The 522,094-nt window shown below is 32.2% G+C and overlaps 18 protein-coding genes across 34 annotated transcripts; 8 read left to right on the plus strand and 10 right to left on the minus strand.

Moving 5' to 3' along the window:
- Nucleotides 1-59,933: 59,933 nt before the first annotated feature.
- Amnionless (amnion associated transmembrane protein) lies at nucleotides 59,934-61,798 on the minus strand. The gene has a single exon (XM_085196717.1). It carries the CDS (start codon nucleotides 61,715-61,717, stop codon nucleotides 60,443-60,445), a length of 1,275 nt encoding a protein of 424 aa, XP_085052843.1. The 5' UTR covers nucleotides 61,718-61,798; the 3' UTR covers nucleotides 59,934-60,442.
- Nucleotides 61,799-119,954: 58,156 nt separating this feature from the next.
- Nucleotides 119,955-120,871, plus strand: LOC146532396 (uncharacterized). The gene has a single exon (XM_085196756.1). It carries the CDS (start codon nucleotides 119,996-119,998, stop codon nucleotides 120,773-120,775), a length of 780 nt encoding a protein of 259 aa, XP_085052882.1. The 5' UTR covers nucleotides 119,955-119,995; the 3' UTR covers nucleotides 120,776-120,871.
- Nucleotides 120,872-125,251: 4,380 nt separating this feature from the next.
- Nucleotides 125,252-132,022, plus strand: Ifrd1 (Interferon-related developmental regulator 1). The gene is made up of 7 exons (XM_085195755.1): nucleotides 125,252-125,559; nucleotides 126,211-126,330; nucleotides 127,307-127,554; nucleotides 127,750-127,848; nucleotides 128,508-128,615; nucleotides 129,561-129,919; nucleotides 130,168-132,022. The coding sequence occupies exons 1-7, from the start codon at nucleotides 125,529-125,531 to the stop codon at nucleotides 130,481-130,483; spliced, it is 1,281 nt and encodes a 426-aa protein (XP_085051881.1). The 5' UTR covers nucleotides 125,252-125,528; the 3' UTR covers nucleotides 130,484-132,022.
- A 2,104-nt stretch (nucleotides 132,023-134,126) lies between these two features.
- Rfx (regulatory transcription factor Rfx) lies at nucleotides 134,127-153,534 on the minus strand. 3 transcript variants are annotated; one of them, XM_085195757.1, is made up of 14 exons: nucleotides 153,311-153,534; nucleotides 151,516-151,601; nucleotides 150,869-150,967; nucleotides 149,998-150,085; nucleotides 149,395-149,454; nucleotides 145,167-145,251; nucleotides 144,040-144,278; nucleotides 143,356-143,654; nucleotides 142,138-142,301; nucleotides 141,074-141,491; nucleotides 140,640-140,750; nucleotides 139,945-140,117; nucleotides 138,881-139,214; nucleotides 134,127-134,479 (listed from the first exon to the last, which is right to left on the minus strand). In XM_085195757.1, exons 2-14 carry the CDS (start codon nucleotides 151,540-151,542, stop codon nucleotides 134,462-134,464), a joined length of 2,115 nt encoding a protein of 704 aa, XP_085051883.1. In that variant the 5' UTR covers nucleotides 151,543-151,601; nucleotides 153,311-153,534; the 3' UTR covers nucleotides 134,127-134,461. The 3 variants fall into 3 exon arrangements, with proteins under 3 accessions (XP_085051883.1, XP_085051882.1, XP_085051885.1); XM_085195756.1 differs by having other exon boundaries at nucleotides 134,127-139,214; XM_085195759.1 differs by lacking the exon at nucleotides 149,395-149,454 and having other exon boundaries at nucleotides 134,127-139,214.
- A 970-nt stretch (nucleotides 153,535-154,504) lies between these two features.
- LOC146532399 (ubiquitin-like protein 4A) lies at nucleotides 154,505-156,784 on the plus strand. The gene is made up of 2 exons (XM_085195765.1): nucleotides 154,505-154,709; nucleotides 154,782-156,784. The coding sequence occupies exons 1-2, from the start codon at nucleotides 154,662-154,664 to the stop codon at nucleotides 155,187-155,189; spliced, it is 456 nt and encodes a 151-aa protein (XP_085051891.1). The 5' UTR covers nucleotides 154,505-154,661; the 3' UTR covers nucleotides 155,190-156,784.
- On the minus strand, nucleotides 156,781-167,325 carry LOC146532400 (uncharacterized). The gene is made up of 11 exons (XM_085195760.1): nucleotides 167,139-167,325; nucleotides 166,705-166,919; nucleotides 164,615-164,764; nucleotides 164,046-164,134; nucleotides 162,493-163,584; nucleotides 161,964-162,067; nucleotides 161,555-161,734; nucleotides 161,217-161,327; nucleotides 160,236-160,323; nucleotides 159,700-159,795; nucleotides 156,781-159,078 (listed from the first exon to the last, which is right to left on the minus strand). Exons 1-11 carry the CDS (start codon nucleotides 167,274-167,276, stop codon nucleotides 158,966-158,968), a joined length of 2,376 nt encoding a protein of 791 aa, XP_085051886.1. The 5' UTR covers nucleotides 167,277-167,325; the 3' UTR covers nucleotides 156,781-158,965.
- Nucleotides 167,326-167,459: 134 nt separating this feature from the next.
- On the plus strand, nucleotides 167,460-170,095 carry Nup35 (nucleoporin 35). Its single transcript, XM_085195761.1, has 4 exons — nucleotides 167,460-167,775; nucleotides 167,855-168,286; nucleotides 168,563-168,743; nucleotides 169,390-170,095. Exons 1-4 carry the CDS (start codon nucleotides 167,610-167,612, stop codon nucleotides 169,496-169,498), a joined length of 888 nt encoding a protein of 295 aa, XP_085051887.1. The 5' UTR covers nucleotides 167,460-167,609; the 3' UTR covers nucleotides 169,499-170,095.
- Hou (GID complex subunit 8 homolog protein Houki) lies at nucleotides 170,086-175,554 on the minus strand. Of its 2 annotated transcripts, none has more exons than XM_085195764.1 (4): nucleotides 175,288-175,554; nucleotides 174,795-174,949; nucleotides 173,595-173,792; nucleotides 170,086-173,138 (listed from the first exon to the last, which is right to left on the minus strand). In XM_085195764.1, the coding sequence occupies exons 1-4, from the start codon at nucleotides 175,418-175,420 to the stop codon at nucleotides 172,962-172,964; spliced, it is 663 nt and encodes a 220-aa protein (XP_085051890.1). In that variant the 5' UTR covers nucleotides 175,421-175,554; the 3' UTR covers nucleotides 170,086-172,961. The 2 variants fall into 2 exon arrangements, with proteins under 2 accessions (XP_085051890.1, XP_085051889.1); XM_085195763.1 differs by having other exon boundaries at nucleotides 174,795-174,991; nucleotides 175,288-175,548.
- Nucleotides 175,555-176,303: 749 nt separating this feature from the next.
- LOC146532403 (akirin-like) lies at nucleotides 176,304-184,853 on the minus strand. The gene is made up of 5 exons (XM_085195771.1): nucleotides 184,411-184,853; nucleotides 181,732-181,919; nucleotides 179,835-179,960; nucleotides 179,278-179,362; nucleotides 176,304-178,716 (listed from the first exon to the last, which is right to left on the minus strand). Exons 1-5 carry the CDS (start codon nucleotides 184,589-184,591, stop codon nucleotides 178,706-178,708), a joined length of 591 nt encoding a protein of 196 aa, XP_085051897.1. The 5' UTR covers nucleotides 184,592-184,853; the 3' UTR covers nucleotides 176,304-178,705.
- Nucleotides 184,854-185,118: 265 nt separating this feature from the next.
- Nucleotides 185,119-188,356, plus strand: Chmp1 (charged multivesicular body protein 1). The gene is made up of 4 exons (XM_085195769.1): nucleotides 185,119-185,315; nucleotides 185,653-185,897; nucleotides 186,361-186,581; nucleotides 187,104-188,356. The coding sequence occupies exons 1-4, from the start codon at nucleotides 185,294-185,296 to the stop codon at nucleotides 187,225-187,227; spliced, it is 612 nt and encodes a 203-aa protein (XP_085051895.1). The 5' UTR covers nucleotides 185,119-185,293; the 3' UTR covers nucleotides 187,228-188,356.
- Nucleotides 188,357-188,832: 476 nt separating this feature from the next.
- Sms (spermine synthase) lies at nucleotides 188,833-198,076 on the minus strand. Its single transcript, XM_085195767.1, has 7 exons — nucleotides 197,616-198,076; nucleotides 196,567-196,675; nucleotides 195,410-195,532; nucleotides 192,846-192,932; nucleotides 192,449-192,606; nucleotides 191,768-191,959; nucleotides 188,833-191,034 (listed from the first exon to the last, which is right to left on the minus strand). Exons 1-7 carry the CDS (start codon nucleotides 197,895-197,897, stop codon nucleotides 190,864-190,866), a joined length of 1,122 nt encoding a protein of 373 aa, XP_085051893.1. The 5' UTR covers nucleotides 197,898-198,076; the 3' UTR covers nucleotides 188,833-190,863.
- A 193-nt stretch (nucleotides 198,077-198,269) lies between these two features.
- LOC146532406 (eukaryotic translation initiation factor 4E1-like) lies at nucleotides 198,270-202,563 on the plus strand. The gene is made up of 5 exons (XM_085195768.1): nucleotides 198,270-198,419; nucleotides 198,706-198,884; nucleotides 200,462-200,639; nucleotides 201,291-201,378; nucleotides 201,764-202,563. The coding sequence occupies exons 1-5, from the start codon at nucleotides 198,390-198,392 to the stop codon at nucleotides 201,919-201,921; spliced, it is 633 nt and encodes a 210-aa protein (XP_085051894.1). The 5' UTR covers nucleotides 198,270-198,389; the 3' UTR covers nucleotides 201,922-202,563.
- A 720-nt stretch (nucleotides 202,564-203,283) lies between these two features.
- Nucleotides 203,284-209,665, plus strand: LOC146532407 (eukaryotic translation initiation factor 4E1-like). Of its 4 annotated transcripts, none has more exons than XM_085195774.1 (5): nucleotides 203,284-203,437; nucleotides 204,252-204,409; nucleotides 207,617-207,791; nucleotides 208,403-208,487; nucleotides 209,088-209,665. In XM_085195774.1, the coding sequence occupies exons 1-5, from the start codon at nucleotides 203,411-203,413 to the stop codon at nucleotides 209,150-209,152; spliced, it is 510 nt and encodes a 169-aa protein (XP_085051900.1). In that variant the 5' UTR covers nucleotides 203,284-203,410; the 3' UTR covers nucleotides 209,153-209,665. The 4 variants fall into 4 exon arrangements, with proteins under 4 accessions (XP_085051900.1, XP_085051901.1, XP_085051898.1 ...); XM_085195775.1 differs by having other exon boundaries at nucleotides 209,459-209,665; XM_085195772.1 differs by having other exon boundaries at nucleotides 203,285-203,437; nucleotides 208,772-209,665.
- LOC146532408 (X-linked retinitis pigmentosa GTPase regulator-like) lies at nucleotides 209,160-220,502 on the minus strand. The gene is made up of 8 exons (XM_085195766.1): nucleotides 220,378-220,502; nucleotides 215,667-215,792; nucleotides 214,225-214,380; nucleotides 213,446-213,601; nucleotides 212,927-213,079; nucleotides 212,411-212,734; nucleotides 210,559-211,677; nucleotides 209,160-209,885 (listed from the first exon to the last, which is right to left on the minus strand). The coding sequence occupies exons 1-8, from the start codon at nucleotides 220,394-220,396 to the stop codon at nucleotides 209,773-209,775; spliced, it is 2,166 nt and encodes a 721-aa protein (XP_085051892.1). The 5' UTR covers nucleotides 220,397-220,502; the 3' UTR covers nucleotides 209,160-209,772.
- A 4,873-nt stretch (nucleotides 220,503-225,375) lies between these two features.
- LOC146532409 (uncharacterized) lies at nucleotides 225,376-408,010 on the minus strand. 2 transcript variants are annotated; one of them, XM_085195788.1, is made up of 10 exons: nucleotides 407,826-408,010; nucleotides 392,425-392,508; nucleotides 390,490-390,514; nucleotides 277,370-277,634; nucleotides 275,355-275,488; nucleotides 237,054-237,132; nucleotides 236,400-236,568; nucleotides 228,494-228,658; nucleotides 227,693-227,872; nucleotides 225,376-227,166 (listed from the first exon to the last, which is right to left on the minus strand). In XM_085195788.1, exons 4-10 carry the CDS (start codon nucleotides 277,440-277,442, stop codon nucleotides 226,836-226,838), a joined length of 1,131 nt encoding a protein of 376 aa, XP_085051914.1. In that variant the 5' UTR covers nucleotides 277,443-277,634; nucleotides 390,490-390,514; nucleotides 392,425-392,508; nucleotides 407,826-408,010; the 3' UTR covers nucleotides 225,376-226,835. The 2 variants fall into 2 exon arrangements, with proteins under 2 accessions (XP_085051914.1, XP_085051913.1); XM_085195787.1 differs by lacking the exons at nucleotides 390,490-390,514; nucleotides 392,425-392,508; nucleotides 407,826-408,010 and adding an exon at nucleotides 337,560-337,756.
- Lmpt (four and a half LIM domains protein limpet) lies at nucleotides 360,240-483,361 on the plus strand. Of its 10 annotated transcripts, none has more exons than XM_085195780.1 (11): nucleotides 360,240-360,559; nucleotides 398,975-399,060; nucleotides 437,986-438,133; nucleotides 439,256-439,472; nucleotides 439,861-439,964; nucleotides 440,195-440,338; nucleotides 458,284-458,484; nucleotides 460,385-460,559; nucleotides 479,882-480,051; nucleotides 480,380-480,566; nucleotides 481,386-483,361. In XM_085195780.1, the coding sequence occupies exons 1-11, from the start codon at nucleotides 360,512-360,514 to the stop codon at nucleotides 481,541-481,543; spliced, it is 1,638 nt and encodes a 545-aa protein (XP_085051906.1). In that variant the 5' UTR covers nucleotides 360,240-360,511; the 3' UTR covers nucleotides 481,544-483,361. The 10 variants fall into 10 exon arrangements, with proteins under 10 accessions (XP_085051906.1, XP_085051904.1, XP_085051905.1 ...); XM_085195778.1 differs by lacking the exons at nucleotides 360,240-360,559; nucleotides 398,975-399,060 and adding exons at nucleotides 408,124-408,386; nucleotides 418,101-418,418; XM_085195779.1 differs by lacking the exons at nucleotides 360,240-360,559; nucleotides 398,975-399,060 and adding exons at nucleotides 408,124-408,386; nucleotides 418,186-418,418.
- Nucleotides 483,362-483,897: 536 nt separating this feature from the next.
- kri (uracil phosphoribosyltransferase krishah) lies at nucleotides 483,898-486,788 on the minus strand. Its single transcript, XM_085195789.1, has 4 exons — nucleotides 486,578-486,788; nucleotides 485,983-486,175; nucleotides 485,570-485,737; nucleotides 483,898-485,204 (listed from the first exon to the last, which is right to left on the minus strand). The coding sequence occupies exons 1-4, from the start codon at nucleotides 486,703-486,705 to the stop codon at nucleotides 485,022-485,024; spliced, it is 672 nt and encodes a 223-aa protein (XP_085051915.1). The 5' UTR covers nucleotides 486,706-486,788; the 3' UTR covers nucleotides 483,898-485,021.
- A 5,678-nt stretch (nucleotides 486,789-492,466) lies between these two features.
- Baldspot (elongation of very long chain fatty acids protein baldspot) lies at nucleotides 492,467-521,566 on the minus strand. The gene is made up of 4 exons (XM_085195790.1): nucleotides 520,974-521,566; nucleotides 507,593-507,730; nucleotides 495,546-495,767; nucleotides 492,467-492,914 (listed from the first exon to the last, which is right to left on the minus strand). The coding sequence occupies exons 1-4, from the start codon at nucleotides 521,165-521,167 to the stop codon at nucleotides 492,554-492,556; spliced, it is 915 nt and encodes a 304-aa protein (XP_085051916.1). The 5' UTR covers nucleotides 521,168-521,566; the 3' UTR covers nucleotides 492,467-492,553.
- Nucleotides 521,567-522,094: the final 528 nt, after the last annotated feature.

Consider the following 522,094-nt stretch of genomic DNA (forward strand, 5'->3'; position numbering starts at 1 on the left):
GCTGTTTGACTAACAATAAAATGTTTAAAATCTCTTGTGGGAATCGAACTTGTTACTTTTTGTACGAAAAGTTATTACGGAGACAATATTTTTTAATAAAAATACATGTTTCTTCATACATTTATGTAAAGTATCTAGAATAAATAAGTAAATAAATAAATTGCAATCTTCATGCTGTCCCCGTCTCCCGTATAACAAAGCCGTGGGTAGGCAAAAGGGTCCTAGTATTACAATTCTTTTCCGCCCAAGTTTTGAGACATTGTGTGTTATGTAACTTAACTTCGCGCTTTATCTTTGTTATCAGAGCGAGGAAATAAAAATAATTCATTCCCTCGAATAGGAATCGAACTCAGAACCGCCACACTTATAGTATCACGCTGTGCAGCTAACACCACGACGATCTATAGAATCTTAAATATCAAGTACTACATAAAATTATACATGAAGTTGTTCTATTATTGCATTTCAGTGTAATTTTTACGAATTATATACATCTGTTTGATCTGTTTGAGTCGAACCTAATCAACAACAAAAACCAACTAACCACTGTGCCATTGCATATTACAATAATGAACGACAAAATATTTCAGTCGCCATTACGGAACTAAAGACCGTTCGTTCGAAATGGAATGTTACTGATATTAGACGTTTAATTTAAGCGGTATTTTGGTTTTATTCCCGCCGAATTGTCTCTCGGTGACATCAAAAAACACCTTCTTTGCATCCGAATGACGAAATTAAATTCCAAATTTAACGCTTTATAACGTTCTCATTGAGCAGTAAACGCATCGCTGGTGCGTTTTAACGTCTTGATAGAATATATATATTTAACACAGATAATTATTACCTATGATATGACTCAATATACTTTGTTAAATGAGATATGTGTTTTTTTGCTAACCTAAGAGGTTCGTGATAAGCTAGTGCTAGTGTAGGCCGCCTTTGTGCATTTTGTTTTAAGAATTCATTGTATTGTATCTTTTTAAGTGTGCAATAAAGATTTTTATCTATCTATTAATTTTAATATCCTTTGGCTTGATTTTTTGTTCGATATTCTATTATGTGTACCTGGAGTATAAATATGCATTACAAACTTTTCTAGATATTATTTCATGAATTAGATTCTAGACATAAAAAAAAATTATCAAGCCACTCGCTCGAGTTACTAGTCAAATACAAACGCACTAAGCACATACCAAGGGATCGCTCAGAATCGTACAGCACAAAGTTATAAGAAATTCACGCGGCAATAGACGGTTAATGGTAAAGTATATCTTTGCCATTAACTGCATTGTTGTAAAAAATTTAATTATTATTTTCTTTTTTTTTCTTTTATTACTCAGGTTTACTGTAAGCCTTAAAAGTATTTGAATATATTTCAGTCTGGTAACATAGTAGGTACCTAGTATGTGTTATTTTTTTAACTTCAAGCTGTACTCGTATTCCTGATAAAGCAGGAAAAATAGAGAGAACTTGATATTATTGCATTTCTCTTCCCACTCTGTCTAATTTTTGAGATATTGCGTGTCGAGTAGCAGAAGTCAACGCCGGGCTTTGTCTTGTTACTAGAGCAATAAAATTAAAATAATTCATTACCTCACGTGGGAATCGACCCCACAACTGTCTTGATTAGAGTCAGATATGTCAGATAGAGGCAGATATTTTTTATTAACCAGAAAAAAAATCAACGACTGTGTCTCAAATAGACTATTGGTTCAAATTAAATAAACAGTTTTTTCAATATAAGCCACTAACACATGCACTATTTCACGCTATAACATTAGTGTACAAATACAATACAAAGTATACCAAGTATGGTAGTAACCATATAACACTAATTTATCATCCGTATAAAATCAGAATAGGTATTTAACAGTAATATATGAAGAGTTTCTCACAAAATCCATAAATCCATTGAAATCCGTCCTCCATTGTAACTTTAACGGCTTCTAACTAATTAAGATATTAATTCCGGCATCTCACGTCACCGTCTCGTGAAATTATTACCTCGAAAGCTCGTTTTATTTAAATTAAATGTAGGCCCACATAGAGGATTTCCAAAGCTTATAATTAATAAAATGGTTTCTATTTCTATATATTACGTACTTTTACCTTGTGACGTAGCGCCAGGCTGTCCGCGTTTGACTGTAAATTGTCTTTGATGCTCATGCGCTCTATCCTGTACATAGTAGAGTAGGCAGAGAGAAACTAGGAACCTAGTGTTAGGATACTCCGTTCCCATTAAGACACTTCCGGTCCTCACTTTTCATTGATTTTTGGAGGCTCTGCATGTTGAGTGGCAAAATTAAACGCCACGATTTGCCTCGTTAAATTAATAAATAAAGTAAACGTTTTTACAAAATCCATAACAATTCGCCAACTCTTGTTAGTTTTATCACAATGTTATTGTTAGTATAAACTAACATTTACTGAGCTCATTCTTATATATCTGCAGAAAATATTTTCCTTTCAGAAGCTTCATATGTAGTTGGTAGAAGAAGAAAAATATTAGAAAAGTCTCGAAATCAGAGCGAAGTTTGTATAAAGTTTGATAATAAAAATTGCATCCGAACACATAAAAAATCACTCCACAGTATAAATAATGGACGCATTTTATGAACTCGAATGATGTTTAACTGTTCTTCTTTGTTACCAAAAAGTTGCAAATGCAAAAGTTCTCGATAATAATTTTGGTTAACTTTTTATTTTAGCATTATTGGGAATGCCGTGGTGCTGCCGCCCAACCATTGACAGTAAACGCGATGATAATAAATTCGAATCCCACTTGAGTGGGGAATTCCGCCACTCAACAAGAATGAACGGCGGAAGAATGGGAACGGCGTATCTTAACACTAGGTTTCCTCTGCCTACCTTGCTATGTGCAGGATACACATAAAGAAGCGTGAAGATAATTTTGACTTAATTTAATATTATAACGTTTCATAAATCCATGCAGATGTACGTGAGCATATAGTTTTTTATATTATGTTAAATTAAAATGTCCTATTGCAGAGAAAAAACACGCTCTGAAATACCTAGAGGCTAGATAGAGCCCCATCTATAAAGGTGTTTAAAGCTAAAATAGACATCTTTATTCCATAATAAATACGGTCGAACTCAGCCTTTTAGTTCACTTCGTATAAGCCTAGTGGAGTGGAAGAATCAGGCGGTCAAAGTTCACAAAAAATAGACCAGCTTGCCATTCTGAAATGCGGCGTACAAAATAGCTGGTGTATTTTCATTTATTTTAAATTTAGGTCAGCGAGATTAATACAAAACTCGTTTTATTGTTCAACTTGAAGCAGTTTCTTTGGCCCAATAGTTTAAGCATTTCGTTTTAGCAATTGTAAGAGCACTTATTTTCAACAAAGTACGTTTTTTGGTGTTTTTCTGATTGGATTCTTTTCACGTTTTTTAATTATGGTTTAATAATAAGGCCAGTGGTGACGTAGTGGTATAGCAGTGGGACTGTAAACGCGACAGGTTGAGAGTTCGTAACATCGTTCGTTCGGAATAGAAATTGGAAGTGTTTTAATGGGAGTAGAATGTCTTATCAGTAGGTTACTAGGTTCCCGCTGCACCCTGCTGCTGTGCGGGATACAGGGTGAAACTGCAAAAAAAAACAAAAATTTAATTTGCAGCGGTTGTGGTGTTGTGGATTTGATTCACACTCAGGGAAATGAATTCTTTTCATTTCCTCATTCTTATAACAAAGCAAAAGGTTCCACTCAACACGGAATGTGTCGATAATTGGGCAGTTCATGGGGAACGAAATGTCTTAAAGCTTAGGTTCCCTCTGCCTACTCCCCAATATGTGGGAAACAGTAAGATATTATAGAATATTTAGTAAAAATTACCATATCTTAACCCTTGACTAGATCCACGTAAGCTATTCTACATATCTCAAATGATCCTTTAATCCTATCGTCACCCACAAGTTTATTACGAAGCACAAGCAATTTGTCACATGAGTGGGCACGGTGACTCCAGCGTCACCCAACTGGGATATTAGATGATAACCTGACGACTTGAATAGCAATATACCGAATAACCTCTTAATATTGTTAATAGGTAATATTTGTTTGTTTTTTTTATTTTACTTTGTATTTTATATGCATTGAAATTTTACTTTCAACAGAACAATTAATTAATTTAAAAATCAAACCACATAGATAAATTGTCCTAATTTGTTTGAACTTAGGTGCTTTATCTTTCTCAGAGTGATCCTGAGAAAAAAACCGCTTATTTTGCGAACAATAACCTCCGTGAGAGGGAAGTTTGGTAACTTTCCGCAAGTTTGAGCAAATCCGATGATTTGAAAACGTTTCAGCGACTCTAAGTGTTCTTAAGTACTGTTTGTAAACCGATTAGCATATTATTAGGGGAACTTTACATTTAAAATTTACATACATTTTTGCTTTTGCTTTTGAAGCATTTCATATTATTCTACAGTTTAAGTTGTTGCAGACAAAAGTTTTAATAATATTACTACTGAGAATGTCTTTTGTTTTACGCTTTGTACGGGATCAGTGTAAATATTTTGCACGTTTCTGCCCTGAAAAGATTTCTTTTAGAAACGTCTATAAATTTATTTAAATATGTTACATTTGTTGGTGTCTCTACTCTCTACCAATAATAGTTATTAGTTGGATTTGAAATGTCCCTTTTTAGTAGGTATAACATCCTATCGAATTACATATAATTCCTCTCTGGATATTTTTTAGAGTTTTAGAGTAGTAGTACAGATTTAGAGTTTCAAAGTAGCCACAAGAAAAATCTATCAGTGCATATCAATTTTACAGTCACATACTTATGGGTCCGTCGTACGTCCTTTTTTATTTATTTTTTTTAAATATTAAATATAGAAAATCTCAAAAACCACTTTCTTTTTCAAAACAATGCCCATGAAAAAAAGCTTCACTCATCGTCTTAATTATACCGTCTTAATCGTGATTTCACATTTTTATTCCCTTCAAACCCCTTACCCTTTGAGACCTTCTGTTCTAATTGCTTCGCCTAAAAATAAAAGAAATACCGACCATCTTTGCCATTGGGGTTGTGGTGCTAGCGTTTATTTAGTACGGAAATAATATCTAATATTATTAATGTTTTGTTATCATTATATTTTGATATGATACTAACTTATTATACTTATAGTATATGAGATAGTTATTTTATATCTGTGAAAAAAATCTTGATAACTAAAAAACCAGAAGAATCAATAATGAAATGTGGAAATATCGAAAGTTATAAATTAACTTTTTAATATGTCTGCTGAAACATAACTAAGATTCACTTATTCCACTATATTTTAAAAGTTCTGTGTAAAGTAGTTTTATGGTTTTTCAGGTGGTCATAAGGCGGGTTCAAAATATGCCAAAATAATTCCCCAAATGGGGATCGAACCCACAACCAACGCATTTACAGTATTCCGCTGCGCCACACTTAAAAAATATTTTTATTAAAAATATATAGTCTATAGTCATATCAGTCTCAATTTGATAAATAAATATTTCCGCCAAAAGAAGAAACCCACCCAAGGGTCTGAAGATAATGACGCTTCGTGGGCACTCGTACCTAACGACCTTTATATTATTTAGGACAAGCCCTTCCCTTGTTTAATTAATTGACGAAGACGCCTTAACATTTTTCAATTTATATACCGCATGTAAGATTACCTATAATACTTTTGATTGTATTTGTTTACTTTCACTTAATATATAAAAGTAATACCTTTTTATATAAAAATATAACTTCAAATCTTATAAAGAATTTATATAATAACCTTTAGTAGTCTGTATTAATTAATTTAGAAATTGCTTATTCTTTTCTTATATTTATTGCTGAAAACCTTTTTCACCTTCAACGATATCAAAGTCGAGTTTGCTATAATTAATAAATCCACATACTGTGTCTATTTACGTTACGTACATATTAGACGCAGAGATTGCCGAAGTTGCATTGGACAGCGCCTACTCAGGAACGCGATAGATGTGTTATGTAGTGTGATACTATTCCCACTCGGCACATATCTAAATATATATCAAAATTATTTTCGTTAACACACTCAGACAGAGCACTGCGTTGAGTTCCGTCACTGAACACGCAATATCTTATAAAAGGGTCAGATTTATTGATTAATTGACTGATAAGATAAAAAAACCAACAAAATAAAATATCTGCTGTTTTGTGTGTTACTGCTCAGAAGTACCTATCTAAAAGTATTTATACACTTGAGGTAAGGTATTAGAAAGTTTATAAGACACAAGGTCGCCAAAAGCGTTGAATACCTGGGCTTACACTTAAGGGTTTGGGAGAAGGCGCGCGCGGCATCCATCCCGGGAACTCCATTTATTTCACTAACGCGGACATACTTACCGGACCGCGAGTTATAATGGGATAGAGGTTCATATTAGTTTTGTTGCAGACAATGTTGAAATATATACTTAAAAGTATACTGCAAAATAGTTTCTTTATTAGTTTTACTTCGTTAATTTGGCAAGTCAAAAATCTATATAATATAATAACTAGTATAAGTTACGTAAAGGGCTTCATTGGCTCTACTGGTTGCTAATATTAACAAAATAAGTTAAATTTTTATGAATAGTAGCTATTAGGTATGTCGATGTTCAAAAAAATAGCCTATGCATCGCTAAATGTAGACATAAAGCTATCAAAAATCTTAATTAGTGAATTGGATATAAAATAATATTAGCACCACCAACATACTATTAATATTAAATATAGAAAACCATATATTTAATAAAAAAAAACTAAAAAATGTACGTAACATCTGATATTCATAAATAAAAATATCAACAAAAAACATAAAATTTTAAGACGACAAATATAAAGCCCCACATCTTCTGTTTGTAATGGACGGTCGCGGATTTGACACCCACTCGAGGAAATGAAACATTTTAATTTCCTCGCTCTATTAACAAGACGCAGCACGGCGTTTAGTTCAACACCTATCTGAAAAACACCGGTCTGAACAAAATTGGCGGAATGTCTATGACGAAAAATCGTAGTATCTACTATCTATACGTTCCTTTTGCCTACCCTACCCTACCCTACCATACGCAGGATACAGCGTAAAGTTATAAAAACGAAAAATAAAAATCAAAATCTTAAATACATTGCCAACTCTAAAATTTCGTAGCTCATCTCTCCCAGATACGGACGGTATAAAAAAGGTAGAGATGCCCAAGTAAGTGGTCGGAAAATCTTGCGGATAAAAGCCGAGCTGGACGATTGATTTATTACTGCAGCATTAGAAAAAGCAGTCTCCATAATTAAATACAAGAGGACGTACAAATTATACGATAAGAGTCGTAAAATTGAATCTATGTAAGAAACGGTTTTTTTTACTCATGTAGAGATTTTTTTTGTTTACGCTGTATCACGCACAAAGCAGGGTAGGCAGAGGATACCTGGGAACCTAATATTAATATTCAAACTTGCAAAGAAATTAAAATATTATGAAATATTTCATTTCCTCGAGAAGCTTGGGCTTGAGCCTCAACCTGCGCGTTCAACTAAATTGCTTTTAAAGAAAAAAAAACCTGATACTTGTTGAATTATCAATCACTCACTATAAGACATATTATACAAACCTGTCATCTTTTAAATTTATTGCGAATCTATTGTAGATTTATAATTCTACTATATTTTTTATAGTTTCGTTCCTTTAAAAAAATCAGAACCCTTACAGGATCACTTTATTGTCCACACAGTCGACTAAAGGACAAATAAGCGTGAACTTACATTTTAAATATACTAAAACTTGCTTGATCTCGTTCAATACCATTGAAAATGCCAGCAAAACTAAGTTTGGCTACTTTTATACGTCATGTTCCTGTTGACCTACAATCATGAAATTAGTATGGAACACTCGACGAGCGAATCCGACTCGTAGTTGACTGTTTTTCAATTTTATGAGTCACGATCCAGCCAACCAGTTTATTTGAAGACCAAGCTCTCGTTAGCTTTATAATAATAGTAGGTAATAATAAAATGTTTGGGCCTATAAACGCTACAGATTGTGGGTTCAATTCCAATTCGAGGAAAGTAAATATAAGATTTTTTGATTTCTCCGTTCTGGTTCTTATTGACTTTATGGAATGGAAAGGTCTTAATGGAAATACATCGTGAACCTAAAAAAATTAAAAGGTTCGACATTAAATTTCTTTGTCACCCTAAACGTCGTCACCATTACTAAGTTACTGCAAAGTTTCTCAAGAGACACAATATTCGCCTCGAACAGGACTGACTTTGTTAGTTGGAGCGTTCAGCCAGTCAGTTCAGTCAGTTCAGTTCGGCGCGGGCGAAGCGTAACGTTTCACAGCAAATCACACTCGTGTAACTGCTGCTGCTTAATATATATACATAAATTTGTTATGGATATTACACTCAGTTTTAGATGTAAATGCCACTTGGGTTTATTTGGACAATGCGTAACTTTAAACAAAGCAAAACTGCTGAATGGATTTAGATTTAGAAAACTTTTCAAAATACGCTGCCTAATTTTAATCTTAATTATTTATTATCTTCTCGTGCCTACTACAGGAAAACCTTCTATCTGCCCTATTTAATCTATATACTTGTATAAAATCGTAAGAGGTCAGTATCTGTACTTGGAAGATTTTTAAAAAATATATTATTGGGAACCTTTATTAACGTAATAGAACTTAAAACATTTTTAAAATGTTTGTCTGTTTGTCTATTTGTCTGTGCGTTTGTTATCGCTAATTTCAAAAAATCAAATCGGCTTAATCGATTTAGAGGCGGTTTTCACCATTGGATTCTGGGAAGCTTCCGAAAATATAGGGTTCATTTTAATACAATCGGTTCATAAATAAAAAAGTTATATAAATTTAAAGTACTTAGTTAGTAAAGACAAATTTGCTAATTGCCGTAACAGTTATTTTATAGAACTGTTTTACTGAAGTGACCGAATCTTTAGTTTTCAATTTCTTTATTAATATTTCTGTTTCAAGCGGGCGTAGCCCCGCACGGGCCCACTAGTCAACAATATGTACAAATATAGCAACGATCAATATACAATACGTATTGTATTGTAGGTACAGAGACAATACAGTAACAGAGCGGATGTCGTCGCCGGATGTCCGCAGGGGGTGCGATGCATCAAATTGCCATGCGAGACGGCCTGACGCCGGCCGTCCACTCCACTAATATAGAATCTTACTAATAATTTTTCATGGCACCGTGCTACTGTTAGCGTGATGGTTCTAAGTTTATACTCGGAGAAGGATAATATTTAAATCATTTGCATATAGCATAAAGAGCTACTAGTATGTTTCTTAGCTTTTACTGTATCCCACATATAGCAGGGGAGGCAGAGGAAACCTAGTGTTGAGACACTCTATTCCCCTCTTTCCGCAATATTCTTGAGACTTTACGTTTTTAGTGGTGGGACTCAACGCCGGCCTTTGCCTGTTTATCAGAGCGAAGAAATAAAAATATAAAATATTTAATTCTTTCGAGTGGGAATCAAATGATGTCCCAATCTTCTAAGACAAAGTGCGGCGTTGAGTTACGTTAATCACACAATGTCTCAAATTTCAAAGGAAAGTGGTGACCTTATCAAAACAATTCCAGAAAAATAATGTACTGTGTAACATTTATGTAAGAAAAACTTATTTTAAAATAAATGTTCTAATTTTATTTAAACGATCTTAAAATAAAAGCCAAAAACTTAATAAAGATTCTGTTGTGTTTATATAACAATTTCTATAATTACAATAACATACTATAAGACATCACAATAATAAACGAACCGTATATTAAAACAAAAACTCAACTATAGTTTGTGTAATAAAAAGAACTCGAGAGCGAGTGAAAAAAATTAAAAAAACCCAGCAGAATATCAGTAAAAATGCCATTCCATCAGCATAAAATAATAATAGCAGTCAGCATATCATTCTATCCAGTCCTCATACAGTAATATGAAAATAAAAAGTGTTTTCGTGTAAAAATAAAATACACTGAGAGCCCACTACGAGCAATTTCATTCTCTCTACTGAAATAAAAAATCTGGGTCAGCCAGGTTGTGCCTTGTAGCTTGTATGTACATTGCACAAGCATTTGAATAGATTAAGGATAGATTGAGGCCAGTGGTAGTATGGGGGCACAAGCGTGCGAGTGTAAACGTGTAGTTCAATTCCCACTGTAGAAAATGAAATATTTCATATTTTAATTTTTTTCGCTCTGGTAATGTGGCATACTCGGCGTTGAGTTCCGCCACTTAAGACACTATAAATTTCGAAGGAAAGTAATAATGGGAAGTGTTTGTTGTGAGAAAGCAGTGTCTTAACACTGGGTTCCCATGTTCTGTCGGCCTATTCAATACCGCTCGCTATATTAAGAAAATATCTGTAAAAAAATCAATGATGTATTTCTATTACCACAATAATAATAAATACTATAAAACATAATAAAGTAAATATTAAACGCTTTCCAGATAACAGATGTTCTTTTCGATCTTTTTTATACATAATGGACGAAACTCTTCATACGCGATTCGCGACTCTTACTTAGTTTTTTCATAAATTATATTATGTATTTTAATATATAATTATAATTCATATGACCTTAACCTCTACCCCTTAATTCTTACTACATCTGCCGCATCTCTCTGCAGCAACACGACTGCGCTCAAGTTACGCGGTTTATTATATGAATTATATAATTTAAAATTAACTGGTAAAATGTTCTCAAAGTCGATTTCAACAAGATAGTTACAGTTTCTTTAAGAATCCGTGTTAAAATTTTTAAAGATTATTTTAATATGTAAAAAGAAAAAATATAGTTAGATAAAAACAGAAGCAGTTTCAAGCAACTTTCGTCCCGGACTGCATGTTGAGTGTTGGAACTCAACGCCTCATTTTGTTAACCAGACCGAGGAAATGGAAATAATTATTTACTCCATAAGGAGATGGAATCCACAATAATCGCATTTGCACTGTACGCTCTCCTTACTCTGCCACGACAACATATTTTAACATACGAAAAGAGAGAAAGAATAATAAGAATAGATATCGAAAGCTATCCTTAGCTACGGGGTAACAGGTGAACATAACAAACAGATATACATACCGGTCAAAATTATAACCTCCGATTTTACTTCGACGTAGTAAAACAAAATTCAAATATAGAAATAGAAAAGAAAATCAACCACAAAATAGTAAAAAAAGTCTCAAAATATAACAACGACAAGAATACAAAAATATATCTTATTTTATAGTATGTACGTATACATTTCTTACCCATTATATTACTTTTCAGTTTTCCTTGAAAAGAAAATATAAGCGTACTACTAACAAGTTCTAAAGGATTCCAAGATGATATACGGCTTTCACGGAAGCGACTGGCGGCGTTGAGTTATAAATAAGTTATAGCCGAGATTTACAGGATTTTCTGACCTTTATATTACATTCCGATGAGATTTATGAGTTTTTCAACAATGGAGAATATTGTTTAAAATTTTAAATTTGCTACTATTGTTGTTCTAATGACGTGTTATTTTTATAATGATATTCTGAATATCCTAAAAGGTATTTTTATATACTTTTTTCTACTTTCACGCTATATCCCGCACCTAACGGTGTAGGCTGAGGGAACATAGTGTTCTGTTCTGTTCTTTTTATAATGGCGCTCAAAGCGTGCCAGTTGATGACATAGTGTTAAGACACTCCGTTCCCTATGCACCGCGTCGACACGCGCTTTGTCTTCTTATGAGAACGTCCCACAGTTGTTGTATTTACAGCATTGATTCAATGGTCGCAACCCACTGTGTCCCCAAACTTGGGACTTAGAAAAAGTAGTCTCAATATTTTTTAATCATCACAAATGATATCATGACAGTTCTTCAAGAGAAACAAATATGTCACAATTCAAGTGTATGATGTTCCGGGATCGAATTTATCATACAGGTAGCTACTCCACTAACGGTTGCTCGAATTGTTTGTTTTTTTTTAAGATCAAACGAAAATTCATTAAAACTAACTGTACATTAAAAAAATACAATGACCATTTTTATTGACATAAAAGGGACGGTGACGGTAAAAAATTGTGCCGGATTATCTACATACATATTTTTTCATCAACTGCAAATAACAACTCTGCTCTCACATTTGATATATGTATATTTAAATGTCAATTGAAAATGATAAATTTTATTGTCAATTATACTGTTGTTATTTATATTTTCACTACAATGACTGGAAAGTTCAAAACATTATATTTAAACACCAGGGTCTCTTAGTTTGTTCTATGCTTATATATGACCCTTTATATGTGAGATGAAAGCTATAAAACGGATAAGTATATAGTATGTGGCAACTGAAGGGTTCTCTTTTACATTATCTCTAACCAAAAAATAAAAAGGTTTTAAACCGAAACAATTTGGAAACTCATTGTCATTATCCCCACTTTAAGGGCATAGTACCACAAATAGTAAAAGATATATATAACTTTTGTTAAAGTTTTTTTTTATATATTAAGATAGACAGAAAAGTCTAGTGTTCAGATATTCCATTCTCGACATCAGCCATTATTGAAGATACTGCGAGTGTAGTGGCGCCGAAATTGAACTCAACGCCACCAATATCTTTGTCTACTATAGTGAAGAATTCAAAATTTCTTAGAGATAAAATTGAAATACACAACTATCTTTGCACTCAAACACTGCCCTACTGCGTCACGGTAGAGTAATTAAGCTAAATTTAAATTTTAAAACATAACTATGAAAATTATGATCATGGACAAATAAACATAAGTTATGAAAATCTATTTAAGAAAAAAGTACGTGTCAATTGCCTTAGACTTTCTTTGTGAAATTGCTACATATATTTTTATACACATATATTGTTGACATAAACAATAAAAAAAACATAGTACCAGTATAGTAATAGCTTAGAAATTCCAGTGGAACTAAAAAGTTACCCTCAAATATTAAGTAACATTTCAATCGTCCCTCGAAGCAGCGGCCCACACCCTCGCTCATTAGATGCACTCAGCGACCGCTGGACGGGAAGTTTGGTGCATTTGATATATTGCCTCCGAGTGAGAATACAATGATAGCTAACTGTGTTTATCTATGTTTATGTGGAATTATATGTAAGTTTGTATGTTTTTTTTTTCTTTAAAAAAAATATCTCTCACTCAACAAACTGTGCCTCCAGAATTAAACGGAAAGTGGAAAACGAGCTATCTTACTTTCTGCTTGAAGCTGGTTGATTTATTTAAAAATATAAAAACACTGTAAGCCGTCCAGCTTAAGGCCATAGTGCTGCATTAGCACAGCTACTATAAACAAGATAATTGTGGGTTCAATGGACACTCGGAGGAATAAGTTATTTTAAACCTAACTTAGCTTCACGCTTTATTCCGAGGGGTAGTCAGAGAGAACGGAGCGCCAAACGCTACGGTCTCTATATACCTCTTTCGCCTCATTGTCGTCCACTGTCATCAACCTCTTCGTACATGCCTAGAGGGTCCTCATGCTATTTACGTGACCTTCCTCCGGTATCTTTGATACCCCTACCCCCCCCCCCCCCCCCCCTAGAGGTCTACCCCTACCTCTCTTACCACTCACTTCATCAAATTCAATATTGTTTTTTGTCCATAAAAATAGACTTATTAGAAAAAAGTAAATTGCCTTCATAAAAACTGAGAAAAAAGCCTAAATAACCTTACTTAGAATTTTAACACTTTCTTCGAAACGAATTTCTCATTAATATTCTAAAAAAAAAGGAAAATATCAGTTTCATCCCTTTGAAGTTCAGGTAATAAAAACATTTTACGTAATAAAAACTAAATTAGGTTACATTTCAATCTCCCCTCGCGATGACAGGAGCCCTTAGCGGACACCCTCGTTCATTAGACACAGTGCCGGCCTGCAACCAGCGTAGGTACTTGTGTTTAAGATATATTGAACGAAATAGGGTACTAATGTATTTTGTTTTATATTTATAGGATAGGCAAAAAGAACTTACAGTTAAGATGCTCCGTTCTCCACTTTCTACCTGAAATCAAGATATCGAGTGATGAGTAACGTTTTACAATTTTTCTCTATACCTACTTGAAACTTACCTATACAATTATGATATTAAAATATTTCCGTTTTAAAACTTCTAAAATAGGTTTTCATATAAATCATTACGGCTCTTTACGTCGTTTACTTTCAACACAAACATACTCAAGAAAAGTAATAACCCAATATCATCAGCAGTTAAAACATTCATCCCTTCAATATCCGCCCTTTTATTCGTAATACTTAAATTTCTCATCGAAATCCATTTCCTTGTTGGATTCGAATACGGCATTTTTGCAAACAATAGCTATTGGAAAAAGGTTAATTCACCCAGTTCATAAGTAACCGGCATTGTGAGAAGAAATCTCTTCAGGTTCCCATTGAGAGTTTTCTATAAGACCCCTATCTCAATATAGAGCTCAGTGAGCATACGAGTATGTTATATAGGAATAAAATGCAGGAGTTGCATTTACATTAATGTAAATTGTATGTTTTTGTAAAAATAACTTGTAAGTACTGTAGGTTTTTGTTGAAATTATAACAAACGCCACGTGCGTGCCAATGTAAGCCCGACGGTTGTGGGTTCGATACCTAATTGTCCTAAATTTTCATTTGATCGCTTTAGTAACGAGGTGGACCAGGGCGTTGAGTTCCGCCACTCAGCACGAAATACGTCCAGAGTTCGACGGAAAGTGGGATAGGGAAGTGTCTTATAGAAAAATAGTGCCTTAACACTAAGTGTCCTCTGCCCACATATTGCTATGTAAGTGTTTCAATCAGATTAGGAATACGGAGAAAATCTATATACGTACTTCTTAGCCATATTATAATCTCCACTCAAATATTGACATGACAGTGCATCTAACAACGTTGCATTTGTTGGATTTTCCGTTATTGCAAATCTGAAGCCCAAATTTGGGGGAAATTGCCGTAGTATTGATTTATCACTTGTTGTGTAACAATCATAGATAGAATTCATAATCTGTATAGATGTAGCTGTAAATTATTATTTTTTACATAATGCATAGTTCAACTGTACCTTTCTTCAAAGCTACATCTTTCAGTTCAAAGCTGAGATTGGCAGCTGGTGTTTAAATATATATTATATTTAAAATCCTTGAAAAATCGTGCGTTTAAAGTAAAAGGCTGAGTGGAACCCTCCCTACATGATTTGAGTTTAATATCCCTACAGAGTGCATTCTTACGGAGAAATGGCTAAGGGTCTTTGGCATGTCAGGGAAAGTTAAAGTGACTGATGCCGGCAATGACGGGGTGGAAATCTTTGCTTTTGTTAATATGCGGGGGACTGTCGTGGATGAGTAAACAGATGACGATGATTTTTGATGGTTTTCTAACTTTAGTGGGAAGTTCGGTTCGGTACCTATAGTATAAGTATGTATGCATTTAGGATGCTTAATTATTGTATTTTGTAAGTTAAACCTTCTAATTCTGTCTGGAATTAATTGTTTTTCTTTTAATTTTATTTCTTTTTATTCATTTTGGTGCATGGGCACAAGTGGGTGACAGTAAATGCGACTGGATGTGGGTTTGATCCCCACTCCAGGTAATGAATTTTCATTTCTTCCAAGCCGTCCAGTTCCGCCACTCCACACGCAATGCCTCCAGAATTCGGCGGAAAATGGGGAAGGGAGTGTCCCTCTGCCTACTCTGCTGTGTGCAGGATATAGCGTGCTAATTTTATTTTTATCTTTTTTTTATTTTATCATTATTTATACTAGAAAAATATAATATACTAGAAAAATATAATATATTTAAATATATTGGCTTTCCAAATAATTTATAACAAATTGACAATAAATTCCATAAATTTTCAACTTTATCCTTATACCTTTATGATATACCTTATAATATACCTTTATGCCTACATTCTTAGTCAAAACTACGTATAAAATATGTTCACTTAAAATATATATTAAACATGCATTTAGATAATTCAAATGTACATTTTGTTTAAAAAAAATTAATACAGTATGCCATAATTTGTGACCCGGGCAGACACGTTAATATTAATTAGGGGTGCTACCTCTATAAATCCTTTTAACCTATTATTAAATAGAAATAACGGAAATGTGAGACCATTTTCTGAATTCTTTATTGTATTTAACAAAAATTTGAGCCCCTAACAATCGTAAACATATTAGCGTGTTGGCCATTCGTTTAATAGGCCGTGACGTCATAAATTACGTAGAACAAGTATCATAGGAGAAAGATTTAAAAACAAGGGTGACTGTATATAGCGATTTGTATTTTGTATTGAACTCTACTGTAATATGAGTAAGAGAGAAAGAGAGAGAGAGATAATGTCGTATAGGATACCCTTTGTAACTGATTCAAGTATTGGAATGGGTAATGATGCATTATAGAAAAGATTTATTCTGAATGAAGGAGGCATAAAAGTGTGTTGTGTGCAATTTGTTATTTTTCTTTTGAGTATTTCAGTCCAGGGGACGCAGAATACTTAAATGTCTACTTCCATTTCTCTATATTCTAATATTAATCACAATATTATTTTGATTATATTTATGACAAAACATACCAACTTCATAATATAACACGAATTATAATAATCAACTAAAACGATATTCTAGCACGAAAACCTAATTAACAGGTACTCGTAGGTTACACAATTCAACCGGTAGTAGCCGGTGAGATATCAAGTTCACTTCACCAATAGCCTCAAGCTACGACGAGGCGCACTAAGCCACTCATCGGTTAGATTCAAATGAAGATGAAATATCCTCATAAACGTTTAGACACAGGTTCCTTGGTTTCGCTTCGCTCGTTTTCATCGTTAGGTTTCTATATCTATTCTGCTGTGTGAGATAGAGCTTAAATCCATTTTAAATGAGATCATACGATTGATATCGTATAGATATTAACAACAGACAAACTTATGAATTTTATATACGCTTTTTACTTTGATTTACAATGATAAAAATAAGAGATATCGATTACCTGGGATCAAGATTGCCTACAAAAGAATTATAAATTATAATTATATTTTTTTTAAAAATCTATATTATTCTGTACAACAATCACAAAATCATTTGCCACCCCACTCATTTCATAGCAACCCCTCAGATTCACAGAAATGTAATGATTTTATATAAATAGTTTTTATATTTACGATAATTTGTTATAGAAAAATGTAAATCAACCTCTTTGTTTAATAAAAAGATATATTTGAAAATTTATACATAGAACTAGCGCGACGCTTGATGTGTTGAAAATTCTGATGCGCATTATTAGATTTGGAGCTGAAGAGGAAAGTGGTCCTCTAGAATAAAATATTGTATTATAATTTAATATATACATTGTACAAGCCTAATGGTATCTAGCCCTGGAAGAAGTATAAGTTCTGTAAAAGTCCTGAGATATAAATTGTAGAAGCCTAATGTTATTTAGCCCTGGAAGAAATATAAGTTCTGTAAAAGCCTCGAGGTGTTTGATTTCTTTACAGTCAGAAGCGGGATCAGATTCAGCCCCAAAGTGAGGTACGTACAACAAAAACATGGAAATCAAGTTTTCCACTGCTAGCTTTTGTAGATATTATTGATCGGAGAGCTTTTGATTGAAAATTTAGTCACTTTAAGAGTTATTATGCATTTTATTAGAATAGTATGAAGATAAAGTATATTTTATAGAATAGTGTGATGATGAAGTATATTTTGTAGAATAGTGTGATGATGAAGTATATTTTATTAGAATAGTATGAAGATTAAGTATATTTTATAGAATAGTATAAAGATTGATACACGGCTAAGGATGCCGTAGATGAATTAGTGGTCAGCGTGCCACAGAAGAATGGTTAGAATACCATAGATGAATTAGTGGTCAGCGTGCCACAGAAGAATGGTTAGAATACCATAGATGAATTAACGGTCAGCGTACCGTAGATGAATTATCGGTCAGCGTGCCGAAGATTGATGATTGATATTATGTATTTAGAGTAAGAGCCCGCTTGCTCGAGGCTGGTGGTGGTCTCGGTATGTCGGGCGTAGTAGTAAAGTAAAACATTAAGTAAGCGCCTGCTCGTGACTGATGATTGCGGCAGTCAGGCATAGTGTGTAGTAGTCTTTGTAAGTAATGTATGCTTAAATTATTATGTTTGTTTATTAATATTGATTATTTTAGTTTTTTTTTTTTCTTTTGATTGATTCTGATTTATTTATTGACATTTTGACGATCCATTTTAAATATTTTTTGAATGACATTTAAAAGAGAATGCTTTTGAATTGATAATTTATAAATACACCAATTAATTTATTAAGATTATTAGTTTTTAATGACATTTGTTGCATTAATTTGAGGGAAATGGAGTCGGATGCTGAGACGCACCCTAGAGGAACCACCCAGTGGAATGATGGCAATGACAAACAAAAAAAAAAGGAATTTATCGAAAATGCAAAACTTCGAGATCTTCGCAGCCGTAGGAGTGATTTACATCTTCTGATGAGCGGTTCATCTGATGTGATAAAGCGCTTCGGTGACATAAAGACAAGCAAAGGAACTTTTTACTGGTATACAAAAGCAATGTTTAGATTTATAAATTTCTGTATAATAGATAAGAATTAAAGTTAAACTTTAGTTACTGGTATTATAAAAGTTAATAGATCACATTTAAGGGTCATAATCAGAAAAGTGGACATTTTCGAATTCGTAACGTAACTGATAAGTAACAACACTGATAATGTTTGTTACGAAACTGATGACATAAGGCATTATACACAACAAAATAAGAATATTATATCAATAAAACCATTGTTGTTTTTATTTAATGAGAAACAAATTAAAATTTTAAAGATTCAATCGTTGATTTAACAGATTATAAATGTAAGAAAACAACAAAGTGACAATATTAACAATATAATAATGCTAGTTCGTAACGTAATAAACTTATATTTCTAAAGATCACAAAGTTAATGATAAAATTAAATCCACTTTAAAATATATCAAAATTTGAGTTGTTATCACTGGAATTAAGTTTAATTCTTTGTAAGTGTTTATTCCGCATATCTTTATATTTAATAGGATTGGTCTGTTTAAGACGTTCTCTATATATTTTATGTGTTTCAGCATTTGACATAGGAGCCATAACGCTTACTGAAAATAAAAAAATATTTATCAATAGGTATTTAATAATATTTTATGTTTATTGTTTAGATCTTTAACAACGCTAGTACAGAACGTTTTTGTTTTTAAATAAAAGCCTCACCCGCTTGACCTACATATTTATTAATTCACTATCTCCAGAGAAAAAAATAGTAATTACAAAATCACAATTAATTTAAGGAAGAATAAAAAAATGTTTTTAAGTAAATCGGTTAAGCCGTTTCTGAGATAAGCGTGCACAAACACATTAGACCAACAAGCAAACAGGCAAAAAACTTAAAAATCATTATTTTTAGTTACTTTACGTCATCAAAAGTCACCAATTATTTTTTTCATATGCCAGCAATTTTTTTTTATATACGTATCTTCCGATGGTAACGTAATTGTGAACTAGGCTTCATATTTTCTCAGTTTCGTTACGTAACGAAATGTAACAAAATTGAGAATGAAGTCTGAGAAATTCTAACCTTTTTAAATATTTGCTCATAAACCACGTGTTGCATGTGCAAGCACTGAAGTTCTTTTTTGAGATTTTGTAAAAAGAAGCAAATAACATAAACAAGAAAACGAAATTATAGAATACTTACCAAAATAAAAGCCGTTTATAACCCTGAGATATAATTTCACGCATTCCCTCTAAAACATTTGAACCCCTCAACTGCTGCGAGAACATTACTGGTTGTAGCTACGACAGCATTGACTTTTAGAAGTATGGTGCCACAATAAAGAATAATATTAAACACCATTCAAAATAATTGCGTTCATATTTTAATTGTACGTTACTAGCCCTGAGTAACAAAAAAACAATATTTTGGGACAAATTTACTTAATTCATATATATTATTTATTAAATAATGTATCAATAAAAGTAATTCTACTTAATATTATGCATAAAGTAAAGTAATATAAACATACCTGAAATCAAATAAAACCATAAATATTCGTAACAAATCAATTTTTTAAAAAGTAAAGTGGTGAATGGGACACGAAAAATTGTATGGAAGCATTTTGAAAAGTTTTTTGCAACTAACAAAAAATACTATTATTAGCCATAATACATTTAAAATATTACAAAAATCCTTAAGTTAATAAGTAAATTTATCTTAAATGGCAAAATATTTAAATTATCTTTAAAATTGTATTTTTAAAACGCATTCAAAGTAGCGGGACAAGAAAAGACACAAAATGTACACTTTTTCTGATTATGACCCTTAAATGTAATTCCGCAGTTTGTGTGACATATAGAAAATTGGCTTACATAAGTAAATGAGTGTATAAATTTTGCTCGTTTGTTTATAATGGGTCTTGTGAGGAAATAATTCGTATCTACAAAAAGTTTAATAAAGTGCTTTGAGCGAAATTATGATCAGTTTCTCAAAGAAATGAAAGCTAATACTAGACAATAAAAAAATATACATCAATATTTCTGTAATAAATTACCCTTAGCTTTACTTTTAGATCTGGTTAAAACGAAAGAAAAAAGCTATTTTCTGTATTAGGATACTCGATAAACCTATTAGAAATGTAAAAAAACCAGAAGATTTATTGATTTATCTCAGATATCATGCATTAAAAGTAGAAAATTAGTCTCACTCGGGTATCGGGTCAGGATTAGGATCAGGATTAGGATCAGGATCAGGATCAGGTACCGTCAGAGTCATAAATATCATAGGTCATAACAGTGTTAGTTTGGTCTGCTAGTTCAAAATTTTATATATTGAAAGATATATATTTTTTATGTATCAATTATTGTGGCAACAAATATATTAAATAAGATAAATAGAAACACGATAACAAAGTCACAGCATTAGGTTCTGCCACCAGTGTAGTACCACCTACAAGTTTCGACATTTTTTATTTCCAGTATATAGTTATATATCGGGTTGGGGTGATTGGAATAAATTAATTAAATTTGTTTCTATGTACATAAGAGTTTATTAGCATACACACGTTACAATTTTATTATTAGCATAATTACAATATGTACAGACGTTGCAAATTATGTGTAAATTAGAGAAACGACAGTCACAATTAATGAATCATCTCACTTTGTTGTCTTTTAGCGTTATCCAGTCTGCTTTGATTTATAGCAATTATTATTTTCTTACGTTGGTTTTGTATTCACACGTATTCACTATTTTATTCTTTGTACGAGGCTGTCAATTAATTATAGACATCTGTCGGGGGTCATAAAAATGAAACGCTATGTTTAAAAAGGTAGTATATTGTCTTTACATATATTTTTCTCCAGTTGCAAAATATATTATTTAGTACAAAATGTATATTTATGTATTCTGCCATTTTCTTTATGGTAGCGAATTGAAACGCACATAGAGCGAGTGTCAATATCTGCATTTCTTAAGCTCATAAATTTAATAAACATGTAAACTAAGACTAGTAAACTTGTTAGTTTCTCTTCACCTCTCTTGGACCTCTGTCCAGGGGTTTACTTACCTTTTGAAAATTCATCTGATGACTAGGCAGGCGTTAGTGCTCTAGTTGTAGATGAGATTTTACTGCATTAAAATATGGCGTTCCGCGTTTGTTGCTTACCTTGTCTTAGTCAAATTTGTCACGAAGATAGATGTTTACTCTCTTACGAACTCGAAACTTTAACAATTGGTAGCTCGTAAAAGATCGCAATTTGTTTGCTGGTAACTGTAAATAATAATAACTGCTACGTACGTAGTTATTTAAACGCGATTCTGCTCCCCTTATGACAACATGGTGGTCACAATTTAGTGTATTTTCGTTCTGGGACCGCATCGTCAACGTAGACTTAGAAACAATGTTTATACGTTGAAAATTACATTTTTAGCCGATTCAATAAGTTATTTTGCAGCAATTTTGTCTTACAAACGTGCTTCATATTAACATAACGTTTTTATTCATAAACCAATTCTAGTCATTAAGCGTAAATGGGCAATAAAGATTTCTAAATTTATTTATAAAAATTAAAGTATCTCAAAAGAAATATTTTTTAGGAAATTACTAGGGAAGTTACATAGGACTAAAAAAATAGTTTTTGTAGCATTGTGTATACGTTAAGAAATAATACGGAAAATTATTTTTTTATCTATATAAATCATAGTTTTTAAAATTTGATTTAGCCGTCGAAATTACTCGTCCTTGATATATATATGTATTTTTTTAACTAAATTCAGTAAATTTCAATTGCAAAAATTTGAGGAATTTTCGGAATCGGTTCTTTAACGAGTAAATTTTACAACGCAAAGAATATTTGATGGTTTAAATGACTTTTATGTAAATATAGTTCAACAGATGATCGTTTCGAATATTTCAGCCACAGCCAACTCTCCTTGCATGTCGTTCCGTGGTGGTTAGGGATTGCTGTGTTTAGGTCGGTCTTGAATAGTTCAGGGAACATGTTGTTCTACTTAATTAAAATTGGAATTCTCATATTGGATGATTTTAAAATAAAAAAATACCTTTGTAAAATCGTTATAGTGTTTCTCATGAGGTTATTCTTTACATTACATAAGAATTTATTTACTACTAGTGGGCCCGTCCGGGGCTACGCCCGCCTGAAATAAAAATATTAATAAAGGAATTGAAAACTAAAGATTCAGTCAGTTCAGTAAAACACTTGTATAAAATAACTGTTACGGCAATTAGCAAATTTGTCGAACTAAATACTTTAAATTGGCATAACTTTTATTTTTTTTGTTTATGAACCGATTGTAATAAAATAAACCCTATATGTTTTCGGAAGCTTGCCAGAACCCAATAGTGAAAACCGCATTTAAATCGGTTAAGTCGATTCTGAGATAACAAACGCGCAGACAAACGGACAAATAAACAAAAATTTAAAAATAATTGTTTTGGGTTCTATTAGGTTAATAACATTTTTTTAAAAAAAATATTTTTCAAGTAAAGACCGAACCATTTATGATTTTATTATGAGTATGTATGTGAAGTAATTGTTATAACTCAACTGCAAAATTGTTATTATATATATTTATTTTTGATGATGCCAATAGCTCGACGCTGTATTCCTATCGAATGTAACGTTCTCAATCCAAACATTATATTAGCCAGCTAGATGCACACTACTTGGCTCTGTAATATCGTTGATCCTTACTTTCTGAACGTACTGTTATGGATTTTTTTTACATACTTATCAACATACATCTATTGTGTTAATTAAAATTGCTTAATAATATTTCCTAGGTATCCTTATACCTAGACCTAGACCTAGACATATTTAAGTTTTTGTATCCTTTTCTTTACAAATTAACGTGACCGTATTTATATATATTTGTTGACATTATAAATTATATTTTATTATAATTAATAATTCTATACAATATAATAGGATATATTACGTATGTGTATAAGGATATAAAGCAGCGGTAGGCTACCGATTGACATACACTTCCGAGTGCACCTTAAGGTAGCCTGGCAGAGATCGCTTACAGCGATAAGGCCGCCTGCTGTGCATTTTCTTATGTTAAGCATTTTCTTTTACTTCTCTTTATTTGATGATGGACAAAGTATTTCGTAGGATATTTGTAATTATAGCGGGTATCATTACAGGAGTTTCAAATATAAATACGCTATGCTTATTATTTTATATATTTAGAAGTGAAATTAAAGTTCAATAACGAAACTGACAGATAATAATAGGTAACAGCAAGAAAATAAACTTAATAATGTAGGTAAAGAGTGCAATATACGCAGAGATAAACAAGCATGTAGCCAGTGGACATAATATTTATATTTGTGTGTATGATTATTGATATTACTTTGAGTTGAAACTAAACTTTATATTACATATTCCTTTACTTGCTCAACTTTTATTACTAAAATGTTTTATTACTAAAGTGTTCATAATCTCAGGATATGCCTACAGACAAACGCAAGGAGACATAAACCGACAAAACCGACAGACATTTTAACAAAACATCTTTTATTTATTGATAGATTTTCTCGTATTTTTTCCACGCAGCGATAAGTTACAATTTCGTTATATGTACATATGGTTAAATTTCTGAGAGAACTCCAAAAGTCTTCTGGTCTCAAAAGTAATTATTTTTTGTAAATTATATGTTAAGTCTAGTATCTATTGCGCATTTTGTTATAATATGATTGTACTAGCTCAAGACGCAATGATTTAATTAGTTGTATATTTGTTGAAACTAGTGATGTCAAGTAGGCTGCGGCAATATCAATATATATATTATTTGTAATCGACCGAATGTAATGAGTGAGTTTGTGAGTAGTCGTGCATCGGGAGATTGCACGAAGTCGGATGGCCGAATGTAATGATTTTATATAAATAGTTTTTATATTTACGATAATTTGTTATAGAAAAATGTAAATCAACCTCTTTGTTTAATAAAAAGATATATTTGAAAATTTATACATAGAACTAGCGCGACGCTTGATGTGTTGAAAATTCTGATGCGCATTATTAGATTTGGAGCTGAAGAGGAAAGTGGTCCTCTAGAATAAAATATTGTATTATAATTTAATATATACATTGTACAAGCCTAATGGTATCTAGCCCTGGAAGAAGTATAAGTTCTGTAAAAGTTCTGAGATATAAATTGTAGAAGCCTAATGTTATTTAGCCCTGGAAGAAATATAAGTTCTGTAAAAGCCTCGAGGTGTTTGATTTCTTTACAGAAATAAGAAATAATTCTTAATCGGCGAACATTTCAATACAACTTACGTACTGGTAGACAGTGGCTGTTGTCACCCCCCATGACGTCACCACCCCCTTTTACGACACGGGCTATTAGAGCAGCCGAGCGAAAGCTGAAAACATTATTATTTATGCTTAGATGCGTTGCAAGTTATTGTTATATGCGAAGTTGTTCTCCAGATTTAGGTGACAGGTGAAGCCATTACATGTTTGGGAAGAAATGGCAGGAGTTACAGTTAAGTAATGTGTAATTATTCTTTTGAAATAATGCCTAAATTTAAGTTTGATTTTTGTTTTGCGTATAATTTAGAGATGCATTGTTTTTGGTTTAATGGGCAGCGAGGGAATTAAATATTTAATTTCCTCACTCCGACAAGATAAACCGCGACGTTAAATTCTGCCACTTAACACGGAATGCCTTGAAATTTCAGCGGAAAATGAAAGAGAGAATATTTGGCACTACGTTCCTTCTGCCTACCTTGCAATGTGCGAGATACAGCGTAAAGATAAAAAAGATTTCGATATGATCAATCAAAATATGATATTAAGATCGGCCACTTAACATCAAAATTCTCTGAAAATACGGAAAATGGAGAACATAAAGATTTACACTAGAACCTCTTCTCTACCGACACTTTTTAAAACTTGTTGCATTTTTGCTTGAACGTGGTATAAGTTAACCGAGCCGTAATAGATGTAAATCAATAAAAAAAACGTTTATATCACAAATAAGCAATTAAACATGAAGATTATATAACTTCCTATTAATATTTCAGATAGTAAACTAATATTCCGCAAAATAGTTTCATAACAACAATATGTATGCTTCCAAAATAGATCCTTATAGTTACTGTTAATAGCGTCTATATTCGTTTGAACGTAATATTATATTAATGGTAAATACTTCATAATAATAAACGTATAAATTTGAAACTTCGCTTTCCCCACATTTAATGAGTTTGTTAGCATTAATTAAGACGTTCCTTTGATGCTCATTACTCATATATACATATTAGTTCCAAATAAGCAATTAAGGGCTTATGTGTTCTAAATTTAAAGTGTAGGGACACGATATTATTCTTGTTTTATTGTTAAGTTATTGACGAGGAAAGACTAAAAAAAAATTATGTAGAGCCACCATGTTTTACCAGCGTTGAATTCCGCCACTCATCACGCAATATCTTGGAAATCGGGAGAATTATGGTTATCGGAGTATCTTAACACTAAGTCCCCTCTACCTAACCATTGTAAAACAGATTAACCTTTACACTTTCATTCAGAGTATAGCAGGGTAGGAAGAAAACTCAGTGTTAAGACACTACGTTTTCCGCTTTCCGCACCAATTCGAAACTTTGCGTATTGAGTAGCGGGGCTCAAATTAGAATTTTATAGTCCATGCAAAAAAATACGGGCTACGATTTGTTTATCATACTATAATTAAACAAAAATAACTAATATTTATAGTATGAGTGTAAAAATTAGAAATGCAGAAAGACCACGTTTTAAACTGGGCTGCGTGTCAATACAATACATAAACTTCACCACTACACCCCAGTTCGATAAACCTTAAATAAAGCTTTGCTAAATAAAATCTATATGTAACAGGGATATTAATCAATTTAATAATATTTAAATTTAAATGAAGTAAATGGTTTCAAAACTTTAATAGAAACTGAACTTAAACAAAACATCAAAAAATAATGTAATCACAATAATAGCTTTACGCTGTATTAGAAGCAGCAGCACACATAGCAGCGTAGACAGAGACAACCTAGTGTTTAAACATTCCGTTTTCCACTTCTCGCTACATTTTCGAGACATTGCGTGTTGTGTGGCGTAACTCACCAGTCAGAAGAAATAAATTGAAATAAATATTTAATTTTATAGACTGGGAATCCAACCCACGACCGGTCGCGTTTAGTCACACTTTGTGCCACTGCGCCTCCAATTTTTATTTTTTTATATACGATCATAATACTAAAACAAAAAAGGGCTAAAACGTAAAAAGACATAGATTCCACAAAAGTTCTCAGCAAATATTGTAACATGCATTACGTAGCAGACCAATACGAACGCAGGATGACTTTTAAAGTCCGTTTTCTTGAAAGTCCGAGCCGCGGAACAAGTTCGGACAGACGTTCACTTCGATTCCCACTTTTAAATTGTTTAAAACTTGACGCTCTTGAGGAAAACTCGCCTTGGAACGGTCTAAATTTTCATTTTCCGTTATTAACTTTGCTGGTTGGTAGTTTAGTGTTGTTCTGATATACGTTTGGAAAGCTTGTGTACTTATTTTTTTAGATATACTTAATCGATAGTAGAAAATTATAAAAAGATATCTACTACATATTATTCATTTGCTTAAATAGATGGTAATATATTTAAGTATACATTTTTCAAATTAATTTTTCAAGACGTTGCTTGCTTAGGTTCTGAGTGGGAATCGAACCTGTCGCCGTCTACTGCTGCGCCTCGACAGATTTATTAAAAAATATATTTTTTTATGTATTTACATACAAAATTGAGTCCAGAACAAGAAAAGACTAAGTCAAATCTACAACTGAAAATTTTGAACATGCCGTTGAAACACACCAAAAACTATATCTAATTAAAAATGAACCTGCTCTAGTAAAATTTCGTATTCCTGCATGAGAAAACATCACAAGGCCAAAGTAAAACTTAATAATTTTGTTTCGTCAGAACAAAGAGTCCACGTAACCAAAGATAATTGTGTTTACAAGTGCGGAGACCGCGCAAACTCTTAAGTGTGTACGTAGTGGCTACAGCCCGCACGGTATCCTACTTCTGAACTGTCTGCTACAAGAAGTGTCCAAGTAAAATAAACAGCGACTAACTCGTGGGGACATTAGAATAGGGGGGAATTAGGCTAAATGCTGAGTAGTGAAGGTACGGAAGTACGTCGTAGCTCACAAATGTGTCCCACTCGGGAAAATTTAAATTTTTAAAAGCTTTTATTAGTTCCTATTATAGGGTGGTGGTTAAAAATATAACAAAAATGTATCAATAAATCATAGTATTACTATTTAAAAGTTATTTCAAAACTTGTCAGTCTTAATAAATCTATTCACTTAAAGGTGGTGATGCTGCAAAAATATCAGCTACGTCATTTTCGACTGACTACGAAAGTGCTACGAAAAAATATCGAATTATTCTAATATAGTCGGTTAAGCTTATTTTTGCCATTTATTTATTTCCTATCAGTTCATCTTATTCTGTATGATGTATATAAAGACTATCATAGCATACCGGCAGCGACGGTTCTGGGTTCAATCCCGCTCAGGGAATGGTAACAACACTCTGGTAACTTGTGCACAAACCGCAGCGTTGACATCAATCACTCAAAATACATTGTCTTGAATAACTTCTAAAAGAAAATAATAAATTAAAAAAATATAAAATAATTTCAGTGACAAGTTAGTCTTTGAGGCAAACTAAGGTACTTCTTAGTCAACTTTTCACTTTTCGAAATATTCCAGATCAAAATTCCCTTATTTTCAATTTTTTAAACAGAAACGGAAGTAAAATATTTTAGGACTTAACTAAATAAGCCACTAGTCTTCGCACATACTCGCTGCTCAGCTTACACGGTCAGCGTCTTAGCTGGCTTACTCGAGTTCTCTGAGGATTACTCGGCTAGAGTGAATAAATTTAGCTCCACTGCATTGTTCTGTGAATTTAAATTTACAGCGAACGCCAACGAATGTGGTGGCATACGTTAGAAACGGTACAGCTATCTATGTAGGTGAGGATTGTGGGTAAAATTTTATTATTAACTATCTATTACATGGAAAACTTATTTATTAAAGCAGCAGTAGATACAGTGTAAAACAAAGAAATATTATAAAATACACGAAAAAAAATTACAAACGAAGTCAGCGATGAGCAGTTTGCCCAACACTGCACAAACATCTAAACGATATTATAAACTAATGCGGTCAGCGTCTTAGCACTCGCCAAACTGCTCCAAGGATTACTTCGTGAGATTGGATTAATTTAGCTTTAGTTGATTATATTCTAAGGGAATTAAAATTTACAAATAAAATTAAACCATTATAGCGCGGTGGAGATTTGTATGATTGTAGCTTCGATTTCCGTTCGGGGAATGATTTCAAAGAATTTTCGTTTCCATATTTGGTATTAGTATAACAAGATAAAATGATAAAGAAAAAAAATAAACCTAACAAATGAAGTAAACTAGAAGTAAAATGTGTTAAATTCATTTACCAGGCACTTTAGCAGGGTAGGTAAGGGGAACCGTAGAGGAAATCTAAAAACCTAGTGTTAAAACATTCCTTACCAATTAAGGCACTTCGTTCCGCACTCTCCGCAGAATTCTGGAGGTGTTGCATTTTTAGTAGTGGAACTTAAAGCCGCGTTTTGTCTCTTTAATAGAGAGAGAAAATGAAAATATAAAATATTTCATTTCATCGAGTAGGAATCGAACTCACAACCTGTCGCGTTTACAGTCGCACACTTGTGCTCCTGCACCAAGATGGCTTGCTGGTTTCTATTCATTTGCATGATTTCGCTTCTATTCAATTACATGATTAAAATAATTTCAAGTTCTTAAGGAAAGAAACTTTCGGACGAGAAGTAGGACAAGCATCACGTTTAAATTTAAATGCCTTGCTATTTAAACGACTTCCTGCCAAGTACCTTCTTACTTAAGTGTATACAGTACCTACTTAACTTGCTAGGTACTAAGAAGTTAGGTACATAGGAATTATAGAACTCTAATTTCAGTTTTTTTTTTATATAACGAATAGTGATTTAGACATAACTAGGCATGGCCCTAATGATGAAGGCAGTTTACAATTTTAAAGGGAAGAAAGAAGTTAGTGTTAAAACACGCACCATCCAATTTTGCAGTCATTATTTGTTTAGACAGAACTCAACCCTGTGCTTTGTCTACCACAGCGGAAAAATTATAATTTTAAGGAATTTTCAGAATTTCTGCAATCTTTTAGCATTTTAATTTATTTTCTAGTAAAAACCGAACCGTCTGTCTTTCACAGTACGTACAGCCACTAGTTTTGACGTCACGTACGTTTTTTACACGAGCGGAGCATCGCGCCGGCAACATCTGTTTAAATATGGACTCGCTGAATACAAAATGTGGAGTGTTTTAATAAAGTCTGCTCTCTGCCTCCGACCCCCGTGAATTGAGTCAGCAAATAAAATTTAAGTGGCAGTTAAATTGTTTATATGTTATAAAGCATGCCGCTTAATAATTGAAATTGAAGACAATAAGGTTCACGCTAATTCAATAAATTAGCTTCACGCCGTATCTCGCATATAGCAGGATAGGCAGAGATAAATTAGTGTTAAGGCACTCCATTCCCCACTTTCCGCCGAATTTTTCAAAGTATTGCGTGTTGAGTGGCGGAACTCAACGCGGAGCTTTTGCCTTGGTGCCAAAGCCAAGAAATGAAAATATTAAAAAAATAATAATTCGTTCCCCGAGTGAAGATTAAACCCACAACCGTCACGTTACAGTCACGTTATAATAAATGCGACAGTGTGATTGTAAGTGCGACAGATTGTGTCGACAGTGAGGACAACGGAGTGTCTTAACACTAGGTTCTCTCCGTCTACGTAAAGCTGTAAATATTTTACAAACAATCTGTAACCAATATGACAGACAGTAAATAAAAGTCTGTCCATTCACATTTATATCAAATACCTCAAGATCAAACGAAAAATATACATACCAGTGTATAGGTACATATACATACTTCCTTTTGATACAACTGGCAGCGTAAGTTTTGAGTTACCACGAATGAAATTATTATAGGAAATTAAAAAAGATAGCTTCACGCTTTTTACCGCCTAGCAAGATAGGTAAAATTTAGTGTCAAGGTACTCTGTCTTTCGCTTCTCGCTCTAATTCGGGCACTGAGTGCAGAATTGCGGAACATAGCGCCGCGCCTTTACACAGATATAACATGAAAACAATCAACATTTATTTTTGAATGCTTAAGAATATTTACGTGTTGTCCACTGTACAGGCCCAGATCGGAAACGAGACTTCTTTTGTGGTATGCAGCCCCCTCTATTGTAGAGCGACAAGTGCTTTTACCTTTGAAGGAAGACCTCGTACATATTTGTTGTACTTTGATTGTTACTTTTTAATTTTTTTTAGCTTCACACTATATCGTGCTTATTTCATAGTAGGCAGAGAGAACCTGGGATCCTAGTGTTAAGAGACACTTGGTTCCCACTATGACATTCCCGTTTGAGTGGCGGAACTTAACACGACGCTTTGCGTCGTTACAACGTCGTCGAATAAAAAAATATAAAAAAAAAGCTACCACCGGTTAAGAAGGCAGTTCTGCTGAGAAGAATCGGCAAGAAACTCAACAGTTGCTCTTTTCAAAGTCAATGGTATAATTTATTACATTAGCTGGCAGCTATCCTGCATGTCATTCAATTAATTCCATGAAAAGGACAACTATTCCTATACTAGTCCTAACCATACAATCCATAATCAGATTAGCCTGATAACACCATATTATTGTCTTATGGCAAAGAGCCTAAGACAATGTTACAAGTTGTTTAAATTCAGTTTCTTAAAACTTACAAGATAAAAGTGATAAAATAACTCTAATTTAAAATATAATGTATAAATGAAACGCTAAACAATTTCAAGAATCTACCATCTAAAGGAAGCATGTAGGACAGATCAGGAAGCAAACTGTCAAGCGCTATTATACCGCCATGTCGTGCTGTACCTCTTTCCTTTTGACTACAATATCTATAGTGATACTATTCTATTATAATGTTTAAATGTAATTCAAAGTATTCATAAATTATTATAGTATTTTCTAAAGAAATAATCTTTGCATTTTCTTTATTTCGCTTAAAATTTTTATAAGGGATATTGGTCAACCAACACTGACAATTCTATTATGTAAAAAATATACATATCTACTTAATGTTATGTATTCGTAAATTTTAGTAAGTTTTTCGGTCAAAATTCGAACCCGTTTTAAAAATCGTGCGCGGAATGGTCCCTTATGATTAGTTCATTAATGCAGGAAAGCATAGAAAATGTTTCATCGACATCACATTACAAACCCTTAATATTCTCTTCTTTAATCTAATTTTGAAGATTGAAAGATCTTATGACTATACTATATTATAAAAGAGAAGTATGAACATATTACTAAACAATACAAAAAAATACTATAACCTAAACTAAAATTAAACCCGAAACAACAGTTAAATAATACAAGTAAGATAAAAAGGTATCCAAAAGTGAACACACACGCAAAGGAAACGTCTAGGACATGTCGCGGAACAAAATGGCCTGTCATTTCAAGCGGGCCATTGTACTGCCTCATGTCACTCTGGCTGCTTCCGTAATTCCTAAATAATGTATACTGTGTACTGTTATATGGTTTATATAATCTATATTATTACTAATAATACATCAAAATAATAAATGGGCTACAATTTATATAAAGATTTTGTATAATATGGCTACAATATACTAAGGATTTAAGCGGGTGAAGCCGCCTTTTAGTCGCTAGTAAATAATATTTTTGTGTTGAAGTATTCCGAGGCTATTGTCGCATCGCAACGTCTGAGGCAATGGCTGTGAGCTTGTTCGAAGCACGTCATTGGGTTCCGCCACCCAACACGAAATATCTCTAAACAAGGGATGCATGCGAAAACTCTGCCAGTATCCACAAAAAGCAGAAGATGGGAAAACCTAGGAGAGTTATATTTTATTTTATTATCTTTCCCTTTACTACCAATAACAGCTAATAAACACAAAACAATGCCCTTTTGTTGCTCAAAAGTCGTGTTATATATTTCAGTCAGCGTACAAATAAATGCGAAAGAAACTCTTGCTTCAAAATTTTGATTGAATTTATACATTCATTTACACTAACCGCCACGCACGTTTAGTGGCGGAACTTAACGTCGCGCTTTGTCTTCTTATCACAGCAAGGAAATGAAAATAAAAATTCATGCCAAGTGGAAATTGAACCCAAAACCGCACCATAACGCTATCTCTTGTAGTAAAAGGTAGGTTAATGCATATACGAGTATCTCAGTAATTAAAATCCCTCCAGCTTTGTACTGCTGTGCTTCACCAATTTTAACAATATGTTACTTATTTGACTTGCTTTGTCTCTTTGTGTTGAAAGAAGCTCCAAAGATAGTTATGGAACTTTCAGTAAAATTTTAACTAGAAAAGTTAGTTTTATTTCGTTTTACACACGCTTGTATCATAGACACGTATATTCGACATCGACACATTTTATATAGCAGATGGGACCAGGGAACCTAGTGTTAAGACACTCCCCACTTTCCGGTGAATTCTTGAGACATTGCGTGTTCAGTAATGGCACTCTACACCTCGCTTTGCCCCGTTACCAGAGCGAGGAAAAAATATATATTTCTTCTTCATATTAGTTGCACTATTTTTGTTCTTTACCTTTTTTGTCAACTTTACCTTTATCCCCATAATATACCAAAGTAGACAGACAAAATCTGGTGTTAAGTAAATCCAGTTTCTCCGCATTGTGTTCGAGTTTAAGACAATGGATATTGAAAAGTGGAAATCAACGACGCGCTTTATTTTCAAAGAGCAATTAAAATATAAATCACCCAATCCAAATTAGGTAGGTACGTGTCAAATATCGAAATTCGACCTTGGTTTTTTGCCAGGGAGGCTAACCTAACCTAACTGCACCGCTCGCTGGGGAGAAGATGGAAAAAAGAGAAAAAAATCACTTAACCACCGCGTACCTACACTTAAAAAGCTCCTAACATTTAAATAAGTATAAAGCTTATAATATCATCACCATATTCACAATATATAGTTTTTAACTACAGTATTTAATTTCAAGTATGATTTATTAACTTCCAATAAAGATTTTTATTTTAAACATTTTAATATTTTTTAAGTATATGTAGATACATATAATTGTTATTATATCGTCTTTTTTTGATTGAGGTGTATGGTACTAAAAATACTTCATTATAAAAAATAATATAAGTATGAAAAATACAAAAAATATACGGGTGTACCTATAGTCTCACATGCCACGTTAACCCACTTCTATTATATAGTAAATCTTATTAAATTTTGGAACCACATGTAGGTCATGTTTCGTTAAGTTGAACGCTTGAATTTAATCCCTCATATATTTTGACTCAAATTTTATACCTTTTATACGAAATCTGTACATAACTTTAATTCATTTAAAACGCGCGGAGCGCGTGCCAAGTTTCTGGGTTTCAGAACTGGCGAGCAGCACCGTGTGTTATTTTACACGAACCATTTGAAGCCACTTTTTACCTATTCGTAACTCAAAAACTATTCCACCTAAAGCTGTCATATTTGGCTCAAATATTAAGACCCCCTACCTGAATACGTGCATAAAATTTCATAAACACAGCTCAAATAGTTATTTAGATAATGACGTCCAAAAATCGTAATTTTTTAGTGGGGTGACTGACCTATAGACCTTAATGTTAACCAAGTTCCAGATGATCTAGAATGGTGAAATTTAGCATCCGGTTAAGTAATTGGGTGTATGTCAAGGGAAAAATCCGAAACTAGTATTTTTTTTAATATTTTCTTATAATTTTTCAATAAATAAATTCAATTAGGAACATTTACTTATAGCACCTGTAATGAAAGCATAGCAATCAAAGTTAATGATAACTGATTTTTAGGCATAGCGCCTGCCAACAAAATAAGAGCAATGCATTATTTATATATATTTGCTTTTATTTATGTCACACGTTAGTAAATATTTTATTTGTTTTGTAGACTAACTTCACTATTACTTACGTAAGCCATCTCAAACAACACGATGCTTTCAAGTATATTTTAAGATAAGATATGTCTCCATTTGTAGCTGAAAATGACTCTAATTTATGTCCTGAGAAAGCCTGTCATCATGTGGACTTCAAGGGCTTCACGTAAAAATATAAAAATATAATAAATGGATTAACATCCTTCATTATTATTTATTACTAGCGGACGCGCGCAGCTTCGCTTGCCTATTTAAGGGTGAATTCTAATAACCCATAAAACATGTGTTCAATGAAATATTTTTAAGTCTAAATTTCAAATTTTATAATAATCGGTGGCGTTTTAAAAATTTTTCTATATAAACTTTCAACCCCTTATTTGCACCCTTAGGGGGTGAATTCTAGAAAACCATACCACATATGTTTAATTATATACCTTTAAGAGTCTGAATTTCAAATTTTATGAATATTTATGAATATTTGCACCCCTGAAGGTTCTCTCTAGGGGGGGAATAATAAGAGGGGAGAATTCTAGAAAACGATGAAACACGTGTTCAATTAAATACCTTTAAAAATCTAAATTTCAAATTTTATAAAAATCGGTGCCGATTTAAATTTTTTTCCATAAAAACTTTGAACCACTATTTCATCTCTTTAAGGTTAAAATTTTTCGAAATCCCTTCTTAGTGGATGTCCAGATTACGAAAGTAAACTTTTGTCCAAATTTAACGTTTCTACCATCAGCGGTTACGGCTGTGCGTGCGTCTTATCTCAGTCAGTGAGGACAAGTCCTTTTATATATATAGATAATTTAAACATTTTAGTACTTATTATACTAAGAGCATTTGCATAGTCGATTAACGTATTTGATATTAAATACCTGAAGAACTTTTATTAAATTAGTGAATCACTTTTACATTTTTAAATATAAATTATTATAAAAAAGATACATTTAAAAATATAAAAAAACCACTCTTCCGAGGGTGGGACAAGGGTCCAAGCCATCGGTGGATAGGGCTCCAGAGAGAGGAACCTCCGCACAATACGTGCCGTCTCAAGTAATACTGCCTTCTGTATCCGGTTCTTGATCCAACAGCTAAGCGATAGCCTCTTAAGGTGTTGGTCGAGGCTTTTCGCTATTAAACCGTTAACCGAAACCACTATCGGCACAATGATAACAAATAACAAATTATTATAACAAATTATTATTACAATATTTAAGTACTAAGTCCTATAAGGGTTCTGTTTTATTGCTTTCGAGGTACAGAATCCTAAAACAGAAAAAAAATACACTAAAAAATAAATATAAATAAAAGCATTTAAAAAGTAATTATATTGATAGAAATATATATAAAATTTAATAATAATATACTATCTGTAAGGTCAGTCGTGGCACAGGGGCATAAAGGGTGACTGTAAAACCTGACTGGTTACTGGTTACTAGTTACTGAGTGTTTTAACACTAGGTTCTCTCTGTCTACTCTTCTGTGTGCGGGATACAGAGTGAAGCTGATTTGATTTTTATTTTGAAACATTGTCAGCCTACCAGCTATCTTAACAGAAGTAATTATAAAGTAATTATTAACAGTAAAAATTTAAGTAATTGTGAATAAAAAAATAAGAAAAAAAAAGAGAAAATTAAAAATAACTTAAACAAAATAATAAAAAAAAACAAAATGTGGTGTCGTGGGACACCAGGTAGGAACGAAGTTTGACGAACGACGAGTCCTTCGGCTAATGTAGAATCGACACAAATTGCAAAAAAAAACGTGCTCAATTTTATGTAGGTTTTCTTGATTTTTTCTCTTAAATTTTGCTGATTTGTTTTTATTTAAGTACAAGAAAGTATTTAGAAAATTCAGTATTTTAGGAAATAATAAATTACTTAAAATAAAAAAACATCGTAATTCAAATTATCAACTAAAAAAAGAAAGAGGGAGAAAGACAAAGGTATTATACATTACTCGTCTGTGTATGCGACTGTCGCGCCTGCGCACGTCTCATTTAACGGTTTTATTCCACGCATTTTTCTTACGGTTTTACTATCACATTTTTTTCAGTTCGTTCACGCAGCGAAATCCCTATCCCTTCCAAGCCTGCCGTAAGGAACTTCGTTCCAATAAATAAATCCGCTTTACGGTGTATCCCATACATAGCGGGGTAGACAGAGGGAACCTAGTGTTAAGACACTCAGTTCCCCTCTTTCCATCGAACTCTGGAGGCATTGCGTGTTGAGTTATTCCAACAAAATAATAAAATTAGAAAAAAATAATAATAAATTTATCAGATTTCTAAACGCAGCATACATTAATTACTTTATAATCTGACAACTGTCATTTAATCAACAAAATAAAAACTAAAGTCGAGATTCATAGATAAATATAATCTAAATTCATATATAATTAAATATCATCTTAAGAGTAATAAAACATAATATTATTGACTATAATAAAAAAAGTAAATACCTAATTATATTAGATACATTTTATTGTACGAAGGCGCTCATATTTTAATGGTTTTTTTGGCCTGGGTTTCATGATTTTACTGGTTTTAGGAACACTTGTGAAAACGGCAGAGAACGAAGTTAACCTTGGGATCATATCAATTCAGATTGGTACCGTCAGCACTTAATAAACTTATTGTTTATATTTTTTCCAAGACATGTTGAACAATGAGTCGTTCAATAGAATTGCTTGTGGGTGAAACAAGAACCTTACACCGAATTGTTCCAATGCCTCCCGATGGGAGCTGTCTCTTCCATGCTTTTGCATATTCTTTGTTTGAGCGTATTGATATACAACAAACTAATAAATTGCGCGAGACTATAGTAGAGTACGTATGTCGTAACTGGAATGATTTAAGTATCTACACTAGCGCTCGAAACGGGAATCCTTACTCTTCTAAAGAAGACATGCTTTGCTTAACTACGTACGGAGCTACTTCCGAAATAAAGGCTGCAGTAGATTTGTACAATATTAAGATAGAAGTGTATTATCACAATGGTGTCCTACTTGGTTTATTCGGCGAAGAGAAATGTCCTATGAAGCGCTTACTCTAAACTATGTTTTAAAAAGAGCAACTCTTGAGTTTCTTGCTATAGTAGCTTCCTATAGGAAAAGTACTTGTAATGGCCAAATTGAATAAAGAATATTTTGATTTTGATAACATTATGAACCTTCCTACTTATAATTTCTGTACAAAAAGTAATGATATCCCATCAAAAACATAAATGTAAAAAGAAAGCCAAGTTCTGTAATAAAACGTATGCTTTCAGCGATAAAAGAAGTGAGATGTAAATGTATGCCAAGTTCAATGGTCAGTCCTGAACTTTATTTTTAACAATATAAAATATTTTATAACAACTGAAAATGCCCATTCTTCTTACAACTTGGAGACTTCATTTATGTGTAATATCTGACTTGGCTAGTTTTCAAATTAATTTACATCGATATTAATGAATGTATTCAAATTCTATTCTATTCTATTAAGATTCTATTGTAAATTCATATGAAAACTAGCCAAGTCAGATATTACACATAAATGAAGTCTCCAAGTTGTAAGAAGAATGGGCATTTTCAGTTGTTATAAAATATTTTATATTGTTAAAAATAAATTTCAGGACTGACCATTGAACTTGGCATACATTTACATCTCACTTCTTTTATCGCTGAAAGCATACGTTTTATTACAGAACTTGGCTTTCTTTTTACATTTATGTTTTTGATGGGATTATTTTTTTACAGTTTCACGCTTTATCCCGCATATAGCAGTGTAGGTTAGGGGGAAAATAATGTTAACATTTCATTTTTAACGCATTTTACAATATACATATAAAAAATGTTATTCCATTCCACGAGTCGGTCACCTTGACTCTATAACAAAAGGGGCAATATTATGTGGCGCTTCCTGACTGAGGACTAAAAGTTATCGTTCGTTAGATTCCCAGATTTTTCGAGGCCGTCGTAGTATGACAGGCACAGCATCTCACTGTGATGGTTGTGGATTCAATTCCTATTCGGGTAATTTAATTATTTTCATTTCCCCGTTCTGGTAACATGACAAAACGAGTTCGGCCAATCACGCAATATTTTGGAAATTTTGCCCTGTACTATCTTAAAACTAAGTTCTCTCTACCTAGCCGGCTACTTGTGAAACAACGTAAAGTAAAAAATATACAGGTACACTATGACAAAGGAATGTCAGTCAACTTGACCCCTAAAAGAGCGTTCTCTGAAGCCTATTCCAACTATGTTACAATCACCAAAAAATGTTCCCTTAATTTTTTCTTAAACATTGTATAAAGTACTTAATACTTTACTAAGAAAATTATGTATATTTCCAAAATTACCAAATTTGTAACTTGTGTGCCTTGCAATAAAAATCACGTTCCTACAGCAATACAAGGGGAACGATTAGTAAGTACCTATACGTATCTATATTTACGGCGTACAGGATGAGCAGATACGAGGGACGAGGGATGCTGCACACCCCCTTATGTTTCATTAACGACGGTGAACCACAGATTGTTGAAAGTTTAGATATTACTTTTTTGTACAAAAAAAAAATATTCAATTTAGCTTTTATGATTAGTGAAATATCTATCCGTTTCTGAGATATTATGACTTTTTAACAACATAACATCTACATTACTTATTGAAGAGTCCAAATGAAATTCCCAAAACTTGTGTTAAGTTTAGAAATGCAACGAAAAAATACTCTGCAAATATTTATCAGAAATAATACAATTGAAAATATATTACTGTAACTATGACTAATTAAGTTAGACAGTAATTCCTTAGATTAGCGCGGTCAACCAAACAAACTGTACATAATATTAGTAAGTATACATGTTTATAACATCGGATTCTTTATTTTACACATACATTTTTTGATTGTTTTCCTTTCCACGTAGATCTGTGGCAGTGCTAGCCCGGGAACCGACACAATGACCCCGCGTAAATCTCCCGAATCCCTACAACTCCGGTCGGACACCGGAATTCATAAATTATGATTCACTTGCTCACTGAAAACCTTTTTTATGGTAACGCTTATATGTTGAAAGCAACCATTTTTATTTTTACTCGTTTGTCGCGCTCGTTGTTTATCGGAGGGGACGAGATCTTGGCTTTGGATGGTATTTTGTTACATTATCCTTGTTTTTCCTATTTTTTCATTGTATTAGTGTTACATTGATTTAGTTTAAGTGAAGTTGATGGTGGTTATCGAGTTTTTTTTTGGTAGTATGTTATGATAGAGGTCGTTGTGACGCTACGACGCAGCTTCTGACAGTAAATGCGACGACTGTGGATTCGATTTCCACGCTAGGCAGAAAATCATTTTAATTTGCCCCGTTATGATTATGTTATTATGTATATAACATTGATCATTGAACTTCGATTTTCAACATGCAATGCTATAAAAGTAGATAAAAATCGGAGAACAGAGATCTCTTATCACTTTACTTGCCTTCACATTTCGATCAAATTGAGAGAAATCCATTAATTTACTAACTCTTGTTTAAAAACTCAAAGTTCAAAAACATACTGCTCTTAGTAAAATGGAGATGTAATTACTAAAATACATGGACATATAAAATTTAACATGTTACACGTCTACAATGTGTAGCGCAAGGCAGCGTAATATGCGTCATACATTTTATATGTTGCTCTACAAATTTTAGTACATAAGTAGGTAGGCGCATGGTGGAAGTTATCTGATTATGTATTTAGGTGGAAGTGGAAATAGTACTCGTTTTCTACTTCACGCTTCACACTGTATCCCGTATACGTGAGGGTAAAAAAAAGAAACACTTCATTCCCATTAATATGTTTCCACTCTTCGCTGAATTCTTTACCCCGAATCTTTCTTCAACCGAATGAGAATCGTACTTAAAACCGTCGCGCTTAAATTCCGACACTATCTAAATGCGCCATGATGAACTCAATAAAAATATAAAAATGCCTAAATATGAGTAAATTTTGATATAAAAGCTATAAACTATAAATATGTAAAATACTTTGTTGTACGTGTATAACAGTTGTTTCTTTTGAAATAACATGTTTCGTATTTAGAGACACGAGACTGAGCAGCGTGATCATATCATCAGCACCTATCGTAAAATCTGTCATATGCCGGCATAAACTTTATAGGTACCTTGTATAAGAATACTTACTTATGTGTGTTTGTATGTAAAAACGTAAAACACAAAATTTACGAACTGTAAGAATATTCACAGTGACTTTTTACGAGAGAATTTACGATATTTTGTCCTTGTATTATCTGTACAAGTTAAAAGCTTTGTTTGTGTTGCAATTTTTTTTAAGTTCAGCAAGCAGAAGGAACCTAGTGTTAAAACACTCCGTTTCCAATTTTCCGCTGAATTCTCGAGGCATTGCGTGACAAGAGCGAGGAAATGAAAATATTACAATTAATTTTCTTGAATAGGGATCGAACCAACAAACGACGCATACAATCAGATACTCTGCTACTGCACCATGTTTGCCTAATTTTTCCAAACTTACCATTTCACTAAAAATAAATATAAAAAAAACCCTCTATAAGTTTATAACTTAAAACCAAATCATTTTGGTTGAAGGAGCCGGCGATGACGAATGGAGTTCATGTAAATCGCTATCTGCAACTGTATAGGCACGCGTCGCTCATAAAACTATTGTGTAGCGGTCATAAACGGTGGCATTTCTTGTCATTATATAGAATACTAACTTTTACTTGCGGCTTCACCCGCGTGGCCAAATGGAATCGCGGATTTTAGCTTTGCCACTAAGTAGTAAAAATACAAAAATGAAAATCAAATTGAAACATTAAACAATAATAAATACAAATATATTTTTTGTACTCCTAAATCCAGATCCAGAACAAATAAATAAAAAGAATTGAACCTACAATCCTTTACAATCGCATCCAGCCGTCTCTTCGTCACGACGGCTGATTCCCCAAATTCGCAATATTTTTTTTTATATCTAGAAATGTTACAATTATTAACTTATTATCTTCTACTTAGAAACTCGTACAATGAGAGTAATTAGCGTTAAGAATGAAAAAAGTACTAATGAAAAAAATTATTTCTTTATACTTAAGCCTTTTTATTATTGGTACTTACGACAAAATAATAAGATAGTGATCGTTACATTTACTATTAGTTTCTTTATAATATTTACAAAATTTATTCATATATCAAGAGCCACAGTACTAGTTAGAAATTTTAAAGTAGCGAGTTCGATTTCTGCTTAGTGTGAGATTAACGAACCCTCAAACGCTGTTCCCCGACAGAATCAAAAAATATTAAACTTCTAGTTATATTATAATTTTAATAAGCTACGCTTTATTATATCAGTGTTATTAATCCTGCTTATTCAATATTAAATATTGTGTTATTTACTTTGTATGCACATTCAAACATATTTGTTTACTAGCTCGTATTTACTCGAATCGTCCTTATGTCGCATTACATTTAATAATGTACTAATAAGCGAAAATATTTCATTTGAACTAATTTTAGTCTATTTTGTATTTAATATAGTATGTATGATTCATACAAAATAAAACGATGCATAAATGCTGGTATCTTTTGAGTGTGTTGTCTTAATGGCTTGATTTTTTCTGTGTTCAAAGGGATCGTAGACCTAAGTAAATTAAATTAAGTCAGCTTCACGCTGTATCCCGCCCAGAACAGGGTAGGCAGAGGGAGCCTAGTGTTAAGACACTCCGTTCCCCTTTTCCCGCCGAATTCTGGCTGGATGGATTGCGTGTTGAGTGGCGGAACTCAACGCCGCGCTTTGCCTCGACACCAGAGCGAAGAAATGAAAATATAAATTTAAATAAATATTTAATTTCTCCGAGTGGGGATCGAAACCTCAACAAGTCGCGATTAGAGTCACACTTTGTGCCCCTGCGCCACGACTGGTCTCGTAGACCTAAGTATTCGAAATTAATTTCAAAGTTACCCTATAAGGGTTCCGTTCTTTAGTCCTCCGGTCCATTTGACGCACGTAATCCTAACCAGCAAGTATAACAATACATACTATTAAACAATAATATAAAATTCGTACTACGTTAAAAACAAAAAGCTTTCAAAAACAAAAGAAACAATACAATTCGGTGGTTTTCTTCACAAAAAATCATTTAAAAAACATTTTAGCATCTCTTTGTATTTTTAAATAAAAGACATTACGCACAGCTGTAATCACTAATGAGTGTTTAGTCAGCCACCAACCCCTTTGTTAGATATGCGAGTAGGTATCTCGCGTTTTTATCGCGAAGGGAAAAAGCACTTCATTTAATTTAATTATTAAGGGCTTCCAAAAATCGTGAATCATATTCAATTTGCAATTAAATGTTTGTGTTCCGTGACTGAGGGGCCATATAGTATTATTCATACATACGTATATAAGAAATACATCGTGATTAAGGCGCAGGGACAAAGGCGTATCACTTTAAACGCAACGGATTGTGGGTTCATTTCCTGAATCTTCTGATATAGCGCGGCATTCAATTTAGCACTCAACACGAACTGGTTCAAAAATCGGGCGGTGTATGGTACCGTAACACTGGGTTCCATCGGCCTATACTTAAAATATGAACGAAACTGCCTATAAGTTATGAATAAGAATTAATTCAAAATAAATTAAAAAAACACACTGTATAGAACATTAACAATTTCCTCTTAACGATGAATTGTGTAGCGTTGAAAGATACATAATTAACATCTGACCGTCGGCCGTGAGCCGTGAGCCGCTCGATCCTGAATAACGAACAAAGTATGAACTACGAGTGCGCTTCATATTTTCACTCCAATAAATGTTATTGAAATTATTTTTGCATTTCAATGAAATGTAAAAAGAAATCTAGGAACATTGAGTATTTTTCTAAGAATATTTAATAATACAGTTGATACATTTTTTTCATTTCATGCTTCATTCCGTATATAGCACGGTAGGTAGAAGGAAGTGCTGATACACTCCGTTCCTCACTCACCGCCCAATTTTCGAGACAATGCTTCTTGATGAGCGAAATTCGACGCCGCGCTTTGCCTTCTAACTATAATAAGAAACAGGAAAACTATTCATTCCCTCGAGTGGGAATCGAACCGAAACGAAATATGTTTATATTTCCATTTTTAAAAAGTTTAAAATTACAAAAGCGTTAAATCTTTAAATTCAATTTATATTGTCAACTATATTTATATTGTCATATATAAATAAATATACTACACCCGTCACAAACAGAAATGACCCCCAAAACAAATTAAAACATACAACCCTCAATCTGACAGACATCCTAACTACGCTGCGACGACGGTGTCAATCGAACTCAAAAAGAAATATGCTAACAACGCATCAAGCACCTGCTAACATCTGCTTTCAATTTTCCAGCGATCAATCATTACATCTAGAAAAGAGAGACAGAATTTTGAATAAAAAAAACCTCAGTTGACCGTCACGTGGTTACACATTTCACGCTGTATGTTCAGCGTTTTTCAACGATTGACAAACCACCTAAAGTCACGTCACGTCAAAACACTAGATAGACTTTGACACTAAAACACTTCAATATTTCATTCAAACGTGAAATCAATCTATCAATGGTTTGTGTCGGGTGTCATGGAGCAGCGTTACAGCATTGGACTGTTGATGCTTTCAGCACGCGCCTGACGCCATAATCAAAGAGCAGACTGTTGATGCGAAGGTTGGATTCGATCCCCACTCGGGGTATTGAATTATTTTTGTCTCCCCCCTCTGGTAGCAAAACAAAACACGTGTTGAGGCCCTTTCCTAATCGCAATGTCTTGAATGTCTTGATTGCAATGTCTTGAATATCGAATATAAAGTTTGGAATAATGTAGATAGATATGAAAAACTAAAAAAATCTTCAGCCACTTGAAATGATAAGTTTCCATATAATCAAAAATCCCCGTTACAATAGAGTTTATAACAGAAAATGCCATAAAATGAGTATCCAAAGTGACTTTCTATTAAAACGTAGATAATGAAGTGCAGCATTGACGTTTTCATTACGTTGCGTCTTTATCAGAACACGCCATTACCCGCGCATAATTTATCAACCTATCATTAATCTTAGGGGAAAAGATTGAGATATTTGCCATCTCTGTATTATATATATGTGTATTTTTATTCTATTTGAAATAATAAATAAAAGCCGAATTATTGCTACAGCACAGCATCTGACGGTAAACCCGTCGGTTGTGGGTTCGATTCCCATTCTGAGGAAAGTATATTTTTTTTCGTGCGTCTTGTTATCCTTGCGAGGAGATGCACGGATAAAAAGAGAAAGTTCGCGCTGAGTACCGGCAACAGGCAATGTCTCAGAAAAAGAGCAAAAAATGAAGAACAGAATGCTTTAACACCAGTTTAGCTGTACTTTTCTCGCTATATGCGGGATACAGCGTAAAGCTAAAAATTCTTGTAAATAATTTTACAGGTTTCTGGGGTGGGGTTGGGAAATGTAAGGGAGAAAAGGAGGGAGAAAAATCCTCAGAAAGAATTTTCCGTAATTTCTACAGAAACGAATAACACAGGATTTTGGGTTTTATAGTCCAAGTAAACAAAGTCGTGGGCTTAAATTCGTTAAGTTTACTCTTTATCTACATGGCATTCCCAAATTTTACGGTATATTAATAAGCAACACCACCATACTAGGTACCACATAGATAGCCGTCAAAGTGACACACAAAATCAGGATATATGTCCGACACCGAATCTTCTCATTTAAAATATATTTTCCGCTTCTCAGAGGAACTTTTAAAACGTAATACGATCCATCAAGTTAAATTCTTCGCTTTTGCTAAGCGTACTTGAGAAGACGATATATCAATCACTTCACGCTGCTAGAGTGAATAGCGTGTTTTAGTAAATTTTATGAAAAAGTTTAACTTCAATTTTATATATTTTAAAAATTATGTTGAATAAATACGAGTATATTTTGAGGGCAGATTTGGCGAGAGAGGATGCGAGGTTGTGGGTTCGATTACCATTCGAGGAAACAAAACAACAAAAACGAAAATTTTGTACGAAAATGAAGAGGTGATTTTACTAAATATTTTTCGAAATATCCACCTATATCGTAGTAGGTACCTTCGTAGCAATCATATATGCAAATAGCCACGTCTACCAATTATCATACCTAGTGTGTATCTAATTAGCAGTTGATCCGATAGACGTTGAACTTGATTGGGACACCATTTCATTTTACACTATAAGGTTCACGCAACCAAAGCTGAGAAAACTGGCTAGCTTAATTTTCTTTCTAAAAAAATAATTTATAGTAGTATGAAGTATTAAATATTTATATATCTTCTATATATATAAAATCGAAAAGTCACTCACTCATCACGAAATCTCAGAAACTACATGTGCTAGGAATCTCAAATTTTGCATAGGAGTTACTTATAGGACGTAGGTGCTCGCTAAGACGGGAATTTGCAATATTCGATTTCTAAGGGGTTGTTTTTGGGGTCGAAAATTTGTATGAAACTTCGTTACTACAAATACTAGGAGTCTCAAATTTTGCATGGACGTCACTAAGACGTAGTCATGGAGACAGAAATTAATAATAACATAGTTCACGCGGGTGAAACCGCGAACGGGCCGCTAGTTATATTATATACTAACATTCCGCTCGTGGATTTCGTCATATATATTGTATATATAATTTGTATATTGATATTCTCGTGTTATATATTGTACATTGAGGCCTTGGCCTGTTATCTGCGGGATATAGCGAGAAATTATAAAAAAATAAAGCCGTCGTAGCGTAGTTTTACAGTATCTGGCTGAAAATGCGGCGGTTCTGGTTACGATTCGAGGAATGACAAGACGAAGCGCGGCGCGGCGGAGTAGCTCAGCACTAGGTTCCTTCGGACTACCCTGCTATGCGGAAACAACGTAAAGCTATTTCTTATGTTAATTAAAATCAAATCTTGGCTAATTCAAACAAAGCCACGAATTTGAACTAGTACAGAATACACCAGTAAGTTACAGTAATCATGACTATGCAAATACGGGCCGAGAGCCAATTATCATAACTTATGTGTATCTATCGCGAGAATTAATGGGGGACTTGGCTTTGATATATGAAAACTTGGATCTACATATCCTTCGTTTAGTACTATATGAAATGAGATAATGGGATACAAGGATAGTAGATAGTCATAGTGTCGAAACACTCCATTCACCACTCTCCGCATGAACTCGAGCCATTTCGTGTTGAGTGGCAAAACAAAATGCCGCGTTTTGCCTCGCCGGAATGGACAATTTTTTTTTCTCTGAATGAAGATCAAAACAATAACTCCGTTGTTTATAATCAGACTGCGCTAGGGTTATGGATGCTAGTACATTGAAGAGGCATAGGATATCTCTTGCACGCCCTCTCAACTGTCCTCCTACTAACTAAGCTAAATATCCACAAAAAATAATCCACAACACAATTGACGCAAAATACTCTTTAGACTGTAACTTTTTTTACTTGACTGTAACGTTCTTTTAGAAAGAAAAGTTCAAATCTTATTACTTACAAATGTAAATAGTATTTTCGATTCAGCGAAAGATACTTGAATAAATGTCATAATAAAATAAATGTCATGTTATTCTTATTGACAAACAGCATTACGGAAATAAATAAAATCTATGATAGGAGAATAATAAAATAACATATCAATGGCGAAAGAGAATTGCTTCTTAGAATAAAATGGCTATAAAAAAATCATACAGTAGTCATCGTCATAGTGTTATTACCTAGCGATATTAAAACGGACGCTATGATTCAATTTATGCACTATCAATGAGGGTGGCCATTTTGGAAAAAAGACTAAAATATTAGAGATTTTTTTTAATACATTTTGATGAAGAAAGCAGAAATTCTAATGACAAATCAGTTTAATTCAGCATTATTTACTTTTATAGGGATACAGTCTTAGGTTCAACGTAAATGTATTGGGTCTACAACAAAATACACCCATCTATAGTAAATACATAAAAAATCTGCATCAAGCTACATCCCCCATATAGCAGGGACAAGAAGTGAAAGAAAAGAAGAGACCTAGTGTTAAAACACTCCATTCTCCACTTTCCGCCTAATTTTGCGTATTGAGTAGCGGAACTCAACTCGAGTGGGCATCGAATCTTTACAGTGACATCCTTGTGCCCCAGCGCCGCCAAGGCCTCAATATTCAATGTACAATATGGTATTCCTATTCCGTAGTACAATCAGATTTATAGCATAAAATTTTCCTTTAGTGTTTATGCGTAATAAAATATTAGTTTACGGCCCGCTGGCGTCTTCGCAGTGTTAAGTTGATCTCATTTGCTTCGGATTTATTCGCTACATTAACTGTTTATAGTGAGTTCTACATTAAACTGTGGAAACTACTAGAACTGTACGTAATATATTTTTTATTTATTCACTATAGTATGGCTATTACGTTATAAGAATAATTAATATTATACGAAAACTGCTATCATGCCACTACAGTAAGATAGAATTATGCTACTTAACACTACATTGCTATCTAGAATTCACGCAAAAAGAACGAGAAGAACGGAGAAGAATGGAGTGTTTTGATACTATCTTCTCTCTGCGTACCCTTGGATATAGCGTGAACGAAATAATAATATTAATCATCCAACAAAAATATTTTTAAAATTATACACAATTCTAATTCTACAATGCTCACACATTTTAAATTCGATTTGATAAAGTTTGAATAGAAAATATAATTTCCCATTGATATTATTACGAAAGTTAGTACAATTTGTCACTTCTTCATCACGCAATTCCGCCGTTAGACAAATATAAAAAAAATACAATTACAAAACAACGAAATTAAAAGTAATTTACAACTTACGATTCCACCTGTCCTTTTGTATTATCTGTTAAAGTTTAAAATCATAAATTACCCTCAAATTTTTCATCACCCGCAGTCACAACACAAATTGGCAATATAATACAAGCCAATTATGGTACCCTAAAACATCAATTTCCTAAGGAAATGATCGAACTTTTAAAGTTAATCTATGCCGGCACCCGGCTGTTGCCGTTCAGAAATTCAATTTATAAACAAGTTAGCGTCTCGTTAAAATTCTTCCGATGTAATAAGCCAAGTTGACTCAGGGTTAGCGATTTTGTGATGCATCTCGAGAGTGGTTAAGCGACTGTAATGAGAAAATATCTATGTAATTTAATATCCCAATTTAGTTTACAATATATAACCTACTATTCATAGTACGTGGCTTTGCCCGCGTGGCCGTACATAAAAACCTAACCTCTAAATTGTGCGTCTTGTCTATTAGTGAAAACAGTACAGATAGCATATGTAAAGAATAAACAACACCAAATTAATTTAAAAAAAAAAATACTCATTATAATTTGTTTAGCTGTAGGCGGATATAGCAGGGTAGTCAGAGGGAACCTAGAGATTGTTGTGCCACATCGTCGGCCTCATTTTCAACATTTTTAGATTTGAATCTGTAACTGTCGCGTACTGATATGCCCTAACGATGACACGTTAACCTCGAATATTAATAAATCAATAGTAATTAATTTAATCAAATATCATCAAATCATTTATACAAATATTATAAGGCTGAAGAGTTTTAGTTGAATGGTTAATCTCAGGCTCACTACTGATGTGAATTGAAACTTTTTTTTCTATATAGTGCTGTATTGTTTTGTGCTTATATTAAATCCTATTAATCGTTTTACTTAGACTAGGTATGTCATGTCTTATTTATTTCTATTTCACTGCAGGTAGAAGCAACTTTTCTATAAAGGAACGAATATTTTGGTGCCTACTTTAGTACCATTAATTATTTGTACAGATAGTATAAAATTGAATTAGTTATTAAAAACGAAAGGAGAGAGCAGCTTAAGATTTTAGAAAAACCTTTTAGATTAAAAATTAATTATTAACAATATTGAAAGCCCTGGCTGCAGGCATTTGTTAAATTTTGGATTCCTTCCCAGCGAGCGATCGCGGGGCTCGCTATTAAAGTTTGACGTAATCACTGTATCAGTCGCTGTTCGATCCTTTCGGTTAACTTAAACTGCTCTGGCTTTATATTTAAATTATTCTTCGAAGCAATATTGTGAATGAAAATGTAAGTAAGTTGGTAGAAAAAGTTGTACGAGTTAATTTTTACTGGGAATTTTGGGCGCAGTTTACAAAGAATTCATTGCCAATAGTTTGTAATAAGGACTTATTATTACAGGCAAATCTACAAAAAGGATATTTATATTTATTTTTTAACTTTACACTGTATCCTGCAGGATAGGAAAAGAGAGCCTAGTGGTAAGTCACACAACTCAAAGGCACGTTTTTTCTGTGTACCGTAGCAAGAAGTGAAAATAAATCATTCTCCTAAGTGGTCGGTAACCCACAATGGTCGTGTAAACTTAAAGCGCTGTCACTGCACCACCACGACTTCCAATAATAAATACAGAGATTTTTCTTCCCTCGTTTACGCACTAATATCACTATTTAAGATATAATAACAAGAAATATGATTGTTATAAGGTAATAAAAATTAATACAATTTAAACGTAACGAATTTCCAAACTAACTTATTTCGAAAATTTTCGCTTTAATTTCAACTCCCTCCAACATTCCGATCCCCTCGGGGTCTAAGGAAGGAGACGGAAGTAAAGCAAACAAATTATGCATATGACATAAAAATAAATAATTTAAAAACGAATATCAAATTAACATCTTCAAAAATATCCTACGACCTCAACACATTAAATAACTACACAACCACTGTACCAAATGGTAGTAATTATAAAACATAAAGTTATAATCTTCGGCTTAATATAGAAGGCATTGAAAATTTCATCGTCTAATTTAGAAATGAATTGTTAAAGCCATGCCCAAAAGAAATCTTTATCTGGCTATAATTTTATTTTATGCTACTGCTACGTGCGAATGGAAAATAATACTTTTGAAAGCTACCTTTGTATTTTTATATTTCAATTTTGGTATTAAACTTTTTATATTTCAAATGGATTAATCGTAATTGGCCCCTTGATAATAAGAGGATGATCAGGCCGTCGTGAATTCTGAATTCGATTCTCATTCGGGCAAATTAATTAGTTTCATTTCCTCGCTCCGGTAAAAAAACAAAACGTGACGTTAAATTCCACCACTTAAATGGAAATTGGGCGGAAACAGAAGAATGGGGGAAGAAAGGAATGTAAGGAGGAGAAAGGAGAAAGAAAAAACAACTTAATTTTATTTTTAAATCCTACAAAATAATAAATAAAAAGACATTAAAACATATGAAATTTAAGTTGAACTACAGCACTATCAATAGTTTACACCGTATATGGAGTGAAACTTATTGATTGAAATTGATTTTTATTACGACACGGTGCAGTGATTATAGCTATAGAACTTGTTACCAGATTTAGACACTATCATATCATCACACATCACAAGCGGTAAAAGGAGAAGAAAGCTGACGTTGATAATAATATGAAATTATAATATTGTTGTGCATATAAGGAAACATCGTTAGGTTCAGTTCCGGTGATGAAATGCTTTAGACTTAGATAATTATTTTTAATCTTAATGTAATGATTTTAATGCGAGACTATCGTGGCGCAGTGGTGAAGTTTCATGTCACTATATGTAGTTTATCAAGAATATATACGCATATAACTAAAAATATTAAAACAGTTTAAAGTACGGGAGGTGTACATAAAGTTAATTGATTTTTGTTCCAACTCTCCAACGCCATACATTTCGACTTATTAATGTCGTATAAAAAAATATCATTCTTTACTAAATTTACTCAAAAATATAAAACCTTAACAGTTTCATAGAAAAATGAAAATAAACACAAACTGGTGACATTTTAGACACATAAACACGAGCTGTGTTTATTCATTATCTAAACCGCATACGTTTGTTATAATGGCACCTAATTTATCTAATGACGTATCCCTCGGTTGCGACGTAACAACCCTATTAGGTCAGGTTACATTACACCCTTATTATCACTAAATGTAATGTTTATTAGAAATGGCTTACACTTTAGTTACTTTATTTTTAAAATGACACTGTATCCTACATATAACAGTGTAGGGAGAAGAAATTTGGGAACCTAGAGTTAAGACACTCCTTTCCCATCAAGACCCTTCTGTTTTAATAATTATATTAGTTACTAACAAATAGATTATTATAATTCTGTATTTCGAAATGTTATTTAAAGTTAATATTTTTATTTAAATAAAAATGTTACTTATTTTTATAGTAATATTGCAAAGCTGAAGAGTTTGTGTGTCCGACCTCATTACTCTAATCTTACAAACTACTGATTTAAATTTAAACACCGAGTTAATCGTTTTAGTGTAGCCAACTGTGCCTTCGTCATATACAACTTAATTATTTTCATTAGACTACAGGGGCCAAGCCGCAAGTAAAGGCAAGTAAAGTGCAACAAACTTATTTAAAGCTGGGACACAAAAAACTACCAATTATCAATCCGATATTGAGAGACAATTGTAATTGATTTTTGAAAAAGAACTCGGTATGTTAATTAAACTTAAAATTTTATTAAAAAGATATTTAAAAATTATATATGATATTTTTTATTCCGCTTGTAGAGAGTGCCTCTTAAATAACGTTATACAAAACATAAAAAAAACCGGTAGTAGCGCGGGGAAACAACCTGCAAGCGTGACAGGTTGTAAGTTCGATTCCCACTCCAGGTAATGAAATATTTAATAGTTTCATTTTCTTGCTCTAGTAACGAGGCAAAACGCGGCGTTGAGTTCCGCTCGCAATGTTGAATGTTTGTCGTTTATGTCGAAAAAGTTTCTAATCAGACTACCCATAGTTGTGGATTCAAAGATCACTAATACATAAAAAAATAGCCTTTCTCAGTGACTCACGACACAAAATGCGTATATATGACAAAGTACTTATAACACTTCTACTACAGTCCAAATTCTAAGCAAAGATAGCGCTTACTCAAACAGTTAATGCTCAGCTCCCGCATTAATTTTAATTGAGTGTTCTAATGAAGATTTAATTACTCCGAACGTCATTTTATATAATAAAGCCTCGGTTACCACTTTGTGTAAAATTGTAATAATATTAGCAATTTCCTATTTAAATATGAAACTTTTGAATTTTTGGATCGATCTTGACAATTTAGAGCGAATTTTTACTTTTGTAACTGGTGTTGATGTTAATTTTCACATGAGAATGTAATTAATGTAACTAAAATATTACTATGAGGTTTTCTTGCATAGTTGTGGGTTTGACTTCACTCGAAGAAATGATTATGTTTAAATTATTTTCTTTTCTCCGCTCTGGCAAAGGATGACATTCATTTTTTACGAAAAGTTCCACCACTCAACATGCGTTGTTATTGAGTTGAGTGTTTTGAGTGGCGGGGCTCAACGCCACACTTTGCGTAGTTTCCAAAAAGAAAATATGAAAATATTAAATATTATATTACAGCCGTTGACCTTTGACCGTGCGCCATGACGGTCGCAAAGCTGGTAGAGTCTTAACACTTGATTTTATCTCTTCATACTCCGAAATATCAAAAGTGGGTCAAAATAAAAACAACCCCTTTATTTCAAATAATAGTAAAAGTACAATGAGTAGGTACAACAAACAAAAGGAAAATGCGAACACTCTCCTTCCATCCATTACAGGTGTAACGTATTCCCTATTTACGCGGTCTTAGAGGCCCTGCTAATTTATTTTTATTGCTTACCAAAGACCGTTTATTACCGCTATGACTGTGTGGGCTTCTCCTGCCCGGATTTATTTGGGCAGCAACAACCTTTAGTATTGGAGCTATAAATAACGCTTTTAGTGTTAACAATCTTTATTAATGCAATTGTTGTATGTACGTCTGTGTGGTTGGATGCTTGTAATAATGGAGTACTTGGATATAAGTTTGCACTTGTAGAGTGGGAATCGAACTCGCTATCGTCTCGTTTACAGTGAGATGCTGTACCGCTTCTAGAATAATATTTTTTTTATTTCCACTGATTGGCTCGTGGTGTGTAACTCTGTTTTTGTCTATGAAATTGTCTTAAGCTTTCGTTATCATAAAAATTAAATACATAACCGTATTATCATTTAGAATACAATATTTTCAGCTGAGTCATGATGGCGTTAATATTTATTTTCAATTTAATACCGAAGTGTCCCATTAATATTAAAACATTCACTATTTCAACTACCCCTAGTTTTACTTTCACTCTAATTCTTGAACATATGCCTAGGAAATATGAAGAAATATAACAACTATTCAGTATTATGTCCTTAAGGATTCTGCCCTAAGCGATACAATATGGCACAGTTACGTGACAGTGCCGTAATATAAATATTTACATCTATCGCCACGTTTTATAGCTATAATTACTAAATCATCATAGAGAAATAAGACCTGACATTTTATATTTTTAACATAGTATTTTTTTGTTTGTGGCTGTCGTGTGACTGTAAACGTCACGGTTGTGGGTTTAATTCCCTTTCGGGGAATCGTAATATTCAACATTTTAATTTTCTCGCGCTCATAACGAGAATCGCGTGTTCCGCCACTCAATCCACAATGCCTTTAAGTAGGGATAGGAAGTGTCTTAATGCGAACAGAGTGCCTAAGCACTAGGTCCCCAGGTTCCTGCTCAGAGTGGGGATCGATCCCACTACGCTACGATAGCCTCTCAAAAAAAACTAATAAAAATAAAATAACGACCAAAGGAACTGCCTTGAGCTGTACATTGTGAAAAAGTTACATAAATACATAATATTGCCCACATATGTTCACATGTCTTCACGCTGTCTCCCTCACGGGTAAGTAGAGCAACTCATAGTAGTACCTATTCGTTTCACAAAGGCTTTTCCTCATTCTTTGAATTTTTTATGTTTGAAATACTTTTTCTAGTTAAGCGTTTTAATTTTGAAGCGTATTCTTTTATTTAGGTATAGTGTAAGTTTTATAAGTTACTTTTACAGAAAAGTTGAACAAATTTTCAATCATATGAAAGAATTTTAAGTTTTGAATATAGCTTAGCTTAACTAAATGCATTGAATAAATTAAAAAAATATATTTGAAAAGATATTTTTGTTAGACATAATTTATTTTTCTGTCCTAATTGTAGAATAACACTTAGCAATATTAGGATACACTTGAATTTAATATAAATTAGACATAGCTATATATCCCTACACAGACATATTAGTGCTAAGCTTTGGTATTTCGAAATCGCACAACACGTAATCACTAGTGTCGAACGCGTCGAGACCGCAAAGGGTCCTTCAGGAGAGCACACTCGAACATCTGTCGAGGCTTAAGTTTAAGCGAAAGCGAAAAACGAGGGTCCCATTGTAAAGTATCAAGCGTTTTAACGCTCTGATGGCTGAGTGACACTTAAATCTAAATATGATACTTTTATGTTCAAAATATGTAGTTGGAAGTCAATTTAAGAAGTATTTCAAAAATATATATAGTCGGTGAAAGTTATAAATATGAAAAACTAAATGCTTTCTTCTATTTACGTTCTTTTCGAGAAAAATACTGAAGCTTAGTGATGAACGGGTTAATACATCAGTAAGTCTTTTACGAATAAAACTGTATAAAATAAAAATTTATGTAAATTAACAGGGCATATTAAATCTAACTCACAGACAACGCACAACCGTAATTACGGAGCGTAGAACCCTGTAATTTGTAATGCTGAGTCCTTGAGGAGTATAAGGAAGCACTAAGTATCGAATCTATGAAATTCTTGCAGGGACGAGAAAAAACAAGATTTTCGTCTAAAGTCTACGAAAACCAAAATTATCAATATAAACGCTATAATTTATTTTCATTTCAAAGTCATGATGTTGAAGAATTAATATGAATATACATATATAAGATCTTAAACTGCAATAATACTTAAAATACAAAAAGCTATACAATAAAATCTAGCTTTTACTATGTGGGAGTAGCACAAATCGATCAATGTTATACGAAATGGTACATGTCTGGACATCAGTTCAGTTCACGCACGGTTGCACGTTCAATTCTCGAGTCTATCAGATGCTTGTGCTAGAATATGTATGCACTAAGGCCCGATGCGATCGAAGCTAAGCTGTTAACCTACTTGGTAAGCTATTTGACATTAAAGTGATTTGTCACTAAATTTGTCAGAATTGGTCCTTAAAATTAAATTTTAAATTATAAAGTGTCACATAACACTTTAAAAATATGAAAAATATTTTGTTTCTTTTCTTTTTTTCCTCACTCCACTCTCTGCATTCACAATCATCATCTTACATTACTTTAAATTACTATCTGATAAATAACGCAAGTTATAACGTAAACAGTAGTTTCTGTAAGTAGAGCATAAAATACACATTGTAAGACCTGACGACATTATACCTAAAAAGCATTAGCTAATCACTACAACAAACTATTTACGTAGAAAGTCCTTATATTCTCAATAATGTTACAGTTTCAATGCTATGTTTGCATCTCATCTATTATCTTGCGCGAGTACTAAATAAGAAGCAAAGCTTTTAAACACTTAACGGTACTCTTTGGCTAAGATATTAAGGAAGTACGAAAAAGCCTTTGTATGGATATGCATTTGAAAATATTGGGGGTTTTTATAAATACTGTTTTCTTTTCGCTTGTAATAGACACTTGTTGTTTAATTTTTACATTACAAACGTGTACAATTAATAAATACATAAATAGAACCAACTTTTTATTATAATTATATGAACCTGCATCACCTTTACTTATCCACACTATTTAACCACCACCAGACATTATTAGACGTGTAATACAGAACAATTGTACTGTTAAAAGCAAGTATAATTTAACAAACAACTTAAAGTCCATTCCAAATGACAACATAACGCTTTCGAAACAAAAGATCGTCTATGCAATAGATCGTGTGAATTAACCTTGTTTGTGCGACGGTGCCATATAAGGCGAGTGGAAAGTAGAATAGCCTTATTAAACGGGGCACAATAGACTCCTAATATACGTTGGAGACTCCAAAAAGGAATGCTTAGCGCTAGCACGTTGATTAGTTCTGGGGATTGTTCTGTAATGTTGTTTTAAAGAAAATGCTTTACTTAAATACCTAAAGTGCCTCCAGATTTCGGTGGAAAGTGGGGAACGGAATGAAACTAGGTTCCCTCTGCCTCTGTGTAATGACATTTCGTTTGGTGATTTCACAAATTTTCCGCTTTAAGCTTTAAAGTTTGTTATGCTAAAAAAATATTAGCACACCCCTGTTAATATTCTTATTTTAGGTTCAAGCTGTATCACACGCATAGCAAGGTAGACAGAAGGAACCTGGAATTTTATTGTTAAGGCATCCCGTTCTCATTAAGACACTTCGGTTTTCAACATTCCACCGGATTCTTGAGGTATTGCGTGTTGAGGGGGAACTCAACCCCGCACTTCGCCTGGTTACAGAGCGAAGAAATGAAAATATTTAAATATGGTAATCGAACCCATAACATTACATGAAATTTAAATAGGTATATAGACATTCATTTTAATAAACTATTCCAATGTAGGTTTAGTATATTAAAGTAGTACCTACTTCTAAGTATTTTGTTTTATTTTACTTTTTGTCACATAAATTGACCGCCTTTTTTATTTAAACTTCTCCGTCAGCCATTTTAAAACGATAAAAACTCTATATATTATTAAAATTTTTATCCACTGTTAAATCCTAAACGAAAGAGCTTTCTCTGCTCTCTTCCTAGAATAAAACTTAAAGACCCATTAATGTCAACGTAAGAAACTACAAAAGTTCATTGCTAATGGCTTTAACAAAGTAATTTATCTCCCACAAAGCTCAGCCAAGCCAGCAAGTTTTCTATTTAAGAAAAATCACCCCACTATATTGTAGGTATTGTGGAACCCGAATGCGTTTTACGAATTATTCTCGAATCGCGAAATAAGATCTTCCTAATCGAATTACGACCCTCGGGTAAATAGTTTTGAAATGTGACTGACTGGGTCTATACGTAGAGGTCAGTAGAAGTAGTACGGGGCTTTTGTTAGCTAAGTACTTTAACTTTTTATACTTTACGATTGACTTTAGAGGAACCATAACAAGTTATAGCACATTAAACCTATTTTGTTACAACGTAACTAAGCTAAGTTTATTTTTGTATTTTGATATGCTTTAAAGTATTATACTTAACTGGGAATACATTGTTTTAGAAGACAAGAAATAAATAGAAACATAATACTTGAGCTTCAATTTTCGATTTGTACCCATTTTCATATTTTGTATTAACAAATCAGCCTCTCACTTTGTTTCGACAACATATATATATTACACAACTTTTTTTTTATTTAAGCTCTAGTAGTGAAGTGTAACTCATAATTATCAATGAAACTACACAAATATCTTATTGATATTGATTATATTTAAAATATTGCCTTACGTAGGTATTGCATGTTAACTGCTGGAAAATGGAAGCCAAAGGATTCTGTCATTAAGTCCTCTTTGTTTATAGTACTATGCGAAATATCGAATAACGAAAAAAGCGTTAAGCTTATTTGTAAATATTATACCTAAGCGTAATTTAAACTTATTATCATTTAACATTACTAGCTCATAAACAAATAACAAAATGTCACTTCTATACAACTTCCACATTTGTGTTTCAAATCGTAGGAGACGCTAAATAGATTGATGTCGGAGCACTGATTCGATTTGGTTCGCCGGACTTTTGTTAGAATTCAGATTTGACGTAGTAAAGGAGTTCGCTGGCAACTGGGGACTGGTGCTGTGAAACTTTGCCAACAATGTTCACATACGTAGTTTGAAACTAGCATTTTGTAGTTCCGCTTCGTTTTATACTTGGAAAATAATAATTTTCTTGTGTGTATTGAATTGTTTTTGTTAAAGTTAACTTAAGCGTTATTTGAATTTCTAGGTAAGCGAAAGCCTCATCTTTTTTTAATTTCTATTAATAACTAGTAGTAGTAGTAAAGCCATGTAACCATCTACACACCAAAAATTGTTTGGTACACCCGAAAATTGTTGACACTCACGCTAGGGCTATTTTCACTACCAGAGCAGATTAAATGCGTGTAATTTAAACTTGGGAATATTAGATAAGAATCTACAGGAAACAAAAACATATTAAACTAAATATTTGAAAACTGTGACTTTTAAAAATCCCACGTGAAATTGACATACGAGTAGATTGAGCTGTTATGCATCAGTGTAGAGGGAACCGTCATTATTTTCACCCATTATACCAAGTGTTTCTTGCTGCAACCATTGTACACAGACGTTTACTCATTCTTAAATGAAATTAACAATGTTTTGAATCGTCAAATGTCGTTGACAGAATTAATTTTGTTTATTTCAAATGTCTAGACAACACAATTACCGACTCGAATTAAACGAGAGCTTCTACAAAGTAAAACACATAGGTAACATTAAGTGTTACCATACAAAATAATTAACACTATCCTACAGGGAAGGTAGAGGGAATCCAATATTAAGGCACTCCCGTCTCCAACTTTCCATTCCATTTCGAGACATCGATATTAGTATTACCCACCCTATTTTTAAATTTAAATCGAACCCCTACTTCCGAAGGGTGTCTAACTGCTGAGCTACACCTACCAATAACAGATACGTATCTTCATCATTAAGACATGTCACAGTGGAGTCGTTGACGCGTAACGCGGCGCGACATAAATCAGGCTTCACAAAAACAATGGGCAGGCGACAATGCCCGATCGTGAGCACGCGCTTTGTTCACGTTGAAATGGGAAAAGCGTTCGTATGGTTAGAGAGCGATACTATTTTTGGGAAGGTATTATGTTTATTGGAAATATGTAAGTTGTTGATAATATTTATCTATATATATAAAATCGAAAGGTCACTCACTCATCACGAAATCTCAGAAACTACACGTGCTAGGAATCTCAAATTTTGCATAAGAGTTACTTATAGGACGTAGGTGCTCGCTAAGACGGGAATTTGCAATATTCGACTTCTAAGGGGTTGTTTTTGGGGTCGAAAGTTTGGATGAAACTTTGTTACTACAAATGCTAGGAGTCTCAAATTTTGCATAGACGTCACTAGGACGTAGTCATGGAGACAGAAATTAATAATAACATAGTTCACGCGGGTGAAACCGCGAGCGGGCCGCTAGTTTTTTATAAATGTATTTTATTAATTTACATTAAACATTATTGATTATAATTTATTTAATAATAGCATTGTATTTATACAAAATTGGCGCATATATAAACTCAATTAATATTATTACAATAATTTAAATACAATTATGTTAGCAATATATCTCTAGATGTATAAAATATAATTCTCGGATCTATTTCACATCTAGCGCTCTCTCTTTCGTAGAATAAGTATCAAAGAGAAATGATTAACGACTCTCATGACAGTCGTGTCTTTTGAGCTGTTTTAAGAAACTCAATACTATTGATTGAGTTCACATTTAGAGCGGAAGGGCAAAAGCACAAAGGGCTATATTCAATATTGGTCTTAGTAGAGACGAATTTGTTTTGTTTTATTTATGTTTCGTAGATAATATAGAATTTCCAAGTTTTATACCATTTGCCGAAACTTTGCTGTCGATTTGTCTTGAAATGTTGACTTAAAAACTTTTATAAGATCGATCATTTTTTTCTTAATGGATTCAAATTAAGTTATATAAACTAAGCAAAAAAAACATTAACTTCTTTTTTAAGAACGTAATATTTTAAGAAAAATATGTTTTTTTATATGTTAGCTAATTACTGATCACCAGTCGATTCCACTGAAGATTTGCTTCTCTTAGAGTCATATAAAGGATTTCGAAAAGCTGTAGGTACGCCACTTCCTACTGGAGCTACAGAACTTCTTCTCGTCAATGACACCACACTCTCGCTTCTGCGATCATATCTTGAAAACATTGTAAAGTTGCCCCTGCCAATAACCGGGAACCTCACATCTGGTAGTTTGTAATAATAAAGGTATACGGCGCCCATCACTGTAATTACAATAAAGAATATACAAATAAATATTTTACCGCCCATCCCTGATTTATAAAAGGGAATACCACTTATTTGCATTTGCGATCCCAAGTGCCACTTCATGCTATTAGCGATATTATTTACGATTTCTGCACTTAGACCAGTATATTCACCGTTCTCTACGATGATTAACTGAATTTGATCATCTGGAATTCTTCCAATATGATAGACTAACTCATTTTCTCCATAACTAGACAATGTTTCTTCAACATGTTCTTTAAAAGGAAAAAGACGAAAACTTTGATCAATTTTATAAACAAGGACGCCACCACAAATTTTGCAACAGTGACCAATTGGTTGTATTGGTTCTACACAAGATGGAATAGGACAAAATTTAGCTTCACAATCAATATCGAGAACCTCTTTCTGGCAGGGACAACCAGCAGGCGACTTACAAAAATTAAATTCTATCACGATTCCAGTATCATCGTATTTATTAAGATAAAACTGTTGAAGCTGATTTATATTCCTTAAAACATAGTCTTTAAGTTCCATTGTATCATATCTCTCATCGGATATTGTAATACCGCGTAGTTTTTGTATTTTATCTGGTAACACGACAGAAAATCCTTTGTCTGTTGGAAATTCAACAATATCGTCGTAACATGGTACTCTCTCGGCGTCTGGTGTAGCTTTATTGAACTTTGGTGAATCCCAAACGTCAGGACGATTCCAAGAAGAGTAGGATTTGTCCACAAAATGTTCGTAGCCTTCAGTACAATTATCTTCATTAAACGAACCAAAGTCTATTATACCATTTTCAAGAAAGAACTCACCGTCTATTGGTAATATAAAAGAGTTTACTGAAGTTTCAGATTCAATAATAATAGAACTATTCACTGTTTCAGGAAATATGACAGTTTGTTTGGAACAAGGTAGCTTTCCACTATCAAAATTTATAGGTAAATTAAAACTGGTAGACGGCAGCCACTGAACAATAGCCGAAAAACTGTGAGATATAACACTCAAAAATATAATAATACACACCGAATCCATTTCAATACAGTCGATCGAATGCCTGGTGTTAAATGAATAGTTAATTCGAGACCGTATTGTAATTGGATATGAAATGATGTCTGTCGTATGTTATCTGCGTTCCATTTCACATTGACACGGACTATCAATTTTAAACGCGCGGTGGGTGGAACCTTAATTACATGCATACATCTAAACGCGTGTTCCTATTACTCTATATTGAGATTTTCGTATTTCCTGACAATATAAATCATTCCTTTCATTTTCGAGATAATATTATTTGTGAACGATATTTAATTATAGTTATCTGAATTTAGAAAGGTCGTGGGTTTAAATACCCTATTACAGTGGGAAAATATATATTTTTATTTAAAAAAATCGTCGCTTCTTTACTCACATAAACAGTCCTGTTAATTCCTTACGAAGTTAATTAGTTATTAATTTATTGTCACTAATAAAAAATAATATATTCCCGCTTAGTCCAATTACTACTACTTAATGTAGCATCATATTTATAATACGATAATCGTTGCGTAAAAAATAAAAATAAACAAAGGATTACAGTAATCTCCCTAGATCCCGGGCTCACATCTCAAGACGCTATAAAAGTCAGCGGGACTAGTAAACGCCACCACTTGATACCTTATGATTTATCACAGTACGCCGCTAGGTGGTTAAGTACAAACCATTAATGACTCTCTGAGGGGCGGAAATTTAATAAGAGACTGCAGCCGTGCCAAAGAGCGTAGTTATGCAAATTTTATTGCTGGAAAAGCCTCAAAATACACTCACGGACGTGTTTTTCTCAAGAAACTGCCTGTCCTATTAGTAAATTTACTCGCATTGTTAAAATTAATGATATTTTTGTAAACGTGGCGGTCTCGGTTCTATTCCATTTGGGGGAATGATATTTATTTAATTTAAATGAAATGAATGTCTTAAAACTAGATTCCCTTAATCTAACCTGCTAAATAAGCGGAATTGTATGTATATCATTTAGATAAATGCTAAGGAATTTGTGTAAACACAATTTCTTAGACATAATTTAATTCTTACATCATAGTTTAATTACATTATTTAATACGCACAGACATATATTTATTTACTTTTACGACAGCTTGACAATATACATCACAAAATCAATAGTTACAAAACCGCAACCCGTTGTAACCCAATAGAGTCCCGTATGTACACAACTCACTGTGCTCTTAGTAATCGCAACAAGCACGTTGAAACGTACAATATGGTAGATGGGTAGATAACGTAAGCGTAGCTTTTACGGTGGCATAAAATTGCTAGGGATATTTTGGGGGACGTTTGGGGTAAAGCCTTATTGGAATTGTTTGGCCACATGCGGTTAAATGCACGTTGAATTACGTCGGAACTGAACTTTAATGTCTTAAAGTTGTTGTCGATGGTCGTGGTGATAGTCAAAATTGAGATGTAATGGGACAGTGGTTAGTTGGTGTATTTGAATAGTTTTAGTATAAAACTGATATCAGCTACGTCTTATCTGTCGTGAAACTTTCTTAAAAAAAGAATACTTTAGTACCTACATATTACTGTTTCATTTTATTTCATTTATTATGTTTTGTTTCAATCTCAAAATTCAAAATCTGATGAATGTGAAATTAGTTTAGGCCATTATGACGTAGTAGGACAATGTGTTACCGTAAACTCTGTGGTTGTGGATTTAATCGCCACTCAGGGGAGCGATATCTCGAAAACTGAACAAAAAGTGAGAGCGGAGTGTATTAGTAGTATTAGGTTCTCTCTGTTCTTTTCCCAGGATATGTGGGGAAAAAAACGTGAAGCTGCTTGATATAAAATATGAAAATTGTTTATTTTTAACCCAATACATATCTTGTACCTAGATAACATAATTGTTACACCTTTCAAAAGTAGCAGAATATAAGTTAAGTTTCTCAAAACTCAGGTACCTACACTTTTTTAACTTGCACATAGCCTTTAATTATATTTAAAACCCTTTTAAAGGTTATAATAAAATATCTATAGAAAAATTATATTCAAATTCCAACAATTCCAGTCGGAGCATTTAAATTTTACGATCGTTTTAACAATAAGGTTTTATCTGAAGAGGCTTAATGAAAATGTACGTTATATATTTTATACTCACGCTAAAAGCCGGTATTAGTACAGCCTACGTGTTCTTCCAGCTTTGTCATTTTATATCATTGTATATCATTTTTATTTATTTTTTTATACAAAAAGTCGTATAGAATAAGTAAAGTATTTACAAAACTTTATTTCGATCGAAAATCGTTTATAATAAACCTAATGTCTCATTTTGTGCAACTAAACCGAAGATGCTTGTGGTAAACGTAAATAAAAAATTACACGGGTAAGACTATCACGCAGTCGCGACGCAGGAGCACAAGCATGCGACTGTAAACGTAACAAGTTGTGAGTTTGATTCCAATTCGAGGTAATGAAATATTTAATTCTTTCATTTCCTCACTTTGGTAACAAGATAAATTCGCGGCATTGAGTTCCTCCATTCAACACGCAATGCCTCCAGACTTTAGGCTATTGGAAACAGAATGTCTTAACACTAGCTGAAGCTACAAAAAACTCTATGTTAGAGCTTGAACATTCAGACGTAAAATGAAAAATCCGGTATTTCTAATAGACAATCCTCTCCTTCTAATATATAAGTAGGTACACTAAATTCTATAATTTCGTCTTCCAGTTGCTCAGTATTAATAAAAAATACATGTAAATATATATAGCTATTGTTATTCAAAGACAACGACGAAGCTGCCAACAGATTGTCCACTTAGTACAAAGTGCGAAATATTTGTGGTCCAATAAAACCTCTAATCGGAATCTTTAACACCCTAATTGGCTGTTACATGGGAATTAATTTATAGTAGTCCCTTTCATACCGTTCTATTCACTCATATTTTTATTGAACCAGAAATAAATCATTATATGTGAAAAGCTTTTTGATCATAAGTCTTTTTAGATAATAGATTTTTTTTATTCCATTTATAAGGTTTATTTTTAATGCTTCCATTTATATTTTCTTTTAATATTGAAAGAAAGATTACTTGTTTTACAAAAAATACGTTCATTTTTTTCACGATATAAACGAGAAATAAAACTCTATAAGAAAAATCAAATCGTTTACATGAATATAATACATAATAATGTAAGTACTTTAGAAAAAAAAACAATTTATGGAGAGATGGGCCATCGTGGGGGAACTGCACAGCGTCTGACTGTAAGCGCGATGGTTATGGGTTCGATTTCCATTTGGGGAAAAAATATTTTTTCATTTTCTCGTTCTGGCAAAAGGTAAAAGTAACTCACGATAAGTTAAAAGTAAGTTAAAAGTAAGGCTCTTCCCGCTGACCCTGGTATCTGCGGGATACAGCGTGAAGAAAAAAATATCATGTTACAACCATCACGCTAAATGTAGAATATAAATTCTACATTATATACTAAAGTCTAAGAACCAATTCACAATTCGCCAGCAGAACACATCGACATTGTAACAATGAAAGGAGTCGAACGGCAAAGGAATCAATTTATCAAGAGGCGCTGAGAGGTCGCGAGCCACGCTTATTGATCTGAGCGCTTTATCCAACTTATTATCCTTTATTAAGGGATTGGTAGCCATTATTTGTCAGATATTTACTTTATACTGTGACTTTGCTTTGTGTTTGTTTAAAAATAAGTAAGAAAAGGATATCGCCATTACCTACTATGTATGCATTTACAAATTCATCCTTTATGTTATGTTCACTCATTCGATACTGGTTAACTCATTCATACATTGGCAAGTATAACAATATGAAAACAATTTCATAATATGGGAGCCACCAGGGAGAGTAGACGTTTTAGTAGTCTTTCCACTAAGCTCAGATATTAGTCCATTATATACATGCTTACAGGCTTAAGCCCACCTGTCGTTTTTTTATTATATTGGAACCTGTCGTTTACAGTCGCACGCTCGTGCCCTCAGAGCCCTCGTGTCAGGCTTGGCCTTCTACGTTAGGCCTTAACTTTTAGAAGTTACAGTTGATAGACCGACTAAAATATGAAATACCTACTAGTATAATTTTATAAAACAGAATATATAAACTTATGAAAAAAAGATACAACGAACTTAGCCACAAAACATAAATTTATTAGTCAAACTCAATTAACTAAAAGAGGATTATCACAGAAATACCATCTACGGTTATTCCCCTGTAAAAATTGTCTGCGGCTGCATTTAACGGCGTAAAGTTTAAAAAGTTTCAGTTTAAATGGTTGAAAATGGCAATTGCAGCTAAATAAAAAAACCTTCACGGATTCTATTAAAAAAGCCACACAGAGCGCTACAATGGAAACATGGAAAAAAAAGAGCCAAGTTACAAGCAAAATAAATTATTATCACTTGTCGTAACATGAAAAATATTACGGAGATGTTACTCGCTAGCATTTAATTTTGCATTTCACCGTCAAAACGTAAAGAAACCCTACAAAATGGAATTACGACTCAAACTACCTCGCCCTTGTCTCGTTCGTTATATCTTCCTTAATTGTTACAATAATAACGTTTAAGTTTCGTTTGTTTTGCGATTTTGGTGTTAAAGTAAGTAATTAAATATAGACTCTATTTTGAATATATCAAAGTTCAATTTAAATTATACCAATGTTAATGCATTTTCTACCTCCTGCTGGGCGCATTCGGAACGATCACAATATATCATCGAGTTACTTATACTGAGTACACATGTTTAATAATTCATTTAAATCCTTGAATTGATTAAATTTTTGCAATCATCGTAAATTACCTTAATATATTTTAATTAAAACTACATTATTTTTATATACCTACTGCGTGTTTGATAATAAGTCAAGAATTCAGAAAACTTTATCTACCAGGTCTATTAATCATGTAATTGTCTTTTCTGAATTTTTTGATATTTTTCTGAATCAGTTTTGTTTCCCTAAAAAATGTTATGTGACAAAAATCTACGTATTTCCAAAGTAATTGGAAAACTGCGTTACCATTATTATTTTTTTCATAAAGGCATATAGGAAAACGTAAAAGTGAATGAAAATTTTTCCAAAGAAAGCTCAACGTAACTTCAAAGAAAATCCAATACGAATTGGATGGCAAATGTATTTACACAAAAATATTTTTAACCTCAGTAAAGCCTTTCGTACTTAGGTTACATTGCGATGTAAGCAGAGACAAACTAGTGCCAAAACACACCTTTACCAGGTGCCGCCAAAATTTGAGACATTTCGCGTTTAGTGACGTAACTCAACGCTGCGCTTTGTGTTACCGGAGCATGTAAGTGAATGAATTACCCCGGGTGTACATATTCACAATCATTGAGTGTTTATACTCAATGCCGTGGGCTATTTATTATTAAAATCAGGAAAATGTTAATAATAATACTCCCTTAAGTAGATCTGTATGTTTATCTCTGCATATCACTGCACTCACTTTTGCTTCATAAATCTATCTCTATCTTTATTGAACACTATAATAAAAAAAATGTTATATTATATTAATACATATGAATACAAAGCCTTATACAAATACGTCGGTAATAGTTTACAACTACAAGACTGGTGACGTATCTGCTCGATTTACATGGTGTACCACATGGTGATAGTGTTTTAATGGCTCTCTTTGTATTATGCACCCGAATAGTGACGAGACCTACATTTTCTTATGGAAGTCCCATGCTCTAATAGTTGCAGTGTAAATAATATTTATTTCTTGTTAAATAAAGGTCTTTGAAAGTACTGAACTTAAAAAAATGAAGTTGTTTTGTTTTGTTGTAAAGTTGAGCGGTAAAAACCTCGATTTTCTATTTTACGTCTTAAAGTCCACGCATACTAAATCTAAAATTGAAAACATATGTTGCTTTTAAATCTTTAAATAAAAAAATATGAAGGTGTTTTCTTTAAAGAAATTACTTATTAAGCTCCACCTGATATATTTCTTTAATTGCCAATAAATCGACAACAAAAGTTTAATTGCACAATTGTACGGCCATCACTAGGCTTGCATTATAAAATCGCGACATGGGGCAGTGCCAGTATAATTCACTCGCTGCGCTATTAGCGGTCGCGGTCGCGGTCGCGCTTACATCTTATATCATTCTCGCAATGTAAATTTATGGTTCACTTGTCACTCGTTACTTGTTAGTGTGTAGCGATATATTTGTATAGGATATTTATTACAACTTTTGAAAGACTTTGTAATATTCATTAATCCTTTACGAACCTTTTACGCAGGATTTCTTTCTCTTAAAGATTCTTCGATTTTTTACATAGTTACTTAGTTACAGCTCAACCTAATATAAGTATGTTAAAAAGAAACAGGGAATAAATAAACAGACAGGTAATAGATAAATATCTGATTACGATTTTCTATAAAAAAGACCCATTATCAATTTAATCTCGAAAAAATCATCCACTATTTAATTTAATTTCCACCACTTCACTCGAAAAACACGATGGCCCTCGAAAGAGTAAACCTACAGTAGACGTTCGACTCCTGTACGAAAAAGCAATTAGAATAATGATTTTGAAGAGTCTTTTAAACGGGAGAGGGACCGGCTTAAGTTGATATTAAAGAAGAACAAAATATTATAGCTAACTAGTTCAATTTGTACTGGTTATTATGAAGAATGGCCTACGCATTATATTGTTCGCTCACACTCGAGGCGTCAAGGTTTGGTCCACAATCTTCTTAATACCCTGAAGTGCCCGGTACGGGGAAGCTTCTGAGGATTTCCTGATTCATTTTTTCGACAGGTGCTGCTATCGAGTCAAGTACACCTTTTAAGCAGATTGGAAAACATCTTGTTTTTATATTAAATTCTTTTTTTCTGTTGGGAAAAAATCAAACGAAAATAAAAATTAGAGTACGAGAGGTACTTTCATAATTTACTTCATATTTAAATAATATATTTTCGTATTAAAATTACAATCAAGGCATGAAAATCTTATTTTAAATTAATATTAAGAAGTTATTACCATAAACGAATGTGGTATTTTAATTATAGATCTTTTGTAAATTGAATAATATACACGAGTATGTGCATGGTACTTATCTTAGGTCAAGCAAGTCAAGAAATTACTGAAAAGACGTGAGAGCTCAATTTATACCTCTTGCACCTACTTTTATCGTCTTTAAATTAACTCTGAACATATTCATGGCCAGTTCATTTATAAGTTCAAAGTGTTTAAAATTACGTTTTAGTTCAAAATTTAGATTTTTCGGGATATATACACTCCAATTTAATAATCGTAAGCCATAGAAATATATCACTATGTTTTTTATACTTGTATACTTAAATCATATAGTGGAAAGAGAAAGAAATAAAAATATAAATTTATATACATACGTATGTATGTGTACAAAATATACAAAAAGTTAAAACAAATAGTATAAGGGAGCAGCAGGAAGTCTTTACTTTACTTATCTGGCATTAGACGGCGTGTCACGTCCAATTTCCAATTAATCCGTAGCCAATAAATTATACTTGCAAAACGAATGGATTTCTAATTTGAGTGGAGCAAGTGTCACTTTCGTAGCTAGCATTTTTCTTTTCGTTCAGGTACATAGTTTCTAGATCAAGCATATATATTTTATTTTAATTTCATTTCTTTACTTACGTTGAACGTTAATATAAAACTGTAATATGTTGTTAATAAACTTTTTACATCAGCTGAAGAGTCAGCGCAAGAAACTCAATAATCACGAAACCGATTTTATTTATTATATCTTGTTTTTAGTGGGTACTAGGTAAATAAACGCTATCGATCTACATTGCCACTCTTATCTTTAGGTACATACGATAAAAATGAGACTTAAATGTGTCATTTCTTCAAAAAGAACACATTGATATTTTTAAACTTCATGCTGTATCGCGCACACACCGGGGTGGGTAAAGAATACTTGGTAACCTAGTTTACAGTCACAAGCAAAGATAATTCATATAATAAATTTCACATACGAAAATTTTATGTAAACTTCTTTATAAACTTTGTTTGAGTCTACACCAATGCGTTTAAATATATGCGCAATGGTTCTTTGCTCTGGTACACAAAGTGTAGCGTAGTGAGTTTTATCACCCAAAATATGCAATTTCTAGAAAAAATGGGCGGCAACAGGTGAGCAAAGTGTCCTGAGCACACCACCTAACCACAAACTATAATGATTTCTATAAAATAGTTATCGTTAAAAACCAAAAAATAAATAAAATATAAATTAGCAGCTCTTCCAGGCAATATAAATATATAACTTTAAACTTTTCACACGAACCAATTAGCAAAAGAATCGACGACGAATTAGAACGAGTGGAACACTAAAACTGCGAGCCAATTTCCTCCGCCAACGTTTTAAATCACAATAGCGGGATATCAAAACAACGTTATTTGCATACTTTTCTTGGGATGAGGATCATCTTTCGTCTTTGTTACTTTTATACTAATAGATAAATAAGCTGTTTTTATTTTTATGAAGAGCAAGAGAAGAGTTAATGTTTTCCATTTTATATTACGCAAATATCGTAATTGAAACGTCAAAATTTTGATTACGTTGTAGAAATTACTGACGTGATAATGCAGCGTGCGAACATCAATTGTACAGGATGTGGGTTTGATTCCGACACGAATCAAACATTTTCTTTTCCACACTCTGATGAGATAAAATGTGATGATGTGCTCACTCACCATCTCAATATTGCAAATTTAACGTTTCTTGACAATAACACCTTTATTTAATTTTAAGTATTTTAATTAGGTACTTTTGTAGAAGTGCTTGAATTTCCATACACATTTCAGCAATCAACTTGCAACTAGGTATACTATTGTTATCTCGGTAATATACCGTCATATACCAAGAATATTTACGTTATGTATGGGTTTAATTTTGTTTTTTGGTAAAAGTGTAGTGTTATGTTCCGCTAACAAACATTGTAAATGCTAAATAAATAGAGAGGAAGTGCGTCTTAGCAACAGATCTTTGATCTTTGCCAAACTCATAAGAATACAAATTTTGTTTGAATAAATATCGTATTTTGAAATTTAAATTGTTACTGAACAGGAAACGTGTTGTCACGTTGCAAATAGAGAAAATACCACCGCCTCTCAGTTATAACGACGACACTGCTACCATTTAGTGTGGAAAAGAAATATCTGAGACATTTTATTTATATAAAACAGACCAATTGGCCTCTTCACGTTATTTAATTATATTATGGATTAGATTATTATTTAACTAATTATATTATTATTATTACTAACATTGGGTTCGCATTGTCGACCCTTCTTTACAGGGAATGAAAAAACTGTACTGTAAAATTGGAATGAATTATTAGAATTATATTCACAAAGATACTTAGTTTGATGCTGAGTTATCTTCGGCTCACATATCCCACAAGATCTAAGTATTAATCTTAAATCTATCTTTCATTTAATATCATTTCACGTTTTATAAATATTACAAAACATTAAGTAAAACTCTGTAATACGTCACATATGAAACATTTCTCTATATGTATAACGCGTGAACATAAAGGAGTTGCGTAGAAGACGCGTGCTACATCACGCCTCATTTCTGCGGCTATCACCTTTTCACACGCGAAACTTAAATATTCTCATTTCCTCTAAACACCCACAAGCAAACCATTTTAAACTTTATCTTTTCAAGTAAAAGTAGAAAATCGAGTGGCGTGGAACATTGAGCGCGTAAGTTACAAAAAGGCACTGAGTATCACTTGGAAAAATAACCCTTTCAATGCGATATGTAGTTTTTCACGAGTATGCAGCACTCGTAAACAATATAAGCCTGAACAATTTGTGAAAATACACCTGCTTTTTTCTTTTTCCTTTCTTGTAAAACGAGCGATATTAAGCTGGCTGGTACAAATTCAGAGCAAATGTTACAATTGTACCGGAGTGGAATACTTAATAAAATGAAAAAAAAGCCCAATTGGGACAAAGGTTCGCTGATTTTGGATAATGGAATAATAAATACCTACTGAATATATTACTTATATAATAAAATATAACATTTCGATTATATAAGCAAGCTGTTGAAATATAATTATATAATAATTAATATTACTAGTACTACTACTTCATTTATTTACTTAGTTAATACTTAAATAATTTATTATGATCTACATATTTTCCTTTCATAATTGTATCTTGCTCGCTATATTTTTAAAATGTTGCTACCTCAAATCATTGTACATTGTTTTTAGATTCACGCTGTATGCCCCACGTAGGTGTTTGGAACCTGGGAACCTATGATAGTCACTGCCCCACCGCCGAATTCTCGAGGCATTGTGTGTTGAATGGCGGAACTCAAAGGCGCAACATTCATATATTCATTCATGGTACGTTTAGGATATTACATTGTATAGTGAACTAGAGGGAAAAAAATCGTGTAGTTATAGCAAAACTCTCTGTAAATTAAAATGCCAAAATAAGCTAATATTTTTGCTTAGTGTCAATACCTATATGAGTTATAAAATTATTATTTATTTTTGTTTGTTTATTAATTGTATATTATATAACTCAATTAAACTCCCAACCAACTTGTCTATGCTTTATAACCACAATCCATCTTACAGAAAACTCGATATAGTAGATTGGATATCGTGAACGATTGTTTACCAAAGTAGGAAACAAAATTATGAGCAATAACAATTTATTATTCTGCGAGGAAAGAGAAAAGTAGGCCAAATAATATTATGGCGATAATTAATTAGACCCCACGGGTCATTACTTGCCCATGAATGCAGTAGATCCATTATTTTTAGAAAAAATCGTTGCTATTCATCAAAAAGTTCTAAATATTATTATTTTTCACGCTATATCTCGCATATAGCAGAGTTGGCAAAGGGAACGTTATGTTCAGACACTCTGTTCTCTACTTTCTGCCTTATATTTGGCCATTGCGTATTGAGTGTTGGAACTCAATGCCAGTCGTTACCAGTGTTCCTTGCTCTGGTAACAACGCCAAGCTCCGCGAATAAACCTCTAAAAATGATATATATCATTTTTGGAAGGGATTGTAACATTTAAATTTAATTTGATGAAAAACTAATGGCATGCCCTCCATTATTTCAAACTCTTAATATGCAACAGTGTCCTCATATTATTATGAAATATGTAAATTGCTATTGTATTTGATTAGACCTTATCTTATTTAAATACAAAATACAAATATGGATCGATATTAAATGTCAACGTTCCGCAGTTCACGTTATAACAAGTGTATAACGGTTATAATCGCCTGTCAATGATACGACAATATACAATGATCGAGTAAACCACCGTCATGCCATTTTCACCCTAAAGCGCTGAACATTAGACTAATGCTTGCGCTCCATCCACGTCCACAGCGAATTCTCTAGCTAGATGCTAGCTAACTAAGACAGGGGTAACCAAACTTTGGACAAATATAATTTTAATAGTTATTTCGCTATTAAACAACAAAATTATTAAAATGAAAATCATTTTATATTCTCTAAGGATACCTATTCTCTAAGGATAAGGTCTAACTGAAATTAATATCAATTATTAAGCTCCCTTTCCTTGATATCCCTTGAAGCACAGAAACAATCAATCTTTTAAGTCAATGCAGTCAAAAGACACAGGTAATTGTAATACATCGAAAAATTAAAACCTAATTTTAGTGCACTAAAACCATTTTAACATATTATTTTTATATCGTAGGTAGGCATGAATTACTAATACTGTATTTTAAGTCAAAGTAAAACAAAACTTATGCGTTCAGTTTTCAAGCAAAAAACGAAGTTATATTACATTACCTACATTGTATTAAGTTATATTACATTGGAATATTTAATTAATAACCTTTATACATTATGTTAAGCATGAGTATTGCATAGACATTACCCATGTCTGTTAAAATTACGCTAAGATCATTAACAGCCTCCGTTAAGTACATCTAAGTACTTTAGTTGTGTACCCCTGGAATGGCTAGTTACGTATGCAGAACTGTAATTCCCGCCATCTAGGAAGGACAGAGTACGCGGCAAACTAAATTACTTAATAATGCTGCAATTTCTTAAATTTATTAAAATTCTCATTTTTATTTTGGAATTAAACTGAAAAATATGTAGTGCAGAACTAAGGTTCTGACATCTTATATAAGTATAAGATATGGTAAATAATGAGCCAACTTAAAAACAAAAATTTATACTTTTTTTGGATTTTAATTCATGTCACTCAAAATCTCAAAGTTATTTAAAAATAGAAAATGTAGTATTAAACAAACTTCATAAACTTACAAGACAAAGTGGGCCGATGATCTCCACGACTCTGTGGAGTGAAGCTGAAGAAAAGAAGAAAGAAAGAAAATTCTTCGAATTTATGTTGCATCTAATATACCTTTTTTAGTTAAAAGGTGATAAATATCTTCAAAATAATTATTATAATAGACGCCTTACTAAAGAAATACCATAATAGCCAAGTCACAGCATTAAGTCGGATAGTAAAAAACACAATCCAAATACATTATTATTTAAAACACCCAGCGACATGACACGTCAACTAATAGAGGAAATACATGGTAATCCAGAAACAATAGCTTTTAATATTAAATGTCATTCTTTGTTTGGAATATTAACCAAACAATAATATATCGTGCACTTTGAAAATAGGAGTGATATTTAAGTATCGTACAATATAATGTTTCCTTGATCGGAATGTCCAATTAAGAGTAAAGATGCTGGGGCCCTTATCCTCGCATCATGCTTAAACAACGGGTGGTCTTAGGTATCTGAAGCTAAAGTTATAAAGACAAGTTCATTATCTCTTGAGACGCTTAAAAAGATAACTTTAAATTTGTGTTACAATTTCCTTAGTAATTTACCTTGTTTTTTTAAAACTTTACGTGATAGCACTACTTTACGTACAAAATGAATAGCGGAACTTAACACTGCACTTTCTCTTATTACCAAAGCGAGAAAATTTAAATAACTGAGAGTCGATCCCTCACATGGATTCGAATCGATATCAAATAAACAACAGTCGCATTACAGTCAGACGCTGTGCCACAAAGGACTCTTAATATTTTACCTATATCTGCATACAAATGTACGTCAACCTGTCTGAATTTTTAATCACTTATTACTAACAGATTGAGCTGGTCATCGCTAACCGATTGATATCTTGCATACAAATTGGTTCGGATAACATTGCAAACTGAATGTTATAGATGTACTGCAACAATAATATAGATATGTATTTGTATAAAATTGATTAAAAAAAATAGAAACTGATAAATAAAAGTCCATTAACATTTAACTCAAAAAATTGAAAGATATAACTCTCTGGAGTAAAGGAGCGGGGCGGTATAAAACTGCGTGCTATAAAATATTGCGTGCTAGTGATGGGGCGGGGTGAGTAATGACGTCACGCTGTGACGTAATGCGGGCTGACGTGACATGTCGCTCAGTGGACAGCGACATATTCGTATTGTATGAAGTTAGTCGTTATTTTGTGAATAATGTTATGTGGATGTTTATTTCGCATATAGCAGAATACGAGAGGTAGCCTAGTTTTGAACATTCTCTACTTTTAAACGTATTTCGCGACACTGCGTTTTGGGAGGCGAAGCTCAATACTTGCCATTGTCTACCGCAGTAGCGAAATTAATGTAATTCTTTCTATACCAGATCTGTGTAGACCTTGTTAGGATTAATCGACACGCAACGAGAGAAAATGCAATCACTATATTTTTACAGAATAAGACAAATCTTCTAAGAATTGTATAAAATTTGTCAATTACTTTAAAATAATATATTCAAATATTGTATTCATTTGTTTATTTCTTGAATTTTTAAAACGGATGCACGGATAATATATGGACTCCATAACTTATTTATAATCAAAATTCAAACTTTCTAAATTCAATACTTCGAAGTCTGTCAGTCACCTTTATAAAACCTAAACCTAATACAAAATCTTCGAATCCGAATACAAATTAAGTGCTATTTATATCTTAACATAAACAATTTGAAACTCTCGTAATTTTCCAAGTTGTAATTTAATTAACAATTTGGTATTCCGGTTACGTAATAGCCCGCGGCCGTGGGACTAGACATCGAATAATTAATTTATTCGCTTGCATAATTCGGTATATAAAAATAATATTTAGAAAATATATTTTTTCGTTATAAAAGGCTTTCTACATAACTTTTCAGTTTATGATATGGATTCCAGTATGATGGAATGGAGTTCAGGTTCCGTTGTGTATTTTACAAATATTTACTTTTGAATGGTTGTTATTATTATCAAATATTTATTAATTTTTTTTCAGCTTCATGCTGTATTCCGCACAAGTGTTATTCACTCCCTTACCTAGTATTCGCTGTATCGTCCGAGACATTACATGTTGAGTGGCAGAACTTAACGCCACGCTTGTTATCAGCGCGAAGACATTAAAAATCTTAAACCTTGTGGGTTCGATTATAATGTTTACGGTCAGACACTGCGCCATAACGGCCTCTGTACAATATGTCTATTGTATAATTATATTTAAACTGAAAATAACTGTACATTGGAACAGTTGTACAATAACTGTGTATCTCTATACCTACTATTCTTTTTTTTCAGCGATTGTCAGTTTTCTCTTTAAATTGTTACATACAAAATACTATTCTTACTTAATTTAAAAATTACAATAAATAATAATTAAATAAAACAACCTTAATTTTGAATATTCAAAATTTTATTAAAAAGTTACTTGTTCAAGGGGTACCAACAAACGTTGTCGCGTAGCCCGCGGGTGTGGAATGAGTAACGCGATTTCACGAATAAATTGGTTTTACTTGAGTTATATTTTAAGGCGTTCGAAGACGAATGTAATTGTAATCGTGGTGTTAGATAACACGCGTGTTTTATTACAGATTGAACGAAGTAAGGAGATATATCAATTTGTTACACAAGGGAGACATTTGAGGAATCAACCAATATTATGGTAGTTCGAAATTTATAACGTTAGTGTAATAAGTATTGTATTAACGCTCCTGGTGAAGTGAGGTGAAGCACCACCAGGATTGGTCAACCAACAATTACTTAATTTTACGACAGTTTTTTTTATTTTTAAGACATTTACTTCTCCGCACTCCACCCGAATTTCATACGTTGCGTGTTGAGCTTCCAAACTCAACGCAGCGCTTTGTCATAATAGTGAATATATTTATATCTTAAATATGGCCTATATAACAAGTGGCAATCGAATCCACGACCATCGCGCAGGCATCATAATTTATCTAATTCATTCTTGACTTCATCATACCTTATAATAATTATTAAGGCCAAATTTCATTTAACAAACAACATTAACCTATATTTTCCTTTATATTTATGCTGTTTACCCCCATTTATTACGATGCAGCAATCTAATCAAAACTTCTACCCTAATGAAGCAAGCTATAGTGATTCTGAAGTAACGTTGCGGGTGATGTGATATCCAAAGTTTTACTGATACTCTCTATAGTGTAGTGTAATAAAACAGAAACGGGTGTTCGGAATTAACACTATGCTATTGTATCTTGAGGCTATTGTAACGCAGGTGGCACATGTCTTTCTAATCGCGAGAGTTATCGGTACATGCAGTTCGAAAGAAAGTCTATTACAGATGAAAGATTTTTACTTTTCCATATTTTTATTTAGTAAAACAGAAAAACATATATATTTAAAACTCGTGGGCCCGCGCGGGGCTACGCCTGCTTGAAATAGAAATATTAATAAAGAAATTAAAAATTAAAGATTCAGTCAATAAAGTAAAACAGTTGTATAAAATAACTGTTACGGCAATTAGCAAATTTGTCGAACTAAATACTTTAAATTGATATAACTTTTTTATTTATGAACCGACTGTAATAAAATAAACCCTATATGTTTTTGGAAGATTGCCAGAATCTAATAGTGAAAACCGCGTTTAAATCGATTAAGTCGATTCTGAAATTAGCGATAACAAACGCACAGACCAACGAACAAACAGACAAAACATTGCAAACAAACATTGTTTTGGGTTCTAATAGATTAATAAAGGTTCCCAATAACTTTTTTTTTAAATATCTCCCAAGTACAGACACCGATCATGTTACGATTTTATTATAAGTATATAGATATAGATAGTAAGTAAAAAAAAATTATTTTTGTTACTTAAGCACTTGATTGGTGGACCTCAACGTTCCGCATTGCCCCCGCTCCTTAACAGCGAGGGAACAAAAATAATTCGTTCCTCCGAGTAGGAAACGAGCCCACAATCGTCACGTTTACAATTATGCAGCTCTGCCACAGCGATCTCAACTATGCAACGCTACCGCTTATAATCTCATTAACCTTATAAAATTAATATAGGACGAACAAAAACAAGTCGAAATCATTTGGAACATTTGTAAAAGGGTATTAATATTTTAATTACACGGTGGCTATTATGTTGTATCTGTGTCCGAACAGGATCGCAGTGGGATTTGTATATTTGGTCGAAGCACTAGAGAAACATTTTGTATATAAATAATAATTAATTAATTATTTTACAATCCGAGGTGAAACAAAGTCGAAATTATTATGCATTTATGATATGCGTGATTATTTCATTTTAGAGTTCGCTACCAAAATGGGTTTGCTAATTTAATGCTAGTTTTTGAACAACGTTGATAAGAAAGACAGGTAGATGATGGCTATATAGAAATCTTCTAATGGTATGGAACTCGTCGAACTTGTACTTAGCCGGATTTCATTATGGATCATATTATGAGCTCCACAAGAATTAATGAATTCATAGATTTAATGTTATCCACAGAGACACTCCGTTCTCCGCGTGTAATTTTTAGTTCTGGTGTTCATGTGGAAAAAAATTAATATACCATATTGCATATAAAGCACTTCTTTATTGGTTTCTACCTACGTCCGTAGTAAACAACAACAGCAGCTCAATAATACAAATTATCACAATGATCTGATACAATAATGATTGATGATAATTAAATAATAATTATCAATGTTATTATGTATTCTTATGTCGTAACTAACCACTCATATTTTAAATATTTACGTGTAATTTTTTATGTTTACGTTGCATCTCGCGGGATAGTCAAAAGGCACCTGGGTTTCCTAGTGTCCGTTCGACACATTACGCCGAATTCTAAAGGCATTGCGTGTTGAATTAATGACATATCAGTAATGCAATTAATCTAACAAATACTAATTATTGTTCACCGCTGTAATAAATTTTCATATACCTACATAGGTAATTATTAAGGATTTTTTGATTGCTTATAAAAAATGATAACTATTAAAACATAAATAATTTAAGATCAAGCTATATACCTAATTAAAAATTAAATATTTGAAATAACATTTGAAATCAGTAAAATATTAAGTAAAATAAATTGAAATACGAATAAATTTAAGAAGATAATACAGCAACTGTCAAAACAGTTTTCTTTCAAGCGTCACGCCGCGCGCCGCGCCGTCAAGACAATACAATCAGAATTTTGCGTTGTAAAAACGAATTTTTATATCTTTATTTCCCTGTTTCAAATTTAAAAAGAATAATTAGGTCGGTTAATTTCATTAATGAGTCCATTGTGACGCTTTATTTGATTTGCAATGAATCTAATTCGTTTAGAACTGAGCGTGGCGGAAAAATGTACATTTTAACAGATTTATTTTTCTTTATGTTATTAAACAGGGCTCGGGGTTGCTCGGCTTTGCTTTCTTTTTTGCATCTAATTTTTTAACTTAATTTATATGGTAGAGACATTTAATTTCTTTAACATAAGCGGTTTAGCTTGTTTCAATACATTATTATATTTAAGGTTTAACGTCTTATAAAACATTTTGTTTGTCTGATTAACGGTATAAAGAAAGATACATCAGAAAAACTATAATTACTTAAAATTAATGGTTGGATTGAATTTAAAAAATGTCAATCACACTTACTTTTTATAGTTTTGTTAGTTTTTAACTGTATTCTTTCATAAGAAAAACATTCGTTTTAATTATTTTTAGTGTAATGAAAAAAAATGATAAGACAGTTCTATATCTTTTTAGCTTCAAACGTGCATAGCAGGCTTTACGCTTTATCCTGCGAGTAGTAGAAGCAGAGTATGCAGAAGTAACCATAAACAAAAACAGAACCAAAAGCAAAAGCTTAAAAACGAATGTGTCATGTATCACGTAAAAGAAATGGTGTTTTTTTTTTGGAATATTACTCATTATACAACTATTCTCCTTGTATTTCATTAAAATTCAAATCTACAAAAACTTATACAAAATTATTCTGAAAACGGATTAATAATTTTTGAGATCAATATAAAATTTATTACTAACACGTGTACTCACATTGCAAATTTACAGTATATGGAAGAATCATTTTACAAGTATGGGTAGTTTCAAAAACCAGTATTTTTTGACAAATTCTATGAAATTCGACTGTAGGTATAATTTACTTATCTAAAGGAAGCAAATCTATTAATAAAAAATCTCATTTTCACCTCTTCAATTCTATATTTAAAGAACACGGTATATTATTATTGTATTCCATGATATCGTAGGATATTTACAGTGACAGAGAAAAATGAAAGACAAAAGTGGGCCGCGAGAAATATTACGGTACAGTACAAAGGGATGAATGCCCGTCTGTTGCTTCACCCTTTCGCTTCAGTATATAATTTTACAAGTACGTCGTATATTTTCTTATAATAATGACAATAAAAGAAATGGAAAAAAGTATTATTTTTATTATACTTATAAGGCATATTTCTCATCCATTTTTCTTTCGAAAAATAAGAGTCAACCAAGTCCGTTTAACAATTTTTGCTAACGGATACCGTTTACTCAGTACGTAACTATAATAATTTTACTTATGCTCTTTCATCGAAGATGTTTTTAAAGGATTTGTTACGTACATAGGAGTAGGTTGTAGTTTAAGTGCATTGAGACATAACATCATTAAGTTCTTTCACAAAATGTATAAGATGCTGAAAGAAAAAAATTAAAAAGGATTTAACTTTTTTTTAATGTTTAAGTAGCACTTTTAGTATTCATTCCAGCAAATTTGAAAGATTACTATGTAATGTTACGTCAAGAATTTATTAAAAGACTAGTGGCCCCCCGCGGCTTCGCCCGCTTGAACTATACGAATGATACGAATGTTTATTTCATATTATTAAATTTTATTTAGAGAAAATTGGTTTATTATTTTAGTATGGTAATCTATACTGTTATACACTTAATAAAACGTTATTGAAATGTTTTGGGACTTAATTACATTTTGTCCGCAAAAATTGTCATCTATACCTTTGAATACAATTTACGTGTTTGTCTGTGATCTCAAAATAACTATGTCTTTCAAATGCATATTGTTTTAGATGATATTGAAACACAGACAATTTTGAATCTTTTGTCTGTCCAGTGGCGGACTAACCCCGTCGGAGGCCCGGGGCGGTGTCGTTGAATGAGGCCCCCCAAACAAATCCCCCCCCCCCTACATTTAATATTGGGACAAATATGTATACTTCTTCTTGGCATTAATCCCGGCTATTTCCAGGGTCTGCCTTCCTACTCAACCTACTCCATTTTGAACGGTCTTAAGTGCTTCGGTGGTGAGTCCATTGGCTCTCATGTCCTGCATCATAACTTCCAACCAGCGCTTCCTTCGGCGTTCGATAGGTCTCACTCCAGGGGCTGAGATAGCATGGCACTTGCATCAGTGGCCAATGGTGGCCATAACGTGGCCAAACCGTCTCAGGCGATGCTCTTGGAGTTTATCCGCTACGTCACGGACTCCAAGACTACCTCGAATGAATGTGTTACGATTGCGGTCTTACCGTGTTACGCCGTACATCCACCATCTATAGCATCTTCATTTCCGTGACGTGAAGCTCCTGAACTGAATGTGCCGAGATAGTGCTGGCCAGCATTCTCTACCGTATAAAATAACAGGTATGCTCTTGTATATCAGCCGTCACCTCTGCTATGAGGTCAGTCTGCATCACTCCATTCGGCTACCACCACTTGATCCGAGGCTTACTTGTGTTAAAGTCCAGAAGAAGAGATGTTGGGCCGTCGGGCTTTCGCCTGGTATTACTTTACAGTTAGTTACTCTGCCCATATGACACCGTCTGGTCAATAAGTAGTCAATTTGAGCTGAGTGCGACCCAATTTATACTTAATAAGGTGCTAAGGGTTCTTTTGGAAGAACGTATTCGCGACGGCCAGATCAGACGCAATATAGGTTCTCAGAATATTTTCTCCCTCTTTATTACGAAGTCCGTATCTAAAACCCCCGTAAACACGTTCATACGGCTCAGCAGCCTTACTGACGTGACCGTTCAAGACTTCCCCAACAACAAACCACCATTTCGGTAGACTGTATAGCAAGTAGAACCTCTACATTCTGCTTTCAGAATAACTCTTTTCTGGACACGCTACAGCCGGCCTGCGGTGCAAAGGCACTATTTTAGTTTGTAGTTACGCCTTCAATCAGCACCCTTATACGCATCAAGCTATTGCAGCTTGATCAGCTTCAAGAAGCCAGTTCTGAAGCTCTTCAGAAAGAACTACAGCCACATAATTTTTACCTGAGGGTGACCCGGTGTATATAAGCCGGTAAACCTGTCCGTTATTGCGCGACTTATTGCCCTTCCAGCAAGCTTCCTGAAGGAAAGCACAGTGGACCCGAAGTTTTATAACTACATCTGCGAGTTCTGTACATCGTCCGGTTAGAGAGCCAATATTCCACATTGCAAAGCGGAGTTTCTGTCTGGGTACTAGCGTTTTAATCAGTGTTCGTACTTGACACGTTGTTGCGTTCCATATTAGCGGCGGATGGCGGTTTTTAAATGGAGCAACTGCCATTTGACTTCCAAAACCATTTTGAAAAAGTACGCTATAATTTTACATATATTGTTTATGGACTATTTTAAGACCCCTTATAAGCACCCATACCGATCTGATGGCTCAATCATCCTCCCAGACAGAGATGTATCTTTATTTTGCGCTACTTCTGGAAGGGCCCCACTTTCAGGCTAGTGAGTACGCAAACTTTTATAAAATGACGTCGGTCTGGAGGCCCTAGGAACTTGAAGTAAAAAACTACAAAACTGGAACCACATGCAAACTAAATGATTTACATTAGAAAGATAAAAGTAATTTTAATTAATATAATGTAAACTACCGGAACAGGCTGCACTAATCCTTGTACTTATTTGTTTATTTGAGGCCCCCTCCAACCTCACACTTCCTCTTAAGTAGATACTATGCGTCTTTTCAAAGGCTTATTTAAGATTTGATCAAGGAAATTTGCACCGTTTGGAGGCCCCCCAGGACCCGAGGCCCGGGGCGGGCCGCCCCCGCCGCCCCCCCCTTAGTCCGCCACTGTGTCTGTCTGTCTGTCCGAACTAATCTCCGACAACAGCCAAACTCATGTTTATAGGACTTTCACTGAAAGATAAAGAAGGTAGGTAGGTAGGATAAAAATTAGCCTTAATCTCCACTTCCCCACTTTTGAGTGAAAAACCCAAAAAAACTGATTCTGCTGTTCAATAGGTAAGTGCGGACAAACACAAAGACATACAAACAGACAAAAATATGAAAATTGTTTGTTTTTGTTTTAGTATCGTGTACTACATTTAGATACATACTTTAAAAAAACACGATTATTTTGAAATCACAGACAAACGCTTCAATTTTATTTATACGTATATGGATTATTAATCCGAGGTAATGATCATTTTATAGGTCGGAATTACTGGAGTCCTGGGCAAAGGCGGTAATCGCAAAAGTTCTCTAATCGTATCGATATCTCTAGGGAACTAAATTGATCGAATTTCGCCGCCTTCCCCATTGCCGTAACTCGAGTCGGAAAAGTTTTTAATTAAATATTTTAAATGGATCATTTCGCTTTACCTCAACGTTTTAAATGTGTCATTCGGATAGACTTCTTGAATTTTTTAGAGTTGAAAATTTATTATGAAAGCTGCTTTAATTGTCAAAAATGTCGCTAACAAAAATAAATTTATTGACAATTCCGTGCTCTAATAATTGTCCAATAGATTGCTGAAGTCAAAGTCAAGGCTCCAAGTATACGCTAAAGATAATAACCGCGTTGTTGGTTTAACCCTCACTCTGGATTATATTTAATTTATTTCCTTACACTAATACAAGACCGGCGTTGAGTTCCGCTACTCAGCAAGTAATATCTAGAAAATTAGACCGAAAGTGGGAAGCGGAATTTCTTATTTTAACTTCATTTTTTGCTGAAGAACTAAATTATTGTGACAACACTCACAATTAGTTTGCCCCGGACGTGAAACTGTTGTTGGCTTCATTATTTTAGTTATAATAAGTTTGCAAAAAGTATAATATGGCCTAAAGTACGACTTCTAATAAGCATACAAAATACATTACCAAACTAAGACAGTAAACGCGATGGTTTCGGGTTTGATTCGTACTCGGAGAATTAATTATATTAATTTTCATTTCCACAGAACTCGAGAAAATAATTTAATTTATATTTAATTTCCTCGAATGGGCATCGAACTACAAAACTTATCACGCTGTGAACGTGAATTTTAACTAGCTGAGTCACATAATGAGCGAAGCGAGCATAAATTGTGATTGTTAAGTTTTTCATTTTTCGCCCGAAAATCGCAGATCCGATTCGGCCTTGCTTCGGTGAGGTCGCACAATTGGGCTATTATATTTATTTCGATCCCTTGTCGAAGTGATACTGTATTTATATTAGTGTTGTGCTGCGGATTCCTGCGACTGCTGAGCTGCGTGGCGTCCTGCTGCGCTGCGTTGCCCTGTGGTTGCCGAGTCCCGCATCGCTCGTTTCCAGCGTCCGGATTGTTTGTTCAGTAAGTGGATACACAGTTGTTTTTAGTTAGGTACTCACCTACCGTTCACCGACGGTAGATTTTGCTTGCCAAATATAGTGTAGTTTTAAAATACACACCCCGTCCCTCGCCGCAAGGTGAGGGGAGAGACAAAGTATGGCCGGCCTCAGTCGCTCCGAGCTGCTGAGGTACTTAGAGACCTTCCACGGCGACACGTATAACGCCGTGGTCAAGTTCGCGCAAACGCGCCATGACGCACCTAGCTCGCCTAGCGCGCCCGATTTCGGCCCAGATGCCGATATGCAGCCTTCAGCTGCCGGCCCGAGCGCCGTTGATGAGCAGATGCTCTCCGGTGGGCTTTGCGACCTCGGAGTCGCCCCGCCGAGGGAGCACTCCCGCGACCCCTCACCGATCCAGTCTGGTGAAGAGATGGAGGTGGGCAATTGCCCTTCCTCTGATACGGAAAATGATGACGGTTTCGAGACCGTCGGATCCCGCTCGGCCAAGCGTAAGGCCAGGGCCCCTAAAGCCCCCCCCCGCCCAAAAAGGCGAACAAGCCCGACGGCCGCCGTTCCCGCGCGAACGACTTAACGGTTTCCCCCTCCCCTGCCCCCGCCTCCGCGGTTGAGCGGGAAGAGGACAACTCCCCCCGCGCGCCCCGAGCCCCCCGTATTAAACCGCCGCCACCCATTTATGTGCAAGAGAAGCACAAATGGGGAAAAGTATCCCAGTGGCTTAATAGCCACAATATTCAATACACTACCGCGCGTTTAACGCAGGTAGGTATTAAAATCCAAGTCAGGTCTTCGTCGGAACACCGACAACTCACCTCTTTCCTTCGTGAGTACCAGATAGGGTACCACTCTTACGCCCTGGAGGACGAGCGCCAACTGCGCGTCGTCCTTAAGGGCATTCCAAAAGAGATCGAAGTCGATCTCGTCCTTGACGATCTCAAAAGCAAGGGCTTCCCCGTGCGCCAGGCGCACCGTCTATACAATTCTCGCACTAAAGCGAAATTCGACATTGTTCTTGTTATCCTGGACCTCACTAAGGAGGGAAAGGAAATTTTCAACCTGAGGTCGGTGTGTTCTCTCACCGGCATCAGAGTCGAACCCCCACATACGAGGGGTCTCATAGGGCAGTGTCATCGCTGCCAATTATACGGGCACTCTGCCCGCAATTGTTTCGCGCGGCCTAGGTGCGTTAAGTGCCTAGACGATCACGCGACTGCGGATTGTCCCCGCAAAGTCCCCGATCCCGCTGTACCCCCAAGCTGCGTGCTATGCGAGACGCAGGGCCATCCCGCGAACTATCGCGGATGTTCCCGCGCGCCGCGCAGACGCACTAGGCGCGGAGGCAAAAAGCGCACCTCCAATAAAAAGGAGCCGGCTCCTACTCAATACGAGCCCGCCCCTCTCCCTAAAGAGAATGCGTGGTTTAAACCCGCACCTACACCGGTCGTCGCCCTCGCCGCGGCACCGGTACAGCCGCCTACCCCTCAGGTAGCGGCTCCCCGCCCCGCGCTCGCGCCTTCCGGCGCGACCGCGACCGCGCCCTTGCGCCCGGCGCCTTCCCGCGCCGCGCCCGCGCCCGCACCCGCGCATTCCCGCGCCGCGCCCGCCCCCTCTTCTAACGCTAGCGACTTAGCACTTGTGCTAAGATTCGCTAGATGTTTTGATTTCAAAGAAATCAAAGTCCTCGCGGCGAAACTTAGGAACACGAACGGTTCCGACGATCGCGCTCAAGTTATTATAGATCATATAGATCTCATCGAAGCCATTCAAGGCTTCGTCGCGGTTTAAATTTTTCCAATGGCGGTCATAAATAGATTTACCCCACGGCCCGCTGACTCGCAACTCGCGCGTATTAAACCTAGAGCCCTGTCAATAGCGACCTTTAACGCAAACGGTGTCAAACGCCAAAAAGAGGCTGTGAGCGCCTTCGCGCACGCCCATCAATTAGATATCTTATGTATACAGGAGACTTTTCTTAAACCTGCTGTTCGTAGTCCTGGCATTGCGAACTACAGGATTGTAAGAAATGATAGAGCCACCCACGGTGGAGGCACTATGATTTATTACAAGAAGAATTTACACTGTATACCACTCGACCCTCCGTCTCTCGAAGCAGCCGAGGCGTCGGTGTGTCAGGTATTCCTCACAGGCCATCAGCCTTTAATTATAGCTTCAGTTTATCGTTCGCCGTCTAGGCAATTATTAGAAAGCGACATTTTGGCGCTACTTAGTATGGGAGACTCGGTCCTTCTGATCGGGGATTTCAATTGCAAACATAGACTTTGGAATTCGTCGGTGACTAATGTCAGCGGCAAGAGGCTTCTAGCCTTCACAGAGAAATATAACGCTTGTGTTATAGGCCCGCCTTCTCCCACTCGCTTTAGTGTCCTCGGCACAGGCGATGTACTCGATATTGCCATACTTTCGAACGTTGCACTGTCGCAACGTTCAATAGATACCATTCTCGACCTAGATTCGGACCATCGTCCTGTCATTCTCAAGTTAGGTGACGAGCGCCCCTCTGGCCCTCCCACCAAAACTGTGGTCGACTGGAGGAGATTCGCAAAGCTCCTCCGCTCGAATGAATCCCCTCTTAAGGAATTAATACCTGGCATCGCCGACTCCGCGGCGCTAGCGATAGACGCGGCGAATAAATTTACCGATTACATTTTAAATACAATCCAGAGTTGTTCGAAAGAGGTAACAAACTTGCCCGACGGTAGGTTTGATATCTCAGAAAAGCTCAGGCGATTGATTAGACGCAGGAACGTAGCTATGCGACGACACGATACCTACCCGACTGACAAAAATCGTAGGGAATTTTACAGATTAAAGAGGAGAGTTCGATTCGAATTAGAACTTCTGCGCGGTGAGTCGTGGGATAAGAAGCTCGAGGGGCTCGCTCCATCGCACCAGGCATTCTGGGCGCTGTCGCGAGCTTTTAGAGTCGATTGTCTCTCGACTATGCCTCCTCTAGTTAGGTCAGATTGTTCAATTGCCGCCGATGACACCGAAAAAGCGGAATGTCTCGCTGACAGTTTAGAGGCTCAATGTACCCCGAGTAGTCAGCCCTGCGATCCGAGCCACATTGCGCGTGTGGATTCCGCGGTCGCAGCATGGGCGCTGACGCCCCCGCAAGGGGAACCGCTCCGCCCGACCTCTGAAGACGAGGTCAAAGTCATCATCAAAAACCTCAAAGATAGGAAGGCCCCGGGGCCCGATAAATTGTCTAATAGAATGTTCAAGTCCCTACCGGCTCAGTTCATATCTCTATTGGTCATCATTTTCAATTCCCTTCTTAAGTCGTGCTCATTCCCCGACGAATGGAAGGAGGCCATAGTCATAGGCATTCCCAAGCCTAATAAGCCGCGGAATATCCCGTCCAGTTATCGACCTATCAGCCTTCTCAGCTGTTTAGGTAAAATTTACGAGAGAATCATTCTCGTTAGACTCTCAGAGGTGGTAGAGGCCGACTCTCTGCTCTGCAATGAGCAATTCGGTTTCAGAAAGAAACATTCCGCCATACATCAAGTCCACCGTGTTGTAGAGCATATAGCTCGATACAACCTTAGGGATCCTTCTCACAGCAATACAGCTGCTATATTTCTCGATATAGCGAAAGCTTTCGATAAAGTCTGGCATAACGGCTTGATTTACAAGCTGCGCGCCGTTTACGGCTTGCCAGACTGTCTCGTACACATCCTGCGGGACTTTCTCTCGAATAGATACTTTCGCTATAAAGTCGAAGGCACTCTCTCTTCCCCCCGCCTCCTCCGCGCAGGCGTGCCACAAGGCTCCACGCTAAGTCCTATCCTGTACTCGTTGTACTCCAGTGATATCCCGCTCACTCCGGGTGTTCACCTGGCTATGTACGCCGACGATACAGCCCTCTTCACAACCTCGCGTTGTACTATCCTATTAAAAGATCGACTCCAGAAAGCGGCCCGCGCACTCGGTGAGTGGTTCCGCCAATGGAGAATCGAAGTCAATCCCGAGAAGAGTAAAGCAATACTCTTCCCTCTCAATAAAAATATAAGAGTCTCTACCATCCATCTCTTAGACAAACCCATTCCCTGGGAAAAACAGGTCAAATATCTAGGTGTCACTCTAGACTCTAGATTAACTTTCAAACCCCACATTACAAAAGTCTGCAATAAAGCAAAGTACATTCTCAATAGATTATATTATCTCATAAACAAGAATAGTAAAATGTCACTTAGAAATAAGCTGACACTATACAAAGCTTGTATTAGACCTGTCCTTACTTACGCTTGCGTTGCGTTCGCGCACACCAAGCTTGCTCCCTTGCAAAAAGTGCAAAATAAATTCCTGCGCATCGCATCAGGTTCCCCCTGGTACGTGCGTAATGTCGACCTACATAGAGATTTTGAACTGGAATCGATTCACGAGCACTGCAAACGCTTAGCGAAGCGCTACTTTGAGCGCGCAGGCTCGCACGCGAACCCCCTCGTCGCTGAGGCGTGTAATTACACGCCTCACGCGATTCGTAGACGCCCGCGTAGCGTCCTCTTAGACCCCGATGACGCCATTACCGTAGCAAACGGCCCGTACGTAGGTAGGAAACACACTACACACGCACGACACACACACCGTCGTCGCCGGAATCGACGACGTAGTCTAGCTTATCTCACGGCCCGGCGGCGCCTCGGCGCCGTCGGGTCCAGCGGTTAGGGACCGTTAGCTCCCTTAGATTAGTCTAATTTTATCCCCCGGTCGCGGCTTCTGTGTCGCGGCCGGCTTTGCTTAGAATAGGGAAACTCCCAGCCCGCTCGACGACCGCAAGCCGAGGTTCGAGCCCCGCAGGGGGCGCCCTTGCGTCGTCGGCACTCCCCACAGGCAGCCACTCAGTGCCTGCATATTTTCAGGGACAGAGTACCCTCTTCCCTACCCACCCGGTGTCGCTGTAAAGGCCAGTAAGGCTAACAGCATTAAAGTCAAGTCCGGAAAAAAAAAAAAAAAAAAAAAAAAACGCCCGAAAATTTTTTACTTGTAACCCTATGGGGAAATTTGTCACTTGATTATTGTATAACTAAGTCCATTGAATTTTTAGAAAAATTTTTCGCCTAAAATCATCTACGTAGTCATCTATATGTTTGCAAATCATCTTAATCGGTCAAACCGTTTGGGAGCCTACTGGTGATAAAGAGTATAAAAAGTCTCCAGTAGAGCGCTCCGCTCAATAAATTTACACTTGCATGTTTACTTTCTGAATACAGTTTTGTCTTTGCCACCGATACCAGGACCCCTTTTGATATTTCACTCATCTTCCCCAATAAACTATTTACATACATACACAATAATGAAAGACATGACCTTTTAATAAACACAAAGAAAGACAAAGAGACCCTGCGAATTACTCCGTCCACCGTATCCGACCGAGCGCATATAAACTGCCTTAAACAGCTCCTTAGAAACCTTTTACACTACCTACAGTCTACAACTGGTGAAGCACCAAAGATATTCAAAACCACCATTATAGGCTTTATGTCATAAAGAATAAAGCCTGTGGTGATATTTTTGAGTGTTTAAATCGCCCATTGTATACCCTACATCATCAAATATACATTTCAAGTAAGTCTGAGGGGACGGCATGAAAATAGGTCCTTTGAATATGTATGGAAAGGCCGTGGAACAAGACATCTTTGGTGGCTTCCATAAATGTAGTACGACTAGACCAAAATAGACTTGACAGTATATTGCTTTCCGGATTATTGTTTTCGTGGGAATGTTTAAATGTGAATATAGCAGTCTGCTCGTCGCGAATTTTTGTAAAAGATAAATAATAAAAACTTGCTAAAGTTGCTTAACTTTATTGAAGACAGAAAATTATACTTATAAATATTAATATATGTATTTGTAACTACTACCCACCGCAGTATGTTGGAATAATACTAACTAAACATTTAATATCCTATATATACAGGGTGTCCCAGGAGTCAGCGATAAAACGAAACCAGGTGATAGACCAAGTCATGACAGTTATGAGAAAAATATAAAAAAAAATCTTTGTCATGTATTTTTCATATTATATTGATTTTAAAAAATATCGGAAAAACCGACACCCTGTGATGGTTTTTCAAGTCCCAGGACTACAAATATTACACTTTCTTCATTTTTTTTTCTGTAATGTAATCATTAGTAACCCTTCTATGAATTACAGTTTAAGATTGAAACATACCTGCATCAGTTTTCAATAAAATATCGTGTTTTTGCCAAACATTGAATTCAAAATATTTAGTACACACAACTTTAACCGACTGTACTATAAAAAAAATGTAGTACACTGTTTTTGCAAGTAACTTTAAAAGTTGGCGCATTTAATCTGGATTCCGAAATGGTACGACACTTGCTGGATTACTTCTTTGTTGAAGAGAGAAAAATCGAAATACACGATAATCGGGATGACGTTCAGCGTTTTGGTATCTTTTCCGATACATTCTAGCTGCAGCATTTGCGTTACATTCATGGAGAATGGTTATTCTCCATGAATGAAATGCATATTGTCAATGTGTCAAAGACTGAATATATGGCCTGCGAGAGCCCGGACTCGAGCACTATCCTTATAAGTCCTGGGCCAGCCCCTAAGTCGGATAAGCGTGGCCTGGGCTAAGTGGCAGGAGGTTACTGGTGTAGTCTGTGATCACAGGATACCGTCCAAACTCTTATTCGGCCAAGGAGATCGTGATCGATGCCTCCAGACTCGTGCATGACGGATCCAAGGTACCTAAACTTTTCCAACTTAGGGGCTGGTCCAGGACCTATAAGGATAGTGCTCGAGTCCGGGCTCTCGCAGGCCATATACTCGGTCTTTGACACATTGCCAGTATGCATTTCATTCATGGAGAGTGGTTATGTAACGCAAATGTTGAATGTGAAGTAATCCAGCAAGTGTCGTACTATTTCGGAATCCAGATTAAATGCGCCAACTTTTAAAGTTACTTGCAAAAACAGTGTACTACATTTTTTTTATAGTACAGTCGGTTAAAGTTGTGTGTACTAAATATTTTGAATTCAATGTTTGGCAAAAACACGATATTTTATTGAAAACTGATGCAGGTATGTTTCAATCTTAAACTGTAATTCACAGAAGAGTTACTCATGATTACATTACAGAAAAAAAAATGAAGAAAGTGTAATATTTGTAGTCCTGGGACTTGAAAAACCATCACAGGGTGTCGGTTTTTCCGATATTTTTTAAAATCAATATAATATGAAAAATACATGACAAAGATTTTTTTTTTATATTTTTCTCATAACTATCACGACTTGGTCTATCACCTGGTTTCGTTTTATCGTTGACTCCTGGGACACCCTGTATATTTTATTTTAAATGATGTTAAAATTTCTAAATCGCTTGGACAGTATACAAAAAGTGATTTCTTTATAATATTAGTGGAACGAATTACAAATCGTTCCTAATGTGTTCATTTTAAAAATATAACTAGTTATTGCACCAAACATAGCATTTCATATTGCGTCACTATAACTTTTCTGTTTATAAATTCTTTAAAACGTTTTATAAAAAACTTTTTAACTTATTCTCTTCAACGTTTGCACGAAGTGTTAAATAAATCTGGGAGTATACTCTTAAAAACAAATACCTACTTTAGCGGTGTTTAAAGAAAGAAATATATGCAACAGCAACAGAATACTGGAAATTAATATTATATAGCAGAGTAGACAGAGGGAACTTAATGGTTAGGTGTGCAAAATGCTCCCGATTTTACGTTCTAAAGTTAAAGTTGCAAAGTTGAAAAATATACATATATCCAATTATAATACACACAGATGTTTAAACATAGATATACGTATAGGTATATTTAAAGAAATACAGGTACCTACATAATCGATATTATCCTCCCCTCTGATAAACGCGAGTTCATCCTAATAATGCGGGACGCATTAATGATGTAAACGAGCGGAAAGTCTTCACAACCGGTAATCGAATCTGCCTCCATTTGGCGCTATCACGGAAATGCTAAATACTTTTAAATAATATTTCAAAAATATAAATACTTAAAGGCAGCTTTTAATTGTAATATAATTTTAAATAATAAATGTTATATTATTTCGACTTATAAAATCGGAGTATGAACATTTTGGTTAAATTTTACAATTCCATAGATTGGTGTATGTATCAAAATAAGACTATTATTAGTTGTTATTAGTAAGCAGAATGTATACTAATTGAGGAGGAGCTACGCGTACCACGTACAATATAGCCAATACGCTGATTTAATTAGTTTTTTTACAGTCTTTTAAATTTAATCCCTATAAATTTGACAAAAAATTAACTAAAACTTGAGCTGTTCTCGTTTAATGTTAGTCCAGGGCAAAAAAAAATAAAATTGGATAAGCGTTCCGTTATACCGCCACGTCCTCAGGAAGATGAAAAGATTTGTAAGGCGTTTTATAAAAGATGCGAACGAAATAAGATCGCACAATTCTTGGAAAATAATTTTAATGATGTATCATTTATTGGTAAATATGGAAAAAACGATAGAAAGGAAGGAACGAAATCGTCATACCTGCCTGATAACGTTCAAAATTTAATTGATAGGCAGCGATTTTATTTTAGAATATTATTGATTGTTGAGGCCATCGTGACAGTGGATAACGTCAGAGAATTTGGTTGCAGGTTAGGTTTCCAATATTAGAAATGAACTATTTTCATTTTCTCATTTCCATAAGACAATACGCGCCGTTATCTGTCACCATTATCACAATACTAGCGGACGCGTGCAGCTTCGCTTGCGTATTTAGGGGTAATAAACGAAGAAACATGTGTTTAATGAAATATTTTTAAGAGTCTAAAAGAGTCGGTGGCGATTTAAAGATTTTTCCATACAAGCTTTCAACCCCTTATTTGCACCCTTAGGGGGAGAATTCTAGAAAACCATGAAACATGTGTTCAATTAAATACTTTTAAGAGTCTGAATTTCGAATTAAAAAAAAATCGGTGGCGATTTAATGATTTTTCCATACTAACTTTCAACCCCTTATTTGCACCCATAGGGGGTAAATTCTAAAAAACCGTGAAACACGTGTTCAATTAAATATTTTCAAGAGTCTGAATATACAATTTTATAAAAGTCGGTGCCGATTTAATTTTTTTCCTTACAAACTTTTAACCCCGATTTCACCCCTTTAGGGTTAAATTTTTCAAAATCCCTTCTTAGTGGATGTCCAGATAACGAAAGTAAACATCTGTCCAAATTTCACGTTTCTACTATTAGCGGTTACGGCTGTGCGTGCGTCTTACCTCAGTCAGTGAGGACAAGTCCTTTTATATATATAGATTAGCACGACTTTGGACGGAGACGGACAAATCAACAGCCAAGAAAGGCGGTAAAGGCTGTAGTGTGCAATGTGTTTGAGTAGCGGTACTCAATTCCGCGGTTTGCCTCGAAACCAGAGCGAAATATAAATTTAAATAAATATTTCTTTTCCTCCAGTGGGGATCGAACCCACAACCTGTGTGCCCCTACGCCAGGACTGGCCTCTTTACTTATTAGATTTGTATACATGGAAAATATAGAACGAGGCTTAGAGTATTTTGAATAAAGTGAGACCGAATAATTTCAAAAATAAGAAAGAATAAACAATTACAGGCGAATAGAAGGAGCGTTGCAAATCAAAAAGTCGTCCGACCAAAAATGATTTTCTAAGATACAAAACTTTTACAACGTCCTAATTCGAAATGTCCATACCAGGAAACTCCGAGACAAACAAAAGTTTATAAGAAATAGAAACTCAAATATAACTAGGTCAATATGCGGGCGGTTTTCATTTAAACTTTGAAAAAGATACATAAAAATATAAGATGTTTTCAAGCCACATTTAAGATTTCTGTTTAGAATTTTTCTTATAGCCAAATGAGGATAAAGCTTTTAATCTTCAAAGTTATACCATAACTATATTAATATAAATCTTGAAAGGATTGATTCAAGAATAACAATAGTAAGTTCTTTTCTGGTCAAATACAGCTTCAGCTTTCGCTTTCTGCCGGTTAGCAGCCTAGACAGAGAAAAACTAGGTAATAGTATTTTGTAACCTGTTCTTCTTTAACTTATGTACATATAATTATGTACATATTTGCATATTTATATGTTTTATAAAAATATTACGTAATTTGCCACTGCATTTACCTTAAAAGGTACGTTTAGTTATATGGTATAAGAAATCCACCAGATTGTAGAGTTTGGAGAAATTTAGGTTGGAAACCTAGTCTCTGACCTAACAGTCACTGTTTACTGTTTTACTGTTTCTTTTGTATTTTTTATATGAAGTAAATGTGTAAATATGATAAACTCTAAACAGCATCTAGGATTTATTTCAATTATAAAACCTTTTGTTATTTTGATATGTAGCAGTCTGCAGTCAGCAATTTAATGATTATAACTACACACGCTAATCGATATACAAGCGGAATTATAAATATAGTTAACCACGCAAACAACAGATGCTACCGGCTCATTAAGATTTAAATATACAAACAAGACAAATTGAACATTTTAATTGGCACGCCAACACTACTTTACAGAGATTTATTATGTTAATAAAGCCTGCAATTGTAACGCGTCCCCGACCATACATTATCCATCCGAGATTTGTCCAAAAACGATTAAAATCCTCCGTAATGAATGCACGCGTGCGGACCACTTCGAATGGTGGCTGAGTGGTCGTCCACTGAGCTTAAAGATATATTACAACACGAATATTTTACTATAGAACATATTTATACTAATAAATCTATTATTACTTATACTTATATGAATTTGTTTCTAAAAATGGTTTTATATACGTTTTGTTTTGTTCATTGCTTACTCTGCTTAACAAATGTATGTAACAGAGATATCAAAATCATAAAACTATGTGAGAACAAGCTTACCTTCATATTTCTCTTCATTACGTACGACGTAATACAATCTTATTAGATTGGCGCCATCACAATAATTTTCTAAATGATTAATACTTTCACTACAAAACCAACTTTAAAATCGTTTAAGCAGCTACAATGAATTCAATTAGCAAAGCAAACAGAGTCTTTTGTGTCCCATTGTTCCCCTAAAATATATTTACACAGTCACAATTGACCCGCCCGCTGCATACACAATATTTAAATAGATTAAAAATTCCCGCGCTGACATTGCACAGATAATAAAATAATCCAGTGTAATGAGAGGATTTTAGTATGTATGTAGGTATACTGCCAAAATTAGTACTAACGAAATGAAATTTAAATAAAATTTTTAAAAATCTAAATTTTCAATTTCATCTTTAATTAATAAAACATATTCAATTAGACCATTTACAAACAGTTTTTAATCGTCGAGCCCAACCTATAAATTGTAAAACATTAATATATCAATATTTAATAGATATATTATTAAATTCAATTTTATTTATATTTAGAAAGTAAATCGAATAAAATTTAAATAAATCAAAATTAAAGTATACTATGATACAAAATTTCTCATAAATTACGCTACGAATTGAGGCGGTAATAAATCTGAGAGTTGGGAATTTCAGAAGTATACCCGTGTTTGTTCCAAACTTTCCTGCACGAAAGTTTTGGTTGCGTATATTAAGAAATATTACAATATTACGGATTATAAATGATTGAAATTCTTACGACTTAATATATACATTATATATACCTATTATATTATCAATTTATGTATTATATAATATTAAATTATTACAAATATCGATAATACAAGATATCAGTAAATGGGAATCAGTTTTCAAGTTTACGTAAACAATTTTTTTTAGGAAATGGAACAACATTATCTTATACTAAAACAAGTAAATGACAGATCAACAGGTAAAAAGGTAATGAATATTAATAGTGTAAATTTTATTGTATGCATTAACGTGTGACATTACGATTGAGTGGCGGTGACGCTTAATGCAGCGTTTTGTCTTGTAACCAAAGAGAAATAAAAAAATCATTCCAAGAGTGGGAATTGAATCCATAACCGTTACACTTATAGCCAGATGCCCTTGTGCTACGACGACCTATACATTTCAATCTATTCAGCATTTCTTATATACAACTATCTATGTATTACCAACATAAAATAATTTAATTTAAAAACATATTACAAAGTTCAAATGATACACCAACAAAATTCAACATACTCACTTCGATCTTAACTTTGTCGTGTCAAAGAATAAACAAGCTCACATGTTCCTTTAGAACATGACACGAATAAATTAAAACATCCGCAAATATTTGCGAAGTACTTCTTAATTGCTTCAGGAGTATCTATGTAAGTACGTAGAGTATGTGTAAAAGTTGACAAGATTCGCGTCTAAGGGAAAGTTGGGGATGAGATTATCCAAATGAAATGTTTGTGTGTTTATATACTAAAATGTTATGTGATCTTCATACAAAATAAATATTAATAATTTGCGACGTATTAAATAAACATGAGGCCAGGATCGCGGCTCAACGTGTGACTGTAAACGGAACTGGTTGTGGGTTCAACCCCCATTTGAGGATATGAAATATTTATTGAAATCAACACGTTAATGAGTAATAACATATATAACATATAATACGTAATCCATATGTATAGTGTAATCCATATAGCCATTGCGCATTTATGTTTATAATATGTTATTTAATTTTCATTGTAAGCACTCCCTTATGACGACAAATGAATAAACATATTATAAAAACAAAAATAATTCTAGTGAATTTTAACTTGTAAGAAATCTATAAAAACAGTCCACCTAAGAAAGCAATTTGGCCACGATTTGCACCATTCCCGTTCCATGACTTCGAAACAATAACCATCGTTATTTCATATCCTTATCTGAGGCATTCACTGTGTTTTTTGGTAGGAATGGAGCGTATCTTCATATTTCATAGCGCACGCGATGTTCCGCCTCCATTATGTATTGTGAGGTGCAGCTATAAATATACGTGCGAGTGCTCACTTGGTGTACCTCTAGAGCGATGCTCCTCAATCATTGCTGCTATGAAAGGCTTAGAACACATTTAGGCCCTAAAGTGACAATGTGACAGAAAATATTAAATACATACATTTCTGTGTTTATTTGCATATTAAAATAAGAAAATTTGATTTGGTACAAAAATTGTTGATTTTAACTTATCTTTTGTTTAAAAGTTTATTTTATTTTATTCTTTTTAGCTTCACCGTGCACATCGTATATACCAATGTAGTCAGAGAGTAACACCTCGTGTTAAGACGTCCGTCGCCCACTTTCCGCCGAATTTTTGAGACATTGCAAGGTGAATGGTGCAAATTAACGCCCTTTGCAGATCGACAGACGAGAGAAAATGACTTTCCCAGGTGGTGACGGAATCTTCAATTCGCCCTTCGTCTTTAATTTCCAATCGCGTCACGATGACAGCCTCTAACTTCATACTTAGAAAGCAGTGACAAAACGATGTAACAACATAGTGTCGGTTTTTTTTAGCTTCACGCACGTCGCAGGGTAGGCAGCGGGAACCTTTCAACCTAATGCCACTTTCCGCCAAATTCTGGAGGTTTTGCGTGTTAATTGACGGAACTTAACGTCGCGCTCTGCCGTTACCAGAGCGAGAAAGTTAATTTATTAAATATTTAATTTCCTTCAATTAGAATCGAGCGCCACGACTGGTCTCAAACAAACATAAAACCTATATAAAAACAATAAATATTATAAATTTGCATAAAAATGTGGCATAATATTTCTACAACAATTATAAAAGTTATTAAACAAGCAAACAAACTTTATGACAACAGCGTCATATGCGAGAATATGCCGGGAGTCATACGTAACCAACCTACGTACTCGCAATGCAAGTTACACTGCATAATTGCATGTCGCGGTTATAACACTAAGCTAACTAATCACTTCGTCTCTTCATTATCCTACTCGTATTCCTAGTGCTCAAACGTGGTGACATAGAATATATTATTATCATTTTTTCATGGTTGTACAAGTCAGACTTTTTTAAATTAATAAAACAAATTGAGTTCTCAAGAAAGATAACGCCCAGGCGAAAGTTGACTTAAAAAGTTGAAATCTAATATATAGGTAGGTTAAGGAGTTTAGTGTAGTAGAGAGTGATAAGAGAAGATTTCTCAAAATTCCTACGGAAAGGATAAAAATCGGATTTTTTATTTTACGTCGTAAAATCCACACAAGTGTCTGAATAATTATATAATATTTTACGTGAAGATAAAGGCTATAAGATTTATAGATATACTAGCGGACGCGCGCAGCTTCGCTTGCGTATTTAAGGGTGAATTTTAACAACCCATGAAACATGTCTGCAATGAAATATTTTTAAGAGTCTAAATTTCAAATTTTATAAAAATCGGTGGCGATTTAAAGAACTTTCCATACAAACTTTCATCCCCTTATTTACACCCTTAGGGGGTGAATTCTAGAAAACCATGAAACACATGTGCAATTAAATATTTTTAAGAATCTAAATTTAAAATTTTATAATAATCGGTGGCGTTTTAAAGATTTTTCCATACAAACTTTCAACCCCTTATTTGCACCCTTAGAGGGAGAATTCTAGAAAACGATGAAACACGTGTTCAATTAAATACTTTTAAAAATCTAAATTTCAAATTTTATAAAAATCGGTGCCGATTTAAATTTTTTTCCATACAAACTTTCAACCCCTGTCTCACCCCTTTAGGGTTTAAATTTTTCAAAATCCCTTCTTAGTGGATGTCCAGATTACGAAAGTAAACATCTGTCCAAATTTCACGTTTCTACGCACAGCGGTTACGGCTGTGCGTGCGTCTTACCTCAGTCAGTGAGGACAAGTCCTTTTATATATATAGATTATAATACGCAATTAAGCAACTCTTACTAGCAATCAAGGCAGTATAAATCAGTAGTAGTTAGTCCTAGCTCGTAGCACGTAATATTGCGCCGCAAGCCACTGTGCCAGTGTCCTGACTGCGTACAGAAGCACATGCGAGCCGCCGGCGCTACATAAGTCACGCCTACAAAATGATATCTATATATATAAAAGGACTTGTCCTCACTGACTGAGGTAAGATGCGCGCACAGCCGTAACCGCTGTGCGTGTGAGAAACGTGAAAATTGGACAGATGTTTACTTTCGTAATCTGGACATCCACTAAGAAGGGATTTTGAAAAATTTTAACTCTAACGGGGTAAAATAGGGGTTCAAAGTTTGTATGGAAAAAAATTTAAATCGGCACCGATTTTTATAAAATTTGAAATTTAGATTTTTAAAAGTATTTAATTGAACACGTGTTTCATCGTTTTCTAGAATTCTCCGCCTAAGGGTGCAAATAAGGGGTTGAAAGTTTGTATGGAAAACTTCTTAAATCGCCACCGATTTTTATAAAATTTGATATTTAGACTCTTAAAAATATTTAATTGAACATGTGTTTCATGGTCTTCTAGAATTCACCCCCTAAGGGTACAAATAAGGGGTTGAAAGTTTGTATGGAAAAATCTTTAAATCGCCACCGATTTTTATAAAATTTGAAATTTAGACTCTTAAAAATATTTAATTGAACACATGTTTCGTGGTTTATTAGAATTCACCCCTAATTACGCAAGCGAAGCTGCGCGCGTCCGCTAGTATTTAACAAGGTCTTTTATTATTACTTTATAGTATATAATATATTGGTTGTACACTTAAGTTCTTAATTAATTTCATATATATATATATATATATATATATATATATATATATATATATATATTTAATGGCAAAAAAACGTATTTTCAGTAAACAGACCACAGAGACGAATAATTTTTATGTTAACCGTTTCTCCTGCGTTGCAATCAAGCCCTTAAATACAACGCAATCGCTTTTACAGTCAAACAGGACATTTTTTCTTTCCCTTTTCTCAAAATATAACTGTAACAAAGCGTACTAAAACACAATTCTTTATTGTTTCTATTGTATAAAATGATAAGACCTAACCAGCAAGTTCTCAGCAGCAAGACGGCGAGTGCCAAACACGTACAGGAGTTGCAGCCATGCGGTCACGTTTCTGCGGAAGAAATTTATTTCTACGATCGCTACAATGGATAATACAGTCTATAACTTATGTCTATTCTATAGTAAATTGTTAGGTTTATTCTATACTATTCAACTTTCTTTGAAGATCACAAATAAATTGACTAGCTTTTATGTTTGAAACGTATTTTTTGATTGCTGTTATTATGAATGTTGATCTAATTTTATCTATCTACATGTAATGTTAGTATTAAACTAAAAAAAAACATTTATTATAAAAAAATATTTAAGTTACACCTACAAGTTTATATGTTCTCGCTAACATCTCCTATAATTCAACTTTCTATAAACAAACTAAGGTAACACCCCAGTTAATAGTATATGTATAATGAAAATTATAATTTAAACCGACTCCCGAGTCTCTGCATTCTCCAATCTCAACATACATTTTTCGCCTCGTCCACTGTCACCAACCAACAACTTCACACACGCCCTCCCCCTGCCATGCCTCATAAATTTAATACATATATTTTGTATTTTATAAGACACAAAGGAAGACATCGTCCCAAGAATCAATATTTTCCTTCCACCATCTTGAAATGGGGTGGCATTTCAATTATGCAAGCAAACACATCATATACCGAACAATAAAATCCTTTAATTTCAATGAAGCTTACAAAAGCTCTGCTCTACAATAAACTCGCAGACGGTAAGAAGTCTCGCCGCCGTCCCCTGGGACTGACTGATGAAGAGTGAACTAAAGTGTATGTGATTCCTCCAAGATTTCTATTTGTATACTTCCGGAAGTTCCTTTTTAAATATTTTAAATTGTCAGTGCTGCTTTGTGTTTTACAATACAACTGTAGTTACCATTAAAGTATAAATAATTCTTATATCTTGAAAAGACTTATATTTTATTATATTTTAGTAATACTTATGTATACATAACATAATAAAAGGTTCTTTTGATATTTATAGATACTAATTTATTTTTTTGTCTATATAGCTATAACTTATACCGATACGTATACCGATCTGTCAGGAAAGTTATAATTGTAATTTAAATACCGTTGAGATTCACGTATATGTGCTTAATGATGAAGAAAAATCGTATATACACAAGCGTATATAATGCTAATTCTAAAATAAAATTTATTTCAAGTTATTTTCTACTATTATTTAAGGAAAAAACAAACTATTTAACATTTTAACATGTTTTATTAACACTATAATTTCCAGAACAGCTTTATATACCACGGATAAGTAAATAGGCTGTGGTAGCGAGTAAATTTCACTAAATAAGAATTTATGTTCTTAAATACACGTCAAAATGTAGGTTGGCGACTTAAATGCCTAATTTACGCGGTATAAAATCCGATTACACTCTATTCACAAAGTATACCTTATCATGGTTTGACAGCCAGAATATTACCGATTCCTAGAAAATCCTATAAATGCATAGGGCTGTACCATAATTCATAAAGTTTCCATAAATGTTAATACCAATATTTGTTAGTGATGTATGAGCTCTGCTATGGCGGTAATGCTTACCTTAAATTACTTAAAGAAAATAAAAATATCTAATGTTTTTATAATTTATTAATAATAATAAAGTTTATAAAATTTTACAATATTTTTAGATACAGTTTTTAAGCAATAGTGAATAGACTAAAATATATATCCGGACTAGATAGCGGTATTCTAATATACAGTCCCATTTCCCTCAATAAAATTTAAGAAATTGCCTTTTGTCTTTTAATTTAGTACTAGAGACTCTGGGCGGTGCCACGTGGGCAGCCGTTACAATAAGCCAGTAGTTCCCCATGCACCGACTAATTTTATAGACATTGCGTTGTTCCGTTGCGAAACTTAACGCCACATTTTAATACAAGGAAAAACAAAGACATCAACCCAAAATACCATCACCATATAACAAGCAACATTTAAATCAATCACTCCAACCCTACCATCAAACAAAGTCACAAACGAGAACGAACGAATAAGAATAGTTTCTCACATCAATACTACTTAGTACATTTAACATAAAAGCTGACGTTCGCAGCTCGTTAAGAGACTCAATAACAACTTAACATTGGATAAATGCAAGTTGCAAACTCCTTGAATGCATTTCAACCGTTGGATAAGACGCGTTGAGACACTTTAGTCGTTATTAAGTGTAAATAGTGGGCTAGGACTGGCTCCGCGGGTCTCCGTAATGAGGGCCAATGGCGAATACTTGGATATTCAGCTGTCTGTAGAATGCTATATTAATATTGTTAACTCACCTTTATATTTAAATTTTGTTTGAAGTGTTGGATGTGTGTTTGTCTGGCTAATAGGGATGTAGGTTGTGTTTGTATACAGCTGGTGTCCTTTATGTGAGGAAAAAAATACTATTATACATATATATTGTAAGAGGGGAGAAAGTTTGGACGTAGCTTGTTGACGAGGTTAATATACAAACAAACGAATATATACAAGTTTTAGTGGGAATCGAACCGTCAACCATCGCGCTACAGTCACATCCTTGTGCCCCTGCGCCAAGACGGCTTAAGTATTTATCATTCTCATACTATTTGTATGATTATATGTATACTTATTCTAGATGTCCATCAAAATTAGCAAAAAACATTATCAGAATTGTAGTGAAGCTTTCTTTATTTACATTTTATATAAAAAAAATAGTACACAAAGTTAAATACCAACGTTGCCGTAAAACAATAAGCGCATTGCACTAAGCGTACATTGTATCCTAGTTTTGATACGGAGCAATGTATCCCAACAATTGTAAAACCTCCGCAATCCATACAAAACTGTTAAAAGGCATGCACTATCGTAAATTCAAGCGCGTTAAGCTGAGCGCAGACGACTCGACACGCCGATAGGTGTTCTATCTCGCAAACTACTCGTATTAGGGGTTTATGGGATTTTAAGCCGATTTTCTATACATATATCTCACATATAAAGTTATATGTTTAAAACTAGAATCATAAAATATTTATGAAGCTTCTGAACTTAATGATATCAAAATCCATTCTTCTTTTTTATTTTATTGTATTACGATTTTGAGTGGGTAATAAATATAATACGAGTAGTGTAATCATTTAAATTGCCAACTTCAAATATTTGTTCAATATATAAATACGCAGGCAGCAGTGTCGGCGGAGGGAACCTAGTGTTGACACTTCATGCCTCATGTTCTGCGTAATTTTCGAATATAATTCATCCCTCCAAGTGGGAATGGAACCCACATTCATCACGTTTACAGACAGATTTTGTGCCGCTGCCACGATGACCTCTAAATTATATAATTACTAACCACACTACTTCTCTCTTCTCTTATTTCTGCCATATTATAAAAAGAGCAACAGTACAAACAGAACAATAGAAGGTATATCCTGTAACGAGCGCCGATGTGCCAATAAATACTGTATCCGCCGTACTATAGCAAGCTACCAACACTGTTCTGTTCTGTTCTTTCTAATATGGCGTTCCGAGCGTGCCAGTTGAGCACAAAATCACTTCGCCAGTGTCACGTTGAATGGAGAACTCACGAAAGAGGTTGTACGGTAAAAAAAGAGAAATAATATTACACAACAGAAAAATGCATGTTTTTAAGAGTGGTCCAGTTAAAATACTGCCTTCACCTATAACAATACAAAAAAAAAAAATTATATACAATATATAAACAAGAGGGTTAGTAATCTAAATCTAAACTAAAATCTATACTATTATTTTACAAAAATGTTAGTTTACAGTTTAATTTTGTTATTCTTAATATATTTACATAAAAATTTACATAACGGACTAAACACAAACATTAACAAACACTGAACATTAAGGGGGCGGGGAACTTTATAAGGAAGGATAGCTACCAACACGCTCGGACCGACGACGAATGACGCAGACATTATTCATGTCGGCTCGTCTGCTGCTCTCCTTTTGTATTTTAATCCGTTAATTGAAAAGTGTAAACTCTTTCTGTTTAAATACCGTTTTGTGAACAATTTGCAATAGCGCTTAAATACCTATGCTGAAGGATTAAAGTACTAAGTGCAGTTTTGTTCGACTATTGCTAGTTTTCTTTTTTTTTAATGTCTTTTGTGGAAAAACAGTAACAATATTCAGCCAAAAGAGTGCAGTGGTTGGTGAACTGTAGGCTGTATACCTACTTTAGGATCTTTGCTATATTTTATTATTATTAGCGTACGTTATTGAAACTAGACGTGTAGATATTGATAACTTTGATATTCTAAAACATGTTTATGTTACAACTTTTAGCACAATAAAATATATATGCTGCCTTACATTATTAGCAACATTTACTTAGAATAAGCTATAATCATTAAAAATATAAATTAAACAGATATAAAATAAAAAGAAATATTTTAAATGAAAAAATCCAACATATTTTCTAAAACAAGACATATAAAACCAGTTTAACAAACACAAATACATGAATGCATCATCAATACATCTCCACCCGCTGTCATAATATGAGGCATAATATTCGCATCGACAATCAACTACTTGTTGCTAACTATTAATAACGCGAGAGCTAAGCTTAGTTTTCGTCAGTGTCAGACGGAGCCCATAATAGTAAGCAGCAGGTGGTCTAAATATGTATTTATGAAAGTTCACCTACGGAGCTTTGGTGAAAAACTCGCTTGTCAAAATGTCCGCCGGACCGATGCCTGCTACGCGCTGTTGGAAGCTTTCTACACACGGGTTCAACTATTATTCTTAGTATATAATAAGTATAATATTTGACTTGACGCCATTCGTGGCACACGAGCACAAGCGTGCGATAAATGGTGCGCTGGTAAATGGGTGGAGTATCTTAACTTTAGATTCCCAGGTTCCGTCTGCCTAATCTACTATGTGCGAGATATAGCGTGAAGCTATAAAAGTCTATATTCATTATTTGTAAGGTTTAAAATAATTTAAGAAGGAATTAATGAATGGGCTTAAATGCAAAAACCAAATAATGAACACTTGCCAACTCACAGCACAGTGAGTCCCGCGCGTCTGAAGCACGTAGTTTGCGCGAGGCAGCCTGACGTTACAGGCTACAGCCGATATTTTTCCGCCGCGCCGCCGGCGCTGCCAAAGTGACGCGACATAGCTCAGCTATACTACTCCTATACTATACTTATATAGTATATGCAGGTATAGATGCTACGTTCGCAAAATAAGGTATGCTCGTTTCAAGTAGCAGCAATATCAATACTATCCTTTGTTTGATTCTTTATAAAGACTGCTAAAGACGTTTTGTTAATATACTAATTCTGCAACGTTTTATTTTTATCTGAACTTAGTTTTTTTCTATCTTCACGCTGTATGCTGCTCATAGTAGGGTAGGCAGAGAGGGAACCTGGGAACCTGATAAGAGACTCCGTTTCCATTAAGACAACACCGTTCTCCACTTTTGCGCTGAATTCTGGAGGCATATTGCCTATGAGCCTACATTTTGTTTTATCACTATAATCGAAATATTATAATTATCTACATATAAAATTGAGGACATCGGGACGTAGTGACACATCGTCTGACTGTAACGCGACGGACACTAATAAACGGTTGTGGGTTCGATTGTTTTTCAGGAGATTGAGTTAATTTAATTTAACCGCTTTTATAGCAAGGAAAAGCGGAACATCGAGGTTCACCATTCAACATTGACACGCAATGACTAGAAAATTTGGCAAAAAGTGGGGATTGATATTAACAGAAGATTATCTCTGACTAACTTACTATATGCGAGACACAGTGTGAAGAAAAAAATCACATTTAATTTACTAAAATAATTATCATAATTAACGAAGAAAACACGTGTCACACTTCCTACTATAATCTGAGGCGAACAAATAACTGTCATCCACCAAAATTGGACAATCAATTCTTGTACGGAAATGTTCGCAAAAAATTAATGATCGGTACGGAACGAAGGGAAAGTGATCAGTCTCCAGCCTTGGGGGAGTAATATTGATAAAGGAAGATTACGAAACCTCAATAAGATTTTGTATAATAATCGGTAGGTCTGTTTTATTTATGTATCTTATTAAACGAGTTTTTACTAAACTAGGACCATTGTAACGCAGCGGTATGTTCAAATGTCGAAATGTAAAAAAAAATGGTTTGGTAGGTATGTAAAAATGAGAATCAAAAGAAATTTTGATAAATATAATAAATAGAGTGAAACAAAGCAAAATAGCAATAAACATACGTAAATTATATATATAAAACAGGGTAATTTAATATAAATAGACAGACTTCCGCGGATTTCACCCATTTCATCTCATCTACAAGACCGAATCCAACATTTAGGTGTAACCGCAACTAGACTCGTAAAACAATTTCGTAGCGGAAGATAGCTGAAAGATTAATTGTAAAGGGGAGACGGACCGGATATCCGTTTCACGGGATGTTTGCGATCTTCAACTTGTATTTATGTTGTGAATTTTATAGAGCGCGTATATTTCAGACTTTATAGATGGATGTTATTTGCGCTGTTCTGCTTCAGTTTTCTGAGAAATCGTAATTGTTAGTTCGAAGAAAAATAGATATTTTTGAGTTTGCAGTATTCTTTTCGTTTCGTTTTGTTTTGTTTTAAAATATATTTTATATTTAGCTTTATTTCATATTTGTGTATTTATTGTCTATTGGTAAATTTTATAGAAAATGTATTTAAGGGTGTTATAATTCTGGTTAAAAGCCCCATGCAAACGAAGTTGCAAGGTATATTTTATTTTTAGCTTCACGCTGTACCTATCACATAGCAAGGTATGATGGATTCTGGGTACCTAGTATTAAAACACTCCATTCCCATTAAGACACATCCGTTCCCAACTTTCCGCCAAATTCTAGAGGCATGGCGTGTTGAGAGGCGAAACTCAACGCTGCGCTTTGACAGAGGTGGGAACGAAGAAATGAAAATATGATATAGTATTTAATTTCCCCGATCGGGAATCGAACCCACAACCTGTCGCGTTAACAATCACACGCTCGTGCCCCTGCGTCACGACTCATCTCATACATAATGTTAGATTTTCATTACTCTCTCCCAACTCATTCGCAGCACTGAATGCACTTGTACCTGACTACCTGACAGCTTCAACTGCGAGGGTCCGTCAAACAAAGTTGATATGGATATCTAACACATAATCACTATTCAGGCTTGTTCTGCAACAAAACTCATAAAAGCTGTGTGTAACTCTCCACTTTAAAATTACAAACAGTCGGCCAAGTTTCACTGAACTCATCCCGCGTGGGTCGTGAGGAATTAGATTTTGCGCTAGATGAAACGGTTGTTATTCAATTTGTTTAATGTAATTTTTTTCATCGTCACGCCATATCCAACATAACTATGGCATTGAAGAAACACTCTCCGTTCTCCATTTTCTGCCCAAATTCCGGAACATTGCTTCTTGAGTGGCGGAACTATACGCCGCGTTTTGTCTTGTTACTACAGCGAAAAAAATAAAATAATTAATTTCCTCGAATGAAACGTAAGATATTCCACTTCCCGAATGCAGTGACTTAACACATCCCCTCTGCCTACCAACTACATATAACAGGAATACAACATGAAGCTAAAAAAATAACAACCTAACTAGGATTTGAACCCAAAAAAATCCTTTCTAATAATAAAATAACATCATCAAAAATTGAACGAACAAACGCACTACACATTTCTAGTCACTTTACATCCTTACTTTATTTTGTAGTACTTCACACATGTTACGAAGTTCAACAAGCTCATCGCGGATGGCATGTAGGAACACGAGCTCGTCATACTTACCATAAAAATCTTTACATCTATGCTGTGGTACAAGAATTTTAATTACATTACTGAGTGTGCATGTTTAAAAACTCTCGTGGAACACGTAACACGGTTACCTCGAGAGTACCTTATTTATTAACATTTTAAACTCATTTTGTTTTATGTTACGTTGAAGCTTGTAGTAAGCTTTGAGTAAGGTCCTTTTATATGTCTAGATTTATATAATTATGATAAAATCATTTTAGATAAGTGTAAGAACTAAAAAAAACTAAGTTTCGCGTTTTAGGATTCCGTATCTCAAAAGGTAAAATGGGCACCCTTGAAGGATCACCTTTTTGTCCGTCTGTCAAGACCATTTATCTCAAGATCGCGTGGAGATGTCAAGCTGGAATAATATCAGATATTGAATATATATATCTTCCCTAAAAGCATAGAAAAAGTGAGGCTTACAAATCAACGCAATCAAAAGATACGAGCATTTCATGCATCGTCGTTATAAATATCTTTTTTAGGAAATTGTGCTACAAATAAATAAAGGAAATATCATACTAGTTTCCCGTTGACATTTTTGCTATTTGGTGGAACGAGTTCAAAAATATATATTATACTAACATAGTAAAAACATTTCTATAAAACGGATACCTAAGAGGCGCGGGCTTGACGTCCGCCTTTTCATTTTTTTTTCTTTTTTTGAAATATGTTTATTTCCTTAATTTTGAACACTATAAAAAAATTAACATATAGCTCTAATAAATCTCTTTCCAAATTAAATATCGACGTAGCTAAGTTTAAGAGGGTACAAACTTCAAATCCCGCTACGTAAAAGTTTTTATACGTTTTCTAAAAAAGCATTTCAACACTTTGAAACATCAAAGAACGATATGTACACATGCAGTTTAACGCTAATATTCTTAAACACGACTGGAGTTTGCCAACAACACCCGAGTTGACGTCAAGGGTGGGTAGATTGAAAAATATTATAAAACGAGATTCCTCCGTCATTTACATTTATATGGGCCAACTTGGCAGCCACTGAAGCAAGAGCGAGCGTAACTAACATGCCAAATTGTGCTGCAAATACCTACGTAAAAAAGCAGAGACTTTCACAGTTTTTATATTTTTGAATAACAATAAAACCCAAGTAAAACAAAAAAATTGTTCTCTTGTAATAATTTTTAATCTTAAATCTAAAATTAAACTATAATTTCACTATGTAGGTATCCATGATGTATGGTATTATTGATTAGTTGAGACGTGTTACAGAAGACCAAGTGCGTGTTTAAATTAATCTTAATAGAATTTAATTTTTATTACCCAGTTTGCGCTAAGTTCCCAATATATTGTTTGTTAATTAATGGAACTGAACACCGCGGTTGTCGGCGGTTGTTAATCAACATGGGAAGTAAAAATGGGAATCAGAGTGTCTTGTTAGGGTATCTATCCTATCTTGCTATATTTTTGCATAAAAAAGTGTGCATTTGTTTTTTTTTTAAATATAGCTAGCTGATTCAAACTTACTAAAAATACTTTACCTATTGGCTTATGTTCTAAACTTTTGATTCGTCTACTTAAAATAGCGAATCGATATCAAAAACTGCTCCATTCTCCCTCGACTTCAATGTCTAACTGACGTTATTAATACGTTCTAGTTGGACATAGAAAGTTATTACTTTAAAAATTGTTTTCGAACGGCCGTTTTTTTGTTAACTTTCGCTATAAAGGAAAAATTATATTTTCCTCTGTCAAATTTCTAAAAACGATAAGGATGTAAAGAAATCCTTTATAGTATTTACCTACCTATACATAGGATCGACGGGATTAACACGCGGGAAACAACGTGAAACTAAAAAAAAACAACCATACATTATAAAGGTAGGGGTCCCGCAGCGGGATTGCGTCTCACTGTAATCACGATGGTTGTGGGTTCAATCACAAAGAGAATGATTATAATAAAGTATTTACATTACCATACTGGTAGACGCCATGCGTCGTTTTGTGCCACCACTCAACACACAATGTCTCGAATCACTTTATTTCGGTGCACCTATGTAAGACTCTAGTATTGTTTTAAACGTGATGCGTCTCATAAAAAATATAGAACAACTACACAATACCACCATACTTAAGCATAACAAAAATAATTACACAAAGCAATTATATATTCGCTACGAAAAAAAACTATTATTCAATTGACAATTCCATCAATATCGAAATACATTTTTGATTTAGTGTGTGCCGCACGCCACCTCGCGTGACTCCAGCGCCAGGACGCCAGCGAGCAGCGAGCAGCGACACGGGTGAGTCTCATCTGATACGGATATGTATATGTTACACATAAATTGAACACGAAACATCGTGTCACTGATCGTTTGAACTTCAAATAGAAATGTATTGTAGTAGAATAACTAATAAGATCGATCACACTGGTAAGTACTACTAAAAAGACATTCCGATTGATTGATGGACGGATGGACGGATGGATGCATGATTCTGACAATCATCCTGTTCACGGTAACATGCTGCTCCACTGCGCCATCAGCTCTAGCACGATGTCTATAATAATAATCAATTTACTTCAAAGCGAGTATTAAATTACAATGTGATTGCAGCAATTGTTTAAGTCCAATAGCAGGCGGGTTCAGGTCAAAGTAATGTAGTCGTGGAGTACCTGCGAGTAGAGAACGCTCGCTGTATCGATTTATGAATGTTCTTAGCGGCAGGTGAGATCTACTGTACTTACATCTTATATCTTACATCTTTTTTTTGTTTCCTTTTTTTATATTTACAGTAATTATTTTGGTTTCAATAATTAGTTTTGGTAATTGTAACTAGCCATTTATAAAAATTGAAAAAAGGTAGGTACAGAAACGTGGTCTGGTTTACGCGCTTTTATTAGCTCGTTTAAATTATTATATATTTAAGAGGCCAACGGCCAGCGTGTGACTGTAAACAGGACAGGTAAGGGGTTCGATTCCCACACGAGAAAAATAAATATTTAATATTTGGGTAACCAGGCCAAGCCAACACAATGCCTCCAGCCTTGCTCATTTAAATACAAAATAGGACATCTCTAAATAGAAATTCAATTCAGAATTTAATATATCTGTGGCAAACTCGCTCGGGAGCTCCGCAATTCGAACTCCACAACTATTTAGCACTAGTTACGGTTTGGCAACGACTAAACTTAGTGGTAAATATCTACAATCAGTGACATATCTGTCAAATTACAAGCGAATAGTTTGTGCCGAATACAAATTGCGTTTGCATATTCAGATGGCTGTTACGTCTCGTTATTGTGAATTTGGTTTGGCATAAATAATACTTAATGGAAAATTAATAGGTATATAAAAAATATTTTATGATCGAATTTCTTATAACAGATTTTATTATCTGAATCCGTGACTGTGCTGTATTATAATCTGCGTTTTACGAATATCTCTATAAAGTTCAAAATATAATCCATTCGTTTGAGGCGAAGTCGTTTGTGTCGCTGGGCCACAACTAGCCTCAAAAGTACTTATACTATTATGCTTATATTATATACTATATACTTATAATATTTATAATTAATATATTATACTATAGAATATATAGTTTATTCAAAGCATACCAGCATAAGCATAGCAAGAGCAAAGTACTGTATGCATGTGTTCTCTACATTCGCAACCTGTATAAAGTGCTCAACTGCACCTCGTAGCTTCGTAGTAAGAGAAGTTTGCACCAAGCATTTGCAATCAATCGACTATCTGCTGGGAATATTCCCGAAATGTACAACTTCAATCATTATAGCACTATTTCGAATAATACGGAAACTAGGTACTGTTGGCTTACGTTCTACTGTAGGATACGGATACTTCAATTTAATTGTTCTTTTGTAATATCTTAATATTTATAAATTGTTAAAGAAAAATTGTTTTATATAGATAGATATATATTTGTAGGCACATACTACTACATTGATTTCATATCCAGAGAAAAGTGTTCTAAATCTAAATCTTTTACTTATTTCTCGGATGAGAATTTTATTCTACGTTCTTCTTATCTTTCTTGGCTTAACGCTTTGTCCCTCCAGGTTAGCCAGGGAGAACGAAGTGCCAAACCCTACGGTCCCTGCATAACTCTTTCCCCATCCACTGTCATCAACCTCCTCATGCCTTTTACGTGAATATCCTCCAGTATCATCGATAACGTGTTCTCGAAGAGCAACCGAGGCCTTCTCCTGCCACTTCTTACCTATCAATCATGCTTCACAAATGTTACTTTTCAATCGTTCTCAGTATCTTAAAGAAAGTCGTGGCTAAGGAACATCAAGGAATGGACTGGAATTAAAAACGCCGTAGATTTGATTCATTTGGCTAAGACAGGCAGGCAGGACAGGACTAAGTATGCGAAGTTGACTGCCAACCTTCACTTGTTGGAAAGGAAGAAGAAGAAGAAGTATCTTAAAAAGTACACTGCTGCATAGCACATCAACTGCACAAAATACCTGTAAAAGCAAAGTTAAGGACAAGAAACCGCATTAACCATTTAAATAGTTAACCTACCTGTATTTGCCAGGAACGTTGCTAATATATTAGTATAGAGCCGATACAAATTCTACATTTAAGTGCATGCTATGGAAACGTCTCTTAATGGGTTCCTATTGACTAAAATGTATTCGGAATATGTGTTACTCTCGTATAAATATCTACTATACTTTATGGATTCTATTCATATAGTTAAATGATAATTTATATCAGTGTTATTGAAGTGTTATCTTAGTAAATTCGTTTTATTATTAACTAGCGGACGCGCGCAGCTTCGCTTGCTTATTTAGGGGTGCATTCTAATAAGCCATGAAACATATGTTCAATGAAATATTTTTAAGAGTCTAAATTTCAAATTTTATAAAAATCTAAGAAAGAAAAAAAAAGATTAATCCAAAATTACGATGATAACATCAACCTACGCACCCAGCTGGGCAGACCGCTCGAGGACATGAAATATTTATAATTTCCTCGCTCTGGTAACAAAGTAAAGCGCGGCGTTGAGTTCTGCCACACGTGTCAATGTGGAAGTGTCTTAATGGGAACGGAATTAATCTTAATATTAGGTTCCGTTTGCCGTCTCTACTATGTGGGGATAAAGCATAAAGCTAAATAATAATAAATACTTCAAAGTTTAAACACTATAATATACCATCTATATAATATATACCATAATATTTCTATAACACAAACAGGGCGGGGCCGCCATCTATAGTATAACATGTTTACGAGATAACCGTAACAAATAAACAATATCGTCCCCCACTAGCAAACATTACGGTAAGTACGTAACGCGTGTGTGGGCGTCGTTGAAGGCATAAATCTAGAAAATTGAGAACAGAGCTGACTAACTGACGTCTAATAGGACACACCTACGTCAAAGTTGAGATTATCTACACTAAATAAGTAAATATGTGTAAATTATTACTTTGGAAGTTTTAAAATGATTGACGAAATATATTTACCTATAAAATTTACAATTAACTTTTTTTATATATAATTTAACTTTCAAATATCTTTCATTCATTTTATTTTCCATACAATCCTACTAATATACAATCCTACTAAATGTGAAAGTTTGTGAGGATGGATACTTCTTGCATTTTTACGCTATATGCATACTATATATGCTATATTGAAGTAAACAAATTCAATATTGTTTTCATATTTATATTTAGTCCATAAGTAGGTATTTCATTATTCATATAAAAACATATAAATAATTTGTTATAATACTGAAAAACAACTTTATTTCCTACATTCCATTTACCAACTAAACATAAGAGATTGAAAAGAGAAAAAGAACCGAATTTTTGTCTTGGCTAATGCCCCTTCATATTTATTCATTGCCATATATTACCAACAGCCGTAAAGTGTTTCTTATGGGGTGAAGTATGAAAAACTACCCTTGCATGGAGATCCGCACAAACATTTGAGAAAATTTGGCAGTACATGTGACGCAGAAATCAAATTACTGCGACTACGACACGCTGAGCACAGGATATTATGTTTCGTTATCCAAAACTGTAATATTATAACTTGTTATTTATGTGCTTATTCTGAGAGAACAGTGCTAGCAACTTCAACTTTTGTGAAGAATCTTTTAAAAATAATATACGTATTTTACGATTTACTAAAACAATCTATACGAGACTTACTTATGCTTAGGTAATAACTGTTTGTTTTAATATAGATAGGTTTATTATGTACTAGCGGACGCCCGCAGGTTCGCTTGCGTAATTAGGGGTGAATTCTAATAAACCACGAAACATGTGTTCAATGAAATATTTTTAAGAGTCTAAATTTCAAATTTTATAAAAATCGGTGGCGATTTAAAGATTTTTCCATACAAACTTTCAACCCCAATTTCACCCCTTTAAGGTTAAAATTTTTCAAAATCCCTTCTTAGTGGATGTCCAGATTACGAAAGTAAACATCTGTCCAAATTTCACGTTTCTACCATCAGCGGTTACGGCTGTACGTGCGTCTTACCTCAGTCAGTGAGGACAAGTCCTTTTATATATATAGATTACTCTAATTATAAAATTTTGAGAATTAATAAAATAATTAGAAAGCTAAAACCTTATTATATTAACACATCCGTTCCAATTAAAGCACTTCCATTTCCCATTTCCGTCGAATTCATCAGGCATTGCGAGTTGGATGGCGGAACTCTACTCCGTGCATTGCCTCGTTACTAAAGTGAGGAAATTAAAATATGAAATAATAAAATTTCTCGAGTGGGAATCGGAACGCATAAATAAAAAAAGAAAATTTATTAAAAACTAAATTAATAATTTAATTACAAGAGATTACTTTTAGCGAAAAACGAGCGTGATCTTAATTTCTTGCTTTATATTTATGTTAGTAAATGCATTAAAGTGTTGGTATAAGTCTAAATTTATTCCGCAAAGTTAGTAGTAGGTACCACCCTTAACTCATGAGAGTTTCGTCGGGCCGCGTGCGTGGGCGTTCATCAAAGCATAAATCGCAATAATTGACACTGCAACAGACCAACCAGCAAAGTATAACATAGGGGACCTCCTACTGCTGGAATTCATTTTACAAGAGGTCGCTTGCCAAAATGCTTAATTAAAACACAGGAAATACTTCTCTTAATATAATTATGTATGGATTATATAAAAATATGGTTGAGAAGTATTTTGTGTGTTTTTTATATATAAATATGATAATAAGTTTAAGCGAACGAAAATGCGTTTGGGTCCACCGCAGTTAGAAATATTTTTGGTTTAAAGCGCCATCTTTCTCTGAATAACAGAACTATTTCACGTTGCGATGCTGCTTCAAATAGAGATAAGTATCAAGTACCAGGAGGACAGATAGATGGCAATGGTTAATTTATAAATCAATTATAACTTGTAGTAGATAGGAGTTGAAAATAATATAATAATAAATTAAAAGCTAAAAATCATTTTTTGAAAAAGCTTTTATTTAAACGCTCTAAAAAGGCGAAAATAAAATTTGTCTTTTAAATTTTAACTATCAACTCTTAACCTCATTGTACACAATTTATATGATCATAAAAGCTTGTCGCGCGATTTACTTGTATAACTAAGCTAGTACTAACTTAATTATGTAAAATCTGCTAAGTTTCAATTTTTAAAGTTTCAATTTAATTAAATATTTATTAACGCGACCAAAACTATTATAAAAAATTGAGCTTGATACCTCAACGCGATCTCGAGATAAAAGGTGATCACATAAGTGATCCTATAAAGAAATCTTAAAAATATGGACCAAACGAACAAGGGAAAGAATATTCTCCAAATGTAAAAGATTCTAATTCTTTTACAATTAACATCTGTAATCTTTTCTGTTACTTCAAATTTTAACTAAAACAGTCCTTATTAAAGTGCTAGCAGCCTGCCAGCGGCTTCGCCCGCTTGAACTACATGATTATTCATTTAATAGACAGAATTGACTGACAGTCATATGTGTTGATGTCAATGATTAATTTAATTCACTCGTTCAGAAACAGCATTAAATGTAATGTTTGATTTGGATAAGGATTTATAATATTCTTTGTAAAATAATTGTAGTGATTGCATATTACAAAAAAATACCCAAATCGAATCGAATAATCCAATATCGATATCGAATTCAAAATAAATAAATGAATCGAATATCGAATCGAAAATATTTAATTGAGAACCTCCTCCGTGTTTTAAAAGTCGGTTAAAAATACAGATTTATCACAAATAAATACAAATTTATTATGAGTATAGATATGGATAGCTTTATATTTGCAGGCAAACTCATGCCTTGAGTTCATTCAAATGCCCATAACATTTTTTTAATGAACCGTTTGTGATGAAACAAACTTTAGATGTTAAGTTGAGTTAAAACAAAGCAATTGGTGAAAGTTTGAAGTAAATCGTTTCAGTACTTTCGAAGATTATTGTGATTATACATACTACTTCAAAAGTCGTCTATGTATTTTCTTTTCTTACAATAATTATGTATTTATTTATTTGAAATATAGTATGTATAAATGTGTTTATGTATGTATATATTTTTATATATAATATTTGTATGTGTACGTATATACTCGTGTATGTCACATTATTTGTATTTATGTATATTTAACTGCATATACTTTTATTAAATTTGTGAATCAATTATATTTATATTATTAGTATGTATATTTTGTTCTTATTATTTTATTTAATTGGTTTAGTAGAATTATATATATATTAAAACATTTTAAATTTGCACTAGCCCGTATCTCTTAAGATTAATTTCTTTCTTTAAAGGTTGTCTGTTAGATATTGCTATCAGCAATACGACCGCCTTTGCATGCTCTGGATTTATCTTAAGATTCACCTTTATTGTCCTCTGTAGCTTTGTGTGCAATAAAGTTTTTTCCATTCTATTCTATTCTATTCTATTCTATTCTATTCTAGTTATTAATATAAATACTTAATAATAAACCAAAAGTAATTTCTTCAGGGGCGAACTAACGAATGATTGACTGACTCACGATGTTATTTTTCACATTGAATTTTACAAAGAAGTCGTTCCTATTAGTCATTGTAGGCGTTTTAGTAGTCATCTTAAGTATGAGTTATTACATAAGGAACTGGGGGTAAATCTGTACAAGACTATCAATTTAAAGATTTACATTGAGAATCAAAAATTATATTATTAATTATTTTATTGTTTTAACATGTGCTATTAGCACATTAATCGAATCTATACTAGTCTGTACTAATAAGTATATAGGCAAAAAGTTTGTCTTATTGTACGGGCTAATCTCAAAAATGCAAGTAAAAGCTAGTCGTTAATAAAAATAAAATTCATACATATATTTGGAGGACTTATTTCATATTTTTGATTAGAATTCTCATTGTGCTACAAGTATGAATATTTTATTGTTAAAATTTATCAAATAATATTACATTTTAAAGTAGTTATATTGTTAATTATATGAACAAAACTAATTAATAAATGAGAATTACTAGCAATTCTACGTTTAGAAAACATTTTTGCTCATATACGTATAATATTTCATCAAAAAGTATCATTAAAACAATTTAAGAGACACTCGACACATGTACTCGAGTGTATCCGGTAATATAGCGATTCTACCGAGTCTTAAGATGACATGACTCAACATCTAGATGTATGTTAGTGTGTATGTATGGAATTATAATTATATTGGCTTATACTTGCAGCTTTGCCTCGGTGGTCAAGTAAAAATAAGAAACACATTCTAAGTGAGGTAACTCTGACAGCAGGTACAGAGGGGTCGATACCTTGAACGTGTTGTATTATAGCTATATAAAAACAAGATGTTTATCTTTTATAGACCTTTTTCAGAAAATAAACTATACAAATCAAATTTTTTTCAATTTCAACCAGTAGGTACTTTCTGAAATTAGAGCATTTATACAGACGAACTCTCCAGTCTTAGTCAAATAAGCTTGTAAAAAAAACCAATTGTTAACAGTACAAACAGAAGGTACTACCTTACCCAGGTACCTAGTCTTATTTTTGTTCTCTTGCGATTAAAAAATAAAAGCAAGCACACCTGGGCGTTGAAGTTTGTTATATTATAATATAGCAAGAGTTACTATGACGATGCATTATTCAATTAAGCTGATAACACTTAAGGAGATTACTGCTAATAAAATTGTAATGTCTTGTTTCCGAGACGCGTGGGCCACTCGAGATGTGCCAGTGTGACCCAAACTTAACCGCGGCTTATTATTTACATTAGAAATATAATTCAAATTATTTATTTCTCAAAATGAAAGTGGAAATAAGTTGTTGTAAGCTCCCTCTTTTACTTTCCACATACGTTCATTTTCGCGTAGCGAAAAGTAACAACACGCTTTGTTTAACTAGACCGAAGAACAAATATTAATTGATGATTGAACGCAACACCAATTACCCATCACATAGTCAGACCTTATATTTACAGCTAAAACTTTTCATTTAAGCCGCCTTTTTAATCAATACCCATTGCCTCCAGAATTCGGTGGTAAGTAGGGAAGGAGGGAAAAGCGGAATATCTTAACACTTGGTTTCCTTTGCCTACCTTGCTATGTGCTGGATATAGCGTGAAGCTTAATTGCCATAAAATTTATTATTAGTAATCATTTATAAGTATTTCATAATTTTATTTTTTGTTAAGTTGTTTGTCAAAATCAGTGAGAGCATATTTATATCGTCAGCAGGCTCGCGGCGGATTAGATCAATCTAGCAGCGAAATTGATGACACATTACGCGCGTAATTTTTACAAGGAGCCGGCACCTTCAACCCGCGACCACTGCACTGGCTAGTTATAAACAATAGGTTAATTTAATATTTTATGTCACTTTAAAACATTTTTTGTTCTCTATACTTATAATAAAATCGTAAGAGGTTCGGTGTCTGTACTTGGAAGATATTTTTAAAAAAATGTCATTGGGAACCTTTATTAACCTAATAGAACCCAAAACAATGATTTTTAAAAATTTTGTCTGTTTGTCCGTTTGTCTGTGCGTGTTATCGCTAATCTCAGTATCGACTTAACCGATTTAGACGCGGTTTTCACTATTGGATTCTGGCAAGTTCCGAAAACATTTAGGGTTTATTTTATTACAATCAGTTCATAAATAAAAAAGTTATGTGAATTTAAATTATTTAGTTCGACAAATTTGCTAATTGCCGTAACAGTTATTTTATATAACTGTTTTATTGAAATGACTGAATCATTCTTGAGGGTGCAGCCCCGCACGGGCACACTAAAGACATAAAATTGGCGTCGTAAGCAGAAACAAAATATGACATAACCATAGTGTCCACTCAATAAAACAAGTCATAAAATTAATTTAAAATTTTATCTTAACATGATTTATAACACGTACAACTTCCGTGACTAATTGTCAAATGCGTCCCGCCCAAATTAAGTGGCACCCCTAGCGAAAATTTAATTCTACGTTTGTCTATCAATTACAAAATGCCGAAAATGCCCCTCAATCCTGAGGGAACCATTGGACGGTTAAGTGTTGGAGTTTAATAAACTGTTTAATTAAGGACGCGTCAGATCGGGAGGGTACGGTCAGCCCAGTACGGTGCGCGCGCGCGTCCCGAAACCATGCTGGTGCTCATACTCGTGCTGATTGTGACAGTCACAGTCCACGCACGACCTTTTAACATAACCCACCTAATAGTGCCTGAAGTTGTACCTCCCGGCCAGGAAACTGTAGAAATAGAGTGTAGATACGACGCAAATTTCACTTTACTCAATTGGTTTAAAGGTCCCAATGAATTCTTTCGATACAAGCCTGGACCTGCGCCTAGCACGCGATCCTTTCCTATTCTAGGCGTGGGAAGAGTCGAGCTCGTCGCCTGTGGACCCACAGCTTGCCGTTTAAAGCTTGGATCTCTCACAGAAGAAGCTACTGGACTATACAGGTGTGATATAGAACGAGATGTAGCGCCTTACAGATTTGCTACGCGTACAGCATATATGGAAGTTCACGGTCATGAGCACAGGAAACCGTTGCTTGAAGGACTTGGCGAAGAATATGGTGAAGATGAAGAGATGCAAGCGTACTGTAGAGCGGAACCTGATACGGAAATCCGTTGGTATCTAAACGGAAGGGAGATAGAAGAAATGAGGGGATCAACAAAATTAAAACGGAAAAGTTCCCGCCTAATCTTCTCTGGAATGCCACCGGTAGTAACAGTGCAGTGTGCGGAATTTAAATTCGGTAAATTGTACGGCTCTAATGAAGAAAAAGCTAAGTGGAAAGATCACGGCAATAAGGACGAAAGGCCGCAAGAACAGAGAAATGAGTCAATGAGTTTTAAAACTGGCACAACAGATTTAATTTTAAATTTTGCTCTTGTTTACTGTTTGTTGAAGTTGTGAAATAGATTGTAAGATACCAAGTGTTCCTCAATGTTAATTAATTATTATGAAATGATTGATTATATATATTTTCCAAATAAAAATATTTATTTATTAGGCAATCATATTATTTCCCATATATTTTAAATTTGAGAATACATATGTAAAAATTTAATAATATTAAAAAAAACTTTAAACATAGAAATTGTTAATTTTGTAATATGTATTATTTTTTAAACTTATCTGGCACAAACCAGAGAAGACCGAGAAAAACTAATGTTTTGAACTATGCACCTGGTAGTGAACCCATCGCAAGAGCTTTTGGGAGCATTCTCCGAAGTGGAATTTGAACACCCAACCATTAATATACAGTATACAGGTAGTACTGCGCCAAAGTGCTATCGTGGCCGAAACCGGTTAAGTGTGAGTCGGACTCATCCATCAAGGCTTCCGTACCAATTTGATGATGCTATGCGATGCAGATGCTAAGTCTACGGGAAGTATACTGTAAACCTTATAAAAGCTGACAAACCTAAATTTGCGGCCACATGCAATCATTTTATATAAAATGAACTACAAAAAAAGATTTGTATTGTTTTTTTTTCTATGAAACACTATAAATGTACACTTTTAGCATTTTTTTTATTTATCTGTGCTATATAATTATACATAATTTTAATATTTTAAGTTCACGAGAAGCACCCAGTAGGTTCTGAGTTCTTTGTGAGTTTCGAAAATTTGCGGCATAAACGGCTGTATCTTTTGATTGCGTTGGCTTAAAAGTTTGATTTTTTCACATTTTTAAGGGACAGTAGACTTAATTATTTGATGTAAATTTCAGTTCGATATCTCTACGTGTTCCTGAATGAAAGGACGGACGGACGGACTGACAACAAAGTGAGTGGGTTCCGTTTTTCCTTTCAAGATACAAGTATAGAAACCTAAAAACGAACTAACATTATGATTTTAAAGACAATATCCATACATTGATACAGAAAATTTCAGCCAATTCAATAAAACACTTATTTTGTAGCAATATTATGCAATTGTTTATATTGACATAGCGTTTTTATTTATGAGCCGATAGAAATGAAACAAACACTACATGTAAAAAGAAGTTTAAATCCTAAATCGATAAAATTGCCTGCACAATATGTGTATAAACCATAATTCTAGTAAAATGTACTAAAGTAATATACTCTAAGTCTAATGATTTATTACCGCCATTAATAAATATTTATCTATTAAAACAATAAAAAATAACAATTCCACAGGCTTTAAAAACTAAATTGCACCACACGGTAAAAAAGTTAATTTCTATAGCAATTTTTTTAGCTTCATCTTGTAATCTACACATATCAAGGTAAGCAGAGGGAACCAGGAATCTAATGTTTAGACACTCCGTTCCCATTAAGTTCCCCAATTCCCGCAGAAAATTTTAAATATTTGAAATTTATTTATCTTAATAGAAATTAGAAATTATAAAATTGGCATTACTATTTCCGCTAAGGGTAAAACAGGTAAATACTTAGTACCTATATCAGTTATTATTTGATTAAATCCAAAACAAAAAATTAATCACAAAAATCTATATCTAATTTTGTGATAAAAAAAATTTATCACAAAATCCGAATACTAGTTTTCATTTAAGATTTAAATTTTAATAATTACGTTTATAGTAATTATTAATAAAAGAAAAAACTAAATAATATTTATTTGGACGCTAATCATTCATTACTTAAAAAGTTACGATTACGAGTCAAGTCAATATTTTTTTTTATATTGACGAAGATATAATTATTACAAACAATAATTTATCCTTCAATATTAACAACTTGAATTATTTAACTGAGATATTAAATAATTCAAATTGTCAATAGTCTCCAAACGTTTAAAATTTTAAAATACAACACGGCGGAAGATTAATTATTGTATTACACCTACATATAATTCCAATTCTCCCTGATAAGGCTCAACAAAAATAATATTATTTTCAATTAAAATTTAAAAAATATATTAATAATTATGGACAGATGTGGATTTGATTCCTACTCGGGAAAATGAATCACTTTATTTCTTCGCTTGGGTAAGAAAACAGCGTGACGCAGGGTTCCTCCACTTAGTACGCAAGCCGCAAGGTCGTGAAAACTGGATGATGTCTTAACACTATGTTCCATCTATATTACAGGACTCTAAGTGAGATTTAAAGTCATGGTAAATTATTTAATTATTAGGAATTAATGTGCTGTATAGTTACACGGTTAACCTTGATTTATTTTTGAATCCACAATAAGCGACAATATAAAATTGATACGATAAATTAAAGAAATAATAGACACTTGACTTTAATTGCAAAAATATTGTTTTATGTAATGTTTTAATTTTATCTCTATTTTGGCTCTATTGATCATCGAATTTATTACTAAAAAGTCATCATCACTAATAATCAATTCGATCATCAATCATCTAATATTTTAAATAAAAACAACATAATAATATAACAAACGTGAAAATTCTATAGTAAGTATACAATAATAATATAAATTTTACTAAGGTACTTTACGTTTCGAACGTTCAACAATCTAAAATATCTTCGTTGTTTCGTCAATTTTTCTAATGTTTCAACGTCTTTAAAATTTAAATCCTATATCTTATAAAACAAAGTCGCTTTTTGTGTCTGTCTGAACTTTCTAACTCTTCTTCTTCTAAACCACCCAACGGATTTGGATGCGGTTTTCACCATTAGGTCGAGTATTTCTCAGGGAAGGTTTATATATAGTTTATTATTTGTAAATTCTTATGTAAATTAACATAAATACGATAAATGTGTATAAGGTCCTACCCGCTGAGACACTTTCGCGCATGCGCTGCTTTAATGGTAAGTACTATATGAAAAAAATGTACTGGAGTATTGTTCCTCTTAATAAGATCTACAAAAAAGTCTGCGATGGCATATTCGTATCTTTTAAGAATAACGTGTAGTGATCATATTTCTGTCTAAAAATAGTAATTTCAATATATTTTTTATCGTGAGGGATATTTCTCCATAATGGTATTAATCCTTATCCTTTAAAATACTTTATTAAATTTCTACGTTAAACGAAGATAAAATTTGCTTTTTAAACTATTTCGAAATTGCGAATAGTTTTAGAGAAAAACGCATTTAATTATTGACACATCCCACCGTTCACACATCAACTGTATCGAGTCAAGTTTCACTTATCCCTTACTCTCAGCATATAAATAAGTATATTAGTTACGTTGGCCATTTAATGTAGACCAAAGCTGTCTTTTACTGTTTTTCATTTTAATAATTACTTTAGAAGTTGTTACAATATCAAAAAATCCTTGCTGCGAAACGGCTCGCCACTCGCCATGCGTCCGCCGCGCCCGCCTGCCTTACACGCATCGGTGGTTCAGTGGTAGAATGCTCGCCTGCCACGCGGGCGGCCCGGGTTCGATTCCGGGCCGATGCATTCTATTTAATTTTCCTTACAGGCAGCCACGTAGTGCTTGCTTTTTATCAGGGACAGAATACAATTTTCAGCATTAACCACAAGCTCGAAAAAAAAAAACCCGCCTGCCTCTATAACAACGAAGATTTAGATGCGTTTGCACGTATTGGATAATTGGAGTTGAATGTATTATTTCAGCGCGATATATTTGGTATCATATTTTTTGTAGTAGTTATTAGTGGGTAGGTTTTTGTTTATAATTTCTTCCGTTTAAAAATAGTCATTTAACTATCTAAAAATAGTCATCTAAATATATTTTAATAGGTACTTGAAAAGATTAGTAGCACAGATTTAAAATTACGGTACCTACAAAAAAATCCTTGCTGTGTAAAACAATTGGAAAATCCTTATTGAAACTACGAAAATGCGGGTTGCATTAGGGTTTAATTAATTTTCACATTATCTTAAGTGCTTTGCAAACATACATTATATGAATAATCCAGTAGTAAAAGCGGGCGAAGCCGCAAGAGGGTCGCTAGTTACAATATAAAGAACTATATAATTTATTTTTTTAAATAAATATAATAGAAATATTGTTTTCCACAATAACTATTTTATAATATCAGTACGTATTATGAAATAAAGAAGGTCATTTTTGTTGTTAAACATTATGAAACTAAGGTTCTTTTGCATACTGATTCACACATATCTATACAAAGTATAATATTTATAGAGTATAGACTACAGCCGTATATACCACTTGGTTTTTTGGCATTTTAATTTCATACTATTGCACCATGATTAAGAAAATAAAATGCTGCCAGATAGAAAATATAAGGGAAAACGTTATTACTGTTACATAAAAATATATTTTTTTACACTAATATTTTTCTAATAAACTTATAATAAGGGAGCCAAATTTTTTTATGAAGAAATCTTAACATTTTTTTAAAAAAAAACCTTATATTTTAGCAATATTTGGAAATTGGTATTGATATTCTGAGTAAATTAGAAAAAGTCGCAAGTAAACACTGATCAACATGGCGCGCAAAATGGCGGAAAAACCCCGCCGCAGCCTACCCCTTATATGACAAGTTGTCAGATAGCATTGCTCATATAAGCGGTGCATGTTACACGGTTAAACATGTTAAGAAGTTTTTCTGAAATTTTAGTTTTATGTTGTATTTGGTGCCCAAATCATTCTATAAGAACTGATATATTGAACTTTTCTCCGTCTTGATTAAGTGAGAAACGTAGTTAATTTAATAGTGAATATTTTTAATTTTAATATAAGTAGCTTTCCAGAAACCACTATCACCATGCCTAAAGGAAAGAAAAAGGGAAAATACGGTGAGCATACAGTGGATTAATTTATTATTACGATCAGTATTTAATTACAATAAAGTGTCGTTGCTAAAATTTGCCAAGATGATATCACGCGGCGACCTTGTGGTCGCCGTCTCCGCTCGCATTTATGACAGGTCCACGTACATTTGTTCGTTTAAACTTCAAATAGCTTCGCAATTCCATATGTTTGGACGTATGTCCTATCAGGCTTTAAGACCACTTCCTCTTCACGATGTAACACTTTCATACAATCACTAATTGAAACCCACATGCGAACAACCTGTCTTAGTTTTAAGAATGCTTATAACATTCTAATAAATAATTGGCCTTGGAAATACCAGAGCTACTAATCAGCTCAAAATTACATAATATTGTATTGTTTACCATATGTTTGTGTTAGGTAATAAAATGGTGTTGCAAAGAACCTTTAAAAGTAATATGTTGTCTAAGAAATATGACATAATATTATAATATAACGATATTTTGGTTTATCTTAGACACAATATTCTAGAAATAATCATTATACTTCAATGTTATACTACATATATAATATAATATAAACAACAAATAATTAATAATGTACATAGGAGAATGTATTAGATATTTAAAAATCAGTTTACCATATCAATGCTTAAATTAAAAATAAAATTGCAGAGCACAGAAGAACTGAAGTTCCTTACTCATCTGATGAAGATGCTGGCATAGATATGACTAATGACAACTATTCAGAAACTTCTGGACAGTCAGATCTTAGAAGTAACCATGATGATGCAGGTAGGTCATATATTAATAACTCATTAATTGGAGGCTATTATTTAACATTGATAATCAAATGAGGGTCATTGCAGTGCAGTGGCATAGTATCTGACTATAAACACTACAGCTAAAGGTCCAATTCTCACTTGGGAGGAATGCATTATATTCTTTTTCTCTTACTGAAAACAAGACGAAATGTTTTAAAAAGTGGGCTGAAAGTGAAAATATCAGGATGCTGTAGCATGAAGCTATAAAAAATACAATTGATATCTTACTTTGTTGTGCTTGTGTTTGTCAATTACCTATCGATAACTGAAACAAAAAAAAAAACAAAATAAATATAATATATAGAAAGATAAAAATATACAATGTCAAAGTCAAATAAAAAGATATGCTTATTTTAATCAAAATAAACCTATCTATCAAAACATTAATTTTTATTACAAAATTGTTTAAAAAAGTGAAATTGTAGTCAGTAATCTCAATATATTGTAGTCTTAGTGGGGGTACAAGTCTCTTATCTACATGATTGTTTTTAAATGAACATCCCAATATATATAACCCAAATACTTTATAATTATGTTGATTAACTATTGCATTTATCCTTATTATTAGGCACATGGGCCTGACAATAACTTTGATGTTTGTGGACTCGGTCCGCACTCTGGAAAATGATTACATTTAAGGAGATGCAATATTAAGTACTATTACTCATGTTTAATGATACATTTATGAAAAAAAATATACATATATAAAAATAATCTGCATGTACTTTAAAAATTTGTTTTTCTTATGGTTCATTTGGATAATTAAAAAAATTGGCACTTCTAATAATAACCAAATAGAAACCTAAGTTACATAATATTAATTATTAAATACTTGCTGAAGCTTGCTTCAGAATTACCCTAATAAAATTTATATCATTAATATTTTTGTCAAAATTTACCATTTGCAAATGTAAGCTTAATCAATTAACAATGGCAACTAATTACAGAAAATGAAATCCAAGAAAAAATTGAAGAGAAAGTTCTAGAAACTATTGATGCTTTAAGTGCAAGAGCTAATGCAGCTAGAGCAGCGGCTTTAGTGTCTCTCAGGAATTTATTACAAAGACGCTATTTAGCACATCTATTGAGCAGCCAACGGGTGACTCTCGCTGATCATGTTACTAGGGCTTTGAGACGAGGCAAAGATGGAGAGAGAAAAGCAGCAGCTGCTGTTGCACCTATTTTAGCTTTACAGGTAAATACTAATGTCATTATTTTTCATTTTAATTTAATATAAAAAGTTTTAATGTTTTTTTTATCACGGCAATAGTGTTTGATATAAATAAATCTTTATTATTTTAAAGAAAACTTGTGAAACAAGTAAATTTATAAACTATATCTTAATAAACTAATACTTAATGAAATAATTTTAAAATAATAAATATTTTAGATTGGTGAAGAAGGCACAGAGGAGTTTATGGCTGAAGTCCGGCCGGCACTTGCCGCAGCCGCCGTAGACAAAACTGCTTCACTTGAAACACGCACTGAGGTAATTATATTGTATTGTAGAAAAACATCATGTATCTATTCAAGAGAATAATTTTTTTTGCTACAATATACAAATCACAGTGTGAATATTTTAAATTAAATAAATTAATAAAAATCTTTATTAGAGACTAAAATAACAACAAAAATGTACAACAATTAGATATGTTTGATAATGACCGCATTAGTGGGAATTGTGTTGCAGCCATTGAATGTAACGTTAATTACCACTTAAATGTCTTGAATTTAAGCTGAAAGCAGTCTCCTGACATTATATTTACGAAGAAAGTAAAGAAAATTATGTAATATTAGCAGGTTTGAATTCTTGTCACAACAATTGTGCTATATAAACATACCATCGAAACATGATGTATTTAAAAATATCTCTAAAGCCTAGGTTGTCGTGACAAATGAAAGAAATATATAATATTGAATTCTAAGTAGAACTATAGGATTTTTTTTATTTAATGTATATCTCTCTGTTTTGACAATCATTTTTTATATTTTTTGTACAATAAACTAAATATTTTTTTATATTTGTATAAGATATAACAGCCCAAATATTTAGCCATGAAAGGCTGTACAAATTGAAAATTATATAAAAATGTTAACTATCAGTGAATATAAAAAATAATATGTAGTATAATTGTTTGCTCTTTCCAGTGTTGTTCATCTCTAGCAGTACTTTGCTATCTTCTAGAGGAAGACCTCACAGAAATACTGGAGATCATGAAGATGTATGAAACAATATTCAGCGGCAGTTATCTTAAGGTTAATTTTTTTAGCTTTGTTACATTCCCACTTAGAGACACTGTTCCTAATATTGCTTTGTAATGCTTACTTTGTAATAATTGCTTGTTGAGTGGCGGATCTTTAGGACACGCTTTGGCTTGACACTAATACTTTAATTTCCTCACTCTAGTGATGAAATTAAATTATTCTTTATTAAGTTTAAATTTGCATGCTTGTGCTCCTATGTCACGACTGGCCTCATAAATATAATAAATCATAGCCAAAAGACATAAAATCCCAATTACCTACTCAAACAAGAACACGATATTATTGTGACATTATGTCTATCTAAGATTTAGTGCAAATATTTGCCATTTAGCAGCTATTGTGTAATGAAATGGATCAATATACATACATTATATAAGGATATATATATACACGCTATAACTTTTAGAACAAAATTTCCACGCGTAAAATATTATGTCTAAACAAAGCGCCGTGACGCGGAAGGAAAATATCAAGCTTTTCAAGGTCATACTGTAGAGCAATGACCAACTGACTAAATGTGACATTATTTATCTATTTTTATGAAACATGCTTGACAAAGTTGAAGAGAGATTCTATTTAATGGGTGTAGATTTGATTCTTAGGGGAATGTTTGATGTTGATTTTGTAACTTTACATGTTATTTATGGTAGGATAGGCAGAGTTGCCTAGTGTTCAGTGTTCATACTAAGTGATTTAGTATTGTTTTGTTTGTGAAATAAAAAGACTAAAATTTAAGATTTTATTGAGTTGTGTGAATTGTGTGGTGGTAGTTTTGGCTTATATTGCATATATAAATACAGGCACTGTTTTAAATTTTTTAATAAAGAAGACAATAACATAATTTAATATAATTAAACGTTTAATTAAGTAATAATACTTATTTATATATAAAATAGTTATTATTAATAATTTAACATAAACTGTTACATATTCCAGGGTGACGGGACAGTCAAAGTGTCCGGTTCAGCAGTAGAAGAAGGCACATGGCACGCAGCTGCCTTAGACGCTTGGGCACTACTATTGTTGCTACTCGAACCTCACCACGCGAAAGCCTTACTGACGGAAAAACAACCATCAATATCACGTTTAGCTGATCTCCTGAATGCATGCAGTCTAGAAGTGCGTCTGTCAGCCGGTGGTGCCCTGGTATCAGCTCATGAAAGGACTGATGATGATCATTGGCCAGAATATGATGATTTGTTGGTCCGTTTGCAACAGTTGACGCGTGACTCTCATAAGTACAGGGCTAAAAGGGATAGAAAATTGCAGAGAGCTACGTTTAGGGATATACTGAGGTATGTATTTATATAAGTGGAAAAATATTTAAAATTTTATTTATGGAAGAAATTTTATGAATATTTTGCAAAAAAATTATGGCCTAATCTTTATAAATTTAAAGGCTGCTATTCCTATTGTACTTTGTTAAACTTTCCATAACATGTAATGTTTGTTTTATTTGATTGACTCATAAATTAAACAAATATATGTTATAGACATAAATAGTTTAATTATATATCTACATAAATTGTTTCTTAATATGCAGATATTTCGAAGAAGGCACAGTAGAAGAATTGAAAGTACGTATAGGCGTGGAATCAATAGTGCTAGACGGATGGGGGTCTCGTGCTGTATATGGAGCTATGGCCGCGGCGTTGAGCGCCGGACTCGTAGCCCTAGCACCGCACAGCCCACCACTAAGAGCTGCACTGGGCCTGAACGAACCCCCACCAACCCCTGGACACGCTCAAGCCAAGCTGAATAAGCTGCAGAGGAACTTGCAGAATGCTGCTGCGTGTAAAGCTAGGACGGTAGCAAGGAATAAGAGTAGAGATAAGCGGTCTGCTGCACTTGCACTATAGAGAAACTACCACTAATATGCGGATACCATGTTATATTATATTCTTTATTGCACTAAATGCATATATGAAATGGAAGGAAAACCAAAAATTAGTTTTCAACACTTTTTCAGGTGCAGTGAATATAAAATAATAATATTATATAACTATATATAGTAAATTGGCCCATGGTTTATTGTTACAATAAATAGTATACAATGTCACACACGGTATTTGTTTTTAGTTTTGAAATTGAGTGAACATTTTTGTCAGGATGTTGATAGTTGTTTGAATATTTAGATTTTGTTTGTATATTGGTTTTAAAAAAAAAAATTGAAATTGTATCATGTATGTTAGTTGTACTAACATTTTCTGTATAACTTCTTTATATTTATATATAAATTTTAACAATATTTTTAATTATTTTTTGTTATATATTTCTAAATTAAAATATTTAAACAAATGTCGACATCTATATTATTTATTTTTTTATCTTGTTAGAATCCGTCCAATCTCTTATTTATCGACTTGTTGAATCAGATTTTCATGAACTCTTAAGAATTACTACAAACCAAAAATCTTTCACTACATACAGTGTTGTGACAAATAATAAAAAAAAAATGAGCTTAGTTTAATGCTAGCATTGTAACAAATGTTGGCTTAAAATAAGTACCAAAGAAAATTGTCAATCAAAATATTTTGTTAATTGGAACCTGCAATCACCTCATTGGTTTGGACATATCGCTTACTAGGTTTACATTACGAATATTATATATTTTATTCTATATATATATATTAAAACAGAAAGTTATTTTTTCTATAAATAACATAGTAATTACTATAAATGCTATGGTTACAAATTAAAAAAATGCTATCTCTTACATTCTGTAAGGGTAAAGAATAAAGAAAGGAATAACTTGACACTAGTTTCACCAGTTTATGTATATAATAGAAAAAAATCAACGTAATGTAATTTTAGTAACACTCACCTCTATAATGTTATATGTTAAGATAGTATAAATTCGATTGTAACTAAATGAAATATACACTGACACTGATTTGTTTTTATTTTAATTTAATTTTTGTTAAGGTCATTTTATATTTTCGCCATTAAACCTTACACTTGGATTTGGTTGTAGTATTCATAGTAACCGCGAATTTTTTGTTGTTTTTTTGTTTATATTTTTTGTATGTTAATTATTATTTTTACTAGTGACTTAATGCAAAATGTCTTGTACGAAATTAATTATCATTACATCTATTATGTTGACTTGTTTTACCATGACTTTAATACATTATATATAATTTTTTATGCAGAATTATCATCACTTTCACATAATGTATTATAACTTGTTGATAATCAAGTTTGGGTAATGGTGATTTAGATCCAATTAATGTTACTATTCTTTGTACTGCTAGAAAGTTAGCGGTACTTTATATTATATTGTATTTTTAGTAAAGTTCTCTGTAAATATTATTTTATTCGTTTTCAGCGGCCGCATACTTGTTGTAAATTACTAGGCTAGAGCACAGAATGTTGAAATAATATTTATTATGAGAAAATATTTAGTTTTATTACAAATCCTTAAATTTAAAAAGATAATTTTAGTGGGCAAAGAACAAAGCTGTTAATTATGGACCGCCTCTAGGCCGTCTCAAATTCAAATTCAAATATTTTTATTCAAAATAAAAAGTTTCTTTATTTTTTGAACGTCAAATAATTTACCACCAGTTCACAAAAGTTAGTGCCTCAGACCTGAGAAGAACCGGCGCAAAAAACTCAGCGGGACTTATTTTTTAAAAATTTTGAACAAATACATATTTAATTATTTGTGACAACGATCTTTTGAAACAGACTGGAGCGAGCATTTCATTCCCAAGGCATGTTATCATTAATTTAATAATAACAGTAATAACCTTTAACACACAAACCTCTTTTCACAGTTTTTTTAAATCGTGATATAGAAAATTCTCTGACGGTTTCTGGCATCCTGTTGTAAAAGCGTACACATTGTCCTATAAATGAATTACGGATTCGATGCAATCAAGTCACAGGTGCACTAAGTTTAAGTCTATTTCTAGTATTAATATTATGTACATTCCCAATTTTGCTAAAATCATTAATGTTTTTCTTAACATTTTCAAAAATATATTGAGTTGCAACTGTCAATATATTGATTTCTTTAAACTTTTGCCTTAAGGAGTCTTTAGTTATAGATTGCACGAACAGCTCGCTTCTGCAGGACAAATATTGGTTGAATACCGGCTGCATTACCCCAAAGTAAAATCCCATAGGACATAATATCGCGGAGGTCGAGCCGTTTCCACGTCAGTTAATGGTCTAATTTTATTAACCGCGAAAGCTGCTGAGGGTCATCAACATGGGGTCCCAACTGTAATTTGAAGTCTATGGTGATACCGAAAAATACCGTAGAGTCGACAGGATCTAGGGGTTCACCATTCAAGCCGGTAACCCTGTCCGATGTTACGGGACTTATTGCCCTTCCAGTGAGTTTCATGGACGAAAGCACACTGGACTAACATACTAATATATTATTTAAATTAAATCTTATATCATTTTCTTGTAGCAACTTTCTCATATAAATGTGAACATATTATTTTTTTACATTTAAATTCATCAGTTATAGATGATAGTCTTGTACTTCTTTTTTATTTACATTTCCCCTTCCCCCGATCAAAATAATTAAAATTGTATTAGGACAGAGAGCATTAGATGATGATGAATGAATGATTCTTAGTGAGTGGCTCAAAGCGCCCTGAATTATAACTACACATCTTAAGGAGCTCGTCCATAGAAGACGAGGGCTCTGCAATTTGTTTCTGAGCACATTCAAATTTATCAGAAATGGTTTTTAATTTATTATGCAATGTTTCAATCTCCAACTGTAATGAACTCACCACAACTTCGCGTAATAACTTTTTATTTAACATACTTATTTTCAGAAAATTTATTAAAGTTATTTTTTAAGTTCTTTCTTTCAGCGGCTAATTTGGTGTAATTGTTACAAATATCTTTTGTTTTTAATAGTTGCTGTTTTTTTAATATATTTATTTATTTTAATGTATTTTTTAAATTTATTTTTACTATTAAGAACTGGCTTGGAAAACACCGAATCATCACCAGTCAAATCTATTGTTGAAATGTCATCTTTATAGGATGAATGGAGAAACCAGGGAAGGTTTATTCCCAACCAGCTCTTCAAATAGGCAATTACAGAAATCAATTACAGAAATAACATAAACTTTATAATTTTGATTATGGCCTATATGAAAACAAATAAAGATGCAAATATCAATAAAATTACTTAAATTATGAACATGACTTCATACACTTATTTATTTTCACCACATTCTTAGAAGGGTAGAGGCAGATAGGTTCTCTACCTACTATCACACAGTTCTCCATATTTAGTCCGGAGGCGAGACATTGCGTGATTAGTGAACGAATCGCAATGCCGATTTTTGCCTTATCAAAACCAAAAATATCGATTTTCATAAAAGATTTTTTCGAGTGGGAATCGAACTAAAAATCAGTCAGACACTTTCCTACTGCACCACAATAGCCTCGTATCAAAATAATCTCGAAGCTTAAATTAAAGTATTACCTACATCAGGTCACCAAATTCAGAAGACAAATAAAAAACCATTATAAACACATGACTAGCTTTATTTCCAGACATTACACGAGCGTCCTCTCTCGTAGACAACAACAATACAAAGATGCTTACGCCGCACACTTACACTAACATTAGTTGCACCGCGCTCTTGCAAATACTGAGGTAAAATTAAATTTTTGATAATACAATTATTAGAACCCTATTTCGTATGGCGTTTTACTTTAAGATAAATATGAACTATTGTATTTTTAAATAAACATTCCGTGTACCGGACCTTGTCTTTAGTAGACAATTAGTATTGAGTTATAACATATATTAACTAAGAGACGAGCTAAGAGAGCGCGGTCCGTCCGCCATTCGTTGTTCAATTTAAACATCTGACCTGAAACAAATCAATAGACCTTACCTAGCTTTGTAAAAAAGTTAAGCTCATTTATCAGACCGGCTGTAGCTAGCAATAGGTGTTTCGGTCACAACCTAGTTTTATACAATCAATATGAAATTTCAAATACAAAAAGAAAGTAAAAACCAGGTTTCAATAATAAAACATAAAAAAAGGTTTTTATGTCTAATCAACATTTTTGTACTATACATTTCCTCGCTATAGACTTTAGAGTAATAGTTATCTCACAAAATATGACAAAAGTAATAATAATAACTTACTTACTACATACTTTTTGAAACATGAAATCGTTTGACAAAAAAACCAAGGGAAATAGATATAAAACTAAACTAAACTAAGCTTCCTAAGAAGTCTCTTATAGACACAGGACAATAATTTAATAACGCTAGAAAGCAAACATGGTTCAGATGGACAGATTATTACAGATACACTATCATTTGAAGAGACCCCCGTAGATTGACTTAGGAACGAGGCCAGGGAAGTCCAGGCCCAAAATTACATTTACATGAACATAAGTATCTGTTCAATGCCCTCCCAGAAAATCTCTCTCTAGATACGCCCATGCACTGTTTCTACTAAAATTTTTAGAAATTTTCTTAAATCAATGAAATTTTTACATTATCTTCTTTCTGAACGGCAACCTCTAACTGGCGCACATCAAAACAAAATGTTATTAACTTTTTACTTATACTTCTTTTATGGCAACATTTTATAATCAAATTAGACGATTGCTATCTACAGCTGGTCTGCGAATATCAAGACACTCATTACATATACATATCTTAGAATACGATTACATACTAAAAATTTAAGTGATAACATTTAGTTTGCGAACTTCACGGCAGCTATACTGTGAAGTCCAGTACAACATCGACCTAATCTAGTGAAATATATTAAATAAATGTTATAAAATCTTTAATTTTCGCGATTTTTACATATTCTAAATGGGACTCTTAGACCGGATTACACGTCTACTCGTGACCACGGACTACAGTGTTCAGATTTCATAACGTCGATTTTTAACTTGGAAGTTAATGCTGTTAGCCTTATTAACCTTTACACCGGTTGTGTAAGAAAGAGGATACTCTGTCCCTGAGAAAGTACTACGTGGCTGCTTGAGAGGATGTCCCCTTGCAAGACTCGACCCTGTGATTGCGGCCGTCGATCAAGCTGGGAAAGCTGAATCTCGTGAGCTGGTTTAAAACTCCGATCACTTCGTTGTTTTCCACTTTAATTGTATAGCTCAATACGCCTAAAAACGTGGAGTTTCGAAGAAATATATGAAACTATATACGTGATTAATCCGGTTTAAGTGTTACATTTCAAATAGCAAATAAATACTTCTTTGAATCGACAAAAATAATTTTGAATGCATTTTTTAAGGCATATTTGTATACTATTTCGTTTCACTATTAAGTATCTGTAGGCACGGCTGACCTCCGGGCGTGTCTATACGCGGTAAGTATTGTCATCGTAGTACAGACGTATAGTAATAATAAGGCAATATTTCAATAAACAGTCGTTTAGACTTGGCCGAATCTATTATAATATTACTCTCACGACTCATTACTAGAATAATAAACAATACTCTGGCAATAATAAATAATTATACCATTTTTTTTAATATTTGTAGCAAAACTAACCCGATTACAAAACGCAAAAAAGGGTAATTTAATTATATGATGTCTTATTAAGCTATCTTTTGATTATATCTTTCTTTAACATTTCAAACATCAAACTGCCAAGAATCATTTTGAATAAAATCATCAATTTTTCGCATAATAGCCTGACAGTTTGAACTAAAAAAAATTAAACAAATAGATAGCAATAACGTAGAAGCACAGTTTCAAAAACAATATGTTTAAATAATATAAAAAATAACAAAATTAATTTCCGCATTTTCTTAAGCAAGGGTAAGTCGAACATAAGTAATAGTAAAAAATTCGAAACTCATCAAACAATTATTTACTTTAAATAGTTATTTGACAATAAGAGAATTAAGTATATGATAAGCATATAAAGCCTATAAAATTTTAAGGTTTTCATCGATTTACGATCCTTCAAATACAAAAAAAATTGAAATCAATGAAATAACGGATAACACAAATAATAAACATAATATGCATCGAACATACAACCTCTACCTTTTTTAAATCAGTTAAAATATTTTTTAATAATATTAATAAAAACCAGAGTGTACTAGAAGCGTTATTATAAGACACATGTATAGAATGGACAGATCGTCACGTCATTTATTTGCTCTGAAACACAACCGCGGCGGCGAACGGAGTAAGGCAACGAAGGCGGTTCATACAAAAATATACAATTACACGGTTATATCCAGACACCAATAAAATATACGCTTATTATTTATTACATATAAGGAATGTGTATGAGGAGGATGTTGCGACATATGACCATACAATCCAGTAAATTCTAAATATATAAAATTATTTAATATAAAAATAGTTTTAATTTAATCGTCGAGGACAGGTTTTGATTTCCACTTGAAATAATTATTGTTTAGAACAAATTTCAATTTTCATTCTTAGGACGTGACTTTATCGTATAAACGTAAGAAATAAAGAAAGGTAAATTGCTTTACAAACCCAATTAATTTAAAAATATATTTTAAATATTAATATCTATACGGGCATTTGCACACCATAAAAAACAAAAAAAATAAAAAAGCTAGAAAGCAGCCTCTTCCACCATGAATATACATTATACATACATTTAACATACATATTAATTTACGTATATTATAAAAATTTGTTCATATATTGATAGAAGTTTGGTTTTCATAGTAAAGTCCACATCCCCCATTGATATGTTAGGATCGCTTTGAATTGTACATAAATATATACAAACACACTTAATGACATCAATTAGAATTTAACTGACAAAAAAATTTCACGATAGTCCTTCATTTATAATTATTATTGCAGTTTAAAGTCAGCTAAATAGAAAATGACTTTTAAGTGCAGCTTATAGATTAATTTCCGCGATCTTTTAGGGCACTAACTGTTAAGACTAGTGTTGCCATTCAAAATGTAATACATCTATATCTTTGCTCCTTTTCTTACTTGTTCTAGAAGGAAAACAATATTTTTATGCATTATATATAAATGGAAAATAAAATAATGTCATATATTCTTAAGTTTATAATAATATTAATGATATTTTATTTAAAAATAAAAAAACACTTAAATAGAATAAAATTGTTTACCATCAGACAAGTTATAAAAAATACATTAAAAAAATCTTGACAGATCCCGCAGTGAAATTAAAAAATAAATAAGTATTTTTAGGACTATCATTATAAGCCATTATATATCTTCTTAATGTAGAAACATATATCAGTAAGGATTGTTGCCGATAACCCTTAAAATAAAGAGTAAATACAATTAAAATAAATACTTATAGATAGATTATAAGAAAAAAATAAGTCATTAATTATTTACACCTATCAATGTCTACTCAAACTAAATGACTTTGATTTGAGGGTAAACACTTGTGTATTACAATATAAAAATATTTCTTAACTAAAATAAAAACTTTTTATGTAATACTAAAAATATTGTGTGCAACTTTTAAAAAAATATAATATGTGTGTACTAGGCTTAATTACGTATATCAATATATTACGTCTATGCTTAATTAAGTACTCACTCACTCAAACAGGTGATATTTAATAAAACAATTTGTTTTATTAAAAAAAGCGTGTCCTAAACTTCTACACTATAGTGTAGTTGAATAAAGGCAAACAGACAAACAAACTAACACTAACTTTGGTGCTCAAAATTTTTAAATTTATATTTCCATTAAAATTTAAGAAAACAAATATAAATAAGCATATTAACAAAGACAGCTTCTATCTAGATACTAATTTTTATAGAAAGTAGAATGGTTTTGTCCAAAATCTATTTTAAACAGAACATCGATTATTCGTAATTCTTATTTCAAACGACAATACTACTAATATATTAATTACAATATTTGTTATATTGAAGACAATATTTAATGAACCTTGAAACTCCTATTATAATAATTAAATAATGTATTACGGACAATATCATCATAGCAATTACAAGGAAACCAAAACGAACGGAACATATTAATGTTATTTTGAAAACACAATTGGGAGTCTCAAAATTTATTATACTCATATAGTTAAGAGTCCTATATATAACGATTATATATGAATACAGCTCTGACAAACAATAATATGACGAGCGTGACTAGATTATAGGGTATTCTTTGTTATTTTAAATGCGAATGTTACACTCAGTATATTTTATAAACTAACTAAAAAACTATGTTTTGTAACAAGTTAGCAGAATTATAATAAATAAATATTAGTTATTCATCAAGTCTTACTCGCTTAACATCTGGTTCTTCGTCATCTTCCCAATCCCAATCGTGATCAGCATCTTCCTCTTCTGAGCGCGTTGGCTCGAGTGTCTCGAGTTGGTCACGTGGGTCGAGCGGGTCGTGTTGCTCATGTGGGTCGAGAGGGTCGAGAGGGTCGTGCAGGTCATTCTGCTCGTGTGGGTCGTGTTCAGGTAGTTCGTCGTCGTCATCCATCGCTCTCTGCATAACCGCTATGGGCGGTTCTCGACGGTGTTCTGCTACGCGACGCTCGATTAGGAAACTCACGTACTCGTCATAGAGGAGCCGGATTAGATGGAACGAGCCAAACGATGCGGCAGATCTGTAATAATTATTATTAAAAAGTCAAGATCTGTAATAATTATTATTAAGTAGTAAGTACTTAATAATATATGTATGGTTCAATTCAACTTTTTAATCATATACCTATATTGATGTTTTATAAATTTATGTTTTTAGCCGTGGGGATATCCCTATTCAATGACAGTTCCTTTTTGACAATGGGGCTAAGCAAAAATGGACCTGCTTGAGTGCTTCTATCAATTATACCCTAGATGAAGGATTACAGTTTAAAAAACGGCAAGAGAAATACAAGCACAAAACATTTTGTGTTCTTATTCGATTTTAGTATGGTCCAACCTCAGCCAACGTGCGGACGTGCCAAAATGCGTCAGTGTGCCTTATAAAATCAGTATTAAACAATTAAATACAAGCATTTCATAATTTGGCCAATATTTGCGATTACCAATCTGCGATCTGAAAAATTTGCGATTACCAGTCTGGACTAAATCACACATGGAGTGGATGTATTAATTTTGATAATTGTTTTAATCTTTTTTTTTCTTATAGGTTTTCTACTGATCTATTTTTTTATACATATTGGGACAAAACAGTCAGGACACTACAATAAGTCAAACATATAGAGTACCTTGCTAGCGTGTTTGCTGGTGTCTATGGAAGAATCTGTAGTTTCTGTAGTTCCGTATGAGGTTGAAGTTCCGCGAGTCATAATAATATAACTTTTTGGTGTTTACTTGTGCAGGCACTCTTACCTCAGGGTGAGCTCGCGGATGACCAGCGACGAGTAGAAGGACCAGTCGAGCAGCAGGCGGCGCGCGCGCGGCGTGTAGTCGGCGCGGCGCTCGTGAGGGGCCAGCGCGCCGCGCACGCTCGCCTCTAGCCACGCCGCCCACGCCTCCAGCGGCGCGCCGCGCCCCAGACGCGCCTGTATGCCACAAAAAATATGTGCTACAACCGAAGAGACCTCAAGCCCTAGTTCCAATTGAAATAATATTTTTGTATTGGATACTCTCTTTATTATGTGAAGCTATATTATATATAAAATCAGCTTCAAGCTGTATCTCGCACCGCAGGGTAGGCAGAGGGAACCTAGTGTTAAGACACTCTGTTCCCCACTTCCCACCGAATTCTGGAGATATTGCGTGTTGAGGCGAAGAAATAAAAATAGAAATTTAAATAAATATTTTATTTCTTCGAATGGGGAATACACCCACAACCAGACGCGTTTTCAGTCACACTTTGTGCCACAACGCATTTTCTTCCATAGTTTACATCCGTATATGAGGGTGTTTTAAAAATCAGCATGCCCCGCACTGTGCCACAGATAATTGTTATTTATTTCCATTCCACCACGCTGCAAGAAAAGTCTAGTGTAAACATGTATTAACACTGCTTTATGCGAGATACAGTGTCAAGCTAAAAAGAATAATAATTATTTATATTTTACCTTAAAATCAGCTTCTAATTTGTGCGCGGTGTTAGCACTGCCGCACGCGCAGGCCCAGGCCGCTTGCTCGCGCACCACTCGGAAGTCCACGCGGTTGAGATCCGATAGCATCTGTTAAAAAATAATTTTACATAACTGGCTGTATTGGCTGTAATAATGACTATTTATTCATCATTAGATATAATACAATATATTGATAAAATCGATAAACTAAGTTAAACTATTACGAAAATTATTTATTAAAGTATGAAATAACGAACAGTTTAGTAACTACTGAGTGTATAATTGTGGAATACACCATTATGCCACACACTTGCAAATAAGCCAAGTATAAAATAAAAATATTAAAAATACATTATGTATTAATTTAGTTCACTAAGTTAAACCTAAAAAACAAAGATACATTATAAATGAAAAGTATAATATTTAACAACCTGCTGTATCTGGTGCTGGTTATTGAGAACGGCGCGCGCCGCCTGCGCCAGGTGGTTGAGAGAGGTGTAGCGGCGCAGCGCGGCGGCGAGCGCGGCGGCGGCGCCTGCCTGCGCGCGCGCCGCCAGCGGGGGCGCCGCGCCCGCGCCGGCCCGAAGCGCACCTTCCAGGCTCTTAGCGAAGTTGCGGATGGCCTGCGTGAGCGCGGACGGGATGGGGCGCAGCACGTCGGGCAGCAGCAGCTCCACGGCGCGCTGGTGCAGGCGCAGCTCGGCGCGCCGCAGCCACGCGCAAACGTCGCGACGCGCGGTCAGGCGCAGGCCCGCGCGCCCCACGCGCCGCCAGAAGGCGCGCCGGCAGCGCTCTACGCCGCCCGTGTCCAGCGCCGCCACGGCCTCCAGGAACTCTGCACCGTGTTGTCTGCTCCAAAATTGGGTGGAAAATTAGTAACAAATAGAGTTAATAGTATAATAATTTAAAATATTCTATTATCTACCGTATCAGGGTGAAACAAAGACAGATCCCTCACTACGCGATGAAAATAAAGTTATTATTGTTCTTATTAAGTAAATCATTATGTTTTCTAAATTTTATAATTAATAATTTCATAAAGTTTTGTTTTTAATTAAATTGGCAAATCGCAAGTTTCATAACATAAAGTTACATGAGAACAAAATAATAAATACTTTTCACACAACAGCATATATATATATATATAACTTAATTGTTATAAGCCCGCTGAGTTTCTTTTCAGGTCTGAGGCACTAACTTTTGTGAACTGGTAGTAAATTACTTGACATTAAAAAAATAAGCCTGTAACTTTTTATTTTGAATAAAAATATTTGAACTTTGAATTTTTTTAATTTTGCTAGGAGACAACGCTAACATTATTTTATATCACGCGCGTAATAATCTACTTATACAAAATTGTAATTACTTAGTAAGTTCGTAATTAGGGGATCATAAAGTAAGAGATTTGACGTAACCTAGCGATATAAATATAATGGAGCGAAATACTACCAGGAAATCATAAATAGGTAAGAAATGATAGAGAAAGATGCCAAACCTATGATGTTCACTTAGCTGTCGCAGCGCGTCGTGCGGTATGTCCTCGGGCAGGCCGTCCACGTGTAAGTCGGGCGGGTCGGGCGCACTCACGGCGCCCAGGTACTGACGGTGCGCGCCCGCCGCCCCCCCTGCGCCCACGCCAGGGCTCTGTTCTACATGATCCTATTACAGTTATAAGAGAAACTTCTTTGAATACATGAGGACATGTTTAAAACTCATAAACAAATTTGATAAGATATCATCGTTAAAATAAAAGTCTGGTTTTGTTGTTACAATAGTTAGCATCACAGTAAAAATATATTATTAATATAATAAAAATATAATATAATAATTACTATAATGTTTACATAAAATTTGGCTTTGATTATTCGACAATGATGTATCGTATGATCATGGTGATTCACTGATATCATATATAACCAGCGTGAGCTTTGAATTTGGTGGGAATACCGTAGTAGTCGGGGAGACTGTGGCTTTCTGTATCATTTTTTATGAATATTCCTGTATTTTCAAAACTCTACATTTTCGTGGTCTTTTTTGTGTACTCGTATATGTTTATAGTGTTTATATTTAAGTATTAAATCCAAGTAACTATTTAATAAAATTACTATCGATTTCACATAAAATTGACTTTGGTAAAAAATAAAACTAGTTACAACTTGCCCCTTGTTAGATGCTAGGCTAGATGTAACAGGCTCGGGGTAGAACTAGAAACAATTCAAAATGTAGAAAAAAAAGTTAAAATTTTAAAATACATCCACTCTATGCTTGTTTTAGTCCAGACCAACCAATATGCGTAGTCGCAAATATGAGGAAATATTTGTATTTAATTGTTTAATACTGATTTTATAAGGCACACTGACGCATTTTGGCACGTCCGCACGTTGGCTTAGGTTCGACCATACTAAAATCGAATAAGAACACATAGTTCTCCGTGCTCGTATTTTTTGCCGTTTTTTAGACTGTAATCCTTCATCTAAGGTATAATAGATCGAAGTTATGTAGCCAAATAAATACTTAATGTAACATAATTAACAATATATAACATTAGTTCAATTAAGTATCCAAAATATTGTCAAGTGCTATTCACTACGCCATCACGGATAAAAACGGCTGTTACTATTTATTTCGTTCAACAAGCTCTAGTCTCCCCTACTATTCGGAGTTGGTATGAGACAGGAACCACTAAAAATACATAGTAAACAATATAAGTGACCTGATCATCATCATCTTCCTTCAATCCGGTGGCGATACCATGTCTCACGTGATCGCTGTGGTCACTGTGGTCGCGCTCGTGGTCGTCCGCGTCGTGGTCGGCGCACACGCTAGGCTTGGCGCGTATGCCGTAGTAGTGGTACTTGGAGTTGCCGCGCGTGCCGAGGCGGCGCGTGCGCAGGCCCACGAACACGGAACGGATGAGCTTGCCGAAGGAGGCCGCGTTGACGGGCTCGAGGCGGTGCACGCTACAGTGGCGCAGGTAGTGCGCGTACAGCGTCGAGCGGGGGAGGGATACACCTATGAAAACAATTTTACTGTATATATATAAAAAAACATATCATTGTTTACTTAAATAATATCTATAAGCGGTAAAATATATCTTTAAGTTTAAACAATTTATTATATAAGGAGAATAGGCAAACGAAAATATTAAAGAAATATTTAATATTCCCACTCGGAGAATTGAAATCACAACCGTCGTGTTTGCACGCTTGTGCCCCAGCACCAAGGCGGCCTCTCAATACAAAATAAACAGGAATATTTCTCTATAGATAACTCTAAGATTAACCACCAAGTAACTGTAAATAATAAAATCAACAACCAAACTTCACCTGTCTCACAATGGTCCAGAACGGTGGTTTAAGCTAATTTTATACCCGAGCAGTAAGTTACGGCTACCCACCTTCGGCCGTCTCGTAGTGGTCCAGCAGCCACTGCACGGTGGCAGGCGGCATGCGTGGCGCGGGCGCGGGTGACGCGGGCGGCTCGGCACCGAACGCGAACTCCCCCCACTCCTCGGTGACGGCCGTGACCGCCGTCACAGCCGCGCCCGCCCCCGCGCCCCCACCCCCGCCCGCGCCGCCTTCCGCCACCGCGCCCACACTCGTCACGTTGTACACCGGGTACGTGCGGAGTGTCTCCCTGTTGGGGATAACTTGACTAATTATATCAAGTACTAGCAACCTAAACGCTTAAACTTATCGGTATATTATAGCCAAAATCAAAATCTTTATTTAAATTGTAACCTATATTGTATAAGTAGGTTGACTCCGCATATCTTATATATACGAAGAGATCACATCTCCATAGCATTCATCTATCTTTCACATTTCTTCTTTAATAAACAAGTTTCGCTGTTACATACAGCGTTATTTATTTTTTTGGTTTTTTCACGCATTTATTAGGATAACTTAATGCCGCGGTTTATTTATATATCTTCATACCAAATGTGATGAAACTCAAAAATAGACAATTCTGTGGAAACCTTTTTGTTATATAAACATAAATCTTAAAACAGGCTTACAACTGTTTATTGATCATCTTTAGAGAAATCATTTGTATAGAATCATGGAATAAGTCTGTGAGTGATAGATGTATTGATGTATCAAGTACTTTGATATTTTTAAGAAAAACTAAGATAATATGAGGATAAAAAAGGGCAGAGGCGTGCGACACTAACCGCGACAGGTTGTAGGTTCGTTTCCCACTCGAGGAAATTAAATATTTAATATTTTCATCTGGTAACAAGACAATTCGCTTCGTTGTTTAGCCACTTAACACGCAATGGCTCTAGGACCCGACGGACTTTTGGACTTTTTTTATAAAAGTTCGTAATATTATATGACAATAATTACTTTTTAGAGCTTATAATAGACTGCACGTCTGCTCCGCATTCTGCTATATGCTATGGGCAGAAGGAACCTATTGTTAAAACACTCTATTCCCTACGAACGGTCTAACTTTCGAGGCGCGTTACTTGTTGAATGACGGAACTCAACGATGCAAAAAAAAGCAAGCATTCATACTTACATATGAGTTTGATGTCCAGTCTGTGTATATATCTCCTGGGGCTCCACATACTGGACGTGGTAGTTGACGCCATTGCCGCCCTCACCTGAAAATTTAATTATTTTAATATAAATCTTATATAAATGTCTTAATTTGTATTTGTAATATATGATACCACCGAAGCAATATCCCATGGTTTATCTGTTAGTCGTTTTAGTATGTTTCTTTGTTAATATGGTAGTTATTGATGAAAAGCATTTGATAATTACAATTTTTAAGTATAATGTTAAAAATAAATATACACTAAATATTTTATAATGTATATGTCGTGTAAATTATGAAGACTCATAATAATAACTTTCAATTCATTGAAGACGATTGATTTTCCTAAAATAACAACAACTTATAAGCTTAACATCAAACGGCCATCAATTATAACAAAGACAACGCGCCACGTATCATTATAGATAACACATATACATAGGTATGTTGTTATTCCATATATTCGAACAATATATAATTAAATAATAAAACTAAACATAATACGAATAAATAACACAAAACACGTTAAAAACTGAACAGCTGTATACAAACAATGAGGTCAATACATAATACAGTACAAGCAAGTAGTTATCTCACGTTCGACGCTGAACTGAAGCGGTTGCAGCATAGCTTGCAAGTCGCACGGGTAGTACGCGCGGTACCGCGGCACCTCCATGCCGCTGGAGGTCTCCCGGGCAACTCAACGCCGGGACCGCGGGCAGAGCGAGAAAAACGCCTCGCTTACGTTTTCGGTTTATTGTCTATTGGATTTTTGAAGCTATAGCTTTTCTTGGTAGCTTATAGCTTCACCTTTTTTCCTCTTTGCGTCAAATTTTCGAGGAATTGCGTGTTGAGTGACGTAGCTCAACGTCAGGCTTTGTCTTCTTACCATAGCTAACTATATTGTGTCTATTTGTGTTTAATCCATTGTAATATACGAGTACCATAACCACTATATTTAAATAGGTTGTGATTCTGATCATAACATAAAAATATCAGTTTTGTAATTTTTATAGGAAGCAATCATGTTTATATGGATTTTGGATAATACGGCTTTATAGAATAGTAATTTTAGAATAATTTAGTAAAATAATTTTGATTTATTCCATTGTTGTGTATTCTGGACAAATTTAAAATATTTATTCTGGTACTTTTGGGCCTATTAAAATGTCAATAAAGGAAGCTATCGTCAGTTCCAAAGGCAGTTTTGATTCTCTCAATTTTGTCCCTTCATTTCAGCTTTAACATTATCAATTAAAATAAATCTTTTGTATATTTTATACACACAAAATTACTAATACAAAACATATTTTAAACGCACACAAAATTGAAACAGCTCCACAATTTCAGTGGAACACAGTCCTAACCGTCTGCCATCTCGCTTTTCATCTCATCAAATCAAAGAGCACCCCACCTGTACACGCCCATTGTAAAAGCGATATAATTGCGAATCCCCCCTGGTACATGCTCATTGGCCATATAGTATGCCATGTTTACTAATTGATTTGTTAAACCGACATTGATACCTTGATAACGAGGCAAAAAAATGTTAATTAAATTTTTTAGAAGATTATTCTGTACTACCATAATAAAAGAAATAACCTGTGCATGAAGCCTATGAAAAATAAACTTTATATGATGAATGAGAATTGAGGAATATAATTGAATTATTTTTAAAAATCAAACGAATATCGAAAACCTATTTACATATTTAGAACAAAAAAAAAAGTACTTAGAATATCAAAACAAATATAACAAATTAACATGTAATATCTTATGAAATTCTTATAAAACAAATCATATCTAAATAAAATATTTGTAAATTAAATTCGGATATCAATATATGATAGAAATTAAATAAAAACACGAGTATATAAGCCCCTTGTGCTCTGTACATAAAATAAGTAAACACAAAAAGAAGCGTCGCAATAGACGCAGACATAACGGCGGACGTCATATAAGAGGTAGCCAAGCGACTTTATCATATATATTATTACTATTTATTAAAACATTGGATTTTATTTATATAATATATATATATATTGTAAAGTACGTACAAACAATACAAAACGTATATCTATGTATAAACCAAAAATAATAAAAACTGTCTTATGATGGACATAAACATAACCGAAAATTCATTGCATTCTTCTTCTTCCTCCTGGCATTAATCCCGACTATTGCCAGGGCCTGCCTTCCTACTCAACCTACTCCACTTCGCACGGTCTTTTGCGAAAAGACCTGCGAATGTATTGTTAAAGCAATATTATTTCATATTACTTTACATTAGATAACTTACAACTTACTAAATATTTCTTACAGTTTTATTGTAAAAAAAAAACTTTCAAAAAGAGCATTTGACATTTTAGTGGTAATAGTATTATAATATCATATCTTGTTAGACATAATATTATAAGACTATTTCATTTCATTGGTGTTATTAATATCAACTGTTATTAATATCAAATCAATCGTGGGACACAAGCGTTCGACTGTCAAGACGCGACAAGTTGTGGGTTCGATTCCCACTCGAGGAAATGATATATTTAATATTTACACCTCCTCGCTCTAGTAATGAGGCAAATTGCGAGTTGTGCCTCCACAATTCGGTGGAAAATGGGGAACGGAAGTGTCTTAAGATGAACGGGGTGTCTTAACACTAGGTTCCCAGGGTACCTGTGCCTACTATTTGTAAATAGAGAGTTGCCATTAAAAGATGACACCGCGCAAAGCAAACAATAAGATACAAATAAATGTTATATTCTTACAAAAAGTCATATGTACCGTTCTGTGTCTATAGTACAAACCTATTTTGAGTAATTATGTCATTTTTGTAATAACTATGACTCTTTAATTTTAATATGATATTATAATGCTGAAATATAAAACAAGAAAATATTGCAGTGTAAAGTTGAAATTAAGAAACAGATGCAAATAATTGCATGTGTACCAACTTAAATTCAAAGATTCATCAACTTTTGTTATATCGCTTTATTTTTGCTTATATCGACATAATAATATGTACCTAATTGATGAGTATTCTCACTTTTGTCATCGAAATAGTGTCTTAGGGGCAAAGACGCTGGCAGCTGTGACACAGTTTACACTAGTACGGCTGCCATCGCTCACCTCTACTAAATTGTTGTCTTGTTTTTTCCATATTCTAACGAAATCAAAGTGTATATGTAACATTTAATTACTGAATAAAGCATTTATTATTATTATTAAAAAAACTTGCGATGAGGCGGATAATTAAATTCAAAAAAAAAAAAATTCAAAAATCTAAACTTGTTTATAAAAACAAGTTGTAATTTTTATTAAATTCAAACATTAGGTAATCTATAATGATTATATTTTAGATACAAATAAAAAGGATTGGAAATAGATAGGATTTTTTTGTATATATATATTTTAAATAAATCGTTTGTATTTAATTAGGACCTGTCAAATATTAAATAAGTAACAAAAAATGTAATAAATTTAGTATTACAGCCACATTGCTGACTGCTGATCAACTGAACATAAGATACAAACACGCACGCGTCACATCAAAGGTAACCAAGCAAGTGTATTACAATATAACAATGAAAGGAACACCCCTATGATAGTGCATTGATAATGACCGCTCAGGTAGATAATCCAAAGGGGAACACAATTATCCGTTATTAGGATTTTTTATTGAAATCAGCCCCTTAATAATATTCGATTTAGCATTTATTTGCAAAAAATTAAGACTTATTTTCGTTTGATAGTAAAATGTCTATAATAAAGGGTGTACTAAATACGGTATCAGTTATACAGGTGGGAGATAATCAGATTGAGATATAGAATGTCAGAGGGTAGTTTGTTTGGACAGTACGTCAAAGGTTTCCTTAGATGTGACCGTGTTTATATCAAAAATATTATTAATACAAGAAAGAATAGTCAACTGGCACGTTTGGAACGCTATAATCTAAAAACAGAACAGGAGAAATAAAAGCGTCCATATGATAATTTATGGTAAGTTTTTTAAATATTGTTTAAAAGCTTAATCCATGACAAATTAATCACGGAGCTAAACATCCCATTAGTATTGTTATAATAATGTGTTATACTTTTAAGCAAAAATGCTAATTAAAATAAAGCAAAAAAAATATGATTGAATGTTGTATGATAAAAAGTAGGCAATAATACAGAAGTACATAACAAGGAAAACATAAACACTTGCTTTCGTGATCACTCTGCACCTCAGACTTCACGTGCGGATCTCGCTCCCAAGCGTCGTCAACTGCGCGTTCGTATCAATAATTAAATAAAGTGCAAAAAAAAACACAAAACTATGCTACGAAATACATGCTGTATAATATACTTAAAATTTATAAAGCTGTACTATTTTATATTATATAGAAAAATAAAAATTCTCATTACCATGTAGTTAATATTATATAAACAGTTTGTAAAAAAATTTTTTTTAATGTAACTCTTAAAGTTCTTAAAATAACAACTAATAATAATAAAAATAGCGCTAATAAGAAACACTAATACAAAATATTGATTTTTATTAGCCTAATTGTAGGATTGTATTTTTTAGTGAATCTTTATATCATTCAGACGCCATTCAAGATTTAACTAAAAATATAATTATAGAAATTATTGCTATAATTCCTGCTATAAAGCAGAAGACAAAGATTGTTCAAAACATTATAAATATCTAAGATCTCTAGACTATGACTAAAATAAAGAAATATATAAACATAAAGACTACTACTACACATGAATTATATAGCAAATTATACAAAATGAAGCATAATATATGTAACATAATACATACTGGTAACAATGTAGGTGTGTTGAGGCTCTGTCGTAGGACTAGAATGCCCCGAACTATCACCATTCACTTTAATCACCGTACTCGACACCTGGAAAAAAACGTTTACATAACGTCAATGAACATTATATAATAAAGTAAGCCAATATCTATTCAAAATAAAACCATTTAAAAGCCCCCAGTAATCTATGTACATACGCTGCATTCAAGTAAATTTGTTTGGTGACGTCCAACAGGATAAACCTATCAAAGAAACTAACCTTAATTCCATGAAAAAATTGTTGCGAACTTCGTATTCTTGAGAAATATAAAACAAAATATTGCCTAATACATCATCAAACAAGATATATAGATCTATCGAATAGTAAACTAAAGGTACCTTATAGAAATGAAGGCACTTTGTAATCTTATATATATGAAAATTGTTTATATTTACTAATTATAGGCAATAATTTATCAGTGACGTCAATGTAATAGATATAAATTTCAATTTAATATACAAAACCAAAGAAAGTAAACAAAGGACAAATACTTAGAACGCAGTAGAAGTAGGAGCGTTTGCTAGAAGATCTCTACGTAGGAGGCGTCAGAATCATTTCGAATTTGCAGTTCGTAGATAGAGGGGCTCGGACAATGAAGGTGAGCCTTAATACGCATTTAAAGAGATCCCTAAAGCTACATCTTTGTCGCAACTCTCAGGTTTACGGTTGTGAGTTCGATTCTCAAAAGGTGGAATTAATTATATATATAAAATTTCTCGCTCTAGTAAGATGAAGAGCATCGTTGAGTTCGGCGACTCAACACTTTAAAATTGGTTGGTGCGTGGGAAACGGAGTGTGTCTACCCTTTTATATGCGGGAAACTAAAAAAATACCTGTTGTATGGCGTGCTGCAAGTGGATAGCGTTAGGCAGTTCTGGTATAACGATGAGCTCCTGCACTTCAGCAGGTGACGTGCCACCTGTTCCCGCGCCCTGTTCACAGTTTATTAATTCATAAATAATTATTTTATTTAGACATTAGATTTTCTCGGAAACAATGTTTTATGAAATGAACTATGTGAGATAAAATCTTTGGAAAACTGAAAATAAATGTATTTTTTGACTTCATTTCTTGAGATTTATGACCATCTCTTAGATTTGCTGTTATAAATTTTCAAAGGTTCTTCTTTAAATGACTTTAAATTTCTTTAAATTACTTCTCAATTCTCATCTTTTAATCCAAAAAGAGATGTCGTATAATGAGCATCATTACTCAAACGACATAAAAGGGTCACTTTCTATTAAATGAAAACGACATAAAAGGGTCACTTTCTATTACTATGTTAGTGTAGAATAAATAATCTATTAATAATGACTCCCTTAAAAGAGATTTAAGACGTACAAACCAAGGTATAAGGCAAGTCGTCAGCTTGAAAATTAAACAAATTTTATTTCTATACATACTTTGTAGAACATCATATTGCACAATATTGACAAAAAAAATCAAAATAAAAATATATTAATTAAATTTTCGCAAAAACCTGCGAGGGCGCCAACCGCGCCGCCATGACGGGCGAGGCAGGCGGTGACGACTCAACCAGCACCTCGTCGCCCGCGCACTCAAAATCTGGAATATTAGTAATTAATATATAATATTAATATTATTATTTGTAATTGTGGTAATTTTATACATATAACTATATTATCAACAGACTTAAAAATACATATTGAATAGGCGGAACTTAACGCCACGCTTTGTCTTGTTACCAGCGAGGAGAAATGTAAATACATCCTCTTAGTGGGAATCAAATCCACAACCATATGTGCATTAATGCATTTACAATAATATGTGCGCCATAGCAACCACAACACAAGACTATATTGAAAAAAAAAATGTTCATATACCAAATAAATAAAAATCAAATATATAAATATTAAAATATGTATTAAGTTTGATTTTAAAAATATATATAAATATTCATTTATCATGTTAAGTATGATTGATTTGACTGCATTTTTTAAGATATCAAACTAAACTTAATTTATCTCTAATAGAGCCATTGATCAATTACCAAACAAATTAATTAAAGTATAAAATTAAGTGCTATGTTGCAATCTAATTTTATAATTGTTACATAAAGAAAAATATTTTTTATTTTCCTATATATAAAAAATATAAAAATACATATAATTATTGCATACAACTTTAACATGAAGCTATAATAGTCAATATATAAAAAGTATAAATATAAATTAAGGATTTTAAGAAAGAATACAGAATACATAAATATGCATCAAATTAATATTTAATTATTTAGGAAACAATATAAAACTTATTTATGAAGTAGTAAATAACAAATTTAGCTAAAATGATACATAAAAGCTAATAAATGGAAACATAAACATAATAAAGAGTTGCAAAATCTTGCATAACACTCTCCAAGGTGATAGAGATGTTATTGATCTGTTTCAAGCCGAGCTCGGAGCCGGGTATCTGGGGTGTAACCTGGCAACACATCCCTCCTCTCTTCCCACAATACTTACTCTCCAGGTAAAACACATTCTCAAAGCCCATCTCAGACATTTTACACAAGACCTTAGTTTTAAATTGAACAGGAGACAACTAACACATTATTATAACTTTCCACTGTCATTCGGTATTGATTAAACAACTGTATCTAGGGAGTGCTTTTCGGCTAGTTGTTGGCTTTGTGATAGTGGGGGTCTGCAGGTGTGTTATGCATGGTTGACACCACCTGTCTGATATGCATGGCTGCCCATATTCCCCTATTTGATAAATTGCATGTGTTGTGCTTAAATTATTGAAATTATAGGTAGCGGTCATCTATCTATATACATGTGTTCTGAACATGTTTGCAATATACATTTTGTATTTATTTTTTTGAGTGTGGTACTGCGTTTGCCCTTTTTTTATAATATTTTGTACATTCTTTTAAATATTGCTAAGCTTGTGTTTAAAATACATGTGTTGGATATGTGTAATAAGATTATTGTTTTAGATTAGCTGATTCAACAAATTCATGTTTTGTGAAAATTTTTAACTATAATCGTTGACGAGGCGAAAGTGTGGGTGGTCGGCGCTATCCGTACCAGGCGCCAGTAGCCCTCCTATCCTGAATATCTACAAAAACGATAAAATTAATGGGCGATAGGCTTTCCATTTGATAAGTAACGGGAAGTAGGGGAACGATTTAGAAGAGAACTGAAGATAAAAGATACAGGACGACTTACAACAATCGAAAAACAAATTTTACTTTTCAGTAGTTTGTTTAATTTTGTAAATTATTACAATATGAAGAAAAATTGGAAACCCACCTGCCAGCCATTCTAATCTGTCAAATAATTCATCACCAGAATATTATGCGATAACGAGTTTAAATAGATATTTTTATAAAACTTTATTAATATTTAATAATAATTAACGCAGTTTACTAAGATTCAACAAAATTTTATGTAACCCATACAGTGTTGTTGTAGCTACACCCGTTTCCTAGGCTACGGATCCGTCCGGGCAAAACCAATATAAAAGTCAATGACTGACAATGTATCAAAAAATATGTTTGGTATACATTTGTGATTTATATTTTTTAATTATATAAATATAATATTTATTTGTTATTTTAATATTTAATTTTTTATACATTTTTTTTCAATTATTACTTATTAATCTTTTCATAAGAATATTTTTTTTATAAGAACAACGTAATTTAAAAAGACAATTCGAAAAAAAGTTAGCTACTGAGACATTTTACCTTCAACATCATAAACGTATACCGATAACTTTATTCCATCATAAGCTTCAAATTCCTCATCTAATTTATTCATCTCCATAATATGCTTTTAAATTGTTATGGTATCTTGTAATTTAAGAAACAGCAAGTGTTTCGGCGATCACCTTGGTAATTAATTTTATTTATTTGATAAGAATATAATAAACTGACATGAATATATACCTTTGACTTTCTATATTTGAAATTAAATATTTTTTAAATTCACACTACCAAAAAGTTTTAAATATTTTTTAAATCCAGTCTCTTAATATAATTATTTATCACTTACTGTACTGGTGGTATTATTAGGTATTAGGTGATTGACATAAGATATGTTAAAGTTAAAGTTTAATAAAGTTTGTAATTATAGTAAGGGAAGATAATAAGTAGTATATAATTATATGTACGATGCATATTATTTTTGTAATTAGTGGTTTTCTTATGAAAATTTCAAACCGTATGATATTTTTATGTTTTATGTTAGAAAAATTCCACATAAAAAATATTCTATCTCTCTAAAACTTTATTTCTACAAAAGAATATATTTAATAATATTTCTTAATATTATTCGTTAAAAAATATATCTTTACGTAAATTTTTAACGAAATTAGTTGAATTTGACATTATATACTATTCTGAATTTCAATACCTCACTACTTTCATTTATAATTCAATTGAATTATTCTATTAATAGTTTTCATATAGCAACATTTATTATATTGTCATCTGTCATTTATTAATCAATAATAAGTTGATAATAAGCTTCAATGTCAATATCACCTCAAAGCTATGCTGCTATGTTCTAAAAACCTTGTTACAAATGTTTTATTTATTTTAACAAAATAAACGATAATAAAAAATATATATTGTTAATAGAATTTCGTCTTTCTCATATCATGAATATTACAGTGAAACAATTACAAGGTGGTGAATGCCATTTAGAGGTGCATATAACTACTGCTTAGTGTCACAGTCACGTTTCTATTATATTTTTATAATTCTTATTAACTTTGTAGGTGTTTCCAACAACAAAGATATTCGAAATCAAACAACACATAGCTGCGAAACTCAGGATACCTATTGAGGAACAGACATTATTACTCTTAGGACGGGCACTATTAGATGGCCATACTGTCGATTCGTACCCAAATATTAAAGAAGGTTCAAAATTAAATTTGGTGGTTAAGAAGCCAGAAGGTCTATTCGAGGCTTCAATTAAATATTTTAAGAAAAACGGTATGTCAGAATTAGATGCTAGAAATTCAGCAAACCAGCTATTAAGAATAGTTGAAGAAAAGATAAATAAATTATCATGGGATGATATTGAAACATTATGCTTGGATTGTATGTTCGATGAATGTGGAGCACCAGTGTCTGGATCAGATCAATCAGAAAATGAAAATGATGATACTTTTGGATTGTGACCTACTTTTGTACACATATTTTTTTCTTATCAAATAATTAACGTCTACATATTCAAAATATTATTTTTTCTTAACTTATTTGTTTGGATGCTTGAATCATATGTTTTCTGTAACTTCCAGATATAGAGAAATAGTTCATTAATACCATGTTAATATTATCTTTAATGTTGACATTTACTCTAAAACCATATGAAGCCAGGTACTTACTGCCATGGTAGTGTGTAAAGTACCATTTGTAGAGAGCATGCAAACATGTGCATATGATATATTATACTGTCTGTTGAAATTTATGTAAAATCTCAGTACTGACTGCACAAACACTTAACATAACCATACTACTATACTATGTACTATATACTATGCCATATAACATACTAGCTTATTTGCACCCTTAGGGGTGTTTTCTAATAAACAATGAAACATGTTCGATGAAATATTTTTAAGAGTGAATTTCAATTTTTCTAAAAATCGGTGGTAATTTAAAGATTTTTCAAAACAAACTTTCTACCCCTTGTTTGCACCCTTAGGAGATGAATTTTGAGGCCGTCGTGGCCCAGCGACACAAGGGTGTGACTAACGCGACGGTTTTGGGTTCGATCCCCACTCGAGGAAGTGAAATATTTTTTTACGTTTATATTTGCATTTTCTTCACTCTGGTGTCGAGGCAAAGCGCGGTTTTGAGTTCTGCCACTCAACACACAATGCCTCCGGAATTCGGCAGAAAGTGAGGAACGGAGTTTCTTAACACTAGGTACCCTCTACCTCTTACTCTTTATTTTTTGATTTCATTTCATTTTTAGGGTTAAAATTTTTCAAAATCCCTTAGTGGATGTCCAGATTACGAAAATAAACATTTGTCCAAATTTCACGTTTCTATGCACAGTGGTTACAGCTGTGAGTGCATCTTTCCTCAGTCAGTAACAACACATCCTTTTATATATATAGATTACATAAATCACCCGTAATTCTGGTCAGTACTTACTCTGATCATTATGAGATATAACCACACCACACTCAACAATTAGCAGTGTAAAACTGCTATATTGTTTAGCATATAAAATTATAGTTTGTTTGTTATATATGTAAATATGAGCTTCAGTAATCAGTCAGTATAATTACATTGTTTAATAAATTAAAATATTGCTCTTAATGTTAAACTATATCAAACTAGTTATTTTAAATTTAAAAGCTATATTAAACTAGAAAATCAAAACAACGCGACTTAATACTTTTTCCTGCAGAGCAAGCAGTGGGAAACTAGTGTGAAAGCAGTGTGTTCCCATTGTAGCTCAGTGCAACGGAATTTAAACAGGATGATTATGGGTGTAGCCCCAACTAATGGTATCTAGTCCCACCTCTCAACACACAATGTCTCAAAAAGTGTGGACATAATAAAAACTATTATTGGTATCTTACCATTACTTATATGTACTTGTCTGTTTTAAAAATTAACAATATGGAAACCATTTGAAACCACTAAATTAATATTGTGTTAAGTATTTTATTTAATTGAATAGGTTGTGGATATTTTTTTGTATAATATCAAAATATGTTTTTTTTAATAGGAATTTTAAATAAAAGTCAATACAAATAGAGTTATTTGTTTTATTACATCCTTCATACTTACCTATGAAGTACAGATTGATGGCAAGTTCAGATAACCTCCTGTTACAGAGAACTAAATATATTAAATGCAATATTTTTGTGACATATTTTAGTTGAAACTTTTTAATTTACATTGGAAATATTTAATTTTGATAATATTTTAGTCAATGTTGCTAATAATTTGTTGACAAAACACAATAAAGGCATTTAAATCTTAAATATTATAAACATTTGAATAAATCTGAAACCAATCATGTCCTTATTGGTTTCAGGTTTATAACCATTAAATTACAATAGCTATAAACTAAAATGATGTAATGTATTTTTTCCTAAATAAAAAACGAATCTGAAACATATGTATGTACATTTTTTTATTTCTAACTAAATTACGTATATTGTGGAAGAGTTAAAGAAATTAAGAAAGATATTTGCTAAAATAAGAATTATATAAACTAAAATGCTATGGTCAATTTTGTGTATTAAATAAAGTATTAACAGGCACTTTTCTTAAATCAAATCTTATTCTCGTTCTATCACAACCTTAACAATGAGCTCGAACTAGTCTGCAAAACAAGTCACAAATTCAAAAACTTTTATATGTGTATTTATTTTACTGTAAATTGAAATTTATAAACAAGTTTTTTTATAACAATGGAAAAATCTATATTTTAAAAAGAGAATGTATTTCCGAAAAATAAATAAAATATTTGAAATATCATTACTATTCATAGCGAAAATATAATTAAACATATAATATAGTACTAGTAACTACTGCTGTAATAACTCACTAGCAACATTATTTTCAAATTATTTATTACTGTTTAAGAGAGGAACATCAGTCATTCCATTCTATATATTCTAAATGCTGTCAACTTTTATTAATATTAAAACTATTTTCTTCAATTTCAATATTTTATATTTAAATTTTTCTTTGTCATTTATAATGTTATTAATTTTAAATTGAAGCTTCCATTGCTTGACGGACTGTTTTACGAGATAAATTTTTAATTTCTATAAATAACTCAGTATCTATTTTACTTAAAAATTATTAAACTTATTAATAATATCACTGGAGACATATTTTTTTATTTCAATAGGATAAGACTAGAAGACCACCCAGCCATATCTCACAGTATTTTATCAATAAAAAGTTTATTTTTAATTTTCAGACTCCAGCTTATTTTATATTTTATGTAAAGCACCAAAAATATGTGTGTTCATATTATTGGTTAATTTTAACCACAGACAAAAAAGATTTATCACGTGTATAATATCAGTAACAGTTTAGATAAAAAAGTATAGAATCCATACAATGTCCATTTAAGATTAAAATATCATAAAAAAATAGAGGCGGAAACTGTTTTTTTTTTAATTAAATGCATTATTCAGCCCATAGACATTGTTTTCATAATATTAAAGTTTGCCTCTACTTTTTATAATACAATCAAGTTGTACGAGTAATTAGTAAGTTAGTTATTTTGTGAGGAGAAATGGGATAAAGATAACTGTATCCATTATAAATTTATAATTTAAAAACATCAATAAATCGTGAATAGCATAATCATTAAAGTTCAGTTCTTTAATTGTTAAATAAATATTGGTAAAAACAAACTTTTCATTCCACTTAATAGTACATTTGTATAGTGTTTTGCATTATTCATAATTAAAACACACATAAAAAGTTTTATGCTGTATGAAGAGTGGTATGTGAAATGTCGGTAAAAGTATCTTTATCCCCTTTCCACCATGTAACAAAATAAAGACGTCACAGACAAAAAATGGTATTTTAAAATGATATTTACATTTAAATATCGTATCATCGATATATATACATAGACGATACGTAGACCAGGACATATTGTTTTCAAAATAACAATAAAAATGAATCAAATCTAAGGTAATATCCACAACCTTTATTTTCTTTCACAATATGTCATATCCATCCAAATATATAGAAATAGTTACAAAATAAGATTCAAAATGGCAGATGACAATATGGCTAGGGGTAACAAATTTAATAATGTTACTATTTTTTTAATACTTTTTGGGATTTTATATATATATAAAAATTTTATATATAAAAAAAAACAATTTGAGCTGCCATTTTGAAATTGTATTTTATAATATATAATGAGTCGGTGGTATAAATAATAACGTTAGTAAGACAAAAGTCAGTCGTAATCGCTGTCCTCCTCTGGGTCTGACTCAGACTCGGAGCTGTCGGAATGGTTTTTTGTAATTTCGACACAATTATCCATATCCGTCAGTCTTTTTAGTGACTTGCCTGAAATATATATATTTTAAATATTATTTGAGATTAGGAAAAGAAAAATAATTAGAAAACGTTATCATCATAGCTTTTAAGACACATCTATACTAATATAATAAAGCGGAAGAGTTTGTTTGTTTGTTTGTTTGAACGCTAAGATCTCTGGATCTACTGGTCCGATTTACTTTGTTTTTGTTTTGTATGAATTGTTTTGCTGTTTTTGTTTTGCATTATTCAGAAGTGCTATAGGTTATATAACATTACATTACACATATATACTAATATATTTTAAAACACTTTCTAATTTGACATGCAATTTATTCTGCCATGTTAATAACAACCGTCGCGTCGCTACGCAACCGTTACCGCGACATTTTGATATTCATCATTATGAAAATAAATATAATAGTCACTTTTAACATTTTATCTAGATTGAAATTATAGTTTAGTGTATAACATTCTAATAAATAATTAAGGAGGGAAATGTCACTGATTCGAAATGACCCAGCCTTCGGGCGGCATAGTATGAGTATGGCCGAACGAAAATATTACAGTTCAAGCAGGCGTAGCCGCGTCCGGGTCCACTAGTCATATATAATTCCTGGACAACCTATACGTATATGTATAAAGACAAACCTGTGAGTGTTGTAAGCAGGCGGTTGTCGTTAGCGGGAGGCGCGCTCACTGCGCCCAAACGCTTGGCCAACTCGCGAGCTCGCTCCGCACCTGACACTGTCACATATGTGTTAATGTTATACAAATTGGAAGTGTCAGCGTACATACACACATATTCATACATAAACTAAGTGTAATAAAATATATCTTAATATATCTTTTTCTAAAAAAAAAACTTATCAAAACAAATTTCGTTACGATGAAGGCGCTAAACTTAAAAACTATTGCCTTTAATTAAAATAATATATTTTTGTGTTGTATAGCCCATTATGAAGGATGACCAGGCTTTGTTACATGACATTATATCACATCTTTTCGATGTAACCCCTGCGGTTCGAAATCTCGGGCACGTAATATGTCACGCATCACACAACCCTTAGTTGTTTCCTTTTAACGAGCGTAAAGATGCAGCATAACTGCAGTATAAGCTAGTATAAGATAAAACCGATAGCGTAAGATTTAGAGTAGTATACGGAAAATAATAATAAATATCTCACTCCTAGTCCCCTCTTGACTGGAATCCTCCGTCATGGACACTCGCTCAGTCCTGTACACTCCCGTCACAAGGTCCCATACGAAGAGACACTAGAAAAACAACGTTTAAATATAGCATTCATCAACCTGTATGCAGAGTTGACTTGTTTGTCGATTGTCAATTAATTATTAAAAATTGATCATTTGATTGTACAGAAATCACAATTTCGGAAGATTCGATTTAGCTTCACACTGTATCCCACACACAGCAGGGTAGGCATAATAGCGTTAAAACTTCTGGAGGCATTGCGAGCGACAAAATGGAAATATATATTTAAATAAATATTTCAGTTCTGAGTGCGGATCGAACCCACAACCATTCGCGTTTACAGTCTCACTGTGTGCTTCTGCGCCACGACTGACTTTCTGGAATCAAAAGTTATAAGTTGTAATTTATGCACAAACATCAATTGTTAGTTGAAATTAAAATTTACTCAACTCTGCCTGTTATTTCTTTAGGGATGTTATAAAGATCCGTAAATGAAATAATCGGATATCCGGAATAAAAGCTATCTGTAACCGTAACGGACGATTCGGATAATTTCGAAGAGAAGAGATTGTTTTAAACAACCCGTAAATATAATATACTTAACCGAAATAATGCGTAACTAATGTATAATAATTTTATATCCGTAACCGAAATCGGTGTAGTTATTGAAGATTTAAAGACATTATTTGTTTTGTAGTATTTGGTAGTTATTGTGAAACGGTGTTTTTATAGCTATACACTGTATCTGGGATAAAGCTAGGTAGGTAGGTAGAGGGAACCTCGGAATCTAGTGTCAAGAAACTTCGTTCCCATTAAGACACTTCTGATCCCCACTTTCCCCCAAATTCTTGTGTACTGAGTGGCGGAACTCAACGCCGTGCTTTGCCTTCGCACCAGAGCGAGGAAATAAAAGTATAAAATATAGAATTTCGTCGAGTGGTAATGGAGCCCACACCTGCGCGGCGTACTGGCGGCGGTGCTGTAGGCAGGCGGCGGACACGTCGTCACAGGCTCCACACGCGCCGCGCGCGCCCGCCTCGCTCGCCCACAGCCACATGGCGCACAGCTACGGACAAATTACACATGTTTTTAACACTGTTCTGAAATGAAATTGAAAAACGCACAAACAAACCGACTAATGATAAAGACATTAAAAAATCAATGGTGGACCTCCAGAATAACAAACCTCTAAAACATTTCAGGTCCAATTGACGCAATAATAATATAATAATAATATGAAGTCTTCTCCCTTGGTCCTTTCCTACAATATATTGTATAAAAATAATTACTCACCCCAGACAAACACCCGCTGGAATGGCAAACGTCTATAACATGACAACCCCAGTCGAAGCAGTATATGAAGTCCTTCCCCCCGAGGTGGCACAGTCGACCACAAACTTCATTGCAAAGTAACTCGGTGTCCAAGGAACGTTGCCGCGCGCGTAGTGTCACTCCGGGGGGACGAGTTAGAGCCTGTAATGTATTGAAAGTATATATCGATTAATTTAATTGATTAATCAATTGATGTTTAAAATATATATAGCCCAAATATCAATAATTCTCAATATATTGGTACCAGTATATCGATTATTTCCGATAGGGTATGAAGTGTGTTAACACTAGGTGCCCTCTGCTTATTAAAGCTAAAACAATTCAATAAATTTAACACGAGATTCGTAAAGATTAAATAACATTTGTTTACCTGTAGCGCTTGTTCCCATGCACCGGCGCCGACGCCCTGTAGGGACTGCCCGACGCCCTCCCCGCACAGTGGCAGCGCCACGTGGTATCCCGATATACAATCATCTGTCATAAAAGAGGCTGCATTTTTAACACCTTCTACATATAATAGGTTATTAATAGATTTTTTTTAAAGAGATTGTTTCCTAATTTAAGTTTGCATTACAACACATATTACAAATAAGTTATGTCTAAGTGGTTCTAAAGTTAAAAATAAAAAATAAAAAATCAGTTTCACGCTGTATACCGCACAGCAGGGTAGACAGGGAGAACCCTCCCAACTCCGTTCCCCGACTTTCCCGTTCAATTTCCCGACCAATTCTGGAGGGATTGCACCAGTCGTGTTTACAATCACACAATTGTGCCTGAGTGGCCACAATCTAAAGTTAACTTTCACATTTATAAAAATATTAATAGTTTGTGGAAATACAATTCTGTCAACAGTTGAAAAGAAATTACAAAGAAACACTATTAAAATATGAATCACTCACCTTCAGAATCTGTAATAATAGATGTTATTTCATCATCACTTTCCAAAAAATATCTTGTAAAGAATTTACTGCATTTGGAATTGCCAGAATGCACCAAATAAGGGTCTTGAGGGCTGACGGGGCAATCGGACAGCGTTTTAGACGTATTATCGTGTACCGAGACTGTTTTTAGAGAGCCATCGTCTAACATCTCCATTACTCTATACTCAGATTCACTGTTCCTATCCGATTCTAAAGACGAAAGCCCTTGATCCTTCATATCTAGGCTAGAAGTCGGCGATTGAGCCCTACTAATTTGATTATGAGCCCTAAGAACCACACTTTCAACTGGCGGAGACTTGGCCCGTTTAGTTTGTTTACTAGTGGACCCTGTGAAATATTTCCTATTACTCCTTAAAACTCTAAATGGAACGATATTTTCGTTATTATCCTCGGAGAACTCATATTTCTTGTCGGCAAGGCGTCGTTTTCTGAACATACTTAGCTTCTCGCATTTAGTTTCGGCCTCCTCGACGAATTCGTATGCTTTTTCCGCTATAGTTCTGTGCGTTTCGTTAAATCTCGACATACTTTCTGCCGGCCTTCGTCTCGGGGATCTTAATGGTGGACTAATTAACGTTCTGATAGACGGCGATGGTCCTTCCCACTCTTCCATCAAATTATGAGATATCGACGACGCTTGAATGCATAATTCCTGCCCCATAACATCTGGCAAGTGGACCGGTTTAGACATTTGATAAGGATCGAATTCTAAATCAGAAAAATCCGCTAAAATATTTTGTACCACGTTATTTTGATATTTAGGTGACTGAAACGCCGCTGACACGTCCGAAGCCGGAGTACTGGGATTGGTGTATACTGAACTAACATCTTCTCTTTCTAACGTTATTTTCTCTTCCACTATTTCACTTTTCTCGTCGGGTTTAACGAAGTCTATTTCTAATATATGGATAAAGTCTGTATAAATGATGATTTGATTGGAGTACGCGAGCTGTACGACCGGCTCGTACATGCTGGAGTCGGATGTGCAGAAAAACTTCGTGTGTATCGCGAAACTGTGCTCGAGACAACGTTTACTCCAATTTAAATCATCTGAAAGTAATATTACTTATTAAATAATCAAATATCTGTGAAAAAAATTCCATGCGATCTTCCTTAAAGTTAAATATACCTTTTAGACATGAATAACCACGATTATCAAGTTAAAGATGTTATATGTATGGCAAAATACGTAATAAGACGATTTTAAAATCGAAAAAAACACATGTGACCGTCATATAAATATCTATAATGAAAGTGACATCAGGTCTACATCCTTTCTCTACTATTCATTATTAACTAATAATAAATAAATTGTCCAATGAAATGTCGAAATCATTTTCTTTTTTAATATTAAAGAAACCTGCATACGCCTCATCTGGGCATTAAGTTGGTGGTCAAGAGCTTAAAGCCAATGATGGTATAAGGTAATTGACATAAGCACATATTGTATTTTAAAGGAAAGGATTTTTAATACCTCCTACTTACATAATAATAGTTTATGTGCTACTAACCTTCTTCTCTAGAAATAGCTGAACATTTTCTACATCCTAAACGAGGTACACCAATTACACTGAGGTAGGATCTTTCTGAGCATGAATCCCTAAAAATTTTAAATCACAAATAGAGAAATATACATACATTAATAGTTTTTATTCAAGAGTCTCTCGCATTTAAATTAACGATCAGATAAAAAATATGTTAAGATACTCCATTGTCCTCTTTTCGGTGGTAAATACAGAAAGTGGAACCCATTGCCGCGCTTTGTAGGAAACTAACCAACGACTCCACGGTAGTAGCAATTGAACACACAAAGACATTTAAATCAACGAAGATTAACTATTCCGCAGATGACAGGGTAGGCAGAGGGAACCTAGGGTTCAGACACGCAGTTCCCTATTTTTCGCCAAAATCTGGAGGCATTGCGTGCTGAGTGACGCCGCGATTTGACTCGTTACCAGAGGCAGAAAAGGAAATTCATTCCCCAGAGTGGGGATCCAATCCACAACCGTCGTGTTTATAGTCACAACGCTTGTGACACTGCGCCTCGACTGGTCTCAAATCTAAATCTTCAAATACTTACGCAATGCCATAAACAACTAGTACACCAGGATTGTGCTTCCACTGCGCCATTGATATGGTCACCTTAGTGTCTACACGATCGTCTCCGAAGAGAGGCACGCTGTGTACCGGCCGCACTACACGGCCCGGCACCCATGACAGGAAATGTAACCTGAAATTTTTATTACTTTGTAGGATATCTACTATTTTTCGTTCTGCACTGCAGGGAAAACTTAATAACATTTTTTTTCACCTATGAGGTGTCGCCCATAACTGCGTTTGCATGTATTAAAAAAGCCGGTTAAGTGCGAGTTGGACTTTCCCACCGAGGCTTCCTTTTCAATTTTAGAATGGTGGGTCAATGGGAAGTTCAACTTATAAAAGTTAACAAACTTGAGTTTTATAATATAACAAAATTATCGCACATGTGATCAATTTTCAATTTTCGGCCTTTTTACTTAATTTTATTGCAAGTTTCCACTTCGTGCCAAATTTTATAAAGATATATCTACGGGAAGTACCCTATAGGTTTTGATTACGCGGCGAATTTCATACAAAGTATAACAAAATTGATGCATAAACACTTGTATCTTTTGATTACGTTGACTTAGAAACATGAATTTTTTGTGCTTCAACAGTCCATATACCTAAATATTTGATATTCAACTTCAACTTGACACCTCCTCGCGATCTCAAGGTAAATGGTGTTTACAGACGAACAACAAAATGATCCTATAATGGATCCGTTTTGACCTTTTGAAGTATGGAAACCTAAAAGGGTAAAACATTATTGTTTCCTATTCTTGCTTTGCTTTACTAGTTTAATTCACAGTGATCAGCAAGAGTGGCTCTTTTGTTGAGTCGTGAGGGCTAACTACTGGCTCTTACAGTGATATATGGAAGGAGAGCAATACAAAATGTTAGTTTATCAGTAAATCTCTTTTGCATAGTTATCAGTAAATCTATTTAATTAAGTAAAATTTTGTTAGTTTATGGTTTATGTCTACATTCCTGCTACAAATTTAATTTAAAAAAAACTTGACAACCCAAATCTAAAAACTCCTTATCATTATTATGTAAACTATACATACATTCTAAAAATTCAACAAATGTTTATTGTATGCATAGATAATGTTTGTATACTTATTAACTGATTATTAAATACAAATATTCACACAATTTCTCCTATATCATTTTTCTTTTTGTTATAAAAAGAGGTAATAATATAATTATTTAATATTTATAGTTTAGACTTTATCCCACATATAGAAGGGTAGTTTGAGAAAACCTATTATCAAGCTCTGTTCAGTCCCAATTCAAAATATTTTGTGTGGAGCACTGGAACTTAATGCCCCACTTTATTGCTTATTTACTAATTTATTTATCACTTATTTTAGTCTATGCTCTATTTTACCACAACATGTTAATTCTTAAATGTTTTTTTTTAAGATCTTCACATAATTCACATTATGTGAAGTTATAAATATAATATATTTAATAAAGCTTTAACCATTTTTTATCACAATCTGTTTTGTGTGTTAAGTGACAGAACTATATAACTATAACTATAAATAACTATAAATAACAACATAACACTTTGTCCAACTGTGATTGACTATATATCAAAACTGAGTCATGAGGGTAGATTGAATAATTGATATCTAGTATACAGTTTAGAGTCATAACTAAGAAGTTGGTTGATGAATACCACTATTTGATTTTTTAATTTAATTTATAAATACTTAGTTGTAAAAAAAGGTTTAGAAACAATATGATATATGATGTAATTCAGCAGCTGTTTGCATTTTTAAATTTTATTTAAAATATGTTTTAATTAGTTACTTAAATAATTTGTCATTTATGTATATTGAAAATATAAATTTAAAAACTTATGTTAAATATATAAAAAACAAAAAGTAGTAGCTTCATGCTATATCCAGCTTAGTGTCTCGACACTAGGCTCGCTGACTACTCTAGACAGAGAGCCAAGTGACAGAACTAAATGTTTCTTTCTGTTTGGTTTAATTACAAATAAAAGATTCAAAACAGGTAAATTTCAATAATTCTACAAATGTTAAGCTTATTAAGTTGTAAATTTCAGACATTACTTACGTAAATTTCGAGCTCTCCCTGAAGTAAACTTGAGTGTTACAGCTGTAAGTAAAACTGAGAAGAAACTGGCCACATTGTGAAAAACCCATAAAAACATGTTTTCTTAAGTACTGAATAGGTACTATGTCCATTAGACAGAAGCGTAGCCTGGGTGGAATTTTATCGAAGACTTTACGAGACTTCTCATTTGGTTTTTTAGACGTACTGCCGAATATCTGAAAAGAAAATATTCACTCACATAAAATTTTGAGCAAAGTCGCTATGATATAATTTGAGTCTCTAAATTTAACAAAGTGAACAATAAATATATCAACGAAAGCTTCACACTTCTACTTATTATTTTAACAGTCAGTAACGGGAAATAAACGAAATAACTGAATAAACAAAAATACTACGAGAGCCAAATTAAACTTGAAACATGAAGTTAAACTTACCTCCCTATTAAATAATTTATGCACAATATTACTACTACTACTTGAAATATTCGTTGGAGTATTATATTTTCTCTTAGTATATTCATTTTCACTAAAAGAATTAAAATTATCAGATTCTTCAGACACAGAAGAATCCATATTCGTTTGTTTGACTGCTGTTTTGACAATTCAATCAATGTTACCAATATTTACAATACCATGATGCCAAAATATTATACAGCCAAACAGTCAATCAAACGTATCGTAAGTTTAACGTTTTTATCTCCTTTATTAGAAATATTTCGAGTATCCGATTTTTAAATTTCGTGTTTGACATCACGCTACGTAACGAACAGTCAACACTGTCAATTCAATTTGTCAATTTTTGTCTGTCGAAGTCCGGTAAACGAGTTAAAAGTTTGAGCGTTAATTTTATTAGGGAATAAATCAGTTATTGTTACCCCTGCCAGTGAAATCGTGTAATTTTTTATAATGGAACCCATGACTTTAGGCAGTCCAACTCACTCTCCTTCAGGAAGTCCAAACGTGGGATATTTACCACCTTTTTTATTAGGAGAAATAAATCCACCGACTCTGTCTACTTTATCCCCTCGTCCCAATAGTTTATCGCCTACAAAGGGTCGCAGTCTTGCTTTTGGTGAGTATTTTACTTTTCTTGAAGAAAATGCCAAAACATATCTTATTCTTATTATTATAACCATTTTTTCCGTTAATAGGTTCACCCACGAGTCCTCAAACATCAACACCAGATCAGAAATTATATCGACAAAATGTACCAATGCATCAACAAGTGCTTTATAATCAGCAACAACAAAATCTATTTAGTAATATACCATCATCTCCCAACATATCATATTCTAGTAAAACAAATGGCCCTCCTATAGAAGATCTATTTGATACTATTAAAAGCAATGAACCTTCTGTGGACAAGTCTCTTTTTCAAGAAAATAGTTTCTTAGCATATGCAAATAACTCAATGATGCATAATTCATATGTTAATAATGTATCAGTGAATAATCAGTCTTTAGCAAATCAATGGCAAGATGGGTGTCAGGACCAGGACCAATATTGGGTCACGATATTTGGCTTCCCCCCTAATGCTGCGAATACTGTTCTGGCCAGATTTAGCAGTTGTGGTGCTATACTTGGTAAGCAGCTTAAATAAGTGTTTTAGAAAATGAAGCCTATTCCAACTACATGACATACATATGAGCATGTCCCACTGATACTCTTTTTTTAAGTTGGTTAAAAAGTCCATATCAAATAAACAACAAAATGATATATCACATATATTTATATATTTATATGTGATATATCATCATATTAAAAAACAAACTACCATAACTGAACAATTTTAAGTAACTTAAACAAAACTACTCACACAAACTAAAATTTACTTTTCCATACAATTATTTCAATTGCAGACAAACAATATCCCACACAAGGCAACTGGGCGCATATAAGGTATGCAACAAGAGGTGAGAAAGAAAGGGCAGTAGCTCTCAATGGAAGACTCATTCTTCCGGGAGTGATGGTTGGTGTAGTTGAATGTAGAGAACCACCTCGCATGACTCTTTCAAGCCCTGGAGGTACTTTAGAGAAAAGGTAGTTATTATATATTATTGAACTTATATTGATTTCATTGATTGATGTGAGTTCAAACAACACTTAGGGGAATTAATAATTTTAATTATTTCCCTTAGGTTTTCCCTGATATTTTGAAAAAAAAAACCTAAAATTTTTTTTTTGCAAAAATTACGAAATATCACAAGGAAGGATGTATGGTGTAATAAGAAATCATGTGTATTTATTTTGCGAGGTGCTTGCTTATCCCTGATCCAAGGACAATGTCCATATCCATTAAATAATATTCATGTACTAGTACAAATGTTTTTCACATGATTAAACTATTTCTTTTATTATTTTAGAGGTAATATTCTAAAAATTTCAATTAAATTCAAATTCAAATAAATTCTAAAAACTTTTAAATTGAAATACAATTGATTTTGAGTGAAGGGGGTGGAGGGGTTTAATCTTAAACCTCACCAAACACCTCCCCCTTGGTGATATTTAGGGGGTAAAAAAGATCACATGATTAATGGACTACCTACTGCTAGGCTATGTTTTAATAATAAGGTCTTTTTACCTGTACTATATTTGGAAAAATGTAGTGTTAGATAATCAATTTTATATAACATGACTTTTTCCTAAAGAACTATAAAGATGTTCTCATTGCAATTTTTCTTTACAGACCATCAACAGCCAGATCATTATGTCCAACACCCATCCCATCAGCTCCGGTACCGCAAAGATCAAGTGGTCTTATATCTAAAGCACTAGACTATGTACTCGGTTGGTGATAAACAATCAATATTAGTCAAATTTGTACACTCCCAAGAAAATAAAGCATTGATTTTATTTTACATTTTTAAGTATTATTCCACACTAAGGGCAAAGTCAAAAAATAATATTTTCAAAAAAATATAAAAAATTGAATGGAGGAGGATTACTGCAAGCAAGCCCTCCTGACCAATAAGTCTCTTTTGTATATTCTCATCAAGCTATGTCGAAATTCTTATACACAAGAATGTTATAACTTATTTATGTTGTTAGCATAATGATTGTAGGGTTTAAAGGCACCACTGGGTTCTATATTTTCTAAAAGTAAATCATTGAAACTTTGAAAATGATAATAATGTCCATTTAGTTGTATACAAGCATATGAGCATACGAACACTCAGAGATTAGCATAAACAGAATAAGCGTTTAAAATATCTATTTGTTACAGTTTAATGACAATATTTAATGAATGAATTTTTGTAATTTTTAATCAAATATTTTTGCTATTTTTTTATTTTACTTAAGAGATTCTGGAAACGGAAATTATTAAATATGTGCATGAATATTATAAAACAATATAAAGTGTTAAAGCAATAAAAAAGTTGTATTTCCTTAAATATGTTACATTTATTTCTAAACATTACATAAAAAATCCTTATAAATACTTTTTAGAGGTTTAAAAAATTTAAATCTTTTGGTAATATGAAGTTTACAACTGATCTTTAGTATTATTGTACCTTCACATTATATCCCGCATACCGCCCAATTTTCAGAGCATTTAGTGCCGATACTTAACACCGCGCTTTGTCTTGTTACCAGAGCAAGGAAGTGAAATCATTAACCCTGGGTGGGACATGAACCCACAACCGTGATGTTTACAGTCAGACGTTAATTCACTGCGCTAGGACTGCCCCATGATCTTTAGTTATGCCATATATAAATGAATTGAATAAACGAAATTGATTTTTTCTGTGATCTATTCAGTTTTTGAGGTAATTTTGTATAATTTTCATGTACTATATAAGTCCATTTCACAAAATATATTGACACAAAACTTAAAAATTATTATTTAAAAGAAATTACCAAACTATTGTTTATTAATAAAATCTACTGAATTGTACTAAAAAAATCACCTGTTCAAGAATTGCGGTGTTAACTAACAACTGCAAACCTATTTTATTTATGAAATATTTTGTGTCCAGTTCAATAGTTCTACATGCTAGCAAATTATTTTTAAATTCACACATTATGAAAGTAAAAATATTTATAAACGTAAAGATTTCAACATAGCTGGATTTGAACCTGTGCCTTTAGGGAACTATTTAAGCCGATTCTTATTGAACTATTCCGAAATTTTTATACACTTAAAAACGCAGGTTCGAATCCGCCGCTACGTAAAATTGTTGTTTCTAAATATTTTTATACTATCAAACTACTATTCTATTGTATTTAATCTTGTATGGTCATCTTTATTTCTATTGTCTCTTGCATATAATTAAAAGCCAAATTATATATAAGGCGACAAATAATCTTCGTTTTTATTAATACAGTGTAAATTCTATATAACTAACATACTGTGTAAAGTATACAAATGTATGTACAATACAGCGTTGCCAGATATTTTCTCGGTGGAAAGCGGGATTTTTGAATATTTTACGTAAAAAAGCGGGATTCTTTCACCAAAAGCGGGACATCAAAATAAAATAATCGGGATTTAATGTAAATTTATGATTAATCCAATTTTAGGGCCGTATCCTTTAAGAAAAAAGGAACCCATTTAAAATCACTTTGTTGTCCGTCTGTTTGTCTGTCAAGACCCTTTATCTCAGGAACGCTTGGAGATATCAAAGTAAAATTTAAACCATATACTCAGATCTTCGGATTCCCCATGATTACCTAAAAAAAATTCCTATATTTACTTAGAAAAAAATATATGGAATAAAAAGTATATTTATATAGCAAAAAAAAAGCGTATTTCGACAGGTAGTACTTGTTCAGGAGAAAATGTCAAAACTATTACATTGTGGTACAAGCATTACAACTATTAACATTTGTGGTTAATATTTGAAAACAATAGCCATAAAAGGGTGGTAAAATTTGGTGTTAAAGCTTGAAGTAGCTTCAAGTGAGGTATCAGATGAAAGGGCTCTACGCTAAGCTAAGCCTGAATTTCAAAAAAAGTTCGAGACCTGCAAGTTTTGTACGGAATACTCGCGTGTACTACTGTGGGCGAGCCCGACAAAGGTGATAGACATCAGCATATTTTATTTTTTTTTTATAGAAAAACGTCTCTAAATTATATTGTTTTGATTAACGATATGTAACTTACACAATGTAAGGCAGTTAAGGATTCAGAATAATTACTTATACGTAATTGTATTTCTATTTCTATGCATTTCATAGATAAGTTTATATAGATAAGATTAGTTAGTAATTAAAATCTTAAAGTAATAAAAAAATAACTGTCTGTCTGTCCCGATCGGGACATTCAATTTTTGGGCTAAAAATGGGGACGTCCCGCCAAAATCGGGACATCTGGCAACGCTGGTACAATATATGATTTTACGTAATAAAATTTTACATAAATAAAATAATGCGTAGATATATATTCTTTATACATACAGTATGTTTGTATTATTTATATACTTTTTTGAAGTGTAAAATAACCAAAATATGTAAACTGAAATACCACTTTTTGTAACAATAATTGATGGGCGTAAAGTAGTATCGAAAACAATTGAAACTACTTAAAGCAGTAGGAGCTCGGCACTTTAACAATTTAATCCTTAAATGGTTTTATTTTCAGCTTCAACTGTATCCCGCATGTAGTAGGATAGGCAGAGAGAGAATGAAAATCGAACCCACAACCTGTCTCCTCCTCCTCCTCATTAAATCAAATGACATTATAAAGAGCTTGCACTGTATTATTAAAATCATTTATGATGACATATTATATTTCTTATATATTTTTGCACCTATACATATTTTGACTATTGATACAGAGTTACTTTAATATATGATGTTTAAATATTTCCGTTTAGAAGTTCATTCCAGCATATAACCTAAACAATTATCTTTGGTATTTCTACCAGGGATGTTACAGATATAAGTAACCTAGTAACATAAATGTAATCTGCTAGTTTCAGATAATTTTGATAAGGTATAACATTTATGGGAAAATTATTTTTTATCTATTATTGACATTTTTTAACAGTAATTAAACTTCTATACTTAGTGCTAGTATAGACAAAATAAAAAATCTGTCATAACAAATCTCATTTACACTCTGTCTATATCCCAAATTATCTAAAACTAAAAGTTTGCTTAAGGAGTCTGATATTGATTTTGGATATCCAATAGTTCAGTTTGCTTCACTCCATAACTTTAATTATTTTACGGAGATTTACCAAAATCCACAAAGAAAATATTTGTAATGTCAGATCAGTCATGTCTATGCATATTGTTTCTTTTCCAATATTTATTTCATTTAGGTTGTTCTATAGTGGCATTGGCCAAGTCAGTCATTTTTGGATATTTAACATTGTGTTTGTCAAGTTCGTTTTGTGACCAGAGGATCATTCGTAATAAGCTACATAGTTTGGGATTGGTATACTCTTGATTCTCCATTTTCAGTATCGCCGCGTTCAGTTCACTTGCAATCTGTAAATAATATTTTTGGCTATATAAGAAGGAATGGAAATAATTTCAATATTATCAACAAGGATGCAGGAATGCATGCTGCCATAATTATTTTTAGTTGTTTTTAGCTTCACAATGTATTTATTACATATGTATTTTATACACAGCAGGGCAAGCCGAGAGAACATGGGAACTTAGTGTTAAATTACTCAGTTTCTATTAAGACAATTCTGTTCCCCATTATCCACTGGATTCTCGACATACATTCTTGATATACATTTATATATCAATGTTTGAGTGACTGCAATGCAATAATAGTCATCATAAACTAAATTCCACTACTCATGTCTCGAATTGGGTCATAAAGTGAAGAACAAAGTATCTGGTCACTAGGTTCCAATAATGAGGGGAGCTGGTTTTTTTTGCTGTAATTTTGACTAAAGAGTATCTACTATTTTATGATGCTATAATATTTACCTTCTGACTGTGTGAAGGCAATAATAAGTCCGCAAAAGGTGAGGAGTGTGGATCAGGGAAGGCCAGCAGAGCAAGTGACCTTTCCAGCTCTGTGAGAGCATTGCGGTCATTAGCTCCAGCCTCGGCAAGTGTTGCACTGGCAAAGGCTAGCGCCTCTTCGGCTCTGCCTGCGCGGATTAGTTCTAGTAATTGTAGTTGCTAAATAATAAAGATGAAATAAATATTCAATTGTTCATTTAAAGTGTTATACACACCAAGGAAAGAAATCTTTTAATTTTATCGGGACTTGAACCTGTCCGTTGTAAACAACTTAAGAGCTAAGCCCCAATTAAAAATTTGTTACAATTTACTTTTGTTGTTAGCAATGTTCAAATGTTCAATAAAAAAATAATAATAAAAAATAAAAATCAGCTTCACGCTGTATTCTGCACACACCAGAGTAGACAGGGGGAACATAGTGTTAAGACACTCTATTCCCCACTTTCTGCCGAATTTTGGAGGCATTGCGTGTTCAGTGGCAGAACTCTACGCCGCGCTTTACCTCGACACCAGAGCGAAGAAATAGAAATGTAAACTTAAATAAAATACTCAGTATTATAGTTATATTAAATTTAATGTTAAAATATCATTCTGTCATGCCAAATGTTCATTTTTTAGGTAGAGGAAATTTATCTGCCCACACACATCAAGACACTTCAAAATTTTTAAATACTTTAAACTTTCCACAAAGTTTCAAATTTCCACTAACCAAAGGTATTACTTAAAATGATCATTTGGCAAGAAAGGATGCCTTTACTTAAATTAATACTAATGAAATAGAATAAGAATTTCAAAATAGCTTGTTAAGAAGATATGACTTAGTGGTCAGAGCACTTTCACATTTGTCAATAGGTGCGGGTTCAAGTCCCGCTATGAATATTAAAGAAAATTATTAAATTAAAGAAATTTTTATACATTTTTTAAAAAGTATTTTTTTAAATTCGAAGTTACACTTTATGTTTGTTAAAATATAAAAATCTGTTGTAACAAGTGTATAAGAAATTAAAGATAGCTGTGGGCAGGATATACATATAATGGGTTATTTATTTCCTTGATGTGGACTGCTTGGACGCTAAAAAAGAACTGAAGGTTCTAGTCAAACTAAATTAAATATTTAATATTTTACGTATACAAATAAATTATGGTAGAATATCAACTCACTTGTAAATGGAAATACAGATATCTATCATTATCCAACAGTTCTGGATGTAATGCATTAACCATTGATATGGCCTCAGGTATTCGTCCTCCTTGAACAGCCTCTCTTATCATGATACGCTCATCCAATGAACTGCACAGTGCTGGTTCCTGTAAGCCTGCTTCTTGTTGAAATTTGAGAGCTGCTTCTTTGAAACCCTCTAAAATTATTACAATACTAACAATAACACAAAAGAAAGGTTAGGTAAAAATGATGACCTATTTCTACATAATAATTTTTAATATATTTTTTAATTAGTTTATTATTTCCTGGATACACAAATAACGTATTGTAAACTATAATAGTTCAAGAAATAACGTCTTTAGTTAGATTTTGATTTGGTGCCTTTGTTCCCAAATTTTTATGAGAGTAACAAATGTCTATAATAGTCTACTTTTTTAATATTTTTTTTAATTAGGCATATGTTAAGGAACAAGACTATGAATAAGAACTTACCTGTAACTAAATAATTCATTATCAACATATTCATGTCAGTGCGAGAAATGTTAAGGTCGTCTGTTTTCGAGCGATCATAATATCGTCGTTCTGGTTTGCTATTTACATTATTTGCTGGCGTATCAAAGCTCATGCTGAAATTATTATTCACCTTTTTACAATTAAATATTATAAAGTTCAGAAAATACACGAAATATTTTGATGACAGTGTATTTGTCAAATGAAGATGATGAAGATACTCAAAGAATCAAAGATAGTGATAGGGATGTGTCAGACGTGTTTTGTGAAATGTGATCAATAATTAGGGATGTTCTTGGAATCTGAACTATTTGTCTATGGTTTAAAATGAAATGCTTAAAGGTATTGTTGGGACTTTTTTATTATCTAGTCTTCATATAATACCGCACTTTTAAATAATTGTGGTAACAATGAAAATAAGTTTCATATAGCAAGAAGAAAAAACTTATATGAGACGCAGGGTGCCATTGTAGTCGATATCAATATCATATCATAATCAATAGAAGAAAATAATAATGATAATATTTAAAATTATTTCTTGTTTCATAGAAGACGGAATATTACTAAAACTATTCATTATACGAGGTCAGTCATGGCGCAGGGGCACAAAGTGCGACTGTAGAACCGACTGGTTCAACTCCCCAGTCGATATGAAATATATATTTAAATTTATATTTCCATTTCTTCGCTCTAGTGTTGAGGCAAAGCGCGGCCTTGAGTTCTGACACTCAACATGCAATACCTTCAGAATTCAGCAGAAACTGGGGAACGGAGTGTCTTAACACTAGGTTCCCTCTGCCTCTCACACTCAGTTTCTCATTTTCTGTAGAGTGGCGGAACTCAACGCCGCTCTTTGCCTCGATACCAGAAATGAAAATATTATATATTTTATGTCCTCGAGTCGGAATCGAACTTACTTTCACGTTTAGTCATACTTTGTGCCCCTGCGCCATGACTGGCTTCTATAATGTAAAGGTAATTTAAATGAAAAACATTCATAATTATAATATCTTTATTTTAGATCTTAGAAATAAGTATCATACCAGATTTTTCATGCATAGAAAAATCAAAGGCGTCTTCCAATAAATATAAGGGTCCAACCAAAGCTAATATTGTAATCCTATAATCTGATACATTTGACTTATACATTTATTTATTTTCCCAAAAATTTTCCAGACACAAACAACAATGAACTTAAAAAAAATTGTGCGCGTCCAACAAATACAACTGCACTATTTTAATACCAAGATTCTGAAGGATATTATATAAATGCAGGGTTATAATTAAAAATCATTTATAGTGGTGTTTAGCTAATTTATTTTCAGTTCTTAAACGCCAATAACCTACTAATAATGAGCTGATAATACAATTTAAAAAAGACCTATCCTAATTTTTTATTGAATAATGCTTGGTAACAAATTATATCCTGTTTTGTATTCAATAAAAAAAAAACTAAATATCAATGTATACAAAACGTAAGCCCAATGATGCTTAAAACTTCAACTCAATTGTCAATCCTAAAAAAATATTTGAGTGATAAAATAAAATAACTTAAAAAGACTAAATGTAATTATCTAAATAAGCCATATGTATCAGAGAGTAATTTTAGTTACACAAGACTATAGTAGTTCATTTTTATTTATTTTTGATTTTGGAATAAATATCAAATAATCTGATACTAACAGCCATTTTGTTTAACGTCTTACTAAAGAAACTAGACAATAATAAAAATAATAAAAAAAAAAGAAAATTTTTATACTACAACTATAATATTTCGACAACACTAAATAGTAAATTAAAAAATAATTAAACAAAATCAAAATTATGGCTAACTAATTCGCAATCAACACATGAGAATGATTCTTAACAGGCACTCTGTGTGAATTTGTGTTATTAGATATACTAAGTCTATCTATGTCCATCGTTTCAGAAAAAAAAAATATCATTCTCAACTGCGTAAGACCAGCATCCTTGTATCCAGTTGGTACATGACCAACTAGAGATATTAGGTATAGATATTATAGAGTACAATACAGCCAATGAGTAATGGCCAACCTGAAGATAGCTAGCTGGTTAGATGGCTGCGCAGATTTGACTTTAGGATTTTTTCTTACTTTTATTTTTTTCCAGAGTATACAATGCACAAAAATCTAAGAGCTTAACTTCAATGCAGCCATAACACATCGACCATATGGTATTGAAATTCAATAGTTTCCCATGCCATCAGTCTATGAACACAATTATGCAGCAAATCTTAACTAAGCATTATAAGCTAATGTTTATGTGGCATGACGGTCCTGTGGAACTTTTGTGTGTGGTGTTACGGAAAAAAATGATTATAAATCACTATCTTCAAGTATTTCATATCTTTATAAAAACTGCCTTATAATAATATTATAAGACTTGTTTTGTTGAATATGCTTATTTCAGAAAGTACTAGTTTCAATAAAAAAATATTTTGTGTCAGATACAGTCCATTTATCGAAATCTTTATACCGGCATTAATATATCACGTTAATAATTTTAATGTAGCCTACTGCACCTGTGGTTAGTTTTCTCGGGCACTTGTATATATCATGCCCAAGTCAGTTATTTCTATATAATGATGCAGACAAGGCCACAGATGAAAAAAAGCTAGCAATAAATATGTATCTTCATGAGAGATAAGGACTAATCTCTTTATCATATTGTTTTGACAGAAAGGAGATTGGTAAAAAAGAGATAATGTTACACAATAAAAGATTGCATGTTAATATTCAATTTAATTATAATTTCTAGTCCAGTTCTTTGATTATGACTTTCATGTGTGCCAGTTGAAAACAGATTACATTACCAATGTGTCGAGTTATTTCGAGAACAAACAAATATATTTCAGTGTCGTTTTACTTTAAAAAATGTTATGTAAAAAAAAACAGCATATTTGCAAGATGACATATTATAAAGAGATCTAGTCAAAACTCAACCACTAACAAAACACTGCATACTCGTGAAAAAGAGTAAGAAACATGTAGAAAGTAGTACAATTAGTTGAAATTTAGTTTAGTTTAAATCAAAGAGTTAATTTATTTATATCTGTACATAAGACAGACATACAGCTGTCTGCATTGATTGTTTTAACACATAAAACATGTAATTCAATGCACATGTACACAATAACGTAAATCAATCAAGTCAAAGACAAATTTCGTAATATGTATTTTCAAAAGAAAAAGATTAAGATGTAATTACTACAACAGGAATGTCTAGTACTGTTGCACATTTACTAAATAACACAAAAAAGTTCCACAAAATCTTAATGTTATAAGATCATAAGGATACTCTATATTTCCCGCATATAATCACATATACCAAAATATGTTTGTCTTGAAATTGTTGCCTGATGCAAACCAAACTGTTGTTATTAGGACAGATCTGAAATATAAAAAAAATATATTATAACATTACAAAAAGCACATAATTTTCTTAAAGCCGGAATGCACCCCCACATACATCAGGGTAGGCAGAGTTAATCAAGGGTTAAGGCGTTGCTCACTTTCGGCCCAATTTTCGAGACATTACGTGTTAAGTAGCGAAAACCAACGCCACACTTTTCTCATTATAGTAATAAGGAACTTTAGTATAATTTTCCAAAGTATTAAATTTTTAAAATCTAGTAGGCTAAGGTTGTTGTAAAAAAAACTTTGTTGCTGTATTAGTGTAAACTGTTGTTGTACTAGACTAAAATACTAATAAAATGAATCTAGCAATGTTTGAGAGGCACAGTGTAAAACTGGAAACTGTAAATATTTCATTTCTCTGCACTCGTAACAAGACTAAGGGCGGAATTGAGATCTGCCATTGTTGCGATGCGAAACACGCAATATCTCGAGTATGGACAAAAATGAATGGAGTTTAAAACACTAGGTTCCTTCTGTCCACATGCCATATGTGGGATATAAGATAAAGCAAATATACGGTGACATTTATACTGACAGCTCGGCATAAGATCCTGATGCATGTGGTGCTCGGCCTCCATGCCCAACGGCATGCACGTGCTGGGCGGCGGCCGGCGCTGCACCTGAAATAAATAATTACATTTGTACTTAGTAAACTTAACTAATATATGTAGATTTTTGATACAATTTATTAAAATATACAAAAAAGTTTATGATTAATTTTAATTTTTAATAAGTAAACCTTAAAAAAAATCAAGGCCGGCCGCCGTCGGGGCACAGGGGCACAGAGTGTGACTGTAAACACAACTGATTGGGGGATCAATCCCCACCCAAACAAATGATATATTTATTTAAAATTTATATTTCTATTTCTTCACTCTGGTGTCGAGACAGAGCGCGGTGTTGAGTTCCGCCACTCAGCACGCAATGCCTCCAGAATTCGGCGGAAAGTGGGGAACGTAATGTGTTAATACTAGGTTTCCCCCTCTGCCTACCCTGCTGTGTGCGGGATACAATGTGAAACAAGTCAAGTCAACTAAACATAGTATTTAACTCTACTACTACTGGGTGAGTGGTGCAGTAATAACATAATACCTGATCAATGTTGAAGCGCACAAAAGCCTCGTACTGCTCGGCCAGCTTGTTGTTGAGCGCCACCTCGTACTCGGAGCGCAACGCCGCCTCCTGGTCGCGAAGCAGACGCTCACAAATCATACGCATCTAAGGGATAAAACAAAAATGGGTTATTGTAAAATTTTTAAATTAAGATACTTATAAATATTTGAGAGGCCAGACATGGTACAGGGGCAGCGTAAGCGTGCCACTGTAAAAGAGAAAAGTGTTAAACAGAAATTGATTCCTCACTTTCTATAAAAGCTAAAAAACTTAAACAACTTTTAGGACGTCTGGCAGGAGTAATTAAGTTCTAAATTCAAACTAAAATAAATAAAAAAACAAAATGCAACTTCAGTATGAATTGTTCTCAGTTAATCAATTTGCGAAAGCTCGACTTGAATAATTGAAATACTGTGGTATTATTAAGCGAAAATTAAAACATATTCATTTTGTTTATTAATCAAATTAAGAACAATTTCCGAATATATTGAAATAAACATTTATTATTTAATAGTACAATAACCTTGTGTTTATTATTCAAAATCACTTTATTTCAACCTTGATTTATAACAAAGCAATTATAGAACTGATTGTAGGAAAATACTTAAATATGTAAACTATGATTTAAATCAAACAATTTTAATCAGACGAAAACAATAGAGTTATTAAAGAGAAATGTGAATTTATTAATAATATAAATTAATTGAGCTGTTGCTCACAAGATCTTCAGAAAAGAAGTTATCCACAGCTTTACTCTAGTTAAGATCCTCACATTTCCTACTTTCCGTTCAATTTTCGAAACATTGCGGTACTCAAAGCAAAGCTTTTTCTTGTTTCTTTTGACAGAGCCAGGAAATAAAGTTAAGTCATTTCCCCTTAATTGGAATCAAACCCAAAACATCTTTACAGTCAGATTCTCTGTTCCACTGTGCCCTCATTTTATTTTTCATAGTTGAAGGAGAAAAATTAAATTTGTTGACTGCAGTAGTGTACTAAGCATTTGGCAATATATCAATTGCAGCAAGATGAGGTAATATCTGCACTATGCTGTTTTAAGATGAATCAGCCAGCTCATACAGAGTCAGTTTGTTATCACCACTTTAATAGAAACCACAATTTTAACTACTTTATAAAAGCCTAATACAATTAAAACAAAAGAGATTTTGCCAAAAATGAAAAGGTGATTTTTTCAAACAAAATAATTCATAAAAAATATCGCACGCAGAGACATAAACCTATCAAAGGTGCACTGCCGCACACGCCTCAGTCACGAAATCGAGTTGTAGGTATTGGCGGTAGGTAAAGATTTTGAGTATTCATGATATTGGCATTGAATTTATTTGTGAAGAAAAGGAATTCGGATGGATTTAACACTCTTGGTACTAAGCTAATTATTTTAAAAAATTAAACATGAGCAAATATACAAAAGACCTTTGTCACACTATGTGACTTAATGTACTCTGATAAAATTATTTTCATTACCGGCTCAACAAAGCGCGGCATAGTTTCGACACTAAACGTCTTTTGAGACGTTATGACAGATATAAATAACAGAGAACATAAAATTCTGTAACTATTCACATTTTCATTCACAATACAATTTTTTCTGTGGTGGATGATAATTAATAGGGCTTCCACCTTCCATCTTCCCTGTAGAAATTATTCCATTTATATTGGCTTAGAAATTATTTACACATATTTCACCATCTTGTATCCAGCCCCTGAATACCATGACATATCCTAGAATAACATTTTCTGTTTTTTACTAGTATAGTTACATCACTTTAGTGTCATAACAGAGTCAATTGCTATAGTTTACAGAGGCTGTATAATTAACAAACAACATATAAAACAATGTTATAAAAAAATAAATAACCTGTTTAAAAGTAAACAAGGCCCTGTGCTGCACTTTCTTCCTTGAATGCGTGGAGCGCTGTGACGGTGAGGAGTCGCCCTCGCTGCCGCTGGACGACGAGCACGACGCTGTCACGCCCGACGCCATCCGCAGCTGACGACGACGCTGAAGCCGCTTTATCTGATCGTATATTTCTTGTATCATACGCTCTGTAAATAAAATCATAAGAAAATAGCTTATAAAATTAGCTTTGCGGTAATAACGTAAAAAAAGTTATTTTGTTTACAGCATTATGGAACAAAATTTCCACATAACCATCCTAGTCAAGAAAACTATGTTATGAAATTTCATTCTGAACTTGTTGTGAATGATGGAACTCAAGTCTGCATAATTATTAATTTATTTTTTAATAATTTCATACATTACAGAGAATGACCACTATGGAGTTTTAATTTAATTGTTAAAATTGATTAGTTAAAAGGTTAAGGTCAAAACAGCTTAGATAAAGGCTGCAAATTATATGTATCATGATCTCTGAAATAGATTTGTAATATCCAACTATCTAACTATCCAAATAATCCAAACATTTGGTTTCAACTTTGATCAGTTCCAGCCAAACTTTTACCATGTCCAAACTTAGTACTTGTGAGGCTTCACTCTGTTAACATTTGTGGTCCCCAAGTAACAAAATCATTATTTCTAGTATACTGTAAATGTTAATAAATAATTGATATTATAATAACAATCATTAAAATACTTTAAAAGATTAGTAGTTTAAAAAAAAATCAATTAGAAGTGACATTTCCAATATTTTCAATAATTTATTAATCTTAAATTATAAATATAGGGGAGAGTAAAACTTGCATAGAGTTACATTGCTTTTATACCTGATTATCTATATGTCAACAACTGTAAGTTTGTTTTTGTGGTAGCATAAATTGATTTTTTGGAATTAAATTGATCTTTTTATAATCCAGTAACAGATTACATTAGGAACTGTAATAGATTACATTAGGATAAAAGAGGAGTAGGAATGTGGTTAGTTTATGTGCCTGTAGTCAGTTAAAGTTGGGTGTAGTAAATATTTTGAATTTAATGTTTGGCAAAAACACCACATTTTATTGAAAACTGATGCAGGTATGTTTCAATCTTAAACTGTAATTCACAGAAGGGTTACTCATCATTACATTACAGAAAAAAAATGAAGAAAGAGTAATATTTGTAGTCCTGGGACTTGAAAAACCATCACAGGATGTCGATTTTTCCGATATTTTTTAAAATCAATATAATATGAAAAATACATGACAAAGATTTTTTTTTATATTTTTCTCATAACTGTCACGACTTGGTCTATCACCTGGTTTCGTTTTATCGTTGACTCCTGGGACGTCCTGTATATGGCAACTACTTTATATTTACTCTAGTTAGAGATACTTATGTTTTTGTCTATTTATAAAGTATGGTTTTAAATTTTGTTAATTTTGAGATTATTATTAGAAACACTCTAATACATTATTATTTTTGTAATATTTATTGTTTTCTTATTTTAAATTTGTACTTTATTTAAAAACATAATATTACTAAAAATAACTAACCAAGTGTAGACTATACCACACCATATGTTGTTAAATTACATTTTAAATAAGTTTAAATAAAATTAACATAATTTGAATGAAAGTTTCATCCTCAAATAAAGTACTTTTTCTTTTGTAATTCACAGATATAGGTGAAGTTTAGTATTAATATGATAATTAATTAAATAACTTATTGTATTTAATTTTCTTATATTTAACCACAAAGTTTCATCATAGGCGAGGAGCTAACTCACATCATACTACAAGATCATTATGTAAAATATTTTTTTTATATGAGGAATATTAAATGTCACTATAACAAACTTATTGTTTTTCAATACTTTTTATTTTTTTATATTCATTACATTTATGGTTAGTAATATAAGCTGAGGTATAATTTTATATTTTTACACTATTACAATAACTGATATATTATACAAAAACTGAAAGTTATATAGCTATATATATGATATAGATATAAAGCTATATCATAATATTCAGAATTAACATAAAAGTATATTTTTTTATTGAAACTTGATAACTAATATTTATAGATAGTCTCAAGTTATTGCTTTTTTAAATGAACAAGTCATAATTTCAAGCTGTTTTGCTAAATTGTGTATCACAGTAATGTGTGAATCATTTCAAACGAAAAATGTATCGAGTAGCAAAAACATTTATGAAGAAAAAGTTGAAAACTGCTGCAAAAACAATTTTATTATTTCTCATGGCAGGCATTCCAATGCATTATTGTAACAGCGTTCGGGGCACAACGAAAGCAGGTAGAAGTTTATTGCACTACAAAAAGTACCCCATCTTGTACACGATTGCTTAAACACACAATGAACAGCTCAATATGCACTTTATTCTGTCTTTGTCATTTAAAGTTTTTGTTGAAAATAGAAAAAAAAAACAAAGCAAAACGCCCAACGGTCATCACGCACCACCTGTCTCTCTCTTTCACGATAAAAATAATACTCACGATATCAAAAAACAATGGCGATAACTATTACAGCTGGCTAATTATTACATATACAATTAAATTTTAATAATTCAAATTCTGTAATTCAAGCACATAATATTGATTTTTATGTTAGCGACTTGAGGTATACAAAAATAAACAAACCTGGGGTCATTTTTGCAGGCGCAGTAACGGTCTCTCCAAATACACAACTTTTGGCTTCAGCCATTTTCAAGCCAGGACTTGTGCTTGTGCTTGGAGTAAGTGGAGCACATCTTCGTCTTTTAGAAGGCATTTGTGCCATGCCATCCCAATCTAAATTTCTTTTAAGTGTAGCACACGCCATTTTCTTTTTACGCCCAACGAACGACCTTTACTGAATTTATACAACTAATTTTAAGTTACTCATAAATAGGATAAAACTCGAAAAATATTAGTATATCTTATCGAAAAATAACACTAAAAATTTAAAATAACTCTTAATAAATTATTAACTATAAAGATTTCTGAAATTATTTCAGATTATTCGACACAACTCCGATCTCTCCCTTCCAAATCCAAATTCGGACTTCAATTCAATGACTGACTTTTCTTGTATATTTTTTAATTTTGACAGCATCATTGTTCTAGCGGTGTACCAACATGAAGCACAAAAACCATAGACCAATTATGATCGGATACTTATATTAAATAAAAATACTAAATATAAGCATATTATTTCTTAATCACATATTTCTCTTTTTATATTAAATAAATATTTGATTCTACCACGAATACATGTTATCATATAAAATATAAGGAGTAATAATAATAGTTCAATAATTTTCTTAATATCTTATCGCTTGACATACAATTGCCTAAATTAAGTGAAAAACTCGAAAGTGACATAAATCATTTGTTGTTGGGGATCTTGCATCAAGAGTTGTGACTCATCTGGGTGAATATTTGTTTCGAGTTTTCAAACTCACAAGAATTTTTAATTAAATTAAGGCTTAAGCCTGTCTTTCTTTGAAAATATTTTTATAAAGCCGTCAAACTGGGGAACGAAATGTCGTCATCCGCTATGGAAAGTATCCTTTACAATAAAAAAGTGTAAAAAATTGTAAGTAATGTTTGAAGTTGATATACTATTTGATACTTTCTTTACATTCTCGCAATTTGTTCATTAAGTATGTTTTAGTTTTGATTGTACAGTAATCTAATTAATGTTCAATAGTGAAACAATAATTGTAATCATAAGAAGATTAAGAAGTTTTGGGTTTGTTAAATATAATACCTATATTTACATTGTGCAATATACTTTTAATATTTCATGAAATCTGCATCTGCATGAAAAGTTTCTTATAGTTTTGTTTTTTTCTTATCATTTGTACCAAAGTACTTTAATTTCTTAATTCATATAAACAGAACATCTATTTAATTTAAAATTTGCTGTAAAAGAGTTAGAGCGGAATTCAAAAAAATGTGAAAAAGAAGAAAAATTAGAAAAAGAAAAGGCTAAGAAAGCCATACAGAAAGGTAACATGGAAGTTGCTAGAATTCATGCTGAAAATGCTATTAGACAAAAGAATCAAGCTATAAATTATTTACGAATGTCCGCAAGAGTTGACGCAGTCTCAAGCAGAGTACAGACAGCATTAACAACTAGAAAGGTAAACAGTATTTTTGTAAAAAGACATTAAATATCTAATAATATAAATCGAGGATTTTGTGGCACATTTTACAGCATCTAAATCTAAATGCTATGATTGTGAGTTCAATCAAAAACAAACCAAAAACCAAGGGAATGGTGACATCATGGCCATATTTTTAGACAAATTTGTTGTTCATAACATGTCTGTTGTAGGCACAAAACTATTCTGGAGTGGACATAGATCACCAATCGGTTAAATTTAAATTATATTAATTTTCATGTTCTAGTAGACAAAATATAGTGTTGAGTTTTACCACTTAACATACAATATGATAAAAAAAATAATTGGGAAGTGGGAAATTGAAATAAATTAATATAAATAAACTATGATCTTGCTGCCTACCCTGCCATGCAAGAAAAAGCAAAGTAGTCTGCTTTTATTTCATTAAAATATTGTAGTATAATGAGAAAATTTTATTCAGGTCACTAATTCAATGGCGGGTGTTGTAAAAGCAATGGATGCCGCAATGAAATCAATGAATCTCGAGAAGATATCTAATTTGATGGACAAATTTGAAAGTCAATTTGAAGACTTAGATGTACAATCATCATACATGGAGAACACTATGTCACAAACAACTACTACTGCGGTGCCACAGGGAGATGTGGATAATCTGTTACAACAAGTTGCTGATGAAGCTGGGTATGTCATAATTTTTATAAATAGGTTTATCATTTTGGGTCTTGAGTAAATTTTTATGTTTTTGTTTTCATGAGGCCCCATTGAAAGTGGGCTAGTGTGTGACTGATTATATTTTTTGCAAAACAGTACAGTATAATCCATAAATATATTCTTTATTGCAAGTAATAACATACACAAAGACATAATAAAAATTGTAAAGATAGTTTACAATGGTGGGCTTATCACTATAAGAGATCTCTTCCAGCCAACCCATGGAAGTGAATGAAAATCAAGTTGCGGTGTAGAGACAATGCAATTAAAAATAAAGAAACAAAACAATAATATTAAAAAAATATATATAAACATAAAACATAGTATCTATAGAAAATAAACTATATATACAAACAATCCTTCCATTACTTAACCATGACTGAACTATCTGTTGAGCTGATTAAAACTGGTTATCTTGTCTAATGTGTATGTACGTATAAGAAAAATTCTAAACAGATTTCAAATATATAATTATATTATAATAAATTTCAGTTTGGAATTAAACATGGAGCTGCCATCCGGAGTACCAAGTACATCAGTTGGCACAGCAACAGTTGTTTCTCAAGAACAAGATGAGCTCACACAAAGACTTGCAAGGTTGAGGCAGGCTGAATAAATGTGTATATATGTATAGATTAAGCTTATACAAAAATAAACTGTTGATAATATTATACATAATATTATGTAAAATTAGAGGCTGTATACATAGAAATAATTCAAAGATTGTTTAAATACATACTATAAAAAATAAATTTGATGATATAACTTAATAATACTGGAAAGAACATATTTAGAAACAAAAATGTTAATAGATCCTTAATATTCAATAGTTCTTATCTAAGAGCAGCAATGGTAAAAAGACTTCTTTACATGTACATATATTGTTTATCTTTTGTTGCACTTTGCCTCCTAAATAGCAAGATTGATCTTTTTCATATTATATTATTTGCAATGCAATTGTCAGCTTTCTTAATCTATGTATTTAATATTGGTGTGTGCTAACTTGAATGCTTATTCCGATAAATTCTTGTTATTGCACTTATTAATTGTTGTTAAATGATATATTATCTTATGTTATTTATAATTATAAAATATCAGCTTCTGAGGCCAGTCATGGTGCAGGGACACAAAGTGTGACTGTAAAACCGACTGGTTGTGGGTTGGATCCGCACTCAAGGAGATAAAATATTTAAATTTAAATTTCCATCTCTTCACCCTGGTGTCGAGACAAAGCGCGGCGTCAAGTTCCACCACTCAACACGCAATGCCTCCAAAATTCGGCAGAAAGTGGGGAACAGAGTATCGTAACACTACGTTCCCTCTGCCTACCCTGCTTTGCCAAATACAGCAATATTTTTTCCAGCTTCTACATGGGGTTTTACGCGCACGGTCAAACGAAAAATAACTTCTCATTGGCTCCATGTACAGTGAATAACTTTGAACCTTTTAACATTATATAACTTTTCACAATAAACGGGCTATCGGACTTAATAATATCAACCACTCTTTTTTAGCTTTATAATATTAACATATGTAGATATAAAAGTATAGTCTTTAAAAGTCCTCTATGTACGCCACCAGCCTCTAATTTTAAATGTTAAGAAATAAATTTTGTCCGTGGAGACTGTTTTCAATGGTATTAAGCTGCCTTGAACAGCGATATGTTAATTTTGTTACATGAAATTTCATATTTTTCATTATTTTTTATTATATATACTTAAGATAATAAAATGTATATAAAAATATTTTGCGTTTTTTATTCAGCTACACTGAAACCGACATACACTCCCCCCGGATTTTAGACATTGCATTTTAAGTTGCAGAACTTAAGTTCTAAAATCTATCTATCTAAATCTAAAATTTAGTTTTAAAACTACATTATTAACTAATCCTATAATCCTTGCTATGGTATATGATAGCCTTAAAATATAATTATCAACATGTTTTCTTTAGCTTCATGTTGTATTTCGCATATAGTAGGAAAGGCAGAAGGAACCCGGTGTTACCACGCTTCATTTCCTGACTGTCGAATGTTTGATATATTGCGTGTTAAGGTATGGAACTCAACGCCGTGCTTTCTTTTGTTACAAGAGCGAGAAAATGAAAATAATTAAACCCGGCCTCTCAGTTGGGGTCGAACCCGCAATCTTCGACATCCACACGACCTTTCATGTGATAGCCTTGCGAATGTATTATAAATCTAAGAAAGTAAAACTATAGATATATTGGAATATTTTTATTTATTAAACAAAAAAAAACAAGCACAAATTGTAGTCCAAACAGTTAACTGCACTAAATACTTCTAAGGCTCCTTAGAATCTATAATACTTTTTAGTTGTGTTAGGAAAAAAATGCAATACTAAAAAATAGCAGTAATAATTAATTTAAGTTTACAATCACAAAATATATCATAGAATTTACACATTTAATTTATAATTATATACATATTTGTGTCATATTTTAAGTGAATTGGTGCAAAAGTGGCCTGACATTAAAACAAATTATACTGCTGCAATAAAATTGAATTATTACAACTACATGGCTATATATATATATATATATATATATATATATATATATATATATGTATATATATATACTACTACTTGATTATATATATAGCCAGGTTATTGTAATAATTCATAATTATGTTAAGCCACTTTAGTCCAATTATAATTCAATTATCTATCAACTAAATGGCAGCTCAAATATCATATAAAATAATTAATACCCGTCTAATAAAAATACATATTTTTATTGTGTCTCGTTTAGTTAAGTCTATTAATATAATAACACTAGGTGCTTTGATAAAAGATGAAATGGATAGACTTTGCAATTGTAATATTAAATAAGGTCTCGTATTCATATTTTTAATAAAAATAGCTTCACGCTCTATCCCGCTTATAGCTGTGAAGTTAGAGGGAACCTAAAAAATATTATAGTGTTAAAACACTCTGTTCCCCAGGCACTGCTTAATTTTCGACACATCGTGCGTTGAGTGGCAGAACTCAATCCCGCGATTTGTTTTCCAGGACGGGAAATATAAATAATTCAAATATAACCATTTCCCGAGGGGGAAACGAAACCACAACCATCACTTACAGCTTACGCTGTCTCGCTACCTTGACAGATTCATGAATTTAAATTTAATTATTTTGTGCAATTTTTGCTTAATATTAAAGATTAGTTAAATTTTTAATAGTTGAGATAATTACCTACTGTTTGAATCAAAAATTGACATTGCAATTTTTTTCAAGTCACAGCCATTTTAGCTAAAAATTATAGTTAATACAAAATTTGTACCAGTTTGTGTAACAGTCAGTGCCTTTATTAAAATAGTATTAATAATAAGTTAATTCTAATTAACTAATTTAACTGGAAAAAGGTCTCAATTGAACTGTGTATTTGTTACAGGAATACTTTGCAAATTATTAATGTATTTAGATAATATTTTTGCACAAATAGATAGCTTTTCTGAGACGTTATTTAAAATCGGATATTAGACAGTACATGAATATAAAAGTATGAATACTTTCGTTTATTCTTTTTTATTATATATTCTTCGAAATAACTAAACTTATTTGCTACTTTAGCTTTTAAGAATTTTAAATCGCCTTCAAAAAGGGCGCGAGTTTGTCTATTCTTAGAAGAACTGTTATGTCTTTTCGTCCGAAAAAAAATGTTGTGACGTCTGTATATAGACTACCCAATAAACTTAATAAACATTTTTAAATGGATGGTCTCTAATGAAGAATGTTTTCAGTTACATATCGTATTTTTGCTCCTATGAACTTAAAAAAGTTGTATTAATATATATTTATTTATTATATATTTTTTTCCTGATACTATTTATATGCCATTGTGTGAAGTATTTTTTTAAATATAACACTAGTATGTATTACTTGTATTTGTATAGTACACTGAAGAAATAAATTTAAAATGGTTAAGTTAAAAATGTTTTGGTCATAGCATATTTAAAAATATTATAAGCACTAAGTTAACTCATAGGCTATATGACTAGTTTAAAACAGGTGCTTCTTATCAACAATTACTTTAAAGTATTTTCTTGAATATATTTCTGAAAAATGTATTTAGATTTGTATAACCATGTTAAATATAAGGCCACTTTCACACTAACTGATATAAATATCAATTTGAATACGAGACCTACATTTAATCAGCATATAGTGAATAAAGGACTTTTCATATATAATATTAATACTAGTAAAGGAACATTAGGATTCTTTGGTGGTTATTCATTTTGGTCTTGTTCTTGGTTTTTGAAGGCAATTTGGTAAAATATCCAGTCTTCGAGGAAGGATGGGACGAATGCCTTACACTTGTCGAATGTCACTGCGGGTTTCATTTTCTGTAGTACTTGTTCGTATAGCTCGAGCGACTCGGGTGATGTTGCACCGTTTCCCTTTATTTTAATTTTTATTAGTATTTTTTATTCTAAATTCATATTTTATATGTAAATCATTAATAGATTACTAAATTTTTGCTTTTTAACTTCTCGCCGCCTAATTTTTGAGGCATTACATGCTAAGTGGCCGCACTAAACGTTGCGTTGTCTTGGTATCAAGAGTGTCGCTGTGCCGCTGTGTAGCCTCTTAAATTTTGTATACGACAATTATATATTTTTCACATTACCCTTACAATGTTATTATGTAATATTTGAGTAACATAAAATCAATAAAAATCTTATGTTGAGATATTTAAAAATCAAAACAAGATATGTTATATAGATATTGTGTGAATTGGGGGAAAACTTAACACCACATTTTGGTTTCACCTGAACACGAAAAAAGCTGAGGCCAGTCATGGTGCAGGGGCACAGAGTATGACTGTAAAACTATCTGGTTGTGGGTCTGGTCCCCATTCGAGGAGATGAAATATTTATTTAAATTTATATTTCCATTTTTTCGCTCTGGTGTCGAGGCAAGAGCGCGGCGTTGAGATCCGCCACTCAATACGCAATACCTCCAGAATTCGGCAGAAAGTGGTGAACGGAATGTTTTAACACTAGGTTCCCCTTGCCTACCCTGCTGTGTGCGAGATACAGCGTGAACTGGTTTAATTTAAAAAGCTGATAACCCCTTAAAGCAACTTAAATCCACCACCTCTACCCCATAATAAAAAAAATACTCTCTTACATGCGTCATAAACTTCCCACTTGGCTTCAATATATTAAAAGCGGCTTTTAATATATTAATCATGAATTCCCATAGTTCACCACAGGCCGCCTCAGATATTGGTATATCTGTGAGGTCACCAAACACGTAATCCACTTTCTTGTTCTCTTCTGTGAACTTCTTTATTGTCAACATGCAGTCTTCTACTATTATCTGGAAAGAATTTTTTTTTACATTTTTATACTGTCCACGACGATTTCTAAGAGGGACAATTTCGCGGGTTCAAATTTTTAAACGTTTTCTAAAAACGTAAAACAAAACATACAAAGTAGCTTTTTAGTCAGGACATAGCGTGTAGCTATTATTCCCTCGAATGTAAATCGAATTCACTACCCCACGGTGCCTTTACTTTTAATTCTCGTTAGCAAATATAAGTAATGATTACTTAGATGAAACGTGATGCATACTGAGCATACAGCTAATAAGAAAGTTCATATTATATAATGTATATCTAATAACGCATTAAGCAAGTTGTACACAGACATAAAAGCTGTGAAAACAACGTCCAATAATGAGTGTTCTTACTAATACCGTCCATTCTCAATTTTTTACAATTTTTGAGACGTAGCGGCCACATTTAATACTTTAACATATAATTTTATGTTTATTTAGCTTAGAAACGCCTATTATTTCAATATGAACCTCAAAGTTAGGCCCCTTTCTCCTCTCAAGTACATCCCCACATATAGACTTGAGGTGTTTGTTGCAAGCTTTCATCACAAGCTCGTCTATTTCTAACATCCATACATATTTGGGATTTTCTTTTAATAATTCGTATAGTAAAGCGCCGTCGCCGCCACCTGTGAATAATAATAATAATAAAATCACTTTAAAAATAAAAAAAATATTTGCTTGTTATTCGACTCATATAAATCATGTAGTAATATTTTTTTTATTATATGATCTTAAATTTTTTATTCACTACAAGCATCACTACCATATGGATAATAAAATTATTATTAATATTAATACCATTTATACAAAACTCTCAAATAAATTCACGTTTATACGTATTCAATATTATGATTATATTTTTTACCTAAAATGACAATTTCCTTTCCTTCATAGCTTTCTTTGCCTCTTTGCATCAAAGTTTCAGTATAAATTAGATCAGCCTCTGAAATATCTGTAACAAAATCATTCAATATTCATTAATCATGAAATATTTTTATTTTTTTAAGTACATTTTTAAAATTTGCATGCAATAGAATGTTGTGATTATTATACAATTTTTGAGGCCGTCGTCGTTATCAGTTTAGTTTAGTTTAGTCCGCAGTGTAAAGTATCATTTACGTAACTAAAGTCACATTATGTGAAATAGGGAAATATAATTTAATTCTTTTCAAAAATCTTCAATTAATTAGGCCTTTATTAGTATTCAGGCTACTCGTGGCGCACAAGTGTAAGACTGTTGTGGACGCGACTAAATGTGAGTTCGATCCCCACTGAAGATAATTAAATATTGAATATTTTCATTACTTTCGCTGTCAAGACTAAGCGCGGCGTTGAGTTCTGCTACTCAACACGTAATGGCTCCAAAATTTGGAGGAAAATGGGGACGGAGTATCCTCATACTATGTTCACTCTGACTACCGTGCTATTTGAGGGATACCGCGTTAAGCTAAAAAACTAAAAAACGTTAAAGAACTTTTATATAAAAATATGTATGCTACATAAAATATGCGTAAAATAACTATTACAATATAAATTTAATGTAATGAACGTAATATGCCATTGTAAAACAATGTAAAACATAGAAAATTAACGATTTCTAAATTAAATGTTACAAATTACAATTACTTTAATTGTAATTTGCATATAATAGACCAAGTTACAGAGTTCATTTTGATATTTTAACGAACATACGCTTTTTGTTATCTTATCAGCTATAAGAATATAAGTCACAATGATTCATTGGCGTTGTAATGTGTTTAGGTGAAGTCATCTTAGAAATAAAATGATAGACGTTTCTTATTTCAAAGCTGTGTTAATTTATCTAAATACTAGAGACTGAAACGCGGCTTCACTCCCATAAACTTATTTTTATATTATAGCCAAAAGATAATATTTATTTTCAAATATGTATATTTTTTATTAAAATTAAAAAAATGATCAAAGATATGTGTACAAAGTTTCATGATAACTGTATCAGTAGTTTTAGCGTGGAAGCGTAACAAATATAAACATATAAAAATTTCGACGTAGCTTAATGAAATCTTACGGTCAGATCGGACGGTTTCCAAGAGGTGTGGGTAGAAATCCTGCTATGTTTAATTATATGTATGTGTTTTCTAAAATGATATATTAGTTGTAATATACAGTAGAAACTCGGTTACCCGGCCCTCAGTTATATGGATTCGTGATTATCCGGACTATCAACCGCGATTATTATTTTGTACAACCTACTACAATGATACCTAAGAAAATGTATATGTACGTAAATGCGTACGTAATTTATATGTGTATAAATTGTATGTTGGAAAATGTTAATAATTTCTTAATAAACATTGATTTTCGTTGATATGTACTTATTGCTTTTAATATAACCATTTGGCGCTACATATGCACCAGCTAATTAACTAACTAAGTTAACCAGCTTTTCCTTATAGATTCGATTATCCGAGTTCGACTGTTTAACTGTTCATGTAAAAAAATCGACAGTTACAGCGAAGACCAAAGTTGGATTTCGCCAACCAACAAGCAAGTCTCAAAATGTGAACAATTTCCATTAAATATCAGAAAACAAACGAACTATAAACACTTTTTTGAAATTTAATTTTGATGTTTGAATATAATGTTATAATTTTTAAATACATGACATCGTGTGTAAATGTGCATAAATATTGTAGATAAAATTCCATTTGACATAAAAGCCAGACTTTAATTATAAAGTATAATTGCTATTAGAATAAGATAAAGTATAATTACTATAAGAATAAGAAATTCTACGCGGCATGATTAAGACGTACACGTTAATTGGCTAGAGCGCTTGGAAGATATCCAAAAGGCGTGGTTTTAAATGACGCTATGTTGAAAATTTGCATGTGAAATATATATATTTTTTTAATCTCGAGTTGGTTAATTTAAAATTACTTATTTGTCTCGCTTAATGATCTTTATTCATGATAATGTTAGTTAGAGAATTAAGACTTTTTAAAAATGGATATAAATATTTATATATATTTTTTAAAATATTAAACATAATCATGATTTCGGAGTATTGTGATGACAATGTATAGTTTAATTAATCAAACCACAGATTAACAGGGTTTAAATTTTGGTATATTAAAATTTTGATATGACTATTTTTCGTAGTACACAACTAATATACTATAAAAATGTTTTCATGTCATTGACACTATAGTAAACTAAACATTATCTAATAGAAAGAACAGAACAGAACAGAACATTATCTATCTATACTTATAATAAAATCAGTATCAGTATCAGTGTCTGTACATGGAAGATATATAAGAAAAAATATGATATAATGATATTAGAACAAAAGTAATACATATTAATAGATTAATAATTATAGTTCAAATAGGCAAAGCCACAAGCAGGTTACTAATTTTACAATATAATAATTCAATATTAACTTACTTTGTAAATCATCTAGCACCAGCATATTACCAAATGACTTAGAGTGTACAATTTGAACTTTCTGGAAGGATGACTGTTCATCAAACACTACTCCGTCTATATCATATTCTAGTAGCCTTTCATCTGAAAATATTACCAATGCAAATATAATGTATAGAAAACAAAACTGATGTTTTATTACAAAAATTTTGGGAGATCAAATGAAATCCAAATAAAATGTCCCCACATCCATCTTTTATGTGACTAGAAAAAGTATTAGTTAAATTAACCAATGTATTTATAAATAATAAATAAATAAAACAAAAAACCTTTTATTTCTTGCATTTTTAGTTAGTAGTACATTTCATAAAATAAAAATAAAGTGTAAATTGAACTATTACTTTATTTTTTCAACTTCATATTTGTCATTTTAGCACTCAACATGATGTATTGCATTAGCAGAATGAAAAAAAAAATACCCCCACCCTGTCATTTAATTTTATCTTATTATTATAATGTATCAAATTAAATTGATGCTTATTTAAAAACTAACAAGATTTAATATTTTATTCTCGGCATGTAATACCACTGAAGACTTATAAAAACTAGGACATTGCTATTTATAATATAAAATTTTAATACACAGTAGAATACCCCTTATTCAAATTAAGGGATCTGGGTGTTTTGAAAACCAATATTTTCAGACAACCAAACTGTATTTATTCACCATATACATTTGTCTATAGGAATACAAAGAAAACTATATTTACATACATAATATCTGTAATAAAAATTGAGAATAATTCATAAAAAAAGTAATAGGTCCTTTATTATCTGATGTATTTAATAAAGTAAATGATAAGTCAATAAGTTAAGTGCAAATTTCACAGCAAGCATTAGGCATTTTGGGAAAGATGTTGAGACATATTAAGTCAAAATTTTACATTTACATAGTAAAGTTTTCTAATGTATAGTGTTTTCTATGAAATATAATTGAGTGTAACCAAATGTCAGTAAATGTGCACTAATGCCAAGAAAAGTCATCGGAATGAGCAAAGCTGGAGATAAGTTGTATTTTGTTTGATCAACATTCAGTTTGGATAATCACTCTTCTACTGCATTTCTAAGTAAACATTTTCAATGATTATGAAAAGAGTACTTGTAAAAAAATTACTTACCCGATGTAGGATAATACCTGCCAAATAGGCAACGTTTTATAGTTGGAAATGCTTGAGATTTTACAGCTGATATGTACTTTCTCAGCTGACTTTCCAATACTTTAGCTGTCTATTAAAAAAAAAGGATAAAAAAAATTATGATAACATAAAACATGCAAAGGCAAATTATCTAATAGAATGTAAGGTTGAGCATCTTCGCTGATTACTGGAAGATTCATTGCATGTTGTCACTATATAAAAGTCTAAGAAGAACCATGCAAACCAATAAAGTGGGAATGAGTGTGTTTAATGCTTATAACTGTAAAAGTAATATTATCTTATGAAATTAAATAAAATAATAACAAAAAAAATTTATAGACATTGAATAAATTACTAAAAGAATTGATATTAAAACAAGTTACACCTAGTTATTATTATTACTAGTATGTATGTATAATACATGTAACTTGGGTGCCTTTTTAATTTTTCTACATGTATATAGTGCACATAAAAACCAGCTTGCATTGATGAAGTGATTCATTTCAGCTCAATATAATATTGGTATGTAAAAATACTAATATCTAACTTTAACTATACAAATGCAGAGAACACCACTTGTTGTAATTGAATTGATTTGAGATCATTTAAATCTTTTAGATTAATAAAACCAAATAGTTTACTGTGCAAATAGTATCAATGTGATATTAGTAAAGCTTAGGGCCAACCTGAACTGGTCAAGTAAACATCATATTTATAACCCCTTTTGATAGTTGGTAAAAGCTTAAGTCTGTCACACTCCAAGGACATTCTCACTGAATTTTCCAGTAGCTTCGAACACTAAAACAATAGGCTTTGCTCAACCTTAATTCTTTTCTCAATACAATTGCACATATCAACAATTTGAACTAAATAAATTATAACTTTATTACATAATACAATGAAATAAAAAGGTTTATTTTAACTCGACTAATTAAAAGATTAATTTAATTTGAAGCTACAAATGTCACTTAAAATTAATAAAGTGTGATCGCGCAACTGTAGCGTTGCTATTTTAGTCAAATTGAGCTAACCTTGAAATTGATTAGTGGTTCCTCGTTGTCTTCTTTGTAATATTCAATGTTCACAGTTACAAGGCCGCGGTCAAATAACCTGACGGAGACTGTAGTTCCTTTCTTTCCAGTCAGCAGTTTCAGTGATCCACCATCAAGTTTAATATCAGCGGCTAATAGGAGATTTGGTACATAATCTTTAAGTACTGTTTCTAATTGACTAAATACAGCTTTCTGTCCGCTCTCGTCTCCTAAACGGGCGGCATCCATGGAGAAATCCAAGAGAATAGTTTGAACTGACATTTTTGTATCTTTTTAGCGTAATACTTTCACTATTAAATAGTAACTGGACGGAGACCGGCAAACTCAGTTATAAGGAAACTGTAGAAAGAAGAAGGCGACGCTTTCAGGTGATTTAAATTGATTTGCAATTTCGCATAACTTTGTTAGCTATTATATAGTGACAAATTGACAATAGTAAACAGTGTTGCTTACAGCAATAATAGTAATAAAGTAACTATAATCTACGGGAAATATTATTTCTGAAATACTTAATTTTATCTAACAAATAGTTAGCTTAAATTACATCGGAAAGTTAGTATTTTATATTAAATTATTAACTAGCAAAAAATATTTTCACGTATCATACTCATTCATACTCTGCAGATATACTTTTTTTTATTTCACTAGTAGTTAATGTTTAATCTGTTTGTATCATGTTATAAATTATAATAGAATAGCAACACTTTATCTGTCTTTTGTAAAAAGAATCGAGGATAGGGAAGATTTTGTGACATGGCTGGAAATAATGCTGAAGAAGTTGAGGTAGGTAGAAGATTATTTTAAGATTCATATTTTCGATATACCTTCATATTAACTTAAACTTTAACGTGTATACGCTAAAAAGCTACAGTTTGCTGATGTGGCTGCGGTAACTTTCACTACAACACTGGTTTCTGTTTATAAAACCCTTAATAAATTATCGGTTTTCGGATTTTAAGCTGCGTATCTAGCGCTATAGACATTTAAACTAAATTATAAACACGAATAGTTTATATTTTGAGAGGGAGTATAGGTTAGAATTTCATTAAATATGACTTGTGTATTCAAGGGTTCAGCAGGCGTTGAGAGCAAAGCCAACACTAACACAGAAATTCCCCCAGAATTCTTGATAAAACATCCACTTCAGAACAATTGGAGTCTCTGGTTCTATGATAATGATAGAACAAAATCATGGGAGGAGAATCAAATTGAACTAACATCGTTTGACACAGTTGAAGATTTCTGGAGGTATGTGTATCATATTAAATAATCATAAATAAGTCAAATTGATAAAAAAGTTATATTCTTGGGTATTGAAATATAAATAAAAACGTCAAAATAAAAATAAATAAATGGAAAAAGAGCAGAATACACTACCAATGTCCATGGTGTGTTTGATTTAATAATAATAAAAAAGAACATTGTGAGTATTAATCTTCTTTTACCATATAATTATTATTTCCATATGTATACACTGATTTTCTTTTTAAGAAATGTAATAAAGTAAAATATATAAACATATTTTATAAATTATATATGTGCATGAAACAGTTCTATTTTTACTGTCTGCCATATTTTTTTGTTTAAAACTTAAAGAAAAATACATTTTTATTTTACACCAACTACTTCATTTCAATTTTTTTTCATAAATTTCATAAATTATAATTATATACAAAATAGCACAGCAGCATTAGTTGAGCAATATCTCCTAGGCAATCTTGGGGTAGAAGAAAGAATGCATTAAATGTAGTGTACTGAGTATAACAATAAGTAAATATAAACATATAGGCAAATATATACATGTATATAAACATAACCATAATACATATGTAATAACATTTTATAGGAATAAATATATTGTTTTGGATAACTTTGTTAAGCATATTCTGTGAACTTTTCTACTATCCTATTTACAAGTCATGAACTTAATACTTAATTTAATATGTTAAAGCAGTAGCTTGGCTTCTCATTTTATTATGTAATTTTACTTGGCAAATTTTACAAACAAAGCTTTTTACTTGACATAATTTAAATTAAAATTATAGACAATTTAAAATTTATTATAAATATATAGGTTTATTGGTAATTCAACCAAATCACATCTAGTTAAACTTGATCTTATAATGTTCTAGGCAATTATTCAAATATCGTAAGATTTTTTAATTACTTTTTTTAGGCCAGTTTTCAGGTTAAACATTTAATTAAAAATAAATTCATGGACAAACTTGTCCAATACTGAATTTATTTTTAACTATTCTAAATAGTTATTTATAATTATTTTGGCTTCATACTGTATTGTGCATATAGCAGGGCAGGCAAAGGGAACCTGGGAACCTGGTGTTAAGACTCCAATCGGTTTATGACACTTCTATTTCCTAATTTCCACTAATATCTGGCAGAACTAATGCCTCACTTTGCCTCATTACCAGAGCAAAGAAGTGAAAATATAAAACTTCATTTCCTTGAGTACGACACAAGCATGTACCTGTAAAAGTGACGGTTCAATGGATTTGCATTCTCACTTGGGGAAATGATTTATTTAATATGTCCATTTCCTTGCTCTGTTACCGAGGCACAGCAAGGTGTTGAGTATCGCTACTCAATATGTAATGTCTCTAAAATTCGGTGGTGGAAAATGGGGCATGGAAGTGTCAATGGAGAATGGAGTGTCTTAACTCTAGCTTCCCTAGTTCCTTTTCCTTACTCTTGCTTGTTGTGTGATACAGTGTGAAGCTAAAAAAACATTTAATATTGCTTTCTATCATACAATTAAATTTAAAACTTGCACCATATACACACCATACCTTTATGATTATCATTTTCAGACTCTACCATCATATTAAACTACCCTCTGAGCTTCGTCAAGGCCATGACTATGCAGTATTTAAACAAGGCATACGCCCCATGTGGGAGGACGACGCCAACAAAATGGGGGGGCGCTGGTTAATAAGTCTCGAGAAGAAACAAAGAAATTCGGACTTGGATCGCTTCTGGCTTGATGTTGTAAGCTTAAGTTGAATATTTAGTATTTTTGAAGCTTTAGGTTTTATTCCTGCATAGCAAAGTAGACAGAAGAAATCTAGTGTAGATGTTTATATTTAATTATTAATGTATTTCATTATATTATAAGCTGATTGATAATTTCTTATCAAGGTTTTGTTAATGAAAGTAAAACCTTTGTTTTCAGATTATACTGATTTGCCTTTGCTGCATTTTTTGGATTTTGCATTTTTTTTAGCATAACAGCTTTATCTTACACATAGCAGGATAGATAGAAAGTACATAGTAAACACAAATTCTTTAAAGACAGTCCAGTTTTGGCGACATGGTGAGTTGAGGAATGGAACTCAACGCCGTGCTTTGTCTACCAGAACAGGGAAATGAACAAAATGAAATCAAATATGGTAGATACGTGAGGACACTCACAATTTATTCATCAGATTCACACATAGGCTACATGTAACATAAACATTTTATATAATTTGACCACTTTAGAACCTGGGGTAAAGACACTCAGTTTCATAATTTGTTAAATTTTTAGGCAGCATAAAAAGGTGATGCCGATTAGTTTCGGAAGCCATCGCCACGTGTTTCTTACCTTAAACATAATATTATTTGTATTAATTTAATATAATATATATTATATTCAAACAGGTGCTTCTTCTGATTGGTGAAAACTTCGAGCACTCTGAGGAAATATGCGGCGCAGTCGTAAATATTAGAGCAAAAATTGATAAAATCGGTAAGCAATGATCAATTTTAAATTTATTATAATTGGTATGTAATGTTTCGTTTTTAATCAAGTATTGATAGGTTGAAAATAAAAAATATACGTATTTTTTAACCAGCAAAATAGCTACAACATGGTCTTTAAATATTTGTAGTTTCATAACTAAGAGGCCATTTTAGTGCAGTGGGGCAGCATCTTACTGTCCATGAGTAGTAGTGCCTGGATACTAGAGCGAAGAAATGGGAAAATATAAATAAAAATTTCATTTCCTTGAGTGGGGATCAAACCCAGAACAAGTTGCTTCCACAGTGACACTTTGTGCCCCTGTGCCACAACTGGACTTATATTATTTTGTAAATGTTGTTTCATATAACTAATGTTTTAAATTATGTTTCAGCTATATGGACAGCTGATACATCGAAGCAACAAGCTAATTTGGAAATAGGCAGAAAATTAAAAGAGCAACTCGGCATCCATGGGAAAATTGGTTTCCAACTCCATAGAGACACTATGGTCAAGCACAGTTCTGCCACTAAGAATCTGTACACCGTCTAGATCATACTTATTAATTATTTGTAAACTAAACACATAATAATATGACATTATATTAAACTATTACATTATAAAATTACATTTCTATATGGTCCAAAATAAATAAAAAATATTAAATCTTTTTAAAATATATTAATTTCATTAAATATAATTTCTGAAGTTAATTTTTTTATTAGTGCTAAGAAAGGCGAACATTTCTTTAATTTTATTGCCCGCGGACTATAATGATGCTAAGATTATAATATAAAAACTGACGGTCATATTTATTATAGTGTTATAGAATATAAAAGTTTTATTTAACAGAAGTGGTATTTACGTTGATGTTTCATTATTATAATAATGAGTTATGTTACTCATTAAAATAATTCAATGTAAATTGATAATGGAAGTCTGATGTTGGTACTAAAGCTGTGCTTTGTATGTTTGAGGTCACATAGAATTAGGATTTTTATAAATAATCTACATATATTTGTTCCTGGCAACTTTGTTCTTTAATTTTTATCTATATGTTACCGGAGCACTCCATAGAAACAACAACTTGCACCATCTGATTATTTAACTTTGCAACATTTTCTTTTAAATTGATGTTTGTGTCTATTGATTAAAAAATATTTTGGTATTTCGTATAAAATGTACTAAAATAAATCGTTGTTTTAGTTTACCCCCATTATAAATAAACCTTCAGTTGAATAATATTTATTGACAAAGTTCTATTCGATATTTTGCAACGAATAATATAATAAAAAATTAAAATACAGTACAGTTAGTTTTAATAAAATTAAAAAAAAAAGAATAAAATTAGATTACAAATACGAAGAAGTTTAATTTGTCACTACAAAAATTTTGCATCTAGATTCATACATCTTTGCTTCACATTTTGTTTTGTATAGAATTATAGTCTTTAAATACAAAAAGAAAACATTCGCCCTGTGTTCTCGATAAGTGATCAGTAATCTATAGATTACGGCACAACATCCCAAAAGTGTGACTAACGCGACAGTTGTGGGTTCGATCCCCACTCAAGGAAATGAAATATTTATGTACGTTTATATTTCCATTTCATCGCCCTGGTGTCGAGGCAAAGCGCGGCGTTGAATTCTACCACTCAACACGTAATGTCTCTATCACGAATTCGGCAGAAAGTGTGGAACGAAGTGTCTTAACACTAGGTTCCCTTTGTCTACCCTGCTGTGTGTGGGGTACAGCGTGAAGCTGATTTAATCTATAGATAATGAGTTCAGAAAAAGTAAAGAAAAGTGAAGTGATTTAAATTTTTATTTGCAAAAAATAAATTATATTTTAATATTAAAACAAATAAATCTATTTATATTACATTATAATTACTGCAATAAAAATAAATTTTAAACTTGACATATAGCAACATTGGCAATGTAAACGGGGCTTTGCTTATTTGCCACCGTTGAAGATAACAATTCATACATATACAGTTGTTGACGGTGATTACAACAATAGACTGCTTAGTGCCTACAATATGTCTGCTGGAGAGCAGGATAACCAAGTAAGAAAATATTTAATTATTAATAAAGCAAAAATATAATTTAAAAATATTGAGTTATTTTGAACGTAATTAATTTTAGTTTGTTTTATTATATTCTTTGTATATTTTTTAAAATAAGTTTCAGAAATATCTTAAAAAAAATTATGAATTTCTTTGCTTGGACATTTAAAAAAATTGAGATATTTAAATCTCATTTTTTTAATTTAAAAATGATATTTCGCCCCGATTGCATCACAGTGTTAAAATATATAGGAACCATAATTTGAAATAGCACACTATCATATGTAATTATTGAAAAAAAAAATGGTTTAAAATATTTATATTTGATATAAAATAGCACAATTATTCAATAAGTACCCCAACAATAGAAAATCGTGGCACAATGTGTTATCTTCGCATCGTTACGGCGAACAATATCGTTCCTTTATCACGTACCTACTCCACATTAGGTACGTACTTTGTGGTCAGTGCATCGACGTTAATGGCTATGATTCACCGAATGCCATTTTGTTTGAATGATCTCAATTGAGTTGGTAATAATTTGCTTGCTTGTTGTTTATTTACCTAAATCTAATATAAGTTGAGCCCAGCCAGTCGTAAACAAGAAAGGTTGTGGGTTCGATTCCCAATCGAGAAAAGTTCCCGTTCCTGTTCTCTATCTAATTACTCGGTAGATAGTTTGACTAATGCATCAGTACTGCTTTTGCAAAATTGTATTTTTAAATGTTTTCTGAAATAACAGATAAAATATGGACAGAAGTACATGTTTTGGATGTAATAGTAATAAATAATGGTATAATTTTCTTCTTAACAGGTAGAGATGAACGACAAAGACGATTCTAAAGTAATAGAAGAAATCAAACATCCTCTAGAACATACCTGGAATTTCTGGATGTTTACGAACAAGGAGCGCACGTGGGAAGATAATCTTGTGGAGTTGACGACATTTTGCACTGTTGAAGATTACTGGTGGTAAGCGGTATTTATTGTGATATGTCTAGGTAAACTTACAATGGATGTTATTTATACCTATATTATATAACTAGCGGACCCGGACGCGGCTACGCCTGCTTGAAATATAAGAATACTAGTGATTATTCATATAATGTATGTTTGCAAATCACTTAAGATAATGTGAAAATTAATTAAACCCCTTATGCAACCCGCATTTTCGTAGTTTCAATAAGGATTTTCCAATTGTTTTACACAGCAAGGATTTTTTAGTAGGTACCGTAATTTTATATCTGTGATACTAATCTTTTCAAGTACTTATTAAAATATATTTAAATGACTATTTTTAGATAGTTAAATGACATTAAATAATACATTCAACTCGAATTATCCAATACGTGCAAACGCATCTAAATCTTCGTTGCTATAAAGGCAGGCGGGTTTTTTTTTTCGAGCTTGTGGTTAATGCTGAAGAGGGTATTCTGTCCCTGATGAAAAGCAAGCACTACGTGGCTGTCTGTGACGAAAATTAAATAGAATGCATCGGCCGGGAATTGAACCCGGGCTGCCCGCGTGGCAGGCGAGCATTCTACCACTGAACCACCGATGCGTGTAAGGCAGGCGGGCGCGGCGGACTCGCTTGTATAAGCATAACGTCGCGAGGCGCGTTTCGCAGCAAGGATTTTTTGATATTGTAACAACTTCTAAAGTACTTATTAAAATGAAAAACAGAAAAGACAGTTTTGATCTACATTAAATGGCCAACTAATATACTTATTTATATGCTGAGAGTAAGGGATAAGTGAAACTTGACTCGATACAGTTGATGTGTGAACGGCGTGATGTGCAATAATTAAATGCGTTTTTCTCTAAAACTATTCGCAATTTCGAAATATTTTAAAAAGCAAATTTTATCTTCGTTTAACGTAGAAATTTAATAAAGTATTTTAAAGGATAAGGATTAATACCATTATGGAGAAATATCCCTCACAATAAAAATATATTGAAATTACTATTTTTAGACAGAAATATGATCACTACACGTTATTCTTAAAAGATACGAATATGCCATCGCGGACTTTTTTGTAGAACTTATTAAGAGGAACAATACTCCAGTACATTTTTTTCATGTAGTATTTACCATTAAAGCAGCGCATGCGCCAAAGTGTCTCAGCGGGTAGGACTTTATACACATTTATCGTATTTATGTTAATTTACATAAGAATGTACAAATAATAAACTATATATAAACCTTCCCTGAGAAATACTCGACCTAATGGTGAAAACCGCATAAAAATCCGTTGGGTGGTTTAGAAGAAGAAGAGTTAGAAAGTTCAGACAGACACAAAAAGCGACTTTGTTTTATAAGATATATATAGGATAATTTCTATAGAAATATAATTTCAATCTAGGTGAAATGCTAAAAGTGACTATTATATTTATTTTCATAAGGATGAATATCAAAATGACGTGGTAACGAACGCGGTCGCGTAGCGACGACGGTTGTTATTAACATGGCAGAATAAATTGCATGTCAAATTAGAAAGTATTTTAATTTATTAGTATATATGTGTAATATTATATTGTATAGCCTATAGCACTTCTGAAGAATGCAGCTTTCATACAAAACAAAAACAAAGTAAATCGATCCAGTAGATCCAGAGATCTTAGCGTTCAAACAAACCAACAAACAAACAAACAAACAAAAAAACTCTTCCGCTTTATTATATTATAGTATAGATATCTTACTTCTACTAAGTGTTTTCTGAATTCTAAATAAGACAATAATATAAAACCTACATGAATATTCTGTATCAATATAAAATTAAATTGTAAACACTTTTTACGGGCCCACACACACACTTTTCGGATTTTTGCCAAGACTTATTAACTGCACTGTAAGTTTTTACCTTTTGCGAAAATTCCTTACTGTAGGTCCAAGAGAAGTCCCAATACAGTGGCGTAGCTAGGGGGGTTCGAGGGGCATCAAAAGGAAAGGGGCATCAAAGTCGACGATAATTTTTTTTAAAGGTAGCCAATGTCACATTTTAGTGTCTGACGCTTGATCTACGTGAGAGTAGAAGACACTTTGAATCTGGTATTTTTAGACCATTTTAAAGGGCATCAAGTCCTAAGCCGCACCAGGCAGCAAATACCCTAGCTACGCCACTGTCCCAATAGGTTTTGATTACCCAGGGAATTTCATGTTCGTACCTTTTGATTGCGTTGACTTAAAAGCTTGATTTTTTCAAAACGACCATAGATCTGCTACCTCCACGCGACCTCGAGATAAATGGTCTTGACAGACTTTCAAACGGACATCAAAGTGATCCTATAATTGTTCCGTTTTTTCCTGTTGAGTTACGGGACCCTAAAATACAAAATTATATCTGTAGCTCATTTTATACAAAATTAATGCATAAATAATAAATTTAAATTTAAGGCTTTTAGGAATTAACAATAGTTTTAAAATCTTTCCCCAAAAAAGCAGTATCTCACCGTGACCCGCACCGCAAGGTGGACAGAGGGTACTACGTCATAAAAGTTTAGACACTCCTACTCCATACCTTACTTTTCGTATTATGTGACGGAAATCGCAAGAACAACGCTGTGCTTTGGGCAAATATTTATTTGCGTAAAAAAAAATCTGCTTCACGCTGTATCCCGCACACAGCAGGATAGGCAGAGGGAACCTAGTGTTAAGACACTCCATTCCCCACTTTCTGCCGAATTCTGGAGGCATTGCGTGTTGAGTGGCAACACTCAACACCGCTCTTTGCTTCGACACCAGCGAAGAAATGGAAATATAAACGTAAATAAATATTTCGCTTCCTCGAGTGGGGATCGAACCCACAAGCGTCGCGTTACCCACCCTTTTGCCGCTGCGCCACGTCGGCCTCAAGTTAAGTAAGTTAGTTTATTAATAAGTTAGGCTTATTATTAAAGCAAAGGGTCTCGGGCGTCCGAGAAAATATTAATATAATTTAAACGTTTTTCAACTTTACGCTATATCCTCCACACAAATGCGTATGCAAAGGGAACCTAGTTCTAAGACACTCCGTTCCCCACTTTCCGTCGTATTCTGGAGGCATTGCGTGTTGCGAAGCGGAAATCAACGCCGCGCTTTCCTTTTTTATAATTCTGTATAAATATTTGATTTCCTCAAGTAGGGATCGAACCCACAATCAATCGCGTTAACAGTCACACTTTGTTTTACATTTCTTTCAGCTTATACCACCACATGAAAGTACCATCAGAGCTTAGTATAGGACAGGACTACGCGATATTTAAAAATAATATACGCCCAATGTGGGAAGACGCAGCGAATATAAATGGTGGAAGATGGCTGATCAGTATTGATAAGAAGCGAAACGTTAACATTGACAGCATTTGGTTATTTGTAGTAAGTTAATGTTAAGCTTATTTAGCAGGAAAGGCAAGGAGTATTCAAAGTCTGTTCCTGTGTTCCGCTTATTTTCAAAGACAATGGCGCGTGCCTCTTCTCTTCAGCATGGGCGTAGGAATAGAGGAGAGCAGACACAAGGTGGACCTGGTGGCAGGACCCCATCTTCCCCTGGAAAATATCTCTAGAGACGCCCATGCTCATCAGACTGGGGAAATGAAAATAATGTTTAATATTAGCAAGTATAAGTGGGGACCGGTCTTAAAACCATCGCATGGGCAAAGACCCTGCCCCAATGAACCACGATGGTGTTATAGTTACAACAAATAAAAAGTCTATTGACGTAAATCTATTACTTACTTTAATTCCACATAAAACTGAACGACTATGGTAGTCCAATCTTATTAATATAATATAATAATATAATAATTATTAACTTATAGATACATATTCCTAAATATATGCTTAAATGTATGATCACCAATGATGTAAAACCAATTGAAATATGTGTAATTATGGACATGTTTGATTAAATTTCTTTGGTAGGTAATTATATAAAGTGCTATAAGTATGTAAATTCTAATTGAAGCATTTATTCGCTATGTTCTCAGATTCTTCTTTTAATCGGTGAAAATTTTCAACATTCAGACATTATTAGCGGAGCAGTTGTAAACGTTCGAGTGAAAAGTAAAATAGGTATGTAACATATTGAGTTAAATAACTTTTGATAAATTTCAAACAAAAATTCTTGGAGTATCCGCTTACCTTGCTTGACAAAGATACTTAAATCGTTTGAAACAGAAAATCATTCAGAGACTGTGAGAATGACTATTACATAATCGCCCATCAACCGTCATCTATCGACAAATCATCAAACAAAGATTTAAAAGAAAAATTGTATGATGATGATTTCAAGAGTATCAAGCACCCTGCTTGTTCACCCACTACGCCACTACAGAAGCTGCGTTGCTTTCTTTCAGGTGTGTGGGTATCTGACTTACGCAATAGGGCAGCCATTATGCAAATTGGACAGACATTGAAGGATCAACTTGGTATTCAGGGTAGAATAAACTTTCATAAGCACAACAGCACAGATAATTTATATACTATATAAGTATTAAGTAGTTCCTACAGTTTTGCTTATACTATATTATTATTGAATATTTTTGGTGTTTACAAAGTCAAAAGATCAATGTTGCGTAGTCCATTGTCATAATTGTCATTGTATCTATATTTTTGTAAAACTACTATAGAATTGACATAAGCAGTAATTACTGTCTCTCTTTGTTTTTCCAGGTATATTTTTATTGATTGAAATGCACAAATTAATATTTGCTATTAAAGTTTTGTATTTGCTTTAGTAATAAGGTACATGGATACTAAATAGTATATAATGTATGCTAGAAATATATGTCTATAACAACACTATAATGTGATATTTTTGATATAAAATATTTAATCAATAAGATTTTACAATAAAATAATATAATATTTAATTCATTATTTAAGTTTAATTTAACTGTTAATCAATGACCTTATGTTTTTATATTATTATGTACTTATTATTTAATATAGTAACATTGCTCAAAATTTGAATTATGATACAAATAGAATATTTCCAAAGTGTCTTTATTTTTTAACTTCACGTTGTATTCCGTCCATTGCAGGGTACCTGAGAACCTAGTGTTAAGATGCAATGTCTCTTATATTAAGAGTATTTAGCAATGAGTTCTCTCTTCCTACCCTGCTATATACGGGATACAGTGTAAAATGAAGGGAATGCGGCAGCTATTGGGTAACACGGTGTCAAAATTAATATAGAATTGTATACATACTTGTTTTTTTTTAAATAATAAATTTATATACTAATAAAATATTTTTATTTCATGAGTCTATAAAAAAAAAAATCAACATGGTATTAAGAATAAAAATTTTATTTAAACATTTTTAATTTGATAAGACGAGAACTACTGTAACGAGTCTATAAAATTGTGCAAGTTCGTGAGTTTGTTTGGTTTCGTATTTCCGTTTCCACTCTTTCCTCTATCTTGTGCACAGTTTCTTCTGCGTTATCAATGCCTTTGTGTACGTTTTCTGTAAACAATTTTTACAAGTATTTATATTATATTTTTTATCAATTTTATTTATATATATGCTTAAAAGAATACGAACTGCTATATTCTTTTAAGTTTAAATATTTATAGTCACGTTATTTATAATGAAGCTTTAATGATACCTATGTATACTATACAAACACGAATATATTTATCTTAGTTAATATGTGGATTACTTATATCTCGAGTATGAACTCTTAAGTTTCAAGGTTCATTTAAGTTTAAAAGATTAATAGTACAGATACAGACTAAATTAAAAATTAAATCAGCTTCACGCTGTATCCCGCACACAGCAGGGCAGGCAGAGGGAACCTAGTGTTAAGACAATCCGTTCCCCACTTTCTGCCGAATTCTGGAGGCATTGCTTGTTAAGTGGCAGAACTCACATCCGCGCTTGGCCTCGACACCAGAGCGAAGAAATGGAAATATAAACGTGAATAAATATTTCACTTCCTCGAGTTGGGGTCGGACCCACACCCGTCGCGTTACAGTCACACTCTTGTGCCGTCGCGTTACAGTAACAAACAAGTATAGACTAATAAACAATTTAGATTCATAGTTTTTTTATTTAGTACGTAAAGAACGTAATGAATTATTATAGGCGTGTTGTATATTATATATCCTTATTGTAATACGACATTTTAAATATTTACCTACAACTTTTTCCTCAATGACTTTTCCTTTACCCATACAAGAGTTTTCTTTGTCTTTAATTGATTGGAATATACGCGCAAAGCGACCTTTTTCCTCTATTTTATTCACAACAACTTCATGATCTTCACAATTAACAGGTTCATCGTGTGAATCGATGTTATCTTCACTTCTAACAATAGGCATAACTGCTTGAGTTTTAGTTTTGCCCATTAATGGGCTGGATTTATCAGAACCACAAGGTATCGTTTCGTTTTCAGATTGCCCAGTTTCACTTTTTTGGCCGTCGTCACTATGCTTACTCAAATTTGGACTCATTTGTGATATATCTGGTATATTTAACAAGTCTTGTACGATCGGTGATTTAGGTGGCGGAGAGTTTGCAATCTCTAATGCTTTGTCCGGTACGTCTAAGATCTTAGTATCGCCAATGTGAAAGCTGGGTGATTTCCCATCGGCTGATTTCTTAAATACTTCTTCCACGACCTCCACCTGTGTGTGAACTGTTTTTTCCGCGCTTGCTGATATGTCTTCCATTTTATTTTCCCCTTTTTCGAGTACAGAGTCTACTTTTTTCATAGTATTATCGATGGCCTTATCAATATTAAGTTTTATTCCTTCTTCGTCGTCAATGTTTGGTATACCATGTGTACTTATGTTATCAGGTTCCAAGTCATTTATTTGTATTATATGAGATCCGCTGACATTTGCTTCCAGTGAGTCGATTGATGCTGTTTCCCCATTAACATTTGCAACTATATTATCAGTATCACTTTTTATATTGGAATTAGCAACATCTTCGAGATTAATTTCGTCTGGTTTAGTCATAGTTGGGATTTTTTGTAAGGGAGGTAGTTCCGTTAGACTTATAGGTCTATTTTCTTCGCTTATAACGCTAAAATCGTTATTTGTGAAATCGGAATTAGAGCCTTTAACGGCGGTGAGTAAAGTATGGCAGCCGCCGCATGCTACATTGTCTACAATGAATCCATTCATGGCGGTGACCCTCTTTGGCGAGTATTGATCGTGGACAGCCTCGTTTGAATTATTGGCGTCATCGGCCTCCTCCAAACAGAGCTTGTTGTGACGCGCTTCGCCACATGTGTACAGTAAGCCGTTATCTGTAATATTTGCAATGTGATTTGCACAATTTAACTATAATTAATTATGCTTTTATATATTAGAAATTATATATTTTGTAAAATATTTCTAATTTTTTTTTAGAATAAATAATAAATATAAATAAATTTAATCTAAATCATTGACTTTTTAAAATCATTATATATAGTCATTCGAGTTTTGTTTCGCTGAAGAAATGAATATATAAAGAAATTAGTCCTAGTTTCCTAGTGTTCATGAATGGAATAGTGTTTACCGTAATGTTATACTATAAAATGCAGCAAAAACGTAAACATGTATAACAAATATACCAATATAGATTTTTTTATTTTAAAATTAATAAACAAAACAGTTTCATGCTGTATGCATCTCACAGCAGGGTAGGCAGAGGGAACTTAGTGTTAAGACACTCCCCATTTCCGGCGACTTCTGTAGGCACTACGTGTGGCGGAACTCAACGCCACGTTTTACCCCAACACCAGAGCAGAGAAATGGAAATATAAATTTAAATAAATATATCGTTTCCTCGAGTGGGCACAAAATAAATATCTTTGTCTAAATAAAAAAATATTTACATTTTGTACAGTTAAGAGAATAACTATATAAATAACTCCTAACCTGATTGTTTGAGACAGTGACTTCCCTGTTTTATATATACATAAAGTCATATGATATTGTAAATATTATTCTAGTACACCAAAAAAAAAACGTCAACATATATTTTGCAATACGGACCTGTTACAAACGCAGTATGCATCGCACCACATGCAACTAGTTTCAGCTGGTATCCATCAAATAGCTTCTCCATATCAATTTCTGAAGGTTCCGTAACGGTTTCCATTTCCTTCGACATACCCAACTGTCCTTTTTCATTCGATCCAAAAGCTAAGATCTTCGATTCGTCCATAGATAAGAGGAAAGTGTGATTAGCGCCACAACACGCGCTTTTTATTTGTGTGTCCAGAGGTATCACTACAGGTACGTATACCGTGGTAGGGCTCTCTGGTATTCCGAGTTTTCCATTTTCGTTGTCGCCGGTTACAAAAACTGCACCTTTGTCTAAATTTAAAAAAAAATGTCGAAGTGGTCGTTATAAATGTGCATAAGATATTACAATATACAAAAATAGACCGCAATAAGATGAGTTTGCTGGAAGAAACTCAATATGCAAATATTTTTAAAAATTTAGTTTTTTATTAGGTATGACTTAGTAATAATAGTGTTTTTATATAAGATGTTATTTCGTAATACCTGTAATAAAAACAGTATGATAATATCCACATTCCACAAAAGCGATTTTTTCCATAAAAGACAATTCTGTAAATTTGACGCAAGACCGTGTATCTTCGCCAAGGCCCAGCTGACCTTCAGAGTTGGACCCGCAAACGAATACGCGTCCATCATCTGTGGATTAAGAAGTATTTTTTCTTTTATTTCTATTCACGCTGAATCCCGCATATAACAGGGTAGGCAGATGAAGCTTAGTGTTAAGACATTCTTCGCACCACCCAATATTCAAGAAGTATGTTGAGTGGTATGCCTGATGCAATGCATCAGCGCCACACTTTGTCTTGTCAACAGAGCGAGAAAAAATAAAAATATGAAATAATTAATTTCCCCGAATATGAATCGAACTCACAACCGTATCCTATCCACACCCCGTGTTATTGAGTCACGACGGCCTGGATTTTTTTTATAGCTATGTAGTGTTGTCATTGCCAGATACAATACTAATTTGTAGTGGATTCGTATACTTTTAAAATAAATCACCAGTAAGTAAAGCGGTGTGATTGCTGCCGGCAGACACTTGCTTAATCGGCTGATCGATTTCTAGATCAACGGTTTGAGGTACACTGAGGTGCTCCATATCCCCAGTACCCAATTGTCCTTCATCATTACATCCCACCGAGTAAATTGTATTACTGTCTGGAAATATAAAAATATTTTAATATAAAAGTACCTAATCATAATAATTTTCATATAGTAATTAGTTTATGAAGAAAACAATTCGACTATTATTGATTCATTCATTGATTCATTGATTCCTTAATTTTCTGGGCTAAACTGAAAGTGGCTTACTTAAGAGATATTAAAGATATAAAAGAAAATGAAATCCTAATTCCTGTTTAATATTAGCTTTTGAATTGTATTAAATTTTTCACATAATAACTAATATTCTTTATAGTTATAGTAGAAAAAGCTTTTATAAAAAGGCTTATGCGATTTCTAAAAAAAAGTCTGTACATTTAATATTTCAATTAAATATTTTCGATTCGTTATTCGATTCATTTAATTATTTGGAATTCGATTTCGATATTGGATTAGTAATATGCAATCATTACAGTTATTTTACAAAGAATGTTATAAATCCTTATCCAAATCAATAGCATTACATTTAAGGCTGTTTCTGAACGAGTAAATTAAATTATTCATTGATATCAACACATATGACTGTCAGTCAATTCTGTTTATTAAATGAATAATCATGTAGTTCAAGCGGGCGAAGCCGCTGGCAGGCCGCTAGTAGAAAATAAGATGTGTATACAAACCGGTAACAAAAATGGTATGCGCTCGTCCACAAGCAACAAACATAGCTCGATGGGGTTTCAGCCATTTCACGCAGCTGGGGCGGGTCATCTCATCTTTATGACCGAGCCCCAGCTGTCCCCAAGCGTTAGCGCCGAATACGAATACGCGCCCATTTTCTGTAGAATGAATATATTTATGTGTATAGGCGCTGTATTAATATTAAGTATTATGAAAAATGCAGGCTGAAATAGATAGATTTTTTTATTAAATAATATTATGTAAGTCAGACACGAGGCCGTCGTGGCAATGTGCAAATGTAAATGCGACGGTTGTGGGTTTGATTATCACTCAGGGGAATAAATTATTTAATGTTTTCATTTCCTTGGTCTGGTAACAGGGCAAAGACGGGCATTGAGTTTCCTCACTCAAATGGAAATTTTGACGGAATATAGGGAGCGGAATGTCTTAACACAAGGCTCCCTCTGCCTATCTTGCTACATGCGGGATACAGCGTGAAGCTGAAAAATTCACTATTTTCTATTCTTCAGCTAAAAAACGTTTCGCTTCCCATGAAGTACTTGTAAGTGAATAAATTATAGAAATGAACATTTTATCACTCGAGCACACAATATTTATGAGGCCGTCATAATTTACGATGACAAGGGCAGTAGCTATTCCGACTAAGCTCGAGGGTCTATTTCAAGTACATAATTATATGTAAAAAATATTTTTATTTTTGTATAGCGCATAGTTTTCAATGTTTATTTTATGAAATATAGTAAAACATATAGGTATATTTATCAGTAATATCTCACTTTTGCATATACATAAATCACATTTTAATGATCTCGACTCTATGGCCCTATTTATACATAAATGGCTCTCAAGTCTGATATCGACTTTGAGATGCTGTTTTCATTCATAGATATGAATGATGATTTATTTATTTTATTTATTTATTATACAGAAAACAACAGCATATTATTAACTACTAATTATAAAAAAAAACTTGTACAAAAAAATAAAGCCAATTACAGTTTTCTACTTATAAGAAATTATCTAAGTACAGAGCTACACATCATTTAAATATTATGTTATTAGAAAAAAAAGATACATATATAATAAAAAGATACATAATCTTTAAAAAAAATATAAAAATAAAAATAAGATAAAATGCCCCATGGGTGTCTGTGTATTAGTGTGCGTGTGATGATGAAGATAAATTATTCGAGCTTATCATATATAGTGACAATATTCTATTATTTAATTGATTATTTATTCATCTAGTACACCGTGGTGCAGTGGGACGGCGTCTGACTGTAAGGGCGGCGGTTGTGGATTCGATTCTTAAACGGAGAACATATTTCACTAGGTTCTCTCTGCCTAACATGCTGTTTGCTGACTAAAGCCAAAAGCGTAAAACAAGACTATAAGTTTTTTATTAAAAAAAAATGTTACTTACGGCAAATGACAGCACTGTGTTCGTCCCCACACGATATCGCGACTATGGGGTCATTTTTGATAAAGAAGTGGCTCGGCTCGTTGTCGGCGAAGTGGGACTTGCCGAAGGTGAACACCGCACCCGTATCTGAAATATAAAATGAGTCTTCTCCATATGTTCCAAAATTATATTTTATTCATTTAATTATAAATGTATAATACATTAATGAACGCCGTAATTGGCTTTTAATTCATATTAATACATGGAATTTATAAATAATTTATTAAGTAACAGTTATAGTTTATGATTTATCCGTAGGCATAAACACAAGACCTAAGATGTAAGCAAAATAAGTTAAAATAGATATTGAAAGGAATAGAGGCCAGTAGTGGCGCAGAGGCACAAAGTGTGACAATAAACGCGACTGGTTGTGGGTCCGATCCCCACTTGAAGAAATGAAATATTCATTTAAACTTATATTTCCATTTCTTCGCTCTGGTGTCGAGGTGGAGGAGCGCGGCGTTGAGTTCCGCCACTCGACACACAATATCACCAGAATTCGGTGGGAAGTGGGCAGCGGAGTGTCTTAATATTAGGTTCCCTCTGCCTACCCTGATGTGTGCGGGGTACAGCGTGAAGCTGGTTTGAGTTTTGTTTGGTTCTACTTATTGTTCAAGAATGATGAAATTGGCGCAATGATCCTTCTCATTTCAGGATCAATAACCGTAATAGAGCATTCAATACAGGGAGTAGGTATCGACTAGGTCGCCTTGAACCTAGCGCTCACATTTGTGTATTTGTCTACCGTAGCGTATACTTACATATATTAGATTTGTATATATTGACCCATTCATTCATTCGTAGAATTCGAAATTATTAGATTTGTATACATATATAAAGTCTGGTTTGATTTTGTCAAACATTTTTTTTAAAATAACAAGTTAGATAAAAAGGAAGGTCACATAAAAAGCAAGAGGACCCTCCGGAAGGGCAGGTATGCAGAGGTCGATGACAGTGGAAGCGGAAGAGGTATGCAGAGACCGTAGCGTTTGGCGCTCCGTTCTCTCCGACTACCACACTACAGGTACATCGTGAAGCTAGAAGAGGTAATAATAAGTTACATGCTCCTTTTCGAACGTCAAATAATGTACCACCACTAACGTCATTGCCTAAGACCTGAGAAGAACCGGCACAAGAAATTTAGTTGGACTATCTTTTTTAATATTACATTTACTCATTTGCAAAATTCGATATTATGAAGTGCCACGAAGTTGAATATTAACTGAAATCTGAAATAGGAATCCATTACCTAAAGCTTTACGAAGCATCGTCTATAAATATATTTTTTTGCTTACTTCTTATTTTTGACATTATAATTGTAATGTAAATGTTGATATCCATTATGATTAGAGCACGCCATACATCAACGCCCTCTGAAAGTGCGTTTTATTTCAGCGCTGACTTTTTAACCTTTTCATATGACGTCAAACACTATTATTTGTAATAAAATTAACATAAATAAACCCTATGGAAATGGTTTCTACGAAGGAAATAAATTACGGTTACGTGATTTTTTATGGAAAAAAATGGTAGTAATTTATTTCTTAAATATTTTATTGTTCTGTCCGCAGTCAGCTTCTGCCACGCAAAGGTTTCCTGTCTACTCCGTCAAGTGTGAGAGATTCAAGGAAATGTGAATGGATAACATTCTACGATTACGTTCAGCTTATAAGTTAGTGAGTTGTTGTTTTTATAAAGGTGTTTCAAAAATAAAATATACGCAATACTTGTCTATAAAATATTAAATATGTTTTTAGCTTCACGCTGTAACCCGTACGTAGAATAAGTAGAACCTGGGAATCTAGTGTTAAGACACTCCTTTTCCATTAACACACTTCCGTTTCCCACTTTTTGCCAAATTCTAGGGGCATTGCGTGTTGACTGGCATATACAGAAGGCTAAGACTATAATCTAGAATTAAACCTATCAGGCTAGCCATTCTCTATCCTTGACCTTGCCTGACTGAAGCCCGAGATTGTATCGTAGTCGAAATTTAGCTTTCTTTTGTTCAGCTGAATTAACGCTCGTGAAGGCGATTAGTTATGAGTTATGACGTACCGACGACTTTCCAGTGCCTACATTAAATGTCGTAAGTAGCTAGTTTATATGAAACTAGCCATATAAATAAGATCCTCAGAAAAACATAATTCAAATCATCAATCATCAATTGAGGCTAGTCGTGGCGCAGGGGCACAAAGTGTGACTGTAAACGCGAGGTACTCGTAAGTTCGATTTCTACTCGAGGAAATGAAACATTTATTATTTTAATTTTTTCGTTTTGGTGTCGATACAAAGCTCGGCGTAGAGTTCCGCCATTTAACACGCAGTATCTCCAAAATTCGACGGAAAATGGGGAACGGAGTATTAGGTTCCCTCTGCCTACCTTGCTGGTTGTGGGATACAGCGTGAAGTTGATTTGATCTGAATTAATTTGGCTTACTAAAGCAAAATAATTCATGTCGTAATTCTAGTTTGTTGATTTACTGGAGTCTCGAGAGTTAGCTACAATTACAAAGTGTAAATTTAATATTAACAACACTATCCATTATGGGTCTGGACGTATCAAATTTTTGGTATGCGACTTTGTTAGCTGTTCCATGTAAAAGAACCTATATTTTATTCGTATTTATGAAACAAATGCTTAAATTTTTAATTTCTCAAAAAATATGTCTATGATTTAATTACTGTTGAAAAAATCAAAACTCCACCGTCAAGAGAAAGCTTTAGTGCACGACATAAGTAGGTCACAGGTACTTCGCCGACTGATAGAACGACATTGTGGTGGTTTCAAAAGTAGCGGATAATTAATATATAAATTAGATGCAAAACGCGGCGTACATACGCGAATATCACCACGCAAAAAAGATTCCTTCAGAATTCGGCGGGAAGTGGAGAACGGAAGTGTCTTAATGGAAACGAAGTATCTTAATACTAGGCTGCCTCTGCTTAGCCTGCTAGGTGCGGGATACAGCGGGAAACTATAAAAAAATCGTTAAAGCGTTGGGCACCGCCACTCGAGTACGTCTTTGCTTGCATATAAAATAAAGTTCTGAGTGATCGTTCACTAAGTTTATGCGGCTTGCATGCTAATTCTTATACGGCAAATATAAATAATACTATTATATTAAGTACAAGTATATAGTGGGCGTTTAGAGCAAAATAATAGAATTCCGAAACGCTTATAATATTACCGTTGCATGTTTCACGCTTATTGCCATATAACAACTATAGCTTAAAATGAATAGAGCATGAAACCATTGTTTCGCAGTGGAATAACATCTCATTTTAAACATTGTAAGTTCGAGACAATTCAAAACTACGAGAACGTAGTGTATTAACGTTCCCTCTGCCTACCCTACTATATGCGGAAGTATATAAAATTGTTTTTGAGATTTTTCTATTCGTTATGTTTAGACAATGTGTAGCTATTAATGAGTGAATGAATAAAATGAAGTTTATGAAATTGTTTTATTTTATGCTCGCTATAAATTTAACCGATCGACAGTAAAAATGTTATGATAAACATAGAGATGTGAGTAACGTTGCAAGCCTTCGAAGAACAAAAAAGGTCCAAGTTTCGAAGACAAAAATATTGTGGGGTTATAATAAAAATTTACGTACCAGAAGCAATAACGACATCGATGATGGCCGATGGAGGTCATAAGTGTTATATCTCTAGTGCCTTTTAACTAAAGTAAATTATATGAAAATGGCTTAGAGATGTTAAAGATTTATAAAAATAATATTAGGGCTAATATGAGGTACCTACAGTAGCAGAATATCTGAGATAGTTGATTGAAGGCGTTTATATTCAATGTCGATATAATCAATACATACTTATATGACAGCTGTTAAATTTAATGGTTGCATAATTAAATGGGAAGTTCATATAAGATAAAAGATTAGCCTATGACGGACATTGTAAGTGATACTTATTTCAATAAAGGCAATAGAGTGGTATGGAACAATAAGGTTCTCCTTATTGTCTAATCTAAAGGTTCTTCTTTTAGAACACTTAGTAAAACTTAAATATAACTGCTGTTAAAAAATACCACTACCCTGTTATGTGCACTTTATGTGTGATCTCGATTTTATGGCTAATTGTGTAAATGTAAGAAAAAAACGCGAAAGCGAAAGAAACGCCATCTTTAATTAAATCATTTAAAACGAGCATAAAAAGTACGTATTATTTACTTAACACACAAATAAGTATTATCAAAATGTATATATATATACGTGTTACGTTTGTAAAATTATCCAATATAAACCATTTTTGATACAATATATGTTGTTAGAAGAAACTAAATCATTTTGTTTACAAAACATGACCCATTTTCACTGTGCAAGTAAAATCGATAGTAATTAGGTATACTATACACTACACGTCGGAGAACAAAAATAACGTTCGAAATAGTTTTGATTAGCTTTTAAGTTATATAAAATATATCGCCACCTAAATGTAAACCACAATAGAAACTTTAAATTAGATAATTAGATTCATAATTAACTTTATTGATGTTTTACATACAAATTAACTTTTATGCTTGGCTTGGTTAAATACAGATTGTAAAAAAATATTTAAACTTTCTAGTACCAATCTTGTACCTATTTATTATAAAGAAGAAAAATTAAAACTGTAATAAAAGTTTTAAATTTTGAAAATGGAACGTACCTGGTATATCGTCAGTCATGGCGGCTGCTTTAGCCCATGTCAACAGATCGACCGGCGGCCGCGGCGCGACTGACCACTGGCCACGTGCCGCCCACCACCATTAAGGATATAAGGGCTACTAGAAAAGGCTACCCTGAAACAGAAAATCTAAACAAATATATTTTATTAGTATTTGAAATATATAAGCACCAAAACGTGGGGAGCAGAGTGTATTTAAAGTTTAAACTAAATTTACTTAACTAATTTACTTTACTTCCGCTTATAAATAAATTACGATAAAAACAATATAACTGAGCTTAATATCCTGGCAACCGTTTCTTTAAAAATCAAAATAGTCTATTAATTTAATGTATCAAAAAAGTTTAGTTTTTCCGGTAATACAGAAGGAGATTTGTAGATACTATTCACTTTACTTTTATTGATTATGATTAAAACATAGGTATATAGGTATGTAAGCACAGTACTTACTGTTTTATTGAAGCTCTTATATTTCTTTCAATAAAACAATTTAAGTGGTGATAAAATTTTTAGTGGTGATGTTAATACCATTGGACTATTGCTTTTATTGTATTTTGTTTTAAGAAGCCTAGTATTAAGGCACTCCCTTCCCTATTTTAAATATTAAATTTATATTTCCCCCGAGTGGGAATCGAACCCACTACAGACGTATTTAGAGTCGCACGCTTATGCCTTTGCGCCATAGCGATGTCTAGATAAAATATTGAATGAAATTGACCTAACATGATTTTGCTAATGTAAGAAGAAGAAGAATGGTAAGAAGTTAAAGCATTTTTCCGTCTTACGCCAAACTAATGCAGCTTGTACTTGTATACGACGTAGCGTGCTCATAGAAATTGTATGTAAACTAGTCGTGAGCACCCTCCGCCCGCGCCGGCAGCAAATAACTGGAATTACCAGAAGCTACATTGTCTATATTTTTGATGACACATTTTTAACTACGAAAGCTTTCGACTAACTACGGGTTTGTAATCTAGTAACATTGTAGTATGCATACATATATAAATATGTTTTTTTTTAGTTTCAAGGTGTATCACGCACATAACAGAAAAGAAAGAACCTGGGAACCTAGTATTAAGATGGCACTAGTCTACTGTGTTCACTATGTGAACACTATGTTCTCTATATATAATTATGATGATCTTTTTTTCCTAAATATCTAGATTTTAGTAATAATGATTAATATAAATAAGATTATTTGTTTTCTAAAAATGTTTGAATATAAAAACCTGTCTAGTTACAGTAAACTGTAAACCTTTCAGTATCGAAAGAAATAGTAAACGTTAAAAAATACAAAAAAAACTTTTGAGGCCAGCTTGAGAGTTCGATTTCCACTTGAGAGAAATTAAATATTTAATAATTTCAATTGTTCGCTCTGGTGTTCAGACAAAGCCCTTCGATGGGTGCTGCCATTCAACAGACTATGCCTTCAGAATTCGGCAGAAAATGGGGAGCCGCGGTCTCTTACCAGGCCGCCCACCCTGCTGCAAGCGGAATACAGCTTAAAGCTGAAATGAAAACTTTTATTGACCACTGAATTTATATTTATTTCTTAAAGTACTTTCCCTACTATAAGATAGTGAAAACGAAAGCTATAATCAAGTTCATTGCCGTCATAAGTTCTATAACAAGAATTATAATATACGTAAATTGGAGTCAATGTCTTAGCGATTGTAAAAGAAACCCCATAAATATTGAAGCGGGGTTGCGTGTAACGTGTAAAGTGTCAGTGAACTAGAACTTCTATTAGCGAAATATATTTGTATTATAGGCGATAGGTAAATAATATATTTTTCGCTCTTTTCAATTTCATGGTAATATAACAAGATGCTCCTAGTTCAGGCGTAGCGTAGTGTAGAAATGATATGATATTATGATTTTTATAGATTGAAATTAGAATTAGAATTAGATTTATTAAAGTTAAGATTTTTTAATTAACAAAAAATAAATTGAATATATTTATAGTTAATTAGAAGTGTTTAACTCTGTGGTAGCCCATAAAGTCAAACGACGAAGAACGCAGTGACGTAATTTCTTCGTATGAAGTAAATACACGTAATAGATCTGAAATATTTAGATACAATCTTCCTACAATCAGAGTTTAGCCTGTGCCATGTACATGACACAGACTACATCTGTACCGAACGGGCGAAGCAGGAGTCATCAATAGTATGTGTCACTATTTTATGTTTATAATAAAATTTTATTGCATTTTTGATACAAATCTCGCGTGTCAATGGTTGCTCACGATACTGTAGGTACCTATTCGCTTAAATTGCTCACTTTTTAACTGGCATCCATGTTTACATTTATCATCATCATAGTTAACTTATAGTAGAAACTTAGATACTTGCAGTAACTTTTCACTGCCAATTATTCATTTATTATTCATTGTCAGATGTGACTCTAAACAGTGACAGTGTAGTAGAACGATTGACATGAATGTTATAAAAATTGTACATAATTTTTTTTTAAAATTATAGTTATTGTTTATACGCATGCAGCAGGGTAGGCAGAGGGAACCTGGAAACCTAGTGTTAAGATACATCATTCCCATTTGCCGCCGAATTCTGGAGGCATTGCGTGTTGAAACGCGGGACTCAACGCCGCGATGTGCGTCGACACCAGAGCGAAGGAATGAAAATATAAATGTCAATAAATATTTCCTTTCCTCGAGTGTGGATCAAACCTACAACAAGTCGATTTTGCAACACACTTTCTGCCGCTGCGCCACGACTGGCCTAAAAATGTTGTCCGTCGACTTCAATAGGATATATTTCAATAAATAAAAAAATAAACAGTATATAGACAATGCCTATAGAAATAGCGACCACACATTATTATAATACCTAAGGTTAATTTGTTAGAAGGAAAGTAAACATCCCAGCTATGGCCGTCCCGCGCCCGCTAAGAAAACATTAAGCAATGTAAGGTTACGCATATACCTAAGACCTTCGTGAAAGTTTACAGGCTGTAATATACCATTAAGCGAAGGTAATCACTGCATGTCAGCTAAATTGCTCGTTCAATGTCATAGAGTAATTGTGGGGACTATTTTATTTGGCATTAATGACGAAGAATGGATAAGAAGAGAAAATTCTTATTGAAAAGCTGTAAACAGAGAGGGATAATTAATGTATGACAAACTATTAAAAAACTTACGGGTTCTAAGTAGAATATTATTTCTAGATAGAATGAATTTGATGATTTAATTAAGTTTTAAATTTGAAACTTAAAAAGATTAGTGAGTGAAAGGATGAAACTGATGTTAAAATAAACTGAAAAAGAGTGAAAGTAGAGTTCAACACCTTTGCGTTGAATTTTATATTAAAGGTTATCAGGCAGGTTAAATCACATTTAGCCAAAAAGAACTTCTTTATATTAACAAAAAATTAAAAGTCTTACATTATATAACGAAGGTTAGATTTAATCTTTCATCGCCTAATAAGTCTAGATTACCCGAGTCATAACTTTTACATTTATAAAACATAGGTATTACGAAAAGAAAGCCAGTATTAAAAACCACGCTGAAAAATACAAATAAAATAAGATTATCAGTACATAATGTATTTTGTATTTAATAAATTTAACTTAGACTCAACTCTGAGTCAAATCTTAAGGTTAAAATATTACATAAAAAAAATTATGATTTTTCTTTTTTATCGTTTATCGTTTACCGTATCGTATAATAAAACATTGTATGTACGAATTATAGTAGTAAAGAAAGTTATATTTTGTGTTGTAAAACGTGTTTAGAATAAGCCTTTCAATATACATATGTTGATTGTCAAGAACCACACACCTTGGACTCTAAGCACGATAATTTTATTAGATTTTATGTGTCAACTTATTTTGGTCATTCGTACGTATATTGTTTGTTTGTACGCGGTCGTCATGGCAACAGTATCGAGGCATCTGGAACTGCGGTCAAATGATTTGACCAGTTCAGTGAACTTGTTTGAAATGAATATCTAAAGTTTTACTTAAAGCTATAATAAGTTAATTATTATAATAACAGCATATTATTAGTTTTACTACTTATATATTATCAGTGGCGGATTTATCCTTTTTTAGGTTGTTGGTAGTTGAATCTTTGCAGCTCTTATCTCTACAATTATAATTCGTTGATTATAGCTACAATCTGACAATTTCGTTGTAAGTTGCAGGAAAAATTTCTATTTGACATTATACTAAACTAATTAATACAAATAAATAAATAATTAAATTAATACTTACAAAGACTTAAAAATAATGAACTCAATAAATTTGGATGGATATGTAATCACATGTATGCATGTATAATAATTGGATTTGTGTGCAAGTGTGTGGATGTATAATGAATGACGTGTGCGGATGTGTGGATTTGGGTTTAAGTGTGTGCGCTGTATCCCGCGTATAGCAGGGTAGGCAGAGGGATCATAATGTTAGAACACGTTTATTCCCCAGTTTCCGCCGAATTTTCGAGGGAAAAGAAGAAATTAAAATATTAATAAATAATAACACATTCTTAATAGTAGAATGCCATATGAAGTCACAACAGTCACAACACAAGCACACAACAGTCGTGTTTACAGTCACGCGCTTGTACCACTGCGCTACGACGATATGATATTTACTTTTAGATATTTTTCTTTCTAAAGTGTTTTCGAGGCGGGCATTGGCACAAACGTGGGTTCATATCCAATTCGAGGAAATGAAATATTTAATATTTTCATTTCTTCGCTCTGGTGACGAGGCAAAGCAGGCGTTGAGTTCCGCCACTCAACACGTAATGCCTCCAGAATTTGGTGGAAAGTGGGGGGGATCGGAAGTATTTTAATTGAAACGGAGTGTCTTAACATTAGCTTCCTAGGCACCCTCTGTCTACCTTGATATGTACGGTAAAAAGTGTTTTATTAATATTAACATATCGATATTGTTTCGTTAGTACAACTATTGGACGCTAGATGGCGTTTTTGAAGGTTTATAAATTAAACATCGTTTTGTTTTTATTTATGCATTTATTTCTTAGAAACTACATTGAAAATGTTTAAAAATTTGGGTGAAACAAATCACATTTATTTCTATGAATACGAATTTATCACTCCCTACAAAGGATTTAATTAAGATAAAGAAGTAAAGAAAACAGGCGTGGTATCACTGAAATAATTTAACTTACACAAGACTTGCGAGACAATAGCATAACTATTTTAAATTACTTTTTTAATTATTTCACTATTCAATACAACATGGACTAGTTTTAGAATTTATTTTATCTTACAAATAAAACGACAAGTGTCACTGTTACAATTTAACAAAGGAGACATTAAGCAAATAATTATTTCACATTATATTTTTTCATAAATATGGATGTGATATTGAAATTATTTAACTGGCTTCTTCTCCTATTCTTCAGTGGTAAAAAAATCAATAAAACTAAATGAAATTCATTCGTAAAGCCGACGATTATTTTCCACTTGTCAATATTTTAAATGCGAGGACTAATATTGGCACTAGAATGATACCTAAGTAACGGTGCGATACATTACAACTTACAATATACGTGGAACGTATCATTATATTAATACTTATTTTTATATAATTCACAAAAAATGCCAATATGAAGTACGACACATTCGTTATCTGAACAAAATTAAGTATAGGTACACTTAAAGCGATGAGAATGTTAGCGTTTATTTAACATATTATTTTTTTACGTATAATTCATAAAATTTTCGATACAATATTTTTGTGAGAAACTACTGAAATGTGCGTTAATAGGCTGTTATTTATTAAATGCTTACATTATTTTGATTTATCTTACTGACTAGGTTGTTATAATAAGAAATTTCGATTATGAATTTGAAATACTACGTTAGGTGCGTGTTAATTTATATTTTAATATAATATTAAGTTTGTATTATTGTTTTAAGGATAAATATACTAATAATAACAATAATCAAGGCATACGACATACATGCATCCTTAAGTCGATGTTACTCGAAAGATATTCTTAACTAAGGTTTTGACAGCCTAAGACTTAGTACACACAATTTATAAAGTGTTCACTCGATACTTCGTAAAGAAGCTTGTCTTAAAATTAAAAATACAAAAAAACAAGTGTTAAAAAAATAAATACTTCTGTAAACATAAGTAGTACAGTAATGTAATATTATAAAAGATTCTTTGCGCTTTGGGTGGGTAAACTGGAAGTGATATGTCATTGCTTGAACAAAATAAAAAAATATATATGTAATGTGCGACTTAAGCGGTGTGCAAAGAGAAAAAGAACGTGCTGCACATTGTTTAAAACGAAAAAAATGGCAGCGAAAATAAAAAAAAGCGGAAGGGTCGCTTGCGGATTGCTAAAAAGAATTTAGGGTTTCCAAGCGCGAAGATTCGTCAGAGGAACTCCGGAATACTTAAACAATCTCAATCGGGAATTATAACCATACATAAACCTACCAAATGCCGCGCGTAGGTCTCGGAACGACCATGGGCGCTGGCGGCATCATGTCAAACTCTTCGACAATGGTTTTAGGGTGTAAAGCACTTATATTATTATCGACAGTGTAGGTCCTCGCATGGGTGTGGACTATGGCTGGTTCGTTGACGAGCCAGTCGCCGTGGTCACGGAGGCGCTTACGCCTTGCGAGCTGGCGGTCCCGCATGTGCTGGAGACGGGAGAGATGCCCCTTTATTTGCTGAGGACTGAGCCCGGTGTTACCAGAGCGAAGGATTTCAGCATTATACTTGTATGAGCCCTCGGGATCGCGACGGTTCCATTGGTAACTGAAATATTAAATAAAAAATATATAAAATTATAGTACTAGTTGTTGAAACAATATTGATAATTTAATAAGTACTCGACACAATTTGAAATGTTTGTAAAGTGCTAAATATCAGCTGTATTGTGATATAAATATTAATTTCTGTCCACTTGTGATAAGAAGAATAGCACTAAAACTTAAGCCACGGTCAAATTATTTAATTTTAGCAGTTCTGTAATCGTTTATCTACTAATCGTTTGTTACCAATTGTTTAAAGATATCTAAACTTTATATAAAATAAAATATAAGATTTAGTATAAGGTTCAAGTATTAAGTTTTGTTTTTATTACGGAAGCCGAAGAATTATAATATTACAATTGTAGGAATTGTGTCCGCACAAATGTAATATTGTCCATAAAGATTTGGGAAGCTTTGTTTTGTTTGTTTATATTTTGTTTAGTCCAAATGAATATACTATAATAAATATCACTTGATTAACGGGCGAAGCCTTAGGTGAGACCTAGCGTTAAATAAAATATATGTTTTACCCTGGGAATGGCTTAGTAAGCCGCCGCTGTGCGTTGGGCCTCGATCGTTTTCTCAGTTCATTCGGTCGTAAATTGTATGCCTTCGGATTAAAGCGCATCGGGTTCTTCCTGCGCAGCGGACTCGGGTGCAGGTCGTACGACTTGGGGTTCAACACCGGGTTGCTGGTGACGTCGTTACTCCTTAAATTTAAAATTATATTTATTTGAATACTAAGTATTGATATTTACTTGACATTTAAATGTCATGTTATCGATACATTTTTTAAATTAACATTTAATCAATGATTTCTAAAAGGCTACTTGTATGCCGGGGGGAAGCGCCAGCGCTCCTTTTACGGGTACAGCATGTAGGGTAAAATATTTCAAGCCTGTAGTTAAAAAAAAATGAGAAAAAAGATACTAATAACGTAAACAACTACTTCTACAAAAATAGTAGTAAACGTTGCAGATACTGCGATCTGCCATTTCTCATTCTTATAAACATATCAGAACGAGAAAGAGATTTTGATTTTTTTTATAATAAACCGCCACTTTGACAGGTTATTGACAGTCTACGTCATCCTTAGCAAATGGCGTTTAACTTTACAATGATAATTTTTATTATTTAAGTATTTTGTTTTATTTCAACTTTTAACTTTTTTATTTTTGGCAAAATATCTTTCCTTTGTAGAGTAGTTAAAACTGTGCTTTCATTTAAAGTGGTCAACATAAAAACACTTTTTTATTTGATTAAAAAATCAATTCTCCGAAAACTAAGATTGTTTAAATATTTTTCTATAAACAGTCAATAATAACATGTACCTTGGATCCTCCACTTCCCTACTGACGCTTGGGGCTGTAATTTCATTGATCTTGCCCATCCTTTCATATCGTCTTCGGAGCTCCTTTAGTTTCGATTTGGGAACTTTCTTCAGTTTCGTCTGGCAGATGAACAGTCGGGGTTCAAAACAGTTTCGGGGGGCCCATCTAAAAATGAAAAATATATACGTTCAAGTATTTGATATAAAACTATAAATATGTAATTCAAACAAATCATCCAAAATAAAAAATAACATAGGTTGAACTATTATTAAATAGTAATAAATTACTAAATTGTTTTTGTTATTTCACAACTTAAAATATTTTCAAATCAAGGCGGTTTTATAATAAAATTTTATTTATAACGCAATCTAGTTCTACTTTGAGCTAGCTAAAAATATACAAGAATCCTTAACTAATGATTTAGCATGTAGACATCATACGAACTTAATACATGTTTTAAGAACAAATCGATTGCATTGAGTATTTCCCTCACGTTACGTTTAGCGTTCATTAGGAGGAGATACGAGGCGCCGTCTGCATGTCATACAGACCGACCACAGTGGATGTATTTGATGCATTATAATGTAAATATTTTGCATATCTAAAACTATTTTAACATCATACGATTGATGTAAATATAAGGTGTAATAATATGATTCACTAACTGAGGCCAGTCAAGAGTGAATTTAACTAACTGATGGAACAGAACAAACAGTAACTGACTGGAGCCACATGTGTAGTTTTCTTTTTTTTATTATCCACACAAACTTTGCCTATTATTTCAAATCGAAATTTATATTGTTTTAATTTTGAGGAATTTGAGATGTAAAAATGAGAATTGGAAGTTCCAAAGCACGAATATAAGGTGTATGGTTCAAAAAATTGTTAGTTTTATGTGTAAAATTTATTATTTATTCGGCTTACGCGAAAATTTATGTGCTATACATTATATTAAGATAGAATATTTAATATCTACTCATTGCTGTGAGATCAAGTTGTAAGATTTATTACATTTAACTTCATAGCTTTAGTAAGTGGCTTTCTGTAGAGAAAATATAACCTCTGATATTAAATCGATTTATCTTAGTAACGGCACATAGAAGAAACTAAATAGATTGAATTTATAAATTGACTAGTGGACCCGGACGCGGCTACGCCTGCTTGAACTATAAGAATATTTATTAAATATATTTATGAAATTATTTTCAATTTTCAATAGAATTAGTAAGAAAATATAAGCCTAAATAATCAAAAAGAATAATAAGTAGAGACATATTATTAGAAAAAATATCTGAGTTATTGAAATGAATCAACAAAAGTAGTAAAAGTAACTAAAGGATATTCTTAATATTAGAAAAAGTACCTAAAGTTTTCCGTGCGTGCGTACATACTCGTAGATATTCGACTCTATGAAATAGCTAAACATTTTTCTATATTAAACAGTTTAATTTTAGCAAGCAATATCAAATAAAATAAGAAGAGAACCAAAGTGTAGTTTAAATAAATTATAAACAGCAAATAATTACATAAAAATTAACAATAGTTCGAAAATGTATGAAAATTTATAAAACCCTCAACGTTATCTGTTCGCGTCGGTCATACTATGCCGTCCGAAGGCTAGCTCATTTCGAATCAGTGACATCTTAATTATTATTTATTAGAATGTTATAAGTACAGTAAACTATAATTTTAATCTAGATAAAATGCTAAAAATTACTTTTATATTTATTTTTATAAGGATGAATATCAAAATATAAGTTCATTTTGGGTGACGTTTTCTTAAAACAACAATCAAACTTTGCAAACCGTTCTTTAGCAACGACGGTTGTTATTAACATGGCAGAATAAATTGCATGTCAAATAAGAAAGTATTTTAATATATTAGTACATATGTGTAATGTAATGTTATATAATCTATAGCATTTCTGAAAAGTGCAGCTTTAATACAAAACAAAAACAAAGTAAATCGGACCAGTAGATCCAGAGATCTTAGCGTTCAAACAAACAAACAAACAAACTCTTCCGCTTTATTATATTAGTATAGATATAAATTACTTAGTTAGTGATTACAATCTTTTTGTCGCTGAGAAAACAAAAATAAGTAGAAATATGTGAATAATAATTTTATTACATAAGCATACATAAAAAAAAATCTGCTTCACGATGTACCTCACGCACAGCAGGGTAAGCAGAGGAAACCTAACCTTAAGACACTTCGTTCCCCACTTTCCGCCGTATTCTGGAGAGTGGCGAAAATTAAATATAAATTTAAATAAAACCTCGAGTGGGGATCGAACCCACAACTCCTTACAGTCACACTGTGTGCTCCTGGTTCTTGCGCCACGACTGACCTCAAATAAAATTAAAATAAACTATTTAAAAAAAACCTTTATGTATAAACTTAAGCACAGCTATTGGTGCGCTCTTAAAGTTAAACGAAATTTCGTCGTAAAACGTTGACGTTGTCGAGTTTTAATTCTCAACAAGCTTTCGATGTATAATTAGTTTTTGTGCTTTTCTGCGTACTCGAATAAGCAATTTAAGCTAGTGGAATTTGACATGACGGATTTATAATTAAATTTATGCCGGGGCAGAGTCGTAATTTTATTGGTTATATGTTTAATTTTGTTTGTATTATATGCCGAATTTACATTGTTGATTGTTAAAGAGAAATAAGTTTATTGTTCAAGCGAGTTAAGTTAAGGTTTTGTTTTTATTAGTGTTTCATTAACGGCTTCGCCCGTGTGGATTATAAGATAATTTTATAGTTAGCGAATTGCTAATCTGCGGGAAAATCAACAAAATCATCAAGAAAGCACAAAGTATTTTTCAAAGTGACATCACATTTGAGACTTTTATTATTTTCATAATAAACATGATTTTTTTGTATATAATATATTTTTTCCTCTTTAACCATCATCATCCGTTGTGCAATAAAAAAATGTAATATACGGTGAAAATTTAATTAAATCAACAGCACCCCCACACAACAGGATAGGTAGAGTGAACCTAGTATTAAGACACTCCGTTCTCCACTTTCCAAAAATTCAGGAGGCATTGCGTGTTGAGTGGCAGAAATCAACGATTTGCCTCGATGCCAGAGCTAAAAAAATAAATTTAAAAATTTAAATAAATATAAATAATATACGGTTAAAGATACAATATAATATACGAGTACGCATATATAGCTTCGAACTGACTTTGTATTATAGTATGTAAAGAAATATGTTTCGTAATGACACAAAGCGAATTCCGAACGAAAATTTTCAATCATCTACAAAAACATAACTGCGTGAGGTCTAAGCACAAACAGAGCTCATAAAGAAAATCAATTTTCCTACGACCGGAGAACATATTTAATAGGATCAATTGTGGTAGGTGATGTAAAGACCCATCTGTCGCTGATGTGGATTGAAGTGCAGGTCAAATGGTTTGACATTTAATTTACACTCCATTGCGCTTCCACGTAGTCGCCATCTTGAATGTTTGTCGTGCGATTGTTCATTGTTTGACTATAAACACTTTCCACTTAATTATAGCTTTGAATAGCGACGTATCGCAATAAACTGAAATGAGATTGAGACATTTTAAAATACAAATAACCTTTCCTTTGATGACATTGCGGGTTCGGTTCCCCGTGGGGAATCAATTTAAAATAATAGTAATAATTATTATTATTACAGCTTCAAGCTATATCTCGTATATCATGTAACAATGTAGGCAGAGGGAGCCTAGGGTTAAAAATCACTAGGTTTACAAGAGGGAGGCAGAGAAATTCTCTATATAAATTCGTTTCATTTTATTTATTATACAGTGCACTTTTGTGTAATTTAAAGTAATATATATTTGTATATCATTTATTATATAAATTATACAAAATAAAATAAAAAATGACATAACTCAATAATTATAAAATGTCTACTATTTTAATATATAGACGTTTATTATTTGACTAAACTATTTAGTGAAGCAGAAAGCTGCAAAAAAAAAGAACAAACTATAATTAAATTCAAATGTTTATTAAATCTTGCGTAAAATTTCCACACCGCTTCCAAGTAGTCTTTCATCTCGCGTGTTTGTCGTGTGATTGTTATTTGTTCATTGTTTGAGTGAAGAAGGAAGCTTTCCACTTAATTATAGCTTTAACACAAATATATAAGGTTTTATTATTAATTATGGTATTACCGTAAATATTGGTTAGATAATAATATTATTTTCTCTTTGATATTTTGGCGTTATTTATTTTGTTTCAAATAAAATTATTCTATAAATTTAAATTATGGAACATATATAATTAAATACATTTTAAAAATAAAAAAATATTAAATTTATGTAAAAAATTGATTGAACGAAAATAATTTTAATAAGCGATAACTATCGCTAGAGATAACGTTCTTTTTATGAAATGGACGACTGTCCTCACTAGTTTTGAATCTATATTAGAAATCTGAGTATTTGCGGAACAATAATAATACGTATAATTTATAACACTTTCGAGTTACCGAGAAATGTGAATCATGTATTTTCTGAAGAAATAGCTCTCTCATAACATTAAATTGATTTCTTTTGTTGTTATTATGAGATTCATTATTAAATTAGAAGACCTTCAAGATAAAATTTCAATCCCTGAGACCCTGAGTACTACTGGTAGCATTACTTATCATTAAATTTAGATACAAGAATTCCGATTTTCAATTCTGAAAAATATAGCAAGGTAGAGATTTTCTATAGGTACATTATTTTGGAGTATTTTATAAAATGTATTTTAGAACTTCATTTTAAGATTGTACGTATATCGTTGGCTTGTGCTTTGCCAGACTCGTGCCAAGCAAATAATGGTCGATGTCATTGTTACACATAAATCACTCGAATAAAATCTACTAAACACCCTTAAAATCGATTCGGATTAACGCAATCTCCTTATATCCGTTCCCCAGTCACACGCCATCTGTTGACGCCATCATATTAAGGGATCACAGCCCTACGCTAGTTTCGACACGAATCGAATCATATCGAATCGTTAAATTTTATTTTTATTTCGCTATTAACTATTTGTTTGGCTTTGGCGCTTGTTAAACGATCATTTTATTTTTGATATTATAATGGTGTAATATGTAGGCGTTGTTCGATACTTGGCCTATATATTATTTCTAAAATATAGTCATTTAAGTTTCGTCTTTTGTTACTTAAATGTGTTCAGACGATTGTAGATTTTTTAATAATTTAATATTCAGAACATGTCAGATTATACATTTTTCTTTGTGTACCTGTGTAGTCATCAACTGTTTTGAATGTAAAAAAATCGAATAGTTGAAAAATATATTTTCAAATTTGTCTTCTAATAAGTAAAAATTAAAAAGTATTATCCTCTTCATATAATATTTATAAATATATACATCTGTATATTATTCTATATTTAATCCTCTACTCGTCACAAAGGCAGAACGTAAGGCGAAAAGAGAACCTAATAAAATAATTATTATTTCGGTTTCTTCTAAAGAAAGAGACTGAATTGTGCCTCAACTACTCTAACGACACTTTATTTATATGAGGCTTGTAAAAGCAAGTATATGTCAATGTATGCGAAAAGACTAACAAGCTCTGATTGCGTCTCCTACAATACTGCGTTTCAAGCAGAGCAAATATGCCATTCTTGCACCAAATTCAAGTTATCTCTTTTTAATTTTTTTTTTCAACGTGCCAAGGCAAAGGCAACCACATTTCGTATTTGGTTTTATTGAAATATCTCCCTGAGTTAGAGTACAAATCGGGTGTGTCATGTGTGACACGCTCAGCTCCCCTCGACCTTGATTCCCCCACGCTTATATTTGTCACGATGTGGACATTTACGTGCAAATGTTCAATCCATTTTCATTCGATGTATTTTCGATAAATTCCTAATATTACATAATGACTCATATTTCATACTTAAAAGTAATAACTATGGCTAAGAAGAAAATGTTTTTTTTTATTAAACATTAAATAATAACATTTGTGGAATATTTTAATAGCTTTGATATAACGCGTAAGATTTGGTTTATATAAGGTTATTATATTTTACTTATTTTTTGGACCTAACGTGTTTATTCAACATTTAAAAGTCGTCGTTGCGCAGCGGCACAGCAATGGACTGAAAATACCACGGTTGTGGATTCGTTTCCCACTCGGAGGAATTAATTATTTTCGTTTCTTCGCTCTAGTACAAGAAATAATAGCGCAGAAATGTCTCGAAAAATGAGCGGGAAGTGGAGAACATAACTATTTTCCCTGCTATATGTGATTTTTTTTGAGCTTAAAAAAATGCGTTTATATGTTTTAATAAAATATTCAAAATACAAATGCAAATTTCCTGTATTGAAAACTAAAGTGATATACCGTAGGATGTTAATCTTACGATTTAAAGAGTAGGCGGACGTCCTGACAAGCGGCAGAGCAGGAAAGTTCATTTATCAATGTCTGTCTTCCTTAACAATAGAAATCCTAAGCACATTGCAAAAGTAATAAATAAGCTAGTGATATAAATACAAGATTGTGGCTGGTATATTGCCTTCTTTGAGTTAAGATAGTATTGAAGTTATATTTAATGTGTTAAGCTGGCACATGAAAACCTATTATAATATTTTGATCATGGCTTAGAAAATACTTTTTAGTTTATTTTTATCCTATTCCGTCACTGGAATTAAATAAGAAAATGTTGTATATATATGATTATGTCATTATATACATTATACAGTTCTTTTAGTAATGTTGCAACGTAATATTGTATATAATTCTGTTAAAAAATATTTTGGATTTAAGATCAAATATTTCATTCCCGCGAATGGGAACGAAACTCTCAACTGTCTCGTTAACAGTCGCACGCTTGTGCCCCTGAGCCACGAAGGCCTTGATTATACTCGTATGTAGCATAATAATATGAAAATATTAATTGTATAGCTATAGCTTCTTAAATCTAAAAAAAATATATAAATTGTATGTTGTAAAAAAAACATAGGAATTATTTAAGAAAAATATACTAGAATATATCATCCAAGAATCTGCCGAATCTCATTCTAATGTTAAATGGTTTTAACTTTTAAAAGCGTTTTTAAATTGGGGTACAAAAATGAAACATGGCCGAGATGTCTAGACAGGATTAAGTGCTACTTGTTAACCTTACAGATTGTCGTGTTTTGCATTAACATATCTTTGATAATAGAAGTGTAGATATACCTACTGATACTAAACACTTTTTGTACGACTTTTTTAATATTTCCACTTTAAGAGAGATCTACTCTATATATTATTTGTTAGCGGTAGTATGTGGCAGTAGGATAACGTCTGACCGTAAAAGCCACGGTTGTAGGTTCGATTTTCTACTCGGGGAATGATTGTATTAAATATGCGAAGCTCGGCGTTGAGTTTCGTCACTTTGTTTTTTTTCGTTTTCGTCAATTATTATAATATTAGTATAGAATTAAAATTAAGAAAAAATGTGAAAATCACTAAATCAAATATTCTAAAGCAAAAACAACATAGTCAAGAATTTTTGCATAGATTATTCATTTATTCTAAAACCTAAAGTATTATTTAAGTGACAACAATCAACCGTCGTGACAATAATATTCATTTTATAATTTGTTTAGCGTTAGGAATGAAGTGTTAAAAAATTCCGCTACTCACTGCCGTTCCGAATTTTCATGATATCGTGTATTGAGTGGTAAAACTCAAAGTGGCGCTTTGTCTAGTTACTACAGCGATAAAATTAAAATAATTTATTCTCCCCAGTTAAAATTGAACCCATAATCGTCTTGTTTACAGCCAAGCACTACCCGCTACGCTATGACGGTTCCGAATCATGTTCTGTCATTAAAAACTTTTTTCTCTTGTTGAATTAAAAATATTATACTAAATTATGTATACTAACTTATATTGCAATTCTGGTGTCATAGCTATGCAGTGCCACTTCAATTCCTCTGGTGACAGCTTCTTCATCTTGGAGAAGGACTGATAGTGCATTTGTCGCAGTTCACCGCCCCACTTCCATGCTTTCGAAGTGTAGTCGTATATACCACCGATCCATCGACTGGCTTTTTCTGTAAACACATTTTAGTGATATTATCATTTTTTTATAATATAATACTAGCGGCCCCCGCGCGGCTTCACACGCTTCGAACTATACGAATATTTCATTATGAAAATTGAAAAAAAGACTTGATATTGTTATCTCTTTGTACTATTATACAGTAAATAAATCGTAATTGAAATCTTTCGGAATTGCTCCACATGTCCACAATTTACATCTTTCAGTGTTAGTCCCATAAAATCACCTGTTCTGGATATTAGCCCGCCCAAAAAAAAAGACGAACAAATATATATAAAAAAATATTTCTTTATGTTTTAAGAAGAATTTGCTACTACATTACCTTCTCAAAAATAATTTAGTTAAATATCCGGCAAAAAAAAATTGCGTAGACTGGAGAACCAAGTGTTCTGCCACTAGATGGTTACTACCTGCGCACCGCAGTTGCATGAAGACCAAAATGTTTAATGTTAGTTTACATTTCAAAGGCGAACTTACCGACATCTTGCTTGGTGAGGTAGTTCCTTAAATTCCTGTCTTCCCATCGAGCTGGAATTGACAGGCTACTGTCGCGATCCTGAAACAAGGAGACATTCATAATTAAATATAGTATTTAGATATGTCTTTGTTAGTGAAGTAAGTTTCTTGATATTGATGTAAACATAAGTGACATTGAGATAAAAAAATATATAATTAAATATGCAATATCTTTGTTAAGACAAAAAGTAAAGATATTCAGTTACTATATTATACAATTATGAATAATGGTTTGGTAACAAAAATATAACAACAAATAAATTGCTTGAAAAAACTAACAGTAATCTTTCATAAATGCCTATTTTAATAAAAGTAAACAATGTTATAATAATTCCGTTCGTACGTAATATGCTATTTTTAAATATTTTTTATTCATAAATAAACCTAGATTAGTTTATTTTGGATTTGAGACGTGTTCAACGTTAGCGCCTTGAGACGTCAAAATGTTTGATCAAAGTGAGTGATGATTCAGCTAACCCACATTTGCTTCGATTTGTTACACTTTTCTTATAAAATGTGATATATGCATATATTTTTAGAATGTGAGGTACTTCCGTTCTCCAGTTTCCGCTGAATTCTGAAGGTGTAACGTGTTAATTGGCGAATTTCAACGCTGCTCTTTTGTCTCGATACCAGAGCAACGTCATGAAAACATTAAATAATTCATTTCCTCGAGTTGTAGTGTAGTAGCACTTTCAAATTTTACTTAAAGAGTGTTTAGGATTTATACTCAAATTATGAAAGAATTTCATTAATATTTTTATGGAATAATACTTAAAAATGCTAAAAATAATTCATTCATTATTTATGTCACTTTATAGAAAGAATATGATATAAATTTTAATTAAACCAAAATATTACTCGAGCATATTTCACATTACAATATATTGAAACTTAAACAACACATCATTGTTAAAATTCTAAGAGAAACTAAAATGAACGTAAAACTATTTAGCTGTAAGTGAATAACAATATTGCTCGAACAGTGAAGACATAACCCAGCAGTTTTGAGAATCAAGTAAAGTTATTTAGGCGCTTCCCGCCGCACTCGTGCTTTCACCTGCAACCTGCGGTTTCGTGTTTTATGATAATTCTAAATGTAAATGCAACTTTTTATGTTAATTGTATTTAAATATTCAACACTTACTCATTTAGGGCTCTATAATTATAGAAATATTATTAATAGTTTCATGAAAAGAATTTGTGTCTTCTGTATCTTTTAGATTATTGATAAAGAATTTGATGAAAAAATAGTTATGGTATAAGTTCATTATATGTAGAAATGTTCATATATTTACATATGTAATGTATGTTTTAAGAACATGTCTAAAATTGACGCTAGTAAGTATACATTTTTTATGAAGTCGACTCTAAAGTAATATATATGTGTGTATGTCTAATCATTGTTCTATTAGTATAGATTTATAAGTTCTAATAGCTTTGGGGATAAATTTATATAGAGAGATTTATAATAATTTATCTTCACCGAGGTTGGCAGCTGGCACTGTGTTTGGCTTCAAATGGTATATTTAATGACTTATTTGGTTTCGGAACATTAATTGTATATAATTAACCGATACGACCGACGTACACAAACGTCTGTTGTCGTGACTGACTCATTGACGGTATTGCTGAAATGTATGCGCTTGTGTATAGCATCCAAATATGTTTGGATTTATTTACCTGCACATGTATGTATACATACTTATATATATTCTTTATATATATTCTTTATTGCACATGTAAGAAAAAAATTAAAAAAACAGTTAAAAAGATATGTTTACAATGGCGGGCTTATTTCTGAAAGAAATCTCTTCCAGCCAACCTATGGAAGTGGATGAGTGCCAAACAGCGGAATAACAACACAGTGCAATCAAAAAAAAATATTAAAATATCAGAAAAATATATATATTAACTAACACATTATATACATAATACATACTACAATATATATACATACACACATATATATATACAAGTTATAAATATATGATTATATATACTATTAAATCGACTATATATACATATACATACATATATAATATATACATAATATATACCCATACATACATACATATATACATATATATAATATATACTAGAAACACTGATTAAAGCTATGTCTAATTACGTTCACTTTTAAGCAAATGTACTTGCAAATGTACTTTTAAGTAAATGTACTTGTTGTAAATGTGTGTTATGTATGTATAATTATAGTTATGAAAGAAAATATTTATATGCAAATAGTTTAAAGTTTGCCAAAAGATTATATTTCTTAAATTTTAGTATGAAATTATTTTATTAGTATAAAATACTTTTAGATTTTTGTTAGCATTTTCCGATAAAGACAGAGAATTAGTTATCCCTGTTTACCCTCTATAAAACTGTGTTATTAGTGATATGGTACTCCGTTGTTTTATTTTCGTTCAAGAGAATCATTGAGGCGACATCTTTTGCCTGTAAACTGTTTGACTGTTGTGGGTTCGATTCCCACTCGGACGAATGAAAAAACAAGATACATTACAGGTACCTAAGTGACTTAGTTAATCTAAAACTGATGACTCTCAGTGACAAACATTTAAATGTTTAATTATCGTATTTAGTCAGACATATTTTCATATTTCCTATTAAGGTGTATTCAATGGCGTCTGTGAAGATACCATATCTTGATATTTAAATGACTCGAGACTGCCGCGTATGTGCTTTACATTATTTACTTTATTCTTAGTTTCCTTGTCAACAACAATGAAATATATTAAAAATATAAAAGCTTAAATTTTTAAGTTAAACAACTTACAAGTTATATTTTTCTGTTTTAATGATAAAAATTAAGGAATTTCTATGCTTAAGACCAATAAATAAAATAGGAGCCACAATTAATGAAAGTAAAGATCATTAGTATTCGTTTGATACATCGATGATGTCACCAGATTCCGTCATTGTCAATTGCCCCAGTTATCGTTGGAGCTAATATTGACCATTTCTAAGGCACTTCTTTGTTTGAGCGCCGTTGACAACTCAATTACGACTAATAATTGGTGTTCTTAGAACAATAAACTCTGTTTTCATAAGCTTAGAAACTTTATTCTAAGCTTTGGCTTTTTCTAATAAGATTCATTTTAAATTGGAACATTTTGACATGTCTGCGAGGCTTCACTTCACAATCGGATGTGCTTACAAGGTAATGAGCTTTCTTTTAAATTGCCGGAACATGTTCGTTTCATTGTTTTCCAGTGGTATTAGAGTTTTCTATGTCGTGTATGTTTCGTATCGTTTTATGTTGCTAATAAAAAGAGCAAGTGCTTAAGTTTAAAAATATTTTTTGTATAAATACCTATTTTTTTAGAAAAAATATATTAGGTGCTCAGAAATTGGTAAATATTTTTCGTACTTATTTAAGTTATTTAAGTTTACTTTAATATTTTTAATTCTTATCGAAACGTGTAGAAACAGTATATAAACTCTCTGTCTATGAGAGTAACACAAAAATATCATCAAAAGTCCCGATAACTATTTACATGACCTTATAATAGAAATGTGTTAATGTCATAAAGGTTTTATGCTAAGAATCCATACTTTTACGCACCAAACTTCCTGCTGAACCTGCTATCACCGATTAACTACAAATGATACCTTAACGAATCTAAAATTTATAGCGTTACACGAGATAAATACTTCGCTCACTCAGTGCTGATATGATTAGCTTTTACAGGCGTCGATAAGAATTCTAAGAAAGACATCAGTTACAAGGCCGCCATCAACTAGCTACGTAGATAAGAACGTAAATAACTTTCCTTATTAGATAGACTTAGACAAGAGCGATTTGTATGACAAATATATTTGATTATAATACCTTATTTTTCCCATTTTATTTCCCTATGATATATTTTATGAATATTTAAGATGTACATAAAATAATATACTCTATACTTTTAAGAAAATACGTACTATTTAAAAAAAATTCAAAATTAGGATAGTAATTCATTAAACAGTAATTCTATATTTTTTTCATAAATAGTAATTCTATATTTTTTTCCTCTATCTTTTTATTGCATTAAGATTAAGAGTGACCAAATTAAAACGAGACTCTCGTGGTACAGGAGTGGTTAACGCAGCGTTGAGTTCCACGCTATCAGTATATAAAAACAGAAAGACAAGCATTGCGAAATATATAAGTACATCGCAAAGAAGGTCAAAAACAAAAATAAAATATTAAAACATAACTTATTGCCGACTTCTACAGCTCACATCAAACTAAGTTTGTTCGTTCTAAGATGATGATTCGCCCCACCTGTTGCGGTCACGTTTATTTAAATCCACACAGAACTTGGCCACCGCTGAGAGCAATTGTAAACAATCCACCAAGTAACAGCTGCTGCATAGTTATGATTGTTAAAGGTTATACTTCAACTGAAATCGTATTGAAGGTCGCGTGTTCGCGTGGCAACGGTGTGATGACGGGGGTTTTCGTTGTAGATTCTAATATTTATTTTTTATTTTATTTAGCTTCACGGTGTATCCCGCATGTAGCAGGCAGGGTAGGCAGCACACACCGCTCCCCACTTTTTGCCGAATTCTGGAGGTATTGTAAAGGAAGTAAAGTAGGTATTATCCATATTCCTCCAAGTCAAATTAAAAAAGATAACCGTTGCGTTTAATGAGATTCCCTCCAACTGTGCCACGCAAAAGTAATATCAAAAATTGTAGCGTACATATAAGAAATTTTCTAAATAATATTTCTTTATTCTGAATTTAAATTATTTGAAATCGATGATAAAAATCCTGTATCGAATTAAAATCTAAGTGTAAAGCTTTCGATTACGAATGCATGCATTACAGTGCCAAGTGCAAAAAGTGAACAGGTATGCAGGCGAGCATCGACGCGAGGCTTTAATATCTGTTATTTATGATTATTTTGTCTGCGGTCTGGAGTCGGTTTTCACTTTTCGGTATGTAGTGACTCACTGCCGTTTTCTAAATCGATTTAGGCATGCCGTAAATAGAAGTGAAGTCATTATTGGTTAGAAATTAGAATGGGATGTTATATTTGAATAATACGACGAACAATAAAGTGTATGATTCATATATAAATAAATTATATAATATATTATAGTAAAAGATTTGGCAGACGTTGCCTATCTGGAAATTAAGGTTCGTAATAAATATTTTAAATTTCATATTAATAATAATATGAAGCACAGCGTGCATAGGGTGTGACCGCCAACGCGATGGTTGTAGATTCGATTTCTAAAATTAAATATTTAATAAATTATTTCATTTTCTAACTTTGGTAACTAATAAAAAAATTGTATAATCAATTAATACATACGTATTTTTTCTTTTCTCGTTGTATCTCGTATATAGAAGGATAGACAGTGGTATTCAGTGTTAAAAAACTCTCTTCCTATATCTTATAAAACAAAGTCGCTTTTCGTGTCTGTCTGTTGTTTCTAACTCTTCTTCTTCTAAACCACCCCACGGATTTTTATGCGGTTTTCACCATTAGGTCGAGTATTTTTCGTAGAAGGTTTATATATAGTTTATTATTTGTACATTCTTATGTAAATTAACATAAATACGATAAATATGTATAAAGTCCTACCCGTTGAGACACTTTCGCGCATGCGCTGCTTTGATGGTAAGTACTACATGAAAAAAATGTATTGGAGTATTGTTCCTCTTAATAAGATCTACAAAAAAGTCCGCGACGGCATATTCGTATCTTTTAAGAATAACGTGTAGTGATCATTTTTCTGTGTAAAAATAATAATTTCAATATATTTTTTATTGTGAGGGATATTTTTCTATAATGGTATTAATCCTTATCCTTTAAAATAGTTTATTAAATTTCTACGTTAAAAGAAGGTAAAATTTGCTTTTCACACAATTTCGAAATTGCGAATAGTTTTGGAGAAAAACGCATTTAATTGTTGACACATCACGCCGTTGACACTTCAGCTGTATCGACTCAAGTTTTACTTATCCCTTACTCTCAGCATATAAATAAGTACATTAGTTACGTTGGCCATTTAATGTAGATCAAAACTGTCTTTTACTGTTTTTCATTTTAATAAGTACTTTAGAAGTAGTTACAATATCAAAAAATCCTTGCTGCGAAACGGCTCGCCACTCGCCATGCGTCCGCCGCGCCCGCCTGCCCTACACGCATCGGTGGTTCAGTGGTAGAATGCTCGCCTGCCATGCGGGCGGCCCGGGTTCGATTCCCGGCCGATGCATTCTATTTAATTTTCCTCACAGGCAGCCACGTCGTGCTTGCTTTTCATCAGGGACAGAACACCCTCTTCAGCATTAATCACAAGCTCGAAAAAAAAAACCCGCCTGCCTCTATAGCAACGAAGATTTAGATGCGTTTGCACGTATTGGATAATTGGAGTTGAATGTATTATTTCAGCGCGATATACATATTTGGTTTCATATTTTTTGTAGTAGTCATTAGTAGGCAGGTTTTTGTTTATAATTTCTTCCGTTTAAAAATAGTAATTTAACTATCTAAAATTAGTCATTTAAATATATTTTAATAAGTACTTGAAAAGATTAGTAGCACAGATTTAAAATTACGGTACCTACTAAAAAATTCTTGCTGTGTAAAACAATTGGAAAATCCTTATTGAAACTACGAAAATGCGGGTTGCATTAGGGTTTAATTAATTTTCACATTATTTTAAGTGCAAACATACATTATATGAATAATCCAGTAGTAAAAGCGGGCGAAGCCGCAAGGGGGTCGCTAGTTTCTTATAAAAATAGTATTAAGGACATCGAAATTAGAAACTAGCTTTATTAGGTTGCCCTAGTCACACACCTACGCAGTTAAGCATTAAGAAAATCTGTTTTTTCTACGTAAAATTTATTTATCTAGACTAAATCTAGAATCTAAACATTTTGTATTGCCAACGTATCGTAATTTATATACGTAATCGACTATTATAGTACGTTCGTACATATGTTTCTAAGAATGATAATAAATACGAAGGGACCTTGGCCTAGAACAAAAAACAGTTGAAAGAAAAAAATTCAGCCACATTTCAAGTTTATTGTGTAGTATATTATTGTTAGCTTTTTTTATTCTATCGTTATAAGTGTCTAATAAATTTATTCTCCCTTAAGTTTTATCGTTTTATACATTAAATAAGAAATAAATCGTTAGGCGGAAACTGTGGGCGGCTATTAGAGGTTTTGCTTCAACGATTCACTCGTCTCGTTGGTATATGTGTTTTAATTTTTGAATAATGCAGTATAGGAAGAATTAATTACTTTCATTTTCTCGCTCTAGTAATGTCAAAAACTAGAAGAGAAGTTAAGAAGATCTTCATATAAAAGCCCTTAAATCTGTTATGTAAGCTAAGTATAAAACTTACAGCCATAACGTGGCTTACAAAAATAAAATCGAAAGTTAGCCACACTCTACACGGGAACAGTTTAACTGCAGTTTTAATTGCTTTATATCTATAAATCAGCTTTTACCGCAACAACCTCTGTAGAAAGCGCCATAATGCTTAATTTAATTTTCTCGCTGTAATTTACTTTGAAATTGAAAAACTTTTATGATTATTGTTTGATAGTTGAAAAGTAATGAAGAATTATAAGTTTCATTCAGTATCGTAGTCAAGTTCTATGGTTACCTTTCATGGTTTACAACTTTACTGGCTGGAAAGGAGCAGACAGGAAGAACTTAGTGCTAAGTCTTTTCATTCTCGATTTTCCACTAAGGGATCTTGCGTGTAATTATGTAACTAATATCTTATTTTATAAATATTCTCCAGATTTACTTTGGACAAGGTACTATAAAACTAAATAAAGTGCTTCTCATCTGAATCAATTTATTATGTTTAAACAGAAAAACTAATAGGTTTAGTATTCCAGTATTTTTATCGTCATGGCTACATTATTCTACATACAATCGTATTCAGAACGAATGTGCTGAATGGAAAAGAGTTACGGCTCTATATTTCTTCTTCTATAACAAACGCGCCAACTGCGTTCTAGCATTTTTTCACAGCTACGAGCATTAATAAATCGAAATATATCGAAAGCTGTTGAAGTGCTGCTGAAACAAAATGTTGGTAGCGAACCAGTTATATTTATAGAATAGTTTTTTTAGCATCACGCTGTATACCGCATTTAGGTGAAGTGAGTAGCTATAGGGAACCTAGTGTTAAGACACTTGGTCCCCTCCTGCTTATACATAGTACTTCCTGACGATTTTTTGAGATATTGTCTATTAAGGGGCGGAACTTAACATCACGCTTTGTCTTATTACCAGAGTTAGCGAGAAAATCAAAATAATTCAATCCCCGAGTGTGTTCGAATCCACAACCATCGCTTTTACAGTAAATCGCGACGGCCTTAATTAGTTTTTTTTCATAGGTATTGTACTTATGTATAAATTGTGAATTGAAATTTGCAACCACAATTATTTTACATATTATGCTTTAAACACATGGACACCTGGTGGTGGTTCTATACACAATTATTTCATGACATGATATCTTATTAAGATTATCTTTTTGCAATACAAATTTTAAATTGAAATCAAAAATAGTAGGCCAAGAGTAGCTTTCAAAGATAAATATCACATTGTTAACATTTAGTACGTGTAGTGTAGATTATAATCGTTACTATCGATAGTGGAAGTTGCTTCTTGTAATAAGATTTTGCTTCGCTGATAGGAAATCTCGAGGCCAAGTTCAAGCTCGTAAATGAACTTATCTAATAGCTTCCTATATATTGCTTTATAATATTTCGCATTAAATTATTTTATAAGTAAGTATTAATAGAATAAATATTTTTATATTGTGCAATTCAAATTACGTATTGGGTAAGTTATGATTTTAGTGGGTATTTCTTTTGTGTTTTTTTTTATTATTCATATTGATATGTTATTTTTATTGCTTCACACTACGGAATATAGTAGCACATACCAGAAAAGATCGAGGGAACCCAGTGTTAAATTAAGACAACTGCGTTCCCACTTTCCGAATAATTTTCCGCACAAGCGTGTCTGTAAAAGCGACAGGTTGTGGCTTTCATTCCCACACGAGGAAATGACATATTTAATATTTTGCTATTTAAAATATTAGGTATATTCCATTATTCAGATATTTTTTCGTAACTCGTGGCATTTATTACAAAAGATGAAAGATTTGTCAAAATATTTATTTTAACATTAATCATCGTAAGATCGAAAGAACGAAATCTAAAACGGTTTAACGACCTCAAAAGTAAATAATTGGTTAATATAGAACCGGTTGTTTTGCATATCAACTAATGTCTACTTTTGGACTATCTTGATATCAATGACTAGTTTTTACATGCGGTTTCGCGCATGAGAACATTTAAAAATAGTGTATGACACATTGCAAGTGTCCCAAGTAACTCGGACATGAATATAGATCTCGATCATTGTATAATCTAATATTAAAGTTTTTCAATCCGGACCAGAAGTTCCTGAGATAGGGCGTTCAATCAAACAAACTGTTTAGCTTTATTATCTATATATATAAAAGGACTTGTCCTCACTGACTGAGGTAAGACGCACGCCCAGTCGTAACCGCTGAGGGTAGAAACGTGAAATTTGGTCAGATGTTTACTTTCGTAATCTGGACATCCACTAAGTAGGGATTTTGAAAAATTTTAACTCTAAAGGGGTGAAATAGGGGTTGAAAGTTCGTATGCAAAAATCTTTAAATCGCCACCGATTTTTATAAAATTTGATATTTAGACTCTTAAAAATATTTAATCGAACATCTGTTTCATGGTTTTCTAGAATTCAGCCCCTAAGGGTGTATATAAGGGGTTGAAAGTTTGTATGGAAAAATCTTTAAATCGCCACTGATTTTTATAAAATTTGAAATTTAGACTTAACAATATTTAATTGAACACATGTTTCATGGGTTATTAGAATTCACCCCTAAATACGCAAGCGAAGCTGTGCGCGTCCGCTAGTATTAAATATATATAAGACATAACTATTAATCATAATTATGTTACAGCAGTCGTTAATAGATCGTATCCTATAAGTATTTAGTATGACTCTAAAGTCTTGTAAAATTAATAAAAGTATTAATGTTTTAATTAAGCATGAGATAAAATAAGTAAATGAGTTTTAATTGCCAAACAGAATAATTTAAGTGATAAATCGATTTTATTACAAGAATATATGAAATACTTATAATTTAATTATTCACATAATTATACAGAAATAAAATAAGTTAGCTAAAAAAATTAAGTTTGTAAGCTTTAAGTATAAGTATTTAGCTATAAATAAAAAGTAACGTATTTAACTAAGACTCTCTGCTCTGCAATGAGCAATTCGGTTTCAGAAAGAAACATTCCGCCATACATCAAGTCCACCGTGTTGTAGAGCATATAGCTCGATACAACCTTAGGGATCCTTCTCACAGCAATACAGCTGCTATTTTTCTCGATATAGCGAAAGCTTTCGATAAAGTCTGGCATAACGGCTTGATTTACAAGCTGCGCGCCGTTTACGGCTTGCCAGACTGTCTCGTACACATCCTGCGGGACTTTCTCTCGAATAGATACTTTCGCTATAAAGTCGAAGGCACTCTCTCTTCCCCCCGCCTCCTCCGCGCAGGCGTGCCACAAGGCTCTACGCTAAGTCCTATCCTGTACTCGTTGTACTCCAGTGATATCCCGCTCACTCCGGGTGTTCACCTGGCTATGTACGCCGACGATACAGCCCTCTTCACAACCTCGCGTTGTACTATCCTATTAAAAGATCGACTCCAGAAAGCGGCCCGCGCACTCGGTGAGTGGTTCCGCCAATGGAGAATCGAAGTCAATCCCGAGAAGAGTAAAGCAATACTCTTCCCTCTCAATAAAAATATAAGAGTCTCTACCATCCATCTCTTAGACAAACCCATTCCCTGGGAAAAACAGGTCAAATATCTAGGTGTCACTCTAGACTCTAGATTAACTTTCAAACCCCACATTACAAAAGTCTGCAATAAAGCAAAGTACATTCTCAATAGATTATATTATCTCATAAACAAGAATAGTAAAATGTCACTTAGAAATAAGCTGACACTATACAAAGCTTGTATTAGACCTGTCCTTACTTACGCTTGCGTTGCGTTCGCGCACACCAAGCTTGCTCCCTTGCAAAAAGTGCAAAATAAATTCCTGCGCATCGCATCAGGTTCCCCCTGGTACGTGCGTAATGTCGACCTACATAGAGATTTTGAACTGGAATCGATTCACGAGCACTGCAAACGCTTAGCGAAGCGCTACTTTGAGCGCGCAGGCTCGCACGCGAACCCCCTCGTTGCTGAGGCGTGTAATTACACGCCTCACGCGATTCGTAGACGCCCGCGTAGCGTCCTCTTAGACCCCGATGACGCCATTACCGTAGCAAACGGCCCGTACGTAGGTAGGAAACACACTACACACGCACGACACACACACCGTCGTCGCCGGAATCGACGACGTAGTCTAGCTTATCTCACGGCCCGGCGTCGCCTCGGCGCCGTCGGGTCCAGCGGTTAGGGACCGTTAGCTCCCTTAGATTAGTCTAATTTTATCCCCCGGTCGCGGCTTCTGTGTCGCGGCCGGCTTTGCTTAGAATAGGGAAATTCCCAGCCCGCTCGACGACCGCAAGCCGAGGTTCGAGCCCCGCAGGGGGCGCCCTTGCGTCGTCGGCACTCCCCACAGGCAGCCACACAGTGCCTGCACATTTTCAGGGACAGAGTACCCTCTTCCCTACCCACCCGGTGTCGCTGTAAAGGCCAGTAAGGCTAACAGCATTAATGTCATGTCCGAAAAAAAAAAAAAAAAAAAAAAAAAAAAAAAAAAATTTAACTAAGATAGTTAAATATGTCTATTTTCTAAATTTAGAGATTCTTTATAATGATTATATACTCGTATACAACGAAGCAATTGTTAAGTTTAATAAATATTTAAAAAATAATAAAGGTCTTTACGCTATTTCCTGTTAAGAAGTTTTTCTTTATTTTATTTTAAGTAGTGTCAAGAAACCAATCGGCACTTTCTGAATTCGGGACTTTTTTTGTACCTGAAGTAACGTACCCGAAGGCTGCGCCTTGTCTTGCTAGAGCGGGGAAATAAAAAAGTATATTTTATATAATTTAGCTTAACGTTATATCCCGAAAATATGAAATATCTCATTCCCCAGCACACGCTTGTACCGCTGCAACACGACGGTCTATTAAAGTTATTTTAATGATTGAATTATATTCATTTTCTCAAGTGCATTGATATTAATCATCACCTCATTATCTTTATCTTAAGTATAATTTTAAATTTAATTGTTAAATCGTGTCACTCTTTGATTTACGTACGTTCCATAGTTATCTCAATTAAATTTAATTATAACCGTTCAGTGTCGATCTATTTTGTATGTGAACTAGTATCGTGTTTCCCTAACAACGGTGGCGTTAGACTTGGCGCCTTTTCGTCGCGTGAAAATATACGTTGTTATATAGTACAAGTTAATAGTTAATGGCGTTTGTAGTAATTACTGCAATTTTATTTATATTTAATTCATGTATTTATATTTAATATTCCAATTCTAGGTTGTCATGGCACAGCGGCATGGGGTCTGACTGTAAATGCGACCATTGTTGGTTCGACTCGAGAGAATGAATTAATTTAATTTCCTCGCTCAGGTAACAAGACATGGCTTGGCGTTTAGTTCCGCATTCTCACATGGACCGTCGCTAAAATTTTAGCGGAAAGTGAGGGACGGAGTGTACACTAGGTTCCCTCTATTTATAGAAGGTTCCGTCTGTCTATCCTGCTATATGTAGGATATATTATAACATGGACCTATTTTTTTACATATTATTTATTATTTCAATTAAACTTAGACTATGCGTCATTGACATTGTATTCCTTGAGAATTTACTCGGCGATTCTTACACAATTATAAAGTTGGCGTGATGTCAGCGGTGACGTCACCGGATAAGCTGTCGGTATCAGTCGGTATTATAATTTAATGAACATGTACTATTAAGAAAGAGGTGAGGCATATTGAGAGCCTTGAATTAAAGGTCTTTCGAAATGAAGAGTAAGCTTTAAATTTGTTATTTGCATTATTGATTTAATTTAATGAAGTTCTGTAAGAAATATGTATATTTATAACCATATCTGTCCAATTAGTATTATTAAAATGTTAATTTCTAAGCTTTTGAACTTCATTTTGTTATTTGAATGTACATATATTGCAGGGAGAGACTGGAACCTATGTAGTATTAAGATATTCCGTTTCTCCGTCACTTGAGAGTCTGCGTATTAAATGGCTGAATTCTACCACGCTTGGAAATCGAACTTACAACGGTCGCGTTTACGATTTCTACTAAACCATTGCGCAACGACGGTCTAGCACATTATTGTAATATTTTTTTGATTTTTATATATATCTAAATATTCGTATAACTTTCTCTTGAGTATAATCTTTTCTAGGTAATAACTAATAACTATCAATTTTCGTTCTAGGTTTCTAGGTTCAGACTTTCTAGATTGCAAGTGCATTTCTATGTTTTGTTGCATTTTCAACGTTGTAATCTTAAATTTTTTTTAATTTTTAATTATGAATTACACTTTGTGATGGCGTTGTGGTGTTAAGAGTTCAAAATAATAATATATTTATATTTCTGATTTTCCGGGTCCCCACACTATTAAAGAGTTGCTACAAAGAACGCAATTGCTAGTGAGTGAAGTTTCTTCTTTCCTAAGCGTTTTTGAACATATTGAGTATTAGATGGAGGGTTTAGTTCCACGGTTTATGTAATTACGTTAATGAAACTAATTCAATTCAAATACAGGTCATAGTGGCGCAGTGGGACAGCAATGACCTGATGATGCCCGTCAATGGAGATAAAATAGTTTTCATTTCATCATAAAAATCTTATGTATTGACTCTAGAATTTCATTCCGTATTCTGACATTCTAAGATCAAATTTTCAAGTGAAATTTGAATCCAAAACCATTGCGTTCAATTCGACATACAGTTAATGCGTCACAACGGCGTCATTATATAAACAAGGCATACAAAAAGTAAACAATTATGAAACCTCTACAAAAAATCACAATAACCAACCGGTTGATATCCATAAAGCTCACTTGTCAATCAATTAGCAAGTTTCAAGCACCGCGATCGCAATTGATGCAACGTGGAGTGATGGCGGCTTAATCAGAATGTATGGGATTGAGGTACTCTTTGTTCGAAATTATGAACTTCATACATTTCATCTCATTGAAATATGAGAGGTAAGTCCTTGTGGTGTGACCTAAATTAAATATAATTAATAATTAGGTTACCAGTATAATTTATAATTTGCTTGTAGAATAATTAAGCTTGGTAAATTATTGGTTTTCAGTTATAACAGAAAGACAGAGACAGAGTTTAATATTTACTGTTATTTTTTTAAGCTTCACGCTGCACTCCGCATTTAGTAAAGTAAGCAAAAGGAACCTTGTGTTGAGACCCACCGTTTCCCGCTTTTCCCCTAATTGTCCAGAGCGTGTTAATTTTAATATGTATATTGAGTGGCAGAACTTAACACCGCCAAGTTTTATATTGTAACAACCATATTAAGTGATACATTTTACAATAAGGACACGATTGTGAAAAAAATAATTATGAATAAATTAAATAATAATTTTGTTGCGTTAATATTGATTAAATATAAGTTAGTTATAATATATAGGATGTAAACAAAGTCAATGACCAGCTGTATAAAAACACTACATCTTGAGATTGCTTAGAGGAAGTATGATAAGTGGTTGATTGATGATTCTGCGGGTGTTGCACATCGATATAGACTCTTGGAATAAGTACCTACGCCTGAATAGGTGTTTATTTATATAATGTATCAGCTTCTCCTTTTATCTTGCATTTAGCAGGGTAGGCTGGGAAAACTTAATGTCACTCTGAATGATGACTTCTTCAAATGTGGGTAAACCTAACTTCATTGTAAACGGTCATGGTCAATATGTTTAAATTATCTCAATGTACCCCCTTTCACTTACATTTGTTAATTGAGTATTTGATATTGTTTTCTTTTTGTTATTTACCATGTTTTGCTGATTCCAACGCTCACATTGATTAATATGTATTTATTTAAGATAACTCTGTATTTCTCTTTAAGTGAAATGTAATTTCTTTTGAGAAATAAATAAACTCTTTAACCACACTCCGTTCTCCATTTTTTCTCCAAATTTGAGATTTTGCGTTTAAAGTGGCCAACGTATTCAACGTCACTTTTTGTCTTAGAGAGCGGAACAAAAATATTTATCGTATCATCTTGACTTAGTGATAAGTCACTCAGATTTCCACCGTTCAGTTTAAAGTTAGATTTGACACGAGCACTTTGACTAATTGCCCGAAAAAAATCGAACAATATTTTTTTCCATAAATTAGAAAAGAATAATAAATCCTCTATATACATATTCAAATAATATATAATAATAATAATAATACTTTATGGATCCTGTAATCAGTATGCCATTAGGAAATGAATGCGGTTCTCATAACGTGCTAAGTAAGTAGGTCAGACATATTGAAATAAGATAGAAGTGTAATCTTTGAAAAGACTAGCCTATTGTAGGGTGCCACACACCTGCCATAACAGTTTAATATTTGTAGTTTTAGTTCCATTTAAGTGAACGTTTCGTGTGATGGAAAATTTGCAAATGTATTGACGTCGTTCTCAAACATTTTTATAGATTTTTATTTTTTATTGTGCACATAGGATGGTAGACAGAGAGAACTTTTTTATCAAAGACAATCTGATCTTCCATCGGTATATGTAATTATACCAAGTCCTATCGACGGCCGCAAGCCTAGGTACGAGTCTCGCAGAGGAAGCGCCTGCCGACATCGTCTCAAGCAGCCACGTAGTGCTGTTTACGCAACCGACGTAGCTCTAAAGACCAGGGCTAACAGCATTAACCTCAAATTCGTAAAAAAAATCTTTACTATTAGTAAAGAGTTGTTTAGGGGCAAAAATTGTCTAATCAGATATATAGAATATTTATTTTTAAAATACGTGTACTTTTTTTATTTCGAGCACCTTTTAACTGACATACGTGCAGACAGAGCGTGGAATTAAGAAAATTAATTCTTGACTTTTTAAAAATTACACTTACCATTATCGCGTGCAGCTGTTCATTAATGTAAACATACATATTTGACCTGACACAGAATCGAACCAGTTACTGTAAACATTAGTAAATATACAATAACGTATAGTATTATTTTCTAAAGCCATTTCAATTGTGTTTTAAACGTTGGAAGTGACACGTGTCTGTCATGTTACTATTGATGTGTCGGGCCATTGTGGTAATTGTATACTCTACTGGCTTAGGAATTAAATTGACTTAGTTTTAAAGAGCTTGGTCTATTAATACTTATACTTTATATTTTCTATACGAAACAAATCTCAAAGACTCGATAATATTCTCTTCTTAAATTCTCATTTGAAGAATAAATAATATTTATAATTTTTTAAATATAACAATATTAAAAATGTATTTTTATATTTTCATCTATCTCTTCCCGTAGCATATATTGTTATCGTAAAAAACACATACATATAATATACTTCATAGTATATTTTTTCGTAACAACTTTGAATGCCTCGTGCTCAACAAATGCTAACAATTGTTAGAATGTGCTCCATGTACTAATTAATCCAATTATTGTCAGATTCCACTCAACATTTTATTCATATTGCAAATGTATCGCTATTCTTTAGGCTCGATAGAATTCTTGTGAAACAACAATACTATTATGCTATTTATTCCATTGTGAAAACCTCGAATTCTGATATAAAAAGTCTTCTATAAAACAAATTCGTTATTTTCTAAGAATAATAAAAAAAAGACGTAATTTTTCTCTTCGTCATGGTTCTCTGATTTGGAAATATGGCTGGAGGGATTGATGCTAAATCTCAATAATATATAATATAGTAATATTTGTCCCTCTTCTGAATTGAACCCTTTTTGGAATAGTATACTCATTAACCACTAAACTAGAGGGAGTTTATATTTGTACAACAATAATTGATCGCATTTGTGATGCAAAAGTCGATTTGTCGGCACACGCGGCTGCCATTGACAATGTAATCAGCTATCGAGATCAAGATCACGGACAAATAGAACGGAGTAGCGCCGGCCGGTGGGTGGCTCAAGTTACGACCAATTAGCGAAGAGGTCACGTGCTGTACACTCGTAAAGAAGCTAATAGACTAGGTTCACGCTGTTTCCCGCATTAAGTAGGATAGACAGAGGGAACCTAGTGAGACATTCCCCTTCCTAAGTGTAAATTCCCTCAGAATTGAACCCACAACTGTTGCGATTATACTTAAATACTGTGTTCTGCGGGACGACGTCCTCGATAAATTGTTATATTGTTCCTTTTTTCTTGTGATTGTTTTATATTTTGTTTGATGATGTGAAGCCTGGTCATACTTTTTGACAAGATTTGGGGCAACTTTATTTTGATGATAGTGACATTTTACATGAAATTATTGTATTTATGCGCTATTTCTAAAGTAACAAAAGTCAAATGCATTGCGACCGCGTTAATAATAAATTATATTTCAAGGCAAAACGAGCATATTTATAACTCAGCTACTACATACTCGTATTATGTTTCCTTATATAAGTATGTTTTGTTCTAAATATTATATCATGGTTTAAGTCTAAGCTTTACATATGTTTTATATTTTTGTAAAGAAATTGAAAAGGTCGGCGTTAAGAAATTGAGGAGGACGCCAGTGCACAAGCGTGTGAAAATAAATGCGTCAGGTCGTGGGTTTGATTCCCACTCGAAGAATTAAATATTTAGCTCCTACCTAGCTCTGGTATTAAGTTACTCAACACGCAATGCCTCCAAAATTCGGCGGAAAGTAGGAAACGGAGTGTCTTAAATCTAGGTTCCCTGTATTTGTTGCGTGGAGCTATAACAAAAATATCGCATATTACGAACCTATTGTTGTTTTGTATATGCATATTGTAAATATTGTTTTTTATTATAAACTAGTGGACCCGTACGCGGCTACGCCCGCTTGAACTATACGAATATTTGTTAAATATATTTATGAAATTATTTTCAGTTTTCAATAGAGAGATGCGTTAAGCAAGCTCATTTTGGATGACGTTTTCTAACAAGAAACTTTGCAAATCGTTGCTTAGCAACGACAGTTTTTATTAACATGGCAGATTAAATTGCATGTCAAATTAATAAGTTAATTTTTGTAACTGTTTTAATATATTGGTATATATCGAAAATATTACAAATATGAGAAAAAAAAGTATCCTATGTTCATCCCGAGACCCTCAAGTATCTCTATATGTGTATTTTATCACAATTAAATTAGCGGTTTGGGCCTGATTGCGTAAAAGACAGACAGACAGACAGAGTTACTTTCGAATTTATAATATAGGTATGGCTATTAATATTCTCCGAATATCGCGTTTAGCCATGTCATATGTCATCACACTTTTAAACCTGTGAATGAATGAATGAACGGTATACGCTGTTATATATTTATTAATTAAATGGTAAGGTCAAAACTCTCGTAGCGTGGACTGCACTCTACATTAGCCGAATAGCTGAATGATATGTCAATTCAATTGACTAGGTTATTGAGCGGCCGGATGCTGCAATACATAAACATAATATTACGACTATATTAGTAATTTAAAATTGTATATATATGTACAAATCCAATGCAATATTTAAAATTTGTATTTGAAGAAGAAAAAATTTAAAGAAGTTATTAAAGACATCGTATAATACAAAAAAAATTGATTGATAGAAGTTGATTCATCCGAAGAATATTTTTTGCTAAAAGGACATTATTCTTTGGATGAGTCGAAGTCCACATAAACTCATCTACAAAGCTTTATATTGATGAACAAACTTCCCATCTTTCAGTTAGTTAACTTGAGGCAAAGAATTTTTCGAGGAAGAACTAAGAATATTGGCGACAATGTCATCGCGAAGACGCACTCCTTTCTCTGTTTTATAAGTGCAAATTTTCCTGTCTTCTATTTTATTTAAAAAACAAAAACAAAATCTGTATAACAAAATACATATAACATTGTATAATAATGAAAATTGTTAAGCTAGAAAATGTTTTCGCCCGCAAACTATTCCCCTCAGAGCTGAATTAAATTACAAAGTTACATCACAAACTCATCCCATCCTTTCAAGTGCGAAAACTCACTGGTCTTTATTACGGACGAAAGATAGTGAACTCATTTTAGTGTATAAAATGAATATACGTATTAAAATATTTAAAATATAACTTGTATAAGACGACACGAACTTATAAAAATATAAACTTTTCGGTAAAATCCACTTACCGAGATAAAGTTTGCGTTAAACTTAGCATAAAAATTTGAATATGGCTTAATTGGCTAGAACGGTTGGCTGGCATCCAAGAATCGTGGTTACAAAATTTTATACTTTGTTTAATTGGACCCTTTATCTCACATATGGCATAAGTAGGCAAAGAAATCCTAGTGTCAAGATTCACCATTTTCTTTGCGGATCGGGGACATTAAGAGTTGAATGAAGGAAATCAACGTCGCGAAGATAAAAATCTTTCCATAGTAGGCAAAAAAAATAAGCCAATGCCATAAATAAGAAATATTTAAACTTCATGTGTGAATTATACTTAACGGCAATCTTATAACCGATGTATTAATTATATTTAACTGCTATCTTAATAATTAAGTCATTTCAAAAGCTTTTAAACGTCTCCGTTATATTTATAATGACAACATAAAAAATAGGCGTAAAAATAAATAATAGAAGATACTGTTTGACATGTTCTATCCAAGCCTCACAATACATTAGCAAAAACAAAGATTTACGACTTCGTTAAGTACGAGTAGGTATAAAATAAATGGGTGGCTTATTAAAATGCTTTTACGTAACGTTGTTAATCGACTTGGTGGACTTACGACTTGGGTTTTTTATTTTTACTCGTATGAATTTATATATAGAGAAAGACCAGTCGTAGCGCACAAAGTGTGACTGTAAAATCGCTTGGGTGTCGGTTCGATCCCTATTAAATTCAAATTCAAATTCGACGTTGAATTCCGTCATAAAATGGCGGATTACAAGTTTTTGCACAACCCATCTAGTATGGTCTCAAATGAAAGAGCGTGAATTGCAAAATACAATAGGAACTTAAAAAAGCTTAAAGCTCATAGAATACAATAAATAGAATTAAAAGTTAAAAAAAAATCAGAAATTACAATTTCTAAATATAATTTATAAGTGATCCAACATCTGTGTAGACTGTCTCTACACAGATGTTCGGTCTAATATATCTGTATCTACTAATATATGTAAATGGGACAAAACAAATATAATCACATCGAACGTGAAACATCACAATTAGGCTAGTATTAATTAAAAATAATTTGTTAACACTTTCCAGCGCGATAACTTAATGAGGCGGTCGAGATGACAGATTACGATCATATGTCAATTATGGATCGTCACTACGGCACCCGATGTACTGATAAATTAATTTATCACTCCCCTGTCAACTCTTCATCACTTCATATTTCTTTAATTAAAATGTACTTCAGCCCTTATTGTAGGGCGTCTTTAATTGGAGCATTGCGAACATTCTTCGTGTTGCACAATTGAGTTTTATTTTATGAGTAATGAATAAATTGATAGGCATTTCATACTACTTTTCTTTGACATCAAGTTTTGTCTTTGTTTTGTCTATTTACTTGGATAGGTAGAGAAAACCTGGTGTTAAGACACTCCGTTCTGCTCTTTCCGCTTCAATTCGAGATATTGTGCGTAAATTAGTGGAATTCTAAGGAATGTTTTGTTTATCAGAGCGGGGACATGAAAGTAATTAATTCCCCCGAGTGGGAACTGAACTCACCACCATAGTTTGCAATAAGACGCTGTGGCACTGTACCATAACGACATTTCATAACCAACTCACCTTATGAAGATATAGTTTGGTGAAGCTTTTAACAATATGAAAATTTATTACGGTCAAGCTTTTAGTGGTAGCGTTCTAAGAATATTTTTACGCAGACTTATAAATATTTAGAATTTATTTAACTATCCTTTGATTAATAGCGGATTTTTACGTGTGAATATAATTGACGTTGTTGTTTGTTTGTCTAAATTATTCTTAAAATAGTTTAAATCTGGCTGATTTAAAAAAAAAGAAAATTCAAGATTTTTTATAGACAATTAGTCTATAAATTATCTATATATATAAAAGGACTTGTCCTCACTAACTGAGGTAAGACGCACGCACAGCCGTAACCGCTCATGGTAGAAACGTGAAATTTGGACAGATGTTTACTTTCGTAATCTGGACATCCACTAAGAAGGGATTTTGGAAAATTTTAACCCTAAAGGGGCGAAATAGGGGTTGAAAGTTAGTATGGAAAAAAAAAAATCGGCACCGATTCTTATAAAATTTGAAATTCAGACTCTTAAAAGTATTTAATTGAACACGTGTTTCATGGTTTTCTAGAATTCTTTCCATAAGGGTGCAAATAAGGGGTTGAAAGTTTGTATGGAAAAATTCTTAAATCGCCACCGATTTTTATAAAATTTGAAATTTAGACTCTTAAAAATATTTCATTGAACACATGTTTCATGGTTTATTAGAATCCACCCCTAAATACGTAAGCGAAGCTGCGCGCGTCCGCTAGTGTTATTATAAAGAACGAAATAATATACATCTCTATATTATAACATAACTAAAAATTAATGAATGAGGCTAGTTTTACATATAATATAACATGACGTGAATATATTTATATAAACTGAACGAAGTCAGGGGCAACCAGAACATAAATTATAATAAGCTTTCAATTTAACACGCGTACACCGAGTAAAACGTTTCCAGAAATTAATTTGTTTAGTATTTCACTAATGGGTCTTCGTATTTGGAATTACTACAATGATTTATGACCTAATATATCATTTGGCCAAATAATAGCGTTTATATAGAGCAAGGCTTGTTTTATGTATTTAAATTTATATGTGTAATAAATTTCTCATCACTATGTCAGCCTGAGTTTGTGTTTATAGCTTTCGTGTGTGCCAATAATTGAGCTAACTAGTACCTATATATGCCTATAATCGTTTTCCATAGGTATTTCGAGAAATTCTCTCGCACTAAGAAGTGCTCCCCAATACTCCCCAAGAAATATGCATGCCAAATTTCATTTCCTTACGCTGCGTAGTCATGGTTATACATTGTCAGTTAGTCACTTAGTAACGAAAGAGATTTATTTTAAATACACTATTTTTTAATAAAAAACAATTGTCAAACATAACCTATAAAATATTTTATGGTACATTTATAAAATACAATATATTTATGGATACTTTGAGTATTTTTATATTTGACCTTTCAAGCACTACAATTACAGTAGTTAGCTGGTGGTATTTTACTTGTCAAATTATCGTTAAAAGCTACTGGCGCGTTCCGAATACAATAAACTAAGAACTAATCTAAACTGTTAAAAGTCAAACTTTTTTATGCCTTTAGGTACTTTCATCGTAGGAGGCATGACAAGTAGATAGCAATTTTGATGATTTAAATAATACCTGCCGTATTAATGCAATGTATTGATATATTACGAAATGAGTCCTCATAAATAAACTTGACCCCACAATCTGATCTATCCGCGTCACTTTCTACGGTGCCAAATGGGTCGGTCACCGCTCAACTATTTCGTACTACGGCTACAGAAATAAAGCTTATACTCTACTATGAGTCTGCGCAGTCCTTCCCCACTTTCCACTTTTATTTGAGAAACTTGCGTGTTAAGGTGGAATTTAACGCCGCAAATTGTCTCACAAAGCGAGGAAAAAAATATATTTAAAGATAATCAGTCCCCCGACTGGGGTTTTAATCCTTAATAATCGTGTTCTTAGTGAATAAGTAGTTAATGAATAATTGGTGATGAACTTTAACATACAATGACACTTAAATGATGAATTTGGCAGAATGTGGAGAACGGAATGTTTGAATTATGTTTCCAGGCTCCCTATGCCTTACTTGCTAGGTGCGGGATACATCTGTTACTTTTTCATTTATAAAGAACTGTGTTTATAGATTTTGAGTTTCTTAATAGAGCTTGAAAATGAAAATAATTTTAAAAATATTTTTTCAACAAAGAGAAGAATATACAAACAAATATTAGGGCTACAGTAGAAAATGTTTATACACGCATAACATATATAAAGATAATTGTTAATATTGTTCGCATGATGTGGATGTCATTCTTAATTTTAAATACTGGCGTGCCAATATAATCTCGCTGTATCTTTACTGTCGTTCTAAGAACTATGCCGATTTAAATTGCATGTAAACAACTGATATGTCTAATAATACTAAGATGATACTTTCTGTATTATATAAAAATGATATTTGCTCTAAAAATTTAGTGTTATATGAGAAATATCTCAGTAACTTAAAATTTTCAATTAATATAATATTATACATATATTAAGTATATTTTTAACATTTTGTTTTATATATATATTATTATCTTTTCGACGACGTTCTAACAAAGTAAATTACCGTTGGGATCTCGTTAATTTTAGCTTTAACTTAGCCTTGATCGTCAAAAAACGAAAAAAGAAACAGACAGTGAATAAAATACGACTTAACTGAACTTTAACAAAAAGCTCTGTGATTCAGCTTCGTGCTATACATACGTGAGTAAACTAAGCACTTCGCAATGAACCATTTGGTGGTAACAAAGAAGTCAAGGTTTTGCTTTCCACGAATAGAAGGAGTCTTTTGTTTATCTTTTCTAATACAATTATGCATAGTAGGTAAGTATAGTATAGTATTTCAGTTTAAACTAAATATTGTGTTAATTGAAATTATAATTTAAAGATATTTCTGGTCTTATTTATCTGTCTAATAATAGAGAGATATTACTCTCTGTTTTATGTCCGTCGCGGTGTAGTGGATGGGTAAGTAATTACATGAACTGTTAATATTCCATACTTTACTTAGGAAATGTAATAATAAAAATAGAAATGAAAACATATTTAACCCCCTCTCGGCTCGAGTGGCAATCGAACCCAAGCAACCCAATCGTTACAGCCAAATGCTCTTCCACTGCGCAACGACGTTTTTTAGTATGCCAATTCTTAGAAAGCTGCAAACCGAAATTTAGTGTTTTGAATACAAGACAAGACCATGAACATGAACTAATCCTGCCTCAGCTATATCCGTTACTAGCCTAGCGGTTGAATCTATTAATAATGAAACAGAGCGCTCATAATGCCGATGATGCTTGTAACTGTTTATAATTAGACCGACTTTATGATATAATATGGGCAGGTTGAAATATTTAAGATAACATTTGCTTTAAGTATCTAAATATTTATATGATTTAAGTCTTGTTTGATAAATGTTAAGAATTTTGTTGACATTTTGGTTAAATATGAATATAATGTCACGGCCGAGTTGGATTTTATTACCTTGACTGACCCATTGCTAGTTGGTGACTCGGTTTGAGATTACTGACAGACGTTGTGGGTTGGGAATTCATCCTAAATAAATATTTGTGTGATAGGTTTAAAAAGTAGTTTGTATTTTAGTTTCACGCCGTATCCTGCACATAGCGAGGAACCCGGGAACCTAGTGTGAGATACTCCGTTCCCATTAGGACACTTCCGTTTCCCATTTTTCGCCGAATACTTGATATATTGCGTGTGTTGGAGTGGTGGAACGCAACGCAGTGCTTTGCCTCGTTATCAGAGCAAGTAATTGAAAATATTGAATATTTCATTCCCCCGAGTCGAAATCGGAAACACGACTGTTAGAAGTGTGGTAGATTGATCGGTACAATTACCTAACTAATTTAAGATAAGTTAAGATCGAGATAAAGCTAATATTTTTTTTTGTAGGTACTTACTTTAAAAATTGTGGTGATTTTATATTATGATTACGAATGTTTTACATTCGTAATTGTTATAAAATGACTTAGTGTAATAATGCGACGGCCCTAAAGAAAATGTACTAACGAAAAGGATTTTTTACAATCTGTAGGTATACTTGCTTATACTTTCACTATTTAAAGGACCATGACGTCTCAAATCCGATTTTAGATTTGGATTTTGCAAATATCTTAGTATAAACGTGACCGTGTACTGCGTGGAATGGGCATTAACATTAAGCAGTCGATGGGCACCTATTTCGGTAGGGCAAAGCCGAGATGCGTCAGCTATTGGGTTCATTGTTGCACCGCTTTAAAATTAGACCTGATGTCGACTCGCTACGAATGTTAGTAACGCACTTTGGTATTTACACGAGTAAATAACGATTGAAATATTGCGTGGTGATGTATGTATGAAATATATCACTGAAGTGTGGCCGTAGTGGTGCAGTGGTACAGCGTCAGACTGTAAACTGTTCGCTCTGGCAACAAGACGAGGCGCTGTGTTGAGTTTCGCCACCCAATGTCTCCAAATTAAGTGCGTGGGCAACGAAGTGTTTTAATACTGGGCTCTGTCTCAGGGTAGGCAGAAGGAACCTAGTGTTAAGACATTCCGTACCTCACATTCCGCCGAGTTCTGCAGTTTTGTAATCAATGTTTGTAGATTTAATGGTTGAATTAGACGATACGTAATAAATAATTCAGAAAATGCTTTTAGGAACGAAATATGTGTTAATAGTAGTAAAAAGCCTTAATGCTAAGCCTTAAGCCTAAATCTTATTAGCAAAAAAAACACTAGAGAAAGTTACACGTAACTAAATTCTTATTTCCACAGAACAATATATTCTTTTATTAAAAAAGGATAAAAAGTTTATGAAAGCTTATTGAAAGTTTAATCTCATAAAATTTTCATATTTGTGTAAAGTATATGTAAGTAAAAATATTTTGACCATTGCAGAGAATGACCAAATTAATAGATCACACGTTTTTTGTGTGGGAAGTAACCAATAGGTTACGCAAGTTGGAGGACGATCCAATAAGAGTTAATCATCTTAAAAGACAGTAGAGTTATTGGAGGCACTTGACCTAATATACGAAAATAATCACCAATTAAATTTACTGCCGAGCCAACGGGTTGGCAACACGGTCAGCATTCAACACTGATATTGAACATAACGCAATGGTTATTCATTATTACTATTATTTATTTTCGTTTGAACATTTTTTTTTTACTTTTTTTTTCATTTAAAAATATTTTGAATGAAAAGAGAATTCTTTTTCTTTTTACTTTTTAAAAATCTCTAAAAGAAATTGCGGTTACTCGTTGTTTTAAACTACAAATGTATACGGTTAATTTAAATAATGTTTGCTTGTATTATTAACTACTACATCTAATTAATTTAATCTCAATCTCTTTTGATATATTAAAAAATTTAACATCGTACCGTAATTGTTACGTTCACGGCGATAGTTAGACAATAATTTATATTTTATACAAAATCTCATTTCAACCGCCCCCATCAAGCCCGCCCGCCCGTCTTGTTGATGCGTTGACAGCTCTTGATCACTGACAGAATCACTCAACTTTTCCATTTATACTACAAAATAATTTTAATAATCAATTTTTGTATAAGATTATATTATATGTATTCGAAAACACTATTTACAATGTTTGATTGTATGTCCTGTCAAAAAAGTGCAAATACATCATTGTAGCACCTAAAAAAACAATAGTTCACCTATTTAAAATACTTAACGTGCAGAACTTAACGTTTCACTTTTCTAGAGGCTGCTATATTATGAAAATAAAGATTAATTAGATAGGGATTTACAATTACAATTTCTAATACAGCTTATCTTAACTTATTATGGCGTTTATTTGTATCTTAATTATATTTTTATATTTAGTTGTAAAATAGTCTTTATTCTTCATATATTCAACATTGAAAAAGACTCGGAAACCTCACTAACACTTTGCATTGCAGATGCGTCTACATCGGTTCAGAATAAAAACCTGTTGTCTTGAGAATTCTCACGTCGTACGAGTTCGTCTCATCAGATTATGGTGCAGAATGGTAATTGAGCTATTTCTATAATAAATGTGTTCTTTACGTTGCAGTGGATTTCGTGATTAATAGTATAGTTTGGAAAATGCTTCCCGTAGGGCTGACACTACTACAAATAAAAATTGCTACTTAGCAAACACTTTTGAATTGTCTTGTCCAGTCATAAAAAAGCTCTAAATATTTTTTACTCATGTAGCATAGTAGTGCTTAAATGAATAAAGAATATTTTGAACGAAAATCCCTGAAAAACTCTGAAGTTATTATAATAAATAGCGCATTCCAATTAATTTTCGATAAATTCATTACATTCAACGTTTTTGTGATTTTAGAATCAATTAATGATACAATTAAAAAATAAAATAATTAATGGAATATCAAAGACAATATAACAAAGCATGAATGTGCAACTAATAAATTTATTCGAAAACATATTAAACATAACAAATATGGAAATATTAAAACGTATTATTATGTTAATTTAAAATAACCGTTCAAGAGTATTCGGCGTAGCTTGGTTTGTAGGTAAATAGTTCAAAGTCATGTTAGTTCATGCGAGTGGATCCCATCAGTCATGTGACGTCACAGCGTCAACTTGATTACCTTAAACTATTGCCACTTGAACTTGGAATAAACAACTGACTGGATGAATCTTATATGAGAGACATGTAACTGCAATATATGAATAAGCTTGCATAGCATTTTTTATTAATATTATTATAGAAGTTATCGAGGCAAAGCTCTGAACTGTATGTTTTAAGACTGTAAGAGTGGGTCGGTAAGTGTGATTTTTTCATTGGTTCGCTTTGGTAACCAGACAAAGCTAGGTCTTCCACCATCCACCACCCAATGTCCTGGAAATTGGGCGGTGCCTGAGGAACGGAGTGCTTTAACACCAGGTTAAACTCTGCCTACCATGCTTATTCGGGATTCGGCGTAAGGATTGTATAGTTTTACAATATTTTTTTCTTTCAGTGATCATAAAATTTACACGTAATATATCGAATTACATTTGTATAAAGCATATTACTGTACAAATTTTGTAATTTTATACTCATTGTCGATACAAGTGTATTTATTATGTTTGAGCATCTGTTCAAGCAATAGCGTCCTTAACGTCTATATGTCGATGACGAGATTGTTACAATATCTGTTTAATTAATAGAGTTTAAATCATTATGTTAGGGTTATTAAGTATATAAGATCATTTAAAATATCATTTCGGTAACACTTCTGAAATTATTGATTATTGTTGTTGCTCTTTATTTATGGCGTTCCGAGCGTGCCAATTCAGCACAAATCACTTCGCCAGTGTCACGTTGAATGGAAAACACACAAAGGAGAATGTACGGTAAAAAAGACAATATAACGCAATAGGAGAATGCACGTTAAAAAGAGATCCAGCTAAAATACTGCCTTCACCTATAAGAAAAAACTTAAATTATTGATTATATCGCTCATTACGTTTTCATGTCCTCTTTAAGTATAAGTATCTTATCTAGCATAATATATATGACATTAAAAATTTAAGGCCTTTGATTTTTTTTAAATATGTAAAAAATATTTAATCATATATTTAAATGTTACCTATTTAAATTTAAAAATAACGCTTCACAAACTTCTGTACTAAATATTTCAAGTTCTCTACTATGTTCAACTTTTTTAGTTTGACGCGTACTTTAAATATGCATGGTCTTTACTTTACTTATCTCCGTTAAGACCAGTTCTTTTTTCACTTTCCGTACACTTTTGAGTATGACAGTATTATGTTAGTTATTAGTTCACTTGTAAGTAAACATATTTCTTAGAAAGAGACAGTCACAGTGTAGGTACTGTATCACTTGTATTTATAGGTTCGGTAACAGCTTCTTACATTTACAAAACAAATAGACATTGTGGATTTGCATTTGTGTCACTCGACAGGTGTGACTCATTGCACGTACAAATTGTAGCGATCTGCTGCAACTGTGCTCTACCGCTGGTATGACATCATTTAAAGAAATATTGAAAAAAATATGTATATCAGGTAGGTAGGTAGTACTATGTATTACAAGTTATGTAACAGGTTAGGCAGAGAGAACTTTCTGTTCGTATTTTTATATTATTTTATTTTAAGTTAGAACATCTGTTAGATCTTAGTCAACGGATTTGTATTACTAAGCCCTTCTTAATTTATGTCTTCTGTATCCTTTTATCTAATTATAAAAAAGAACATAAATATACTTATCTATAATATACATATATAAAATTTCCGTTACTAAGTGACTGACTGACAGACAGTGCAAGTTGCAATTTAGTTTGTAGGTAGGTTAGGGAGTGTAGAGAAGCACTAATAAAAGGATTCCTGTAGGATAAAAGGATGCCTACAGGAACGGAAAAAAAGTAGGATTTTCTTTTTACATTTTAATTGTTATTGAAGTCCACGTAAACGTAGATGCAGGTGATGACTAGTATAATATAATAAAATAATATATAAAATGGAATTTTCACACTATTGTAACAGTCATGGTTAATATTAAATTGCCATCGCTTTAATATGACTTGACATCCTCTTAATGGGTTTTTCTTTAGACCTTGGACTATTTTTATGTTTAATCTGCAAATTTAGGTCATATATATTTGTGCCATTTTATTTTAGCACCATAATGACTCACATTAAAGTAAACGTTCAATTGTTTTGTGTCAGCGTTGATGACACATAATAATTAAATGTTTTAACTTTATTATATGAAATTATTCGCTCTATTATTTTACGTTTTTTTTTTAATTTAAACAAGGTAAACAGAATAAAATAAATTAGTGGTTAATTTAATAGATAAGGATTTGACAAAGCGCGGCGTTGACTTCCACCACTCGGCATGCAATACATCACACTAGGTCCTTTCCGTCTACCCTTCTATGTGGAGAAAAGCATAAGACTGTTTTAAAAATTAAGTAACAATCAATAGTAAGTCAGAACTTCGCTAGTAGGCTGTTATATTAAAAATTGTATATTGATGAGCGCCTCCTATATCCTTTTAACCGACTTCTGTAAGAAAAGGAGGTTATCAATTCGACTGTATTGTTATTGGCGGTGTGAAGCTAATGCTTCAACAACCTTACTACAATATCTAATTACTAAGCCTGTTTGTTTTACTTGACACCGACTTCAAAATTATAAAATCTTTGTAAAATTATTTTTCACTTTTTAGTTCGTTGTTAGAAGTCGGTTTTTCTTTTTGTTAAAAATTAATTTATTAAAGAATGAAGCCATGACATAACGATTTTTTTTATATGTAACAATATATATAAAATGTACACCGTGATTAATTTATTCTATAATTCACTCTCACTGACCTACACACTATAATAAATGGTTAACGTGCAAAAAATAAATAAAAACTTTTTATATACATACATATGAATGTAGGCTAAATGTTGTTTTTTCCTGTTAAGTGGCTGTTTAATCCGATGCGTGACAAAGTGTCAATAAGTGACAGGTCTCATCTGTCAATTGACACTCGATTTACTTTCGATTTAATTCTCAGTACTGTTAAAGTTCGAATGTATTAATACTAGTTTATTCTTAGTACCTACTATTAAAGTTCCAATTTTTATTAACCTGGTTTTAAGAAGCACCGTTCTCCACTTACCGCCCACTGTTTGAAACATTACGTGTGGAGTAGCGGAACTCAACACCGCGCTTTGTCTTTTTACTATATTCTATATTTCAAGTAAAACATTTAGCCGCTACAGTAGCATGAAAATAGAAATATCCATTAACATAAAGTTGCAAAAATTACTATTAATATTTAAATATTTATATCTTTAAATATGTATAGCAATAGAGTAAGGTAACATTTATTAGCTATTTCTGACAACAGTCTCTGGAATGGAATTTTATATGAATTAAGGCAAAACGTTTTAGAAATTTTATATTATGATAATAAACAATTATTGCTATTGTAACTTTCGTCGTTAATGGATAAACCAACGCAACTCTGTAAATGTATGAGAATTTCATTTTAGGCAATCCATATGAGTCAGCCGCGTTATTAAATTAATATAATTGCAATGTTTCATTAAAAGTCACCAGACCGCGAAATTGTATTTTGCGTAATGCACAAATACACTATTATTGAGGTATTTATTAGTATTTTAATGTATGGTTCTGAGGTATTATACTGTAATTACAAAAAAATACTATCTTAGAGACATCTAACGTAATTTTAAAAGTTTACAGTGTTATTCCATACTAAGAATAGAAAAATATATCTACAGAAATATGAACAACACAAATAACTTATGACAAGCGTATAAAGTTTCGACGTTGCTTGATTTGCGACGGTTTGCACGAGGTGCGGGCTTGAATTACTATTAAAATACATAATACTCTATAGAGTACCTACCTATATATTTAATGAATCGTAAACATGAGATGAAAAAAATTATAATAATTAAAAAAAATTAGGTCTACTAACCATAAAACACTAACGAGTCTAAGCCCTACGATTTTATTACTCGACAACCCATGACTTATTCCTCCACCAGTAATATATGTAATACAATATTTCATTCGATCTTCTTATAATTGAATTAATAAAAGAATTAGACAAGAATGTAATAAAAAAATTTAACGTTTTATTATATAGTTAGTTAATAATTATAACTCAACCCAATAAAACAATGTTAAAACAAATTTTGAATGGGTTTTAAACCCACAATCATCACGTAAATTCCATCTTTTTCAAAAACGTATTTTTATAAGTTTTCTTAAAAAGTAGGAAAGGAAAACCCTTTCCTAAGTTTGGCATAACACAAAAAATGTGAAATAATATATTTCCGTTAGACGTAAACAGTCGCAATCAGTGATCACGACATGACACCCGAATAGCCGTGACGAACTGGTGACGGCGGTTTTCGTAACCACCACCGGCGGTGTGACGCAAATTAACTGTAGGGTCATCAGAAAGTTTGAATTTTTATAATTAAATAAGTTAAAAATGCTATAAAAGTTATTATTGTGTATATGCGAGTAAGTATTTGCTTCACTCTATGTTAATCTAAAATATCACAGCTATATTTTAAAACTATTCTAATAGAAATTCATTTACCTATATTGAAATCTTTTATAGTAATTGAAAATAAAAATACAGTATAAAAATAACCGGTGGAACGTAGGATAACTGAGTGTCTCAATACTCAATCCCTCTGCCTACCCTGCTATATCTACCCTGCGTGGTCAAGCGTGAAGATAAAAAAAAAATCAAGGCATAAGATAACCCTATGATCGCCATAGCGTCATTACCTGGAATCGCCAAGGCATTTGGCATCAATTTCGGGATATCAATAAAAATTTATGACTCTTCCTACAGTTTGTGGGTCGTGCGGGATAAACTAGTTCGTAATCGTAACACAACTTTAATTAGAACATGGTTTTGTGGATAATTAGGGTTTGGGTAAAAGTAGCTTTCAGCCACTAAATGTGTACCTCAAATGAAAAGCTATTTAATTAATTTAACATTACAAAAACAACATTACAAAAGTAATTTAACGAGATTTAAGTACTTTTAAAGTTGTAATTTCTTTATATTTGTTAAATAAGCATTCGTTTTTGTTGCATAGGTATAATTTGTCTCACAGACTTACAGCGGTTTCGTATTTTGAGGGCCGGATTGTGCACTTTGGCTAGCTGATAAAATATTTTAGTGTTCTTAAATTAACACATAAAAAAAGCAAAGCCCATTGTTAATAATATTTCAGATTCACGCTTCACCCTTTTTTCAGCTTAGAAGGGTGAGCAGTTTCCACTTTTCTTCCAAATTCGATCAATTGGTGATTTGTCTGCTGGAACGAGCAAATAAATGATACCCACGAGTACAGCTTTTACACTCAGACTCATATTTGACATTTGAAGCATTCTTTCATTAAATTTTTATATAAGGTATATATTTTGCTATAATGAAATATTATAATAACTGATATATTACAGAAGAAAGAATTAATATGAAAATATTCATGTAATAAATGTTTCGCTCGCTTTGAAGGCCCGCAGCCAACATTACAATACAATAAGGCCCATCGAAATATAAAAAGAAGAGATCACAGGCATCATCGCGATGGATATTGTTCCGCGAAATATTGGGCCTAAGGATGTGTACATACTGTTTCTTTATGAAAAAGAAAGAATTTGCATATATATCATATAATATGTATATAAGTTATTTATCATTCACAAGATTATGATAATGGATAACCCTTACCATGCATTTCGATCAAAGATCTTTATTTTCATTTTGACAATGTCATTTACATAAGAAATTATATAATATTGACAGGCATTAGTGAACAAAAAGTTAATATAAAGAAGTTTTAACATAATTGGCAGGAAGCGACTTGGTGGAAGTGGAAGAAGAGCTGAAAATCGAGTGTGGTGGCGAGAATTGGGAAATTCCTGTCTCTGTATTTCTATGAGGACGATCGATGGCTGTCGATGATGATGATGAAACATAAAATGTAAACATGAAGTAAAATTTGATTCATATTACAAAAGTTTAATAATTTAAATAATTTAATATGATCTTAGGTCTAATTGCATTCCTAAATATTCGCCCTTTGTCTGGTCGACAAGGTCAAGTGCCTTGTTATGTATGTTCGTCTGATCGTTTTGCATGCAGAAAGCCAATATCATTAGAATGCGTCGGTTTATTAATTCGGTATTATTTGTCATGTCACCCACGTAGGTACTGATTTATAATACGTAAGTATTTGTTAGAATAATATTAAACAATATTTAATATTAGAATAATATTGAGGCCATCGTAGCGTAGCGGCACAAGGGTGTGACTGTAACGCGACGGTCGTGAGTTCGATTCCCACTCGAGGAAGTGAAATATTTATTTACGTTTATATTTCCATTTCTTCGCACTGGTGTCGAGGCAAAAGCGCGGCGTTGAGTTCTGCTACTCAACACGCAATGCCTCCAGAATTCGGCAGAAAGTTGTGAACGGAGTGTCTTAACACTAGGTTCCCTCTACCTACCCTGCTGTGTGCGAGATACAGCGTGAAGCTGATTTAAAGAATAATATTATTCCGTATATAGCAGGGTAGACAGAGAAAAGTTATTGTTGCCATATTCAATTCTCCACTTTTCTCTATTACTGTAGAAAGAGGTGTGTGTGGGTTGGGCGCCAAAGACCGCCTGCTCCCCACACTAAAAGTTAAATAATTATTTATAACCTATCATTTTTATCATATATTTAATTTATATATAAAGGAGGGAATAATTTAGTATGCAGTGGTCCTAACTTTACTATATTTATAGGTCAGTATTGATTTACGATATTATAACAAAACGTAGCATATGGCTGGAAACATATTATTTAATCTATGCCACTGGATGAATTCTTTTGACCACGTGTAAAACTTCTTTTGTGATATTACTTATATCATTTTTAAAGATTTAATGTTGTTTTGTATTTATTTTATTATTTACTAGGCGTAGCTCTCCACATTGTGAAGATTTTAAGACATGAGATGAAAAATTCCCATTTATCTAATCTTAGTGCTTCCCTACACTCCCTAATAAGAAAGTCATTGTTTCTTTTCTCTCTCTCTCTGATCTGACAGAAAAAATTTATAGCACACAGGTATTCAATTAACAACAATATTGTTAAAATATTTAAATCTGTATATTTGCCGAATACATAAAATATATAAAAAAATAAAAAACAATGCACATATTCTCCCACATGACTTCGGTTGACTGGTAGAGATTTTTTTTAGCGTTAAGCCCTCCTATTGTATCTACATTTTTTATGTATGAAATAAAAAAAAATACAGATAATAATAGAAATAACGAATACAGATAACATAAATCAGATATCAAAATATAAATTCGTTAGACATTAAACAAACACGCTAGCAACGCAGATCGCACGCATTCGTAGACACGTAGTAAGCCCACGCGCGACTGCGGTGGTCTATTTATTTTAACCTATTTTAAAAAAATGCTGACTTATCTCGTATTGTATGTCTTCGTCTATGTAGAATTGATGAAAAGGATATAAATAAAACTGGAGAAGTTAAAAGAAAAACGGTTACAAATTCTCGGCGTATTTAAATTGGTAGCTTGGTATTTTAAGTTTGGGTCAATCAACATTCCAGCCATATAAAAATATTTATATATAAGTATGTATAAATATTTTTATTTGGAATTCTGAACTATCGTTGCACGGCGCAGTGGCACAAGCGTGTAACTGTTAACGCAGCGGTTGCGTTTCGATTCCCATCAGGGAAATTAATAATGGCATATTATTTCCTCGCTCTGGTAACAAGGCAAAACGTGGTGTTGTAATATCTCGAAAATTTCCTTTATCTATCCCGCTATAACTAAAAAAACATATTTTTCCAGTAAATCAGTAAGTCAAGTTTAATACTTACTATAGCGTGAATCTGTAATCCGACACAATCTATATTCATAGCGGCAGCTACACTGATATTATTCACATATTTGCATCGACCGGGCAACTCACCAGAAAATTACGTTTAACGCATTACCATATATATATGAAAACCGTCAAAGGATTAATTATTATTTTCAACAACATAGTAATACATAATTAGATATACATATATGAGATAACTGCATTCTTGGTGACATTTATTAATAGTATAATTTACATACGACGATAATAAAACACTTATCTACTGGAGTAGATCCTCCTATCGTTGGAATTGTGTATATTTTAATTATGTTACCTGTTTTCTGTTCTAAAAAGGCAACATTTGACTAGTTTTTTAAATAGAATATGAACATATATTAAAATTAGTTTTTTGGCTTTCGACCAATAAAAACATCCTATTGATTTCCCAAATAATTTTAGTAACTAGCGTAGGCAAGGAAAGTTAAGAAAAACTTCTAAGTAAATATAATTATATCAGCATATAAAAAATAATATACTTGATCTTTTTTTTACTTATTAGTAATAAAAGGTAGTGTTTAATTGATTTTCTAAACTTTTATATATTACTAGCGGACCCGGACGCGGCTACGCCTGCTTGAAATATAAGAATATAATTTCTATAGAAATATAATTTCAATCTAGATGAAATGCTAAAAGTGACTATTATATTTATTTTCATAAGGATGAATATCAAAATGACGCGGTAACGAACGCGGTCGCGTAGCGACGACGGTTGTTATTAACATTGCAGAATAAATTGCATGTCAAATTAGAAAGTATTTTAATTTATTAGTATATATGTGTAATGTAATATTATATAGCCTATAGCACTTCTGAAGAATGCAGCTTTCATACAAAACAAAAACAAAGTAAATCGATCTAGTAGATCCAGAGATCTTAGCGTTCAAAGAAACAAACAAAAACTCTTCCGCTTTATTATATTAGTATACTAGTGGACCCGGACGCGGCTACGCCTGCTTAAACTATAAGAGTATTTTCGCGTCGGTCATACTCATACTATGCCGCCCGAAGGCTAGGTCATTTCGAATCGGTGACATCTTAATTATTTATTAGAATGTTATACAGTTAACTATAATTTCAATCTAATAATCATAAGGATGGATATCAAAATGTCGCGGTCGGTCGCGTAGCGACGCAACGGTTGTTATTAACATGGCAGAATAAATTGCATATCAAATTAGAAAATACTTTAAAATATATTGGTTTATATGTGTAATGTAATGTTATATAGCCTATAGCACTTCTGAAGAATGCAGCTTTCATACAAAACAAAAACAAAGTAAATCGGACCAGTAGATCCAGAGATTTTAGCGTTCAAACAAACAAACAAACAAACTCTTCCGCTTTATTATATTAGTATAGATTATATATTATTTGTAATAGATTTTTGCAGCGACCTATAAACCATGTAAGGGGCTTCCCTATTTTTCTTATTTTGTTTATCTTTTATCTTTACATATTTGTATACATATTTAAATGGAAAACGAGGAAGTAAGTATTTGATCTCTCAGTAAATACACATATGTGAGTAATTTCGCAATCGAATTTTAAAAACAATTTAAATCATCAACAGCTGGCGTAATAGGCAAGTGTCAAACAAGCGCACCAGTAATGTTAAGGACGTAGCACTTACTGGCCAGCAGCAATAAATCCCAATCACATTGATAGCTACACTAAACGAATTAATAGATCCGACTGTACATCGTAACGCAACACGCGAAATATTTATAGCGCTTACTGTATTAGGGTCAAATATGTAAATTTTGGTTCAAGTGTACTACAAACTCGGTTGTGTAGTAGTGACAAGTTCAAGATTTAATAGTTCCGGGTTCATTTCCACTTCGTATAATGTTGACATACGAGATGTATATGCTTTCCCGTCAAAAAAGCGAATTGATATCACTTTTTATTGATAAAAAACGTGAGTAAACATGAAATAGATTATTATAGCAGAACTGCTATCTCTTTTCAAAATACGGAAAAAATCCTTTAATTTACTTTAGTGTTGAGTTTACCATTACATTAATGCGTAGAAAGAATTCCCATGAACTTGCTCAGTTCCAGAGGACGAAGAGAAATAATTACAAAATACAAAATTCTTTGTTGGTCGAAATGTTAATGTTTATTAATACAAACTACCAATTTTTTTGCTATAAAATATGGTTATTATTATTAAGTAAACATGAATATCGTTTTAAATATTATACATTTAATATTTTAATTAATACTTACAAGATTTTTTGGAATGTTTTATATGAAAAAAAATGTTCTTTTTTGCAAAGAATAATTTTAGTGAATAATTTTTTAATTAAATTTGCACACAATTTCAAGAAATATGTAATGTAATAAATAAATCAAGAAGCATAAAGTTTTATATTCGACAAGTATTTAATAATTTATTTATATAATTTTAAAATTAAATAGTTAAATATTTAAATTTATTTTAACATAACAATTTGTAAACTCGTTTTAATATATCTTACATGTAAATACTTTTTACTTAATCTATATAATGGCCAGTAACTCATTCAAATAATATAATCCTAATTTATATATTTTTTGTAAGTATTTTTTTATTTATCATTTAACATATTATTCAAATTGAATTGAGTTATTTTTATTACCGATTAATATATAAAATCAATTTTGACAGCCTAATACTAATTAACCATTAATTAAGTTATTATAAGTCCTTCTATATTTTTAGTTACATCCAATTGTCAGTACTATGAGTCGACGAGAAAAATGTTTTTTTTACCTACCTTACAAGAGAACAGTGCAGTTTGCCACGTTGCTTTGTTTTCACTGAAGAAATAACAGCTGTGCCCCAGCCTTAGGAATTGTGGTGGACACACGTATGACATCTTTGTGTGATTCTTGCCTTCTACACCTTTACCTACAAAATATATGACATTATTACACGTACAAATAATGTTAAGTTATTACGAAAATATATTTTTTAAAATATGTAATTATAATATAGCAGCTTCACTTCATGGAGGGTAGGCAGAGGGAACTGCGGAACATAGTATTAAGATATTCTATTAACAGGACTTAAGATAATGAATTTTGGAGGCAATGCAAATTGAGTGGCGGAACTCAACGCTGCGCTTTGCCTCGTTGCCAGAGCAAAAAAAATGAATAATTAAATATTTCAGCTCCTCGAGTTGGAATCGACCCCACAACGTGTCTCGTTTACATTTACACGTTTGTGCCCCTGCGCGATGAGTGGCTCGTATAAGGTAAATTATAATAGTAAATTATAGTACCTAAATTAGTTTTTCTTATCAATATAAGGTTCTGGATTAAATTCTTGTAGAAAGTAGCCATTTGTGTATAACAAAAAGGTTGATAATTATTAATAAAAAAAATAACATAATCGACTGTAAAAATATAAATTAGCCTAACTGTAAAAAAAAGTTTTTTTTGTCATTTGGCCTTTTCCTAGTAAACCGTTAGTGTTCTTGAAACTAAAAGCGACAGTATTACAAATGAAGAATAGCTTTATCTTGAAAATAGTAGGTTTTAAAAACAAGGCTATACTAAAAACGTAGTTGACATTCAATGTTATTTAAGATTTTTTTTATTTTTTGAAAAAGAGAGAAAGATGTAAAATAAATCTTGAGAAAAAATATAAAAAATATATATTGATTTATAAAATAAATATTAAGTTAAATAAATAATCGCACAGCTGAACGCTACGAGTATGTAATAAGCAATTTATATGATCACAGGGTAATCTAATAAAGCTGTTTACATTGCAGTTCGTGACAAACAATAACCATACACCGATACACTTCATCGTTTGTTTATATTTTGTTATCGATGAATAAAGCGAAGTAAAAAAACACTCTTTTCTCTACATTGATTACATTTTTTTCCGGGTGATTATAAAATAAGTCTTATAGGGTATCATATTTAAAAACAAAAACAGTCTTCCGCTTAAATAATTTTATAATTTTCATTGGAATTCGGAATTAATTTATTATAAAAATTGAAATAAAATTAGGTGAAAAGGTGAATTTATATTTCACCTTTGAAGTACTTTTTCACAAAAATTAAAATATTATAGAAATGATGAGTCGCCAAAATTGTTTAAAATAATTTATTTAAATTTTAGCTCTTGTATATTAAGGCTTATAATATAACACTTTACATTCTTTAATATAAAAATAAGTAATTTCAAATAGATATTTCATTATAAAACTCTACCGCTGCTAAGTGACGTCTTAGTATTAAGACGTAAACGAACGTACTGGAGTTACTCGAAGAAAACATTATTCTGTATGTAGGGTAGGTTAAGGAGAGTAAAGGGAGGAGGGAACTTACCTACAGGAAAAATCGAGATTTTCCATAATACGCTAAGCAATCCAAGCAAATTCGCGGGCGACAACTAGTATTTATTAAAAGCAGATTATTATAACAATAACCAGTGGGCGAACATCACAGACAGTCAAGGTCATGTATTCAGTTGACATTTACCACGTCTTTGGGATTAGCGATAAGTTAGTTCAAGGTTTGAACTATAAACTTCTATTATGAAGGCTTGCGTATCATTTAAAATGATGTATTATAAGCTTTGATTTACAAGAGCTTAGATTTAAATAAATTATTTTAAAAATATGACGGTCGTCGTGGTACTGGTACAATAATAATATTATGAATAATAGCATTTGACTGCAAACGTGATGGATTTGGAAATACTTTGCAGCTCAATAAAAACTTCAATATCTCTTAAAATAATGTTAATAATTAAAAATGTAATTTGAATACGTACATTGAGACCAAAAGACGATGAAAAGTATAGCGCCGATGGCGACCAGCTTCCCCCTCCTCTCTAAAGCTTCCATTTTGAACACTGACACTTTTGACACAATTATCACGAAAAAATGTATATTGAGTTATAAATTATGTAAATTACACTTTTTACTTAAACCACTGGATGATAGAAAATTTATCAAGTCATATTGATATTACGTAAGATAAAGAAATTGAAGATAAGTATAGACTGAAAAACTATTTTTGAATCGGTGGAGGGTAACCTGAAACAAATAATAAAAACATGTAAATAAGATCTCTATATCTAACAAGCTCAGAAATCGTCGTGGTGCAGTATTAAATCGTCTGACCATAAACACGATGGCTGTGGGTTTGATTCCCTTTCGGAAGAATTATTTATATATATATTATTTTCATTTTCCTACCCTGTCAAGACAAAGCGCGTTGTTAAAATCTGCGAAAATTTTATGTAAAGTAGGAGTGTCTAAACACGAAAGGGAAATCTAAAGCTAAAAAAAAACTTTTTTAATGATATATACAATAATAGTCGTGCCTCGCATTATCTGCCCTTTCTTTAGGAATTATCTTCTCTAAAATTCACTTCACATGTGACTCTATCACATTCGTTTGCTTTGTCTTATTTATTAATAGGAAATGCTTACATTTGAAATGACATAGGTAAAACTGCCAAGCCCAACCCTAATAGCCCTAGGGATGAGCCCAGTGACCTACTGTAACTTATATAAGCTCAAAAATTATGTATTCTGACCTAGATTGATAACCTTGAATATGTACATTATAGTTTTAATTGTATATTGTATCGTCATACTCAATATTCTTGAACTCGGGCGGATTGACACTAAGTTTAATCTATTAAGTGATAAGACACTGCGTTCTCCATCTTTTGCCAAACTTTAAATAGCAACGAGTACAAGACTTGTTGATACCTACTGCAATGGTGACATGAATAATGGTTACCAAGAATATTTAATTTGAAAGCAGTTAAACAATAATTTCCGCGCGTATTCAGGTTGGCTTAGAAAGTCCAGTCGGAGAGAAATCTAGATTTAGCCTGTAAAAGTGTCTTAATGTCGATCATAAACACGATTATACTCGTACCGGCGCTTTGCTATGTTTATTGTTAGTCGAAATAGAGTTATGTATTCTGTTCCAATTTTAATGCTATTTCTTGCATGTCGCTTTAAAATTATGCGATTTGTGGATAAATTACAGTTCAATTGTATTTTGTTGACAGTGAGTGATTTACGCTATATTAGTAGGGCAGGTAGAGGGAACCTAGCACTAAGATACTTCGTTCCACACAAGCAAAGCCCAATTTTTAAGATATTGCGTGTGGAGTATCCGAATTCAAAGGTTGGCCTTGTTACCAATATACAAATAATTAACTTCTTAGTCTTTAAAACCTATACACAATATAAGAAGCTCACTATGAATAACTTTTCATAAAGTATATTTGTTTCCTTTGAGTACACTTTCATTTTAATAGAGTTTCAAGTTAAAAGGTTATTCAAAAAATTCTTGATCATTTTGTAACGTGTGCCTTATGTTTAAATTGCATATTCATATATCAATGTTATTAGATTGCTCGACTTGACGGCAGCCGTGCTTGAAATTTCAATTTCCTCCAGCCTTTGAACTCACCGGTCCCCATTCCAAGATATTCGATAACCTACTTTAAATTTTATTACTCTTGGAACTTCGTATTCAAATATCTTAGTTTTATTATAGTTTATTTTTCAAACAATAGCGAAGGCGGATGTTATATTATATTTGTATTCGGCGTTTTCTAACAAACACGCCTTCAGAGGTTATATGTTCAACCCATCATATTTTTACTAGAAAAGAATTCTACAAAAATACTTTTAAATTAACTACGAGTAAACAGAGAAATACAAAAAGAGACTACAAAAAGAGAAATAAAAATTGACTATAAAATATAACCTTCTTCTGCCTGTATATTGATTCTGCATATTAACATATTTGACTGTAGCTGAATTCAGTAACTTTAAAACATTCATTCAAGTCATATTGCATACATATTTTAAATCGTAGTACATCAAAAGTAAATCTCCCACAATCATTAATTATCTAAAATCTATTTTAAATTTTCAAATATCAAGTTCGGTCATGGTTTAGCGCCGCATTAATGATGTAGATGCGCCGCAATACGACACTTCAACCGCAGCCAGTCACGCGGACACGTTGCACGCCGTTGACGGGTGGTCGGATGACTTTTTTCTTTTCTATGATATCTTAGAACTCTAATCTTTTACATGTATTATTTTCTATTATAATTATAAATGGAATGAAAATAAACTTGATTGTATAGAACAACAAAAAATATTTGTAAGCTCATGTATCATATTTTATTTAAAGCTTACGCTTTTTTTTGTACTGTCGGTCTATTTTATTTAATTAGTGGTTATATGAAGGATTATAAGTAACTCACATTTAGCAATATATATTCCATGTGCAGAAAAGTGCAGCTTTAGCTTTAGTTTCACATTTTTTCAGATAAGTAAAATTTTGTGTCAAGACACTCCGTTCTTCGCTAGAAACATTCCGTGCTGAATAGCAGAACTAAATATAAATTAAATAAAACTTATTATCAATCTCAGCTTTTAGCATATGATTGTACCACGTACAACTTAAGGATTATGTATATAATTTTATAGGCAAGGCTAGGGAGTGAAGATGCACTTCAAACGAAATGGACGAGAGTGCTCGAACTTATAGATCAAACACTTGAGTGGTTACGGAGAGGGGCTCGTTGTCTTGCCGCGTGCAACGCTCGTCCGCAACAAGTAACGTGTGTTAAGCTGGAGTTACTGGGGGATTATGCGAAAAGAAGTTTATTATCTCATTTTAATTATAAATATAATTTTAATGAGCCACGCACTTGTTGTCCTCTTACTAATTACTTTGACCCATGTGTACTGTTTATTAAGTAGGGTACCATTGCCAAATTATGGAAATAAAAAAAACTATTCTTCGAGAGGAATTTGATTTTACAATCAATACAAAATGACGTATTGATATTTTGAATACTTTAGATGTAATCTAAGTTGTCCATGTGCATGTCTACCTAATTCATCAACTCGTTAATAAATATATGAACATACGCTTTTACAAGGCAATCAATCCTTAAAAATCCTCTAACAAAATAATCAACACTATCATAAAATATCTAAAGGATAATATACATTGTTATTATAGAGGTACAAAGATAAGCTTTTAAAACACATCTGCTCATTTCGTTTAGTGTTCCTGATACTAGTTTAGGGTTTTATAATGTTTATACGTTTGTTCTAAGGTCGTGAGGTATTAATCGCAGTTACATCGGTATTTTTGTTTCGTCGTAAAGCGTGACGCCCGGATATAACGGCCTTCCAGGGCTACTATAGGATTATCGGTATTTAAGTTGATGTCATAAACTCATATACCACGTAGGATTTAACGGCTTATCTGTTGAATATGAATAAAGTAATCTGAGAAACATCAATTGTATTCAGTTAATTTTCTAGGAATAAATGTACGAATTTCATTGTTATGCATGAGGTGTTAGTACAATCACAAGGTAAAACCCCGCTAAAGTGTTGGTAAATTGTCATTTCTTGTTTGCCTTTTAATAGAAATTCATTAAAAAAAGTTTCAAAAGTGTTAATGTTAACGAAATCAAATAGGAAGGGAAATGAAAATAATTCACTCCTCGGAGCGGGAATCGAACAGGCAACCTTCTCGTTTAGAATCTGTCGCTGCGCTACAAGGGCCTCAAATGTAGTACCTACATATCTAATATGAGTTTATTTATAATATAGGCATCGTACGTCACTGCCCAGCGCGGATAGTGATACACTGACGTTAAAAGTACAGTATATTTTTGTAACTCATTATTAGATCATATCTCAAATACATTTATTATAATCTGCTGGGTAATAGAAGGTTGATGGAGATGACGTCTGAATTCCTTTACATTAAAAAGTTATATTTATAGGTGTTTTTTTATATTTGTATATATACGTATGTTTAGTTAGTTATCCCTTGATCAATTTTTCTTAGATTGTAAAAGAGTTAAAAAAAATGTAATTGTTTTATAAAATTGGTCCAATAATATTAGTTATTTCTGTAAATATCTTGTAAAATAATTTTAAAATTATTTTATTAGTTTCATGTAAAGAATAAACGCCTTTCATGCATTCACCATGCCGTAACCCTAGCGTTGCTGTAAGAGAGGCTCGGAGCAGTGTCTGTGATTTGTGGCCCTAATGTAGGTTTTAATTGCACATATTAATACCCGCCTCCACTTCCGAGTCCCTTTCTCTACAATACAATACATTAATATAAAATTAGGGAAATATATAACTAAAAAGCCATAACAATAAATCAAAATTAAGACATTACTTACACAATAGACTAAAACAGACATAATGTCCACAAAACACAGCATCAATATGGAATTAACAATAAATCAAGTTGACACAAGATGACAAATCGCCAAAAACATCCCACTCACGTTGGTATCGCTTTCACCTCGGGCGGTCGTTAAAAAACAACGGATGCGCCGTTCGCCGTTTACTTTGGGAAATGCAAGGCTCGGAACGTGAGATAAATTGGACTGTTAAGATCTTACTGAGAATGTAATGTATGTAGGTTTTTGTACTTAAAATTGAAACAAATAAATGCAAAATTCAAGTTGAAGCAAGCTAGAAATTAGACTGATGTATTAGCGCCCAAATTCTAATTGCATTGTGTTGAGTGGCGGCACTCAACGTCGCAATTTGTGTTGGCAGAACCGGGAAATGAAAATACTCTTCCGAGAACATAGTGTTAAGATACTCTGTTTCCCGTTAAGACACTTTCGTTCCCCACTTTCCGGCGAATTCTTGGGCATGGCGTATTAAGAGGTGGAATTCAACGCGGAACGCCGCGCTTTGTCTCGTTACCAGAGCGAAGAAATGAAAATATGAAATATGTCACTCCCTAAGTGGCAATCACACCGCGCTCATGTTTGTGCCCACTGCGAATTTATTTTTGAAAACGGTTATTGGATCCCTAGTTTTCTCGTTTAGTTTTGTAGTTTATTCAAAACTATATAGTAGATGTGTGAAAAATAATAATTAGCACGACTAGCATAATACTAAAGTTCTAATGATTCAAATCTTTTAGAGTAATTCTCGTTCTATGAAAATGAGTACTTTTTGGAAACTTACCAACAATTTGAATATATTTTTTTATCAAAATTATGACAAATGTACTGGTGATTCATTTTCATAACATAAATGTTTTAATAGGTTGAATAATTGAGAATAATATTTTTTACGGAATACTTCGATTTTGATAATTTAAGTAAACTGAAAATACCGTATTAACTTTCTTTTGTATGGTATTAATTAAACTGAATACGGTGTTTAATTCAGAAGGAAGAACACAATCAGAAGGGATAACGGGTTACATTGTGAGCAAAATAGTCTTCTCGATACATAAAGAAAGATCATTCTAACCGATAGTTCTTGAGATTAACGCGTTGAACCAATCACACTCTAAAGCTTTATAATATTATTACAAAGCATAGATAGACTTTAAAATAATTTTATTTATTATTACACATCAACCAATAATTGGATAATAAAGTATCAAATGAACCTAAACAATGAGTGACTATAAAACGAATATCGATTCCATGAAGAAAAGCAACAGACCGTTTCTTTTAAGACTCAATCAAGTTCAGTCTCTTTTAGTATCGATTTTACGTTTAGACGATAAGTACCCAAGTATCTAAATTTATAGTGCTATTTTATTTGTCAAAAATATAATACATATTTTATGTTTCGAGGCAAAGACGAAAACGGTGGGTTTTAACACAAAAGCCAAGTCTTAACACTGATATATAAAAAAGAAAACGTGAAGCTAAAAAAATATTACTAATTATCGATAATGCAGAAATAATTTTAAATATTAGAACAGAGTAATCTTACCAAACTTTATATTAAATACTTTGTTTACACGCCAACTTAAACATTTAGTGTGTCACAAGCTTTAACCGCAAACAAAAAGGCTAAACGAGCGACCGGACGCCACAGAAAGAAATTTTTCGCTCCGTGACCACCAAACGTGAGGTATTTGCATGGTAAATTTATTTGCCTTTTGTTTGCGATTCGAATTCCACTTTGACTTCGTGTAAAATTTGCAAGATTTCTGGATTTTTGAGTAAAATGTGAAGTATTTACTTAAAATAAAGGTTTTTTTTGGTTTGAGCTCAATAATAGATTTTTTCATATACACACAGCCAGACAGCGACGAGTTACAGTACCATATATAAAAATACTCTTTTTATTTATATTAAACATGATATTTCCCTCCCAATAAAAATAGATCATCTCTACTTAAAGCTATTGGCTTGGAAGGCACTTCTGACAAAGAAACTTCAATAAACTGCTGTACTTTTTTAAAATACAATATTTAAAATATGTTTATAAGTAATTTTGCGTGAGTATCAACAGTATTTAATTTCACATATTAACACCGTTGAAGCTTTTTATTTATTTTTTTAGTACTGCGCATCTCGTGTCGCACGTAATATAAGAATATCCTTTGAAAAAACACATTGAATTTCTCTTACATTATTGTAACCTCATTTATTCAAGTAAAAAAGTAATACTTTCTACGTATAAAATTTCATTTTAAAATATAATTGCTTCTTTGTAAAGATTGTAGCTTTATATTTTAGTCAACATTAAAAGAAGACGTAATCTTCTTTTGGATTGTAGGATACATATTATGTAGGATAGGATAGTTGACTATGATGATTATTTAGAGATTGATGTCATTTTTTCAAATAAAATAAATTTTCTTTTCTGTTATTGCCAAGAATTAGTCCAATTACTAGATAATGTCTACTTAAATATCTTCTTGATTCAGAATAAGTTCAATTATGTTATATTAATAGGTAGAAGAAATCTTATGTTGAAATATTTTGTTCCTCATTTTTTTATATGCTTATTATATGGCGAAACCCAACGCCGTAGTTTATAATATGATTAGTAAAGCGGACTGTCTATTAAGCAATACTTAAAACAGGAAAAAAGCAAAAATTCAAGTGAATTCACGTAGGAGTTGCTTTTGTCGTGTAGTCAGTCGTATACTATGTAGTATTTATACAGCAATACCTAACCGAACCTCGCATTAAGGTCAATGGCACAAGATAAGACGTTTTTGCTGCGAGATTTCGTACGGTCGATAAACCTAAGATATTGCCGTAACATATCATTTATTATGTAAGTATTTTGCAGATAGAGAGAATATTCAGATTCAAGGCCAAGGCTAAGGTGTTTAAATAATGTTGTAAAATGTCGACTTTCTTGTTTTTAATCGGACATTTCTAATCGTAGGGCATTAAAAAGTTAATTTGGAATTTATTTAGGTTGTAGAGCACTAAAAAAGGATTTATTGAAGTTTTTCCTTTCAGACCACGCAAGCAAAGTTGCGGAACAAGACTAATAGTATCATATAAAAGGAGTTAAAATGTTGTTATATTAGATGTGCATCACTTTAAAGACCAACTTATTTATCTATAAATCTTAACATATCATTCATAATTAACCCACAGACCCACAGAGCCGGAAACTATAAAAGTTTATTAATATGTCATACGCTATATTAAACAATGGCGCATAACGAAAGAATCTGCTAATTGTAGTCATAATGTTTGGAATATTTTAATTGTCTTGACTGTTTGTTTATTGTGACGATAAATTCCACATCAATCTTTTAGTTCATTTAAAATGATCAAGAGTTTATGAAAGACATGTCCGTTTTCTAATTTACATTTATATTAAAACGAAGTCGGAGAGCCCATATCTATGTTGTATATTTATATAAAAAATATATATATTATGCACTGTATATATTATACGAGTAAAATTGATTGCCAAATCTCTAATCCTTTTCTGTAAAAAAATATTTATCATTATAATGTTTTTTATACAATACTTTTGATGTTATTAAAATATAAATAGTGAATATTACATGTTTTTGTTAGTTCCCCAGAGAAATCAAGTAATAGGTTGCAAGCAAATTGTATAGGGCTTCCATTTTGCATTTAGTTAATGTATTACACAGTGTATTCAGCTATCTTGTGGAACAGTAAGTTTTCTATCTATACATGTAAATAAATTTACAACTTCTATTTGTAATTTTATAAGATTGATTTCTCTTAAAGCTTATAAAAAATATTATTAGTTATTCAGATAAAACTATGTTGCAAAATTTAAAATATGCATGCATTTCTCAATTGATTGGCTATTTTTGGAAATTATTAAATCAAAACCGACGAGACTTTCAAGGTTTTTGTGAGAATATTTTAGATTTTTTTATTTAGTATATTTAGTGTTTTAGTGTTTGAGTCTGAAACTATCAAGATTTTAATTTAGAGAATGTCGCATATATTATACTAGCGGACGCACGCAGCTTCGCTTACTTATTTTGGGGGCGAATTCTAATAAACCATAAAACATGTGTTCAATGAAATATTTTTAAGAGTCTAAATTTCAAATTTTATAATAATCGGTGGCGTTTTAAAGATTTTTCCATACAAACTTTCAGCCCCTTATTTGCACCCTTAGGGGAAGAATTCTAGAAAACCATGAAACATGTGTTCAATTAAATACTTTTAAGAGTCTGAATTTCAAATTTTATAAATATCGGTGCCGATTTATTTTTTTCCCATACAAACTTTCAACCCCTATTTCGCCCCTTTAGGGTTAAAATTTTTCAAAATCCCTTCTTAGTGGATGTCCAGATTACGAAAGTAAACATCTGTCCAAATTTCACGTTTCTACGCACAGCGGTTACGGCTGTGCGTGCGTCTTACCTCAGTCAGTGAGGACAAGTTCTTTTATATATATAGATAAGTATAACATAGTTTTTAATCATAGGAAAGAAACTATTGTCAAGACACTCCGTTGTCCGCTTTCCGCCTAAATCGTGAAAGCGTTTCGAGTGACGTTTACAGAGTAGCCTTAAATAGGAGCGCAAAAATAGATAGATAAATGCCTCCTAATCTAAAATGCGAATGATAGATATATGACTATAAAAAAAACTAAAATATTTTTTGCATAGTTTATGAGTTTACCAAAAATTATAAATAGTAAAATATTTCTAAATCCTTCAGTTCAAGGCTAATACACATTTAATCCGAGTCTATTGTGTAATACAAAAATTTGCAAATAATTGTAGAGGGTAAGGGAAATGCAGCTTTAATTCTGCGGCTTAAGAAGAAATTTAAATATAAACTTCTCATATTGTATGGTGTGGGAGTGTGCACATAAACCCAGTGGATGTAACACTGATTTATATGTGGGGCAGGTCTCGAAATAGAGACTAGTTGTGTTTTAAAATTGTCTATGAAAGTTATTAATTGGAAATATTTAATATATATTCTATAAAATAAAAAGATTTGAACAACAGTTATATAAAATATTTTACATTTTTTTATACAGTATTGCTTAGTATTCTCCATAAGTAGGCTAGACAGTGGCAACTTTCAACCTAGTTTTTTTTATTAATACTATACTAGCTTATACACCTAGATTACAGTATGACTTTCATCTTATTATTATCTATATCAAATTTTCTTATCATATATATTAATTACATTATTATTTAAATACACAATTAATACCCCTGATAACGGGAACGGAAATGTTTAAATGAGAAAAAATGTTTTAAGACTAGGTTCCCATTATTCCGCACAGCAAAAGTATAAAAATAAATATAGGAATAAAATGTTTATATTTTTTAAGAATGTACTATTAATTTATCAAAAAAATCATCAATAAATCTTCGTGTAAGTTCCTTAGCTTCGCATAATATACGAGTATACACACATATAACAGCAATGAGCGTTGACACAAATCGACAGGTGATTGAATAAATAAAAGACCACCCGCAACGAGTCGATATGTATTTTCCAATAATGTTCAATGAGACATTTAACAAATGGGTCGCGTTACAATAAAAACAAATTAACTTATAGCGAACTGGCGCCGCTGCTCGCCTAGCTATTACTGTGAGTCGAGTAGTATGGTGTGACTATTAATATTGGTAGGATTTTCCTAATTTAATTATACTAAAATTAATATTGAACATCGACTAAATGTTATTACAATGTTTCTTATTTCCGGAAAGTGTAAAGGGGAATTTTCTACTGGACTTTCAATATCAAGATAGCAGGGAACTTTCTGTCCGCCCACTCTTCGTAATACGAAATTTATGATTCATAAAAAAAATGGGTGGCTATCTAGTTCATTTTCAATATTTTTTTGTTACTAGCAATGCTGGCGCTTTACTATTTATTATATTTATTTACCATTATTATATATCTTAATATAAGATTTTGATAAAAAGCAAATAGAATTGCACAACTAATATTATTAAAATTGTTATAAAAATTTACCATTAGAAATTGTTTATTATATATTTGTAAAATTAGTTGCAAATCATGAATAATTACAAACTCTATGCAAGCGTATATTAACACGTTTTTATTAGGTCGAGCCGTAACTATGCAATAAAACCTAAGAATCTGAATTTCAACCACTTGTAATAATTGTATCCTCATAAAACTTGGCAGTTATACTTAGCTTAGGCGACAATACAATATTATGCTATAAATTAGCTGGTGTGATGATGGAGCCAAGATCTGAATATTGGAATTCTTCAGTAAACCAATCAAATCCTCTCAGCTCAAATTCATAGAGAGAAAGAGCACATTCTATAGCTTTGGTGTAGAAAAGCGTATTTTTTAACTTTTTCTAAAACTATATGTCATTTATGTTTTATTGGTATTACAATATTTGTTATGGCAATACAAATAACTTAAATATAGTTCGCTTACAATTTATAAAATAGTTACTGTATATAAAAAATCTCTCAATATCATAAAGTATAGAGTTGCTACACTATCGGCACATATCCACTCGTACATTTCTTTCAATTAGGTGCATGCGACCTTGGACCGCTTCCCACATTTGCGTACGATAAACATCTTACGAAAACCCGCAGATAAGAGATATTAGATATAAAGCAGGTCGAAATACCGACACGTTTGATAGTGTGCAGTGCATACAAATTGTAAACTTTGGCTAAGGTCATTCAATTTAATTAAGGATAAATTATCTAAGCTAGATCGAAAATGTTTAAAATAAAAAACGAAAATCGTTTTAAAGAACATCAAAAAAAAAACCAACAAGCAATTGATCAATCAAAATATTAATTTTGAACAATTTTTAAAGTGTTAAGACACTCCGTTCTCCACTTTCCTTCCGTCCGAATTCGATATTGGTGAATTCGATATTTGGAATATTGGCGGAACCGGTTAATGTTGCCAGGAGAGGCGAAATAAAATTAATTCATTTTCCCGAGTGGGGATTGAACCCACAACCATCGTGTTTATAGTCAGACCCTATTCTACTGTGTCACGATGTTCTCTTTTACCTGAAATATCTAATATTTTAAAACGAAATACATTATTTCGTTTTCCCACATTTCGATTGAGGATAACTTTCTACAACAAAGTCTAAGCTTTATCACAATTCTAGGAAACTAAAATATAGTCATATTATACATATATTTATCTAACGTATAGTAGTATCTCTAGTTAATAGTTCTAGTTTATGGGTGCATATATTATAAGCAACGTTAACGTTTCTGGGACAGATGAGGTAACGTACAAAAATGTTTTATGAAATCTACCGTACTACAAGTAACAAATGTAAGGCATGAGTAACGTCAAAGCGGTGGAAATTCATCATTCATCAAACTTTATAATGGCCGTCTGGTTGTATTATTATTACTATTGTTAGTCTGGTTTTAAAAGCTGCGTTTTGTGGCTATTTATTAATTACAAATTTATGAGACATTATTAAAATGGTACGGAACCCTCGGTATGCGAATCCAACTCCTTTTGACCAATTTTTCATAGAGTGTATCGCTTTAAAGAAAATGAAAACTAGAAGATCAAAGTGTTTCAAACGTAGTTTTTATAAACAGTATATTTTTCCACTACAACTTTTCTCATTACCTTGAGAATAAATAGCAACAATGATTCTAAAAAGTGTAACCTCGTTTCCTTGATACCACTTGGTCGTAAATAATGAAACAAAGACGCCGGTCTCACTGCGTTTTACGATATGCGAATAAACACCAATGAAATTAATTAGCGCGCCTAAAAGCCTCTGAAGTAACATGGAATAATAAATTGGCTGAACGTTATACTAAAATTTAGCACGAAATTCGGATTAGGTTAATGTAGAAAGTCAAAAGTCGTAACTTTTCAGTGTCTAAGCCGATGTGTTATATTTTTGTTAGCTTCACGCGTCATGTATTGGAACCGGTAGGGAAAACTCATCAGTGTTACGACACTCGTTTCTGAGCATTCCTCCCGAATAGGAGATACTGTCTGTTTAGCGGCGGAACTCACCACTTCGTCTTAAATCCATTTCCCAAATTATTCGGAGATGGAAATAATCTAAAGGTATCTGGAAGAGTGCTCTTCAATATTAACATATTCTAGTAATGGATATTTAATTTTATTTATATGTAATATTGTAAGTTATTTTATGTCTCCAGACACTAGTATAAAGTAGGGAAGAAAAATCCTAAAGTTAGTCTGTGTTTGCAAGTTTAGTAAATAGGATTCATGCTTGGATCGTTGCCATTGAGTAAATAAGTAAAGTTGCTGACTGCTGTCGGCCTCATGTTGGAGAAGTTACACCGCATTGCGGTACGCTCGTCTCAGTGCCCGCTTGTTTGACTTGTTGCATTAGACACTTACTAATTGGTAATTTAATGATTGAAATTAGGTATTGTAATAATAATATGTAAAGAGAAGCTAGAAATAGTGATAAATCACTATGGTATTATCAATCAATCACTATGGTAGTATCAATCATTATGGTATTACTAGGTGAAATGTGGTAGGTCAGAAAAAGGTTTTATAAAAAAGTAAATATTTAAAATTAGTAGCTTCCTTGTGAATAGTAGGCGTTAAAAGCGAGTGAATATCTTGATAAGCCATTCATACTCGTATTCAAAGTTTATTAAAGTATGATTCAGAGAAGATGAGAGGCTCAATTTCAAAATTACGATCACCGAATTACTCGTTTGGTTCATTACCAGCTATGTCATGAAATATATTTACATCTATTTTTACACACAAAAAGAGCAAGAGCCGATAATAATAAATTAGACTTTTTCCACGCTGAATCTCACATGTAGCAGGCAGCAGGGTAGGCAGAGGGAGCCTAATGCTAAGACACTCCGCTCTCCATTTTCCGCCGAGTTCTGGAGGCATAGCGTGTGGAGTATAATATTTAATATTTCATTCCACGACTGACCTCTTAGATATTTCTAAGAACATAATATTGTGTGATATAGTTATTTTATTAGTATGAGAATTCTTCATTGATATGCTAACATGATAATAATCTGTTATATATTTTCAAAGATATCTTTATTAGCATACCTTAAAAGGAATAAAATGGAACTTCTTCTATATACGTACGAGTATGTAAATGTGACATTTTATTGGTCATTAGTAAATAATAAACGTTTTGTTCTTCTTGGAATCATTGTTTTTTTTTTTCGTTTTCTTTCAATGTTGTTAAATTCAAATTCTGTTTAGGTTTTTTGCTTCAAGACTTATCCTGCATGACAGAGTGGGCAAAGAGAAATTAATTCCGCCCTCCATTTTGCACTTTCAGTCTAAATTCTAGAAATTTCTCAAAATGTAACGCAATGGCGTGTTGAGAGTTGAAACACAACGCCGCGGCATATCCTTAAGAAATTTATATACAACTAAGAAATTTAGTTTTAAATCGGACAATAGATCTTCTATTTAAATAAAGTTTAAAATATGCAACATTTTTTTCGCCCACGTACTCGTACGCAGCACCTGAGTACGTGCAGCATAAATTTTGCAACTGAATACACTATTTTCTATTCTCGATTGTAAATAATCTTGAAACAAAAATATTTCGTAACCTCAAGGTTCTCCTCACGTGCTGTATCTTTTTTGCGTGAAGATATTAATATGTTATTTAGTAATGTTTATATCGTAAATGTTAGACTGAGTTTTAAATAGCATCAATAAATGTGAAAAATATATGTGGAGGCCATTGTGGCGCAGTAGGATCGCGGACATTTATATATACAATGGACATTTATATATACTTTTTTTTAAAAGCACGGCGTTGAGTTTCGCCATTTAATACGCGATGCCTCGAGAATTTGGCAGAAAGCGGGTAGCGGAGTGTCTTAACAGGGAAAGACACTAGCTTTCCCTCTGTCTACCCGGCTATATGAGGGAAGCAGCGTGAAGGTGAAAAAATTTTTTAATATTTTTCAACATTTCCAACTTCACAGGAACAAAACAATGCATAATAATGCTCTCTCAGATATAACTTGCATTATTATCGAAATTCTGGTGAATGATTCTTATTTATCTGTTGGCCGACATAAATTGGTCGCGGCCTTATTTCTGAGAAAGCCGGTGTCACCTTCAATACAAATCTCACATGAACGGCGTTGAAAAAATATTTTAATTTCTGCCTACGTTTATATGTAGTGATTAAGAAATCCAGGAACACAGTTAAATATTTTTCAATATTTTTATTTTTTTATAAAATTTATTGTATTAAAAATTTTAAAATAAAAATTATATATTCCAAAATTTAACGGTCTTTCTGTATTATTTTTTTTCCAAGTGGCATGTACATAATATATACCTTCTACCGGGAATTAGTACAGAAAAGGCACAGTCGAAAGTACGCGACGTAGCACGCTAAAATTTACTACGCAATATCTTTAAAATTCGGTAGAACATGGAGAAGGGAGCATCTTAACACTAATATATGCGGGATACAGCGTGAAGCTGACATTCGCAACTCCTATTTGACATAAACGACATCGTTTAAAGAGACCGCAAAAAACTTATAATTAATTGATGACAGGTGGTAGCACAAAAAGCTGCTGTAATTCATTGACTATGGAACACTTTCAGCTTGTTTTGAAAGGGTAATAAATTTCTTATCATTGCAACCTTGAATCTTCATCTTAAAATAAATATTTGATTTTTTTATCATTTCAAATCAGACAAGAGATATGTTTCAGCCTTATATAATTATAAATTAAAATGGTGCGAATTGATGCTTTTTATAAAATAATATAAATATTAATAATAAATTTGCATCAAAATTTAGACTTCGAAGGATTTGAACCCGTGCGTCTTGCATTCCTTCCAAGCGATCTGATTTAAGCAAAACTTTCTATTTAACGCTCGAGCTATGTAGAATTTCTTATACGCTTGTTACTACTGGTATTTATATTGGTAGCTAGTAATTTCATGTAAATTAATTTAATTTTTCGGTTTATTTTTGTAGGGCGTGATTACATAATTAGGATGATTGTAGGTTCGAAGCTCACACGGGATCTGCCCCTATTATTTAATTGTATTTGTTCATGAACCCTTATAAAATTTTACATTTGGCGTTATCTCTTTACATATTATCTGGAATTTAAAAATAATACTGTAAATAATATTGTTTTTTTCTGCTTTACGCTGTATTCCGTTTATAGTAGGTAGGCCGAGGGAATGAAAATATTAAAAAATAATAATTAATTTCCCTGAGTGGGAATCGAACTCAAAACACGTCAAACGCTTGTTCTACAGCGCTGCGACAGCCTCATAAACCTATTAATAACATTTGTCTATTATAAACAAAGAGCTTTTTAAATTGTTGTTCAGCTATTACAATATTTGAATCTTTCAAGTCGATATAAGGGTCATAATCAGAAAAGTGGACATTTTCGAATTCGTAACGTAACTGATAAGTAACAACACTGATAATCTTTGTTACGAAACTGATGTCATAAGGCATTATACACAACGAAATAAGGATATTATATCAATAAAACTATTGTTTTTTTTTATTTAATGAGACACAAATTAAAATTTTAAAGATTCTATCGTAGAATATTAACAGATTATAAATGTAACAAGAAAACATAACAAAGTGACAATATTAACAATATAATAATGCTAGTCCGTAACGTAATAAACTTATATTTCTAGTTAGAGATCACAAAGTTAATGATAAAATTAAATCCACTTTAAAATATATCAAAATTTGAGTCGTTATCACTGGAATTAAGTTTAATTCTTTGTAAGTGTTTATTCCGCATATCTTCATATTTAATAGGATTGGTCTTTTTAAGACGTTCTCTATATCTTTTATGTTTTAGCATTTGACAAAGGAGCCATGACGCTTACTGAAAATACAAAAATATTTATCAAAAAAATAATAATCACAAAATCACAACTAATTTCAGGAAGAATAAAAAAATATTTTTAACTAAATTGGTTGAGCTGTTTCTGAGATTAGCGTGCACAAACACAGACAAACAAGCAAACAAGCAAAAAACTTAAAAATCATTATTTTTGGTTACTTTACTTTATGAAAAGTCACTAATAGTTTTTTTCATATGCCAGCAATTTTTTTTTCTTATATACATATCTTCCATATACAAGCACCGGTTCGATACAATTTTATTATAAACATATATAAGAAAACATTGGTACCGTAATTATGAACTAGGCTTCATATTTTCTCAGTTTCGTTACGTAACGAAATATAACAAAATTGAGAATGAAGTCTGAGAAATTCTAACCTTTTTAAATATTTGTTCATAAGCCACGTGTTGCATGTGCAAGCACTGAAGTTCTTTTTTGAGATTTTGTAAAAAGAAGCAAATAACATAAACAAGAAAACGAAATTATAGAATACTTACCAAAATAAAAGCCGTTTGTAACCCTGAGATGTAATTTCACGCATTCCCTCTAAAACATTTGAACCCCTCAACTGCTGCGAGAACACTACTGGTTGTAGCTACGATAGCATTGACTTTTACAATAATGGTGCCACAATAAAAACTAATATAAAACACCATCCAAAATAATTGCGTTCATATTTTAATTGTACGTTACTAGCCCTGAGTAACAAAAAGACAATATTTTGGGACAAATTTACTTAATTCATATATATTATTTATTAAATAATGTATCAATAAAAGTAGTTCTATTTAATATTATGCATAAAGTAAAGTAATATAACCATATCTGAAATCAAATAAAACCATAAATATTCGTAACAAATCAATTTTTAAAAAGTAAAGTGGTGAATGGGACACGAAAAATTGTATGGAAGCATTTTGAAATGTTTTTTGCAACTAACAAAAAATACTATTATTAGCCATAATACATTTAAAATATTACAAAAATCTTTAAGTTAATAAGTAAATTTATCGTAAATGGCAAAATATTTAAATTATCTTTAAAATTGTATTTTTAAAACGCATTCAAAGTAGCGGGACAAGAAAAGACACAAAAAGGACACTTTTTCTGATTATGACCCATAAGTGTACACTAATATTTATATAACTCTACAAACATTTGCACTAAAAAGTTCGTCGATTTGTGCAATATTGACGTAGAAATCGCCAACAAAAGTAAGTTTTCGTAACGATAATCTATCTAGACATCTTGTTTCTAGCAAGAATAAATAGTTTGAAAATAATCCAATATAGGATTATTTTTTTACATTTTTTAAGTTTTATTCCACACTTAGGAAAGATTCCAAAGAGGCGCGAGTTCAAATCCCGCTACGTTAAGCTTAGGCGGCAATTGATTATATCTTATAATTTTGCTGAATTAAAACTTACATTAAGTGTTTCACAGTTTAATTTTAATATGTCATTGGACATATATGACTGTGTCCATTTTATTTTAAGAATTTAAAAAATACCTATTTTTTATGAGATGTAAGCCATTATTCTGATAAATAAAAATCCAGTAAATATGACACATTGATAATTTTAATTAACAACCCGGCAAATTATATGGTACATGTCAACAGTTATACCTTCAGCCGATTGAAATGGCTGACAATTATAATTTACTAAAAGTAAATTCAATAATAAATTCAATTGTATATTTTGAAAGTAACCTTAAAAAGAGACATTTACCGCTATTCAGTGTAAATTGAGTGTATATGAAAGATTAATTACCGATTTATTTTGTGCATAAGATATGTCTCAAGATCGCTACATGTTCCATGACCCACATTGTCAAAATTCCATCAGATATTAAGGTGACAGGCGGTGAGTAACAGGAGCGAGGCAGTTTAAAAAAATATATAAAAGTTGTTTAAATGATTCATTCTGTTTTGAATATAATTACCTATATATATTTTTAAAATATTTAATAATAATTTAAATTATCCTTCTAGTCTTAATGAGAACAGAGTGATTTATCACTAGGTGCCCTCTGCCTATCGTGCTGTGTGTGACAGCGTGAAGCTAAAAAAAGTATTGTATACCGCAAAACGTAGGGAAAATTGTAAATTGAAAGGCTTTAATTTAAACTTACGTAAACAACTTTATTATATAACCGGTTGTCATTTTAAAACATCACTTTCAAAATTAATTAAAGGTTTAGTTAAGGCACGACTATGTTAATCTCCATTGCGTATGCAATCCGTTGCAGGGAAAGTCTTGTTTTCCGAAAAAATCTTATCTACAAGTAAGATCAAGAGTAAAAGCTATTTTATTATTAACATTTCCTTATATATATACGGTATAATTTAAAATGCGATGGTTGTCATATAAATAAAATATAAGCTTTGCTTTATACGAAGTTACGAACTATGCGTAGCGTAACACTGTGACAGGGGCCAAGCTATCATTATGATTTTGATTGAAATATCAGCTTGATATCTTAAGGGTACAGGCTAAGAGCATATGTATGGGAGAATTTGACGTGATTTATTTAATGTCGTATTTGTCGGTAGCTTTCAATAAGGAACTTTCAATTGAAACTTTCTTTACATATGTTAGTTAATTTATCTAGCAGAGATTATCTTGTGATTTATGAACATATATAAATCTTTTAAATTTTCTCCCTTTCATTTTTTCCACAATTTATGGGTTCCTACTCGGTACGAATGGACTATTTTCCTCGCCCCAGTAACAAGACAAAGTTAAGAAAGAAAAAGAAAAAGTTTAAAAACATTGGTGTAAAGTAGAAATAAGCTATAACTAAGCTGAAAATATTATACTTCAATATATTATAAGTATCTACTAATTAACCGTAGGAAGGAAGACGGAATAAGCGTAGGTTTGTTTGGTTAGATATATCAATGACGAGGCTTACACTATTTGCGTTACTAATTGGGATGAGCCGCTGAGCCATCACTTTAGTAACATATGTATCTATGTACCTAATACGTATGTATTTTCAGCAGTTACCAAAATATTACTGTAAAATTACTTCTCAGCGACTTGTGGAACTTCCCATTCGGAGCAATGGATTATTTCCATTTTCACGTTCTAGTAAAAAGATAGAGCTCAGCGTTGAGTTCCGCATTTTACTTGTTAGTACAAGCAGCGTCTGATTGTTAAAGAGAAGGTTGTGAATTCGATTTCCATTGCAAGAGATTAAGCTTCGATAACGAAAATGTGTTTTTTTTCTCTACATATTTTCCAGTGGAGAACAGAGTGTCTTATCACTAGGTTTTTCTGCTTATCGTGCTATATACGTTATATAGCGTGAAGCTGTAATATAAGATAATATTACAAGTACAAATCTAATCAATATATTTAAAAGAAACAGTAACTAAGCCTAAGTACATATACATATTCGATTACCTATAAGATAATTTACATCTAGACAGACCAGGTGCAAGAATTTCCGTTACTTCTTAGCGGTTTGGTATAATGATTTTCTTACTAAGCACCACCGGCATCGTTTAATAGCTTATTAAATGTTTTAGAAATACGTAATGTTGTGTATATTACGGTAGGATATAGCAATTTTAAATTTGCATTTAATAACTTATCACTTAAAACAATTTATTTGATTTCTTTTTTTAAGCTTCACGCTATAACCCGTATAATGCAGAGTCGGCAAGTTGGGAATCTTGTGCTAATATACTCCGTTCTCCTGTAAGATTATTCCGTTTCGCACTTTCCGCTGCATTATGGAAGCATTGAATGGCGGAACTCAACGTCCTAGAGCCAAAAAATAATTAAAAAAATCATATATCATTTCCTCAAGTAGGAATCGAACCCACACTGTCGCGAATACAGTTGTGGACTTGTGCCCCTATGCTACGACGGCATCAAAATTAATACCAATGATTTTAATGTAATCGGTGTTTGTAAATTTAAATCAAAATAAGGATAATTTTAGGCACGATAAAATGCAGGACTTAGTTCCGCCAGTCAACATATCAAGTCTCGATTTCAGGTAGAAAGCGGAGAAAGCGGAGAAAGCGCTTAACACTAGGTATACATTGCTTACTTTGCGGAGGATGAAACTAAAAAAAAGAACCTACAACCTCCGATTAAGCAGCCAGTTTTATTAACTACAATCTTCAGATGATTCAAAAAATTAATCAAATTATTCCGCAGTAACTACTCCATTTATCTTATCACAAGGCTGCAATTAAAGTGATTGTATTTTTATGTTATGTCAAATTGAATTTGTTTAAAGTATTATGTGTAATCTGAAAGTTCATATGAACAACTTTTTCGTAATACGTAGTTGATATGTAAATTGTATTTATTAGGTTTTTTTTATTTTATAATTTTTTTATATACTGACGAAAAAAGATAATGTATAGAATTTTAAATAATAGCGACCATAAAAATAAATGACCACAATAAACCTTCACAACAGCTTCATTTCGAATCACTTTATATTAAATTTCTTCCTACCTTACCTTACCTTACAACTTAAGATGTATTCCACATAAAACAGGGCAGGCAGAGGAAGCCCCGAATTCTTAAGGAAATTCGTAATGAGTGGCGGCACTCAATCGTTCATTTCTTTCAAATATTAAATACTTCATCTCCTTGAGCGGGAATCAAACCCACAAACTGTGCGTTTACAGTTCACGCTTGTGTTAATTGAATACATAAATATGCATTTAAAACGATTGACCTGATTCATTTGCAAAGAGGCGTTCATAGGGAAAGTTTATCTACACGGAGATAGCACGAGTCAATAGCAATTATAATTAAGCGCGATAACATGCTTAAATCCATTAAGATTACATTGATTTTTTATACAGTATCGTTTCACTTATCGTTTTATTTATATACTAGTAGTCGCTCGTAACTTTGTTTGTATGAATTTTACGGTGTAAAATTGAAAGTTAAGTTTTTAGGGTTCAGTACCTTTTAAGCAAAAAAGAAACCGTTATACGATCAGTTCGTTGGCTGTCTGTCAAGTCTTTATCTTAGGAATACTCAGAGATATTAAGTTGAAATTCAAACCATATACTAAGATCTACGATCCTTTGATTTCCTGAAAAAACGTATTTCTTCGTTTTCTTAAAAAAAGATATGTCCATTTATATCGCAAAAAAACACTGTACAAAATAATAGACTTAAAAGGGAGGCAAAATTTGGTATTAAAGTTCAGCTCAGAAAAAGCTCGAGACCTCCAATCTTTGTATCGCCGACTTGTGCCCTTGTCAGGCTTGTTCTTGTTTTAGTAGGAATATTCAGAAATCCTCTCTTAGTGTTCCCATTCACGCCTAACCTTAACCACATATCAAATTTTATCTTTACAGCGGGCTGTATCCCTTAAGCGAACTAAACCTAGAGGGACTCGCTTCTCACTTTTCACCGAATTTGGGAGGCACCAGAGCTAAGAAATGAACATAATAAATATTCATTTCCCTGGACCAGAAATTGAACCCACAATCTGTCGAGTTTATAGTCACACGCTTTTGCCCCTGTCGTAGCGACGACTGGCCCTATCACATATACCTACAGAATAGTATATTGGTAAAAGCAGTGTAAAGTTATGTTTCCTAACAATGTCAATATGTTCAATAAAAAGAGGTCATTTATTATTTCCAATGCGAATGAGTCATCGATGCCATAATATAATGAATGAGTGAGTAATAAAAGTCGATATTGAAATTAACGTTGGTTCGTTTAAACGTAACTTATAAATATGTAATAAGATATAAATACGATACGAGTTAAATAATATAATTGAAATTAAGTTAGCGCGATAATTGTAGAATAATAACATTATCTACTATAACTCTTTTGTCTATTCTACTACGCGGGAAAAAGCGTGAAAATAATAAAAATTAACCCGTGTCTATATAATGTTTCTTAATTAGTAAAACAAATTCTTTTATTCATATTTGAATAATATCATTTCCAATATTAAATTACACGAATGAACACAATCTCTGAATCTATATCTCATTGGTAGGTAATATAGAAACAAATTTAAAGAATATATTTATTAAATTATAATTTTCTAAAGCTTATATGTTATTATGTTGATATATTGTATTAATTTCTCATAAATCTATTTTATTGTACCGGCGCCATATCCTCACCCACCCACGAATTGCATAAACGATTCAAATTTTCAAGGCAATAAAAATGATAAAATTATTATAATATCTTTTATATTCCTTTTTGGGAACATTATTTGTTACTTAAAAAAAATAACATTTGTTTAACATTTAGATTTCATTTTCACCTTTTTGTTATTATTCCATTAATTTTATTAATCATTGTATTTTTTAGCTAAATACTATGTTTAAATTGTAATTGTTGTTTGCTCTAAGACGTTAATACATAAATGAAAACTTTTGTGAAATATTAAAAATTCATCATCGTGAAATATTAATAAATGTAGTATGTAGTATGAAGCTACTAGCATACCTAAATAAATAATTATATCAGTAGTAATATTCCTTGCGAGGATTATAGACTTTTATTTATGCATATTTTTGATTTTTAACTTTAGACCGCTTGATAGTGACACCGTAGACAATAAATTTATTATTTGGGATGTGACGATGCACAGCATCTGTGAGAGGGCGCTGTATACTTCCCTTTGATTATCCAATGATGTTCACTTCCGGTTGCTGTTTTGGACCAATCAGCGATTCGCCGGAAGTCACGTGGTCTCAGGTGGTAGGGCGCCGGAACGTATAAAAGGCGACACTACGCTTCTTACCTCATAGCGTCGTTATTTCCCATCAGAGTAACATTGTTTAAAAGTGAAAGTGCCGTGGTAAGTGTTGGAGGTGGAATTTCTTCACATCGTGAACCGGATTTCTACATCGGGCCTACTCCTGGGAAGGCCTCCAGCAAAGATGTTCATCCTCATCAGAGAATTTGTTTTTGTGAAAATCAAAGGTAAAAAATGGACAACGGGTGAGTCATTTGAACCTCTTGTTTAACAAGTATCTACATGCATGTAATTCTGTTCTATTGCTTGGTATCACATATACCAATACAGTAGTGGATTCTGAGCTTCTCCGAACACGGCTGTGTTATAACCTACAATAAGGTTAGGTTAGGTTATCTCAGATTTTCAGCAGTTATGGGCCAATTTTATTCAGTTAACGGGCATTGCAAAAAGCAAGAGGACTCATCGCTTGTTTCACGCTCTTGGGAACGTTCTCAGCATAATATCATGCGATGTAAACAGAGTATTACTAAATAAATCGGTTTTCACCGAGTTTACTTAGTTGTATATTATCTATTAATATACTACCTTCGTTTCAATGCGATAAATTCGTTAGGAGCGTATCCTGAGCGAGTTCTGAGAAAACTGTTCTCATCATATATATCAGGGAAGCAGATTATTTAATAGTTGCTAGTTGTCAAAACTAGATGGCGTTGCCCGTCACTCTGACGTGACACCGATCGGAAGTGGGATTGGAACAAGCTCCGGTCCCAACCACCTTATTCTCCGACATATATAAAAAGTCTGTCTATTTTTAGATAATCTTTTTTATTTTTTTGTAATAGGATAATTACTAACGTTGTTGAAATGTTCGGGAGCGTATCCTAAGCGAGTTAACGAATAACAATGGATATATCTGTGTGAGTTTCTTTTAGCTTCTTTTGACAATTGCAAGCGAATACTCGGAAGAATTAGACACAAGGATTCGAAGACAATTTCAAAGCCTCCTGGCAGGAAAAGTGTTTAAAAAATGTGTCTCAATCCTGGAGGAGAGAGGATAAAGGAATTGTGGATTTCCTGCTTATTCGTGGTTACTGCCATCGCTATGAACGTCATAACATTTAGCAGTGGGCGTCATAGTATTTGGCAATCAAGGGATCTTCTGTATGGCCTCTTCGGCAAAGATTCTAGCCAGTCACCTTATCTTAGTTGTCTTAAGGGGGACTCGGACTATTACTTGACATAAGGTATGTCCAATTATTTAAAGTGCATTTATCCGTACATTAGAATTTAAAAAATCTCGGTACTATTTTAATTAGGAATGCTCTCAATTGTACGGGAGGGGGGCAGTTATAAGGAGGCTGCCTCTGAGCGTATCGGAGGCAGTGGCTGATGGTTTGGGCTCCGTAGGCCCTTCCCGGTTTAATCGTGGGAATGCATCTAGCCATCTACCTCCATGCCACCAATAATCCTTTTCCAAGATTATTTGAAGCAGTTAGACCTTCGTCAACCCTACATGCATCAAAATTGAGAAGCATGCGTTGAGTATAAAACTCTAGCACATTTAATTATACATTAGCAATTCTCAGGTATCGGTGCATACCGGATATCGGTAGTTTGGAGTGAGAACCCGCCGACTGGTAACACAAGCCCAGAACTTAGTACAAGGGTATTGCATGATTGTTAATAACTTTATTTAAACAGATACAGATACACTGTATCTTTCTGTATACATTGTGTTGAGAAATACGGAGGCTGCCTCTGGATATATCGGAGACGGGTGTAGATGGTTTCGGGCTCTGAAAACTCTTTTCGACTTAATAAAGAGCATTCTCCATATTATCTCTGGCTTTATCCAATAAGAATTTTCAAGCGGTTCGAGAAAGCAAGAATAGAAAATAGTTCGACTCACGTTCGGCAACTGATAAAGCAAACCAATAGGAAATTTTGTAATAGATAACGAAAGGTTTATCAAAAAAGAATAAAAAGTTCGATATATGGATTGTTAAGTAATGGATAAAAAGAAACAATGTGTCTAAAACTAAATTAAAGTCCACATAAGTATTATAAAAAGTCACCGAAGGTTTCTTCGGCTAATTTGGCATTATCCTCGTGCCAGTGAGTGCACATCCCCATGAGTACCTCGGCAAAAGTATTTAATACCTGACGTACTATATATTAGAAACTGTCTATACCTGTTGTGTATCGCAGTAACCATCAGAATTGAAGCTGATGTAGTATAAGAAATCTGTAATCCAGCAGAAAATATTTGGAAGAAGTAAAAATTTGCATCTAAATAGAAGGAAATGTTGGTAAGAAGCAGGAGAAAGTGGAAAAGAAAAGCCATTAAATAATTCAGAAGGCAAATCAAGACGAAATTAGTCTCCAAGAATTACAGACGACAACCTTTTATTACTAAGTTGTTGAATACCATAAAGTATGATACACAATAATAATGCAAAAAGACTATCAAAAAGTTTCATTCATTTTTTGTAACTTTGGTTCCAGAGCTGGGAAAAGTTAATGAAAATAATATCTTCATGGAACATGAGGGCTGTGTAAAGGTAGTTGTGCTAATTATTACTGTCAACAGTCTTGTTATATGATGTCTGCATATAGACCTTGGGCGATATCCGCGTGCGTAACGTAGGTATTCCGCTGCTTATTGCCTTGAGTTTTGCATAATCTGAACCTGGCTAGCGAGGTGTACACGTAGTCGCAACTCCAATATGGCGGAGAGCATGTTGGATGTCTACGACATCAAGTCCGGGGAAATCGGACGTTTGAATTGAGTACATCTGTATTTAAATCGTATAAATTTTGACACTGTAAAGTAACTTCTAAAGGCGAATTTCAGAGGGTGAACTATTGTAGTTCTAAAATACAGCTAAGAAGCGATAATTGAAATATTATAAAATTGATAACTTTATATGTCAATGTATAGTAGTATCAATTACTTATAACTTTATTACACTTCGAAGAATGATATAAGCATTAGTCGGCCTAAATTTTGGTTGAAAAACTAATGAGCTTATAAACTCGCATTTTCTAACGCGTCGTATGTCAAATCCAGTTTTCTTCAAAACTGTACCTAAGTAGCAGATAGGACATTCACATCATGAATTGTCGGTCGGGTCGCGGTTCTGGTGAGTATTCATTGATGCTTTTATGAAGTTATAATACTCAAAGTGTGTGATGATGGACTTAAATTTTACAAAGGTGTTCAAAGGTTTGACCAGTTTAACTCTAAATTGGAAAAATTGGAACATATTATTGGGCTGAGTACATAGTATTTTGTAAAGCATTCTATTAAATGCTCTAGTGTTACTAATATGTTGTACTAATGGCATCAATTACAAGGTAAAAATTAACTCGGGTAACTACTTCATCATCATCATCATCATCATCATCAGTCTGTCCTCGTCCACTGCTGGACGTGGGCCTCTTCAATGGCGCTCCGCTGGGCTCAATCTTCGGCTCTCTGCATCCGGACGTTGCCGCCACTTTGCGGACATCGTCACCCCATCTAGCGGGAAGACGTCCTACATTACGCTTGGTATCAGGCGTGGTATCCACTCTAGAACGCGTCTCTACTTACTATAAATTTATTATAGTTGTAGTAAGAAAGTATGGAGTTGGCCGGTTCTATCTAGGACCTGCTGTCTGAGCCGGATTTAATTTTCAATAGACCGGACGACATTTTCATGGGCATTTCGATCCTGCTCGTACTTCTAATATCATATTTCGTTTAGAAATATTTCGGTGAAACAGGTGAGACCTGTTGAAAATTACGCTCTAGAGACGGTGGTGTCATCCTAAGAAAAATGTTTTTCTAGCTTCTACATTAAGAATCTAGCTAGACCACCGGAAACAGGCTACAAAAGGTAACAATTTTGTGTAATTTAGAGGGGAGGCTACGCAAGGGCTTCAGGAATAATAATCGATACTTATATAAACAGGTTAGTAAATTATTATCAAAAGAAGTGAGCACGTCTAGCCTTATTATTTAGACGGTTATGAGAGCTTCCTTTCCTACTCATGCTTATCAGCGAGTTGCGAAACATCTTCTAAAATTTGCTTGTAAGCAGATTATAAGTAAATCTAATAATTGAAGTTAGATTGTTTTGGCTCAGCTTCCGACAGAGCGATTATTAATTGAATTAAAAAATTAAGCAATTTACAATTCTTTGTTTGCTTATAAATAAAACAATGTTACTCATGTTTTTTGTGGTTTTACAGATCAATTTATCTGAATGTATCAGAATCAATTTATACAATCATTCTGATTTAGATCACATAGCGTCGTACGTGGTCACCAGGAGTTATAAACACGTCTCTCACAGATGCTGTGCATCGTCACATCCCAAATAATAGTACAAGTTTTACATAACAATAAAACTTTTATTGTGGAGAGACGATGCACAGCATCATTTTAAGGCTCCTGGTGAGAATCTGCTATGAGGTAAGAAGCGTAGTGTCGCCTTTTATACGTTCCGGCGCCCTACCACCTGAGACCACGTGACTTCCGGCGAATCGCTGATTGGTCCAAAACAGCAACCGGAAGTGAACATCATTGGATAATCAAAGGGAAGTATACAGCGCCCTCTCACAGATGCTGTGCATCGTCTCTCCACAATAATACAAGTTTTATTGTTATGTAAAACTTGTACTATTTTTAACAAAAAGAAAAACCGACTTCTAACAACGAACTAAATAGTGAAAAATAATTTTGCAAAGATTTTATAATTTTGAAGTCGGTGCCAAGTAAAACAAACAGGCTTAGTAATTAGATATTGTAGTAAGGTTGTTGTAGCAGTAGTTTGACACCGACTTCAAAATTATAAAATCTTTGCAAAATTATTTTTCACTTTTTAGTTCGTTCGTTACATTTTGGTATATTAACAAGAACACACATAAAAAGTATTCGGGCGAATTGGGAATCTCCCTTCTTTGAAGTTGGTTGAAAATGAGAACATCCTCTTTTTTGAGGTTGGTTGAAAAGAAATGTAACGATCAGGAATTTCACTTCTGAAATCAATTTAAAAAGTTTTTGCTTGTAACTATTACAGTATAATCAATTTTTTACCAAAAAAAAACAAACTATCTCAATTTTTTCAGGATTCCATAATCGAAACCTAACCAAACTTTCACCAAATTATCCTTAAAGTGTATCCTTTCAAATAAAAAAAGAACCATCAAAATGGTTGGCGCGACATTCAGTTATTCGGCTATTAGTCGCGCACATGCCTAATGCAAATTTAAGACTTATGTGATTTTCTCATGGATACCATTGTCAGACATGGACCAAAAAAAAATGGGACCAATCGGGAAGCTATACCTTTCAAATAAAAAAAAAATATCAAAATCGGTTCACCCAGTTAAAAGTTATGAGGTAACAAACATTAAAAAAAAAATACAGCCGAATTGATAACCTCCTTTTCTTACAGAAGTCGGTTAAAAATGAGAAATCCAAAATTTTTTAAGTTTAATTTAAATAATTCGGGAAATACATTATAAATTTGATTTCTTATATCAGACCTAGCAATGTGAACGTACCCTTTAACTGCACGTGTCCGTTTCTAAGAATAGCTTTTTAGCAATCAATATAATTAAAGGAGCGTAAAGTATACATTAATATAAAATTGATTAAATTGACAGAATACTTGAATAAACATTATTTAAGCGAAAACAAACTTTCAAAAATTGTAATTGCTACACGGTGTTTAGTGGTGCTGTTGGAATGTCGCGTTATTGTTTCCACCATTAGTCAGAACTTGGACGTCATCAGTTGAAATAAAAAAAAATGATTTTAAAAGAAGATTATTTTTTTAGTTTCAACCTATATCCCGAACATCTCGCAAAGTAGCCAGAGTGGACCTGAGAACCCAATTGTGAGACATTTCGTTCCCATTAAAATACTCCCGTTCCTCGCTTCCCGTTTTCTGGAGGCATTGAGTAGTGAAACTCAACGCCATGCTTTGCTTCGTTACCAGAGCGAGAAAAATAAAAATATTAAATATTAAATTTCGTCGAGTACATGAAATATTTTTTATATGACAAAAACACATGTATGACAAATATATTATGTAAATTTAGTCTTTCATATTGGAATAAACAAAACGTTGTTGCTAAATAAGGAAATTTAAGCATCACGATAAGCACAATGCCCCTTTTGTGCAATAGGACAGTCAAGCGAATGTTATCTTATCATAGGTACTGATAAGATATCAAACATCTGAGGCCTAGTTACCCATCGTGGAAAATAGACATATGCTATCTTCTTATTTAAAGGTACTCGTTACTTCCGATTTTTTTACAAATGTTATCTGAATAATTTTTGTTATACATTTTTTCTATAACTGTCATCTATCTGCTTATTTTAATGTTTCTTATTTTTTTCTTTATCTTTTAATATTATTTATTAATTACTGAGTGTATGACAGCTACAGCAACGCCGAATTTAACATATTAATAAGTATATTTTTTTAAAATTTTACGTAAGAACAAGAGCAATCAGGAGTACGACACATGTATTGTATCTAAATGGCTGCCTACTCTACCTATATATTTGCGAGAAATGTGTGATACCTAATTAAAGAGAACACTTTTCCGTCCATATATTCTAAAATATATGAGATATACATAAGTCAGGAAAAAACATCAAAATAATAATTTCTGTAGCAACAGTACTATAATATAATGTTGCTTCGAATTCGTTACGGTCACGCTTGACGCCCAACAACTGGTCTCGTCACCTAGTTCACACAGAACCGTAATAGCGAAGTAAGAAAATACGTAAATGTATTTACATAAATATATGTATGACACAGATGAAACAGATTATATGAGCGAAATGTGGGGAATGGAATATCTTTACACTACTTCCCTTCTACTAATGGCCGTATCAAGAGATCTTTTTGAGGGGAAGCCTTGACTATTAAAAGTATTTTTTTGTGAAAAAGATTTTCTTTTTAAAATTTCAAGCTTAATTTTTCGTAGTAAAATTTTTGGCCTCACAACAAAGCTACAATACTAGCCGCTCCCTCCCCTATTTCTATACCCCCTTTTCCCATGCCTCTATATCTTATACGGGAAAGAGATAAAAGATTATTTTTGTCACAAACTAAAAAAAATACAATGTAAATTCGTATAGGTATACGAAAATTATAATGATGATGAGACATATAACTACCTTCGAAATTATTAGAAACATGTACCCGGATTCACTGAGGAATTACGAGATTGACGTAAAAGTACGCGCAAAGAATTTAGATGTCAGGTGCGTCACTAGGAGCTGTCTGGTTGTTTAAATTATATATAGTAGACCGTTAGATTTGTAGGCGCGTGCTTTGAATGTAAGGGGGCTTGTAATTAGATAATTGTTTAATTAATTTGTACACAAAGTGAGTGTACAAATTAATTAAACAATCATCACAAGCATTCCTTTAATATAATTTACAATTCTAATTATTAATATCACGCTTTTTCCGGCATAGCAATGAAAAATAATGATATACAGGCAGAGGAAACATAGTTGTAAAATACTCCGTTCTCCTCGTTTAAGCCAAATTTTTGAAAATTTAGGGTTGAGCGGCGGAACTCGGGGCCGCGCTTTACTTCGTTACCAGAACAAGAAAAATACGAAATATTCCATTTCCTCGAGTGGCAAGCGAACCTGCAATCTATCATGTTTATTCGCACGCTTGTACTCCTGCGCCACGAGTGGCCTCACCTACATATTTCAAAATATTACGTAATAATATCCTTTGACAACATATCCAGTATTTATATACTGCAACTACATCAATTATCTCTAGATTAGTTGTTTGTGGTCCACAAATAAGGCTCTCTACAAGTCACGTACACTCGTGTTTCGTGACAAACCCGACACAATGACACACTTACTAGAGATAAAACTGCATGTAATTCCCAAAGATTTTGGTGGTTAAAAAAATATAATTAAATCAGCTTCACGCTGTATCCCCATAAATACAGCAGCGATACTCATTTCCACCGAATTTTTCGAGGCATTGCGTGTTGAGTGGTGGAATTCAACGCCGGACTTTTGCCTCCCTGCCAGAGCGAAAAAATGAAAATAGTAAGAATTAATAATTCATTCTCTCGAATGGGATCGAATCTACATTCGTCGCGTTACAGTCACACTCTTGTGACTGCTTCAATTTTGATCATTACAGAAACTGAGCTCTGATTAAATTCACTAAAATGATTACGGTACCTCGAAGGTTGGATATTGGTTAGGTATCGCATATGACAGTTGCATGCTGTGGTATTACCTGTAAAGAAAAATTTAAACGATTGAAATTTTACATATAGAAAAAGTCATGGAATTCACAAGTTTACTGTCATGCTCTTTATTATTAATGTAAAAAACAATAAAGGAAGTGCCAAGAAAAAGATAAAATATGTGATTTTTATACAAAAATTTAACATAAAACATAATTCACACGTACAAGTGTAAATAAACGTATTATACTAATATTTAATTAGATTTATTAATTCTTCAAGTGTATAATTATAGTTAATGAGGATTTTAATTCACACAAACAGATAGTGATCGGCGCCATACAACAAAACGTGGCGCCTGTAACGATACCCACATGTCCGTAATTAGAGTTGTCACGTGAACCTTTATTATTAGACAAACATGGCTATATATTTTATTTTATCTATATGTTATTATATTATATTATATATATTATCGACTATTTATATTTATCTTAAGATAAAAAAGTCTTAAGATTTGCGTATTTTAATATAGTAATTATTTTACACTTACATGCAAAAAGCTTGCTTTTTTCTCATATCTTTTTGCATACGTTTTTATGTAAGTATATTTATTTTATAAAAAAATGTATTTATACGTTCAGATGAAAAGTGTAATGTTAAGATATGGAAATATTATTGAAACAATTTAGAAGTAGAAAAAAACTATATTTTAATTTAATATGTTTTTATAAAACGAACTAACTTCACCATTCATTCGATAAATTGCAAATTTATTATTATTATCTTATAGAAAATGTACGCAAAGCATAAAACATATTATATTTCACACTTGACCTAAACATTACAGCCGTTATATAGGTATCATCGGTAGATATTCTATAAAATAGCAAATCAGATTGCTGCAAAATAAATTGGTTATATAAGTTTATTTTTCTTGTCATACGTCTTATTAGATACATACACACATTTAACATTATAACCAAAGAACAAAACATTCATACCAATAAATATAGATTTTATTTATATTTTAAAATAAACCATTTTTTACTTTACATATATGAAAATCGCAAAAAATCTTGAATATATATTATTTTTGATTTAGTTTCACGTTTTATCCCGCATATAGTAGGGTAGTCACAGCGAAATTCACGAGCGCATCTAGAAATATTTTCCAGGACTTGAACTTTGAGCAAATTGTAGTGGATTTTTTTATTAATTTGTAATTTAGTGAATTAGTCATTAGTTAAATTTTTGAGTGGGCCCGGCTCACCCGACCTCCCCTATTCCTACGGTATTGGGAAATTGAAACAATTCATTCCCCGTGAGGTGATCGAACTAACAACCACCACGCTTACAGTCATACGCAGTACTACTGTGCCATGATATCCTAAAGAATATGTTTTGCGGCTTCAATTTACATATTATCACAATATAAAATCGTATAGCGTTACACGGGACAGTAACTCGACGCCTACGTAAACAGCCGTAGGCCAACTTTAGTTCAATGGCCATATCCTAAGAATTGAACGTAACACTTAGTTTACTATATCTGGAGGCGGAATCAAATTATATTTAGGTATAAACGTAGTATTGAACTTTGATCCTTAGTGGAATTAATTTAAAGTAATATATGGAATGATTGGTTTTGTTACAACGGTACCAGAAAATGGTTAATGGTTTTAAAATATTGCCTAGACAATATGCAGACATCGACAGGATCGCAACGGTATTTTTATTGCTTAAAGAGGTCTTTGATCTGATTTTAATTGTTATTTTAAGTGAAGTAATTAAGTTCAATTAACTATAAAATCTATAGTAATAATATAAGGTTGAAAAGTTTGTTTAATTTCTGTCAGCCCAAATTCGGGGTATTGCGTGATAAGTGGTAGAGCTCAACGCTTTATGACCAGAGCAGTAAAATTTAATCATCCCCTCGAGTGGGAGTCGAATCTAGGACAATCACGCTCTCAGTAAGGTGCTATCCCACTGCGCCATAAAGGCCTCTAATAATAGTTAGTCTAGTTTACATTTGAAATATAGGTCTCTCTACAGTTAAAACTGATTAAACTAAGTGCAGCGCTGGATTCTGTTTCCGAACGTGTCTATGAATAGAATGAAAGTGGAGAATACAATTGACATATAATTTCTGCACACTTAACAAATGCGAGTAATATGTTTTACTTTATTATTTCCATAGTATCCGCTGGGAAGGCAGAGGGAACCTAGTGTTACCCTTATAAAGTTTCGTTCCTTATTTACCGCCTTATTTTCAGGACATTGGGTGTTCAATATCCGTTCGCCACGCTTTATTTTGTTGCCAAAACAAGGAAAATGATCAATTCCCTCGAGAGGAAATCGTACTCACAACCGTCACGTTTTCAGTCAGCCACAGTGCCTATGGGTCCCGACGACTTTAAATAATAATAAAAAATATATTATAAAACAAATAAGTTTAGCATGGAAATGAAAATATTAAATATTTGTATGTATTTATAAATATTTCATATTTCTGGAATCAAACCCTACACCATCACTTTTACAGTCGCCCTTTGTGCCCATGCGTTACAACGGCGTCGGTGGCTTTTATAATATTTATAAACCCAAATAGCAAAACCAATAATATTTACTTAGAATATTACAGAATTAGTAAATAAATCAAAAACAAATGTAGTTACGCACAGTTAATATATAATACTGCATAATTATAAATACACTAGTGCCATAGCAACTAAAATAATAATATAACATCCTGTCCGTGGCCTTACAGCACGGTAACTGCACATTTCATTATCAGATCGCTCGTGTTCCGTAAAACTATCCTTATGTAGTGTTATAGTGACCGTAGTGGTAAAGACCTGCCTTTATATTCTTATAGCTATAAATGGGAAAATACTTTTAAGAAAACGTGTAAAAATTTTAACGTAGTGAGATTTCAAACGTGATTTATTCCGCATATAGCCAGGAAGGCAAGGAAAACCTTGTGCTAGACACTCCGCTCTCTGTTTTTAATTAAATCTCATTTAATATAACACCCCTCAAGAGGTATATGAAAATAGTTAAATAAAATTATTCCTCCATATGAGGATAAGACCCAAAGAAAAACAGCTTTTCACTTTCTCCCGAAGGGTAGGCAGAAGGAATCTGGTGAAAAGGCACAAGGCATTCCAGAGGAAATTAAAATAAGACAATACCTCGAATGGAAATCGAACCAACAATTGACGCGCGTATAAAAATATATTCGTGTATATAAATATATTCTTATTTAGAATAGTAGGAATATATTTATATAGTATCGTAATTTCAACCGTTTACACAAAAAAAATGTAAATATTGCAATCACGTTTCGCCCTGCCCGTCAAAAATAACAGAAGTACTGCACGATACATACTTCATGTACAATGGACGGGCGACGAATATCTAATATGTCATAAGCGGAGACGTTCGCACATTGCGGAATTTTTATTATAATCATTATTGTGTGAGAGGTTTTCTTAATGCTGAAGTATATTTGCAAGGTTTGTTTATGTTCTCATAGATATAGATATATTCTATAACTAGGGATCTAACCGTTTAATTAAAGAGATGAAAGCAGCTCTACGTTTTTTCTCACAAAGCAGGGTAGGCAAACCTACTGTTAATATATAGCGCTCGCGATTTTTCACTTATTTTCCGAGATATTGCGTGTGGCGGAATTCTACGCCGCATTATGTCTACCAGAGCGAGGAAATTTACTAATTATTTTGAATAGGAATCGAATCCACAACCATAGCGTATATAGTCAAACGCTGTCCCATTATACTACGTGGGCTTTTATTTGTGTAGGTAGGTTTATTAAGGCTTTTGTGTGTTTACGGTGAAATCCATATAAATACATATAAAATAAACAGTAAATACTAAATATTAATACTACTTAGAATACATAGAGCAAAATATATTAATTTGTGTTTTCTGTAGAAGCAGATATATCCAATAATTAGTGGTCAGCGCTCGAGCGGAGTGTTTGTTAAATATATACCGATATGTTATAGTACTAAATCCAGTTATGTTCATGCATTTTATCTTGTGATAAGTTCTCATATTTAGAGAGCCAATTTTGAATGATCAATACGTCAAAATAAATCATAAAAGCAATTTCACACTTTATAGGGGGACCTAATATCAAGGTAGGTAATCTATTGAACTTACAATTATGTCTCGATTTTGCATTCACGTTTAGTGGCGGAAGTCAACGGCGGGATTTGAAGCTAGAATCACATATAAAATTGTTTTTGCAAGTGGGATTTAAACAAAAACCCATCAAGCCATCGATTATTCAAACACATTCAAATTATTTCCAAAAATTTCATATTCAATCAAGTTTTCAGGAAGCTAACAATTTAGAATTTAAAAATATAATTCTTTAATGAAAACAATACAAGAATTTAAATCATAAGCGAAGTGGGACCTCCACCGGTTGTCCATTCCAGCCGCGGCGTTTAAACGACATCGAGATGACGAGATAAGAATGATTGATCGTCGCATTGTTTACTCTGTAATTTACTCTGTAAACGGTTATTTTACTGAACCTGACGTGGTGGTGGTTACTTTTATGGTCATCGTTACGGTTACCCGTAGAATGTGGAATATTTTGGTTTTTGGTGACTAAACAGTTGTTTAAATTTTTGTTGTAATAGTTCAGGATTTTTTTATTATTATTATGTAACTTGATTTTACATATGCTCCCAAAGGTTTGGATATATATTAAATTGGGTGGACGGAGTAGAAAAGATTGAGAGTGGAGTGAGTGGGTTGGAGTAGAATGACAATTAGCTCAAAATAAACGTTCAAATCTAAATTTTTCTAATTTTTGAAAATTATGTAAATTATAAGATTTATAAAAAAAATAAATAATAATAGTCATCATTTTAAACACATAATTGAACATTTAAGAAACACTGTAATCATCTACGGCATGAAGTACCCTTCGTTACACTCCATTGGGCTAAATTACTTTAATACCTACCCATTGAACTGGAAAAATTGAATCAAGTGTCATAAGCATAATGCATAGAAGCGAGAGTAAATAGTGAACACGAATCATAATTGTAATCATATTACATTAATTGTATAAAAGTGTATAACGGTAGGTTTGTTATAATAGTGTGAGTGACTTAAATCTCTATTATTAAACTCTTCCTTTACTGAGCAAATGACAAACGATGCTCAACGGGAACCACGAGGCGTAGAATTATCAAAAAATCTTTGCATTTAATTTAAATGAACATATTAGCACAAAAATATCTAAGCATTTTTAGTAAAAATAATGAAGGCTATAAACAAAATAGCAATAGAATGCAACCATTGCAGCAGGAAGTGTTCTTGGTTGCATCATGTAATAATGGGCCATTCTAAATGTGGGTCGTTTATTTACAAAACGTTTCAAGTGCAGTTACTCGTATAGTACTCTCGTATAATTCTTGCGATTGCCGTAATGTGCTAGGTGCTTGGGGATTTTAGCCGCATTGTTATGGTTTATTTCAATTGGCAGTTTGTAAGTATTTTTTTTAACTTCACGCATATAGCAGGGTAGGGACAGGCTGAGCCTTATATTGGTATCAGAGCCAGGAAATGAAGTTCTGTGGTGAAGGAATGAGTTCTCCCATTAGGGAATCAAACCCACAAACATCACAATTACAGTCAGACGATTGCCACTGTTTTTCATAGAGTTTTTTTTTCAGTTTTACGCTTTCGTTTGTAAATAGCAGTCAAGGCAAGAAACTAACTTAGCTCATTGATGAACCTTTCTTGAAAATTTACTAAGTATATTTCTGTTATCTATACATTTAAAAGAAAAAATAATGAGATATTAGAGTAAACTACATTTTTTTATAATTTTTAAATAAGGTTACCTCAACACAGTTTTGTGAGTTTCACCGTAAAACATATGGCATGATTAACAGATACCGTTGTATATAAATTTGGGAAACATCATTACATGCCTCATTAGTGACTTAAAAATATCTTAAATCAAGTAACCTTGCGCAAACAAGACAATGAAAGGGAATCAATATATTGAAATTAATGATGTAAATGTGTGTAAATGATAATTTCCATTTCTCGAAATCGTGTAAATATTTGTTGTTGATTTTTTTGTTTTATATTGGGGTTTTTTATTATTATAATAATATTAATTATTCTACTCTTTGAAATAAAAACTCAAGTTGAGCTTCTGCAATAAAAACAGTTTATTTAAAATTTTATTCCTATTTTAAAGGTACATAAGTAAAAAAAAATAGCCTCACCTGCAATAACAACGGAAAACAACATTAAAAGCTTTTACTCCAAGTGTTTTGTTAGTTTAATTATTATTTTTATAACAATTTAATATTTTACATTACAACTGACATTGAAAACACGACATATTCAAATTTAAGAAAAATTACGCTTCGAGTAAATGAGGATCGTTATTTTCTTGTAGCATGTTAAAAAAGGTGCCGTCGTGGGGCAGTTGCGTAAGGGTGTCCTTGTAACACGACGATTGTGGGCTCGATTCCCACTCGGGGAAATGTATTATTATTTATTAATATCTTTGTCAACCATTTATTAACCACAAGCATTTCTATGTACCTACGAGGGGCATTCAAAAAGTAAGTTTCGCTGGTCTGGCATTTTTAATGAGCACCATGTAACGGGCTCACACTGAACATAGTTTCAGTTCTGGGTCTGCTGGTAAGATCGGCACCGATATTGATGACCAAAAATAATTTTTTTAGCAGTCTAACCTTGACAACAATGGAGGTATCATTGGAAAACGTGTCCAATATTGAATTGCGTGCAGTTATTAGATTTTTTACTGCTAAAGGACTGAATGGAAACGATATTCACAGTAAATTAGTGCAAGTTTACGGTGACACTGTATGAGTGTGCAAATGTGCGACGATGGCGTACGATGAACAGCGTGCAGGACGGCCAAAAACAGCCACTACAGACGAAGCTATCGATGCTGTTGAAAAAATCATTCAAGATGACAGACGACTAACTATTGATGATATTCTTGAATTGATTCCTTCTGATATTGAGATTTGCCGAACTTCAATCTTTACAATCTTGAAAGACAAACTGGGTTACCGCAAAGTGTGTGCAAAACAGGACACGTCGTTTTTAAGGAAGGTTTGCTTAAACTTCAACACAGACATAAAAAATGTATCCAAGTCGAAGGCGATTATGTAGAAAAATAGTTTATGTTTCAAATAATAAATAAATATGCGTTTTTTAACCTAAAAATTGTTTTTAACATCATTTAAAAAATAGGGAAACTTACTTTTTGAATGCCCCTCATATATACAAATATTAAATTTAAAAAATCAGCTTCACGCTGTATGCCGCAGTGTTAAGACACTCCGTTTACCATTGCGTGTTGAGTGGCGGAATTCAACACGGCGCTTTCCTGTGACACCAGAGCGAAGAAATGGAAATATAAATACAAAATATTTCATTTCCTCGAGTGGAAATCGAACCCACAACCTGTGGCATTTAGCGTTACACGCGTGTGCTCTGTACACGCACATCAATGTACGTAGATAGTTAAGATATTGTATCTTATAATATAACCTATATGAGCTATTTACTAAGCAAATTTACATAATAACGTCATTTCGAGCTGCAGCACTGAGCTAACCACAGCCAGGATAATTTACAGCGCACCGAGATCGAGTGTCTATTAAGATAGTACCTACGAAAAGACGCGAACGTGACATGAATGTTCCATTTGAAAAACGTTACGTCATCATCTATTTTGTTTAACAGGAAAAAATATTTGAAAATATATCAAATTTGCAATATAGAAGAGTGTAAAATATTATTAAATGGTGTTTTAAAATAATATAAATACCTACTACTTTTTTATTTTCATTTTCCTGCACTGGTAAGACACAAATCATCTTGACAGCTAACTCTTGACTCTCTGCTCATCCTACTAAATATATTACATTGTCTTTATTTTGACCTCTTGCTAAATAGACAAATTTAGTGTTATATCACTCTATAAACTAACTAAAAATAAGAAAAATCTCTCGTTCACCTCACAATCCATATAACACATTATGCTCAAAACGTTCACATAATTTTACTTGGTAGTTGGTATTATTAAACATAAATAAAGCCATTTACATTCAAAAAGGCACATGAGGCGTATTTCTAAAACCGTATAATCGTCGAACCGTTGCGAAACATATTCAGTGACATGAACGAAAACGCTAAAACTATAAATTCACAAAAAGGAGCGAAAAAAATTGTATTATTCAAAGCACGTGCTTTAGTTGGGGAATGATTTAGATCGAGAACGAATTAGTTATACATGTTAATGTAATTGTATATAAATATTAATGGCTGTGTATCATGTCGAAATTGTTTTAATAGCTTAACTACGAGTTTTTGAAGTGTTTTTTTTTGATAGGAAGTTTAAGTGCGGCGTTTGGTTCCGCTAATAAATGCGCTATTTCTTAAAAATTTGACGGAAAGTGAGGATCAGAATATCTTAACACTAGCATCTCTCTGTCTACTCTGCCATGTAATACTATGCAATAGGAAAAAACATAAAAGTGTTCTTTTGCAGAAATTAGGAAGGTTTTAATTCATTTACACGCTTAGGTAACATGTGGATGAGATCACATTTTTCTTATTAAATCGAAATGGCTAAAATGTCGTTTTGTATTCACGTACATAACCAATACTTAGTCATAATGTTTATTTAATTATTCTTTATAATGTCATAAACTAACGCTATTAATACTGATGATACAAATAAGAATATAAATATTCATCATATATTATGTCATTAGTTTATTTAAGAGGCCTGTCCTGACGCTAGTAGACTGTAAACGCAATAAGCTTAAACAACGCATATGCCGCTTTTGAGGAAACACTATTTTCATTTTCTCGCTCTGAAACTCTCTCGCTCTCTCTCAAAATTCGGCGGAAAGTGGAAAACTAAGTGTGTCAATGAGAACGGAGTGTCTTAAGACTAGGCATGTTCCCTTTGCTTACCCTGCTATGTGCGGGATACAGATTAAAACTAAAAAATGTCATTTAAAAATTAACAAGCACATTTAACACCACCATGAATCATTAAGAAACTCCTTATTAATTTATATTTATTAACTTTTTTGTCATTAAATAAACATATAAGGCAAACATAATAGGCTCGTTGACCCTTAATAAACTTATACATTAGTTGAATTTACACTAACCATCATTTTTTCACAAAATTTGCTAAAATAAAATTTGCAAAAATTAGCTTAGGTTAATTTGATTAATTTAATATTTTTTTTCATTCTTCGAGTAGTGATCGAATCCACATCTATTCAGACAAGACATTCCCACTGAGTCAATCTGTCTATGTATAGTTTGTTATTAACGATTACTAAATGTGATTACAGGTAAACGTTAGATAATAATCAGCTACCGCAAAGGTTACATTAAGTATTTGTATACCATGTCATTATTTAATTTAAGGAATTTATAGTTTTATCATATATTTAAACGTTTATATTTACTTTAATGATTTATTTATTATATGACGTCATCGAGGTGCAGTTCGAAAGTGCCTACGCGTAGTCACCATGGTTGTAAATTTGATCCGCACTCCCAATGTTTCTATTATATATGGCCAATGAAGAAAAAACAACCAAAACAGCGAAAACTAAAATATATTTTAAGAAATCCTTTTTCAATGCTCTACTGTACTCCTCAAGGATTACAACATGCCAAATTTCAGCGTCTCTGTACTCCGCGAAGGATTATCGGTATCATTATTTAAAGGTTATAAAAGCATCATTGAAATATATTATCTAAGTCACACTATTGAAATATTTTAATATGAATTATAAGCGTATAATTGGTATTAATAAATGTCAATGTCACTTACAACGCATAAGGCACGACAGAGATCTTTGAATCTTCAAAACACTAAAATTTTTCGACCTTTCCCAAACAATAAATATGTCCAAAATTATGAATAAGTAAATAGAACGATATTACGTTAGTCTATTTAGTTGTGCCCGACAGCCATGTGTAGGCTTACCGTCCAGTCGCATGACGTAACGTTTCTAGGTCAGGGTCCGCCGTAGGCAGTGCGTCGCCGTCGCCACGTTACAGAGGTTTCATAGATTTGTGAATCTTGAACGCAGCTTTGACAATCACATTTTTTTTCGTTTAGCAATATATGATATTATAAATTAGCTACAGAAAAAAAATCTTTACTGGAACTCTTTAATGGACGGACCTGTACGTCAATATAATCTCAGAGGAATTATTTATTTTCATATTAGTCGCTCTGGTAACAAAATGAAGTGTATAGTTTTGAAGTACCTATAGTTTTTATGAGATATTTTAATATCAAGAAGTTTTATTTTTTTTCCTTTTTAAACTTAAATTATTCTTCAATTAAGCAAAGCTTTCAAAATATTTATTAAAGCAATTCATTTTATTTAAATTTCGTAAATTTCGTCGATATATTCATATTAAATACTGCTAATCTGTCAATTTTTATTAAAAACTTTTAAAAAAAATGTTCGATATACAGGTTTATCAATTATGAAGTGTTGTTAACCGTTTAATATTTATGACTTGCGCAATCAGGCCTGAACGAGTTATGTATAATTGCAGTTTTTGTAATTAAAATAAAATTTTAAATCGAAATTTTAAATTTCTTATTTATATTTGCTTATAGTATTGATCTTTTTTTTGTTTATAGTATTAATCTTATTTAAACGCTTTTTGTCAGATCTTCAATTAATTAGAGCTAAAAATTACTCATATCGTTAAAGTTGTATATACATATATTTTTTTCTACTAAAGAAGATAATAACTTTAACTAACATTACATATTTATTTTATTTCTTCAATTGTTAAAAACACTTTTATTCCTCATCATATGTCATCGTATGAACTACTTTACAGTGTTAGGTTTATCATTTTTATGTATTAATTTATTTCGTTATCCGCACTATATACTATGTTCATATATTCTACTCGATGACTCGATGTGTGTCAGTCATGTTTGATCTTGCTCAGCGGAGACAACTTTGAAAAACTATCAGCCGACATAGTTAAGTGATAAAATTCCAAGATGATGCTTCATTGATTAAATCAAGAAAGAAATCATCACAGAACCATTTAATATATTAAAATAGATTAATAATTCATAATAAAATAATATGTGAAAGTATATTTTTATTAAGCTTCACGCTGTATCGCGCACATAATAGGATTGGCAGAGGGTATCTGCGAACCTACTTTTAAGACACTACGTTTCCATAAAGATGTTTTCGTATCCCAATTATCGAGACATTGTATGTCAAGTCAACGCCGCGCTTTGCCTCTTTACTAGAGCGAGAAAATGGAAATACGAAATATTGTTATGCGTTGTGGCGCAGCAGCACACCGTCTGTGTTCCAAAATGCACTCATCGCGTTCCTCATAATAAACAAAATTGCTCTATATTGTTATTGTTTTTGACTGACATACAAGTATAACAATAGGAATTTCCACAATGCTACATTACATAGTGCATTAAGAATTTATTAAGGCTTGGTTTTTAATCGATCAAACAACGAATGGTATGTTTACAATGCTAACTATTTACAACCTTTGCGTATGATATATAATAAACCATTTAAAAAATGAATTCAATGTGGAAACATTAGTTTAGAATTGTAATCATGATAACAACATTTATAAATTGTTAAGAGCCTCTCTCTCTCTCCTCTCCTCCTGGTATTAATCCCTCAATCAACGATAAGAATTATTAAGTAATTTTACTTGTTAAATATATTGGTGTTTTTCCCATTCGCAAAAAAAGTTAAATATTATCCTTGTTTATTTGAAGAAAAAGTAAGGAATATTTTTACATTTTTGACAATGTGATGATAAAGATAGAATAAAAAAAAATATTTCCGTAAACGTGTACTATTGAAACTAGTGTTATGGCGTTTTAATTTACTATTACAAATTTCTCCAATTAACGCGCCCCACCTAGAGTGGTCGCTAAGAGATCTGTCACGCCGAAGACATGACTCAGGTATTATAAAAGGGCTAATTATCTACATAATTTAATAATTAAATTAATATATTATGCTAGGAAACCGTTGGGGAGTTCTAATACCTAAACTGTTAACATATTTTAATTCCTTAAAATTGCCTCAATTTCTGCTTAGTTATTCTTTTTATTATTAATAGTAGAATGTCCAGTATATAACTAACATTCGAAAATATAATAATACTATTGTAAAATTGTTCTTATTAACGTTTCTAAACTATCTGTAAAACTACTTATGTTAAATTATAAGTTGTAGATAGTATAAATATTTAAATAATTTATTTTTCTCAAATAATCGAACAAGGCTTTCACCAAGAAAAGTATTCATCAATCAATCAATCCATCAATCAATCATCAAATTGAGTAAAGCTTTATCGTTGAAAATTTTCCTAAGCTTACTACGTCTGTGTAACAAACCGACAGTTATTATAATCAATTACTCAGAGACCTGTCACACCGGATAGAAGTGAGGCAAAGTATGAAAATTGTAGGTGCCATTCACTCATTCATTCATTATTCATTGATTAACCAAAGGCAAAATGAATATAAATGTAAATAATATTTTCTCTACTTTATTTATTTGAAAAAAAGAAAACGAATATAACAAAAGGATGTGTGTATATCTATACTGTATACTAATATTTAAACACAGGAGTTCCTTTGGTTGGACGACGAGGGCCTAACCGCGGGTACAAGCTGTAGCTGTATGTAAAATACATCCCCCAATTTTGTATCCGCAAACATCAAGGTCACTCAGCCATGTGCCAATTGCATTAAGATAATATCATTTATTTTTCAAAAAGGAAATATATGCAAATTGGTAATAAACAGATGACGCTACAATTTTATATGCTATTGTATTAGCTACGGAAACACCCATATATTTTTAGAGCTGACAACTCCGTGATTTAATATGTTAATAATTTCACAATAGAGTTCAAATGACGTAACCTAACGCCGAAAATGATGAAGATGAATCATTTTTGACATACTGTTGATATGTCACAAAATGGACGATAATTGCTATTAATGAACTTATAGGCATAAAACAATCAATGCCTTGAATTTTAAATGTCAAACAGTTTCGAGATTGTCTTGTTAGCTTTTATGGTTCCGTAAGGTCATTGTTAATTTAATTACTATGTAGGAGGTTCATTTATTATAAACAACTTTTCTGTAAAAAAATAAATCTTAGCGCAACAACGAACATACTAATATTTTTAAATTATTTTGTTGTGCAATTGTGGCAATTAAAATCACTTCTATTATAGTTCATTATGTAAGTCTTTCAGTCTACTTCTTAAATATTTATAATCTTCTTAAATATTCTCAATCAACGGAAAATAAACAACGGAATTCTATTTTCCATGATCCCTACGTTCAAGAAGTGTACAGTCAGATCGTAATAAATAGTAAAATCGTAAAGATTAGTAAAGATTTAAAAATAACTAAAAAAAAAGAAAACACTATATACGCACTTAATGACGTAATTAATGTATATTTGATGTTTTTTATAGCACATCACTAGTGTTTTTGACAATGTAGTGTCACTTTTATAAAAAAATAGTAATATTGTATAGAAGATATGTTTTTTTAGCTTCATTCCGCATATAGCAGAGTAGAAGAAACCTCAGACACTCCGTCTCTCACTTTCCGCCAACTTTCGAGACATTGCGTTTAAAATGGCGAAATTAAACACCGAGCATTATCTATGTGTTTGCAGTCAGGCGCTGTGTCGATAATAGCCAATATTGTTGTAATTTTTTCACGTCAAAATTTTCTCGCATCACTAAAAAAACATTTAACTAATGATTATGCAAAGTCGGTGCCAACACACACTGTATTATTTCAGTGACATGAAATGCACATATTGACACAGATGCATCGTTGTTATTGAGAAGTTAAATAAAATTTGAACGGTCCACAATGAAGTTTGTATATTCATTACGGTTTCTTTCCAGCGGCGTTCAGAATTTGGAATTCGTAGCCAATCGCTGACAGGAGATTTAGTAACGGTTAGTAGGTACTAAGGGCAGGCCATGGTCCCTATATTATAGAATCTTTACTTTTTTTTAAGAAGCAGACTTGTTTGGTTTGACGGCTAATCTCAGGAGCTAGATCTATATGTATATGTACATAGAAATGTGTAAAGCTATATTGCATCGCGTTAATCGTGTCGTTTTATTCTACTGTTACCACTTTCGCTTATTTTTCACCACGGAGGTGAAGTTTCAGGTTATATCTGAAAAATACCTTGCCAGTATTATAATTATAAACATAATATACCTATGATAGAAAGCAAAATATATCAGGAAAATATATAATTTAAATTCTATAAGAATCTTTTACAAAGGTCATAGTTCAAAATTGGTGGAAATGTTTTAGTTTATAGAAAAATAAAATTATTATCATATATAAATAAAAAAATCGACAAAATTAATTATGCAGCACCGACACTTACTATATTATCGAAATAATAATAAGTAATATTATTTATATAACGTAACTAGAGATATATAAAATAATCAAAATATTATTTTACTTCCTAAACACGCAGTCTACTAACAGTTGATACTAGGTAATCGATATCCAGTAGATAAGATATGATTACAGCGCTACTTTTAAGTTGTGCCAATACATAAATGTATACATATTTTAGATATCACATTACTATGTAAAGAACAACTGCTTAAACGAGTTGTGAAAACAAATAAAAATATATTTAGATTAAAAAGATGCACAGAGTGGCATTTCAGCCTTGCTGTAAGCAATGGCCAAATAATTATGGTTTAAAATATTTTTAATTTAAGTAGGCAGAAGCCTAGTGTTAAGACACTCTGCTCCCCACGAATTCTGGCGGCATTTCATTTCCTCAAATGGGAATCGAACCCACAACCTATTTACAGTCAAAAATAAAAATTAAATGAACTTGGTTATCACATTCATATAGATTATATTTAATGTAATTTTTATTCATAGAGCAATACCTATTAAGGAATACTATCGGTAGTATATCTTCTATATAACCACCATTTCAACCATCATAATATCTTTATTACAGTAACTTAATACCGCACTTAGCCGAGTAATAAATATGTATAGCAAAATTTCGCTATAAACGTCCCCTCAGAACGTGTTGTGTGGTATCGCACTCGTAAATCTACGCTAGTGACACAATTCAAAGCACGAATCCAAAATTATGTATGGTACATACAAAATTATATTAATTTCTAAATAGAGTTTAGTGGCTGATTACTCCATTCTCCTTAGCTAAGCAGAGGTGGTTGTATACTTAAGGAATGTTAATATTTAAAATATTTTAATTCAACTGATATAAAGTGAGTTTTTAAAAAAAAATGTTTAGACGAAATGAAATTAATCTTATTTCTTTAAATTAATTTTAAAAAACGTATAAATAAAAAAAATACGTTTTTCACGTAAGCAAACTTGTGGGCTACAGTAAATTTTATATGAAAACAAATTTATCGCCAACTCTCAACACTAACACCACACAACAATAAACGCTCGAAACGCTTTCTCGAAAGGTTTTCGCAAAATGATCTCACCAGACCTTGGAGATGCATCCTTTATTACGAATACGCAATAAAACGCACCGTCTCAGTGGACAATGCCGCTGTGGCCTTCTGCCCCCTTGCTCGTGGTTATACTGTATATAGTACTCGTATAGTGCACCCGATGGCGGATGGCCTAATACGGTTATGTATTTATTAAGAATAGCTTATACATTATAATTAAGTTGAGTTCCCCCACTCAACACGCAATGCCTCCAGAATTCGGCGGAAAATGGGAAAAGAAGTGTCTTAACACTAGCTTTCCTCTGCCTACCTCCTGTGTGCAGTATACCGTATGAAATTAAGAAAAAAGGAAGTAACGACATGTCAATAGGACACTATGAATCACATGACTACAACAGACTTGCAGTGATCGCAGGCATACATTAAATGATAAGATCGTATCAAAAAGATATAAGAAAATCTCTCGTACATCATTAAAATTATAGGTCAGTGTCGATCGATAAGCTTGATATATTTTATCTTACAATACTTGTTAAAGCGAAATGTCAAAGTGATCGATTATTATTATATTATTATTGTTACATAATGAGTATAAAACATATACAGCATGTTCTCAAAAGCCTTTTTTTCATCATGAATTAACACCCAGTAATTTTCAGTTCCGTCTTTAACAACAAGGTACAAAGGGGCTCCTGGCCAGGCACTTATCATGAAAAAGCTCTAAATGACTTGTAAATAAGTAATGAGTAAGAACCACAAATTCTTGTATGGTCTAGGTCCCCGACATATGCTAAAACAGTACTAACGCCCAGGCATAATCTGCAAGGCGGCGCATGCAATCGTGGTGATATTTGATTAAATTTACAGTTTCCGCTCATATGTAGTTTGTGGATTCAAGCGCGCCGTTACGTTCCGACACTCAACACACAATGCCAGAAGAATTCGGCGTAAAGTGGGGAACGGAATATCTTAACATTAGGTTCCCAGATTCTCTCGGCAGGAATGTGCAGGATACAGCCTTAAGCAACACAGCTAACACAACTTTTGAATGTAAACGCGTGTTTTTCTTAATAATAATAATAAGCTATTGCGAGAAGTTCAGCTCTCCTACTCAACACGCAATGTGTCAAAAACTGGAAAGAAAGACTGAGAAAAAGGACTGGAAATGGAATGTCTTAACTCTAGGTTCTCTCTGCCTATCCTACTATACGCGGGATACAAAGTAAAACTAGTGTTGCTAAATTTATGTACCTACTGTGGGTATACCAGCATCTACATGAACTTGGTCTAACTCACAATTTGCACTAAATTAAACGCTATAACGGAGCTCGACATACAATTACGCACGAGATTCATCAATGAAATTCTATACGGTCAAAAATAACTTTAATAAAGATGAAAGTTGCTCCATTAACACGGATTGCGCACAAAAATAACGCGTAATGTCTTTAACTGACACCTGTCAAATAATTAACTAAATATATAAATTATGTATGTGTATAAAAATATTTTTTACAGGTTTTAGTACACCGCCTGCCTGTATACGAGATGGTTGTGGGTTCGATCTCCACTCGGTGGAATTATGTTAATTTCCCCGCTCTGGTATGCCATACAAAGCGCATTGTTGAGTTTTGCTAATCGACACTCAAATGTTCGAGGTATTTGGCGGAGACTGGGAAATGCAGTAGGTCCTTTTTTTAATAATTTCTTACTTTGTTAAAATTATATTATGAAAATGTATTAATCTTAGGAAAAAAGTTTATATGTTATATTTATATTTTCATGTTCATATTTCAGGATAATCCCATTCTATCTTAGTATTAATTATTTATAGGCCGAGCTTAATAGCGAAGCGTGCGAATAACAGAGTAAATAAGCAACGAAAATCCAGCTTTTTAAACTCCAAATATAAAATTAGCTGGATTTACTAACCGGACGTTACGATTTTATTACCACTAGAGACAAATATTTGCATTCGCAATACAAATGTTTAATGTGGGCGGGATTTTGTAGCGGAAACGGCTCTTGCGGTCCCTAAGCTGTGTAGTATTTGTTGAAGTTGTAATAATGTAACATATATACGTATATTTCATATATACATATAAATCACATAATTGTGATCCAAAATAAAATAAAGTAATAAAGTCGTAAGGGGAAGCAGGTAGTGTATTCAAATCCTTTTCTAAGAAAATTACTATTTATAATATCTATAATTTAAAATAACTGCCCTATCGAAAATATTGCCATCCAAGTGCAAATAAGCAGAGGGATCCTAGTACTAAGACACTCTGTTTCCCATTAGGACACTTCCAATCCCACTTTTCGCCGAATTCTGGTGGAATGTGTGGGGTTGCAGAATTAAAAGCCGTTTTGCCTCCTTACCAGAAAAAGGAAGTGTAACAATGAAATATTTAATATCCTGAATGGGAATAGAAGCCAGTACCGTCGCCTTTAACAGTCGCATGCCTCTCTAAAATAAGCCTATCTAAAATAATTTAAAGTGAAACTTCAATTTTGCTTTTGTAAGCTAGACTGAGTTTTTAAATGGAATTTTATAGTGTTCTGAAAATATCTTGAATGTCAATCTCAACCGCGAGTCGCCCATTACACGTGTATACTCTAAGAAAGCCCATGAAAAACATCAAACGTTTTCCTTGAAATCTCGTCAAGTATGACGCTAGAACTATTACTAACTAAATTGAACTAATGCTGTGAATGATAAACATACTATATCGAAATTCTATATAATTCAATTCAATAACGATTATTAGGGAAACAATAAAAACAATATGTATCGCACATAACAGGGTATAGGCATAGGGGACCTAGTGTTACGACACTCCGTTCTCCACTTTCCGCTCAAATTTAAAACGAGAAAAGTTCCATAAGCGAAAGCAGCTCTGTAATTTTTCCTGCAATTAGGCACAGTAAGCCACGGTCGAATTTTCAACATGGCGTGTTGAGTTACGGAATCTAACGCCGCAAATTAATATTTATTGTAGGTACCCCAAAACATAAATGAAACTACAATTTTTATTTTACAGCAAACACATAGCTATGAAAATATTTACAAAATACCTAAGCACATTCCACGAATTCAGGAAGACCATCAAAGCATACCAGAACACCAAGTGGCTGTCCCTTTGAAGTTGAGATACAATGTAAGTCGTGACTATACGAATACCGTTGTATTCTTAACGATCCCATAAGGTTTGTAAAGAATCCCAAGTTTGGTGTTACGCGGTCGCTAAATGAGTATCCTGTTAGCGGCTGGCCGAAGGCAGAGATCAAAGATAATTTTATGGCAAATAGACGAAAATAAGCCTGGCTCTTCAATAATAATTACGGCCGGAAATTTATTTTGATAAAATAACTGACTTTGTTTTTAAAAGTTTTTATTTTACTGTTATAGTAAAGTAGTGTGTTAATTTTTTTATTATACTGTTTTGGTGTCGTATTTTATTATCGCTTTTAAAGAAATGTGATGAAGATTTTAGAAATAAGACATATATTTTCCTTGTATAGTTGACTGATTGACGTTGACAAGGCTTAATTAAAAGCTTTTTGTATTATTAAAAAAATGTAAAGTGTTATTCACACACTAAGCATCGTAAAATATTTAGAAACGAACTGCTGCATACAAAATATAAAATTTGGGGGCGGGTTTCAAACATAACATTTTTGAACGATTTCCTAAAGGCGTGAGTTGACGTAACATAATTTTTAATTGCTTATATTTCGAATGTTTGATCTTTACCTAGTATAGGTAAATAAAGATCGAACTAACTTCAGTTACCTATCAATTATGCAATACCTCAATTAGAACCATATTTCAGCGGAAAGTGGTGAACGGAGTGTCATAACACTAGTTTAGAACACTAGTTTGTTACAACAAAAAGTATTGCAAGAATTTTTACATTGCACAAATATAAAACAATTGAAACTGAAACACAGAGCATAACTTTGAAACAACATTAAACAATCAGGGATACTTAAATTTTATCATCGAACACAGGCATTTAGCTATCTATTGCGACAAATGAAATAGATCTTTAGGTCTATAGTAATAGGGTTAATTTTTGATCTCACCAATTCAATTGACAGTAGCATTTTATGAAAAAGAAATTGGCTTGCAGATGTACGCAATTGATTTACAGCTCGTATTGTTGTTTTTAATCATGATCGATACCGGTAGTGTGAAATGGTAATTAATGTTCTACTTTTGCTCTTCTGCTAATGTGAAAGTGGGTTTTTACTTATGTTGACCGTCGTGGTGCAGTGGCATAGCGACCTACACACATGACGGTTGTAGGTTGGCTTCCTAGTCGGGGGAATTAATTACTTTTATTTCCTCGTTTTATGAACAAGCCAAGTAGTTAATTATTATTTCTTTAATAATATCATTTCCTCGCTTTGGCACCAAGGCAAAAAGCCCGGCGTTGAATTCCGCCCCTGAAGACGCAATGCCTAGAAAAATTCTGCGGAAAGTGGGGAACGAAGTGTCTCAACACTAGGTTTCCTAGGGTTCCCTTGTGTAGCTGTATGCTGGATACAGAGTAAAGCTAATTAAATTGTAACTTAATTTAATTAAAAAGTAAGTTAAATACTAACTGACGTCTCTGTACGCTATTAGTAGTACAAAAACAAAATATGAATGAAAACAGCAGGCAAATATGACAAATACAAGACAAAAAAATCCATCAAATACTAAGCTGAGGTTGCATCATTATCACAAATGCATCTGCTGCGAGTGTGAGTGCCATTCACTAAAGATGAATGGGCATACGTCGGATTTACGATCGATAGACAAACAGACATCTGTACCCACTCCGTAGTATGACGCGACGATTTATATGAGTTTTTGTGATATTCACGTATACGAATACACTTACTATAGAAAATATCTTTTGAGATTTAAGTATAATATTTATATTGGTATATATTGTCGTCGCTAGGTTCTTTAGAGTTCTTTTTATGTCAGTAAAAAGTTTTTATTTAAACGCTCTAAAAATTAAAAAATAAATATTTTTTCATTTAAATTTGAACTATCAACTCATAACCTCATTAGATATTTACAATTTATATGTTCCTAAAAGCTTGTCGTGCTATTCACTTGTGTAAATAAACTAGTACTAATGTAATTATAAAAAATTTGCTAAGTTTAACTTTTTAAATATTTCATTTAATTAAATATTGATTAACGCGACTTGATTTACTACAAACTCTAATTTCGTTAGCGACTGTACAACAATGTGATAATGTTATAGTTTACTCTAGTTTTTCTATATAACACAGTAGGGGAGGCGTGTTGAAATATAACTCTGTTTGTATTACTTTTTTGTCTGTAAAAGCTGTCGTTATCTATCACCAGGTCAAATTACATCGTCGATCACATTTTTTGAAGATTATCTAAATAAAGGTACTAGTTGCTTTTTTTGATTGTTATTTCTGATCGAAATATCTGTGAAATAGTTAAAATTTAATTGGATTTTAATTAAAATTTCCTCAGAATTTATCATAATATGATTCATTGTATCTTTTAATAATATTTTTTTTTATATTATACATACAATCTATAAGACAGAAGTTTTATTATTATTAAATAAATAAATTTGATAATGCGGGCGTTGTAATATTAATATTATCCAATTATTTTTCTCCTAAAAAGTTTCTAATTTGTCAACGCATGTGGGCGGAAGTATTTTTACCTTATTAAGATTACGTCATTTCTGAGCATCCTAACTGACATCACTTGTGAAAATGATGTAATGTTTTTAGATTCACGCATTTTTTAATATATACCTAGCAGGGAGAGCAGAAAGAAAGCAGTGCTAAGACACTCCGTTCTCCTCTTTCCACAAAATTTCGATAAATTGCATGCGGAATGGCTGACTAAAGCTCTGTCTTACCAAACCATAATAATCGTATAAGAACTTACACGATTATTAAAGTTAGACCGCTTGGGCGGTTTCTGGTACGTCCAACGTTAGTTTTTCTTTTCGGAATGCAAATAACAATTTTTAAATGTTAAAAAAAAATTTCTATTCTATTCTCCCCAGTGGGAGTCGAACCCACAACGATCGCGTTTGCAGTGAGATGCGGTCCAATAAAAATCGTTTTGATGATGAAATATCGTCGAAAATATTTTGCTAGAAATAAAAACACAGATTTTAGCAGATATATCGGTTCCACAAACATCCGACCGACACGAAGACAACTAATTCCGGTTAACATAACATGTTAATGTTATTTTAGTAATATAAAAACTTTTATTTAATTTCCTTATTTCCAATAATCGTACAGTGCTATAATATTTTTACGCATACTTTTGAACCTCTTTGACCTGCTTTTGCAGCTGTGTAAATTATTTGCAATTTATGTAATTTTCAAATAATATAAATTACAGTATACACAAAAAGTATCAAATAAAAAAAAATGGTTTTCACAAAGTTGAAAAACCCAATTAATCTAATTGTAGTGTAAATATGGCCGAGAGTAATGTTCCCGCATTAGACGTACGCCATGATAAGGACGTGCCGAAAGGCTTATTTTTGCTTTTTTCAATTTCGTTCACACAAAAATCGAGCTTGATTCAAGAACTGTAGGTATAGTGTTAGTTTTTTATTTTCTTTTTTTCATATAAAAAACTTACATTTATCACGATTCTCTGAAGACAGTATAAGTCTTTTAACGATAATTATTAAGTTTCTTATTCTAAAAATGATGTTTGAAAATATACATAAATAATGTTACAGAATAATTAAAAAATATTAATAAAAATTAGCATACATTTTTCAATCAACACTAGTCAATGTCGATCTACTTATCGGAAAGCTGTATAACAACGGACAATTCGAAATAAAAGTAATAAGTAGAGTTTCTCAAATTATGTAAAAAAATTGTCAAAATCATTAATTTTTTACATTTATTTAAAGTGTTATTCCACACTTAGGAAAGAAAAACACTTATTTAGAAAATGTATATAAGTTTAAACCAGAAATTTCAACCGCGCTTGAACGGTTCCCAAGAACGCAGCTGTAAATCCCACTACGTTAAAAAAATTATAAGTTTATTAAATAAGTATCATTAATATTACTTAATATGACTCCACATAATATATAATACAGTAATATCATAACATCAAAACTCGATAAATCAACCACAAACAATACGTTAAACTAAACTGAAATCATCAATAATAATTTTAGTTCCTTCATATAATTTACAGCTATATAGACTTGCTGACACCACGAAAAGAATAAATAGGGATTTATTGAATGATGTAGCTAATTTGTGTCATGGATGGACATCCCAATATAAATCAATGTCACGCTTGCGACACGTTCGTGAAATCTATGGCCCTTCACACATTGGCCCCATGTTGGCCCAATCTTTGAGTTATATGTTCAGTTGGTATTACTAATGAAAGTTATTGCTTTGTAGATTTGGCCTTGTAGAAATTTTGGGCCAAATGATACTACAATTTTGTCGTAGATAAAACATTAGTTACTATAACTACTTAGCGATATGAGAATAAGCTTTGGCCTTTACTTTCAGGGATTTGTGGGGGGATCTTGGCGTCTTAATATTAATTTTCCTCCACTCTCCCCTTCTATGGGGGAATAAGAAAAAGCTTTACAGATTTTGAGTCTTTAGCTAACACAACTTTTTCTAACACTTATTTTATAAATATTTAACAGTCCAATTTTTTCTGAATTTACTTTTGGTAATATTACAAGATAGGATTTCTTGTGATAATATAAATCCACCATAAACGAATTACGATGCTTAGCTTTAAGTTTTTTTAACTTCTGTCATTCTGGCCTAATTCTTTCAGTCACATTTATGTCTCGGAGATATATTTTTGGTAGACCGCTGTCACTTATTTTTTACTTTACTATTTCTAGATTCAAAGAATTTTTAATTAAAGAAGCAAAACATGATTGAAATTTAATTTAAATAATAAAAATTGTAATAAGTTATTGTACCTAGATCACAAGAATGGGTGGGCGTTTAATATTAGTTCTGAATAAAAATTACGACCGACTTAAATATGAAAACAAAGGCTACAGACATAAATCATATCAAAATTTTCTATACGCACCTAACACGAATATTGGTGTGCATAAACCTAGTTAGAGTGTTTGCCAAAATATTGTTTACTAAAGAAACACCTGTTAGGGAGTGACACAAATGGTCTTCTTATGCCAAATTAATATAGTGTTACAATCAATAAGAAACTCTATTCTCCAGTTCCCGCAAAAATGTGAAAAAATTAACTTGGAAAAAGAAAATCCTTAGAATAAACAGTTAATTATTTTGGTGACAATATTCTACATATATGTAGATACATCTTTGAAGCTAAAATTTAAATAGAATTTTTCTAACCTTAATTGTGCATTTCTCAATATTTGCAGTCGGTTGATTTAGAATTACATACTTTAGTTTTATTGTATGAAATAATTATTGCATTATTACGGATGTGGCACATCAATAGGTAACATTAAGGAATATCATTACATAGACTTAAATATAATAAAATAAGTACACCTTGGTCAATAACGCGTATAATTATATAAATAAAAAATACAGGCTAATTAAATTTCGTAAAACGCAAATTAGCCCAAGATCCTAGGACCCCCAGATCTACGTAATTTTAGCAAAGCTGAAATTTTGAAAATTATTATTTTAATATGTAATTAAGACAGTATGCGTACTTACTAACTTGAAAGTGGGGTCCTTTCAGAGGTAACGCCAACTATCAACTATATTAAGTAGGTACGCACACTGTCTTAACTAGACATTAGACTATTAATCCTCAAAATTTCAGCTTTGCTAAAATGACGTAGGTCTGGGGGTTCTGGGATCTCAGACTATTAGTACTTATACCTACATAATTTCTAAGATATTCGGAATCTAGTCTAAAAACACGTCGTAAAGATAACGAGATAGACGAGTAGGTGTATGGTCACAGTAACGGTGACGAGTGGTTTATAATTATTATTATCAGTTTTTCACATTACTAAATATATAGGGCAGTAGAACTAAATTATAAGAAAATTTAAGTAGGATTTTTTACTAACGTTTTTATTTTTAAGAAGTAAATAAGCTTTACACACACATAGCAGGGTAGGCAGAGGGTTTTTAGTGTTAAGACCTGTTCCGCACTTTGCGCCGAATTGTGAAGACATTACTTGTCAGTACAAAATATAAAATACTTAACTAGAAACAGTACAATACAAAAAAAAAGAATAACAATACATAATAAGCTATTTATTGATACTTTACTGGTATGTTTTTTAAATAACAATTCTGAACTTCATTTTCTATGATTAGTGTCACGTACACGGTTTTTCTGACTGGTGACATCACTACGCTACCAGCGTACTACGGGTATACCTTAAGTTGTTACCACAAGTGAGACTGATATTCTCAGATCGTACTATCTTCGTATGATTAGGCGTTACGAGACGGTGTGGGTTCGATTCCCACTAGAGGAAATGAGAAATTTTCGTTTCCTCGTTCTGATAACAAGGCAAAGCGAGGTGTTGAATTTCGTCTTATTATAAAGTCTCGAAATTTAGGCGAAATATTTATTTTAGTTATAAAATTGTATAATATGATTAAATTATAAGGCCTAGGCTAGGTAGATAGACTATGTATTGACATAGGCCAGCAATTATTCATAATTAAATGTGGATACGAATTTCACTCGAGGAATAGTTTATCTTAGTAGTATAAAACAAATTTGCTGCCTGTCGAAGTACACTAAAATCTTTCAATCTATGTTACGAACGAAATGTAATGGGATTTTCATTAATAGACAATGATTCAAGAGGAAATGTTATAATATGTAGAGCCAAGAATGTCAAATATTTGTAATGTGATGTCGTAAAAAACATATTTTTATACTTTCCGCCCGATTCCTGAGAAATTACGTGGTGAGTAGCAGTGCTCAAGCGCGCTTTGTCAATCAGAACAGCGAATAAGAGCCGACGTATTCAAACGCTGTCCTACGCAGTCACGATAGCCTCATAAAGAAATAGTCATATTCAAGAAGCTCACGCGGGCAAAGCCGAGCAAGATACTAGTTAAGAATATCTTCGATTTGGTTAATATAAAAGTAATATTCGATTATATATATTCTATGAAAATGCACTTAAGCCTGGAACAGCTTTCTCTCAACAGCAACTGTTAACGTTTAAATATAAAACGCTTTAAGTTTTAACTATATTATGTTTACAAAATAAGTACAATAACGTTCATAACCATAACCTCGGTCCGCGTTCTCTCAATAATGTTTGATTGTTAAATTTTAAAGACCTAACGGTATAAAATAATTCAAGTAGTTGCTGCTAGTAGCTCTGAAGTCTGAATAATAATGTATTAAGTTTTAAATTTATAATATTTAATATTTCATCATGGTGTGCGAGGTGTTTCATATATTTTGTTCAGCTTCAAGCTTTATTCTACTTATACGTATCTAGCAAAATATGCGGAGTTTCCACCCAAATTCGGAAGATTTCATTTTGTGTAGCGAAATTTGCCGCCTTTTACTAAGATAACCGGGGACTAGAATTAGATAGAGCGTCTGATTGTAAATACTACGATTGTGTGTTCGATTACCATGCGGGGGAACAGCTCTGGTAACAAGACAAAGCGCGGCGTTGAGCGCCGCTAATCAACGATAACTGGGCGGAAAGTAGAGAACGAAATATCTACACTAGCCTGCCTACCTTGCTGTATAATATAAAAAATCTGGTACATTGCGATCATAGTCTGTAGTTTTTGCTTCTAATAATGTCAAGATTTAAGTAAACACTTGGTTAATCTAGAAAAAGTAAAAATTTAAATAACGAGTAGGTATTCTTCTATTTCGTTTTATCGCTGCACTTACTGGAAAATTGACTTTTGACCTAGTTTATATGAATCATTCATTCATTTTCTCAATATTCCGAGACCGATTTTCCGTGTCATTAAATATTGTATTAGAGAACAGAAAGGAAATTTATTTAAAATATTATAATTATTATTTATTTGTTTAAGAACTAATTTCACCTAGTCAAATCAATATAAGCAATTGCAAATTCCATCAAGAATTGTTTCGCAAATGTACGTAGCCTAGATTCTAAATTTCATATTTCTGTGGGCAATAGTTTCGTCTACACGTTGTCGCCAATCAGTCAGTCATTCGGTGCCGAAACAGTTTTAACATAAATATATTGATATATAATAAAGAAATCAAATCTCTTCTTATAAAAGCAAACGATTTTGTTATATCGTTGATTGAAAATAAAAAAAAACGCACGCATCAATAAATCTTTGAAAATAAACAATGCCATGTAGGTATCCAAACGAGTTCCCAAGTTAGAACATTTAAATAACTAAAGTCTCGAATATTTCTAAGAAGTATTCGCCTTTTGTTCAACTAAATTGAATGCTTATTAATAAACATTATTATTTTTCATATTATTTCATAAGAAACGTTCACGCCTTGTTTACTCAGTAGGCGCAAAGGCCTGGACCTTCAATTAACTTTAACAAAAACCTTCTGTTGTTAGAGATAGATATTAAATTTAATATGATATAAAGAGATAATAATCAGTATTTTATTGTATATTTAGAAATAATAATTAATTAAACATAATCCACATTAATTACGTAGAAAAAAATATTAAGGTTTTGTACGAAAAAATAAGTCTATTCTTATTTGGCAGTTTTAAATATGATGTCATTACGGGGAAATTTTGTCATATCTCATTGTATACGGCGGTTCTAATAAGACAAACGGCTTATATTTACTATGTTTTTTGTGATATGAAATGCAACGTTAAGGTTTGCCACCCAACTTTTAAATCTATAAATACAATATAATTAATATAATTTTATTATATAATAAAATTGCAACTGATCGCTGCCTGTACGTAAAGATATACGGTAATCTTTTTGGCCAATTTTAATGCAGTTTTCACTATTGTATTTTGGAAACTACGAAATAACTGATTTGCTGAAACTGATCTATATCTTTTAAAATTATCATATTATTAGAACACGAATTTAAATCAGATTAATGAATAAATATGTAGTTGAAGCGGGTGAAGCCGCGAGCGAGTCGCTAGCTACGTAAAAAAATGTAATGATTTCAAAGTTTCAGGATGCCTGAGATATATTTTTATAACTTGAGGTGCCTGTAATAGGCTAATTGTATATAGAATTTATAAGGCAGTATCTAATTGTATACGTGATGGTTACAGATAGTACCTGTAGGTTCGATTCCTATTCGGAAAATAATTATTTTCATTTTCCTGTTTTGGTAGACGACATTTCGTAATATGTGAAATTTGAATAAGCGGAGAACGAAGACATTAAGTTCTGGCTGCCTACCTTGCAATATGCGGGATAAAGTGTGAATAAATAGAAAAACTAAGTAAGCAATTTAGATAAATTAGGTTCATTTCTATAGACCTATATGTATGCAAACGTAAAAATAGCATAATATTGACGTAATTCTCATAAGAGAATACATTAAAACCAATTTATTACTTTAAGCGATCTGTAATATTTGCCAATACGATTTAGATTATTATAATATTATTATATTCTTAACAGGTATACAATAATAAAATTTGTTTCTGTACAATTTGCACCTTAACAACCACGGATTAAATTTAATTCATAAATATCCAATATAATTTTATAGCCATATAAAATTAATTAATTATATTGTATATTTTCATTATGATACTAATATATTTGTAAATACAATACGTATTCCACCTGCGTTAGTAATTAGATAATTAATTTTAATGAAATACAAGCAGTTTTCTTTCAACAATGAAAATATGCACTATAGTGTGTAATAGTGCATAAGGTCAAAAGGTGTTAGCTGTTTTTCTTATTGACCAATACTAATTGATGAATTTCAATTAGATATATCGATTCTTTCAGTGGGCTATAGATTATAATATTAATAAAATAAATATTACATTTATTAAAATACTCCATACAAAATCGCGAGCTTAGATCATTGAAGTTATAAAATATTTTTCTATAAAACCTTCTATTTTTATCTATTATAAAACTATTTTATTTAAATCGATCTTGTGAATATTAAGAATATACAAAACACAAAAAAACATCTTACAACATAAACGTACATACATTATATTATATAAAAAATCTTGAAGCGCTAAAATTGCACGTTGTTTTCATTATTTGATAAGATTAGACCGGTACCGGTATTTACCTTCGATCACGTGGCGGCCGGAGAATTTCTTTTGATATCGTTCCACTTTTTTACTATACACTATTTTTATAGCAATCTAAAGATAGATTAAACCTGATTTTAATTCAGAATTCGTTTAATTAAGCGATTTAGATTGAGGACGGTCGTCACACGTTCTCCCCTCGCGAAAGCTAGGCACCGACTGACCGAGATGGGAGTCGGACGATAATCGCTTTTCACTTCAGTTGTGCACACTATGTGTCATCTACATTACATTTTTAGTGTAAAGTGTGAAACGCGTAATCGCCAAATATGTAATATTTACTTAAAGTAACGTCTTAAGGGATTACGATTGCGAATGATAGATAATTTGTAGGAAAATAGCTTCTGATAATTAATTTTAAATCTCATTGTTGTTTATTACTCCACTTTCAAACGTTTCTTATCTCGTTATATATGAAGAAAAGCAGTTTCATGTCTTTTCCCTTCATAATACTAGGTTCCTTTTACCTAGAAGGATCCTAGTATTAAGATACTAAAATTTTTCCAGACACTGCGTCTAGAATTGCGGGATTGATGCTGAACTCGTAACCTCGATGGTATATTTCGAAATGTATATCTTATTGAAAATAATATATTTAATGTTTATATAATTGTTTCTCGGCTGAATGTTTGGCCATGTCGTTGAATTTACAAGGTAAGGTAGGGAAATATGGCGTTTCAAATTACATTCAATGTTAAGTTATGTAAGCAAAGAAAATATAAACTGGCTAAAGGCGCCTGTCGTGCCGCAGTGGCATAGCGAGTGACTGTAAGGGCGACAGTTTGTGGGTTCGATTCCTATTTGAGGAAATGAATTATTTTATACTTTTACTTCTGGTGACACCGAAAAAGCGTGGCGGTTAATTCCATCATTCAACACGTAATATCTCAATTCTTCATATTAACATTTTTTTATATGAATATTACCCGTTTAAAGTGCGTATCGAATCTACACCTTGCATCTCGTACCACTCACTCTTCTTTTATAAGTTTATTTATCACACGTTCGATCTATGAGTAAAATAATTTTGGCATGTTTATTTTAAACAGAACTTTCTTACTTTAATCAGATTATTATTCATTTATGTTTTGGTAGGTACTCGAAATATTTACAGATAATATATTTTTAATTAAATATCTTATTCATCGTATCGTTTCTGATCTGTAAGGTCAATACAAATATACATAGTATGTACCTACCTGTGTAACTAAATATGTATAAAAAATATATTTTCAGTTTATTCCTTATCGGCCGGAAATCTAACCAGAGTCGAATGATAAGATAGAAAATATCTTATTTTTCTGAAAGAAAAAAATGTAGTAAAACGACACGATTCAGCAAACCGAGGCTATTTAAATATTATAGACATTTTATTGCGATTACAAATTCGTCACGGCCGTGTTGAAGTGACTTATGTAGTTATATATATTTTGCTTAAAATTTACTATAGAAACATATACGAATTTTTATATAGGAGACTTACTGGCACTTATACTGAGTATATCATTATGGCTCATAAGCATAATACTTACCAATAACTAAATAATTAAATCGATTAAAGACAATGTGTTGTCATGTCGTAGAAGTTATCGATTAATCATAATCAATTTTTTATAAAATAAAATATTATAATAATGCTAATAAAGTTAAAACTGAAACATACTAAGCATTAGGAACAATGATGGTATCTATTAGAATTAACTGCGCAGATATGGTCACGCTTACGTCCCAAGAACCCCCATAATTTTTTTTTTCAACTTCGTCGAGTCGGGTACTCGAGGATTTGCTGAGTGGCGGAATCCAATCTCTGTCTCGTTACTAGATAGAGTAGGGAAATGTAAATATTATCGCGCGGCTTCGCCAGATTGAACTATACTAATATTTATTTAATATATTGAAACTGAAATTCTAAATATTAAAAAAAATGCCTATTGAAATGAGCAAACAAAATGAGTAAAAGTAATTGCTATTTAGCGTTAAGCCCGCCTTTTGTATATTGTTTTTGTGTAATTTTGTGCAATTAAGTATATATAAATAAACAAATAATCAAGGGAAATTCTTAATTTAAAAATATATTTACTTATTTTTACTTAAAGTAATAATAAGTAAATGTAACCAAAGGAAATTATTAATATTGAAATAAATAGTAATTAATGTAAAAAGAGGTAGTTTTTACTTTCGAATGTGTAATATTAGTATAAACATTTTTTTTATTTCCATTTTCTCACTCTGGTAAAGCAAAAAAGTGAGGCTTTTGCATAAATTTGGACATTTTGTTTACTTTGCTATGAAGGACACAACGTAAAGTTAAAAAATAACCAATAAAATAAACATACAAATTTACTAGATGTCACACAATATAATCCAATGACTAGTAACAAATAAATTGAATGATAATACCATTTGTCGAACAAACAATTGATCAATTCAATTTAACGATTTAAATGGAATACGATTTAAGCTTATTAGTGTATTTACTATGTCCATGTCCATACTATAGCGACTTTGGTAGCTGCAAAGCTTTACACTGTCTGTGTGTGGGATACACACAGCAGGGCAGGCAGAGGGAACCTAGTGTTAAGACACTCCATTCCCTACTTTCTGCCGAATTCTGGAGGCATTCCGTGACTTTGGTAGTAAAGGCTTAAAGTTTAATTTTTCGTATTCTATTTCTTATTGATGTACTATTTAATATTATTCTTCTTTATTACAATAAATAAATATATTTTGGTAACATTTTATCATAAAAATATTAAATATATACCGTTGAGGGCACAAAGAATCGATTTATCTATGTTGCCTGTTGAGTGGTGGCAGTCGGAACCCAACTATCACGGTTCGTGAGATACACACAGATAGACAGACGGACGGTCAGACGAACGGACAGCGAAGTCTTAGTAATAGAGTTCCGTTTTACCTTTTGTGTACGAAAGCCTAAAAATTACGTTATATTCATGTTTTTTTAATAGCATTTTGCATTAGCTAGATGATAACCATCTACGAAAAGTTTACTGAGTTCCTTACTGGATACTATTATAATAAGAATCCTGAATTTATATTGCATCTTGCATAAGAAATGCATAAAACGCTGGATTTGAATATTAAACTTGATATAATCTTATTATTTATATTTTCCGTTTAACATAGGTATTAATAATGTCAGAATTCTTGCAATAAAATATATAACTTCGTAAATATAGATAATATATAACTTACAAATATATAAGCGTAGTTTTCAATTGTTTCACTGACCACAAGTTTAGGAAATGGTACATACAGTTCGCGAAGCTTAAGCCGAGCTTTATATATATAGGCGTGCGCCACTATAAAAATAGAGTCAGAATAAAACTTTTAAAAATCTGGAGGAATCCGAATTCTGGAAGCATAGCGAATTAATTGGTGGTGGAACTCAACGCCGCGCTTTGTCTCGACATCAGAGCGAAGAAATTAAACATATTAAATATTTCCTTTTCTCGAGTGGGAACCCATAAACTGTTGCACTTGTGTTGGCCTCAAAAAATATTTTTAAAACGTAATTATAATAATTAACATTACGTGTTAAAATAAAAGTAAATATTCGAAGAAAACAATCATACACATCCATAATATTTAATAACAGAGCAAGTGTAACGACTTTATTAGTCACTACGAGTTCGAAGCCTACATAAATAATACAATAAAACGTGGCTTAAACAGGTCAATGTCGGTAGTATGATGTAATATTGAAATTCGGCACAAATTGTATCAGGAGAAGATTATTCTTAATAGAACCAATATAACTTTGACACTAACTACATTGATACTTGATAGGCGTTGAATGCTAATTGGTTAGTGAGAAGTAAAAGGGGGTAAACGTTTTATAATTTTTTTTTTTTGGCGTATTATTGATAAAAAAGAACTGGTTTAGTGCTAGTCGGACTCGTCTACTGAGGCTTCAGTACCAATTTCAGTATTGTCTGTTGGAAGTACAACTTATAAAAAAGTTGATTAAGCTTATCAACTTTTTTATAAGTTTGCGAGCATATTATGCATTCATTTTGTGTGAAATGAACTACAAATATAAGTTTGTAATTATTTTTTATAAAAGATATTTTAAAAAATGCTATAAAGAGTATATGAATATTTTATAAATTTTCATTCTTCAGATTTTTTTGTTTATTCATGTAGTAAGTTTTCAATTCGTGCCAAATTTCATAAATGTGGGTCCTCAGGGAGTTCATATTATACCTATAGATTTGATTACATGCGGATATTCATACATAATATAGTGCTTAGGTACCTAAGGTACTTTTAAAAATACAATCCCGTGTACCGCTACGTGAACATTTAGCCTTGCTTGGTTACCTTAGGGTAACCTAGGTACATAATCAAGTAATTTACCATCCAACATGGGGACCCTAATGTCTTAACATTAAGGTTATTACAACTGCTGTGTGCGGGATACTGCGTGAAGCTGATTTTAATATTCAATTCTACGTTTATTATGAGATATTACGTATTGTATTGTTAGAAGAGATTTAGTATAAACATATCTTGTGTGAGAATTGAATTCGCAGCTGCCGTACATAGTCGGAAGTGTTGGTTCAACATGACCTAACTAGGCCATAGCGATATTATTTAATATTTTGATGTACGCTGTTTATTTACGAGTATAACAGTTTAATGTTTTCTTTACTCTGTACCGCGTTTAGCAGGGTAGGTACAGGGAACTATTGTTAAAACACTCTGTTCTCTATTTTTCGTCGTATTTTCGAGGCATTTTGGGTTGAATGGTAAAAGCCGCGCTTTATCTTACTGGAGCCAAGATATGAAAATAATTTAATACTTATTGTACCTATGTTTTACAATATATATTTTTTGTTAATTATTTTAGAATCAAGAAATTTTCACCAACGGCGGTTAATATTCGTTAGTAATGTTGACTACATTTTCAATCATAAATTAAAATTTATAACATTTGTTTCTATATATTGTTATTTTTAGCGTTGTATACGTAGTATGTGTAGAGAACTTAGAGTCAAGACTCTTCTTTCATTATTTTCGAAACAAATTAATTAACATTTTATTTGTCTGTTCGGTGGTGAAACTTAACGCTACAAATCGATGTGATCTAGCAAGAGTGAAACGAATATAATATGTATATTATAATGTTTCCAATCGGAAATCGAACCCACACTCAACTTCAATAACAATAATTATTTTGATATTTTTGTCAAAAAATAAATATTTGTACCGAGTCTATCTTACTTATATAATCGAAAATTATTTTACCTTACTATTTTTTTATTAATAACAGCTAAAATTGCTAAAAATATTTTTATTTTAATTCAGTAAGCGCTTCAGTATTTATATGTTAGCGCCATCTAGTATACTTTTAAATGTTCATAACTACTTCTGCTACTCGCCGCAAGATGGCGAAACTTTACTGTTTTGAGTTTGGTTATGAATTTCTAGCGTGAAGATGGCGCTCCTTTCGTTTACTAAAATACACGTAGTGGTTATAGACTTTTTTCCTAAAGATAATTTTTAAAATCTATTTAGTAAAATACCTTTTAAATGTTCATCCATCGCCTCTTTAATTTTGGACCTTGGTGTCGAGGCACTGCACAGTTGCACCACTCAACACGCAATGCCTCCAAAATTCGGCGTACAGTGGAGGCAGGAGTGTCTTAATACTATGCTCTATCTGGCTACCTTGCTACATGCAGGATACACTCACATCAACAGCTTCACAGCTTATAAAAAAAGTAGGTAATACTGATAATAATATGTTAAGTAAATTATATTGGGTACATATATATATAATATAAAACATTTTTACGTTGTAAAGAGAATAGTAAAATAATCATATTATATGATTGTGTACAATTATCACTCTTATTCTATCATAATTTCATTTCTAGAACGTATTCCGATGTCGACATTAGTAGAATCATTTCAAATTTGAACAGGTGAAGCGAGGGGCTCGGACAGTAGAGGAGCATTTACGCATTTCAAAGGGACCCTCAAACCTCAAGCCTCTTGTGTTGCAAATCTCAGGAACTGCTCTGAGGTCCTCATTCTGCCATATGACGGTACTGACGGGCACACGCATGGTGATTCCATGAAATGCTAAGAAGTGAGTAGTACGTTGCCGTACAAACTCCTTATTTATAAACGCTGTACGTGAAAGATATAAAACAATACTTTTGTTCAGAAACTATTTCTTTTAGTTACTGCATCGTTTTATGTAAGACAAGCAAGCTTCGCAAGCTTAATTTTTTTGTTATACTGTAGATAAATTATTTTGATATATAATATTATTATTGTAAAGTTTTACCCAAATCCCAAATAGTTTTAGCGTGAAAGAAGAACAGACATCCATCCCCACAAACTTTTACATTTATGATACTATTAGTAGTAAGCTTACTTAAATGCATCAGTTAACTGTGATATAAGCTATCCAAAAACTTAGAAGTTTTAAAAGAAAATCTCTACCATGATTACATCTTCTTCTTCACCATCTTACGGAGCCGTACACTAAAATAAAATGTAAAAGGTAAAATGTTAAAAAGCGCATGAAGTTCATCCAAATATAATATGAGGTATAGGTTATATTTGTCTTTTTAGCATTTATAAATGTCAATATTTTGTAATCTTACTATATAACTTATTAAGAGTGGAGATTGGGCGATCCAACACAAAAAAATATTTACAATTTAAATCAGTAGTTCCTGAGATTAATCAAACGAACCAACAAACTCTTCATTATATAGATAAAGTACCTACTTCTAAATGGATAGATAATGCATAGGTACAATAATTATTGATTATTCATATTAGGTAATGTATACTGTTGTGCCTAATATTGCGTATCGGATTCATTGAAGCCTTTCAAGCTGAAATTAATCCACTTACCCGATTACGGAGGAAGTGGGTGATATTTAGGTGTTCTATGTGATTGCACTTGAACTTTACAAGACCTTTAACTGGTTGCTATTTTGGTATAAAGTTAGTTTTACAACTTTTGTTTATTAAAGCAGCTTCTTGCTTTTCTCCGTATAGCAGAGTGGGCAGAGAGAACCTAGTGGCAAAACACTTTGTTCTCGGCTTTGCTTCCGGAATAAAGATATTACGTGTTGAGTAAATAGGGATAGCTCAGAATTTTAACATTATAGTTTGGGCATTTAGTATTACGATCGAATAGTCAGAATCAGCTATCGTGACAAAGTGGAAAACCATTTGATTTCAAGCGTAATGCGTGTAGGTTTAACTGGGGAAATGAAATAAATGTTTTTTTCCGCTCTGGTGGGCAAAGGACGAAGTGTGGTTTTCACTTTCCTAAGTGAAACTCTCTACTACACTAGGGAGAAATTAGAGAATCTTATCACAACGTTCTCTTCCGCCCGAAATCATGAGACATTGCGTGTTAAGTGGCGGAACTTAACGCTACACTTTATCTTATTTATTGTACAAAACTTTCAAGTATTATTAAAAATTGATTCTGAAAATATAAATATTATATCGCTTATGTTTTCCGCGGTCATAAAAGCTTGTCGCGCGATTTACTTGTGTAACTAAACTAGTGCTAATTTAATTATGTAAAATCTGCTAAGTTTCAATTTAATTAAATATTGATTAACGCGACAAGCTTTTATGATCATATAAATTGTGTACAATGAGGTTATGGAGTTGATAGTTAAAATTTAAAAGACAAATTTTATTTTCTCCTTTTTAAAGCGTTTAAATAAAAGCTTTTTCTAAAAATGATTTTTTGCTTATAATTTATTTTTGACTTTTTAGTTACCACTGGCTAGGTTTCTCACACTAGAGATATGTACTACGATTCCTCTTCTATGGTTAGGAATGCTGTTGGCGACACTAGACCCTTCCCGATTACAGTGGGGGTTCACCAGGGCTCGACTCTTAGTCCGTTCTTATTCAATGTAGTGCAGCCTCCATGGCTGATGATGTATGCCGACGACATAGCACTCATTGACGAGAACCGACTGACGCTGGAGCGTAAAGTGAACCTCTGGAATGGCACGCTTGAGACCGGCGGTCTTAAACTAAATGTGTCGAAGACCGAGTACATGGCCTTCGGGAGCCCGGACTCGAGCACGATCCTTAAAGGTCCTGAGCCAGCCGTTAAGTCAGAAAAGTTCAGGTACCTTGGATCCGTTATGCACGAGTCCGGAGGCATCGATCACGATGACCATGGCCGGATAAGTGCTGCCTGGGCCAAATGGCGGGAGGTCACTGGTATGATCTGTGACCGAAGAAAACCGCCAAGCTCAAGGGACTGATATACAAGAGCATCATACGACCGGTTCTTTTATACGGCAGCGAATGTTGGCCAGCACTATCTCGGCACACTCAGGAGCTTCACGTCACGGAAATGAAGATGCTGAGGTGGATGTGCGGCGTAATGCGGTCTGACCGCATACGCAATACATTACTTCGAGGTAGTCTTGGGGTCCGTGACGTAGCGGATAGCTCCAAGAGCGCCGCCTGAGATGGTTTGGCCACGTTACGCGCCGGTCTAAGAACTAAGTCGGATGCAAGTGCCTTGCTATATCAGTTCCTGGAGTGAGACCTCCTGGACGCCCAAGGAAGCGTTGGTTGGATGTTGTGATGCCGGATTTGAGAGCCAATGGTCTAACCACCGAGGACGCTAAAGACCGCGCAAAGTGGAGTAGGTTATGTAGGAAGGCAGACCCTGGCAATAACCGGGATTAATGCCAGGAGGAAGAAGGTTTTTCACACTAGATGTCATATTATTTTTCTAATTATTCTCGGCAAACTCTTTCATTTGATACCCGTATTGCAGATGTGCATAAATAATAACTAGTCCACCATCTTAGATGTACCGCCATATTGGATTTAGAAAAACGTCACATTTTTCGAGTTACTCTCAACGAGCCCTTTCAATAGATATTCATATTGTAGAAGTAGACTAAAATTACCTATTCGGCTATCTTGGATGGTCCGCCATATTGGATTTAGAATGACGTTAGATTATTTTTCGAGTTGCTCTCAATGAGCCCTTTCATTGGATATCCATATTGCAGAATTGCAAAAATAATAACTATTCGTTCATCTCGTCATTCTAAATCCAATATAGGGGACTATATTGGATTTAGAATGACGTCACATTATTTCCCAAGTTGCTCTCAAGAAGCCCTTTTATTTGATACCCATATTATAGAAGTGCATTAAATATAACTATTCCGCCATCTTGGATGGTCCGCCTTATTAGATTTAGAATGACGTCACATCATTTTTCAAGTTGCTCTTAAGAAGCCCTTTCATTTGAGACCCGTAATGTACAAGTGCATCAAAAATAACTATTCTGTTACTTTGGATGGTTCGCCATATTGGATTTAGAATGACGTTACACTATTTTTCCAGTTACTCTCAACAAACCCTTTCATTTGATATCCATATTATAGAAGTTTATGAAATATAACTATTCCGCCATCCTGGATGGTCCGCCATATTGTATTTAGAATGAAGTCACAAACCTTATCGTGCATTGTCATCCAAACCAAACGTGTATACAAAATTTCAGCTCAATCGTACGAACATACCTTTCATTATATGAAAGCACAAAAAACTTGAATCGTGTCAATTCTATTGGATTTCAAGTGATGTCACATTATTTTTCTAATAGTTCTCGGCAAGATCTTTCATTTGATATCCATATTGCAGAAGTGCATAAATAATAACTATTCCGCCATCTTAGATGTTCCGCCATATTGGATTTAGTATAATGTCACATTATTTTTAGAGTTACGGTCAACGACCCATTTCATTTAATATCTATATTGTAGAAGTAGACCAAATAGATACTCGGCTATCTTCAATATCTTCCTTATGGGATTTAGAGTGACATCACATTATTTTTCGAGTTGCTCTCAACGAGTCCTTTCATTTGATTACGTCACATATTTTATCGTGCATTGTCATCCAAAGTAAACGTGTTTACAAAATTTCAGCTCAATCGGTTGACGATATCTACTTCAAAATTGAGCTCTAAGATTTCACCCGAACCCACATACATACATTGCAAGTTAAATAAAAGCTTTTAAAAATAAAATAGTTCATTCCACCAAGTAGAAATCGAACCTACAATCAGTTTTACAAGCAGACGATGTACCTCTACACCATAATGGCCTCAACGTATCCGTACTTATAACCAAAAAACAATAAATAAAAATAAAGTATAGTGATGCATATTGTATCTGGGGCAAATTCAAATTTACACTGAACACGTGTAAAGGTCGTAGGTTCAAATTTCATGAATTTTTCATTGCTTATATCACCACGTGAATATAACCTTGTTGTAATGATCTGTATGTGCATACGATACGAGCACATCATTTGATGTTTAAATTGAACGAAATTATGCAGACAACTGCACAGTGCACTGTTTAGATGCATTCACTTGCACAATGCTTCACTTATAGGGTTAGCAATTTTATTAAAGACCTTTTTTTATAAACGTATAAAAAAATATTTAAAATAAATATATGCATACTTAATTTCCTTCGTTTTTCACTTCGAAATCCAGATCAATATCATGAAAGATAGAATATAGAAATTAAAGTCTGAACTAGAAATTAGAAGCCGTCATCGTGATGCAGGGGCACAGGCGTATGACTGTAAACGTAATGCTTGCGGGTTCTGTTCCCGCCCGGGAAAGTTAATTACTTGATATTTCTATTTAAATTGCGGCGTTGGGTTCCGTCCCTCAACCCGCAATGCCTCTAGATTTCAGCGTAAAGTGAGGAACGAAGAGTAAGGACACTCTAGGTTCCATCTGCTTACTGTGCTATATGAGGGATAGAATGTGAAGCTGAAAACCAAACTTAAGTCAACGTTTCGAATAAAAATATACAGTAAAAATTTAATTTAGTAGTAAAATTTGCTTAGAAATGTAGTCATATAGAGTCGCATCCCTAGTAACTAACTTTTAGTACTAACGTATCTAAGAATATATTTAAAAGATATGCATAGCTTTGTTAAGCGGCTTGAATGGATGACTGGTGACTGGAGGATGAAAGATGGATGACGATTATACGATTATACGATTATACATTATACGATTGTGTCCCCACAAATTAAAAACCCTATAAAAATGATAATTTAGAATTAAATGAAAGTACCGTATATAATAATAAATATACATCCGAAAAGTCAATATAACATAAGCAACTTCTATATAATACAGGAATAACCAACGATAGGCCGGCATAAATACCTAGGCCCACGCGTACCAGCTTATAACTTATAGCTGACTTTAATGCAAATACCAGTAACAGTGTACAATATAGAAAATGTGACAGTGATTAATCTTTGCATACGTAATAAGCAAAAACTATTTACATATTTGTATAATTTACAAAGAAAAAAATATATAAATTATTATTATTATTATTGTATTAGCTTTTACTGTGGCTTTGCCCCGGGGTCTAATCGAAGTAAGAGTTGTGTATGAAAAATGGCCAAAGAAAGACAAAACATCAAAAACCGCAGCATACACAGTTAGCAGCACAGCCTTCTTTCTTATTTTAATAGTTCCTGAGATAAACACGTTCAAACAAACGAATTCTTCCGAAATATACATCTATTACTTATAGATGATTAGTATATTTATATAATATAAAATCAATTGCCCTACCTTCGCTTAATTTCAGTTATAAATTTATGATCCATATTGCGATTTACCGTAAACCTAAATACCCGAGGACTATTATGTATCTAAATTGAATCATAAAATAATGCTACTTCTATAATTAATTATAACATTGCTTTAAATGTGAAAATTTATATGACTCATTATTTTTAGTTTAGGTACCTATATAGTCTTCAATATTAAAATAATGAATTTGTTTTATTTTGTTTTTCGAAAAGAAGATGTAGGCGTTCCGTAATGATTCCTGAATTCTGATGAGTAATACATTTTGGGAATTATGACTGAACAAGAATCTAAAAACTCACATTCCGATAATATAATATGTAATCAAATTAAAGATGTACAACTTTGTAAGGGCACAATTTAACTCAAAACATGCTATTCAATGAATCTGCTTTATCTTATAAAACGATGAAAAGAAAGAATTTCATAATTTATTTTCATGCTTTTTGAATTCAACGTCTTACTCAAATTATATAGTACGATCACTGTGAAAGAATAGAAAAATATATGTGACCAAAAGAACAAAAAAAAAACTCATAGTCACAATGCTGTTAATAATATAAACCATTATTAAAATAACCTACACAAAAAACCATATTAAATTTGAACCGGCGAATAGCATATACGTGTATGTAAGTATAAACCCGGCGGTGACGAACTGAGATGACTAAAACCTTTATTGACCAGGACGCGGAATGATTTAATTATATTCATACGCGTTAGGGCCCTTTGTCCCCAGACACTCGCCGTGAAAATGTCCAGTGAAGCTAGAGAATGTATTTTGTAGATATTATTATTATTATTAAATATTATATGTACATTTTTAAGCTATTTCTTATTGAACTTAGTAGGTATTAGGTACGTTAGGAGCAGTCGTGGGCGTCTAAAAACAACGGTTCGGTTCGATTTCCATTCTGTTTTATTTATTATTTAAATTTCGCTGCTCTGTTAAGACAACATGCGGTGTTAAGTTCCGCCCCTCAGCACGCAATGTCTTGAAACTTGATCGGAAAATTAAAAATAAATATTTGTATTTACAATTATAACTTGGCATACATGAAGAAATGTTAAGTTAAAGTTTAAAACATCATCCCTAATAAACCAAGTGAGCCACATTTCATGACATTGCAAGCTAGCAAAAATACTAGCTAGCTATTCGGACTGGAACTATGAAAATAGTTTAAATTTAATAATTACCCTCAGTGGCGATCGCACAAATTGTTTTTGTTAAAACTTATTTTCAATTTATACCTTGAATTAAAGTAAAAATAGCTTATTTAATACTTCTTTATATAACCTTCATAAAGCAGAGTATGCAGAAGGAACCTAGGGACAATTCGTTCCCTATTTCATTCCCTAAAAATTGAATCTACGCCACCGTTGTTACATTCTGACGCTGTTTGTCACTACGACGGGATGACCTCAATGATTAATTTAATTTGTATTGTTTTTATCAAAACAGTCAATCGTAATGTTTTCTTTATTTATGCTATAAAGAAACGACACGTGTCATATTAGTATTCAGAACGAAACGTGAAGTCCCAAGCAAAGTTCGTCGCATAAATAATAAAACTCTATGGGTAATGTGACTGTATATAATATATTTTTTATTATAGCATTTTTAATTTACTTTTACAAAGAGATTATTATTACTTATTAACATACCTTTTTCCATGTTTATTTTGATATTTAAAATATTTAAAATTAAGAAGTCATATTTGAATTCATTCGTACACACAGGATCGCTATTGTGTATAAAATATGAAAATTAAAAATATTTTTTTACACTGTATTCCGCGTATAGTATGGTAGATATTAGTAAACCAAACTTATTCTTAAGACATTCCATTCCTCATTTTATGTAAAATTTTTCGAGATATTCCTTATTAAGTGGCGGAGATGAGCGCCACGCTTTATGACAAGACAACCAGAGCGAGTAAAAGTAATTTATTCCCTCGAACCCACAACTGCCGCCTTTACAAGTCACATGTTGTGCTGCTAATGCCGCTGCGCAAAAGACGAAAAGAAAAAAAAATAAAAATATATAATTTGTCTAAGTGTAATATATTTTTTAAACTTGATGTCAATCTATATCCTTGTATTCAAATAGTCTATACTGAAGGCCACTTTTTACTACAATTGCAAAAGTTCTACAAAAGTGTCATTTATACATTTGAACATTTATTATACTAATCAATCATAAAAACATATAATTTGTATTTTTTTCCAAGTTATAAAAGATTTTTATTCAACTCAATAGGCGACTAAATTGGACATGTTTCAAAGTATGGCTTGTAACCGCAAAACAGTCGATTTCGTGATTCACGCTGTTTTTTGCCTCACAATAGGAGAAGCTGCTCAAGTTATTACTTGTGGTCATTTACACCATTTTTTCTAGAACTATAGTCTGTTTGCAAGCCTTAGCTACTTATATTAACTAGCTCTGGAGATTTCAATTTTTGTTTTAAAATTTTTTTGTTTATTAGTAAATTGTAATATATAAAAGCAATCCAAATTGCTGCGTTGAGTCTCGCTACTCAACAACGAATGTCTCAAAAATATTGAATCGAAAGTTGAGAACGGAGAGTCGTAACACTAGAGTCCCTGTGCATACAATGAAAGACGGAAAAGAATGAAGCTTCTTTTTATATATAAATAGCTATGAATAAAATTAATTAACAATAAATACTTAATGGACTAATGGTGTATTGACATATCGTGCAATACGTTCTTATACAACAGGATCAAACAAGTCGTCGTTGTAAAGTAAACAACTTAGTTCATATTGCCATGCAAAGTTCTGAAAGTCCTTCAACTTGTCGTTCTGTTGAGGAATATGGCTTCTGAAGTATTCATATGTCTTTAGTATTGCTGAAAATAAAATTTTAGTGCAAATATTCTATTTTTAATCTTAGCATATTTACGACGGACTGTTAATTTAATATATTAAAAAACACAGAATTTCGTGAAGTGATATATTTTTTTCTCTAACTGCAGCGATTGTGGTTTCGATTTCTACTTGTGAGGAGTGAATTATTTTAATCACCTTGTTCTATTGTCAAGACAATTAATTTTTAATTTTAATTTTTTAATCAATTTTTAATTTAATTGTGTGGCGAGTTTTATACAAAATAAAATTACATGTAATTTGACATGACGTGTGCATTAAATACGTGTCATACTGCACGGCTCGTTCGTGTACTTTCGCATCTACGGTTTCCAAGAGTCAAACCCTCGTCAGGTTTCAGATTCACAATGTATTTCGAAAAAATCTTATACCTCCAAAAACCAAATAAAAGTTAAGGATTTGTTCCTTGGAGGCAGAAAACAAAATCCTGTATTTTTCATACATTTTTGATTGATGATTCTACACATTTTCAATTCCGAAATGTATAGTTTGTTTTCCAGGATGTATTTTTTCCTAGCCAGCTAGAGTTGGATGGATGTTAATTAAAATTCAATAAATATCGGTTCGATGGGTCCTACACCCACACCGGTAAATGCAACGGGCGCTTGATATAATTTGTTATTAACAGTGTTACCCTTTACCCCGTTTTAATAAAAGCTATTTATATAGTTAGACGATCGTGAAACATGTCATTTATTTTATCATATTCAATATATTTTTAATAAAAACAGATTTTTCATTTATGAGAAAATTGATGCTTTTGGCACATTTGCAAGTATAAAAGTATTATTTTGTATCAAAATGTATACAGCGTAAGTTTTACCCGAAACTTTAACCTGAAAAGTAACTTTAACCCGAAAACTGGATCCATTGCGTGATGAGTTGCGGAATTCAACGCCGCGCTTTGCCTCGACACCAAAGCGAAGAAATGTAAATATATGTATAAGTAAGCGTCGGTGCTTTTTCATTGAATCTCAAAGTATCCCTTGAAATTAAATAGAAGAAAAATAAATAAATAACAGAATTTTGTAATTTACAATTTCTATTAATGATAGGTTTCGCCCGCTTGCACTATACGAATATTTATTTCATGTTTATGTATGTTTAAACATGTTTATGAAATTTTGTTTATTTATTATTATTATTTAGTTTAGGCCGTGAATTCTAAAAAACCACGAAACACGTGTTCAATAAAATATTTTTAAGAGTTTGAATTTAAATTTTTATAAACATCAGTGGCGATTTAAAGATTTTTTCCATACAAACTTTCAATCCCCATTAGGGGTATCTTTATAGGTTTTTATTGCAAATCCAAAGGATATCGGTATCATTTACTATTACATTCTCTATCTATCCTACTAAATTTTACTCAAAAAATACTTTAAAGTGCCAGTACTTTTATCAGTGCATAAAGTGTTGATTACTGAAGTTAAAATATTTGCGTATCGAAAGTATAACCATCGAGTCCAACCGTAAAACTATATTCATATTATTTAATATTATAAATTTTGAAGTGAGTATGAGGATTTTTTTCATTTTTAAAGTATTCCACTATTAAGAAAGAAAAATACTTAAAATACTTAACTAAAAACATATAAAAATTTGAAAATCTGGTGGTAAGTGGGGAACAAACTGTCCCTGTGAAAAGCTCCCTATCCTGATTTACAGCCAAAAAAGCGTGAGACTGCTTTGAAATGTCTACATCAAAGTATAAAATAATTTGATAAATAATTTATTATTGCGCAAATTTTCTGCTATTGACAGGTCAAAGCTCAATGCAACTTGTCGCCAACACTATTTAACATTGATTAAAATTGTTATTTAACGTACTTTACCTACTAATTATTAATTTCATGAATTATACAGAACTTTTCTTTTCAAATACAAGCATAACTTTATTTAGATTTCTCTCTTCACGCTGTATCCCGGATTAAAAACTTTAGCAGAACAGAACTTAAGACATTCAATTTTTGGGACGTTATATGTTGTTCCGAAAATCAAGGCTGCGCTTTGATGAAATAAAAATAGTTACCTCGGCCCGAGCGGAAATCTAACATACAACTGTCGTGGCTACAGACAAACTCTGTACTACTATGTATGTTCTTATCAATAGTTTTATAATTGTATAAAAAACTATGTCATGTGGCATAAAAATATATAACTACTTAAATATTTCCGGAGTCAAATTATAACCTATGTCATATGTCAATTCTGCATAATCAATCTATTCTACCATAAGGGTGTTACATTATATTCTAAATTCAAACATCATATATTGAAAAATAACATTTGAGAACATCCCACGTTGCATTATGCAGTATGCGGTCATTCCAGAACTCGTCTCTCAGTGGTAAGCGGTTTTATAACAAAATAACGTTTTAATATATCTTTGCTATTCATATTACATTGTGATATTTCAGCCATGTTATTTGAAATAGCTTATTTAATCTTAAAACTAATGTAAAAAGTTTTCATAACATAACTACCTACATACTAGTAGTTTGACTAAATAACAAAAATCAAATCAATCAATCGGTGTTAGGATGAAGGAACATATCTCCGATACCAATAATGGACATAAATGTTTTCAAAAGAAAACACGTTTGGATACTTTCTCCACTCGGCGCCCGTTCATGAAAACTTTGAAGTCACAAATCCACCAGAGAACAAGTACATCCAGCTCAATTAAGAAATCGTTGGCGGTAGTTTGTTATAATAATTATATCAACTGAAAAACGACCACCACAGTCTACCCGTGACCACGGACTACTGCAAAGTGGTCGAAAGTTAATTATATGCAATCAATCCGGTTAAAGAGTTTCATTTAAAATATATATTTCGAATGGCCTTTGACTGACATTTAATAATTATAAAATGGTAAAAATGTATTAATATACAGCTAATTAAGCACTAATTGTTATATGTGAGTATGTTTGTTAATAATATATACGTTTTTTAGTTTCTCGTCGTATCCTGTACATAGCAAGATAGTCACATCGAATCTGAGAACCTAGTGCTTAGATAGTCTGGTCCCATTAATACATTTCTGTTCCCCACTTTCAGCCGAATTCCGAAGGCATAGCGCGTTGAATGGCGGAACTCAACGCTGCGCTTTCGCCTCCTTACTAGAGCGAAGAAATGAAAATATAATTAATAAATAATAGTTAATTCTCTCAAGTGGGAATTGAAACCACAACCTTCGCGCTTACAGTCACACTCTTGAACCACTGCGCCATGACGGCTCCAAACGCATAATATTCAAAACAGTACTTTTCTCATAGTAACAAACGTAGGTAACATTTTATTATCATAGATATATTATCTGATTATAATGTACATATAAGCATTACTATTACAATCCAATACCTTCATTCAGAGCTAGTTTTTTTATAGTTTCATGCTTATTACAGGGTAGGAAAAGAGAAGTCATTCTCCGATTTCTGCCCAAATTTGAGATATTGCGTGTTATGTTGTATAACCCACCCTTCGTCATACTCGAAGAGAGAATTTAAAATTAATAATTGCCCCAAGTGGCGATCGAATGATCACAGCTGTCACGCTTGTAGTAAGACGGTGTACCACTGCACCACGATGGACTATTTTTATTTTATTTTATTTTATATATTTATGTAAATATTATTTTATTTTAAAAATATAACAATAAATTACCCTTGAACAATGCAGAAATTAATGATATGGCTAACATATTGATTATTCAAGAGGCGTCCAGACGTCGTTCAGGTAATTGTTTCTTCCTGAGAAGCCTGTATAATAGCAAGCAAAGCAGAGCAGAGCAAAGCGACCTGTTGTGTTATTACTTATGTATAGAATCATTTCACATACATATTAAAACTTTAAATTAAGCTCATTAAAATGGATAGAAATATTAAAAATTGCAAAATAAATAATTCCTTAGTTTTAAATATATCCTTAGTTCTAAATTTCTACATCCAATATAAAATATTTATTAAATTTATTGATTCATATTATTTAGAAAATAAATCGAAGTAAACGCTGGAATACGCCGCTCCCGTACTGTAATTAGAGTGTGCATGACTGAACTCGTTCAACAAAGCGGCGTTGGATTCCAATATCCGACAATCATTAAAGTGGCGGTAAGTAAGGAACGGAGTAGCTTGTCACTGTACTTGCAAAAAAAAGATAAAATGGATAAAAAAATACTTAAGTCTATTGTGATACAGGCGGTAAACTGTAACCGCAATGGTTGTGAGTTCGATACCGCCTGAGGGAATGTTTCAAACAAAGCACCGCTGCAGGTTTTATCTGATCAGTTTCATTTTGCAAAATTTGTTTAGAAGAGAAGGGAGTGTAAATTATGTTAAATAATTTAGTTAAATTAATTACATATAAAATTGCTGCTATAAAACTTAAATGTTAAGAAATAATATCAAGAGTCTCTGATTTGGTTGGAGATTTGGTCCACTTTCCAGACAACAAATTATTTTCATTTCCCGCTTTGGAACAAAAAGAAGATAAGAAGATTTAGTTCTTGTCAATTACACAACCTAAAATAATAACTCTATGAAACTTTCGTTTTCCATTCAAATTAAGAATAGATAAACACAGCCTTATCACAATCAAAAACACGAGTACAATCGCATGTACTGATAAATTGAACCAACTTTCTATGATTCAGAAAGTGGCCGATGTGGTTCGGCCCTGTGAACTAAGCTTCCAAGAGATAGCTCAGATGCAAGCTCAAACTAGTTCTGACGGTGAAAGTTAAGAGGTTTCTTCGCAGCTGCCTCACACATTAGTATGTCTAGCAGACTTTAGACTACAATAATTCAATATATTCTCGAAAGGAATTGCATTTATATTAATTAAAAAAGTTTTTTTTTATAATTTAAGAAATATTTCACCCCACCAAGGGATGACATCGCTATTGAACATTAGATTCCACCTGCCCATCCTCCTATATCCGTGAAGTCCCACCATTCAACGTACAAAGATTGGGATCCACGCGGAAAGTGGCCAACGAAATGTCTTGGCACTACATTTTTCTGCCAAACCTGTTATGCGAGTGAACTCCAAAATGGAAAAAACCTAAAATTTAAATTTTATCATATTTCTTAAGTATGGAATTACATTCTATATGTATATTATATTCTAATATTATTCCATATAACTATAGCCCAAAAAATGTTTTTACTTGTTTATCTAAAATCCCTAGTTGTTGAATACACGTCATTTGCGTTATCATGCAGTCCTCGTGTCAGTTGGCGCCAGGTGACTAATTTAGCCTTTACTCCACTCACTTAGAATTCCTCTCGTTTAGAAACAAGTTTGACTAACATTCTATATATTAAGTGTATTGTAATGATTCACAAATTATGTCGTCTCTAAAAATAATACATTTTCTCAGAAAAATTCACGATTCATTTTATGGATTTTTGCAGAATTATTTTTATGCATTTTTTATGCAACAGCTTTCAGCATGCAGACATTCCGTTCCCCACTTGTAACCTAATTTTCGAGATATTGTGTATGGAGTGGCGAGTTTTTCTCTCTACCAGAGCGAAGAAATGGAAATTATTTATTAGAATGATTGATTATATTAATAAAGAGTCGGGATAAAACCTACAACTATCGCAATTACAATTATCCACTTTTTAGAATACATTTAGATTTATTGCTATCAGAGATCCTGTTTTCCATTAAGTAAAAACTTGACAGAAACTTGCTTATATTTTATAAATAATTTGAGTTCGGATCTAAAAATGTCACATCCCAGCGAATTACATAAAACAATCCGTCTTGCGCTTGATCTCTCTCCATCCATGTCAGTCTCCCGCTGAATGAAAATAGAAAGTATAATAAATATATCTGCAAGAATATTACAAAGGGAAACGCTTTAATTATCTGTATATGTTATAATAATATATTACTTTGTAACGCATAAGCTCAATTTTTTTAATAAACAATACTTAAATAATTGAGGACACGCTTTTGTGAAAAAAAGGTTAAAAATATATTTTTTCTAAATTTTAATTAGGAATAATGTAAGTAAGATTATTTTTGTGGTGGACTCCTTTATAAGTGATCATTGACACTATGCACTCCACGCTCTTTTTAGATTGCAATAAATTTTTTTTATTTACACTATACTTCATACAAATTTATTCTATTTTTACACTATTTTAAATTCTAACTTACATAATTCTTTTCAAATTTTAAAAAATATATTCTCACGTTTTAGTACATTTTACAAGTTTCTTTACAATATTACATTTTTTTTTGTTACATTTTTTATGAAAATTGTGTTAATTACAATTTTATTACATTTTCTATAAAAGCGTGTTTTAACTTTTTTTTTTTTATTACATTGTCGTCGATCCTTGGTAAGTACGCAAAATTTCAAATGAATTACGCTTTAAGTTTCCGCCACAGAGATTCATACAGACATACTTACCGAGCTAATAAAAGCGTTAAAAAGGGCAATAATATCATTCAATGTGTTAAAAAAAAGTATATATATAAAACTTACAACTATTACTTACTACTTGGTATTGCAAAAGCTATTGATGAACATAAAATCATGAACCATTGGCTCATATTAGTCATCATTAACCTCGAATTTAAATATTTTATTACGCTTGTATGTTTTTCAATATAGTGTTAATTTTATATTTAAGGAACTGTGTCATTCGGATCATAAATTTATCCCATACTGGCCTTGTCCTTATATGGAAATGCACAGAACAAATTGATCAAATTGGAAAGGATGAAGTAATTTCATCGTTTTTGCACTTTTTTAAGGTATAAATGCCACACTAAAGATGGAAAATGTCAATGAAAATTATTCTATGTATTTTGAGTATTTAATCGTAGTGAAACTCGGACCCGCGCCTCTTGTAATACAGGAGGTTCTTCATCGCAAAAAAAATTTAAACATTTAAATAAACATTAGTTAATTTCATAGAATAATCATATATCCTTTAAAATATCAAAAAATAGCAAAAGTATTAACATACAGAACCATATGTGCATTTCACTCGTAAAATGTAACAAATATTATTCTAACGTCGCTATACGCCGAGGAATGTAATATCATTGCTACGTGCGACTCCTTTTATGGTTCTATTTCCATCGGGAATCGCTGACCTTATTGATATGCGGTTTTCACTGGCCTATAAATCTAGAACTATATAGACACATATAGAGACACTTGCAGAAGCGCTTAACAGTGAATTTAAATTGTGAAATATATTTTTACTTTAAAACTACTACTAAAATTTTAGTGGTAAAATTCTTTATTAGGTTTGAGTGTGTCGTGGTAAACGCGTCAGTTGTGAGTTTGATTCCCATTTGGGGGAATGAAATATTTAAAGTTTTCGTTTCCTTACCTCTGGTAACAAGGCATAGCGCGAGGTTTAGTTTCGCAATTCAACACGCTATGCCTCAAGAATTCGGTGGAAAGGGTTAACGAAAGTGTTAACCAAAAACTTAATAGGTATGAATTGTCAAACACTACATAGGTACCCAGGTTCCCTTTGTCTACCCAGTTATGTGCAGGATAATATAATAAATAAAAATAAAGTCGAGTACTTTATTCTTACAAGGTAGTTTCTGTCTTCGTATATCTATCATGTTAATGAACCACTTTTTCAATGTCTGTCCTTTACCGCTTATCTCATCAACTACGTAACGATAACGTACTGATACTGTAATTGTACGCATTAATGTTTATTCAGAAGGCTGTGATAGCGGTAACTTACGTTAAGATCCACAGTAATTGCGATCCTAAATCAGTTTGATAAAATATAGACTTGGGGTGACGTCACTGTCGCAGGCGCAACGAGACCGACCAGGCGACCGTCTAAATATAGAACGTAAACATCTTAAGTGATTTATTTCATAATATTAAATAACAAACAATGCCATAATCGATTCTCAATATATCGAGTAAACTGGAAAAAAAATCGTGTTACAAAAAAAGGCTTGTCAATTGGGGTGAGGGGTCTCTACAAAACATAACCTCCAAACGTTAGGCTATTGTCCGTAAAAAATGCAGGCATGGCGTGAGCTAACGCTGGCCGGCTCCGTCAGTCAGTCTGCACCCAACCGAGCGAGAGCCCGCGTGCCGCGCCGGCTCCCCACACTCGATAACTTATCAAAAATATAATTGTATGAAGTCATCGATTAAATTAAGTGCCGTGGAACCTTACCGTTGCCATTATATTTATGCCCAAAGGATAGTTAGAGTTGGAGTTGCCAAATTGTCCATGTTCAAGTTTGACAGTGAACTCTACAAGTGTCCGTGAAAAAGTTTGGTGCGATCCGATTGGCTGATTTTGTTTTGATTTTTGTGTAACTTAAGGATGAACGGGACGCCAGCCAGAAGGCCGAAGAGCGCCTTTTCCGAAACGGTCAGTTTATTTAATATATTTTATTATGTATATAAATAATATTATTTCAGATTAGATAGAGAGATATCTTTATCTTTATAAACATGCGTATGAATAACAGAAGTGACAGTAATGTATGTCAATACAAAACATGAAACATATGTTTTGTGACAGTTAATAGTAATAAAAAACATGGTTTAAGATGCAGTGTCAAAGTTAGCCAAGAGCGAGACGGCTCACACGAGCAGGACAACACAAAGGTGATTTGACCGCGTGAAACGTATCAGTCGTTGCAACCGTAAACAAGTATACTATAGCCTCTATGTAGAGAACGGTCGTAACTCATAGAAACTAAATGTACTCTATGTTAAGTTCTAAAGTAATAGCTTTTAACTATTTTACTAAGGTAGAGTAAGGTAATGTAGAGTTCTATAGTAATTCTATAAATTGTATAAAGCTTTTTCTATAAACTTTAAATGTAATTTAATGATATAGAATATATCAATAGATTACATATACTCGTTCATATATCTAATATATGGAATTATTGTTCCCAACAAACTACTTGACGTCTACCGAGAGCTCTCGGTCACCTCTTGATTAAACTGATTTGCCGCTTTGAAAATGTATGTATGTTGATGATTACAATACTATATGTTTTGGAGCACACATTTTTAAAAGTTTATCGTAGGTTTTCTAATAATTCCAATTATAGAGCTCGTCGTGGTACAAAGAACGACTGTAAGCGCGACGATTATGGTTTGCTGATCCATTCTCATTAAAGGGAATTATTTATTTATTTTTTTTTCGATTTTTTTTATTGTATATTTTTTTTATTGCAAACAAGACAAAACGCAGCGCTGAGTTCCGCCACTCAATACGCAATGTTTTGAAAACTGCGTGAGTGCTGAGGAACGGAGTATCTTAACACTAAGTTTCCCCTGTCTATCCCTGCGGGATACAGCGGGAAGCTTAAAATAATGATTTAGTAATATTAATAAAGAGATGATCATAGTTTTCCAAACCGGTTATACGTAGATTTTTTTATTGGAATGTAGCTCTATGTATAATAAACGTGTATTTATTATGTGGACGAAATAACATAGTAATGAATAAGAAAAGATTTATAAAATATAATAAGTGTAGATAAATGAAAACAAGAAATTCAATATCCATGTAATGAACGTAATTTGTTTATTTTTGTTTAGAAATTAAAAAATATATATATGTAAGAAAGAGCTTACATCCAACTTGATTAGTCAACTTTTAGTAAACTGTTTTAAAATAAACAAAAACAACTAAAATAAATAATATATATATATATATTTAAATAACCTAGTACCTAACCTAACTTATAACACAATTGAGGCTAATCGAGCTATCTTGTCCCGCTAGAAAGGATCACATGCTCAGTTATTCAGTATATATCAGTATATGGTGAGTTTTGAATAGCGCTTAGCGACAGCACAGTCACTTAGAGATGCTTCTCATATGAATCTACATTTTAAATAATAATAAGATTCTGTTAGTTCATGTTGATTTTAATAATTCTGTAGTACATAGATATGATAGACTGTAAGCATTGTGGTTTTGGGTTCTCACTCTCTACTCTCTCTATATAAGACATTATACCTAAGTTTACAAAGTCTTAAATTACTATACAATTTAATATGTTTCATATACACACTACTTTTTGCAGTATAATTTACCTAAAATAGTGCTGAATACTAAAAATACACCCTTTGTAGTGTATTTAGGTCAAGTTTTTAGTCGAGGTGATTTCGAGTCGATATTTCATTTACCTTGAACCCTGCAAAATGTCACGCTAAAGTTTGTATATATTTGAAAATTAAAAATTCATCATTGTGTAATTAGCATATAATAACTAATTAACGATCTAATAATGATATGAGATGAGAGGCAAAGAGCGGCGTTGAGTTCCGCCACTCAACACGCAATGCTTCCAGAATTCGGCGGAAAGTGGGGAACGGAGTGTCTTGACACTAGGCTCCTTCTGCCTACCCTGCTGTGTGTGGGATACAGCGTGAATCTAATTATTATTTTTTTATTTTAATTCCTATGGTAAGAGGAATTCTTCTTGAGGGAATGAGATTTTCTTCTTAACTAATAATCAGCGTGAAGGTGATTATAAAATTAAGTTAAGCAATTCTCAGATAAAATGTAAAAAAAAAATAACCAAATATTATATATTTTGTAAAAGATATAGATAACCAAAAAAGCAACAACGAGAAAAGGTTTAAAATAAACCAATGAAAATTAACCGTCAGCAGCTTAATACCTCGTTAATATGCACACCACAGCGGCCGTATTAAATTATATATATGATTTAACGTTATAATGTTGAAAAACTGTCTATATTTTAGCATAAATTATAAATTAATATGAAATATGTTATGAAACGTCAATACAACGGTTTAATTGATAAACTAGCTTTTTTACGGATTCTCTCAAAATAACTGAGAAGATGGAGACTGTCTTATAGGTACATCTTCATTATCATTCCGCACAAAGCAGGGTAGGTAGAGGGAACTTGGGGTCTTTAGTGCTAAGAAACTCTGGCCCCCTTAAGACATCTCCTCCGCCGATTTCGCGGTTGTGTATTGAGTGGGGGAACTCAACACAAAGCGCTTTACCTTGTCACCAGAGCGAAGAAATGAAAATATTAAATATTTCGTACCCCAAGTGGCAAACGAACCCCCAACCGTCGCGTTAACTCTCGCACCCTTGTAACTCTGTGCCATAAGGGACTTTGAATATTTAAACTAAATAGATAACTATTTGATTTGTAACTGTTGGTAGCAACATTCTAATTTGATTTATTTTTTATTCGTAAAAGTGTGTAACATGAAGATAAGTAATGGTATTTTCGACTCATTTTTGATGACGCATCAGTTCTCTGATAGCATAACTTTAAATTCATGAAATCTGGCAGTCATGGTTTTTAATTAGCTCTCTCTTTTATCTTCACACATCTGAAACATTTTGTGGGGTAAGTAGAATGTGATGATTAGTCACTCCACTTATCGCTTCTCACATACTTTTTTAAAAGTCAAAAGCCGTTTTCGTGCAGTGGCCCATGCTTGTAAACGCATAAACGGGACTGTTATGGGTTTAATTCTCATTCGGAGGAAAAAAATTCAAGATATTACGCATTGAGTTTCGGAACTTAACGCAGCGATTTGCCCGAGTGGGTAAATAAAGATAGATAGTTTGTTCCTTCAAGGACAAAGGAAATGAAACTCACAGCCATCGCGTTTTCAATAAGACGCTAGCCAATAATAGTAATTTAGTTACTTTAGAATATACGAGAATATTTTAAAAAAAAGCCAAGTGCAATTGGGATTTGGGCGAATCCGAATTGCAACGAAGGTTCCGTATCAATTTCAGGATTGCTGGCCAAGGTCAAAATTCATAATTATAGGTCTACGGGAAGTACACTATAGGTGTTGATTACGCGACTAATTTCATACAAAATGTAGCCAAAACGAAACGATTAGAGCTTGATTTGACTTCAACTTAATACCTCCACGTGGTCTTGACAGACGGACAACAAAGTGTTCCTATAAAGGGTCTGTTTTTTTCTTATAAAATGCAAAAATCTAAAAAAATAAAAATTTTATAAGTAACATATAAATAAGCTTATCTTAAATGACCGCTTAAGGCATTTTGAATAAAGGATACGAGATAAATATGGAACATGCAAAGGTCATCAGAATAAAATATTTATAGGTGTTTCTCATCAACGTATTTACGATCACCTTTACCATAAATAGATGCTATTAATATATTATAGATTTTCTACATAAGCTGAATACAAGCATCTCTTATATACTTTATAAATAAAATAAAATCATCTTCACGCTGTATCCCGCACACAGCCGGGTAGGCAGAGGGAACTTAGTGCTAAGACACTCCGTTCCCCACTTTATACGTGCTTATATTTTGAATTTAACTATTATTATAACTATCGATAAACCATAAGTTCCATAATCGATTATCGATCTGTAATTCATAATCTAAAATAGGGTATCTATGATCATTGATTATTGAAAATCGATAATAATCAATTGATAATCCAGTACAATTATAATCTACATTTTCCGCCTACTTTGACACATTTTGTGCTAAATAAGAGTAAGAGTATCTTATCACTAGGTCCCCTCTGCCTACTCTGCTGAATGCGGGATACAGTGTGAAGCTCAAAATGAGTAATATGTAAACAATTGTGAGTTCATAAATTTTCTGTGATTTCAAATTTAAATATATTAAATTTAAATTTAGTAGTTATAAATATACTCATATATTTCCAACGTCATAAACGTTATCAAGGCTTTTACTTCTATAAAATCTAACCATACTGCTTCAGTACGTAGGTGCTATTCTTAATGACCTATAAAACGTTTAACATATATGTATATGTAAATAATCCTAATGCAGTCTCTTGAAAGCTGTTGTTCTATGACAATACGCTTAGTATATATATTACATATAATACCTATCACCTAACACAAATATAAGTACAATATATAAATCAAGTTCAGGTTTTTTTCTAGCGTGGCAGAGAAAAACTAGTAAGATACTCTTTTCCGTACGACAACCACGACCTCGCAAATATATATAAAGAAAAAATGCAGCAATATTAGATTTTTAAATAAATAACGCGTATTTAATAATATTATAGTTATGGGTTCGATAAATATTGTTACGATACGGCTGTTTTAATGTAAAAAAATACATAAATTTCTAATCGATTATTATTTTTCTAGAAGAGAATAAAACCTGTTGTGTTGTCTGTACTCGTTTATGTTATACTTTTAAAATAAAGCCAAGGTGATTTGAACCTGCAGCCTTCAAATAGCAAAGGAACTACGCTAAGATAGCATCGCTAAACACATTTTTGCAATTATTTTTATTTATACTATTATATAAAATTACTAAATTACGAAGTGATAGAGATTGCCTTTTATAATACAACTATTTCAAAGTCTTAGAAATGCATAGAATTTTAATTAGTAAGTTTTGTACGACTAACTAACTATAAATATGAATTATGTAAGTATTTTTAGGGAAAAGCTTGAGGTGTTAGGTTACGACGTTAACGTTTCGCCACTCAATGTCAAAATTGAGGGGAAAGTAGGGAACAGAGTGTTTTAACACTAGTGAACGTAGTAGTAATGTAGTTGCTACCATAATGTATTATATTATATTATTCATTAGTTATATGTATAATACATAATTTTTATATTTTTGCATTATAATGGTTGGTAAAATTAAAATGTTTGGCGCATACATCACATTTTTAACAATCTGTCACTCTCGGAGGCTCGTTTGCGATGCAGGTGTTATATAAAGCCGTTATATAACCGAGGTTCCCAAATAAATTGAGATAGGTCTTCATATGCCAAGTCGCAGTGAAGTGTATCGAAACCTTTTAATATAAAAGAATCGAAAGATCAAATAAATCTTTTAAAACTTATTCCAATATTTCAAACTATCTTAAATTCCGAGATATTGGATATGAAATGATGAAAGTTGTTTGTTTATATATTGACAATAGCCATATAACCTTTATAGTGGCGTTTGGCATTGATGGAAACACTAGTAAATATATATGTTAAACATTTTATTGAATCCAGAGGATCTTCTTTTATTTCAAGCAAGTGTTTTTTCCTAATCCCAAAAAATATTAATTGTGTGTGGAACTGCAGAGCTTTAAGAAGAAACCCAGCCCTTTTTAAATTTTGAAAACGAAAAAGGTAAATACCGTTTATTAAAAATTTTCTAATAGAAAAACATACAAACAGTTTCAAAATGTTTCTTTAATACAGACGCGTTATCGAAGCGTTGATATTCACAGAAACAGTAATTTGAAACATTCCCGCAAATTGAAAACAGTTTCTAATGAAATGATCAAACGCGGTTTTCTCCGAAGTCTTGCAGTTAGACTATTGTGCCAGTAATATTTACTATTCAAAGGTATAAATAAATGATATTTTATGTACATAAGTAAATTAATGCCATAGTGGTGTAGTTGTAAACAACGTTATAAACGCGATGACTGTGAGTTCAATTTCATACTGTATTATTTCAGTATAAGCATAAACGTTTAAGTAAAATACTAACATAAAAATATATTTCACCGCAAATTGAAAATTGTTTAAAAAGTTAGTTAGCTGTAGCTATAGTCTATTGCTAAATGTGACATTAATGTATTTTTATTATTTTTTTGAAAATAAGATCTACTAATAAGAGATGTCGGTGAACCTCTCAATTAAAACACGAACATATTTTCCTTAAATATAATATAACCAAAAACAAAAGTCCTTTTTTTCCTATATAAGTAGTCAGGAACCATGACTTAAACATGAAACCTTTGATGTCTTTAGCCGCCACTGGTATACAAACTTCTGTAGTTGTATTTTTGCAATTGAAATTCGACGACATTATTAAGTCAGGAGCGAGAATGTTGCTATAGGAATGCAGTGAATCACCTCGCGTTGTCTGTAGAAATAGTTTTAGAACAAACTCTGTACGTAGTCCTTTTCAGTAACTTTATATGTACAATGACTTTATCTTTTTGAGTATATTTGTATGTTATATATTTATATATTTTATTTTTATTTATAAGTTATGTTTTAAAATACTAATTTTATATTAATATATGTTTATTATTCTATGCAAGAAACATCCAAAAAACCGATACAACTGGGCGAAATAACTTGTATAGATATTGTATAATTGGTGCAAACCATTTTACTTACGTAACAGTTTGGCAAGAACTGGACCATGTAAAGTTTTCTTTTAAAAATGATGATAAACAAAAGCGTCAACTATTTTAACAATAATATTTTAGATGTCAGATGTTTTTAAACTGCAGAATTTAAAGCATTCGAAAAACGCTGAAGAGATCAAAAAGTAAGCATATAAAATGCTCGGATAGAGGGACTCTAAACATTTTATACAGGTGTTTTGATCCAGTATAATTTAAAAGTTTAAATGTATACGAGCCCACATTTTAAATAAACAAAATATTGTCCTTTGTTATTTTTGGATTATCATTTTTATTATATTAAATAGTAATAGAAGGCTATAAAAAAAAGTTTGAAAAAAGTTTGGATTAATGAACATATAAACTTTATTTTCAGCTTCATGCTGTATCCCGAATATAGCAGGCGGGGGAAACTAGTGTTGAGGCACTACGTTTCCCATTTTATGCCGAATTTTCTAATCCGTCCAAATAAATTTTGCATTAATCTGTGGTCATTTGGCTAAGATAGCTAAAAAATCCATAAAAGAAATATTTAATTAAAACTACTATAAATAGTGAAAATTAAGATAAACAATAAAAACTGACGAATGATAATGAAGTCACAATTACTTCGATGTTTCACGTTATGTAGAGCGGAAACAGCAAACTCCAAGCATTCCGTTTGCTTCACTTACTCGTAGCTACTCGCGTCTCTCTCAGTACGCAATAGTCCAAAGACGCGATTCTAATTCAAGAAACTGTATGAGAATTTGATATAAGCTAAGAATAGTAAAATGTATACGTCTTCTTATTAAATTTATCTATATAAATTTAATATTAATACAATTTTGATCAGATCTTAATTTGTGTGAAAATATATTATCGTTTTAAAAAGATGTTTATGAAGATTAGAAAGATGCATTTTTATTTGCAACAAAAATTTGGTAATAATTAATTTTATATGTAAATAACATATATTTTTATGTATTTTTTTATTTATTTTTAAAAATAAAAAAATATAGCATTGTAATATTTATAGAGAAGAAACTACTTAAGATTCCGTGGATTTGCCGTGCGTGTACCGGGCTCATCGCATTGGACGATCAGAGAGAAATGCCTCAGTCTTGCAAATTAAGCAAACCAAAACCAATTAATTTGCTTATAGCGAGAACCTTGAAACGAGTTTAATAATAATTTCGACCTTGGGTTAATTTACATAGAATAAGGTAAAGATATTACTTTTATTTTGCCTTTATTTACCTTTAAACTGTTTATAGTGTTTTATATTATTTTCATTATAACAGTAGACCTGTCTATATCAGTAATATTAATGCCAGTAAATTCACGTCTCTCTTTCCTGTAAACAGAACAAAAACAATAAGGTAAATTCAAACAATTATGAACATTTATCAGTATTATTTATGTATCACGGAAGTATTTTAGAAAAAGAAAGAATGGCAGAAGCTTTGTAATTTATCAATTTGTTCTTAGTTTTTTTGCCTATTTCAGAGATGTATTAGGCGGTGAGTGGTAGAACTTAACGCTGTACTTTGGAATCCATGAATGAAGCATATAAACCAATATATTCAGCCATAAGTTTCAACAAATAAGAATCAATCTCAAAACAGCGGAAATAAAATCCACAAACTCTTCGAAATAGTTACAATAACCATAACAACCAAATTTAAAATAAAAAATATCAAATATTTAAAACTTTAGTTGCCATTGCATACAAAGTGTTTGCGCCGTCCTCATAGATTACGTCAAACGATCCCCGCATAAATATTGACGCTTCGCTGAAATCCGGACTGTTATTGAATTACTCAATGATACTATTTTAAACTGAATATTGCATACGACATTGTAAATATAAGGTAATTTTCAACAAACAAATAATTCACTTGGAATATATGTATTGATTGTTTAAAGAAGAGCTTTTAGTAGAATTGCGGAAAAATGTTTTTTTTTCCCCACCCCGTTTCTACCTTTCTCTTATTACCAGAGCGGGAGAATGAATCCCTGAATGGGAGTCGAACCCACAATTGTCACTATGACAATCAGATGATGTGCCACTGGGGCACCGGCCTCAATACAACTTTTTTTGAATATGAATTATTATTGTCAGATGCAGGTTGATTTCCAATATTATCGCTGTCTTAATATTACCGCTAAATGAATAATAGTTCGTAGCATGGTGCAATTTCCATTTGGGAAAAATTGTTTGAAATGTTTTTCTGGACAGGTTATAGGTTAAGCGAAGAGATATCTTATAAAGCATAAGAGACAGGACACTATTCTCCGTTTTCGTCCTGAAAAACAAAATAGAAAGAAATCAAAATACACCAAACATTGCGTAGGTGCACAAGCGTGCGACTTTATAGGTTGTATTATTCCCACTCGAGGAAATAAAATATTAAATATTTTCATTTCCTGGTAATAAGGCAAAGCGCGGCGTTGAGCTCCGCCGCTCAACGGTTTGGCAGAAAGTGGGGAATGAAAATGTTTTAATTAGAACGAAGAGTCTTAACACTAGATCTCCAGGTTCACTCTGTCTAGCCTGCTATGAGCGGGATACCGCGTGAAGCTAAGAGGAATTGTAAAATTAATGAATGAAAACATTATCTATTGAAAATAAACGTAGGTTCATTCCTTTAACAAGCAAATCATACTAAAAATCATTTTTACTTATCTACTTGAAAAGGATTTATTTGCCAATATGTATATAAACAGCCAGCTGTTCCAAAATAGAATGCCCGCCCGTAAACGGCTTTAAAGCTTAACACATCGAAGATAGGTCTTTTAGGAAATTGTTGGACATAATTCGTTCACTTTTAAGAAAGAAAAGGATAAAATTGATAAAATGTTAAAATTTGAGATGATTTTGTACTGAGATAATATTTCTATTAATTTATTATTGTTCTGGTAGTAATGAGTGTTATCTTTTAAAATTAATGTAAACATACGTTGAGTTTCTTTTATTAATGTTTCCTTTCTGCGTTTATTGCCCAAAATGGGTCTAAAACAAATGTATTTGTTTTCATCTTTTTTTAGTTTATTAGGTAGAAGGTATCAACATATTGTTAAGACAATCTGTTTCCCACTTTTTGCCGGTTTTGTGTGGCGAAACTCAACGCTGAGTTTTGTCTTATTACCAGAGCAAGAAAATAAAAATATTAATAAACAACAATTTATTTCCTCGGAGTGGGAATCGAACCCACAATGGTCATGTTTACAGTCACACGCTTGTGCCACTACGCCACGACTGCCTCAAATGTTTCCTTAATTGTTTATTGGAAATTTTATATATGGATATTCTATTTCTTGCTAAAATGAATCATTATTATTGACCTCTGCCTACCTTATCTATACTTGTACGTGTCAATGACGTTTAAATAACTTCCCAGATTCGCTCTGTTTATATACCTACTCTTTTATATTATTATTTCCTATTTATTTTATAAATTAATATATGTATTAAACAATTTAAATAATATTAGTCGTCGTCCACAACTTTGCGTGAACTTTGGGATGTAAAATGTAAAACCCTGATCCTGTAGAATGAAATGAAATATTTATTTTAAATTTATATTTTCATTTCTTCGCTCTGGTGTCGAGGCAAAGGGCGATGTTGAGTTACGCCACTCAACACGCAATGCCTCCAGAATTCGGCGGAAAGTGGGGAATGAAGTATCTTAACACTAAGTTCCCTCTGCCTACCCTGCTGTGTGCGGGATATAGCGTGAAGCTGTTCCTGTACAAATTCCAAAAACTCCTCGTCTTACATACTAATCTGCCTGCGAAACAAATTTCAATGGTAGATTACTAATACTTACTTACTACTTAAAATATATTTTATATAGGTATATATAGGCAGAGGGAAACTTACGAGTATATATTAACCTTTTAAATGCACTTTATTGCATCGTTACAAGTGCATCTGAAGAGTAATTAGTGACAGCGAACGCTTAAATACTGAATTAGTGCCCAGAAATAGAACACTTAAACTAGATCTATGTGTACTTTTAATCATTTTTATCATCATAGGTCAGGCAGAAGATGACACTAGTACCTCCTGACCTCTTATTTTGATTAAATTAATTATAGTGAACAAGCTATCGTGGCAGAGCGGGAAAGAGTTTACAAGGAACGCGATGACTGTCGTTCACCGTTCGATTTCAACTCAGGCATATCATTTTATTTTCTTACAAGATACACAGTGATGTTCACATTCGAAACGAAATGTCTCGAATTCGGGCGAAAATAGAGAACGGAATGTGTTGACACTAAGTTTTCCCTACCAACTAGTAAGCTAAAAATGGACAAAGTAAAGGAAATGTATTATTATAATATTATCTACAAGTTACAGATATCCACAATATTACTTGGCAACAGTCCATTTTATTGACATTTTTTCAACTTATAATATAAATTTATTATACGGGAATATAAAACTTGATATTTTCGCACCAAATAATGAGGGCCCTTAGGATAATGATCGTCGCTGTAACCCATACGTCCATTTTACATACAAAGCTTTTATAATATTAACTGGATTCATATTTAACACCTGTTCAATATGTACAAAAGCAACGTATGGACGCCATTGTCGATTATAAATTTTCACAAGGACAAAATATAAATAACTTACATTAATAAAGGTATATAGCAGCTTACGTTAGAAGCAACAACAACACAAAGGCGTGTGAAAACTAGGGAACCGAGTGTTTTAGCTCCACATTGTCTCTGTCTACCCTGCTATATGCAGGATACAGCTTGGAAAAAGAAGAAGAGAAGAAAGAAGATAAGTTGAAAAAAAGTAGAAGTTAGATTAGTGCGTTTCTGTAGGTACAATAATAAGTTGAGACTCTTGATAATTAACTTCATTTCCCAATTCTGGCCACACAAAGCGACTTTGATATCCATAATTTTCGAAACAGTGTGTTAAGTAGCGGAACTCAACGCCACGATGAATAATAATAATATTATTATTTTATTAGTATAAAAAAATATACTGTAGATTGAACTACATGTGATAAACATCTCCATATTATACACAGTACGTTAGAGGCCACAGTCGAGGGCTCTAGTCGTAGCGGTGGCTGAATTTATTAAGCGACGAGGTATAGTATAGAAGTTAGCATTTCTTGAGTCACTAACTTAGTGTCAACCACTATATTGTAAAAGATTTTACTGAAAATATAAGCACTTGAAGGAAAGGATTTGAGTGAAAGTTGGGAACGGAAATGTCATTATGGGAATGGAGTATCTAGGACACTCAAATATCAAGTTCTCTGCCAGGTTTCTGGCTACTATTATTTTTTGTTTCACAGTGAAACTAAAAAAAAAGAAGATATTCATAATAATAAATGACTACATTTTAACTGTACAATGTTTTAGGGTACAAATTTAACCCCATAGTATATATTTACATGTAAAATACAGCCGTTTTCACGCTCTACTTAGGTATAATGTGACCATGCTAAATCTTGCAAATGGGCATGCAAGATTCTTAAGTGGACAACTCTAACTGCCTGACTCTCAAAATGTTGCTAGTAGGAGAAGATAGTCTAAATTTATTATTAAAATTTAACTAAAGAAAATAATAAATTTAAATTTATTATTTTCTTTAGTTTAGTTTTCAAGCTTTTCTTTTTATATGCACGGTATATCCCGCGTTAAGACACCCCGTTTCCTCTAACCCTCCCTATATTCTGCCAAACTCACTGTGTGCTGTGTGTTGATACCAGTGTAAGGACATTTAAAAAAATCCTCCGAGTATGAAGCGAAACAATCGAATTTACAATAAGTCACGACGATTCCAGGTTATAGGTGAAATTATCACAAGCAGTATAATTTGTAGTCCGTAAAAAATTTAAATTATAATGGGATAAAGTGAAGAGTGAAGAATCACAAACATTTGTACACTATAAACAAGTGTAAACTAATTATCCTCTTTTTCATCGCGCAGTCGGATAAAAAGACCTAATAATTATAACCTATATGTAACAAACGAAACCTTGAAACAAGTATTGCATAAGAATCCTGTACTTAATGACGTATTAAAAATAAATAAAACGAGTTTGATTGGCCTCAGCTCCGAGCAGCGCGGCGAGCCCACGCGGCTTTTTGCTGAGCTCGTGGAATCATGTCCACCCACACTTTATTATATCGTGACATAATTTAAAAAAAAATCAGTTTCCGTTGTATCCCGCACTCAGCAAGGTAGGCAGACGAAACTTAATGTTAGTACATTCTGTTCCCTACTTGACGATGAATTCTGGAGGCAATGCGTGGCTGAGTGGCAGAATTCAACACCTCGCTATGTCTCGACCCAAGAGTGAAATAATGAAAATATAAAATTAAATAAATATTTTATTTCCTCGAGTGGGCCTCTCGAACCTACAACCAGCTACGTTTACAGTAACACTTTTCCCCTGCGCCACAACCGGCCTCGAGCTCGTGAAGTCATGTCCACCCACACTTTATTATATCGTGACATAAATTTAAATAAACATGAAAATTACGACTATTGGCAATATTCATGTGCAAATGAAGCTTATCGGAATTCTTTTTTTTTTTCTTATTGAAATTTCTTACTAATACGAATTGATTACGAGTTTTCTTACTGTTAAAACTGCATAAAAATATATTAAGTAAATATTATATTACATAAAATTTCACTTTCACTTGAATATAAAAAAACTATAGATATTGTATTACGTGTAATCATATAATCTTTGTAAGTCTTCAATTGATAGCAGCTTTTGTGCTTTCCCGATACTTTAATATTTATGAACTAGTAGCTTTAAGCAATACGAATTTATCTTCGATCAATTATATAGTTGAAATTTATGTACTAAATAATTAGTATTACTGTACTTCTACTACCACTAACTTCACGCTGGATACAGCGTGGGATACCTTACAAGATAGTCAGAGAGAACAGAGCGCCAAACGCTACGGTCTCTACATACCTCTCTCGCCTCGTCCACTGCCATCAACCTCTTCATCCTCCGGGGGATCCTCATGCTTTTTACGTGACCTTCCTCCTACTGAATCTGCAAATAGTTCGTCCAAACTACATCATAATATTTCACTTTATCTTTAAATTTACATGATTACCAAATTGCTTATTTAAATATTTAAAAAACTGAAGGTGTCACTTGGGTGAAATAGAACAATTTTAAATCACTAACAATTGGTGTGTGGGGGTTTGACAATTTTTTACTATTTAAACTTATATGAATAACGTCATCTCTTGAAAAAGCGATGACTCTATTTTTCGCCTCGATCAAATAACTTTCTTTGAACTTTTGTTCATAAGAAATAAAATTTCCTTGCAATTAAAGTAAGTAGGTACATCTAAACTTATCAAACTTGGAGATGAAGGATAAGTGTTCTTGATGTGAAGGAGCCCATTTTCGATTCCCATAAAGAAGCTCCTATATATAGTTTGGCTTTTACAGAATTTGGTTCAGTGGGATTTAATTATGTTATTGAATGCGGAGATATCAAAAGATTTTATAGATATTACGATTTTTTATCATTACATAAATATGCTGATTATTACAGGAGATGCTTCATTTTCGTAGCTCGTGAAAATTGGCAAAAATCTCTTAAGCATTATTTTTGAACTCGGTGCCAGCCAAGAAACAAATATGGAACAAAAATTGAGTGACACTTAAACTATAACGGAGATCTAAAATATTTCATTATAATATGCCGAACTGCATATATGCATATGCACTAGCAATACTATTAAGAATCTTCATATTGTATAACAAGTATTTTAATAAATTAAAAGAGTATGAATTAAATCATTTTATATTTTTGTTAGATGTTTAGATGTCTGGGTTACCAGCTATTTACCATTTATATCTTATCACTTGTCAAACATTATTTATCATCTCTATGTCTATACCAGCTTATACCTGCACATCCCCCTCATGATCCAATGAAAATTATTTAATTGATACATCAAAAGGATATCACATTAAGATGTAAGGCTATCCATAGAAAATCTACCATTCCAGCAGTTCCCAAGAGTACCGCGTTTAACCAAACAAACTCTTCCACTTTATAATATTAGCTGATACATATGTACCTATATCTAGATGTGGCTTTTAGGGTTATTACGATCTGAGCTTAGCAGTGAGTTAGCCTTGACCGCTGCAAACAATTCTCTGTAGACAATACTATGCCTATAGTGTCTATATATAAGAAAAAAACAAATGATGGCAAATGATATATGCCAAAGATGTCACTCGAGGGGTTTTCTATTGGTACTGCATTATATCAATTAAAGCGAGAGGTCAAAAATATTTTTAAATATAAATAAATATTCATGCGTAAAAGTCGTGGCGAAATGTCTGAATGTAAATGCGACAGTTGTAGGTACAATTTCCACTCAGGAGAATGAACTATATTCATTTTCTCGCTCCGATAAAGCAGACCAGGCCAGTTATGGCGCAGGGGCACAGCGTGTGACAGTAAAACCGACTGGTTGTGGGTTCGATCACCAGGAGATGAAAAATTTATTTAAGTTAGTGTACAAATGATTTAATGTTATCTTAGTATAATAAAAAAAATTAAGGCAAAAAATCATACGTATAGTAAATATATATACTTTTAATCTTGAATCACTCTATTAGTAGAAACCTCATTAAAATCCGTTGCGTAGTTTAAGCCATTTTGCTATACACTATGTAGAAATTTAAATTTAATCACAAAATTGTTTAAGCTTAAGGTGCAAGAAATACATAAGTTAGCTGTATTCTCGTATAAAATATATTACATTTAGAATGCTCGTGATTAATTAGCTCCAAGGTGTTTGACCTCCTGTTACTGTGAACGCTGTAATTATAATATAATGGAGTTTTCTTATATTAAGCTTCATATTTAAAGGAATATTACATTTTAGGAGGATAAAAAGCATTTTAACTTTTTATTTAGTTTTCATAATGTTGTAAATATTAAAAATAAATAAATATTAAAATCCCTAATAGGCAGAATATTTAGAAAGAACCAAGTAATACATTATTTCCAGATCCAGTTTGTAGGTATACATAATATATTGTTTATTGATATGTGAATACTCGTAATATATTTACTATTTTCTATAATTAAAAAAAATATATATTTTTGTTTGACCCTAAGGCGTACAATGTTGCCATGTATGAGTTTTAAGGCTAGCAATAATATCTTTTTCTTAATAATAGTAAAATTCTTCTTTATTTCTAATCAATATGTTTTTAATCATAGTTGAAAACATCACATTTCATCTAAAGAAGCCGTAAAAGTGTATAATAATTATAAGCATTAAGTGAAATTGAACTTACTATTAGTTTATTTAACACTTCATTTGAGCCACGACGGAGTTATTTTATATGAAGAATTAATTAAAACCAAGTTAGGGAGGGTAGTTCTATATCCACAAATTTACATAAAAGGCAATATTAACTAGGCCAAGTCACTTATGGTAATTACTCGTGGAATAAGGATTGATTTTGTACTAAAGTTACCGTTAAAAAATATATCTAATAATTTTTATAGTATTATACAGATAGTTTATAGATTTATTTATATTATATTTTGTTTTTACGATTGTTTCTTAAAGTACCTGCCCATAGTTAAATATACTTATAACGAAATACATGCCCGCTTAGATTAACCATTTCACTGCGGAGAATGAGGGAACATCCCGCCAATTGTAAACTTAATAGAGGGAATCTAGCATTAAGACTAGATGACTAGATTACAAAAATCGTGTGACAAATTGAAACAAAATAAGCAAAAAGATTATTTTAATCTAAAAAAAGTAACGACAAAGTTTTAAATTCTTCCAAACATCAACATTGACCTTCAAAAACCACTTACATATTACATCTTGAAGTAGTCGACTTCCTATATAAAACTGTTTTAATGCTAAATGCTGTTACGACCTGCTTAAGCAAAGCACGTACAAAGAGACTTAGAAATTCTCACAACAGGACCTGGCTGCTTGCAAGAAACATTAAAGTATATCAAAAAGTATGAAGTTATTAAAATATTTTATTGCAAAGTTAACTTTTTTATGTCTACACGCGTCTTGTATTGCGGGGCAAGTAAAGAACGTCGTACATGGATATCTCGACTAAAGTCTATTTGAACATACTGTAAATATATGTTTGTTTTGTTATAGGTGATTGCTACTAGATCTCTTTTTTACCAGTCAATTTCCTTTTCCATACGTGATATTGGCGAAGGGAAGGGCTCAACTCACACGTTCGAAAACTAGGCTGAAAGTGTATTTGAATATGATAAAACCTAATAATCCTATCTAACAAGCCTTCCAGAACTCTTTTAAAACAATATATAACTAGTAAAATCAGTCATAACAGGAGTATTAGATTTTTTTTAGATTATATTAGATTTAAATTCATTATATATAATGACGAAAATTATTTTTATATTCAACGAGAAGCCAATTTAAATGCGGCAAAATAATGTTACACAAGAAATATTGCAAAAAAATTAATTTACTAAATTATCTTCAGAAGAATACAATATAAATTAGGAAGAAAAACGATCTCACTTAAGCAAAATAAACTACAAACTCTTCTTAAACTTATTCATTCTATTAAAAACTCAATCTGTGTATAACTCAGTACTAGAAGTTTATGCAGATTTTAATGAAAGCTTTTTTATACTGATAATTTAATAAAACTAAAGGATCTAGTATCCTATTTTCTATATAATATTAAATAATATTATCTTTGTAACAATATTATTTAAGAACAATCCACTATATACTCCCCTCATCTCTCCTTCCTTCGTGTGTTGTCTATTCAACGTGACATTGGCAAAGTTATTAGTGCTCAACTGGCACGTCGCGATCGCCATAATCAAATAAAATAACAAAACAATATTTTATAGTGGTTATAATACAATTTTTCATTTACTATTAAGAACTGGCAACAATGTTATCTCTGGTAACGAGACAAAACGCGGTGTTGAATTCCGCCTCGCTGAATTCGACAGAACGTGGGGAACGGAGTTTCGTGACACCAGGTTCCCAGGTTCCCTCTGCCTACTCTGCTATGACCAATATACAGCGTGAAACTAAAATAAATAGTATTAGAGGAACAATTATAAAAAGAAATCAATGAATTAAAAAAAATCTCATATTTATAAATCTAGTGTGACATTTAGATTCTCAGAAAAAAATAGCAGCATTTGATATTATAATCTATAATAATGTGCATTTCCATACTTCATTTATTTATTTTAAATATAAATTGTTCCAGTGTTAATTAAAAATTAGCTATGAAAGTCTCGGATACAGTTTTCATTTTCTCTCAAATAGTTTAGATGCCCTCGAGAGCTAGTTTACTCGGCAATAACCATTAACGTTTAACTTAGTTACTTAATTCGTTACCGTAAAGTGCAGTTAAAGTGATTAAAATTCATCATTTCAAAGTTAAACCTAAACTAAGCAATTAGCGTTGCGCATTTAAGAAGTTTTTTTTTAAACATATAAATAGAAATCGATCGATGTGTTCTAAATCAATAGGTATGATTTTTACATTTATCAAATACCTAGGTATCTACTTACAAATTATTTCTAAAGAAGCTAAAACCTTAATAATAAAAAATATTTATGCAGCAATATTGACAAAACAATCAAAATAATATTACTGAATGTACTTTATTTATTAGCACATTGTTTTACTTAGAGAATGGAAATGCAAATAAAATTGATTTACCTGAGTGAAACTCAAACTTCCTAGTCATTGGGGTTCATAGTCAAAACGCTGCCCTGTGCCATCGCACTTCGGTGGCCTCTACTGAATGGTACTTACTCTAATTCAATCTCTATTTCAATTTCTAAAATTTAATTTTTTTAAATTTTGAAATACACAATACATCCTTAACATAAAAATGCTGTATTAAAAATGTATATGTAAGTATGTACTGATAATAAAACTGTATAAAAACCTTTGGATTTTCGGTAGGTTCTCTGAGTTTTGGAACATGACACATTTCGATATCGACTCGTTTTAAGGTTCCCAAAGCGAATGTATGACATATTTTTTTCTTATTTTATTTGTTGCGCTCGGGGCACATTTGGTTTAATACTTTTTTATTTCGACCTCCACAATCCACGTTGAAGCTATAGAGGGCATGGTTTCAATGATACTTACATAACATTACAAACGCTGTTTTTGTTTTGCAGCTTTACTTTTTATTAGCTTCGATTGTATGCATGTGTGTATATATATGTATTTATGTGTGTACATACATATGTATGTATGTATGTATGTGTGTATATATAAGCTTTGAAAGTAATTTTGAACGACTTTGATACATCGAATTATACACAATACATACTTATCAAGGATGTCAGTGTAATAATATGAAAAAAAAAATAAAAACAATTTAAAAAAAATACAATAATAAAAATGCAGTTTTATAAAAAATGAAACTAAAAAATAATAGGTAAATAATAGTTGAAAAACACGCGTTTTTATATTTTCGAACGAAACCAAAACGTTCATCCACTCGCACGAAAGATATCCAAACTTTGGGTACCAAAGCCTGGTTAATAAACATTGTTGAAAAAAACGTTTAGACTTAGGTGGTTGTCCGATCTTTACTCGTGGATTTTTTAATTAAATTGGTTTCAGCTGTAATCAAACAAAGCGACACGATGGGTTTCGTCATTCTATACATTAAATCTAAGTCTAGTCTCCCGACTTCTGTGTATTTATTTAAAAAATATATATATATTTTGAATTCTTAAAAAAAACCAAACATCCATACAAACAGCAATCAGTTTTGAATTATCAAATTAAAACACAGAATAAGTATCCAAAGCGAGGTTAATAACTTCATTTATAAAAACCACCTCTAATGCTCTCAGCGAAAATATTAGCTTTTTATGGTAATAATGAGGTATATAATGATCGTTACGACGACTCAGGCGAAACACGTTGTGATAATAAAAAAACGGCGAATCTGTCTGTCTAGTGCCTACTCTATTTTAAATTCTCACAATGTTGATATGCGCGATTCTTTGTGGCAAACAGTAACACCGTAGTGTAACGTTTAACTTAAAAAATACTTTTAAATACATAAAATTAAGAATTAATTATTTTTGGGGACGCGACAGTTGTAGATTCGATTCCCACTCGGGAGAATGAAATAAGTAATATTCTCATTACCTCGCTCTAGTTTCGTGGTGTTGAGTTCCGCCAGTCAATACTCAATGCCTCGAAAAGAATATACTAAGCACCTCATAGGCAGAGGGAACCTGGGAACCTTGGAACCTAGAGTTCAGCGGGCGATGCCGCGGGAGGGCCGCTAGTATTAAATATTTTATTTTTTGGGAGGGAATCGAACTCACAAGTTGTCGCGCTTACCGTCGCACGCTTGTGTCCATCGCCAAGACTGGCGTTTATAAGTAATATTAGTTATAGTTTAAGATTTTATAAGAGTTTTATTCGGACTTTGATAGAAGAAAGTTAAACAATTATTTTTATACAACAATAAAAGAAGAAATGGCAACTACCATAGATATATAAAATATTAATAATGTATCCGTAAATAACATTAACAGTGTAATAGAAGAGGCACATATGTACACGCATGTACCTACGTATCTGAATTGTGGTCATGGCGTAATGTTTTACGAACGTGTGCGGTGTACTAATATTTGCTCTGACAATCTCTACAATTCTCACGCTACTGATTTTTCTTAGTATATTTAAAAGGGATACAGCATGAACTTAAAAAAAGTTTACACATTTTTTTATATTAAGCAGAAAATATGTTCAAATTGCTTTAAATACATATATATGAGCCAAAAATAAATATCTTTTGTCTAGTTACCAAAGCGAGGAAATAAAAATTTCATTACCCAGAGTGAAAATCAAACCCGCAACTGTCACATTTATTTACGGCCGTAAGTTTGTAACCGTGTGCCACAAATGCCTCACACAGAGATCTTATACAGACATTGATGTATAAAAAGATTTTTTTACATTAATGTATACAGTGTAAAAACCAATACCTTATAAGTCGTATACATAAATATTAATGAATTTGCTTATTGGCTTTAACATTAATTGTTGACACAAAACTTTTCGGTGTGTCTAACACTTAGTTTTTTATAATAACTAGCTCTCATATATGGCTTTGCTAACGTAGTAACTTGAAAATAGGTAAGAGTTTTGTACGACAAATGATATACTCTAATAACCCGAGGTAACTAACTCTGACTACTCAACCCAAAATTCTCTTTTTTATTTTTATATTTATTATTTTCTCTATTCGAAAAGAAGTTTCTGTTATCAACGCATTATACATTTAAATAAATTCTTCAGCTTTATAATATCAGTATAGAATATAAATTTTCTGCTTGTGAAAAATATTTGCTTAATTAAAAAGGAAACTGTGACGTGAACAAACTATGACATGCTCAAAATAACGGATGACTGAAATTCTTGTTGGATAGCCGAAATATGATTGCAAATAGGAATAGTGAGGAAGAGATAGTTTATCTATAGTAATAAATTGAATTTCTTGCCCTCTACTTTTAAGATAATTACTTAAATTTTTTGCGGGGTGGGGCAGTGGCAAAAGGATGTGGCTGTAACGCGACAGTTGTGGATTCGATCCCCACTCGAGAGAATGAATAATTATTTATTAATATTTTCATTTCTTCGCTCTGGCACCAAGACAAAAGCCCGGCGTTCAGTTCCGCCACTCAACACGTAATGCCTCGAAAAAATCGACGGAAAGTGGGGAACAGCGTCTTAACACTTGGTGTCCTCTGCCTACCCTGCTGTGTGCGGGATAGCGTGAAGCTGATTTAATTAGAGTTGTAGACAAATGTAGGCCTGAACATTGCGGATGAGAACTACCTAGCTATATGTCTAGAGAGCTTTAACGACATTAGTTGACGCAGTATTTATTTATTTATTTATTTATTTATACTTTATTGTACATCACAAACAGCAGAAAACAAAGTTACAAACTACATCTAGTACTTATAAGCTAAAAACATAGTGTGAAGTACAAAGGCGGTCTTATCGCTAATTAGCGATTTCTTCCAGACAACCTTGAGGTTAGGAGACAAAATTTAAAACAAATAGTGGGTGGTGCAAATAAATAAACATACGTAATTAATATTTTATCCTAATACATAAACTTAATACATAAATATTTATAAAATAGTACAATATATAAAGTAGTATAATAGACTAATACATAATAATATACATATATACATAGTATCTTCCTGCTCATATAAAATTTATATATAATCTCATCAATAAGCTTTCAACTCACTTGATATAGCTTCAAAATTCAAGGCTCTCATTGTAAAAGCTATCAGCTATACATATATCTTCATTACGTTACAAATAAATATATACGTGTCACAGGAAGAAATAAAAAATAATATTATGATAGAAATATTGTTATATAGGTATGAGCGAAGGTAACGTAATTCGAGGTGGGTCCGCTTAAGGAATGTTGTCGAACAATACTTTTCCGTGAGCCTTATTTGGCGAGGCGACTCATTGTAGGGTTCTCAAATGTTATTAAATAAATATAAAACTTATCATACAATAACTATAGCTAAAGGTGTACTCAAAGTGGTGCAACCAACTCTGATTATTTTATTTACATTAAGAAAAAACGGCGTTGAGAACCGCCGTTCATTATATATAGAAATGTATAGAAATCTATTGAATTAGATAATAGTCATTTTATTTTAATTTAATTGTAAAAAATATAGTCTAGATTATTCGATCTTTCGGTGTTAACGTCTCACGTAGGAAATAAAAGGAAAACGCAGACAACGATCCTACTGTACAAATCTGCCTATCTTTCATTTGAAGCCCTACGTTAGACACGCATTTCCATACGTCGTAGTTTTTTTTATTTCATTGTATAGAACAAAGATGCAACGATACCATATCTAGCGATACTTACGACCCTGTAGCCGAATATGAAAACAAGAAAAAATAATATTAATTTGCGAAAAAATATCACTATGCAAAAAATCATATTGCTGATAAATAATGGTCTTTTGAATAATAATAATTTTTCGCGATTTTTGGCATAAAAAAATTATTTAAAAGTTACCTAAAAATTATTCATAATTATATCTTTGAAATATTATAAAGCAATAACTTTCCTGAAAACTATAGCCGTGTAATATGAGAAACGAGCTGCCAACCCTATAAGAGGCCGTTCGACCGGCTATTAGTGGGTGTACGACCTAAGTGAACCTACTTACAGCCTATCTAGCTAGTACTTGTTCCTTATCTCTCTAAACGGCCTTTAACGTGTACCGTGAAATGGTTACCTAACTGGGAAGCTGTGGAATTTATAAGATCGATCTCCAAATTTGATTTATGGAATGTTACGCTACTAGGATACATTGAAAACTTACGACATAAAAGCGCGATTGATATTTGACTAACTAACGTTGAATTAAATCAATCCAGGCGAAAAGTAGAGAACGGAGTATTTTAACACTAGCTTGTGGGTTATGGATACTTCTATTAATATATCAATGCATTTTTTTTTTAAATATATAATTTCAAAAATATTATTAACTTAAAACAGCGAAGAGGCAACCAGGAATAAAACATGTAGAGTGCTTTTGACCTAAAAAGCTTAAACCTTCTCAGTGTAGCAACTAGAGTATACAAGTAGGTACGCTTGCCTATTGTACCTATATACTCACTACATCAATACATGGTCCACGTGACCGTTTACTTTATATAATATCAATGTCAAAGTCAACTGTTTTGTTACGAGATTCTAAATTTTGTTAATATTTAGGGTTTCGTACTAAAAATGTTAGACGGAAGCCTATTACTAAGATTCGCTGTCTGTCCGTCTGTCACCAAAGTGCATCTCATGAACTTTGATAGTTAGATAGTTGTAATTTTCACAAATGATATATTTCTGTTTCCGTTATAACAACAAATATTAAAAAACAGAATTATTCCAACCAACATATACTACATACATAGGAGGGTATATACATGTAAAGTTTTAAATGGCGGAACTTAGCGCCATGTTTAGTCGTATCAGAGTACCGCGCATAGAGTACGGAAGCTTCAAATCATATATTTTTATTAATCACTATTTATTGATCGAGCCAAAGTGCCTAGGTAATAAAACACGTTGAACGTCCGCCATATGGGAAGGGAGCCTTTTGATATCACTACTTGTCACTTCATAAGATGAGTTCCGTCACTCGACATGCGATGCCTTCAGAATTCGACTCTAGGCTCCCTCTGCCTACCCTGCTAAATGCAGGAAACGGCGTAATGCTAAAAAAACTGCTAGTCCCTTTATGTTTATTATTTTTATATAGTTTTTTATATGTATAGCTTAAATGTTTTTATTTTTACTTTTAAATGTTAATAACTAACATTTTGGTAACATTTGGTAATGGTAATTATTTTCTTTTGCAACCTGCCATAAATCCATGACCTTACCCGTCACTTTCCGTGTCAAATAAGTATTTGACAAAAAGATATATAAGAAGAAAAAAAAGTTAACGACTGTGTAAGCTTGCAACCTGAGTAGATTGCTTCGAGGCCAAACACTAAAGCTTCAAGTAACACTAAAAAGCACTCGTAAACCGGTTAAACGCCTAAAGTGTTCAAAGGATTTAACTTTAGTTTTTTTCACATATTAAATTTATGTTCTATATCTACTAGTTCCTTTAAAAAAAAATGTAGTTAAGACTAGTATTTTCATGTATTCAACATACAGCAGAGTAAGTTAATACATACATTCCATTTTTTTTTCCATTCCACTCCATTTATTTTATGAGCGAAAACCAAAAAAAAAACAATAAAAATATTATTTTTTTAAAAAAATAATATTTCGTCGGTGTCTTAATGGAAACGGAATATCGTAACAATAGGTTCAGAGGCTTTGTCTCCCTACCCAGTTGTGTACGGGATACAACAATTTAAAAAAAAATGTTTTAATATATATTATATCATTTAGTATCTATTCTTAAAACAAAGCTTTTTTTCGAAATATATATTACAAATAGAATCTTAGTTTGTTGAGAACGTCCCTTCATTAAGAAAAGAAAAGAAATATTTTAAAAGCAAACAACCAGCTTTTATATAGAAATTTACCCCACGCATTATTCTATAATAATACGTTTTAAATCGTATTTTTTCAATTTATTTTTGCTTCACTCTGTATCCCACAGGCTGTAGGCAGAGATAACCCGGTCTTATGACTAAAATTATGATTAAATTTTAAATTTGCCTTTAAAATTAAAAATATAATTGCGCAACTACTACGTATTTTTTTAAATGAATAATAATTTCTCTAAATGGGCTTCGTTAAATGGTTAGATAATTTTATTCAACAAAAACCATTTAATTACTCAAAAGAGCCTTTATATTTCATCAATTGTGGTATATTTCATTATGAATTCATTAAATTTATTTATATTCCTTACCATATTTCGTATTATAAAAAAGTAATGAGTGTTGTGGCATAATGTGACAGCCTCTAATTCTGCCTAATAAAAAAGCCTAATGTCTTTCCCTACATTTCTCCGCTCCTAAAACTGCGTAAAGTTACGCCACACGCTCCTTAATGCATCAAAAATTAAGATTAGAAAATGGACACGGAGAGAGAAACACGGAGTGTTTTAACACCTGGTCACCTCTGCCTACCCTCACTGCAATGCAAGAATTATTATTATTATTTATTATATTAATTTATAAATAACATTTCAAAGATTTCATTGTATTAAGAGGTTGTTTCGAATTCATTTCTAATTTTATGTAACTAGAGTAATATTCGTTTAAACAGGCTACTTGAGTGAACGTTTGAATAAACATAGAAGCGATAAAATGGACGTTATTAACATAAGTCTTGTCTCCTTCTAAAATCGACTTTATATCTGTGGAATAAAAACTAGAAGTAAAATTAAAGTAAACGACAAGTATGCAGGGGTTCTGAAATATGGAAATGCATGCATCACCGATTATGTCGAATATATAGTAGGGTGGGTAGAGAGACCTGACACTCTGCTCTCTTATATCCGCTCGTTTAAGTTTTGAGTGGCGGAAATCAACACCGCGCCTTTTTTATTCTTTTTTATACGTCTTATTGTAAAAGAGATGATTTTGAGCACTCTTCAGTCAAGGTAATGATTATTTATTTTATAGCTACTTATTTTATACCTGGCATTAAGTTCAGCTACAATATTAAAAGAATAGAATTACAAAGAGGACCTAAAATGGAGGACAATGTTTTTTTTATACCTACACTGCAATGTCAGGTATTAAAATTTGTATTTTAATAAAATAGCATTAACAATGTTTTTATAACTTGTGGCCATCGCGGCGCATTTGGACTGTGTTTCACTGTAAAAGCGAAAGTTATGGGTTCGATCGGGGTAATTTTATTTCGGACAATAAGCACTAATACAAAAAAACTAATTTTTTTTTGCCATCTCAACATTTGATATCCCCTGAAGCCTGCAATGAGTGACTAAGACGATTGTCGTACAAGAGCTCACCTTTCACTAACTAGTATTTGCATTGCAAATGACATCATGATGTGTTATACCAAGATTGTATGGCGTTAGTTTGTTAACACCTTTATTGATGTTGTATTAAAGCAGTAGCGGCCCGCCCGCGGCTTCGCCTGCTTGAATTACATGATTATTCATTTAATAAACAGAATTGACTGACAGTCATATATACGTGTACTATTCTTAGTTTTATATATTATTTTGAAATTCTCTCTCTAAACTGACCAAAAGAAAAAAATATTTAATACTATTCTATTCTATTTCTATTTTGCTCTTTTTATAAATGGACCGTTTATTTTGAGAGTGGTGTAAGTCCATTTTCTTTTGTTTCGAGAAAATTAAAGATTAGTATGTCGATGATTATGCAATTTCATTTACCGACCGATTTTAACTTGTTCAAAACATGGGTTTTTTTGAGAAATTAAACACGGACTAGTTATATATAAAAAAATTACATTAAATTAAGCATGAATTACGTGATAGCTCATTTTTCTCAAAAATGGACTTACACCACTTTCAAATAATAATAGACGAGGAAAAAACATAATAGACGAGGCAAATGAAACTTCCATAGAAATGAAAAGAGTTCGGGTCCTACCACAATAAGCCCATATAAACGCTATTCTCCGCACACTAAGTAGATGAAGCTTAACTTGCATTATCTTAAGACTTATAGTCTAGAACTAGCATTTTAGTTAGTATAATTAGAAGCACAATATGACATAAGGGTTTATTATAAGCTTAAAGTTCAACTATTATATTAGTTCCTCGCTGCATCTCGCATAAGCAGAGGGAAACCTCATGTTAAGATACTTCGTTCTCTACTCTCCGCCCAATTTTTATGATACTACTTGTTGTGTTGTCTAACTCAAGGCTGCGCTTTACGCGTTACGTAGCCGGATATGCACCGTCCAAGCGTTGTGACCACTAAGCCATACGTTCTAATTTATACGCGTTTTCTATACGAAATAGTTTGTCTTTCCTAAGGATGGAATAATTGTTTAAAAATGTTAAAATAGTTATAACTCCTGTAATCTTTTAGCATTATAATATCTTACTAATCACTTCATAAAGCTAACTAAATAAATTATCGTAGATATGCACGTATGCAATTAGTGATATTATAAAAAAAAGGAATTATTCTAGCATTATCCAGACCTATATAATAAGCTACTTAAAACAAACTTAAAATATAAAGATGAAAAGAGATGAGATTTTTCTTATAGTTTTACTAAAATGGAAATCATGTTGGACAACAAACCAACTTTGTTAACAAAAGCAAACTTGAGATTTTCTTACCTGGAGTACATAAATTTCATACAAGAAGTGTTTCACAACTATGAAAATTAATGTAAAATTTATAGCTAATGTCAATGATTGAAGATTTTTCCGTTGCCCACTTTCTGCCGAATTCTGGAGGCATTCTGTGTTAAGTGGCGAAACTCAACAGCCGCCCTGTGCCTCGTGCCAGAGCAAAGAAATGAAAATCATAATTATTTCAATTCCTCAGGGGAGAATCGAACCTGTCACTTTTACAATCCATCTGCCTATTCTGCTTTTAAGAAGATTAAAATTAACAATTTAAGAACCCAAACGGTTTCTTTAGATAAATTGCATTCGAATATTTTGTGGCGACACCGCCGCACTTTGGCATTTTTTTAAAATCAAAATATTCAACAAATTTATGTGAAGTTACATTTATTACAAAATACAATATTTATTTTAGATCCAATCCGTTTTTGGAAAGGTTTTAACAATAGCTACTTTACGACCATTTATACAGCTTATCGTGCATTACCAGGCGCGTATCGAACTCATTAATGGAAGAATTAAATGCTATTAAGGATTCGTTAGGGATATAATTATCATATTATTGGGATTTTGGTGGTATTAAGATTCTAGACTTAATATAATATTGGTTTGTTTTTTTGGCTAATATAAACTTTGCATGAAATTCAATCGTGGAAAAAAGTGGAATAAATAGAAATTACCTTTTTGTAAATTATAGACGAATGCGACGTAGAGTAAATACTAAGTAAAATTTTAATAAACGCTACCTCTTACGAATGGTACATAACCAGTATTGTTTCCCCAACAAGCTCTCTCCCCCCTCCCCCCCCCAACTAACAAGCGAAAAGGAAAGAACAATAATGGATATTCCCATACGTGGTAATCAATAGACATAAGAAAAAGTTTATGAGTACACAGGCAAAATATTAATAAAATATGTAAAATAAAATTTACTCTTAATATAACGAATAAAAATTGCACCCTGATTACATTAATTCTAAAGTGTTCTAAACTTTAAACCAAGCGGCGTCACGTTTTGAAGTATATTTTTAATTATTTGACTCTAATATCACTAACGCTAAGCCATCACAGAGTCAAGAGTTTTTAATGATGTAATACTATATTTATAGCAATTAACGAACAAAACACTATATTCGATATCAAAGTGTTCGAACGGCGTGCCATGCGACCGTGACATTTTAGAAAACTTTCTCTTTTTGTTATATCGCTTGTAATAGGAGAACGCGCTGAAACTGATTTTTCTTTTAAAAAATATAAACGCTTTTAGTTTTCCACATTTAATTTTAATGGATTTGAGTAGTTTTATTAATATAGATCGTTGAGGCGCAGTGGGTCAGTTTCTGATTGTAAACGTAGTGTCGTGGTTGTGAGTGCAGCGTTCAGTTCCGCCATTCAACACACAATGCTTAGAAAATTAGAGATACTGCGTTCACATTAGATTTTTTTGCTTCCATGTAACATATGCGGGATACAGCATGAAGCTAAAAAAAATGTCACAATATAACATAATATTTAAAAAACATAATATTATACCGTAAAAATATAAATTGCAAGTGCAGTAAAATAAGTCAAACAGTTTCCAATGTGCCAGACTTTAATTAATTAAGTTTCTAACATAAAACTTAAAAGTTAAAAATCTAGAAGAACAAAATTCAACAATATGTTTTCGTCTATTTTTGTCACAAATTTCACGTTGTAGAAGTAGAACAGCTTTTAAGCTTTCTCTAATCGTTAGTGACACATTTCCGTAGTTTAAAACAAAATTTGAAAATATTTGTTTTAGTTTGTTCATATTGCAAATAGATTACATAAATATATTTTTTTTAATTAAAAGAAGGAATCTCTTCATTTTCTTGCTGCGGTAACAAGACAGAACTACAGTTCAGTAGTTTTCGCGCGAAAGTTGAACAAATATCTATTAACTTATATTATTATACTTACAAACTTTCAAATTTATAATATTGGTAGGAAATAGGATGTTATTTAAACATTTTAAGGTTTTTCTTTATATACTTAAATACATAGAAGTACAAGAATTTTGTTGACGTTTATTTCATTACTTTACGAAACCAAGTATCTACTTCAATTAAGATTATTAAAGTACTATTAAATTAAATAATAAGTGTCTGAAGTAATAACGTAAATTAGCATACTGTTTCTAGTTTACCTTATTTACAGGATCAGCAATTTTCTATATTATTAATAATTACTGTCATTTATAATATATGGCTGGCACACCTTGGCCTCGCTTGACCGTATGACATTTTAAAAAAGTATAATATTAACAAAACTTACCTTGGAATAAACTGGACTGTCAAATCTGGAACAATAATATTACAAATTGTATACTTTCTTATTTGGCATGTTTTCTTCTAGAAGTATTTGAATAATACTCCGTTCTCCATTTTCCACCTTATTCGAGACGTTATGTATTTGAGTTGCGGAACTTAACGCCACGCTAAGTCTTATCAGAGCGATGAAATAAAAATAATTCAACGGTGGAGATCAAACCACCGTGTTTGTAGTCAGGCGCTGTCCCATGGCAGCGATACGATAGCTTAACTTTTATAAGTTATACTTTTCGTTGAAGTACGGAAATCTCAGTGGCCGACTCGCACTTATCCGGTTTTTTTAAGATCAAATATCCTTACAGGTTTACATCTTTACAGAGAAAAATTATATGCCAAGAAGTTAGAATATTTATAAGAATAATGGTAGAAATACTTACACAAATAAACGTTCTTTTACTTTTATTTATTGCAAAATGTACTTGTAAATATAGTACTGTACTTTCAAACTTACACTTCAGCTTAATAATAAATATTAAAATTCCATACGAAATTCCGACCTTTTCGGGACTTGAACCTGCTTTTTTTGGACACCGTCCAAGCGCCTCCTTGCCAATTTTGTATCTTTTTAAATATAGATTAAACTATTAGCAAAAATGTTTTCTCTAATTCAATATAAATTTATTCAAATGAATATTTATAAAAAAAGCTTTGGATTTTTAAGTTATATTGGAAAGCTTATTTCTCTTTTAAAAATAAATATTTTAAAAGCATCGTAGTTTTCCAATTATACATAAAATATATAATTATTAATTGTGAAATTTAGCAGTAGGTTTTGTTTTTAATATTTGTATCCATCTTCCATATCTTGCAAAGTCAAAAGAGAAGATTAACCGAAAACCCCATTAACAATGGAATAAATACCTGATTCGCGATAAGAACCTCATTTATGTGTGTGTTTTTTTTTATTTGTTTTAATTTTCTTTATCTAAATAATAAAAAGAATATATAGAAAAAACGTATTTACTTTAATAAATTAAGTATGAACTATTTAGTTAAATGATAAAATATGGGTCAATGCTGCGACTCCCTACTACGAGGCGAGATTCAACAACCGTCATGTTTACACTCGAATACTGTCCCACTACGCCGGACGATTTTTCATACAAATATTTGACTTAATTAGTAATTCTATAATTCTCGGTCACGCCTCGAACGGGTCATGCGGTGTAGCGTGACAAAAAAGCTTAATTAATTAACAAAAGGCGAGGCTAATTTTTCATCACATTAAAATAAGTAACATTTACGGATAACTTTGTAAGTATATTTGTTGATTAAAAATAAACAATGTGCAAAGTAAAGTCAAAGTTGAAAATAATCCTTATAATATATACCTACGCATATATTTTATCTAAATGAACATAATAATGCATTATATTAAATAATCGTTTAAATAAATAACATAGGTTATTCCCCGCGGTCTCCATTTGACGCCAAAAAGCCAATATTAATTATTCATTTTAAACCAATTCGCAGTTTGGATAATGAAATGATTAAATTTTCATACACAGACTTCGCTGCTAGTTTTCACTGGCCGACAAATGTGCCCCTTAGAGTTTGGCATTGAATAATATTAAGTTAGCGTTAAGTTTAACATAATATAGAATACGAATATATATACGGTTTCTATGTATATGTTATTTTATATTTATAGAAATCGTAGCACTAGGTTCCTAACACTAGGTTCCCAGGTTTCTGCCAGGTAATGATTTGAAATTGGATGAATTACGAATTGTTAAATCTTAACTAGATCCTCTCTAGTCTATGTGGAAAAAGGCACAATATACATAAGTACGAATTTAATTATTAAAAATATATATATTTTTATACAGTTATTAAAAATATATAACTAATATATTATATAATCTATGCAACCACTTACCTTCTAATTGGATTAGTATATGAAAGTGCATCTGCACTTCAGCATTTCTGATGAAGCTCTTGCTCGACGTAAAATTTGTTGCACCTGAAATATTAAATAAAAATTTCCTCGTTTAATACTGAAAATGTTGTGAACATTTTGTATCATATATCGTAAATGAGTATTTAATTAATGAATAATTATCTTTTCTAGTAGTTTTGCCACTCTATGATTTTGCTGCTCGAGTTATTGAAAGAATACAAAGTTGGTTGTTTATTATGATATTTATTCATAATTTCAAGGCGTTCAACCATACAAACTTTTCTTTTTTATAACATTAGTATAGAAGTATAGATTTTACGCTCGATAGAGACACTCATATATTACACACACTCATTTCTTCAACAGATCAATCAGCTTAAAAGCCCAATAACTATTTATGACACCTACGGTGTCTACGTCGTTGGCTATTAATTTAATTATTTTTATTACGTAAGCTAATTTTAAAGATATATTTTAAATTAACTTTTTTTTTAGGCCAGTCGTGGCGGACATCTGATTGTGTAAACACAACTGATTGTGAGTTCGATCCCCAATCGAAGAAATTAAACATTTATTTAAATTTATATTTTCATTCCTTCGAGTAGGTATCGAACCCACAACCGTCGCGTTAACAGTCATACAGTTTAACTACGGTGTAAATTAATACTAAACACTTATAGTTAATAACAGTTTCACATAGCGCAAATTATAACCTGATGTCATAGTAGGTACAGCTCGCTACCGAATATCGGGTGACCGGTAATATTGGATGCGAGTAATTAATGACCTTGAAAAACCAATCTACAGGGATACCGTGTGAGGGACACGACTAATTTTATAAGCGTTACGTTATTTTGATAAATATATTATAAGATTATACTATGTATTGCATATACATATTATATAAAAAGAACCCGTGGTGTAGAGACAGTGTTTTCTATGTAAACGTGATGATTGTCGATTCGAATACCATTTAGGGGAATTATTATATTTGATCGTTTTTTCCCGATCGAGTTGAGAAAAAAATGTGATGTTCGGCCATTAAAAAAATTACTATGAAAAATTTTCAGGATGTATGGAGCAGAGTTTTAAAAAAGAAACAAAGTTCCCTATGCCTATTCTGCTATATGCAAGAAAACGCATGATAATTAAAAAGTCGATTGTATACTGTCATTATAAAATTAATTGCGCCATCGTGGGATAGTGACTGACTGTAATTGAGATGGTTATGGGTTCGATCTTGAATAATGATTATAATTATAAATATAATTTTAATATAATAATATTATATCAAAATTATTTTGATTTCTCACTTCTATCTGATGAGGCAAAATGTGATACGTTCCGCTACTCAATGTGTGGGAAAGTAAAGAAAAATTAAATAATAGGTATAATATTATACAAATAGAAGTCGTCGTGGCGCACGGGCACAAGCGTGCGACTGTAAACGCGTCAATTATGGGTTCGATTCCCACACGGTGTAATGAAATATTTAACATTTTCATTTCCTCGCTCTGGTAAAGAGGCAAAGCGCGGCGAGTGAGTGGCGGTGAGTTCTGTCACTGAACACACAAGTGGCGGTGAGTTCTGTCACTGAACACACAAGTGGCGGTGAGTTCTGTCACTGAACACACAAGGCTTCAAGAATTCGTGGAAAGTGGGGAACAGAGGTATCTTAATGGTAAACGGAGTGTGTTAACACTATGTCTTCATGTTCCCAACTCTGCCATATGCAGGACTGTCAAATATTTTTATTCAAGTTAAAAAAAATCAGATAACTTTAGTTTATTTTTTCATAATCATTTTATTCAGTCGATATTAAGCACTTTCTGTTATTCATTATAAGAAATACTATTTTTTATTATTTTATAACAGCAGAAGACAGAAGAGTACTTCATAATAGTATCTACTAAGTGCTTGAAATCGATGAACCGATAACGAGCTACGATCGACCAATCATATACCTACCACCTACATAACTATCGCTTGCAATTGTTTCGTTAAAATAATACTATTCGTTCAAGATAACACAAATAAACACTGTTACAGATATAAAATAAATAATATTTAATTTTAATGAACGCAGTAGTGACTCCTGGCGTACCTCAGGATGCAGGCTGGCTTAGTGGCAAATCAAGGCTTTCATTTCCTCTTTCTGGTAACAAGACAAAGCATGGCGTTGAGTTCAGAATTTGGGAAATTGGGCGGAAAGTGAGGAACGAAGTGACCTAACACTAGTTTCTCCCTACCTATTCTGCTATATGTCTATATACCCTCTAAAAATATACCTCTAAAAACACCTCTATTTTCCGATTTCAGCCAGCACACATGATAACAAAAGGGAATACCAATATACCGTCAAATTGATGAATTTTCTGATTCAATTTTATGCGATTGATATGTCGTTATGATGCTTCGTCCGTTAACTAATTTTACATATAGGTTTACATCGTTTTCAATTGAATGTAGTTGTAGCTGTTTTTTTTTTAATTTCAGTATTATTATTTGAGCGATCTTCGATATTTACTATATTTTTTTAGCTTAAATTTTTTTCTCCCATAGCAAAGCAGACAGAGGGAATGTCTTGACGCTTGATATAATTCAATCAATTCAAATTTCTTTTTGACGCTTGATATAATTCAATCTTTCCCTTAAGTGTGAATCGAACTCACTACAGCTTCACTATATTACACGTGATTACAGTAATAAGCTCTCCACTGCAACATGGTAGTTATATAATACATATTAGATTTTCAATTAATCACGAAGTACGGTACCAAAATGAAATATATTGATTTTTTGTAGATATTTATCTGAAAAAAAATACACTAATAGCGATAAGGCTGCCTTTGCAAACTAGTTATATTACTACAAAAGTGTTATTGAGTGTGAATATTTTATTATTCTTACTTGTATGATTTATTTTGTGTATATAATTAATAACTTTATCCTAATCCAAATCTATCTTAAAACTAAACGCTTCCTCTCGTAACTTGAAATGTAATAAATAAACGAGTTATACAAATGTCATGAGTAATTTTGTTTGTAAAAGCGTAATGAATGGAAATAACATATGTTATAATGAGTATGAAGCGGAGCGGCCCTCACTATTGCTCATTGTTTACTTAAACACGTACCTACATTATTTTGTTTTATATGATATCATTATTTGAGACATCTTAACATAATAAAGGCAATTTAGTTTAAACTTTTGTTATTAGGTTTAGTTTCAAGGTTGTAGCTTAACTGCGAATTTGTTATCGATTGACAGATTTGTATATTTATTTTATAATTATAATATCATTATATAATCTGTCTGTCTATTTACAATTTATTTTTTAAAGCTTGTAATATGGTGATAGATTAACACTAGGTTCCCCTGCCAACTCTACTACATGGGGGAAGCTAAAAATTACCAGGCCTTTTACTGTGAGACACATACAAAATATTTTAATATATAATAGAAGTATATTACATTATAGAAGTAACAGGCTAAAAGTGTAGTTAAAAATAGACGACGCGACAACACAATATCTTAGGCTTTATTGAAAATAGGATAAAAGTTGTAAATCTATTTGATATGCAATTTATTACGTGACCACTTAAAGGATTTTTACGTAAAGTGCCTAGAGCATCGAATAAATGTTTCTTTTTTTATCTTAATAAAGCTTTTACGGATATGAAAGTTTTATATAACTTTATTTTTGGTTTTGTAGATTTTCATGTCGACGTTGAGTTTCGCCACTAAATATTTAATGTCTCGAAAGAGGAGAACGGAGTGTCTCAATACTAGGTCCCCTCTGCCTAAAGATATGTAGGAGAGGTACATCGTGAAAACTATATAAATTTTGCTTTCTGATAAATTTCTATTCCTCAACAAGCAAAAACCCTATATTTTGACAGAGGCCATCGCGGTTCAATAGAACAGCATCCGATATTATGATATGATGATAGACGTGGATTCGATTTGATTGACTTTTTTGGATTTCCTGCGACGTCTCAAATTTAGACGGAAAACGTAGAACGGAGTGTTTTGACAGTAAGAAATCAACCTATCCTGCTATAAATATAAAACGTGAATCTAAAAAAGAAACAAAGGAACTTTAATTTAAATATAGTATCCCCATTGTGTGCGCATGTTTTCAATATAATTTTCTTTATACTACCATATGCAAAATATCAAAATGCTTAAATCTATTTTTATATGTAATAATAATAGAATTTTATTTTCATTTTCTAATTTCCGTTTCAATATTGGAAAATATTTGCTAAGTCTTCGTAAGTTCAAAGGTTTAAATCAAAGTGCGGATAAATTGTTATTACCGCCACTCGCCCATAGATGGCGCTGTACATTATTTAGTATTTTAAATATTTTTTCAATTTAAATTTAGTACCAGCATCACATTTTAGATGGCAGCTCTTTTACATAATTTTACGCTTTATATTATCTGCTATTAATAAAAAAATAGTTAAATAACTCTTCATTGTTTTCGAGTTGAGGCGTAACAGTAAATTTATTCTTAGACATAAAGTCAACGACCTTGAGACAAAACTGCTAACGAGGGGATTTAACAAGCAATTTCGTCCGAGGGTGTCGCGATTTGCCGACTCATTTACTATGGACACATTTAGCTGTTGTTTGCATGATCGTAAAGAGTCCACACCCTCGCTACGTATACCATGACATCGGCCAATTTACTTAGACCCACTTTGTAGCTGTATTAGTAATAACTACTGTAGAATCACCACCTGATTGGGGATCTCTGTAGGCTAGTCAGTGAAAACCTCGCACGCCCACAGGTGACCATTATCACGTCAATCGTTATCCCCGCAATGGACAACAGTAAAAACGTGAACTAGTTCCCCGTGGTCACTGTTGCGTGAAACTACCCTATTGTTCACGCCTATTTGTGTTCTTGAAGATAAAAAAACAAGGCTATATAAAAAATCTTTTTTGTTCCTGTAATTTTACTTTAGTTGACATAGAAAACATAAAATACTTGGTTTTAAAAATAATTAAAATGTTTGGCAATGCATTGGAAGTTTGATGTATTGAACTTTATTAAAAAAATTGTATCATTTCAAACTCTAAAAATAATGTATAATTTGAAACGTAGACGTGAATCCGTTGCGACCGTGTATAGAAAGACAACAAAATTTTTATCTTCTAACACTGCTAACTTCTTAAGAAAATCGAATGCAAGGAAATATAACTTATTAGATAGAATAGTGAAAGAATGTGAAAATAATGAGGAAACTGAGGATAATAATGAGGAAGATGATGATGATGACTATTATTTAGGGGAACGGGACTTGGATTATTATTTGGGGGTACGCCAGAAAGAAACCTACTGGCGAGATGTAGAAGGTCAAGAACAAATAAGGAAAGATTTTCTATTATATCACTGTGGAGTTTCTGAAGAAGATTACGAATTACACTACAAGAAATCAACTATTTCACACAAAAGAAATCCTATACAACCAAGACTAAAGCAAGTGCCTTTTAAAATACATAAGAAAAATAAGAAAATTAATAGTTTTAAGGACAGTGTAAATGAATCGTGGATTGAAAAGAAAGGTATATTTAAGTTGTTTGGCAACCGAAGGGACAGTGACACATCAGACAGCTACAGCGATTGTGATTCAAATGACGACACTAAAGATGATAAGGATGATATGATTTGGGAAATTACAGAGAAATTTGGGGGAATGAGCACCATAGATGCACTTAATAAATTATTGGTAACTTTATTTATGTCTTCTTTTCCTTATTTTTCATTCAACTAGTATAATTTGTATAACAAAGATGAATATTATATACTTACAACTGGTATAGGTACTAAAAATGTAATATGTTTATGAATATCATAAAACTCTTCGGCTTTGTGTCGTTGAAATGTAAATTCTTATTTTGTATCGTTTTGTTTTTTTTTCTATTATTCTAAGGTAATTTATAAAAAAATGTATAAAAAATCTTCCTTAAATGTAAAAAAATCTACGTAACTTTATAATTTAAGCTATAATCGCCACAATTACGTGTATAATAATACAAATTAATAATGTAATATCAGGCCTTTTTAATCACTTGGTAAATATTCTATAGGTACTGCCTTACTCACAATGAAAATATGAAACACGATTTACATATCTACATTTATAACAATATTTTGGTTAAATAATTAATTTAAGCATCAAAACATGCAACGAAACCAACCAAGTCGAAATTTTTTATTTACTTTTTTTAACCTTTTTACATGGATTTATCGTATACTTTTTTGTCATAGTGATTTATATTTTCATACTGTTCTCAGCATTATCCCCAAATTCGAGACATTGCGTTTTAATTGGCAGTACTTAACGCCGCTCTTTGTACCAGAGCGGGGAATTGAAATTTATTTATTCCTCCGTATGGGATCAAAACCACAACCATCGCATTTACAATCAGATACTGCTCCACTGAGGAAGAAGGGTCTTTAATACAATAGCAATTTAGTAAATGACGCCATTCTCATTGTATTTTTGTTAACAGGGCGTCCGGATAAAGGAGGTGTCAGAAGGCAGGCCGTGTGACAACTGTCCCGAGCTTTGTCCCGGCTTCATTTCACACCCTTGGAGGTGAGTCACGCTATAAAAATAACATTCCGTCGTGTCTTTGTTGTGGAAGACAATAACAACTATTAATATGAGGATTGATATGTGCGATTTGAAATAATATTGTTTTGATTAAATTGAATTGTATTTTAAATGTTGTCTTATAAAAAAAAGCTATTAAGCTAGCGAAGTGGAGTAAGGGTTCGATTGTGAACACAATGTTTGTAGGATCAATCCAATCAAATCCGGTTAGGTAAAAAATATATTATTCAGGTAAAAAAGTGGGATACGTCAGTGTCTCAATGTCTTAAAATTAGATGTTTAGGTTTCCCCCGCCTAGCCTACTATGTGCAGGATACAGCGTGTAAAAATAATATAAAACTAAAAAGAAATATTATGGATACTCTGATGTTAAACTAGAGTATTCATAAAGCGTTATGTTCCGCCCGCACATTCTGACTCGCAACGTTTCAAATTGTAGTGTTTTAACATTAGGTTCCCTCTACCTAAGCGGGAACCAAACAAAACATTATGTACATACAAATTACAATTGCACGTAATGGGTAGTATCATTAGGTTAACAAGCGCTACAATCTACAAACTAAGTGAGCAAACATACGCACTAATAGGCGTTATCGAGCGTAGGGTCTCCATCCGGGTCACTGATAACTTATCTTTTGTTTTTAAAGAATTCTATTTTCACGTAAATAGTCATATGTTACTTATTCTTACTTGCTATACTTGCTTCTTTATTTCCTTTTTTTAAAATGAAAGTAAGATAAAGTCAAAAGAAAAATGGCGGGAAACGCACGTTTTTCCACAGAGGTTAGAGGTTAGGTTCACAATAAGTAATATGCAATAATGTATCTAGTAATTTTCTTATATAAAATGTTACAATTTTTATTATAGTTTTATTACAAAAATGAAAATTGCACCATTTTTTTATGTAAACGACACAAATATATATTTTATAAGTATAATCTGTAACTTTTATCTTTTATCACTGAATTTAATGGCGAATGAGGAAGAAATACGTACGTACAGTGTGCACATACAATCTAGATATGATATCAAATTAAATATAAATATTTATATAAATCAGCAAATCGACAACCTTCTGTAGCCGTTTCTAATAATAACCTTGATCAAGAGGTCGCAGGCGCATTACTTAGTTTACATCGTCATTGTCATACGCGTGTCGGCGGCGAACAGTCGTCTGCTCACACATCATTATTGTCATACAAGTACTATCACAATGTGCTTATCGCTGAAACAATTGGAATGGGCGGAAATATATCGCCGCGTAATCAAAGCGGATAAAGAAGATATTGGTGATAGAAAAATACAAAAGTTTCCTTCGAGAGAGAGGAACCATGCGGTCCGACGTAAAAATAGCAACAACAATTTTCGGTCACATGTCAATTGTCAAACTTGCGCCAAAGCTATGGAGGAGAGATGAACGTACTGTGTTGTTTTTTACTATATTATGTGTTTTTGTAAGACTGCGATTTGCTCAAGTGTGTAATGTGTAAAATGTGAACGTGATAATCTCTTGATTACGTGTATTTTTGAAGAAATTAGAGAAGAATTTGAAGAAAAATCTGTGTTGAACTTCTTATAAATAAGCTTTGCTGGAATATGTGCCCTATAATTTGTCTAATTTTATTTTATAGTTATATAAAAAGTAACTAAATCTGCAGATAATATAAAAGTTATATAAATATCACTAGACGCAGAGTAGATCTTTAAGCCACACGTTTAAAATGTATATTAATAAAACAATTTGCATAATAAAACTGGTTTTAAATGTTATAAAATTTTAAACGCAATGTAATAATGATGAAGTGCATGTCTAAACAGTATTTATATGATAATCTTGTGTATATGTATGTATCTTTATATATTAAGGTAATTAATTTTAGATTTAAATAATATATATGATGTATTTTATATAAAATAAGAAACAAATTGTTTTACAAATACGACACCCGACGCCCTTGGATATTAACTTCATAGGCAAAAAGGCTCGAGTTCAAATGCGAAAGTGTGTAAAAAAAGAAAATACATTTTTCTTTTTTACACATAAATAAAGAAACAGTTCCTAGCTCTATATAAACGTAAGAAAGACAAAAATAGATTAATAGATATCATGAATCATTAAAATAAAATTTAAAGTCATAAAACTGTCAAAATACAATACATACATTTTCGAAATATTACAATTGCTTTTGTTTACAATACTGAAATTACGAAGCGCTCGGTGTCGGCATAAAAGAGTTTACGATGCGTTAATTATGTGAAAAATATAAAATTTTGCAGACAATGTACGTATCATATACGAAATATTAATGTTAAGGAGATCATAACGATATTTTCAACCTTCTATCTAATTTTTTTTTTAAATGTTAGATATACAAAACGATATGAAAATCATGTTAAAATGATACATATTGTAAAGTACTTTTCTTATATAAATCTAATATTTTTTTATCTTGATGATCTTTATATAAATATTTAAATAGACGATTACGTTATTTTATTGGTCAAAGGTCTATATTTTTTCTATTAGATAAATATCCAAACAAATATATCAATTTTCATTAAAAGTGGCACTCCTATCTGACCTATCTGACTGATTTGAAGTCAACAGCTTCTAATATTAACAAGCAAGTAGGAACGTTTTCTTGCTGTACGTAAACCATCGAGGTTTTTAGGGGGTAGGAAAGACATCCTTCAGGCAAAACATTCCGTTTTCTAGGAATAGACTTCGTAGCTATCGCTAAACGAGGGCCACGAGGGTGTCTTAATGTATATATTGAATAAAATATTCGTGATAAAAATAACATTACAAGAAGCACTTATTTTGTAACCAAGTGCCGTGACCGCTTACAATGTTATAGACCTTCAGAAAAGTGTTTTACATATTATTTATTTTATAACTTGTATATGAATATATTAAATAATTATATGAAATATACTTTTAGTTTATTTTAAAATATTTTCCTGTTTAATATCAAAAGTAAACGCGAAACATTTTGAACCAGATCAAGAAAAATATATATTTCCAATACAAAATGTTTCCTTATTTACATTTTTTATGACGTGCTAGTCAAAATATGTAGACTCATCCCTACTTTCTTCAGAAACAATAAAAGAATATAACAATGAAAAATATAAAGCAATAAAGTATTCATATTATTATTTAACTTTTAATATGTCGTGATTACTATACGTCACTTAATACAAACACACCGTATGTATGTATGACATCACATCTGTCATGAAGAATATCTTGTTGTATAAATAAATATATGAAAAACCGTTTTACATCGTTATCACAAAATACTTGCTAAACGAAGAGGCCTTCGTTTTAAAAGTGCTATTTCATATAAAATACGTGCAATCGATTTGACACCTTCCTCCGTTTTGAAGTCAGTTAAAAATTAGTACGTAGGAGAATTTCACCCCGCCTTCTGATTGCCGTCCAAGGCGCTCTAAATATTTTTTTTTCTTAATTATTATAAAAATATTAAGCAAATCCAATAAGCAGCATCTGTACTAGTTTTTTTTTGGTAAACAACCCTTGCCGTGTTTAAATAAGAAAAAAAAATACTAAATTTCGTTCTACCAGTATGCTAAAGTACATATTAGGTCACATATTGAAGAAGATATTCATCATTCATCATTCATCGTATATATACTATCATTGTTAGACATTTAGTCATAATATTTATATATTTCCATTGGAATAAATTATCCTTACAAAATGGCTGTCACCACATCCGGAAGCTCTTAGTTATTATTGAAATATAAAATAGTTCCGTACCTATTATATTATAATAATATTTTATAATTTAATATGACCCATCAGCTAAGATTTGGTTTTTATTGTTTTCACACCTTTTCCCTTGTACCACGGACAAATGGATCTATTTATTTTGTGCATAGTCTACCAGGACGATGAAGTTAAAACAATGTAAGTATAAAATGATTTCTTAGGATAGAAGAAATATACTGTCCCGATGCGTCGACCTCATCATTTTCTCTACATTTTTTAAGTCTCTATATTTCTTAATGTTCCACCTAATAACCAATACAGCATATTGAGTGGAAGTCATATCCTCAATCATTATGACAATTAAGTATACAATTGATACTAAGCGCCAGTTCAAATTCTATTTAAATTGTAAAATTTTAAATTGCATAAATAATGTTCAATTGTTTAATCAACTCAGCTCCATATCGTCGCTTATTATTATTGGAACAGATCGTGTTACATTTTATTGGAGTGGTTTCATGCACTTTGTACTATAATGAATAATCAACGATGCCTGTTATACTCAAGTTTCAACTACGATAAAAATTAATATGGGGGATTATTTATTTATACTTATTAAATAACGTCTTAGTTGTGTTTGCTTTTATTAGTAGCTTTCAGCTTTAGTAATTTAATACTGAACTTTGATACTTTTGGTATTGTTGAAACTTGTTAATTTTTGTATATTCACGCCTTATTCTTAGAGGGCAACCGAGAGAACAAAACGCCAAACCAAACGGTCTTTGCATGTTTCGTCCACTGTCATCAACCTCTTCATACATATAGTTTTAATTTACATTTTATTTAATATCGCTAATAGGTAATATAAAACTATTTTTCATCTACGCCGGAAATACTGAATAAGTAATATTTTACAACATATAAAAATGTCCAATAACCTACTCTAAATTAATCATATACCAGATGTCCCCATTACGTATGAACGACTTACTTCAAATCATTGATAACAACCGGATTCATTCAATTAAGTACACCGAACAATGTTTTATGGGTCGCTTCTTCAAATGCTGTCATAAAATACGTTGAAATAAATATCACTAGCAAGTAAAATATGTATGTCAGAATAACTAACTTAAAGGCCGAAACATTTGTCATGTTTACACATACAAATTACCTACAATGCGCATCTTTTCTTTTAAGAAATAGACAATTAAGAGGTAATAACTCTCTAGAAATACTCTGTCCTCTCGCTAATTTGCTTAAAGATGTATACATTAGGTGGTATACATTGGGTGTCAAATCTGGTCATGCTTATCATTATATTTTATACGTTGTCATCAGAACTGAACATTTATGCAAAATTTCAATTCCGTAGAATGATAGGAAGTACTTCTAATGTAGCTTGCAAGATATGACCTAAACAAACGTACTGCCTTCCATATATTGCAAGCTTGTAAAAAAAATATTAAAATATAATGGTCTTTAATACAAAATTTATCAAGCTAAATAAAATCACATAACGAAATAAAATTCGTTAAAAGTGATCTAATTTTATTTATAATAATTTTAAAAACTAATAAAATAACTAGAATATTATTATTAGGAATGACTAATTTTCAAGTAAAAATATGTATGATAGACTGTTAATCACAGAACAGATTTTTGTGTTTCAATAGTAACTATTGTTTTGCTTCACAACTGATGTTTATACCACTAATGAAAACATTCGATTAGTACTATAAGTAATACTAAATTGTTAGAAATACTCGTATAGTGCTCCAAAAATTATATGACAAAATTATAAGCATTTTTTAATCTAATGGTCTAAATGTCGGTATGTCGTCGGACTGTACATGGGATTGTTGTGGATTCGATTTCCACTCGAGTAAATAAATGTAATTATTGACATTTCCTTAACGTAGTATGAGCGCGGTGTTAAGTTACGCTACTCATCGGGGAATGTCTAGAATAGAGGTGCAGAGTAGCTTACGGACTGCCTTGGCAATAGATTTTCTCTAGTAGAAGATATGCACTGGATAAGGAGAGAAACCGAAAAAAAAATAGTATAAACTTAAGATGCGTTAGAAGAATGACCAACACTATAAACTATTTGAGATATTATCGAACGTCAATATAAGTACAATAAATAAATAAAACATTAGCTGTCGTTATCTATTTAAGGAAAGCAAGGATCTATCGTCGACTTCCTCTTCATAGTCTTTAATTAGTGCAAATGTTTACATACCTATTTCTATTTACATTATGTACTTTGTACTGATGATAGCATGCATTTGTACATACATAAACATGAATTTATTTAAGTATAATTACATTAATTAAGAAATATCAATTTAGTATAGTTAATCTGAAGTAAATTTTAATTTCAGCCATTTTACATTTTTGATGACAACTACAACAAAAGTAAACAAACAAACATTCATAATAGTAATGGATTCAAATTTACTACCACCGAGCTGAGTTAGACAGAGTATCTAAATACTTATGATATCATTCACTTAGACATTACAAAAAAAACTTTTTTAAAATACCGAAGTAAAACAACGCCATCTATTATAGAGTAGCAAAATTTATATACATCTAGCAGTTTTGTGTAATTAAGAGGTTTTAAAGTTTTATCATCAAAACATAGATGTCTCTTATAATAAATATATATTATGTCTTTCTTTTATATGGTATAATTATATTAACTTGAATTGCTCAACGCCGAGCTTTGCCTCGTTATCAGAGCGAAGAACTACAAATATTAAATATTTCATTTGCTCTAGTGGAAATCGAAATCACAACCTGTCGCGTTTGTTGTACACTTGAACTCCTGAGCCACGACTGGCCTCATAAACTCTCCAGTTACTTTACTAATTCGAAATTATTTTACTAGTGCCGCCTAGATAGAGAGAGTTCTAGATAGGCTGAAATCTTTAATCGTTTGAACTTCGAAGTACTTGCTTACTTCAAGATTATTAACTATAGATAGTAGTACAAATTATAAATTAACAAATTAAAACTAAGTCGCGGTCCAGTGAGACGGTATCTGAGATAATCAAGCCCGATGGTTGTGGATTCAATCCCCAATTAGGGGGAATAAATTATTTTCATTTCCCTGCTCCGGTAACAAGACTGCGTGACTACTTGGCGGGCGGTCTTGAGTTCTGCCACTCAACACGCTATGCCTCGAAAATTGTGGGGAAAGTGGGGAACGAAGTGTCTTATCAGTTAACACTAGGTTCCATCTAATTACCCCGCTGGCTGCTATATACGATGTTATATAAAAAATGTCATAAAATTTACGATCACAGTAATAAACGCCTCTCTTATTGCTTTAACGTTTATGTAAATATTATGCGTTTAATTAATAATTTTCGAGACATTACGTAGGTATTGAGTGGCAGAAATCAACGTTTTACTTAGACTGGATTTTAAAAAATAACATGTATTTTCTTGTATACTGTATAAGACATATCACGACGGCAAAAAGAATTTATTGACCTAATCTATTTCGTACAGCACTTTCAGCAATTGAAAAACAATGCATGCTAAGTCGGTAAATCCAAGGTCAAATTTTATTTATCTTAATTAAATGCCTGTTTAAAATACGCCTGTTATAAATATATAATAATTTCTCTATACGTCATGTCTTTTAAGGGAATTATAGAAACCGGCCAACTGCGAGTTGATTCCTGCACAATGGGTTCCGTACCATTATTTATGAAAATAACAAAAAAAAACACGACGTTGTATGGGATACCCATTAAGTATTTATTTTATTTGATTTTTAGTATTTGTTGTTTGGCGGTACCAGAAATACATCAATTGTAAAAATTTCAACTGCCTAACTCTCACGATGTGGATTCTATATTTTAGGTATTTCTTATACTAAATGTATTATTGAGCAAAATATTGGAATATATTCTATACCTATTAGTATTTTAATTAACGAGGAATACCCTTATTTTATCTATAGATGATATCTATTTTCCGTTCGTTACGTTCGATAAGATAGCGTTCGCTCTAATTTTAGTACGTGATAACTTTTATATTATGGTAAAATTAATTATAAATACATTTTTAACATATAGTGTACCTTTTATCTTTTAACATAATATTAAATTTTTTTATTATCGAGAAACAAAATAATAGTACATTTAGTTTATTGTTATAAATTTAACAAATTTCCTCGTTATTTCCTTTTTAATTCTGCCAATAAATAACGATAAAAAACTAGGCCTACCGTTTGCAAACTTCCGCTTTTGATAAAACACATAGACTTTTCAATTACACTACAACCTTGTACTTACGTATATAAATTAAAAATACATGATAGATTTGATTAGAATTTACTACACAAATTTCTTACACTTAAAACTTAGATATTTTATCGGTGTATTTACATACATATAGGTATATAGGTACCTATAGAGGTACGTACAAATTATTAAAACGTTAATACACAAAGTTACTGAATAAAATACTAATCAAATGTGAGTCTGAGGGAGAGAGAGACAGAATAACACACAGGCAACAATTTACGTATTGCTTTAATTTGGCTATAATATAAAAATAGTTAGTGCATGTGATTTTGATATTCAGCCTCTGAGCGATCTTTAGAGAAAATATGGAATTTTAATATACAGACTGACAAACAGACAACATCGTAATACAAATTGTTTCGTCTTTTTCTTTTCAGGAACGGAATCCTAAAGGCCATGAAATGCCATAACATTTTTTAATGCATGACCTATTACTTAATGATATACAACATATATACATATATAACATCTAAGATACATAATTCAAGTACATAATAAAAAATACAATACCTTACAATAATGTACTTTGAATTATATTTTAATACACAGTTAATAGAGAATAATTAAAAATGTTGTAGCCCATAATATATGATAAACACATATAAAAACATTTCATAGCTGCACCGAGAAAGTGACTTATACATCTTAATTACAACATGCAATAAAAGTAAAAATATTTACTTTACCTAATCCAAATATTTGAAGTAACAGAAACGAGGCGACATATTCTTAGTATAGTTGTGCTATTTGCTATCACTAGATTACTCTTATCACAATTCACAAGTACATTTAACATGACATCATAACTTCCACTAGCGGCCACCAGTTTTAAAGATCCGTATCACCTGGCGGCGTTGATACATAATACGCGCGTAAATACGTAATCAGAGGCCATATTGAACTGGCTTGTTGCGTTCCATTCCTTGAACTTGAGCGAGCGAAACTGGAGGTAAACAAACGAACAACTCGTTGACGCGCATTTGTCATTTGGTAGCCGGAACGCAAACGCGTCGCTGGAGCGCCTCGCCGGTCGCGATTTACGAACGGAACGTAACTGTCAAATTCAAATTGTTTTTTTTCTTTTCGATAGTAGTTAGTTTTGTTAGTGATTGTTTGTTATTGTGATTTTAGTGTTTCTTTATTTAAATAAATATTGATTAATATGGTGTTCATGAAGGAATTGCACCTAAGTTTTTATTAAATCAATAAAATAATTGTATATGTAATGTGACTGTGAACATGTAAAGGTTTGTATTTAATTTGGATAGAAAGAAAAATGGATTATTTCAACTAAGTAACTTTGTAAGTTTTTGCCATTGCTTCACTTAAAAAGGCAATATTAGCGTAACTCACTTCATAATTGTCATTTGTAATAGAAAGGTTAATTTTATAGTAATTAGATACGTTTTCCCGACACGTAAAAGTGAAACCAGAAAAAAGTCTATCGTCATGAAACCAACGCTAAGGAGCCTAGGTTTTGTGCATATACTTAAGTAATTTTAACCAGTTGTTTATTACAATGTAATTAAAAAAAACTTATTTAAGCAAATTTTACCCGAGCGAGTTAGATACGATAAATTTACGTGAAAAATAAGAAACGTGCTTTAATTTCTTGTTGAAGTATTCCTTCGGTTTCAGAAATTTACATGCCTATTAAGTTTTAACTTATTTGTGTTTAGACCCTGAGTCATGTTGAAATGCTGGAGACGGTGACGCGTTGCTTTTGGTAAAGAATGCGTAAAGAATGTCAATTCTTAAAACAACATTCATTCGTTTACAACTATTGTTTTGATTTCTGTTCTTATTCACTATACGTACCGTAACGGTTTCTTAGTAATTTGTATAATTCATTCAATTTGTGGCCACGACTACATTATGCATGATAACTGAAACGTCAACATATTTATTTTCCTCTATTAAATAGGAAACAAACAAAGACTCAGTTTGTTACATATTTGAATCGTTAAAGTAAAATTAAATTATACGACGTTTTGAGAGTACCTAATCTTGCAAGTAAATAAATATCAAAGTGATTTAGTGGCTCACGTCTGTAGTACCTATATCAGGATAATGACATAGTAAACAGTAACCAGAGCAAAATATGAGCTGTGTAATATCTTTTCATATAGTTATAAATACAAATCAGCATCTCGTACACGGCAGGTTAGGCAGAGGGAACGTAGTATTAAGACACTCCGTTCCTGCCGAATTTCTCGAGGCATTGCGTGTTTGGAGGAACTCAACGCCGGGTTTTTGTCTTGGTGCCAGAACTAATAAAGAATAATTCAATCCCTCAATTGGGGATTGAACCTACAACCGTCACCTTACAGTCACACCCTTGTCGCCGTGGGCCACGTTGGCCTCTAAATCTATCTTATCATATGTGTAATAAAATCTTATACAATTGCTTTTGCTTCATAAAAAATACTTTTATTTTTCGAGAATATACTTATTCTTAGGGTTCTGGCTAGGATTGCCAGATTATATTATTTTTTTAGGATTTCAATAAATAATTTGAAAAAAAAAACTTACAATAACTAAAACAGCCATTTATTTATTTTAATTTTGCTCAGCTATAATTAATTTTTTATTGCTTTTACACGAAATAATATTAACTCTAACAAGAAATTAACCTGGTGATACACTAAAGTTAAAAATCGGAAAGTACCTACGTAAAATCTCATGAAATACGAAAAGTCTGGCAACACTAGCTCCAACCCTAACGTATTTTCTGGCCGAATGCCAAAACCAAAATCGTATTTATATTAGCAACTTATCATTATTTTGCTATAAATTTTTAAAGTTATCTCAATATAAAGCGAACTATTATTGTCCCATGACAGTGATTTATCGTTAAATATAAGAACTATTTTATTATACCTACTTACATATTGGTTACTTTAAGTACTGTACTTAAAATAAATTACATTAAAAGTAAACAATTGTATAACAACAGTTTCAACGTATATTTTTGCTATTACTGGATCAGAAATATACACTAGCTTTTTGTTCCAGTCGATTATGACAGTTTTAACGTAAAATAATATCTATTTTTAAATACGGTCTGAGGCCACATCCTTTTAAAGGTAATGAATTCTATGAACTGGAATAAGTCCGAAGTGTGTAGTAAAAAAATATGAATGAGCTCAAGGATTGCAATTATATACCTACTAATTACTTATTTATACATAAGAAAATGTATAAATAATTAGTAAGTATAGGCTTTAATTATAGGGTGCAATATTTATATGATTCGATATTTATCTTAATTAAGATGTAGTTTCTATCGAAAATTATGCAGTGTTTTTTTATTAATTAAATATTATAAATTTATGCTTAAATACGATCGCGATAAAGGTCTTTTTATAAAACTTCCGGACTTATCGTTTTTTTTTCTACAAAAAGGTAATCAATTCGATTTCCGGATCAAGTGAGAGTATACATAAATTTCTTCTAATTTTAGTAATTTTTCTTCATCGTATCTATGTACATATACTTATACATTTTATAAACATTACGTTCGTTTGCTTAAACGCGCTTATCTCACAAACTACTAGTTCGAATTGTAAAAATATTTTTGCACTATATATTAGGCTCAATTATCAAGGAAAACCATAGGCTATATAACATTACTGCACCTATGTGCAGAGATAGCTCGAGAATTCATTATCATCATATGACTAAAGGGGCGAAGCCGTATGCGGTGGCTAGTTATAATATAACATTTATTAAATATCTCAATCATGCTCAAACATTTACATGCCAAATTATTATTTATAAATTAAATAGGGTTCTTGGAAACATATAATTCTTCTTCCAATTATAACAAAACGGTTTAAAACTAAATATTGACATAGCATTAGGAACAAACATGTCGTTAGAGTAATACTCGTGACTCGTAGTTTTGCATTACAAAGACATGCCCATTATATGAACTTTTCTTTCTATTACTTATACGACTGGAGACAGGTAACTTTATGATAATATGTGACAGAGAGATAAGTTTTAATTTTTTTTTGTAACTCTATACGGTAATACGGAATTGCAGTACTTACAATACGTATTTTTGTAATTTTATATAGATCAGACCGAGACACTGCTCCAAATGTTAGTACAACATTTGAATTGCTTATTGACGTTGAGGTATTTAATCAAGTCATCAAAAAAACGGAGTGTTTTAACACTAGATTCTCCGTGCCTACCCTGCTGTGCGGGATGCAGCGTGACGCTAAAAAAAACTAAACATTTTAAAGTAGGCATCTTGCATTCTCGAGGCATGTACCTACATATATAATCTAAAAAAGATAAGACTCCTTTAGGGATATTTAATTACAAAAGCTATTTTAACGATATTGTTACGTGACGGAATTGTTTACATTCCGTTATGAAGCATTTGCCAGATATATTTACTTTAATTTATATTTACAATTTTCTATCAGTAGTTTTTGGCATAAAAAAGTTATTCTTTGCTCATCCTTTATTTCTCCGGAATCTCTTTTAATTTAAAAAGAAACAACTGTTAGACAAAATAAAAACTAAGCCTTATTTAAAATTTATCAGACTTGTCAAGCTACCAATATATTTTCTATATTTAAGTATCTAAAATCTAATGCACATGTTTTTTTTTTGTTTCTAAAAGTAATAGGCTAATTTTAGTCACATAATTTGATGTATCTATTGAAAGACGGTCAACCACATTTACTGTTAACGATCAATTTAAAATTTTAATACTAAAATATTCTTAGAAGCATTAGTTGCAATTTTTATCTCGAGACAAATAGTTGCGTTCTCATTTGTTACCTTACGTCGAACGATGTTGGTCGGAAATCGCTCGCTTTCACAAATTTAATATAGGCATTGTCTTTAAAAGCTATTGTGCTGTCAAACATCATAAGCTGAAAAGTAATTTGACATGTCAAAGTGACGTTATTCTTGGCGCGCCCGAGGGCAAAGTGTCAGTTTGACAACAAGTTAACTTTTTAATAAGTTTAGCTTAAACATAATAATGTGACGCCGCGTAAGTAGAAGCATTTTGTGAAAAAACTCTAAAAGTTTGTGTGTTGCGAGTATGTTTATTATATTCCTAAAATTTGAATGATGGATTAATGTTCTTACAGCTTGTGTTAAATAATCATGTCTAAAACTAAATTATAGAATTATATTGTATTGTCGTATTGCATTAAAATAATTTATATAGTTTAGAGATATATTAAATAAAGAAAATATATTAAATATATGTAGGTATAATAACTTAAACATACTTATGACAATAAATACAGATAATACAATAAAAAATGTCACACCACCACATAAGCATCAGTCACGACCCCTCCCTGACATAAAGCTTTATTTTCTGATTGTTCTAATATTTATACACAGCGCGCCCATAAACACGACTTAATTAAATATCTTTTCCGTCTTTATAGCTAACGTGTGGCATGGTGCTATAATGTCGTTGACAATTATTTTATTCGATGTAATTGACTATTTCATGATCAATATGCTCCTAGACTTGCGATACTGATGAATTACTGTCTCTAAGACCTTTTCTACTACACTTACTCTTCATAATAATGACTGGAGTCATCGTCAACTGACTGTTTTGAAGATAGTTGTGATTTAGATGCCTACTCGTTGAATGATTTATTTTTATTTCCCTGTCTTAGCACCAATAAGAGCGGTGTTAAGTTCCGCCAATCAACAGGAAGTTTCTCGATTTCCAATGGAAAGTAAATTGTAACACTAGGTTCTTTTACCTACTCTGCTATAAGAAACTGTAAAAAACCTTATTGAATTTTAAAGTTAAATGGTTTAAACGTAAAAAGAATGTAGTAAACGAATGAAATTTTTATTATTTCTATAATACGTTAACATTCCACAATTTTTGTTTTGATGTATTTGTTTATCTTTAACATTTTTTAAACGTTCAAAAATCTATTTAATTATAAATAAACAGAAAAGAATCAAAAGATAATGAAAACGTTTTTATTTATGATCCTTTGTTGTTGAACTGTTACCAATTTGTTTACTTTTTAGGGTTCAATACGGTCATATCTAATTTTATGATAAAGTAAAAGTAAAACTAAATTGTAATAATAATAATAATAAAAACATATAATTTTCGCATTGCTTAAAGCATTTAGGTTTATTTTCTTATGTATTGTTTATCTTTGTTTTTAATATATATCTATATTTTTAATACATAGTTTTCAAGTTATGATAGAAGTACCTATTTCCCAAACGTAAATCTTTGATAAATTGCGTAACAGGCATTGCGTGTTGAGTGGCTGAACTCAACGCCGCGCTTTAAATGAATTGAAATTAAAAAATGTTCAATAAGTATTAAGTATATTAGGATGATTTAAACAGTGTCACCAGTGCTTTTTAACAGCAACCAAAAATCTTTAAGTATTAATTTAACACTATTTTGACAGGAAATTTCTAAAATAAAGAAAAAATATATTTAAAGTTTACACATTATTCTAATAATTATATATCTTTTCAATAAATCTTCATTTTAAATAAGATTACATGTCGTTAGTTCACAACAATGGACGTCTTCAAGGTTCTTTACTGTGCCTAATGCTAGAAACCTTACATCACTGCATCTACTAATGTTTGTAAATGACCTACATCCGTACAATAACCTATATTATAACAAAAGTAAGAAAGGGTTAATAAACTAAGATAAATAATTTTAACTTAAAAAATATTAAATTAAAATGAGAAAAATATATTTAGAGTCATGCTATAAAATAGACAGTTATTGTTGAGAATTTTATATAATTTATACGTATATAGGTACTTAGGAGTCATTACTCAATAAATATTTTATTCCGTTTTTATAATAGCGACATAAAAATTTATTTCAAATTAAGGTGGTGTCATCGAATAAATTGTAAAATAAACTATTCTTAAAAGAAAGTAAAAAAATCTTTGATTTTATTATCATCGGGGAATGGGGGAATGCTATGTTGTTTTTAGTGTAACTAGACCCAGAAATAACTAATAAAAATACCTAAAGTCACCACCACCGCTTATACTTATACTGTCACTAGCGACCCCCTTGCGGCTTCGCCCGCTTTTACTACTGGATTATTCATATAATGTATGTTTCCAAAGCTCTTAAGATAATGTGAAAATTAATTAAACCCTAATGCAACCCGCATTTTCGTAGTTTCAATAAGGATTTTCCAATTGGTTTATACAGCAAGGATTTTTTAGTAGGTACCGTAATTTTAAATCTGTGCTACTAATCTTTTCAAGTACTTAATAAAATATATTTAAATGACTATTTTTAGATAGTTAAATGACTTTTTTTAAACGGAAGAAATTATACCTAAACAAAAGCCTACCTACTAATAACTACTACAAAAAATATATCGCGCTGAAATAATACATTCAACTCCAATTATCCAATACGTGCAAACGCATCTAAATCTTCGATGCTATAAAGGCAGGCGGTTTTTTTTTGCTTGTGGTTAATGCTGAAGAGGGTATTCTGTCCCTGATGAAAAGCAAGCACTACGTGGCTGCCTGTGAGGAAAATTAAATAATATGCATCGGCCGGGAATCGAACCCGGGCCGCCCGCTTGGCAGGCGAGCATTCTATCACTGAACCACCGATGCGTGTAAGGCAGGCGGGCGCGGCGGACGCATGGCGAGTGGCGAGCCGTTTCGCAGCAAGGATTTTTTGATATTGTAACAACTTCTAAATTACTTATTAAAATGAAAAACAGTAAAAGACAGCTTTGGTCTACATTAAGTGGCCAACGTAACTAATATACTTATTTATATGCTGAGAGTAAAGCATAAGTAAAACTTGAGTCGATACAGCTGAAGTGTCAACGACGTGATGTGTCAACAATTAAATGCGTTTTTCTCTAAAACTATTCGCAATTTCGAAATTGTGTAAAAAGCAAATTTTATCTTCGTTTAACGTAGAAAATTAATAAAGTATTTTAAAGGATAGGGATTAATACCATTATGGAAAAATATCCCTCACAATAAAAAATATATTGAAATTATTATTTTTAGACAGAAAAATTATCACTACATGTTATTCTTAAAAGATACGAATATGCCGTCGCGGACTTTTTTGTAGATCTCATTGAGAGGAACAATACTCCAGTACATTATTTTATTTTTTTTGTGTTGTTCTTTCTATATATTTCTTTTATGTGTGCAATAAAGTATATTCTATTCTATTCTATTATTTTATGTAGTACTTACCATTAAAGCAGCGCATGCGCGAAAGTGTCTCAACGGGTAGGACTTTATTCATATTTATCGTATTTATGTTAATTTACATAAGAATGTACAAATAATAAACTATATATAAACCTTCTACGAAAAATACTCGACCTAATGGTGAAAACCGCAACAAAATCCGTTGGGTGGTTTAGAAGAAGAAGAGTTAGAAACAACAGACAGACACGAAAAGCGACTTTGTTTTATAAGATATAGTATAACCAACAAAACTAGATCGTCAATACCATTTTCTATAATAAAACGCAAAGGAAATCAATATTTTTAATTTATTCATATTATGTGAGCTCATAATTGACATAATTGTGCAATGCACATTGCATATCTTTTATTACTGTTGTTCAATTTGTCTAACCAATTCGTTCTAGTTTAAGTTAATTCGTTATGGTACTGTACGGATAAATTAAGCTGCGCTATCCTAATTAACTCAAAGTACAAACAAAGACTATACAATAAAGACAACGGACTTCAACAAATGAAATAAAATGTGTGTTTGTAAGTGACATGTAGATATTGAGGCCAGTCATCGCGCAGGGGCACAAGCGTGTGACTGTAGATGCGATAGGTTGTGGGTTCGATTACCACTTGAGGAAATGAAATATTTCCTGGCTTTGAGTTTCACCACTCAACAAGCAATGCCCGCAGAATTCGGGTAATCTCTAGGACTTACTTCCAGAGATTAGTGAGTTCAACCAAACAAATTCTATTGCTAGTATAGATTCCTTTGTATGTAAGAAACATATTGCATTTATTTTTATTTTTGAACCGTTCATACTTGTATATATATACAAAAAATATGCATACAAATCAAATTTATTTACCTTATAAATATTTTTTTCTACATCTATATCTATATTATTTTTTTCTTCATATACCTACTCGTACAATTTTATTTAAAAAATGATACTATTATACATATTTACTTTAGACATGTTCAATTGTTTATCTGACTTCACACTAAGGCGAATATAGTTCAGAAACAATAGATGTCAACAGTGAATTGTTTAAATTGGAACTTCCTGACTCCACTGCGTTTGGTACCAGCCGTATCCAGCCAGCTTCATCTCAAAAGGCATGATGTGCTTTAATACTTTTTATTAGTATTCGCGTTTGATTAAGAGCTATTAAAATCTATTAAGCTAATCGAGGTTCGTAGGTTTCCTGGGTTTCTTCGAGATTTTTAGTCTTGACAAATTGTTTTTCACTGTTACTATCAATAATAACTTGAAATAAAATAAGATAAATTAATAAAATTTACGAATTAACGAGTTCGTAGGTTTAAGTTTTACACAATTGCGAAAAGTGTTGCCTTTTGAAATTGTGTTATGAATATATTATATAAATATTCCCCTATGTAGGAATTGAACCTATAAACATCACATTGAGTCAGACCCATGCACAGGTTCACAGCTAATCGCGCTGGCGTCACTATCAGGTGTAGATGTAACTAAGGCTAATGAGTCATTGCTAAATTATAAGGGTTCCTAGTTGTAGTGCCTTGAAATTTCTATTTAGTAGTGACTAAATGCTATGAAGAACTATAAAGCATATCAAATTTCAATATAGGCCGTCATGGCGCAGTGGGCCAGCGTCAACTGTGCACACCATAGTTGTGAATCATCACCCAGGGGAATAAATTATTTTTGTATATCTCTGGTCTGGCAGAACGCGAAGAGGAAGCGTGACGTGGAGTTGTATCACTCCTCTCGCAAAATATCGAATTCTATGGAGTGTGAAGTGTTTGGTCACTAGGATAACACCGCGAAATTGAAAAATCTTTCTATATTTCGTTTTATCTTTATGATTAGATATTGATTTAATGTTTAAACAGATATTTATACGCTTGATTGGTAATATACGAGTAGAAGAATAGTAACAAGTTTACAGAAGCATACTTAGCTTTAATTGGTTATTTAATGAAACCGGCATGGTAAATTCGTTAGGGTTGTCATATAAAATTTATTTCACGTGTATTTTTTTAATAGTAATTACAACTAGATTTAATAAAACATGACTTAGCGATACAGCGGCGGCGCCTAGCAGTAAACGCGACGGTTGTGAGTTCGATTCTCAATCGGGGAAATAAGCCATTTTAATTTTCTTGCTCTGGTAACAAGACAAAACGCGACGTCAACGCCGAGACTCGAGTTCCTCCTCCTAATATCCTATTTCGAAAATTACGCAGTGAGTGGGAACGGAGTGTTTTAATACCAGGATCTCTCTGCCCTCCATGCTGTGGGATACAGCGTGAAGCTATAGTAATTTTCAACAACTTTGTAAACAAATACAACCCTGTCCGTCATCATCAATGTCAGTTTTTTGATGCCACTCATTATAAATAACTATACTTTGAAGGTTTAAGCAATTACCCCGAGACTTGTGTTTTTACCGTATATAGACATTAGCTCGACTCGGTGTAAATAAAGCTAAAATTTTGATACGGGTTCGTGTGGTTGTGCGAAATTCTTACCTTTCAAATGTTTTTCGTTATTTTTTGTGATGTAGATAATGTGTAGGTATGTACGTCAGTTAAGGAACTGTAAATTTCCTTATTAAAATATTGTTATAGGATTTTAATAATGCGTTAAACTTAAAAAAACAACCATCGCAACATTTTTTTATTGATATAAAACTGAAACCCCTAACACAAATAGAAAGTAAGCTAATATTATAATATAATTACATGATATTAGATCTACAAATAGATATGGCAAAAACGTACAACTTTCGTAACTAGTCAAACCTGTATTTCTTCATGAATCACCATTAAAATAAAAGACTGATTAAAAACCAAAATTCATAAAAAAAACACTCAATACCAAAGAATAAATGCCTCCAACGGAAACCCACGACGGCATGCTCTGCCTGTCGAGACACGATAACTGCCCCTGGGACGAAGCCTTGAAATCAGCAGAACTGACCTGGACTGGTCTCCGGTACAGCTGCTTGAAGATATTGCACTTGTATTGCAAGGTGTTTGAGAGAGAAGATGTATTGGAGATGGTTATTAGGTAAGTAATTAAAGTTATGTTTTTTATTAATGTTTTTCTTATTATTTAGCTGCACGCAGTACCTGCACATGATAGGCTGAGGGAATCTGAGAACTATTATTAAAAAACTTTCGTTGAGTGGCGGACATCAACGCCGCGCTTTGCAACGTTCCCAGAGCGAAGATATAAAAATATTAAATACTTCCTCAAACGGTATACTGACTTAACGTACTTAAATGTTTTTTTTAACTTTTGCACGTGTCTACAATAAAACAAATTTAATTTTTCATAATTTTAAGAGATGAATTTAATCAACTTATGAGTGAAGTATTTTACGAGAAAAGCAAAGAGCAGGACTATTAAGCTTATTTCGTTCTCCACATTGCAACTTTATAAGAAATAGATTATTTGTATTAATGTTAATATATATACTTACTGTTTAACTTTCATCTACGATTTATCTATTTTTGTTTAAATCAGCAGAATACAGCGTGAAGCTAATAAATCTAAGATAAAATGAGACTGACGTGGCCCAGTGGGACTGTAAATGTTTATGAACTCGATCCCCACGCAAAGGAATAAGTTTAATTATTAAAATTATTCTTATTTCATCTCTCCAGTAGCCAAATCGTAGCGTCAAGTCCTGCTACTAATCAAGCAGAATATAGACAATGGGACGCAAAGTGGGGAACGAGATAACGATTACAACGCTAGGCTCCCTAGGAACAAGCGTGAACCTAAAAAAGAAATCTACGACAAAAAAATGTTTAATATCTCATTAACATGTATCAATAAAGTAACGACCGGCCGCGCCAAGTTTAATGCCCGCAAAAACGTTTAGTGTTGCCATCATCGCCCATTCCGATCGGATTGAGGAAACCAGCACACACCATTGTTTATATTACTTGGTAACGCAGATAAATTTTCCCTACGTCTTTTTCACGTACACTTTTTTTTCTAGTTCAATGCTATGATTTATTTTCTTAATTTAATTATTAATTTGATGATTAAAATATCATCATATCGTCTTAAATGGTATAAATTGATAATAACTTTTTCTATTATATACTTACATTTCCGTTTTCGATCTCTTTTAGTTTCTTTGCTTTCTTTTCTTGCCAATTTTCATAAATGTAACCTACACGGGAAGTGCTGTACCTGTAAATGGACCAAAAACGATGCATAAACGATCGTATCTTTTGATTGCGTTGAGCTTAATTATTCCTGTGCTCCAAGTTGCTGTAGATATGGATATTTGATATTAATTTCAGCTTGATAATTCTGCCTTGATAAGCCTGACTCGAATTCAGGTGGAAAATAGAGAATGGAGTTTTCTTAATCAAAATTTTACTTTAATTTGTATTGTATTGTTAACTATATGTAAATATCTAATAACTAAACGTAAATTCCCATTGTTTTAAATTAGTCATTAAAACATTTTTTTTTTCAAATATTACTGTAACAACGAAAAACACCCACGAGGCGAGACCCGTCTCTGGTAATAATTGAGGAACATAAAACTCAACACATTGCGCGTAATGAGACCGGTGATTACTCGGATACGTTTATAAATCAAGAATGTAAATTACTTTTTTATTAGAAATAAAGTTTTACTGGGTATTGTTAAAGCTTTGTTTCGTAGTTCAAAAGTTTACATTGTCTTGAAATATCATTGTAAAAAAACGCCAAATATCTATTTCTGAACACTGATAGGCACTACTAAGTAGTTATTTCCAAACAATTAGATATTTGATTTTTACACATTTTAGATAAAACTTTTAAACCGAATTAGAAACTCAGTTGCAAAATAATTAGTCTGCTTTTTAAATATTTTTAGTCAAATTTCATTAAAAAATTAAAAGTTTTTATTTTTATATTAGTTAGTGTAACTGACGTTTTGATAAATATAATAAAAAATCGGACAGAGTAGTGGAAAAGTTTATATTTACATTTCAGAATAGGAGAAAAATTGTAAATATTTATATTCATAGGCCAGCTTTCTAAGTATGAAGTCACACAGAATAGATCGTCTACACTTTTTGCTTTCACGCTTTATCCTGCAAAAAGCACGGTAAAAGAAAAAACCCAATGTCAACTTCATTCTCCACTGTTGGCTATAAATAGAATTTTTGCGTGTTGAGTGGCGTAACTCAACGCTGCGCTCTGCCTTACTATAGCGGAAAATTCATGATTGGCAATCGAACCCACAACGTTGCGTTTGCGTTATAATAAAAATGAATGATATTTTGTTTTTTTTATGTCAAAGTCGTTATATCATGAATTACAGAAACTAACACAATGGATTATTTTTAAATGCCTTTGATGTTTAATATTTTCCTAAGAAACACATTTTATAGTTTGGTGTTTTATTTAAAAATATTTGATTTCTTTTGTCTTACGCCGACCGAGTGTTATTGTCTAGTATCAATTAATGTAGTGATCAACATGAAAGTAAAATGGCACAGTAGCTTCACGCTTTGCACGCACAGCAGAATAGACGGAGAGAAACTAATGTCACTTAAAATCCTTTCTCTACTTTGGACCCAAATTCGAAACATTGCGTGTTGTAACTTAACTCCGGGTCTTATTTTGCCAGAGCGTGGAAATGTAAACAATCATTTCCCCGTGCGGGGATCGAATCTACATTCATCGCCTTAACAAAAGTCAGTCGCTGTTCCACTTCGACACGATTACCCCGAAAAGCTCTGTAAAATATGTCACTAATTACTAAATATTAATATATTTAATACACGATATCCCTTTTTCTGATAGCATCTCTCTAATTAAATAAATCAAACCCACGGCCCTCGTAATAGCTAAATGCCCGGTAAAGTGCAATACCAATGTTAATATTTACAGACATTGCAAACTGCGAAGAAACGATAATAGCTTTGAAACAGATGCAAAGTAAATGGCATGCCTAGTGGGCTTGGCGTGGCGCGTTCCATTAGATTGTGCCAAAGGTCGAAGTCAAGGATTGATGGTTGATGGAATAATTTCATTTTTTTTTATTTAATTTACTGTGTAATATTACTTCGTTGTAGTTCCTTAGATACCTATGAAACATGAGTGGATATGAGTTCAAATTGCTCCTGTGAAATCTTTACATGTACTATAAGCTATCTTATACATGTAAAGATTTCACACACTTATTAGATTAAAAAAAATACAAAAAGCGATATTTATTACCATGTGTCTATAAATATATATAGTAGGTTATACCTTTCTGTTTAATATATATTAGGGCATTGTGTTATTTTAATAAAATACTTGACTTGCAAACTCATCAAAATATTTTTATTTGTTTTATTATTACGGTTGACCTTCGAAAACACAGTATTGGTAATACTAAAGGAAGGTGACGTAAAAAGCTTGAGGACCCCCAGAGGCCGTGTATGAGAGTGGAGGAGACGAAAGAGGTATGCAAAGGCCAAAGACCGTAGCGTTTGGCGTTTCGCCCCTACCATTTATACAAAATAAATAAGATAGAGTCAGTGTTATTATATATAGGTTAAGTAAACACAAAAAAAGATACATAAATAAATCAAATCTTTATTTCTCAAATTAAATTTAATCACAATAAATTTATAGCTGGACTTGAATCATTGCTTTTGATCTTGTGATGGACACGCGCCGCTTCATTACCGCTTCAGTTTGTTATGGAAGTCTAGTCGGCCTTCGTGTGTCAATCGAGTCCTCTCTTTTGCCAAGAAATTATAATTAAATAATGAGTAATGCCCCAAAATTTAACAGACACAAGCATGTGACTCTTAACGCGACAGCTTGTGGGGTTCCATTCCCATTTGAGGAGATGACTATGACTATATTAAATATTTCTTTGAATTTACTTTGCATGCCTGCTGTGTGTTAATAAAAAAAAAGATAAGATACAAAATCTTTCATTGATATGTCAGTAATGTCCGACAATAGCCGAAATTGCATTGAAAGAATGAATTGTTTACTAAACAACATTTAACAGGTCCATTCATTGCTTACGTTTTTCACTAACAAACACGCTATTTACAAATATGGTGTCTGAAGGGCAGTGTTAAAATAACATCGGTCGAAAAGTATGTAAATATTCTTTATAACGAGATATTACGCTATCATGGCCACGTATGTATATATATTTAAGACGCGCTGGGCATAACACAGACTGTTATTGGTTTCTTTTTCTCTTCATCTTCACGGTTCCTTCATTTGCCGCATCAGAGAAAAATTGATTACAAACTAATATTTGTAGTTAATTTCATAAAAAACTTAAGTTCTTCCTGAAATTGATACGGAAGCCACGGTGTGCGAGTCCAACTCTCACTTAACTGGTTTTTTTATTACGGTAGATATTTTCTTTCTTCTTTTTCTAAGTTTTAGGTTATATTTTGTATATTGGCACACCGGTAAAAGAATTGAGATATAGATACATACATCCGTTCTACCCAGTATTAAGGGAATTACTGCCTTAACTTGGTAATCTGAGAAGATTATTTAAGTTTGTCGAGCGTAACCCAAATTAAATAGTAAATTCTAGTGAATGAATAAATTCGTAGATTAAAATTCTTCCCACAGTATACAATTTTTACATTGTTTTGAATGTACCGAAAATACGAATGTGATGTTTCTCAATGCCGGACGTAGTAATGATACACATTGAAAGATTAAATGGATCTTGTATTTGATTTTCATTCAAGTGCTTCTTATTATAATGGAAGTGAGAATGAAATGAAGTATAAGTTTATCAGTGACGTAAACAATAAACTTATGCGTAAATGTATTTAAAAAATCCCTTTTAAAATATCGTGAAAAGAACAATCTTCTAAGCATTCTATGGATTCACCTTGCGATTGTCCAGCCTTGTGATCGACAAGTCTTAGGCACTGATGAGAGCAGCTGGTAGCAGTGACCGAGCTCCTCGAACACTAACCTAACCAAATTTGAACTGCTCTTACTAATAACTTGAAAATAATAAGATAATAATGCAACTGTACTTTTTAAAAAAAAATGGTTTAAAAAAAGACAACTCAAAAGAAGTCAAAGCCAAAAATGATTAAAATTAGAGAACGAAATGCTTTATCTCTTTAAATGTTCTTTCGGTTTATACAAACTTTGGATTTAAATGTGTTTCCTAGTGCAAGAAAAAATATTATATAACAGTAAAAAAAAGATAATTTCATTTATTTTTAATTTATTACAAGCTGACATCTCTATGACATTTAAAAATTAGAACATCAATTATACAATTCTAAAATTGGTTTACTCGTATAAGCTTCGTTAAGAAATATAAAAATAACTGTAAGTCTGTCAATGCGCACGTTATATAACCGATGTCTTAAATACCTAATCGTATAATACCTTCCCCATTTCCGTAAACGTAAGCTTTTTAAAACTAATAGTCTTAATAATTATGAACATTAGTGAAATGTTAATAGATGCCGCTGTGGAGCAGCGGTCGCGTCTGATTGTAAACGCGATGACTATCGCTTCGATTTCCATTGGGGGGAATAATTTTTTTTTTTTTCTTCGCTCTGGTAACTCGACAAATCGTCCGTTTTGTTCTACCACTCAAATATAATATCTCTCAGCTTCATGCTGTATCTCGCATATCAGGGTAGGCAGAGGGAACCTTGGAGCCTAGCGCTGCCATTTATGCCGAATGATTAAATATGATATGATATTCATATATATTAAAAATATTCTCCATCCTATCGCCAGACTTTTCACTTTTTTATATAAACAAGATACACTTAACAGCTTCCGTAACGAATTTAACGCGGCGTCTAGACGATTAACGCTATGACTAATATAAATAAATACTTTCGTGTCTAACATTAATTTTAATATCATCTGATGAATAATATAACAAGTTTTTTTATTCGAACCGATTTTTTAGCTCGAGTCGTGTTTAGGCACAGTTCTTTAATTTATTTCTATTTTATATATATATATATATTTTATAAGAATAATTTCTAAGAAAACGAAACGACCGTAAATTATCTAATTAAGCCTCAAGGTTATTGAACTTAGTAGAATTTTATCTAAGTCAATTAGATAACTTGTGAGGTGAGGATGGAAAATCGAATATTTGTCGATGAATACAAGGTTTATCGTGCTTTTGGTTAAAACACATTACGCAAGTATCAATATGAGATATGAATGACGGAAGCAATTGCATATAAAGTATATGGGGGTATAGTCAGGGTGTACCACATGTTTGGATCTTCGCCAAAATGTTTAGCAAACATGCGCCATTCAGTGATATGGTAATATATTCTAATATTTAGAAATTTCAAACCTTACATTAGTTCTTGTTATAGTATTCATGAAAAAGGTTACTTTTATTACTTAGATTCTTTCGCATAAGATGTATCGATATATTTAGTAAACTAACTTCTTATCTAGAGACCTATATGTGACGGTCGTGGGTTCGATCCCCACTCGAGATAATGAATTATTATTTCTTCATATTTCCATTTCGTCGCTCTGGCCCAAGGCAAAAAGCCCGGCGTTGAGTTCCGCTGGTCAATACGAAATGCCTCAGTTCAGCGAAAACTTATTCAAAACATATTTTTAACAATGGTCCTACATTTACTTTTATTATTGATTTATTGTTATAACTGTATTTCTATTTTCGTGTATTGGACGTGTATACGTTCCGAATCCACTCTGTCTATCTGTCAGCTCGCCTAACTAGAAGTAAACAGTGCTATTTTAAAAAATGCGACATAATGTTTGACTGAATGAGTACACTGTATGAGACGCGTGGGTGGAAGTGATCTACATATTTGTAAATAAATTATCGCTGCACATTATTAATAAAAGTACGTATATGAGATGAGTATTTGTGAAATTTATTTTTTGCTTCACGCTGTATCCCGCACACGGCAGGATAGGTAAGCTAGTGTTATGACACTCTGTTCCTCATTTTCCGCCGAATGTTGAATGCATTTTTTCTATATTCATGAATGATAAATTCAGTCAGTCAATCAGTTGAAACTATTTCATTATTTATAGTCACGATAACCTATATGTACCTATATAGAAACGACAACTGCATATACAATTTTTTATATGTATAATTTTTTATATTATCTCTTTGTTATTATACAAAAGTGAAGCTATTTTCCATTTTTTTCCGCTGTACTGTCATAATTTTTAGCAACTCGGCAACCTTGATTAAAAATAAATAATATTTTTTTCTGTATATTCCGTTGTAGACAGTTATTTCATAACAATTGTTTCACAGTTAATTTATTTTAGATGATGGCTTATTTTATATACGAAGTGTGAAGGAACGAATTATTTTATATTGAATACAGGGAAACAAAGATAGCAGGTCAAATAATTATTTAGATATTAGTATTCTGATTTTTTTATGTTTACTTGAAAATTTAGAAATTTTTGACGTTAAATTAATTTTAAAAAATCTGCAGTGACCATCACAGAATACCTAGATACTGCAGCGGTGGTTTCCCATTTATACCCTTCGGCCTATTATAGTACAAGCAATACAGGTGTATACAGATAGGTCTTTGAAAACCACATTGTGGTTCCAAAACCTGTTTTAGCACTTGGCCACTTTTTAAAAGGCACCTGTGATAGTATAAAAAAATCCCAAAAATGACCAAGCCGGTAGTAGACGGGCGGAAACGCACATCGCCAAAGCACACATACAGCTGATCGAACAATCACAGGCCAAAACAAATACTCATAAATCTATTCTTAATTTACAATCGCTATTTACTGCAATGCACAGTTTTGTTCACGAGAATATAAATCTTCAATATTTATTTATTTTTTTGCTGATTTTTTTGTCGCTGGCAGTCGCTTTTCGCGATATCATTGGGCTTAAGCCAATTAGCATATCATAAAAATATTCTATTAGTTAAAAAAAACATTGATATTTTTCTATATTTTATTACTTTGACAGTAAACGATTAAAAATCTCACATGAATTATGTGTTTATTGAAACTTTATTTAATTTCATTTAAAATAATTTGATGGAGTGACCGTAACAGACTAATGCATCAGAGGCCTATGTCAGTATAAGCTATACAGGTGTACTCATATATTAAAATTCAGCCAACCATTTCGCATATTTTAGGTTATTGAAATTAGTACCCATTTACGGGTCCGTAAAACCCACTAAAACTCACAGTGCTCGGCCGAACACCTGGGGCTACGCTGCCTAGGGGAATAGTATAGCTTACCGACATAGGATTGAACTGGGTTCAACTCCAGTAGCTCGTCCTCAATACGCCACTCGTCCACCGGGAACATGATCAAAATTATTAGGTACCTAAGTAGATAATAGAATAGAGGCCATCTTGGCATCTATGGAACGTCTACAAAACGTCTTAGAAAATTGTGTGGAAGATAGGGAACGTTTTAGGAAAGCCGTTCTGCCTACCCTGCAATAGGTATGTAAAAAGTGAGAAGCTGTAAATAGTGCAAAAAAAATCCAAAATCTTCCCATTATAAAAGAATTGACCCGATTTCTTAGTTTCGTCATCTTCTAAGTATTAGTGAGAGTTTATATTACGTATATATTTGTTGACGTGACTAAATAAATTACAGTGGTGTCACTCTAAGCGTTGTATGGAATTAATCTTGTCTTTGAAACATTTGGCTTTTATAAATTAAATCAAGTAAAATGGAATGTAGAAAGTGACTACCGCGGCTGTGATATTTATATATACTATTAATTATATGTTCACGAGTGTTCAAATAGACCGTGAAGCCTTTGTTATTTATGACAATAGTAAGAAAGGGTAAGAGGTTTTCGTGACATTCATAAAGAAATCATATTTTTAATTGAAAATTTAGGCATACATTTTTATTAACTTATTGCTTATACATCGTTTATAATTACAATACCTAAATTAGGCGGTGTCTACACAATAAGTAACAGGTATTTATTCCAGTCAACACCAAGAACTAAAGAATATATTCGAATGAAGTCTAAATATAACATTTTAGACAATGAACTGGCTCGAAGGCAGTTCTTCTGTCAGTGCAAGTCGCACTTGCACATATCAATGTAAAAGTTAAAATTTTATTGTTTGACTAGGTTAACCTGCAGCTTCGCACTCGTTGTTACATGAAAATTACTAAGAATTGTAACTACTACCGCAGATACAATGGTGAACCCATTTGGTGAACCCACCAACGGGATTAAATATAGCCTTGTAACGTTTCTCGATAAATGGTCAATCCAACAAGAATAAATAACCTATTCAAACCTGTTGTTGCGGAGATTAGCCCGTTCAACCAAATGAATTCTTACAGTCTCACTCTCTTACTTATACATACAATAACACAAAACAGTATAGCGCAATAAAAGACATTTCACCTTGGCTACCGTTACTTTCGAATGTGACCAATCGTCCTGAAAGCACGATCGTCTACGTATTTTTTCGAACCGTTCCGTATCGTTTCCATGCACTCTGCATATTGGTTTTATATTTAGAAAACTGTCATGTATATTTGGCTTTGTGTTCCTACGCAAACTGTTTAGAGGTGGATAATAAATTTTCATATAGGTAAATAATATACGTTTAAGCGACACACGAAACACTCCGCTCTCCATATTCCGCCAAATTCTGGAGATATTACGTGTTGAGTGACGGAACTCTACGCCACGCTTTGCCTCGCCACCAGACGAAGTATTCACCCACAACCTGCATCAACACGCAGGGCCTCAAGAATTCGGCAAAAATTATCAAACGAATGTGTCTTAATAGGAAATGGAACGTCCTACCCTGCAAACAGCGTTAAGCTATAACAAATGAAATATCTGAAGAGAGACAGACAGCTTACATTTACACAACAGTATAACTTATCTGATGAGTTTATATTCATCGTAGCGTAGTACTCTGAAATACAAAACAAATATGAGTTTTTACTATTACCTTGAACTATTAACCAAGTCTCAAATATATTTTATGACAATGTCACGAGGCCGAGCGCAATGGGCACAAAGCGAGCTGTGGACCGGATAATAAGATTTGTCATGACCAGTATGTAGGGCAAGTGAACGATGCATCTATATGAATCGTGCAACGCTATTATTATGTCAATATAGTTAAGAATCTTTGTGTTTGTGTCGTGAGCGTATGAAAATCGATCGAGTAATGGATTTCATGGAGGTACCTATGGAGTGACAATATGTGGTGTCGAATGAAGTATGTGAAAAATAGGCAGAGAGAAAGAGAGTCCAGTTTTGGTAAATTGTCTTAATAAATATGTAGTTTATTAATAAAAAAAGAATAGTCCAATTAGGTATTATCTTTTCCCCCAGTCTCAAAGATTTAAGTTTCCGCCACTCAACAAGCAATGTCTCGGAAAATGATCGGAAAACGGCGAAAGGAATATCTTAACACTACGTGCCTCTGGCTAATTGCGACGTAGGAAAAAGCGTAAAACTTTATTTTTTATAACAAATAATATTCTCAGAGCAAAGTTCCGTCTAATTATGATTCCGAAAATACTTATGTAAGGTTCCGTTTATAAGATATAATTGTACCGGTAACAAAACTTGCTTTAATTATAATATATTAATCTTGTATATTTGTGTGTAAAAATATTTATTTCATCAATAAAACTGATCTAAAAACATCGATAGGACGTTACACTGTACAAGACCCGCAGTAGGTGCATCACCAGTCACCACACCTGTATCTCAACACAAACTAACACTGCATAATAGCTTACTTTCCATATAAATGCAGATTTCAATCACGATGTTGTTCATAAATATTGTGCCCGAACAGCTTGTAATGCAAATTAATACAATCAATTACACTCTCAGCAGATTATGGTGAGTTCTTGGCTTATAAGATGACCGATACGCCATTTTCGTCTTTATTCTATTGTATTAAATATTAAATTTCTACTCTATTTCTTTCTGTGATATGGTAATCTGTATAGGATTTGTTGACGAGGATTAAGAGAAATGATCAGTAAGCACGTACGCGAGTCGACGAACCCGCTGCAGTGATGGCGCCGTCGCAGCCGCATACCAATTGATGCTATTATGCTATGGGAATTAAGAATCATGTTATTTTACAGGGAACATTGTGAATGTTCCATAAAATGCTCTATTATGTGTGGCTCTTTGTGTTGGCGATATAGAATAAACTACTAACTACCTAATTATATATTTACATTTATAATATTGGGCATAAATACGGTATTTAGATTTGAATGATTATTTTCTATGACCTTTTCAATAGTCTAATAAGTATATTTTTAGGGGTTTTGCCCGTCGTTTCGTTCGTTCGGGACACCGTGTTGTGTGGAGGAACTCAACGCCAGGCATTGCCTTATCCGAGAGAGAGAGAGAAATAATTGTATTTAATAATCATAGCATCACTTTCATTTTGTAGGCTGATATGAGTTATAGCTTGTTCAGTGACGAAGTCTAATGCTCTACATTGTTCAACATGAGTCTCGTTTAAATATAAACAATCATTTCAGTGTAATTCCAACTGCGACATACCACTATACACGTAAATTTTATATTATATGTCAGTTTAAGCAGAAAGGAAAGAATGTAATCTTTCAGTTATTTTTTCGCAAAATCTGTTCAGTATATTTTCTTGTGAAGTCAGTACTTTTTTAACATTTGATAATTAAGACAAAAAACTACAACAAATATTATACATTTAGGGAACTTTCTTTGAATCCTTCCTTCCTTAACACCACGCAGAATTTTTATCGAGATTCAGTAAGCAGAGCCACGTGAAAACAGTAGATGAGCTGTATAATATATTGAAAACTTTTTATAACCTCTTCATATTTTATGACAATTTCGCATATCATAATTTAAAGTGTTATTAATATATAATTTAATTTGAATTCTTTATTATTGTGAGGTCAGTCAGTGTAAATAAAGATTTTACGACCGTATTTTATGAATGCTAAAATTCGCGACTTAAAAATTTTATCGCGGTAACGTTCACATAAAAACATCAATAAGAAACGTTTCGTTCATCTTTATACTTTTACTAAAGGGGCGAAACAAGGGTATTTAGTCACTAAACACCGTTTCCCCCCTCTTAGCTATTAGGGCAAGATTACATGTTGGATGATGAAACACAGCGTGGCTTAATCAGTCTAGTAGAATCGTTATCTTTTTGGTCAGGCGTTTTTATTTTATTTTCATGCTTTATCACCTAGCAGGGTGACCATTGTCATCAACGTCTTCTTCAAGTTCTCCGGGCGGTCATCATTCTTTTACGTGATCCCCTTATATCTATCTATTTGATTTGAATATGTTCGCTGTCAAACAAAATCTCATGCTCAGTGTTAAAATCGAATATATGTGTTATTTATAAAAAGTCATATATAAGGTACTACAGTAAATGTAACAGTTTATCAATTAGTTGATAAAAATAAGTATTTTTTTTAATGATTTCAAGAAAGCCGCGAGAACGTTCGCCTTCATTTAAGCAAAATCTTTTATAGTATCTCCACACTTAAATGAATTATGGAAGTTAGTTGCCTTCGTACAAATATTTTAATTAAAAGTGTAAGTATAGTATAAGCTTCAACAGATACAAAGTTGCAAGGCTTTCTATTTAACGATCGTCAAGATGAACTACTTCAAAAGTCCATTTGCAATATCGTTCGACATTGACAACTTTAGTAGTAGAAACTTGTAGCTTTAGATTTTACTGTCAATGAAACGCCATGTTTACTTTTCACTATTACAATTTATTCTCTATCCTTACTAAAAGAATTACTTTTTTTAACTAACCGTTGGTAAATATCCTCAAGCTATTATTTTTCAACGTTCAAAAATAATACCTATACATATTTATGGTACACAAACTATTATTTAGTGTTCCTAATTTTAAATAATGGCTATATTATAACAGAAAGATAATTTATCATCATTATATTTATACACCTATATACACCTATATTTGCTGTTAAAAAGAATCTTACTTCGTACATCTTAAGCAAAACTATGGAGACTTCAATATTAGGATATAAATTGAGATACTTGAAATGAGAATGTCTAGAACAATAGAAATACAATATGCGTTTACGCTCTAAAAAATCTCTGTGAGCACTAGGGTTGAAAAACTACATTAAGAAAACAAATAATTCAAACTTTCTTTTTTAAATGGCTGAAATTATTATAATTGTCCGGATATTTCATAATTTTTGTTTCACAAAAATTTAATTCAAATGAATGAAGTCGAATCGTACCAAGAACGCGTCAAATTCTGGTTGAAAGTGGGGAAACGAATGTTTCCTTTCTTTTTTTAGCTTCATGCACAAAGCAGGGTCGGCTAATGTAACCTGGAAACTACCTAAACTAACTAGAAAATAACCTAGTGTTAAGACACTCCGTTCCAATTAAGACATTTCCGTTCCCAATAATATATTAAAAGGGCAGTAAAATCTTTAAGCCAAGTTGCAGCAAGCTACTAGTATAGAAAAATCTATAAACCTGTAAAGGTATTTCATAGTGTTTACGTGACAGGGTTAAGGTGGGCACGGGGAGCGCCGCACTTTAGCTTATTAGATGATATCATAGTACTCTTGTTGTGCTAACTACGTGCTTTGATTTATATAGCCAGTTACCGGAATAACTTATACTATTTTGTTTTTTTTTTTAATATTATCAAATTTATAGTGTTTAATAGAACCATTTTAATATTTTAAATTGGTAGCATGTATGTAGGTTAAAATTTTCTAAAATTTAAATTATATTTTTAAATAACGGTCGTCTTGCTGCCGCGGCTGCGTAGGTTCAATCCTATTTCATTATCTGTGGTAAAAGGATAAAACGTAACGTTCCGCCAGTACGTACCTATTCATTGCCTCGTGTGGGAATCGAACCTAGAATCGTCGCAAGTAGTCAAAAGTCCCACTGCTACACGATACGATAATAAATACAACACAATAATGGTAAAATATTTTTAAACGTTATAATTAGTTATCAAATTTCATTTAGCCATACAGATACAACTTCCGGTGAGTTATTGTATCTTTATGACTCACAAACGCATGATAGAGGAATACTGTGTAAAAATGTTTTAAAATGACCAATATTTATATTACGAAAACGATAACATATTATAAAATATTATTGACTGATATATACAACTCGCTAAGTTCCGCCACTATACACGCAATATCTACAAAATTGGACGGAATGTCTTCTGCTTAACCTTACGCTCCCCCTGCCTAAAAAAGACATAGATTTTGAGATATATGGTTGAAGCAAAGTAATGAAATAATTAATTTCCTCGAGAGTCAAAGGAGGAGTCAAACCCACAACCTGTAGCATGTACCGTCACATATCATTTTGAATCACAAATAGAATGTTTACAATTTTGCTGTACCTTTGTGAATGAATTCTTATTTAAAATTTGGAATACTATCTCTAGTTTCAGTAAAATATTGTTACGTAATCTTGGTAATCCTGAAATAGTACATCTCTGTTTAATGTTGTGTTGTACCTAGACTATAATTTTAATAGTTTGTTTTCCATACACTCATATTTTATAATCGTGAAACATTTTTCGCGCGCTAACTCTAACAATCCTGGCCTTTTAAAAACGTAGCGTTGGAATTTATCCTAAAAATAATTTATTCAAAGGTATTTAAAGGGTATATTTTAGTTAATTAAATATTTTTTATTAATTTTTTTGTTTAGTGTTCACAACAGGTATATATATATTTTCTAAATATTTATTAATTACGAGTTAACCGTATGTTCTTATAAGTAAATCGTATAAGTGCAAGGGCATAGACGTAAAAGGAAGCCATTTTTAAAAGGGGTGAATTATAAATGTCTTAAGTTAAGTCAAAAGAATTAAAAATTATAGAGTTCAATTATTGATAACAGGGCAACTTAAATTTAGGCAAAGAAGCTAATCTGTTAACTTTATTTTTTTTTTATTTTACGCTGTAATTGCCTAGCCCGGTGCTTGGATACTTCTTTTGCCGTTTGCCCTATTATGACTATTCATGTTATAATTAAAAGATAATTATAATAACAAATAAACAATTTTAAAAATTCAAATGGCTCAGAAGACAAGTAAAAGTACTAAAACCAAATACTTAAAATAAGTATGAGATTCGCCACGAAGCAATATTTAACCTCACGTCCGCGTCCGTTACTGTCAAAGTGATAGATTAACCAAATTTATTTAAACCGCGTTCAACTAAACATGCGATTTATAAACGTAAATAATAATAAATATAGAAACAACAGTTCATTTTTTTTTTCAGTTTCACACGCCACAATGGCCTCAAGCCTTGTGTCATCTAATTAATAAAATATATACAAATTCTGAGGCCGTTCTGGACATTGACACAAGCGTGTGACTAAAGGCGACGGTTGTGGATTCGATTCCCACTCGGGGAAATTAATTATCATTTATTTTCATTTCTTGGCTCTGGTACAAAGGTGAGTTTGGTGGGGAACGGAGAAACTGACCACTAGGTTCCCTGTGCCTACCCTGTTATATGTGAGTTATAGCTTAAAGCTGAAAAAAAATGGAGTAATTTACACCTGGAATGCCAGGTCATATACTATTTATATTGGCAGTATAATAGAATGAATCACTTAATCTCGTCAGGATGACGTTATTATCGGACGTAAGCCAGGTAAGCTATAAATAAAGACTAGTAAATGTCTGCGAAATTGCGTGTGTAAAATAACATATTTACATTGTTATTTTGTTATGTTGTTGGTGGATATGTTGGTGATAGCTTGATGTCAAGGTGTCACTCAGGTATGAAGAAAGATCTCTGGCAATGTAGACTGGTCGCGTGGTGGAATATTGGAAAAATATAGCATTTAATAAGACATTTTTCTATTTTTCTGTTACTCAAATATTAAGTTTATGATAACACGCCTTAGGAATAAAATGGTCGCTCTAGTCTATTTCAGAGGTATCATTATCACTAATAAAAGATTGTTAACCTGCAAAATAACTGAAAAAAATCCAAGCCCTCGAATTTCTCAGGCCGAGTCTTCTCTGGTCAAATGTAGTAGCTACTTTAAAATGAAAATAAAATTTGAACGTGAAATAATTTGCTACCTGTAGTTTAGTAAGCACGCTCAAAATAAAATAAAGCTCCTAACTTTTTATTTTAATTAAAACTTTTACTTAACTTTAAACCCATTAAAGAAATGGATACTCGAGTAGGAAATAGTAACATCATAATAATATTATTACGTAACTCCTTTATTAAAATTGGCTAGCTTCCTATAAGAGCGTAAATAAATAAATGATACATACGAGTACATACAAGGGTATTTAAAATTAACACACCAGAATATAGTGATGTACCTAAGTGAATAACACTTGTCAAAGTAAATATATACATATTATTGCATATATTTCTTTATAAAGATTTTTTTTTAAAAAAGCTGAATTTAAAATGAGCTATCATATTGACAAATTAGACTTTGTAAAATTCATATTTTTATAGAGCCGCTGTAATTGCATCTTAGTGTAATGTACAACATAGATCATTGTGAACAGGAAATTGCTATAATAAATAACCAAGCTTGTTTAATTTTTAAAATTACTGCTAGATATATTCATTGCTCTAAAACATTTAGTCTTAGATATTTTTGTAAAATAAAAATGAAAATAATAAATTTTAAGGAAATTTAACACAATAATACGTTATTTTACGAAAATAAGTAGAGTAAGGCATGAAGATTTTTTGAATTTTGTTGGTCTGTCTGTGCTTGTTGCACCAAATAGGAAAATAAATTTGCAAATTCAGTATTATTGCTATTTGATTGATATTTATGATTGATCGATTTAATTGACAATAATTACATCCAAAAATACCCACAGAAATTTTCCTTATTTGGTTAGTTAAAATTGTACTGCAACCTATATGTTCTCATATTGAAGCGACTCTTGCATGCAGGTACATATAAGGACGGTATTATTCTTCACAGACCGACAATCACGCGTTCCCCTCTGCAATTTTCTCAAGTCCTCCCTCGGTGCCACTTACTGTAATGCTACATTTGCAAACACCGCTTACGGACATACAAGATATTATATTTAAGATTATGTAAATTTAAAATTGTTATAAATTTCTATATTGAATTATTTCTATATATTACCATTTTTTTGTTTTATGTAGAGCGAACTTTATATAGCTTTAACGCAGATATCTTGATCTTTGTAAATTTGAGTGACGACGACGCCATCTTATTTTTGACTTTTTAAAAGTTATAATGGCAGTACTATGTATGGGCATAGGTAATTATTTAAACATAATTTGCTATTAAATAATAAATATGTTACTAATTTAAATAAAAAGAAATGTCATATATAGACAAAAATATTATATATCTTATAATTTTTGCTTGTTATGTTTTAATATATTATAATTTTAATAAAAAACAACAATGTTCTATGTAAACGAATGAACTCTAGCATTATCATTGTTTACTTGTTGAGTTTCCTGTGTGCCACTTCCTTTCCACATCAAAGTTAAAAATTTCCATGCAATTTATTACCCTGTGGCCTACAATGCGGTTAGGTTGGTTGGAAATTAAAATAACACGTATTGTTAACGTAAAACCTTGACTTGTCCACAAATTTCACGTGCCATTTGAATTTAAAGGTAAATTTTCGTTACTTTTTTATTTTTTTTATGCTCCTTACATGAATGCTTATAGAAAAACTTTAAATTTATGAATACTGGTTACACCTTGTCGTCTTTTATTTACCAATTAAATAGTATTTACTTGACTATATTTTAGTAGGTACTTTTATTAAGGACGCACTAATGATATAAATATGTATATACTTTATTTTACTAGCAATTCACATTGTCTTTATTTTACTAATTTTATTTAGAAATCATCATGTCTGTAATATCGTTACTTTCGTCTAAACTATATTTAATAAGCAACCAAAATTAATTGTCTGAACGAAACAATAATATTTACTATACCCCTTTTTTTAGAATAGGTGATCTAATAAAATAGGTGTTATATTTTTAAAATGTCACCTCTTGCCTCTAAATTCAAGTACTCGTACAAAGAATCACTTTATCAGTGTTCATTCACTCATGGCAGCCGGTCGTCGTGCATTGTTAGCATTTCAATATTAACCGCCGTACTTTGAGGGGCTGTGAGTAATTGACCATAAAAATACTAATTATGCCAAATAAAAAATGTCAAATTAAAAATGCATCTCCTACATAAAGTAGAGTAGCACTTGTCTTAACATTTACTTACAAATTTTAATTCAAAAATAAGATATTTTTCCATGTAATAAATATGGAATAAACATTACAAATATAAGTATTAATACAAAAATTATTTATTGTATAAAAATGTTTAAATTAAAATAAATTTAGTTTCGTCATAACTCAGTAGGTATATTCCTTTCTCGTATTTTTTCAAAATAAATAATGTCTATTTAATTTCTTTACATAAGTGCCTATTTCATTACTTATGGTATCCATTAAGAAAAAAATTATCTTTTGTTCTACATCTTTTTTACTGCGCTTGAAAAGTTATAGATTAATTACAATTTTTTAATAATTGTTCTTATGATTTATGTTAATTTGGATTCTTTAATGTCCGGTCGTAATCTCTTTATGTCACTTAAATACGTTGTAAAAGAAATGTAAACAAGAGGTTAATTACAGTACAAAATCTTTTATTTGCATTCCCACGATTTGTTCTTCATGTTTGGCATCTTTTTTATATCTGTACATATAAATTAGCTTATTTTAACGATTTCAAATAATGAATGCATTTTATAGGTATACAAAATTAAGACTAGAGGCCAGTCGTGGCGTAGCGGCACAAAGTGTGACTGTAAAACCGACTGGTTGCGGGTTTGATTCCCATTCGGGGAATGAAATATTTAATATTTCACTCTGGTAACAACGCAAAGCATGGGTTTGGATACCGCAATCCCACGCAATGCCTCCAGAGTTCAGTGGAAAGTGGCGATTGGAATTGTCAGAATGGGGAACGGAGTGTCTTGTTACCAAGACAGCACCAGATTGTTACCAAGTTGTCAGTATTTTATAAGCCACTTGGCGCTTGTGACATCAATGTTTAGAAATAATTAACGTTGTTGTTAACAAGCTGAATAGCGCATACCTGTGAAACAAAACAAATGGTTGTAAAATCAAATTACCACAACTATCGGTACAAGGTCTTGTTTGCGCTCGTGTGAGATTGAGTTAATCAGTTACGTTTCTAACTTATTCCTAAGTATTTACCTTTATTTTTTTAATATACATATATTTACCATATTTACAATTATGTTTTAATGTCTGATAGGTTTACGTTTTACTGTAGCCCAAGATCCCAGAGCCGCCAGACTTACGTCATTTTAGCAAAGCTACAATCGCATGCTTGTGTCCCTGTACCGCGACAGTCTGTATAAAGAAAAATTAAAGAAAAAACAGCTAATTTAAAAAAACATTCCAACTCTTGATAGTTCTTGATGGAATGTTTACATTACATTTCTATTGTTTTTTTTATTCTTGTGTTTAGCTAATATGTATTAATTATACTATAAATACTTTGACTACTATCATATTTTAAACAATTATTTTCCATTTTCACAGGAAAACCTGCAAGTCGTGTGGCTGCGACCGCCTCCAGCACTCAGTGTATCACGAAGAGCTCGGGTCGGTGCGGGACCGCCTCGGTCTGCGGGACACGCGCACCCACCATTCCTATGACAACAGCCCACCTGGACTTACTGCTAAACAGGTATTTTAATATTATGACTTGAAATATAACCTCATTTTTCCTAATTATTCTAAGGATATTGGATACAAACCCCGACTTCTCGGACAGAAGTATCACTGAGCGTATTTGGACAAATTATAAACATTAGGTGATCGATATTCAAGAAAATCATATTGTATTTTAAATGTAAACAGATACATAAAGACCAAAAATATAACTTACTTAAGATTTGATTCTTTTGTATCGACAATCAATCACATTATATCTTCTTAGTAGCCTTAAATTTTTGTTATGTATAGAGTTTTTATCTTCACGTTGTATCCCGCAGCAGTGCATGTATAGGGAACCTGGGAACCTTCTGTTAGTCTTAACTCCATTCTCATTAAGACACTTCCGTTTCCCACTTTCCACCGAATTCTGGATATACTTATTGCATGTTGAATGGCGAAACTCAACGCTGTGCCTTGCCTCGCCACTGTATAAAATAATATTATAACGTAAAAGTTTATTTTTAATATAATCGTAATTTATTTGACCTGTACATTATAAAGTCACAGTAATTTGTATACAGTATGATAGCCTTCTGCCGATATTTAATTACTTAAACAAAAGTTAAGTATAAATGTTACGCGATAGCTTTGTTAACGATGAACTTTATCTTTGTTAAAATTAAACATGGTAATCACCGTGTGATTACCTCCACTCAGCTCTAAAATATTATATAAGTTTATTACCTACTATGATTTTAAAGACAGAAAGATTTTTTTCTTCACTCTGTATCCCCTTGTGTGTGTAACTATCACACAGAACGCAAGATACGTTTCAAAATAATTGTAAAAATTGCTAACATAATTATTACTTTTATAATTCTAATTTAATCACAAAATCAAATATTCACACTTGTTACACATATGTTTATTTTACATTTAAAAACAAAACATTAATTTTATATAGAAAGAAAAAAAAGTTTTTTTTCGTATTTGCATTTATGCATGCATTACCCCACATAAGCAGAGAGGACCTGCAGAGAGGACCTGTCATTGAGCTCAGGTCTTTATTTTGCTAGGACATTGACTAGCAACTTAACCCTTGGTCTTATTTGTTAATATTAATAATTAATTCTAAAAAAAACAACTTTTACAGACAGAATTATATTGGTCAGCGTTATCAGAACGAGCGCCGAACGCGGTAGGCGGCGCCACCGGGACCGCGGCGTGGCGCGCCTGGCGGACGCGAGCCCTGGCCGCCCAGCTACCGAAACAGGATCTGTCCTTAGCACACTGCAGGAACATTGAAGAGACCTATCGGAAACAATTTGAAGACTTTGTGGCGGCTAGAAATGAAATTGCTTTGGATATCGGTATGTGGCGCCATCTAATGTTGAGTGGTTGGAATATTTTTTTTATTAACTTATACTAGTATATATATATTATGTCAACACATTATAAAATGGTCATATTGAAATACTGACGATTTTGAGATATTTTAGTCAATGATTAATGAAATAGTAAATAAACTCAACAAACACCTTCTTTAAATATATCGTCGATATTATTTAATCAAATCGTAACATAATTTACAGTATTTGCCGATAGAAGTGATCCAAGCGTTTTTTTGTACATATCAACATAGCGGCCGTAAATAAAAAGACTTAAGTAAAAAAAAAATATCTATATTACTATGATTGACGTTTATAAATGCCAGTAGTACGTCAAAATTATAATATTAATCGAATCAAAATTTTTCAGGACTGGCATGTCAACATCACGGCTCCTCGATCGAGTGTATGGGTTGCAATAAAACGATACGCAATGGTAATATTGCTATTCAGGCCCCAAGAATCGGTGAAGAGGTGAGAATTTTAGATTTTCTTAAAACGCAACAGCGCCATCTTTCGTTGGGCGGCGAGAATATGAATGTATATACTAAAAATGTTTTTTACGCTGCCAGTGGATAGATGGCGCTAAATAATTTCTATCTAATAACTGATAATCAACGATCATTTGACTATAGCTTCATAACAAGTATTTTTATAAAGGAATACATGTTATTTTTTGTACTTATTTTTTATTTACTTCACAGGCATTCTTTCACCCAGCGTGTTTCACGTGCTCAGAGTGCGACGAGCTCCTCGTGGAGCTCGCGTACTGCGCTTGTGATGGACGTCTTTACTGCGTACGACATTATGGGGAACGGTTGAACCCGAGGTGTCATGCTTGCGATGAGGTAAGAAATACAAAATATATTCTTTATTTCTTTACTAGCCGTTGTAGTGCAGTGGGACACCGCCTGACTGTAAATACGATGATTGTAAATACTATTCTTACACGGGGAAATAAATTATTTTTAATTCATCACTCGGGAATGACAAAACAAGGTGTTGAGTTCCCCTATTCACCCCTATTACCCTTATATACAACAGGCGTTTCCCTCACATACGGAAGGCTAATTAATATCTGAACTAACAAGTATTCCACATCTTACAAAGTAATGAAACGATACGTTGTTTCACAAATATATTTTATGATCAATAATATAATCTAGTACACCATAGATACTTTACACCGTCAGAACTGGCTATCATATAATTTATTACTGGACTGATCTAAATTATCATTTGCCTTGCGTTCTTGTTAAAGGCCTAAACACAAGTTTTATCCATACCAAATTATTTTTTCTTAAATTATAATTGAGCTCCTATACACGGAAGGTATCGAACGAAGAGAAAGCAATATCTCAACAATAAGCCTGCTTGCTATATATGGGAAAAGGCGTGAAACGGAAAAAAAATTGGTTATGATTTACAAATTTATTTTGAAACCAATCGCATTTTTTATTATTTTATCGCTACATATTTGACAGCAATTGGTATGAATCCTACTTCAGAAATAGGTAAACTTATAATTAAACTTTGTTTTGCGTTGTTACTTTCATCGAACAGAATAAGGCTTTGATTTCTATAATCTCTCTCAATAACTCTGAGAATAGCGAATCGTGGGTTTTCATTGCCTATTTCATAAGATATGAGAAATGCGTTAAGTTAAATACTAATATATTATATCTATTTATTTGTTTATTATATAATCCATATAATTTTAATACCTAATTCTGATCACATGATTGAACCACCGCCAATTACTTGAGGTAGCAAGTGAGTCATTTCATGAGTAACACTCGCTTATGTTGCCCTTTTTATATGTATTTATAAACAATTAGTGTTGCACTAGCGACTGCAGGTTCCTTTCGCATACCCTGCTGTGTGGAATACGACGTGAAGGTACGTAAAAAATTTATCAGAATAACGTCACTTCCTACCGATATACCTACCTACACAGGAAATTCGAAAATAAAAAAAATGTCATGTTGAAAAAAAACAGATTTCAGGATAAGCGTACTACTGGATATAAATATAAATAATTAACCAAATCAGATTTAAATTCATGACAATCTTTTAAGGTGCATCCCTTCTACTCCACAGTACAGGGGTACACAATAGTAAAAAACTAAAACATGTTATTATAAAATAGTACGTAGTTCAAACAATTCTCTATAGTCTCAGCTCTAATAATAGAATCTACATCACTAGGGAATGAAGTACTTATATATAATAGTGATCTGAATTTAGATATGCCAGGTACATAAATAGTTTAATACGATAATGTTCCTATGTCTTACACATGTTCCTAGTTAGTTGTGTGTGAGTTTCACGCTATATGTCGCACATAGCACAAAAGAGAGGGAATCCGGGAACCTAGCGTTAATATACTACGTTTCATTAAGTTTATTTTAGTTTTATGAAGACTAAATAGCTTTTTTTACTAACTTACTTACTAGACTATTTTTTAAATAAGAAAAAATATTAGTTTTCCAAATAGTTTTACTTAAATAGAAATGACAAAATAAAATTTTAAAATATTTTTATATTATAATATATGATTAAAAATAAAATTGTTATCGTTGTTTTCAACTCGAGTTTAAATTAAGGCACAGTTAGTTAGAAATGTACAGGGATTCGTGCCACGACGTGTGAGTAACCTCGATAAGTTAGGCTAGATTTAGACCGTCTACCAAGAATATAGTGGTCCTTTTTTATTTTATTTACTAAAGTAAAGTTGCAGATTTCTAAGCTGCTCTTACTATGTTATCTAAGATGAAGAGCTGCAGATTGTAGGTTCGATTCCCACTTGAGGAAATAACATAAACAATATTTTCATTTTACAATCACAAGTGGTATATCGTATAAGCATACGTAAATGTAAAATTCTATCAACACTCATTATTCCACCCTGGTTGAAGCGCGGCGTTGGGTTCCGCAAGTCAAGACGTAATTAGCAACTCTGCTATTCGGGAAAAAAAGTGTAAAATCGTCTTTTATATATTAGTATGTAGGTACAAAGAAAAAATAATAAAGATGACGCCGATTTTCTCCATTTGACTTATCCGCATTGATTTGTCGCGGAAACGAAATGAAAATATCAAGGCGATGTCTTTCATCGTCCCGATACCGATCAAATACCAATCGATACATGTAATGGGTGCTTAACATGCCAACTTTTGTTAAACTTCAATTTTATTGATTCACAAATATATTGACATTGAATTGGCTACTCTGCGTAGTTTTCAATGTCTGTGCAATTCGTTACGGGAAGGTAGTCTAATTATCTTTGATTTATTTTCGTTTTTCTTTAGTTATTAGGTATATTTAGGTTAAGAAGCACTGATAGAGTAAATAGATATAGGTTATTTTATACCTACTCAATCCCTGTCCTTAAACTTTAATTTCCCTTTAGTATTCTTAAAGATTTATAAAAATGGAATAAAACAATTATTTCACTTTAAAATATTAAGCTAATGTAAATTAAATATTAATTGCACCTAATTTTATAATATTCCATGATATAATAGCAACTTTAATAATTTTAAATTATTTAAACATATGTAATTTGCTTTACAAATGATATTATTAATGCAGTGCAACTGTTCATTCATACACGTGTCGTACACATCTCAAAATTAATGCACATTCACATCGTTATAATAGTGGCCCAATTATTTCACAATTTGTCCAAATGTCCAAATTATATAATAGAATTTATTTAAGTAATTGTTTATAGTGGCTCCTTGTAATATGATAATGGTGGGTTCGATTTCTACTCGGGGAATATATAACCCCGGTTTGTTAAGAGTGTGGCTTTTATTTACGCCACTCAACAGAAGTGTCTTGAATTTGGGAGGAAAAAAAGTTTTTTTTTTACTTAAAATATGGATTTTTATTAAATCTTATAATTACATTTGTAGTATTTTTAATTAATCAATAAATTTCAAAGATGATTCATATACGATTAATTAATATAATATTTATACTGTTACAAATTACGTATTTTCCTAAACGTACTTAACGATTTCGTTTCGTCGAATTATTTATATTTCCATAAAAAAAGAATAATGTTACCATTGTGTTACCATGAGAAAGTAGCTGACTTTGTTTTATGAAGTTTTAGAAGTTCAATGACTTGGTGAAGTACTAAATATTGTGTAGCTTAAATGATTTACAAAAAATAAAAATCTGTTAATAGATATTATGAAGTCGTTGTGGTGCAGTGAAACAGCATCTGATTGTCAATACGATGGTTTAGGGGTTCAAATCCAACACATAATATTTAATGTATTTCCGCCATTCATCATACTCATACAATGTCACGAAAATCGAACGAAACATCACTCGACACTAAGGCCTGTATTTATATATCTCTCAACTCTGAGATCAACCTTGAGATATCACTCTCAACATTAAATTGAAAAAACAAGATTGAAGACAAGATTGAAAACGACATCTCAAGATCGCTTGAGATGTCGTTTCTATTCGTAGATTATTTAAACGGCAAGCCTGCAGTTAGCCTTAGTTCCCTGTGCCGTCTACCCTATTTTTACATTATGTTCAATTTCTTAATAACGTCAAACAAATATATAAATAATAGGTAACTTGAATGAAATATGATTATTTAAATATCTGTAGGGTATCCATTTTAATTGAACACACCACAAATGATCTAGTCATAAAGAGGCCATCCGCTCGAGAGCTTCTCTCATTACAACTGAAGTTAAGTAAATACCATTTTTTACGTAATACTGTTGTTTAAATGTGATTCACTTACGGGCACTAATGTAAAAAAAATGTAGTGTCAAGATACTAAATAATCAGCTTTCTACCTAAATTCGTGTCATTTGTTATGTGGCGAAACTTAACTTAACGCCGTTCTTTATCTTATCACACCGAGAAAATGAATATTATTTCTGTATAAGATACAGTAAAATATATTTTTATATTTAAGCTAACTATTTGTAAGTAAACTTACTGGAATTTCGTACTGTTTACGCGGTATTCGCTTATGGAATAAATATAACACTCAAATAGTAACAGCACTGTGCAGAATTATTCACACCTTACCATTAACTCGCCCATTGCCTCGTCTACTACACGCATTTGGGGCTTTTTGGGATATTCAGTGTATCGAATTTTTGAATTTTGACATTAAATCTTTTTTTAAATACAGCCAAATTAATAAGGCACTGCACAATTACATACAGCCAAGATTCAGGTAATTATGTTTTTTTTCTTTATTTGATTTAAACGTTTTCATATTATAAAATTTGATATTAAGACATTTATTGTATTAAGATAAGTTAAACTATAAATTTTCGAAGCAAATATACATTTGTACGTATCTGAAGTGGTGACCTGGTTTAGACAAATCATTAGTACATTTCGGGTACCTATTGCATCTGAAACGATTTAGGTTAAATCAGCTATTACGTTCATAGTTTCGGATATTGAACTGTATTTACTCTCACATGTCAGAATACATTTGATTCAAGTGCATTATCGACTGTGATTTATTGTTAGTAAGTCTTAAAATATTTTATATTCGATTTTAATATTTTTCAATTTATCTTTAAAAAAGTATTATTGACAGTTTTTTTTTTCATTACCAATTTTACGCTAAACATGTGGCGGAAGTGACAGACAGGTTTGACTTCAGTCTAGCATAAGAATCTATTCGCCCCTCTAAATAGCGATCGATCTCTTTGAAGTTGTCGCCGTGAGGTTGTTTATAGACACTAGTTCGATGTAATAAATATAATTGACGCACACACAAGACATCGGACACTTCTTACTGTACAACGTTCGCCAACTGTGAACTCAATATTCTTTCGACATTAATCGAGGACGTATCTCTTCCAGCCGTTGCCTCCAGAAATTTAAAAAACCTTAGCAGTGATTAAAAAAGTGGTTACGGTTCGATTTTCAAATTTGCGCGCGATTGTCAAGTTTTTCCGCGATTGTCAAGTTTTCCCGCGTTGGTGTTTTGTGCGTTCGGAAACGAACAGTAATAGAATATTATTGTGAGTGATGTTTAGAGAAAGCATGTGTTGTACCTGAATCCCTCTTTTCATAGAATAGTGTTTATAATATATCTTACCTTCTTGTTAACAAATATTTATAACAAATTTTAATTCAAAAATTATAAATAATTAATATTGTTATTCAATTTATTTAAAACAGTAGTTATTGTACAGTATTTAATTTTTCTCGGAGAAATCATTGTACAATCATATAGTTTATCTATTCGACACCAGATGGCGCGATGACAAAGTATCATTTGCGTTCTTACTATTACAATAGTTTTTTTAATAGCATTTTTTAAATATATATTAAATATGTAGCAATAAGATATACTGATAAATTTAAATATATATATTTATTCCTTTCTCTTTCTTAAGAGTAACGTCTCATAATTGAAAGTGCTAATTATGTTTTACAAACGTTACTTTCTTTTTATCATAATTCACACTTATTTTTGTCATGTTTTCAATTTTCTTTCACTTTATTTTATACTACATATATAATATGTATATTATCTTTTTTATTATTAAAACTGCTACAATGTATGTAGAAAGGATACTCGATCTGTTTATCCTAGGATAGACTGTGAAGTTGAAAAAAAAAAAAAAAAAAATTGACTAAATAAACTATACCCTAAACCCATACACTAAACCTTAACCAATTTATTTATTTTTTTACTTAAATTTAATGTATTATCCTATTGCAATTCAGTACCATTAATCACAGTATTTCACGACTAGCTACAGCCATAGCTACCGTTGGTTTTATTTTAAAATTGTGTTTTTACGTTTCTTCACTTATTTTTTTATTATTATCCTCATTTTTTACTAAAAATAAAAGATCTATGGCACAATATAATTTTAATTTCATAATACTCATTTATACGTCCAACTATTTTCTAAATAGATCGATAATAACTCATCACACTAGATGTTCATTTTAGTATTATTATCCGACCTTAACACCGATTCTCATGAAATACGGTTTTGTAATAAAATATTAAACACTACAAGTTTATTTATGTAGGAGTCGACAACAAATATTAGGTAAATTACGTAATTTTATTAGTTACTAAGTGCAACATGCTTTAAATATTTACAAAATGTATATGTAAAACATAATGAATAGCCTAAATAATCGTAAATATAAAATCGATAGGTACAATTCGAGCCGTCGCGCCGTGGTACAACGTCTGACACTAAACGCAACGGTTGAGGGTTCAATTCTGGCTCGGGGAAATGATATAATCATTTAATTTCCCCGAGCCAGAATTTACTTTCATTTACCCGTCTGGTTGACGAAGTGTAGCATAGAGTCCCCTCACTCATTACGCTAAGCTTCGTTAATTCGGCGCTTAAGGAACCAACTCTAGGTTCACTCTGCCTACTCTGCATACTCTGCCAACTATGCGGAGAAAGCTTACGGGAGGTTTAAATAGTATTTTTTCCTTCACGCATTTCTTGTGATTTTTTCTTTGCTATGTAACAGAAATTAATTTTCATTAGAAAAACAAAAATATTTTTAAATTTACATATTACCACGATTAAGACCCGAACCATCGCGATATTAGTTACATCTTTATAGTGCCGAGATTGCGAACTTTTTAATGATGTCGATAATACAAATCTATCTCATTAAAAATTAACGTTTGATGTTTTCCAACCTATTTATTTTTATATCTAACATAAGTAATAGTTTGAGTAATTACTTGCTTACATAATATACTACCTCTTTCCTGTGGTTTGCTCGCGTAGTCTAATTTATATAAATGTATTGATGTACTTATTGTTGTTCTGCTTCTACTGGTCGTAGCGTAAAGTAATACAGCCTTCCTCTTTAAATAGACAATCCAACATAAAAAAAATCTATTAATAACAATAATAATCAACAATAACTATTAAGTTTTATAATATAAATATAAATATCTATAAAAAATAATAATAAAATTTATCTTATTAATATTACTGAGAAAACCTTATGGCACTTAAATTTTTCCTGATTAATATATTTCCAGTTTCTTGTTACCATTAATCATTTTTGGGTTTCGTACTCTTTACGACCAGTGAGGATTATAATATGAATCGTAAATAATAAACACTTACGAGTACATATGTTTATATTTTTGAAAACCAAAAAAAAATACATTAAGCTACAAAAAAGAATTTATTTTTCATAGTAACAAATTGAAATGGAGGTCGTTGACTCAGCCTCGTTGCCAATGTTTTTAAATATAAATAAAATATTGGCAGTAACGTCCATCAACGCATCGTCTTCGATTTATAAAATGCATGCCAAAATTATTTTTTAATATTTTCTATAAAAAAGCACGAAGAGGATTTCTCATGATTTCAAATTACATATTCAAATTCCCTTCAACGTTCATAATTTAAATATTGGCATTTTTTAATTTTTTAGTCAGGTTTAGATACTAAAACACAGAACTCCACTAAAACAAAATGTTATACCAATTTTTTTCTCTATATTTATCATAGAGTGAGAGTCTCAGTAGCGAAAAACAGTGTTTACCTGCACAAAATTACCTGCGAATAAAGCAACAACCTAAAAAAATCTTTCATAAATATAAGAAATAATATCTAAATTCAAGTTCATTATCTATTTAGTTTTGACTTGAGAAACACATAGCAGACGTAAATTATCCCACCAGCAAGCAGCAGTGTGAGGAAAAATACGCGCGCGCGCCAACTCGGATTAAACGATAAAAACATGAACGAACGATGTCATGCCGTAAGAAACATGTGGCTTACGGCAGACGTCGCCACGTGACAAAACTCGTAAATATATTTTTTGTAGCGTACAAACGTACAATTCGTTTTCTTATTATATAATTCGAATTCTTGTTTTTACGTTCCGTGAAAAATAGATTCGGTAGTTCAATGTATTGTACTGGCTTTGCACCTTGAACGTCGGACTTAATATTTAAAATTCTTTCTTAGAAAAGTTTTTGTTCCTTATAAAATAGCCGTAAAATAATATAATAACCTTTCAATTACAAAATGCACTTTGAAATATCACTACAATCATTGATATTTAACATGCTGAAAAAAAAATCTTGGAAGACTTACTCATTCATTAACTATGACTTTATTTAAATTAAATATGTTACTTATTTTTTTATGTATATATATAATTATGGAACTTTATAAAATATTATACCTAGATTACTATTTATATATATTATCTAAAATAGTTATCTATTTTATGTTTTGTAATTTTTTGCAAAATTGTGTTCATATGAATCATTTAGGCCTCTTGATGTCTTAGTTTTGTTTGTTCGATAATTCTAAAATTTGTAATTAATGTAATCAAATATACGAGCGTTTCTCATTATTAAATCATTGTTAGTGTAACGTGCTTGGTTCCCTCCGGTATGAGGCGGGCGGTGCGCACGGCCCGCCGCGCCGGTGACGTCACGGGTGTCCGGTTACGCTAACTTTCACTCCATCTCAAAGGCAAGGTCACTTTCGGGATATTCACGTACGATATGCACGCAGCACGTTTATAATGTTGTTTTTTTATTGCCTTTTCTGATTTAGGTGTGAAGAGGATAGTTTTTATAGCTATCACGGTGTATCCCGCATATAGTAGGGTAGGCAAGGAGATATACAGATAATGTAGTGTCAAAACATTCCATTCTCTACTTTTCCCTCGAATTTGAGACTTTGACTTTCATTTTTTTACTTTTTTTGGGTTGCAGAACTCTACGGTAATAGATCGTTTAGGATAGACAGTTTTATAAATTACTTTATTAGCGTACAGTTTGTAATATATATTGTAATAGAGTAGTTAACTGCACTAGTCATTTTTAGATATTAGAATTTTTTGTATTTTGCGGTATAGACAGAAAGGCGCTACTGATTAGCTACTCTGTTTTCTGTCTGCGCACTGAATGGTGGTTACCTTCCTACTAACCAATCTGTGGTATTACCCAGTTTTTATATACTATCAGAGAATTGGACCCACATATAATAAATATTATATTTTATGTTAGATCTCAATTATTTATATATAAATAACAATTTAAAACAATATAAACAATTCCTTTATTTAGTTAGTTTGTTTGCCAAGTTAAATTTATTTTGGATCGTTGCTCTGACTTTAACAGTTTGATATATCGCTCATTTGGTGCAACAATGATTTATTTGCAAATCAAAATCAAATCAGTTTCACGCCGTATCCCGCACACAACAGGGTAGGCAGGGGGAACCCGGTGTGAGTGGAACCCACGCCGTTACCCACTTTTCACCGAAGCGAAGTTTCCGAGACCAGAGCGAAGCACATATTTTTTCACAAATATCACATTTCAGAGAAGCAATTACGCTAAAAACTATTTAAATCATTCGATTAATGTTGATGAGTCTATTTTACTAACGCATTTTACAACGTTTAATGGTTCCAAATATTTTACCTCCTACTTACGGCAGCGCGATGCACGCGGCACTTTCTATGAAAAATAATCACGCATTAATGGCACAGATTCTTTATTTTTTGGATAAGTTAAAAAGGAAAAGCAATTAATAATATTTCTCATAAATTTTAATCATTCTTGGATACAGTTTCAGTACGTATATTGAACATTGGTGCATAGATTTTTATTTTTGCGCAAAATATATGTATAATATAGATTTCATTTCCATTCCGCCACTCAATTGGCGATGACTCGAGAATTCGGTGGAAACTGGGGAACGGAAGTGTATATATAGGAAAGAGAATTTCTTAACACTAGGTTACAAGGATCTCCCTGCCTACCTTGCGGCATGCTGGATTCATTCAGCGGTACTTAAAGCTTAAAAGACCAAAACCAAAGATAGCTTATTAAGTTGTAATTATTTCGTACTACATTAAACAGATGCTAATAAATCTTGGTGTCTGTTCAAACACTGATACAGCGCGCCCAATTTCCCGCACCTAAAATGGCACCTACACATTGCACTTCAGTAAAAGCTGTATGTATACACGAGCTTTCGTCACTGTGACGTCATGTCTGTAATTAGAAGAACCATAAAACATTATGAAGATATTTTTGTGCTAATACAGTTAACACATACTTTTTTTCATCTCTCACGTCTCGTATTATGCGGTGAGCACAATGTTAATTTTTTTTTCTTAAAATTTAGGTTTCAAAGAAAAGAAATGTAATGTTAAGGAATTTGAAACCGGTAGAGTCGTTATGTGTAAAGATGTTAAAAAATATCGGCTTAATTTTATAAATTACGCATTTAATTAATTCAGTTTTATACATTTAACACGGTTTTTGTTTTTCAACCGATTTTTATAAAAGGAGGAGGTTATCATTTTTTTGTTTGCTACCTTTGCTACATAAGTCTTAAATTTGCATTAAGTGTATGACAAATGGATGAATAATTCAATATCCCGCCAACCGATTTCGATGATTCTTTTTTTATTGGGAAGGATACCCTTCAAGGGTAGTTTGACGAGAGTTTGGTTAGGTTCTGATTATGAGATCCGGTGGAAGTCGGTTTTATTTGTTAAAAAATATTTTGAGGCAATATTTACGACTTTAGTATAGTTATATATTTTCGCATTAAAGAACAAAATAAACATACTAATTAATCAAACAATAAATCAAAGCTTAAACAACAAACAATGCAATTCTGATTCGGTGAAATTGAATAATGTAAAAGTGATTTATGTATTAATGTCACGTTTAATTTATGAATATTCTCCCGATCAAATGATCCCGCCATTTAGAAGTAACTGATAATAATAAAATCTTTGGCAGTATGACAAAAACCATTGCGCTGTTTTTGAGTTCGTACTTTTTTTATCGAGAAAATAGTTTCGCGCGCAAATGTTACAGTATTATTTATTACATATTCTTTATCCAAAGAGGTCGATGACTCATGTGCTACGTCAAAATTGAATATCAAATTAAAATACTATTTTCGGTGTTTGCCAAATATTTCAATGTCGACTTGCAGTTGTCACTTGTCCATTAATTACCGACATTTTGTGCATAAAAATCAACAGTCTCGTGATAAATTCTAAATGAAATTCTTTAATCAAACGTGATTGGTAAAAATAGAAAGATATTTTTATAAAAATAATAAATATTTCATTTTAATTAAGTACGTTTATTTTTTTTACTTACGCATTTTAGTTATCTCTTTTTATGAAATTTATATAAATATTTAAAGATTTTCAAAAGCACACATTTGGTATATTCTTTTCAGTCCATCTATCTATTTAAAACTACAACGTATTAATTTGAAAGTCAATTTCGTAATTAGTATAATGCAACGAATAGCATATTTGCTGTTTTGTTATTTATAAAAAGTAAAAAAGTATTTTTTTATGATTTCAATTAGGCTAAATCAAATGCTAGTCTATTTTATGACCTAAACAATAGACTATACACAACCTTGGATCAATACAAACGTAATAATGCCCGGTCACAACGCCAAACTGTTATCTAAATGTGGACACAATCTTTGGCAAGTATTGCATTTTAATTTCAGTTGTTCATATCTAGTCCCGGCGTTACATCGCTGCACCTAACCCCTTTATCGAACTTTTAACCTATCCCTCTCCCTTTCGAAAGTGATACAGAATGGGACTGTTGTTGTCAGTAATCATATCTTACGTCGGCTTTCACGAAGCTATAGAATGCATGAAGCATATTATAAGTGGAATTATACCAGAAACGGAACCCAATTTTAATGATCTCGTCGAATATTACACACGACTGCTCCAAAAGACAGCGAACGCCTCACCTCGAGACTGGACTAAGGAACCGGGCCAAGGTTACCTCTGCTTGACTGAAGATAAAAATGGAATTCTCAAATCTGCCGCTGTCAAATTCTATGGCGGACAACCGAATTCGACTGCCATATTGTTTTCGACTAAAATATCCAGCTTTGGCCAAGACTCATTTGAAGAAAGTGCTCAAGCAAATGGTGATTACAGAGTAGACAGGTATCCAACGAAAACGAAAACAATCATTTCGAACTCATCAGAATCTTTTAGTGTGGGATATAGAAACAGATCACCGACTTCTTCTGGAAACATTTCAGATTCTAATCCTGAGCCTGATGAAAACCTTGATGACGGAAATAAAAATAAACAAAAACTCTCGACAGAATCCACCCCTAAAACACCTTCTTCAACGTTGCCCGAAATACTGTTTGAATCGTATAGTGGAGATAAAAATGGGGATATAAAGTACAGCGAAGACTTTTTAAGGTTAATATTTTATATACTTGACGTTTTGCACTCATATTGCACGTCATTAATATCAAATCATAAACCACTCTCTGTAGTGACCTATATCTTTAGTTCATACGTGTGTACTATTCACTAATATTCGTTCAGGACACGATTTTCCTATAAGGATTCATTACATTTACATGATTATTTTCCTATTCATATATAATTTTGTTTAAGATCTCTTGATGGGATTAAATATCGACCTCTGCAGCGAAGCGACCCGAGTTTTAGACGGAGATCGTTTAGAAAACGAGCGTCGTCTTCATCCAATTCATCCAGAGATTCTCGAGCGTCCCGTGATGAGGAACTTAAAATATTTACTTCACTCGAGGAAGATGAATTCAAACGCATGAACAAAGATGAAAATTATACTGGATTTGGCAGTGCCCCTAACTTAGCAGCGCGTTCTTATTCCAGAAGTCGGTCGCGAGAGAAGTCCCGTGAGAGGCGAAACGAAGGCACTATTCCAGAAGCAACCTCTTACAGCCTAGATGAGGAACGACTAAATGACGCAAGGGCGTTTATCAAGGATATGCCCAAACTTTCGTCCCTTGACGAGAATGACAAATCTAGTGATATACCTGAGGTAAAGGAAGAAGAAGAAGATGTTGATTTTTGGGCTAACATTGAAGATTAGAAGCGCTTTTTAATCTAGCACGAACGCACCACTGCTTTATGAGCATGACTGATTAAAGACATTAAATGATAAATCCCTTCTTTTCTAGTTTGTTTTATAATCCCTTTAAGCATATACTTTCCTTTCCGACAGGAAAAACTGTTTTATATAAGCTTAGAATGGCTTTTTAAAAATTAGATATTTACACATTCATACGAAGTAGATAGTCAGTTATACATTTGTCAAAATTATACATCGAAAATATATCATTATCAAACATATTTTTAATTCTAGCATAATTAACGTAATCAAATATATATTTTCTTAAATTATAAATTTAGATATTTTTATAATGTGTAAACCAATAAGGTTTATTAGTATTAAACACACTGTGTTGCTCAAGATATCCTAAAATAAAGCGTTCGGCTCGAACCTCGACCCACTTGTTCTTAATGTGACGCCGACCTTCTGTTCTCGCCTCTCTTCATGGTAGTATTGATATAGGACAGAACATTTAAAATATATTTTAGCTATATAATATATGCCTGCGACTCGTAAATTGAAATCGTCGTTAGTTTCCTTTACTTTAGTTCCAGAAAATTTTAAGTGCGCTCTTAATTTCAAAACCACAAGAAAATAAAATAACATATGCGCAGTCGCGTTTATAGATACAACTGAAATGTGGTAAGAATCTGATATTATAGTTACAAAGGTCGTCTCATTCTGAGTAAACCGCCACTGGTAACCGCAACTGTATTTACTGAAGTAAATCTTTACGACAGGAAACCTCTTGCCAAAATATTATCCATTTCGACATATTTTAATAATAATTTAAATATCGTTTTGACAGTACCGATATTTGAGATCGTTGTGGCGCGGTAGATCGCTTCAGTCTGCAAACACAGTGGTTTTCTGATTGGGATTCGATTCCCACTTAGGGGAGTATTTATTCAAATTATTTTGATTCCCTTCTCTGATAGGTAAAGCTCGAAGCTAAAAATTCGATGGTTCAGTGGTTAAAAAACATTTATCTATGTTCCCTCTGCTTACCTTGCTATGTTGGAATCAGCATGAAGTTCCTTTTTTAGTATTATATTTTCTTTCTGTTAATAAATTTGTAATTTTCTATTTGAATACATGAGACTAACATAAATACCATGGTTGCTGAAAAAAAGTAAAAAGGATTCGAGCTTCAAAATTCTTAAAAAATCACACTGTCAATTTTTATTAATGGACCAAAAAAAAACTAGGATCTTAATGGACAAGTACATAATTACCCAATTCTTAGCAATCATATCAAAGATGTATGGATGGATGTATATTCCATATAGAGCGGCTTACAGCGGTTATACAGAGCTCCCTTTTCCATTACTTTCTCTTAACGTTATTTAGTATCCATCAAAACTAAATTGTCTATCCCCTTTCTAATTTATTTTCGGCCGCCGGGCATATTCATCATAGTCTATATTTAGATACAGTACGACGCCAAGTCAAAGTCAACTGATAAACAAATAAAATTTTCTAGGAATCCTTAAAGAAATAAATATTTTCCAAAATCTTCTTAAACAAATTAAATATCGATTTAAACATTATTTAAAAGAGCATTTCTCACATTAGTACTCATATTTTTAAGACTTTTTTTGGAGGCTGACGTGGCCCTGGGGCACAAGCGTGCGATTCTAAACGCAACGGTTGTGAATTCGATTCCCACTTGGGGAAATTAATTGTTTAATATTTTTATTTTCTCGCTCTGGTAACAAGGCAAAGCGCTCGAGATTTTGGCGAAAAGAGGGGACACTTAAGACACTGTTGGAACACTCTGCTTATCCTGCTATATGCGGTTTATTGCGCGTAGTTGCAAGAAAAATGTTTATTAAAAATTTATTATGTTACAAATCTATTTTTTTCCGCCAAAAAAATATCTTATAGTAATTATGCCATATTATTTAATTTTAAGCAAAGCTTAACTCAGGGACAATGGGTACGTTGTTGAATTAAAAAAAAGCAAAGATTATTACTAATTATTGTCTTTAGATAGAACTTTCCATAAATTTTACATTTTAAATTTTAACAGTATCGAATAACAGCGGCGACATAACCTTTATAAGAATTAAAATAAAAAATATATCTTTTAAGTAAACTTCATAAACAGGTGTTTACCATCTCCTTGGAAACGTAAGCGAAATTTAAAAATAAACTAATGAATGAACGTTGACCAAGACCTTCTCCGCTAAGACATCGACCTGCTGCGTCTAGACAAAAATGAAGGCAGCGTCGATATGTGACGAAGCCTAATAGCATCCGGTAGGCTCGTTACTTCTGCTGAGAAAACGAATGAAAATATTTTCTTAGAGAGGCTAAAAAATATGAATTTGGGAAATTAGTTTATATCCTTGTATGGAATAGAGGACATAATGATCAGCTTCACGTTTTTCTAGAGTATTATGGAAAATATTGTCAAAACAATCCGTCCCCTACATTCCGCCTAATTTTCGAGACATTCATTGCTTGTTGGATGGCGGAGCTCAACGCCACGTTTTGTCTAACGTAGCCGGAATACCAAAATAAATTAAATATAAGTGTTTCAAATATTCAAAGTTATTTATCAAAGATTATTCTATTATCAGCAATTTTAGAGACGGAATATGTAGACATAGGGAATTTTAAATCACAGATTAGTCTAACCTATGGTCTAAATTTTTTTGTTTGTTTTGGAAAGAAAGGAAACAAAAATATTTCTCGAATGTGACTACTATCTGATGATGTGCTATTATCTGGCATAATTAGTATATATTATAGTCACAAATTATTCAATTTTTTATTGTTAGATACACTTTATATGAAGCTAAATCAGTAAACTAATATTTTTTTACACTTCGAGGCCAGTCGTGACGCAGGGGCACAAAATGTGACTGTAAAATCGACTGGTCCATTTCTTCGCTCTGGTGTCGAGACAAAGCGCGGCGTTGAGTTCCGCCACTCAATACACAATGCCTACAGAATTCGGCGGAAATCTGGTTTCGGCGGAAAGTGGGAAGCGGAGTGTCTTAACATTAGGTTCCCTCTGCCTACCCTGCTGTGTGTGCGGGGTATAGCGTAAAGATGGTTTTTTTTATAACTTACGAGAAATTATTTGGCAAACATAAATACATCCTAATGAAATATTACCCCATCTCAACAATATCACATAATTATAATACATACATGTAAAACTTATAACATCCTTTTCTGAAGTTGGTTAATAAAGTGAACAAATGCACGCTGGCACAAAATATTTTAATATCCACACGCTTTGATGCCTTTTCTGTTTGTTATTTTTACTATTGCTGTAACTATAATGTATTTTAATATTTGCTAGGAAGTTTGAGGCCGTCGTAGCGTAGGGGCACGACTATAAACGCGACGGTTGTGGGTTCGATTTCCACTAGGGATAATGAAATATTTAATATTTTCATTTCCTCGCTCTCTTTCGTTGAATTCCGCCACTCGGAGCGGAGTATTTTGACACTAAATTCCCAAGTTCCCTCTCCCTACGGAACACAGCGTGAACAAAAAAAAGTTAATTTTAAAATGCGGATTATTTATACGTTACGTTTAATAAAATCAATTACTCTATGTAGGTTTCTTATGCGGGTTGGTAGTAAAATTGGCATCAAAAGTTACGAAATCAAATACCTTGTTAGGAAAAAATATACATTATAAAGTACAGTATTGGATGCCCATACCAAAAATGATTATAAATTGCGTAAAGTAGAGAGTGTAGAATCTTATCACCTAATAATTATCACGCACTACGAAAATGCGGGAGGTGCGTGATGACAATAAAATGAACTTGTCACATTATAATTGGCTGCCTTCGTGATGTTAACGAATCGTTCATAACGTCTTGATCTGCAAGTTGACGATGGATAGGGTCGAACTCTTGAAAATACATCTATTTGAATGCATCTGTAACATGTATTTAGGTCGATGTTTATTTATAAATCAGTAATCGTTTATTAAATACAATGAAACAGATGCAGATTGGGAACTTTTAATCCTAATTCAATATCAATAGCTCAGAAGCAATCGGCCTATATTCACAAGTGCAAGCAAATCATCTCGGAGCCTTTAAAAGTCTTCAAATGTGGGGTAACTGATCGGGTTATCGAAGTAAACGTGCGATTCCCCGGACGCTCGAGAACGCCCGCGCACCTGCCCTCTCCGTCACTCATCCAAATTTAAATCCTGATCTCCCCCCACCGGTGCGAGCGCTTTACATTCTGGAATAATTCCTGCGATTCACCCACTGGTTCTCGCCATTCGAAATCGGGTCGCGACCGCGTTCGGTGATATCGTTTATTTAGCAAAACAGCCAAATCCTAGCCATGGCTGACGTTGACGTTCAAGTCCAATACACGACCACCGAAAGAAAGACCAGGAAGGTCAAAAAGACCTCCAAGCGTAGGGAATCCAAGGATGGTGAGGTCACCGTGACAGAACTGGAACAGACCAACACCACCACCTCCAACGACGATGGGTATGTGTAGCGGTGGCCTAAACCTTGACCCTCGTGCATAGTGCGATGTGACCAGTGCGTCTGTAGTCTGTAGTGTTCGATTCAATAGACCATATATAGTGTCTACCATGTTAGGCTTCGTCTGGCCACCCTCACATACCCAACCTTATTTAAGGTATATTTATTAAATTTTAAGATCATTAAATTTTTGTTCTTAATACACATTTTAAGCCTGTACATTTTTATGTTATACTTTACGCGAAATATGATATGTTATAAATAACTACGAACACCGAAAATTATGGAGAATAATTTTACTAGGAAAATAACATTTACCTAATAAAACATACAAACGATACACTTTTATACAATTAGGACAAATTATTAATAAAGACAATTTCTTTCAGCTTATTTTCAGCGGCGAATACACCAAGGCGATGAACAAGGACTGGCACAGCGGTCACTTCTGCTGTTGGAAGTGTGACGAGTCCCTCACCGGACAGCGCTACGTGCTCAGGGATGACCACCCCTACTGCATCAACTGCTACGAAAGCGTTTTCGCTAACGGCTGCGAAGAGTGCAGCAAGACCATCGGCATCGATTCTAAGGTAATCTATCTACATTTAACTGAGTTTTGTAATGAATCGTTTCATTTTATATACACTTAAATGTATTGGCTGACGGAATATATTTTTAAGCGATAGTTATATGTGATGGCTCAAAAATACATTTATTTGCTTATACATTTTACAAATGAAAAATACATATATTTGCATATACATTTTGAATTTGAATTTTTGATGTCCACTTTGCCTTTACCAAGGTCTACTAAACTGAGAAGTTGATTTACTCATAATTTGTATCTTGTATGGCTGTTAGCTTGTTTATACTTCACATTAAATAATCCCAAAATTAGATCAGAATCATAGTTAGTGGCATTGCAAAGCTTTGTTGGTGATCAAATTTAGTTTTGTCACTCCAGTCGGCCCAGATTCTTGGGCGTACCTCTGCACACGGCCCCAGGCCGAACGTTGCCAACGTCGAGTATACCTATACGTTCAACTGACGAATGACTACTCCCGTTAGAACAAACAGCTACAATATTACAATTGTATAGCAAATCACTTTGAACTGTACGCCAAGATGGTATAAAAGTCATCGACGATAAAAGGCTTCAAATGTGAAATTTGTTTTCATGTTTATCTCATTCTGAATAAACGTGAAATTTAACTATGCAAAATGATAGAAGTCCAACTATTTTAGTGAAGTATGAAATTTTAATTTAGTGAATATACAAATGTGATCCTCAATAGATTTTTAAGATTAAGGTTACATATTTTTTTTTGAAAATAAAAAACACTACTGGGTAAATAAAATGCATAATCTTGTAAATATTTTTACGTAATATAAGAGCGTTAACTATGCATTTTGCATAAGACTGCAATAAATGTACACTAAGAACATATAGCAGATCACATACTATTTTTGGAGTTCAGTCAGCAGGGCGCTGATGGCAGTGGCGCAGGGGTACAAGCGTGCGACTGATGAGGGTTCGATTACTACTCGAGAAAATGAAATATTTAATATTTTCATTTCTTCGCTCTTTCTTTTTCTCTTAAGTACGTGGTGTTAGGTACCACCACTCAATACACAATGCCTACAGAATTCGGCGGAAATAGGCAGTGAAGTGTCATAACACTAGGCTTCCTCTGTCTACCCTACTACATGAAGCTGAAAGAAGATACTATTTTTGGGTCGGAAACAAAATCATTGTAATGTTTTCGTTTAGTTATGACCTTGAACAGTCGCGGGTGGATCGGTCAGGCGATTCTTTTAAGATTTATGCATGATTCAAACAGCACTTAGCATTTCGTAATCGACAAAATAAGTTTTCATATTTTATTGACATTACGACATCCACTTTGGTTAAAGAGCGCGTGTATCAGATTCATCTCGCGATGCTGCCAAGAATAGAACTTTAAATGAGGGGGCTTTATTTTGAAATTCTGAAATTAGATGCAGCCGTAAACTAGTTAAGGGCGAGTGTTTACATAATGTCTCATGTTTGTTAGAATAACATGCACACTGGGAAATATTTTAAATTTTCACGTTTTGTGTTAGTTTTGTATGAAGTTAACAAATAAGTTGTTTTTAGTGTTTTTGTAGGAATAATTTCTCATATTGTTTCAATAGTACCTACTTTTGCCTGTGCACTCCTATTATATCATATAATCTTAAGTGACGCCCACAACTTATTGTTTAGTTACTTAATGGGTGGTTTTTCCAGTTATATTGCGTCTTAGGAATACTTTATTCTATATACATTTACTTATACATATAATATTTGCTCACCACTTCAAACTCATTAATCATTCTAAGCTGGGAACGTCACTGTCAATATTTTTAACGCTTCCAATGTGACTAATATAAGTGGAATTGGTACTGAAAACTACTGCGATTTTGGACAAACTTGTACCAGCAAGTAAATATTTCAATAATTTCTTACAGGACTTATCCTACAAGGACAAACACTGGCACGAAGCGTGCTTCATCTGCGCGAAGTGTCGCGTGTCTCTCGTGGACAAACAGTTTGGTTCCAAGCTCGACAAGATCTACTGCGGCAACTGCTATGACGCGCAGTTCGCGAGCCGCTGCGATGGCTGCGGAGAAGTGTTCCGTGCTGGTGAGTTCATTGATATCTTGTCCGACTTCTTTTCAGCATTTTTTCATATAGCAACATGATAAAAGAGAGCCTGAGAGATAAAAAAATATTTACCGCGATATATGACTAAAATAAATAATTGAGGCCAATCGCGGCGCAGGGGCACGAGAAGCACATATTGTAGGTTCGATTCCTACTCCAGAAAATGAAATAATTAATATTTTTATTTATTCCCTCTGGTGTAGAAGCAAAGCGCGGCGTTAAGTTCCGCTACCTAATGCGCAATGCCTCCATAAGTCAGCGGAAAGTAATGTCTTAACACGGGAAGGAGGTGTCTTAACACTACAGCTTTACATCCCAGGAAGGGAACGGACGGAATCCCAGTTTATTTTATAATATTTAAAATGATGCAATTTTTCAAACTAATAATTAACACGTTATTATTGGGAAAACACCTTACATATGCCAAATATCATTTAAAAAAAAGTTCATTAACTACGAAACTCATTAAAATATCTCCACCAAATTAATTATCTCATTAAAATCCCTTCATGAAACATTTAAATTTCATCATATAAATAACTGACTGTAACTTTGAATAGACTGTAGTCGAGTCGAGTCGCTTTTCTTTTGTAAATCCGACCCGACGTGGAAATATTAAACGGGCCCAGCTTAATTAGGAGTCCTTTCAACTTTTTACTAGTCGCAAAGCAAACTGAAATTAAAGGGTATTTCCCCCCCGGGGACGACAATTATGGTTCTTACATAATGTTATATGAATCTCAGTCTGTTGTTACAATTGTTAGTAAATGCTTTAGAGATATGCGCGAGTTTTAAAGTTAAGTTATTACTTTATAAATATACTTTAATTGTTCGCTTTTAATGGTTGAACCACTGGATTAATTTAAACTATATTTTGTAACTGAATTAGAACACTGGCGAAAAATTAAGACATAATTACAATGGTTTAACAAATAATAGAAATAGTGTTAAGACACTCCGTTCTCCACTTTCCGCTCGCATTAAAAACACTATCTATTTAGCTAAAATTAATTATGTTATCAAGGCGCAATGGAAAACTTATTGCAATTATTGTGCCACTTGAAACAATATCTTTATTACCTATTATTATTTAAATTAATGTTAATTAATATTATTCAATAAAATAAAAATAGTTTTCATGGCCGTATAATTTTTTGGAAAATAAATAAGAAAAAATGGCTTGAGCTACTCACATTGTGTTTATTCTCTTTATCATTCTTACTGTAACCGCGACGGTTGTGGGTACGATTTCCACTCGGAAAGGTAAATAGTTTCCACTTCCTGGCTGCTGGCGAACAAGACCGCCGTTGAGCTCCGCCTCATTGATATCTTGAAAACTGGGTAGAAAGTGAGGAACGGAATCAACAGTAGGTTCCCTATGAATATCCTGCTATATGCTAAATAAAGCGTGAATTAACTAATTTTTACCTAATTGGAGGGCTTCCTTGTCTTCTAATAAGCCATAAAATTGAATAAAAGTAACATTTCGAATAAAATAACTTACCATATATCCTTATATATTTATATTATAATAATTTATTTATACAAACATTTATTTACGACGACATTAAATCATTCACGTCCATATATGGTGTGATGTCGCGATCTGAGAATATAGACTTAAATTACTATCGACAGGGCTTAGCGGAACATATGCTTCTATCACTTGACTCACCGCTGCGACAGCTATGACACACCGTTGTTAAGAATTAAAAATATTAAATTCTAACAATAATAATAAAATTTAGAAAAAATTTAAAAAAATATCGTTTTCTATAACTTTTTACTACTATAAGTAAAAAATATCCGATACATTGTTAAATGTATTTCCCCTCAAGAAACGCGTGAATAAACCCTTCCAATAACTACTAAACGGATTTTGATGAAACTTATACTGTTCCCTAAGTTGAAATATACCTACATAAATTATTATAATTATTTTAATTTTTAAATAATTTTATTAAATTAAAACAAACATCCTATGTATCCGCAAGTCGCTAGGCCGTATAAGGGCAGTGTGATACCCTTGCTACTTAAGGCGGTATAAGGTGATTTGAGAAAAAAACCTGCCATTGTCAATGCCGCAACCTCGACGCCTCAGCACTTTTGACTTTTACAATAAGCATGATTCGTTACTTTGTGGCATTTAAAATATTTTTTCTTAATATGGTTATATTTTTATGTAGTTTCTTTAGTTATCAATATGTACTGATTATAAATATGCTGAAAAATACTTATGAAACTGAAATCTTATGAAGTTAATAACATTTAACTGTGATTGAGATAATCTTTAGAATATATTTATGAATTAATTATATTTAATAACTTATCTTTTAATAAGACTGTTTATTTTTACTATGTATTAAAAAATATATATATATAGACCACTTAAATTCTCATAGTGAAATTATGGATATTACTTTATAAAATACACTCTTGTATAGGTGAATACTATTTATTCCAAAACAAAGACGTAAATTACCCTCATTCAATACAGACGTTTAATTTCCAAAGTACTATAACTAACTTTGTTTTAGTTAACGCTTTTGTTTTAGTTCAGATTTATTTGAGGGAACACAGAACTTTAGTAATTAAGGTAATTAGTGATGTGTTATATCGATTAACACTAAATTATCGACAGACGATTTTATTTTTATTTCATACAATTCACGTAGTTGCTAGTCAGGCATAGACAATATAGTAGTTAGATAATTCTGTTACCGGATTTCATCATCACGTACAATCAAACATTATTTTTTCTGTCCACTCGAGGAAATGAAATATTTAATATTTTCATTCTGGTAACGCTGGTAACAAAACACGGCGTTAAGTTTCGTCAATCAACACGCAAATTATACAGAATTTGGCGGAAAGTGATGAACGCTAGTTTTAATTACGTTCCCAGGTTTCCTGTGTCTACCCTGTGAATTTAAAAAAAAATCCTTATTAATTTCACAATACACACTCTAATCAATGTTCATTACTATAGAATCAAAGATAAATCTTTTTCTACGATCAATTACCCGAATGTAATGATGCCATACGAATGCGTGGACACTGATTGGACAAATAAATTGAATTAAGCGGGAGGTCGCTTTGTATACAACCGCCATAAATAAGAGGCACGTCTATTGATGTTATTTCTTTAATAAAAACAAAAATATATTGTATTTAACTTTTCTTTACTTTCTTTACTTTTCTTTTACTATAATGAATTAAAAGAATTTACTTTTTTTTTTTAATTATATTTTAGCAAAATAACGTTCCTTCTACTTTTATATGGCGAAGATAGAAAGTGTGTGACTCTACCACTGCAGTCTCAAATTGCCATTTAAATTTGTTCTGTTCTGAATTATTCCTTTCATTTATGAACAATTCTGTTTTAAAAAATCGGATTTTCTTATTGTAATTGTTGAAAGTATAATTGCTGCTTTAGAAAGAAACGATTAATATTTAAAAACAACATATAATATCTTTACATATATTCTTAGGAGATATTTATTATAAATTAAACTCTAAAATATTTTTTTATCTCACAAAATCCACCCACATTAGAAAACAACTTACATGACATCCTATTAATGATTCACAGTTACTAGATCAATTGTTATTCATTGCTAACTCTATAGAATGAAAATGATGTTTATAACCGTTATTTTATAACATCATTTTATTGTCACGGAAATCCAAAGAGAATGAGCAAAAAGTCATTATTTTGGACCTCACTAGTTAGCAGTAAATTAAAATATCAATTATAATTGACTTAAGTCAAAGTAAATAAATAAACAAAAAATATTCTTGTAATTAAAATTATATAGGTAGGTATTGATAAGAAGAGATTTATTAGGAATTTATTAAGTTTTTTATCATATGTCGGGTAATAATTCCGGTTCCGGTTTTAGTTTCCGAGGTTGAATTTTGTATTAATTAATTAATTATTCGATAAAAAAAATATCATTATTTATTTAAAATTATATTTTAATAATAATACAAATTAGAGAAAATTTACGCTTACTACATAAATAATTTAAATATGTAGGCCTGTATTTGAAATATTTTTAACATTTTAATATTTTTTTTAAATATAAAAGACATTCTAGAGCAAATATAATTTAGTTAAATGACATTCTGTTCTCAACTTGATAGAATCACAAAGAACACTATAAAAGAAAACATAAATTTGGGGTGTGATTTATTTCTGAAGAGATAAAACATCTTTAAAGAAGACTTATATTAATTTATTGTTATAGAATATAACACAATAACCAATGCTTATTTTGAAACATGTCTAAACGCCATTACAATGGGATCAAAAATAATACTAAAAGGAAATAAAAGTCGATTCGACACGATTCAGGCGTTTTTGTGGCTCAGGATGTATCGCCGTTATAGTGTGTCGTGATTTGGCAAAATGCTAGTGTTTTGACCGTTACATACTTTTTATCGATCAATACTAATATGTATTTATTTTTTTTCGTTGAAATATTAGTATAATAATACCTAGATAATTATTAATTTTGTTGTTGATTGTCATATATAACACAGTGGCCGTCGTGAACCAGTTGGAATGCATCTGTGGCAACGCGACGGTTGTCGATTCGATCCTGATTCGAGGCAATAAATCGTTTTTCATTTCGTTGAATTTCGGCATCAACACGCATTCTCCAAAAAATTGGGCAGACATTGGGAAATGTTGTGTCTGAACACTAGCGTCACTCTGTCCTCCATATATGCTGAAAAAATTACGGAATATCTGACGTCACACGAGTGAAAAATCCGTAACTAAGCTTTAAGTACTAGGCTTTAAGTACTTTAATTAGTGTGTGCGATAAAAGCTGTACGTGACGTACTTGTAGGTTTTTCTCTTGTAGAAAGCCGTCGGTTTATGATTAGGCACGTCGGTAGACATACCTTTAGCAAAACAAAGTGAAACATGCTTTGAGTTTACATGGTTTTCTTAGTTTATTATAAGTATAGGTTAAACGTTAAAATAAAAAAAAATTTTTGAAAACAAAGTTGATTCTGTTGAAATGTTTTAAAGTCTATCCAGTAAAAATATGTTTTAAATCAAACTCACAACCGCCGCGTTAACAGTGACACGCTATTTATTATAAATATAATTTATTCTTTTAAATTCCACAGACAAAAAAGAACTAAAAGTGTGTCATATTTATTATCTATATTTAGAAAACAAAGTAGATTATGTCATTTCACACGAACTCGTTAAATATGTATGTAACTTCGCTTCGGTGAGTTCAAATTACCGTAGCTACATGGAAAATCATTTTATGTTTGGATTTAAGTTTTGTAAACATTTTGTTCTCACGTTAATATACTGAATTTTTAGTAATATTCTCTCGTTCGTCGTTCGTTATTTTATAATAAACATTAAACCCTCTATTAGCGGTTGCCTATTGTTGTTTTTAGTATTATATTATATCATTATTAATAAAGAATCGTTTATTTGTTATTATTATTAAAAACATTGACGAAGCAATGAGAATTTACAAAATTAAAACTTAATAAATAGCTCTACCTATATTTCTTTTTTGTAGTATTTTAAACAAAGCGATGGATCGCCATCCAAATGTTTTGTACGTTTGTCATCTTAATCTGTCAAAAATATTTTATTTTAATATTGAAGTAACATGAGTATTATAAAGATAATGAACGCGTTCAAATTAATTTATGCCTCCCATCTGAGGTTATTGTCTGTTACAATACTACTTGTCACTACTGAATGGTTGACTCACGATGTGGGTGTAAAATTATATTTATTATCTATATTGTCATAAAAAAAAACTATGTCGCACGGGCGTTTTAAATATTTTTCTATAACTTAGTCTTTGAATAAAAAAAATAAATCAACTTCACGCTGTATGTCGCACACATTAGGACAGCCAGAAGGAACCTAGTGTCCTTAATACTCCGTTCCCCACTTCCCGCTGAATTTTGCAGTCTTTAAAAGTGTTACTTATATATTTTATATAATAACTATAGTACTTTATGTTATTTTTTTTCATTAAAACGAATTTTAACCGCGTGAAATAGATTAAAATGATGAAATACCGAATCGTTAGACGTGCGGCGACATGGCGTCGAAAAAAAAATCACAAGCATGAAAATTTTGTCGGCGGAATAAATACGACCGCTTTAAATCATTCAGCGTTCGTTAGAGTTGTAAACGTTCACAGATTAAATAAACCGAATATATTGAAGTGCGGTTCCAATGAATATTCAAGGCACATGTTTAATCTTTCATGTTTTTTAGCTTTTATATTTAAATTATGCGGATAAAGCGATTAAATATGTCATAAAGGCAATAAAAATCGTAATTTTATTTAATTACCATATATAGGGTTTTTAATAAGTGTCATATTATGTATATGAATATTTAATAATTGACCGTGAATTTGATCCAAATTCCTCAGCGAGGTTATGATAAACTTTAAAATTTAATTATTAAATTTAAATTTTATTATTATTTAATTACTTGTAAATTATAAGTCCATCAAATCGTATAATATAATTGACGAGTTTTCAAGGCATGTTTTGGTTATGGTTTATTTCATTTGTAAGGAAAATATTATGATAATTCTTATAATAAGTACTTTTTAATCGTCGAATGAACATATGAACAAAAAGCTACCACCGGTTCGGAAGGCAGTTCTGCTGAGAAGAGCCGGCAAGAAACTCAACAGTTGCATATGGCTATAGCTTACTTTTTTGCTTTTAAAATCTATTTATTATACCCATTATAAAACAAGCTAATATTTTATTATATTGTTGTACAGATTATATCAATAAATATATTTATTGCAAACAAAACAAACAACGTTATAACAGATCATTCAAATTTTGCTCTGCTAAAAACTAAAATTGTACACCTTAGGAGTATAAAATACTTTTGCTTCGTTTGAAGCTTTCATTAATCTCAGTTTTCACTAGCATAATATATAGTCGTTGTATACATAAATACGGTTATTCAAATTTCACCCTTACGTTTAAACTAATAAGAGTTGTTTACGAGGTTGCCAGTTTCAACGTTTCCTAGGCGATTAAGAGTGCGCTTTGGTTAAGAGATTCCTTTCCAACATTTCCCTCTTTACTTTTTTTATATGGAAGTACTTTAGAACTCATACGTGTATAAATAATTACGCAAAGAATAATGTATGGAATACGGCAATGTCGTTGAGACAAAATAAATGTCACTTGCTTTTACTTGCGGCCCCCGTTCCCCGAAAAAGAAATATTTTTACGATGTATACCGCATATAGAGGACCTAGTGTTAAGACACTATATCCTCATTATGAAACATAATTTCCCCACTTTCCGTCGAATTCTGGAGCCATTGCGTGTTGAGGAGAGGAGGAGAACTCAACGCCGCATTTTGCCACGATACCATAGCGAGGCAATAAAGGCAAAAAGCGTTTACTCCCACACTCAGTTTATATAAACGTCATAAGATAGATAAATCAATATATTTACCATCATACAAAATAGAACACTCAATTTCCGTTATTGTCTTGAGATTAGTAATTTCAGATATCATAAGTGAAAGTACTTAGTTTTAGAGAAAGATATCTTAAAGCTGTATTATTTATGTATAAAGTTTTGCTATTCTACTATAGACTTAATCAAATATTACATCAACGAACTTTAACACAATACACGTATGTTCATAATAACGCATTATTAAATAATAGCAAATCAATTTATCACATCTGTGTCAGGGACGCGCTAAAAAACATGTTATTATTGTGTCATACAAAATTAAGGGCAATTGCAAACTCTCCTGTCGGCATCTCCACTGTGTTAATTAACAATTCTATTACTTCCTTATTGTAAGTTAAAAGAAACCGAACGCGTTATCGTATTTGATCAATTAAGTTCAATCTACACACTACAGCCTACAATCCTACATCCTACACGAACTCGGACACGGCAGTCAGTATCGCGACGCAAGCCGAGAAGCCTGCACACGCGGTGAAAAAAAATAAACTGTCAAGTTTCCCGCGCTCACAGATTAAATCGGATTTTCACAAATACGTTTTACAATTATTTAAATAATTGATTTATTATAGTAAATTATTAAATATCAGTTCTTACAAATAAAGTTATAATGTCGGCGGACGTGTTAAGTGATGATTTTAAATCGCGTCTACACTTGACAACTAAAACGGTAGGGCAGGAGAGGATACGGAGGGCCCGGGAAAACAATGAGGACGTCGCCATATTGTCCATGTTCCTCCCAAATGCGACAGCTGAGCGGGAAAATAAGAAGTTCTGTTGTGCCATGAAAGACCTTTGCTTGCTCGGCGATCCGAGGAAAACAATCGCAGGTGCATTTTATTATATTGTTTTACATTTCATACATAATTTACTTTTATTACTGACATGTGCACTCGCATAATAACAAATATTTTATTATTGTTTATTATTGATGATAAGCTTTGAAAGTCATGTCGGCGGTGCTAGATTGTAATTAGACCTAAGCATTTATAATGTCTTATTAATATTTTTATGATGGAGCTATGATAATTAAAGAAAAATGAATACGATATTTTCATAAAACAATTACTCGTATATCGAAAAGGAAACTTATTGTTTTCGATAATTCTAAAATAATTATGTTTTTCATTTTGATAAAACATACATAAATATAAATTAATTATTTCACGTTTAATTTCGAACAGAATTTCGTCAACATCATACGTACATTAATTAAAAGTTGTTGAAAGCTTTCATTTGAGCCATTAATTCATTCGAATGTAATTGAACGAGCTTCTCTCCTTTCATTTAATTACCGCTACGTTCGTTTGTGTTAAGCAAATTTATCACATGATATTAAATTTTATACTATACCTTACTTACATATTATTTATTATATAAACTAAAATTGATATAATATTATTATTTTTGCGTGATTGACAGACAACACATAAAACTATTGGGCTGAAAAAGTAATTTAAAATTTTGCTTGAAATTAGGTTAATAAGAAGGGTAAGGATGCACTTAAAAAAAATGAAAATTTCTACAGGAATAGTAAAAAACGGAAAAATATTCCATTTTAATATAAAGTCAACGCAAACAAAATTGCGGGTGACAACTAGTAAAGTTATCTACATATATTTTTGTTTGTCATTACGGCTAAAGTTAAAACAATGATGTCAGTAAAACAATCGACCAGAACAGATTATTAGCTTTAATATACAGACAAATATTTGGAAGGCGTGATCTTTGAATCCATTTGCATTTCTTTGGGCTCGGCCAAACCAAACCAAATTGTGTATTGAAAGGCATAATGAATATTTTAAAATTAAATATTCTCTGTAAACATTGAGCTCATGAATATCATGACTAAAGTTGAATTTTATGCGACCTTCACCTGAATAAGATGATTTTGTAAATATAAATATTTATATTAAGTACTTATATGCATTTATATATATGTACATTACTTATTTTTATTACAATCTGTGACCAAAAAAAAGAAAATAAACTTATTGACTTTTAAGTGCTTTTCAAAATAATACAAGAATCCTTAAAGGTTTTTATTTTATAGGTATTGTTTTTATGAAAGTAAATAATACATTTTAATATAAAGATCAAGTCAAGGGCTCTATCTCTACCTTTTGACAATAAAGATAACGTTACAAATTTGAAATAAATATTGGATTATCATTATTCCACTTAGACATAATATTACTGACTAATATAGAAATATTTGTGGGCATCTCCCGCTCTCCTCATAAACCCCACTTGGGCCAATGAATTATCTGCGTTTCTCCGCTCTGACAAGACAAATCGCAACGTTGAGTCCCTTCAATCAACACGCTGCGTCTCGAATTCAGACATAAAATCGAGGACAATGTGTCTCAATACTGCGGGTTCCTCTGCCTATCCTGCGACGCAGTGAAAAGGCTGAAGACGTAAAAAAATAAAGATATATCAAAATAAAGCTTTCTAAAGAGTAAACGCAACGAAAGCCGTGGCGTAATGTCATGTCACTTATTATTGTATAACTAAAAATATTAATTTACACCCATTGTATAAATCTATTTCGTGACGATAAAAATATAACTTCAAGTTCCTTCCCTCTTTCGTGAATATTAAACTCGCTAAACAAAAGCCTAACAATTCATAATGTACGCTTGAAAAATGTGCTCGGTAACGCCTGAAAGAAGTAGAACATAAAACACGACTAAATGGGCCAGAAGTTATGTAAATTATTGTATAATTTCCTTTGAGAGACGCTTTTAAGTAAATGCATAATGTCTACAGAGACTTGTATAATATGGGCGACTGTTTTTGAAATAACAGAGTTTAAATATTTATTATTCTTAATGTTTTATATGAATATAATATTATATTTCAAGGATATTAAAAAAATGTATTATTTGAGTGGCCTATTGAGTAGCAAAACTCTACGCCTCACTTGTTTTATTTTTATAAAATTAATACGGGGAAATAAAATTAATTTAAAATATAATCATCGCATTTACATTGCAGCCAGATTTTGTCCCACTGAGCTACGATGACTTGATATTTTTTTACATTTTATAATTATTTTTTAATAAAATTTTAGAAAATTATTAATACCTTACTATTGATACCTTACTATTAATACATATATAAGTATGTTGTATATTTTAACAGAACATTTTTATAAGCGTAATAAGAAACCTAAGAAATAAAAGTTGGTTGTTAGCAGTAATCGCGTGTTATTCGTTTATTCGCAATTTCAGTAAAATTGGAAAGAAAACAATCTTCTTTTTTTTGTTTCGCCTTTAATAAGAAATGACAGTAGAACATTATAAAAACAATTACTTATGAAATTATTTAATAGCGTTACTCTTTTTTCTGTAAAAAATTGAACCCACAAGTTATTTTTTCAAAATTCAATTCCCATTCGGTGAAATGGAATGCTTAATATTTTTATTTCCTCGCGCGCTGGTAACCAGGTAAACAGGACGCAGATAGACAGATAGAACGGAGTGTCTTAACTCTAGATTCCTGGTATCCTCTACCTACCCTGCTATGTGCGTCACTGAATAAAGTTAAAAATACTTTTTTCTACCAAAATTGACTTTGACCCAATAAAATACACAAGTTGAGATTAAAACTGCCCGGATTTTATGGGTCATCATCAATTGAAATTTAAGATCACCAGTTCAAGGTAAAGGCTATTAAAATTACACCTTTTTAAATAAAATAACGAAAGTAGGTTCATTACAGAAGTAATTAACGCTATCGATAAAAATAGCGCGATTGTTTCGAGTACAAATGTGACTTAGGAAATGACTCTTTTTATAATGTATTTCTTTCCGCTTGTGTATACCTGGGTAGGTACGTGTCATGAAACGAGACAATCTCTGCCTTTCCTGCTCTTTGTTGATTAAAGCTTAAAATAGCTTAAAGTAATTAGAAACAAATATTTAGACATTTTAAAAATCGTCTCCTTTTTGAGATATCAATATAAAAAATCTGGGAAACGGAGTATCTTAACATTGAATTCCCTCTGCCTATCCTGTTGTGTACGGGATACAGCGTGAAGTTGATTTATTTCAAAATAAGAAATTGTCAGACATATCAATGCAAAAATTAATGAATGACATCATGTTTATAATATCCATAAAGACCATACCGATCCCGATAAGGTCGACAGTTGAATGGACAAAAGACGAATGCGGCATAAATGGTAGGAACATATGGCGCGCCGTTCACCTTAACCTTCGAAGTTTTATCATATTTGATTAGTCTCGACCCTTGGCCTTGTTTGTTTACAATTTTCCTGCTACATTTGTAATCTATATGTTAACATATATTTTAAATGTCATTTTATTGGAAGATAATATAGAAAAGGGGAAAAACAATAAACATCTACTATATTATTTTCTTATTTCTCTTTTTTATTAGTACTTGCTCGGAAAAACTTTTACAATACTTCTGTAGATAGCTAGCTACAAATAAATTATAATAAAAATTATTAATAAATATAATATTGTAATTTCAGTAGTTACTAATCGTTAAAATGATATTAAAACCTTATCAATGAATGGTTAGCAACCTAGAAAGCTATTAGTACTTTACTTTCCAATGCTGTAGGTAATTAGTTTGGTTAATGGTTGGCTAGCGTCGAACAGGTTTATCAATTACGTTTTACTTCGCTAGTATTAACATCGGTTAACTTATCTATATACAAGTAAATTTCGCAGTGCCTCTACTACTATAGCGACTATAGCGTCTGACTGTAAAAGCGCTTATGGGTTCGATTACCACTCGAGGAATTAATAAATTTACTCTCTATTGTACCTCACTCAGGTAACATAAAAAAGCGTGGCGTTGAGTTCCGTCACTCAACACGCAACGTCTCGAAAACTTGGGCATAAAATAGGGAACAGAATGTCTTAACACTATGTTCTTTCCACTTTCCGTGTTAAGTAGGTAAAGTAAAGTAAAGCGGTGTTATAATTGTTAAGTAAACAAAATATTATGAGCACACAATTTCGTTTTAAGTTTTTTTAGACCAAAGTCTTATCCAGAATCTTACCTAGAACTTATTAAAAAAAAACTTTTCTCAAATAGTAAAAGTATTTTAAAAACACTTAAAATACGTGAAATCTAGCAAATTCTTAACTCTTTCATATTAGTTACAGCGAACATTAAAAGAAAGAATGCAGAACGTTTATTGTTATCAGATTTTCTCATTATCGACTGCACGTGTTTCACTCAATAATAGCGGCGTATTATGTGACATGCATATGGAATATTTTTTACTTTCTAATTTCAATATATCTATGCATATACAAAAATAAAGTAATTAAAACAAGGCTGTATTATACGTTTAATTACATGAAGGATACGTTTCCGTTCTTAATTTCAATAAAAAAATAGATAGAATAGATTTAGCAACCATAGTAATATGTAAATCAATATTAATTATTAAGATTGTCATGGCGCACTGGAACTGACTATAAATGCGATTGTTGTATGTTCGATTCCCACACGAGGGAACCTGGAAACCATGTAATAAGATATTTCGTTCCCATTAACACTTTCGTTTTCCATTTCCGCCGAATACTCGAGGCATTGCGTGTTGAGTATTGCGTGTTACCGTCATGCATCGCAATATCTCGAGTACTGAGTGAAAAGTGGCAGAAGAGTGTCTAAACATAAGTTTTCTTCTGCCTACCCTGCTATATGCGGGAAGCAGCCTGAAGCAGCAAAAAGAATAATAATTATTAAAGTCATTTGTTGAATTTAACATGCTACTACGTACAAGGGTACGTGTTCAATTGCGTCATGAAATCATTTCCTTTTATGTCGGTAATCTCCTATGATGGTTGGAGATATCAAAGTCTTCTTTATGCTACATTAGTCATCCGCTTTGTACAAGTTACTTGTACTACAAAAAAATATAAATCGTATCTAGAATGAGCACTTAAATGATGTCACGTTTATTTTAATCTATCATGATGTGTTTTTTTTAATTTTCTTGTTTAAAAATATTAATGATAGTCTTAATAGTATAAGCAATTAGATGTTAGATAATCAGAAAAACATTGAGATTTTTTTATTTCCGTCCGTTTCATTTCCATTAAGACTTCATTCTCCACTTTGCGACAAATTGCGAGCTTTATGGCGGAACTAAACGCCGCGCTTTGCCTCGTTTGCCTTTGCCAGTGCGAGGAAATGAAAAGGAACCTATCGCATTTCCAGTCGCATGTTTTGTACTCCTTCGCCACAAGTGGCCTAAAAAACTTTTATAGTAATAAAAATTCTTTAATAAATACAAATTGGCAATCTACTTCCAACGTGTACAAGCATCTTAAAGTATAGGTTCTCCAATCGGCCCACGCGATCTGTCTGACATCACTCATCCTACGGACCGTTAGCGACCTTCAAATATACCTAGGCTTATCGCGATACATACCGTGTAGGCGAAAACTTAGATGGTACTTAAACTATTTTTTTCTTATAAAAATTTCAAAATTAATAATAACAATATTTTTTTATGTTTCAGTTTCATTTTATAGTTCCACAATTGGAAAAAAATGTACCCCGCTTAAATTTTGAACCTACTAGGTATATCGCATTAAAAACAAAGTCGAATTAACCTCTCTTTTTAAATCGGTTAAAAGTATCTTTTATCCCTGAATTAATTAAAATAAATGTGAGATTTAAAAAAGTAAGTACAATAGACAGATAAATCAGTTAAACAAGTAAAAGTAAGATACAAGTTTCAAAGTTGTAAGTTTTCACAATAGTGAAAGTCGACAAGCGGCTGTAATAGAGGAGTAGACCACAAAGGTATTAAGTTCCCGTACACGACTACGTCCCAGTAAGCCAACACAAAGAACGGTTACGCTATGAATTGTATTTGTATAAGTATATTATACGAGTGACCGCCACCTACTTTGTTTAAGTTCACTTTAGGATGAAAAACGAAATATTTCCCAATACTAATGGAATTTTGAGGAAATCTCTCTTACTGCTCCCTTACATTCCCTAACCTACTTGCCTTTCAAGTAAAAACTTGCTAAAAATAGCCCAATAATTTTGTCTGTGCCTTGTGTGTTAATCTAGGTAACCGAAGATTTTTGTATATATAGAAATATGTATCATTTTTTTATTTCGACTAAAAAGTATTCATCCCTTTCATTTTTTAAAGATTTAGGTATAACTTAACAACTTCTACTTATGCTAAATTTAAGAATTTAATTATAATCATTTATTAAATACAGTTTTAATTTTGCTTGTAATACTTTATTTGAACTTAAATGAAAAGTCAAATTATCTTAATGTGAAACTTTATAAAAGCTTTTAAGTTAAAATCTTTTACAATCTTCATAAAATGTTACGGCGAAATGAATAAATATCTTTATCGTAATTAATAAAATAATCGATTAACTTATTTAGGCCATCATGTCATATTGAGATAACGACGGTTGTGGGTACAATTCCCAATTGAGGACATTAAATATATTTATTTTCTCGCTATGGTAAATAGACAGCACAGCGTAAATGATCTGCTATTATGAAAATAAGTAATTTCTTATACGATCTTTTTGAACGATATCAACCATTACCATCTAGGTATTATTAAAAAATACGTTACATTGTAGTAAATAATCAGTATTATAATATCCTTTACAGCTTACACTGTCTGGTAATATGCTTATTTTATCAAAACAAGGTTATTAAGTCTGCTGACGCCTTGTAAGGAATGTCGTCTAATATATTTCCACTTTAAGTAATTGCAAGCTACAATTAAAATATATTTAACACACCTCAATATTAAGGAAAAGCTTTAGAATAAACATAAATTTATAAACTCATGTATATTACTATATAGATATTTACACTTTTATTTTTAAGTACGCTAGGTTTATCTTTTTTGTCAGTTTCACGCTGCATCGAACATATAGCAGGACACTCTATTCTCCTCTTGTCATTGAAATCCGAGAAACGATATAAAAATCCGAGATATTACGCGTTGAGCGGCGTAATTAATATAATTCCCTTCCCCAAGTGGAACCTTTATTTACTGAAAACAAAAAAAAATGTTTTCTGTGACGTCATTCGAAAAATCTACATTTACAGGCTCTAATTTAGCATGTAAACACAACTTACGCCATATAAACTAAGTAAATATGCCTATAATTCTATATGTGGCGAACAAACCAAGGTAAGCTCAATAAAGGAGCAATAAAGCTGAGTTACGAGCGTAGGTGCGTGGTGGCCACTGCGTATTTGCAAACCAAATATCTAGTTAGGACTTTGACGATATTGTCTTTACTTTTATGGGACAAGGACACACCTGTATAGGAAGGAAGCTTTTAGTAACAAGTTCATTTATTATGCTGTAAAAGCTTTTTGCTGAGTAAATACGATTGATTATAATTATTTACTTTAGAGCTATTTAAACAGTTTTTGTTTCGTGTATATAATTTAAATTATACAATAATTTTAAATAATCAAAATTCCGTACAAATCCTCAAGAGAATGCAAATTTGTATCAAACAGCGGACAAGATCGGAATATGTAATAAGTAAATACTCAAACCAAAGTTCTCTGTTCCGAATGTATCGATATCAGGAACAAAACTAAATCGATATTGTCACGCGACGCCACCTCTGAGCTTTGCAACTTCCTAATCTATGCATTAACGTTGGTAACTTAAAACTACGAGTATATTGGCGTTAGATATAATTCTGATGAAAAAATGAGGCCGTAGCGGCGCAAGGGAATATTGTCTATCTCTAAACGCGATGTTAACGGTTCGATTCTCACTCAAAGAAGAGAGAAAATGTGCGGGATACAGCGTGAACTTACAAAAAAAAATAAAGAATATACTGTAATGCTCAAAATAATATCTACAATATTGTAAATAATAAATAAGAGGAGTTATTTTTAGTATAGTTCGTTTAGAAAAGAAATAATTATACAGTATCTAAAATATATGTAATAAGACACGTAGCCTTTACAAAATTTACCATATTAAGTATTAATATATGATATATATTTAAACAAAATAAGCAAAGTAATATATCATATAAGTTTTACTAATCTGCAAACTTCGGCTATTAAACTCAAATCTACGATCAAAACTATAAAGTCGATGAACCTTGTTAAAAGTTTTATAACTTCGTGATACTATATAGGTACCTATTACGCGGTAATACTGCGACGTAAAATCGATTTTTATTATACATTTTATTTGAAATGATTTCTGTGATTGATATATAGTTAAATTGAAAAGACATGGTTGTTTAACCTATCTATATAATTTGAACTAAGATTTTAAGTTTTTTTTCCTTTTTTTAAATGTTTCTTGGGAAACACCCAGAGCTACAATTGGTTATTTAGTTTTGTTTTATTTGGTATACCTACCTATTCTAGTTTAATCAAATTTGAAATGATAAAATATGAGTTCGCATAAAGGTCTTGCAACCTATCAGAGCTTTCAATGTAAAGTAAAAAAAGTACATCTATAATACAACCATACCATATTTTTTACCTCTTATCTTAAATTCAAGCAAACGTAGTTATGGTAATATCAATAGATTTATTCAAATTTTATTCTTTTAGAGCAACGCTGTAAATGTATGTAAATTGGATGTAAAAATAGCAATTGACTACTTTAAGTTGTAAACCTTGCTATCAAAATGAAATATTTTGCATTTGTGATTTATTTTAGAAATACTAATTTATACATTCAACTTTCTAGTATTAATTACAGAACTATACATTTGTATTAACGTTGTAATGCAGTTTGAATGTACCTAAACTCCACACGACGAGGATTGTAAAATCAAATCAATTTTGAAAATAATAGATATATTTATATAAATAATACTTTTACATGTATATGTGAAAAAAGAAGTTACTGTAAAAATATATAGAAGAGTAGACAGAGGGAACCTAGTATAGACACCCTGTTTCCTACGCACCGCCTATTTTTAAGACATTGCGTATTGAATGACAAAACTCAACACTGGGCTTTGTCTTGTTACCAGACAGAGGAAATGAATGAATGAAAAGTTTATTTCTCTGACTGGGAACAGAACCCACGACCATGGCGTTAATGCTATGCCACTACGCCACTAGAACCACAATGTGACGACGCAGTTTACTAATTCTTCTTTAATTATCCCAGTTCCGTATAGAACTATAATTATCACACAATAGTTAAACTATGAATATCGACTAAAATAAAATAAAAACCATATGAGATACACATTATCTGTGAAATAATTATAATAAATATATAATAACGGATTTATAAAAGGTAATAAATCTTTACTCTCGTAACGGTAAAACACGATAAATATCTCTATACAAATGTAGATATATTATGGGTAGTTCGATGAACCTTGAAACCTGCATATTCGCGTGCATCACCCAAATATCCTGGCCAATACCATCGCTTTTCAAGGACAGATGTTCCTATACAACTCCGCTGTCACGCGAGCGATGCAATTTACGATTCAAAACATATCACGCGAATCAGAATATATACCATTTTGTATGCTTGTCATAGAATGTATAAGTATTTTAGTATTTTACACGAAAATTATTTTGTAAATGCTATATTAAAAAGCTTTCTTAGAACTTCTTAAGCCGTATATTTTAATTGTCTTTACGCATTCTCTTTATGCAAAAGCAACTTTTAATTATTATTTTTCTGTTGTCCATTGAGTGTGGGAACCCCTCTCCAAATTCAAGTCCACAAGACTTGTTAACTAAAGAAATTATCGTGATTAAAATCGAACTCACTACCACCGTATATACTGTTGGATATCTCTCAACTATGATATAATTGCGAAAACATATCCTTTAACCTAAAAAATAACACCTTTTGATTGCATAAAATTAAAAGAAGAATAATAACAAAGGTCTATATCGTTTTTTGTATCTTAACTAGTTTATTATTTCAATAAATCAAAGCCACTCCCACAAATGTAATGGGTATTTTAATATTCTTTAAGAATCACGTCATCGTTAAAGTTAACTAAAGTAAGTCTGTATAAAAAATGTTTTAAAAGCTACTAAGAAAATAACGGCTTTGTAATTACCATCTATCGGTAAAAGTTCATATAAATTTTAGGTTGTTAAAAATGATTCAATACAATTAAAAATATAAAATAAACGGTAATTTTTACAAATTATATTTTTAAATTTATTTCTTTTGACACTCATTTGTTTTTTTTATTTCAATATTTATTTCTCAGGAAAACCTTATTTAAACAAAGAAAATATTTCTTTCTTTGTCATCCTTAACCAGTGAAGCAGTCGCACGTTGCGATTCTCCGAATTTTCTCAGATGCCTTTTATCGTGTATATAATTATGTTTTTATCAACTTAAGTACTCACTGCTTTTAAATTAAATACTTTCTTCTCAAGATGTTTATACAGGTTATAAAGATTAAAGGTTAGGTTTTTATAAAGGTATATTTTTAGATCATATCCTATTCTACCATATCTAGAAGGAGAAGAGATCTAAATTCTACCTTATTGCTTATGCATATATTTTGGATACCACTTAACCATTACCATTACCATTTGTAAATGAGCAATTGGCTCATTTCACACTATTTTCCATTTTTATCTTATTTTATTATAAACTAAAAAGTTATTTAAAATTAAAATATACCTCGAGTGGAAATTGAACCCAAAACCATCACATGTGTAGGCGGATACTTTATTACAATTACATTCAATATTATGTTTTGTACTACGATTTTTCCGTCATTTGCGAACCCATTTTTAACAAAATTTTTATATTTTTTACACAGGAACCAAGAAAATGGAGTACAAAGCAAGGCAATGGCATGAGAAGTGTTTCTGCTGCGTGGTCTGCAAGAACCCGATCGGCACCAAGAGCTTCATCCCGCGCGAGCAGGAGATCTACTGCGCTGGCTGCTATGAGGACAAGTTTGCTACACGCTGTGTGAAGTGTAACAAGGTACTTGCTGTTTTTTAAATATTTTTTTCAGCTTCTCGCTCTATCTCGTATATGGCAGGCTGGGCAGCGGGAACCTAGTGTTAAGAGACTTCCTTACCCACTGTCCGCCGAATCCTGGAGGCATTGCCTATTGGAGTGGCAGGACTCAACGCCACTCTGATCCGGCACCAGAGCGAAGAAATGAAAATATAAAATGAAATAAATATTTCATTTCATCAAGTGGGGATGGAACCCACACGCGTTTACAGGCACACTTTGTGGCCGTGCGCCACGAATGGTCTCAATTCATAGTTTATTCATGTATTTGTCTATGTGTCCGTCCCACCAGATCATCAACCAGGGCGGCGTGACGTACAAGAACGAGCCGTGGCACCGCGAGTGCTTCACGTGCAGCAACTGCGACCTGTCGTTGGCGGGGCAGCGCTTCACGTCGCGGGACGAGCGCCCATACTGCGCGGATTGCTTTGGCGAGCTGTTCGCTAAGCGATGCACGTCTTGTACTAAGCCTATTACTGGTGGGTTTAGATTTCTGTTAGTAGTGTAGTGTTATGACACTTTATTTGTTTTTTTGACAGAGTGTTTGGATTGTTGTGAGTGGTTGTGTTTAGAATGGTCGAATAAGAGCACTTGAGAGGCAAAGTGAAGGTAACTTATTGCAGGAAAGTGTGTAATTTAAGTATTATTGCAGTCGATGATAATAACAACTTAGTTCTATATCAATTCACAATATTTCACCGTACATATCCTAGGGTGGAATTGGCAGCACCACTTTAGATGAAACCACAGTTTTAACTACTCTATAAAAGCCTAACAGAAAGCCTTCAGAAAAAAAATAATTCCCAAAAATGAAAAACTTATTTTTTCAAACAAAATAAATAATAAAATTATCGTTTTAAAATAAAAAGCTATTTGTAAAGTATAACATAAATACGCACACACTTACCTGTCAAAGCGGCAACGTCGCACACGTATGTGTGCGTCACACGAAATATAGGTATGGATAAAAATCCTACGTCCGAACTGTTGAGGTATGAAACATTATACCCTATATGCAGTTTCAGTAAAAGAAGCGCTGCTTCTTCCACCCTCTATAAAAGGGAAAATATCAATCAGAGGTGGCCAGTTATTTGTATATTTAAAACATTATTTATATAAAACCATCACATTTGCATTATTTAATATATGTATACATATATGTATTAATAATCGTTAATACATAGAATGCAATTTATTTATAAACACAACAAAATATCCTCAAACACATAAAACAAAATATATAACCAACACTATGTAAGTTATTTCATAATAGCAATATATTTTTCACGTTATTCCAGGCATAGGTGGTACCCGCTTCATTTCCTTCGAGGACCGCCACTGGCACAACGACTGCTTCATCTGCGCGCAGTGCCGCACCTCGCTCGTGGGCAAGGGGTTCATCACCGACGCACAAGACATCCTGTGCCCAGAGTGCGCTAAGCAAAAACTACTGTAAATCCGTATAAAAAATATGATAAAAAAATGCATATAAACATACACACATACAGATAAATGCGCATAAATAAACATAAATGCATATAAATAAATGGTATTTATATACTAACACCACTACAGCTATAATTTAGAGCTTTTTAAATGTTAAGGTTTTGTTATTTTATACAAAACCCTATTTAACCCAGCCTACACTTAAAAACTGCTAAATCCGTAGCTACGGTGTCGTTAGTACATAAATACATGCATGTAAACATACGTAAATGCATATAAATACTAATAAAATAAAAAAATAAAAACAAACGCAAGTCTCTCGCATTTTATAATCTAACTGTTTACTATACTTACGTTTAAATTATTATTGATAATAAATAAATTTATTTAATGTTGTGAAAATTTTGAAATGTTAAACTTGTGCTTTAGATCTGTTAACGCTTTGTTTGAGTGCAACTTAACTAATGTGTTGCCAGATTATGAGATTATGTAATTAATAAATTCAAAATAAAATATTATTTTTTAAGATCTTTTACTGAATACTCAAGAGTTTTAGACTTTCTTTTAATGGAAAGTAATGAAGCTTTAAAAAGAACTAAGTTTTCTCTGAATCAGAAAATAACTTAGTTTGTTATCATTATACAGCATAAAAGTATTTAAAACCTGGCAACACTAATAGTGACTAAATCTTATTTTGTACTGTGCAGCGACAAAACGATCCTACCGTTAGTCGCAAAAGCGAGAGACTGGTGCAATTTACGTCGAATGTCCAACGACCAAACCGACGAAGCTGACGTCTAAAACATACTCGTCGACCATATTTTTATACGAAAATGAAGAAAAAATCACAAAAAAATATATTTATATATACATACTTACCCTGAATATTTGTATGTAATTGTGAATGCACAAATATTTAATTTCGCTTCTCATATTATTATTACTTTTTAAGGTGTTTATATATATTGTTTCACTAATTACAGTGTCGATATTATTAATTATAGTATATTATTATTAATTATTATGTATAGTACTTATTTGTACGCTATTTGTTTTTTTTGTTCGCTTTTGCCGTCGTCCTCTATAAACGAATTGAGTACGACCGAGTGCAATTCACATGATGCCTTAATATTTATCTAAGTCAATTTAATATTTTATGTTGTAATGACAAACGTGTTGTCGTGTCATGAAGTCATGACGTTATGTCACAACGTCAAAGTGTCACGGCGTCATGACCCGGTGTTGCCAGCTTCTTATGTATATGAGTGCTTGCATTAAGCCACGTAACATAGATTAAGTAAGAAACTATATTGTATCGAGAATTGTATGTTTATATTATTTAATTATTTATTTAAAAGCCGTCAAATTATAACGTTTTAACACGTAAGTGTTGCCATATTAACGGCCGTTAGCTTCCTAACAATATTGTTAAGTGACATACAGTCATCTAGTTTTTACTAATAATAAAAAATGAATAATAAAATAAATATTTTTGTTCTCTTATTAATATTAATGGGAGCCAATCGTTACAATAATGTAATTGAATGTCTATTTTTAAATGATGAATACTATTTTTTTAGTCTAGACTCGTATTTTAAGTATAACACCTGTGTTTTGAGGTCCTTTAAGACCGCGTCTGGGGAACATTTTGTAAGGGTAAGTCGTTAAGGGTTAAATTATTGAATTGTTAATTAAAAAAGATTAATTATTTATAATTAATATACAATTTAAATTTGCTTAGCTGTGTGATCTGATCTAATAAATACGTCGTGTATCTCCATAGATTGTATAAACTATAAAACTGTATTAAACGATCGAAATAACTTTATCGTTTGTTTTTATTTTGATATTACCTTGTACCTTTATTTATTAGTATTAATATAATAAATAAATGGCAGCTAGTTATTTCTATAAGTAATCTTAACATGATAACATCTCAATTACAGCTAATTTCATGGTTATTGTATTTATTTCTTTCGGAACACCGTAATCAAGGATAAGAGGACATGTTTTTTTTGTAAATCCTCTTTTTAAAAAACTTTTAATTAAGCCAGAAAAAAATTGCTTGTCAATTTTACTAAGTAGCAAATTTAATAAAATTTGAAAAATATAATGTTATAATATAAAATATTGATTCTCTCACTTTTTAAGGAAATCGTTTGCCTTAATATTAAAGTAATATAAGAGACAAAGTTCCGTTTTGATATAAATTTAAATTTCATATGTAACATGTGTAATTTTGTTCATGATTACCTAGATGAGTATTAAATAAAACAATAGTTTATTAAATATAATATTTTAAATTCTGATAAATTTAACTAAAGCTGCCTAATCTTCGTAAAAAAATCTAAAGGAAACTCTTACTATGTGCTTTCAAATAATTTATTATTTTATTAAGCAAAATACATATAAAAGTGCATACTTTTAATGAAAATACCCTAATACTATACTATAATAGACATCCAATATATTTTAGAATTTACGTTAAGAATTTTTTACATATTTTCTTTGAAAATATTAAGAAAGATTATTTTTACAGTAATGAAATGGTTACATTGTATACACACTTTGAGGCCGTCATGGCAATGAAGACGTGAGAAGGGTTGTAGGTTCGAAGTATCTTAACACTAGGTTCCCAGGTTCTTTTCGCCTACCCTGCTATGTGATGAATACAGCGTAAAGCTAAAGAAGATTATACTGTATGTACAAAAGATATAAAACATATCTATAATATTGTATGAGTGGTATGAATACATAAACTTTAGTTATAGTGTGGAAGTAGATTTACATTTTTCAGTTTCTTTTCAAATATTTTTATTATAGAATTATTTTCTTTTTTTATTTATTGTAATAGTTGCATAACAAACTAAATTAACAAGAGTTACACAATAAAGCTAAATTATTTAAAAAAACCATTAAAATTCCTTTTCCAATTTACTATTCTTTAGAATAATTTAATAAAACAACAAACTAATAAGTACTACTTTGTATAGTAGTTACTTTAATAAAAACTTATTTTTTTCTCTTATATTTACAAGATCACAATAATAATACTCTATTCGTAACACACATATTTTAAGCATTTTTGTAAAATTTTCAATTGCTTTATGTATTTTAAAGAGTATACATCAATATAGCAACACAATTTGGCTATAGTGCAGTTTGGGTACATGAATTATGTTTTAAAAAAAATTATAAACCAAAATAAATATTAGCCACATTACAACATTTACTTGAATAAAAATAATTTCACACTAGGTAAGTAGGTATGTAAGTCTAGGTAAGTTTCATAAAAGTAACCAGCTGTGGACTGAGGACGGAAAATCAAGAAATTTGTGTAACAATTTATTTATGGCCCCTAAGGCCTTAAAGCAGTCAAAAATAAAAACAAACAATAAATAAAATAAACACAATTTCAAATGCACAAAAGCAAAAAACCTAATTCAAGTACCCAATTTGAGGTTTTAAACCTCAAAGTCATCCTCATATCAGTCAGTCCCAAAGTATTTTTGACCAAAATGGTTTGGAGCAACGGGATGCAGTTCAGATGTTAGTATTTTCATTTTTGGTACATAATCTACTACTGCCTGTGCTGCTGCCGGAGTACAGAATAGATTAGATAGTATTATACGTTCTTCTTTTACGCCATGTTGTGTTAAAACGTTTACAGCCTGGAAAAAGGAAGATGAAAGTTATTTTCAAAGAATAATCAAGTGAAAAACTTAAATTTATTTTTCCATTTCTTTGTTCTGCTGTCGCGGCAAAGCGAGGCGTTGAGTTCCGCCGCTCAACACACAATACCTCCAGAATTCCGTGGAAAGTGAGGAACACTAGGTTCCCTTTGCTGTGTGCGGGATACAGCGTGAAGCTGATAATAATAATAATAATAAAAAAAAATGTTAAACAATTTGAACATTGTTGTTAATCTTATGTAATGATAGGTAAAACTACAATTGAACAAATCATTTGTGCTAGAAAATTCTAATTATAATTATTAAGCAAAGAAAATGTTTCAAAGTGTTTGTTAAGGTTTAACCTGTTTAACAGTGTTGCCAGTAGACATTATAGGGTACATCAATAAAACTTGTCGTCGAGCAATATCCTCTGGGAACTTGGCATACACCACATGAGCTTCGTGTGTGTCATTGTCACTTTCCACTAATATTTTACCAATGCGTATAGATCTGCAACAATCTCGTAAGCCCTGAAATATAATAGTTTATTATTACTACTATATTTTTTATTAATTTGTTTTAAGTTGATAATAAAAACAGATATTATTAGTAGTAGTGTAATGTGTAATGTAACGTCAGATCTGCTATGTTTAAATTTGAATATGTTTGCTAAATAAGTAATTTTATTTCCTATGTGTGAACTCTGACAAGTTTTTATTGGCCACTTTTATAGACAGACACAGCTAATTATTTAAGTATTTTTAAACTAAATAACCTGTTCCATAGCTTCCCCAGATCGAACAATCGACACACCACAGTTCCCTGAACCATATTTTAGACCTTTATACAAAGCTCCCGTAGGTGTCACTACATCACAGTCTGTAAATGGCAAATTGTTTAAGCTTTCTTCTATAACAAGCCTTATTAGTCTATCTGCATAAAACTTAAAGTCACTTCTTGTTGTATTTCTGTAATGCAATAAGCTTAGTTATATAATTGGTTAAGTATAATGTCATATACATTATTTAAATATATTACAAAATATCAAAGAACAAAACAATATGTTTTAATTTAAAAAATATTATTTACATAAATAACAGAGGAGAAAATACTTCTTTGGAGTAAGCCCTAAATTTAAGAAAATTTACAATGGGATCTAAGTCACTTATATTCTTTGTATTGTGGTGTTACTATTTTCATCTGCAATTATTTATTAGAACGAGGCACCAAACATTTATTGATATACGTTTCTTCACACTAAAAAAAACTATTTTTGACTTGTACTACAAAAATTATTCAAATGAATTGCAAATATATAATATTATGATGATTAAAAATAACATTTAAGAACATATTGTAACCTCACTTACTTGTCGCGAAGAATTGTTTGGAGTTCTTTGATGTTATCATTTGGTGGTAACAACATCAGACTATCACCAAATTGTTCTTTAACATCGTTAACATCCCATTGACGAATATCAGTATCAATTAAATCCATTTTCGACGAATAAATTGCAAAACAATGTGAAACTTGACGATCAAAACACTGCGCGGTGCAAATGTCAAATGCTTGTTAAGTTCTGTTCTGTCAATGTCATATCTGTCAGCTGATATAAAGCTCGGCATAGAAGGTCAAGATCAATACCAGTATGATGAAATATGAATATGATCTTATCACATTACAAATAAACATTATTTTTATGTCTATATTACACATTTTTAATAACCACGTTAGAAAAATGCTCTTTTGTAGTTTATATAAAAATGTATAACTCAATTTTGTCATTTTGAATGTATTTAGATCGCTAATCACGCAGATCCTGATTAAAATTATAGATATATGTATGCATATATACATATCAAGGTAATTTTAGTTAATATAATACTTTCTCCTTTTCAAAGTATGTATTGCATTTATATGACTAAAGATAAAAAATGACACTTTATTTCTTCACCAAAGTAGGTACTGAATCTGATTTTTCTTATATCTATACATATATAACAGATATGTTGTATAACGAAAATTACTTATGAGTCATACATAGGTCGTATTTAATGTTATCTCAATATTTACAGATATGGATATCTGTTCATGTATGAATCATTTATTACTTAATCACGTGCATTATGGTTTATTTCGCTTATAAAACATTTAATGATTTGATAATGTTAAAGGTTTTTCTAATCGCTTATGAGCTATGCAATTTTGTAATAAGCAATATATTTTATTCGTTTTTAAGTTTTTTTTTATTTTATAACCAACTAATATTTTTTATTTATAAGTGAGTAATAATAAAACAAAACGTGATTAAAGAATGGTTTAATGCTTTATTTGCCCAGAAAATACAAATTAATTATTGCAAGAATAATTCCACTTTCTATTGTAGAATAGAACGCCTCGACTGTACACATTTCACAAATTGGCTTGTATTGTAACCACAAAACATCTTCACAAAATATATTTTAAAAATATCTCCTCGATTATGGAACTGTAATTGCTAATTCGTTTTAGCTAGGCTGATCTAATTTCCTTGTTACAAGAAAAAAACTAACAAAAAAAAAGAATGCTAAGTATCGAATTTCGAAATAGCTTACGTTAAAATGACAAGCTAAAAGATTGCGAATAATATAAAATAGTAAATCAAAAAACAACGCATTATCTGTGGTCTATTGATAATATTGCTTATTTATAAGTATACCATACACTGTAGAAAACTAAGCACCAATATGTATAATTTATAAGCTTTATGCAAAAAAAATAAATACAAAAAAAAAACAAAATTATTACAAAGAACACGACCAGTCGTAAAGAAACAATAATTCTATACAATAATGTTATGTAGATCTATTTTAAATACTTTTGTTACAGGCCAAATATGTACAAGCCTAACAATTTTTCAAAATAATAAAAAATACATTGATTGTACAAAGACAGTATGTATATATTATACAAGTTACATATATAAGAAATACAAAACAAATATTACAAATAAAAATGAAAAAGATATTTTATTTGTCTTTCTGGAATTTAAAAAGCTTCTTTGACACTTATAGTTTCGTAACAATCATAATAATGCCCACAATGTTCTCAACAAGAAATATCAAAGGTTTAATAAAAAAATAACATTGAAAAATATTGTTTTTTATTATTAAACTATCGACATGTTCATGTTCATACAATAATGTACTAACGAACAAAAAATATGTTACTTACATGAATTACAAGTTAAATTGACATAGAATAATAGAAAAGGAGACCATAAATAAAGGTTATAAAGGACAAGTCTAAGTACCAAAATAAAAACAAATCTACTCTTTCGGGTCTACTCAATTTTTTCTATTAAACTAGTCGCAATTGACTTCTCTATAATCTATACTATTCTGCACACCTTGTAGAATTACGTTATAAGTTACTATTAAAAGCGGACATATTTTCTAATAATGTTACTAGAGTTGTTAATTTTTCGTACACTTTTGTGTCAACCGTAAAACAAAATCACATGAAAATGAAAAAGTTTGAAAACTACTAATTTTTATTTTACGGAGACCAATAAGATAAGCCTTTTCGATTGTTACGCTAACTCCCCTCAACACTTTAAATGTATGACCATCAAGTGTCGGCACAATTTGAACTTCATTCTTTGCACTATTCAACAATACCCACTTTGTACATGCTTTTATAATAATTAATACAAAAAAAATAATTATTATTACAAACCTTTCAAGATTAACAACTTCTTGAAATCTTTTCCAAAACCTGTTGTCTTTTAGAGATGTCTTAGATGTAACATTTTTTTTCGTAAGAATTAAAGCATAAAATAAAGTAGCGATGAGTCTTTTTCTTTTGCCACTACTTATTTTAATAAATAATGCCAGAACCTCCCATTAAACAACAGATTTCAGCTGTCACTACAAAATAATTCAAATAATTTTGTCATAGACAAAATATGCATACATAAGTATTAACAATGGATATTATAAAACTGGTATTAATAAATTTAACATCTATGGCTGTCACGCCACTTTGGAATTGAGACGTTCCTTATTAAAATGGCGAATCCACACCATTTTTCTAATTTAAAACGCATTAGCAATAAAGTAATTTGAAGAAGGGGCTTATATACGCTAACTTTGTACACAGTGCCGTTAAGCACTTGAAGAAATACGTGTCACGAGCCATGTATAGGAATAATTTACCTTTACTTAAGCTTTATTCTCGTTCAAACTATTTACAAAACGCCTCTATGTTAACGCAGGCGTGTTATATCATTTAAATACATACAAGCAGAATTAAAACTGTCAATATGCAACAGTAAAACCGCTTATTCACTAGCTGAAGTCTAGACTTTGTGCACTTGTTTGACAAGCGTTTCAAAGTATTACACCTAAACACCTTGACACCCACAATGAACCATTCCCGGTGTTAGTGATTATAAAAACATAATAATCAATATTCTAAAACATAACTTCGAAAGGTCTTCTAGCCATTCCTTGGCCAACGTTGGCCAAGTCTAACTTAGTACTGATTCAATATAAGAACTCTTTGGCCAGCTAAAGTTTGTTCCATTCAGGGCCAACATTGGCCGCAAAACCTCAATCTCAAAAACTGTCAACTTAACAGTCAATATTGGCCACAAAGTTATTTTCAGTCAATATTGACAGCAAAGGTAAAATCGTTCCCTTTAAACGTTACAGACCGTACGACTACCCTTTACTAATAAATTACATTAAAAAAACCACTATTTTAAGTAATAAATACGATAACAATAAAGTAGTACGCTTCTACGCACGTTGCTATGGACAATTTACAAGAAAACCAAAAACATGTTAAACCTTCAATTGAGTAGTTACGTAGTTTTATAGAGAAATGAGAAATCGAAACTAATATTTTTTTACAATATCTTATATACTTGTGTACATAATTTATTAGAGACTATCAAACAATTTACATGTAACATTATAGGCCTACTATATTTACTAGACTAAAGCGATTTATATTATTTTTTACAGATTAAAAATATTTTAAAAGTAGCTTTTGGCAACTGTATAATCTGTGCATAGAACTGACGTAGAAGCTCGAAGCTAAGGGCGGGCTGTCACATTTGACAAGCAAAAGCCAATGACAAACCAGAAAATAACCTAGCGTGGAATGTAACACGTGACTTCCGCCCTCAAGCAAACGGCACCGATTAACAATTTCTGATTATAATTATTAATTAATGAACCAAAGCGCGGCGTTGAGTTACACCACTCAAAATGCAATGTCTCGAATTCTTGTCTTGACACTAGATTCTGTCTGCTAGATATTATTACGAAAAAAGCACAAAGCTGTTTTTGTTTTATAAAAGATAAGTCAACATTTCTGTCCGGCAACAAATAATTTTATTAATCATTTCATTACATAACTGTTATACTATATAATAATTTATATATTGAGATAAACAGAGTTTAATGTTCAGTTATAATCAACTTTTTTCTAAAGATAATTACGCTTTATAACAACATATTAGTAATATAAAAAACTACTTTTAGTGTTTTTATTTCAGTTCCATATAATTATCCGTATTAAATTTTTAATTAACAAAAAAATATACATTATAATGTAAAAATAATTTCAACAAAGTAACAAAAACGGAACGTTATAATATATTTTATTAAAATGCGGTAGAAATATGAATCGTAGCAAATAAGTAAAAACAATTATATTACAGTCATTAAATGTGACCTTAGAGCATAAGTTCCGAGCTGGGACCTAATCAGGTACCTAGATAGCCTAGACACTAATCTTCCGTCATTCCATTTCACGTGATTATATAATACTTATAAACAGATAACTGTGAATCATTAATACAATAATTATACTATCTTTTAAAAAGTAGGTATAAAGTTATTATTTCTATTAATATCTTGGTATAAACACTGATGGCAGGAATAAAGAAAAATAACAATAACATTATTATTATAGAAAGTAATTAATATAGTTCTATAATGTTTAATTTTAGCATTTTATATTTCTCATATTAAATAAGAAATATATTTAACAAAGCAAAGGAAATTAGCGGATTTAATTAAACGTTAAATAGACGATTTGTAATGTATAGTAAATGCCTAACAAAATATGTACACTATTTCCTATGAAGTAGTGCATTATTCATATATCCATAATTGTAATTGATACGATTACTACCGTAGGCGATGTAGGCGATGACACGCTTCACGTAGTATTGTATAAAAACGTGAAGAAAATGTTTTAAATTATCTTCATTATCTGTGATTCTAACTACTTAATATAAAAAAACGTAGTAGGGGAATTGTGCTTAAGATGACATACTTTTTGTTTGAAGACAAATATTTCAAATAAATAAAGTCATCTGAGAACAGCATATTGCGTATACTATTATATATTTCACAATCAACGAAATTATTTTAGTTTCAGAACAATCATCTTTCAAACATCATAAAAACAAACAAAAATCGCACTTAGGTCGATCAGTGTAAGACGATATATCTACAGGGTAAAATGACATACTTAGTATGTGGCATAAAAACGCCATCATTATTTGTCGAGCATAGTTCACAAATAAATAGTTTCTTCTTTGCTGGGGGGCTTTTATAAAGTATTAAGTCCAGATTCATGTTGCAAATTTTATGAGGTGGGATTCCGTTATCAGTCACTTCCTTTTCCAAAAGGGAAATAAGCTTCGTCACTTGCGGCTATTGAATGCCCTTGTTTTAGCAGCCTTATCCATGTCTTCTTGTGACCAATATATATTCGTTTGTAATTGCCAGGCATTTTGTAGGTAAAGCAAAAAAATATATCGATTCTATTTATAAGGGTAAGATAGTATGCCATCTTATACTCACGTTATGTATGTCATCTTACCCAATAGATATATGAATTTAATTTTAACCGTTGTGACGAAAGTTTATAGGTTAGGATGCGCTTTTAGCGTAAGTTGTGTCATATAATATTCCTATTTTACATTTATAATTAGTTCAAATAGAAAATTGTTATCTTACATGTCTTTTCACCATCAAGCAAAAGCGAAAGAAAAATTTGTTGCAATTGAAATTAACGAAAACATAAATTACTTGCCCATCTGCATTCATTTGCACCCATACTGAATTTAAGCACTAGCTGCATCTACAGACACTCTCTAAAACGTCACAAGATCGCACTTAGCGCTAATAGTTTCATCAAGATTGGTAGTGTGTCATCTTATCATAGTATGCCATCTTGAGCACAATTCCCCTATAGGCTAACGCATTTGAGACAATCAAGCGGGCAATCAAGAAATTGTTGAATCGGTGGACGTTCATAACCTGTACAGTAAATATTAAATAGACTAGTGCACGACGCCATTTCTCTGTCTCGGGTAGCCGTTATACTCCGCCTTCTTCGCTGGCGGATGTTCAGGGAGGGGTTCGACTTTGGCTTTCTTACCGGGCTTCGGTGACAGGTAGGCCTTGGAGAAGAACCGTGCGAAGAGTACGAAGTATGAGAAGTACATGGCCATAGATAGTTTAATGTTTATTTGGCTAATGTGGCACGTGTGGGGGGGAGCGGTGGCCATGTAGTTGTGGGCCCATATGTTGATAGCGCAACCCACTATCATCTGCGTCAGCTGCAACACCGTGATAGTCATCGCCAGCATCTTCGGCGGGTACTTTCCCATACTAACTAGAGCGTAGTATGAATACATAACGCTGTAAAAGAAAAATTTTGATTGTTATTACCATTACTATGTGATATAAGCGTATCATGAGGTCAACGACCGTTTAATCTAGCGGTAACTGAATCTACTGAGGTCGATATCGAGGCCAATACTTTTTAGTACCTATGGAATAACAATATTAAATTATATTTCAATTCCTTTATAAATATAAATATAACTTCAAGTTATGTATAATTAATATACTTAAGGACAACCAGTTTGCCATTAACGTACAGTACATTTTCATAGTAATTAAACGAGGAATAAGTATTCATACTTGTAATAATACAATAATCTTTACAATCATATAATACTATTTTTTAAATAACTAGTTCAACATAGCTCAAATAATAAACTCAAATTGGTTTGGTTGTTTCATTCACAAGCAACGTGCAAAAAGTTGATCTTGGTACTTTTCCGACGCAAATATCTACAGATTAAAATGCTATATCATCCACCAGTATACATATTACATAAAATAATATAAAATAAAAAAAAATAAAATCGGGAGTCTTTTACAATAGTGATAAGCGTTAAGTCTGCCTGTAAAAATGCAATGCTATGAACAAAGTCGACTCAAGATAAGTTGTTTAATCTTATAATTATAGTAATTCCACAGATTTTATTGCCCTTGAAATTTGCGAATTGAATGTTATACTATAAAATGTTCAAATCATTTTAATGATTCTTTTGAAACAATGGTCGACCCATGTAATGTCATGTCATGCGCACATAGCAGGGTAGGCAGAAGGGACCTTGCGTTAAGACACTTCCTTACACACTTTCCGCCAAATTTACGAGACATTCCGTGTTTAGTGGCAGAGCTCAACGCCGCGTCTTGCCTTGTTGCCAGAGCGAAAAAATAAAAATAGTACGTAATAATTCTTTCCCCCGAGTGAGAAGTGTTTATCCATTAAAATGGCGTGGTGTATGCAAGTGTGGCATAACACGCAAAACAATTAAAATGATACAACATCAGTATTTTAAACGGTTACGAACAAACCAATAAAAATAAATAATGCTAACAACACCTTAAGAAAGAAAACATTAAGAGATAAAAACGTGTATGACAGGTAAGTTAAAAATAAGGAAGAATAATGATATAAGAAAATCGCAATTGTTTCCGGTAAACTAGTTATTTACATATGTACATAAATTAAACTCATTTTTTTTCGTCAAAATCGTTTTTATCTTATTATTGTATTTATTTACGAAAACATTTTGTATCAAGTTTTTTTAAATTATTTTAGTCCAATATCATCGATAAGAAAGACCGACTAACTCTATATACGTGGCAAGCTTCGCCCATACCATTTTGATAGCTTTAACAATAGACAATTATTTGTAATAGGTTTCAGGTCCCACCGCGTTGTATGAACCGCTAGCCGCGATGTTCAGATAGAGAGTGCAACCTACTTTTTGTATAATTACATTTAATATCAACTGTACTACGGTATTGTTAAACTGAAGCCTTTACCATCTTTTATATTGTAGATTAAAAGAATATCGAAAATGGGGAACGTAGAGACTTAACACTAGGTTCCTCTGCCGACCCTGCTGTGTGCGACATACAGCTTGACTTTAAAAAAGATAAAGAAAGATAGATAAACGATAATTTTATTGTTCCTTTTGTCTAATGAAGTTGGTTAACTCAAGACTTAAATAAAACTAGAAACACCTGTATTAGACATACTAACATATAATATGTATGTGTGACGAAACGACATTTTGAACTCGATTTTACTATAATATGATTAATTAAAAGAAAAGTGAACGTAAAAACAAAAAATCTCAAGTCTTGAAAAAAAAAGTAAAATAAAATATATCAAATATTAAAGCTATAAAATCGTCAGAGTTAATAAAAAAATTGTGAATTTTAAAAGTAACGATATAAAAATATTCATATTATTTAAAATATATGTAAGATATAAAATTTAAATAAAAAAAAATATATGTTATCACATAACTATAGATATTTTTCTTTGAAACAAATAGTTTCACTCGGTAATTAATTTACTTTAACAGGAATCGTAATTTGTATTGTATGCAAAATACAGAATTACGATTCCGAACTAATTACAATATCATCACATAAATTAAGTGAATGTCAACCTATTTCGCAGAGTGTAATCCCGAGCAAAAAAAGCAAGTAGCTTGACGTTTTTTCTTGCATGCCCATTTCATGTGGGAATCGAACCCACAGCCATCGTGATTACAGTCGGATACCCTCCTATTGCACCACGACGACCTTATATGCAAGCAAATTAAATTGGATTTTTAGTTTAAAAGTAGGTACGTTTCAAAATCCTTCATATTAACGTATATTTTTTAATTATATTAAAGTTTTATTAGACTTAAATTTAATATAAGAATACTTTATATGTACCTATTGTTAAATACATAACTGGGAGATTTTTTTTCAAAAAATTTAGTAAGGCATTAAAATAAGAAGCGTTCTGTTTAAAAGTCGAATAAAAACTTTTGCAAGTAGGTGCAAAAATTTGTGTGCGCGTGACCCCATTTACGTAGAACTTATGCATTTCCAAGTTTTCACAAAAATTTTAAGAAATAAAGATTTATGTGAGACAGAGAGTCCATAATACGAAAAGGTTACGTTTCTTACCTGTGTACACAATAGTTCATAACCACGAACCATCTGGCCGAAGATGTGTATTCCGTGAAGGAAAACCAGGTGTATAGGAGGACTGTGATGTGATGGTACCAGTGGAGGAAGATCAGAGGCTTCTTGCGGAGCACCACGAACACCGTGTCGCCGAGCTCGGGCAGCTTCGACAGTACGAACATCCACGTCCAAAATCCTGATACTTTATCTTGCTCGATAAAACTGAAATTAAAAGGGAAATTCTGTTAAATATACTTAATAAGTATGTACAATATAATAATGTTTTTTACAAATTGTAATGCAAACTGTAATGATAACAACCTATACTGGCAAATTAAATAAACAACCTAATATTTCCTTTATCTCCTTTCTTAATAGGCTTCTAATGAAGCCTTTTCTGTTTAACACTCGATGTAAACAGCAAGCAACTATTAAAAACAAAAGAGTATCAATCTTGTTCTGTTCTGTTCTTTTATTAGGGCGTCCTTAGCGTATGGAGAACACTCGAAAGAGCTTGTACGATTGTAAAGAGAAAAAATACATGTTCAAAAGAGGTCCAGGTAAAATATTGCCTTCCCTCATAATAAGTCAAAAATATATACAATATATAAAAAAATAGTGAGTAGAGTTAGTGATACCTATTATTTTACATAGTATCAATCTTGTATAACTCAAAACGAATATTACGTGAAAAAATGGCGTACGAGTGACCGATAGACAGTAGAAAGTGGTGCGTTGCATAACCCGAATCGAAAACGCTAGCATCGATGTCACGGCGTTTTCGAGATACGTGCAATTAACCCAATGATACCACACTCCGAGGTTAAAGAGGTTTGTAGGCTATGGAAAGTAAAAGTTTTATGGGAAAAAAATTATGGCAGTTAAAGAACTTTAGAAGCGCTCCGCTCATTCATAATTACGAGTCTTTTAATACTTAAAGTAATAAAAACGGCTTGTATAATTTATATAGGTTATAGAGGTTATTTTCAATTATAGCAATAATTTGTGCAATTATTTTGTAGTTACCCCATTGTGCATATAATCGTAGTATATTTCATTGAAATAACTGCTGTAGCAGTGACTCAAAAATTATTCAAGTTCCTATTATCTATATATATAAAACTAGTGGGCCCGGAAGCGGCTACGCCCGCGAAAATATAAGCCTAAATAATTAAAATAAGTTAAAAATTATAATAAGTGGAGATTTATTATTAGAAAAAATATCTGAGCAACCGAAATGAACAAACAAAAGAAGTAAAAGTAACTAAAGGAAATTCTTAATATTAGAAAAAGTACCTAAAGTTTGCCGTGCGCGCGTACTAAACATTTTTCTTCTTCATTAAATAATTATTAATTAAAAATTTAACAATATTAAATAAAATCCCAAATTATTAAAATTATGATATTTTAAGTGTATAACATCGGTATAGATAACCGAACTGAGATAAATTAATTATAAGCAGCAAATAATTACATAAAAAATAATAGTAATTCAAAAATATATAAAAATTTACAAAATCATCAAAGTCATCTGCCCGTTCGCGTCGATCATACTACACCACTCGAAGGCTAGGTCATTTGGAATCAGTGACATCTTAATTATTTATTAGAATGTTATACAGTAAACTATAATTTCCATCTAGATGAAATGCTAAAAGTGACTATTATATTTATTTTCATAAGGATGAATATCAAATAATAGAAATCATCTAATTTTTGTTAATGTATACAAATCTATATCGGCGCGCGCCATGTATGCATTAAGCAAACTCATTTTGGGTGACGTTTTCTTAAAACAACAAATTTTGCAAGCCGTTGCTTAGCAACGCGTAGCGACGATTGTTATTAACATGGCGGAATAAATTGCTTGTCAAATTAATTATCTTAATATATTGGTATTTATCGAAAATATTACAAATATGAGAAAAAAAAAGTATCCTATGTTCATCCCGGGACCCTCAAGTATCTCTATATGAGTATTTTATCACAATTTAATTAGCGGTTTGACCCTGATTGCGTAAAAGACAGACAGACAGACAGACAGACAGAGTTACTTTCGAATTTATAATATAGGTACGAATCGAAAGGTCACTCACTCATCACGAAATCTCAGAATCTACCAGAGCTAGGAGTTTCAAATTTTGCACGGAGGTTTTTTATAGGACGTAGGTGCTCGCTAAGACGGGAATTTGCAATATTGGACTCCTAAGGGGTTGTTTTTGGGGTCGAAAGTTTGTATGAAACTTCATTACTTCAAATGCTAGAAGTCTCAAACTTTGGATAGACGTCACTAGGACGTAGTCATGGAGACAGAAATTAATAATAACATAGTTCACGCGGGAGAAACCGCGAGCAGGCCGCTAGTATTCTATATATAATATTGGACAACTGCAAAATTCAGATTATGGCCAAAATTCGTTTCATACCAGAGCGCTAACTACAGTTAGGACTTAAATATAACATTTTAATAGAAATGCCAGATTAATGGAACTTCCAGCACGACTTTGACCGTGACCGTCTAGAATCTAGATTCTAGTTCTGTAAACGGTTAATCGATACCAAATTTCGATATGTGAAATTGAGAATTATTTTTACAGGGATATCAGACCAAATTAATGTTTAAAAAAAATCTGCTTCACGCTGTACCCAGCACACAGCAGGGTGGGCAGAGGGAACGTAGTGTTAAAACACTCCGTTCCCTACTTTCCGCCGAATTCTGGAGACATTGCGTGTTGAGTATCAGAACTCAACGCCGCTTGACCTCGACACCAAAACGAAAAAAATGTAAATACAAATTTTAATAAATATTTCATTTCACGAGTGGGGATCGAACCCACAACCAGTTTTGTCTTAATATAATGAGTTATGTTAGCTATAAATAATAAATTGTATCTCGTTGAAGCGTAATTTCCGAGGTTCTTAACTACTTATACCTAACACCATATAAGTATGACACAATTATAAATAATTAACTCCTCTTCAAACAATAGGATGCTTAATATTCTTAAGTAATTATCGTCGAATATAGAAAACCCGTGTGTTAACTGAAGCTTTCAAGAAAATTGAAACGCATATACGTTACGCATTACGTTTCACGATTGGCCACGATCAATTTGCGATACGGCGCAGAGGTACAGGAGGTGACAGTAAACGTGACAGGTTGTGAATTCGATTCCCACTCGAAGAAATGAAATATTATATAAAAAACTCAACGCCCGATTCCGGTCCAGCCGAAAGTGGGAAACAGAAGCATCTTTACGGAAACAGAATGTCTTAACACTCGGTTCCCAAGTTTCCTTTGCCTACCCTGCTATGTGCGGGATACAGCGAGCAGCTGGAAAAAATATCTTGTTTCTTTCCCTCAGAGGTACCTATTATTGGTGAAGGACAAAATATTCTATCCGCGAGTTTTACTTCGAAGGAATACTAATACAATAAAGGATTATATTTACAACTAATATTAGAAAAACACGACATTACGTAAGGCGAAAAAATATAAGATAATAGTTTTTTTTTTTCTAACGGGCATAATTATTATTGTTAACATTCGACCTTGAGTAATATTATCATGCTATAGTTTTTTATAATAATAAATTTATAATTAAACTTTTTTTATTGTAAGCTTTAATAAATAAGCGCGAGTCGGACTCGCCCACCGAGGGTTCAGTGCAAAAATTGGAGATCTCGAGCTTTTTCTGATATTCAAGCTTAGCACTTTCATCAGATACCTACCCCACCACTTGAACTAGTGGCTTTAATACTAATTTTGCATCTCTTAAGCCTTAGGCTGTTATTTTTGAGGATTTAATCACAAATGTATAGTTTTACCGAACTAGTACTACGTGCAGATGCTAGCTTCCAAATTCAATAACTAGGTCAATCGAAAGTATCTTATTAATTTTGATTCCCATTAAATATGCCATAAATTAAAGCCATATCTTTTTTTTAAGTAAAAGTAAATAATTTAATAAAATGAGCTACAAAATTAAAAATTGAATTTATTTCAATAAGAAATATAACACTTTAGAAATTAATTGTAAGCTTTAACGATAATTAAACCTCTTCGTCTAGGAGAAAATAATTCCATATCGTACATAATTATATATTTTTAACACTAAAACTGTACACTTTAATTAATAATTTTTCCCGTTTTTATCACAGTATCAATTCTATAAATAATAAAAGCGTGTTACATTTTAATGGCATAGTTAAGAACATTCAACACCTTCTTTTCCTCTTGCTATCAAAATGTAACAAGCTTTTATTATTTATTAAATTGGTACTATATATATATATATATATATATATATATATATATATATTGTCGTACATGTTTAGTTTAGATTATAATTAATTGAAAACGCAGAATTCTAGCTTGACTGTATGTTTACATCAGGATTACGAGGAAATTCAAACATTATAAGTAATAGGTAGGTAGGTACATCATGTTTCTATTATTTAGAATCGTTTGTTACAAGAATTATACTTAGCTACAGTCATTGCAAAGAATGATCTATACAATATTATAGTTATTCAATAATCATTTATTACTTTATTATTATTATTTTCTTATTTAACAGAGTTGAGAGACACAATATATCTATATAATTTTAACTTATGGAGAGACATTGCGTGCTAGGCGGTCATAATATATATACTTTCGCTAATCAGACCGAGGATTTTTTATATATACCTTACATATACACGTACGAGTACCCAGCACACAGCAGGGTAGACAGTTCAGACCTAGTGTTAAGACACTCAGTTCCTCATTTTCCGCATTCGTCATTTGTCTCGAAACCAGAGCGAAGAAAATGAAAATACAAATTTAAATAAATATTCCATTTCCTCGAGTCGGGATCGAATCCACAACCACTCACACTTTATACCCCTGCGCCACGACTGGCCCTCATGTATTTGTTTTAAATATTTTGTATAATATTACAGATAAATAAAATAAAAAAAAAAGATATAATATTTCAGAACAGTAAAACAAGCTGGAGTGCTAATAAAATAAAAGTGGAAACGATTTTGAATAAACTATGGAGAAGCGAGGCAAACATTTGACCGGCTCCGCGCAAGTGATTTATTTACGCGTCCGCGTAAACGTTTACCGGGGGAATTGTTTATGCAGACCCCGAAGGACAACAGCTTACTGATGCTGGCCTTAAATATGTATATTATATTTCCTAGGCACTTATATGCTTCAGGGCGAAGGGATACAACATTTGACTGCAAACTGATGTAGGTTCGATTCTCAGTTGGATGAATGAATAATTTTTATTTTCTCGGTCTAGTAACAAGATAAAGCGCAGCGTTGAGATCCGCAACTCGACAGGCAATCTACGAAAATTTGCGGACGCAAAGTGGGAGAACAGAGTGTCTATGCTTTTCAACTTTTTTTAAACATAATGTTTATAAAATGAAATTGCAAATAGTCTTCAACAATATTTTCTTTTGGTTTCTTTTATTTGAGGGTTGTATTACAATTTGTATAGAAGGGTTCAATTTTAAGCCTTCTATGCAAATTGCTATTCAACCCTAAAGCCGATTGTGAGACCTTGGCATCTCAGGAAATGTATATCTTAATATGAATTATCGAATACAAAACGAAAACAATATTTTATTGGATCTTATATAAAAGCGAAATAAGCGTTTTCACTTTTATTAAAGCAACAATAGTAAAATTTTATCTCTAAATACTAAAATCCGTTAATAACTTTGCATTTGGACGAACTAAAACGTATTTAAGTAAGCTATGTCATCGCGTGAATCACTTCAATGTCACTTTCAATAACTGTAGGCGATGTAGGCCGTCTAAAACCAATTTCTTACTAAAATTATGGTATTTTATTAATTAATATATAGTCGATTAGGCTAACCTGAAGGTCTTTCGAGTTTCGTACAACCATATAAAATCATTCGATTTTAAAGTTAACATTATATCTATCTATATATATAAAATCGAAAGGTCACTCACTCATCACGAAATCTCAGAAACTATAAGTGTTAGGAATCTCAAATTTTGCATAGGAGTTACTTATAGGACGTAGATGCTCGCTAAGACGGGAATTTGCAATATTCGATTTCTAAGGGGTTGTTTTTGGGGTCGAAAGTTTGTATGAAACTTCGTTACTACAGATGCTAGGTGTCAAATTTTGCATAGACGTCACTAGGACGTAGTCATGGAGACAGAAATTAATAATAAAGTTTCATAGTTCACGCGGGTGAAACCGCGAGCGGGCCGCTAGTTGAAAGTGATAAAACCCACAATTTCTAGGTTATGTAAGGATATGTAGGTCATTGCATTAGTGTTATATTTAACCTATTGAAGATAACGCCATTCTAATAAACGTTCATTTGTTACGATCCTGTTGGCATACAATAGAGATAAAGTGGGTATCTATATTATTCAATGATATATTATATAACATATATTATTTAGAATCAGGGCTACCTATACACATGGCTCGAACTCGTATACGTAATATACCTACGCACTAACTAACTAACTACGAGTATTTTTTATTCAGATAGGGTAGCCAGAAATAACTTACAGTCAAGACACTCTGCTCTCTATTGTCTGTTGAATTCGGAACACCGTAAAATGGCGGATACTCAACACTGCATTTTCTCTTACTAGAGTAGATAAATGAAAAATTAATTGCTCCAAGGATCGAACCCACTATCATCGGGTTGTCGCTAGATGGCTTTTATAATCTACTTTCAAATACTACAAAAGCGGGACTTAGTGGGGATCATTATCGACACATTTATAGACACATTTACCCGACGTTAATAATGATAGATAATGTGTTTATAAATACACAATTGATATTTATACAATGTATTTCCGTCAAGCTCTTGTAGTAATCATTTACATTATACATTTTATTTCCTTCAAAAGTGTTAAGGCCTTAATTTGCATTTTTAATTTTTTTCAATTGACTTTTTTCAAATCTTCGTTCAACGGCACGGATGTAGATTCTAGTTTGCGTTTTTTTTGTAGTTTATAATTTTCATTTATATACGTATAATTGGAAAAAAATACAATAAATTTTACAAATAATAATGACAATACAACCATGAATGAGCTAAGAGACATTTTGCTAACGATCAACTATCGAAACTTCAAAGGTTTATTATAGCTGAAAAAGCATATTATATTTTTGCCGTAAAATAACTTTATTTCAGCAAAGCAAGCGATATGCCCACTTCGCAAAATGCCGACGAAAGTCAAATCAAAAGACAAATACGAGAGCCCTCTACGATTCTCACCCGCGAGGGTCAAGCTGTGACAAGTGCTCAACTAACAACTGGCTGAACATTCAATTTTTAAGACTATCTATAGTAGGTATATATAACAATTGTTGACTAAAATATACCTACTATATTTATATAGTATAGTAGTTTATATTTCTCAATTTCTTAGTTCTTTAGTAACGGAAAAATGGCCTTCATAACATTTTATTAGCTATACCAGTAAATAGTAGGTGCGCGATAAAAAATTATCATGAAATTTCTTATCAAAATCATGGCTATCAAAAGCAGAGTAGTACGTATTATATGTAATTGTAATGAATGAAATAAATATTACTTTCTTAAAAACACAATATAGTTAAATCTTATTTATAAGTAACGATTTTTTTTACTATGATGAGATTCAATATCAAAAATTTGATAGCTCAAGAATTATTAATAATAAAAACACAATATTTTTTTTTGTAGCTTTACGCTTTATCCCGTACCTAAATAGCAGGGTAGGCAGAGGGAACTAAGTGTTAAGCCATTCCATTACTTATTTTTCGCCGGAATTTGAGAGTGGATATTGAATGAGGGAAATCAACGCCACTCTTTGTCGTTCCAGAGGGGGGGAAGAAAAAATATTCCATTCCGTCAAGTGGAAATCGAACCCACAACCATCGCGTTGATAGCTTTACTTTACAACAAAACAAAAAACAACGTAAAATTTTATGAAAAATATAAATAATCGCAAAAATTTACGAACACGTCTCTTCAAACTCATGTTGAATGGTGACAAATAGATAGAATTATAAATCGGGTCATGTAATTCATCTAGCTCGCGGCGGCACGTGAACAAAATAGCCGAGCGCAGATGATCGATATTGTGAATGGAAAAACGTAATGGCCTGAGATCGAACCTGAAACCATCTTGTACAGACTGAGATACGAGTACATGTCCAAACCATGCTATGACGGAGTCAATAAAAGTTATTATCAATTACAATTCAAGGTTACCGATTGTAAAGTGAAGGTTATTTTGTAAAATTGAGAGACGAGATGCCATAAGTACACAACTACACAAAGGACAACAATCATACAGAAAACTATAATTTTAAAACTGAATGTCCAAAAATTTTATGCAAAGTAAAATAACCGGATGTATATAAATTCGTGCCATAAAACTTGAACCTATATGTATCGGTATTCTTAGAGTAACGTTCATTAGACTACAATCTTTTCTGTATATATTAATCACTTACATACCTAACGGTATTAAATATTAATTATATATTTTTTTTTACAATTTCTTTGTAATTCGTAGAGCGCTTCTTCTATTATGAAGTTACAAGAAAATAACAATTAGCAACATTTAATTCCTGAAGCTTATTATATTTTTCTATTAACATGATTAGTTCTGAACCACATTCGCAACACATTAGTTTGTTAGTAAATATTAGTAGGGATTAGTAAATATTAGTACCTAAAACGAGTTGAAAACGTGAGATTATTTCAGGTCTATTGGAATATAATTGTGACGTAACGATGTTTCTTATTAACGTTTGATATAGGTACGCAGAATTAAGCCTCGCCAAGTCAGAGAGAGAGATAGAGAAATAGAGACAATTTAGTGTTAAGACGCTCCGTTCTCCGCTTTCAGGAATTAAGAACTTCGTATTACATAGCGACAGACAACGGCATTAAAAAAAAATAAGAATAACTCATTACCTTTAGTGGGAATCGAAGTCACAAACATCGCGATTGAAGTCAGACGCTACTATGGCTTCAAATAAAACAAGTAATAGACATTTTTGTTTAAGCTTATTTTAGTTTCGTTGAAAATGTCCGGTAAATTTTATATTTTAAATGTATAAAGAAAAACTGGCAGAAATATGTAAATTATATAAATCAAGTGAGCGTTCACACACAAATCACGAAGAGCTCACGGTTAAGTATAGTTTAATATTTAATTATCATTTATGATAAAATTCTAAAAAAGGAAAAGAAACACGAGTATAACATATGGCAACTCGACCGGTTACAATTTATAAACTGGCATATAAATAAATAAAATATCTATAAAATGGAGCTAGCATACTAAATATAATATGTACATGAGAATAGAACAAGTTATATCTAAATTATTACATAATAAAAATGTGAATATTTTAGTAATAAGCAATTGAAAATTATCACTTTGGACTTCCGTACCCAAACGATCTATATGAGGCTATTTATTAATTTGCCCTTCCGTCTGTCTCTGAATTGAACGTCTTCTTCTTCGGTAGTGAGTCACATTCAATCAAATAAATGTATGTTTTAGATTAAAAACAATATTCAATTTATATTTAGATTATATCTGCAGATAAGTGTCAATTTAAAATGCAATCACTTATGCGAAACCAGAAAAAGTATAAAGTTGGCCAAGAAATATGAACATTCTAAAGGTACTCCCTTAAATATAACTTTAGGTCTCATAAAATATTTATTTGATTTGCAAAAATAATATTTTTATGTTTATGTTATGAGGAAAACTACCATGACGTGATATGTAACAATTTCTATATTTATTTTTAACGATTCATCAATAGAGGCTGTCATGGCGCATGGGCAGAAACGAGCGACTGTAATCGCGCAGGTTGAGGGTTCTATTCCCACTTGGAGAAATTAACTATTTCGTATTTTTATTTCCTCGTCCTAGTAGTGGGGGACGAAAGTATAATTACACTAAGTTCCTCGGTTATGCTGCTATGCTAGCTACAAGAAAAAGAAAGCGAGAATAAAAAAAATATTCATCGTATGTCACATCGTAAGTCACAACGTATTATTAGAATATAGACATCTTCGTGACCACCCAGGTGAGTTACACTAACATAATAATAATTGTCTATGAAAAAAGCACATTTTTCAAAACAACTCTTAAAATATTTAAAGCTTAATTAAGAAAATAATGATAACATTATTATGTTTTTTCCAACCCTTGATTATCCATTCATTCCACCTTCTCAAAAATAACTTTTAATTCGCAATATATGACAACTGACAGTTATTATAACTGAAAACGTAAACTAATTCTTAACACACAAGCGCTGCCCACTTATTCTAATTAAACTTTTTATTTTGACAGTTACATCATCGCATGCAAAATGACATGTATTAGACATGTTGCTTATATATGCAACCTTAACTATATAAACATAAGGGCTAGTTCATACTGTAAGACTCTTTAAAGTGAACTTTCGCTTGAACGCGAGTTTAGAATTTTAACTAAGACACGCATAGCTCACACCTACGTGATGCGGACCGACAATTTCATATAGGCATTCGGGAAAAGTCACGCTTTATCTAAGAATATGGATATTACATTGATTTGATATATTTCGGATCTAGTATGATTTACCTGAATTTAAAATAAATTTAGTACGAAAATTTAAAAATAATTTTAGAAAATTAAAACGACTTTAAATTAGTGTCAATTTCAAAGGAAAATTCATTTAAAAGCGTATCTCAAAAACTATTGAATTGATATTGATGAAACTTGGACTATTCCATAAGAATTACAGGTGTATGATATAAATTAGAAGAGAACTATCTATTTATGATTTTAAGTTTCCGGAAAAACATTAGAACAAACATACATGCATAAGTAACGAAACGTACGCCTCTTTTTTTAGTCGGCTAAATATCTAATAATTATGTCATCTTGCTAATAATAAAAATGACGATACATTAGCTACATTCAGTAATTCACCTACATATGTATAAATGTATAAAGTTAATGTTGCTACGAGGTATGCCTAACTTGTCAGTACAATTTACTTTGCTTTGCTCATCTAATCTAACAGTTTATAAATTTATTAGTTTAAGTTTGGATTACATATAAAAAAACATATTACAACGAAAAATCATAGACCATCGAATTGTACCTACATACTCAAATGTCATTTTTCAAACTAATTATGAATGATAAAAAATGGATATTTTTCCCGCTGAAGCAATCATAGGAAACCTTGAAACGTAATGTTTTGACAATCAGTTCTCTACTTCCTACTACTACTACTACTACTACCGCTACTACCGCCGAATTCTTAAGATATTGCGTGTTGAGTGGCGGAACTCAACGCCGCCTTTGCTTTGTTACCAGAGCGAGGAAATGAAAATATTAAATATTTCATTTCCTCGAGTGGGAATCGAACCCCCAACTGTGGCGTTACAACGCACACTTGATGATTTAATTTGATTTACTAGTAAACACTGACGAAGTCAATTGTAAATATACAATCATCTCATATAAATTGGTTTTTCATCATGTTACAAGTTTTTAAAACAAATAAAATATTGACATAAATCATTCCTACAATTTACATACCCATTACATGTACTAACGTCATGTAAAATTCCGTACTTAAAGAGATAAATAAGTGATACTCGATGATTATTTTTCTAATATTAAAAAAACTATGTACAAATCCCTGAGAATTAGTAATAAATATATGGCTAAAGTATTTTTTTGGACCGTAATGTTTTGAAGACATACCACTTACCAGAGCTGTGAAATCAAAATATCCCATTCTTCATAGTAATCGAACCCACAATTATCATGTTTACAATTAAACCCGGTCCCACTGCTCCTTCTTGGGCGAGTTATATATACTCTATATATCAAAAAGTTCCCACTGGTGTCTCATTTACGTATCTACATACATTGAATTCAAATTTAGGAAACGAGTGTTTTAACACTAGGTTCCGCCGTTCTTAAGCTGATTTATTTTATTTGTATGTATTTATATAGTAATTTCACTCACCTAGGCACACAAATGGAGTGGTAGAGGCCGTGGTTCCGAAGCACGTGGATGAACTCGGGCAGCGTCCGACACGCGCCCATTATGCTGAACGCCGCTAACATGCAGTTCCATACTATGAGAGTACGTCGCAGTTCGAACCTGAGACGAAAAAATACATTGAATGTAACAATATAGCAAGCAGTCTTTATAAAAAATATTCATTTCTTTAATTAATATGTGGTATCTAATACATATTAAAGAAATAAAAACAGAAGTCATTTTTTACATTTTTAATTATGGATAGGATAATTTTGTTCGTTTATTTTAAGAGTTTATACATACATTTAAGTCGCCTAGAAATAAATCTAAGTGACTTTAAAAGTACCCTATATATAAAATTCTTTCATTAGTCGATGACTGATAAGCGTTTACGTATAAGGAAACTGAAATCTGTGATGTCAATTCCTTGTAGGTGCGTACTAAAAGATTTGTCAAAATACCAAAAATGAGAGAACATGGGATTCCACGCAAACAAAGTAGCAGTCTTCAACCAGTATTTTTAAATGTTAAAAACTAGAAACCACTAGAAGTTAATAATAAAAAACAACAAAAAATAAGCGATTCATGAGTCAACTATCCGGTCAAACGTATTCGCGATAGTTCAAATTGAATTATTTATTGAAATTAGAAGCTATTGTTTTTATGCACAAGTACGCGAAAAATATTCTAGGTTCTCATTGAATTCAAATTAATCTACCCTTGGCAGAAAAAATACGAGCTCGTATACAAAGCTGGCATAAAAAGAAAGTAACTCAGTTCTATAGGCACTTATAAAACGGTAATTCTAATTTTAAGAGTCGTGCTCTAGATTTAGCTGGTTTCCTCACTAATTTCAAGCTTTGACGAGAAAAGAGACAGAATTTCAAAGCAGCTGCCTTAGTAAATGAATATTTTCTTTTGGGAACGGCTTCTCTGAACACACATAATTGTAAGCTTCAACAAAGGCCGCAACCTTGAATTTTCATGCCTTGAAAAGAATCTCACTCAACGGGAGAAAACTTAAGCGCCCCTTACTTTTATTGTTGCATAATATATTTTTACTCTTGCATGAAGAATATAATAATAGTTGTCGAAATGTTAATATAATGGTTACCTTTTTTACTGTAAAAATAAATACCTTTTTTACTGTACGTCATTGACGTACGAGAAGTAAGTGTATAGTACCTACATACCATATACACACTTCTCGAAGAATCGACGGACGCTGTTTTCTTTGATTAACTGCGTCATTATAAAGTAAGCTTACCGGAACTCGAACGAAATGAAACGTGTAATGAAGGTGATCAACACCATTGTTTTTCCTTGGAAATTAGCTGAGACATAGGAATACTGGTCGCGATGCCTAATTGAGACAGTCGAGTGGCAATTAAAGGGAAGCTGTTTAACCTGATCACGATTTTCTGATAATTTAATAATAATTCATTTAACTAATTATTACTAGAATATATTTATTAACATATTAAACGATTATAATTTATACAGAAAACAAATTTATATAGCTTATAAATTACGTAGAGTTTATTAAAAAGTTTAGGTAAAAAAGTATATTAACTACGATAAATATCTTACAATTGCTAACGAACTAAAAATTTCATTGCTTAGAACTTGTAATTTCAGCAATTAGCATTGACCTTTTCTCCTCGTGACGAGAATAGTGATTAATATGTTGCATTACGGCTTGTTTACATGGCTACAGTGAAGATAACAAGAAATAACACTTTCTTACATCATAGGGCTTCGCCTTCTTAATAAATATTTTCGCCGCTAAGAGGTTTAAGTAGCAGAATACGAGTTCTGCATGCGATTTTATAGTCGTGGGTATAAAATATAAACCCATGGGACATAAGTCTTAGCTTAAACATTGCTCTTGCTTATAGTACACCTATTGTTCAATCTATACAAACTTAAAAAATAATATTTTTTTTCTTCTTTTTATTAATATGTGAAATAATTTATTTGTCTTTTATACATGTCTTGTTTATATTGAGAAGTGGAAGGCCGTACTGGCCTACAAATTATTTTCAAATAACGAAAATTTAAATAAACAATAAAAATACCGGTAATTAATTATAAAATCTACTCCGACTTAAGTAAGGAAGTTATACCTATTTCAAGAAAAAAATATTTATCCATATATAGTACAAGACATTTATTACTTAATTGACCTTACTCAGGAAAGTCTTCTTGTACACAAGTGGTATTACGTAAGGAATTACTTATATGAATTGCAAGAAGCTGCGCTGGCTGTATCAAAGGGAATATTTCCGGCTTTTTATTTTCTCATATTTTTAATGTAGCTTTTAAATGTAGGCCATGGAAAAATTACTTCTACTAGAGAAGCAATTGACGAGTAGAATACGCGTTACCATAACAACGTGTATACCCCTTTATACAAAAGTGTATATGGGATTAAATTAATACTAGATATACTGTTTTTGTATTTTAATAGGCTATGTACTAGTATAGTGCGACGACTTGGAGACTAATCATTTCCTTACACGTGTGACAGTAATATCGCTGTCCTTGATCCCTACTAATATAGTAGTTAGTAAGCGAATGTTAATGCCATCGACTTTTTTTTTTAATTAAATAGTTATCATAAGAAGTTACAGTGACAACGAAGCTCGTGCTCAGGTAGTTTGGGCAAGTAGAGGAATTAATGACGAAAGAATAACTAAAAAAGATTTATGAAGCAATATGAGTGGTAAGAGAGGAAGAGTAGTACTTCTGTTTGTGTATGAAACTATGAAAGCATATAATCACAATAATGAAACACTTAGTGAGGCAGAAATAAAAATAACTTCTTTTTTTTGTTCTATTTCTAATGGTACGATAACTTTTAAATATTATATGTACTTAAATTATTTTCGCAAGTTGTTGTAATAAAATAAAAAAATATACAGATACCTATATTGTGAGGCAAGTAAGGAGAGAGAGAGAGAGATAGCTAACTATTTTTTATAACATTACATTTTCCATTTAACACACCTACTGACTAAAATTGAGCCCGAAACCTTTAAATTTTAACACGTCCCAATTAGGAGTGCGTCAAACTGTATTGCAATGAATTGCATCACATGTACAATTTTAGACTAGTTTACATCGATACGCAGCGCTATGGCACTCGGGATAGTAATAAATGCATTCCAAATATTCTATGTAGGAATATAAGTAGCCTTAAGAGTAATATTCAGATTTCCTTTATTTAAAAAATAATAGGACAAGTACGACGATTGTGAGTTCAAGTCCTAGTTGGAAAAATGAATTATGTTCATTTCTTCGCTTAGGTAAGGCGCAATGTTGAACACTTAATATCCCGACAATTGTGCGGAGAGTGGGATACATACAGAGTGTCTTAACACTAGGTTTCCTCTGCATATCCTGTTATGCGGGAAAAAGCGAGAAGCTGCTATAAATCCAAGGTATTCCTTGCAACACCTATTTGCAAGTCAAATACCTTTTTGGATCTTTTAAATTTACATTCAAAAGTAGTTGTATTGTACAAATCACACCGTATTATCAACAAATATGCACAAAAACTATGGTAGTAATTATCTTATCTCTTAAAAAGTATTCAAGGCCAATGTAAAGAATACTCTATAAAAAAACGTTATTGTTCTGTTAAATTATCAAAGATTTAACAACATACTTATGATAAAATCTTTTTTTTTGTTTACTTATAAGTATTTATACTAAAGGTATTGCGAATTGAGCAGGGTTGCTACGGAATAGCTCAACACGCAATGGTTCCAGAATTCAGCGGAAAGTGGGGAACGGAAAATGACTCAACACTAGTTTTTCAGGTTCCCTCTGTCTCCCTGCTATGTGTGGTGACACACTTAGTAACTTTTTTCATATTTTCGAGACAAATTTTATTTTTAACAAGAGACATTGACAATCGCAAATTCCACTTCAATCCACATTCATGGTATTTATGAACTGCTAAGCTCGTCTAAAAGAATCGGAGAGATACAAAAACTTGTTTTCATATTGGAATCATCAGCGTTTTATCAATTTAAATATAAATATAATAAACACGAACAGTTTAATTAGGCTATTCATAATATGAGGTTATATATTTTTTATATAAAATATATTAACAACGACATCCTTGCGAGATTAACATAGGTAAAAAAAAATAATAAAAAAAAATTAATAGAATATGAAAAAGCAACAAGGCATTATAAAAACTGGCACCGTGAAAATAATTGGAAACGTCAAGAGCATAAAACTTGGCAACTCAACATTTTGCTCTACATATAAGATAATCGAAAAGCAATTTATATTTTAACAAATTTGAAAATTATGCATTTTGATTGAAAAAAATAAAAACTATTATAACTCATTGGGGAGCTGGCATGTACCATTGTTATAGAATCTATCAAATTGATCTATTCTAATATTATACTTTAATTGGCTGAACGCGCTAATCTCAGGAACTAATGGTTTCCATAGTTTTTTTGCGATAGATAGCGTTTTTACCCAGACATTATATCACATTGAATGTGATGAAGCGGCACAAGGGTGTGACTGTAACGCGACGGTTGTGGTTTCGATTCCTCTCCTCAAAGAGCGGCATTGAGTTCCGCCACTCATCACTCAATGCCTCCAAAATTCGGAAAGCGGGGAACGGAGTGTCTTAACACTACATTCCCTCAGCCTACCCCGCTGTGTGTGGGATACATTGTGAAGCTGATTTGATTTGATTTAATTAAAATAAAATTAATTTGACGTAGGCATACAAGTGCACCTGCGATCAGATTTACCTCGGGCTATTCTAAGAATAATTATTATGTGTTATAGGTATGTACACAATGTTTACTTAATTTCTTTTGACCACGTGGGTGAACACAGAGCTAAAGGTTATCTTAAATGAAATATAAACGAAATAAAGTGGTATATGGTATAAAGCTAGACAAACTAACTAAATATTTTATCTAGTTTTATTAACTAAATAAAAAAATAATTAAAATTTGCGTACTTTGAAATATTCATAAAAACAAAATTGTATTTACGAATATTTTAAAGTATGCTTAAAACTATAACATATAATATTCTGCAAGTATCTGCTAAGGACTAGTTTCAGGGTCGTACAATGTGCACGGTGTGTGATATATAGGCCAGTAAGGATTATGACAATTTTATAAGTATTTAAACTATGAACATGTTTTTCCTGTTCAATAGAAGAATATACCTACATATAATTTGTATGGAAACCTGATAGTGTAGTATACTTTATGAAGATCCCGCACGCAATGGTTATTGTTCCAATTCTGTTACGGGAAAATGTTTTTATTTAGACTTAAAACGATAAGGTGTAGCTACTGGTAGAGGTAGAATCATATTACACCAAATATAGTTACTAAAAGTTAATTTTAAAAGTAAATTAAAATTCAGTTAAAAAAAGAGGTTTCTACATAATTTGATTACACTTAGATACAAAATCATCAGAAAAACAGATAACATTTTATTACAACCAGCAATATGCTCGCGCTTATTCTATGAAAGTATTTAATAATATTAGTAAATGTTTTTCTGTCCTAAGTGTGGAAAATGGTAAACTTTAAAATTGTAAAAAATATTTCTAATCAAGTTTTCATTTTAAAGAAGATATCCATACATTGAAAACTATAATTACAGTCAATTCAATAAAACACTTATTTTGTAACAATATTGTCGCATGCAACACTTTATATTGACATATTTTTTTATATTTATGAACTAATTTAAAATAAAACCTGGAACAATAATGGTATTATAAAAATCAACATTTAGGGTTCTATTAATAATAGATTTTCTCATATATCTTTCACGTACAGACAGCGATGGGTTTTAGTTTTATTATAAATTTATAAATATTGCTTCAAAAAACCCAAAAAGTTTAGTACATATATCTATAAACTTTTTAATATTAAGTTATGTTATTTTTACCCAAGTTAAAGATATATAAAATAGCGTATGTTAAGGCTACCATTGAGAAAGCACTAAGGTTAAGCCGAGGCCAGCGACTACCGCCGGACATTCAACTCCGCCGATACCGTAATCAACACAATAATTATTTAATATTTAGTTCCTTATCGCACTTTTATAATACGACGGTTATCGGTGTCATCGCATATATTATGCGGAATTAAAAGAACTAATTTATATAGACAATGCGATTATCAATTTGTCTGTATTAATTAATATAATGATATATTTATAAAACCCATTTTATTAAATTTTAATACTTTCTTTAATTTCTTAGTTTATACAACTCAAAGCGAACTGCCTTGACACTTTTCTTCTTCTCTTCTCTGCCTACCCTTCTATGGAAGAAAAAACGTGGAACTGCTTTTTATCTAATAAGTATATAAAAAAATATGAAATATGTAAATTATAATAAGCTAATCATCAAATCCATGAAATTAATTATTTCTTCAAAGCTAATGACCAAAAAACAAAGACCGGAATATTAGAATAAGCATAAAATAAAACTACTATTTTTTGTGATATTAACGCAATTAAGACATTATGAAGGTTATTTTTTTATTTTATTAAACTTTTATTTAAACTTAATTTTATTCTTTTTTTAAATGTTTAGGGAAAACATGTCGGGGCCACGTGCGTGTAGCGACCACGTGGAGATTAGTACGTATCAATTCTAATCAAGTATGTAGTGGCACCAATAGAAAATGAGACTATATTTGTTATAGGTATGCAGAATAAAGCACTTGCAAATATTTTATATTTCTTTTAAAAAGATTCCTTTAAAGATGTATAAATATGGTTTAAAAAAATTAACTTCTCCGAATAATTCGAGTGTTTCCATGACTTCGACAGACGAAAGTTTGGTTAGTAAAATGAAATGAAAATGTAAAAAAGTTAACACAAGAGCAATGATTAATGGAAACCTGGAAATGCGTACTGTTTTTTTTAACTAGTAAGAAATATAGACCTTGAACTTTATCCCGAATGACGGAGGAAACTTACAATTGTGAAGAATTAATCTTTTTGTGCGTTAAATTTTAGTACAATCTTAAATGTCTTTTGACAGCAACGATATCTAAGAATTCATTAAATATTTTAAATTAATTTTATAGTAAAAGCACTTTTAACGAAAATGGCAATTATGTACACAGCATCATTACTTTTAGCTGCCATTACTATTATTATTCTATACTAACATAACATCGGTTTTTTTTTTCGTTGAACCTGCTAATCTCAGGAACTGCTAGTTAGAATTTAAAAAAATGTGTGCGATAGTTCATTTATCGAGGAAGACCTCGGATGAATAGTTTAACTTAACTCGTATACTTATGGCCATAGTAAGCCCGGTTACTAAGAATGTGTCATAATATACAACTCTTAGTTATTTCCATTTGACCAGACGGGCCAAACTGCAGGTAAAAGTTAGTTTTAAAAATAAAAAAAGAATCATTAATATATATAATATAGTAGTTTATAAAAATATAAACATCATGCACATTTTTATGCCAACCTACGTAAAACACAAATTGTCGTTTACCTAATTATGTCTCATCACCATCATTGAGCACCATAATAGAGTTAATCTGCATACATCTTGGCGAGTATTGCGCGTAAGATAAGTTCTTCAAGAACGATATGATCTCGTAATGTCCACTGGACCTTTGCACCAACATGATTAATTTTATTATTACTTCTGTGTCAGAAATTGCTTTCAGTGTTTGTTTATTTGAATATACATAATTTATATAATTATATTATTATAATTTTCTCTATTATGCTCTTAAGTAAAAGTTAATAAACTCGAATACTGTTAATAATTCAGGAATACAAAAATATTAAAAAGTGTATTTACTAAAATAAAAAAACCTCGACTGCATAAAACTAAAAAGAAAAATAACAAGCTCAATAGTTTATGTAGATTTAGGGGAAACAGTCGGGACCCCTTTAAACTTTACGGAGTATCTTGTAAAAATTTAATTGGTTGAAGAATTATAGGTCCCGACTGTTAATCTTAGAAATACATAACCTTTACTTTACATTGGAGAAATAATTATGTACATACCTAATATATGATACCTATTTCTTTGGATTTTAGATAACTTTTTGTTCTTTTTTTATTTAATCAAATTTCTGGAAAACATTTATTTATTTATTTTCTAATTAAATATAATTTTAAATACATTTAAAATTAACCAGCTACAAAATATATACGCACGTAAATAGGCATAGATAGATGTACCTACTCATAATATTAATGGAGGTAATAAATCATTTTTATGTAATAATAACAGCACTACATTAGCCTTAGCTTTTATATCTAATATATATGATTTTAATGCGTTCGTAAATATTATTAAAATCACTCTAAGGATATAAAATAATTGTTAAAAAAACAACAAAATCCCGATTGCGTATAAATAATGGATAAAAGGGAAAAAGAAGTGTCACAATATGAAATTCAAGTAATGAATAATTTACCATGTATTGTTTTGCAAGATAGTTAATCAAATAATGAAATTACCACATACCGATGTATATTCAAATTAGTTTAATTGAAATTTTTAAAATGCCATATACGGTGATAAATGTATGTAAATCAAAATCAGCTTCACGCTGTATCCCACACACAGCAGGATAAGTAGAGGGAATCTAATGTTAAGACACTTCGTTTCTCACTTTCCGTCGAGTTCTGGAGGCATTGCGTATTAAGTGGCGGAACTCAACCCCGCGCCAGAGCGAAGAAATGAAAATATAAATGCAAATAAATATTTCATTTCCTCGAGTGGGGATCGAACCCACAACCCAGTCGATTTTACAGTCACACTTTGTGCCACGGCTGGTGTCATAAATGTATATAATTTTGGTAAATATTTCAGTGCCCGTAAAAAGTATTGTTTTGCTTAAGCTCATACATACGCTCGAAAAACATTACCCTCCTTCTAACTCTGTCGAGTAAAAGTGGTAACTTAACATTTTTCTTACTTCTGATTTTACTAAAATAAAATAAAATTAATCTCAAAATTTATTTTATAACGTTCTACGATTACACTAATGCCAATTGGTTGAGTTGACTCACTTTAAATTCTTAAGATACGAAGTGTACAGAGTAATAAGTATTTAATTATAAAATTATATAATTAGTATATATTTAACATAAATATTCAATACTGATGACAATCATCATAAATAATGTATATAATTAGATAATTTTCCTTCAGAACTTAATTTATTATATATATAAAAGGACTTGTCCTCACTGACTGAGGTAAGTATTTAATTGAACACGTGTTTCATCGTTTTCTAGAATTCTCCCCCAAAATACGCAAGCGAAGCTGTGCGCGTCCGCTAGTTTATTATAAAATGCAAATAATACAAAATAATTCCCGTATTTTATTTATTTTGTTTATTTATTTGTTTCTTTTAATACAATTTATTACAAAGTATATACTTAAATGGTACTTGAATCACTCCATCACGTGTGTTAGAAACTAAAAGTTCTATAGAAAATATGTATGTCTTATCAATGCGTGTGATTATCGCATCTTATCATTGCTGGTTGACGTTTGATTCGATAGCGTAAATGTGTAGGAGATGAATAAGATTTCGTTTTTGCCATACCTTACATATAAATTTTATACTTAAGATGAACATGAAATTCCAAGTGTAATCCATGAAACGCACGAGAATTTTTTTTAAGATAACCCGAATTGTGCAGTTGTTTAACTTAGCTGGGACAATAACTATACGTCCGATGAAAACCGTTGTTCTCCATTTTCCATAGATATATTTGATATTTAAATAATTCCTTATAATATTTAAATAAACCTGGGCTTATTTATTTATTTAAATTACATATAAATTAATAGTTCCTACATTATACGTATAATTTATACTCTAGTTAGTGATATTCATGTTACGACCATTAGAATATACATATTTTATTAATAAAATCAAAATATTACTAACAATTTAAAAATAGATATTATAATTTTGATACAATACCGAATATGAAGAATACATTAGTTGTTCAATATAAATAGAATTATTGACAGCAATCAAAGCTCTTTCTAAGCTTTCATAGTAACTTTTCCTTATCGCTTGCTAAGATTTTTTTTTCAGCTTTACGCTTTATCCCGAATAGCGGAGCAGGCAGAGGGAAACTTGTGTCATGACACATTGTTCAAAATTACTTTATCGTAGAGAAAAACATAATCATATATTTTTTTTAAACGTATTGCATAACTTAGCAAAATATAAACCACGTTTATCTAAATTAGAAGCGAGCTGAATGCGAAAGGTTATCCTATCTAGGTTATAAAAATAATTATACTTTTAATATAGAAATTATAATATTCCTTTCAAAAGTTATGAAAACGTGTGAGTGGAACCGCATGCATCATTGCATAGACTACAGCCGTGAGAACATCTTATGTTCTCAATCAAAGTTCAGACGCAAAGTAAAATGCTGCATAATATAAAAATATGATATTCGCTAAAATTAATCGGTAGTTCTTTTATCTTTAAGCGGGTAAAGCAAAAAATATAGTAATTAAGTTCCTGTACTATCTACTGGTAAACTACTTAAGACATATTGCGTGTTGTATGGCGAAACCTAACGCTGCACTTCACCTAATTAAAAAGATAAATTAAAATATTTGAAATAAGAACATACGAGGGGGAATCGTATCTATTATGTAATGTCGAACACTTTCAAACTGAGCCACGATGGCCATATTTATAATTGAGTCTGGATCTGGAGTGTTACACAACGATGCAGATCAGTTGCGGGTCAAACTGGCTATCCGTCCGGTTGCCCTATTACTTATACTATATACCTATTATGATTATATTCTTCAAAACACTTTTTATATATACGGTAATAGTATACCCCCAATTACACATAATATCTTCAAATCAGATCCTATGTCATTTTCTCCTTTTTCCATCTTTAAAATTAATGGTTACTGGCCGACGGAACTTAACGCTGTTCTTTGACCAATTAAATGCTCTACCTTATATTGCCGAGAAGAATACTAACTTGGATATTTTACGCAGTAACATTTTATTATATATAGTGATATAATACAAAAAAGTTATGTGAATAATAAATAGCCAGCTCCTGGGTCATCTGGAGAATCATCGATCTTGATTGAATTGATCAACGCCCGTCAATATGGCTTCCGCCATGGTTGCTCAAACGGCGATCTTCTAGTTTACCTACCAAGGGAGAGGGCCTGGCATTTAGTCTGGACATGTCGAAGACCTTCCATCGACTATGTCAGGGGACGATGCTAGCCAAACTTCCTTCTCACGGACTTCCCGAGAATTTATGCAAATGGATTGTCAGCTTTCTCACAGGGCGCAGCATCATGGTCGTTATCGACGGTTTTTGCTCTGAATACATGCCCGTGGACGCTGGCATGTATATGTCCACCAAGGCTACGTGCAATCCCCTACGCTGTTTTTTCCGCATGTCAATGACATGTTAGAGGATTCTAACATACATTGCTATGCAGATGATGGCACAGTGGACGCTATACACACCGGCTGCGCAAGTCTTTTTCGGCAAAATGTAGATCAGTGCCTTCTTCAGAGATTTTCTACCGCATTTATCATGGGGAGTGTTCTGGGGAACTGTTTGACTTGCAGAAGAATTTTCTCACCGCACTGTACGTCACAAACTCAAATACCGTCTACACCATCTGGATGTGTGTTATACATATATATGTATACCAAAAAAAAATAATTAAATTATTATACTATAAAGTAGCATAGTCTAAATAACAGTAACAGCCCAGTCACAATGTTGTGCATCATATTGTAAAAATCAAAATATATATTACTTTAATATGATTGAAGATGATGGTTTTATTTAAATAAATATATATTGTACTTTTACATATTTTTTTATAACATTGGGCCAGTAAGCATAAGCATGTTAAATGCTTAAATCATCACAGTATTTTCAACTTCACATTTTAACCCTAATATAGTAGATTAGTGCAAGAAAAATATAGTGCATTCCATTCCACTTTCTGCTTTTCATTCATGATTCCCCCAAATGGGGATTGAACTCACATCCCTTGTGTTTAGTCACAGTGACATGAGGGATAAAATAAAATTAGTTAGTAGGTATTATCTAGAAAGGTGTTCATTGCATATAATTAGAATGTTATTAAGGAAATATTTTGCTTTTAATTTGGCTCGATAAAATTATAAAATATACTCTACATTGTTTGTAAATTTATAAGGAAATAAATATTTTAATAACCTATAACAGTAATAACTATATCATAATTATTATGAAAATTTATGATTGTCCTAGTATTCTGACTACATATTATAAGCCTGTAGACTGCACCGTGTATATGTAGGAGATAAGACAAAGAAAAAGAATTAGCAGGTTTGTGATTTAAAATAAGGAAAATTTGATGTTAACATAACATAGGAACACTTATGATAACATGAAATTTAACTTATACAGTAATAAGGGAACCTTGGGTTAAGACACCCTAATCCCTATGCATCACTTTATTATTGGCCCATGGTATATTGGTGTTGAATGGCAGAACTTAACATCACTCATTGTCTTGTTGCCAGAGTGAGGAAATAAAACATTCATTACTCTGATTGGGAATGGAAATCGTAACCATTGTGGTTAGTCAAAACACTGTGCTTCTGTGTCCTTAGCCACATCACCTGTGTACTTATGAAGAATAATTTCTGATATATTTATGAAATGCAAATGCCCCCAGAATTCAGCAGAAAGTGAGTAACAGTGTCTTAACGCTAGATTCCCTCTGCCTATCCTGCTGTGTGCGAGATACAATGTGAAGCTGATTTTATTTTATGTATTAAAAGAATAGTGAAAGAAAGATATTCACTGTCATACTATACCTATTAATTATAACTAATTTAAATGTTTAGGAGTGTACATAACAACTTAACTGGTTACTTAGTTGTCATTATTTTATTTATTGGTTTCACATATATTTTATTTTCAAAATATAATATTTATATTTTGAAGGTATAATTGCGAAAAAGTTAATTAAGTTTCTTTAACACTACAAAGTTACTGTATGATAAATGGTATTTTTTTTAAAGATTTAAGTACAAAAATAATATTATAAATAAAGATTTGTTTAAATAAAAATAAGTTTAAGTTAAATTTTATAAATTTATATCGTAATAAAAATGTATTTATAATATACAAAACCATTTTTTTGCACTTTAAAATTAAAGCTTTAGCATATACTTACATACAATTTTATACATAATGATAGCTACTAAATATTTAAAAAATAGAAAGTATATGTAACCTAAATTTTTTAAAATTTAAATAATATTTAATTTAAGAATTGAATTAACTTACCTTGGGCGATTTTGCATATAATATTGACCACCGAAAATAAATGCCATATAAATTCCAACATAATAGAAAGCGACAGTCCAGTTTTCAGTCATCCACTTCCTGGAATTTTGGTGAATAAATTCGTTTTCGAATTCGAAAATGTACGAATAATTCGGCGTGATATCCAGGTCGTAGCTCATCGCCGCCTCCATCATTTCCGTTTACCGTAAAAAATATCACAAATGTATATTTTGCACAGTCTAGAGTCAAGAATTATTAAAATGTTACACTGATATCACCGGCGAAGGATTAACCTAAAAACTGTTAACAAGATACTTATGTATCTGTTGTTATATCACAGATGGATAAAATGTCAATATTCCGAAGGGGCGGCAAGGCGTACCGCCGTTGAGACACTAAATTCTAGTTATGGACGTGGAATGGATCGACGCTGAATATATATTAACGGAGACGAGGCGTCGGCCGCAGCCCGAGCGGATTCACTCGTCAGGCGTTACAGACGAGACGGAACGATGAATGAACTCAGTATTTGCCTCATGCCTTAGTCACGACATTCATGACACTATCCCAGTGATCTAGTCAGCCCGCCGACCAACCGACAACCGCGCCGCACACTGTCATTTACATAAAACCATTTGACAGTTCCCCGCAGCAGTGACCAGAGCCATAGATTCAAAAAAAATATAGTTCTGTCATGTTATATTTTTTTTTAATTAGTCTAAAAATACAATCTGTGCTTTGATATTTTTTACGAATTTTAAATATATTGATGTAAAATCTTTTCAAATACATATTTAATATAAAGTTTATAAATAAATGATTAATAAATTTCTTATAACGGTTAAAGTAATTAAATATATAATTTTCATGTGCTTAAACACCATAAACGTAATTAACTTCTTTTATTGTAACTGGTAGCCTGGCTTGTTAATTTCAATTTAGATAGCATATTTCTAGAAGCACTTTATTCTTAATAAATCGAGTAACAACGAAATGCTTCTTAGTTCTTACTATATTTTAGTATGCAATAAGTAATTTTAGTAAGCAATAACAAATAATATTTTTTATGAAATAACTTTGTAAAAATTATGTTTTCTACGTATTAACACGATTATTCAATT

The sequence above is a fragment of the Heliconius melpomene genome, chromosome 13 (genome assembly GCF_056956725.1).
Source record: "Heliconius melpomene rosina isolate 202511_hmr_F chromosome 13, ASM5695672v1, whole genome shotgun sequence".
In the NCBI taxonomy this organism is placed as follows: Eukaryota; Metazoa; Arthropoda; class Insecta; order Lepidoptera; family Nymphalidae; genus Heliconius; species Heliconius melpomene.

Excerpts from the sequence above, each read along its gene's own strand:
- Amnionless (XM_085196717.1), bottom strand. The coding sequence starts at position 61,717 with ATGGATTCGGTGTGTATTATTATATTTTTGAGTGTTATATCTCACAGT.
- LOC146532396 (XM_085196756.1), top strand. The coding sequence starts at position 119,996 with ATGCTGGTGCTCATACTCGTGCTGATTGTGACAGTCACAGTCCACGCA.
- Ifrd1 (XM_085195755.1), top strand. The coding sequence starts at position 125,529 with ATGCCTAAAGGAAAGAAAAAGGGAAAATACG. Across the intron at positions 127,849-128,507 it reads CACTTGAAACACGCACTGAG|TGTTGTTCATCTCTAGCAGT; the intron begins GTAATTATATTG and ends TGCTCTTTCCAG. Across the intron at positions 128,616-129,560 it reads TCAGCGGCAGTTATCTTAAG|GGTGACGGGACAGTCAAAGT; the intron begins GTTAATTTTTTT and ends TACATATTCCAG.
- Rfx (XM_085195757.1), bottom strand. The coding sequence starts at position 151,542 with ATGGCGGCGCGGTTGGCGCCCTCGCAG. Across the intron at positions 145,252-149,394 it reads GGTGCAGAGTGATCACGAAA|GTGAGGGCGGCAATGGCGTC; the intron begins GCAAGTGTTTAT and ends TTAAATTTTCAG. Across the intron at positions 143,655-144,039 it reads CCACTACGAGACGGCCGAAG|GTGTATCCCTCCCCCGCTCG; the intron begins GTGGGTAGCCGT and ends TTGTTTTCATAG.
- LOC146532399 (XM_085195765.1), top strand. The coding sequence starts at position 154,662 with ATGAATATTACAGTGAAACAATTACAAGGTGGTGAATGCCATTTAGAG. Across the intron at positions 154,710-154,781 it reads GTGGTGAATGCCATTTAGAG|GTGTTTCCAACAACAAAGAT; the intron begins GTGCATATAACT and ends TTAACTTTGTAG.
- LOC146532400 (XM_085195760.1), bottom strand. The coding sequence starts at position 167,276 with ATGGATTCTTCTGTGTCTGAAGAATCTGATAATTTTAATTCTTTTAGT. Across the intron at positions 163,585-164,045 it reads AGCTATTTCTAGAGAAGAAG|ATGATTTAAATTGGAGTAAA; the intron begins GTTAGTAGCACA and ends TATTACTTTCAG. Across the intron at positions 161,735-161,963 it reads CATGGGAACAAGCGCTACAG|GCTCTAACTCGTCCCCCCGG; the intron begins GTAAACAAATGT and ends AATACATTACAG.
- Nup35 (XM_085195761.1), top strand. The coding sequence starts at position 167,610 with ATGGAACCCATGACTTTAGGCAGTCCAACTCACTCTCCTTCAGGAAGT. Across the intron at positions 167,776-167,854 it reads GGGTCGCAGTCTTGCTTTTG|GTTCACCCACGAGTCCTCAA; the intron begins GTGAGTATTTTA and ends TTCCGTTAATAG. Across the intron at positions 168,744-169,389 it reads GGAGGTACTTTAGAGAAAAG|ACCATCAACAGCCAGATCAT; the intron begins GTAGTTATTATA and ends TTTTCTTTACAG.
- Hou (XM_085195763.1), bottom strand. The coding sequence starts at position 175,420 with ATGAGCTTTGATACGCCAGCAAATAATGTAAATAGCAAACCAGAACGA. Across the intron at positions 174,992-175,287 it reads AATGAATTATTTAGTTACAG|AGGGTTTCAAAGAAGCAGCT; the intron begins GTAAGTTCTTAT and ends TAATAATTTTAG. Across the intron at positions 173,139-173,594 it reads TGCCTTCACACAGTCAGAAG|ATTGCAAGTGAACTGAACGC; the intron begins GTAAATATTATA and ends TATTATTTACAG.
- LOC146532403 (XM_085195771.1), bottom strand. The coding sequence starts at position 184,591 with ATGGCGTGTGCTACACTTAAAAGAAATTTAGATTGGGATGGCATGGCA. Across the intron at positions 181,920-184,410 it reads GCCTGCAAAAATGACCCCAG|AGCGTATGATACAAGAAATA; the intron begins GTTTGTTTATTT and ends TTTTATTTACAG. Across the intron at positions 179,961-181,731 it reads CCTTGTTTACTTTTAAACAG|ATGCGTATGATTTGTGAGCG; the intron begins GTTATTTATTTT and ends TTTATCCCTTAG.
- Chmp1 (XM_085195769.1), top strand. The coding sequence starts at position 185,294 with ATGTCGTCATCCGCTATGGAAA. Across the intron at positions 185,316-185,652 it reads GTCGTCATCCGCTATGGAAA|AACATCTATTTAATTTAAAA; the intron begins GTATCCTTTACA and ends TCATATAAACAG. Across the intron at positions 186,582-187,103 it reads CAAGTTGCTGATGAAGCTGG|TTTGGAATTAAACATGGAGC; the intron begins GTATGTCATAAT and ends AATAAATTTCAG.
- Sms (XM_085195767.1), bottom strand. The coding sequence starts at position 197,897 with ATGTCAGTTCAAACTATTCTCTTGGATTTCTCCATGGATGCCGCCCGT. Across the intron at positions 192,933-195,409 it reads GGTGCTAGATGATTTACAAA|ATATTTCAGAGGCTGATCTA; the intron begins GTAAGTTAATAT and ends ATTTTGTTACAG. Across the intron at positions 191,960-192,448 it reads GAAAGGGGCCTAACTTTGAG|ATAATAGTAGAAGACTGCAT; the intron begins GTTCATATTGAA and ends AATTCTTTCCAG.
- LOC146532406 (XM_085195768.1), top strand. The coding sequence starts at position 198,390 with ATGGCTGGAAATAATGCTGAAGAAGTTGAG. Across the intron at positions 198,885-200,461 it reads ACAGTTGAAGATTTCTGGAG|ACTCTACCATCATATTAAAC; the intron begins GTATGTGTATCA and ends TATCATTTTCAG. Across the intron at positions 201,379-201,763 it reads AGCAAAAATTGATAAAATCG|CTATATGGACAGCTGATACA; the intron begins GTAAGCAATGAT and ends ATTATGTTTCAG.
- LOC146532407 (XM_085195772.1), top strand. The coding sequence starts at position 203,411 with ATGTCTGCTGGAGAGCAGGATAACCAA. Across the intron at positions 203,438-204,251 it reads CTGGAGAGCAGGATAACCAA|GTAGAGATGAACGACAAAGA; the intron begins GTAAGAAAATAT and ends TCTTCTTAACAG. Across the intron at positions 208,488-208,771 it reads TCGAGTGAAAAGTAAAATAG|GTGTGTGGGTATCTGACTTA; the intron begins GTATGTAACATA and ends GCTTTCTTTCAG.
- LOC146532408 (XM_085195766.1), bottom strand. Across the intron at positions 214,381-215,666 it reads ACACAGTGCTGTCATTTGCC|AAAATGGGCGCGTATTCGTA; the intron begins GTAAGTAACATT and ends TTCATTCTACAG. Across the intron at positions 212,735-212,926 it reads TCATACTGTTTTTATTACAG|ACAAAGGTGCAGTTTTTGTA; the intron begins GTATTACGAAAT and ends TTTTAAATTTAG.
- LOC146532409 (XM_085195788.1), bottom strand. The coding sequence starts at position 277,442 with ATGGAAGCTTTAGAGAGGAGGGGGAAGCTGGTCGCCATCGGCGCTATA. Across the intron at positions 275,489-277,369 it reads CATCGTCTTTTGGTCTCAAT|GTAAAGGTGTAGAAGGCAAG; the intron begins GTACGTATTCAA and ends TATATTTTGTAG. Across the intron at positions 227,873-228,493 it reads AGGGAAGTGGAGGATCCAAG|GAGTAACGACGTCACCAGCA; the intron begins GTACATGTTATT and ends TTTAAATTTAAG.
- Lmpt (XM_085195776.1), top strand. The coding sequence starts at position 452,107 with ATGGGACTGTTGTTGTCAGTAATCATATCTTACGTCGGCTTTCACGAA. Across the intron at positions 452,739-452,939 it reads TACAGCGAAGACTTTTTAAG|ATCTCTTGATGGGATTAAAT; the intron begins GTTAATATTTTA and ends ATTTTGTTTAAG. Across the intron at positions 458,485-460,384 it reads CCATCGGCATCGATTCTAAG|GACTTATCCTACAAGGACAA; the intron begins GTAATCTATCTA and ends AATTTCTTACAG.
- kri (XM_085195789.1), bottom strand. The coding sequence starts at position 486,705 with ATGGATTTAATTGATACTGATATTCGTCAATGGGATGTTAACGATGTT. Across the intron at positions 486,176-486,577 it reads CAAACAATTCTTCGCGACAA|AAATACAACAAGAAGTGACT; the intron begins GTAAGTGAGGTT and ends ATTGCATTACAG. Across the intron at positions 485,738-485,982 it reads CTGGGGAAGCTATGGAACAG|GGCTTACGAGATTGTTGCAG; the intron begins GTTATTTAGTTT and ends ATTATATTTCAG.
- Baldspot (XM_085195790.1), bottom strand. The coding sequence starts at position 521,167 with ATGATGGAGGCGGCGATGAGCTACGACCTGGATATCACGCCGAATTAT. Across the intron at positions 495,768-507,592 it reads CACTCCATTTGTGTGCCTAG|TTTTATCGAGCAAGATAAAG; the intron begins GTGAGTGAAATT and ends TTTTAATTTCAG. Across the intron at positions 492,915-495,545 it reads ATGAACTATTGTGTACACAG|CGTTATGTATTCATACTACG; the intron begins GTAAGAAACGTA and ends TTTCTTTTACAG.